The sequence below is a fragment of the Geotrypetes seraphini genome, chromosome 2 (assembly GCF_902459505.1).
Source record: "Geotrypetes seraphini chromosome 2, aGeoSer1.1, whole genome shotgun sequence".
NCBI classification, from domain to species: Eukaryota; Metazoa; Chordata; class Amphibia; order Gymnophiona; family Dermophiidae; genus Geotrypetes; species Geotrypetes seraphini.
Window position 1 is genome coordinate 217,160,143 of NC_047085.1, and position 576,716 is coordinate 217,736,858.

Sequence of the window (576,716 nt, forward strand, 5' to 3'; positions counted from 1 at the left end):
ACTACATTAGTTTTTTACTAAAACACTAAACCAATTAGTTCAGTAAGATGTTACTTACAGCATTCAGTTCCAACGTCAAATTTTTCAAACCAAACTAAAATGGCACCAGAGTCTGGTATTTATACAAATCTATCACATGACAACCCAACGTCACATGCCTCATCACAAGACACCTCCCACTTTAGCATACATAGCAGTCTTAAAGGGAAGTTTTTAGAGAGATTTTTTAAAGAAACAGACTATATTTATCAATAAAAATGCTGCCACCCCATGTTTTTATTGAGACCCCTAGGGCTCAGCGTATCCAACCTGTGGATCCATCGCTGCTCATGTTGAGCCAAAAAACGCCTAAAAAACGTCACCCCTCGTGCCCCCGGGGATAAAACTTCAATGACCACCACCTTTAAAGATACAAATTGATGGCCAAAATCCACACAATGCTTTGCAAGGGGAGCCCCTAGGTTCCGATTTTTAATATTGCTTTTGTGTTCGGTAAGACAAGTGTTTAATTTTCTAGAAGTTTGTCCTACATAGAGTTTACCACACGGGCACTGTATAATGTAGATAACCCCAGATGTTTTACAATCAGAATCATGTTTGAGGATATATTGCTTCCCATCACGAGGGTTACAGAACATCCCAGTACAAATCATCACCTTACACATTTGACAAGACCCACATTTCTGATGACCTAAATATACTACCTCTTCAGTCGAATTGGCAGTGGACAAGATTGAGGGGCACAAAATCTCCCTTAAATTCCGGTTCCTCCGATATGCCACCCTAAGGTGGTGATCCTTAAAAGTCCCCGATATCTTAAGGATATCCCAGTGTTTTCTAAGGGATTTAACCAACTGGTAACTATTACTAGAGTAAGTAACCACACATGTCATGCACTGTTCACCCAACTGTTGAGCTACCGACTGTTTAGGGGCAAACAGGGCATCCCGCTGACAATACAGGGCTCACTTATATGCTGTAGAAACTATTTTGGGGGGTATCCTCTTTGCAGAAACTTACTTTTCAACTCATTAGCCTGCATCTTAAAATCAGTCGTAGAGGAACATATTCTCCTGATTCTCAGGAACTGAGAATAAGGAAGACTTTTTTTAAGGGAAGTAGGATGAGCACTAAAAAAGTGCAAGACTGAATTACAGTCAGTCGGTTTAATGTAAACTTCAGTGCAAAAGGTTCCATTTTTAACCACAATATTAACATCCAAAAATGAAATTTGGACAGGGCTATATACGTGGGTGAACTTAACTTTAGGATGACAGCAATTTAAATAGGAAAAAAACTCCAATAAGGTGTCCAACCCACCATTCCAAAGGAGGAAAATGTCATCTATATATCTCAGCCACATTTTTACATCCTTGAAAAAGGTGGACCCATACACCCAATCTAGTTCGAATTTATTCATAAATAAGTTAGCGACAGAAGGAGCCATGGTAATGCCCATCGCGATTCCTGATCTTTGATGAAAAAGATGATCTTCAAACATAAAAAAACTCTCATGGAGTACAATATCAGCTAACTTGGGTAATACCCTGTTACCATATTTATTAAATTTATATCAGGCTCAACTAACTAAAGGTTACATATTAGGTACTATGGCAGAATTTTTAACTATTGTTTTGCCAAAGCCAAATAAAGAACCTACATTGGTTTCAAACTACAGGCCTATTTCCTTAATAAATGTAGATGGTAAACTTTTGGCTGTTATTAGCTTTATGCTTAGCTAAGGCTCTCCCTTATATCATTGGATTGCACCAAACAGGGTTTGTTGCTCAAAGGCATTCTTCTAATAACACTAGATTTGCATTACATATGTTAAATTTATCAAAAAACATTAATGATCCGACCTTCACTGTATCTTTGGATGCAGAGAAGGCCTTTGATCATGTAGAATGGACCTTCATGTATCAAGCGATGGATTGGTTTGGAATTGGGTCTGGATTTATTCAAATGATTCAAACCTTGTATAGCTACCCTGCTGCCAGATTATATATTGATAATACTTTCTCAGAAAATTTTTGTTTGGAGAGGGGAGTTAGGCAAGGATGTTAATTATCTCCTCTACTGTTTGATATTGTTTTGGAACCCTTGTTATTGGCTATTCAACAGACAGAGGAGATTCAGGGAATTCCTTATGCAGGTCAGGAATATAAAGTCTGTGCTTATACAGATGACATTTGACTTCACTTGAGGAATCCAGAAACAACCATTCCACATTTACTTGAGCTGATTGAAAGATTCGGGAAATTATCAGGGTATAAGATTAACTGGAGTAAATCGAAGGTCCTTCCGTTAAACGTTCACTGTTCTAAGGGATTATTTGAAAAGTTTTTTTTTCTGTGGAAAGAAAGAGGTATTAAATATTTAGGCATTTGGGTACAGAAAATGTTGGAAGAAACGATACAAGTGAATGAAAAATCCATATTGCTAAAGGTCTCAGAGATGTGTGAGCATTGGAACCCACTGCATTTGTCTTGGTGGGGGAGAGTTCAGACTGTAAAAATGATGATTCTGCCTGTAGTTTGTTACCAATTAGGTATGTTACCAGTTTACTTTCAGGGGTGTTTTTATAAAAAAAATAAATAATATTCTTACTAAATTTATTTGGCTGGGTAAAAAAGCTAGAATTGCTATGGTAACTTTACAAAAGCCAATTGCTGAGGGTGGGGTAAATTTTCCCAACTTTTATAGGTATCATCAAGCCTCTATTATGCGCCAAGGAATGTATTGGATCCTCCCCGAACTCATGGAACATATACCAGATTGGTTACACCTAGAATGGAAAATTATGTCCCCAATGTGTCTTTCTCATGTACTAAGTATCAGATTACCTAATTATGCTAGAGATAACATAATTTTATTGGATACATGGAAAACAATTAAAAGTATCGATAAACTAACAAATGATCCTATAATGAAATCTACTTTGTAGTCCTTATGGTTAAACTCCAAGATTCAAGTGGGCGGTGCTGGGATCACCTGGAAGAAATGGATGCAGGCAGGAGTTCGGACATTGGATGATGTAATATCCAATGATAAACTGCTGGAATTTTCACAGCTGCAACAATCATTTGGCATTTTAAATTCTCAACAATATAGGTGGTTGCAGTTGACGCAGGCCATTTGGAGTGGGTTCCCTGAATGGAAAAATTTTAAAAATTATTTTAGTCTGAAAATCGTTTGTTACTAGACAGATCTAGTAGGACATCAGGCTGCCCAGTGGTATAAATTAATTTATGAATTTATGAATAAAAAACCCAAAAATAGTCTTAAAGACATTTGGAGCATCGAGATTAAACAGTATATTTCTGTATCTCGATGGCCATGAATTTGGAATTGGAGATTAAAATGTACAGCATCACCATCTATGAGACAAACATGGTTATTTTTATTGCATAGAATTTATTGGACCCCAGTTCGGTTGCAAAAATTAGATAGTTCCAAATCAAATAGATGCTGGCACTGTCATACTAATATAGGGACGTTAGATCATCTGTTATTTTTTTGTCCGCTGATATTTAGTTTTTTGAAATCAATTTGGGGACAAATAAATTTGGTTTTAGATTTGGATATTCCATTAACATACGAAGCAATAATTTGTGGTACCATATCACATATTAAACCTCCCCTTGATAAATTTAAAAGCCATCTTTTTTTATTTTAACTGGAATTGCGGTTCAAATGATCTCAAAAAATTGGAAATATCATGACAGGTTAAATTATACATTTTGGTGGACAAATGTATGTATTACATATAGATTTGAGAGAGTGAACGCAGAATGCTTAGGGAGTAGTGTTCTATTTAACAAAATTTGGAATCCATTGGCATTATTTGCGGTTTCAAAGTAAAAGATAACATATTGCCTTCTGAGTTTTTTCATTACACATCTGGGTTGGGATGAGAGGGAGGGTTGGGTAGAGATAGATACTGGTAAAATAGATATTAAATCTTCATATTAAGATGTTTAATATTGTCATTATCATTAATTGATGGAAGGGGTGGTTATAGTTATGATTCTATAATATTTGTTTGAAACAATGTTTTCTTTGTAATATTTAAATATTTTCAATTAAATTTATTACACTATTGTAATTTAATAAAATAATAAAAATGTTTTTTTTTTAAATTGTTGTTCATTAATCTCAGTATGACCCTTGTATATACAGTAAAATCCCAATTATCTGGTTCTCGGGCACTCTCACCTAACCAGCAAAAAAAAAAATATTGTCCTCTTTATAGCCCCCGAAGCAGCAGTAGCAGCATCCTGACCTGACAACTTAAATGATGCAGTAGTGGCGATGGTGGCAGTGGAGATCCTGACCCACTAATCTCCCATCCCTCCCTTCCTCACTTAACTGAAGTAGCAGCGGTATTGACCCACCAACCCCTCTTCCTCACTTAAACAGCAGCAGTAGCTGGTTAGCAGAGGCAGTTTTATAAACAGGATATTCGCAGCCAGCCCCATCAGGGGGATGATAGACAGAGGAAGAGGGTGAGGTGGGAAGGGAGGCAAAACTATTTTTAGTGTAACTCTCAAGCAAACAGAAACTACAGTTGTCCAGCATCTACCAATCCACATGAGTGCAGGATAGCTGAGAGTTTACTGTATCCTAGAGGAGAGGAGGGACAGGGGAGATATGATGCAATTGTTTAAATATTTGAAAGGCATTAATATAGAAACAAATCCTTTTCAGAGAAAGGGAAACATTAAAACTAGAGGACATGAATTGAGGTTGTAGGGTGTTGGGAAAAACGTCAGGACATTCTTTTTCATGGAGAATGTAGGTTGATGCCTAGAATGCCTTCCCAAGGGAGGTGGTAGAGACAAAAACAGTGATGGAATTAAAAAGGTGTGGGATGAACATAGAAGGCCTCTAATTAGAAAATGAATGGTATAGAAAACAAAACTTAAATGGTTGCATGTGTGTTTGATGTGGTGAGTAGTGCTTAGATGGCTACTGCAGCTTTGAAGAAATAAGACTAGTACCGGGCAAATTTGTGTGGTTTGTGTCCAGTATAAAGTAATTCAGTTTAATATAGACTGGAGAGGGCCTTGATAGAAACTCCAGTAATTTGAAATATGAAAGCAATGACAGACAGACTTTTAAAGTCTGTGTTATACAAATGACAAGATGGTTCATATCAGCTGGTGTGGGCTTCAATGGAAATTCTAGTAGAATGGTCTTACTGAAGCAAGTTTTTCCAATTTGCAGTGTTCCGCAGGGGTATCCTCTGTCACCACTGATTTTTAACTTGTGGATGACAACATTGAATTATTTAAGACTGGTTCCTGGTGAATTTCTTTTTTACTTATGCAGATGATGTTTTCATTCTGCAAGAAGTCCCTCTAGATATAAATTCTTTTTATGCTAACATCTGTGCATGTATCTCAAGATCCGAGAAGCAAGGCAAAAAGAAACCAACGGAGACAGCAGTAAAGATGCAAAGCAAAAAACCAAAACAAAACTGCTGAAAAATGTACAAGGTGCAGGAATTTATTCAATAAAAATCATAAAAACATATATACACAACATAGATAAAATAAATGTATCCAAAAACTGGTCCTTGAGTTTCTCAGTGTCTTAGACAGGAGAGTTTCACGCCTGTTTCATTTGAGTTTTTGTTTGTTTTATCCAGTTTGGTTTTTGATACTCTATGTCACAGGTGTCAAAGTCGGTCCTCGAGGGCCAGAATCCAGTCGGGTTTTCAGGATTTCCCCAATGAATCTGCATGAGATCTATTTGCATGCACTGCTTTCAATGCATATTCATTGGGGAAATCCAGAAAACCCGACTGGATTCCGGCCCTCGAGGAGGGACTTTGACACCCCTGCTCTATGTACTGAATATCCAGGATCCCTGAGGAAGAAGTGTTTTTTGAACCACGGTCCGTGTCGAGTCCGGTACATACGAGAACAAGGACCAGTTTTTGGATACATTTATTTTATCTATGTTGTGTATATATGTTTTTATGATTTTTATTGAATAAATTCCTGCACCTTGTACATTTTTCAGCAGTTTTGTTTTGGTTCTTTTTTATTCATGTATCTCAAGATTACAGCAATGAGCTACCCATTTTCTGATGAAGCTAAACTTCAGAAACAAAATTACTTTGGTTTGATTTAAAAAAAAAAACCCAGAACCTTCATGATAAGATTATACTGGAGTCTGGAGAGCCTCTTTCTGTTGAACAGTCCTCAAGAATGTTAGGTATTATTTTAGATTAAACTTAGAGAATGACATGGTGGCTGTTACTCGCTGTCAGCCGCGGGTGACCGCGGGTAACCTGCCGAAACATTGGGAGGGAAAAAAGTGTTCACCACGGCTACAGGGACAAGGCCATTCACTGCCCCATGGAGCAGTAAATGGTCTTGTCTCCGCAGTTAAAGGAGGGAATGCGTGCGGTCACCGATCGCGCTCCCTCCCTCCATACTGATAGCTGCCGCCGCTGCGACAACCCAATCGCCAACACCGCCCAGGCATCTCCCTCCCTGCATCCCTCCTGATTGCTGCCACCCATTCACCGCAGCCGCTGCCTGAGCATCTCCCTCCCTGCCCCTTACCTTTGCGGCAGGCAATTTCTCTAAATTTGCTTCCTATGCGCAGCTGGAGTGTTAAAATCGCATGTGGCTGTCATAAAGGTCATCTCTGATGCAACCGGAAGTTGCATCAGAGATGACCTTTCCTGCAGCTACATGCAACTTCAACGCCCCGGCTGCTTGTAGGAAGCAAATTTAGAAATTGCCTGCCACGAAGGTAAGGGGCAGGGAGGGAGAAAGGGAGGAAAGGTGGGGTGGAGGAGAACAGATGCTGAAGGGACCTGGGGAAGGTGGGGTTGGGAGGCACAGATGCTGAAGGAAACTGGGGAAGATGGGGTGGAGAGGAACAGACGCTGAAGGGAAAAGGGGAAGAGAGAGATTCCAGACTATGGGGTAAGCGGAGGGAAGAAGATGGGTGGCAGACCAATTGGGGTGGGGGTGGAGGGAGAGATGGAAGGGAGAGGCACAGTAACAGAGCATATGGAAGAGACAGAGAAGGCAGACAGTGGATGGAAAGAAGTGAATGAGAAGAAGATGAGGAAAGCAGAAACCAGACAACAAAGGTAGAAAAAAAAATTTATATATATATATATATTTTTTTTTTTTTTTGCTTTAGGATAAAGTAGTATATTAATTGTGTTGATAAAAATTTATAAACAAAGCCCTGCCAGCTGAACATCTCTTTCTCTAGTTTCAGCAGCCATAACTTTGATTTACGAGGAAGGAATAAGCTAAATATTGCAGTACTGAGGCTTGTATGGATGCTGCAGGGACAGTGGTTGCGGGGACAGGGTGGGAACAGTGGTCACAGGGACGGGGTGGGGACAGGGTAAGTGGTCATGGGGACTTGGCAGTGATGGAGACAAATTTTTTCCCCGTGTCATTATCAACTCTCTCTTTTCAACCACAGGTAAACAACTTGATAAGAAAATGCTTTTTGAGTGTTTGATGCTTGAAATTGAAATGTTCCTTATTTAATCAACATCATTTTATCACAATTAGATATTACAATTAGATTTTACAGCTGTGTTCTGTACCACTTTTAAAGCATGTATCTTAGATTTAGCTATACCTAGAAATAGTGCATTGCAGAAATTCAATTTTGCAATAACAAGAATTTGAATTACTGAGTTACCAGATTTTGTTAGCTGAAATCCTGGATGCATAGCCTTGCCCCATTCTGCCTTCAACCCTGCCCTATTCTGCCCCCAGCCACATCTCCACAGAAAACTTTGTGGCATCAGGGCAGCATATGGAAGACTTCTGCGCAAGTGCAGACTTTGACACAATCACATCACGTGGATTTGCGCATGAATATGAGGCCATAGTGCCAATGTCTGCACATGCGCTGAGGTCCTCCACATGCTGCCCTGACATCAGGGACTTCCACAATCCGGACAAACTGCTGGGTTTTGGAAATCCCTCTGGGCACCCAGACATATCCTCTAAAAAGAGGACATCTGGGTTTTCCCAGACATCTGGTAACCCTATGAATTACTATCTGAAAGTCTAATGCAGGCAACATTGGTTTAACTCTGGAAAGTATTCTCATCTGCATGAAATCTCCTTTAACAACATGTAAAATATGTTCCCAATTTGGGTGCCATAATTAACTCTCAATGTTAATTCTATAATGGGCACTCATCTTTGAATGCCCATTATAAAATTAGCATTGAGGCCCAGATTTTCAAAATGGCACCATTCAGAAGGTGCCAATTGGTGCCTGAACAGTGCCTAAGTTAAGTGTTTTAATGACCGTGCCATTAAAAACAATTCAAACTAATTAAGAAAGAAAAAGTAAGCACTTTGAGGTGCTTATGAAAAAAGGCATCTGAATTGCTGATGCTTACCAGTGTCGAACGTCAAAAGAGGTGTGGTTATGGGCGGGGTTGATGTTTGGTGCAGCTAACCTTGATTCTAGAATGAAGATAGGCACCAGAAATATAGGCCTGTAAAACCCTTGTCTTCATTTCTGGTGCCTGACTTCAATGCAAACTGCAGTTCTCAAAACAGCACCATAGTTTGAGTGATTAGCGACTCACACCATTTTTTTTCAGGTGCTGGCCAATTCTAGTGCTGTTTTGAGAATCCAGGCCTGAGTGCTGAATTTTGCAGTCCCAATTGTTGAGCACCATTTATTGAATCTACCCCAAAAGTTTAAACCTTATACTATGATAATTAGGAAGCCGATATACCGGTAGTGCTTTCATGGATGAAGTAGCATGACCAAGGTGAGTCTCTATTTTGTAAATCTTGTAATGCTTTACAATGCACCTCATGAATCCAAAGTACAAAACATTATAATAGTCCACTTTTGGCAGGCCCAAATTCCGAAGCACTAACTGAAAGTCATTTTTTAGATAACATCAGTTTTATCTTAGAGCACACAGATGATAAAAGCATGATTGCACCAATCTAGTTGTTTTGGCTGCATGGTTATTTGCAAATCTAAGAGGACACCAAGCTCAGAATATGATTTGTTTTCAGATTGACATGTTGCAATACAATTGGATCACAGTGTATATTATCATCATGTCACCCTATTATCATTACTTCATTTTTTGTTAGATATGAAACAAGTTTATTCTCAATCAACCATGCACGTATCACTTCTAAAGCAGTTTCAATATTTTTTTTTAGTTTGAAGATCTTATTGATTTTAATATACAATAAGTACATTTCAATTTTATATGTCCTATAAGAAAGGCAGTATCAATGGGAGAAAAAAATTGACTGTCATCCACATAAATCTTATATTAAAAACCTAACTTTTACCAGACTTTAAAAAGCAGCATAAAATACAAATTGCAGACAGTGCTAAACTTTATGGAACATCCATATTTATAGCAAAAACATACGATACAACATCATCCCATTTCACTTGCATAACACACCCAATTAAATATGTTATAAACCATGAAATCACGTCATTTCTAAATCCCAGCATTAACAAACATTAAAGCAGGATTGCATAATCTACTGTGTCTAAATTTCATATAATACTAAATAATACAAAAAGAGCACATTCATCTCTTTTTCCACACAGCCTGCAATAGCACTATAATACCTAGCTTTAAATGACACAAAAAACTACCACAAAAGATGGGAATGATCCTCTGTTAGTTACTCAAAAACAAAGCTTAGCACAAATGATGATTTGATAATTGTGTCTCAAGGGCAGCAAGTTTTAGAAGGCATTCTTTCCACTTCTAGTTGTAAATAATAAGACGTGAGACATATTTCTGCTTGGTAGAAGCTTACAACATGGTAGATGACAATCCTGTAAGGATCTGGATGCCTTAATATTTATGTTTATTAGTACTTATAGACCGCCCTTCGCAATAACAACTAAACGATTTACAAATTTAAAAGCAAAAGAAAGGCACTCCATTATCAAAAGGAAAGTTAATATATATAATCTATATATATAAAATCGGATGTATGTATGTATGTGCCGTGATCACGCAAAAACGGCTTGACTGATTTGAACGAAACTTGATATGCAGATCCCTCACTACCCGGGATGATATGTTCTGGGGGTCTCGCGGCCCACCTGCACACGTGGGCGGAGCTACAAACAGATAATCGGATTTCACCCATTCATGTCAATGGAAAAAATGTAAAGAGCTGCCAATGCAAAAACGGCTTGCCCGATTTGAACGAAACTTGGTATGCCGATCCCTCACTACCTGGGGTGATATGTTCTGGGGGTCTCACGGCCCACCTGCACATGTGGGCGGAGCTACAAACATAAAATCAGATTTTACCCATTCATGTCAATGGAAAAAATGTAAAAACTGCCTCCGCAAAACCGGCTTGCCCGATTTGAACGAAACTTGGTATGCGGATCCCTCACTACCTGGGGTGATATGTTCTGGGGGTCTCGCGGCCCACCTGAACACGTGGCCGGAGCTACAAACAGAAAATCAGATTTCACCCATTCATGTCAATGGAAAAAATGTAAAAAGCTGCCATTCTCACAGTAATTCAAAAACGGCTTGACCGATTTGAACGAAACTTGGTATGCAGATCCCTCACTACCTGGGGTGATATGTTCTGGGGGTCTCGCGGCCCACCTGAACACGTGGCCGGAGCTACAAACAGAAAATCAGATTTCACCCATTCATGTCAATGGAAAAAATGTAAAAAGCTGCCATTCTCACAGTAATTCAAAAACGGCTTGACCGATTTGAACGAAACTTGGTATGCAGATCCCTCACTACCTGGGGTGATATGTTCTAGGGGTTTTGCGGCCCACCTGCACATGTTGGCCGAGCTACAAGCAGAAAATCGGATTTCACCCATTCATGTCAATGGAAAAAATGTAAAAAGATGCCATTCTCACAGTAATTCAAAAACGGCTTGACCGATTTGAACGAAACTTGGTATGCAGATCCCTCACTACCTGGGGTGATATGTTCTGGGGGTCTCGCGGCCCACCTGCACACGTGGGCGGAACTACAAACAGAAAATCAGATTTCACCCATTCAAGTCAATGGAAAAAATGTAAAAAGCTGTGGGACCGATTTGAACGAAACATGGTATGCAGATCCATCACTACCTGGGGTGATATGTTCTGGGGGTCTCGTGGCCCACCTGCACACGTGGGCGGAGCTACAAACAGAACATCAGATTTCACCCATTCATGTCAATGGAAAAAATGTAAAAAGCTGCCATTCTCACTGTGACCATTTTGGATGAAACTTGGTATGCAGATCCCTCACTACCTGGGTTGTTATGTTCTGGGGGTCTCGCGGCCCACCTGCACACGTGGGCGGAGCTAAAAACAGAAAATCAGATTTCACCCATTCATGTCAATGGAAAAAATGTAAAAAGCTGCCATTCTCACAGTAATTCAAAAACGGCTTGACCGATTTGAACGAAACTTGGTATGCAGATCCCTCACTACCTGGGGTGATATGTTCTGGGGGTCTCACGGCCCACCTGAACACGTGGCCGGAGCTACAAACAGAAAATCAGATTTCACCCATTCATGTCAATGGAAAAAATGTAAAAAGCTGCCATTCTCACAGTAATTCAAAAACGGCTTGACCGATTTGAACGAAACTTGGTATGCAGATCCCTCACTACCTGGGGTGATATGTTCTGGGGGTCTCGCGGCCCACCTGAACACGTGGCCGGAGCTACAAACAGAAAATCAGATTTCACCCATTCATGTCAATGGAAAAAATGTAAAAAGCTGCCATTCTCACAGTAATTCAAAAACGGCTTGACCGATTTGAACGAAACTTGGTATGCAGATCCCTCACTACCTGGGGTGATATGTTCTGGGGGTCTCGCGGCCCACCTGAACACGTGGCCGGAGCTACAAACAGAAAATCAGATTTCACCCATTCATGTCAATGGAAAAAATGTAAAAAGCTGCCATTCTCACAGTAATTCAAAAACGGCTTGACCGATTTGAACGAAACTTGGTATGCAGATCCCTCACTACCTGGGGTGATATGTTCTAGGGGTTTTGCAGCCCACCTGCACATGTTGGCCGAGCTACAAGCAGAAAATCGGATTTCACCCATTCATGTCAATGGAAAAAAATGTAAAAAGATGCCATTCTCACAGTAATTCAAAAACGGCTTGACCGATTTGAACGAAACTTGGTATGCAGATCCCTCACTACCTGGGGTGATATGTTCTGGGGGTCTCGCGGCCCACCTGCACACGTGGGCGGAACTACAAACAGAAAATCAGATTTCACCCATTCAAGTCAATGGAAAAAATGTAAAAAGCTGTGGGACCGATTTGAATGAAACATGGTATGCAGATCCATCACTACCTGGGGTGATATGTTCTGGGGGTCTCGTGGCCCACCTGCACACGTGGGCGGAGCTACAAACAGAACATCAGATTTCACCCATTCATGTCAATGGAAAAAATGTAAAAAGCTGCCATTCTCACTGTGACCATTTTGGATGAAACTTGGTATGCAGATCCCTCACTACCTGGGTTGTTATGTTCTGGGGGTCTCGCGGCCAGCCTGCACACGTGGGCGGAGCTAAAAACAGAAAATCAGATTTCACCCATTCATGTCAATGGAAATAATGTAAAAAGCTGCCATTCTCACAGTAATTCAAAAACGGCTTGACCGATTTGAACGAAACTTGGTATGCAGATCCCTCACTACCTGGGGTGATATGTTCTGGGGGTCTCGCGGCCCACCTGAACACGTGGCCGGAGCTACAAACAGGAAATCAGATTTCACCCATTCATGTCAATGGAAAAAATGTAAAAAGCTGCCATTCTCACAGTAATTCAAAAACGGCTTGACCGATTTGAACGAAACTTGGTATGCAGATCCCTCACTACCTGGGGTGATATGTTCTGGGGGTCTCGCGGCCCACCTGAACAAGTGGCCGGAGCTACAAATAGAAAATCAGATTTCACCCATTCATGTCAATGGAAAAAATGTAAAAAGCTGCCATTCTCACAGTAATTCAAAAACGGCTTGACCGATTTGAACGAAACTTGGTATGCAGATCCCTCACTACCTGGGGTGATATGTTCTAGGGGTTTTGCGGCCCATCTGCACACGTTGGCCGAGCTACAAGCAGAAAATCGGATTTCACCCATTCATGTCAATGGAAAAAATGTAAAAAGATGCCATTCTCACAGTAATTCAAAAACGGCTTGACCGATTTGAACGAAACTTGGTATGCAGATCCCTCACTACCTGGGGTGATATGTTTTGGGGGTCTCGCGGCCCACCTGCACATGTGGGCGGAACTACAAACAGAAAATCAGATTTCACCCATTCAAGTCAATGGAAAAAATGTAAAAAGCTGTGGGACCGATTTGAACGAAACATGGTATGCAGATCCATCACTACCTGGGGTGATATGTTCTGGGGGTCTCGCGGCCCACCTGCCCACGTGGGCGGAGCTACAAACAGAAAATCACATTTCACCTATTCATGTCAATGGAAAAAATGTAAAAAGATGCCATTCTCATATTAATTCAAAAACGGCTTGACCGATTTGAACGAAACTTGGTATGCAGATCCCTCACTACCTGGGGTGATATGTTCTGGGAGTCTTCTGGCCCACCTGCACACGTTGGCCGAGCTACAAGCAGAAAATCAGATTTCACCCATTCATGTCAATGGAAAAAATATAATAAGCTGTGGGACCGATTTGAACGAAACTTGGTATGCAGATCCCTCACTACCTGGGGTGATATGTTCTTGGGGTCTCGCGGCCCACCTGCACACATGGGCGGAGCTACAAACAGAAAATCAGATTTCACCCATTCATGTCAATGGAAAAAATGTAAAAAGCTGCCATTCTCACAGTAATTCAAAAACGGCTTGACCGATTTGAACGAAACTTGGTATGCAGATCCCTCACTACCTGGGGTGATATGTTCTTGGGGTCTCGCGGCCCACCTGCACACGTGGGCGGAGCTACAAACAGAAAATCAGATTTCACCCATTCAAGTCAATGGAAAAAATGTAAAAAGCTGTGGGACCGATTTGAACGAAAATTGGTATGCAGATCCCTCACTACCGGGGGTGATATGTTCTGGGGGTCTCGCAGCCCACCTGCACACATGGGCGGAGCTACAAACAGAAAATCAGATTTCACCCATTCAAGTCAATGGAAAAAATGTAAAAAGCTGTGGGACCGATTTGAACGAAACTTGGTATGCAGATCCCTCACTACCTGGGGTGATATGTTCTTGGAGTCTCGCGGCCCACCTGCACACGTGGGCGGAGCTACAAACAGAAAATCAGATTTCACCCATTCAAGTCAATGGAAAAAATGTAAAAAGCTGTGGGACCGATTTGAACGAAACATGGTATGCAGATCCCTCACTACCTGGGGTGATATGTTCTGGGGGTCTTGCGGCCCACCTGCACACGTGGGCGGAGCTACAAACAGAAAATCACATTTCACCCATTCATGTCAATGGAAAAAATGTAAAAAGATGCCATTCTCACATTAATTCAAAAACGGCTTGACCGATTTGAACGAAACTTGGTATGCAGATCCCTCACTACCTGGGGTGATATGTTCTTGGAGTCTCGCGGCCCACCTGCACACGTGGGCGGAGCTACAAACAGAAAATCAGATTTCACCCATTCAAGTCAATGGAAAAAATGTAAAAAGCTGTGGGACCGATTTGAACGAAAATTGGTATGCAGATCCCTCACTACCGGGGGTGATATGTTCTTGGGGTCTCGCGGCCCACCTGCACACGTGGGCGGAGCTACAAACAGAAAATCAGATTTCACCCATTCAAGTCAATGGAAAAAATGTAAAAAGCTGTGGGACCGATTTGAACGAAACTTGGTATGTAGATCCCTCACTACCTGGGGTGATATGTTCTGGGGGTCTCGCGGCCCACCTGCACATGTGGGAAGGGTGGGTTCACCCAATAATGTATATGTTCTTGCTCCTGGAGGTGAAACTAAAAATGTTGTTTATAATCAAGTTTTGTGTTAGTTGTATTGTATTCATTTTGTCAAATATTTCACATTATAATTTGAATATTGTACTTTTTATAAAGTAAAAAAATATTTTCATTCACCACTATAAAGTATCTTTATTTGAATCCATTTACAGTGTTATTGCTATAATTAAATACCCGTGCAACGCCGGGCCATCAGCTAGTACATATATAATATAATAGTAATAATAATATATAATAATATAATGGGGCTCATAAATGAAACAAAAATACGTCTAAAAACCCACCTAAATGGCACTTGAACGAAAGACAAGTCGGCCAAGTGTCGATAATAGAAACAGGTTTTAGATGTATCTAAAAACATCTTAGGCTTTTTCACTGACTTTATGCGTTCAGAGTGAAAAGGGGCATTTTATGAAAAGTGGTTAGGGGCAGGAGGTGAGCGAGATGTGGGCCGACATATACTTGGTCGTCCTGCAGCAATAATCGAAAGTTTGACGACACTGCCTAGATGGAACGTATACGTTGTGACTTAGGCAATCTAAAAACAAGTATAAACATCCAGAAGTTATCCAAAGTGACCATATAACCACTATAGGGACAAAGTACACACTCCCCTTGTGATCACACACTTCCCTAGTGATCACTGACCCCCATCCCCCCACCATACAATTAGGAATAAAAACGTACATACCTGCCTCCAAAACATCAGCACCTGGCATAGGAAAGCCTAGTAGAGCTGTACAGAGGTGGCTTAAGTGGTCTGGGGGATGGGCCAATGAACCATAGAGTTGAGGACCCAGGCCTATAAGCCACTCTAACCACTGCATTTATGGTAGAACATGGGCACCCACCAACCCCAAAGCCCCAAAACCCTACTGTACTGCCATATAGGTGGCATCTGCAACTATAAGGGCTCTTGGGGTAGTAGACAGTTGGGTATAGTAGGTTTTGGGAGTGTTTTGGGTGGCTTACCATGACCTGTATGGGAGTTGTGGTGAGATGTTTATGTGGCACCCTTTTTATGAAGTTCACAGCAGTGTTCTATAAGGTGTCCCACTACTCTGTTGCTATGTCTGGGCGGCCAGTCCATCACTTTGCTGACCTCTCTCATGTCCAAAAGGTCTTTTTCTAGGCATTTTGGACTTGGATGATTTTTTGGATCAGTATCTATATATATAAAATCGGAGGTATGTGTGTATGTATGTGTGTGTGTATGTGCCGCGATCACGCAAAAACGGCTTGCCCGATTTGAACGAAACTTGGTATGCAGATCCCTCACTACCTGGGGTGATATGTTCTGGGGGTCTCGCGGCCCACCTGCACACGTGTGCGGAGCTACAAACAGAAAATCAGATTTCACCCATTCATGTCAATGGAAAAAATGTAAAAAGCTGCCAACGCAAAAACGGCTTGCCCGATTTGAACGAAACTTGGTATGCAGATCCCTCACTACCTGGGGTGATATGTTCTGGGGGTCTTGCGGCCCACCTGCACACGTGGGTGGAGCTACAAACAGAAAATCAGATTTCACCCATTCATGTCAATGGAAAAAATGTAAAAAGCTGCCAACGCAAAAACGGCTTGCCCGATTTGAACGAAACTTGGTATGCAGATCCCTCACTACCTGGGGTGATATGTTCTGGGGGTTGTGGCCCACCTGCACACGTGGGCGGAGCTACAAACAGAAAATCAGATTTCACCCATTCATGTCAATGGAAAAAATGTAAAAAGCTGCCAACGCAAAAACGGCTTGCCCGATTTGAACGAAACTTGGTATGCAGATCCCTCACTACCTGGGGTGATATGTTCTGGGGGTCTCGCGGCCCACCTGCACACGTGCGCGGAGCTACAAACAGAAAATCAGATTTCACCCATTCATGTCAATGGAAAAAATGTAAAAAGCTGCCATTCTCACAGTAATTCCAACTATAAAACACTTTTTATGACACTATAACCACTATGGACATCGTTACTATTCTACCACGGACGCCATACATATAGAGTTTGTATGTTCTAACTGTGTTTGTAACTGTTTCCTTCATGCACCCCAGTTCATAATGTTATTACATTACATGAGTACTCACATATGCTGAACTAGGAACACAGGTTCCATTCTGAACCGGGAAAAACCTGCATGGAGTTTCTTTTCAACCTGAGTTTCCACATATTTAGTTGTTTAAATCAATACTGAAACTTTTGTTCGGGACAGGGACAAGGTGAAACCGTATTTATCTCGCGGATACCACTTATTCCAACACATCTTCCTTTTCAGTTTAAGAGATTGCAAATTACAGTGAGACTTGCATTCTCTATCACAATCAACAAATCACAGGGACAGACTATTACATACTGTGGAGTGGATATAAGATCCCCCTGTTTTTCCCATGGACAACTCTATGTTGCTTGCTCAAGGGTGGGTTCACCCAAGAATTTATATGTTCTTGCTCCTGGAGGTGAAACTAAAAATGTTGTTTATAATCAAGTTTTGTGTTAGTTGTATTGTATTCATTTTGTCAAATATTTCACATTATAATTTGAATATTGTACTTTTTATAAAGCTGTAAAAAAATAATTTCATTCACCACTATAAAGTATCTTTATTTGAATCCATTTACAGTGTTATTGCTATAATTAAATACCCGTGCAACGCCGGGCCATCAGCTAGTATGGTATAAAGATAGACAACTTAGCAGTCTGGACGATCAAATGGCTTGACGTAGAAGTAGACGATTCTTGAAAAAAAAAAAAAAAAAATTGGGATGTATTTTTTGAGAATGGATTTTAGATGCTGCTGACTTTGGATGGATAGCAGCTTAGGTCTAAAATGGACTTAGACGTATTTTTTTGATTTTGCCCCTCATAACCTCCTGAATATAAAATAAGGTCTAAAAATAGCTGCAGTCTGGAATTCCTCCCTAAGTTTCAGTCCAAAATGGTCTAATTACAGTAGATAATAAAAATCTACTAAGAGTATGTTAAACTGAAAAGAGAGGTTTTCAAAAGGCTTCTAAATGTAGTATAAAAAGAGAGGTTTTCAAAAGGCTTCTAAATGTAGTATAAGAAAGTTCAGTGCGTAATTTGATTGGAAGATAATTCCATAAATATGGTGTAGAAGCAAAAGGCACAGTATATCACTACTCCTGTCTATTTATTTCCGGTAGAGTTAAAGATCTAGAACATGTGTAGTCTTAGGATAGACTACTAACCACAATAATGGCAACAATGGCCTTTACCATATGCCAGCAAATGAGTTCAAGCAACCAATGAGACAAATTTGTACCCTTTCGTTCCAAATTATTTTCTAGCCCCTGTTGCAGGATTTGACCTACTGTATCTACATTAGAACAACCATTTCATGAGTACTTAGACTAGTGGTTGAAAGGATGAAGAGGGGCATCCAATCTTATGTGGAAAGAGGTCATCTCAAGCGCATCACTCCTAGTTCCCATTCTATATTTTCTGTTAGAGAATGACATGGGGGACAGAATGTATCCCTGTCCTTGTGGTTAACTGTGGGAAACCATCCCCATGTCATTCTTTAAGGAGAGAGGGTAGAATCAAATTATGAATGAGCATAGCCACTGACCCTCTAGCCTTGAATTGAAAAATGCTGGTGTAGAAGAACCGAGAATGAAACAGACACTCAAGAATTACACAGTTATCTGTGGGGACAGGGATGGGGCAGATTCTGTCCCCGTGTCATTCTCTATAAATTTCTGAAAGGGACCTAATATTTATTTATTTATTTAATTTGATTTCTATCCCATCCTCCCGGGAGCTCAGAATGGGTTACAAGCCAACATTCACAGTATGTTACATTGGGCAATACGTTTGGCAATACAATACAATACCATACAATACAGTAGCATAATGACAAGGCTGGACAGTACAATAACTTAAAGAGAGCTTGGGTGGGGCCATTCATAGGAAATTCCTGGGGAGGTAATACAGTAGATTGGACCAGAGGGTCGCCAACTATTGGTTTTTGGTGGGAGAGTTGAGGGAATTATTTGTGGCTGTCCTACAAGCTTTGGCAGGAAACAGAACAGGTAAGTAAATGCACAATATTTTTCAGATGACTCAGTATTGATGGTGCTCTTGCTTCCTGAAAGTCTACTATTCTTTCACTGTGTTATGTCATCCGCTCAGATTTTTGGATTTCCTGGGACCCTCAACCACATATAAGGTTGTGCATCAATCCTTCCCAGCTCTTAATACCATATAATAAAATATCTTATCTCCCCAGCTTCTTATATAACTGAATCAACATTGCACATTGGTCAAGGTAAGCATTATAATTAGATGTCTGAATCAGCAGTATGGAATGAGCATTATGTCAACATTTTAAGATGATTTGATATACCACAAATCATAATTGCAATCTAAATGGTTTTCAGTCATCACATTCAAAAAAGGATTTTGGATTTAGCTCACATGTTTTGGTTGTAACTCAAGGCAACTTATGTTCATGTGCAGTGGGCATTTTCATGTCACCAGAGAGTGTATAATCTAAGGGGAAAATTCTGTAAATGGTGTTTAAAAATATAAGCAGCTATCGTCAGTCACACTTAGGTGCCTATTACGGAATCGTGCCTAGCTTAAAACTTAGGCACCTGTAATATAGGCCAGGGTTTTAAAGAACTACATTACAGGTGCCTCAGTCCTTTTGAAAATATAGCCTAGCAGCACCTAAGTCCTTCTCTGCCCCTAAACACACCTAGTTTGGAGTTAGATACCATTAGGTATCATGCAATAGGCACCTATATTTTGTAGAATCATGCCTAAGAAGCAAGTGTATATCACCCAATTAATTTTTTTTTTTTTTTTCAAACTATGAGTTTGTTAAAGCTCATAATTGTAACGGATTTACTGACAGAATTTCCCTCTAAGGGCTCCTTTTGCTAAGGTGCACTACATTTTTTTAGCGCATGCAGGATATTACTGCGTGCTACACCACGCGCTACGTGGCTAGAACTAATGCCAGCTCAATGCTGGTGTTAGTGTCTAGCACGTGCAGCAATGTAGCGCTCACTATTCTGCATGTTAATGCCCTAACGCAGCTTCGTAAAAGGAGCCCTAGGTTTCTGTCTCAGGTAATGAAGGGTTATGTGATTTACTGAAAATCACAAGAACCACAGTGGGATTTGAAGTGGATTTTTTGTGTGCAACTGCAAGTGCATCCATACTTGGGTGACTGGCTGATCAATCTACTTGTCTGAGCACCTTGAAATAGCAGGCCCCTCTCGCACACGAAACGACCACTTATTCACCTTTCCCTCCCTAAAAGGCTGCCTCTACAAGAGATTCATTGATAGAACCCTAGCATTCCAAGCGGGCAAATGGAACAATCGCCTTACCGCCCTCATCTCCAACTCCCCGCCCTACCACCTGATAGGAAGTCATTAAAAACCTACCTCTTCGACAAATTCCGCTAACGCTGCCTTCCCTCCTTCCCTGCCCCTCCTGACCTCGATATGCCTCCATTCCCACTGACTTCGCCCCCCTCCCAAGCCACTATGGCCTCTCTTACTCAATCTCTGTCTTATCTAATTGCCCTGCCTTTTCATAGCCTCATATTTAACATCTCTGTAAATGTATCACCGCTATAACATGTAACATCGCTGTATACGTACAGTCTCTTCTTTAGTATATGCCTTTTTATTACTGCCATTTATGTAACATCTCTGTAAATGTAACAACACTGTAATATGCATCATCGCTGTAAATGTACAGTCTCTTCTATTGTTAACCGCATTGAACTTGCATGGTATTGCGGTATACAAGAATAAAGTTATTATTATTATTATTATTTGTTTCAATCCTATTGCTTTAACCATTAGGATACAGTATTCCTTCACTCTATAAAATACAGATGTGAAGCTAGTTTATAGATAGATTGATTAATTGATTTTAAAAATTTTGATTCCTAAGCAGATTACAGATAGTATGTGGCAAGGGAAGTTCACATATCTAGGTCAAAACATGGAAAATTCACATACGGCCTCTTTTACAAAACCACGCTAGCGGCTGAGGTGCGCTAATGGCCTCGAAGCCCATAGAGATTGAAAAGGCTTCGGGGCTGTTGCCGCACGGCAGCCACTAGCGCGGCTTTGTAAAAGAGGCCGATAATATTTTTACAAACACTTCTGCCAAACATAGATCTTCTTGCTGTATAAAATAGGTCAGGGCTAAATGTGAAAACCACATATTCCATTCTTTTTCTCCTCATTTACCTTCCTTCTCCCATTACCCATATGTTTCTCTATGCTTAATTGATTCATCTCCATTGGTTATTTTTTGGTTATTTTTACATTATTTAACACTATTGATTCAGTGGTTTCTAATTTTCAGACTTTTTTTTTTCTAAGTTAATACAACACATTCTTTTCCCTACTCATAATGATGGACAAAATGCTGATCTCTTTATTGTTTCTTCTGATTCATCTGTTCATAAATCACTTAGGGGTCCTTTAACTAAGGCATGGTAACCGTTTTAACATGTGCTAAAAATTAGTATGTGTTAAACACTAACGCGTGCAAATGCATTCATTATATCCTATGGACGTGTTGGTGCGCATTAGCGTATAGCATGCATTAGAATGGCTACCGCACCTTAGTGAAAGGACTACTTAATCTTCTGGTTCCTTGGTCTGATCACCATTTCCTCAAATTTAACTCTGTCTTCTGTTTCACCATTCTATCAGTCATGTTGTAAGCACTTTTGGAAATTGAGTCAGTTATCCCTGGAACAGTTTGTCACAAACTGTTCTATTTTTCCTTCTGACTTTTTGACACTTCCCCCAGAAAAAAAACTTAAACAAACAAGTCTCAGCTTGGAACTCTGTTATGTCTGAAACTTTAGATACAGTTGCTGCAAACCTTGTAGTAAAACTACGGTACTAGTAAAGGTTTAAAGAAAAGCAACCAAGATGATAAAAGGGATGGAACTCCTCTCGTATGAGGAAAGACTAAAAAGGTTAGGGCTCTTCAGCTTGGAAAAGGCTGAGGGCAAATATGATTGAAGTCAACAAAATCCAGAGTAGAGTGGAACGGGTACAAGTGGATCAATTTTTCATTCTGTCAAAAATTACAAAGACTAGGGGGGGGGGACACTCGATGAAACTGCAGGGAAATACTTTTAAAACCAATAGGAGGAAATATTTTTTCACTCAGAGAATAGTTAAGCTCTGGAACATGTTGCCAGAGGTTGTGGTAAAAGCGGATAGCGTAGCTGGTTTTAAGAAAGGTTAAGAAAAATTCCTGGAGGAAAAGTTATAGTCTGCTATTAAGACATGGGGGAAGCCTCTGCTTGTCCTGGATCAGTATAATGGAATGTTGCTACTCTTTGGGTTTTAGCCAGGTACTAGTGACCTGCATTGGCCACCGTGAGAACGAGCTACTGGGCTTGATAGACCATTGTTCTGATTCAGTAAAGCTATTCTTATGTTCTTTTGGTATCAACATGGCCTTTAACATTTAAAGCACCAACTCCAACACTTGAATCATCAGTGGTAGAAGTCCTATCTTCAATCATGTCTATTGCTATTTAATGCTGTTATTTCACTATATTACTTTTATAATTGCTATTTGTAAACTAGATATCCTTGTATGCTATCCTCTTTCCTATTTCAATTTTAAATTGATTTTGTACACCACTTAGACAATCACTTTATTTGCAGTATATCAAAGAAATTGAAATGTGAAATGTAAATTCATGAATTTCTACTAAGTGTAACCATATCTCAGAGATCCCTCACCCTATAAGCATTTTAGAGATTACACTTGACTCTAGCTCAAACTGTGACCTCCATACTCCACTTATAAAGAAAAATATCCTTCTTATTGTTTTGGCAAATTCATCTTCAATTACCATTTGCAGAAAAAGAAATGACCTCCAGACAGTGTTGTATGTTGCTGTTGTTAAGTGCCATCAACTCGTGCTCGAGTCCTAGCGACTTGATGAATTGCGGATCTAAAAATAAATTATTTTTGTGCTTGTCTAGAAAAGTCCTCCAGCATTATCCCCATGGTTGTTTTCAACATGTCCAACCATCTGATTGCAGGTCACCCTCTTCACTTAGTTCCTTCTATCTTCCCAAACATGATGTCCTTCTCCAGTGATCTCTTTCTTCTGATGGTGTGACCAAAATAAGACAATCATAACTTCATCATTTTAGCCTCGAGTGGCATAGCCGGTTTGATCTCTTCCAGAATCAATTTGTCAATTCTCCTGCTGGTCCACAGCATGCCTAAAATTCTTTTCCAGCATCAAAGCTCAAACAAAACAATCTTCTTTCTGTCCCATTGCCACAGTGTTCATCTTTCGCATCCATAACTGTCCACTGAGAAAATGAGAGCATGGACAAGTCTGATCTTTGTTTGGAGTGTTACCTCCTTGCCTTTGAATACTTTGTTGAGAGCTTTCATTGAAGAGTGATCAAGTGCATTTTGGGCGGATATCTCCTTATTAAAAATTGTCTCTTTAATAATTTTGCCTAAATGTACATACTGGATTTGCTGGTATAAATCTCCATTATATTTAAAATAATTTGATTGAAGGCCTCAAAGGTTAAATCATATGTAAAGGATTCATCACATTTCTTGCAGATATTGCACAATTTAGAAGAAAATATGGAAGATGTTTGGTTAGTAATGATAGATGTTACAGCACTCTACACTCGAATCCCCCAGTTGCAAGCATTAGAGATAATATCTGAAGTATATTAACCTTACACTGGACACTGGGGCCCTGATTCTGTATAGGACGCCCAGGAGAGGTGTCCTATACAGAATTGGTCCTACACTAAACCCCGATTCTGTAACCGGCGTCCTTGGTACAGACGCCGGTTAGAGAATCGGGTTAAATTAGACGCGGCAGCTATACTTATGGCAGCAAGGGATCTCCCTGCTGCAATATGTATAGCGGCCGTGGTCGCGGCCGCCTGTCCCATCGCCAACAGGAGGATGCCCAATCCTCCTGCCGGAACCCCCCTGGAACCCCCCTCCTCCCCAAACTGGTAATCGCCAGCAGGAGGATGCCCAATCCTCCTGCCGGAAAGCCCGACGACCCCTCCCTCCCCCAACTAACCTTTACATGTTGGTCAGCTGGACAGGTCTTGCTGCCATCCAGCCGATGGGCCCGCCTCGTGGAAATGAGATGGGCCCGCCCCTTCCCGGCCCATCCCCGCTAAATCTGCCTGATTGGCCCAGGCTCTAGAAGTCTGGCCCAATCAGGCCTTAGGCATAGCGGGTCCACCCATCCCCACTAATCCTAAGGCCTGCCAGCGATTACCAGTTTGGGGGGAGGGGGGTTCCAGGGGTGTTCCGGCAGGAGGATTGGGCATCATCCTGTCGGCGATGGGACTGACGGCCGCAACCGCGGCCGCTATACTTATTGTAGCAGGGAGATCCCTTGCTGCCATAAGTATAGCGGCCGCGTCTACTTACAATGTAGACCAGCATTTTGCTGGCCTACATTTTAAGCGTCTCTTCCTCTACTAGGGAGACGCGTAGGGCCGCCTAGGTTCACCTAAGGCCCGCCTAAGGCCCTTAGGCGAGCTTAGGCATCTTGCAGGCCTCCCTAGACTCCCGGAGGCGCCTTCAATATAGGCGGCCTGCCTGGGGAGCATTTTTTAAAAAACGTGCATCCCGATTGGCTGATTAGACAGCTGTAGGACGCCTACAGCTGCCTAAAATCGGGACGCACTTTGGAGAATCAGGGCCTGGAAGTCTCTAGTAAGGGGTTCTTCAAACCCTATAATTCTCAAATCTTTCTGCTTAGATATTTTAGATACTGGATGTAGATGGGAGTAAGAGACTGATATGTAATTTTAATTGCAGGGGAGGATCCTTGAGAAAGTTTAAGGCAAAACATGTTGAATCTAACCTCCCAGGTCAAACCATACGAAACATCTTATAAGATAAGTTCAATTATCTAAATTATCTAAAAGTTTGAAATCATTTGAAAAAAACATATTTAATAATTAGGAAAGCTCAAATATAAAGTGTGGGCCAGTTACGAGTGGATATATAAAGCTTGCCGCTATGAGCTATTGTTGAGCGGATGAGTGTGGATTTACATATGGTTCTATAAAACAAACCACAACTGATGATATAGGTAACGGCTGATGGAACTTCAGTGACAACCTACTCTAAACATAGAAACATAGAAATAGACGGCAGATAAGGGCCACGGCCCATCAAGTCTGCCCACTCCAGTGATCCTCGCTATCTATCTTTGCGGATAGATCCCACATGTCTATCCCATCTGGCCTTAAAATCCGCCACACTGGTGACCTCAATAACCCGAAGTGGAAGACTATTCCAGCGATCAACCACCCTTTCAGTGAAGAAGAACTTCCTAGTGTCACTGTGCAGTTTCCCGCCCCTGATTTTCCACGAATGCCCCCTTGTTGCCGCGGGACCCTTGAAGAAGAAGATGTCTTCTTCCACCTTGATGCGGCCCGTGAGATATTTGAATGTCTCGATCATATCTCCCCTCTCTCGACGCTCCTCGAGTGAGTAGAGCTGCAAATTCCCCAACCGCTCCTTGTACTCTATATACAGTAACTATGATTATGTGTCTGTTCCCTCTCCTGTTGTATGTTCCTCTCTAGTTCTTCATGCATTTTAACTTTTCTTTTGTACTATGGATAGTAGTCTGACTTTTGCTTTTCTGTGACTTATTTCCTCTTCTAGAATTTGAGACCTTTGACTTTTGTAAGCAAACTTGGTGTAGTGTTCAAGCAAAATAAATTAAGCAGAATTCTGCAGGCGTTGGGGAAGTCCAACAAGCCATTGCCTGCACAATAGAACAGTTATTAGAAATCATTATTGATCACATTGATCCAGTTGAGCACCTATGTCCTTCCTTTCTCACTGCTCATTCTTCTGCTCTTTATTCTCTTCTTTCTACCCTTCAGTTTCAAATAATATCAGGTTTATGAATGTGTGCTTACTTTACTGAAGCTTCCATGTATGCTTCAAAGGTGTAAAAGAATGGTGGATTCCATATGAGGCTAGCACATTCCCAGATATAGCTCCAGCACAGGACTTGAGTGAAAAGCCATGTGCTGAAACACTCTTCACTAGCTTTGGAGGCCAGGTTGACCACACCAGCATTATTATGTATATTTATTTAAAACATTTTTAATCCGCCTTTATTCAAGGCGGCTTACAAGTTTCCGTACACAGTAAAATTGCAAAAGAAAAAGTTTCCATACAGAATAAAATCACAAAATAAAAAGACATACAATAAGTAGAGGAAAATACAGAGTTACAAAAGTCTATTTGCATAGTCACAATATGAATACATTCAAACTGTTCTTGAGTACCATCTTTCTTCACTTTAATAAACCATTTACCTGTTCAAACCTAATTCAAACCACTGTTATGTATTCACTTTAAAAAAAAGCTTGAACATACTCATATAGGTAGGTTTTGAGCAACTTCCTGAATTGCAACAGGTTTCTACAAAGACGTAATGTTCCTGACAATGCATTCCACAACTGTGGACCTGCTAACGAGAAGCAAGAACTCTTCATTCAAACATATCGGATATTATTATCTCATTTTGTGTCCAGAAATAGATAATTCTCAGATCTCAGCTTCCTCAGTAGAATATACAGCATTACACATTTTTCCAAATAATATGGTAGAGAATCATAAACACCCTGAGTTTCAATACCTTGAATTTAATGCGAAACGCTATGGGCAACCAATGCAATCTCTTTAATATGGGAGAGAGTTGTGCACTGTAAATATATGTGCACTTTCTTTTAGAACTTACTGTAATTGAGGTTATTTCTTATTACGCTTATCACTCATGTATTTGGGAACAACCTTTAACTTTTCTTCATCAATATTTGGGGTCTCTAGCAGAAGCCCCTAGTAATATACTACCTGTAGGTTAAGCTAGGCAATAGACATACAGAGCCATGGAAAACATCACACTCCTTGTAGGAGTTCTAGAAGACCTCTTGCCCAGATCTGTTCAAATATCGGAAGTTACAGACCAAAGCCTTGTTGATGACTGCTCTTGTTTGTCTATGGGTCATATTGTAGCACTTTTCTGCTTCACTCTTGGTATTGGTGATGAGGGTTATGAGCCACATTTTCAGGTAAAGCCCCTTTGACCTGCGGTGGAGGCAACAGATGAGAAGAAAGTGCTTTTGTTAGTGCTAAGGTAGGAGACTAGGAAACAGCTAGGACTATTGTGGTGCTTTCTTGGCTGAGTAGGCAGTGATCTATGAAGAGAAAAGACGATTCCTAATGTGGGTAATATGTATGAAGTAAGGATGCTTGCCAGAAGTTAGTCCTTCATGATTGTTAAAGTACTTTCATATGTCAGACTGTGACAAAACATGGACATTACAAAAGGAGCATGAGAAGCATGAACACACATCAATTACAAGAGTTGTAGCATTGCAGGCTCTTGAGGGAGTAAAACATTTTGTGGTTTCTAAAGCTGCCCTTATTTTCCACAAGTGGCCTGATTGTGCACACATCACAATCAATTGCTTCCGAAACTAATTGAAATTGAGCCAAATCATTCAATTATGTCAAGTTTGATTAGCTCTCCTGAGTAAAGCAGACTGACTTATGCCTGCTGTCTTCCTCAGAGTTGTCAGTAAGGATTTACAAGTCAATAAGGTGATGGAATTGGTAACTCTAAGATGCACTAGCATGGCATTTCTTCTCCAAAGGACAGGTTCTAGCTGAGCCTTTAACTGATGGAGAAGATGGAAAATGTTTTCATTGTGAAACATAACATGTTTTTAAGGCAACCATGAGAGGTCAAATTATTTCTTTTTCACATATTAAAAAACAAATTAAAAAACAATTTTCCAGTTTGGAACAAGACATAAAGATATTGGAATTAAAATTGATTGATAAATGGGATTACTCTACACTACAGGATCTCATGAAAGCCAAAGGGAAATATAACGAGATTTCTTCTAAAATGATAAGGAAAGATTTATTTTCTCAACAAGCTTTGTATTATGGAAATTCAAATAAGGCGAGAAGATTATTGGCAAATTATTTAAAAGCAAAAAAAACAAAAATAGTGGTGGTAAAAGATGAAAAAGGGAATACTCATTCTCAAATTGGTCCTATTCTAAAACAGTTTTTAAATTTTTATAAAGTTCTATATTCTTCTGAGCCTTATTTAGATAAAGAAAAGGATGGATTCAAATTTTTAAATTTAATTAAGGGACCAAAAATTCCTGAACATATAAAAGGAAGTTTAGAAAAGCCAATATCACTAAAAGAATTGCAAACGGCATTAAAGTCCCTTAGAGTTGGATCCACTCCAGGTGAAGATGGTTTCACGGTAGAGTTTTATAAATCATTTCAAATTACCCTATTACCATATTTGTTAAATTTATATCAGGTTCAGCTAACTAAAGGTTGCATCACAGGTACTATGGCAGAATCATTGACTATAGTTTTGCCAAAGCCAAATAAAGATCTTACATTGGTTTCAAACTACAGGCCTATTTCCTTAATCAATGTAGATGGAAAACTTTTAGCTAAAACATTGGCTATACGCTTGGCTAAGGCTCTCCCCTTCATTATTGGAATGCACCAAACTGGGTTTATTGCTCAGAGACATTCCTCCAATAACACCAGGTTGACTCTACATATGCTAAATTTGTCAAAAGACATAAATGATTGGCATTTTTTATATCCTTAGATGCAGAGAAGGCCTTTGATCGAGTGGAGTGGACCTTCTTGTATCAAGCATTGGAGTGGTTTAGAATAGGATCAGGATTTATACAAATGATCCAAACATTGTATAGCTCCCCTGCTGCTAGATTAAATATTAATAATAATTTTTCAGAACATTTTAGTTTACAGAGGGGGGTTAGACAAGGTTGTCTTTTATCTCCTTTACTGTTTGATATTGTATTATAATCATAATAATAATAATAACTTTATTTTTATATACCACCAAAGCCATAGTAGTTTGAGGCGGTTTACAACAAGAAGAGCTGGACAGTCAGCGAAGGAAAAATAACAAAGGAGATTTTGGATACAGCGAAGAAGAAAAAAAATAACAGTGAGGATTAGGAAGCAAGAAGATGTGGGGAAGCAAGACGATGTGAAAAGGAGTACAGTAGAGGGTTTAAGGGTTCTTGGTTACAAATTGGTTGAACAGGTTTGTTTTTATTAGTTTTCTGAAGTTAAGGTAGGATGAGGAGAGTTTGATGAAGTTGCCTAGCCAGTTGTTTTGTTGACTTGCTTGGAAGGCTAGTGTTCTGTTTAGGAATCTTTTGTATTGGCAGGTTTTTATTGCATTGTTGCCAGTTCGAGGTGGTGTTTCAATATTGTGTTTTCAATCACTAGAGACAGGCAGGTTTCCTGGAGTCCTGCAGAACTTGCCCATCCCTCTCTATAGAAAATGTGGTAGTGAAGTAGCACCTCCTACTGTCAGTACTATAGGTGGAAGATTCCTGTTTAGCTTAGAGGGAACTAAGGGTAAACTGGTAGAAATTGGAGTTGGATTGAAGCTGTGGACATTTCTTGCCTGCTCAGGAACAAGCATAAATGTTTGCATGTGGAAGAAGCAAGTAAACATATGAAAGGAATTTATATAATTCAGGTACTTGCATTCATGTACTTCTTGCAGGAGTAAATGTCTAGAATACTAGCATATATGTGCATTAAGACCCTCTTTTACAAAGGTGTGCTATGCATTTTAGCACGGATTTAGCATAACATGCACGTGTAGCATTTAGCGTGTGTTTAGAGCGCAATATAAAGCTTAGTGCACTTTTGTAAAAGAGGGAGAAAGTATAAACATGAAAATGCCAGCAGGGCAGCAAAGTGGTATTCTGTTATGTTGGGTCTATGCAAAGGGGGTTGCACATGAGTTAGACATGGACAGTGCTCAGAATTACCTCATGTCCCTGCCCAATTTAATTGATGATGGCTACAGTGTGAAATTCTTTGGTGGCCATTAGAATTGGATTTGTTTAGCAGTTTACGTTTTACTTTGAACATTTTTTTAAATGTTCCTGCTAACCTGAGCTGGATTGAGCTGGTGTGATGGAAGCAAAAGACCTTGAAAGGTTATAGGGATTCTCTTGTTTCACCCACCCCATCCTCTTTATTTATTTATTTTTTTCCCATATCTTTATTTATTTTAAAAGCCAACATCAAGTGCAAGATATAATTAAACAATGTACAAACAAACAGCACTTAATTCCACCCATCCTTTCATACAGCATAAAGACAATCAAGAGTAACACCAATGATCAAGACAAACAAAAGTGCGATCAAATAATAAATTAAAGGCATATCCCCCCTCCCCTTCCACCCATCCTGGATGTGTGAATTCATAGGGCTAAAACTAATAATCAATCTTTACAAAATTTTGTCAATGGGTCCCAAACCTCCTTGAATTTCTTATAATATCACAATTGTGTTGCTCTCACAGGTTCAAATTTATAAGTTTGGCACAAGGATTCCCACCAAAAACTATAGTTTAACCTGTCCCAATTTTTCCAATATTTCAGAATAAGTTGTATGTCAACTTCCATTATCATGAAAAGTAATCTATTACATGAAGTTATTGGACTTTTAGCCCTCAATAATGTACCAAACAGCACTGTATCATATGTCAATGCCACTGGAGCGTCCAGTATTCTATTGATTTGACTCCAAATAGATTGCCAAAATCTAAGTATCAAGGGACAAAAGAAAAGCAGATGATCCAGTGTCCCTATATCGAGATGACAATGCCAGCATCTATTTGACTTAGAACTATCTAATTTTTGTAATCTAACAGGGGTCCAAAAACTTCTATGCAACAAAAAAAAAATAAATTTGCCTCATAGATGCTAACGCTGTACATCTCATCCTCCAAGTCCAGATTCGTGGCCATTGAGACACAGAAATCTGCTGCTTAATCTCAATGCTCCAAATGTCTCAAAGACCAGTTTTTGTTTTTTTATTCAAGAATTCAGATATTAATTTGTACCACTAAACTGCCTGATGCCCCAGCAAATCTGTCTGGAAGCACAGACCCGGTAAGTAATACTGAGGGCTCCTTTTATCAAGTGTACTGCAGGGGTTAGCGTGTCAGACATTTCATCACATGTTAACCCCCGCGGCATACCAAAAAACTAATGCCTCGTCAATGGAGGTGTTAGCAACTAGCGCGGCAGGCGGTTGAATGCGCGGTGTTCCGTGTGTTAACCGCCTACCGCAGCTTGATGTAATGTAATGTAATGTAATTTATTTCTTATATACCGCTACATCCGTTAGGTTCTAAGCGGTTTACAGAAAATATACATTAAGATTAGAAATAAGAAAGGTACTTGAAAAATTCCCTTACTGTCCCGAAGGCTCACAATCTAACTAAAGTACCTGGAGGGTAATAGAGAAGTTAAAAGTAGAGTTAGAGGAAAAATAAAAATAAAATAAATATTTTAACAAGACAGCATTGATCTAAATACTTTGGAAGGTAGAAGAGAGGAGAGAAAGGAATAGAAGCAGAAGGGGGAGCCGTTGAACAGTAGAATTCTGGAGAAATTTAAATGATAGAAATAGAACAAAACAAAGACAAAAGGCAAAACAATAGATAAGATTAAAGATAAATCATAAGCTGGAAAGAAAAATAAAATAAAACTTTGTCTTCAATCCACGGTTTCAGCGTCAGTGATGAAGTGGAGCAAGTAAGTTTAGGAGGAGCGATTGACGTTTCCAGAAAGGGCTTCTTCAGGGAAGAGACTTGGCAGACAGTCCCAGGATGCCTATGTCTCCTCCCCTGCGATGTTCTCCCATCCATGCATTCCCTCCCAGACACACTGCCCGTGCCCCAGCCGCTCCAAGGAGGCTGCCCCAGATGATAAAAGGAGCCCTGAGTTTTCAAATTTTGCCAATCAAGCATGACCCACCCACTCCATCGAAAGTACCCCTGCCCAAGGAGACATCAGAGTTTGATCAATTAATGGATAAATTAAATAATCTTACAACTTTGCTTCAAGAGAATACTCCTAAACTGAATGTGATACAAGAAGAAGTGTATACTTTGTCCCAGAAGCTGCAAGTAGGTGAAGGAAAAACAGATCTTTTAGAACAGTAGTTCCCAACCCTGTCCTGGAGGACCACTAGACCAATCGGGTTTTCAAGCTAGCCCTAATAAATATGCATGAGAGAGATTTGCATATAATGGAAGTGATAGGCATGAGGAAAAAGATGTCTTCTTCTACCTCAATACGACCAGTAACATATTTGAACATCTCTATCATGTCACCCCTCTCTCTGCGTTCCTCGAGAGTGTATAGCTGCAACTTACCTAGGCGTTCTTCATATGGGAGATCCTTGAGTCCTGAGACCATTCGCTGAACCGATTCCATTCTCAGCACATCCTTTTGATAGTGTGGCCTCAAAAACTGAACACAATATTCCAGATGGGGTCTCACCATGTACCTGTACAATGGCATTATAACTTCAGGCTTTCGGCTGACAAAACTTCTTTGGATGCAACCCAGCATTTGTCTAGCCTTGGATGAAGCTTTTTCCACTTGATTGGCAGTCTTCATAACTTCACTAATGATTACTCCCAGGTCCCGTTCTGCAACAGTTAAGATCTCACCATTTAGGGTGTAAGTTCTGCATGGGTTTCCACTACTAAGGTGCATAACCTTGCACTTTTTGGCATTAAAACTCAGTTGCCAAATATTAGATAATTTTTCCAGTAAAAGTAGGTCCTGCGTCATAGTGTCGGGCACGGTTACTCTGCCCACTACGTTGCACAGTTTAGCATCATTGGCAAATAACACAATTTTGCCTCGAAGTCCCTGAGGCAGGTCCTGTACAAAGATATTAAATAGGATTTGACCCAAGACCGAGCCCTGTGGCACTCCACTGATCACTTCCGATGTTTCGGAGGGAGTACCATTTACCACCACCATTTGAAGTCTGCCACTGAGCCAGTTTTTAACCCATGCAGTCAATGTTTCTCCTAATCTCAATGAACTCATCTTGTTCAATAACCTACGGTGTGGGACACTATCAAAAGCCTTACTGAAGTCCAAATACACAACATCCAGGGACTCTCCCTTATCTAGCTTTTTCGTTACCCAGTCAAAGAAGCTGATTAGATTGAATTGGCAGGACCTTCCCTTTATAAATCTGTGCTGGTGGGGATCCCTCAGCCTCCTGTCATTTAGAATTGTATCTAATTTGTGTTTAATCAATGTTTCCATAAGTTTACACACTATTGATGTGAGACTTACCGGTCTGTAATTTGCAGTCTCTGACCTGCAACCCTTTTTGTGGAGCGGAATGATGTCAGCTGTTTTCCAGTCCAATGGGACTTTTCCCATGCTTAGGGAAAGATTGAAGAGCGCAGCTAACGGCTCTGCCAGGACATCTCTCAATTCCCTAAGCACTCTGGGGTATAGTTTATCCGGTCCCATGGCTTTGTTCACCTTGAGCCTTGATAGTTCTTGGTAGACGCTGTGGGCGGTAAATTCAAAATTCCGGAACGGGTCTTCTGAGCTTTCCCTTGTATACAGCTGTGAACTGGAACCTAGCGCCTCACAGGTAAAGACCAAGCAGAAGTATTCATTGAGTAGTTCGGCTTTATCGGAGTCCGATTCTACATAGTTACCGTCAGGTTTCCTTAGGCGCACTATTCCGTCTGTGTTCTTTTTTCTGTCGTTAACATACCTGAAGAAGGATTTAACCCCTTTTTTAATATTCTTAGCCAAATTTTCTTCCAACCGGAGTTTGGCATATCTGATTGCTGCTAAATTTCACCAGATAGGTTTCCTTAGCTTCCAGTCGTTGTGATTGTTTGTAGGATAGATTCCAGTTGCCCTGATATCTTTTTTCCATAGTGGAAATGTCCTGTTGAAACTTTTTTTGCCATGTTCATCACTGACAGCACCAAGATTTGCAGGGAAGAAGTCTAAGTGTGAATTTAGAAAGTGCATCTTCAGTGACATTTTGCACTTCATGGTTTTGTATGCTCAAAATAGTTTGTCAACCAGTTGAATATAGTTTGGTGCTCTGTAACTGCCAAGAAAATTCTCAACATCCTTGAATGGTTTTAAGGCAATTTTCTCTGGCCCAACTAACTGATCTTCAAATTTCTCATCATTGATGAAGTGTCTGATCTGTGGACCAACAAAAATGCATTGAAGAAGCAAAAACTTTATTGTCCAGTGAAATCAATAGAATTTAGTATAGGTTTGTCAACATGACAGTGACATACCAAGGGGGGAGGGCGGGGGAGCAGTCTGCTCTGGGTGCATGCCCCAAGGGGGTGCAGAGCCGGCCACCCTCCCCATTCTGCCGCTGCTGCTCCCTATTCTGCCACTGCTGCTTTCCTTAACCAGCAGCAGCGGCAGTAAACTTTAAATAAGGGGTGTCCGGGGCCCAGCTTGTGCTCCCTCTGGTGGGTGTTTAGCTTCTGGCTGGCTCCCCTGCTGCAGTTGTTTTTCCACTCAAAGCCGCGGGTGTTGGCTCCTCACGCAATCCGCGGCTACATCAGAAGCATTCCTTCTGACATCACAATGTGGGGTGGAGTGAAGGGGGGAAGTGAAGTGAAGGGAGAGGGGGAAGAGAAATGCTGCTACTGCACAGAGAGAGAAGTGAAGGGGGGAATAAAAATGCTGCTACTGCTGCTGCACAGGGAAGGGGGAGAGAAATGCTGCTACTGCAGCACCCAATTAGGGAGAGAAAGGGAAGGAGGGAGAAGGAAGACAAGGGAGAGGAATAAGAGATGCCAAGTCCATGGGAGGGAGGGAAAAGAAAGAAGGAAAGGAGATACCAGACCATGGAGGGGGAGGGAGAGATGCCAGGGTATGGGGGGGAGGGGAGACAGATGTGAGACCAGGGGAAAGGAAGGAAGGAGGGAGAGAAAGGAAGAAGAGGAGATGACAGATAATGGAGGGGGAGGGGGAGTTGGAGGGAGAGGAGAGAGATGCCAGGGCATGGGGAGAGAAGGGAAACTAAGGAGACAAATGCCAGACAAGAGGGAATGGAGGGAGAGGAGGTGACAGAGCATGAAGGGAGAGAGATGGCAGGCCATGGGGGGAGGGAAGGGAAGGAGATAGAGATACCAGACCATGGTATGGAGAGGAAAGAAGAAGAGAAGACAGAGATGCCAAGCATAGGGGAGGGGTGGACACAAAAAATGGAGAGGGGATGAAGCTGAAATGAATCATGTACAAAGGAGAGAATGGGCACAGGATATACAGTTTATTGAAGGGACATAGAAAGAGGGAAGATGCCATATAGAACAAGGAGAGGGTGGACAATAGATGGAAGGAGCAGACAGGGTGGACAGTGGATGGAAGGGGCAGAGAGCATGTGGGTAGTAGATAGAAGGGGTAGAGAGAGAGGGCAGAAGCTGGGTGGAAGGGGCAAATAGAGAGCAAATGTTGCATGGAAGGAAAAGAGGACAAATGCTGTATAGAAAGAAGAGAGTGACGAGAAGATAATTAAAGCAGAAACTACAAAAGGTAGAAAGATTTTTTGTTGCTTTACTTAGAATCAGGTAGTATTGTAGCTGTATTGATAAAAGTTTATAAATAGGAAATGGAAATAAGGCAATCTTTTTTTGGACTAAACCCCTTTCCTCAAGTCAGGACAGGATACCATAACAGCAGTATACTGTACTGTTCTGAAGAAAGATTTGGCCTCTGAAAGCTACTTAAAAATAGATTAGTCCAATAAAATGGTATTTTCCTATTTATCATTATTTGTTTTATTTCTATTTGTTAATTTGTAAAGTGGTGATTGTTATGTATCATTTTTTTTCAAATTTACATCTACTGTCTTTATATTTTGCACAGTATTAGGGGATGTGTGTCACTGTTTCTGTGGAGTTGCTGTGCATGCAGTCTGGTTTCTTGGCGGTTCTGTTTAACTTTTGTCTATATATTTCTATTTTAGTTTGTGATTATTTCATTTTGGGCAAGGGTGTATCTGTGTTATGTGTGTATGAAAAGGATATGGTTTTCTGTTGGCATTGACTGTACAGAATCAATTGACTGTGCAGGATCTGGCTTGTTTAGTTTTACAATGTATGTGTTGGTGTTCTAGTGCTCACTGTAGTGTTTAAGATGCTGCCTTTTCCTAGATACACTCTTGTTGTGCGATATATGGATTGTTACTAAAAATCAAATTTTTCATATAGATGAGAGGGTGTCAAAAAATGATGGGCCCCAGGTGTCACATATGCTAGGTACACCACTGTAGCATTGAAGAAGCATTTCTAGACATTTCTTTTTCTTTTTTTTAAATTCTTTATTCATTTTTATAACTTACATAAAGTGCATCAAAAGGTATCAACATTTCTGCATCTGAATTCATTTCTAACATTTTCAAATGGTAAGAACAGTCTTTACTATGTGTGATTTTTTTCAATGCAACAAACTTTGTATTGGAGAAAGAGTAAAGAGTTATAATAATACACTAATTTAGAACATATGAATAAACCACAAACAATTTAGCTCAATTACTCCTAGCTGAATTTTAACTAAAATTTGCCTATGCCAATCACTTCTATATTTGACATACTATTTGCATTTAAATGTCTTTTGGTATTGTTCCTAAATTATTATTCTGCATGCAAAATTGATGGTAGCTACTTTGAAATGTAATGAACAAAGGTAGATCATAGTTTAATGTAACTTTGAAATACTGAGAACTAAAAGTAGACTCAAACTGAAAGAAAAAAGAAAAACAGCTGAAGAAATTGTTTTTTTTTTAAATTAAGATTCTTAACAAGTGAATTTCACTGACTGAGGAATTAAAATATGAGGGGTGCTGAAAAGTTCTCCACTAAACTTCCTAAATTCTGAGCTTTATTTTGCCACTTTAGCTGAAAAGAGTGTTGGTTTATTTTGCAAAGTGCTAATCTGCAGAATCATAATGCTATATCAAGTGGACACTTCCAAGTTGATTTTGCAGCATTTTTGGTGAGCTGATGCCAACTTTTTGGAACGACTAGTTACTGTTGCTGAAACTTGGTCACACCACTATGACCCTGAGACTAAAAAACAGTCCATGCAATGGTGGCTCTAGGATTCTCCAAGGTCAAGGAAATTCAGGACCCAAAATTAAGCAAGAATGGTCAAGGCCACAGTGTTTTGGAATTAGGAAGGTGTTGAAATGACTGACTATCTTCCAAGGGGGTCAAACATTTAACATATAATATTACCAGAACTTGTGTTGCTGATTAAAGGAGACATTGAAAGAAAAAAAGAAGAGGAAAGCTGCAGAAAGTAGTTTTCTTTTTGCAAGACAAAGCACCTACTCACAAGGCTAGCAAAATGATGGATATTTTGAAGTAGTTGGGGTTTCAGTGCATAGACCATCCACCTTACTCACCAGATCTTGTTCCATCTGACTATCTTGTTTCCAAACCTTAAAAAGAGTTTGAAAGAGTGTCAATTTATGAGTGATTTGGAGGTGATTGCAACAAGGGAGCAGTATTTTAGTGACCAGGATTTGGATTTGGTGGAAAGGGAAGGGGATTCAGGGGAGAAAGCAGAAGGGGGAGGAAAGATAGACAATTCAGGGAGAGGAGAGGAAAAAGTGGATAGATGGACAGGGATATGGACTAGGGGGCCGGAAGGGGGTTGGGAGGAGGGATGTTACACTTGAGAGGAGGGAGTAGAAAGGCAAAAATATCTTCCAAAAATAATAAACTCTTACTTATTTTAACAGGAGTCATCTTACAACAAATAACATGTAATTGGAAAAATTGGACTTGTGGGAGGGGGAGAGAAAGAAAGAGAGGAAGAAAATGCTGGGTTACAAGGGTGGAGTAAGCAACAAAGAGGGGAGATGCTAGAAATGGTGGATCCATGTGGGAGAGTTGTCAAGGAGATGAATGAGCAGAATGAGTGTATTTGGATAGAAATGTGGTAATGGGAAGCAGATAAAAGGGAATAGGAGGATGAGAAATGTGAAAGCTAGGGGGTGAGAGAAGGAGAATGAATTTTGATTAGATAAAAAGTGAACAGGAATAAAGCAATGGTCCCTCTAAGCTGCATGGCCACACATCTTTTGGTAGCGGGCTACACAGCCAGCACACCAGGACCTCTGGCCATACTCTGCTGCTGCTGTGGTTTTCTGAAGAAAGAAGTGCGGCTGGAAGGAAGGAGGAAGAGGCCTATTTGGATGTATTAGAGCTGGCCAGAACCCAGGTACACACCCTTGGGAGGGGGCATGAACTTGGGACAAGGGAGGGAGAGAAAGAGGTGTGTTGGGTCACAAAAGGGAGGGATAGAGGGAGAGGGGTGCATTGGGACACAGAAGAGGGGAAGGGCACAATGAGACAAGGAAGGGAATGTGAACTTATGATGAAGGAGGGAGGGGCATGAACTTGGGACACAGAATGGAGAGAAGGGAACATGTTGGGACACAGAAGGGAGAGAGGGGGCACAAACTTGGGACACAAGAGGGAGGGGGCATGACCTTGAGACATAGGATGGAGGGAGGGAAAGAGATGATGAGGTGGGGGAGGGAATAGAAAGTGAGAATTGTTGAACATGGATGTGAGAAAAAAAGAGATGGTATACATGGGAAAAGGAAGAAAGAGGAGAATTGTTGGAAGGGAGAGAATTGTTGGACATGGTGGTGGGAGAGGAGTGAGGTTGAGAGAGAGAAATGTTGGTTGTGGTGGAGAGGGAACAGTGGGACAGATTGAAAGGGATGCAAGAGGGAGGAATGTTGGACATGGATGGTAGTGGAGGTAATGGAAGAAAAGATGTGGCATGGTGCTGGGAGGGGTGATAGAGAAATGTTGGGCATGGGGTTGGTGGGCTGGGGCAATAAAATGTTGCACACAGTTCGGGGGATAAGAGAGGGAGAAATGTTGGATGTGGCAGTAAAGGGAGTTGGAGAAAGGCACCCTGGATCCCTCCCTCTCTCTCCCTACTCCTTTTGCAGCAAGGGAGGAAATGAGAGAGAGAGAGATGGTGGACAGTGAAAGAGAAGGAGACATTGCATATGGGGGTGGAGGAGAGAGGAAGAAATGCTGTGCAGGGGTAGGGAGGGGGAAATGACTGTGCTTTGTGTAGTTTAATTTTCTGGTTACCATTATGTATTGTTAATAAGATTATATTGTGTGTACAGTATATGAAAAATGAATGGAAGAAATGGCATTTACAAGTACAGTGGTACCTTGGTTTATGAGCATAATTTGTTCCAGAAGTATGCTCATAATCTAAAGTGCTCATATATCAAAGCAACTTTCCCCTTAGGAGAAAATGGAAACTCAGATGATTCATTCCACATTGTTCCTCACTCTTGCTTTAATGGCACTTCCTGGGTACGTCCAACTTCGCCCCCCAGCTTAGAATTATACTTAGTTCCAGTAAAACGAAACAGGGAGCATCCATGTCAGGATTTTTAATATGATTGTTACTTTGTTGAACTAGGACAAGACAATAAAGCAGCGTGGGAGTGGCGCAGATTGCCTCGTGCACTTACTTTATTAGCCATTCTTTCATAAACCATTTCAGGCCTGCATTCCCTCTCCTTCAGAGCAGGATCCATCCTCTGCAAGTGGCTAGGGAACAACAAGCCAGCCCGTCAGTCTTCTTCCCAGCTCGAAGATATAGTAGGTAGGTCCAGCGCCCCTCCCCAGATCCTTGAGCTTATTTGAGTGCCACTTTCAACCCACACTGGGTGAGACACTTGGGATTGGCTGTTGCTCGCTGCTGGCTTCTCTTGGGTTGGGCCCACGCAGGGCTTGGTTTAATGATGTGGTGGAGGAGTAGAACAAGTCTCACTTCAGCCCCGAGTATGTCGCCGAGATCGTGGGGTGGCAGGATTGGAAAATCAACTTGTGTGGATAAATTTTGCTCATTTTACAAGACAACTCTCAGTTTGCGAGTTACAAATTGTTGGAGTGTTTTGCTCATCTTGCAAAACACTCACAAACCACATTACTCGCAAACCGAGGTGTGACTATACTCTTATTATGGAGGGCAGAGTCTGAGGTGGAGCTTGGGTGGGTCTGGGGCAGAGATTTTGGGGCCCCCCAAACAAAAAAGCGTTCTGCTGCCTATGGATGAAATAATTGAATCTCATAGACCAACCACTGGGAAGTGTATGATCATTGCTCCATTTTGAGGAATATATCCAAAAATGTTCTAAAAACCTCAAAAATATTTCTGTTGACACTTATTTGCCACTTTCTGGCAATAGCTGTCCAATTATTTTTTATTCCCACTTATCTAATAATATTAGTTTTCTTTAAGACATGTTAAGAGTTGTCATACTGGAACAGACCAAAGGTCCATCAAGCCCAGTATCCTATTTCCAACAGTAGTCAACCCAGGTCCCAAGTACCTAGCTAGATCCCAAGTAGTAAAACAGATTTTATGCTGCATATGCTAGAAAAAAGCAGCGGATTTTCCCAAGCCATCTCAATAATGACTCATAGACTTTTTGTTTTAGAAAATTGTCCAAACCTTTTTTAAACTAAGCTAAGCTATCTGCTTTCACCACATTCTCTAGTAACACATTTCAGAGTTTAATTATATGTTGAGTGAAGAAATATTTTGTCTGGTTTGATTTAAATCAACTACTTAGTAGCTTCATCGCATGACCTCCAATCCTTGTACTTTTGGAAAGATCAAACAAGTGATTCACATCCACTCTTTCCACAATAAGCAGACAAGAGGCAGGAAAGCAGAAAACTGGAAAGAGAAACTCGAATGAACATGATGGAAAAAAATAAAATACAAAGTGCATACAAAAAACTGCTTAACATGTCATTTGTCAAAATGTTGAATTTTGGCCAGTGTAGTGTGGGCATATTAGTAGCATGGAAAGTAACAACCTCCCCCAAAAATAACTATGAATATCACAACTGTATCTAATCCCCATTGTTAAGTAGTAAAGTTTTTTTAAAAAGCCATTTAACAACTGACTTACAAATGGGATCTCCAAGTTAGATTACCACAATTCACTCTATAACAGGTTGCCTTTCGCCATTCTCAAGTACTTCTTCAACTAGGCCAACCAACAGCAGTCATCATCCTCCTAATTGCATATCACCTTCTATGGTTTGGCCCTACTACACATAATTTACCCTCTTCCATACGATTAAATTCTGGTGATACCTTGAAGATTGAATTTTCATCCAGAATCCTTGAGTTTGTTTTGGATTCTACTCTTTCTTTGACTAATCAAATTAATAATGTATCTAAAAAATACTTCTTTGCTTCTTTAGTTTACAGATGTTAAGGAGGGTTTGTCATTTTTTTTCATCAACATAATTTTGCTGTATTGGTTCAGGCTATTATATTAGCTCATTTGGACTATGCAAATTCTCTTTACATCAGTTTAAGTAAGTGTAACTTAAAGAGATTACAGCTTATCCAGAACACAGCTGCCAAATTGATTTTTGATAAGAATAGATACGATCATGTTACTCCATTACTGAGGGCATTGCATTGGCTCCCGGTATATTGGAGGGTTCAGTTCAAGTGTGCTAGTGTTATATTTAAAAGTCTATATGGGATTTTCTCCCCATTACTTACCTTTTCTTTCAACTCTCATCAACCTCTTTCTACTAGAGGTATACATAAATTCAAATTAGTATTTCCTTCTATTAGAGGTATTCAAACTTTAGGTAGGCTTTGTCACTCTATAGCATTTACCTTGGTGAAAATCTAGAATGACCTCCCTTCGGAAATTAGACTCCTTTCCTCTTTGACATGTTTTAGAAAAACTTTGAAGACGTATCTGTTTACAAAATTTTAACTGACAAATAAGGGATTGTAATAGATGAATTTCCTATTCAATTACTGTTCTCCTATGTTCTTTTGAGTTAACTTTTGTTAACTGGTTCGAGTCCCTTTGGGGAATGACCCGGTATATAAGACTAATGATTGGACTGGATTGGATTCATCTTTACTAGTGTCCAAACATTGGCTTCTATTCACTGCATCTCAAATTCAAAGCACCTTAACCTGGTTTTTGAAGGTTTGACTTCACAAGCTCCCTGATACTTGGCTGACCTACTGTCTCCATACATTCCTGCTTGATCTCTTTGTTCATTGCAATCTACTCTCATTACTCTCCCATTGCTTTCAACTTGACATTTCCAAAGATGTGGTATTTTGCTACGTTGGTCCAAACTGATGAAACAAATCAAAACATGGCTCTTTCAATCAGTTGTTGGATAACCTGAGGGCTCTTTAACAGCTATGTCTACAGTACTCTCCCCCCCCCCACCCCACACGCACACATACTTTTCTCCCCCTGCCCTTGGGTCAGTCCTATCTCTGTCCCCCCCTCTTCTTTCTTTTCACTCCTCCATCTACCTTCTCCTTTTGCTTTTTTAAAAATTCTCTTTGCTTCTTATTCTTCTTTTTAGTTTTGTCTTCTTTTTGTTTAGACTCATTATTTGTAAGCTGCTAGCAGCTCCCTTTTGCATTTGGTACCATATATCCATTCATTGGAAAAAAAAAAAAGAAAGAAAAAGATATGCTATTTATTGATAGTTCATAATTTCTTGATTTTCAAATAATAATCCTTGATTTAAATGCATGGGATCACAATTTTATTTTTTGTAAGTCTGCAAACTTTTCTCAGGGCTGTCTCAGTTTGCTAATAAGTCCTCCATCCATTGCACATTAGTTTTATTGTGCAAACGATGTCATTTTTTTGCACATTTAAAATGTATTATTTATGCCCCTAAATTGTGGTAATGAGGTTCATTCTGCAGCAAAGTCTTTCTTTTACATAATAAATTCATCATATGGTTACACAAACAAATATCATTGCAAAGAGATCATTTTAAATGCTGGGAATGCATTTTCATGAACATGTGTGATATGGAAATAACACTCCAAATGAGAATTTATTGTAAATTTCTATATAATATGTTGTCAGCATATTGCATGGAATGTAAATAGCAAGCTGAAGTGTCAAATCTGCAAAATTAAGTATCCAGGTGTTATGATCCAAACCGAAGAAATTCTGAAAGTTTTTAAGGCAACTGCAGAAAGGAACTGAGGCATGCCTATTCTCCAATATACAGTAAATTACTCATACAGCAGGAGTTCCAGCATATAGGGGCTGATATTCAAAGTGATTTCACCAGCCAAAAACAGCTTCTGGTTGGTTAAATCATCTGTTTGAGGCTGTCCACTAATTTTCAGTGGCACTTAACTGGTTAGTGCTGCTAAAAATAAATGGTTATAAATTGTACAACTGACCTAAAAATACTACAAAATTCATGGAGAGTGATCAAAATAAAGTTTATAAAAATTCTCAGAGATGTGGAACTCTATAAGGAAGGCTTGAAAACCTCCCTTGGGTGAAGAGTTCACCTTCCAGTCATTGTAATTTTATAAAAACTTTGATCACTTACTCTACAGAATATTGCTTAAATCTGTTTAAAAAAAACTCTTGCACATGAAATTTCTAGTATGTTTGAGAGTCACTGTAGATGATGACATATACAAAAAAATTTTTAGCACTTAGCTTAAGCAGGACTTGGGGGTCCCAACGTGGCCCCGTTTCGTTCCCTGCCTCACAGGACCCGAATGGTGATGTTCAGACAGGTTCCTGGTTAAATGCAGTTGGTAATTGTGCCCTCGTGACTGGAAGGTGAACTCTTCACCCAAGGGACGTTTTCAAGCCTTCCTTATAGAGTTCCACATCTCTGAGAATTTTTATAAACTTTATTTTGATCACTCTCCATGAATTTTGTAGTATTTTCACGTCAGTTGCACAATTAGTTATTCTCAGACCTTTTCTGACTTGTCTACAGTTGCCATCCCTGAATATATTATAGTAAAAATAAATGGTTAGCATCAAACTTAAAACCAGCTATTTTGGGGGCATTCCAGAGGTGAAGTCAGCACTTACAGCCACCTCAATAGAAGTCATCCACAATAACTGAATAACTGCTACTCAATATCTTGATAATTTATAGCCTTCAATACAAGATAGAAGACAATACAGCAGATTTTAGGGATCTTCTGACTGCCAATCGAATAATATAACATGGGGCTCCTTTTACGAAGCTGCATTAGCGGTTTAACGTGCGTAATAGCGTGCGCTAATTTGCCACTGTGCTAGCTGCTACCGCTTCCTCTTGAGCAGGCGGTAGTTTTTCGGCTAGCGTGGGGGGTTAGCGCGTGCTAAAAAGTGAGAGGGAAGAGACACACTGGTCCTGCAAGGGAGAGTGGATAGAAAGAGGCACTGGATCTGTGATAAAGAGCCTGGTAAGAGGTGAGTGAGGCAATGGACCTGTAAAGGGGGAGGGGGGTGGAGAGAGGGGAGATATGCACTGGACCTGCGAGAGGGAGTGGATGGAGAGAGGCACTGGACCTGCAATGGGGGCTGGAGGGAAGGGAGAAAGTGCTGTACTAGGGAGAAGGTTTAGAGGAAAGATAGACAGATATGGTAAGGAGGCAGAAAAATTGAAGAAAGTTGAATGTGAAAGATCACTTCCTTCCTTGTGTCTGTTTGGCAATGGGGAAAGGAGGTGAGAAAAAAAAAAAAAGTAGATGAAAAAGAGGCCTGGAAACCGACAGAGGAAAACAGAATAATAAAATCACCTGTCAACAAAGGTAGGAAAAAACAAATTTATTTTCAGTTTAGTGATTGAATTATGTTGTGTTGAGAATTGACATCTGTTGGCTTTATTTTGCACTGTACAAGGAGATATTCATTCTTTCTATTTCTCTGGTGTTCCACGACATGCAGAGAGTCTGGTATCTCTGCTTTCAGGTTTTGTCTGCAGGTTTTTGTGGTTCCCTGTTTTGTATCATGTAAGTGCCATATTCTGCATCTGCAGCTGAGGTGAAGGATTCTGCTGGCATGTGGTGTCTGTGTAGGAATCTGTTACAGTCCATGTAGCTGCCCCCATATACTTGGAATAAACTACCTGAATTCATCTGTCACTTGGAATAAACTTCCCTTCCCTTGTTTAAAAGTAGACTGAAAACCCACCTTTTAAAAAATATAGCCTTCAATCCATACCCTATTCCCTACTGCTTACCACCTTAACCAGCAGATTAACCCCCTCCCCCAGCTGTATCCCCCATGCTGGCATCCTGTCTGTCTTGTTTGGTTAGTTTGTAAGCTCTTTCAGTCAGGGCTCATTTGTGACTCTTTACAACGCTGGGTAGCACTGGGTACATCTGGGTAGCACTCTAGAAATAATAATAATAATGATAATAATAAGTAGCAGTTGTAATATTCCATCTTGTCCAGTTTCCCAGTAGCAGATATATTGGTGCTCTAGGGCCTTTCTTCATAGATGGGTTAGGGCTATTAAGATTTGATAAGTTTTCTATATAAGTTTTGAGTGTCTTTTTGCAGGGTTTTATATTGTTTTTCAAAGTGTCTGGCTTGTTTGAAAAATTAAAGTGCTCAGAACTAGTGGGATTTCCACTTCTGGAAGAGCAGTGCTGGGCACATCCTGCCAGTCGAGTTTTTGGGATATCCACAATGAAGATGCATGAGAGAAATTTCCATGCAATGCCTCTAAAAACCATTTCATGCATCTTCATTGTAAATATCCTGAAAACATGACAGGCTGGGTGTGCCCTGAGGACTGGGTTAAAAAGCACTGCAATAACCCTCCGTCTAATTTAAACAAAGTATCTGACAGTTGAAGGATCATATATTGTTCCCGAGTTATTAGTGTCAAACAGCAGCTTGACACTGGCATCATAAAAAAATGTATAGATCTAATACATAAACTGAGCATGCTCATTCAAGCAGGTGCACTAACTGGCATGCCTCAAAAAAAGAGAGGTTGGGACTGCAAAGCCCATCATCTTCCAGTGAGAGATGATGTGATGGAGCCGCCAGGCTTCTCCTGCTGTTTTTTTCTGAGATGAGAGGTGATATGCTTAGGTCAGTAAAACACAGGAGCGGTATATCAAACCTTAAATAACTATGAACATATGCTGGGGCCTCTGAGCCCCTGCTTTTGCTTTGCTGGCCGTGTTATATGCCGAGATTTTAACTGGATTGTTTCATGTGTTAAGAAATTTTCACGGATGCCAAAGCAGCTGTACCATCAGTTCAGCTCAAAGCCACAGGGTTTGCATTCTTGTTAACTGGTTCTCTTTCCATTGTTAAGGATATTGTCAGGCACCATCAGTTTGGCTCATAGTAACAATGACTTTGCGTTTTTTTTGCTGTCACTCTTATTTGATTATGGTCTGAAGAAGGAATGGGTGAAAATCTTATTTTATTGTGCTGCATAGAGAATCACACAGTGGTTGGTACCCACGGCTAACCACGAGTAGCCGCGGGTAACCCATCAAAATGGGGAGAAAAAAATTAGTGGTCACTGCGGGGATGGGGACAAGGCCATTCACCGCCCCATGGAGCGATGAATGGTCTTGTCTCCACAGTGAAGCCAGCACGGATTGCGCAGTGCAGCATCCCCACCCGATCGCCGCATCCCACTTCCTGCCATCTCCCTCCCTCCACCTCATCTTAGGTGCCTGCTGGATCTGACTTTAATTCTTCTCCCAGCCAGCACGCTTTCAATAAGCTGCGCGTGCGCAACTGCTTGAATTGTTGAATCTCTTTCTCTGACGCAACCAGAAACAGGAAGTTGGGTCAGAGGAGAAGATTCAACAGCTCAAGCAGCTGCGTGCATGGCTTATCGAAAGCGTGTGACTGGGAGAAGAATTAAAGTTAGACTCGGCAGGCACCTAAGGTGAGGTGGAGGGAGGGAGATGACAGGACGCGACGATCGGGCGGGAGGGGGCTTCTGGATCATGCAATCTGTAATCGCGCATGTTTTCTCACACTAGGAAGGAGTGAACAGTGGTCGTGGGGACGCGGCGGTGATGGGGACAAATTTTTTCCCTGTGTCATTCTCTAGTGCTGCAAGCACCCTGCAGATCAAGTGTCAGCTGCTCACTACCTTTGCTCTTGTTTGTGGGTTCAGAAATACTTGCTGCTTCAGCCTCAAAATATCATGAGTGCATTGCTCAAAGTTTTTTTTGTTTTGTTTTGTTTTTCATGGAATCTGCAGTTCTACACCACATAATGTCAATCTATGTATAACTCTGAACGATAGATTTCAGAAAGGTGATACTGAGACAGAACTCAAGTTTCTTAACATCAATATAGAAGCCAAAAGGAGAAGTAGCAAATGTTATGTGTGACTCTCAGAAAGAGACCAAGATGTGACATCGTTCGTGAAATATAAAAAAAACCAAGAATAGGAGAGCAGAAAGGACTACAGGGTGAAACTGAAAGAAGCCAAGAGAGAGATACGTCTGGCAAAAGCACAGGCGGAAGAACAAATGGCTAAAAATGTAAAAAAGGGAGACAAAAATTTTTTCAGATATATTAGTGAAAGGAGGAAGATGAAAAATGGAATTGCTAGGCTAAAAGATGCTGGGAATCAATATGTGGAAAGTGATGAGGAGAAAGCGAATGTGCTAATCAAATACTTCTGTTCTGTGTTCACAGAAGAAAATCCTGGAGAAGGTACTGAGATTGTCTAGCAAAGTTACACAAGAAAATGGAGTAGATTCTGCGCCATTCATGGAGGAGGGTGTTTATGAGCAACTTGAAAAACTGAAGGTGGACAAAGCGATGGGACCAGACGGGATCCATCCCAGGATATGAAGGGAGCTCAGAGAGGTTCTGGCAAGTCCTATTAAAGACTTGTTCAACAAATCTCTGGAGACGGGAGTGATTCCTGGGGATTGGAGGAGAGCGGATGTGATCCCTATTCATAAAAGTGGTCACAGGGATGAAGCAGGAAACTATAGGCCGGTGAGCCTCACTTCAGTTGTTGGAAAAATAATGGAAGTTTTGCTGAAAGAAAGGATAGTGTACTTCCTTGAATCTAATGGGTTACAGGATCCGAGGCAACATGGCTTTACAAAAGGTAAATCGTGCCAAACGAACCTGATTGAATTTTTTGATTGGGTGACCAGAGAGCTGGATCGAGGACATATGCTAGATGTAATTTACTTGGATTTCAGCAAAGCCTTTGATACAGTTCCTCATAGGAGGCTGTTGAAGAAACTTGAAGGGCTGAAGTTAGGAACCAAAGTTATGAACTGGGTCAGAAACTGGCTGTCGGACAGACGCCAGAGGGTGGTGGTTAATGGAAGTTGCTCGAAGGAAGGAAAGGTGAGTAGTGCTCAGGGATCAGTGCTGGGGCCAATCCTGTTCAATATGTTTGTAAGTGACATTGCTGAAGGGATAGAAGGAAAAATGTGCCTTTTTGCAGATGATACCAAGATTTGTAACAGAGTAGACACCGAAGAGGGAGTGGAAAATATGAAAAAGGATCTGCAAAAGTTAGAGGAATGGTCTAATGCCTGGCAACTAAAATTCAATGCAAAGAAATGCAGAGTAATGCATTTGGGGATTAATAATAGGAAGGAACCGTATATGCTGGGAGGAGAGAAGCTGATATGCACGGACTGGGAGGAGTATCTGGAAGGCCTGATTGTAAGACAAGGTGGAGTTATTAGGATTCCAGTACCAATCAAGGGCAAACCCATTCCAATTTGCAAATGGACCAAAGAAGGTCGTGATGTTAGCCATAGAGCAATGGTTGCTACATCTGATACACATACTGAACTTGTGATCAAGGAAGCAACTAGAGAAGATTCTGGCACATATGATCTAGTGCTTGAAAACAAGTGTGGCAAGAAAGCTGTGTACATCAAGGTTAAAGTCATTGGAAGCCCAGATACACCTTGGGGTGATAGTGTCCGAAGATCTAAAGGTGAAAAAACAGTGTGACAAGGCAGTGGCTGCTGCCAGAAGGATGCTGGGCTGTATAAAGAGAGGCGTAGTCAGTAGAAGGAAGAAGGTGTTGATGCCCCTGTACAGGTCATTGGTAAGGCCCCACTTGGAGTATTGTGTTCAATTTTGGAGACCGTATCTGGCGAAGGACGTAAGAAGACTTGAGGCGGTCCAGAGGAGGGCGACGAAAATGATAGGAGGCTTGCGCCAGAAGACATATGAGGAGAGACTGGAAGCCCTGAATATGTATACCCTAGAGGAAAGAGAGACAGGGGAGATATGATTCAGACGTTCAAATACTTGAAGGGTATTAACGTAGAACAAAATATTTTTCAGAGAAAGGAAAATGGTAAAACCAGAGGACATAATTTGAGGTTGAGGGGTGGTAGATTCAAAGGCAATGTTAGGAAATTCTACTTTACGGAGAGGGTGGTGGATGCCTGGAATGCGCTCCCGAGAGAGGTGGTGGAGAGTAAAATTGTGACTAAGTTCAAAGAAGCGTGGGATGAACACAAAGGATCTAGAATCAGAAAATAAGATTAAATATTGAACTAAGGCCAGTACTGGGCAGAATTGCACGGTCTGTGTCTGTATATGGCCGTTTGGTGGAGGATGGGCTGGGGAGAGCTTCAATGGCTGGGAGGGTATAGATAAGAACATAAGAAATGCCTTCACCGGATCAGACCGAGGTCCATCAAGTCCGGCGATCCGCTCACGCGGCGGCCCATTTAGTTATTCCTCTATGGAGACCCGAAATTGCCGTATCCCTCAATATGATTTGCAAGAAGGTGTGCATCCAACTTGCGTTTGAAACCTAGAACAGTAGTCTCTGCCACAACATCCTCCGGCAGAGAATTCCAAGCGCCCACAACTCGCTGTGTGAAATAAAACTTTCTGATATTTAACCTGAACCTGGTGCCACTCAGTTTCAGGCTGTGACCTCTTGTCTATGCCACATCTGAAAATGTTAGTAATGCTGCTTCTGGGTCAATTTTATCAAATCCTTTTAATATTTTAAAAGTCTCTATCAAATCCCCTCTCAGTCTTCTCTTCTCGAGTGTAAACAGTCCCAGTTTTCTGAGGCTTTTTAGCTCAAAGTTTCCATTCCTTTGACTAGTTTCGTGGCTCGCCTCTGCACCCGCTCCATCAGAGTTATGTCCTTCTTGAGGTAAGGAGACCAGTGTTGGACACAGTATTCCAAATGCGGTCTAACCATTGCTCTATAAAGTGGCATTATGACATCTTCCGATCTACTCGTGATCCCCCTCTTAATCATGCCCAACATCCTGTTTGCTTGCTTCGCCGCCGCCGCACATTGTGCCGATGGCTTTAGGGTTTTGTCAATCAGTACCCCCAAATCCCTTTCCTGATCGCATTTTGCCAATGTCACCCCCAACATACTATACTCGTGTTCTTTGTTCTTCTTTCCCAGATGCATCACTTTGCATTTGTTTATGTTAAAATTCATCTGCCACTTAGTTGCCCACGCCTCCAGCTGTCTCAAATCCTTCTGGAGATCCTCGCAGTCCCTTTGAGAGCCAACCGCCCGACATAGTTTAGTATCGTCGGCGAACTTTATTATATTGCATGTTATTTCATCTTCCAGGTCGTTTATAAATATATTGAACAAGATAGGCCCAAGAACCAAGCCCTGGGGCACGCCGCTAGTCACTTTCACCCAGTCCGAGAATTTCCCATTTATGCTAACCCTCTGCATTCTGTTCTCCAGCCATTTACCGATCCATCTGTGCACTTCTCTTCCTATTCCATGTCCTAGAAATTTCTTCATAAGCCTTGCATGTGGGACCTTGTCAAACGCTTTCTGGAAGTCCAAGTAAACTATGTCCACTGGATCCCCAGTATCCATATGTTTGTTCACTTTCTCAAAGAATTGTAGTAAATTTGTCAAACAAGACTTCCCTTTCCTGAATCCGTGTTGACTAGCCCTTATTAGATTGTGGTCCTCCAAGTGTTGTACAATGCTGTCTTTAATTAGTGTTTCAATTATCTTCCCAGGAACCGATGTGAGGCTCACAGGTCGATAGTTTCCTGGATCCCCTCTTGATCCTTTTTTGAAAATTGGGATGACATTTGCTGTCTTCCAGTCTTCTGGTATTTGCCCTGTTCGAATTGACATGTTAGCTACGGATTGTAATAGTTCACCAATTTCCACCTTAAGTTCCTTTAATACTCTCGGGTGAATTCCGTCCGGTCCAGGGGATTTGTCACTTTTTAGTTTGTCAATCTGAAAGTATATCATGTCCAATGTTACATTTACTGTTGCAAGGCTTTCCTCTTTGCCCCCGGTTAATATCTTCCCTGTGTCTGGCACTGTTGAAATGTCCTCATTTGTGAAGACAGAGGCAAAGAATGAATTTAACCTATCGGCAACCTGTTTGTCATCTTTAATTGACCCTTTACTTCCTTAGTCGTCGAGAGGGCCCACTCCCTCTCTTGCTGGTTTCTTTCCTTTTATATATCTAAAAAAGGGCTTGTAGTTTTTGGCTTCTTGCGCTATCTTTTCTTCATAGACTTTTTTGGCGTCTCTTACCACTTTATGACACTTTTTCTGGTCGAGTTTGTGACAGTTCCAGGCCTCCGTCGTTTTTTCCCGTTTCCATTTTTTAAACGAGTTCCTCTTCTCCCTCACTGCATCTTTCACCTCTTTGGATAACCAAGCTGGTTCACCTTTGTTCTTTTTTCGCCTTCCTTTGGATATCTTAGGTATGTGAAGATTCTGTGCTTCTGTGATGGTGTTTTTCAGTAGAGACCATGCTTGATCAACTGTTTGGTATTCTGCTTTGTCCTTCTTGAGCCGTTTTCTAACCATGGTTCTCATGCTGTCGTAATTCCCTTTTTTGAAGTTAAAGGTCGTGGCTTTAGTCTTGATTGATTTCCCCTTTCCAATGCCAATGATAAACTTGATCATATTGTGATCACTTGTCCCTAGCGGGGCCGTAACCTCCACATCTGCTGTCCTTCCAGTAATGCCATTTATGACCAAGTCCAGGATTGCATTACCTCTTGTCGGTTCTCCTACCATTTGTTCAAGGAAGCAATCTCCTATTGTTTCCAGGAATTTTATCTCCCTTCCGCAGTTTGACGTTCCCAATTTCCAGTTTATCCCTGGAAAGTTGAAGTCTCCCATGATTGACACATTTCCTGATTTACAATTACAATTAATTTCTTCCATCATTTCTTTGTCTGTTTCCTCAGTCTGACCCGGGGGTTGGTAATAGAGGCCAATTTTTATGTCTGCTTCTTTTTGTCCCGGAATCTTTATCCAGAGTGACTCTAGTTTACCAGTTGCTTCTGTGTCTCCTTCTCTAACAGACTCTATTTCTTCTTGAACATACAAGGCAATACCTCCCCCTTTTTGTCCAATCCTATCTCTTCTGTATAGTTTATATCCTTTCAAAGCTGTGTCCCATTCATTTTCCTCATTCCACCATGTTTCTGTTATTCCTATGATATCCAATTGTTTTCTTCTTGCTAATTCTTCCAGCTCGCCCATTTTGTTTCCTAAGCTTCTGGCATTCGTGTACATACATTTAAGTTCTGATCTTGCTAATTTACTGGGTTTAGCGGACCTCGCTTCCATTTTTGTATCCATTTGATCCTTTTCATTGCTTCTTGTGGTTTCCTCATGTTCTTGCCCTAACTCAGTGTGGTTGCTTGAAGTTACCTCCTCAGGGTATCCTGGTATCCGGGCCATCGACAGGTTGTCGACTGTCGGCTCTCCCCCGCTCTTTAGTTTAAAGCCTTCTCAATGGACTTCTTTATATTCTCCGCCAGGATTCTTGCTCCCACTTTGGCGAGGTGTAGTCCATCCTTTCTATAGAACCTGCTTTTTCCCCAGAAAGTTGTCCAGTTTCGCACGAAGTCAAAACCTTCTTCTTCGCACCAACGCCTCATCCAGGTGTTCACAGCTCTCAGTTTGTCCTGTCTCATTGCGTCCGCTCTCGGTACCGGAAGGATTTCCGAGAAGGCCACCTTCACCTCCCTGACCTTCAGTCGCCTTCCAAGTGAGCGGAGCTGTTCCTTCATTTCTTCCCTGTCATACTTCCGTCCACAAACATCGTTGGTACCCACGTGGATAAGCACTGCAGTATCCTTTCCTCCTCCTCCATCTATGATCCTGTTTATCCTGCTAGCCACATCCTTCACTCTTGCTCCAGGCAGGCAGGTGACCAGTCTATCCTCTCTTCCTCCCGCAATGTGGCTGTCCACATTTCTTATTATGGAATCTCCGACTATAATCCCAATCTGCTTTAGTTGGAAGTTCCTCGGGGGTCTTAAGTCTGTATCCTTGGTGTAAGTGTTGTCTTCTTTCGTCTGTGTCCCATCCTCAGCAGGTCTATCGTCTCTGCTGATTGGATTGGTTCCTCCTTCTGCATCTAGTATTCCCCCCTCCTGGGTTGTTTGGTTGCTGATTTCAAGCCCTGGGGTCTCCACAATCTGTTGGTGGGCATCTTCGATGTACCTCTCCAATTCTTCAATCACTTCACTAGTGCTGGACTCAATCAACCTCTCCTGTGTGCAATTTTCCTCCTTATTGATGAGAAGTTCTTCTAGTTCCTTCACCGTTCCCTCCAGCAACCAGACTTGCTGTTTCAGGCTTTCCAGCTCCCTGCACCGGCTGCAAATGTATGCCATAGTCCCTGAGGGGAGGTACTCATACATACTGCAGCCGATGCAGAAGACTGGAAAGCTCATCTTCTGGCTTCCGTGTGTACTCATAACCTGTTCCTCCTCCGCTCTGCCTGTGCTTTATGTGTGAACCCTCTGTACCAGTAATTTGTGTGAATCCTCCAATTTGTTGTTCTCCTTTTGTCCCAACCAACCGTCTGTGCTTATATGACAGATTACTACTTAAGATATGGGTTTAATAAATTTGTTGTCCTTACTTCCTGGCTCTTTCTTACGGCGTCTTCGCAAAGGCGCTCTCGCTAAGGCGAGCGCCTATGCCACGCGCCGAACGGCTGTGCGCCATTGGCTCTCCCCCTTTTAAGGGGGAGCCGAGTCGCGCTGTTAGTGATGCGCTGGGGGTGGGAGGAGCTACCTCTCACCTACCCCATGCTGCCTGCGACCGCTGCTAGCCTTGCCCTGCTTCAAGGATTACAAAACAGTAACAATAACTCCAAGTTCTCTCTCTGCTCCGGTGGCTACTGCCTATTTCCCGGCTGGTCTTGTTCTCCGCGGCTCTCCCTTTTAAGGGGGAGCCGAGTCGCACTGTTAGTGATGCGCTGGGGGTGGGCAGAGCTACCTCTCGCCTACCCCACGCTGCCTGCGACCGCTGCTATCCTTGCCCTGCTTCAAGGATTATAAAACAGTAACAATAACTCCAAGTTCTCTCTCTGCTCCGGTGGCTACTGCCTACTTCACGGCTAGAGTAAGTCTTAACAAAGATTTCGGCAGTTGGAACCTAAGCACAGTACAGGGTAAAGCTTTGGATTCTTGCCCAGAAATAGCTAAGAAGAAAAAATTTAAATATTTAAATTGAATCAGGTTGGGCAGACTGGATCGACCATTCAGGTCTTTATCTGCCGTCATCTACTATGTTACTATGTTACTATGTAAACAGCGAGCACAATAACCTTAGTTAAGGATACATATTGCACTAATGTTGAGCACAGGAGTGTGCAACCTCAGTCAAGAGCCTCAATCTAGGAGTTCTCATGATTTCTCTAATGAATATGCATGAGATTATTTGCATGCACTGCATTCATTGTATGTAAATAGATCTCACGCATATTCATTGTGGAAATATTGAAAACCTGGCTTGACAAGGACTGAGGTTGGTCACCCCTGGTTTAGCTCATCGATTGAATCCCCTGCTATAAACGTCATTGCACGCTACTGGTAGAATTTCAGAAGTTCCTTGGAAACATTGATACAGTATTTGAAAATATTTCTAAGGGTTAGCATGCAGTGGCGTACCAACGGGGGAAGGCGGGGGGGCCGTCTGCCACGGGTTCACGCTCTAAAGGGGTGCACAGCCGGCCGGATCAGGAACCTCCCGTGCTGCTCGAAACGACACCTCAGTGTGGCTGCTGACTCTGCTCTGTTATAAGTACGGCAGCAGCGCTGAAGTGAACGAAGGCCCCGCGATGACTGCGCCGTCTACCACCTCTGTTCTGGAAGAGTTAAGTGACATTGGGGGGGGGGACACCGGCAGCCGCAGTCATCGTGGGATCTTGCTGCAACTCCCTGTGTCTGCCGGCCCAGCCCCCTCCAACGTCACTTACCTCTTCCATCTGGAGCAGAAGCAGTCATCGCGGGACCTTGCTGATTTGGGATGGCGAAAGAAAGGAGCATAGTAGGGTGGTGAAGGGAGAGAAAGGATGTCAGGGTGTTATGGAAGGGTGTGGAGGGTGAGAAAGGTAGGTCAGGGAGGTATGGAATCATGGAGAAGGGTGAGAAAGGGGTCAGGGTGGTATGGAAGCGTGGTGGAGGGAGAGAAAGTCAGATGCTGATGGAATTGTGGGGAAAAAGACATAAGGGGGAAGGATACTGCATTGAATTGGGTTGGAGGGAGAGAAAGCGGGCAGATGCTGATGGAAGTGGGGGGAAGGGAGAGGAGAGAGTGAAATTCCAGACCATGTGGGTGTGGGAGAGGGAAGGGAAGAAGAGGAGAGGGGAGATGCCAGACCATTGGAGGAGGGAAGGGAAGAAGATGGATGCCAGACTAATGGGGGTGAAGGGAGAAATGGAAGAGGGATGCATAAAGTTTTTAGAACGGGAATAGAAAGAGAGAAGATGTCATATAGAAAGGGCAGAGAGAGGGTAGACAGTGGATGAAAGGAAGAGAGTGACAGAAAGATGAGGAAAGCAGAAACCAGAGAAGACAAGGTAGAAAAAAATTATATTTATTTATTTTTTGCTTTAGGTGAGATGCATCGCTGTTTCTGTGATGTTGCATTGTATGCAGAGTCCAGCTTCTTGGTGCTTCAGTTTAACCTTTGTCTACGTATTTTTATTCTATCTCCCCATTTACAAAACTGTAGAGCGTTTTTTAGTGTTGGCATCTGAGCTGTTACCACCGTGGCTAAAAACCACACTACAGTTTTGTAAAAGGGGGAGGGGTTAGTTTGTGATTACATACTAGGCGAAGGTGTTTTCTGTGTTCTGTGTGTTCAAAAAGACATGATTTTCTGTTAGGATTGACTGTATAGGATTGATTTGTACTTGTCTGACTTGTTTAGTTTTACAATAGGTTTATTGATGTACTGCTCACTGCAGTATGTAAGATGCTGCATTTTCCTAGGTATTCATGTGTGACGTGTGGATTGTTACTAAAAATCATGTTTTTCATACAGATGGGAGGTGTCTCAAAAAATGATGGGCCCCGGGTGTCACATTTGCTAGGTACGCCACTGTTAGCATGTAGTACAGATATAGCATGATATAGCTTTCAATCCTTAACCCTATTCCTCTGCCCTCCAACCCAGCCTGTTGATTAACCGTTCCCCTTTAACTGTATCCATGACATCCTGTTTGTCTGTGTTTCCTGTTTAGATTGTAAGCTCTTTCCAGCAGGGACTGTTTTCTTATTCTTTGTGACTGTGTGCAGTGCTACGTCCATCTGGTAGTGCTATAGAAATAATTAATAGTAGGAGTAGTACTGCTGCTGGAAAAAAGAGTAAGAAAGATACAGAAGCATACTGTTCTCATAATTCAAATAGCATTGCTTAAACTGCTCCTTCCCCAGGAGATGCAGCAGAGATGCCCAAGTTACCCAATTCCAGCATGGAGGTTTTGGGACAGTGCTAGATTTCTGGCCACTCCCATCCTGTTGCATTATGGGACTTTCAACACTGAATTCAAGGGACAGGATCAGACACTATAATCTCTACAGTGCTTTAGGATGTAAGGCCAAAACCAGGACTGGTCAAAAAGTCTCCAACCTGGAAGAGAGACTAAAATGGTTAAGGGGCTGGAGGAGTTGCCGTACAGTGAGAGATTAGAGAAACTGGGCCTCTTCTCCCTTGAAAAGAGGAGACTGAGAGGGGACATGATCGAAACGTTCAAGATAATGAAGGGAATAGACTTAGTAGATAAAAACAGGGTGTTCATCCTCTCCAAGGTAGGGAGAACGAGAGTGCACTCTCTGAAGTTAAAAGGGGATGGATTCCGTACAAACGCAAGGAAGTTCTTCTTCACCCAGAGAGTGGTGGAAAACTGGAACGTTCCTCCGGTTGTTGTTATGGGGAAAATACCCTGCAGGGATTCAAGATAAAGTTAGACAACTTCCTGCTGAATCAGAACATATGTAGGTTAGAGAGCTGCATGGGAACGGGGATGACGGGAATCCCGCGGGACCCACGGGGTTCCCGCGGGTTCCCCCTTTGGGTCGCGGGGATCCCGTGGGGACGCCTCCGAGGGTCGCAGCGTTCCTGCGGGGTTGGATCGCAGTGCACTCGAGCCGCGAGGGTAGTCTCCTTCTCCTTACCTGCCCTGTCGCAGCACACAGCCGACCGGAAATCTTCCCGATGTCAGCGCTGACGTCGGAGGGAGGGCTTAAGCAAAGCCCTCCCTTCCTCCGACGTCAGCGCTGACATCAGGAAGACTTCCGGTCGGATGTGTGCGGCAGGGCAGGTAGGGAGAAGGCAATGGCGTACGAAAGAGGGGGGAAGGGGCGGTCCGCCCCGGAGAATGTGCACAGCCGGTCAGGTCCCCCGATCGACCGACAACAGGCCCGGCCGACAAATCTCCCTGCCCTGTAGCCGCGAATCTAAATTACCTCTTACAGCAGCTTCACTACTCCAGCTGCTGTAAGAAGGTAATTTAGATTCGCGGCTACAGGACAGGGAGATTTGTCCAACCGGGCCTGTTCTGTTGTCGGTCGGGTGCAAAAGCGCCACAAAGGTGGAGGCAGGGAGGGAGGAAAGGTGGAGTGGAGAAGAAAAGACGCTTAAGGGGGGAGAAGGCCGCTGAAAGCACTGGGGAAGACAAAGGGGTGGAAAAGAACGCTGAAAGGACATGGGGTTAACGGGAGGAGGGGGGGAAGGACCCTGAAAGCACTGGGGAAGACAAAGGGGTGGAGAATGCCACTGAAAGGACATGGGGAAAACAGGGGTGGAGAAGGCCGCTGAAAGGACATGGGGAAGACAGAGGGGGGAGAAGGCCGCTGAAAGGACATGGGGAAGACAGAGGGGGGAGAAGGACGCTGAAAGGACATGGGGAAGGCAGAGGGGGGAGAAGGATGCTGCCTGACAGGACATGGGGAAGATGGTGGGGGAGAAGGACACTGAAAGGAAATGGGGAAGAGGGAATGGGAAGAAGACGCTGGCAGGGAAGAAGACAGAGGTGCCAGAATATGGGGGGAGCGGAGGGAAAAATTTGGGTGCCAGACCAATTTGGGAGGGGGGAGAAAGGGAGAGGCACAGTAACAGAGCAAATGGAATACACAGAGAGAAGAGAGGCAGTGGATGGAAGGAATTGAATGAGAACATGAAAGCAGAAACCAGGCAATAAAGGTAGGAAAAAAAATTCTTTTTTCTTTTTTTTTTTTTTTGCTTAAGGATAAAGTAGTATATTAGTTGTGTTGATAAAAATTTATAAACATTAGAGGCTCTGGTAGAAACCCGTTTACAAAGTATGTATTCTTCCCAATTAATATTTCCAAATTAATAAAGTCTTTTTGCTTATTTTTAAATGGGTTTCTACCAGAGCCTTTAATTCAGTAGCATAATTAAATGAAATAACTATTTCTGTAGTTTATAGGGACGGGCGGGGACGTAGGGAATTCCTCAAGGGGACGTAGGGGATTCCTCGCGGGGACGTAGGGGATTCCTCGCGGGGACGGGCGGGGACGGAGGGGATTCTTCGCGGGGATGGGTGGGGACGGAGGGATTCCTCGCGGGGACGGGTGGGGACGGGTGGGGACGGGTGGGACTTTGGCGGGGACGGGTGGGATTTCTGTCCCTGCGCAACTCTCTAATGTAGGTAAGGCTAGATTCAGTTAGAGTACTGTCTTTGACCTAAGGGTCGCCGCGGGAGCAGACTGCTGGGCACGATGAACCACTGGTCTGACCCAGCAGTGGCAAGTCTTATGTTCTTATGGAACAGGGTATCTTGGCATCTCTGATACTGCATTTCACTTCACTATTTGTCTATCCAAAGCAGACAACATGGGCAGTATTCTAAAGTCTTCTATGACAAAGTTTGCTTTCCTTCACTTTTAATTATTATGCAAGTCATTCCATTTTCTCCAGAAAAAGAACATTTATTTTTTTGTTTTGCAAATACTATTTTATTTCATAAAAATACAAAAATATAAATATACATATAGAAAAATATCATGAATGAACAAACACAAAGACATTCTTTAGCTCAATAAATATGGCAGTAGTATTCTTTTTTGTTAAGGTAATTAATGCTTGTCATTTTTCCCTTCCACGATTATAATTCTTAAGATATGTACATTTTTTTCAAGCTCTTGCGGTAGGTGATTCAAACTGGGTAAAAACAGAAAAATAGAAAAACAAAAGGTTTTCATATCTTTATTAATAAAGGCACAAAAAAGCCTTTCCAGCTTATTTTCGCTACTGATATAGTACATCTTCATAAGTTTTATTTTCTCTTATTAGGCAAAGGTGATATGAAATACCAATACCCAAGCCATTCACAATCATTTGTGTGAACTTACAAATCAACTGAACTGCTATGACAACACCCCTACATTTTTCTCTCTCTGAGACAAGATAGAGCACATCATTTAGAAAATAAATAAATAAATAAAACCAAAATATTATTTCCATTAGGGTGGACCATCGTTATCTCCCTTCAGCAGTCCATGTCACTGTCATCACCACCATACATATCTGCAAGCTTTTTGAACCGAGGTCCCCAGTCACTGAGGTAATTATAATCTTGGTTCCCTTCAGTAGCAACGGATTCTAGAGAACTAAGAGATTCTGCTCTAGAATCATTTCCCTCATAGGCATAAGTTGCTAGTGAATCATAAGGAGGTGCCATTGGGTCAGAATCATTTTCCTTTAGCCTCCGATGGATAAAATCCTGCACATCGATATTTTCCCACAAGGGTGTGGTTTTTCTAATCTGAAATATAGTTTCTGGAATAATGTCCCTTCTAAGCTTATTATCTTCTCTTGCTTCTGGATTCCTTAATGTACCAATATCAAATGCCTGGGTATCTTCTTCCCCACCCCCTTCGTCATTGTAGGTAACAATGTTGTCTCGAACATCATCCTTAGATATAATCAAAGGCTCCTTTTTTCTTTGCCTCTTCAATGCAGCAAAGAGCACAATTAAAACTGTAAAAGAAAAAAAAAATCTAGCTATGAAGTTGTAAATAGAACACATTTTCAAAGTTGGAGTACTGCTTTAGTATGTATTTCAGACTGCAATACCTCATCTATTTTCCATAAAGGACAAGCTATTAGTTTACATTGTAATTGCTTATAAAAACATATAGATCCAGAATCTATAAATGGTGCCTGAAATTAGGAACGTAGATTGGCATACCTAGTCGATCCAGGTGCCTAACATAATTTTCTTAATTGAAACGGTAGATCAGGCATGGTCCCTACTGAAAAATACTATCACAGAAGCACAAGATCTCTACATTCCAAGGATTTCCAAAGATCGGAGATCAAAGAGCAAAAGAGAACCGGCATGGCTTACCAAACAGGTGAAGGAAGCCATAAAAGAAAAGAAGGACTCTTTCAAAAAATGGAAATACATAAAGACAACCGAAGCCTGGAACAAACATAAAGATGATCAGAAGAAATGTCACAAGGCGGTGAGGAATGCAAAACAGGAATATGAGGAAAAAATAGCCCAGGAGGCCAAAAACTTCAAGCCCTTCTTTAGATATGTGAAAGGGAAAAAACCTGCAAAAGAGGCAGTCGGACCCTTGGACGACCAGGGAAGAAAAGGGTACATCAAGGAAGATAAACAAATCGCAGACAAACTAAATTCCTTCTTTGCGTCCGTCTTTACGAAGGAGGACACCTCAACAATACCTGAAGCGGAGAAAGTGTTTGCAGGAGAAATAGAAGACAGCCTCACCACAGTTGAAGTGGACTTAGACCAGATATACTATCAGATCGACAAACTTAAAAGTGACAAATCCCCTGGACCGGATGGAATTCACCCGAGAGTCTTAAAGGAATTGAAGGTTGAAATCGGAGAGTTATTGCAAAAACTTGCAAACCTGACAATCAGAACTGGACAGATACCGGACGACTGGAGGATAGCGAACGTCACCCCAATTTTAAAAAAAGGATCGAGAGGGGAACCGGGCAACTATAGACCTGTGAGTCTTACGTCTGTCCCCGGCAAGATGGTTGAAGCACTGATCAAGGATAGCATGGTCCGGCACTTGGACGCACACGACTTGATGAAACCCAGTCAACATGGATTCAGGAAAGGGAAATCATGTTTGACGAATTTACTTCAATTTTTTGAGACCGTGAACGAGCAAATTGATAGTGGGAAGCCGGTGGACATAATATACTTGGACTTCCAGAAAGCGTTCGACAAAGTTCCACACGAAAGACTTCTCAGGAAACTACAAAGCCATGGCATAGAGGGGGATATACAAAGATAGATAGGCAAATGGCTGGAAAACCGAAAGCAGAGAGTGGGCATAAATGGGAAGTTCTCCGACTGGGAGAAAGTGACTAGTGGAGTACCCCAGGGCTCGGTACTTGGGCCGATCCTTTTTAATATTTATATCAATGATCTGGAGGAAGGAACATCCAGTGAGATCATCAAGTTTGCAGACGATACAAAACTATGCCGGGCGATCAGATCGCATGAGGATAGAGAGAAACTCCAGAGCGACTTGTGTCGGTTAGAAACATGGGCGGAGAAATGGCAGATGAAGTTCAATGTGGAGAAATGCAAGGTAATGCATTTAGGCAATAAGAATAAGGAATACGAGTATACAATGTCAGGTGCAACTCTGGGGAAGAGTGAACAAGAAAAGGACCTGGGTGTACTGATAGATAGGACCCTGAAGCCGTCGGCACAATGCGCGGCAGCGGCAAAGAAGGCAAATAGAATGTTGGGCATGATAAAGAAAGGAATCTCGAGTAGATCGGAGAAAGTTATAATGCCGCTTTATAGGGCAATGGTCAGACCACACTTGGAATACTGCGTCCAACATTGGTCTCCCTACCTAAAGAAGGATATAAAACTGCTGGAGAGGGTGCAGAGACGAGCAACAAAACTGGTGAAGGGTATGGAAAAACTGGAATACGAGGACAGACTTATAACACTAGGATTATTCTCCCTTGATAAAAGGAGACTGCGTGGGGATATGATCGAGACCTTCAAAATACTGAAAGGAATCGACAAAATAGAGCAGAGAAGATTATTTACATTGTCCAATTTGACACGGACTAGAGGACATGTAATGAAGCTAAGGGGGGACAGGTTCAGGACTAATGTCAGGAAGTTCTGCTTCACTCAGAGAGTGGTTGACACCTGGAATGCCCTCCCAGATGAGATTATTGCGGAATCGACCGTCCTAGGCTTCAAGAACAAACTAGATGCATATCTCCTTAAGAGAGGCATGTAAGGATATGGTGGACTATAAATTACAACAGGTGTACACCTGGCAGGGCCTCCGCGTGTGCGGATCGCCGGACTTGATGGACCGAAGGTCTGATCCGGAGATGGCATTTCTTATGTTCTTATGTTCTTATGTTCATTAAAGACAATTTAAAAAATTGATTAGCCAGTAACAACCAGATTCTGTAAAGGGGACCTAAAGTTAAGCACCTAACTTACCCCTCCCCTTTACCAAACTGCGATAGAGTTTTTTAGCGCAGGTGACTGAATGCTCTGCGCTACTCCCAACACTCATAGAGTTCCTATGAACATCGGGAGCAGCACAAAGCATTCAGCACGCCGGCCTGCGCTACATACCGCTATTGCGGTTTTGTAAAAGGGGGGATTAATTGGCAAAATCCCCTTAATAGCTTTAATAATTGAAGACAAAAATAATTGGGCTACTGTATAAAAGATAGGTGCTTATCACATAGTGCTTGGTGGCTCCTAATGCCTAAGTGGGCATTTTTATGGGCAAAGAGTGACTTAGGTGCCGCTAAGCAAGTTTCTTCAAAAACTTAGGTGACTGAAATGTAGACCTTTAAAACCCTGATCTATATTTCCATTACCTACATTTATACATAGGTGCTGCTAGTGCGATTCTGTAAATGGTGCCTAAGCACGATTGATATTTTTCTAGGCGCTGTTTACAGAATCCAGTCCTAGGTGCCTAACTGTAGATGTCTACCACTTTGAGGTGGATGTTTACACCGAGGCACCTACCAGCAAATAGTTGTGGTTAGGGATGGATTTGAGGCAGATTTGGGGTGTGGTTTAACTTAGGCACACTCATTTAGGCCAAGAAAACCCTGGCCTAAATGGAAGAGCGTCTAAACTTTCAACACCTACTACTGCCTATGACCACTTAGATGCAGCTAGGCATGATTCCATAGATGGCGTCTAGCAGATGATTGATAATCATGCTCAACAGCGTTGTTTATAGGCGCTGTTTATAGAACCAGAGTCATACTGTATATTTTCTAACACAGGTCTCTATCACTTACAATAGTATTGCCAATGTTTATATTTTTTATATATATACTAACCTGTTATTTATATCTTTAGTTCTTGAGTAATGATTTTTTTAATCAAACTCTAGCTTTTGCTATTTACTTCATAGCCTCCATTTTCAAAAGATTTCTTATTTGACAAATTTCTTGAAAATTGGGCATTATGGGGTAATAAAGTATCCTCTCTACCTCCCAAACCTTTGGGCAATAACTCCCTCCCCATACCAAACTGCTAGCATCTTACCTCCCTTTCCCTATGTCCCCCAGAGCACCTCAGTGGTGACAGACTCACTCCCCTATCTTCCTCTTCTCCACCCTGAATCTGGTGTCTACCCCACCCCACCAACAATCTGACAATACCCCTTCTCTCCCCACTCTACCTGACAACCATTGGCAATAGCAGCAATTCACATCCTCTGCTTGCACTAATCCTGCAGATTTCCCTCCACCGCATCCTGCTAGAATAGAAACAGGAAGTGATATTGCAAGGGTAGGATGCAGCACAGGGAAAATTGTGGGGGCTTGTGCAGGCTGCAGATGGGAATTGCTGCTGCAGTTAGCAGTTCTCAGATAGAGCAGAGAGGATAGGTTGCCAGGCAGTGGAGGGGCAGATGTGGCATAGGAAAGAGAGATACAAGACAAAATGTAGATGAGAGGGGTTTGGAATAACCCAATCATGTTTATTCTGGGTCAATGCAAATTGGCAGGTCTGGCTATGTTACTGTCTTCTCTAGGCTGCCAGTATCTTGCTTCCCTTTCCTATGTTCTACATGTTTTCAGCATTCCTCCTTCCTTTCTCTCTCTACCTCCCAGACTGTTGTTCCCCTAGTGGTTAGAGCAGCAGCCTCAGGACACTGAGGTTGTGAGTTTGATTCCCACTGCAGCTCCTTGTGACTCTGGGCAAGTCACTTAACACTTCATTGCCCCAAATACAAGTAAGTACCTGTTCTAAAATATGTAAACTGCTTTAATTATAAATACACAGAAAAAGTGATATATCAGATCCCATGCCCCATTCCCCCCACCCAGTTGCCCAGTTTCTCATCTCATCTCATCTCATCTCCTCTTCCCTATCCCCACCATAAAAACCTGCTTATGGGCATCTGCTCTTCCCACACCAATCCTGATTAAAACAAAAAAAAGACTACCCCGCCCATACCCTGAATAGGGTTACCAGATATTCAGATTTTCCCGGATATATCCTTTTATTGAGGACTCTGTCAAGAGTCCGGGTGGCTTTTAAATTTTAGAACTTTTGTCTAGAGAAACAGGACATCTAGTAACTCTACACTTGTGCACTTATCCGGAGTACTCCTCTCTCTCCTTCACCCTCCATGGGATCCTGTGCTTGCTTACCTTGTGCTACTGTAACTCTTTGTGGCGTCGGTAGCATGAGTGAGCTAAACAAACTGCCTTCGGTGACCCGGAAGATTTCTCTCTGCAGAAGAAAAGCTTGCGGGTTGCCAAAAGCAGCATGTTTAGTTCACTCACGCTGCCTATGTCATGAAGAGTTTACAGTAGCACCGGATCCTGGGGGGGGAGGAGGAGGGAGAAGGTAAGAAAGAGAGTGGAATGCTGATGAGTGGGAATGTGGGGACGGGGAGGAAAGGGAAGTAAAGATGTCCTAGACTTGCAGGGGAAAAAAAGGGAAGGGTCAGATAGAGATACTAGACCATGGGAGGAGGGGAAAGGAAGAAGAGAGATGTTAGACCACTGGATGGAGAAGGGGAGGGGAGGAAGAGAGAAATATCAGACCAGGGAAAGGAAGGAGGATTCCTGACTCAGGCAAGGGGAAGGGAAAGGAAAGACAGAGATGCCAGACCACAAATGGGGGGAGAAGGGAAAGAAAGTAGGGGTAAGAGATGCCAGACTGTGGGAAGGACGTCTAAGTCCGACTTTGGATGTTTTGAGAAAACATCTGAAAATTGGATAGAGAAAATGTCCATTTTTGAAACGCAAGACATATATATATATTTTTTTTTTTTTTTTTAATGACCCAGCTAGATGTTTTATCCAGCTAGACGTCTAAATTTTTTTCCCATTATTAAAAAAAAGGTAAAAACAATTCATTTACATCTAGAAAAGGCTAGCATTTTTAACTGGCTGGCCATGCAGACATGCCAGCCTAGCAGTGGGGCACCCTAGGGGGACACTGATGTGAACTTCAAATTGTGTGCCAGGTAAACATCTCACCATAACCCCTGTACATTATATGGTGATCCCTCCAAAATTCCCCCAAAAGATACTCTATCCACATGTCTACCACCCCAATTGCCCTCGTATTCCTGCAGGTGTCACCTCTATGGCAGTACAGTGGGTTTTAATGGGCTCACATTTTCTACCACAAGTGTACTAGTTAGGGTGTCATATGGGCCTGGGTCCCCTTCTGTGCTGTCCACTGCACTGCCCACCTGGCTACTCCAGAGATCCGCTTGCAGCTCTACTAGCACTGGCCATAGTATCTGCAGCTGACATAGAGACAGATATGTACTATTTCATGAAGATATTTGGGGAGTGAGAGGGGGGTCAGTGACCACTGGGTGAGTGTGAGGGAGGGCCATATTTTCATCCTTCCGATGATCATCTGGTCAGTTTGGGTACGCAGGTAAGGCTAGTCTCAGGTAGGGCACTGGTCTTTGACCTAAGGGCTGCCGCATGAGCGGATTGCTGGGCACAATGGACCACTGGTCTGACCCAGCAGCGGCAATTCTTATGTTCTTAGAAACAGGTCTAGCCCAAAACATCCAAATTGCCCTAGTCATTATGTAAAATGTTTGATTATTGCTGTAAAACGTCCAAGTGCTAAGACCACCCAAATTCCACCCAAAACACACCTTTAACATGCCCCTTTAAGATTTAGATGCACTGGATACAAAACAATCAAAAAGACATCTAAAAGGTTAGTTTTGAAAATGTCCACTTGGATGTTTTGACTAGTAAGACATCCAAGTGCTGGTTTATGCCATCTTTTGGATGTCTATCTTTTTTGAAAATGAGCTCCATAGAATACAAATTGGGCTTCTGATTCTATGGGCTTTTTTTTTTATTTTAGAAGTTTATTTTTGATACAATTCAGTTTTTCCTATAGTCAGAAAGATATGATTTCAGGTGTATTCACATCATAAAAAAATTGTGGCTCCTTAGGTGGATTCCATTCAGTAATCCAAAATGCAATTTTCCTGCGATTTTATGCTCACAGCCTCCTTCTCCCACCTCCACCCTGGCATTTGCTGGAGTCAGTTCTTTCTCCCTGCTTCAGCACCAGTATTTCCTTCACCTAGCAACAGCACCAGCCTTAGCATCAGCCTCCCTTCTCTTGGCAAAAAAACAAACAAACATCAGCCCCTTTTTTCCAATCCCAGCATCAGTCATCTCTACAACCACTATGTTTTCTTCTACCATTGCTACTACTACATCTACTTTCTCATTATCTGCGAGAAAAATCAACAGCCCTATTTCTCAGCCCCAGCATTGGCCTTCTCTTGGCCCAGCCTCAACAGCAACTCTATCCCCCCTCTCCTATCTAGAACACTAGTAGGAATGTTCTTATGTTCTTATCACTTTGTGCTTCTTCAACTGGCTCTGTAATTTATTTATTTATGTATTTCTAACATGGGTCTAATCACTAGAATGAAAAAAAAAAATCTAGCAAGTAATAGTTTAAATTTTAGCTTTAAAGACTGTTAGAATGATCACTTACTGAGAAGTATAATAAAGCAGAGAAGAATAGCAATTAAAGCCCCAGTGCTGAGTCCGGCAGGAAGAAGCAACGCCTCAGCATTACAGGACTGCATATTCCCATGGCTGTCGCAGGCACACACTCGAATAGTCAATGTGCCAGTGCTGCTTTGGATAGGGTAATCGTTGTCAAATATTATAATTGGTAGGAGATAGGTATTTATTTTATGCCGATTATATCCATTTCTTCTTGTCATGATCCCTGCAGTGTTATCTATAATTCCGGAAAAGATAAGAGTGATAAGCTTCTCTATATAATGGTATCAAATCAAGTGAACCTACACATTATCAAGAAGCTTTGTACCTTTATTATCCAAAATTGTAAAGTTTGGGTTTATAGCGAACTCTGGCACCAGTTCAAAGAAGAAGGTGTGTCCCCGAGGAGGTTCATCTTTGTCTATGGCACTTATAGTTTGAATAAGCTTAAAAAAAAGATAAAAAATAACAATTAATAGTTAATATTCTCATTCAGGACCATTCCATTTTGTAATCTTAGGGCCCCTTTTGCAAATCCATGGTAGTGATCCTGATATGTTAAATGCATGAAAGCCCACAGGAATTGAAAGGGCTTTGGTGCATTTACCGCAGCAGGTTTGCTACAGCAGCTTTGTAAAGACATAGAAACATGATGGCAGATAAAGGCTAAATGGCCCATCCAGGCTGCCCATCTGCAGTATCCACGATCTCCTCCTCTCCCTAAGAGATCCCATGTGCCTGTCCTACTCTTTCTTGAATTCAAACATAAAAGGGACCTTAAATTAAAGATGTACAAGAACAATTTTATAGTATAAACAAAACTGATTGGACGAGTCTTAGCCTGTTGTAGTCTCTTTAAATCCAATATATTTGTCAAGTTGACAAATTATTAAAGTAATTTTAATTGTATTATTTTCCTTCTTTCTTTCTAGTATTCAAGGGTGGATATATTGTTAGACACTGGCACCCTAGGAGACACAAGGAAAGGTGAGGAGAGATATTGGCAAGTTGAGGTGTGGTAGAGAGAGGAAGATAAGTTTCTGGTCACAAAGATTGGAAGTTAGAGAGGAGATGCTAGCAACCTGAGGGGCATAGGGAGGAGAAGTGGAGTTGCCAAAAGAGAGTAAGGGTTGGAAGAGCCTTCAAATGCCACTGGATGAAAGTGTTGAGAGTTCATCTAGTGTCCAGTCTCATATCCAGTCTCAAAAAGATCTATATCTATGTTTCATGTAATAAGGATCCTTCAGAAGTGGCAGCATTCTAAACCAATGTCTGTAGGTAATAATAGTCTGAATGCAGGTAAACAATGAACTCTAAGAGTGAACGATTCAGAAAGTCAGGATTTGGATACCAAGTTGGATATTATAACCCTTAAATTGAAGACTTGGAAATTATACTAAATAGCATCACCCATAAGTAATGACCTTGATTCTCTTCCTCCACAGTATTCCCATACCTAGCTAACTGAAAGAGTGAAGACCGGACTAGGGGATCAAACTGGAAAAATTCTACTAAATAGCAGATAGGCCTGTGAAACCCTGGCCTATTTTTCTGGTGCCTAGGATCCTTGCTAGGTTCTGGTATGCCCGATTCTATACGTGGCACCTGTTGGTGATTGACATGAGGCAGGCACCTGTTTGCTAGGTGCCTGCCACAGCAGTCACCACATATAGAATCAGTCCCATGCTACACACTTTTTAAGAAAAGGGCACACTATTCATGACAGCTGAAAAAAAAAAAAAAATCATGGGTGCTCATTCCAACTCATGCTTGAATTACTGGGCCATTACGAGCTGTCTCTATTTTTTAAGATATCTTTGTCATTTAACTGGTAGACACTAGTGTGTGCTAAATGCCACATGGCCCAAAGTATAAAATAGTATGTGTAGCACTGTAATATTCGTTAGTGTGTGATATGTTTTAGTGCAGTGATTCTCAACCTTTTTTGAGTCATGAACCCCTTTAAGAATCTAATGAAAGCCGAGGATCCCCTTTCCCAGTAATAGCCATATAAACCCAACTTTGCATACAATGAATATAATGTATTTTATTTATTGAGATTTGATTGTTTCATACATATATGACATACACAAAAGTATTATTAAACTTTAAAGTAAACAATCTTTAAAAAAAAAACACTCCTTTTTATGCAAAAAATAATGTCCACTTATTATAATTATGAAATACAATAATTTTGTGCAAATTACCACCCCCCCTACACATACACACACATACTTTTATAAAACCGTAGCGCAGTGTTTTGCACTGGCCACAGCGGTAACAGCTCCGACGCTCATAGGAATTCTATGAGCTTCTGAGCTGTTACCGCTTTGGTCGGCGCTAAAAACTGCGCTATGGTTTTGTAAAAGGGGGAAGGGGAGGTAAAACAGATCTTCTACTACTACATTTTCTGCTACCATTACTACTACTACTAGATCCACTCTCTCATTATCTGTGAGAAAAATCAACAGTACCGGGTTATATAGTGAATATAAATGTTAATTTTTATCTGACCCTCACGGACCCCTAGGACCCCTGCTTTAGTGAAATGATACAACAACAACACACACAGGCCCCGCCCTCCAGCCGTCCTCTCTGCTCGTGTTCTGTTGGAGGCCAGGTTCCTGAAGAAGGGCTCCTCCCGAAACCAGCGCGGTTGAACCTTTCCTCCTGGCGCGGTTTTTCCGTCGGTGTGACAGTTTTGGATAAGTATTGTTTATTTTTGGATATGTTTTTCACCTTTTGGTATGGCTTTTGATTTTGTTGTGATTTTGTGCGTGCTTTTTGAGGGGGTTTGGCTGGCAGGGTTTGTGTGGGGGTCGCTCAGGTCGTTTGTGTTGAGTTTTATTTACTCACTTTGATTGTTGATTGGTTTGATTCTTGCACACACAGGGCGCTCGATGATGGTGTGTGGGTGGAGGCTTATTGCCTTGACCCAGAAGTGAAGTGTCGGAGCTGTGCTCCTATCACTGAGGGTTCACACTGAGAGCGCCCTATAACATTATACAGTGTGACATGCTTTTTTGACATGTTACACTGTATTTGGCTTATAAGTTGTGAGACAAGTTTGGCACTGTGAGCTTCCCCCACACAGACCTTGATGTGACTTGGTTGCCTTCCCTGTTTTTTCTCTTTTTTTAGTGAAATGATAAGCAGCATAAAATCTGTTTTACTACTTGAGATCTAGCTGGGTACTTGGGATCTGGATTGGCTACTGTTGGAATTAGGATGCTGGCCTTGACGGTCTGTCCCAATTCATATGTTCTTATATATATTATATATATGCTTTTCACAACACTCTTGTTACATGTAGGGAAAAGGACAGCCATGGGTTAAATGGTGCCATTTTGAATTCTGATGCTAGCAGGACCAGAGCAATTGGATATTACTCCTATTCCTGAAAACCACTATACTGTACTTCTGTTTAGGTGGAGGGAAGGGTTGAGGCCACCATGAAGAGTGAGGAATAATTTTATTTTATTTTTTTTATATGAGTGGGCAGATGAATTATGACAGAGGCAGGACTTTAATAAACCTGTGCTAGGGACTGACTTATTTTTTTTTCATTTGGTCCTAGGCAGTTACATATCATTTCAAGTTTCTTCAGGGAATATTTTGTTTTCCCAGGTATGGCAGCATAAATAAGATTCTTTCCAGATTTAATAAACTTCATAACATGAGTACCAAGGTTTATAATTCAAAATAAATCAAGCAATTCAACTTCTGAGGAATCCAAAATCCCATATCCAATAGGTCATAGTAACATTCTGGTAGGGCTGTTTAAAATAAGATTGTTGATTTTGCAAACTTAAGAAGGTATTCTGGCACATAACTTGACTTTTTCATGGTACTCATAATATAGGAGAGAGAGGGTTTTGGATCCGAAATATATATCACATAAAGAAATGACATGAGTCTCTTTACACTGCACTATCTCCTGCATGCCTGCTGCCTCAAGCAGCAAAGCTGCAAAAGGTTGTATAGAGACATAAAATAATAACAGCAATCCTGATGGGTATACCTCTCAGCTGAAAGGCAGTAGAAATCTGTCCATTTACCAAAACAATAGCACTTGGGATAGCATAAAAAAGTCTTAAAACAGCTGCAAAAAATGAACCTCTAACAAATTTAGAAAGAAATCAAAAGGGGTAAGGACATTCATTTTTTTCTAAGCCTTCCTCAGCATAGTGAAGTGTCTGGAATCCAGTGGATTATAGGACCCGGGGCAAATGGATTCACAAGAGGCAGGTCTTGTCAGTCAAATCTGATAAATTTCTTTGACTGGGTGACCAGAAAATTGGATAGAAGGAGTGTACTTAGATTTTAGCAAAGTCTTTGACTGTTCCACACAGGCATCTAATAAATAAACTGTGTGCCCTTGGAATGGGCCCCAAAGTGACAGACTGGGTCAGGAATGGGTTGAGTGGAAGATGACAGAGGGTAGTGGTCAATGAAGAGAAGGGATGCTACCTCAAAGTTCAGTTCATTGGCCTGTTCTTTTTAACATTTTTGTAAGTGATATTGCTGAAGGGCTGTCAGGTAAGATTTGCCTCCTTGCGGATGATACCAAAATTTGCACTAATGGTGTGAATAACATGATGAAGGACTTTTTTTCCCCAAAAATGATAGTTACAGGTAAGTTGAGCATGAAAACCAGAAATTTAGATGATTTTCTAGTTCAGTAATGGTCATGAGCTAGATGTTTTTTAGATGTTTTGACTCAGACTTTTTTATTTATTTATTAAAAATCTCCCACTTGTTCTTTTAGGGCTCCTTTTACAAAGGCGTGCTAGCGGTTTTAGCGTGCATTAAAATGCCGTGCGTTCTAGCCGCTACCGCTTCCTTTTAAGCAGGCGGTAATTTTTCGGCTAGCGCACGCTAATCTTGTGCGTGCGCTAAAAACACTAGTGCACCTTAGTAAAAGGAGCCCTTAGTTTTGATTTTCTCTTCTGTAAAAAAAAGGGTTTATCTAAAGGATCTCAAGTAAGAGGTTCAAGACACAGTAGAGTTTAACCTAACCAATTTTCTAGCTCAAATTTGGGAGTGACTACCGTATATACTCAAATATAAACCAATCTGAATATAAACCGAGGTTGACTCAAATATAAACTGAACTCGCATCAGTCTTGCAAGATTACTGCAGGAGTGATTGGTCTAGTGGTAAGAGAGCTGCTGTCTCAGCACCCTGCGCTTGTGAGTTTAATCCCCTGCTGTATAGACTGGACCTTTTGCAAACAATTTCTGAGATGAAAAAAGTAAGTGAAATGAAGAAGACATATCTTCTTTGAGTGTGTACACATGTGCTAACAATTTTATTTATATATTTTAAGAATTTCTAAACCATCTAAGGCTTAAACGGTTTGCATGGTATTACATACATAAATTTGTAAATCAATAAAAACACGTAAACATGAATCAGCAAATCCTCAGTAAATCAATAATAGGAAGATCAATGCCAAAAAAGACCTATAGAAACAATTATGAAAAAGTTCTCAAAGATCAGCGGTCATGAGGAATTAATATCTAAACAAAGGTATTTACAAACAGTGGTGTTTTAAGTAATTTTCTAAATGCGCCTTTTAAACCACATTTCCGTAATTGACTCACAAGTGAGTTCAACAATTTAACCCCTGCACAACAAAAGGTCATTGCACATGTCTCATCATATTTTGGGTTAACATGTGCCTTAATAAGGCTGAATTTTCAGAGTGCAGTGATCTATTTGGTAGATAGTCATCTTTTTTTAAAATAGTTCAGGTATAGTACCGAATAAGAATTGATGACAAATAATCACTGCTTTGTACTGAACTCTGAAAGCAACTGGGAGCCAGTGTAATTGTTGGAGATTAGGGTGAGATGTGAACAAATTTTGATGTTCCCGTTATCAGTCTGACTGCTGCGTTTTGTGCAACTTGCAGTGCCCTGCACCTCGTCTTAGTTATTCCAAGGTACAGGGCATTGCAATAATCAAGCCTCGGAAAGTTTTCATTCATCATTGTTTAGGCTCCACTGCAGTACAAGATTTCACAATCAGGGCAGCCACATTCCTCTTGTTTGTTTTATAGGATAGTGAGATAAACCTGGACACTCAACCTTTTTTTTTTTTTTTGCAGATGTGTCTCCAGCAAAAATATTAAATCGACCTTTAAGATTTATTCTATTGTGGCAGCAGTCTCTTCCTTTCTCGTATGAGGCTATTTAGGCACCTAACTTCCCAGGAATAGTCTGTCAATAGATTGTCTTGTCATAATAGAAATTGCATCCTAACTTCTTATAGCTTTTAAACATGGCATTTCAGTAATTAACAAATATTCATCATCGCAGCAAATGTCGTTGAATATTGCGTATAACAGCAAGTATGGCTGCTCTCCAGATAGAGGAAACATTCAAACTGTTCTGTCCTGCTAGCCCAACAAACTCTCTGCTTGTGCTCTGTGTGCACCATGTACTTTATGGATATCTCTGCATGTACAGCAAACATACAGTGGTGCCTCGCATAACGGACGCCTCGTACAGCGAACGCTGCGCATAACGAACTTTTTGTCTTGCTCCCTATAACGAACTTCGTTTCACACAACGAAGTCGCCCGAGGGGCCCGGGGGGGGGCGGAACTACTCTCGCCGCTTCCTAATGTGAGCCGGGAACAGCAGCACCCTCCTGTCTGAATGCAGTGTTCCATCATCTCCCTCCACCTTACCTTAGATACCGAGTTTTCCGGCTTTCTTTATCGGCCAGCCACACACTTTCAAAGAGCAGCACATGCGCGCATGCTCTGTTGTTCAATCTTCTCCTCTGACGCAACCGGAAACCGGAAGTTGCAGGAGAGGAGAACATTGATCAACTCCAGCAGTTGCGCGTGCACAGCTTTTTGAAAGCGTGCGGCTGGGTGAAAAAGAAAGCTGGCAAACTCTGCATATAAGGTGAGGTGGAGGGAGGGAAATGTAGGGCTGCAGAACGAATTATTTTGTTTTACATGTATTCTTATGGGAAAACAGGGCTGCAGAACGAATTATTTTGTTTTACATGTATTCTTATGGGAAAACGCGTTTCACACAACAAACTTTTCGCATAACAAACTTGCTCCTGGAACAAATTAAGTTCGTTGTGTGAGGCACCACTGTACCTATATTTACAGATGTTTTGAAATCTGCAGTAGCTATTGTAAAAAAGCCTACAAACACTTGGGGGAAATTTCTCCAAACGGGTTAGTTTTCTGCATCAATAAGTCCAATTAGAGCACAAATCTATTTACCATATATCAAACATGAAACTTTATAATGCATGGACCTTTTTAAGAAGGAAAAAGGATATCAGAAACCCGTACCAAAGAATGTATTGATGTCAATTGGCCTCTTGTAAATTCCAATGTCTCCCATTGATCCTTAAAAACTTTCAACTTTCCAAATAATGTGATTTAGTGCAAAAATATTATCAATCAATTTTTGATTTCATGTAGCATACAACTTGCCAAACGTATTCACGTATGGCATTTAACTCTTCTCCAAATCGCCAAACACCAATGGGACCCGTTTCTCTCAAATTGTTGGGTTTCTTCAGGGTTAGCGCCAATTGTTAGCCCATGTTTTTTTTAGGATCGATGAAAGACATTGGAACTCGCAAGAGGACAATTGACAACAATGTAGGTTAATGCATGAGTTTCTGAGATTCTTTTTTCTTCTTAAATTTTTCATGTATTACAAAGTTTCATGTTTAATAAATGGTAAATAGATATGTGCTCTAATTTGGACTTACCAATAAACCATTTTTGTGTGGATCAGATGTTTGATGAGGTTTATTGATATTTATTTATTTATTTTTGTTTTGTGCCTACCACAACAGGAATGAACCTCATTTCTAAACTAGGATAAATGGAGTTTGATCTCAGTCTATCAGATTTACTGTGGGTACCTGCTTATTCTTTTCTCCTATACTGTGCACTATGGGGCTCATTTTCAAAATAAAAGAAACTGTCCAAAAATGGCATAGAGTGGCATTTGGACATTTTTCTTGTTAAATGTTCAAATCGCTATTTTTAAAACCCACATTTTAAATATCTTTCAAGGCTGGTTGTCCTATGTTCATCTAAATTCGAAAAGGGTGTTCTGAAAGCGTGTTTTGTGCAGGCTTTGGACTTGGACGCTTTGTGGTGATAATCGAATATTTGACAAAATGTTCAGGGCACCGTTTAGATGTTTGGGGCTAGACCTGTTTTAACAATGAATAAGGGTCAAAAAGATGCCCAAACTGACCAGATGACCACTGTTGGGATTAAGGCATGAACCCCCATACTCCCCCAGTAGTCACCAACCTCCCCCCACCACCCAAAGATGTGAAAAAATATATTCCAGCTTGCATTCCAGCTTTTTATGACCACACAGACACAGCTCAGCAGAGCAGAGGGACACCCTAGGGTACACCACAGTGAATATCACATTAAAAAAGTCCCAGATACACATCACCTTCTTATATTGTATGGTGAGCCCTCCAAGGCCCATCCATAATCTACTGTACCTACATAAAGATGAAACTTGCAGATATAAGGGCTATTTTTGTGGTGCACAAGTGGGTACAGAAAGTTTTGGGTGGACTTTGGAGAGCTCACCATACAAAAATAAGCAGGTTATGGTGAAATGAGTACCTGGTTTATATAAACGACTAGGGAGAAAACAAATGTTATTCTGTGATGAATTAGCTTTATTCACAATTAAATCACAGATCTATTTCAAGTCAAACGACTATTTAAAAATGAAGTGTTCTAACCAATTGTTCAATAATTCAGTGTTTAAACCCGCCGGGGAGAATGTTGGGACCTTCTATATCTTCCGTGTCCCTATTCTTCTCCTGCCACAGTAGATCAATTGGCAGGAGCAAAAAAAGTTGATAGCCTCAGCGGTATTGAAATGCTGTGCAAACTAGTGCAAATTTGTGCAAATGGTGCAATAAAATGCTGAAATGCGTGCTAGTTCAATGCCTGGCCCCCCTACTCGAGTTTCGTACTCTTCATCAGGAGGGGACTCTGCATAGGCGTTCTAAACCAGGGACAGCACCGGACCAAGAGCTTTGAACACTGAATTATTGAACAATTGGTTAGAACACTTCACTTTTAAATAGGCGTTTGACTTGAAATAGAGCTGAGAAATGTGTACCTGGGACATTTTAATGTGACATTTACTAAAGTACCTCCAAGAGTGCCCCTCCACTCTGCTTAGATGTCTGTAGCCAGTTTGCTAAGAATGCTTTCTGCTTGTATGTTCCAATGACTTGTGTGTGTTTCTTCTTTGGACTTTTTTGTATTTGAGAATGACCCAAAAAGATAGGCGCAGTAAGGGCCATACTGTCTAGATAGGTCATTTTCAGAAAAAAAAATTATATATATATATACATCTTGTGGTTTCAAAAATGGACATTTTCTTTACTGGATTTTTGGATGTCTTTCCCAAAATGTTCAAACTGAGACTTAGGGCTCCTTTAACTAAGGTGCACTATGCTTCTAGAACTAACGCCAGCTCAATGCTGGCGTTAAGGCCTATCGCTTGCGGCAATGTAGCACGCGCTATTGCGCACGTTAAAGCCCTAACGCAGCTTAGTAAAAGGAGCCTTTAGATGTCCTATTGAAAATGCTCCTCCACACATCTTAGAACCCCATTTGCCTATTCTGCAAAGAACCGGGCCAATATGTAAAACCTCCTGCTGGCAAAGTTATTCTTTGTCATTGTGATGAAACATAAATCTATATCCTTCCTGTCCTAGCTAAGGTTGATATTTTTTTGCCATGTTTTCACCACATTTTTCATAACTATGAACAAGTCTTATCATCTTATATTCTCTATGTCACATAAATCACATTCTGCTATTTAAATCTTTCCCTGCACTTCTTGAATGCTTTCTCACAAGTTATACTGCTCTTTTTTTTTTTTTTTACTTCATCTTTCTTTTCAGTTGTTTTGCATTTTCCATGGCAACCAGCATTTCTATTATCTTTTTCTTTGTAATAGTTAGAAAATGTCAATATATTCAGTCCTCCATTTTTTTCTTTCACTCCTGGTGACACATGGCTGCTTATCAGAATTGTAGCACATTTGTATTCTGCTGGTTTTGCTGACCTTTTTGTGACCTCTTTTGTTCCCCTGCTTCTTAAATTGACATTTAACTCTAGCTATGTGCCTTGTGTGTTTCTGCCCAATGAAAAAACTGTGTGCACCCTGCCATCTCCTGGCGTTTGCTTTCCAGCATTTGCATTATTTTGGACAGCACAGGTAATATTTCAGTGTCATTCTTGTATGCCCATGAAAACAAGCATCAGATTTGTGCAGCTTTGGGAAATTCCTCACATTCTTTCACCCTTGTTCACCATTGCCCTGTACCATGATGCCTCCCATACTGTTGTATGTGGCTTGACCTTTCTTGTTACAGTATAGTACAGTACGTATAGTTTCTGGGTTGTCCTTTGGTCTACCTCCTAAGATGGAATAATTTTCTATTCCTCTACTTGTGTTGTCCTTGGCTGCTTTTAGAAATATATTAACATGTAAAATGATGACAGATAAATACTAAGGGGGGAGGTTATCAAAGTGCAATAAAATGTTTGGTTTTACCTAGGGATACCATACGTCTGGAAAAACCCGGACATGTCCTCTTTTTAGAGGACTGTCCAGGTGCCTGGAGGGATTTCCAAAACCTGGTAGTTTGTCTGGGTTTTGGAAATCCTGAGCTCAGAAGCTGCGTCTGGGAGCCTTTGTGCATGCACAGCCATCACTGTGATGATGTCATATGCAAGCACACATGCTTGTGACATCATTGCGTCGACATCTGCGTATGCGCGAAGGCTTCCCAATTGCTGCTTTCGAGCTCGGGGATGTTCATGTGGGGACGGGGCTAAGGAAGACCTGGGTGGAGACAGAGGTAGAATGGGGAAGGACAGGACAGAACAAGGCGGGGCCAGGTGTCTTCTTTTTTTCAAAGAGGAAATCTGGCAACCCTAGTTTTACCACACCTTAATATACCACAGGACTCAGCAGCCTATGATATCGCAATACTGCAGGTTGCTGAATCCTAGTGTTACTTTATGTGCCCAACAGAATCAGGTCTCAAAACTGTGGCCTGATGCTTCCAGGCCTGAGCTTAGAGGGGCTGTGAGGCTGCTCAGAAACTTCCATCACAATTACCTCCCTGGATAAAGATTTCCTCCCCCCAATCCAGCCCCCTTTGAAATAAACACTCCTACCCCACAGATCAAGTCCCTTCCAGATGAAGACCCACACACACACTGAACAAATCCCCCAGATAAAGACCCCATCATTACTCAATGCCTAGAGGTTCATTTGTTAACAGGAAGGAGGAAATATGACCCCTAGCGGTAGTGGCACAATAATTAGAGTTGGTGTTTTGGAGGCAGTGCCGGCAGAGCAGGAGTGAATGGAGATCTCTCCTGCCCATGAATTATAGGACCACCAGGTCCAGGGCCCTTGCTGATGGAGGGAGGCCTTAGGTGGTGGTGGGGTTTTCATCTGGAAGGTTTGTTCAGTGGTTGGGGGTGGGGGTTGGGGTGCTTCAGAGTACCATCATAGCCCCTTTAATATTGGTTTTGGGAATATCCAGCCACAACTTTAAGGCCTAATGCTTCAGTCATGGTAAATTAACCACAGATTTTTTTTTAATGAGATTTTAAGGCCATAATGATTCATATGCTAAACCGTAATGGAAGAAGAGGGGGAGGATTAGCAATTATTCTTAAGGAAGGATTTGAACTTGAACTATTGGATTCTAAAATGACTAATCAGTTAGAAATATTAGCCTGTAAAATTAGCAATAAGGAACTAGAAAATTCCATTTCCTGCATATTGTTTTATGTCCCGCCAAAAAGCTGGCTAAAAGCTAGAGAGGACTTTTGCAAATTTGTTCTACATAATTCAATTACTCCTTCATTTAATATTATTGCAGGAGACATAAACCTACATCTAGATGAAGAGGACAATCCAGATGCGAAAGACATTAAAAACTTTCTATCTTTGCTTAATTATAATCTCCCTTTACCTACACAAACACATGAAAAAGGCCATCATTAACATGTGGTAGCTATGGCCAAAAAGTAGATTTCAGACTCTCCTATCTCTCTATCTGATGGTACCTGGTGTCACGATATCTGGTCCGATCATTTTACTTTCAATTTAACTTGGACCCATTTAAAATCCAGAACACATCCAAAAATAAATAGAGAACATCTCACAAGGGATCATATCAATCCAGAGGAATATTGGTCACAATATGAACTACAAGCAGAGATAGGAGAAGGGGTTGATTTTTGGGACCACTGGATGAAAACTAGCACATCCATTTCAGATAAAATTGTCCTTAAACGAAATAGCAAAAACTGCTCAAATAAATATTACAAATGGTTTGACCCCGCACTTCTAAAAATGAAACAATTAGTAAGACGATTGGAAAGAATTTAGAAAAAATCGGGAAACTTGTCAGACCGGAACAACTGGAGTTCCAACATAAAAATCTACAAACAACTGATAAAAGAAAAACGTAAAGCTTTTTACTCAGCCAAAATCAACACATCTAATACTAGCTCAAATGGAATCAATACAAAAGAGCTGTTCAACTGAGGAGTAGTGGCTCGTGGCCAGCAGGGGGTGCTGTTTAATGGGACGATATTGAGATGGATGTCAGAAGCATGATAGTGCAGTATTTTTGTAGCGCCAGTTTTTCATATGGTTCTGGGTAATTCTAGTTAGAGACAATTCTGTGTCAGTTAAGGACCACGCCCAAATAGAAGCGTACGAAAAACAGGTGAATAAAACATTTAAATATAATGTAGCTAAGGCCAGAGAAAAATATACTAAGGATTAATATAAGGGAAAGCATAATAATATCTGTGTATGTACTTTGCTGTTGAGCCAAATCATGGTGGAAATCAGGATTACATGGAATCCATTTTAGGTTCTTTTGTATGTGCTATAACTGTCCTGTCTTAGGCCAGCATCTTGTGCCAGTGAATAGTTTCTGTTCTTTGTTCAGCTTCCCGCCTTTAGCCTCGTGGTTCTAATTGAAAACAGATGTGCTCAGGCTAGTTAGGAAAACTCCATATTCCAAACTGAGATATAAAATGTATGAAGTATGAATGGCCAAGATATGAATGAAATTATGAATGTTTGGGGCCCCTGAATGTGATATGTGGTGACATGAATGTAAAATATAAATGGTTTATATAAATGGTTTTATAAGCATAAACATTAAGAAAAAATCTTGAACACAACATCTGGAAGTGATTAGAGTCAGTCTCAAGAATAGGGAAAAGGGGGGCATTGGAAGCCCACGCTTCAGGAAGAGGAGAGGGGGATTTAACCCCCCCTTTTTTTCTCCTGAGTAAGCTTTCTGTGTAAGGCTGTGCAATTTGAATCTGTCAGCTTAGGAGTTTTTTTTCCTTTAAGGCTCAGAACTTGTCAGCATGGAAGGACTGAGAATTTACCATGTTAATAATTGTGAATTCTTTTGAATGTTAATGTTAATTCAGAAATCATCTGAAACTTTGACTAACTTTTAAACATGGAGGAATGTTTCTTTGTCTAAACTTTAAGACCACCCATAGAAATGTTATTGGTCGTCAAACTTGATGATGTCACTAAACCAAAAGTTATATAATAGACTGTAATGAGATAGAAAGACGAGACCATTGTGAGAAGGCCAGTCTTTGGCCACGATGATGATCTCCCATGAGCGCAACGTAAGCAATTATGCTATTCTTTTGATCTAATAATGGGAAAATAGAACCAATAATTCAATAAATCCTGGTTATAATTTTAAAACCTTGCGCTGGTGTCATTTTGCATGTAGAATTATTTTCAAACCTGAAGCTTTCACAAATGGCGTCAATGCCCCATGCTCACAACTTGGTTACAAATTTATTTGACGCCACTCGCTACACTCAACTCATGCATAACATTAAACTACCCTCAGCAAACAATTTAGCACAGCATTTCGATTCAAAAATTAAAAACCTAAGAAATTAGGGGTTCATAATCAAAGAAAAAAAACGTCTAAAAAGTGTCCTAAATGGCTACTTGGACGATCAAACACCCTGATCGTCCAAGTACCCATACCAAAGCTGGTTTTTAGACGTATCTAAAAACAGCTTAGGCCTTTCCCCTGCCTCTAAACGCACAGAGAGAAAAGAGGCGTGTTTAGAAGAGGGGAAAGGGCGGGCAGTGGGCGGGAGGTGGGCCGACCTACACCTAGGCGTACATCAGGTATAACCAAAACCGTAGGCAGGTTGCCTAGTCGGCACTTATACCTTTTTGACTTAGACAAAGTCAAACCAGGTCTAAGTGCCGAAAAAGGGGCCGTTGAGCTGATTGTGGCTGCTGCGATCAGCTCAGCAGCCCCAGCAAACTGCCTACCCCTCCACCACAAGCATCACGGCAGGAGAGATGCCTCATCTCCCCTACCGTGATGCCATTACTTCACTATCCAAACTGCTGCGACCCGCAGCAGGAGAGATGCCCTATCTCTCCTGCCGCGGGTCGCAGCAGTTCGGGTAGAGGAGTGATGGCATCGCGGTAGGGGAGATGAGACATCTCACCTGCCGCGATGGTTCACCCCCCCCCCCACACACACACAATATCGGGGCAAGAGGTAGCCCAAGCCCTCTTGCCCCGGTGACCCCCCCGCCAAGTACGAGCTGGCAAGGAGGGAGCCCAAGCCCCTCCCGCGGCAACCCCCCCTCCCGCTGGGTAAGAGATGGCCAGGAGGGAGTCCAAGCCCTCCTGGCCCCGGCGACCCCATCCCCCCATCCCCCACTACAATACGGGCAGGAGGGATCCCAACCCGGCCCATGTGTCTAAGGCCCCGCCCACAGGAGGAGCCTAATGCTCCCTGGCCTATTCTGATTGGCCCAGGCGCCTCAGGCCCCACCTATGGGCAGGGTTTCAGCCATCTGAGCCAATCCGGCCCCATTCTGGAGCTGGCTGGCCTGCCGGACGGGCGGGCTTGGCACCCATCTGTCTGGCCAATGATTTCAGGTATGGGGAAGGGAGGTGGGGGTGGGGGGGTTGTGGGGTCGGCGGGGGGGGGGGGCGATCGGGTGTTCAGGGGGAGTTCATTGGGGGAGGGGGATTGTGCCGAGGGCAGGAGGGCCTGGGATCATTCCTGCCCGTATTGTAGTGGGGGTGGGGAGTAGGGGGTCGCCGGGGCCAGGATGGTTTGAGCTCCCTCCTGGCTCGATCGTACTCAGCGGGGGGGGGGTCGCCGGGGTCAGGAGGGTTTGGGCTTAGGCCAAAAAGGGACTTAGACGTTTTTTTTATTATGCCCTCTAACTGTTTAACAAATGACATATACGAACATCAAACTAACATACAAGGAAATTAAATACCAGTGGATATGACTTGGAGTTCCTTTCAAGATTTAGAATGGAATAATTATATCAAATTATATAACAAGTACTCTAAATCGTACTGTGGTTTGGACCCAAGTCCCCCAGAAATTATGAAAGCAGCTCCATTAGACTTTAAACTATCTTTGCTGAATTATTTAACCAACTAGTCTTATAGCCCATTACATTAACGGGTGCTAGAATATATGTGTGTGTGTCTCTCTTTATTTATTTTTTTCTCTCTCTCTCCTTAGCCGCTTTCTTTCTTTTCCCTTGGCTGTCCATCACCACCCCTTGCCTGCTCCCCCTGTCCATTCTCCCTTCCTTTTACCTCCCCTGTATCCACCACCACCCCTTCACAACTCTCCTTATGCAGCAGCAGCCCTTCTCCCTTTTTAGCTCCCCCCGTTTTAGCTCCCCCCTGTCCAGCAGCACCTTCCTTCTCCCCCTGTCCAACAGTAGGCGTCCCTTCCTTTTTCTCCCCCCTCCTCCTTCTTATCCCTATGATACAATTACCTTGCTCTGCCCCTGATCAGAGGTTCCCGACAGCCGCCCAGTTGCACCCATTGGAAAAGTTCCCTCTGCGGCATCCCGCACCCTTCCTGACGCGACTCCTGCTGTCTTTCTTTCTGTCTGTCTCTGTCCCTGGCCCCCTTTGTCTGTTTGTCTTTCTGTATATCTCCCTGCACCTGTGTCTTTCTTCTTTTCTTTCTGTCTCCCTTCCTTCCTCTGTCTGTCTGTCCAAAGCAGCATTCCCTCCCCCTCCATTTCCCTCCCCCATACCAGTTCCCTGTGCACCTGCCCCTGTGTCTTTCTTCTTGTCTTTCTGTCTCCCTTCCTCCCTCTGTCTGTGTGTCCAAAGCAGCATTCCCTCCCCCTCCATTTCCCTCCCCCCACACCAGTTCCCTGTGCAGCAGCATTATTGTTTCCTCTACCCCCTTTCCCTTCCCACAGTCGCGACTACAAACGTGGGCCCGAGTCCTTTTCCAGCGGCCCCCCCTTCCCTTCACTTCCCGCGGGTCCGAGTACACATGGCGATTCAAGCTGCGTGTCCACCAGTCTTCACACGTTGCTTCGGGTCCTTCTACTGGCCTGATTTACTCTGGCACGTCCGGAGCAAATCAGGGCAGTAGAAGGGCCCGAAGCAGCGTGTGAAGACTGCTGACACACTGCTTAATTCGCCAGTCGGGGCTGCGGTAAGGGAAGGGAGGGCGGCGGAAATCTTATTCTACCTTGCCTCTCCTCCACCGTCGGGAGTCAGCGCCAGGAGCTTTAACGGCTTGTTGGTCCGCGTTGAAACAATCCCGCGCCTCTTTGAAAACTGTGACGCCGCTGGAGCCGGGAGACGACGGAGAGGGCAGGGGGTGAGCCGCGCATGTGCACTTCCTAGCTACAGCTCACAGAAAATGGACCCATGCTTAGGAAGTGCGCATGAGCGGCTTACCGTTTTATTATATTAGATAACTTAAAAAATGGAAAATTCTTCACTAATAACGGTCATATCATAATAACCCCAATTCCAAAGAATTGTAAAGAATCATCAGCATTAGTAACCAACTACAGACCAAGTAGTATCCATCCCTTTTATTGTAAAAATCATGGAAGGATTGGTACATGTCCAATTGATGGAATACCTTGATCAGTTCTCTCTCCTACATGAAACTCAATCTGGTTTCAGACCTTTGTTTAGCACTGAGACAGTAATTGCGGCTAACTTAGCAAATAACTTGTACAATCCTACTCCACAATAACTGATCTCTAGCGCTGTTAATAACTAGCTTCTAACCTTGTTAATTCTAATTAATTTGTAACATCTTTTAACCATTGTAAACCGCATAGAACTTCACGGTCCTGCGGTATATAATCTGTTGTTGTTATTATTATTATTATTATTACAGTGTGCACTCAGGGCCCCATTCTATATATGTTGCCTAACAAATCAGCACTGAATAGTGTGGCTAGGTGCGCTAATGTAGGTGCCTAACTCTAGGTGCTCTTTATAGAATTTGGGGGGTCAGCGCACACCACACATTGTGTTTTAGATTTTATATAGTAATTAGCTATTTTACATACATTTGAATGTTTTACACCTCATTATTATGTAACCTGTGGCAACCTACCTATCACCATAGTAAGATAAGTCAAACTGTGTTAGGGCCCTGTAAATCATGTTAAGGTGCAAACAGCATGATTAGAAGCCCTAATTCAGCTTGATAACATCCTCCTTCTATGGTTAGCCAGTCTACTCATCCTTACCACTTGCTAACCTCTACTAGCCTTTCCTCTCCCTTGTACAGATCCTCTTTGCTTGTTCAAACTTTTCTTGAATTCTCCACCACCTTCACTGGAAAGTTATTCCCTGAATCTGCTACCCTCTCCATAAAGAAGTATAGTCTGAAATTATATTTAAATCTATCCCATTTCACCTTCATCTTATGTCCCAGAGCAATCTAAATACACCATATCTAGAGCTATTCATTAATCTAAATCTCTGGTCACATAGTCAGAGAAATTAATCAGATTTGATTGACAAGATGTACCTCTAGTAAAATACTGCCTCAGATTCTGTACCACTTTGACATCCAACAACCTCCCTATCCTCTGTTGTAGAAGCATTATCCTCATAGAGGCTAGTCTTATGAGGGGTGTTCAATAATTTATCTATCTGACTATGAACAAACGTAGCAAGCATGATCAAAGAAGTCTGTGCATGTTGTGACATGCCTCAAGGTTATTCATGCACAGCTGTGGCTCAGTATGAGTCTAACATTCCAAGAGACAGGATGTCAGGGGAGTCCTCATGCAAATCAATAAGAAACTGCTAGATTTGGAGCCAGATTTCCTCCTTAAAAAAAGGGACACCTGGCCCAGCACTGCCCCGTTCTGCCCCCTAGCCCCACCCCCCAGCTGAACTAGAGAGCTGCACGGGAACAGGGACGATAGGAATCCCGCGGGATCTGTGGGGATCCTGCGGGTTCCCCCTTCGGGTCACGGGGATCCCATGGGGACACCCCCCTCTGGTCTTGGGCATCCCATGGGACGTCCCTTCTTGGTCTCAGAGATCCCAATGTGTTGGGAGGCAGCTCGAGCTGAGTGGCTTGTCTTCTTTTCCTGCCCTCCTGCAGCGTGCAGCGCTCCCAGCACGCCACACGTAGTCGATCCAGAAGTCTTCCCCCGAAGTCAGAGCTGACGTCGAAGGCAAGGCTTCACGTCAGCCATGTGGAGCGTGCAGGGCCCGCTGCCCTGCAAAGAAATGCAGCACTCGGGAGTGGTACAGTCTTGCGAGAGGGGGGCAGAAAAGGAGGGAGGGATTGTTTGTGGAGCTGTAATATATTATGCCATGAGCCTGGTTTGTGTGGTTATAATTATGTGTAGCATTTTTGTTGGGTTTGTTCTTTTTTTATTAAGTTTCATTTTCACCAAAAGGTATCTTTGTCTTGAGGTGCTACTACGTGGAAATGAGGCACTGGGTTCTGATAATTAATTTCAACTGTCTCTGCCTGAGCTATCAGCAAACTAGTTTATCCTTTGGATTATAAGGTGTTCTGTAATAACCAGCCTCTTTAATTAAGACAATGTGAAACCTCATTTACTACCAACTCTTATTTCTTATTTTAAAGTTTCCAGCTACCCACTAAAATGTCAGGAAAAATCTGTGATTGTTTTATCTAGAACTGTATTAGGTTTTAATTAAACTGAGCCGTTATGGGTCAAATAGTAGACTCTGTTAAGCAAAAATAATGAGGACAAGGATATGAGGGTTTATTTTATAGTATATCAGAGTTTGCATCTTTGAAGGGAGATATACACACATTTACTTTTGGAAACTGTCTGACCCAATATATCCTGAGCAGCTTGAATTAGAGCAGCTTGTTAATGTGCAAGATATACTATATACGTATTATTTTATTGTTACATTTAACTAGTTCAGCTTGGGAGGAGGCAGAAAAGGAAGATGTGAGCGAGCGGGCATGCACGCATTGTAATTAGGAGAAAGCGAGTTGGGACATGAGAGGGACCCAAACGCGGGACACAGGAGTGGAAGGAGTGTTTTTTGCTTTTTGGACACAGAAGGCATAAACTTGGGAGAGAGGACAGAGGAAGGGAGGGAAAGAGATGCTGAGGTGGGGGGAGGGAATAGAAAGGGAGAATTGGGCGTGAGTGTGCCAGTGAGAGGAAGAGATGGTGTACAAGGGGAATGGAAGAAAGAGGAGAATTTTGGTCATAGGGAGGGATGAGGTACAGATGATAAGGAACAGAAAGATGAGAGGGAGAAATGTTGTGGTGGAGAGGGAACAGTGGGACAGATTGAAAGAGATTCAAGAGGGAGGAATGCTGGACATAGTGGTGAAAGGAATGGAGGGAGCACTAGCGGCTGCCGCGTGGCAACAGCCCCAAAGCTTTTTAAATCTCTATGGGCTTCGGGGCCATTAGCTCAGCGCAGCCGCTAGCAGGGCTTTGTAAAAGAGGCCGTAAATTTGACAAACAAAATTACAAAACCAATTTTCTATAATTTTTTACTGCCCTATTTGTGGTGCTAGTATTTGATTATGATGGAGTGTAACCTGCAGGTGCGGTTCTGATTGCCTTATTGGACAGACTAGATGAAACATTCGGATAGTGCTGGAAGTCCACTACTTTTAGAGATATATTTGAAGTTTTGTGATTGTTATTTTAGACTTCATAGTTTCTTAGATTGGGGGTGTTTTTCAGCAATTTTTTTTTATGTTTACACAAGACATTTTGGGGAAAATTCTATAAACGATGTCTCAATTTTAGGCAGCTGTAAGCATCTTACCGTTGTCTAACCAGCCATTCGGGATGCATGTTTTTAGAAAAAACCTACCTGAGGTAGATGGCCTATACTTTAGGCATTTTCACGGGTCTAGGGAGATGCATTGGGATACCTAAGCTTGCCAAAGGCTGGGCATGGGCATGGTTTCATGTGTGGTTTCACACGTAAGTGGCTTTGGGTGAGTTTAAGTGGCCCTAGACATGTCACTAAGCTGCGACAGATGTCTGAAATATAGGCTATTAAAATGCTGGCCTAAATTTCAAATAGATGCGGCTGTGAAGCTGATCTCAGCAAGGAAATCTCCCAGCTGTAATCAGCTGAGTGGCTATGGCAGGAACCCCCCCCCCCTGCAAAGTCAGCCGGCAGGAGGGATGCCTACTCCTTTCCGCTGGAACCCCCGAACTCCCACCTGTGAAGTAAGCTGGGCAGGAGGGATGCTCTCTCCTCCTGCTCCAGAGCTGCCATCCCCCCTCCAAGGCAAGCTGGGCAGGAGGAATGCCATTCCCTCCTGCCACCACTATCATAAACGCAAACCCCCGATACCCCACCCATGTACCATTCAGTTGAATACCCACCACTCCAACATTGCAGGATTTCCTGATGCATTCTGGGAGGCACTGGGAAGGGGCCTAAGGCTCTGATCAGCTCAGATGCCTAAGGTCCCTCCCATAGGAGGGGTCTTAGACACCTGTGCCAACCGGAGTCTTAAGCCTCCTTCCTAGTGCATCCTGGGATGCAGTGGAAGTGGCCTAAGATTCCGGTTGGCCCAGGTGCTGTAGGCCCTGCCCTGGTGCATCCCATAATTCACTGAGAAGGGGAAGGCCCACCATTTTGGAATGACACGCCGGCCAGTCGTAGGGTATGAGCATCCCTCTGGCCTGGCATTTAACTGAAAGGTACATGGAGGAGTTGAGGGTAGAGTTAGGGGTACGGGGTGGGGGTTCTGAGCCTTGGGGGAATATCAGGGGGGTTTGAGTTTGGGGGTGGCAGCAGGAGGGAGTGGGCATCCCTCCTGCTGGTTGAGTTTGCATGGTAGTTCAGGGGTTCCCTGCAACATCCGTTCAGCTGATCATGGCACCGGCTCAGCTTTAACATGGGCGTCGGTTAGGCAGAATTGGGCTTCTGTCCCTTAGGATAGGATTCTGTATAGGACGCCACTGTGCGATTATCAGTCGCTTCTTAGGTGGCTGTAGAAAATGGCATCCTATACAAAATTTCCTCCTTTCTTGATAGACTGTGCACAAAATTATTATCAGCACTTTAAGCCCAAGCGTCAACAAAGCAGTGTTTTGTTTATACTTTGCCTAATTAGACAACATTAAAACCAAATTAAATATATATTCCTTGCAAAGGACAGTGCTACTGAGGAACTTCCTCGTATGCCAACATAGTTAATTAAACGAGGCACAATTACCGTTTTTGTTTGCTGAATATTTTAAAGGATAAGAAAGTTATGCAAGGATTTGCAAATAAGTGATTGTCCTGCTGTGGAATTTAAATATGTTCATCTTGGGTTCATTTTGATCAGAGGTATAAAAAAGCAATCCTGGAGGGCCAGAAATGACTCTGGTTTTCAGAATATGCCTATTGAATATTCTTGAGAAATATTCACATACATGCAATGGAAACATTAAATATCTCTCAATGGAGGTAGATGAGACAAAATTACTGTATATTTGAATTACAGAAAGCATGGGAAAGGCATGTGGAATTTCATAGAGAGAGGAAGATATAGCAGAGGATGTGAATGGACAGACTGGATGGGTCATATGGATTTTATCGGCCATCATTTTCTATGTTTCTATCTCATCCATATTAATTAGTGATATACAAAAAAACCTTACTTGTTTACAATCTTTTATACCTTGATTTTCACCTTAAGATCATCACATACAATCACATCCAAGTCCCGCTCTTCTGTCATGCACATAAGCTCTTCAGTCCCTAATCTGTACCGTTCACTAGGGTTTAAACAGCCCATATGCATGACCTTGCATTTCTTAGCATTAAATTTTAGCTGCCAATTTGCAGACCATTCTTCAAGCTTCACACCATACACCATCTACTCTATTGCAGATTTTTGTATTATATAATTATTTGGGAGCTGTTCGGGAAAAAAACAAAACACTGTTGGGGTAACTTGGTAATGTTGCATCTCAAATTAGGCATGTTGACGCCATGCACTGTCAGCTCTATCTATTTATTTATTGTGATTTATTTCCCGCCCTCCCAGAAAGCTCAGGGTAGGTAACAGTAGAACAAACACAGATTCAGAGAGCGGGGTAGCAGAAGAATCAGTGGGGGATACAGAAAACAGAGAGAACCTAGGTAAACAAATTATCATCAAGGAGAAGTGTACAGATTCTGTAGGCAGAGGATCTAAGTACAAGGTGAGGATAGCATGTTATCATGTACAGAGGAGAACCAGGAGGGACAAAGGGCATTTGTGGACCGTCGCCATTTTTAGTCCTGTATATTGCAGGTATTGCTGTTCACACCTGAACATTGAGACCCCTGAAGAAGCCAATACCGGTAATTGGCAAAATGGGTCCCGTCAGGCCAGCTGTTCATGTTACACATGTCGGTACATGATTCACAATCAACGACTAAGTTTAAAGCGAAGTGTTGTGTTTTTTTCTCACTATTTTGTCACTTGGATTGAATATGACATAAGTATAAAAGATATATATCCTATCTAGAGTAGGTGGTATAAGGAGCTTGATGAAAGAATCCTTTTACTTACCAAATGCTGGTTCAATCTATTGTATTGCCAAGCTCAGGAATCTGAGAGCTCCTTACCACGTTATAACGATTGTCTATCTCTCTAATACTGGTGATTAAAAAGTCCAATAGCGATTATATTGGAGACACACCAGGTTCAAAACAAATGCAAGGAAGTTTTTTTTCACCCAAAGGGTCGTGGACACCTGGAATGCGCTACCGGAGGAAGTGATCAGGCAGAGTACGGTACAGGGATTCAAACAGGGATTGGACGGATTCCTGAGGGATAAAGGGATCGTGTGATACTGAGGGAGGTGCTGGGATGTAACACAGGTATAGAAAGCTAACCAGGAAATAAGTATAGAAACCCAACCAGGTCGTGCATGTGCAAGACCGGAGGGTTAGGACTTCGATGGGAAGATAGGACTCAATGGGAAACCAAGGTGGCAAGGGGGCCCCTTCTAGTGATTCAGACAGGTCGTGACCTGTTTGGGCCGCCGCGGGAGTGGACTGCTGGGCAGGATGGACCTATGGTCTGACCCGGCGGAGGCACTGCTTATGTTCTTATCACCCATGTTCCACCCACATGTTTGCACCATTGCTGTTACACACTGTAGCACTCATCACTTAGCATTCAGTGCACACATGTGGATGGGCATTTTTGAAAGAATGTCCAAATCAGGATTGAGATGTCCCACTCCTAATGACCTTAGAAAACCTTTTCCATCTCGCAACTATTTTGAAACAGGAAAATTGTTGCAGATTTTGATTCAAAAAAATGTGTGAGAACTTTAGCAATTAATGAACTGAAGCTAGCTCTGTGTTAACTAAAAGGCATAGTCCCCATTAGAGAATGACACGGTGACAAAATTCATCACCATTCCCGTCCCCGCGGATAACCGCGGAAACAATCTTCATGCCATTCTTTAAGGAGAGGGAAGAATCAGAGTATAATTGGGCACAACCACTGACCTGCAAGCTTTGCTTTGAAGAATGCTGGTGTAGAAGCACTGAGGCTGAAATAGACACTAAAAAATGAAATGAGATTATTTCCCGCGGTTATCCGCGGGGACGGGAACGGTGATGAATTTTGTTACCGTGTCATTCTCTAGTCCCCATCCATTTGTTTATGTTTATTAAAAACTTTATATACCGCATAATAGCCAAAAAAGGATCCAAGCAATTTACAATGTATAATTCAAAACAAATTTTGAAAAGAACTCCTTTCAAAAATAGAAAAGGAAAGATATAAAAATTCTATAACAATCAAATTATCAATAATTTAAATTAACTAATTAATACAAACTGAAAATTTTATTAAATAGCTGAATAAATACAGATTGCAGTCCCAGACTCGTTCCTTCAATTTAAAAAAGACAATTGGAAAAAATATGCTTTTAGATGTCTTTTAAAATTTATAAACAATCCTTCTTTTCTCAATTCTATAGGTAGATTGTTCCATAACTGTGGAACTTAATTAAAAAATGCACAATATCTAGATAAGATGGGCCTTTGAGATATGGGGAATAGCTACCCTATTATCATTCAAAGATCGTAATAAACGCTTCGGTGCATAAAATAACACCAAGTTAAAAAGATATGATGGTTGTAACTGAAATAATGCTCGATGTGCCAACTTCAAGATCTTAAATTTGATCCTAAATCCCATTGGCAACCAATGGAATTTCAAATACAGAGGTGTCACATGATCATGAACTTACGCATGGCTTAATAATTGAATTGTAGCATTCTGTACTGTGTGTAGGCGCTTCAGTTGTCCTGTTCCTATACCTGCATATACTAAATTGCCATAAACTAACTTAGATAATACAAAAGCATGTAATGTAATGATTTATGTAATGATTTCTCATCCAGAAAATATGTAATGATTTCTCATCCAGAAAATCTCGAATGGCTCTAAGCTGTCTTAATGCCCCCAAACTATTCTGCATTTGGAAACTAATGCAAGAGTTGGTGTGTAATGTCAGACTGCCATGCTAACAAGTCACACTAATTCCCTTGTTAACTGCTTAGTACATTTTAATAATTAGTGCCCTATGTGAGCTATTTGGAAAAAAAAAAGATCCCTTTTGAGAGCTTCTGCACAAAGGTAGAATGTATGTATGTTTACAAATAATGGCCTGCCATATTGTGCATTTCACTTTGCAGCAAAATGTACATCTGCTTTCTACTGCCAACAATATGGTAGTACACAGCAGATGCACAGATTAATCAAGGCAAAAGATAGATACAGAGACATATGGCAGTCTATACACGTGACTTGCTTAGATATCTCACACATATTGGAAGATATGTTTCAGTCATTTGAAAACAAGATTGTTTTGCGTGCAGTCGCTTTGGTACTCTTTTTATTATGGTCAATGTAGTATTCCCTGTGAGGGATATGTGTTTCAAATGTGACATGACTAGGAATACCTTTGAGAAAGCTAAAACTTACCAGCAGGTAGTGTATCCTGCTGTGCTCTCAAGTATTCACACATGCTGTCAAAGTACTGCAACCATGGCAACAGCTTGTTGTCCTCCCGGCCAAGAACAGGCCTTCAAAATTCTGTGGGCTCATATTTATATATCATAAGGCACCATAAACTACGAGCTTTGCTGCTAGCAATAGCATGATTTTGGTGCCAACTATCCCTGTACATCATAAAATAAACACTTTATTGACAGCCCAGAAAAAAAAGAGATGGCAAATTGTGCAAATATATGAGCATGCCTGTCAAAATTATCAAACATGTATTAGTAGGCACTCATGGGCTGCTCCAAATAGGCTTATTCTTAAGAGGTGATATGAACTACAATAAAATCTCTGCCGAGACAACACTAACCCTGCCCAGTCAAAGACCAAATCCCAGGATCTGAGCGTCCCACCTACTCAAAGAGACTCTGCAGAGAGTTATTGGTATTTAGGTGCATTTAGGACCAGATTCTAAAGACGATGCCTAAATTGGTTAGTACCTAAAAAATAGGTTCTAACCACGTGTCAATCACACTTAGGTGCTGTTTACAGAACTGCAGCTAGAGGTACATATGTCAAAACCTAGGGGGCACATAATAAAAAAAAAAAAGTCCAAAAAGGGGCCTAAATCGGTACTTGGAAGATCAAAAAGCCAGATCAAAGCTAGTTTTAGACGTATATAAAACCAGCTTAGGCTTTTCCCCTGCCTCTAAATGCCTAGAGCAAAAAGAGGCATTTTTAGAGGAGGGGAAAAGGCGGGAGGTGGGCCAACCTAGACTTAGTCGTACAGCAAGTATAACCAAAAACTTGAGCATGTTGCCCAGTCGGAACTTATACGTTTTGACTTAAATCAAGTCAAAACAGGTATAAATTTCAGAAAGGGGCCACTGAACTGATTGTGGCTGCCACAATCATCTCAGCGGCCCTGTCAACCTGCCCACCCCCCACCGCAACAATTGTGGCAGGAGAAATGGCTCATCTCCCTTGCCGTAATCGTGGTAACCCCACCTCCGAACTGCCGCAAACCACAGCAGGATAAATGCCTAATCTCTCCTGCCGCGATCCATCCCCCCCACCCCAGAACCAATACAGGCAGGAAGGAGCCCAAACCCTCCTGCCGAGGTGCAAGCCCCACGACCTCCCCATCCCCCTTTAAAATACAGGCAGGATTGATTCCAGGCCCTCCTGCCCCCAGTGAGCCCCCACCCCTCTAAAATATAGGAAGGAGGGAGCCCAATACCTCCTGCCCATGCCGACCCCCAACCCCCTTAAAATACGGACAGGAGTGATCCCAGACCCTCCTGCTCATAACACCCCCCCATAACCACCCCTGAACCACCGATCAGCCCCCCTGAACCCTGAATTGACCCCTGAACCCTGCGATCCCCTGACCATCACCCCACCACAACACCACCCCTCACCTCCGACACACCCCCTTCACTTACATTAGTTGGCCAGATGGACGGATTCCAAGCCCGTCCACCCAGCAGTCCCACCATTGTCCAAATGATGGGCCTTAGGGCCTGACTAGGCCAGGCACCTACACCCCACCCACAGGAGGAGCCTTAGGTGCCTGGACCAAATGGAATTGGCCCAATTGCCTTAGGTCCCTCCAGTGGGCTAGGCCTTAGGCACATGGGTTGGGTTGGCCTCATGTGCCTAAGGCCCCACCCACAGGAGAGGCCTAAGGCAACTGGGCCAATTCCAGTTGGCCCAGGCACCTAAGGCCCCTCCTATGGGTGGGGCCTTAGGTGCCTGGCCCAATCAGGCCCTAAGGCCCGCCATTCAGACGATGGCGGGCCTGCTGGGCAGACGGGCTTGAGACCCGTCCATCCAGCCAACTAATGTATATGAAGGGGGGATGTCGAGGGTGGGGGTGGTCGCAGGGTTCTGGGGGGCAATCGGGGGTTCAAGGTGGGTAGTTGTGGGGGGGTGCATCATGGGCAGGAGGGCCTGGGATCCCTCTTGCCCATATTTTAAGGTGGATGGGGGGGGGGGGGGTTGCAGGGCTCGCGCCTTGGCAAGAGGGGTTGGGCTCCTTCTACCGGTATTGGTTCGGAGGTTTGGGACTTAGGCTATTTTTTGGTTGATAATGTGTTGTAAGTTTAAACGTAGTGGTGGTCTGGGCGTTTAAACTGCTGAACGTAGAGGTAGGCCATTCTCAAAAAAAAACCCTCATTTTTGACTTTTTTTTTATTTTTTAGAATGGACATTTTCCCTGCTGCTACTTTCGGCATTTAGGGCCTTAGGCCAAAAGGGGACATAGACGTTTTTTTTTAAATTATGCCCCTCCACTAGTCTGAAATATACAGTAGGTGAGAGTTTTAAAGGCCTACATTTCAGGCGCCAAAGATTTTGGAGAATCACACTTGGTGGTGCCTAAATCATGCTCTGCCCATAAAAATGCCCACTTTGGCATTAGGCACTGCTAAGCGCCATGCAATACATGCCTATCTTTTATAGAATTGGATAGGCACCTATCTTCCTTTTTTTTTTTTTTCCCCCCAATTATTGAGCCTATTAAAGGCATTTTGCACATTAACACCCCTCTCCCCCCTTTTACTAAGCCATGGTAGAGGTTTCTATCATGGCCAAAAGTGCTAAATGCTCTGATGCTTATAGAATTCTTCTACTGTGGCTTAGTAAAAGAGGGCCTAAGTTAGGTGTCTAAAAGGCGCCTAACTTTAGGCGCCCTGTATAGAAATTTCCTGTTATTGTCTTGTTGTTTGTGTTTATGAGTATATTTATTGTGTATGTTTTAATATTGAAAACTACTTAGGTCTTATGTGGATTATAAGTACAATAAATAAATAAATAGGATGGTCTGTCAATTTTGATGAATGCCATCCGCAAATAAGGCACACTCATTAAGAAGAGTGCACAGTATTGGTGACATATATTACCAAACAAACATTAAAATGAAAGAACAGTTTTCTGGCTGCCCATATCTGTTTATACATTTCAAATTACAATTTGAATTACATTTAATTTTTTCTTATACTAGATTGCATAAATTCTCCTTAGAATTATCTTAAAGCAATATTCTTTTTTGAGAATGCTGAAGAACTTTTAACATCAAACTGTTATTAAACGAGTACTATGAAGCAGCTCTCTGATGGGTTGGGGAAAAGACAGATGTATTAATGCTTGAGGATATTTCAGATCTTACAAGCTTGGTGGAGGATTCACCAGAGACATTAAAATGAACACAAAAAGTTCTGTGTGTGAACTTTATATCTGAAAAAGAGAAAATTGTGGTTTTAAAATATTTTTCACAAAACAAGGATGCTGTTTTCTACGGGGCTAAGATTAATATTTTTCTGAATGTCTCAGGGATAGCAGCAAACCAGTTGCACCACCTCAGCCAACTTTAAGTATCACTCAACTACACAGGAAAGTGCTTTTTTTTTTTTTTTTTTTGCTTTTAAAACCCTGAACAGTTTCTCTTGGGGCTACATTTTTCCCAGAATCTCCCTGCAGATGCTCAGATAGATGTGCTGATAGAGAATATGCATTTACTAGAGCTGTACATCAATTAAAATTTTAAATCGAACAATTAATTGCAGAAAGCATCCCCACTTTTCCCTCTGTATAGTACAATATATAGATTGTAGATATATATTCTCAAAACTGACACATTTCAATTTTGATTGTCCAATAGAAAGGCATTATATCAAGTCCCATTACTACCTCCCCTCTCCTCTCCTTTATTAAACTAAAAAAATAAAATCATTTATCTTACCTTTGTTGTCTGGTGATTTTATCTTTCTAATCATCTCATTCTGCTTCTCTGGTTCTGTTTCCCTGTGCTCTGAACTTTATTTCCAGGGCCTCCTGTCTAGTCACTCTTTTTTCTTCTCTTTACTTCCTGCTCTATATCCATCTTTCACAATCAACTTTTCTTCCATTTTTCTTCCTCCCTTCCAAATATGTCTCTTCTCTTTCCTCTCCCACCATTCATGGGCACCATAATCTCCTCACTTCCCTTCCCTTCCATGTGCATCCTCTTATCCCTTCCCTCCCTCTCCCCACCACTCTGTGATCACAATATCTTTCCCTGATACCACCTCTTTTGTTTTTTCCATCTTCTATTTTCAGCATCTGACCTTCTCAAACATTACCCCTCCCCCATACCAATCATCCACACTTTTCCCCATCAAATTTTCCTATGCTCCTGAACCCTCTCCTTCTCCTCCTACCCCCCCTTCCCCCAAGAGGTCCACAGTCTCTTTCCCTCTTCTTCTTTAGCAAATTTTCCTGTGCTCCTGAATTATCTCCCTCTCCTGCAGTTTGGTATCTGTCTTCTCCTTCTCCCACCCATTCCTGCTGCCCAGTATCTCTTTCCTCCTTCCCTCCTCCCCCCACCCCCACCCATAATCTGGTATCTTTCTCCTCCTTCCCACCCATCCACCCACCCTTCGTCTCCGAGGTACTGTATCTCTTTCCTTCTCCTCTTTCTCCCTCCCACCGCAGTTCAATATCTTTCTTCAGTTCCTTCCTTCCCTTCCTCCCTCCAATGAAACCTTTCCTACAAGTTCAGCAATACCAATGATTAAGGCAGAGCACTGCTAGCTGGCTAGCCAGCTCCATAGTCTCTTGCTTTCTCTGGAGTCCCAACTACACAGCAACAGGAAGTGATGCATACTTTGTGTTCTCATGTAACTGGGACTCAAGAAACAATGAGAGATTCTGGAGCCAGTTAGCCAGTGGTGGCAGCAGCAGTGGCAGGGCTGAGTTAAGGGGTTCCAGTGTTAATGTAACATTTAACACGTTAAACCCCCCCTTTTACAAAATTGTAGCGTGTTTTTTAGTGCCGGCTGTGGTGGTAACAGCTCCAACGCTCATAGGAATTCTATGAGTGTTGGAGCTGTTACCACCATGGGCGGCGCTAAAAACTGTAGGGGGAGGGTAAATGTGCAGCCCTAATATTTAGGAATTCTATGCAGCTTGAGTGAGTTTTGATGGATCATGACAGAACTGTTTCTGTTGAGCCTTCTTGCATTAAGGGATAGGATATTGTGTACACCTAATTTGGAGACCTTTCTACTAAACTACTTTACTGAAAATCCCACTTAGCTAGTTAAGGTAGCTTAGCAGAATGACACCAAGATGGGGTATTTTTCTATATTTTTGTCTCCAGTTTTTTTTATTTAATTTACTTTTGTTTAACATCCAAGCCTCTTCTTGATGTGAGCTAATTGGTACTGTGCCATATTTTTATTTCTGTTTTCAGAATGCAATATCTAAAAATTGCTACTGTCAATAACATTGATTGTACAGAGAAACTGCAGTTTAAAAATAGCTGCTGAAGTGAACAACAGAAGCAGAACACATTTGAATAAGGCTTTCATTACAGAAAGACCTACAAATCTGAAAAGGGAATTCCAGTACACAGAACAGCCTATGTGTGGTGACTTTCTTAAAATTGCACCATTTAAGGGAAAAAGTTTATACTTGCATCATACCTTTGAGACTCTATCGTAGAAAATTAGTATAAATCTAAGAAGCTGTGGTTTTTTAATTCCCTTTAAATTCACTTATCACCTGACAGTCCACCTGTTCTGGCCCACAGATCTGGAATAATCTCCCACCCAGATATCCACAGGTAACATTAATTTGCAAAGTTCAAGACAGCTTTAAAACCTATTTTTCCCATAAGGGTTTTGAGGTTGCACCAGAGTGCCCATCTGAATAGTTGGTCTGCCTGTATTTGCACTCAGCTGATTTATTGTTCTTTGTGAAAATGTTTTGTGAATCTTTTCCATAGACTTCTTTTCCAAGCTTTTATCAAGTTGTGTAAGGGTTTGATTTTCTTTTTTGCATAACGCTGTGGTAAAAGCTCATAGGAATTCTATGAGCATCAGAGCTTTTACTGCAGCAGTCTACAATTAAAAAAAAACCTAATATGGCTTGATAAAAAAAGTGGAGGGGATGTTATTGTAAATCACATTAACCCACTCACTGGAATTTACAATATATCAAATCTTGAATAAATTGTAGACTGTTGCTTTGGAAATATTTGAAATAAATGTTGTCACTATCCAATATGAACTTTTTTAGATCTTCAAAATTTGCCTTCAAGTTCTATGAAGGAAGGTTAAAAAGACTTGGACTTTGAGGTGATGGAAAATAAGGCAGATTTTTATATAAGAAGTTTTTAGGAGTTTTTTTTATTAAGCTGAGGTAAAAAGTGGCCTCAGTACACCATTATGCAGGTTCATCCTATGTGCTAAGTTCATTTTTACCACAGCTGGAAATGGCCAATTTTCCTGTTTTTTGAATTAATGGCCATGCACAAATTTTGTCATTAGTGCACAACAATTAAAAATATTAACGTGAACACTTACCAAGACCTATATTTTAGGCAGCATCTCCCAATTTCTGTATATAGTGCCTGATTTTGTGTGCACATTGGTATGCATGTACAACTTAATTGATTAACTAGCCTAATCAGTGCTGATAGTTCTGTATAACATTATTTTTATTCCTGGGCAGTAAATTTAATTTCCTAATTGCTCATGCTTAAAAAGTATAGAAAATGTCTGTAATTTTCATAAAACTTTGCATTTGTGACTAGGATAGTCAAATTCTGCAATTTATGTATTTAAAATGTGGAAACACCAAGGGCCTGATTCTCTAAAGGATGCCAATCTCAGCTACCACCTAAGAAGCGGCCGCCTATCGCATTTCAGTCATGCATCAGCATCCTTTAAAGAATTGCATCTTTTTTTTTTAATATAACAGAGGCCTTAAATGTAGGCCAGAATTTCACAGGCCTACATTTAAGGAATCTGACTCGCACCTACAGGGATCTCAAAGTCCCTCTTTGAGGGCCACAATCCAGTCGGGTTTTCAGGATTTTCCCAATGAATATGCTTGAGATTTATGTGCATGCACTGCTTTCAATGCATATTCATTGGGGAAATCCTGAAAACCCGACTGGATTGCGGCCCTCGAGGAGGGACTTTGAGATCCCTGTGCACCTACAAAGATGCATAAGGCTACTTCCAGAGGAAACCGTGCTCAAACCAACCTTGGGCATTGGTAGGTGTGCCTAAACACCTTCATAGGCACGAGTCAGACACCTATATTGTAGGCATGCTTCACCGTTTGGATTTTTTTTTTTTTTTTACAAGCATTCCGATTGGCTGGTGAGACGGTGGTAAGATGTCTATAGCTGCCTACAATTGGGATGCCATTTGTAGAATCAACCACAAATTTTCATTTTTTCATTCTTATGAAGTTATAAAAAAAATAACATATGAATCACAATTAACATATTTATATTGAAGTTATACAAAGATGACCACAGAAGATTTAGAAGTGAGTAGTTTTTTGAGATTTGCAGTTATATTGTAAGTTACTTTCACAAATCAGCCACCAGATGTCTCCCATTATATTGTTCTTGGTAGTGGCATTCGAAGTCCAGTTCATTCTAGTGAAAACGCTCATCTTGCTCTTCTGAGTATGCTCCCATATTCTCCTTGAATGTCTCAAGATGAGCATCAAGGACATAGACTTTATAACCATCCTAAAGCCCACTTTACTGTAATTCTTCACCAGATTTTCAACCAACTCCATTTTATCAACCTTGTGAATGCCCAAGAAGCCCAGAACCACTGCGACAAAACTGTTTCAAGCCATTTTCTCCTTCCTAGTTAACTTCTTAGGAAATTCCTTGCACTCCAAGATCTTCCTTATCTGTGGTCTTATGAAAACACGAGCTTTGAATTTTGTCTCACACAGATTAGGGAAGATGTCTTGAAGGTCCTTGAAGGCTGCCAACTATCTAGAGCTCTGTCAAATTGTTTCATTAGGCCCAATTTGATGTGCAGTGTTGGCATCAGCACATTTTGGGGGTCCACCAGTGGTTCCCATTTGGCATTGTTTTTCCCCACAGAGAACTTGGTCCGCTGTGGCCAGTCTCACGTTTGGTAGTGCGCCTTTGTGTCCTATAGCTCCAAAGGCAGAGATAGGGTGGAAACTTGGTAAAACTGCCTTAGAGACCCATTAGGAATGGCTACTATTTTAAAGTCTCCGATGACCTCACAGCAATACTCATCATACTTCAAGGCGCCTAGTAATGTCTTGATGCTGTTGTAATCATCTTTGAGGTGCACTGAATGAGCCAGTAGAAGTGACAGATAATTCTCAAAAGACAGCAGTGTTGCTTTTCTCCTAAAAAAACATTACCAGAATGCCCACTATATTTTTCCATGAAAGGAGTCCGCTTAGAATTCTCATCCAAAACCAAAATCTTAGGTGTAACAATAGATAATACCCTAAGTTTTTATTATCATGTTTCTAGATTGGTTTATTCATCTTTCTATGCTCTCCGGCAAATTCAATTTGTTCATTTCTTTAACAAAATTCACTCCGTATTCTTATACATTCCCTTGTTTTGAGCAAATGACTATTGTAACTCCATTCTCATTGGCCTTCTGAAATATCAATTACATTGTTTACAATTAGTTCAGAACATTGCTGTAAGATTACTTCTTCGCTGTTCTAAGTTTGATCACATCACACTACTTTTAAAATCAGAACACATCTTACCGGTGTCATATCACATTCCTTTTAAATATAATATTCTTGCTCATAAGATTCTATTGAGTTCCTTCTTTTCCATATAGTTTTCTGGATCCATACTTGTCACATTGAACTTTACGATCTTCACAACAACAGTTATTAGTAGTTCTGCTCATTCTGCTAACTCTTCCTCAATTTTTATAGGAATTCTTCATTTTCTGTTATGGCTCCCACTCTCTGGAATTCTCTACCTCTTTATCTCTGTACAGAAAAATCATTTGTGAATTTCAAGACACAACTATAGGCATATTACTTCTCCTTGGCATTCTGTTCTTAATCTTCTTGGTAACCTTTCTCTAAAGTTACGTCTTTGGCTTTATCTTAACTAATGTGGGCAGAACAAACTGCTGTAGTTTTTTCCCTTACCGTATTGTTCATTCCTTCACTTTCTCCAACCTTTTTTGTTTGTTGTAACCTACTGACTCCATTCTTTCCTCTTCTCTCCTTGTTGGTTTGATTGTTTAATTGTATTTTATGTTTCCTACCTTTTTTAATTTTTATATTTACTTATTTTAAACTTTTATTGTAAACTGCTTAGATTTACCCTTGGTTTAATATTTGCGGTATATTAAATAAATTGAACTTGAATTTGAAATTGTTTCTATTATGGAGCAGCATGGCTTTGATGCTACTGGATGAACTGTCTGCTACTCTTTCAGGTAGAGGTGATTCCAATTGCCTCAAACAGAATGGTCACAGACTGGCAGAAGCAGTGCCCATCTTGACTGGTAAAGAAGTTGGAAAAAGCTTGGTGACACTTCTTCTGATCTGTCACTTACTCACTTTCATCCAAGTTCCACTGCTTGAAACTAGATGTCAAACGTTTGGCACTGGATTTGGTTAAACCAAGATCTCTCATCAAGTCGTTGAGGTCTTATTTGGTTTAGATAGCTGTTTAGGTCTTTATGGTTTGGATGGTATGGGTTTCTCTCATCAGCTGCACCAATGATATTGTAAACTGAATCTACATCTCCCCCGCTCTTCTGAAGACAGCTGCTCTCTCTCTTTGGAGAGTGGGTAAGGGGATCTCTGGGCAATGTGGCACCAGGGTGATGGATGAAGGAATGTCTGGTTATGTAACTGCAGATGCATGCTTGCCAGTTCAATGTTTAGAAGGGTCCACCATGCAAAAATCGCACTTGCTTGGGTGGTCATTGGGTTCCTACCAAATTCTTGGGATAGAAAACTTTATGGCTCTCTTTTTCCCCTCTGTACCATTCTATACCAAATGCTCTGTATAGAGATATTTATTGGGTGTATGTTAGTGGGGTTGTCAGGAAATCTAGGATGATGATAAGGCCACATTTTGAAGCTGTGGAAGGAGTGGAAAAGACATATGTAATTAACAATAGCAATTACAAATCATTGGCCAAAAGCAGTTCCCTGCTGTTTTTATGCTCAAGCAGGAGAACAATCATTAAATAGCAAGCACACTGTTGATTCTGTTGTCGAGGCAGGAGAGCCGTGAAATGAGCAAGTGATTGCTTATCTTATGCCAAAGTACAAATGTGAGTGTTCTTCATTCTGTCCCTGAGAAAGGACTGAAACAAAGTGTTTTGTCAGATGAAGAGTTTGGCTCACATAATTCAGAGAAAAGTTTTTTGTTCTTGATTTTAACAAAACATCTCTTATTGTTTTGCTCTCGGCATTGATAAATTTGAAGATTCATTCAATTTTTCTTCTGAATATTTATCTTATATTTATGGCTACACTTAGATTAATTAGTTTATAGTGTTTGGAAAATGGCTATACAATAATGCATTGATTAGAGCACAGTTTACTTATCTCCCTTTTACAAAACTAGCGCAGTTTTTAGCACTGGCTATGGCAGCAACAGCTTTGATGTGCATAGGAATTCTATTAGCGTCGGAACTGTTAATACCGAGGCCAGCAATAAAAACCATGCTACGGTTTTGTAAAAGGGGGGGGGGGGGGGTGTTTAATATATTAATTTAAGGGTATTGTGTTAAACGATGTAAAAGGTGGTCCAGTGACATTTGTTGAATCTAATTTGCCACCTGAAATGCCATTGGGAACTCATTTTCTCTGATTGGCGGAGACCTTGTAACTGACTTCACTTCCCATTGTATTTTCACAATTATATTTTTATTTAAGAACATAAGAAGTGCCATCTCTGGATCAGACCTATGGTCCATCAAGTCCGGCGATCCGCACACGCGGAGGCCCAGGTGTACACCAGGCATAATTTGTTGTCACCCATATCCTTCTATGCCCCTCATAAGGAGATTTGCTTCTAGTTTGCTTTTAAATCCTAGGACGGTCGATTCCGCAATAATCTCGTCGGGGAGAGCATTCCAGGTGTCCACCACTCATTGCGTGAAGCAGAACTTCCTGATATTAGTCCTGAACTTGTCCCCCCTTAGCTTCATTCCGTGTCCTCTCATCCGTGTCAAATTGGACAATGTAAATCGCTTTTTCTGCTCTATTTTGTCTATTCCTTTCAGTATTTTGAAGGTCTCGATCATATCCCCCCACAGTCTTCTCTTCTCAAGGGAGAACAATCTCAGTCTCATAAGTCGATCCTCGTATTCCAGTTTCTCCATTTGTCAAATTGTTGTGGGCCACTTCCCAAATCTATTTAGTAAAGATTTATTTTTGGTTTGAAATGGTTTAGAACAGGGGTGTCCAGCCTTTTTGCTTCCCTGGGCCGAATTGGCCCCAAAAAAATGTTTCTGGGGCCGCACAAATGTGCAAACGCTGCAGCAAGACAGAGGAGGGAGCCGGCAAGACAGTAAACACGGGGGAGCAGCAGAGGAAAATACTGCGCCGCCCTCAACCGGGGCCACACAAAATACTTCACGGGGCCGCAGGTTGGACACCCCTGGTTTAGAACATACCTTTTAGGGAGGAAAATGGAAGAGGAATAATTTCACTTGAAGGGCATGTTAAAAGGAGGGTGCTTCAAAGATCTTCATTGTCAGTGATGTTGTTTAACATCTATTTTGCCCCCTTGGGTAAATTTTTAGAAGAGATTGAGGTATTTTTTTCATATGTATGCAGATGATGTTCAGTTTCATTTTCAGATTATAGAATGGGGTGAAAGATTAACTTCTGAATTGAATGGATTTACGAGTAAGATTAGTAAATGGATACACCTGTGTTGGCCTTGTGTTGGTAGCGAAGACAGAATTCATGACTGTGGGTAATGTAAAAGAACATCTTTGGCCATAGAGGGGCTGATTCTCTAAATAGATGTCTTACCACCTTCTCCCCGGCCAATTTGGACATGCATTTCTAAAAAAAAAAAATAAATATGTGTGAGGATGGATGCCTACATTTTAGGCTCGTGTAGCACTTCTACAGAGATGTGTAAGGACACTTAATCAAGCCCAAGGTGGGGTGTGGTCGTGGTTTCACCTGGAAGTTGGCTTGAGTGGGCTTAAGTATCCCTATGCATCTCTGTAGACAGGAAACAGATGCCTGAAATGTAGGCCTGCAAAATGCTGGCCTAATTTCCCAATCCAACAGTATACGCCACTTGCCATCAGCTAATCGCAACACAGGAATCCCCAATCAGCTGAGCCAGCAGGACTCCCAGAGTGTTGTTACTATCTGTCATGTTAACAGCATTGTTAAGGTTGGTACTATAAGGTCTGTGAGTTTATATAATTTAAAGCAAAACGTACAGTGCATCTTTGGATAATGTGAAGTGAAATATATTATTTTTTTATTTTATGAAATATTTAGGAAATAGGGAGAAAATACAAGCAAAAAGGAACCACACTATTCATTTTTTTTTTTTCTTTCTTTGAACTGACATGAACAATGCTAACAGTGTTTTTTGTCATTTCATGCTTTGTTTACTTAATGCTACTAATCATAGGAATCTTCGGAAAAAACATAAACAGTTCAGCCTTTTCTGAAGTGTGCTTAAACATTGCAAATGTCAGTTCGCACATCAGAAGTGTTGTTACTATCGTTTAGCCAGGCAATTTCATGTCAGCAGGCATTGTTAAGGTTAGTGCTGTAACTTCTGTAAGTTTACATAACAGATCCCCACTAATTAGCAATGAGGTCCATAATTAAGTAATCCATCTCATTCCCTCATTCTCAACCATGTTAGCACTCAAGAAAATGAACTGTACATTGGGAAGTATAAAGTATCTGTTCCTGAAATACTTAGGAAACCAACCTACACAATCTTCAGTGAATTCAGGGGGGCGGTTACTTGGAATGGGCAGACTTGGTGGGCTATAGCCCTTTTCTGCCGCCATTTTCTATGTTTCTATGTTTCTAATCTTAGTCCTCAACAAACGATCTCTAGAACTGTTAATCACTAAGTCAGTACTTTGTTTATTCCACTCAATCTGTAACATCTTTAATCATTGTAAACCGCATAGAACTTCACGGTCCTGCGGTATATAAATTGTTATTATTATTATATAAATTACTTTACATACTTTGTTTCATTGCATGTCATTGATATTGCTTGTTGTGATTGTGTGATTGTATGTGATTGTATGATTGTATGTGATTGTATGATTGTATGTGATTGTTGTGATTGTATGTGATTAACGTACTTGAACTATGTTTTTAACATTAGCACATTAGCCTATTGCTCAACAATCAACAAACACAATTAAATGACTATTTGGGACCATACTTTTTATAACTGTAGGCAGAGCATACATTTACCTGTCCTGCTTTTGCATTTTCACACACAAAAGTATCATAGTATTTAGCAAACTCTGGAGCATGGTCATTAATGTCTAAAATCTTGATGAACACAGGAACATAGCTGGTTTGCTTTGGATTGCCTAAAAAGAAAAATGGTTAACTATATTATTCAATAGCAAGGCAAAGTGAAATATTTAAGGGTTCCTTTTATAAAGCCGCAGTAGAGGTTTCTGTTGCAGGCCGGTGAGGTAAATGCTCCGACACTCAGAGAATTCCTGAACATTTACCTCGCTGGCCCGCAGTAGAAACCTCCGCCACAGCTTTGTAAAAGCCAGCACAAACAATCTGTTCTTTCAAAAGATTAATTTCTGTGTAGGTAAGAGCATATACTGTACAAAATAAACCTAGCTTATGTTTTCAATTTGTTAATTTTTGTTTACAGAGGGGGGTTTACGTGAAAAAAAGACCAAATAATTTAATATAATTTGCTCTATGTGGCTATTTTTGGTATATTAAGGCCCTCTTTTACAAAGGCGCGCTAAGCGTGCTGAAACAATGCGTGCGCTAACCGCTAATGTGCCCATGCAAGCGTTAGTCTTAGCACGTGTTTAGCGCGTGCTAAAAATCTTAGCGCACCTTTGTAAAAGAGGGGAGTAAGTATTTTACTTTTTTTAGGCTACCTCTGTTATACCAAGGGTTTCAATTGGGTCTTTTCCAGATAATGAACAATGATTCATGACTGCACATGAGTTTCTTTGGTTAGATTTTATAGAAACATGAATCACAATTAACTAATTGACTGCTTAGTCAGAAATGTATAAAATTAAATGCAATTTAGTAAGCAACATGGCGTCATCAGAAATAGAGCCTCTTGACTTCGACTTCCCATTACTGTTAAACATGAGGAGATTTATGGAAACCTGTTTGAAAGTCATTATGTCAATTTTACCCCTACCTCAGACCTGAATCCCTGAGTGTTACTGCTGTCACTTCTTACCAGTGTGCAGGAATTCCTGATTCTGATAGTAATAGTGCTGCTGTTAAAGTAGGGTTTGAAATATCAAAGCTGATCTCGCAAGAAAATCCTGTTAATTCCACTCTACCACAGGAGAAATAGCAGGAATGCATATGGAAGGAGAAACACAGACAAAGTGTGCTGATAAGAGCTTCAGAAAAAAAATGAAGGGAAAGTAGCATAAAGAAAGTAAAGGAGATGGATGAATGGAGACAAATAAGAAAATGAGTCAAAGACATGGTGATAATTTAAAAGGCAGTTCTACACACAAGTGCATAAAAAGCGTGAGTTACTTACTTGTAAGGGGTGTTATTCAAGGACAGCAGGCAGATATTCTCACATCATCCACTGAACCCTTATGGACAGTACAAAAGTATACTGTCTCTTTAAACTTTTTGCAAGTCTCAAAACTGCCTGTACCGCACATGCATCAGTGACTTCCCACCCAACATTGGCTCATGGGACTATCAGTTCTGCAAAAAAGCCATAAGGGGAGGTGGGAGGGTTGTGAGAATATCCACCTGTTGTCCTCCGATAACACCCATTACAGTTAAGTAATTGTGCTTTATCTTAGGACAAAGAAGCAGTACTGCATATTCTCATATGTGAGACTCCCAAGGTGGAAGCAAAAGAGTTGAAGGGTAGTTGCCTTTTAAGTTGAGAATAAATTTTGTAGAACTGCTTGGCTGAATCAACTATCTCGTCTGGAATAATTCTCCAGACAGTAGTGGGACGTGAAGGTATGAGCTGAGGCCCAAGTGGCTGCTTTACAGACATCTTCAATAGGAGTGTAGCATAGATAAGCTACTAAATTTGCCATAGCCCTAACTTTATGTGGTGTGACATGACCTTCTAGTGTCTTCCCAGCCCAAGCATAGCAAAAGATAATACTGTCTGAAAGCCATGTAGTTCTCTTGGTGACAGGGAGTCCAAATCTGTTTTGATCAAATGAGAGGAACAATTGAGTAGAAGTCCTATAAGGTTTGGTTCTATCCAAGCAGTAATCAAGAGCACACATACAGTCTAATGTGTGGAGTGTAGTTTCACCAGGGTGACCTTAGAAAGAAATTTGGCATGGATGTGTGCAGAGAACTACCCTATCATGGTAGAATGTTGGATATGTTGGATCTGAGACAAGCACTTGTAGTTCACTGACTAGGCATTGAAATTTGAAAAAGTAAACAGCCAAATTTATCCAATGTTCTTCCTTCTTTGCTAGGAGGTATGCTAGAATAGATTCTGGAACTGCTAGTCTTCTTCAGTGTAGATTCTACAAGTAGTGATTAATGTTGGCATTGTGGGTTGTCAAATCCTAGACAAGATTGAACTCTGTACAAATAATCTAGTTTCCTTGGAGCCACAGGAACTAGAAGTGGTGCTTCCCAATTTTTAAATGTGGAGAGGCAATCAAAACATACATCTAAGTCTGATTTGGGCAGATGGTGCTAGATGCTCAAAGTTGGCAATGGGAAATTGCCCATTTTCAAAAAATACATCTAGAATTTTTATTTATTTATTTTTTTAATCATCTATCTGGACGTCCAGGCTATTGTTTGTCCAGACTGCCAGGATGTTTATCTTTATATCACATTTTTGACCAAAATTTTGTCCAAGTTCCAAATGTCCAGAACAAGACCATTTGGATGTGGGAGGAGCCAATCTTGTAATGGACTGGCCACCCAGACATGGCAACAGAGCAATGGGGCACCTTACAGCTGTGAAGTTCACAAAAAGGTACTACATAAACATTTCACCAGGACTACCTTATAGGTTATAACAAACCCCGCAAAACACCTCCACAATCCACCATTCCCACCTGTCTACATCCCCAATAGCCCTTATGGCTGCAGGTGGCACCTATATGGCAGTAGAGCTGGGGTTTGGGGGTTGTTTTTGGGTGCACATGTTCCACCATAAATATAGTTGTTAGAGTGGCTTATAGGCCTGAGTCCTCTTCTCTATGGTTCGCTAGCCCAACCCCAGGCTATTTAAGACATCTGTGTGCAGCTCTACTAGGCTTTCCTATACCAGGTGCTAATGTTCTGGAGACTTTTTTATTTTGATCTTTGGGGGAGGGGGGGAAGGGGGTCAGTGAATACTGGGGAAGTGTGTGTGGGTCTTTACTTTGTCTCTGCAGTGGCTATCTGGTCACTTTTTGGCACTTATACCTGTTTTTACATTAACTCAGCACCATTTAAGTTTCGTCGAGAATGTCTAGTAAAACCTTTGATAATCCCTGCAGGCCTACTAAGTCTAGGTTGGCCCCATTAAGTCTAAGTCCCTGCCCCCATCCCATCCTAACCACTCCTCCAAATATGCCCCTTGAGCTCTAGATGCACAGTGACAATCAGAGGCATTAAAAGTCCCTCGTATCAATATACCAGCATATTATTCCAATAAATAATCAATTCAAACTTATCAGTAAAATTATTAATAAATTATGGTGAAAAGTGCTCAGTGTCCTTTGTCTCCTGCACAATTGGTGCCGCTAAGAGAATAAATAAATGGCCACGAATTTGGTCCTGGAGGATGAGATGTACGGTGTCAGCATCTATGAGACAAACTTGGTTTTTTCTGTTGCATAGAGCGTTGTTGACCCCTGTTAGATTGCAAAAATTGGATAGTTCTTTGTCTAATAGATGTTGGCACTGCCATCTAGAAGTAGGAACTTTAGATCATTTATTGTTTCATTGCCCATATATTATGAATTTTTGGAAATCAATTTGGGACCAAATTAATAATTTATTAGATAACCCAGTGGCATTATCCTATGATACTGTGATTTTTGGTATGGAAATGAGAGCAAAAAGTCAGATTTCTGCGAACAACAATAAATTGTTACTTATAATGACTGGGGTTGCCATTCAGCAAATTACATATAATTGGAAGGATTGGAAGAGACTAAATTACATTTTTAGGTGGAACTCTTTGTGCTATATTTATAAAATGGAAAGATTTATTGCAGTACAAAGAGGGTATTTCAAGAAATTTCAGGATGTTTGGAAACCATTAGCAAAATTTTGTAAGGATTAGTTGAAAATGTTTCCCTTTTATATATCAATTAATTTGGGTAGGGTGAGGGATATTTTATTAATATGTTTTTTTTATAAGATTATGGAATATATGGTAGGGAGGGGTGGGAAGGGGGAGGGATAAAAATTTATGTACTGTACAAATGAAAGATGGTAAAATGATATATTTATTGTTAATGTGTTTGAACATATATATTCATTTAATGTAATTTTGAAAATGAATAAAGAATTTATAAAAAAAAAAAAAAAAGAGAGAATAAATCCTGCCTTGGCATGCTTGGGCGGTTGCACTCCATTTTTCTTTGTGGGTCGACTGCCCGCAGAATTTGATATGGTCTGTCTGCTTTGACTTTAGTGAGTATTCCAACTAAATAATATCTTTTTATGTCCTCAGTGTTGTGGATTTTCTTGCAGGTTCCCTCTTGTTGGGCTTAGTCATTTTTAATAGTTATAAGTGAAGTAAAAGATTTAAAATAGGATACATCTTGTATAAATTTTAAATACAGGTGGGAAGAGGTTAGTCCATGTTTAAGTGTTGATTCATAGATTTGATTAGGGGAAGTGGTTTTTAAAAATAAATTTTCATTCTTATTTTTAATTTTCCTTTTCTTTTGTGTTTATTTTTAGTATAAACTCCTCCTGAAGTAGCCCTTTTTGGGTGAAACTTAGGACTAAGTAGAGGAGCAGCCAAATCTATTGTACTTTATTAGCATAAGTCACTTTGAACACAAGTCACTTTGAAGCAGAGTAGAAAAAAAGAAAAAAAATATCCTGATGGGCCACTTTGTAGTCATAGATGACTACACTTTGTAGATGACCAGTTTCTTCAAATAGTCAGATAAGTGCTTTTATGTTTTATTGCATTGAGAAGGCTAGTAGTGTAACATCTAACAAAAGAAGTAAACAGTTCAATATAACAAACTGATAGGACTGAAAAGTGATATGATGGTCCCAAATTTGTTCTCTTAGCAGCACCGATCATGCAGGAGACAAAGGACACTGAGCACTTTTCACCATAATTTATTAATAATTGTAATAATAATTATGAATTGATTATTTATTGGAATAATATGCTGGCATATTGATACAAATGTTTAGAAGAGTATATTAGATATTATCATATATACTCCTATTAGTATTAAGTATTAAAAGTCCCTCAACATGTCCAGAAAGCTGGCTTGATTATAGGCATTTGGACGACTTGTCTTTTAGGTTGTCCAAGTGCCGACTTGGTCAGGTTTTTAGACATGTTTAAATTTTGATTATGGGCTCCATATTATATTTCATTAAGTTGTGAAAGGGAAGATTTAGACAATCCATTAGTATCTGCTTGTAGTCTAAAGCAGGGGTGTTCAACCTGCGGCCCCGTGAAGTATTTTGTGCAGCCCCAGTCGAGGGCAATTCAGTGTTTTCCTCTGCTGCCCCCGGGTGTTTACCATCTTGCCGGCTCCCTCCTCTGTCTTGCTGCAGCGTTTGCACGTTAGTGTGGCCCCAGAAAATATTTTTTCAGTCAATGCGGCCCAGGGAAGCCAAAAGGTTGGACACCCCCAGTCTAAAGCATCAAAGAGTTCTGACCTTGGTTCAGACTGACTTTCTCTTGATTGGGAGAGTTTAACTCATTTGTCTAATAAATCTTGTAAAGGGCAGGCTCTCTTGTAGTGATCTCCTGTGAGGAGGTGGATGAGATGGATCTGATGAAATTCCATATGATTCGTTGGCTGAGAGCTCTGGATACTCAGAGGAGGAATAGTGTGACAAATCATAGTCATATTCCTCAATGTCATATGTTGATGATGAATAATATCGACATAATCAATGAGGAGAGCATCAAGATTTCTGTTGAGACGGAGAAGAGCACTGATTATGACGCAGAGGAGAGCATCAAGAAGTACTCTGAGATGCTCTATGACATTGATATGATGGAGATCTAGAGAAGAGCTTCAATGTCTCCATGATGTCTCTCTCCTCGACTTCAACTGACATTGGTAGAGAGTGTGAGACCTGGCTCTCAATGTCTTTGTTGAGTGATAAATGGGCTGGGCTGGTACCAGTTGTGTCATTGCAGTGTTTTGAACTGCTTGAGACTGTAACATGTCAGCAAACCCCCTTTATAGTATCTCCCTCATTTGATCTTGGAGGGAAGATATCAGTACTGTGGTACAGATGATGCAGTTGGTACTGGGTGTTGAGGTGTTGGTGACCTCTTGAAGAAGCATACCTTTTAGGAGACACTACCAGAAAAGAGAGCAACCTTGTTCCCATGTGTCAATGTTTTGAATGTGTCGATTGTGTGGATGCCTTTCACTATCTCTCTTCACTTATCTCCCCTATGATCCCCCCTGTGAGCTCCACTTAGCTGGTAAGTCCCTCTTATCAGTGTCCTTCTCAACTGCCAACTCCAGACTCCAATCCCTTTTGCCTTGCTGCACCATATGCTTGGAACAAACTGCCCGAATCCCTAGGGTGGGCTCTATCTCTGACAGTGTTCAAGGCCCGTTTAAAAGCCCACTTGTTTGACAGTGCTTTCAACTCCTAACTCCTCTTGGCTTGGGGCCTGCATCCCCTACCCTCTATGTTATGTCTTGTCTGTCCAAGTTAGATTCTAAGCTCTTCTGAACAGGGACCATCTATAAATGTCAAAATGTACAGCATTGCGTACACCTTTCAGCGCTATATAAGTGATAAGAAATAGTACTAGTAGTAGTAGCTTATGCTTGTTAACCTTTTTACTGGTATCTTCCAATGTTTGTAGTGGCAATGATGTAGAAATCGAGTGAGATGTTGATGTCGGTGTTGGCTTCAATGCTGAAGATGGAACTTACATGTCAGCACTGAAGGTTACAGACATCCTCAATGTTCCTGATGTTGTTGCAAATATTTTTCCAAATCAAAGCTATCTAGCCTTCAGTGACCTCTTTTGAAGTTGAGAGCAGCGCTGACAAGTGTCTACACAGTAGTCAGGGCGAGGATACTGAACACACCAATTATGTGGATCAGTGATTGAAATGATCCTTTTTCACCAAGTGTACCACATGAATCTACTAGAAGGCTTTGACATGGAAGGAAAGACTGCCAATATGTGGGCAGTCTAAAAGCTTGCAAAAGCTTAAAGTGATACTACACTTTTCACTGTCCATACCGGGCTCCATGGATGATGTCACCCACATGTGAGAATATGCTGCCTGCTTGTCTAAGGATAATCAATCATCCTACTTATGTTACTGGCACATTGATCATCCTACTTAAATGCACACATTTATACCAGAAACACCCCCAATTTAACCATACCCCTCCTATCACCATGACCCCCCCTTTTTGGATCTGTGCTTAAATGTATCTCTGTGCCTAAAAATATGTGGATGAATCTTAATTAATGCTAATTAGTGCTGATAACTGAATATTAGTGCCCAGTTATCAGTGATAATGCATGCATTCTTCAATTAAATTGCACACATGCCCAAATTTCTGTGCATTATTTTGAATGCCATATATAGAATTAGACTATAAGTGTACCTTATACACTTGCTGCATATTGCAGGCTGTCAGTTATAAAATTAATGAAAGTTTGAGAAAACTAGATGTCGTGGCATCTATAACAGTATGCCTATGTGGCCTACTTTTCTTTTATATAATACTAGAATAACATGTGAAATGTATGCCTATAATTTAGGTACAAGCGCGCCTATACTAGCCAAAACACTGGAGTAAGTATTCATGTCTAAAAGCCAGAATTACACATGTAAATACAATTTTGGGATCCTCTTTTACAAAGTTGAAATAGTGATGCTGCTGCGATAAATGCACCAAAACCCAATCAATTCCAATGGGTTTTGGTGTATTTATCACAGCAGCATCACTACTGCGGCTTTGTAAAGGGACCATAGTAATACACATCATTGTGAGTCCTTCCCATGCTCCACCCACAGTCAGTCACACACTTTCTCTCTCTGTATATACACACCTACCTATATACACACCTGTATATACACACCTACCTATAGAATCAATACTTAATACAAACTATAGGCCAGATTTAGTAATTGACACTCAAATTTAGGTTTCCAAGAAAAACGAGTTGTGAGGGAAACACCAAATGGATATACACAAATAATCTTATGTGTAAAATGAAATTTAATCATTTGAACAATAAAATGTGCACAATATTACACACAACTACAAATAGTGATGGTGTATGTAAAATAAAGCTTTGATTTGCCAAGTGTTTGTGTATCTATAAGTAGAAAAACGATACGGCTGTGTTTTAGCAAGTCCACTAGGGCCTTTAGAAGTATAGCTGGGGGCCCATTTTCAAAGCACTTAGACACACAAAGTACTTTAGAAACTCCCTCCCCCCTTTTACAAAACCATAGAGTGGGTTTTAGCACAGCCATGGCGGTAAAAGCTCCAATGCTGATATACCGTATTTTCACGTAGATAACGCGCACCCGTGTAAAACACGCACACGGGTATAGCGTGCGGAAAACACAAATTTATGTACAGAAATTTTTATATACCGCGCACACCCGTATACCGCGCACACCCGTATACCGCGCATGCTGCCCGACTCTCCCGTCGCCGCCCGACTCTCCTTTCGCCCACCCCGACTCTCCTCTAGCCACCCCGACTCTCCTTTCGCCCGCCCCGACTCTCCTATCCCCCCTGAAGTCCTGTCCCCACCCTGAAAACCTGATGCCCCCCCCGACGTCCGATTCACCCCAACGCAGGACCGCTCGCACCCCCACCATGAAGGACCGCTCGCACGCACTCCCACCCGCACCCGCACCCCCACCCTGAAGGACCGCTCACACCCCCACAGCCTCCCGACCCCCCCCCATCATGTAGAAGCTCCTACCGGTGTCCTGCTGCTTTCTCTTGGCGGTCCCGGCCCTTCCGTGAGCCCTGCGCTGCTTCCTCTTCCAGCGGTTCGCCCTTTCTCTAACGTCAAGCCGACTCCCCGACACGATCGGGGCAAGAGGGAGCTCAAGACCTCTTGCCCCAGCCAACCGCGGCACCCCCGACACGATCGGGGCAAGAGGGAGCTCAAGCCCTCTTGCCCCCCAGACACGATCGGGGCAAAAGGGAGCACAAGCCCTCTTGCCCTGCCGACTCTCCAACTCCCCGACAATATCGGGCCAGGAGGGAGCCCAAACCCTCCTGGCCACGGTGACCCCCTACCCCCACACCGCACTACATTATGGGCAGGAGGGATCCCAGGCCCTCCTGCCCTCGACGCAAACCCTCCTCCCCCCAAGAACCTCCGACCGCCCCCCAGCCGACCCGCGACCCCCCTGGCTGACCCCCATGACACCCCCACCCCCCTTCCCCGTACCTTTGTGTAGTTGGCCGGACAGACGGGAGCCAAACCCGCCTGTCCGGCAGGCAGCCAACGACAGAATGAGGCCAGATTGGCCCATCTGTCCCAAAGCTCCGCCTACTGGGGGGCCTAAGGTGCCTGGGCCAATCAGAATAGGCCCGGGAGCCTTAGGTCCCTCCTGGGGGCGGGGCCTGAGGCACATGGGCCCAACCCGACCATGTGCCCAAGGCCCCGCCCCCAGGAGGGACCTAAGGCTCCCGGGCCTATTCTGATTGGCCCAGGCGCCTTAGGCCCCACCAGTAGGCGGAGCTTTGGGACGGATGGGCCAATCCGGCCTCATTCCGTCGTTGGCTGCCTGCCGGACAGGCGGGTTTGGCTCCCGTCTGTCCGGCCAACTACACAAAGGTACGGGGAAGGGGGGTGGGGGTGTCGTGGGGGTTGGCCAAGGGGGTCGCGGGTCGGCTGGGGGGGCGGTCGGAGGTTCTTGGGGGGGCGGTCATTGGGGGGAGGGGGTTTACGTCGAGGGCAGGAGGGCCTGGGATCCCTCCTGCCCGTAATGTAGTGCGGGGTGGGGGTAGGGGGTCGCCGTGGCCAGGAGGGTTTGGGCTCCCTCCTGGCCCGATATTGTCGGGGAGTTGGGGAGTCGGCGGGGCAAGAGGGCTTGGGCTCCCTTTTGCCCCGATCGTGTCGGGTGGGGGGGGGCAAGAGGGCTTGAGCTCCCTCTTGCCCTGATCGTGTCGGGGGTGCAAGAGGGCTTGAGCTCCCTCTTGCCACGATCGTGTCGGGGGTGCTGCGGTTGGCTGGGGCAAGAGGGCGGGAGTGCGTGCGAGCGGTCCTTCAGGGTGGGGGTGCGGGTACGGGTGGGAGTGCATGCGAGTGGTCCTTCAGGGTGGGGATGCGGGTGCGGATGGGAGCGCGTGCGTGCGGTCCTTCGGGGTAGGAGTGCGGGTGTGTGTGAGCGGTCCTTCGGGGTGGGGGTGCAAGCGGTCTTGCGGCGGGGGGGGTGAATCGGACGTCGGGGGGGGGAACTATGTAAAACAATTTTTGTACAATGCGCTCACGCGTATACCGCGCAAGGTTATGCACGGTTTGTAAAAACACGTATAACGCACGTGTTATATGTGTGAAAATACGGTAAGTCCTATGAGCGTTGGAGCTGTAACTGCCACGGCCAGCCCTAAAAACCACTCTACGATTTTGTTAAAGGGGGGTGGGGATTATAACGAAATGTGGAGCACATCAGGTATTTAGTTTTAATAAAGCTTCCTGGTTGGAACAGCCGGTTTGAGATCTGCTTTTTTTCTATGTAGAATATTGCTTAATGTAGAATATTGTAGAATGTTTGGCATGCACACAGGCATATATACGTTAGCACCTGTTCTACAGAGTTTACCCCATAATGCATGCATAATTTTTTTCTGAGAAGGTTATATAGATGTTAGAAGAGTTTCATGAATTTACATGTTTATATATCAGATTAACAGAATCAAAGCACAAAGGTCTCAAAAAAAAATATTACCCACAATAACTTAGCAATCAGATTAATGCATGCAAATCATGATACATATGCAGCATTTTTAGAAAAGCTAAATTCTTAGACTATTCAGTAAGGGAACAACACTATGCCACTCAATTCACCTTTCACCTGCAAGATAATATGTTAAATGGCTAGTAGGCATTTTTGAGATAAGTATGTGACATCAGAACTTGTATCCCCAGTTCATTCCCATCCAAACCTGCACATCTCATGCTGCTCCTTGTGACCCTAGGGAAGTCATTCAATCCCCCATTGCCCAGGTACATTAGATAGAGTGTGATCCTACCATGACAGATAGGGAAAAATGCTTGAGCACCTGAATATAAACCACTTAGGCTACAAGTGACATATAACTACTATAAATAAATAAATTATATTACATTACATTACATTACATCAGGGATTTCTATTCCGCCATTACCTTGCGGTTCAAGGCGGATTACAAAAGGTTAGTTTAAGGACAGAATTACAATGAATAAAGAATTACAGCGTTACAGAATGACAGAATTATATGAATTGTAGAGCATAGCTAGAGAGGTAATATGAAGATCTTGAGGGCTTTTAGTGGTTGTGTTGTTATTTCTGTTTTAGGAATTTCTTGAAAAGTGTGGTTTTTATTTCTTTTCTGAACGTCTTATAGTCTGGGGTGGTCATCAGAAGGTTGGAGATTTGGTTATCCAGTCTTGCAGCTTGTGTGGCTAGGAGGCCGTCATGTTGTTTTGTTCTTTTCACTTCTTTGGATGGGGGGGGTATGAATGGGGAGTGCGTTTTTCTGTGTCTGGTGCTGGTTGCTTGGATGAGGCGATTATTCAGGTATGATGGGCTGTCTCCGTGTAGTGTTTTAAATAATATGCAGTAAAATTTAAATTGGATTCTTTCTTGGATTGGGAGCCAGTGTGAGTTGATGTAGGCTTCAGTGATGTGGTCGTGTTTTTTCAATGAATAGACGAGTCTTAAGGCTGTATTTTGGATTGTTTGGAGTTGTCTTATCGTAGTCGCCGGACATGGGAGGAAGAGAATGTTACAGTAGTCCAGTATTCCTAGTACTAGTGATTGTACTATAAGTAGGAATTGTGTGCATTCAAAGAATTTTCGGACTTGTCTCAGGTTTCTCATGATTGCGAATGATTTTTGAGTTGTTTTGTTTATTTGTGGCTGCATTGTGCAGCATCTGTCTATGGTCATGCCTAGTAGTTTTATGGTTGTTTGGATGGGATATTTGGTTGCGTTTATGTCTAGGATGGTTGTGGTTTGGATCCTGTCGTTTTCTAGGAGGATGAATTTGGTTTTGTCTTGGTTGAGTTTAAGTTTGTGATTTTCCATCCAGGTTGTGACTGCTTCCAGTGTGTGGTGAAGTTCCTCTGTCATGGTATGTTTGGAATGATCGTATGGGATGAGGATGGTGATGTCATCTGCATAGCTATAGGATGTTATGCCTAGATTATCCAGATGGGTTCCTAGAGAGGCAGTGTATAGATTGAAGAGGGTGGGGGACAGTGGAGATCCTTGTGGTACACCGCATGGGTTTGACCAGGATTCTGATTTTTCTTTGTTTGATTTTACACTGTAGGTTCTGAGTTTTAGGAATCCTTTGAACCAGGAGTATACTTTGTCTGAGATGCCTATTGCATCTAGTATCTGTAGAAGGATGTTGTGGTCTACTAGGTCGAATGCTGCCGATAGGTCCAGTTGTATGAGTAGCATTTTTTTCCCTATACTAAGTTGTTGTCTGACGGTATCCATGAGGGAGCCTAGTAATGTCTCTGTGCTGAAATTTGTTCTGAATCCTGATTGCATGGGGTGTAGTAGGTTGTGGTCCTCTATGTAATTGGTGAGGAGTTTGGCTACTAGGCCTTCTGTTATTTTGACATATAGCGGAATTGAGGCTATAGGTCTATAGTTGGAAGGGAGGTTTTGTGGTGCCTTTGGGTCTTTTTGGATTGGGGTGATGACAATTTCGCTGAGGTTGTCCGGGAATGTGCCCTCTGTGAGCGTGAATTGGATCCATTGTAGAATTATGGTGCGGAACTTTATACTAGAGGTGGTAAGGAGATATGGGGGGCAATGGTTGAGGTCACAGGAGGCATGGCTGTATTTTTTGTATAATTTGTTAAATTCTGGCCATTTTATGTTTGGGAATTGAGACCAAGTTCTGTCTGCTGCGATTGCTTCTTTTCCTGTGGGGTGGATTGTGATTGGATTTTGGTTGGATGGGTTGAGTATGAGTGTGGCTCTGGTGTTGGTGATTTTATTCTTGAAATGTTCTGCTAAGATGGTGGGTGATGGTGGAGGTGTGTTGGTGGTGGTAGTGTATGGTTTGGTGTCTGTTAATTCTTTTAGTATTTGGAAGATTTTTTTGGAATCTTGTGTTTCTGTGCCTATGAGCTTGGTATAGTAACTTTTCCTCTTGTCTTTTAGTAGATTTTTGTATTGTTTGTTGATTTTTTTCCAGTCGGTTTTTGTTTGTTCTTGATTCTTTTTTCTCCATTTTCTTTCTAATCTTCTACACTGTCTTTTGAGTTGGAGTAATTCATTATCAAACCATTGGTCTGATTTCCTTCTGATTCTGGTTTTGGTATGTAGGGGTGCCAGATTATCAAGTATGTTGGCGGATACATTTTTCCAGTGGGAGATGAAATTTTTTGGGTCGCAGTCTTGGATGGTTTCGTCTACCTTTGACCAGAAGATGGTTGGGTCGATATGTTTGCGTGAGGTATATGTGGTTTTTTTTGTTTGAGGTGTGTGTTTGGTTTTGGTCCATTTGATGTTGAAGTTAAAGATGTAGTGGTCTGACCATAGTGATGGGGACCATGTTCCGTTAGGAGTTTGGATTTCTTGATTGGTTGGTTGGTGAGTCATGAATGCTGCAATGTCCAGTTGATGACCTTTTTCATGAGTGGTTTGTGGGTTTAGGATCTTGAAGGATAATGCATTGAGGAAGGATAGACAGTTGTTTGCTGGTGTGGAGGTTTGATCTTCTAGGTGTAGGTTTAGGTCTCCTAGTATGAGGTTGTAGTCAGCTGTTAGTGAGTTTTGATAGATGAAGTTTTCAAATTCGGGCTTCACTGTGGTCCAGTTTCCTGGTGTTATGTAGCAGAGCAGGCAGTTTAGAGAGTTTTTTAGTGTTGTGTTTGTGAGTTGGCACGCTAGGAAATCCAATTGTGGAGTGGATACTTTCTCGAGTATGTTTAGAGTTATGGTGTTCTTGAATATTATTGCTAGACCTCCTCCTCTTTTTTTCTCTCTGCAGGTTACTGTTATTTTGTATCCCGGCGGGCATACTTCTTTTATTCTAGGGTCTGTGTCTGAGGTTAGCCAGGTTTCAGTGAGGAATAAGCAGTCAAGTTTTTCTGTTGTTATCCAGTTTTTTATGTTTTCTGTTTTGGGTCCTAGAGATCTGATATTGACATAGGCACATGTAAGGGAGGTCGTGTTGGTCTGTGGAATGTAAGTTGTTTCCGGGTATATGAGTGTTGTGGTAGTTGTTTGAGGTTTTGTTTTCGGGGGTGTTGATCTTCTTCTCCGGATAACAGTGATGGGTTGTTGATTGTTGGTGTGTTGGTTTGGGTAACTTGGAGTGGGTGTTCTTCTGTTGGGGATTTGGAAGTTGGTTGTGCTTGCGGTTGATGTTGTGGTGGGTAGGTTGTTAGCTGTTGTATTCCAGCTAGAAATGAGGAGAATTATCAGGATGGCTGCTATTTTGTGTGTATTTCGGGAGGGCTTCATGTTTGATGTCTGGTTTGGAGTGTTCGGGTTGTTAGGTAGAGGGAGTGGTTCGTTCTTAGAGTTCTGGCTGGAGTGGGAGGAGCGGGGGATCTTTCGCTCCTTACCTTATGGTGGAGGTAGGCAAGAGGTCTGGTGGAGTGGTCTCCGAGGTGTAGGTATTCACGTCTCTAAGGTCTGTTGGTGCTTCTCTCCGTTGCTCCTCTCAGGTGCTCCACGAAGGCGCCCACTAAGGCGCATGCGCCTTTGTCGTGCGCCTTCGTCGGCACGCCGAACGGCGGCGCGCCGTTGGCGCTGTTGTTTTTAATTGTGTAGTCCTCCTGCTGGATCGGGGGGGGCGGAGCAGGGCTCCCACGCCGGCCCGATCTGGCTGGCTCGTGTGCGCTGGCTTTTTTAATGTGAAATGTCCTCCTGCTGGATCGGGGGGGGCGGAGCAGGGCTCCCACGCCGGCCCGATCTGGCTGGCTCGTGTGCGCTGGCTTTTTTAATGTGAAATGTCCTCCTGCTGGATCGGGGGGGGCGGAGCAGGGCTCCCACGCCGGCCCGATCTGGCTGGCTCGTGTGCGCTGGCTTTTTTAATGTGAAATGTCCTCCTGCTGGATCGGGGGGGGGCGGAGCAGGGCTCCCACGCCGGCCCGATCTGGCTGGCTCGTGTGCGCTGGCTTTTTTAATGTGAAATGTCCTCCTGCTGGATCGGGGGGGGCGGAGCAGGGCTCCCACGCCGGCCCGATCTGGCTGGCTCGTGTGCGCTGGCTTTTTTAATGTGAAATGTCCTCCTGCTGGATCGGGGGGGGCGGAGCAGGGCTCCCACGCCGGCCCGATCTGGCTGGCTCGTGTGCGCTGGCTTTTTTAATGTGAAATGTCCTCCTGCTGGATCGGGGGGGGCGGAGCAGGGCTCCCACGCCGGCCCGATCTGGCTGGCTCGTGTGCGCTGGCTTTTTTAATGTGAAATGTCCTCCTGCTGGATCGGGGGGGGCGGAGCAGGGCTCCCACGCCGGCCCGATCTGGCTGGCTCGTGTGCGCTGGCTTTTTTAATGTGAAATGTCCTCCTGCTGGATCGGGGGGGGCGGAGCAGGGCTCCCACGCCGGCCCGATCTGGCTGGCTCGTGTGCGCTGGCTTTTTTAATGTGAAATGTCCTCCTGCTGGATCGGGGGGGGCGGAGCAGGGCTCCCACGCCGGCCCGATCTGGCTGGCTCGTGTGCGCTGGCTTTTTTAATGTGAAATGTCCTCCTGCTGGATCGGGGGGGGCGGAGCAGGGCTCCCACGCCGGCCCGATCTGGCTGGCTCGTGTGCGCTGGCTTTTTTAATGTGAAATGTCCTCCTGCTGGATCGGGGGGGGCGGAGCAGGGCTCCCACGCCGGCCCGATCTGGCTGGCTCGTGTGCGCTGGCTTTTTTAATGTGAAATGTCCTCCTGCTGGATCGGGGGGGGCGGAGCAGGGCTCCCACGCCGGCCCGATCTGGCGTAATATAAATAACTTTATATTAAGTTGTGGGCAAATATTCTGGTCGCAGCTTTATTAATTAACACATTAACTAACTATCATTAACAAAGTAATCCCCCAATCTTTCATATTCTTAAGTTTCCTTTCCCACCCACAAAGCAAGTCAGTAATGATCTAGCCTCTTTGTACAATTTAAACTCTAACAATTGTGTACAACATGGCCCTTGGTACTACTGAGCTTCACCCTTCACTTTTAAAGCATTTATCCTCATGACCTGCAGTGCCACCAAGCCATGACAACATTTGCGGTGTTAATGCCCACAAGCGTGGATTTTAAGTCCTTTAGTACCCCATAACAAAATGAATTATTAATCAAATATCTCACCAGCTGTACTTTCTCCTCTCCCCAACAGATCCAACAGATGCGACTGCCCCAACCCAATACCCTTCAAACCCGTCCTCTATTTCCTAGGAAAGCCCGCAAGCCCACCTAAGCTTGCCTAGGCAGCCCTACACATCTTCCTAGTAGAGTGGAAGATGCTTACAATGTAGGCGATTAGTATAGCAGCAGCGGCTAATACCGCCAGTCTCCCCTCTATCCTAGAGAGATGCATGGGAACGGGGACGACGGCAATCCCACGTGACCTATGGGGATCCTGTGACTTCCCCCTTTGGGTCACGGGGATCCCGTGGGGATGCCACCTCGGGTCGCGGGGATCCCGCAGAGTTGGAGGCAGCGAGAGGCAAGAGCCTCCTCTTCTTTTCCTACCTGCAGCACACAGACACACGTCACAGACACACGTAGCCGACCGGAAGTCTAACCTCCGACATTAGAACTGGCGTCAGAGAGAAGGCTCCACTCAATCATGTGCAGGGTAGCAGGTAGATATCTTCCTGGCTGAAGAACACTTAGCTGTCGCCTCTGGTCGGCTCATGGGGGCCGTGCAGTCCTTCTCCTCCAAGCACCTGTGAGCAGTGGAAAGGCTGGTCAGAGGTGGCGTATTTGGGCATTCCGTAGAGCGGGGGAGCGGGGGTGGAGAACAGCGCCTAACCCCCCTCGTCGTCTTCAGAATGGTTCTGCCCACTGGAAGCCGAATGAGTTCATCAGAGCCTTGCAGCCCTGCTGCACCCATTCACAGATGGATCAGAATGGAGGGATAGCCTGCTCCAGCACCGTGCACACTAGGGCATTCATGGAGCAGAGGAAAAACTTGAGCTCCGATGAGCAGTGCACCTTCACCAGTGGGTAGAACTGGTGCACCTCCAGACCAGCGTCTTCCTGGTTCTTGTGCCCAGCAGTTCCAGTTAATTTCCAGGTACCTAAAAGGCACCAGAGAATTTGCTGGCCTGGAACCCAATCACACTTGGTTTGTTTGGGCTTTTACTGCTTTATTTTGGTGATGCCAGTTATGGAAAAATGCTCAATATATAGGGCCATGATGGTCTGGTTGTAGGTGATGTCCATGCACAGGGGGATGGAGATGGGCTGGCAGAAGTCATGGTCCTGGATGAAGATTCCCCTTTCCCCAAGGAACTGGCACGCCACCCAACAGTTCAGGAAGGGCAGCAATGGAGAGGCTGGACGGTGCCAGACGCCGGGGACAAGCATGGCGGGTGAATCAGAGCAAAAACAATCACTGCAAAAAAACAACAACTTGGGGGGGGGAGAAATTCTCAATGCTGTGTCTTGTGGAGACCAAATGGATCCGCCGTGCAAAGAAAGTTTTCAGGACACAAGCTCAAGGGCGCTCAGTATTTCCAAATAGGCCCTGCACGCTGCACATGACTGATGCAAAGCCTTTCCTCTGACGTCAGCTCTGACGTTGGGGGAAGGCTTCCGGTCGGCTACATGTTCGTGCTGTAGGTAGGAAAAGAAGACTAGCCTCTCAGCTCGAGCTGCCTCCAATCCCTGCTGTTATCTGGACGCAAACGCAGGACACAGAAGGGGTCGAATGTGGGAGGCAAACGCGGGACACAGAAGGGGGGAGGGAGTGTGTTTTTGGACACAGAAATTCAAGGCATGAACTTGGTAGAGAGGAAGGAGGAAGGTAGGGGAAAAGATGCTGAGGTGGGGGAGGGAATAGAAAGGGAGAATTGGGTGTAGGTGTGTCAGTGAGAGGGAAAGAGAGATGATTGTATACATGGGGAAAGGAAGAAAGGAGAATTTTTGGTCATAGGGAGGGAGTGAGGTACAGAAAGGGAGGGAGAAATGTGGTGGAAAGGGAACAGTGGGACAGATTGAAAGGGATGCAAGAGGGAGGAATGTTGGACATAGTGGTGAAGGGAATGGAGGGAGAGATCTGGCATGGTGCTGGAGAAATGTTGGGCATTGGGCTGGTGGGCAGGGGCGAAAGATGCTCCACATGGTCTGGGGGATAAGAGAGGGATAAATGCTGGACCATTGTAAGAGGAACCAATGGACAGCAACAGAAGAATTTACAGAAGTTGGAAAAGCAGAAAAAAGAAACTGGGACCAACTTGATGGAAAAATAAGTCTCCAGATAACAAAGGTAAAAAACAGAATTTATTGACTAAAATATGTTAGCTTTGGGAAATGTATATAGCAGATGTCTTTGTATTGTGTTCAAAAGAAAAGGAAATGCATTTCTGGTTTTATTTCTACAGTGTTGAAGTACTTGCTGACCCTTGCTGTGGCTTGGGATCCCCAAGCACCGCCAGCAGAGGACCTCCTCTAGAGACGGCCAGAACTCCCCTCCACCAAGCACTGCAGTCGCTGGCAGCATCCATGAGCCACTGAGATGCTAGCATCTGTGACTCAGAGACACTACTGCTGCCTGCCAAACTTGGCAAAAGGGATCCCCGGCCAAAGGGACCCCCGGCCAACTGCAGAGGAAGTCCTCAGCTGACAGCTTGTGGGTTCTCATCAGCTGAGTATTTATATTTTATATTTACATTAGAGGCTCTGGTAGAAACCCATTTACAAAGTATGTATTCTTCCCAATTAATATTTCCAAATTAATAAAGTGTCTTTGCTTATTTGTAAATGGGTATCTGCCAGAGCCTTTAATTCAGTAGCATAATTAAACAAAATAACTATTTCTGAAGTTTATAGGGATGGGCGGGGATGGAAGGAATTCCCCGCGGGGACAAGTGGGGACAGAGGGGATTCCTCATGGGGATGGGTGGGGACGGAGGAATTCCTCACGGGGACGGGTGGGATTTTGGCGGGGACGGGTGGGATTTTGGCAGGGACGGGTGGGATTTATGTCCCCGCGCAACTCTCTACTCTATCCCCCTGATGATCATACAACCCCTCCTGCCGGACCCCCCCAATGACTCCCCCTCCAAATGCCACAACCCCCCTCCCCGGACCCCCCCCCAATAAACCCCCCCACCCCAGAATCCCCCCTTGGGCTTACCTGCAAGTTGGCTGGACAAGTCCTTGCACCATCTGGCCAGCAGTCCCGCCTCCATCCAAATGAAGCGGGCCCGTCCCTCCCCTGTCCAACCCCCAAGATCCTAGGGTCTGATTGGCCCAGGCATCTAAGGCCCCTCCTGACATAGGATGTTGGTTACAGAATCGGGTTTAGTTTGGGCAAGTGTAGGCCTGATTCTATATAGGACACCCAGGACCAGTGTCCTATACAGATTCCAGGCCAAAACATAGTAACTCAAGAGAGAGACAAGGGTGGGTATATCTTCCATACCTCACACAATACCCCCTCCCTCACCTACTTCCCACCACAAAATAACAAACTTTCCTGACACCACACCACCCAAACTCCTCCCAGACTTCACTTCAACCAATCATCACCCTAATCATCATCAACACTGCTAAGCAATAAACCTCCATTATCAACATACTCACACCACCGCTACCTGCCCCTCATTTCCCTTCCTCCAATCCTCCTACTTCTAACTGTTCACTGGAGACTTGGCCACTATAATCAGCCCTCAGCTGAATTACGAGGGCACATTTATCTGAATTACTATTTTTTAATACGCTTTGAAAATTAGAGAAATTTTATTTAAAAAATGAATAAAGATCTACGAAGATAAATCTTTTTTTTTTCCAAAGTCTTTATTCATTTTTCATCTTACATCAAATACACAATATTACAACATTTAAAATAATACACATCACTTGAATTTCTTTCTATTATTATCTTAAATACATAAATTTATTCCCTCCCAAACCACCCTACCCACAAATATTTTAATCCTAAATTTCATATAAATATTACATTCTTATCTAATGATTAAACCTTAAATAGAACTTTATACCACCCCTCCCCCATATTATAAATGTGCTTTCAATGGAAAATGGCATCTAATCATTGCAATATGTTGTCAATGGCTCCCATATCTTTTAAAAATTATTATAATTTCCTTTTTGTATGGCAATTGTTCTTTCAATTTTGTATATATGGCACAACTAATTCCACCAGAAAGTATAATTAAGTCTACTATAATTCTTCCAATTCTTGGTGATATGTTGTATGGCGACTCCTGTCATAATCAATAAAAGTTTATTATTGCTTGATGAAATTTGACTTTTTATTCTCATTGATGTACCAAATAGAATTGTATCATATGTTAATGCTACATGGTTTTCTAATAAACAATTAATTTGAGACCAAATTGATTTCCAAATGGCCATAATACAGGGACAATAGAATATTAAATGATCCAGAGTCCCTGCTTACAGATTATAGTGCCAGCATCTATTACACTTAGAGCTATCCAACTTTTGTAATCAAACTGGGGTCCAAAATGCTCTATGTAACAAAAAGAACCAAGTTTGTCTCATTCTCCAAGACCAAATCTGTGGCCATTGAGATGCAGAAATTTGATGCTTAATCTCAATGCTCCAAATGTCTCTAAGACCAGTCTTTGGTTTTTTATTCATACATCCAAATATCAATTTATACCACTGTGCGGCCTGGTGTCCCAAGAAATCCGCCTGAAAGCATAAGAACTCCAGACTATACTGATTATTAAGATTTTTCCATTCAGGGAACCCCTCCTGAATAGCCTGCTTCAGTTGCAACCATTTAAAACTTTGTGATTTGTTAAGACCATATTTATGTTGCAACTGTGAAAAATCAAGCAGTTTAACATTTAAAATAATATCACCTAAAGTCCGTATACCTACAATAATCCAATGCTTCCATATGATTTTAAATCCGCCAATTTGAATCTTGGAGTTTAGCCATATAGATTGATTTGTTGATTTATGTATTGGGTTAAATTACTGACATAAGTATTAAATTAATGACATAATGCAATGTTTTCCATGTATCTATCAATATTCTGTTCTCTTTATATATTCTAGGCATCTTTACACTGAGAACATGAGATAAATGTAAAGGAAACATGAGTCGCCATTCCAAATACAACCAATCTGGGGTATTTTCCATGAGCTCTGGGAGGACCCAATACATACCCTGGTGTAAAATATAGGCTTGATAAAAGTTTGGAAAATTTACCCCACCCTCCCTAATTGGTTTTTGTAAAGATACTAAAGCAATTCTAGGCCTTTTACCCAGCCAAACAAATTTTGTAAGAATACCATTTAACTTTTTATAAAAGGACCCTTGAAAAAAAATTGGTATACTCATTTGATAACAAACCACAGGCAATATCATCATTTTAATAGTTTGGACTCTCCCCCACCAAGAAAGATGTAAAGGATTCCATTGCTCACACATTTCTGTTACTTTTTTAATAAAGATTTTTCATTCTCTTTCATTGTGTCTTCCAGTATATTTTTTTATCCTAATACCTAAATACTTTAATCCATCTTCCTTCTAAACAAATGAGAATAAATCAAATAAGCCTTTAATACAATGCACATTAAGTGGAAGAATTTCTGACTTGCTCCAATTTATCTTATACCCTGAAAATTTTCCAAATTTCTCTATCAACTCTAGCAAGCATGGAATGGTAATTTTTGGATTTCTCAAATAAAGCAGTATATCATCTGCATATGCAGAGACTTTATATTCCCAGTCTGTATAAGGAATACCCTGTATCCCCTTTGCTTGTTGAATGGCTAATAACAAGAGTTCTAATACAATATCAAAAAGCAAAGGAGATAATGGACAGCCTTGTCTATCCCCCCTCTGCAAATTAAAACACTCTTATAAATTATTATTAATATACAATCTTGTAGCAGGGGAGCTATACAACGTCTGAATCATTTGTATAAATCCCGAACCTATACCAAACCAGTCTAATGCTTGATACATGAAAGTCTACTCAACCCGATCAAAGGCTTTCTCCGCGTCCAAAGAGACAGAGAAAGCCGGATCATTCATGGCTTTTGTTAAATTTTAACATATGAAAAGCCAATCTGGTATTATTAGAGGAATGTCTCTTAGCAACAAATCCCGTTTGGTGCATATCAATAATAAAAGGGAGAGCCTTAGCCAAGCATAAAGTCAATATCTTAGCTAAAAGTTTTCCATCAACATTGATTAATGAGATAGGCCTGTAGTTTGAAACCAAAGTGGGATCTTTATTTGGCTTTGGCAAAACAATTGTTAATGATTCTGCCATAGTACCTGTAATGCAACCCTTAGTTAGTTGAAACTTATATAAATTTAATAAATGAGGTAATAGGGTAATTTGAAATGATTTATAAAATTCTACTGTGAAACTATCACCACCTGGAGCGGATCCAACTCTAAGAGATTTCAGCGCTGTTTCTAATTCTTTTAGTGATATAGGCTCTTCCAAACTTCTTTTTATATGTTCAGGAACCTTTGGTCCAATAATTAGATTCAAAAATTCTAAACTATCTTTTCTTCTATCTTCATAAGGCTCAGAAGAATATAGGTCTTTATAAAAATTTAAAAATTGACTTAAAATAGTTCCAATTTGAGTATGTGTAATTCCTTTCTCATCCTTTATTGCAATAATTTTTGTCCTTTTCTTTGCTTTAAGATAATTTGCCAATAATCTTCCTGCCTTATTTGAGTTTCCATAATACAGAAATTGTTGGGAAAACAAATCTTTCCTTACCAATTTTGAAGATATCTCATTATATTTACCCTTTGCTTTTAATAAAGCCTGTAAGGTACATTGTTCTCATTCATTAACTAATTTAGCTTCCAGTTGTTTAATTTCCTTTTCCAAATCCAAAAATTGTTTTTTAAGTTGTTTTCAAATATATGCAGAGTATGATATATGAAGATAAATCTAATTTTAAAAGATTTAAACATATCACGTGAAGAACATTGTTTAGAATTACAACATTCTTTTGAAGATCTTAGATGTTTTTGTATTAACAAAGAGCCTCAGTATTCCAGTGGAGGTAATAGATTTAGAAGACTACAACAAGAACATTGGATTTTTCAACTTAACAACATGAAACCATGTGGACTTAACAGCTTGTTAGAATTGACTGTTGGGGTTTTTTTGTTGTTTTTTTCCAGTTAGTCAAGGTGCAGTCCTTTTAAATAATTCTCTTCAATTCTTTTAAATTGTCTGCTGATTTGAATAAATAGTATTGACTTCCTTATGACATCTTTTCAAACAGCAAATGTGTGGCATTTTGAATTAGCCCAGCACCATTTTGGTTCAGCATGTATCACTAAATGCTGTTCTCAGTAAGTACATCATTGATATTACATTTTTTTGAACAACTTGAGCTTTTATCAGTTAAACTATTGATTTTTCTGACCGTTATTTTTGTTTTCCTGCAGCATTGAATCAGACCCCTGCTGAAGCTGGAAATGCCGACAAAATGGGTCCCATTTCGAGAGCTGCACGGGAACGGGGACGACAGAAATCCCGCGGGACCTGCAGGGATCGCACGGGTTCCCTCTTTGGGTCACGGGGATCCCATGGGGACGCCCCCTAGGGTCACAGGGATCCTGTGGGGATGCCTCCAAGGGTCATAGGGTTCCTGCGGGGTTGGATCACACTCGAGCCGCGAGGCTAGTCTCCTTCTCCTTACCTGTCCTGCCGCAGCACACAGCCGAATGGAAGTCTTCCCGATGTCAGCGCTGATGTCGGAGGGAGGGCTTAAGCAAAGCCCTCCCTTCCTCTGACATTAGCGCTGACATCAGGAAGACTTCCATTCGGCTGTGTGCGGCAGGGCAGGTAGGGAGAAGGCAATGGCGTACCAAATAGGGGGGGGGGAGGTCCGCCCCAGGTGCAGCCATGGGGGAGAGTGTGCACAGCCGTTCAGGTCCCCTTACCCTTTTGGCGCTTCCCCCGACCGACCGACAACAGGCACGGCTGACAAACCTCCCTGCCCTGTAGCCGCAAATCTAAATTACCTTCTTACAGCAGCTTCAATACTCCAGTTGCTGTAAGAAGGTAATTTAGATTTGCGGCTACAGGACAGGGTAGTTTGTCCGACCGGGCCTGTTCTGTTGTCGGTCGGGTGGGGAAGCGCCACAAAGGTAAGGGGCAGGGAGGGAGAAAAGGTGGAGTGGAGAAGAAAAGACGCTTAAGGGAAATGGGTAAAACTGAGGGGGGAAAAGGCCGCTGAAAGCACTGGGGAAGACAAAGGGGTGGAGAAGGACGCTGAAAGGACATGGGGAAGACGGGAGGGGGAGAAGGATGCTGAAAGCACATGGGGAAGACAGAGGTGGGAGAAGGACGCTGAAAGCACATGGGGAAGACAAAAGGGTGGAGAAGGATGCTGAAAGCACATGGGGAAGACAAAGGGGTGGAGAAGGATGCTGAAACCACATGGGGAAGACAAAGGGGTAGAGAAGGATGCTGAAAGGACATGGGAAGACGGGGGAGAAGGACGCTGAAAGGACATGGGAAGACGGGGGGAGAAGGACGCTGAAAGGACATGGGGAAGATGGGGGAGAGAGAAGGACACTGAAAGGACATGGGGAAGACAGGGGGGAGAAGGACACTGAAAGCACATGTAGAAGGCAGAGGGGGAGAAGAATGTTGCCTGATAGGACATGGAGAAGATGGGGGAGAAGGACGCTGAAAGGAAATGGGGAAGAGAGATTGGGGAGAAGACGCTGGCAGGGAAGAAGACAGAGATGCCAGACTATGGGGGGAGTGGAGGGAAGAAGATGGGTGCCAGACTAATTTGGGAGGGAGAGAAAGGGAGAGGCACAGTAACAGAGCAAATGGAAGACGCAGAGAGAAGAGAGACAGTGGATGGAAGGAATTGAATGAGAACATGAGGAAAGCAGAAACCAAGGTAGGAAATTTTTTTTTTTTTTTTTGCTTCAGGATAAAGTAGTATATTAGTTGTGTTGATAAAAATTTATAAACATTAGAGGCTCTTGTAGAAACCCGTTTAGAAAGTATGTATTCTTCCCAATTAATATTTCCAAATTAATAAAGTCTTTTTGCTTATTTTTAAATGGGTTTCTACCAGAGCTTTTAATTCAGTAGCATAATTAAATGAAATGACTATTTCTGTAGTTTATAGGGACGGGCAGGGACGGAGGGGATTCCTCGTGGGGACGGGTGGTGATGGAGGGATTCCTCGCTGGGACGGGTGGGGACGGGTGGGAGTCCTCACGGGGACGGGTGGGGACAGGTGGGATTTCTGTCCCCGCGCAACTCTCTAGTCCCATTAAGATACAGTAAGTGCGGGTCATTTGCTTTAACAGCAATTTTTTTGGGTCTCGGAATGTGTATTTTCATGATTTAAGCCACATAGATATACAAATGGTTGATGTTAATGTGCATTTTCAAGTGTTTGAAAGTCATCCGTTTAATGTATGAGAGGATTTTTTGATGATTGAAAGAAATCCTAATCTGCTGTTTGCTGGTTGTATTCAATGTTAGTGAACAGTGCAGGTTTCTGAGATCTTTTTTTTTTTCCTCTCATTTGACTATTTGCCACTTGGGTTGTGATTTTGAAACCTTTCTTGTGGGTTGGATTCTACCAAAAAATTATGAGCAAGCCTTCTGATGGTTCTCAAACATACTTTAAAAGTATTCTACCAAGAAATAGTAAGAGTGCCCACTATCCGTTTGCAATATTATCTTGTAAGGGGAAGTTGAATTTACTATGATTTTAGAAAAGACTTCACTTAGGCACCTCATATATACCGTAGTACACAGAGTGACCAATATTCAGCCACCGGCTGTCAGTGTTTTTATGTCTACCACTGACTGTATTCCCAGACATTCAGTACCAGGCCATGTCCAGTTAAGTGCAATATCTAGCCCTTAAATGTATAAGATGAACTGCATAAGATGAGATTGCTTTGAATGTGGCCTGATTTATGCAGTTATTTTATGTGGTTAAGGGATGATTATTGACACTTAACCGTATTAAGTGTCAGCTCTGCCCCTGGATTGCCCGCATGGTAGTCAATTTTGAGTCAGGCACTAACTGCAAATATTAAGCAGTACTAACCAGTTAGTGCCACTGAAGACTCACAGTTAGCCACAGACAAGTGATTGAAACATCCAGGAACCTCTCTGGGCCATTTAAATTGCTTTAACTATCAGGCGGATAGATTTCAAGATGACATCTAGGGTAGGGTAAACACACGTCCAAATTTACTCAGACACGTCCTCCTTTTAGAGGGCATGTCCAGGCATCCAGACGGCTTTTCAAAACCTGGCACTTTGTCACTGCTTTTCAAAACCTGGCACTATTTTTTTTACTATGTTACTATGTTACATTGGGCCTGATTCCAGAAACAGTGCCTGCTGCAGTAGGCGCCTGCAAAACAGGCACCTACTATGTGTCACTCACCGGTAGGTGCTGCATCCAGAATCACATCTATATTTTGCACAGAATTTTACAGGCCTACATTTAAGGCATCGGACTCATGCCTATGGAAGCGCCTGGACATGCCTAAGGCCACTTCGGGGGTAAGCCACACCTACACCAGCCTTAGGTGTGCCTAGGTGCTTTTATACAAGCAAAACACCTACATTATAGGCATCTTTCGCTGCATCGTTAAAAATAAAAGAAAACATGCATTCCAATTGCTACATTAAACAGCGGTAGGATGCCTACTGCCTCCTACAATCGGGGCGCCATTAGGAGAATCAGGCCCATTGTGTATAGAATGTTTAAAGGGTTCTATCTCAGGTATTAAGGTGCATGCCAAAGACGACCCCAAATTGTATTTAAATGGATTGAATTACATTTTAATTAGGTTATGTGAATATGGATTATTCCCCCTCAATGCTCAAACATTACAAAAAAATAAATGCTGGCCTTAACACTGAAAACTTACTGCCAGCATTGAAGATGTTGAGGAGAGGATTTATTCTGAATTTCTGATATAAAACTGCCAGTTCTGTGTTGTTTTTGAAGTGGAAGGAAGCCTGTGCATCTTCTAAGCACTGATAGTGAGAAACCAGCATTTATGCAAATCCGAGCAAAAGTGAAAGCATATATTGGTGTCCGTTTTTCTGCACTTAGGGCTCCTTTTATCAAGCAGCGGTAGAGCCTTTTGCTGCAGACCAATGAGGCAAATGCTCTGACACTCATTGGAATTGAATAAGCAGTGGAGCATTTACCTGGCTGATCTGCAGTAAAAGGCTTTACTGCTGCTTGATAAAAGGAACCCTTAAATATTTACAAAATTTAGTGCAAACAACATTGGAAACGCTTATATTTAAGGGTGCAGAAGAATGGCACCAATGTGTGCTTGCACTTCCAGTTTTGCATGGGCATGCACACAGGAGTTGCGCTTTCGACAAAACCTTTATACACATGCACTGGGCAAATTCCTCTCCCTTGATTTTGGTTTAGTAGCATGCATAAAATTTGAATGTAATATGCTTTGAGCATAATTAGGCAGCCTTCTGCTCTGTTACTGCTGTACGGGGTTTGTGCTGTTGGCTTAGCGCTGAAGATTTGAGCTTCGTTCCCCGTGTAAGGCTGCAAATCAGGAAAAAAATACAAATAGCATTAAACATGGACGCACCCATAAAAACTTACTAATTTCAGTTGCTGTAACTGTGAGATTGTGCCATGGTGATAGTTCCCGGTCAAGTGGTTTTGACATGAAAATGGATCCATTCCCTGAGTGAATATCAAAATTTCGGTCCATGTCAGTGTTACGATCCACAGAATATCTGTTAAAATATGATTATATGTCATGTTAATTATGCTGTTTCAAAGAATAAAGTGTATTAGCAAATAGAATAATATGGTTAAATTCTACAGAAAATACAAATCCAGCAGTTTTGAGTTGAGCATCGTAGCTGAAGTTGCAAATATTTTGCAGGCTTTCCAGCATATTGTGGAAAATATGTATATGTCTGTTTCTCAGCACCCATTTTACTTAAGTGCAGTAGAATTTGAGCTTAGCATGCTCTAATGTTGGATTTTCTTCAAACTAAGCTCAGATTTAGGTCTCCTTTTACGAAGCCGCGTTAACGGTTTAACGTGCATAATAGCGCGCGCTAAAATGCCGGCCGCACTTGACGCTACTTCCTCCTCTTGAGCAGGTGGTAGTTTTTCGGCTATCGCAGGGGTTAGCGCATGATAAAAAGTCACGTGTGATAAAGTCGCTAACGCAGTTTCGTAAAAGGAGCCCTTTATGTGACACTTTTTAGAGCATTTCTATTTTATTTTTTATTTTTTTTGCAGGCCGTGCTCTAATATTCCCATTAGCATACAGAAATTGAACAAAATTAACATTGGAGAACTTACTACTTCCTATTTAGAAGAGTTAAGTATTCCAATGTTAACTCTACTGTATATATTATCCAGTTAGTTCACATTCATCATAATGTGCTAATTGGATAATGCAGAAATGTCCATTCCCAACTCTTGCCACTCCACCTCAGAGAAAAATTATAAAATAAAACCATTAGTGCAGAGAATATAGGGGAAATACAGCAAAATGCTTTAATGCATTTGTACAGTTCCATGTTAAGCTCATTAAGGGCTTAATATCTGTTAGTAAAATGACACCTAAATTTTGCAGATAAGTTTGAAAGCTAGACATATTTGGTCAGTATTTCAGAAAACCAAGCCTTCAAGCACTCTCCTTTGCCTTTTATTGGCCACAGAACATGTAACAGTGCTTCATTCCAAATGTCCCAGCTGGTTAGCCAAAAGCAAGAGATGAAGACAGATATTAAGAACAGGAGAATAAGTGAAGCAACTTTCCCTATATTTCCAAAGTTGTAACTTCCCCATAATTGCTTTCATCCCCCCTCCCTCAAAAAAAAAAACCAACAAAAAAACACTCCTGAAATCATAAGACTAGACTCTCAAGACTTTGCGGTAAAAACTGATGGGCCATTATTGTAGTGATTTCTAAAAGGAGAGTCATTCTAAAAATAAAAATGCACAGGCAAATGAGGTTGGTGGAAAGTAGTGAAGGCTTGCTAAATTTACATGAGATGAGTCACTAGTGACAGTGATCGACACGTGTAGAATACACCATGAAAGAGGCGTAGATGTGCACATGTACTGGGAAAAGTAATGCCGTAAGCATTATGTCAATCATAGGTGTGCTAGAGTTATTGGATGAAGGGAAGGGAGGGGAGATGCAACATTGGCTCTCAATAAGTGTGCATAAGACATGCCTTTTCTCCCCCCAAAACAACTATAATTCATATAACTATTGTAATTTGTTTTTAATGTCAAATTTTGTCATGATACAGCAAAAAGCAATAAAGTCTAATAGACTCTCAGAGCGAACTGTCTAGTGCACCAAATAAAATTAATTTGATTGATATATGGAAGGGTCCTCAGTGTGAAAGGTAAGCGAAGGAAGAACTTCTCCAGCGCTTTACATCAAATAGTGAAGATACAATGACCTCTCACCCGCACACCATCACTGTACCCCTCCAGTGTGCTCAAATCATAAAGAAGTGATAAATAAGCAATATAATCAAGTGATAAAAGTAAATCACAGGTGTATAAGGTGCCAACATAAAGACAAGGCAGGTCGCTCTGAGAGTCTCCCTAGCCAGCTCCTAAATGAAAAAATTAAATTTAGCTTGAAAGCAGTGTCCGTGAGACTGAAATCAGCGGCGGGGCAAACAGTCCACCACCATGTAGACAGGTTCTACCAAGCCCGGTTTTGGAGACTCTGGGTCCCTTCCTCAGGAACCTGTTGAAACATTAGCACAGGAGTCATGAACGGCACAGCAGCAAGCCAGCAGGCAAGGGGAAGAGGAAGAGCTAATAGAGTGGAGCGCAGAATACGCTTAAAAACAGAGCAGAACAAGACGTCATGAAAAGGAAGCCAATCACAGCTCCAGAAAAAGTGTTCCACTCAGTACATTCATTGAGGCCATGAGGAAAAACAGTATTAAGTTCAAATATCCAAAATTGCTCCCGCAATTGGGCCAGTTTGTCTCCTCTGAAATCCACAGGAATTTGCTCAATAATGAACCAGGTAAGATCAGAGAAGCCATGGCCCTTCTCCAGACAGTGTGGTACCATGGGAGCAGAAGCAGTTGAAGTGTTGAGCCGGCTCTTATGTTCAGCAAGTCTAGTTTTTATTTTTCAACTGGTCCGGCCCACATATAGGAGATTACATGGACAGGTGATGATGTAAACCACCCATTGAGACAGACAGGTGGTATAATATCTTAGCTGGTATTTGCGCTGGGTGACGCCAAGTGGAGATAGACAAGGAATTAAAACACATGTTGCAATGCCCACAAGCTTTATGTCTACCCTGAGCATGAAAATTGTTGGTAAAAGGTTAACTCAACAAATTGCCCAAATTCCTAGGACGAGAAAAAGCGATCCTCGGTGGTTCCTTAAAAATGTAATGAGAGTCCAAAATGTGCCAATGTTTCCTGATAATACCGGCCACAGTTTGGGTTTGATCCGAAAAGGAGATGACACATACTTGTTGGTCGGTGGCAGGAACATTGTGGGGGGCAAGTAATAGCTCAGGGTTAGTATATCGTGCTCTCTGGTAAGCACGTTTGATTACCCAATCTGGATAGCCTCTCTTCTTGAAACGCTGCGATAACAATTTGGCCTGAACCTTGAATTCGGTGGTAGTAGAGCAAATACATCGAACTCTGAGAAATTGACTGATAGGTAAAGATTGCTTGAGCCTACCAGGATGGCAACTAGAATAATGCAGATAGGTGTTGCGATTGGTGGGTTTTCTATAGCCAGAAGTGGTCAGTTTATGAGCTGTCTTACTGACCACAGCATGAAGGTGTGACTTTTTGCTTATCCACCACTGCAGAAAATTTCAAATGTACATCCAAGGAATTAAGTCAAATTAAAAATTATTGGAATTTTTCCATTGTGTGAGACCAAATCAAAAAAACATCATCAATGTAGCGCAGCCACAGGGAGATAGAAGCCATCCAATTCGAAGGATACAAAAACTTTTCCTCAAAAGCAGTAAAAGTACTTCAAAAAAATTTAAATACTTAACTGGAGCTAGTTTTGATACCAAATAGCTGCCTGGGGGTGTGTGAAATATGCATTGGGAGTTTATTGGTTTTGGACACGGTTTATATTGTAAATGGAGATAATATTCAGATAGATAATAAAGCTGTGGCCAAATATTTATTGCAATAAAATTGAGTTGTGTGATTATTGATTGATAGTGATTAGCTTTCAGTTGCAGGTGACAGGAATGCAAATGCTAATGTTATGCAGCCTTGCCTGATTTGAAGGAACTTTCGCTCAGACTATGCAATCTACCTTTTGCTAGTATAGTTTTTGAACACCCTTTTAGTTGGTCTGATTTAATTACTCACAAGCAATAAAATTGTTGGGATGAAACCATTAACAATAGTTGCATTCATTGTAGCTACAATACTTTTACTTTTTACTCAAAAAATATTATATTAGGCAATAACTTTACCTTAAGTAAATTTTTTAATGGTCTTCACTGTACTTTTACTTTTGTATTAAAATATACAGCATATCTATTTTTACTTAAGTACTTTGACTAGCACTGACAAAACGGCATGCTAAGGCCACTTTTTGCTACAGTTTTGAAAAAGGGCCCCTTAGACTATTGTTAAATTATGAATTTTTCTTCATTTGATTCCATGTTTTTCTGATGTAAGGCCTATGATTGTTTGTCAGCTGTATTTCTATACATGGACTCCTTTTACAAAACTGTGGTAGAGGTTTCTACCGTGGGCTGAGGAAAGTGCTCCAACACTCATAAGAATTCTATGTGCATCAGAGAATTTAGCTCGCCGGCCATGGTAGAAACCTCTTACACAGCTTTATAAAACCCAGCGTATATATTTTGAAATAGGAACTGTTGAGAGCTTGGTCTTTTGGGAGAGGTGGATGATAGGGAAGGTTGAGGAATGTGTAGCCATATGCAGAGACTCATTGTGAGGCCACATATGTGCAAATCAGTAGGGGCTGAGAAGTAACAGGAAAGTAGAGCCATGTAAGAATAATACAGAGGCTCAAAGGTAGGGCTGGCCCTAACTCTTAGAGTCAGTCTATAAATTTGTGTTAAAGAAAGAACCAAAAAATAATCCCTATTTTGCATACTTAATTGCGTAGAAATAAAGAGAACATTAGTTTGAAATATATTTTTTTCTGAAACTGATCTCATGAAGCAATAGGTTAATCATTACCTAATTATATCAATTACAGTCAAACCTCGGTTTGCAAGTACACGGTTTGCAAGACGAGCAAAACATTCTTGCAAATTATGACTCGCAATCCGAGTATTGACTTGATTGGTGAGCACCCCCAACGAGAACTGGCATCGCTGCCCCCCCCGCTCGAACCGGCACCCCCCGCCCGCCCAAACAGAAGCCTTACCCCATCTGGCACCGGCATGCAGCCCACAGGACATGCCAGTGAATAAAGATCCTTCCTGTTGCCTGGGCCTTGAGCATCTGCGCATGCTCAAGGCCTTCTGGCTCTCGCTCTCTCCGAGAATCATGGAGAGAGCAAGAGCCAGAAGGCCTTGAGGCAACAGGAAGGATCTTCATTCACCGGCACCGGCACGTCCTGGGGCTGCATGCTGGTGCCAGATGGAGTAAGGCTTTTGTTCGGGTGGGCGGGGGGAGCGATGCCGGTTCTCGTGAGGGAGGGGTAGAGCAGTGCCACTGGCCTCGGGGGGGGGGGGGAGTGGGTGGGAACGAATCAAGTGAGTTTCCCTTACTTCCTATGGGGAAACTTGCTTTGATATATGAGTAATTTGGTTTACGAGCATGCTTCTGGAACGAATTATGCTCGTAAACCAAGGTTACCGTATTTTCACGCAAATAACGCGCACCCGTATAAAACGCGCACATGGGTATAGCGCGCAGAAATCACGATGATATGTACAAAAACTTTGGTATACCGCGCTCACGGGTATACCGCGCATGCTGCCCGACGCTCCTTTCGCCCGCCCTGACTTTCCGTGCGCTGTCCCGACTCTCCGTTCACCCCCCCTGACTTCTGTGCACTGTCCCCCCTTGAAGGTCTGTCCCCATCCTGAAAGCCTGATGCCCCCCCCCGACGTCCGATACATCCCTCCCCCCGAAGGACCGCCGACTCCCCAACAATATCGGGCCAGGAGGGAGCCCAAATCCTCCTGGCCACGGCGACCCCCTAACCCCACCCCGCACTACATTACAGGCAGGAGGGATCCCAGGCCCCCTGCCCTCGACGCAAACCCCCCTCCCCCCAACGGCCGCCCCCCCCAAGAACCTCCGACCGCCCCCCCAGCCGACCCGCGACCCCCACGACCCCCCCACCCCCCTTCCCCGTACCTTTGGTAGTTGGGCCAGAAGGGAGCCCAAACCCTCCTGGCCACGGCGACCCCCTAACCCCACCCCGCACTACATTACGGGCAGGAGGGATCCCAGGCCCTCCTGCCCTCGACACAAACCCCCCTCCCCCCCAACGACCGCCCCCCCCAAGAACCTCCGACCGCCCCCCCCAGCCGACCCGCGACCCCCCTGGCGACCCCCACGACCCCCCCACCCCCCTTCCCCGTACCTTTGGTAGTTGGCCGGACAGACGGGAGCCAAACCCGCCTGTCCGGCAGGCAGCCAACGAAGGAATGAGGCCGGATTGGCCCATCCATCCTAAAGCTCCGCCTACTGGTGGGGCCTAAGGCGCGTGGGCCAATCAGAATAGGCCCTGGAGCCTTAGGTCCCACCTGGGGGCGCGGCCTGAGGCACATGGTCGGGTTGGGCCCATGTGCCTCAGGCCGCGCCCCCAGGTGGGACCTAAGGCTCCAGGGCCTATTCTGATTGGCCCACGCGCCTTAGGCCCCACCAGTAGGCGGAGCTTTAGGATGGATGGGCCAATCCGGCCTCATTCCTTCGTTGGCTGCCTGCCGGACAGGCGGGTTTGGCTCCGTCTGTCCGGCCAACTACCAAAGGTACGGGGAAGGGGGGTGGGGGTCGCCAGGGGGATCGCGGGTCGGCTGGGGGGCGGTCGGAGGTTCTTGGGGGGGACGGTCGTTGGGGGGGAGGGGGGTTTGCGTCGAGGGCAGGAGGGCCTGGGATCCCTCCTGCCCGTAATGTAGTGCGGGGTGGGGTTAGGGGGTCGACGTGGCCAGGAGGGTTTGGGCTCCCTTCTGGCCCGATATTGTCGGGAAGTCGGCGGTCCTTCGGGGTGGGGGTGCGAGTGGTCCTGCCGGGGGGGGGGGGATGTATCGGACGTCGGGGAGTCGGCCGGGTAAGAGGGCTTGGGCTCCCTCTTGCTCCGATCGTGGATGCGGGTGCGGGTGGGAGCGCGTGCGAGCGGTCGTTCGGGGTGGGGGTGCGAGCGGTCCTGCTGGGGGGGTGAATCGGGCGTCGGGCGGGGTGGGAACTATGGTTTAAAACTTTTGTATACCGCGCTCACGCATATAACGCGCGAGGGGTATGCGCGGTAGGTAAAAACGCGTATAACGCGCGCGTTATATGCGTGAAAATACGGTACACTAATTGTCAGATGTAACTGATGCAGAAAGAAGTTATCTTGAGCCTTCTATTCATTTGTCATTCTGCACTGTTGGTATGCATAACAAGTGAACTATAAAAGAGTGTATTCATTAGTTAACTGAAGATAATTCTATATAGCTTTTTCATCTTGTAAAGACAGTTTTTCTCAAAGAAAAGAGTTTTTATAAAATTATGCGGCTGCTCCTGCATAAAGGTCATTGCACTGAGAGTATCTATTCTTACACAATCAGGCCCAAATTCTATATGTCATCTAAAAAATTGGCACCAACTAGTGAGGCATTAAGCGCGATTCTACAAAAGTTATGCATAATATATAGAACCCCACTTAGAACTGCTTTGAGTTTCTAGGCATCTGAATATTTAGGCATACCCCATTTATGTTAGGGTTTTCTTGGTCTAAATGCCTGCACCTAATTTGTGCACACAATAAGTGAAAAACATGCGCCTAACTTGAAAACACATCTACAGTCTGCCCTAAACCATGCCCAATTTTCAGTATGCACTTTAACAGGGTGAATACTTTTTATTGAATTGCACTAAGTTGTGTGCCTATCTTTCAATTAATTCTGACCAACATCAATTACAAGCTCAAAATTGCCAATTTTCAGTGCCAATTAAGCCTATTAACATATTAAGTTACACAAGGGGTGTTCAATTATCTGAGTATGAAAGAAAGTAGCAAGCGTGTTTAATTATCTAGATTCTTTAGAAACATGATTAGCTTTCTTTAAAATCATAAACTATAGCTACGCGGACAATATAACAATTGTAGTTCCAGTCCTATTTTTTTTTTTTTATCAGCAGATACTCTACAATTTAGCTCTTCTATTATCCAGACAGTGGACTACTGGATGATGGACTTTAAATTCTAAATCAACCCAGACAAAACTAAAATCTTCCTGGCCTCACCTTCCAATAAGATCACAGAAAACACTATAAAGTTCAACAGCATTACATACTCTATTATGTGAGTTCTAAAAATTTTAGGGGTTTATTTAGACCAGGGGTGTCCAACCTGCGGCCCGAGGGCCACATGCGGCCCTCTGAAGTATTTTGTGCGGCCCTGGTCAAGGGTGATACAGTGTTTTCCTCTGCTGCCCCCGGGTGTTTGCCATCTTGCTAGCTCCCTCCTCTGTCTTGCTCTAGCGTTTACGCATTTGTGCGGCTCCAGAAAAAATTTTTTCGGCCAATGTGGCCCAGGGAAGCCAAAAGGTTGGACACCCCTGATTTAGACCAAAAATCTATCACTTGATACAAAAATTAATGCATTAGTTAGGAAAACTTATTTTATGCTAAGGAAATTGTGACCGATTAAAGCATATTTTGATTCTTCCTCATTTAGACTACAGGTATAATCATTGATTTTGAGTTCCCTAGATTATTATAACATCATTTATCTAGCCTCCAGTAAAAAGAATATCAAAAGGTTGCAGATCATTCAGAATACGTCTATTTGATTGATTTTCAACTTGAAAAAATTTGATCATGTAACTAAATTCTATCGGAAGCTACATTGGCTCCCAGTTGAGGCAAGAATATTATTCATGTTAGGTTGTACACTTCTCCCCTATCATTCGCAGGGGATACGGGCAGAGCCGGACTGCGAATGGTGAAAAACTGCGATTATCCGGCTCTGACCCACCCCATTCTCCCTGCCGCCTTCCCGGCCTTACCTGGTGGTCTAGAGGGCTTTCGGGGCAGGAGCGATCTTCCTACGCTCTTGCCCCATGCAGATCGCCATGAGGAAATGGCTGTAGGGAGTTCCCGACGTAGGCAGGAGGAATTACCATTTCCTCCTGCTGGCACCCCCCCTGAACACATGACCCCCCAAACCTCCCAAAGCCTACCCGGACTTCCTCCTCCATACCTTTATCAGCAAGGGATTACTACTCCCTTTGGCCAGCAGGCCTGCCTCTTCAGATTGGCAGCCCTTCCCCTTCCTGGTGCATCCTGGGAGGCACCGAGGAGGGGCCTAAGACCTGATTGGCCCAGGCACTTAAGGTCCCTCCCATAGGTCCATTAAACAGTGGTAGGATGTCTATCATTGCTTACAATCAGAACACCATTTTCAGAATCAGGCCTACACTGCCCATGTGCTAAAAAAATACAATTATATTTTTTGGTGCAGGGGGCATGTTTAGAGGAATAGAATGCATATATTCTACATTAATTAGTTAGTGTGTGAACCCTTACCACCTACATAATGGGTGGTGGTAGGGGCTCAGAAACTAACAGAGATGCACTAATGGAAGAATTAGCATCCGCTATAATAAAACCCTAAGCGCACATGTGCACTTCAAACTTTGTGATCCCTGCATCCGTGATCTGTAGCTCCGTGCCAGTAGAACAAGCCTGTGGCATTTTGTGTGCAGTGGTTTTCTGCCTCCTACTGCACATGCGGAGGCACGCAGTTTGAAATGGTGACCACCACAGCAGCGACTCCCCCTCCTGCCCTAACTCCGTCTAAGAGGACCATAGATGTAAGGAGGTGGAGAACATGCCGGCGACTCCCCTCTCCCGCTCTCACTCAGTCTAAGACAGACATGGGCAAACTATGGCCCACAGGCCATATCTGGCCCATTTAGCTATTGAATCCAGCCTGTCAGAAGGTCTGGCCCGCGGCCTTCTGTTGCCTCCAGGTCAGGTGCCGGCGTGTTCTGATACTGGGCATGGCCTCTTCCGGGGAGTGTACGCGGTTTGTGGCGCTCTTGCAAATTAAAAAAGCAAAAACCCATCACAAGTGGCTGCTTCGAGGACTGGGGTGCCGTTGGGTTGCTGATTTGGTTCTCTGGTGGCCCTGGGCTTCCCAGTCCCGGCAGAGATGTACTGTTCGACCAAGTTGACGGGATGCGTGCTTGCCTGTGGCGCATCTCAGGGAAAGACGGCCCGGGCATGCAGTGCACGGAGGTTGGTTCATGCTGCAGGTGGTGGCGGATGTGGGCTAGCACAGTTGCACGGTGCCAGGAGAATGTGTTGCCAAGCAGGGCCAGGCCGTCCCGCTCCCGGCCGCCTTTGCGGTGGATCCTGGAGTGCTGGGGGCAGGAGTTGAACACTTTATTGGTTGCCACTTCGTTTCTGTGTGGCAAATGCGCACAACTCCACTGGAGTTCTGTTTCCTCCTACAGCATCAGCCCCCCCCAAGCATCAGCCCCGAGGTTGGACCTACAATGAAAGCAGCTGCAGTTTGGGAGCAGGTATTGATGGACAGGGGGAGCAGGGAAGAGGTGCTGCTGGACAGGGGGGAGGTAAAAGGAAGGGAGATGGGGTACTGCTGGACAGGGAAAGTATGAAAGGAGTGCTGCTCGACAGTGGGGAAGTAAAAGGAAGGGAGAAGGGCTGCTGCTGGACAGGGGGAGCAGGGAAGGGGTTCTGCTGGACAGGGGGTGGTAAAAGGAAGGGAGAAGGGGTACTGCTGGACACGGGGAGCAGGGAAGAGGTGCTGCTGGACAGGGAGGAGGTAAAAAGAAGGGAGAAGAGCTACTACTGGACAGGGGGAGCAGGCAAGGGGTGGTAGACAGCCAAGGAGAGAGAGAGAGAGAGAGAGAGAGAAAGAAAGAAAGAAAGAAAGACAGACAGACAGCAGCCAAGGAGAGAAAGAGACAGAAAGAAAGAAAGAAAGACAGACAGACAGCAGCCAAGGAGAGAAAGAGAAAGAAAGACAGACACACACATCTATTCTAGCACCCGTTAATGTAATGGGCTTAACGACTAGTCATTAATAAAAAAATAGAAAAGTTGATCATTTTACTCCAGTAATAAAAATGGCCTTAGTTAGTGGGAAAGATCCATATAAGGGCATGATAATACCACTTTTTACTGCTGTTTGGTAAAAGACCCTTTAGCCCAGGGGTAGGGAACTCCGGTCCTCGAGAGCCGTATTCCAGTCTGGTGTTCAGGATTTCCCCAAAGAATATGCATGAGATCTATTTGCATGCACTGCTTTCAATGCATATTCATTGGGGAAATCCTGAAAACCCGACTGGAATATGGCTCTCGAGAACCGGAGTTTCCTACCCCTGCTTTAGCTTATTTGTGTACAATTTAATTTTGTGCATGTTGGTTTTCTTCTTTCTTTCTATCTCTCTGCAGTACAACATAAAAGACAAAGATGAATATAGAACATGGCATTGCTATTTATAGGTCAAACAACATAAATTTCATTGCATAACCCCAATTAAGAAATTCAAAATGGCATAAACTAGTTAGAATTCTTGCTGATAGCTGGTAAATATTTTTTAATTCACTTCAAGAGATGTTTGATCATATTTAATGCAACAACCATTCTACATAAACTATTTTACTGACCTTTTTTGGTCCTGCATGTACTTATTTATTCATTTATGATAATTTATTACCCATTTTTGTGAAAGGAAAGCCACCCTAAGCATTGTACAGCATATTAAATAACAATAAGAGAAAATAGACTTAGGGGTATAATAATCCATAGTACATAGAGTTTGCATTGTAATATATGACAAATATACAGCAAATTCAAAAGCACCTAATTAGAGAATGACACGGGGACAAATTTGTCCCCATCTCCGCAGTAACTCAATTTCCCCATCCCATTCCCACAAGTTTTATTGCTGTCCCTGTCCCTGCTCCATTCCTGTAAGCTCTGCCTTAACCGCACTTATGATTTTAAAGTGTTTAAGGCTTGTACAGATGATGGTAGAGCTTGCAGAAATGAGACAGGGACAGGAAAATAACTTGCGGGGATGGGATGGGAAAATGAGTTCCCACCGGGACGGGGAAAAATTTATCCCTCTGTCGTTCTCTACTTCCAATAAAACACTGTAGTCTGCAATGTCAATCATGCACTAGGCATGTTCCAGAATCTGAAATTTTTGATAATGTAATTTTCTTTCATTATTAAAGGAATAGCTCTGAACCTGGGACTGGGATCTAAGTACCAAGAGATAGCATGCCTGTTCAGAATGAATGAAAAAGAGCATGCTATGCATTAATGGGTCATTTTTCATACTGTCTGCACAAATGCAAAATCAACAGGTTTCAGGACTTTGTAAAAATCTTCAAACTGAAAGTCCAAACCTATTATAACTTTGAAAATTGTCAGAAGATAAATTACTCTCAGACACATGCACCCCCTTTTTTATGATTAAAACAAGTCATTTATTTTTTTAAATACTGACGTATGCATGTTAATTCCATCCCTCAGTCTATCATTGGTTGTCAAGAACTCCTTCAAGAGACGCAGGTACAAGTACTTGTGGAACAGTAAGCACCTTTTTACCCACATGCAGGGTGAACAATTTTCAAAAGACCATATTTGTTCATAAAATACTATTTTACAAATTAGAATGGCTTTGAAAATTGTCCTTTAAGAGAGTAATTTTGTAGGAACTTGCCTAACTTGTACCAATTATACTAACACTGGCATATGCATGCACTTTGATCTGCCCCAAACCCCTCCCCCTATAGCATTACCACTTCACTCCTTGAGCTAGTAGGCAAAACATGTACGCAGCTTTAATTACAGCATCAATTAAACATTCAGTTCAAATACAATTTAGAACAATATCAACATCCAATGGAGCTATTCAGTGTTGAACTAGCCTACAGCCCAACTTCACTGATATTAAATCACCCCCTCCCCAGTAGGACCTATGGTATCATTGGGTCCTACCTCTACCTGTGACAGTGCTGCACACGAGCAGCCATATATCATTTCTCCCCTCACCTCAAATGTCATTCCTCCTGCTTTCAAATTACCCAACATCTGATACTTTTCTGCCACATGTGGTGACAGCCCAGCTAGTCACTGCTCCTCACAACAGACTGTAATCAAGCAAAAAACACCTGCAATAAATCTTGTACTGTGCTAAGAAAAATATCTAGCCCAATATTTGATAAATGAACCCCAGTTGGACAATATACAAGATATGTTCAATAATTTATCTACCTGAATATGAAAGAAAATAGCAAGTCTATGCATTTGTGACATGTCTCAAGGTTACTCATACACAGTTGTGGCTCAGTGCGAGTCTAACATTCTAAGAGACAGGATGTTAGGAGAGTCCTCATGCAAATCAAGTAGAACTGATAGATTTAGAGCACTGTTCAGTGATAAAATATCTCACAAAAGGAGGGAAAAATCCAAAGGAGATTCATGAATGCATAACTGCAGTTTATGGTGAGACTGCCTCATCATCCTACAAAGTAAAATTTTGGAGCAAGCAGTTTAAGTAGGGTATAGAGTCCAGTTTAAACTAGTTCTCAGGACACGTGCACACCCACATGATCCGTCAGTTTTGTTACATCCCATTTCCTTAACATTCTTATCCTGTTATCTTTCAAGCAAACATCCACGTACTTACCACACACAATTTTCTGATGCATCTTGTTAGAAATCCAAGAGGCAGTCTCACACAAGAATGACTCCTATTCGAAACCCTAGAAGAACCCACAATAGGCACAACTGGAAATCCTGTTGCTGGAGGCATGTTAACCTCAAACCCATCCAAACTGTCTGCCACCCCCATCAGAAGAAGAAAAGGAAGAGAATGCATCTGAAGAATCCCAAGAGTCCAAAGATACCCACACAGACTCAAGACACTCCATTACATGCTTCAAATTTTTCAAGAACTTCCTATTATGCAAGCTCCTGCTTACAGATTTTCATGCCCCAGCACCCTTACCCAATCACCCAGAGCACTCCAAACCAGCACACAAGAACTCCTCCCCAACACCCACTCCAAACGTAGAAAGAAACTCACCAGCCACAGATGCAGGAGTAGGCATTTCATTAGATGGGCACAGCTGCACAGAAAACACCCCAGCAGACAGTATGCAGAGCAGCACCCCCTGAGACCATAAAACTGTTGCCTGACTAGCACACACTCTACATGAAGGCTGTACCATGACCCTTTCCTACTTTCAGTCTGCTGCTGCCCAGAATGAGCCCCAGCACCACTGCCCCTGGTCATGATACGATATCCCCCAACAATCACCAAGAAAACACCCTCAAACTCCCAAAATTAACACCCTCTACAAAACCCCACCAAAATTGTTTATTCAGGTTTTGTTTATTCAGGTTTTTGATTGAACGCTTTTTCGAAACTACAAAGCGTTGAACAAAATTTAAAATTAACATTTAAACAAAAATTTAACAAATAAAACATACATTTCTATAATGAAACATCTATTATTAATTAAACAATAAAAAACTACAAGACTGACAACAAATACGTACTAGGTAAAAAGGACCGAAAAGCCCCTGGACACGAATAGGAAGAGGGGGGAGAAATACAATCAATATAGAAAATGTGAGAAACATTTAAGGTAAACACAAAAGGGGATTGGGAAAATAAATGTAAGAAACAAGAATAGGTTAATTACTAAAACACAGTTAATCAATTAAAAGCATCTTTAAAAAGAAAGCACTTTAAATTGCTTTTAAATTTTTTAAAGTTTTTTTTCCCATTTTTAAGTGTAAAGGAAGAGTATTCCAAATCATAGGAGCTGTCACAGAAAAGATTGAGGTACGACGTGTACCAATTATTTTTAAAGATGGAATGTTAAGATTATATTGAGAAATAGATCTTAAAGTTCTCAGAGGGTCATATGGGATCAAAAGTCTGTCTATAAATGCTGGTGTATTGGTCTGTAAAATTTTAAATGTCAGAAGGGCAATTTTATAAGTTATCCTGTGTGGGCTTTTTGAAGCAGTGGGGTAACATGATCAAATTTCTTTGCGCCCAAGATTATCTTAATGACTGTATTTTGGATCAGCTGCAAACGTTTTAAGTCTTTATGATAGATCCCTTTTAATAATGACTTACAATAATCCATTTTTGATATTACAAGTGCATGGATCAGAACATTCAAGGTTTAATATCAAGTAGAGGGGCCAACGATCTAATCATCCTTAATTTATAAAAACAATTTTTAACCAATGCACTAATTTGTGATCGAAATGTTAACTTATTGTCTATAAGGACACCTAAGATTTTAGTAGTTGTGATTGGTAGAAGTGGGGTATTTTCAATGGTGACTGGAGAAATTAATTGTGCTCCCTCTTTCCCAGGGAAGAGGAGAGTATTAGTTTTTGAAATATTTAAAATCAAGCACCCCATAAAAAAACCAAAACCACAACAACATAACCACAATAAACCAACCACAATAAATCCCACTCGACAATCCACTACCACTCCTTAAGCCAAGAAATAACACCCACACTGCACTCCCAATCACCCACATCCGTTCTAAGCCAAAAACACAACAGCGCTCACCAAATCCCAAGCCACAACGTGGGGAGAATTATCCTCCAGACAGGAAATACAGCTGTACCAGAAGTGCCTCACTCAAAGTCCCTTCATAGGCTGGATCATAATTGCAAATACTCCTTCCCCGCACATTAACTGAACCGGCCTAGCAGCAAACACTGCCAACCGATACACAGAAGAACCGACAACGTTATGTCAGCCTAGCTGGGACACCACTGCCCGACGCATGGCAATGAAAACCAACAGAAGAGAAAAAACACCCAGATCCATCATTCCCACAAACAGCCACCATCCCCACAAACAGCCACCACCTTGCCTCTAATACATCAGGGCAAGCACATGAACCCTGGGGAGGACCACAACCCAAACCCAAAGGACCGGAAAGGTAACTAAAGCCCTAGAAGAAAGATCACTACAAACTCCACCCAAGCATCCTTCACCTTTTCTTTCCTTCATGAAAATGTCCAAAACCCATCAACAACCCCTCCCTAAACCCCTTTTTTAGAATCACTAACCCACCAATCACCATTCCCCTAATGTCTCCCACATAACCTACCCACCAATCAGCTCCAGTTGCCACCACACTTTTTCTATACCTCTCATTCTACCTAACCCTATCAACCTAATTTCTATCACCTCTACACTCTCGATTCCCTATCCCCACTCAGCCCTTCCTATCTTAAACAATTTGATATACTGGCCACTCTGTCAGCGCAGCCAATGCTATGTGCTGGGTACACTCCTAACTTTCAAAGGGAAAATATGTGCATACTTTCTCTTTCAAAACTATCCTACTGAAACTATCCAAGATTTTTTTAAAATTATTTTTATTTAGTATAAGAAATAAAGCATTGATTTAAATAATTAACATATCAAAGATATTGTAGATTGAGACACACAGCGATTTCTTTTCTGCTTATATAAACCAACAGTTAATAACATCAGTAACAATAAGCACTGATGATGCAAAGAAAATCGAATATGTGAAATCGAATAATTACCTGCTCCTTTTACTAGGGGCTCCTTTTACAAAGGCACGCTAGGGCTTTAACGTGCGCTAGCCGCTACCGCCTCCTTTTGAGCAAGCGGTAGGTTTTGGCTAGCATGCGCTAATCCGGTGCATGCGGTAAAACCCATAGCGCACCTTCATAAAAGGAGCCCTAAGTTGCGCTAAAGAATTTAGCATGTGCTAATATATACAGTATACCACCTAAAGCAGTGGTTCCCAAACCTGTCCTGGGGGACCCCCAGCCAGTCAGGTTTTCAAGATATCCCTAATGAATATGCATGAGAGATTTGCATACCTGTCACTTCCATTATATGCAAATCTCTCTCATGCATATTCATTAGGGATATCTTGAAAACCTGACTGGCTGGGGGTCCCCCAGGACAGGTTTGGGAACCACTGACCTAAAGTCTAGGCAGTTTACAAAACAAACAACAACAATACAACATCTACTATAATAAAACCCTAAGCACGCATGAGCATTCTTACCTGCGTGTTCCGTGATCCCTGATCTGTAGGTCCGTGGCCGGCAAGAGTGCACATGCGCGCAAGAAGACACCAGAACTCCTTCTCCCAAGCCCCAACCACGCTGACCGGCTTTTCATGGAGCCCACCTTCCCGCCCAGCATGGAAGCCAGCGGTGGTAGTGATGCTGGGAGCGGGCCAGTACCAGGGCGACTTGAGGCAGCTGTCGGACTGAGGCGCGCGCGGCGGCTGTTGGCACATGTAGGCCACGTCGGCTTGAGGCAGCTGTCGGCACGTGCAGGCAGTTGAGCTGTGGCGAAAGGCGTCATGCAGGTGCTGACAGGACAGTAGGGCAGACGCATACGGAACAGAAGTCGGATGCTGGACAGGGGAGAAGGTAAGGGGTACTGCTGGACAGGGAGAGCATGAAAGAGGTGTTGCTGGACAGGGGGGGTGGAAACAGGAAGGGAGGCCTACTGCAGGACAGGGGGAGCAGGGAACAGGTGCTGCTGGATGAAGGGGGGGTAAAAGAAGAAGAACAGCAAATTTGTTGCGAGAATGGAGGTGCAACAACTCCATTCTCGCAACAAATTTGCTGTTCTTCTTCAATTCGACCTCTCTGCAGCCTTCGATGTCGTTCACCACGACATCCTAATCTTCCAACTCTCCGAAATAGGCATAAGCTCCACAGTCCTAGATTGGTTCTCGAAATTCCTACGCTTCCGCTCCTACACCGTTAACACAAACGGTACCTCATCCCCCGCCTGGAAGCCGAAATGTGGAGTCCCGCAAGGCTCACCCCTCTCCCCTATCCTTTTCAACATCTACATGTCCTCTCTGAAACTCCTTCATCTATCCCCCCTAGAAACTCTCTACTCCTATGCTGACAACATCCTCATCCTCCTCGAGACCGACTCGAACCTCTCTAACTTCGCTGAGAACATATCCACATGTATTACGAACCTCCAATCCTGGGCCCAATCTGTACAAATGAAACTGAATGAGTCCAAAACAAAACTACTTTGGCTCGGCCCAATTTCAGATCATTTACCCACCTCCATCCCACTACCTTCCGGCCCCACTCTTCAGCTTGAGTTTTCAAGCAAAGTCCTAGGCATCATCTTAGACTCCTCTCTCTCCTTCAATGATCACCTCAACTCCCTGGTAAAAAAATGCTTCTTTAGCCTCCATATGTTGAGGAAAGTAAGATCCTGCTTTCATCATTCTCATTTCGCCATCCTCGTTCAATCCACCATCCTCTCTAGACTGGACTACTGCAACTCCATCTATATAAGCCTAACTAAGAAAAACCTCCATAGACTTCAGCTAATTCAGAACGCCGCGGCCAAGCTTATTTTTGCAAAAGGCAAGTTCGATCACGTCTCCCCACTCCTCTCCAAGCTTCACTGGCTCCCAGTATACTCCAGAGTCCTCTATAAATGTGCCTGCATAGCCTTCAAGATTCTACATGGCGTCCTTCCTCCCGTTATCCCACTCTTTTGGAATTCCTCAAACCCGCTCTCTACTAGATCCTCCCAAAAACTGAAACTATCTTTCCCATCTATAAAAGGTATATCCCGCGCAGGAAAACTTGGAACATCCCTCCCCTTTAGAACCACAGAACTCTGGAACAACCTCTCATCCCCGCTCAGAAATTCTAGCTCCTTCCAATCCTTCCGCAAACACTTGAAAACTTGGCTCTTTTCAAAAATCTAATCACCTCCCGTTCTCTAGTACCCTGTCCCTCTCTATCTTCTCAGTCCCTCTCCTATATCCCTTCTTTGTAGTTCCTTTCCTCTCAACCTCTGTAAACCGTGCCGAGCTCTGCACTTGCGGAGATGGTGCGGTATACAAACCTAAGGTTTAGTTTAGTTTAGTTTAGTAAAAGAAAGGGAGAAGGCCTACTGCTGAACAGAAGGAGCAGGGACGAGGTGCTGCTGGACAGTGGGGGTAAAACAAAGAGAGAAGGGCTTTTGCTGGACAGGGGGAGCAGTGAAGGGGTGGTGGTTGACAGCTGAGGAAAGAGAGAGATAGACAGAGAGACAGAAATAAAGACAGACAGCGGGAGGGAGAGAGACAGAAAGAAAGAAAGACAGACAGACATATATTCTAGCATCTGTTAATGTACCGGGTTATAAGACTAGTATATTCATAAATTTTCCTATATCCTCTACCATGAAAATACTCATTTTGTTCACATAAATGCATTGTCCTATAACTAAATCCTTGGGGCAAAAAGGGAGCCCAAGCCCTCTTACCCTGTCGAGTCATGACCCCCCCCCCCCGATGACATCAGAGTAAGAGTGAGCCCAAGCCCTCTTGCCCTGGTGAAACGTGACCCCCCCCCCCCCCCGCCGAGATTGGACCAGGAGGAAGCCCAAGCCCTCCTGGCCCCGCCGATTATGATCAGGCCAGGAGGGAGCCAAACCCCTCCTGCCCCCCCACCCCCACTAAGATGCAACCCTGATGCAACCCCTCAAGACTGCCCCCGAACACCCAATTGGCCTGCTGGAAACCTCCCCCTACCTGCCCACCCGCGAGACCCCCTGCCGACCTCATAACCCCCCACCCCGACCCCCCATACCTGAATAACTTTGGCCGGACAGATGGGTGCCAAGCCCGTCTGTCCGGCAGGCCAGCCATCCCTCAAATGACTCAAACTCCGCCCATATGTAGAGCCTGAGGCACCTGGGCCAACAGGAATAGGCTAGCAGTGAAAGCTCTCAATTCTTCCCTCCAACCCTGAACCCTCAGGATAACCCCCCCACACGTACACACACCATGTCCAGCCCCCAAATCCCCCCATTGGGCCTAGCACTCCCCAAACCTCCTGACCTGACAACCCCACCACCATTAAAATTAATCAGCAGGAAGGGTGCCCACTCCCTCCTGCCTTAGGGCCCTCCCATCTAGCTGCACAACCCCCTGAAACCATCCCACTGTACATTTTTTAGAAGACTCAGCAGGAGGGGTGCCTGACATTTCATCCTTACAACTAACCCTAGATAATGCTGTTACTTGGTTACATAACAATTGTTTGATTCTTAATATGAGTAAATCTCTTGGCTTTTAGATTACTTTACATAGTTTCTCAATTTAGATACCTAGGTATCATTATTGACCACAAATTGTCATTTGAACCTCAGGTCAATTCATTAGTTAATTCATGTTTTTTGGGCATTGTGGCAATTCTGCTCTATTCGTTCTTTTCTAGATCAGACCTCATAACATACTCTGGTTTTTAGTCTTATTATCAGTAAGTTGGACTACTGTATCCCGGTTGGTATATGCAGGGCTTGCACAGGCACTATTGAAAAGGCTGCAACCTATTCAAAATGTGTCTATATGGCTTTTGAATAATGTAGAATGCTCAGACCATGTGATACCACTTAGAAACTTCATTGGTTCCTGGTAGCTCAATATATTCAGCATATGATTTTCACCTTTACTCATCATTTGTTAAATTATGGATCTCCATATCTTTCTTCTTGTATCACTCTTTATACCCCATCCCATACTTTACATTCAGTTCATGATGTCTCCACAGGTTCCTCTGTTTTTTATTACTTGGCACCTTCTTTGTGTAATTCTCTTCCTAAAGCTTTGCACCTTGAGTTTCCCTTGCCTAAATTTAAATCTGGATTAAAGATATTTATTTGCGGACATTTTTAATGGATGATTATATATATATATATATATATATTATTTGTGTCAGACCTTTAATCTTTGCACTAGGATACTTGATCAATTTTTTTTTTTTTTAATCTATATTTTAAACTTTATTCTTGCCTCCAATTTATCTTCTGGCTTTCCTATTCATTAATTGTAGTTCTTTTCTGTTTTCTGATTTATTGTTGTAAACCGCTGTACTGCTATTTGTTAAAAGAGGTATATGATGAGTAATAAACCATAAAGCATGTTTCCAAGCACCAAATTTTGGATGTCTTGTGGGAAATGTCCAAAGTTGGACTTAGATACACTATTGAAAATGCCCCTCCACATTGAAGAAGATGAAAAAAAAAAAACCTGTAAAATAATATCAAAGAAAATTTGCTTCCAAAATGCTTAGAGATAACATGCCTAACTATACACATCTCAAAAACCTAGTTGATGTAGCCATGACAGACAGCCACTTAGTCACCAAAAAAATCAGTTAATAAAGAGCTCTGTGGTAAAGTGTGTAAGCAATATGGGAGCAAGGCCTTCATAAAACACAGTCAGACCAGGATAGAAGGTGAAACAAAACCCATTCAATGTTGAACCTTGTTACTTCTCCAGCACAGCAAATAAAAAATAATGTTCTGAGGCATTCTTCAAACCTTCAATACATACATCTATTTGCAGGGTTTTCAAACACAGGTCTAGCTCCCTTCAGACCTCCTAAACAGGATTCTTATATAGCCAGCGTAAAGATTGTCCTACCTTAGATGACTTTTTGTGACTTACACACAACCAGGAGACAACCAAACTCCAGGGCAATTTCTTCCTTCCTAGAGCCTTTACCTCAGGCTCACTCCTGGTGACCTCCTTCTTCAGGGCCTCTATGCTCTATCCTCCTAGAAGGCTTTTACTTCCTGTTCTCTGTTGAGCCCCACCCCTCTGGCCTGACAGCTCGACATTCCTTTGATTGCACTGACCCTGCTTTAGCCTCTGATTCTTCAAGTTACTACCATCCACTGGAGGACAGCTTAATTGCCACATCAGTGAGGGAGTGTTTCTATGGATACCTGATACTATGCCAGTCACTCCCTCACAAGCTCCTAACTGTACAACTCCAGGTCAAATAAAAATAAATTGTTTATGTCTCAAAAGATATATCTGTGAACATCATAATTCTATACCCCAAATAATTTTTATATTTAAATTAAAAAAATAATACTGTGTTTCCCTGAAAATAAAATCTATCCCCAAAATAAGCCCTAGCATGATTTTTAAAGATACTCCTAATATAAGTCCAACCCCAAAAATAAGCCCTAGTTAAGATCGACCCCCAAAGTCCACTCCCTGAATGTCCTTAACACTCCCCGACTCCATCTCTGATACTAGTGCTGCCCGGTTTACTGAAAAAAATCATACTCGTTGATTCAGAGACCTCCACCCCGGTGAGAACTGAAATACCTCCGCTCCGAGGCCTCCTAAAACAGCAGTGGCGGCAGCGCTCTTCCCCACAGCCTTCACAGCCTTTCCCACCAGGGCCTTCCCTCTGCCACATCAGTGATGTGCTAGAGGGAAGGCCCCAGCGGGGAAGGCTGTGAAGCAGCCTGTTCAAAGCACTGCCGCCACTTCTGTTTTTGGAGGTACGGTATATCAGTCTCACATTGGGAGGGTCAGTGGGATTCTGCTGCACAAGGGGGTGGGAGGGAGGGAGGAAAGATGCTGCATGTGGGAGGGAGGAAGAATTGGGTGGAGGAGAGGAAGGGAGAGATGATTGTTGTACATGAACAAAAATAAGACATCCCCTGAAAATAAGCCCTAATGCTTTTTTTTGGAGCAAAAATTAATATAAGACCTGGTCTTATTTTCGGTGAAAAACAGTAATAAAATGTCTCTGTCCATATTATTAGGAAATGAAACTACCAAAGTCCCACAAGCAATTCTTGAGTTTTCTGACATAACTATTTTCTAGTGAATCCACCATGATGTCTTCATATTGCCAGAATGCTTACTCTCTGGTAGAAAATAAACAAACACTATACATGGTGACCAGGTCCGATAGTATCTTTAAAATTTCCTACAATAAGATCTTTAGGCAAAATATTAGATACCAAAGGAAAATTCAAAAATCTCAAATTCACACTGTGAATAGTAGTTTCAATTGACGCCATTTTGAAATTAACTGCAAACTGATCTTTAATATACAATGCCTGAGCTGACTACAATTAAGCCACAGTTTATTGAATTGTTTGAGCCTGATTGGACTTAGCATTCAGTTGAACAGGCACAATTTCCTTTTTAATAATCCTTCCCTCCAAAATTCTTATTTTTGGATCTAAACTATTAATAACTTGGAGAACTGTCTTAGCCAAATCAGAAATAGATAGCCAAATGGAGTTCCATAGCACCTCAGCTGGTTCTTTAAAAGTATCTCAGGAAGTTCATGTAGGGCATTGCTCTTAGTATCTCCTACCCTTCATCTCTTATCAGTATCTGTTGGGCAATTTCACCAATGAACTTTCATTATTCAAAGTGTTTTGAACATCTATGGTCCAGTTTGGTGGATGAAGATGACAAATAAGTGACTGAAGCTGTGCACATTCCAACAAAAATGTTTTCAATATAAATTTGATACTTTTCCCATTTAAACTGTAGGTGAATATTGCTGGTTATGTCACTGTCAAGCCTTTATTTGTACGTAGTAAGTTTGGGCTTTTGATATTTTACTCTGTTCACCTTTCCATCTGTACGTATAAGGCTGTTCATATAAAATATATTTTCATAGACAACTGTCTTTTTAGGCTGCAATATTGGATGAGGAATTTATCACCCCTCCCCCCCCACACACACCTTTTACATAACCGCACAAGAAGTTTTTAGAACCAGCTGTCGCACTGAATGCCCTGCGCTGCTCTGATGGTCATAGAGTTCCTATGAGCATCAGAACAGTACAGAGCATTGATCACATTGGCTAGCACTAAAAAACCTCTTGTGCGGTTTTGTAAAAAGGGAGAGACGAGTAGTAACCTGAAAGCCAATTCTATTTCATACCAACATTTCAGGAAACTGCTTAAGATTTCTTTGTTTATTTATTTAAAAATTTATATACCGCATACAACTTGGCGGTTTCCATATCACATACATAAAATCTTGTTTCCCTACGATTATCACATATAACAGATATTAGACATGTCTAAACAACATTTTTGTTATCTTAATTTTGTATATCACTGTGTTTACAGTTTCTCTTTTATTAACCGTATCGAACTGTAAGGTTTTGCAGTTTATAAACTTTTATGTTATGTGTTTTAACTTACCCCCAGATTTGCTAGGACATCAGACTGCCCAGTAGTATAAATTAATATCTGAATTCTTGAATACAAAACCAAAATCTAGTCTAAGAGAAATTTGGAGCATTGAGATAAAATAGTATATTTCTGTTTCTCAATGGCCACGAATTTGGTCTTGGAGGATGAGATGTACAGCGTCAGCATCTATGAGACAAACCTGGTTTTTCTTGTTACATAGATCTATTTGTATCCCTGTTAGGTTACAAAAGTTAGTTCTAAATCTAATAGATGCTGGCACTGTCATCTGGACATTGGGACATTGGATCATCTGTTGTTCTATTGTCCTATGATACTCAACTTTTGGAAGTCAAAATGGTGCAGATTAATATCATACTGGAATCATCAATTCCATTGACATATGAGGTAATCATATTTGGAACATTATTACATATTAAGCCCCCCATGGACCTCTATAAATGCCAGCTCTTTCTAATTATGACTGGGACAGTTTTCTTTTTTGGTGGGTGAATTTATATTCAAGCTATAGATATGAGAAAATGAATGCTGACATGTTGGGGCATAGCAATTTATTTAAATTGGTTTGGGGATCATTGACATCTTTTATTTCTTCATTATAGTTGTCTTTTGTCTTTAATTTTTGTTTATTTCCATACACATCCAGGGAAGGGGGAGGTTGGGGGAGGGATACTTTTATCTTAATTTTAGCCCTTTGAATATATACATCCAGGGGGGTAGGAAGAGAGTGGGATTATGTTACTACTTTAAATAGAGAAAGGTTATTGAAAGAATCTATGTATTTATGTTTGTGTTGACTAGTTATTGGGTGGGTGGGTGGGTGGGTTTAAATGGTCATATATGTCTGTAAGATGAATGTGTTTTCTTGATTTATTATATGTTTATATACTTCTGTATTGCACTGTTGATATATGAAAATCAATAAAGATATATTTTTTTTAAACTTACCCCTACTTTTACAAAACTGCTGTAGCATTTTTAACGCTGGCTGCGGCAGTCACAGCTCTGACGCTCATAGAAATCCTATGAGCATCAGAGCTGTTACCACCACAACCAGCGCAAAAAACGCTAGCACAGTTTTGTAAAAGTGGGGGTAAGTTAAGACACATAACATACAAAAACGCTAGCACGGTTATGTAAAAAGGTGGTGGTGGGGGGAGTTATGTGGTGAATTAACTGGGAACCAGTATGAATATCAGCCAGTGCCCAGATATTCAGTGCCAGGAGCCATGGATGCCCCAGCATTGAATATCCAAGGTTAGTTCAGCCCACGGCTACGGGCTGAATGACAGGTCCATTCAGCTTTTCCATTATCATATACTTACTTGATAAAATTTTTCATGGCATCTGGATCACGAGCTGTCACTTGTCCAATTAAGCTACCCTCTTTGGCATCTTCATCAACTTCCATTAAATAAAAAGGTCTGCTGAACAGAGGAGGTTCATCAACATCTTCCACAGAAATTTTGACCATAGCTGAATCTTTGAACGACCGAAGGTGGAAAAATCGTGGGTCTGGATGAGTGTTGACTGCTTCCACTTCCAAAGTATACAGCATGCGCTTTTCAAAGTCCAGCATCTAGGGATGAAATTAAAGAATATTACATTAAATGGGAATGGTTAAACTAAAAAAGGCACTGATGACTGGATAGGACTATTACCATGTTAAATTCTAAGCCTGCTACACCTTCTTTAGCAAAAGTATTATTGTTTATTTTTGTTTCTTTGTTTATTTTTGTTTCTTTGTTTGTTTTTCAGACTCAACACATTTTCAAGTCTGATCAACCAACAGAGGACTTCACAAAATCACTTGATTTCTCACAATCTCACATCTTTCAACATAAATTAAAGTGGCTAAGAAAGGGGCATGATTATTTTGAGTGCATCACTGGCTTCTATTTAACTTAAAGCATTCTATTTAATATAGTGGACTATACCTGTTATGTATATTAGAATAGTGAGTTCTACATTTTAGTAATAATAATAAGGCATCATAACATCAGCGCTCACATTTCCACTGTGCTCCAACAACATGCACACCTATATTGTAAATAACTCAGCAACAAGTTGTCTCTTGTGGCAAATTAACAGAGTTGCAGCTTTTATAATCTATATATACAGTATTTACTTTAAAATATAAATTAATAAACATTTATAAATCTCATAAATATAACATGAACCCATAGCCCATTAAAAGATTGACCTTTCAAACACTTGAAGCTAGTCTATGCTGAACTAGACTCATTACATACTTCAAAGTATAAACATAACCCCACCCCCCCAAAAAAATAAGTGTCTGTGGTTACTAAAGACCTCTAAATACTCATGATAGTGTTTCATATGAGCACAAATGCTTCTTTCATACCTGTACAATATCCTTTTCCAAGGCCACTTCCAATGTTTTCACATCTACACAGCTCAAACTCCCACATAACTCCATTTGGCCTTTATCTGCCGTTATTTTCTATAAGACCAGCCACCCAACAACCTGGTGGCTAGTAAGGAGGGGGAGTGGTGGACTTCCCCAGCACCATCTTTGTCGGGGGCAATGGCACCTCTTCGCCCCCATACCATGCTCGTGCCCTCCCTTTCCCCCATACCTCTTTAAATCGTTGCCAGCCTGCAGCTCATGCCGGCCAGGCTCCCCTCTGAAATCACTTCCTGGTCATGGGGCCAGGAAGTGATATCAGAGAGATAGCCAATTCTGGAGCATAGGGGTTGGGGAAGGAGCAGGGGAGGGATGAAAGGAGTGGGAAGGGCAGAGATGAGGGCACAGAGGGGCGCAACCACCCCAGGTGCCTCCTTTCCTTGCTACACCACTACAACAACCAAAACCAATTCACCTAAATCCCAACTACAAAAGGAGAAATGGGTGCCAATATCCCTTTACCCACTCCTCCCCACAACCACCCTACCAGAAAAACCCTGCTGCCTGTCAAAACAATGCAACAAAATCCAAATAGCACCAAAAGGTTCTACAAAGGAAATGAAGCAGCAAAACAACAAAAAGACTGTGGAACAGAAGATTGGATGTACCAGTTTTGTAGTTTAATAAGCATCCAAATAACTTAAAAACAATAATCATAAAAACAATCCACAAAGAGTGACCCACAGGATAGAAACCAAATAATTTATGCAATAAAAATGACCCAACACGACTGTTCCAGCAAAATAAAAATGCCTTCCTGAGGGGGTTGTGGGTCTTATAGGGTCCTTGGCTGTCTTAAATATAAAAACATAAAAGTCATAAAAATTCAAGTAGTAAAGGGGCTACAAATAAGCAGCACTGCTCACAGGATTACAATCCTCTCAAAGGATGGGCCTTAGGCACCTGGGCCAATCAGGGCCTTAGGCCTCCTTTTTGGTGCATCCTGGGATGTATTGGGAGTAGCCTACGAGTCCAATTGATCAAATACCAAAGGCCACTCCCATGGAATTGCCACTAATACTACTGTCTAGAATCCTATTCCAGACGAGATGATCGTTTCAGCCAATCAGTTTTACACAATTAATTTTCTTCCTAATGGCCAACTCTCCCACCATCCCATTCAGTAATCTAGGGAGTCCCACATGTGAGAATATGCTGCCTGCTTGTCCAAGGATAAAGCATACTTACCGTAACAGATGGTATCCAGGGACAGCAGGCAGATATTCTCATATCCCTCCCACCTCCCCTGGTTGACTTCTTAGCTTGTTTAAGAAACTGAGGAACCACAAACTAACATTGGGTAGGAAGGCACATGCGCATGTGAGGTGTGGGCAGTCTCAAAGCTTCTTAAGTTTAAATTGACAGTCACTTTTAGCACTTTCAGTACGGGCTCCATGGATGACGTCACCCCACACGTGAAAACATGCTGCCTGCTTGTCCAAAGATAAATATATGTTACTTTTCCTGCTAAAGATCACAGTATTTGCCATAGACAGATCATTCTGCCAAATCCAAAAAAGTGGAATCTCATATAAACATTTATAACATTTCTCCCTTTACGGTCTGAAGTTATCTTCGCATTCTCATTTGTATTTCCACCTCCCTCACAAATCATTCATTTATTCCTATTGCACAAATATATAACACACATCTATGGGACAAAGTAGACTAGAAAATGGTTAAACAGATACCAGTTATAATTAATCTGTCCAATGTGACATTGACACTGATGCAGTATGATGTTCTAAATAAAAGACTGTCATTTGTTCTTTCAGAGAACATGGATATATTTGAAGTATATAACTCTAGACATGCTGTGATTAAAATGGGTTGTTTTCAACACAACCAATTTATTCTCTGATTCAATAGTCACTCACATATCATCTACTTGATTACCTCCAAGTCCAATCAATGCCACTTCATAGAAACTGGTATACAGGACATCTCTTGTTTTGTCGCTTACTAAACATTTTTCCATTCTTACACCACCAGATTGGTAGGATTCATAGGCACAGGAATGAGGGGGGGGGGGTGAGGTACAGGGGCCATGGCCTGAAGTCAGCAGAATCAGTTATGACAGGGGTAGGGAACTCCGGTCCTCAAGAGCCGTATTCCAGTTGGGTTTTCAGGATTTCCCCAATGAATATGCATGAGATCTATGTGTATGCACTGCTTTCAATGCATATTCATTGGAGAAATTCTGAAAACCCGACTGGAATATGGCTCTTGAGGACCGGAGTTCCCTACCCCTGAGTTATGACTGTCCAGACTCCCCCACCTACCTGCTTCTCTAAATCTTCAGGCAGCTGGCAGCAGCAATGAGGTGAGTCTGCTGCTGTCAGCCTGCCCTGAAAGTCTTCATTCTGCAACAACTTCCTGTTTCTTGAAGGTATAAAACTGCAGAATAAAAAGTTCTGGGGCAGGCCGATGGCAGCAGGCTCACCTCGTTACCACTGCCAGCTGTCCAAAGATTTACAATTACAGCAGTCAGGGAGGAGGTAGGTGGGATTGGGAGCTGCAGAGAGACCAGGGAAGAAACAACACGTTAAGCTATCTGCTATGATTATACTTTGAGCAGCGAGTTGTGTTTCTGAGGTCTGAGTTAAAATGAAAATATATATAAGATAATAAGAGCTACAAGAAATTTGAAGCTTTGAATATTGACTTGGGAATGGTGATTGTTTTGAGTGATTTCTGAAGACCCAAGTCTACTACTCAAATTAAGACTGTAATACATCTGATTGGGACATTAGCACATAGCTATTAATGCAAAAATATAGAAAAAAGGGCATTTTTATGACTGCAATTAAAATGTCCTTAGTGTGTGTAAAGATCTGCGTAAGGACATTCTAAGGCCACTTTTTATTGCAGCTTAGTAAAAGGACTCCATAGTAACTTGTGTTACATCTCAGCACTGTGAATCATAACTTTAAAGCGCTTTGGAGGGAATTCTATAAATGACACTGAAAACTTGGTCACCCCAAAAAAACTGGCACAAAAACACTATTCTATAAAGTTCATGCACTTTGGAGCTAATTTTCAAAACAGAAAGACATAAAACAAAAAACAACAACAAAAAAAAAACAAAGCAGCATAAAGTGGCACTTGGACAATTTTTTCACCAAAATGTCCAAGTTACCATTTTCAAAACCAACTTTCTAGGGGGCATGTTGGAGGCATGTTATGGCAAACAACCTTTGTTGTTTTGTTTGCTGTTCACTGGTGTGAAGGAAGTTTCTCCTGTTTGTTTCCAGGAGGCATGTTATGGGCAGTATTAGGCTGGTTTTAGGACTTGGACATTTTGCAGGGATAATCAAACATTTAACAAAATATCTAGAGTACCATTTAGATGTTTGGGGCTAGACTTGTTTTATAAATGAAAAAGGGTCATAAAGGTGCCCAAACTGACCAGATGACCCCCATACTCCCCCAGTGGTCACCAACCCCCTCCCACCACCCAAGGATGCTAAAGAAACAGTACATTCCAACCTGGATGACAGCTTCAGAAGGGATTCATCTGAGCAGAGCAGAGCAAAGGGGCACTCAAGGGGGTACTGCAGTGAAAGTCACTTTAAAAAGTCCTAGGTACAGATCTCACCATAACTTGCTTATATTGTATGGTGAGCCCGTCAAAACCCACCAAAAATCTATTGTACCTACATAAAAAGGCATAAGAGCTAATGTTTTGGTATACAAGTGGGTAAAGTAAGTTTTGAGTGGATTTTGGAAAGCTCACCATCAATAATAATAAAACCCTTAGCCGCGCATGTGCAGTTGAAACTCCGTGCCTGCGCACCTGTGTGCTTCCATGCCTCTGCATGCGCAGTAGAATAGTCTCGCCTTCTGCCGCCAATCACCTGTACTGGCATCAGCTGATTTCCTGCCTTCTGCCGGCTATACGCTGCTGGGACTCCTCTTCTTCTCACCCCCGGACCAGCAGCGGCAGCTCAGTGTGATTTTAACTTAGTCACACAGCTGCCGCTAGCTTTAGTTTAGCTTTAGCCGCGGTTTCATCAAGCAGCTCCGGGGCCTTTGCTAGGCCAGCCCACTTCGATGATGCGAGGCCTAGCAAAAGCCCCGAGGCTGCCTGATGAAAGCACGGATAAAGCTAAACTAAAGCTAGCGGATGTTGGACAGGGGGAACAGGGAAGGGAAAAGGGGTACTGCTGGACAGGGGGGAGGTAAAAGGAAGGGAGAAGGGGTATGAGATTGTCCTGTGCCTTAAGTAGGTCTGGGGAGGGCCAGTTTGGTTTACCTGGACAGGTAGATGTGGTGAAATAAGCAAACATGAAATAAAAAATTCAGCTATTACACTTTCTCACATTGCACCAGGATTCACTAGTTAGAAAAACCTGTTGAAAGATAGGGCCTAATCCAAGAGCAGGTGAGAATGTAGTATTAGTGGCTATACATAAATATATGAAACTAGAAAATATTGGATAAGCTAGAAAATCATAATCAGAGAGGCAAAGAAAAAGATGGGAATAACAGATTGAGTTCACACATGTGCTATGTGCTTGAAGGAACAGGAAGGCAGGCTAGGACATTCGTGTGATTGATAAGCACCATAGCAAATTTAACCCAGATGGCAACGCTTAAGTTTTATAAGGTTTCTTTGTTCTGAAGAGTGTCCAGCCTGGACTAGGCTGGTCCTCAGGGAAGTTATAGGCAGACAGGAGTTGGCCTCTGACCTGGTTGCCTTACATTCCAAGGGGCCCTGATTTTGCAGTGAGAAAGACAAATCGAATCCACATGTGTATCATTGTATGTATAAATCCAGAATTAAGTTTTAGTAAGTCAGTAAAACTACACAATAGGAATTTACTTATGTAGCTATACGTAACAAGTGTAGATTAGAATATATTTTACTTTGATTTCATATATTTGAAATCTAAAGAAATTCTGAGAGGGTTACATCTTGAATTTAACCTCTGACCTTAAACAACTTTTTCTACTCTGTGAAATTCTGATGGGAGGGGGTTAATTCATCCTTCTCTCTTGATGAAACCCAGTCAACATGGATTCAGGAAAGGGAAATCGTGTCTGACGAATTTACTCCAATTCTTTGAGACCGTGAACGAGCAAATTGATAGTGGAAAGCCGGTGGACATAATATACTTGGACTTCCAGAAAGCATTTGACAAAGTTCCACACGAAAGACTTCTCAGGAAGCTACAAAGCCATGGCATAGAGGGAGATATACAAAGATGGATAGGCAAATGGCTGGAAAACCGAAAGCAGAGAGTGGGCATAAATGGGAAGTTCTCCGACTGGGAGAGAGTGACTAGTGGTGTGCCCCAGGGCTCGGTACTTGGGCCGATCCTTTTTAATATTTATATCAATGACCTGGAAAACGGAACATCCAGTGAGATCATCAAGTTTGCAGACGACACAAAACTCTGCCGGGCAATCAGATCGCAGGAGGACAGTGAGGAACTCCAGAGCGATTTGTGTCGGTTACAAAAATGGGCGGAGAAATGGCAGATGAAGTTCAACGTGGAGAAATGCAAGGTAATGCATTTAGGCAGTAAAAATAAGGAATACGAGTACAGAATGTCAGGTGCAACTCTGGGGAAAAGTGAACAAGAAAGAGATCTGGGTGTACTGATAGATAGGACCCTGAAGCCGTCGGCACAATGCGTGGCAGCGGCAAATAAGGCAAATAGAATGTTGGGCATGATAAAGAAAGGAATCTCGAGTAGATCGGAGAAAGTTATAATGCCGCTTTATAGGGCAATGGTCAGACCCCACTTGGAATACTGCGTCCAACATTGGTCTCCCTACCTAAAGAAGGATATAAAACTGCTGGAGAGGGTGCAGAGACGAGCAACTAAACTAGTGAAGGGTATGGAGAAACTGGAATATGAGGATCGACTTAAAACACTGGGATTGTTCTCCCTTGAGAAAAGGAGACTGCGTGGGGATATGATCGAGACCTTCAAAATACTGAAAGGAATTGACAAAATAGAGCAGAGAAGATTATTTACAATGTCCAATTTGACACGGACAAGAGGACATGAAATGAAGCTAAGGGGGGGCAAGTTCAGGACTAATGTCAGGAAGTTCTGCTTCACACAGAGAGTGGTTGACATCTGGAATACTCTCCCAGGGGAGATTATTGCGGAATCGACAGTCCTAGGTTTCAAAAGCAAACTAGATGCATATCTCCTTGAGATAGGCATATAAAGATATGGTTGGCTATAAAATAAGCCAGGTGAATACCTAGCAGGGCCTCCGCGTGTGCGGATCGCCGGACTTGATGGACCGAAGGTCTGATCCGGAGATGGCGCTTCTTATGTTATGTTCTTTCTCTCTCTAGTTAAGTTAGACAAAGGGACATGAATTTCTCAACACAGAGGTTGGTCATAATAGGAAGGGATTTAAAAGCGGTGTGCATTAGTTTTTGTGAGTATATTACAATATCTGTCTATGTATTTCTTCTTTTTATAAAATATATAAGCTTAATATGAGAATGTAACTTTTTAGGTATAAGAATGTAATTTTTAGGAATGCTTTTGTGACATGCCCATATGAAGGTATAAATGCAAGCCTTATATGGAGCAAATAATGTGGACCAGTTAGATTGTAGCGAAGGAATGTCGTCATTTAGGATATATATGGATGTGTAACTGGTAAAACATTAGAATTTGTTACTAGCAAGGCCAGCTTTTGGCTTCTGTAATAATTCTCATGATGCAATTAACCTTATGATTAACCATACCTGATAATGGATAAATAATTTTGCTTTTGGATAAACATTTGTATCATTTCATTATTTATTTTTACAAACCAAGAGCAGCTACGAGTACGCTTGTGTGCAATTATCCTGCTCAGGTACTGCTGGACATGGGAGGTAAAAGGGAGAAGAGGTGCTGCTAGACAGTGGAGAAGGGGTACTACTAAACAGGGGGAGCAGGGAAAGGGTACTGCTAGACATGGGAGGTAAAAGGAAGGGAGAAAAGGTGCTGCTGGACCTGGCAGAAAGAGAGGGAAAGAAAAGGTGCTACACACTAGAGGTGAGGGTGAGATGGTGCATGGGGAGAAAGCATGTTGGGTTGGGGTAGGTGGGAAAGAGGGATGCCACTGAAGGAAGAGGCAATGACAGAGAAAAAGTGTGCAGGAGGCAGAAAATGTTGGATGTGGAGAGGGTGAGATGGATGAGGAGGGCAGAAAGGAGGGAAGGAGAAATGTTACTCTAGGAAAGGGGGAGAGGGCAGAGAGTGAAAAGTTGGACTCATGGAGGGAGGGAGAGAGAGAGATAGTGGTTGGGGAGGGAAGGAGGACCAGAGGAGAAGCATGCAGGAGGCACTGGAAACATAGTTAAAAGCACAGAAAAATAAAGTCGCCAGACAACAAAGGTAAGGAAAATGATTTTATTTTCAATATAATGATTGAAATGTGTCAATTTTGAGAAAAGAAAGATGTTAAACTTTAACTGTGAGAGCCGCAGAAAAAATAGGGTACTCGGAGTGCTGCAGAAATAATAGTTAATGTCTTATTAAAGAAATAACAATTTTGCATGAGGTAAAAACTCTAAAAGTTTATAAATCTTTCATTTAACAGTTAAAGGAACGATTTATAAACTATAAAGAGTTTTACTTCATGCAAAATTGTCATCAATAATAATAAAACCTAAGTGAAGGTTGATGGGGAAAGGGGTAATGGAGAGGGAGTTCTATGGAGGTGAAGGACAGAGAAAAGGGGCAGATTTTTAAGTTGGTGAAAAAAAGGTGGAAATAGGGAAGGTAAGAGGGGAAATTGGAGACTGAATATGGGGGTAAGACTTAAGAAGAATAGTCATACTGGATCAGACTAATTTATTCTAGCACCCGTTAATGTAACGGGCTTAAACACTAGTACAATATAAGAAGGTTATGGTGGCATGTGTACCTGGGACTTTTTAATGCGATGTTCACTGCTGTACCCTATAGCATACCCCCTCTGCTCTGCTCATCTGTGAATTGCCAGTTTGCTAAGAATGCTAGTTACTTTAATGTCCCAATGGCTTGTTTTTCTGAGTTTTTCATTTAGACGTCTTCGTATTCGAAAATAGCCAATAAAAGATAGATGCACTAAGGGCTAAAACATCTAAATAGATCATTTAATAAATAAATAAAGATGTCTTGTGGTTTTAAAAATGGATATTTTCTATACTGGATTTTTAGACATACAGTATTTCCCAAAATGTACAAACTCAGAGATTTAGACATTCAATCAAAAATGCCCCTCCACATATAGAATAGTGCTTAAGCATTGATCCTGTGTCTAACTTTTGGGTGCTGAACTTATGCTTGCTGAAACCAGGTTTATATGCTGATTTCAAAGTTAGGCACACTTAGGCCAAATTCTGTAATTTCACAGGGAACTTTTTGGAATGCCTCTAACATACCTCTGGTCACCCCCCATTTTCACATAGTTTATAGTTTATTATACTGTAATTTATAGTTTTTTATACTTTCTATACCACTTGGCTTACAACAGGAAGATCACAATGGTGTACATCTTAAAAATAAACAGACTGAAAAAGAACACAATTTAAAAATAGGAAAGACCCATTCATACATCCATTCAAAACCATACATCTGACCAATAAATCTGTATGAGCCTTAAATGACCAATTCAAATCAATGTAGTGCCAGATTCCACCCTAACAAATTCCCCTCTGACCCTCAAGCAGTGAGACATCAAATGCCAACATAAAAATAATGAGCCTTCAACAAATGCTTAAAATGTAATAGAGACTGAACTTCCTGTAAAGTTTGTAAGAGAGCATTCCACAAGAATGGTACTAGGGGCATTCAATAATTTATCTATCTCAGTAGAAAAGAAATAGTTTTCAAAACATTTTTGTTTTATTTTTCAATATAGTCCTCTGGCAGCTCCATAAATTTTTCAATATAGTCTCACTTTCAATATAGTCTCCTAGTAGCTCCATCCATTTTTCCTGCAATGGCTGTAATCCCCTTTGAAAATAATTCTTCTGTTTAACTTTTAAACCAGGGCATCACAACTTCCTTGACATCTTCTTCATTTGAATACTGCTGTCCACAGAGAGATTTCTTCAAAACTCGGAACACAAAATAATCCAAGGCAGCCAGATCAGGACTGTAGGTGGATGGTTCAGATGTTGAAACCCACATTCTCAGATGGTAGCCTGTGATTGTCATGACATGTGCACTGGCATATTGTCATGAAGAACCAGCATGCCTGCTTTGAGTTTCCTCATTTTTTTCCCTTGATTGACTCCCACAAAGCGATCATTGGGTTGGCGTAACTCTCCCTGTGTATGGTTGACAGGTATGACATGAACTCCATAAACAAAATGCCTTCATCATCCCAGAAGCCAGTTGCTATGATTTTGCCTGCAGATTTTTCTGTCTTGAACTATTTTGGAGTGGGGAATGACTTGTCCATTTTGGACTAAGGATCTCTGTGATAGACCCAAGTCTCATCTCCAGTCACCAAATGATGAAAAAAAATTAACTTGGTCTTTATGGAGCACCTCCAAGTTCTCCTGACAGCACAGGAGCCTCGTGGCCTTTTGACATGGCATCAGCATTCCTAGAACCCATCTTGCACTAACCTTGGATATGCCCAAATTTTCACAAATTATTTTCCAAACTGTACCTGCCGAGATGCCCATTTCTTCAGGTATTTGGGAAACCTTAATTTGTCTATCTGACAAAATTAAATTCTTGACTTTCTTGCACATTTCTGTGCAAGTTGCTTCCATAGACTGCCCAGTGTGACGGTCATCTTCAATAGACTCTCTACCCCACTTAAACTACTTGCTCTACAATTTTACTTTGTAGGATGATGGGACAGACTCACCATAAGCTGTAGCCATGTCTTCATGGATCTCCTTTGGCTTTTTCTTTCTTTTGTGAGAAATTTTATCATTGAACAGTGCTCCAAATATAGCAGTTTCACACTTGATTTGCACAAGGACTTTCCTGACATCCTGTCTCTTGGAATATTAGACAGGCACTGAGTCACAACTGTGGCTATGTAACCTTGAGACATGCCACAACATGCACAGACCTGTTTTCAACATGCTTGCTACTTTCTTTCATACCTCATACTGCTACTATTAATTTTTCTATGGCATTAACAGATGTACGCAGCACCGTATAGAGTCACAAAGAAGACAGTCCCTTCTCGAAAGAGCTTACAATCTAAACAAACAAGACAGACAAATAGGATGTCATGAATACAGTTAAGGGGAACGGTTAATCAGCTGGCTGGGTTGATGGGCAGTGGAGAGTAGGGTTATGAGTTGAAGGCCATATCAAAAAGATGGCATAGCGAGGGCTCTCCCTCTGACATCACTTCCTAGGTACGGGACATCAGGGAGAGCCTATGCTGGCGTGAGCAGCCGATTAGAGTTGCTGCTTGTGCCAGCGAAAAGTTAGAGGTATGCTGTGGGGGGGGGGAGTGAACTTAAGAACTGCCGTCACAGGATTAGACTTATGGTCCATCAAGTCTGGTGATCCGCACACGCGAAGGCCCTGCCAGGTGTACACTTGGCGTAAAATAAGTCACCCATATCCCTCTATGCCTCTCATAAGGAGATGTGCATCTAGTTTGCTTTTAAATCCTAGAATGGTGGATTCCGCAATAACCTCCTCTGGGAGAGCATTCCAGGTGTCCACCACTCGTTACGTGAAGCAGAACTTCCTGATATTTGTCCTGGACTTGTCCCCCCTTAGCTTCAGTCCATATCCTCTTGTCCTTGTCACATTGGACATTGTAAATAATTTGTTTTCCTGCATGAGGATGAGTGGGAAGGAGTTGAGGGTGGTGAGAAGTATATGTGCTGGTACCCCCACCAAGACAGCATCCAGGGCGGACCACACCCCTCCCCCCATTACTATGCCATTGAATACTAGTAAATGTTTAGCTAATCTACAACAGTGGTTACACAATGGGTAATATAACTATGCATTCCTCATCCTACTTCAATTTTAGAAAATTAGTAAAAACAAAATTATTTAATCGATTTGTAAGTTAAGGTTTTACTGTTTTTACTTTCACAATGTTTGTACATACTGATGATTTTATATTGTGTTTTATTCCCTGATTGTCCAGCACTTCTTGTTGTAAACCGCCTCGAACTATTATGGCTTTGGCGGTATATAAGAATAAAATTATTATTATTATTAGGTGAATCAAACTCAGATATGTGCTAGAAGGGATGAAGTATATGCAGGATGAGCAGTTATTATAGTCTAATATTTTTATTTTGTTGTGTTTTTATTAATTTTGTATGTAATTTTGGAACCTGCTTAGATTTAGGCAGGCTATTAGCTTTTTAAATAAATAAAAGTTGAACATCAATCCATATAAAATAGCACACAACCAGATGCATGTGCAACTACTAATCAAAGTTAATTAAATGAAATCATTGATTGGTAGTGCTCAACTATTACTAGTTAAAGGATTATTGATCAATTAAGCTGCATTTGAATCTTGAGTGCATGCATAAATTTCAGTGTGCAATTTTGGTAATGATATATAGAATCCAGGGGTTTGTACATGCTACTCTTGATGCATTAAACTGTAATATGTGAAGTTAAAAACAAATAGTTCCAATTTAAAAGAGATGTTAAGGTGTAACGAGACAGTTTTGACATGTGTAAGGAAGGAAGTTATCAAGATGCAGTTAAAGGGGATTTTTGACTGCACCTTGATTTACCAAGGGATTCAACAACAATGGGATTGCTGAATCCCATTATAAAAGAATAAAGCTATTTGTGAGCAATCTTGCAAGCAGAATTATTCTAGCAGCCCAGGAATATTGGGCGAAAAAGCCAAAATGTTTCCAGGCTGGCAGAGCAGGCTCCTCGGCTTACTGTCTACCCTCCCCACCCCCCAAAAATAAGCCTTAGTTGACTCCTCAGCTCAAGTCCTCCCCATCAGGGCCAGTTCAAGGGGTAGTGGTACCCTGTACCAACTTTTGCTTTGGTGTCTCTCCAATCTTGTGGCCAATCTTCCTGCATGAAACATGCAGACATCAAGACTTTGTGGTGACTCTTTCGGAGCCTGTCATAGGGGAAAACACCCTCCAGGGATTCAAGACAAAGTTAGACAAGTTCCTGCTGAACCAGAATGTACGCAGGTTGGGCTAGTCTCAGTTAGGGCGCTGGTCTTTGACCAAGGCCGCCACATGATCGGACTGCTGGGCATGATGGACCACTGGTCTGACCCAGCAGCGGCAATTCTTATGTTCTTATGTTATCTTCTGTCTAAGGTTACAGAAGAGCTGATACATCTCTTCCCCACTCCAACCAAAGCATCCTGGCGGATCATTAGAGCTCCAGTTAGGGAGCAGAGGGTCCCCTCATTAAGAACATTGGTTTGGTGGTTCTCCCTCCTAAAAAAAAATGAAAGCAACATATTCCCATGTTATACAGAGGTTATGTTTCAAAAGGCACTTGGACATTTGCCCCCAGATTCTTTTAACGGTGCCCAAAGTTGTGCATGAAAATTTAGGCACATGTCTAATTTGTATGCACAATTTAATTGAGTAAAGAACCAATGAGCACCACTATCTGGGCATCAATTGGTAATGGCAACTATTTAGATTTGCACATGCATCTTGCTAAATGCTATTTTAAAAAGATGCATGTGCAAATCTTTTAATGCTTAACTGGAAAGAAGGCATGACCAGGGGATGGTTGGGGGTGTTCACTAAAGATGTGTGCAGTATTATAGAATTTTGGAAACCCGTGCCTGATTTAATAGGTCAGGATTTACACTAGGGGCTCCTTTTACGAAGGGCCTTAATGCACGAAATAGTGTGCTTTAAATTGCTGCGTGTGCTAGCCGCTATTGCCTCCTTTAGAGCAGGTAGTAGATTTTCAGCTAGTGTGCTAATCCGGTGTGTGCGATAAAACCGCTAGTTCACCTTCGTAAAAGGAGCCCTAGGTTTTGGTAGGTGTAAATCCTCATACTCCAAAATCTGGTGCAGATCCCCATACTACATGCTTTTCTATAAACAGTGCCTAACTCAGAATGCCATTTATAGAATAGCACTCAGTATATACCATATTTTTTGCTCCATAAGACGCACCTGACCATAAGACTCACCCTAGATTTAGAGTAAGAAAACAAGGAAAAAAACATTCTGAACCAAATTGTGTACTAACATACCAGGCTCTGCACCCAGCCCCCCTCACTCCCTGCCAGGCTCTGTATCTAACCCCACACTCCTTGTCAGACTCTGCACCCTGTCCCCCCCCTCCCCTACTAATTGTAATGCAATTTTTTCCTTTCATTTTTCATATGTACACAGCAGATATAAATTCTCAATACTGACACATTTCGATCACTAAATTGAAAATAAAATCATTTTTCCTACCTGGTTGATTTAATTAGTTTCTGGTTGGACTTCCTTGTGACTGTGTATCCAACATTTCTTTCACAACCCAGCTCCATCCCCTTTGAGTCCAGGTCTCTATCTATTTTCCCTATGCTTACCCTCCCCAGATCCAGTATCAGTTTTTCTTTGTTCCTACCACCACCTTTGTTCCAGGTCTCCCTCTCTCTCCCTCCTCTGTTATGATCTTGCATCTCTCTGTTCTTCCTCAGGGTCTCTCCCCCTCTGTCTCTTCTGTCTGCACCTCCCATAGTCCAGCTTCTGCCTCCTGTCTTTCCTCTTTGGTCCAGGCCTCTCTCTCTCTCTCTCTGCTGTAATTATCTCAGTGGCGGTCACAGCGTGGAAGACGATCTCTCACTGAGTACAGCAAGCGGCTTGGAGGAGAGGCCCCGCCCATCACGAGGGCCCCGGTGGGATGCTGGATCTGGATACCAGGGAGAGAGAGAGAGGAGCCTTCCAAAGGACCTTGAGACAGCCAGGTGCTCACTGACGCTAGGGAAAGCCATATTGGGCATGGGCATTTAAAAAGATACGACGGGTGGGGGTGTGGTGTTTAAAAAAGGTATCTTAATTGCATAAGATGCACCGACATTTCCACCCACTTTTGGGTGAAAAAAAGTGCATCTTATGGAGTGAAAAATATTTTTGGATGCATAAATGTGGGAGCCATTTACTGAATCTAGTTCTTGGTGCTATGCCACATGTCCAAGTACCTTTCTGTAAATATTTTCAGTGAAAGTACATGTGTACCGTGTTTCCCTGAAAATAAGACCTACCATGATTTTTAAAGATGGTCCTAATATAAGCCCTACCCCAAAAATAAGCCCTAAAGATTGACCCCCAAAGCCACCCTAACACTCTCTGACTCCATCCCTGACACTAGTGCTGCCCGATTTGACAATTATCTCTCCCTTCCTCTCTTCCACCCCAATTCTTCCTCTTGCCTTTCTCTCTTGCAGTATCTTTCCTTGCCTCTCACCCATCCCCTTGTGAAGCAGTCCGAGGCTTCTAAAAAGAGTGGCAGCGAACTGAACAGGCCTTCCCTCTGCAGCGTCTTTCTATCTCTCCATCCCATCCCTCTATACAGCGGAACCCCACCGACCTTCCCAATGTGAGCCTGACATACCTCCAACTCCAAAGCCTTCAAAACAGCAGTGGTAGTGGCAGCTCTGAATAGGCTGATTTGTGGCCTTCTCAGCTGGGCCTTCTCTCTGCCACGTCACTATCAGTGACGCGACAGCCGCTACTGCTGTTTTAGAGGCTTTGGAGTTGGAGGCATGTCAGGCTCATGGTAGGAGGGTCGGTGGGGTTCCGCTGCACAGACTGCCTAAAAACATAGAAAATGACCAAATAAGGTCTGGATGTCATGTGTCCCAAGCTAGAATACATATTTATTACAATGACATATATTTGGCTTCAGCAGCAATTATAGGGACCCTTATCAGCAATGATTATAATGATGTAAGAGACCAAACATGAGGACAAGATGTCAAGAGATTAGCAAAGGGTTGTTTGGTTCAAAAAACTTTATTGATGGATATACCACAAGGCATATCCATCAATAAAGTTTTTTGAATCATATAGCCCTTAGCTGATCTCTTGACATCCTGTCCTCACAACTTATTCGTTGTATGTTTTCATTCCATTGTTGAGGCCTGTCCCTGGCTTCCTATTCAGAGACAGAAAACAACCATGAACGATGCATAAATTATTCAAATAAAAAATATAATACTCTCAAAAGTATAGTAAAAAGTGATAAAAGAATCTAAAAGCATGACCTTGATGAATTCATAACAATATAACATTAGAAGTATGACAAACATAAATCATATCACAACGTAAAAAGGCCCTCTTTTACTAAGCCACGGTAGAGGTTTCTACCATGACTCAGAGCGCTAAATGTTCTATTGCTGCTCCAAGGCTCATAAAGTACAAAACTAGAGAAATAGGAAATGCAGCTCTCTCATACTTTGCAAGACATAAAGATAGTGGATGTAAATTCCAAAAATGGACATTTTCAGATCACTAGATTGAAAATGAATGTGTTCATGTATGTATGCATTTATCTATTTACAGCTTCTTGATATATTGCTGAAGACCATGAAATGACTTTAAAGTAGTTAACAAATTCCCAAAAAAATTTAAAGAAAAGAAACAAAGGAACAAAAACCCAACAATGACCAAAAAAAGAGTTAAGGACTAGAGACAGAAGGAAGAAAACTAAAAGAGGAATGTCAAAGGAAAGAGGAAGAGGAGAGACCAAAATAAAGAGAGAAAACTGTAGTGGATAGGATCATTAACCCAGTGGCGTAGTAAGGAGGTGTGTGGGGGGGGGGTGCAGCACCCCTCCTCCTCTCTGCCCCCACTCCATTCCTTTTTATGTGCGCGCATACCCTTATCTTCCCCCATACCTTTTTTACTTCCCCGGCGTGAGGTTGCTGCCCATGTTGGCATCGGCGTTCTCTCTGATGTCATTTCTGGGATCTGCACCTAGGAAGTAACATCAAAGGGCAATCCGATGCAAATGTAGGCATTCTGCTCATGCCGGAGAAGTTTTTAAAAGTACGGGGAAAGGGAAGGGGGTACGCACATGGCAAGGGGGTGGAAAAGAGGGCAGGGTAGGGGCACCACCGTCCCGGGTGCCGCTCACCCTTACGATGCCACTTCATTAACCTACATCTACTTTCCTCCATCTTCTCTTAACTCTCTTTCTAGGATCTTCAATTATTATTATACTTCTCTCCACTCCTGTCTTCCTCTGTTGTCTATTTCTGACATTGATATCTACCTCTCAGATTGCTTCTATTTAATTTTTATTCTATATTTCCACTAAGATTTCACTCCTCCTTGCTATCCACTTCTCAAGTTCCATCTTATTACTGCATCTATCTACAGCTTTTCATCTTTCCCTCATCCCAGCACCCATTCCCCATCTTTCACTCCTTCCCCAGCCTTCCAGTAAGTCCACCCATATCTGATATTTCCCCCTCAGTCTCCTCCATTCAACATCTTCCCTATCTTGCTCTCTTCCTCTCTCTCACTGTCCAGTGTTCCCTGTTCTTCCTATTCCCCTTGCTCCCATATATCTTTATTATTTTCCTGTGCTCAGCATCTCTCCTCTCTCTCCATATCCTCTCCATGTCCAGCATCTCTCTCTCTCTCTCTTGCATTGTGTCCTACATTTCTCCTCTATGTTCTTCTCCATGTCCAGCATCTCTCCTCAGTCTTTCTATAACCCATATTTCCATGTGCTCTCTGGTATCCATCTCATCCTTCTATGTACCCCTGTCTCTTTGCCCCTTGTGTTCAAAAGCTACCTATACCCAGCCCAGCATCTCCCCTCCTCCATCTTTATATACCACCATGTCCAGCATCTTCCTTCAAAGATAGAAAGTCATTTTAAAACTCCTCAAAAATACTTTGAAGTGCAGGGAGAGGGAGAGCAACGGAATCACGCGTCCATTTTACAATGAGCTAAGCTCCACCCCCTGTTTTTATGGTATATTATTTGTATTACCCTAATTTTTATTGTACAACCACCTTGAAATATATGATAAGGTGCTTCAGTGACGATGCCTATATCCAAATTGTAGCCTCCTACCAAGTTAGGTGCCTACCAGCAAATTAATTTTTGTTAATTGTTTTTTTAATTTATTTTTAATGATGCTTTCAAATATCAATGCCAATTTACCAATTTAAGAAAAATTAAGTTAGACACCTACATTGGTAGTCACCCTAATCGAGGCACCTACCAATAGGCACCAGTTATAGGATCAGGGCCAGATTCTATAATGATAGCTGTGGCAGTTGTGTATATTAGTAAAAGTCCACATTTATGCACATAACTTTAGGTGCAAATACCAAATGGCTGGTATAAATATTCACATTGACAATGTTGGCAATTGGGCATGTAAATACTAGTATTCTCTACCCTGAATGCAGAACTGACTGACACACCCTGACACTTCCTTGCCCAAATCCTTCCTAGATCCAGAATAGCGATTAAGGGCATTTATATGACTAACTGACAATTAGTATCAATTAACACTAACTGTAGCCTTGGATCTGCTAGCAGGTAATTAATTTATTAAGCTACATTTGTAACTAATTTTATTCCCTGAATTGCACACACAATTTTGCACATTAGTCACAAATCCGGGCATGAATTTTTGAGAATTAGAGGATTTGTGCATATTAGAAAATAGTTGCTAGTTCTAAAACTTAGGATTTTTGTGTGTGGTAGTGGTGGGGTTTGCAAGACACAAAGATCTTAGAAGTCACCTTTAAGAATAATAATTTATGTAATTTGATGAACTAGACTTTAGAAATATCTTTAGAATTCAGTTTTTCATTTTAGGTAAAAGGAAACATTAAGGGGTGCGCTAAATATTAGCACATACTAAACGCTAACGCGTCCATAGACTAAAATGGACACGTTAGCATATAGCATGGATTAAAACGGCTAGCGTGCCTTAGTAAGAGGACCCCTAAGTTAATTTTCATTAAATCTAGGGGGTCCTTTTATCAAGCTGCGGTAGGCGTTTAACGCGCGTTAAACCGCCTGCTGCGCTAGTCGCTAGCGCCTGCATTGAGCAGGCAATAGTTTTTTAGCCGGCCGCGGGGGTTAGCGTGTGATGAAATGTCCAACGGGCTAACCCCGCTAGCGCAGCTTGATAAAAGAACCCCTAGGTGTTTATGGCAAAAGACTTCTATAAGGCAATTACAGAGTAAAATAAAATGAAAATGTTGCATTGATACGTTATAATAAATTTCCATTCATCTATGAAATAGAAAGATATCATATTCATAACTGCACATGATTTTCACAGGCAGCGGACATGTGCAAAACAAATTTGCATGTGAACAGTAGATAACAGACTCATATTTGCCTTGAACAAACATGATCAGGATTACCGGTAATAACTTCAATAACAAATAACCTTGAACTATATCAACACCTTCAATAATACAGAAGTATAGCTTAAAAATCTGCTGTTAGTGTGCACATATTATAAATGTGTATAAGAAGCTAAAATTAAAAAAAGAAACCTTTTTGACAGTTATGACTCCTTCTTGTGTTTTCTCATCTGTGATGATTTCAAACATATCCGTTTCATCTCCACTGGTTATGCTATACTCAATGTCGGCATTTTCACCCACATCAGCATCACTGGCTTTTATTCTGCCAATAGGTGTCCCAACCGGGGTCGACTCAAGACAGCTGAATTGGTATGTATCTAAAAAAAAAAAAAAAATCAAAGTGCTTAACTTATACATTCTGAAACAAATAAACTATTGAAAACGGGATAAAAAACAGGATAAAAAACGGGATAAAAAACAAATTAAAATAAATAAATAAATGTTACCACACAGACTTTTTATTCTCCTAACAGTGTTCTTGCTTACCAATACAAGTAACACATTTACAAGGTACATGCAATGACCAACAACTTAGGAAACAAGGCAATCCATAGCCCACCAAGTTGAACAAGATACTCGAAATATCAGTAAGGTAAGATGAAAATGAACAATGTACCATGCTTGTAAAAACTTTTAGCATTTCCAACTGCCCCCCCTCCCCCATATCCATTACGGCATGTCAATTTAAGGGCAAATTTTAATTTTTTCAAACTTTACAAACTACTAGTGACCAAATTATATAGTTTATCATGATGAATCTAAAGCTATCTTTAGAAACTGCTTAAAATAAATCTTACATCAAGAGCTCCTTTTACTAAGCTGCATTAGCGGTTTTAGCGCGTGCTCTAGATGTTAACACCAGCATTGCGCTGGCTTAGTTCTAGCCACGTAGTGCAGGTTTAGCGCGTGCTAAAAACACTATCGCAGCTTAGTAAAAGGAGCCCCAAATGACAGTTAAAATATGTAGAATTTAATGAATATTTATTTGAATGTACAAATAGTCTGAATTACATCTGTAGCCACAAAAATGTCTTTAAAATGTCATTTATGCAGTTAATTTAATGTTATTTAACAAAATTCAACAAAGAGGCCATATCTTGTTTACTTCTGTTTCAGCTCATACGCTCCCTACTGTCAATCTGACCCCTAATATAATGTTCCTTTCTCTTCTGATTGTACATGTAGCCCTGTTCTCACACGCATACAATTTGCAGGCTCTGGCCAACTCATTGGGGTCAGAGCACCGCAACCAGGGCTCACAAAAAGATAATATTTTTCTGTAGTGAGGCAGTTTTTTCAGCTTGGTACTTCACGAGTTTAGGCACAGGCTGGAACCAGATAAATCATGTAGACCAAAGGACTACAATCACAGGACTCAATCACACTCACACAGTCCTTCACTTAACAGCTTATTAAAGAATCAAGTTAAGACTCAGGTGCAATTGATATATTGGAACTTTTAATTTAATTCTGTATAGGACGCCGGTGTGTGATTCTCAGCCACTTCTTAGGTGGCTGCAGAAACAGGCATCCTATACAGAATTCCCCCAAAGATTTTACACTTGTGGGTTCCACTTGTGTAACATCATCATCATCATCATCATAATTTTCCTCTTACAAGTTTCCTCTCTTCTTCTGGTAATTATTCAATAGTTACAACATTCTCATCAAGTAACTTTTAACCCCTACTCCTACTATTTTTTATCTAAGTGGAATATAAGGATCCTAATTTTCCATTACTCCAATTCACTTCTTAATTAACCATCACAAATTATTCTTATCACCACATAACTCTAAAGTAATATCTTCATTCCTCTGAGACACCTTTTCTTTCTTACACATTATTTCTCCAAACAATGATATATTTCTCAAACTTCTATGAGTACCTTAACAATCAGATAACATGTTTTAACATTAATAGCAGCATACTTAAATCTTCACTATTTTTTCTATTTCTTAATGTGATAATAGGGTATTATTCCTATTAACACATTCATTTTCTTACTGATTTTTTTTCCTTATTTCTTAATATTATAATAGGATATTGTTCCTATTAGCAGCATATTAAATTTCTTACTGATTTTAACAACACATATGAATCTTATCTTCTTTTTTTTCTAATTATGAGGTATCACATTGTTACTCATTTTCTTTTTTTTTGTTTTCTCCCCTTGCATTCCATTGACATCATGACATCTCGCCAACATACATCAGAATGGGGGAAGGGACAACTCCACCTTCTCCTCTCCCTCCACTTCCCACCAGCAGGAATGGGTGCCATATTTGCATCAGTCTTTTCCCGCCCATTCTCCATCCTGCTGGTACTCACAGTTTTATTTCCACTCAATTTACTTCTTGGATTCATTTCTCCAGGACTTGCAATCCTTTTGCCTCATGCTGGGCACCCTTTTTTTTAGCCCTGGTCCCACTAACATGCAGTTCATGGGCTCTGAACAGCTTGTTGGAGTCAGAGCACCCATAATCAGGGTTTACAAAAATATAAGAGTTTAACAGGCCTACATTCCAGTGCCTAGCATCCTGTCAGAATCACAGCCAGCAGCCCATGGTGATACCAAAGTCTGGCACCACCCATAAACATGCCCACTTCCGGACTTTCGTTTTACTATGTACTGTTGGCCACCAGGGATCTAGGTGCTGGTCTTGGAGGCCACATAGCGGTGGCTATTTTTTTTTTAATGAGGGTTTAATTGGGTTTTAATGGTGCGTCCAATTATCATATCACTTAAACTCAATTGAACTACTTACATTAGGCACTGGTAGACATGGTGCCTAACATAAGGCGACTTGTTTGTGAATTGGGCCTCTATGTATATTCAGTCTCTTAACAGCTATTATGGATTCAGAAAAATTTTAAAAACTTTCTCTTTGAAATCTGCTGATAAAATCTGTCTGAGGTTATTTGTTATGACTATATTCTTTTTGTACTTCGCCTCAAACCTATATTTGGATTCATAAAAAATGTTTAAAACGTATATCTTTGAAACTTGCTGATAATATTTATATTTCAGTAGTATCTTGTGGTTTGCATTTCTATTTCCCCGTTTTTAACTTAAATTTAAAATTTTGTAGAAAAGACTCATTGTAACCATACCAAGCTGACCTTTTCACTGTTGACATGACTGTCTTCCCTACCTCTTCACACTGTTCTTTCAACAGCTGGCAGAGGAGACGCCTGAGACCATTAGGTATGCAGGTAGGCCCAGGGGGACAGGCAAGAGGTCTTTGAAGCAGGCAGGGAGGAGGAGGCGAGAGGAGGCATTCATGGAGGGGTGGAAAGGGTGGAACTTTTTTTTAAAAGAAAAATGAGGAAAAAAAGAAGCTTATTTTGGCTCCAGCCCAATATTCATCCGGGGCCCGCATAAACTTTGGGCAGCCAGGCCACCTGGAAGTATGCCCCAATGTTTGGTGCTGGTGCCTGGACATGGCCTGGCATTGAATATTGGGGTATAATGTAGCTGGCGATGGTAAGCATTTATAAAAACACTGACCGGTGCTGACTAAATATTGAGGGGACTGAGCCCATATTTTTGAAAAAGGGCAAAGACAGTCCAGAAATGATGTTACCGAGGTTGGAGTGAGGAGCAGGTTGGAGCTTCTGCTCGTGCTGGCGAAGAGGTAGAGATACAATGGGGGTGAATTGAAAGCACACATGCAGCAGGAGTGGAGTGGGAAGGAGCTGGAGCAGAAAGGTGCCGGCGCCCCCAACAAACAGTGCATGGGGTAGTCCGCCTCCCGCCCCCTCCTTAATATGCCACTGTATCCATCTATCTAGAGAGAGAGAGAACCACTTACATCTATATCTCAGTGGTTATCAGCCCAATCCTCAGGACACATCAAAGCAATCAGTTTTTCAGGATAGCCACAATAAATATGCATGAGATAGTTCATTGTGGAGCTCTTGAAAACCTGACTGTATGTTATGACAAACGGGTTGAGAACCCCTGATCTATAGATATAGATAGATTGAATAGATATAGACAGTTGTATATCTATATAGATAGATTAAGTTAAGCACCTAAATCACTGGTGCCTCTTATAGAATCTGGCCCTGATTTTCTGCATTCTTTTCCATCAATATAATACAAACAACACTGTCTCTTCCATTACTTAATTTATTTTTATAGTATAAACAGACACAAGAACACAAGAATAGCTTTACTGGGTCAGACCAACGGTCCATCCAGCCCAGTTTCTCGTCTTTGCAGATGCCAATCCAAGTCACAAGTACCTGGCAAAAAACCAAATAGTAGCAGCATTCCATGCTACCATCCCATGTCTGTCTCAACAGCAGACTATGGAATTTTCCTCCAGGAATTTGTCCAAACCTTTTTTTAAACCAGCTACATAAACTACTCTTACCACATCCTCTGACAACGCGTTCCAAAGCTTAACTATTCTCTGAGTGAAAAAATATTTCCTCCTATTGGTTTTAAAAGTATTATTCTGTAACTTCATTGAGTGTTCCCTAGTCTTTGTAAATCTTGATGCAGTAAAAAATTGATCCACTTGTACTTATTCTACACCACTCAGGATTTTGTAGACTTCAATCATATCTCCCCTTAGCTGTCTCTTTTCCAAGCTGAAGAGTCCTAACTGCTTTAGTCTTGCACTATTCCCTCTAAGCTGGGGGGATGCCAGTGCTTACCCTAGATTGGTGGCATGGAATGCTGTTATTATTTGGGTTTTTGACAGGTACTTGTGACTTGGATTGGCCTCCGTGAAGATAGGATACTGGGCTAGATGGTCTGACACAGTAAGGCTATTCTTATGTTCTTATGTCATCCTAGTATGGGACATCAAGCCATTGTGACATCACTGAAGAGGTTAGCTCTTAGATATCGGTGGAATGAAGCATTATGACATCACGGACTCAGGTCTGCAATGTTGCTACTTTTTGGGTTTCTACCAGGTACATGTGACCTAGATTGGCCAGTGTGGAAACAGGATACAGAGCTAGATAGACCATTAGTCTGACCCAGTAAGGCTATCCTTATGTTTAACATTGTGTTTTCAATCAATAGAGACAGGCAGATTCTCTAGAGTCCTGTGGATCTTGCCTGTTCCTCACTATTGAGCCCTCCCTCACTAGCAGGACTACAGATGGAGGACTCCTGCTCAGCTTAGAAGGAATAGTGGGTGAATGTATAAATAATGAAAATATGTCCCAGATGGTGCCAATTAAGCTATTCAATTTAAAGATAACTATTAAATGCATCTTACTCTGAGGAAATCGAGGAGGATTGTTGTTGACATCTGTCAGTGTGATGCTCACTGTAGTGGTCCCAGATAATCCTCCCATCTGGCCTCCCATATCTTTGGCCTGAATGACCACCTGGTAATGTTCCCTGTTTTCCCTGCTCATATCTGGCAGAGCAGTCCTGATAATGCCTGTAGGGAAAATGTCATCAGATATCAGCCATTACAAATTGTATTTATACAAGACATTTTAAAATATTAGCTCTCTTCAAAAATAAATAAAAAATGAAAGGAAAAGGGATACATAGGAGTTTTGTACTAGAGATTTTCTGATATTTTGTTTTTGTATGAAAATGATTAGTATACTGTATACAAACACAGAAACATGACAGCAGATAAAGGCCAAATGGCCCATCTAGTCTGCCCATCTGCAGTAACCATTATCTCTTTCTCTCTCTGAGAGATCCTATCTCAGGCCCTCTTGAATTCCGACACAGTCTCTGTTTCCATCACCTCTTCCAGGAGATGGTTCAATGCATCTACCACCCTTTCTGTAAAAAAGTATTTCCTCAGATTACTCTGGAGCCTATCACCCCCTTAACTTCATCCTATGCCCTCTCATTACAGAGTTTCCTTTCAAATGAAAGAGACTTGGCTCATGAACATTTATATTATGTAGGTATTTAAACGTCTCTATCATATCTCCCCTCTCCTGCTCTTTTCCTCCAAAGTTTACAGATTGAGATCTTTAAGTCTGCCCCCATATGTCTTATCACGAAGACCACACACCATTTTAGTAGCCTTCCTCTAGACCAGTGGTCTCAAACTCTCGGCCCGGGGGCCACATGCGGCCCACCAGGTACTATTTTGAGGCCCTCGGTATGTTTATCACAATCATAAAAGTAAAATAAAAACTGTTTCTTGATCATATGTCTCTTTAGCTATAAATTAAAATATTATTAAGACTTAGCCAAAAGGAAAGATTTATAAACTATAAAGAGTTTTACCTCATGCAAAACTGTCATTTCTTTAATAAGACATTAACTATTTTTTTCTGAGGCCCTCTAAGTACCAACAAATCCTGCAAAGGGTTTGAGTTTGAGACCACTGCTCTAGACCAACCTTTTTACATCTTAACATTGTATGTGTTGAATAGGATCAAGAGATTATAATTTTAAGCACCTAGGATTTTTTTTCATAAGAGTTAACCAACACAACTTTAAATCACAAGGATCTTAAATTTAGGAACCTCAAAAGTAGATGTGGCAAGGGTTGGAAACATGTTTAGAGGAAGAAGTTAGGTGAATATTGAGAACTGTGATGAACATTTAACAGGAAAGTCATAAATCTGTGCTTTACTGGCTATTCATAGGATCTGTGGTGAGGGGTACATTTCTGGGGAAGAAGAGCAAAATCACGATGGCTTCTACTCATTATTTGAAATTTGGATGCATAGGAAGGGTAGAGGATCAGCGCTATGAGAATTTAGCTTCAGTAGAGTGAGAGTAGCTGTAGGAAGCTGTTGGAGGCACCAGAGTTTAAAAATGGTAGCGGCAAAGGAGGATGCTGATGACCCTTTATTGTGTCACCATTACTGAAGCTCATATATGGAAAACCATCACAGAAACACCCTAACTCTGTATTGTAACACATTACTGAAGCTCAAATATTGTAACACCATTACAGAAGTGCATATAAACCACTCTAAATTGACTCCCCAATCATTAGAAGTGGTATAGAAGTTTTCAATAAACATGTTAGGAAGGATGGGGAATGCTATGTATAATCAGTTAGTTATTTTGTGGAAGAGATGGAAGGATTCTGGATTATTGATCACATTGGACAACCATAGTCATCAAAGGCAAAAAGGCTTAAATTTAGAAGTCTTACCCCTTCTTTACAAAGGTGCACTAAACATGCATTAAATGCTAACACATGCATGTTATCCTATGGACGCGTTAACGGTTAGCACATGCTTTGATTTAGCGCATGCTAAATCTGCGCTAAAACGCTTAGCGCACCTTTGTAAATGAGGGCCTTAGTTTTAGATTCATAATAAAAAATATGCACCTATTGTATATTGAATTTTTAACTTGACTTCCACACTATGGTGTTTATTTTACAAGAGATATTTTTGTTTTAGGCATCCAGAAACCAGCTCTTAAATGTTCATATTGCAATAATGTCTAAATCTCAATTTTACAAAAATGGGATATGAAAATCTAAAACTGAATACAGAACTCCCCCAAAATTTGTGGGGGTTTCATTCCAGGAACCTCTGCAAATTTTAAAAAAACACAAATGTGGTTTTTTTACCTGTCAAAAGGCAGGTAAGGCAGGAGAGGGCAGCTGGAGCGCCGGCAGGTGAGGAAAATCACTTGCGGTCTGCTCCGACCACCTCTTCCTGTAGTGAAATCGGGCTACATCAATCAGGAGCTGCTGTAACATGCAGCTCCTGACTGGTGTAGCCCGACTTTACTACAGGAAGAGGCGGTCAGAGCAGACTGTGAATGAGCGAGTCCGCGATTCGTGAACAGCGAATTTGTGGGGGAACACTGTAATGTCCATATGATAAGGACATGTAGTCTTTGTGTGATTTAGGAAGGGCTTGGACTGTCTTTAAAAAATACACAGGAATGAACATCCATGTCCTAACAGATGAACATGGTTATTTTGACTTGCTACCTAGAACGTCTGGTGGGCTATTTTGTTGTTCTTACTTTCTGGAAGATATTTATTGCACATGCAAATGAGGATAACAAGTATTAGTAAAACAATTCTGATAGCAATGAAACATCTCGTATGCAGGTACAAACTTTACAACACACCAACACAAATTAATCCCAGTTGAAATTTGGGCCTACTAACTAGTTAGCACATACAAATGTCAACATGCTAGCTGAACAGTGCATTCACACCCATTCCCCATCCCTGACATGCCCGCCTCCAAAAATAAATACAAAAATATAAGAAATGCATGCTTAGGATTCATTCTATACATGGTGCCCAGATTTGGGTGCCATAACATGAAACCTTTTGAGCTGAGGAAATCACTACAAGAAATACCATCTTGATTGTAAGATCCTTGAGTGTAGCCTTCTTCAGCGGTTCAAACAGAGCCCACTGCAAAACTCACAAGACCAGATTTAGTTTCAAGTCAGGAGAAGACTTCCTTAGAGGAAGCTAAAGCTTATTAACCCCCCCTTAAAAATCATACACATCCGGTTCTATAACATGCTATAGTTGCCACTTGTACCCGAAGGGAACTGTATGCTTGACTTTTAGATGAACTTTCCTGCTGGAATAACAGAATTTGAGGAAGTGATGACTGAAATGGCGAGATGGCACGCTGCGTGTACCAAGAGTCAAACATTCTCTATACTCTAGTGAAAGATGCAGAAATAGAACATTTCTTTGCAAAAGGGTGGTTATAACCTCATCTGAGTAGCCCTTTCTTGTGAGCTTTGACATCTCAATAGCCAGGCTGTAAGACTAAAGTGGGAGGGATCACCATCCTAACTGGTCCTTGGGAGAGAAGATCTCGTGAAACCTGGTATAAATCCTTATATATAAGTTAGGCACAGATTCCTTGACTTCTGCATGTCTATCCCCTCTCATGGCCATTTTCAGTTGCATGTTAAAAGATGTGTGTACACATCTTTACAGAATAGGGGAGGAAGGCAGAAAGGGAATGGGATTTATATACTGCCTTTTTGTGGCTACACATTCAAAGTGGTTTACACTGGTACTTATTTTGTAACCGGGGTCACAAAGAGCAGCACTGGGATTCGACCCCATAATCTCAGGGTGCCAAGGCAACAGCTCTACCAATAGATCACTTGCTAGCTATCAGCTCATTATTCAATCACAATGCACATGCAAATTGGGCATGTGTCCAAATTTGTACACACAACTTTGGGTGCCATATAGACAGTAGAATCTGGGGGATAGCATACAGAATATCTCTGCTGTCCAGGTAATAACACTCTTCAGATATTCAGTTCCTGTCACTATCTGGACAGCAGCACTAAATATCTAGATTCTTTCACCTGTGGTGGCTGAATATTATTTTTACTTTTATTATTATTGTTCTTGTTAGTCCATGCATAGAATTTAACAATCCACAGTCATAAAGTTCAAGCTTAAAATGAGTATAACTGTATTATAGCACTACACAAACTCCCTCTTTTACAAAGGTGCACTAAGCATTTTTAGCACGCGCTAAATCTACGTGCATGCTAAACGCTAACACGTCCATAGGCTAACATGCACGCATTAGCGTTTAGCACGTGGTTAGCGCGCGCTAAAACACTTAGCGCACCTTTGAAAAAGGAGCCCAAAGTCTTGAAAAGGACACTTAGATGAGTGTAGTCAGAAGTAACTAATGTAAATTAATATTCTTACTACACATTGGACCTGTAATTATATCTATAAAAATGTAAGCAGATTAGCATAATGTTGAATGCTTTCAATATTTTTGGCCAAATAAAAAGAGGCCTGTATACTGACCTAGATCAGGATCCACTGAGAAGTATGGCTGTCCCTGGAGAATGCTGTACACAACACGTGCACTGTTCCCATAGGAAGGATCGTCAGCATCTAAAGCTGTAACCTGAATAACTGAAGTACCTGAAAAAAGAAACATAAAAATAATTAGAAACACTAAATAGTGCATACATAGCAACATAAGAATAGAAACAAATGACAGATAAAGGTCACTATGGTCCATCTCCTCTGTCTAGTGAGATGGCTAGAACTGAGCTTGCCATTTTATGTAGAACATTCAGGCTATGCCCTTTTGTTAGTAATTTTGTAAGGAGCCACCCAATTTTAAATGGGGGGGGGGGGAACCTGTGCAAATGGTGGTATTCTAGTCATTTATACACATAAGTGGGAACTGATGTTTTATATACTGACTAGAGCAAAATAATATGCTATCTTTTTATAGTGTATCGTTTGCTGGCGGGTGTGCTCACAGTCAGAACTTAGATGGCTCCTGGGTAAAACATGCTAATGTATGTGTAAATTATAGCATTCCTTAATATATGTGTGCTGTGGCTAACACATAGGAGAGGGCATTTACAGTAGCTTTATGACTGGTGTAAGTGATTCTATATGTATATATTTATATATGTAGGTATAATATGAATAAATGTATTATATATTTTATATAGGTATGTACAGGTAGGTATGTATAAGCAAGTAGATTGATTATACATATATTATAGGTGGAATAAGAAAGAGAATGATTTAAAAGGTCTGTAGTGAGAACCAATTCAGAAAACACTAACTCTGTATTGTAACACTTTTACAGAAGCTCATGTATTGTAACACCATTACAAAGCTCATATAAACCGCTCTTAATTGACTCACCCAGTCATTATCAACAGTATAGAAGCTTTCAATAAACAATAACAATAATCACATTTTCTGCTAGTTTGCAAGTATTCTCTTGAAATAGATGGCTTTTTATCCAGTTATCCTAAGCTAGCTATTATAGAATTACACTCTGCATTTCTATATTTAGGACTTTACCTGCCACTTTGCTCAAGTTACTTCCCCCATATGCCTTTTTTTAGAGGTATGCTAGGATTTTACCTCATGTTTTTTGCAGAGCACACAAATTAGCATTCTGTCTTTGTTTCGGGTTGTACTTGCAACCATGCACAGTTTATACTGTGCCTCTTGTGAAGTGTGGAAGTCATGTAAGTTTTGCTTTTATTCCATCCTCTTACTATATAGGGACAATCTGGGCTTGATTCTATACTACTTATCATTTCTATAGAGGGGTTTCAGTACATAGACCATCTACCTACTCACCAGATCTTGTTCCATCTGACTATTTTTTTGTTTCCAAACCTTAAAAAAAATTTGAAAAGGTAACAATTTTCAAGTGATTTGGAGGTGATTGCAGCAGTGGAGCAGTATTTCAGTGACCAAACATCAGAGTATTTTTTTGGAAGGATTACAGAAACTTCAGACATGATGTGCCAAGTGTGTTGAACTTAGGGGTGACTATGTAGAATAACTTGTAAGTTTCATGGCTCCACATCATTCTCTTCTTGGTTCAAGTTCAATAAAAGTTTAATAAAATTTGATAAAATGGCTTATCTGGAATTACCAAGCGAATAACAATCCAATAATTATACAAATTAAGACATGTATTAAACACTTACAACTAACAGGGTTGACATGGCAAACCAGTCCATTAGACCAAAAAGGAATGAACAATTATGGTTGGGCTGAGAACTTTTCAGCACCCTCTCGTAACTTCTCAGTTAACCAACAATCAGCACTATTCGTGTCAAAGAGAAATGTCTTTATCTTTTCCCAAAAATCTGAACAATTTTTTTCTCAGGTTCCTGTTGTTGTTTTTTCCTATTACTCTTAGTTTAAGCAACTCAGGAACCTTTTCTACTATTCTTAAGCAACTCTGAATTACCCTTGGACTACACTTGCAGTCGTTCTCAAACAGCCAATATTCACAACCAACAAATACAACACTGCTTTAAGGACAAATCCTAATTTTTAGTGAGAGCACCTTTCAGCACATCTACACCACCCAAACCACAGCAGCTCGGGTTTACTGAAACAGAGCCGTTCCTTTGACAATGAAGCTTCAGCTGCCACCAGCTGACCTACAGCCAATCAGATGTGTCTACACAAAACTTCTCACTGTTTTTCAAAACACGAGCCACATTCCAATCTTCATTTTGAAAACTACAAATCCCATAGGGAATAATGAAAAGTTCACAAAATGGACGAAGTAACCACATTAACCACACTGAAATTTAATAAAACTTATACACAGCACACAGTTCAATCCAGGACATCCTCTCCATATTTTCAAAATTAAAAAAAAAAAACGAAAGAATGCAGCACATTGTTCTCAAAAACAAGAACTAAAATTTATCAAAAAATCTCTGATGTCACCATAGAAAAATTAAATATAGAGGAGAAGGTTCTTTCAGTATATTTATATTAATATACTACCCCCAGACCCTCCATAAAATCTATGAATGTGAATACAGTGTTAAAGAAGTACCGTATTTTCACGCATATAACGTGCGCGTTATACGCGTTTTTACCTACCGCGCATACCCCTCGCGCGTTATATGCGTGAGCGCGGTATACAAAAGTTTTAAAACATAGTTCCCACCCCGCCCGACGCCCGATTCACCCCCCCAGCAGGACCGCTCGCACCCCCACCCCGAACGACCGCTCGCACGCGCTCCCACCCGCACCCGCATCCACGATCGGAGCAAGAGGGAGCCCAAGCCCTCTTGCCCGGCCGACTCCCCGACGTCCGATACATCCCCCCCCCGGCAGGACCACTCGCACCCCCACCCCGAAGGACCGCTGACTTCCCGACAATATCGGGCCAGAAGGGAGCCCAAACCCTCCTGGCCACGGCGACCCCCTAACCCCACCCCGCACTACATTACGGGCAGGAGGGATCCCAGGCCCTCCTGCCCTCGACGCAAACCCCCCTCCCCCCCAACGACCGCCCCCCCCAAGAACCTCCGACCGCCCCCCCAGCCGACCCGCGATCCCCCTGGCGACCCCCACGACCCCCCCACCCCCCTTCCCCGTACCTTTGGTAGTTGGCCGGACAGACGGGAGCCAAACCCGCCTGTCCGGCAGGCAGCCAACGAAGGAATGAGGCCGGATTGGCCCATCCATCCTAAAGCTCCGCCTACTGGTGGGGCCTAAGGCGCGTGGGCCAATCAGAATAGGCCCTGGAGCCTTAGGTCCCACCTGGGGGCGTGGCCTGAGGCACATGGGCCCAACCCGACCATGTGCCTCAGGCCGCGCCCCCAGGTGGGACCTAAGGCTCCAGGGCCTATTCTGATTGGCCCACGCGCCTTAGGCCCCACCAGTAGGCGGAGCTTTAGGATGGATGGGCCAATCCGGCCTCATTCCTTCGTTGGCTGCCTGCCGGACAGGCGGGTTTGGCTCCCGTCTGTCCGGCCAACTACCAAAGGTACGGGGAAGGGGGGTGGGGGGGTCGTGGGGGTCGCCAGGGGGATCGCGGGTCGGCTGGGGGGGCGGTCGGAGGTTCTTGGGGGGGGCGGTCGTTGGGGGGGAGGGGGGTTTGCGTCGAGGGCAGGAGGGCCTGGGATCCCTCCTGCCCGTAATGTAGTGCGGGGTGGGGTTAGGGGGTCGCCGTGGCCAGGAGGGTTTGGGCTCCCTTCTGGCCCAACTACCAAAGGTACGGGGAAGGGGGGTGGGGGGGTCGTGGGGGTCGCCAGGGGGGTCGCGGGTCGGCTGGGGGGGCGGTCGGAGGTTCTTGGGGGGGGCGGTCGTTGGGGGGAGGGGGGTTTGCGTCGAGGGCAGGAGGGCCTGGGATCCCTCCTGCCCGTAATGTAGTGCGGGGTGGGGTTAGGGGGTCGCCGTGGCCAGGAGGATTTGGGCTCCCTCCTGGCCCGATATTGTTGGGGAGTCGGCAGTCCTTCGGGGGGAGGGATGTATCGGACGTCGGGGGGGGGCATCAGGCTTTCAGGATGGGGACAGACCTTCAAGGGGGGACAGTGCACGGAAGTCAGGGGGGGTGAACGGAGAGTCGGGACAGCGCACGGAAAGTCAGGGCGGGCGAAAGGAGCGTCGGGCAGCATGCGCGGTATACCCGTGAGCGCGGTATACCAAAGTTTTTGTACATATCATCGTGATTTCTGCGCGCTATACCCGTGTGCGCGTTTTATACGGGTGCACGTTATTTGCGTGAAAATACGGTAATTCATATTCATATTACTAAACATTAAAAATAAAATATAACATCACCAATAGGCGCACTATAGTGAATCATACTTAACGATGCCTGTATGGAACCATTTTAAAAAATAGACCAGTTTTCAGTATGCTTAAGAAATAGGCATCTATATAGATTCCTAGCCATGCCTAAAGGGAGCAATTCTGTAACAGGCCACCTAACTATAAAACCACACCCAGACATAAGAACATAAAACATAAGAGTTACCATACTGGGGCAGACTGAAGGTCCATCAAGCCCAGTATCCTCAGCAATACAAGGGCAATTCTTTAACCAGGTGCTCATAGACACATACCCCTTTGTGTGTGTATATGCAGAGAAAGTAGTACACTTCTCCCTCCGAATTCGCAGGGGTTACAGGCGGACCATAGGCGTGAATATGAAAAAACCGCAAATAACTTTTTAAATGTTATTTGCGGTTTTTAGAAAGAGCCTTTCGTTTTTATTATTGGAACTGCGAATAACTTTTCTACAGCGATTTCTGGGCAGGCAAGCAGCAATTTCTGGGCAGGCAAGCAGCGATTTCAGGGCAGGCAACCAGTGATTTGTGGGCAGGCAAGCAGCAATTTCAGGGCAGGCATGCTGGGAACAAGCCTTTCTCTCTATGGATGCTGGGAAGCAGCGTTTTTCTCAGTGCATACTGGGAAGCATGGAAGCAGCAAATTTGTGGGAGAAAGCATTGTAGCAGCGATTTTCAGAGTGAATGGTAAGCAATACACTTTTTTATCAGTACAGTAAAAGGAAAAGAACTTTAATGATCATGTAATTTGCGGGGGGCAGAGTTAGCTTCCAAAAAATCGCAAATAAGTAAATCTGCAAATACGGAAACCGTGGATAAGGAGGGAGAATTGTACTTCCAAGTACAAGTGCCCTGAACTGAGGCCCCACCTACTACCTCCTGGGCCTGATTGAGCAGCCCTTTAAAGGGCTGTGTGTCAGGCAGGCCTACACTGTCGGCAGGCCCTGCTGAAGGCAAACGTCAAAGGGCCCTTTGTGCGGCGTAGAACGAAGCTAAAACCTCTGCCCAACTTCACCCATAAGTAACAACAGTCCACAAAGCAATACATCGGAGGAAATCACTATTCAAATCTGAGTTTCAAGGCCCCAAAATTTGGAACTGCCTCCCGACTGGCTTACGTCATACCTCCTCCTATCTTCAATTTAGAAAGGTGCTAAAAATGTATCTTTTTTCATTATAGTCTTGCTATGATTCAAAATGTCTATGTTGCTAACCTTATATAAGCCGCAACAATTCCCAGTTGGCACGTGCGGGATAAAAGAAACAATATAGTATGGTTTGGTATGGTAAATGGCATTCTGTTATGGTGTCCATAAGTGCAATGGAATTCAAATGCAGCAGGAGCATACATGTTGCCAGGAGATGGAAGGAGCTCTCAGTTACATGCACTCATGCTGCATGTCTATGGCTGGAGTAACTGCATTTGCCTAAATGTCAAGTGTGTTAATACTGGGTTTATGCTAGTATTCTATGGTTGTTTGTTTGTTTGTTTATATCTCGCCCTTACCCAGGGCAGGTTACAAATGTACATACAAAACTACAAATTATAGCAGAAATACATACACAATCAACAATAAATACTCCCACAAGACAGAACAAGAAATGCAAACAATAAAATACATAGGCGACCCACACCTTGTTATCATCTTCTCTTCATTAATAAAATAATCTCATACCCTATATTTCATCTGACAAAAAAAGATGCCATTTAAGCAGGTTTTTTTTAAGTTCTGCATATTCTGCTGACGTCGAATATACTCAGGGAGATTGTTCCATTCCCTAGGCCCTATACAATGGAATATACTATCCCTAGACATTGTCAGCTTCAGCTCTTTCACAGATGGAATAGGGGTTTGGTGGTTCGGCTGCTCGTACGGGCAGTGGCGGGGAGGGGGCAGGAGAGGCGGGGCAAGTGCTGCTACCGGAAAATCGAGGGACTAAGGCTTGTTTTCGGGCATAGGGCTTATATTAAGACCTACCCCGAAAATCATGCTAGGGCTTATTTTCAGGGTAGGTCTTATTTTCAGGGAAACACGGTACATAAAAGATAAACTCTCAAAAATTTATCAAAACATCAGCAAAAAAATCATATCATAAAATTCATCATCTAATATTCAATTTGCATGGGAATTTTCTGTCATCTGTTAGTTTAAAGTAATTAGGTAAATGAAATTCTTACAAATAGGCTTGTCTTTAATAATTTTTTGAAGGATTTAAAATATGCACATAGTCTTAATGAGGAAGATTCCTGGAAGAATGGTATAAGAAGTGAATATTTTAAGAGATATGCATGAAGGAGAATCCTTCTAAGGTAATTAAAATGTCATAGAAAGTAGAATTTTGCGTCATGGGAAGGAGTTCAAATGACAGTGAGAGAGCCAGTGTTATTTGGAGCAGCATTAACCTAAGACTTCTTTTTATTGCTGTGGTTTGAAGGAGAATAAATTCTTTATGATAATTGGCCCAAAATGAGTTAGTTACCATAGAGAATTTTAGATTTCAATTAGCTTGTGAAAGTTTAATAGCAATGTTTCTTTGGATGTAGAGAAGGCCTTTGATTGTGTAGAATGGACTTTCATGTATCAAGCAATGGATTGGTTTGGTATATGATATGGATTTATTCAAATGATTCAAACCTTGTATAGTTCCCCTTCTGCCAGATTATATATTAATAATACATTCTCAGAGTGTTTTTGTCTGAGGAGGGGAGTTAGACAAGGATGTCCCTTATCTCCTTTGCTTTTTTTATTGTTTTGGAACCCTTGTTGTTGGCTATTCGGCAGGCAAAAGAGATACAGGGAATTCCAAATGCAGGTCGAGATTATAAGGTTTCAGCTTATGCAGATGATATTTTGCTTCATTTGAAGAATCCTGAATCTACCATCCCACATTTACTGGAATTGATTGATCGATTTGGCAAATTTTCTGGTTACAAAATAAATTGGAACAAATCAGAGGTTCTTACATTAATTGTGTATTGTGTAAAAGGTTTATTTGACCCATTCCCATTTCTTTGAAAGGAAGAGGGTACAAAATATTTGGGTATCATGATTCATAGAACATTAGAGGACACAATGACAGTAAATGAAAAGTCTTTATTGCTGAAAGTCAAAGAATATGTGAGCATATCTTTCTTGGAGGGGGAGAGTCCAAACCATCAAAATGATGATTTTGCTTGTAGTTTGTTACCAAATGAGTATGTTACCTGTTTATTTTCAAAGTTCATTTTATAAGAAATTAAATGGGATTCTTACAAAATTTATTTGGCTAGGTAAAACTGCTAGAATAGCCTTAGTATTTTTGCAAAAACCACAATTGGTAGGGGAGGGGGGGTAAATTCTCCAAATTTTTATAGGTATTATCAAGCCTTCATTGTGCATCAGGGTATGTATTGTATCCTCACTGAACTCATGGAAAATCTACCAGATTGGCTGATATTAGAGAGTCACCTCATGTCCCCATTACGTTTGAGCCACATTTTGAATATCAAGCTGCCCTATCTATACAAGGACAATAGTATTCTTTTCTCCACCTGGAACACATTAAAATTCATTAATAAGTTGACACCTACTCCAATACAAAATCCTATGTCAATCTCTATGGTTAAACTCCAAGATACAAATCGGCAAGTCAAAAATCCTCTGGAAACATTGGCAAGCAGGCATACGTATATACTTTAGATGATGTGATCTCAAATGGGAAAATGCTAAATTTATTACAATGCAACAATCATTTGGCATATCAAAGACTCAAGCTTATAAATGGTTGCAGTTGAAACAGGCCATTCAGATAGAATTCCCTGATTGGCGCAACTTAATAAATGCCGGGCCTATGTTTCCAGAGAGATTTCCTAGTTCATCAGGCCACCAAGTGGTATAAATTAATATCCGAATATTTGAATAAAAAACCTACAACGAGCCTAAAAAACATTTGTAGCATTGAGATAAAGCAGCAGATTTCTGCAACTCGGCCCCGGATTTGGACTTGGAGGATGAGATATACAGCGTCAGCATCTATGAGGCAAACCTGGTTTTTATTGTTACATAGAATTTTTTGGACCCCAGTTCATTTGCAAAAGTTGGATGGTTCAAAGTCTAATAGATGCTGGCATTGTCATCCTGAAGTAGGGACACTGGATCATTTATTGTTCTATTGTCCCTTGATACTCAATTTTTGGAAATTAATATGGGGACAAGTTAATATGATACTGGAAACATCGATCCTATGATGTAGTCATTTTTGGGACATTGTTGAAAGCTAAAAATCCATTAGATAGGTATAAAAGCAGACTTTTCATAATTATGACAGGGATAGCCAAGCAAATAATCACCAGGAATTGGAAGGTATGGGACAGGCTAAATTTTTCCTTTTGGTGGGAATCTTTTAGATATGAAAAAATGAACTTGGAAATAGTGGGATATAATAAAATATTTAAAACATGTGTTCCATTAGAGAAATTTATCAAATCAGATTACTTGTATAAGGTTTTAATTCCTATTTGTTTTTGCACACATCCAAGGAGGGTGGGAGGGGGAAATAAGTTTTGTATTATATCATTTGATTGGATGTAAGTGCTGTTCATTGTATTACTTGTTTGTATAATTTTTTGCACTTTTATTCAAATTGAATATCAATAAAGAATTTTTAAAAAAATTGCAATGGTAGGCAGGTGTTAAAAATATACTAGGCCAATGGAGTATGCCAAATATGTAAAGAATACTAGATAGTTTTCCATGTAATTGAGGCATAGCCTATGGTTAGAGTAATGGGCTGAAATCTGGGGAAGCAAGGATTCAAACCCAACTGAAATTCCTTATGGAAGTGGGAAAGTTGCTTAATCCTCTTGTGTGAAGTACACATTTACGCCTAGATTCTACACTATATACTGCAGCCAAAGTTACCCACAAAAATCTGTGTGCATTGCTGATTTGAGTGTACAACTTAATTGTTTAACAAGCCAATCAGCGTTGATAATTCTCAATTAACAAACAATTATTGGCACTAATTGACATTAATTAGAAATTACATGCACAGCTTTTGAAGTATTTTCTCTAAATTGGTGCATTTAAATTCTGTATGTTGATCTCAAAAGGGGGTATGGGCAGGGGGGCAAGGACAGATCATGAACATTTCTAAATGTTATGTGCACAATGTAATCATAGACATTTAGGCCTGGTTTTCATTGGCATAAATGTCTGCACCTAAATGTTAATCCTGTGGACAGACACTACATGTGATTCTATATACTGTACCTAACTCCAGAGGCGGTTTAAAGAATCTTGCTAAGTGCCAACCTTTTTGGTGTCAATTTTTTAAGTGACATAAATTTACCCCATAGCTAATAAATTATCTAAGGCCAGGAAAATACTTACTGTATCTGAATGTAACATACCTTGAACTATTACTGAAAAGATGTAAGTCAAATCTAAAAAACTTATATAGGGTTGCTCTTAATTTTCATGATATCTATTAGAATCTGAATGTGTATATTAAGGCTATATTGATATATGCACTATTATCTTATCACACACTCTAAATTTTACTGAGTGGTCCAAGATGTAGAAGTCCTGCTAAATTTTATATCATTTTCACAAATATTTGAAATTAATACAGTATAATGTGAATTAATTCTGATGATATTTAATACAGCTTGATATAACTATTGTGAAATTCACAACTCGAGACGTGTGAACATTTATTTATATTTTTAACTATTCTGAAAATCATGCTTGATATCAGTGAGTTCATCAAATTAGTAAACCATATCCCTTTTGAAAATACATATCTATTTGTTTTCTGCCCACCCTATTTATGCTAGGGTTTTGTTGGCTTAAAGTGTGTGCCTAATTTAGGCACCTACTGGCGCCTAAGTCCAAAACAGGAGCCTACATGTAAACCATGCCCATGATCCGCTTCCTAACCACACCTACTTTATGATAGGTGCCTTGGACTAGGAGCCAGCCTCAAAGTGGTAGGCATCTATCAGGTTAGGCACCTAACATCCAATTAAGTGCAATGTATGTAAATTATGAGGTGCTAATTGTTACTTAGAGCTAATTAAGTCTATTAAGTTAGGCCTAACTCGAGGCGGCTATTTAGGAATTTGCCTGTTAGTGCTTAACCAGCCAAGGATTACTGTATAAAGATAGAACTGTGTCTTATGAGGTCCCATATATGTGGGTACCTGATAAGATAAGTACTGAATATCAGCACTTAACTGGCCAAGTGCTGACTACTACGTGATGGTGCCATTTAGAGAAGCGTACCTTCAGCAAAGGTAGATGCCAGAAATGTAAGCCAGAGTTTTCAAGACCTACATTTCCAGCGCCTAACTTTGAGGCAAATTGTGCTTACATAGACACTTATGGTGCCTAATGCCACTCCGGGCATTAGCCATGCCTACAGTGGTGTTAGGTGCTGTAAAGCGCCGCTGAGTGCATGATTCTGGTACCGGTAAGCACATTGAATTTTCTTTTAAATCTGCATTTAAATGGTGCTTTGGGCTTAACTTAGGTGCTTGTAGGGCACCTACTAACATCTAAGTTAAGGTGCTGTCACGGGTCTACCTTCTAATTTTCAGTGGCAATAACTGATCAGCAGCCATTCCGACCAGTAAAATGGTTATGAATATCGACCAGTAAATATACTGTATAATAAAGTTATATTGCAGCTGCATATTGCCATTATAGGGATAATTTCAGGTTGCCAGATTCCACCCAATACTACCTCAGTACTATACAACAGTTATACAAAATTTTAGCCCATCACTTTTCATAGAAGGGATGAAAATCAAAGCACAGTGGCATTATATGTTTACCAGGCCCTGGTGAAATACTAATTTTGGCTTGAATATTTCACAGGAGACTTCCAGCATCCATACCAGTCTTGAATAAGATCAACAGAAAAAAAACTGCAGTGCATGAGCTTTCAAGACTATATAGGCCCATTTGTCAGCTTACTCCACATTAAAGAGAAACAAGATATGAACATCAAATAGAGAAACTTACCTTTCAGTGTACATTAAAAAAAACAACACAACAACAAATGAAAGAAAACATTCTAACACCAAAGATTATTTTTTTAAAACCATATTGTCTACTTCTCAAAGGTTAACCCCCTCTTTTATAAAACTGTGAAAGCAGTTTCTAGTGCGGGGAGCCACGCTGAATGGCCCGCACTGCTCCTGATGCTCATAGGAAGTCAACGAGTGTTGGGAGCAGTGCGGGCCATTCAGCGCAGCTCCCCGCACTAGAAACTGCTATCGCAGTTTTGTAAAAGGAGGCCTAAAATTACAATAAATTAATGGGTCAATATTTAAATTCTAAGCTAGGTGTTCTTTTAAACACCAAGCCTGCAGTGCTTTAAATCATTCAAACATTTTCAGAGCTACTGTATACATGCTGAATATATTTAAGACAGTTGGGCTATACATATATATGGCAAAGCAATTTATAACTTAGGCGCTCACATTTATGCATGTTACATGCATACATGTTTAGAATTAAAGCATTCACACGCATGTGTGCTGCACATATACACCAAAATATATGAAGGATGCCTAAACTTACTTATCACCGCCTATGCATCTGCAAGGGGAGCATGCACAGAAGCAGAACATGGGTGAAAAATAGGCACGGCTGTCTTCTACACACATGCTGTAAGTTGTTCATGTCCCTGCCATGCTTTGGTGTACAAACCAGTTCTCTGGCTGGTATAAGTATGAACACACAGTTGTTAGGTGTGGTAATATCTAGTTAAGCTAGAAGAGTCATATTCTATATAACACCTTCAAAACTGGCATTGAAAAGGAAGTGCTTAGTGCAATTGTGCTAACTACAGCCAGTAGCGTACCTAGCATATATGACACCCAGGGCCCATCATTTTTTGACACCCCCCCACATCTGTACAAAAAACATGATTTTTAGTAACAAGCCACATGTCACACATGAGTACCTAGGAAAAGGCAGCATCTTACATATTGCAGTGAGCAGTACAAGATCAATACACCCATTGTAAAACTAAACAAGCCAGACTAGTACAGATCAATCCTGTAGTCAATCCTAACAAAAAACCATGTCTTTCGAACACACAGAACACAGAAAATACCTTCGCCTAGTATGGAATATGTCATCACAAGCTAACTCCTCCCCCTTTTACAAAACTGTAGTGTGAATTTTAGCTATGGTGGTAACAGCTCTGACGCTCATAGAATTCTGAGCATCAGAGCTGTTACCACCACGGCTGGCGCTAAAAAACACTCCACAGTTTTGTAAAAGGGGGGATAAAATAGAAATACATAGACAAAGGTTAAATTGAACCAGTAAGAAGCTGGACTCTAAATTCAGTGCACCACAGAAACAGTGACGCATGTCTCCTAAAGCAATAAATAAATAGAAATTTTTTTTCTACCTTTGTCTTCTGTGGTTTCTGCTTTCCTCATCTTCTTGTTACTCTCTTCCTTCCATCCATGGTCTGCCATCTCTCTTCTCCTATATGGCATCTTCTCTCCTTCTATGCCCCTTCCAGAAACTGTATGCCTCCCCCTTCCATCTCTCCTTTCACCCCATTGGTCTGGCATCTCTCTCCTCTCCTTCCCTCTCCCACACCTCTCCTCTGCAATCCCTTTCCCTTTTTTTCCTCATTTTCCTTTTCAATGTATTTTCTGCATCTGTCTAGATTACGTTCTTACTACCCTCTCATCAATGTCCTTTTATAATATCTACCTAAAGCTTGCCACCTCTTTCCCTCACACCTCCAGTGTTTCCCTAACTCAATCTTCTCCCCATTATGTGCCCTCCTTTTATTTATCCCCTCCTTCCATCATGTACCCTCTTTCTCCAACCCTTCCATCTAGTACCTTCTCCTCTCTCTGTCCACTTCCATCCAGTGTCTGCTCCCCTCTTTCTCTCCTACCATTTCTTTCCTGCATTTGCTTCCTTATCTCTCCCATCTGCACTTCCATCCAGCATAGGCTCCCCACTATCATCCAATGTCTGCCCTTTCTCTCACCATCCACCCCTCTTTAATCAGCATCTGCCCCTTTTTCTCCCTCCAATATCCTTCCCCCTTATGTCTCTCCCCTTTCTCTGTACATCAATTTATCAGCACCACCCTTCCATACCACCCTGTCCCCTTTCTTTCCCTCCACCACTCTTCCATTCCAGCAATCCTGCTCCTTTCTCTCCCTTCATGCAGCAAGGTCCCACGATGATTGTAGCTGCTGGCTGCCAGTCCACCCCACTCCAACATACTTGCTCTGGAGCGGACTCAGCAGCTGCATGATGGAAGGTCCTGCGATGACTCTGCTCCAGAAGAAGTAAGTTACGTCAGAGGGGGTGGACCCGGCAGATGTAGGGAGTTGTGGCAAAGTCCCTCAATGACTGCATCTGCTGGGTCCACCCCCTCCGATGTAACTTACTTCTTCCAGAGCAGAGCTGGCAGATGAGTCAGCGCGGAACCTTCCTGCACCTCAGCACGGCTGCCGAGAAAGTAAGTCAGAGGTAACGTGACCATTTATTTTTTCATCAAAAGGGGACATCTATTAATTGACTGTGTATCTTTTCTTTCATTTCTTTCTTTCTGCACTCAGACCCAACAATTGTCCCTTTCTATTCCCTCCCTCCTTCCTTTCCATGTCCTTAGTGCCCCCAGTGCCCCGTCCTATGTCCTTAGTGCCCCCGTCCTGTGTCCTTAGTGCCCTCAGTGCCTCCATCCTGTGTCCTTAGTGCCCCCAGTGCCTCCGTCCCATGTCTATAGTGCCTCCAGTGCCTCCTTCCCGTGTCCATAGTGCCCTCAGTGCCTCCGTCCCGTGTCCATAGTGCCTCCAGTGCCTCCTTCCCATGTCCGTAGTGTACCCAGTGCCTCCGTCCCGTGTCCATAGTGCTCCCAGTGCCTCCTTCCTGTGTCCATAGTGCCCCCAGTGCCTCCTTCCTGTGTCCATAATGCCCCCAGTGCCCCTTCCTGTGTCCTTAGTGCCCCCAATGCCTCCTTCTCATATTCTTAGTGCCTCCTTCCCATGTCCATAGTGCCCCCAGTGCCTCCATCCCATGTCCATGGTGCCCCCAGTGCTTCCTTTCGGTGTCCATAGTGCCTCCAGTCCGTTGCCTCCTTTCGGTGTCCATAGTGCCCCCAGTCTGTCCGTCCATAGTGCCCCCAGTCCGTCTTGTGTCCATAGTGCCCCCAGTGCCTCTGTCTTGTGTCAATAGTGCCCCCAGTGCCCCCATCCTGTGTTCTTATTGCCCACAGTACCTCCATCCTGTGTCCATAGTGCCCTCAGTGCTTCCTTCCTGTGTCCTTAGTGCCCCCAGTGCCTCCTTCTTATGTCCCCCCACTATCTTCCAGATTTTGGTCACCCCCAAAGCCAGCCTGCCTGTCTACCTATCTCCCTCCCTCCCTGCCGCGCTAAAGCCAGCCAGCTTGCCTGTCTACATCCTGCCCTCCCTGCCGCGGAAAAAAATGCGCATCTCCCCTTCCTTTCCACCGGTCTGCGCCTGCAATCTTACCTCCCCCTGCCGACAAGAAGTCTTTCCGAAGTCAATTCTGATGTCGGAGAGGACATTCCGGGCCAGCCAATCACTGCCTGGCTGGCCCAAAATGTCCTATCTGACGTCAGAATTGACGTCGGAAAGACTTCTTGTCAGTGGGGGGGGGGGGAGGTAGGATTGTAGCGGTGCGGCCGGGGGAAAGGAAGGGCAGGAGGACCCGGACCTGACCAGCTGTGCAGCCCCCCAAGCCATGCACCCGGGGCGGACCGCCCTCCCTTGGTACACACTGACTATAGCTTTACTGGTGAGCTTACAGCTTCACTGAGCAGTTTTTTATTTCTTGACTGAAATTTCCTCAGGCTGTGTACTGAAAAACAAGGACTCCGCTGAGTGGCCAAACACTATTGAACTCACTTTGAGTTATATTGGCAGTTTTGTTCAGTTAACCCTTACTTCTGTAATCTTACCCCCTCTTTTTCAAAACTACGATAGCAGTTTCTAGCTTGGGGAGCTGTGCTGAATGGCCCATGCTGCTCCCAATGCTCAGTTTCGTAAAAGAAGTTCTTAGTGTTATTAGAGATTGATATGGGGGGAAAAATCTGTCCCCGTCACTGCCCCGTCACTGGACCATCATCCCCTTCACCGCCCCGTCCATCCCCTTCACTGCCTCGTCCCCGAACCCGCCATTCCCTTCACCGCCCCATCTCTGCCGTCCTCTTCACCGCACCATCCCTGCAGCATCCACCCTTCCTTTGCCACCTCACCGCACTTCAGCGACCTGAGAATCTCCCTCCCTCCCCTTACCTTTGCGGTGCAAAGAAATTAAGGGAGGGAAGGCGCCATCACCAATCGCACACGTGACCCCTTCCATACTTCCAGCCAAATCTATCTCCCTCCCTCCCCTTTACCTTCATGGCGCTTTAGAAAATAAATTGATGCCGGGGAAGCCTGCCTGTACCGCTCTGCAGTTGTGTGTATGTGGGCGGAATCTTCTCCTCTGACAATTGTCATTTTATAAACACAAATTAAACAGATCAAGGTTCAACAAAACCCATCTCCCCTCCCTTTCACAAATATCCCCTTCACTATTGTGAAAACTGAACAAACCAAATTACTACAGAATGCTACATAGAAAAATCAAGCTAACAGAATACTTTAGTCACACATGACAAGAATAATGTTAGGGGAGTGCAACTAGAGCAACTGCCCCCTGGTCAGAGAGAGAGCCCTAAGTCAGCTGGAAGCTAAAGAAGCACAGCCTGGACTTTGCGGTCCCCAGTTATGTCTAATACCAGCTCTAGCAGGATACATATTTCAAATCTGAAATTTTCTAATCACAAAATATAAAATAAATTTATTTTTTTTCTTTTTGTTGTCTGGTAATTTTATTCTTGAAATCACATTGGTCTCAGGCTTTCGTTTTAGGTTCCTTCTGTCTTCATTGTGGCATGGCTGGCTCCCGAGGGTAAAATAGGCACAATAGAAGCTGGGGAGAAGATGCTGAGACTGACACGGGCACACTTTTTTTTACTACAGGAATAAGACTTTTTACCACTCCCACGGGGCGGTAAAAGGTCTTGTCCCCATTCCCGTGGGGCGGTGAAAGGTCTTGTCCCCATTCCTGTGGTAAACCAGTTACAAATGTCTCCATTCCTGCGGATTTACTGCGGTGACCCGCAGTTTATCGTGATAAACGGTCCCCGTGTTATTCTCTAAGTCTTATCAGCCAGATTCTGTAGCTCTTAAACAACTTTCTTTAATAGCATGATGTAAAGAATAAACACTTACAATTGATGACTTCAAGGCAGTTCAACTTTCACAGAATCTTCTCACTCTACCAGCCCCTCCTATTCAAAAAGGGAGCTGGGAGTGTGTCCACACCTTGTGGAAATAACACTGTTCTCCAGACTTAGATATAAAACTAAGCTGTGTTAGATTGTTAGAAATAAAGATGAAAACCTGGTGGGAGAACAATGCTAAACTCAGGTTCTCATACAGCCATGCAGTCTACAAATATGACAACTGTTCTCTCTCAGACAGAAGAAGGGTGGGCTTAAGCTTTGCGGATGCAGCCTAGCTTTCTGGTAGAAGCACTCTCCACCTATATATCTAAGCATAAACACTTAAACTTGTTCTTTTGCAAGAAATTGAGAAAATACCTACATAAGGTGGGGGCAGAACAGCAATTCTATAAAACTCCAAAGTTAGAATCTCAGCACCCATACTGACTAACATTTAGGTTTTCCCATTTTGCCCAGAATGAGTGTATACTATAATAATGTGCCTAAATTTTAGGAACACCTGTGATCTGTCCATATTCTTCCCAAGGCCATGTTGCTTTTGAGATCCACGGTTCATAGACAGTAACGTGGAAGACAAAGGTGCACGCCGACAACTGAGCGCAAGACGGAGGTACGCGCCGAAGAAAAAGACTGTTTGTAGGGGCTGCGACGGGGGGGGTTTGTTGGGGAGCCCCACCACTTTACTTAATACAGATCGCGGCGGCGTTGTGGGGGGTTTGGGGGGTTGTAACCCCCCACATTTTAGTGAAAACGTAACTTTTTCCCTAAAAACAGGGAAAAAGTTAAGTTTTCAGTAAAATGTGGGGGGTTACAACCCCCCAATCCCCCCACAACGCCCCTACAATGCGGCACAATCTGTATAAAGTAAAGTGGGGGGTTCACCCCCACCCCCCCATCGTAGCCCCTAAAAACAGTCTTTTTCTTCGGCGCGCACCTCCGCACTGCGCTCAGTTGTCTGCTCGCGCCTTTGTCCCGGCGCGCTTTTGACCTGACACCGAGATCCACACACTATAGTTTATTTGCACTACTTTATAAAATACATTTAGAAAATTGTGCATATAACTTCTAAATAGTGCCAATTATTTATTGTAAATTGCCAAATAACAGTATTGATTACCATGTTAAAAAATTAATTTAAGTGCACAAATCAGCTATGCACACAGATTTGCACATGCAACTTTGGCCACAGTATAAAGAATCCAGGTGGAATGCTGTAATGAAAAATAGGTGGCTACTTTTTATTACAGTATAGGCTTCCTTAGATGAGCCCATTTGTAGAATTGACCCCATAGTGACAATCTTAGATCATTGTATAGCTAAGTGGTTTAATTAAGACAATCTTATGTCCATTCTAAATTAAAACAGTTATCCATACCGATACAACTGAATATTGCCAGCTCTCTGTATAGTTGAACAGAATGCTCACAAAGTGCTTTTGCTTTACTACAGCATTATTTGGGCAGTCAGTGAGAATTTTCAATGGCACTATGAAAATAGTTGTATAAAGTCATTATCACACATATGTAACCAAATAATGCATAGTCTCTTAGAAAAAAATTAGCCAAACTATAAAAGTGCATGCTTTGGCACAATGTCATATGCTTTACTGGGTAGAGCATGAGTGGGGTTCACAAGAATGCAAATGCATGTAGGTTGTCCTGTTGTGAAAGGAAACTGTATAGTGGCTTAACAATCTTAATTTGGCAGTAAAGAGAAGGGAGTAGTAATTCCAATAAGCATATCAATGACTTTTGTGGTGTTTAAAATGGGAAGGAATGACATGGATTGAGTGGCATGGGGAGTAGGAAAAATAGATGCTGAAGAAATTACTATTTTGAATAAGTATGCACCAACAAAAATTATATGATTTGGGAAAGGGATTAAATTGTGCTCTGGAAAGGAAAGATAGCTCTAAAGGGAGCGATAGGAAACAGATGAGAGAAAACAATGTCATAGTAAAGGAGAGTGGGGTGGGGCGGAGCACCCCAGGCACTGTTGGCATCTGTCATATTCTCCACCCCTGCTCCTTCCCCGCCCCTTCACAGCTGCACATGTACGCTGCTTCCCTTCCTCTGTATCTCTGTAATGTTCCTGACGTGAGCAGCAACCCCCAACCTGCTGCCGCACCTGTGTCAGCTCTTCTTCTGACATCACTTCCTGGACCCACGCCTAGGAAGTGACATCAGAGGGAGATCCCACACAGGCACGACAGCAGGTTGTGGTTGCTACTTGTGCTAGGAATGTTACAGAGATACGGGGGAAGGGAAGCAGTGGGGACAGGGAAGGAGTGTGTAGGGATGGGAGGCAGAGAAGAGGGCAGAGGAAGGGCTCCACCAACCCAGGCGCTTCTCACTCTTGCTACGCCACTGAAAGAAAATATAGATTTCAGAAAAAGTCACAAAATATACAGTTTGATAGACCTATGGCAAGTCTGCAGCCCCCTTAATAAGAATATATACATTACTCTGTCAATAAATTCTTACTCTAGACGGAATTATCTGTTTGTTCTTCAGGAACATATGGGCAGATGGGTTGATATTAAGATATATCCTATACTAATATCAGAGCATGCTACGATATTGAAAAAGTCTGACCTGGGATTTGGTGGGAGTCAGAAAAGCAGCTGAAAACCTAATGTGTTCATATTTCAAAGCCCTGAGATCATATGCTCCTGACAGACAAAGAGGTGAGAATATTTATAGCAAAATCTGAATGGGAACTTAACCATCCAGATAGTGCAGAGTGCTGGGAAATCCTTTATGAGGGAGTAAAATTAAAAGAAACAAAGGGAAAACAAATCATATAGAAGAATTGCAAAGAAAACATGAACCCACTATTTGGATATTTAAGAAATTGCAAAATGCTAGTAGAATTATTTAACAATTGCAAAGAGTTAAGAAGGACTATATGGAAAAAGGTAATAAAGTTAGAAAACTTTTGATGTGGAAGTTAAAACATCAGCATGATACAAAATGGGTAGAATTAATTTAGGACTTGAGAGGAGAGAATGTTTCTTCTAATTGTAAAAAAGCAAGGAAATTTAAAAGTATGTATATATATATACAGTGTATATATATATATATATATATATATATACAGTGTATATATATATATATATATATATACTTTTATATATATATATATAAATTTCATGGATCTCTTGAAGAGATTCATGACTATTTCAATGAGATAGAGGTGCTCAGGGTAACAACTTAATTGAAATTTACTAGAGAAGACATTTCTGTATTTATTAGTGTCAATTTTTGATTTTTTAAATGAACATCATTGGAAGAAAAAAAAAAAATAATGCATGTAGGTTATAAAATGTTCACCCCTGCAAAGTAGGCATAATTTCTACTTCTTATGAAGGTACATTATAAAGATATATAGGTGTCTATCAGTCTTTAAAAAATATATACTGGAGGAAATTGCCCTCCATATAATGCCAATGAAAATTCATGCATAGGACACCTACATTTAGGACTGGATTTTATAAATTGAACGGTATTTTATAATAGGCATAGCCACTCCCTTATCTTCTACTCCCTTCACTCCTCCTAACAACCATCTTTCACTCTGAAAATGTACCGTATTTTCACTCATATACCGCGTACCCGTGTAAAACGCGCACACGGGTATAGCGCGTGGGAAACTGTAATTTATGTAAAGAAATTTTTATATACCGCACACACCCGTATACCGCGCATGCCGCCCCGACTCTCCCGTCGCCGCCCGACTCTCCTTTCACCCGCCCCGACTCTCCTCTGGCCACCCCGACTCTCCTTTCGCCCGCCCCGACTCTCCTTTCGCCCGCTCCGACTCTCCTCTGGCCACTCCGACTCTCCTTTCACCCGCCCTGACTCTCCTCTCCCCCTTGAAGTCCTGTCCCCACCCTGAAAGCCTGATGCCCCCCCGACGTCCGATTCACCTCCCCGCAGGACCGCTCGCACCCCCACCCCGAAGGACCGCTTGCATGCACTCGCACCCCCAACCCGAAGGACCACTCGCACCCCCACAGCCTCCCGACCCCCCCCCCCCATCATGGAGGAGCTCCTACCGTTGTCCTGCTGCTTCCTCTTGGCGATCCCGGACCTTCTGTGAGCCCTGCGTCTGCGCTGCTTCCTCTTCTGGCGGTCCCGCCCTTTCTCTGACATCAGAGAAAGGGCGGGACCGCCGGAAGAGGAAGCAGCGCAGACGCAGGGCTCACAGAAAGGCCTGGATCGCCAAGAGGAAGCAGCAGGACAACTGTAGTAGCTCCTCCATGATGGGGGGGGCCGGGAGGCTGTGGGGGTGCGAGCGGTCCTTTGGGGTGGGGGTGCGGGTGCGAGTGCGTGCGAGCGGTCCTTCGGGGTGGGGGTGCGAGCGGTCCTGCGGGGTGGGGGTGCGAGTGGTCCTGCGGGGTGAATCGGACATCGGGGGGGAACTATGTAAAAAAAAAGTTATAAAACGCGCTCACGCATATAACGCGCATGGTTATGCACGGTTTGTAAAATCGTGTATAACGCGCGCGTTATATGCGTGAAAATACGGTAACTTCCAAAACTTAACCTAAATCTTATTGTAAACCACATAGACTCCTCGCAGAGAATTTTCCTCATACACCCCCACAACAAATACATATTTATCACTCTCATAAAAGCCAGACTAGTAAATAACAAAGACATCATGCTAAAAGACTTTGCAGATAAAAACTGGGACAATTCTTCTATTCTTTTCATGTATACTCTCAGCTGAAATTATATGTACTGGCCCTGCTGGATTTGGTTGACATAAGACACTGGTTGTATTGACTTATAAATAATACTATCTTCCTGCTTATTAACTGTGATACATACAACTAGTCTGTTTCATGTTAAAGTTATCTTTTGTATATTTGCATATATGTATATTTGCATATTTATAATAATTATTTGTATACTTTGTATATTAATTGTGAAAAATAGAATTTAAATAAAAAATAATAATAATAAAAACTGGGACATATTCCTGACTACTAAAACCTGGCTTAAAGACAATGATACTTACACCAGATATATGTCCCTTACATTTTCACATTTTTAGTAGTCTCCAGTACACAGAAAAGAAGTAACCGCCATTACCTGCCCATAACAAATGGATTGCAGAGAAATGTATATTGCTAGATCTCAATGTATGTTGCATTAGATTAAAAACTTGTATTGAAAAAACATGCACTGCCAAGGGATAACTATGCAAATTGTAACCTGTCAACTATATAATATGTATGTTTAACCTGTAAGCCGTTCCGAGCTTTTTGGGGACAACGAGTTAGAAAGCAAACAAACAAATAAATAAATAAATGTAAGACACTGTACTGTATTGTATTGAACTGCACTATTTTATAACACTGTGTACATTTTAAAGGAACACCCCTGACCTGCCCATGACTCTCCAATGGCCATGCCCCCTTTGCAGGACCACATGGAAACATTTAGATGCTGTTCTATAAATGGTGTGCAAGTGTGCTTTTACTTGGATCTGCCATTTCAGCCCATGTCAATGTCTTGCATCCTTTAGAACACTTTCCTATTCCGAAAACACCGTATTTCAGGAACATGCAACAAGATGGGCCATTAATGGCCATCACTAGATGTAGCAAGTGCTGTTGTCTGCAAATAGTTATGACATTACTTAATTATCATACATTTAGGGCTCCTTTTACGAAGGTGCGTTAGGGCCTTAACACGAAGAAAAAAGCGCACTTAAATGCCATGCACACTAGCCGCTACCGCCTCCTCTTGAGCAGGTGGTAGTTTTTCGGCTAGCACGCACTAATCCGGTGCATGCACCTAAAAATGCTAGCGCACCTTTGTAAAAGGAGCCCTCAATAAGCCCTAATATCTTTTACAGATAGATAAGTTATACCTACCAACTTCGGACATTTCAGGAACACTTGCTGTATATGTATCCTTTGTAAATTTTGGTTCGTTGTCATTGATGTCGTGGATTTTAATAATGAATTCAGATTCAGGCTCCACTGCTCTACCGGTCCTTTTGTCTATTGCCTTGGCTCGTAGTACATACAGGGATTTTTCTTCTCTGTCCAATTTTTTGGCCGCATGGATATCTCCAGTATTTTCATCTATAACGAAAAGACTGCCAGCTCCGTCTCCTGATAGTATGTATTTTAAATTCCCATCTCCTTTATCTTGGTCAGTGTGCAGCTTCAAGGAAGCAAGAGAAAATAATTCCATAAATAAATGCAATGCTATTGTGAGCCAAATCATTTTTCAAAACAAGTTAGTAGGAACTGCAAATGTAATTGGGGTTAGCAGTGATTTTCTTCCTTCTTGCAGTGGAAAAATAATGACAGATTTGACAGCCACCTATAAAAATGCTCTAAATAAATTCATAAGGATATAAGGGGAGAGCTTAAAGAAAAGATGGCAGCATTTAAAGCCAACTAATTGATGATATAAATAGTACAGTAATTCTTGCACCATTAAATTTTAAAAAAAAACCTCAAGGATGCATTTCTCTCCCCCCCCTCTTTTTACAAAACCGCATAAGAGGTTTTTAGTGCTGGCCAGTATGCTGAATGCTCTGTGCTGCCCCGATGCTCATAGAAACTCTTTGACCGTCAGAGCAGCGCAGAACATTCAATGCGCCAGCCAGTGCTAAAAATTTGTTGCGTGGTTTTGTAAAAAAAAAAAAAAAAGGGGGGAGGGGTGTGTGTTAATGATGAGAAAGGTCATAATTTTCAATGTTTATTCCATATGAGATATAAGAAGTAAGAATTTGCACATAAAATTGGTCTATTTTTAAATTAATGAACTGAAATTCTAAACAGTAGCATAATTTCATCAATTACTAATTGGATTATTTTCCTAGAAACACCATTTTATAAAACTTTTTGAAAAAAGGCAGAGCCAGATTTGGTAAATGGAATCCATAACTAGGTGCTATTAAGATCTGAAGAAGTGACAATTCTATAAAGGTGTGGAGGGGCATAATAAAAAAAAACAACAACATCTAAGTCCCCTTTTGGCCTAGGCCCTAAACGCTGAAAGTAGAAGCAGGAAAAATGTCCATTCTCAAAAAAAACTTCCAAAAGGAGGTTTTTTAAAAATAATGGCCTGCCTCTACGTTCATCTGTTTAAATGCCCAGACCACTACAATATCTATACTTATCACATATAATCAATGAAAAAAAGCAAAAGTCCCAAACACCCAACACAGTAAAGGAAGTAAAGGAAGAGCCAGTCCTTCACCTAAAAGCTGGATTCTGTAACCGGTATCTGCCAAAAAGAACACCGGTTATAGAATCCACATCTCTCCCCCCCCTCCCTCGCAATGATCGCGGCAGGAGAGATGGCAGGAGAGATTTCCTTGCTGTGATTAACTCTGTGGCAACACGATTCTCTAACTGGCACCTGTGACATGGACGCCGGTTAGAGAATCAGGGATATGGGGTTAGGCATCGTCTGTCTGTCATATGCGCCCATATGCGATTCTCAAAAGCTGCTTAGGCCACTGCTGAGACAAGGCGTCCTATACAGAATCAGGCCCAAAATGTTTATTTGCAATATCTTAGTCCCATAAAATTGTATAAAAGCATCTTCCTGTTTTTAGTGGGGAGATGCAGGGAAGAAAATTAAGACTGCGGGGACAGTGAGGTAACAGGGATGAAAAATGTAGGGACTGGGATGAAAAATGCCCTTTACGGTCTGAACAGTGAGGGGATATGGATGAAAATTGGGGTAGGAGATTAATTTTTGTCCCTGCATCACTCTCTAGTTCAGACCCTTCCACAAACATCTTGCATTTCCAAAAGCTTTTATCAGCAGTTAGTTATTTGCTGTGAATTTATCAACTCTGTTTTTAAACATTAAACACATTTCTTCCTAAGTGCAATGGTTGTGCGATTGATTTTAAGGCAACTACTTTTTCAGTAGATGTCTCATGTAATTAAGCCACTACAAGAAAAATATAATTAATCACAAAGTCAAATTATTTTTTTTTAGTACAGTAACTTAGTTAAACTATTTTTTTAATTAGTAGGCGCCAAGTACTGATACTTGGCAAATAAAATTCACTAACCATTAGCGAGCACATAATTGTCTTTGAATATTGACCTGCTGAATTATTTATTTATTTATTTATTTTAAAAAGGTATATACCGTCTAGAATCTAAGTGGTTTCCAATAACAAACGTTCATAAAATAAAACCATGACATCACATAAACGTTACATAATCATTCTCCACCTTATCATTCAAAACATTCTATCTGAATACCCAATGCAGCATCAGAGTTTACCCCTGTCACATACTACATATAGGCATCAACAAACAGTTGTGTCTTTGATAATTTCTTGAAGGTGACACAGCCAAAACATGGAGGAGCATAATCAAAAGATACGTCTCAGTCTGATTTGGATGTATGGCGCTATATGTACAAGGTCGGCAGTGGGAAAATGTCCACTTTCGAAAAATGCATCTAGAATATATACTGTATATATATATATATATATATTTTATTTTATTTTTTCAAAAATCATCTATCTGGACATCCAAGCCATTGATTGTCCAGACCGCTAGTACATCTATCTTTATACCACATTTTCAATCAAAAATTTGTCTAAGTCTCAAACACCCAGAAACAAGACCATTTGATGTATGTGTGGCAACAGAGCAGTGGGGCACTTTACAGAGCACTGCTGTGAACTTCACAAAAATGGTGCCACATAAACATCTCACAAGAACTCCCTTATGGTGAGCCCTCCCTAAACATTCCCCCAAAACCCACTATACCCACCTTTTTACTACACCAATAGCCCTTATGGCTGCAGGTGGCACCTATGTGGCATTAAAGTAGAGTTTTGGAGGGTTTTGGTGGCCTCACATTTTCCATCATGAATGTAGTGGTTAGAGTGGCTTATAGGCCTAGGTACTGCACTCTATGGTTCACTAGCCCAGCCCCATGATACTTAAGACACCTGTATGCAGGTCTAATAGGCTTTTCTATAGTAGGTGCTAATATTTCGGAGACAGGTATGTACTTTTTTTATTCTGATCTTTGTGGTAGTGTGAGGGGATCAGTGATCACTGGGGGAGTGTGTCTCTGCCGTTATCTGGTCACTTTGGATACCTTTATGACATTTATACCTGCTTTTACATTGTCTAAGTCACAACATATATGTTTCATCCAGGAAGTCTTGTGAAACATTTGATTATCCCTGCAGGATGACTAAGTCTAAATCAGCCCACATCCTGCCCTAACCACTCCTCCAAATACACCCCTTTCAGCTCTGGGCGCACAGTGGCATTCAGAGTAGAGAATGACACGTGACAAAATTCATCACCGTTCCCGCCCCGCGGATAACCGCGGGAAGCCATCCATGTCATTCTTTAAGGAGAGAGGGAAGAATCAGAGTATGAATGGCCACAACCACTGACCCTCAAGCTTTGCGTTGAAGAATGCTGGGGTAGAAGGACTGAGGTTGAAATAGACGCTACGAAATTACATGGGATTATTTCCCGCGGTTATCCACGGGGACGGGAACGGTGATGAATTTTGTCACCGTGTCATTCTCTAATTCAGAGGCCTAAAAAAACATGGATATGTCCAGAAATTTGGTTTGATTTTTGACACTTGTACAACCTATCTTTTAGGTCATACAAGTGCCGACTTGGGTGGGATTTTAGATGTGTTTAAGTTTTGATTATGAGCTCCCTAGTCTTAAGTGTCCAGGAAGGGTATTCCACAAGGACACACCAGCAAACAAAAATGTTTTTGTTTTCGTAGACGCATAGTGCACCCCCATTTCCTTGGCTGCTGTTAATTTCATACCTCTCTCTGACCTCAATGCCCTTTTAGGTCTATAGATCTCCTATAACATGTGAACTGTACAATACTTGATGCACTACGGACAATATTGCCTAATGCCTAACTGCTCCAGACTGATTAATCCTCAAAATCTTTACGAAAAAAAGTTCTGGCTTTCATATTTATGCATGTCCTTTGAAGGTCATATGAGCATTAGAGTTTTTACCGCTGTGGTCTGCGATAAAAAAAAACCTAACACGTTTTGATAAATGGGTGGTGGGAGGAGTTAAATTCTATCACAACTGAAATGTGATATTACAAATATTTTTCCAATTATAAATAATTATTTATTTATTGGGATTTATTAATCACCTTTATGAAGAGATTCATCTGAGGTAGTCTACAGCAAGTACAATTTAACATAAAACTTATAATTTTGTTAACAGCATAACTGTAGTAAAAATACCAAATACAATTAATACAGTTTTAAAAATATGCTTATTAACAGCACTGAAATTCAAGAAGAAGAAAATTAATACAATGTCAACATAATAAGAACATAAGCATTGCCTCTGCCGGGTCAGACCAGGGGTCCATCGTGCCCAGCAGTCCGCTCCCGTGGCGACCCCCCCAGGTCCATGACTTGTAAGTGATCCTTTACCTAAATCATGTATTCCCTATTCATTTAGTGTCCTGTATAGTTACCCTTCAATCCCCTTCACCTTCAGGAAGTAATCCAATCCCTTTTTGAAACCCAATATTGTACTCTGTCCTATCGCCTCTTCTGGGAGCGCATTCCAGGTGTCCACCACCCTCTGAGAAGAACTTCCTAGCATTCGTCTTGAATCTGTCTCCTTTCAGTTTTTCTGAATGCCCTCTTGTTTTTGTTGTCCCCGCTAGTCTGAAGAATCTGCCCTTCATGATTATGAATATGCCTTTCATGATTTTATAAGTCTCTATCATGTTCCCTCTAAGTCTCCGCTCACATTAAAACATTCAAATTGGGGAGAAGTTGGTAATATTCAGTGCTGGCGCCTGCATAGCTAAGAAGGCATACAGAAATGCACGAAAAGAGGCCCTAACTATGCCTGCTTAGCTAAGCAGATGGCACTGAATATTGGCTGGCATCCACAGGTATTGCCTGAAACTTCAACAGGCCCTCATTCTGATCTCCCTCCATCTCTATTAGCCTTCCAGAACATGAACAATCCCCCTTCTGATTCCCCCTCCTTTCCTCTCCACTATCCTGAAACATCAACAGATCTGGCCCAAGTATTCCCCTTCCTTCCTTCCTTTCATCCTATTGAACATCAAAAAGCCCTCCCCCTAGGTCAGTGGTCGGTAAACCACGACTCGTGAGCTGCATACAGCTCTTTAGCCACTTGAGTGCAGCTCGCGGCTCAGCTAGCTAGAGCAGGGGTGCCCAACCTGCTTCCTTTCCCCGTAAAGAGGACGCTGAAGCACCAGGCTGACCAACTTTCGCCACCTGACGTCAATTCTGATGTTGGACGGGAAGTTTCGGGCTAGCCAATCACTACCTGGCTGGCCAGGAACTTCCTCTCCAATGTAAGAATTAACGTCGGGTGGCGAAAGTTGGTCAGCCTGGTGCTTCAGCATCCTCTTTACGGGGAAGGGAAGCAGGGAGAGCTCAGAACTCAGTGGCGACCTTTTCACCAATGGTGGTGGCTTGGGGGAGGGCAGGGAGAAAGAAAGGAGGGAGGGAAGGGAGACAGAAAGAAAGAAGGGAGATGGGAGACAGGGAGACAGACAGAAAGGGGGCATGGAGAAAGAAAGAAAGGGAACACAGAGAGAAAGACATACAGAAAGAAAGGGGGCATGGAGAGAGAAAGAAAGAAGGGGCAGGGTGGAAGAAAGAAAAAGTTGGGGGAGGGAATGAAGTCTGGAGGAGAGGAAGCATACAGGAGGCTGAAAGAAGGGAAGAAATATTGGATGCACAGTCAGAAGGGAAGCTTTGGAAAAGCAGCACCGCTTGGAAAATTACAGTTGCTGTTGCCTTTCTTACCCATGCTCCTTGCTTATATTACTTTCCATCGATGGGGGAGGGGGATCCGTTGCCTATCGGTCCATCTATGGGAGGGCTACATTGCCGATCGATGCTGGGGGGCATCACCGATTGAAAAAAAATCAGACTGAAAGGTGAGTGGGATGGGCCTAGGGTGGAGGGAGAGAGAGAAGGGGGCAGAGCAGGGGAGATGATGGATGTGGGAAGAAAGGGACAGGACAGATGATGGAAGTGGGGAGAAAGGAGACAGAAGGGAGCAGGCAGGGCAGATGATGGAAGTGGGGAGAACTTGTGCCCAGCCCTCACCTCCTCACTACTGCTGCTGCTTTCCGACATGCTGGATGGGGGGAATAATATAGTTAGTGAGATAGTGGAGGGGTGAAGGAAAGGGGTTGCAAGCTGTGAGTAGACACATTGAAAAGAGGGAAATTGAGTTCTGAATAGTAAGAAAGAATTTAATTTAGACAGAGGCAGAAAATAGAGAAGGAAGACCAGAGAAGAAAAGGAAATGGAAGAGAAGAGAGAGGAGAAAGATGCCAAAGAATGGGGAAGCAGATAGAGATATCAGATCTGAGTGGAGGAAATAAGGAGAGAGAGATTCTAAAAACCACACGGGGGAGGGAAGGAGAGATGGAAGGAGAAAAATGCCAGACCATGAGGGGAACAGAGGGAAGATGATGGATGCCAGACCAAGGGGGGAGTGGGGAAGGAGGAGAGATGGCAGAAGGAGGCAGACATTTTCTGGAAGGGGCAGACAGTATATGGAAGGAAGAGAATGACAAGAAGATGAGGAAATCAGAAACCACATGACAAAGGTAAAAAAAATATATATATATATTTTTTTTTTTTTTGCTTTAGGATAAAGTAGTATTATAGCTGTGTTGATAAATGTTTAGAAATAGAAATAGTGATCCTTTTATTGGACTAATTTTTATACATTTTTGATTAACTTTCAGAGGCCAAATTCTTCCTCAGGTCAGGACAGGATACTGTAACAGCAGTATACTTTACTGACCTAAGGAAAGAGGTTTTGACCTTTGAAAGTTAATTAAAAAATGTATTAGTCCAATAAAATGGTATTATCTTATTTTTCATTTTTCGTTTTTTGCTTTATTTTTATTTGTTAATTTGTACAGTGATTTATTACTTTTTTTTTTTCAAATTTACATCTGCTATCTTTATATTTTGTTCGGTATTGGGGATATGCACCACTTTTTCTTCACCCCCTAAACTGTACCGTTCATTCAGTTTGTAGCACAAGCCAGCAAGCTGAATGGTCTGCACTGCTCTGATGGTCATAGAATTCTTATGATCGTCAGAACAGCGCAGCCCACCAGCCAGCGCTAAAAATCTCTTTTGTGCTTTTGTAAAAAAAAAAAAGGGGAGGTTTAGTTTGTGATTACTTATTCCATGCTGGGTGAGGGTGGTTCTGTGTCCTGTGTGTATGAAAGATAACAAATCCCTAAAAAAAACAACCAACCCCTCCCCCCCCCACTTCATAACTACCAAGTCACCAAAATATCTGGGTAACACTGTAACCATTGGCATAAGACCTCCAAATTAACGAGGGAAGGTGCCTTGCTCAAGCCCAATGATCTCAGCAATTCTGCCCTTCTGCCATGGCCTCAACCCCACTGCTAAAACTATCACACCAAAGAACAATATGTGACCCATTACACTGGCTGCACCTATGAGGAAATTAGTACAAAGCTCTGTCACATCTACACACACTAGGGTTACCAGACGTCTAGATTTCCCTGGCATGTCCTCTTCTAGAGGACATGTCCAGGCGTCCGGATGAATTTTAGAAACCCAGCACTTTGTCTGGGTTTTGAAAAGCTGGTGAGAACAGGGCCGGGACTGGATTGTATCTGTGCATGCGTGGATGTGACATGATGATGTTGCACGCATGCGCACATGTACAGATGCACTCCAGCCCCAGCCCGAAGAGATGAGGTTTGTGTGTGGCTGGTTTGGGGTTGGGGGGGGCAGAATGGGGCGGGGCTTGGGGGTAGAACAGGGAAGATCCAGGGGCAGAACGGGGTGGACCTGGGGGTGGAACAAGGCAGAGTCATGCATCCTCTTTTACCAGATGGAAAATCTAGTAATCCAGCAGCGGCAATTCTTAGGTTCTAACACGCAAATGCTAGGTCCAGTTCAGGACCCCCAATCTGTCCTAAATTTCGAGACTGGACTAAGGGGCTAGGCTTTCTCAACTTGAGTATAACAGCATTACCTCCTAATACATCACCCAAGAAGTAGGCCCTGAGGGTGTCCCACTGCATTGGCATCATCTCTGTCAGCCAGATATCAATGTCATAAAAACCTCAAGCATCTAACTTGTCCCTGGCCAAACCTTTGCAAAACTGTTCATCATAATTGAACCACACCAAGGCCCTATAAGATTTATATGCCTGTAAAATTGCATCCAAATTCCTAAGCAGACCAGGATAAAGCTCTGGCTTCATCTACCTGAGAACACTTTAATACATGTGAAAACTGAATAACCAGTTAAAAATAGCCTTTGACATGTTCACCTTTTATTATTATTATTATTCTTTATTCTTATATACCGCCATACCCAGTGAGTTCTAGGCGGTTTACATCAATTAGCAAATGATCTGCATTGACAAGCAGATTTACAACAAAATTTGAAGCAGATTTACAACAAATTACAAGCAGATTTACGATAAATTACAACGATTTACAATAGTCAGCAGTGAAATTACAGCGATTTACAACTGTCTGCAATGAGGGGAAGATTTACATCAGTATAACAGAAATTGCAGGTTTGGTCGAACTAGATAAGGGAAGTAGAGAGTGTGGAAGGGAGGGTCTGGTGAAGGAGGGAGGGGGCAGGGGTGGGGTAAGTGTTATGTGGGGTGGACGGAATATTAAGGGTTGTGTTTGCTGAATAGGTAAGTTTTTAGTAGTTTTCTGAAGGCAAGGTAAGTGGGGGCCTCGAGTATCATCTGGGCTAGCCATGGGTTCGACTTGGCTGCTTGGAAGGCGAAAGTTCTATCGAGGAATCTTTTGAGAGGACAGTGTTTTGGCGAAGGGAAGGTGAACAGTTGAATTCTGCGTGATGTCCTGTTATTGCAGTAAAGGTTAAAGTGGGTATTTATGTAACTTGGAGAAGAGCCGTTAATCGATTTGTAGCAGAAGCATGCGAATTTAAAAAGAACTCTAGATTCAAATGGTAGCCAGTGTAGTTGGTGATAGAAAGGGGTGACATGTTCCCATTTCTTTAGGCCAAAGATGAGGCGCACTGCGGTATTTTGGATTATTTTTAGTCTGCTGGTAGTTTTCTTTGTGGCGTTGAGGAAGATGATATTGCAGTAGTCGAGAATGCTGAGGATGGAGGATTGTACAAGTACTCTCCTCCTTATCTTTATCCTTCTTTTTATCAGAACTCTCCTGGTCCTGAACCAATAAAGCACAAAAATCAAAGTACTTGCCACATAGCATTCATTGACATGATTTTTTAGAAATTGAACAATCCAACAGTACAATTTCACAGGGTATGACTTTGACGAGAAATGCATGAGGAACCCGCCGCAGTGCCAGATATCACAATTACAGGGACCCCGTCACCATGATAACCCCCTTGAGATTCCTCAGAAGAGGAAGAATAAGCCAGGGATTCCAAGGAGTACCAGGAGTCTGAGGATTTCCATACCTGCAGAGACAAGGGTGAACTATATCAAAGAGTGATACTGAAGGCCAAATAATGAGATTTTTCAGATGGTATATTCACAGTATAAATCTAGAATGATTTAAGTATTGTATTGCTTTGCAAATGAATCAAGGCCGCATTAAGGGCTCCTTTTACTAAGCTGCGCTAGTGCTTTTAGCGCGTGCTGCAGAATAGCGTGCGGTAACCCCGTGCTACGTGCCAAAAACTAATGCTAGCTTAATGGTGGCGTTAGCGTCTAGCGCATGCGACAGCTAAAACCGCTAGCATAGCTTAGTAAAAGGAGCCCTAAATATTACTAGATTTTCTTTGGTGCCTTTGAATTAATATTGACAAAATAGGAAGCAATCTGACTACTTTTTTTGAACTAAAAATTGTCTTCTTCCCAGTAGTTAAAAGTATGCACATAGATTTTAGATCATGTGTACTTGCAATAAAGGGGGGGGGGGGAAACAGGGCAAGGGAAATAGTAGGAAGGAAGATGTGGTCAGATTTCTTCCTACTGTTTGGACCACTTTGTTTACTTCTCTCTCATGAAATCAGTGATCAAGATCGATCCACTGAAGACTCCCAGCCCACAGTGCAGATGCTGCTAACAGAGCATCACAATCAGTGTCATGCGGTGAGGGCTTTCAGGGGATTCAGTGAATTCCCAGCTTTATAGTCCTGCTTTTTAATTGTTTTTGTTTACTTTTTGCTTGATGAAGTTTGATTTGTAGGCAGTCAAGCTGCATCAAACAAAAAGACCCTCCCCTCCAAAAAAAAAACATGCAAGGTTTTTGGGATGAGGATTCTCCAAATCCCCTGAAGGCCCTGACAGCACTGATCTCAATTTGATTGGCTGATAAGCATCTGTCTGTTGCCTGCTCAACCAATCAAATTCAGAGCAATGCCCTCAGGGTCTTTAGGGGGTGGAGCAAACCCATTGAAGGCCCTGACCAAATGCCACTGATCACAATCCTTAAAGCTTTTCACAGGCTCAAGCATTGGATTGCCAGCACACCAGCTGTTGTATCACACCTGCTTTCGGCACATTAAAAAACAACCATTGCCAAGCTAGGCTGTTAAGACACCATCTAAGCAAGGGCTGCAGGACCAGCTCACCAATGTGAGCATAATGCACCAATGACTAATCCAAAGAGACAATGGCAAACAGTCACACCATTGCTAATAAACCATCAAAACAAAATCTTCCAGGATGAGTCAGATCAACACAGATCCCACTGAGCTGAACAACTGGACAAACAATATTCCCCAAATGCTGGTATGAAAACTTTAGAAAAAAGTAAAATCTGCTAGACTGTTACCAATTAGTAAAAATGCCCGGTCTAACAAACCACCACGTAAAATGCCCACAAAGCTCTCTAAAAAATTACTACACAATCACCTCACCTCTGCCTTCATCCTCCCAAAAGAAACTCCCTTCCCACCAAGCTAAAATTATTATTCTGCCCACGAACAAACCATCCACCTTCCAACCCTTCCCAACCAATCACAAACCTATTTTTTTTCCCAACTCCCTTCATCTCATCAATCCATCACTACTAAACTTCCCCCTTTTCCTTAACCTTCCCTCACGTATTTCCTAATCTAACAACTCTGTTCCTCTCCCAGCCCTTATCACCTCCTCACACATAGAAGATTTATTTTCCCCTTCTGTTAATACAGGGGGAGGGGGGAGAATCTCTGTCAATGTATTCTGCCCTCTGTATTACTGGTGGGCCTCTTTATTTTCATACTGTCTTTCTATATCAGCAATCCAACTTGGTATGGCACTTGTTTGGTATTTTTCTTGAAAGTTCATTAAAAGTGTTACCTTTTTGCTCTACTTGGAGCCAAAGCAAGTATTTCAGTGAATATAGAAATGAGGCACTGTGAATGATATGTGGCTATAAATTTTTGATCTCTTGTGTGATATTCATGCTGACTTCATGACCAGCTCAAGTTTGGCACAATTCCCCCACCTTTTTGTCCAGTGCCTTTGTATAAACAGGTATAATCAGTCTTAGGCTGAGAGAAATGAAGCAGCTAATGGAATGGATTACACAGCTTGGAGCAGGGTAGGCCTGAAATGGCTCATTATAGATTTATTATCACCCTATTTGCTGCTATCAGCTTCTGCACAGTTTCTCATCCAGCTTTGAGAAGTGATTGTTTTTCTAAGTCGGTGTTCTTTCCAAATAACCATTCACCATTGTCTCCTTTACAATCTCATACTGGGTGAATCAAAACCTAAATCGTTACCTTTCTTTTTACGGTAATAACACTAAATGAAGAAACAGACTTTTTTTAAAAATAGCATCCATGTTTCATCCTAATAGAACAGTGTCTTGCAAACTTTTCCAAGTCTCGGCACACTAAATTTGGGGCCACGGCTGGAGAGTCTCTAATGTCATGTGCATGTAAGATATCATCATGTCAATGTATTTCACAACAAAAAAGAAAGCACAACCCCATGTAAAGCAATACAAAACAACAAAAGTGAGGAAGGGATACTGCACATCAACCTCAAGGACAATCAATTTATAAATCATAAAAGCATAAATAACTAAAACATAAGGCAAGCTTTATGGACAGTCTTTAATCCTTTGTGTAATGGACCCCAACACGGTCCATGCTTTGGCTTAAGAAGCCTTCCTCGGGGGTGTATCGATACAATCCAGTAGATGGCACCAATATGCTAGTAAAAACCAAAAGAAATACAGGCCAAAAGAAAGCTGCAAACTTTAAATTCACGTTGCTTCTAGGAATGCACGGAGGCCCTTCAGATGGGCTTTTTAACAGTTCCATCTCTCCATATTATTAGCACTACACAAAGAACAAACTTCTCCAAAGAGATGAGGCTGGGTTTGATCCTAGAACAACGTTTTTGCAATGATCTTATAGACAACACTGAGCACGGAGATCGGTAAACAATTACTCTGGTATATGAAAAAGAGTCTCTTCCAGACATCTACCAACCTCTCTGTAAAAAACAGCCCATCTCTTTGGAAATCATTACCCCTGGAACTAATGGGATGAACCCATGCTAGATCATTTCAAAGGAAATAGAAAAACGTTTTGTTTTTAAAGATGCGTTCAACCTCTAATGCACTTACCTTATGAAACATCTTCATTTCTGCTCTGGTTATCAGATGGGATCCCCCTTCCTATTGTATTTCCACTATATTGCTCTCTTTCCTATTTTATAATGTACTTCTTTACCTTAATCCTATCGTTCAAGTAGGTCCTGTATGTTTTAATGTATGTTTCCCTATTTTACTATTTTTATTATGTACAAACCGCTTAGAAGAATGATAGGCAGTATATCAAAATTTTATTAAACTTGGAAACATATAAACAAATAAACATGATGGCACATAAAGGCCAAATGGCCCATCTAGTCTGCCCATCTGCAGTAATCATTAGCTCTTTCTCTCTCTGAGAGATCCCACGTGCCTATCCCAGGCCCTCTTGAATTCAGGCCCTTTTGAAGCTCCTTGTGACCCCGGGCAAGTCACATAACATTTCATCGTCCCACGTATATTAGTCAGATTGTGAGCCCACTAGAACAAATAGAAATACTTGAGTACCTGAATGTAAACCACTTAGGCCAGTGATGGCTAACCTTTTTGAGCCCGAGTGCCCAAACTGCCGCACAAAACCAAAGAATTTCCTCAAAGTGCCAGCACGTCAATTAAACCTTAATAACAAGATTTTAGTATCTAAAAACTCTTTATAAAGTTGCCTGAACTATGTAACATCATTTTTAAAGGTTGGAATCTTTGTATTTTTGTCAGAGAATCAATTTGATTCACAATCCTTTGGTTTTCATTTCAATTTATTGGCAATTTATAATGTTTTAATGATTTCATTCAATTTAATGAATTTAGGAAGAATTTGATTCAGTTACACAATATATTTTAAATGTATTATTCACATAACATGTCAAATGTATCCTGAGTAAAAAAAGATAAACTTCTTAAAAATGTTAACTGTGTCAAGACTCGGTGTGTATTCCCAAAGAGTCTATACATGTTTTTTTGTAAAATTTACAATCAAATTAGAAAATAGTTAAATCATTACATTTCTAATAATATGATGTAAAGAAAACAAAAGAGCTTTCAATTAAACCAACCATTTTTATTGGAAATTCCAGATTGGAATACAACAGGGCCATGTAAAGTCCCTTTTTTAAATAACATCTTTAAATAATATTTAAATAACTTAGAAATTGTCTTAACTGCAAACTGAAAACACTGCTTCATGTAAACATATGCATTGAGCATGCTCTGAAAAAAATTAATGTGATTTTTATTGTTGCATGCATGCTGATAACTTGTCAATCCTTGGCTCATAGTGCGTTAATTTCAGAGCAACACATGCAGCACTCATGTCATCCGTTAATCTGTTTCTAGCATCAGATTTTATATGATTCAAAGCTGAAAATAGCTGCTCACAAGCATAGGATGACCCAAACAAAGTAAGAAGAGCAATCCCAAGTACTTTCATGGACTTAAAATTGTCTGGCAGAGAATTCCACGCTTTTAGGATTTCATTTTCAGAACTGCTAGCAGTGATTTCATTTGTCACCCTTTCACACTCAATACGTTCAAGAGCCGCACGCAGGTCATTGAATTTACTTTTCCAGATAGAGCTTTCTTGAAATTCCAGTAGCTCCATTTCCAAATTTTGAATATCCAACCACTGTAAGCAGGAAAGATCAAGATCTTCAAATGTGGACTTTTCTGGGGAAGTTATAAATGAAAGGGTTGTCTCCATCTTACGGAACTGAGAAAATCTTTTACTAAAATTCTCCTTTGCTTCGGCTACAATGGTGGAATATGCTTTGTGGATTTCTTGGTGTTTTTTATGACTGTCCACAAATGTTGTAGAATTATCCAAATGTATTTTTAGGTTGGGAAAATATTTTAGCTGTCCACTCTCAAGGTCTTTTTCAAAAACATGCAATTTTCTCTCAAAAGCTTTGATGTCACTAAACATGCTTTCTGCTGTTTTTCCCATGCCTTGTAATTTTTTGTTTAGTACATTAAAGTGGTTAGTAAAATCTGTAAAGAACATGAGGTTGGTAAGCCAGGCCATGTTGGTGAGTTGAGGATAGTCTTCCCCCTTTTCGTTCATAAATAGCCTAACTTCTTCCAAGCAGGCCACAAATCTCTCTAACACTCGTCCTCTGCTCAGCCACCGGACATTATTGTACATCAGTAAAGTGTTATATTGTGCCTGAACCTCATCAAGAAGGGCTTGAAATTGTCGAAAATTAAGAGCACGCGCCATGATGAAGTTCACCATTTTTATTACATCTTTGAGGAATCGTCAAGTTTTTTGCTGCTTTCTTTGGCGCAGAGAGCCTCTTGATGTATTATGCAGTGAAATTGAATCAGTGGATGTTTTGCTTCCTTAGCAAAAAAATGAATGAATCCTGATGTTGTCCCCACCATGCTAGGTGCTCCATCGCTAGTAACTGAAACCACTTTTTCTGGACTTATGTCTAGTGATGAAAAAGCCTCCATCACAGCATTGTGGATATCTATCCCTTGTGTTTTACCAGCTCTTCTCTCATGATGTTACCAGTAGCATAACGCAAAATGAGCGCTAGTCTTGCATGGTTAGTAATATCTGTACTTTCATCCAAGCACATGGAGTAGAAGGGTGCTTTTTGTAAGTCGCAAGTAAGCTGTTGACTAACATCAGCAGCCATTCGCAGAACCCTATCTTTTGCAGTATTTCTGTTTAGCAGCATCTCAGAGATGCGCTGCACAATTTTATCCTTGTTTTGGAAATCATGGAAGAGTGAATTACTCCCAGCCAAAATTGCCTTTTTGATAAAATCTCCATCAGAGAGGGGCTTACCATGTTTTGCCATGCACAGTGAAATTTGAAAGCTGGCAACTGTAAGATGATTAGTTTTTGAAAGATAGTTGCTAAAACTAAGAGACTGGGAGTGATATTTCTTTAATTTTCCTACAAGGAACTCTTTTCTTTGAGCTAAACCAAGTTCAGCAATACTGTTATGGTTTGTCTCAAAGTGACGTTTGACACTTGATGTGCGAGACACAACACTTTCATTACACATAATACACAATGCTTTCCCACTGCGTTCAATCACTCCATATGTCTCGGTCCAGGCCTCTTGGAATGGTCTTCCACTATCTGTTTTTGCTTTTTTTGCTGTACTCATTTTCTTTGTTCAAGACTTCAAGTCTACAAAATGATAACATTTGTATAATAAAAAAAATCTAATGAAGTGCTGTATACAAATCCGTCCCCATAAAAAAATATGTGATTGGGGAATTTTACTAATTGTAGACATCCGTTTTGGTCAAAAAATATACTGTCTCACAGCCCCGCGGTGGTTCAGGCAGCCGCGAGGAACACATTGCCAGGCAGGGCCGGACTGGGACAAAAAATAGGCCCGGGCATTTTAGGTTGAGCAGCCCAATCACATGACCTCATGCAGGCCCCGCCCATTGAAGTCCAGGGGCAGGGCTAAAATGCAGAAGCACACTTGAGAGGCACGGCCAGCCACTAATAAGAAGTGACTGCGATTCCGCAAATAAAATGACCTGCAAACTGGATTAATCGCATTAATGACTATACAACATTGGATTCATCACAATAACAACTAATTAAGAGGTGACCTGAGTGTATGGGAAAAGGACTTTTATTTTTCATTATTGGAGCCTTTGTTATTTTATTATGATGTTTACAAAAGCACTGTGAATGGCCACATATACACTTTATTGTTTTTTGCTATATTGAGTTTTCCATAAGGTACAGCGCAGAGGATTAGTGTGTTGGTTGTTCACAGAGAGCCCAGCCCTCCTCTCAGCTTACTGAACTTCTCTATGCAATCATCATAAGCAGCTTTTTTATTTCCTCGAATTTAGCATGTCCCCCATGGAAGATACAGAGGTTTTTACAGAGGAGCACATTATTAGACACATTAACATCCCCCCATATCCTCACCTCTCTAGAATGGGAGCACTAGGAACTGTTCCTGATTACAGATGTCACATGTGGAGTCACACTACAGCCTCACTGAGTTCCTGTGACAGACTCAGTGTGAAGCTTCTCTTCCTCCCCCCACTTCCCCTTCACACACTGCCTGGCTCATAGGATACTAAGGGGAAGACAGGCAGGCTAAACATCCACTCACAGGACTGCAGCCAGCACAGGAGGATGGGCCGCGGCCCACCGGGACAATGCCCGGTCCTCCCAATGGCCAGTCCGGCCCTGTTGCCAGGTGAGCTGCAAAGCAGACACTGGCACACTCGCCTCCCACTGCGCCGCATATCTTAATTGCAGACCTTCCCGCGTGCCAGCTGCAAGGCCTTCGCGTGCCACAGCTGGCACGTGTGCCATAGGTTCGCCATCGCTAACTTAGGCTATACGTGGTCTATAAATACTAAAAGTAAATAAATAATACCATGGAGAAAGATAAATAATATTAATAATAATTAAAAAACAGAATGGTTACTAGTATTCAGTATGCTCTGAGCAAGCAATGCCTCACATAATTTGCATCAGTTGCCATTCTTCCAACTAATTACTAAGGATTTGCAATTCTGGTAGTAGAGATTTCAGGATAGTTAGCAAGCACAAATTACAGCCTACAAAGCTATATTCTGACATTTAGCTGTGTGGCACGTACTAAATGTTCCACCCAATTTTGAACAACTAAATTTTCCACCTGTCATTTTTAATCACCTTTAATTGCCAAACTAGTTTGGCAAGAATGGTGCGCAGATTTATTTTCTTTCACATGCATTATTACTAAGACTTGTCTTTTCTTAGAAGTGCATCCCCTGTAGTAATCTATAAAAAAATCCTAGTAGTGGAAAAGGTAGGAGAAATTAATGTTGATTCAAGAGCAAAATACAGCTACAAAAGTGGGATAGATGGGAAGTGGGTGACAGATAATAGAGAGGATTAATAATAGGAGCAGTTTAGATAAGGTAAAATGGATGGTAGCATATAATCATCCTGCAACTGGCCAAGGGAACAAAGACGACACATTTAAGAATAGCAGCTTGCAATTAAACTCAGTAGCAGATCAAATTACCTATTTAAAAGATATCTTTTGGGAGTTTCACATTTCTTTTTGTGTGGGATAAGGAAGCTAAGTAAAATGAATACATAGGAATTTAAGCTCCAGTCTTTAACAGAAGGATAAATGATTAAACTCATTCGATGCCATACAAGTTTGAAGATTCAATGTATTTGAACTCTAGATTTGGAAATAAAGCAATTGTAACATAAAGGTGTTTGCTGAATTCATGGAATGAAATTTTACATCTTATGGTAAGAAAAAAAACACATGGTGTGTGGTTTTTTTTTTAAATTGGAAATATCACACACTGTCCATTTCAACTATTTTAGGCTGACTATACTCTGAACAGCAGAATGCATTATTAGATGTGTGTGTATAGGCTCATGGGTAAGGTTACCATACGGTTCCAGAGAAAGGAAGACAGATTGAGACATCCAGGTTTTTCTTCCATTGCTTTCAATGGAAATAAAACCAGGACGTCTCGTTCCTGCTTGTTTCCATTGCTTTCAACGAAAGTAAAACCAGGAAGTCGCAATCCGCTCTCCTCTTTCTGGAGCCATATGGTAACCAATGCAATCCAATCCTTAGGTTTTTTTATACCGGGTCTTCTCCTAAGTTAGGGGCTCGACTCAGTTAACATAAAGAAGTGAGGAGATGGGAACCGAAGCTAATTTAAAGGATCTGTTAAAGAGAGGGGGGGAGGAGGGGGAAAGGATTTTAGATTTAGGTCATGCTTTTTTTTATAATAGTTCAAGGCAAATTATATTCAGGTACAGTGCATACCAGAGGGCTTAAAATCTAAAGAGCTTTTCTCTATCTGGATGACCCCTGTTAAGCACCCCTAACCTACATAAGGAGCGCCAGTTCTCTAGCATACAGTATGTGCGCACAGATCATGTTATACTGCTTTAAGCCCTTATCAGCATGCCTAAAGTCAGATGTGATCACTTATACCATGTTAATTGCAGGTGTAGCTTATTTTAAAGGTGTAAATACATATATATAAGTACAGAGGCTTGTGAACGAAGCCAGGAGAGGAGGCAGAGGAGAGAAACAGCAGGGGAGAAAAGGCAGGAGAGAAACAACAGGGGAGAGAAGGCAGGAGAGAGCAAGGGGTAGCGGTGAGAGTTAGCTCTGCCCACCCCCCAGTGACATCCACCAGAGCTCCCCCTTAAAAGGGGAGGGGCCAATGGTGCTCAGCTGTTCGATGAAGTCAAAGGTGAGCGTTAAAGGCGTCGCCTTAGTGAGAGCGCCTTTGTGAAGTGCCTTAAGAAGGGACGAGTCACTACAAAGGAGAGCAGAGGGCAACCATAGCAGACACAGAGGACATACAACAAACAAGGAGAGCAGAGGGCAACCACAGCAGACCCAGAGGACACACAAACAAGCAAGGAGAGCAGAGGGTGACCGCAGAAGACACATTGGACACACAATAAGCAATGAGAGCAGAGGGCAACTGCAGCAGACACAGAGGACACACAAACAAGCAAGGAGAGCAGAGGGCGACCGCAGCAGACACAGAGGACAGCCACAGCGGTCGTAGAGGACAGCCACAGCAGACACAGAGAACAACCACAGCATCCACAGAGGACAGCCACAGCAGACGCAGAGGACAACCACAGGAGTTGCAGAGGACAGCCACAGCAGACACAGAGAACAACCGAAGCAGCCACAGAGGACAGCCACAGCAGATGCAGAGGACTACCACAGGAGTCGCAGAGTACAGCCACAGCAGACACAGAGGACAGCCACAGCAGATGCAGAGAACAGCCACAGAGGACTGGCAAGCAGGCAGCAATTGAAGCAGCAGACAGAAGCAGGAAGTTAAGCTACCCAGTTTTCTGCACCGTATGCCATATGTATGACTACCTCCCCTCTGGGAGGCGGTCTTATGTATGCACTTGATGCGGGGAACTGGAGAGCCTGAAGAAACAAGTCAGACTACTGGAGGGCAAAATACTGGAACTGGAAGCACTTCAAGCAGTGGAGGAGGAGGATAGGGATGGAGAGAACGTCAAGACAGGAAACCATTGAGGAAGAAGTCTGGGAGTTAGAGAAGTTCATTGAGAAGGCATAGAGGGAGGCCATGGAAAACCACCAGCAACAGTGGAACTGCCAAAATACACCTACAGAGAGTGAGGACTATTTGAAGGACAACCACAAGGAAGAAATGGGTGACACAGCAGCGAGATCTGGAAACAGTGGAGGGAACCCACAAGAAGATGAGTCCGGTGCAAGCCAACACCAGAATGAGGGAAGATGGAAGTGCATAGAGGACATGGACCTATGGCTGGAGAGATGGACATACACCAGGGACATGGACCTGCGGCTAGAGAAGCAAGAGAAGATAGAGAGGACAGCAATTGTCTTGGGGGACTTCATCATCAGACAAGTCGACAGCCACATAGTGGGAGGAAGACAGGATCAGCTGGTGACCTGCCTACCGGGAGCCAAGGTAGTGAGCTGCATCAACAGGATCATCGACAGCATGGAAGAGGAATATACGGTGGCGGTGATCCATGTGGGGACAAACAACATGAGCAACAGAACTACAACAGGGAAGTACTGAAGGACCAGTTCTGGATACTAGGAAGGAAGCTGAAGACCAGAATACAGAGAGTAGCATTCTTGGAGATCCTGCCGGTACCCAGGGCTGACAAGAAGAGGCAAATGGAACTGCAAGCAGTCAACGTGTAGATGCAGCGCTGGTGTGAGGAAGAAGGATTCCACTTCCTGCACAACTGGATGAAGTTCTGGGGGAAGAGCAAGCTATTCAGGAAGGATGGACTCCACCTCAGCAGAGACGGAACAAGGCTACTTGCAGGCAACATCAAGAGAGAAATTGAGAAGTTTTTAAACTAAAAAGAAGGGGAGAGCTGACAGTTGACCAAGAGTCGATGGTTAGGGAATCAATATCCCCAGAGGATACCATGCAGAATGACAGCGGGGATCATAGGCAAGACAGAAATCCTGACGGATTGAAAGGGACACGACGGCGAAAGATCAAGATGGCGTCGGGAGCGGACGCCTGAGCGAGCTCTCTGCTCGTTAGTGCCTGAATCTGCGTTGGTGTCTCTTCTCCGGTGGCGACATGGGGAAGAGGAAGGGAGTCTCCCGCGTTGTTCCTCCGGCGGCTGAACCCCTTCAACGGCTGATTCAGTCTACCATAATGAGTGCCTTTGCTCGAATGGGTGAGGCGACCCCAGTTACTTCGGGAGGGAACCCGGATGTTTCGGCGAACCTCAGCGCAGAGAGTCGGACTACTTTGAGTCCGGACCAGAGGCTGGTTCCTCCCCAGCCCGGAAGTGCACAAGTGCAGGGACTGCTTGGAATCCGACAGTCCCGAGAGGGAGAGAGCGATTCCAGCATTGGAGGAACATCCCTATCAAGCCTTTCAATGGAAGGAGGAGATGGGAGCCATCAAGAAATCCCCTGCACTTTAGAAGAAGAGGTGAGAGGTGCTTCAGGAGGGAATACTATCAGTTTTGGGGAGATGAAGAAACCAGATAAGATAGACATGGAGGCGCTATGGCAGGCCATATCAGTCATGGATTCCAATCTCAAATTGACATTATCTACAATTAAAACAGATTATGGAACTGTTTTCTCCAAGGTGGAGCAACAAGGGGTGCTTCTTACTAATGTTAATGAAAGGTTGGAGAAACAGGAAAATAATTTGAATGAAGTAAAGAAGGTTCAAGTGGAATTGGTTAAGGAGAGATCTTATGTTTCCCATAAGATGGAAAATTTTGAAAACCAATTGAGGAAAAATAATTTAAGATTTTTGAATTTTCCTAAGTGTCCTATTATTTCACCAGTTGAGATGGCTAGGAAATATTTCCGAGAGACTTTAGCCATCCCACCAGAAAATCTACCTCCAATTGTTAGAGCTTACTATTTGAATTTAAAGACAACACAAGGGGAATCCACACCTATAGAAACCCCAGTGGATAAAGTAGTGGATTTGAATTTGTCTTCATTTCTGGAAAACTCCCTTGAGGTTGTCACTCAAAGAACTACCATGTTGTTGACTTTAGCCTTGGAGAGTGACAGGGAATTTATTCTTCGTATGTATTTTTGACATATAAATGATAAGTTTTTGGGTTCTAATGTTCGAGTTTTTCCAGATTTAGCTCAGAGACGCAGGAAGGAGTTCTTGTCCTTGAGGTCAAGGACCCTGGCTCTGGGGGCTACTTTTCTTGTTAAATTTCCTGCAAAGTGTTATGTATCTTTTCAAAATAAGAATTTTCTTTTTTTTTAGCCCAAACAACTTTTGGAATTTATTGGATCAAAAGAGAAAATGGTAACCATGCCTAGTAATGTATGACTTGCCAGCTGATTGTAATTTGGGAATCTAATGCCGTGACCTTGATTAGTTGATTTGCTACTACTGTTTTTGGAAGTTTATTTCCTTTCTTGATCTTCAAATTGTGGTTTAAATTGTAGACTAAATAAGACATAACGTTTTTCTTTACAAGTTTCGTTGAATATTGTTTCTGGATCTTTGCATTGTATATTGTAATGCTTGTATTAAAATGGAAAATCTTATAAATAAAATAAATAAAAAAAAAAAAAAGAAAGGGACACAAGAGGGAAGGAAATGCAAGAAATTAACAGGCTGCAAACTCAAGTGTATGTACACAAATACAAGGAACCTAAAGAATAAGATGGTTGAATTAGAAGCTATGGCACAAAAAGATAACCTTGACATCATCGTCATCACAGAAACATGGTAGAATGAGGAAAACGTCTGGGACACTGTGCTACTGGGATACAAGCTATACTGCAGAGATAAAGTGGTTCAAAAAGGTGGGGGCATTGCCCTATATGTCAAAGAGAGAATTGAGTCTACCAGAGAGAACACAAAGAATAAGTTAGAGTCTCTATGGGTGTTATATTTTTAAAAAAAATTAATATTGAACTTAAAAAATTATGGGAACAAATGGAACGGAAATGAAGATTGGCATCTACTACTAACCCCAGGGCAGTCCGAAGAAATTGATGGAGAAATGACGTAAGAGATTAAACGCAACTGCAAGGGAGGCAACACAGTTTCATGGGTGACTTCAATTATCCGTGGATAGACTGGAACTTAGGCACCTCCGGCTGTGATATGGAAACCAAGTTCCTGGATGCTGTAGGCAATTGATTCCTGAAACAACTTGTCAAGGAAAATACGAGAGGAAACAAAATTCTGGACTTAATTCTAAATGGACTACGAAGACCAGCGCAAAGTGTAGAAGTAGAAGGAAGCAGTTTTCACAATATTATACGCTTCGACCGGGACACAGGGGCAAAACATTAATCCAGAACATCGGCCACGGAACTGAACTTCCAAAAAGGGTAGTACGAAGGGATGACACTCATGGTGGGGAAGAAGATTAAGAAAAGGATAAGCACTTTAAAGACGCTAGAACAAGCATGGTCCCTTTTTAAGGACAATCACTGAGGCGCAAAATCTATATATACCGCATATCGATAAGGAATCCAAGAGGAAAAAGAACAAGGAACTGGCGTGGCTCACTGTAGCGGTAAAGGAAGCGATCAGAGACAAGAAGACTTTGTTTAAGGAATGGAAAAGATCAAAAACGGACAAAAACTGGAAAAAGCACAAATAGCATCAAAGCAGGTGCCACAAGTTGGGTGAGAGGGCTAAAAGAGACTATGAGGAAAAAATAGCCAAGGAGGCAATAAACTTCAAGCTGTTCTTTTGATATATTAAGGGGAAACGACCCTTGAAGGGAGTAGTGTGGCCGTTGGATGGCCATGGAATAAAGGGAATGCTAAAAGAGGACAAAGCAATAGCCGACAAACTGAACATATTTTTTTGCGTCTGTGTTTACTGAAGAGAATATACACAACATACTTGAAACCGACAGGCTATACGCGGGAAATGAAGACGGGGAACTGACAGGGTTGACGGTCGGTCTAGAAGAGGTATGCAGGCAGATTGATAGGCTTAAAAATGATAAATCCCCGGGACTGGATGGCATCCATCTGAGGGTAATCAAGGAACTGAAAGGTGCTATAGCTGAACTGCTTCAACTAATAGCCAATCTGTCAATCAAATCAGGAAGGATTCTAGAAGACTGGAAAGTGGCGAATTTTACACCGATCTTCAAGAAAGGTTTGAGGGGTGTTCCGGGAAACTACAGACTGGTGAGTCTGACCTTGGTACTGGGAAAGATGGTAGAGGTGCTGATAAAGGACTGCATCATTGAGCACCTTTACGGACACAATCTGATGAGGACCAGCCAGCACGGCTTCAGCAAAGGAAGATCTTGCTTGACGAACTTGCTGCACTTTTTCGAGGGAGTAAACAGGCAGATAGACAAAGGCAACCTGGTCAACATTGTATATCTGGATTTTCAGAAAGAGTTCGACAAGGTTCCACATGAAAAGTACTTCAAAAAATCGAGAGCCATGGAATTGAGGGTGAAATATTCATGTGGATTAAAAACTGGCTGGTGGATAGGAAACAGAGAGTGGGAGTAAATGGATAATACTTGGACTGGAAAAGCGTCACCAGTGGAGTGCCGCAGAGTTTGGCTTGGGCCAGTGCTCTTCAACATATTTATAAATGATCTGGAAATTGGCATGACAAGTGAAATGATTAAATTTGCAGTTATTCAGAGTAGTGAAGACGCAGGAGGATTGTGAAGATCTGCAACGTGACATAAACACGCTTGAGAAATGGGCCATGACATGGCAAATGAGGTTCAATGTGGATAAGTGTAAGATGATGCATGTCGGTAACAAATATCTTATACACGAATAAAGGATGTCTGGGGCGGTACTTGGAGAGACCCCCCAGGAAAGAGATTTGGGGGTACTGGTCGACAAGTTGATGAAGCTATCCGTGCAATGTGCGCAGTAGCGAAAAGGGTGAACAGAATGCTAGGAGTGATTAAGAAGGGGATCATGAACAGATCAGAGAAGATTATCATACCGCTGTACTGGGCCATGTTACGCCCTCACCTGGAATACTGCGTCCAGCACTGGTCGCCGCACATGGTACTACTTGAAAGGGTCCAGAGAAGAGTGACTAAAATGGTTAAGGGGCTGGAGGAGTTGCCATACAGCGAGAGATTAGAGAAACTGGGCCTCTTCTCCCTTGAAAAGAGGAGACTGAGAGGGGACATGATCAAAACATTCAAGATACTGAAGGGAATAGACTTAGTAAATAAAGACAGGTTGTTAACCCTCTCCAAGGTAGGGAGAACGAGAAGGCAATTTTGATTGACTGACGATGCATTCTGACAACAGTAATAATAAGAAGAATAAAACTTTGATGAACTTTGACCTGTCTCTACTCAAGATTTTGGAAAATACTGTGAACTGCTAGTAAGAGTTCATGAGGGTACACTGGCAGTAGCCACAACATATATTCCCCTTTACGAGGGGGTGCTGAAATGTTCTCAGCCCAACCAACTTCCTAAATTCTGAGTTATTTTATTTTGCAAATTGCCAATTTGAAGCATCGTAATGCTATATTTTGACATTTGTTTCAGTTCATTGATTGAACCTCAGATCATTGAATGAACCATGTCAACGAAAAGTATGAAATTTTCAAGTGTGGAACTCTGAGCTGTTATGAAGTTCCTATTATTGCAAAAGAAAACTCCAATGGAAATTAATAAATGTATAATGCAAACATTGAGTGACAAATGCCCATCATACTCCACAGTGAAGAAGCAGTGTGCAAACTTTCAAGACCAAAGATGCAGCAAGGTCTGGGAGGCCTCAAACGGTGTCAACTCCTGAATTGTTGCCCATGTCCATGACCTGATTTTGGCAGATTGGTGAATATTGGTTAAAACAATTGTTGATACACTACATATATCCAGGGAATGTGTTGGGTGTATAATCCATTAGCAACTGGGTTTGCAGAAGCTGTCAGCCAAGCAGGTGTCCAAATTTTTGAATGATGATGAGAAATAATGTCAAGTAGACACTTTCAAGCTGATTTTGAAGCATTTTCAGTGAGCTGGTGCCAACATTTTGGAATGACTTGTTACTGTTGATGAAACATGGTTACATCTAGGGCAGGATTAATTTGTTGAGGGCCCCTAGGCACACAAGTACACTGGGCCCCCCTGTCCCGCCCCACTCCACCATGCGCCCAGGCGGAAACAGGAAGCTGTGTCAGAGGGAAGCTTTGGGCAAGCAGCACCGCTTGCACAATTACAGTTCCCATTGCCTTTTTTACCCACGTTGCTTGCTTGTCTTACTTTCTGTCAATGGGGGGAGGTTGCTGATCGGGGGGCCCGCGTTGCCGATCGATGCTGGAGGGGTCCATTGCCGTTTGGAAAAAACAATGTTGATGCCTTCCTTCATCGGGCCCCCCTGACCATTTCGGGCCCTAGGCACGTCCCTACTTGGCCTATTGATTAATCCTGCCCTGGTTACATCACCATGATCCTGAGATAAAACAAATGTCAATGCAATTGTGGCGCTCAGGTTCTCCAAGGCCAAGGAAATTAAAGAGCCAAAAGTCATCAGGAAAGTTCATGGCCACAGTGTTTTGGGATCAAGAAGGTGTTGTAATGACTGACTGACTAAGTTCCAAGGGGCCAAACAGTTAATACAGAATACTACTGTAACTTTGCTGTGCTGATTAAAGGAGCCATTAAAAGAAAAAAGGAGCAGGAAGCTGCGGAAAGGAGTTCTCTTTTTGAAAGACAATACACCTGCTCACAAGGCTGGCAAAATGATAGATGTTTTGAAGCAGCTGAGGTTTCTGGGCATAGATCATCCACCTACTCACTAGATCTTGTTCAATGTATTTTCTGTTTCCAAACCTTAAAAAGAGTTTAAAAGGGTGTCAATTTTTGAGTGATTTGGAAGTGATTGCAGCAGCCGAGAAGTATTTCAGTGACCAGACATCAGAGTATTTGTTGGAAGAGTTACAGAAACTTCCAACATGATGCGCCAACTGTGTTGAACTTAGGGGTAAATATGTAGAATAATTTGAAAATTTCATGGGTCCACATCATTCCCATCTTGGTTGGGCTAAGAATTTTTCAGCACCCCCTCGTAAATATGTATATCAATTTTTTTACTCATGTAAATGTGGTTAATCCCCTCTACTATGTGCTATACTGAGTCATATCCAAGATCCATTAAGTTCAGTATCCTTTCTTGATGTGGTAGAATCCTAAAGAGTATATCCATTTCTTATTGCTCATAACCAGAGATGAACAGCAGCTTTTCCAAGTCTGTACTGGTGATGATGGTTTAATAAGTTTTCTTCCAAAAGCTTGTCTAAATATATATTAAAGCCAACTGTGCTAATTGCCTTGACAGGATTTCTGTGGAATCAAATGCCACTACTTAATTTTGTGCTAGGTGTAAAAAAAAAAAAAAAACACAAAAAAATGTTCTCACATTTCTTGTAAATTGTGCTATTAGTTTCAAGAAGTGTCCCTTAATTTTAATACTAGTGTACTCTTTGCACCCCGTCATGATATTTTAAGATCTTTATTAGGAATGTGTATTCATTTAGCATAGAGTCAGTTAGTTAGTTTCAAGTTTCAAGTTTATTAGCATTTTATGAATCGCCTATCGAAATATCTAGGCGATGTACACTCTAAAAGCCACAGATAGTGGTTTCACATATAATTTTGACAGATTAGACATAATACAGACAATTTAAAACAGTATAAAAATTATAAGGAACAGCCAATACAATACATTTGAGGTCGAGGAATAACATGAATAGGCAGGAAAGAAGGGGAAAGTTACATCATTTTTATCTATTGAAATTTACATGAAAGGGAAAACACAGTATGGAGCAAGGGGATTTGGAAAGTCCAATATTTGTAATAAAATGTATAAAAATTATGTGTGTTATATCATGTGTTCAAATGCATCTTGAAATAAAAAAGTTTTTAAGAATCTTTTAAACGTTTGTAAATCTTTTTCTATTCTTATGTAATTTGGTAATGAGTTCCATAACGTAGGTGCCATAATGGAAAATATGTTGTTTCTTCTTATGCCAATAATTTTTAAGGAGGGGATAGATAATAAGTTCGAAGTAGATGATCGTAAAGAACGTACAGAGTTATATGGAATGATCATTTTAGAAATAAATTGTGGTTCGTTGAAAGTCAGTGTTTTATGTACTAAGAGTATAATTTTAAAAGTAATACGGTGGGAAATGGGTAGCCAATGTGATTTAATCAGAAGTGGAGTGACGTGATCATATTTTTTAACTTTATGTATTAATTTTATTGCGGTATTTTGAATTATCTGAAGTCGTCTTTTTTCTTTCTGGGTTATATTAATGAAGAGGGAGTTACAATAATCTAATTTAGATATGAAGAGAGTAAGAATATTGATAGATTTGGAATCAAGAAAGGTGGAAATTGATCGAATAAGACGTAATCTATAGAAGCATGATCTAACTAATTCGCTAATATGACTGTGAAATGATAGGTCTACATCAATTATTACTCCGAGAATTTTCAGTTTAGAAACAGATTCTATAGGGATGTTGTTTAGAATAAATGGTGATATTGGTATTAGGTTTGCTTTCCAGGTGAAAAGCATGGTCTTAGATTTCTGTATATTTAGTGCCAGTTTGTTACAATTTAACCAGATTTTTATTATTTCTAGTTTTTTGTTAATGGCTTGTATTTCTTCATCTTTTTCTGGGTCAATGGGATGTATGAGTTGTATATCATCTGCATAGGAGAAAGTTGTAAAGCCAAGTGATTGAGAAATAGTAAGAAGAGGTGATAAGAAAATGTTAAATAAGAGAGGAGATAGTATTGATCCTTGCGGCACCCCATAGGTTGAGCATAGGTTGCGGCACTCCTTTAAAATTCAGTGTTCAGAATATGAATTTAGGCCTGGAATTAATACAGAATCTTTACTGAATTTTTTTTTTTTTTTTTTTAATGATAATAAGTATTGAAGTCTAATCAATGCCATTGTAGTTTATTTTGACTAACTGGAAGCCTTCAACACTATAGGCCATGTGGTATTGCTTGTGGGAGTCAAAAGTCTTGCTCTTGCTTTGTATCAGGTTTTCTTGAGTGAGAGGGCAAACCATGTTCTCTTTAGGTCAGTTTCCTAATGTCCTTGGGACCTCAACAGGTTATTCATATACTTTGTTAATGTAACTTGTAACCTGTATGTAAGTCGATTTAAATGATTTTTTTTTTGTCTCTTGGGGCTCCTTTAACTAAACCATGGAAGAGCTGCTTATTGCAGGCCATCTTGTCTCTTGTTAGATTTCAACAATTTTAATGAGGCAGTCTCCTCTAAAATATTGTCCAGTGCCTCATCCCAGAGTTTTGCCCATTCTGTGAGGTCTGTGATTACTGGTGTTACTTCTCTGAGGTGTGTTTCCACAACAATTCTCAAATCCATTTGGCATAGCCCCCTATCCCCAGAGTTGCTAGTTGGTATTGAACTAGCTTCCAATAGAGTTGTGTACAATCTTTAAACTGGGCTGCATATATTACAAAGTCACTACTGGTCAGGACCCCTTTTACCTAATCAATTCACTTTTTGCTACTATTCAGAAGAACCCTAGAATCTCCCATCCTCTTTTTGTATTCCCACCTGTCAAGGAATGCAAATACAAAAAATCTCTCTCTTTCGAGGCATCTACTTATGATAAGGATTTTCGGCCACTGTTACTAACCTCTTACTCTACTTTTCTTTTTATAAAATTTTTAGATAGTTAGATCCTTTCCGCTGTACTTGTCTCATGATATTTATTCATTGTTTTTAATCTGTTGTAAACCCTATAAAATCCCATGATTATGTGATTTATTTAGAAATTGATTTTATGTTTAATATATCATAACAATTACAACAGGAAGAATATTGTGGTCCATGGTGCCAATGAGCCTCAAACTTGAATTTAATCATACACATAACAATATAGGAAAAGAGTGTTGTCTGTGGTATCACTGAGCCACATTGAAAGGTCACTTGGACACACAAAGTCAGAGGCATGAAGAAAGTACAAGAGGTTTATTACAGCATGCCGAACCCCTGAGCTCCAAGCTGGCTCAGAAGTGCTGAAACCAGGAAGTTACAGAGATATTTATTCATTTTTCTGGCTATACAACTGAATTCTAGAAAAAGTTTTTCACGTGTTACTTTTCTTAACACTCATTGGTTCTAAGCTCACACTAACAGGTCACTAGCAGGTCACTTATCTAACTCTTACAGTTCTAAATGTTAAATGTACAGGAGGGTAGGGTACATCATGGTTACTCAAAGGGTGTAAGAAGATGACAGTGAGGTAAATCAACCTTGACAAGTCCAAAACTCCACCTCACACCGTTAGAGAAAGTAATGTATGGCTGAATTTATCAATTTAGAACAGCCACCTCCAATACATTATACATTCAAGATTTAGGTAAACAGTCCTCTTCAAATCATATCAGAAGTAAGACAAACCAAATATATTGGATAATTCATTCATTTATTTTTCTTCCATACATCATGGCTCAAACTCTTATCTATTTAGCTTACAATGTGGTAAGGTAGGGACATACATTTTAGGCAGATGAGATCAGTAGATTGTACACTGTTTTCAGCTATGTAGGCCAGAGCAATATTTTAAACAACAGTTAACCATTTCATGACCCTACATTCCCCCCTTTCAGGCTGGCGTACCTAAGGAGCCAAGCCTGACAAAATAAAGTTAGGGGTCAGGAAAGTCGGGGTCCCCAGTTGGTAAGGGACGATACTGGGAGAGGGCATGGGCCAATGAAGCAGTGGAACAGTTGACAGCAGAGTCCATAGTTCAGTGGAGCAGCTTTATGGCTATGGGAACCACACAGGGCAGGCAGCAAAGGAGCAGAGAAGACAGGGTGGTAACTAGCAAGAGGGTCTTCAGTGCTGAACCAGTGGGCAACCAGGAGCCGAAGGTACCAGAGATCCAGTCTGCAGTAAGGTCACGCCAGGTCTGGACAGGAACATGAGCCAGTTTGGTGATACGATCCACATCGTCCTCAATCACTTTACTCAAGTTCAAGGCAGCAGCTGGAGAGGTTGAATTTACCACAGACACCACCTTCTGTCTAGAGCTAGGCAGTTCTGATAGATAGCAGTGTGCATTGCATTCGCTCTGCCAATGGTACTCAAAGCTCGGGTGGTCTCAATAGTTATCAGTTAGAGTACAGCTTGTAGACGAATAATGCAGTTCAGCATATAGATTGGGGTCCGATAGCCCCAGGTGTCATCCTCGGTCCATGTGGCAGGACCATAAGCAGTAATGATCCGTTCTACAGGCCAGTCATCATCCCATTCACCTATTTTAAGGGAATTGGTGGAAGTAGACCGCTTTTGGCGACCCCTGGTGTTGTGTACAGGGGCTCCCAGGTGTTCACCATCGGCCAGCGGTAATAGGAAGAAGCTAGGACAGATAATGCCAAGTACATGTACCAGTCCAGTTAGCAGGCAACCAAGAGTAGGCAAACAGATCACAGAGCCAATATCAACTATCAGGAGCTGACTATCATTCATAGGAAGTTTCATTAAGCAGTGTCTGAAGGGCGCTGAAGACAGTGGAAAGCAACAATGGAGGTTTGCAAGGCCCATCGTGAAGGTCTTGGACCTGACGTAAAAGTGAGGGTCTGTGAAGTCAGGTTTAACATGTCCAGCTGCTTTGCCTCCCATGGCCACTGTTCTCCCATACCTGTCCCTCCTCATACAAAACAATTGCTAACATTAAGAGTCTGGCCTATAGTTTCAGCAAACGGTATAAACAGATTTCTAGTGATTACAGATATCAGTATCTGCTTTCATAATTTCATAAAACTGGGGAAACACCACAGAGTGATAAACAGGAGCACATGAGCGGGATACAATTTGGACCCAGGTACATCAGTACCTGGGTCTAGTCCTTTACCATCAATATACAATACCATGCGGTCTCTGGCCTTCTGGACTTGGACATTGGCATTCCAGTTATTTGGGTCAGTGATAGTGAAAACCATGAGATTACAGTGGCCTGTAGTACACAAGGGGCCAGAGCTAGGACCTATAGTAAGGGAGGCAGAGGGAGTATTAGGGGGATATTTGTGTGGGTTCTTGTAGGTGGCCCACGAGATACTTTCTCATAAAGGACAGGCTCCACCATTAGTGAAAGTTTCCTCATAGGGGCAGTTCTTAAAGGCATCAGGTTATACAGACATATATACTTAGAACATTTGGTATAATAACGCTGTCAATCTAGGGAGCCACACAAAACTGTATTAGGGGCAAAACCATGACCCTGGACAACATCAAATAGCACACATGTATCAAAATACAAAGACACCAGGCGAATGGGGTCTACAATAAGAGTCTAGTTGATAAGTGGACCCTCAACATTATCAATGTAGATTTCCACCCACTTTTAAACTTCATCACCAGTAGGTTGGAAACAGAAAATACCCTCAGATGTTTGACACTTTCTGTACTTAACTCCTTCATGCAAACAAACATTAGGCAAAGGCCCTTATTAAGTACAATAGGAAAGAAATACAGAAAAAGAAACATAAGGCAGTGAGGGCAACACAAATATCAGATATATATAAGATAAAAGATGCTACAATGTTAACATAGGAAGCTCATTTTTCTTTCAGGCTCAACTTAGAAAACTTCAAACAGTTATACTCAAGACACTTGCTAAAGGCAGTGGTGAACCACAGGCAGTCAATTAAACTCAAACACTTGTAAAGAATTGTATTCAGAACACCTGCTATGTACAATGGTAAATATTCAGAACTTTTTGAGGTCTTAGAAAGCTTCAGCTGAAGATCCGTGTTGTAGTGGAACCAAATTTCATGTCCGGACACCTTGACAACTGTAAGAGAAGAAATTAGGACAGTAAAAGGGCCTATCCATCTAGGTTTCAGGGGGTCTAATTTCCAAGTTTTAGCCATACTGTATTTCCAGGGATATACCCATGGACTTGTGTAGCTATCGGTAGTGGGGCCCTTTCCAGGACCCATTTGTGGAGCTCTTGAAGGGCCTTAGCTAAAGATTGGACCTGACTCTGGGTTCACAATGGGTGGTGGCCGGCCGAACATGAGCTCAAATGGGGACAATTTAGTGGGTTTAGATGGGGTGCATCTAATCTGAAATAGGACAGAGGGCAGCAGGACAGGCCAGGACAGATTGGTTTCTTCAATTCGTTTGGTGAGAAGGGTCTTAAGAGTTCTGTTCATTCTTTCGACCTGACCAGAGCTCTCAGGATGGTAAGCAGCATGTACTTTCCATTCAATTTGGAGGGCCTGAGCAGTTTGTTGGACAACATTGGCAATGAAAGCAGGGCCGTTGTCACTGCCTATAGAAATAGGGAGATCAAAGTGCGGAATTATGTCATTTAGGAAGTGTTGGGTTACTTCCCTGGCGTGCTCAGTGCGAGTAGGGAAGGCTTCAACCCATCTAGTCATGGTGTCTGTAAAGACTAGGAGGTGACTGAAGGTACGGGAAATGGGCATGTGGGTGAAGTCTACAGACAGAACCTGCATCGGATATGTTCTAATGGGTTGGTGTCCAAGAGGTGGCAGTCATCTGATTGGGGATTTTATTCTAGAACCGACAACACACTGTTGGACCATAATCTTTTGACAATCGTGAGGGCCAGGTGTTATGGAATAACTATGAAGGTACCCGCTGTGCTTGCGTTTGAAGTATCAGTGTATCCACCCCCCTTTCAGGACAAACTGGCCCCAAATAGTGCATGCCCAAGTCTGTTCCTGAGAAGTGTATTGGGGTGTAAGGGTATCCAGAAAAGGAATGATGGTGTACAGAGTAGCCGAAGGAGGAGGGCAGAGGCTAGCAGCTCAGGCTGTGTGGTCAGCAAGGGCATTGCCACGAGAGACGAGATCAGTGACACGACGGTGGGCTCGACAGTGCATAACCGCGACACGTGAGGGCAATTTAACGGCCTTGAGGAGGTCAAGAATGAGGGGAGCATGATGGATCAGGCGGCCGGAGGCTGTAATGAAACCTCGATATTTCCAGATGGCCCCATGGGCATGCAAGGCAAGGAAAGCATATTTGGAGTCAGTGTAGATGTTGCAAGACTAAAGAAGCAGAATATCGCAGGGCAGAAGTGAGGGCAAACAGCTCGGCTTCTTGGGCGGAAGTGCCAAAGGGCAGGGGCCTGAGTCAGAAGTTTTGGAGGCATCATACAGAGGGCGGGCAATAGTAGAGAAATCAGGGATCCAGATACGACAGTATCCGACAATACCAAGGAAGGTGCAGAGCCTTGCGATTGTCAGAAACAGGGAGACTACAGACAGCCTGAACACGGGTGTAGGAAGGGACCAGGTACCCTGAGAGATTTGAAAGCCAAGGTAGGTGACACGAGGAAGGCATACTTGGAATCAATGGAAATATGGCCAAAGGAAAATTTAAAAGGCAGACCCACTATCTGTATCAGGTTCCTACCCCAAAGAGCTGACTTGTAAAATTAAGCTAAAATTCAGCTCTAGATGCACCCACTAAGCAGGGTAGTCTGACACAAGCGCTCTCTAAAGCAGCAGTCCCTTCACTATCATCTGACTGGCAAAATATTTACTTCCATACAAAAGCATTCCTAAAAATTACATTCTTATTCCTAAACTTACATGATTTATAAACAGAAATACAAAACAAAGATTGGAATATACAGTAAAACTTTGGATTGCAAATAACTTGGTTTGCAAGTGTTCTATAAGACAAGCAATGATTAAATTTTAACTTGCTATACCAGCAACGTCTTGCAATACACGTACATACAGTATACAAGCATCACATTATCACAGCTGAGCCAATGGTTCCTCTCTATATGACGCTGCAGAAGTACAGTGACTGTTCCAAATGAGCAAGGGCTTGCAATACAAGTATGTATATTTTTGTATACGAGTGCCCTGGACTACAAGCATGCTTCTGGAACAAATTATGCTCCCAAACCAAGGTTTTACTGTACTCACAATTTTAAACATTTTTTTTTTTTTTTTTACAATCAACTTGGGTCTCAGTAGAGACTTACTCCCCCTCCGTACAGAATTTCACAGAGGAGAGAGAGTTGCACTACTTATCTGTTTCAGGAAAACTGCATTTGAAGTGCTAAAAACTTCATAGCCCTTACCAGCACAAAAGGAGGAGGAGGAGGAGTACTCCCCTTTCCTGCTTTGAACAACTGACAGTTTGAAAGTACACTGATACATTTGGATAGACAGAACTCATAAGGAACCCGGAATACTGCAGGACTTGGGAATCAGATGAAATTGGCAAGGTCTGAAGAAGGGCGGTGCTGAATAGAGTGGGGCTATTTTTTAAAGCCCTGGGGTAGACGGGTCCAGGTTACTTGGGAAGTTTGTCCAGTGGAAGGAGTTTTCCCATTGGAATGCAAAATGGGCTGACTGGAAGAGGAACCGACAGCAAACGAATGCATAAAAACCTGAAGGGTTATGTCCTCTTCCAGGGAGCCAGAGGGGGCCAGCCCACACCAAACATCGGCCATTCTAACTGGCACAGATGAATAAGGGTTGATTTGTTAAGTGTAGTCTCATAATCAGAGCCAAATCCCTTTTAAAATTAGCTAACATTGTATCAAGGGGTCCCTACAGGTAGACGGACATCCCCCCTTTATGCAATGGAGGACAAAAACACTTCCCTGTATTCCTGGACCTGCCCGTCTTCGGACTAGGGAAACGCAGTACTAATAGGTCCGCACTCGCTTCATCCTCAAAGACGTCTCAGACACTCTCAAACACACAAAACACAACAGACTTCAGTTTAGTTACTCAATCAGAAAATAACAGTTTCTAGAATCCCTCTCCACGACTTCAGTGACGGATCAAGTGGCTTACTAGGCAGGAGACAAGAGACAGGATAGGGATGATCAATTCCCACTTACCAGATGGTGGCCACTCAAGGACAGAATTAAACTGATACAGATTCTTGTACTTTAAACTGAGACTGGATAAGTCAGTTGAAGTGGTTGAACGTCCTGAGGTCTGCCAATCCCCCAAAAGGAAGGCAGCTGGCTAAGCAGACACGTCAGCCGTAGGATCAGAGACAAGTGACCAATCAAGTAACCAGTGGTCAAGAGACCTTCAAGTCCCTGTTCGGAAGCCAAATGAAAGGTCATTTGGACACACAAAGTCAGAGGCGTGAAGAAAGTACAAGAGGTTTATTACAGCATGCCAGACCCCTGAGCTCCAAGCTGGCTCAGAAGTGCCGAAACCAGGAAGTTACAGAGATATTTATTCATTTTTCTGGCTATACAACTGAATTCTAGAAAAAGCTTTTCATGTGTTACTTTTCTTAACACTCATTAGTTCTAAGCTTACACTAGCAGGTCACTAGCAGGTCACTTATCTAACTCTTACAGTTCTAAATGTTAAATGCATAGGAGGGTAGGGTACATCATGGCTCAAACTCTTATCTATTTAGCTTACAATGTGGTAAGGTAGGGACATACATTTTAGGCAGATGAGGTCAGTAGATTGTACACTGTTTTCAGTTTAAACAACAGTTAACCATTTCATGACCCTACAACATCACAACCCAAGGTGGTGATGCATTTGAGTTCAAACATCTGAATCTATTTCTTACCCTATATCCTATTATATAAAGTGAACAAGCTGTGTGATCTTGAAAATGGCTCTAAGGATTTTAATGAAATTGAGTCAACAGTTTTGGTGCGAGAAAGCAATCTAGCTAGGTCTGGAGTTTGGCAAAACTCATTTGGGGAGGACTTAAAACAGGGAATTTGTCAGAGGTTTGCACCTCCCCCTGAAGCACATTGGTCAGACAAGAAAGCTTATCCAGTCAGTAGGCTACAGGGAAAAACAAGACAAGGTTGCTAAGCAGGTTGCTAAGGCATTGCCTTTGTAGCTACTGATACTTCCTCCCTCTGCAGCCCTTTGGTCAGACATTGCTAAGGAAGCTAGGCTGCAGGGAAAAACAATACTGAAGGTTGCTAAGACACTGTCTCTGTAGGTACTCCCACCTCCCCTGTAGCCCATTAGCCTGTTTTTCCTAAGGAAGCTTAGTCATTCAAAAGGCTACAGGGAAAACCTAGACTGAAGATTGATTGGTCCTGTCTCCTCACAGCTTATTGGCTGATTAAAGGGGAAAACCTGCAGTGTAGTTAAGGGGTTCTGAGGGAAACATAGGGTGAGAGAACAGATATGGAATGTAAAAGGGAGAACACAGCTGAAGATATACAAGTTGAGGGACATATGGAAACTGATACAAAGATAACTGCAGGACTTTAGTCAGACATTCCTAAGGAAGCTTAGTCAGCCAATAGGCTATAATGAAAACTGGACTAAAGATTGATGTTTCATAACTCAAACAACAACTCCATCATAATCACACAAGACTCTCCTGAGCATAGCTCAGTCTTCCATATACTTGCCTGTCTGCACCCATTCAAAATATCAGTTGTCCCTACTATGGTGGTGACAAGCTAGCAGCTTATCAGTGGCACCCCCCCTCCACACACACACACACATTCACACTGAATCCCTATAACCAAAGCAGTTCTGCAAAAGGTTCTGAACAGTACTAAAAAAAGATATCCAACACAATGTAAAACAGATGAACACATGGGGGTGATAAAGTTCAGGACAATCCTGAGTAATCAGCTTATGTCCCACCACCAATCTCTCCAATGCCATCACAAATCACAAAACCTCAGCATTCACACATTTATGCATCTAAACATTCCTAGCCCCATGCCATACCAACCTAGGGATGATAGCAGACCAAACTAGGCAAGTATAGGGGAAATTACATGTAGTCACAAAGTATACCTAAAGAGGATCAATTCAACCCCTTTTATATAAAATCAAGTCAGGAGCAGAAGAACACTTCACCCAAAGCAAAGTTGATAGAGCTGGTCCCAGTGTATGCCTTGAAGTCCCAACCAGTAGATCCAGATACCAAGGGCAGCCATACCAAAATTCAGTCCCCTTGAGATTTGGCCACTCTCTTCCAAGTCCAGATGATAATGGAACGGCTGCACATCTAAACAAAGATCTTGACAGGCAGTGATTTTGCAGAAGAAACTGACAGCCCAAATCACCGATGCATAAAACAACGATAAACATCACAGTTCCAGTGCCTTGATTTCTGAATAAAATCAACCTTACCCCTTGACGTGTTGCAAAGGATACAGCCCTAATTCTAAAAGAATGAATCCCAAAATAAGAAAAGTCCAAACAAGCAGCCCATAATGCTATCTTTAAAACTGAAATAAATTGATAACAGGTCAAAGGCAGCCTATCAGTATGTGCCAACCAATAAAGGCCTCCAGGAAGCTGACAGCAAACATTTTTCTAGCACAGTGCACAGGGCAAGGCACTAAATACAGTTATACCATAATATGCACCCAGGCACCATGAGTCATCTGATTCCCCTTATAATGATAGATAAGTAGAAAATGCAAACCCTTCTGACAAACCACATTACTCATCAAGTCTGACCAACCTGCCACAAGCTTAGAAGGTGCCACCAATTCTTCCAAGAAAAAAAAAGGAATCAGAAAATGCTACCTGAAAAAGCAAAATCTCAAAATCAGATGCACAAACTCACTGCAAAGTTAGCAGCAAGGCCAAAAAGGTGTCATGCAGAATGTGTTAGCACTCTGAAAAGCTGGTCCTTAGTGATGTTCCACATGCATACTCACATAACAATCACCAAAAATGAAGCCGTAGGGTCAGCACAATTGTGCTGCCAAGATACAAATCCCAGGCTAGCCACAGACTGCACCATCATCCCATAGAGCCAACACTTTGACTTCACAAAAACAATGAAATTGTTCGTTGAACATGCAGGAATAAGGAAGTATAGTCATGTCCCAATCCCCCAAATTGAAGAAAACAGTTCCATCTGGAGAAATATGTTTCCTAGGTGTTCTCATCCAAGAACATACTCGGCAATACTTCAGGGATTCATGGATACTGTGCCATAACTCCACTGGCATCTTCATCAAGCCACTATTCACTGAGAGAGCCAATGTTTGAAAATGGGCCCACTGGAAATGAGAAAGAGTGTTAGCTACCCCACTGTGAACCCCAGGAATATGCCACACAGAGTGAAATTGAAATGCATGCAATGCAACACTATTAAACTAAGCAGCTTCATCTACAGAAGGCACCACACCATTTACTGATTCACTGCCTCCACCAATGCTACATTGTCAGAACATAGAACAGCATGCTTTATCTTGTGTGCATGCTTAAGGCCCTGTACCAGATCAACATACAGCACAACAGCAGCACTAATGGGTAAGCACAATGCCATGGGGAGGTATATGGAAGGTAGTGGCTCCAGGGGGCATGCATGGAGGTCAGCAGCTAAAGGGTTCAGCTCGGGGAGGAGCTGTATGCAGGATAGTATACTGGAGTTCAGCAGCGAGCAACAGGAGGACAGGATAGAGATGCCGGAGTTCAGCAAGGAGCAGGTGGAAGACGACTGTACTGGTGGTCAGGTGGTGGCTCAAATGTAAACTGAGACCCCTTTATGAGCCATTATTTTAAAACCCAAAACCTTGATTTATATTTGAGTATATATGGTAAACCCTGAGTGCCACTGTCAGCCAGTGCAACTGCCTTAAATGCAACGCTGCGTGTTCCCAGTTATGACCCTTCATGAGCAGCTTAGCAGCAGTATGCCAAACTAATTGAAGCTTACAAATGCTAAGCTGAAAACAACCCAGCAGAATTAAGCTACAGTCAAATTGAATCAGTATAACATGAGTAAATTTTCCCACACCAAAAATGTCTTCAGCCTCTGAGTTAACTGGAGTCAATAAAAACAAGACCAGAATACTGAATATATGTCTGGTCCATGCTCAGTTGAGAATCAAACTGAGCATCCAAGCTGCAAAGGGAATCTTGCAGCTGAAGTGAACAATCATTGCAACTTAACACTTTCAGCAAAGGATTTCTACTCCTTGAGATGTACATTACTGCTGCTTTCTAGACATTCAATAAAACACAACATAGGCAGCGGAACATTGTTTTGTTTGAGGGGTCCAAAAGCTCCGCCCTAGCTAGAAGAATCCTGCTGCACAGCCTCTCACCAGCTCCCGACTCCCCTACCCACCTCCTCCTGGCAGTGTACTTCAAAATCTTCAGGTAGTCGCCTTGTTACATTGATGATCATGCTTGCCCCTAGAAGTACATGGAAGGGTTCTAGCGCAGGCCTGCTCATTGGTGCTGAGCGGCGACTGCCCGAAGATTTTAAAGTACAGTGCCAGGAGGGGGATGAGTGGGTGGAAACCGACCGGCGACCGCCAATCTTTGGGAAGGCCATAGCCCCTGTGGCCTCCCCTGTTCCAATGCCCATGAAATACAATACAACTTCATGTATCCCACCACAATTTTCTACATAGAATCAATGTGGCTCACTGCAAGAGAATATTACATAATGACTCATGGTCTAGAGCAGGGGTCTCAAAGTCCCTCCTTGAGGGCCGCAATCCAGTCGGGTTTTTAGGATTTCCCCAATGAATATGCATGAGATCTATGTGCATGCACTGCTTTCAATGCATATTCATTGGGGAAATCCTGAAAACCCGACTGGATTGCGGCCCTCAAGGAGGGACTTTGAGATCCCTGGTCTAGAGATAAGCAAAGGGTAAGGACAGAAATAAGAACATAAGAACATAAGCAGTGCCTCCGCCGGGTCAGACCATAGGTCCATCCTGCCCGGCAGTCCGCTCCCGCGGCGGCCCAAACAGGTCACGACCTGTCTGAATCACCAGAAGGGGCTCCCTTGCCACCTTGGTTTCTCATTGAAGTCCTATCTTCCCATCGTAGTCCTAACCCTCCGGTCTTGCACATGCACGACCTGTTGGGTTTCTATACTTACCTGGTTAGCTTTCTATACTTGTGTTACATCCCAGCTCCTCCCTCAGTATCCCACGATCCCTTTATCCCTCAGGAATCCATCCAATCCTTGTTTGAATCCCTGTACCATACTCTGCCTGATCACTTCCTCCGGTAGCGCATTCCAAGTGACCACGACCCTTTGGGTGAAAAAAAACTTCCTTGCATTTGTTTTGAACCTATCTCCCTTCAGTTTCTCCGAATGCCCCCTCATACTTGTTGTCCCCTTCAGTCTGAAGAATCTGTCCCTATCCACCCTCTCTATGCCCCTCATGATCTTGAAGGCCTCTATCATATCTCCCCTGAGCCTCCTTTTTTCCAGAGAGAAGAGCCCCAGCCTATCTAACCTCTTGGCGTATGGGCAGTGTTCCAGCCCTTTTACCAGTTTCGTTGCTCTCCTTTGGACTCTCTCAAGTACCGCCATGTCCTTCTTGAGGTGTGGCGACCAATACTGAACGCAGTATTCCAGATGTGGACGCACCATCGCTCGATACAATGGCATGATGACTTCCCGCGTCCTGGTTGTTATGCCCCTCTTTATGATGCCCAGCATCCTGTTGGCTTTTTTCGAGGCTGCTGCGCACTGTGCAGATGGTTTCAGTGATGCATCCACCAGCACACCCAAGTCTCTCTCAAGTCTGCTGTCTCCCAATAATGCCCCCCCCAATTTGTAGTTGAACAACGGGTTCTTTTTCCCTATATGCATGACCTTGCATTTTTCCACGTTAAAGCGCATTTGCCATTTGTTTGCCCAGTCTTCCAGCTTGTCCAGGTCCCTTTGCAGGTCCTCACACTCCTCCCTGGACCTAACTCTACCGCACAGTTTGGTATCGTCTGCAAATTTTATAACCTCGCACTTTGCCTCCTTTTCCAGGTCATTGATAAATATGTTGAAGAGTAACGGCCCCAGCACCGATCCCTGTGGCACACCGCTCGTGACTCCCCGCCAGTCAGAATATTGGCCCTTCACTCCGACCCTCTGCAGTCTACCCGACAACCAGTGCTTGATCCATCTGTGCACATCCCCTCCCACCCCGTGGTTCCACAGCTTCCTAAGCAGCCTTTCATGTGGCACCTTGTCGAAAGCCTTTTGAAAATCGAGGTAAATGATGTCTATGGGTTCCCCATTGTCCACCCGACTGCTTATTCCCTCAAAGAAGTACAGAAGGTTCATTAGGCATGACCTTCCCTTACAGAATCCGTGCTGGCTTGTTCTCAGTAGGCCATTCCTCTCGATGTGCTCGCAAATGCCGTCCTTGATCATAGCTTCCACCATCTTCCCTATAATTGAAGTCAGGCTCACCGACCTGTAGTTCCCGGGGTCACCCCTCGATCCCTTCTTGAAGATAGGTGTGACATTCGCCAATTTCCAGTCCTCTAGTACCTCACCAGTTTTCAAGGATAGGTTGCAAACATGCTGGATTGTGCCCGCTATTTCTTGTCTTAGTTCCTTCAGAACCCTTGGGTGGATCCCGTCCGGGCCCGGTGATTTACCGCATTTTAACCTGTCTATCTGTTTGAGGACATCCTCCTTACTTACCTCTATGTGCTCCAATTTTTCGGCCTGTTCCCCACTCATGAGCTCCTCTGAGTCCGGTATATTAGATGTGTCTTCGCTCGTGAAAACCGACGAGAAGAACGTGTTCAACCTCTCAGCTACCTCTTTATCCTCCTTAATCACTCCCTTCCTATCCCCATCGTCCAACGGCCCCACCTCCTCTCTCGCTGGTCGCTTCCCCTTTACGTAACTGAAGAATGCCTTGAAGTTTTTCGCCTCCCTGGCCAGCCCCTCTTCGTATTCCCCTTTCGCTTTTCTAACCTCTTGGTGGCATTCCTTTTGGCATTTCCTGTGCGCCTGGTGATTTTCCTCCATTGAGTCCTTTTTCCATCTCCGGAAGTCCATGGACAGCAAACAGGAGTTACAAGGGGAATAGGTATGTCATTAATTTTTTCCTGAAATGACAGTAAGAGGTGGGTTTTCACAGCTATGTTGGGATCACTGTGCTGCAAACATTCAGCCACAATGTGCAAACACTTGTTCAGATACCACCTTCTCAGTTCCTAGTTCTCATTATAATTACCATCAATTGAATACTGTCTGCAACGATATGTACCTCGAATGTAGGTGTAGATTTATTTACATTTGTAAATCAGTATACAGAACATGTTTAATAGAAAGTTTAGAACAAATGCTACTTATATCTGTATGACATGGCTTTTATCAAATCACTTGCAAAAAATGTTTTAAGGTATTTTTGTCACACTTTTACTTCCTCAGTATATAATTCTCTGACAAAAAAGTCACTACCATGTGAACTTTCACTGCCTTCAAAAATAGTTAATCAAAAGAGCCTCAGACACACTGGCTGGAAAGACAATACCAAGTCAGATAATTTTAACCAACAAGGCAATGAGTCATTAATCATAGGCTCCTCTTACAAGTCGGGGAGGGGGGAGAAAGTTCAGTAAAAAAAAATCTCAGGCACTAATATTGATGGGGCAGTTTAACTAATGAAATTGAAAATTACTGAGTAAAATATACACATCAATAAAATATATTAAATATTTTAATATCAAACAAGAGATACTTATTAACAATAAAAAATGAAAATATTTTAAAGTGCTAAGGGAAGGGATGGAGGAAATGGTATAGATGATTATCTACTTTGGGCAGAATGTGGACTTGTGATAACATATGTTATGTGAGGTCCTATGCACTGAGAGCTGCCGATATTGTATGATTTACCATCCTCCTAGTTTACCACCTCAGGGATGATTAAATGGGTTTTTGATAAAAAGGAGATAAAAAGATTAGAAATATGAGTAATTAAATAAGGAAAATAGTTTGTAGATATATGAGAGCCAAATATTATTACATTAAATGATTATTAAATTTCCAGTAACCCTGTTAGCTTGAATATATTCATTTGTGGGTTGGATTTTGATTATAAAGATCCACTCTCTCTATGTTTGAACTCCTTGGGTTTTGGCCAGGTATTAGTGACCTGGATTGGCCACCATGAGAACGGACTACTGGGATTGATGGACCATTGGTCTGACCCAGTAAGGCTGTTCTTATGTTCTTAGTTATCTTTAACAGTACAGGTACATGCTTTTTCAATACAAGATTTTATTCTAATGTGACACATTGGGATCTAGTATATGCTATAATAGCTTGAGCATGGGAGGTAAGCTTGTGGAGGGAATTGTACTTATCCTTCAAATGCCAAATGTTTGAGTTTGAGAAAAATGACAAATGGACAAAGTGAGCTAAGGAGAAGCCAAGGAAAGCAGAAAACAGAGACGATTATAAAAAGTAAATGGCCAGACATCAAAGGTAAAAACAATGGATTTTATTTATTTATTTATTTTTGGAAATATGTTTATTGCCAATTACTTTAAACAACAGAACCCACAAAAGAAGAATAGTGTAGATAAATGCAATATAGCAAAAACTTCCTGTATATTTTATTGCCACTGGGAAGTCAGAACATACCAAAAGGCATATATTCAAAATACTGGATTAATGATGAAGAGTTATTAGAGGTCCTCAGAATTCACTCCTCTTTGGTCAGGACAAGCCTGTAATAAGAGTCGTGAGCCAATGTTATCCAATGGAGTACTCAAGCGTGAAACAACCTCGGACCTCGTGAAACCAATATAAAATCCAGTGAAAAGTAGTACTAAGTGCTCTAATCATCAGGAGGAAACACTGGATGCAGGCAGAGCAGGCATAGGGGGAAACCAAGCATGAATTGTCTCAAGGCAAAATGGTGCTTCCCCCTATGACTGCTCTGCCTGCATCCAGTGTTTGCTCCTGAAGAAGGGGATCAATTCCTTGAAACAGAGCTGTTGAGCAATGAACTTTCTATATTAAGAGCTTACAACTGCCTTCACATACAGCTAAGTACTAATTATGCTGGCCTACATTGTAGTAGATGTGGCCGGTGAGCATATCGTGGCAATGGATCTCCCGTCCAAACAACCGCCAGCAGGAGGGATGCCCAATCCCTCCTGCTGGAATTCCCCTCACCCCCCATAGATCACAGCAGGAGGGATGCCCAATCACTCTTGCTGGAACCCCCCTCTCCCCCATAGATGGTGCTGTCCCCCCACTCCCACTCTCTACCTGGGCATCCCTACTGCTGGCAATCGTTCGGGGGGAGGGGGTGTTTTCCGGTGTGTGAGATTGGGCATCCATCCTGCCACGATCATTTGGGGCGGGAGGGGGGGAACATGGGCAACCGCAGCTGCGGCCACTAAACGTATTGCAGCAGGGAGTTCCTTTGCCAAGATAAGCTCAGCGGCCACATCTACTTACAATCCAATTCTCTAACTAGTGTCTGTAACATGGACGTTGGTTAAAGAATCGGGTTCGCTTTAGGAGGGCTTAGGCGCAATTCTGTATAGGGCACCTGTCGGCTTCTGAGACCTCCTATGGTTTCCAATAGGGCATAATTTATTAGTTTTAGGAGTTTTGTATGTCCTTCCTGAGATTTTTTGGGGTCCTATACAGAAGCCCAGTTTAATTTACAGTATCTGAATTTTACTCAGAATAGCTACAAAACTATAGGCAAATAAGTTGGGAAAAGCTTGCAATGTCTCATGGAATTCTTTCCAACTTCCCTGTGAATGTTTAAGTGTGTGTGCGCATGTCTATGATGTATCTGAAGAAATGCTCACAAAGTAAGGTAACATAGTAACATAGTAACATAGTAGATGACGGCAGATAAAGACCCGAATGGTCCATCCAGTCTGCCCAACTTGATTCAATTTAATTTTTTTTTCTTCTTCTTAGCTATTTCTGGGCGAGAATCCAAAGCTTTACCCGGTGCTGTGCTTGGGTTCCAACTGCCGAAATCTCTGTTAAGACTTACTCCAGCCCATCTACATCCTCCCAGCCATTGAAGCCCTCCCCTGCCCATCCTCCTCCAAACGGCCATGCACAGACACAGACCGTACAAGTCTGCCCAGTAACTGGCCTAGTTCAATCTTTAATATTATTTTCTGATTCTAAATCTTCTGTGTTCATCCCACGCTTCTTTGAACTCAGTCACAGTTTTACTCTCCACCACCTCTAACATTTTTGCTCATGTGAACTTGGTCTTGATGTTCACACATACACACACACACACACACACACACTCTGCAGGCTTAAAATGTTTATTTGCTATGCTTTAGGACCATAAAATTGTATATTAGGAAAAGTGAGGGGACGGGGATGGAAAATGTGCTTCACTGCGGGGACTGTGAGGAGACAGAGATGAAAATGAGGGGATGGTGAAGGGACAAGGATAAATCTTTGACCACTGCATCACTCTCTAAGACTGACATCACCACAAGCTGTTAAAAAAAGGGGAGATAATGTTATAGTTATATGGTTTGCCTAAGACAATACCATCTAGTGAGAATATAATTATTAATATTTGTTTAGTGATTTGATTGCAAAGGATGGTATATTCTAATAATACTGAAATTAATAAAATTGTAGCCAAGATTTGTCACCTACTGGATTGGAGTCAATTGTTTTTCACTGTTAAAAAAGAGATAGTGTATGATGTTGGAATGCACTATTGATTCTAGGATTCATACTTTGGTGAAGAAAATCACATGCTTCAACAACAATTTATTATTTCTATAGCGCTACCAGGCTCTACATTTGACATGCAAGAGACAGTCCTTGCTCAAAAGAGCTTACAATCTAATTATGACAGGCACATAGGACTAAAGGGGGAGTCAGAACATAGTGCTCATGTAGGGAATTAGAGGGGGCTGGAGATGTGGGAGGGGACTACTGAGGAGATGATAGACAGATATATTGGTAGGGTTAGGACTTAAACACAGCTTCAAATAAGTGGGCTATGCAATTCTACCTCTACTCTTCTTAAAGGAATCAGGAAATAACGATCTGGCCTGACCTATTTCCTGCGCATCAGTTCTCAGAAAGTGTGGGGACCATGAGTCAGCAGATATTCAGTTTCCAAGGCATTCTGACTCATCCCTTCTCTGAAGCAAATTTCTTTTATAATCAGGAAGCCTGCAAGTAAAAGGAGATGAGATACCTTGGGAACAGAATGCAAGTGACAGTTCATAGTTCCTATGGATCGTGATCAAATGTTGCTGCTGTGCTGGGAAAAAAAAATTTTGAAAACAAGAGAAAATGCATATGGATAAGTTCAGGAGGTAGGTGGTTGGCAGATTATCTGTAATTATGATACTGGTTTAAAATTCCAGATGTCCCTAATCAAAACTAGCTAAACCAATAAAATAACAACGGATTGGAAACTCTGTGCTATTCACAGAGCAAACTTCCAGACAGATGCCTCTTTCAAATCATTGCAGAATCATAATTTTCCAAAAGCCCCTTCTGCAAAAATGTATGTTTCATGCATTGTAAAATATCCTGCTCCTTTAAATTATGTCATGGTGCATGCCACATATGTGGGAAGAGAGACATCTAGTGAGAAGAAGAGAGAGGTTTTGCAGTTTAGAGAGCTGGTAGGAAACTGCTATCCTGCTGAGCTCTGGGTTTTTATCAAGTGCATCTGATTTAGAATGAGGTGCTGGAAAATGTCAGAGGATTCAGGAATTCTCTAGAAAGAATGTATTGCATGGCTTCTGTGTTGTTCTTAGCCATTATTTACTAGAGCTTAAGGGATATCAGTTTAAAGGAGAGTGACCAAAACTATTGTGAGTACCTGTGACTGTAAATTACTTCCTTATCTGTGACTCTCAGTGTTGAGTTTAATTTCATCCCTGATTGATTCTAATGAAGCAAAAATCATTTGGAACAGCAATTACAATGGCTGTGCTGTAAATGAGAAGGTGCTGCTGAGCTGAGAGACTGTGACCCCACGGTTCAATAAAATAAGAAATATGACATCCAATTTGTGTACATAACAATAAACCCTGAAAACAGCATTCACAACTGAAATGTGACATGACCCATATGCTACAGAAGCCCTGTTTGGGAATTTTACTTTCCCTTACACATGTGGTCAAATTGTTCAATTAGTTTCTGGAAAAAAAAATATTGGGCTTCTCTGGTACCCAAACCTTTCAGTAGCCTTCAAGTTAGTAGATCATCATTTGCTTATCGATATACTATGTCATATTGGGATTTCAGGCAGTGTGTTAGACTGGTTTACATGATATAGGTCTTATCGAATACTCCATATTCCATTCTTTTGAATATTCCAGTATTCTTATCGAGTATTCAAGTATTCCATTCTTTTGAGTTTCCTCTTTCCAGTGGAGTACATCAGGATTCTTTTTTGGCACCCATGTTATTTTCTATCTATCTAACTATCTATCTATCTATCTCTCTCTATATATATTTAGCACCATTGGCAGAACTGATACAGCCACTAGGTCTGATTCCATGTATTTGCATTTAAGACATTCAGATTCTAACCACCTTTGATGGTAGTGTCACTGAGGCATTACCACATTTGAATTCTCATCTTTCTAAGACTGTCCATTGGTTGCAAACTAATGGAGTGCAACTGAATATCTCTAAAATAAAGACATTGTTCTTTAACGGGAATCAATATCTTACCATCCCGTCATCTTTAAACTTAAGTGGCACTCAGCTTCAAGTCATTAGTGAACTTACAGTTTTAGGGGTCCTATTAGATTCTACACTGACCTTTTGGACCCATATTATAACAGATCTGCTCAACTCAGCATTTACTAGAAAGAGGAGCTCTCTGAATCATCTTACATTCATTAGTGCTTTCTCCTGTGGATTACTGTAATTCATTTTTTAAGAGTATTTGTGAGAGAGAACTCAAACATTTGAAATTAGTACAGAATGTCTAGGTGAAAAGAATATGATCATGCCACTCCACTTTTGCAAGCTGAGCATTGGTTGCCAGTTCGCTTTCAGGTTTTATTTAAGGTGTCACTTACAGTGTTTAAGATTTACCCAATCTGTTCCACCTCAATCCCTTTGCTCTGCCCAGCAACATTTCTTGCTGGTGCCATCTAGTGGAGGAGAGTGGAAGAAATGTTGTACAGTGGTGGGGAGGGGAAAACGAGTGCACTTTGTAGTTTAATTTTGTGGTTACAATTGTATATTATTAATAAGAATATAAATGAATGGAATGGAATGAATAGAAGAAATGGCATTTCCAATTAGTACTATTATTATGGGGGTAAGGTCTGGGGAGGAGCTTAGGCAGGTCTGCGGTGGGGTCTAGTTTGAAGATTTTGGGCCCCCCAAACCAAAAAGCGTTCCACCGTCTATGGAATACACTTAGAAAGTTGTGCACATAAATTCTAATTAGTGTCAATTAGTAGTGATAATTGCTTGTTAGTGACTAATTATTGTTACTGACTGGCTTATTAAACAATTAAGTTGTGCATATAATTTACTCTTATGGCTAAATTTTTGTACACAACTTTAGTCACCGTATATAGAATCCAGGGGATACTTTATTATATAATACTGTGCATATGTACCAGCAGCATGTGGTCACGGTCTTTAGGGGATTCAACCCACTCCATAAAGGTCCCAAGGGCACAGCTCTGAATTTGGTTGGTTAAGCAGGCAACAGGCAGATGATGCTCAGCCAATCAAATACAGATTAGTACTATCAGGGCCTTCAGGAATTTCAGAGAATCCCCAGTCCAAAAGCCCTGGTTTTTTTTGGAGGGGTTTACTTTTTATTTGGTGCAATATGACTGGTTGAGCAGGCTGCCTACTCAACCAATCAAACTGCATCAAGCAAAAAGTAAGCACAAACATTAAAAAGTAGGGCTGTAGAGCTGAGGAATTAACTGAATCAACACCCTGCCCCGGATCTAAAAGTTAAGTCCTTGTTTAAAAACCATAAGTTTAAGAACTAAAAGTGTTTTTGATTAACAACAGGGCAGGAGGGGAGCATGAGCCAGTGAGGTTAATTCCCTTTCTAGTGTGCTTGTGAAACATATACAACACACGGGGATCTGAGGCTCAGCCCCTTAGACAGTAACAAAAAGGAATTAAGTTTATGAGCTATTCATAGTAGATTTACACCTCTGGATAACTTGGACTAAGAAAATTGAAATGACATTTGAGAAGGGTATTTTTTGAAATTAATATATGTTCTTTCTCATCCTGTATATAATTTTGGTGAATTAACTGAATCCCCCTGAAACCCCTCACCGCACACCACTGTTACATACATATAAATCTAATACTACAATTTCTGCAGGATTTGTCTTAGTATTTATAAAATCAGATAGGTGACTACAGGACGCTTTTAATAAAGAGTTTTAAGCATTTACCCCCAGATTCTATTACATTACATTAGGGACTTGTTACCTGCATATAACAAAAAAATTGTTCAATAAAAGATAGAACATTTTATGGGAAGTACATTACCTAAAACAATAATAAAATCAGTTGAAACTTAAGAAATTACAAACGTATGAAACAGTAAGGTTTTTAATGTTCTCCTAAATAAGAAATAATTTATTTTAACCTAATTGAAGCAGGAATAGAGTTGCATACTGATTCAGCCTGATATACCAATGAGGATTAAATCAATTTAAGGGAGGTAGTCCCATACACTTTTTGGAAAATTAAGCAACTTTTTATTTCCTTTTTATTAATCTGAAATTAAATCATAAGATAAAATTAATTTCAAGAAATACAGAGAGAAAAGTAAACAGGAAAATAGAGGTAAGAATATCACCCTTGAAAAAGGTAGTGAAATTCAATCCTCCTTAGACCTCAATATTGAGTGGGTGTCCACAGAAAATCAACGAGAATACTGTATATAGGCAAACCAAAAGACAATATATATAAGATTGGCTTAACATATTTATTCATTTTTTAAAATACTGTTCTCCCAGGGGAGCTCCAGAATGGTTTACCTGAATTTATTCAGGTGCTCAAGCATTTTTACCTGTCTGTCCTGGTGAGCTCACAATCTATCTAATGTGCCTGGGGGAATAGGGGGATGAGATTACTTGCCCAAGGTCACAAGGAGTAGTGTGGGTTTGAACCTATAACCTCAGGGTGCTGAAACTGTAGCTTTAACTACTACTTCACACTCTCCGCTCTACCCAATAACATTAAAAAAAGTCCAACTGTAATTTATTTAGCTTGAGAAAGGCTTTCAAATGTTCAGGGGCATATAAAATATATTTAGACCCTCCATACTAAACCAAGTATTTACAAAGGTACACCTGCAAAAATGAAGCACCAATCGGTATAGTCTCTTGTCTCATTGAAAGAAAATGTTTTCTTCATTCTTGAGGAGACTTAGTAATGTCTGGATAAATCCAGATCGTCTGACCCCCCAAAGAGGGTCTGTGCACTTCTGAAGTGAAAACATAGAGGGGGCATAATAATAATAATAATAATAATAAAAATGTCTATGTCTCCTTTTGGCCTAAGGCCCTAAACGTTGAAAGTAGAAGCAGAGAAAATGTCCATTCTAAAAAAAAAAAAAGTCCAAAAGGTTTTTTTTGATAATGACCTGCCTCTATGTTCAGCTATTTAAATGCCCAGACCACCACTACGTCTACACTAACAACATATAATCAACCAAAAAAACCCCTAAGTCCCAAATGCCCAAAATGCAGCAAGGTCCCGCGATGACTACTTCTGCTGCCTCTGCTCCGGAAGAGGTAAGTAACTTCGGGGGTGGGGGAAAAGGGGTGAACTGGCAGCCGCAGTCATTGCAGGACCTTGCCGCAAATCCATGCATCTGCCGGCCCAGCCCCCCTCCGACGTCATTTACCTCTTCTGGAGCAGATGCAGCAGAAGTAGCCATCGCGGGACCTTGCTGATTTAGATGGAGAGAGAAAGGAGCATAGCATGGTGGTAGAAAGAGAAAAAGGGGGTCAGGGTGGTATGGAAGGGTGGTGAAGGGAGAGAAATGGGGTCAGGATGGTAAGGAAGGGTATGGAGGGTGAGAAAGGGGGTCAGGGTGGTATGGAAGCGTGGTGAAGAGTGAGAAAGGGGTCAGGGTGGTAAGGAAGAGTGTGGAGGGAGAGAAAGGGGGTCAGGGTAGTATGAAAGGGTGTGGAGGGTGAGAAAGAGGGTCAGGGTGGTATGGAAGGGTGGTGAATGGAGTGAAATGGGATAAGGAAGGGTGTGGATGGTGAGAAAGGGGGTCAGGGTGGTATGGAAGGGTGGTGAATGGAGTGAAATGGGATAAGGAAGGGTGTGAATGGTGAGAAAGGGGGTCAGGGTGGTATGGAAGCATGGTAAAGGTTGAGAAAGAGAGTCAGGATGGTATGGAAGTGTGGTGAAGGGAGAGGAGAGAGTGAAATACCAGACCATGAGAATGTGGGAGAGGGAAGGAGCGGAGAGAGATGCCAGACCATTGGAGAAGGGAAGGGAAGAAGATGGATGCCAGACCAATGGGGATGAAGGGAGAGATGGAAGGGGGAGGCATAAAGTTTCTGGAAGGGAAATAGAAGGAGAGATGCCATATAGAAGGGGCAGAGAGAGGGTAGACAGTGGATGAAAGGAAGAGAGTGACAAGAAGATGAGGAAAGCAGAAACCAGAAAAGACAAGGTAGAAAAATATTCTATTTATTTATTTATTTATTTTGCTTTAGGGGAGATGCATCGCTGTTTCTGTGGTGTTGCATTGTATGCAGAGTCCAGCTTCTTGGTGCTTCAGTTTAATCTTTGTCTACGTATTTTTATTCTATCTCCCCATTTACAAAACTGTAGAGCGCTTTTTAGCGTTGGCTGTTACCACCATGGCTAAAAACCACACTACAGTTTTGTAAAAGGGGGAGGGGTTAGTTTGTGATTACATACTAAGCGAAGGTGTTTTCTGTGTTCTGTGTGTTCGAAAAGACATGTTTTTCTGTTAGGATTGACTGTGTAGGATTGATCTGTACTAGTCTGGCTTGCTTAGTTTTACAATGGGTTTATTGATGTACTGCTCACTGCAGTATGTAAGATGCTGCCTTTTCCTAGGTACACTCTTGTGTGACATGTGGATTGTTACTAAAAATCATGTTTTTCATACAGATGGGGGGGGGGTGTCAAAAAATGATGGGCCCCAGGTGTCACCTATGCTAGGTACGCCACTGCCCCAATGCCTATGTTTTAGGCATCATTTATAGAATCAGGCCCACAGGTACTAAATTTATTGAATACCAGCTAAGTGCAGTTATGCATATAACTACCTATTAATGTTAATAATCAACAATTAATGCCACTTAAAGATTATTATTGATACTGCTATTAAAGCCATTAGGTGCATCATTTATTCATTCACTTAGGTGTACAATTGGCTCTATTCTGTAACTCTTGCACCCAAATTTGCATGGTAGTTGGAAATTTGGATGAGCAACTTTATAGAATCTGACCCTCAGTGTCCAAAAATGAGGCTAAGGAATGGGGGATTTTAAAGTAACCTGAACCATAAATATTTTTGTTACACTTTTCTAACATATAACAAAAAGTCTCTAATCTACTTCCTGCTCCTTGAAATGTAGAATCTAGTTTACAATCAACTCAAAATAAATCACGTAAGAGGTTCTGAGTTCAGACTGAGCAGAATTATATTGTGAGGAAATTGTAAGCTGAACTGAGTAAAGCTTTGTGGAATGAAGCCTTTTTAAGAATTTTTATAAGAGGCATTGGGTAAATTGAGAAGGTTAGCAGGTAGAGGATAATTGAAGACAGGGACCAATTTGCTTAATTGGTGAATCACTAAGAAATTAAACCTTTGCCCCAAAACCAAGAAAAGCAAAGCAAGGTGTGGGTGGCAGCAGGTGATGTGGAACAAATTTCTCATTAATGTTATTAAATACTTATACTTCAAAAGCTGCATATGAAACAAAGCAAAATAAATGAATGCAACACCTGAAGAAAGACAACCAAACACCTCTGAGCAATTTTAACTCACAATTGCTGGGTTTTACTAGGGTTTGCCATCCTATAACACCCTAATCCCACCCCCAGTTTTGCCTTAGCCCCATCCCCATTGCCTGCTCTTATCGGACAGGGTGTAATCTGCGCTTGGGTTGAGTTATCAGATGCCTAGGAAAATCCGGACATGTCCTCTTTTTAGAGGACTGCCTAAGTGCCTAGTCGGACTTTCCAAAACCCGGTAGTTTGTCTGTGTTTTGGAAAACCCCGACCTCCAGCCGCATCTGGAGTGCCCCTGAGAATGTGCATATGATGTCACATGCATCCGCACATGCTCGGAGATTGGAGAAGAAATATTGACTGATGAGTATTCTGACCTTTATCACCCAGACAGAATATACAGTATCTAGGACCTTTTGGAGGATTGTTATGGTGACAGAGTGGTTGTGGTTTTGTCAGTGGGATGACTAGCTCGAGGTTGTCACCTCTTCTGGTGGGAAAATTGAGGTATTGGGATCCTGTTTGCAGCTAGTTAAGTGGAATAAGAGAAAGTTGAGAATAATAATGTGGTGTTTACTCATGGGCATCAACACTACGGGGTCCTTTTACAAAGGCGCGGTAGCAGTTTAACGTGCAGAATATCGCGCGTTAAACCACCTGCCGTGCTAGTACCTAATGCCTCCATTAACGAGGCGTTAGGATTATAGGCTGCCGTGGGGGTTAGCGCGTGATGAAATGACCGATGCGCTAACCCCCATAGCGCACCTTGATAAAAGGAGCCCTATGAGTGGGTGCTGAATCCTGTGACATCACAAGTTGCTCAAACTGTGATGTTGTAAAGAAGTGATATGTTTGCTAAATTAAGTTTATTACTGGTATATTACATATTTATAAATGAGGTTTATTACTAACTGGAGGACATCTTATGAAAGGATTGGTTAATCTAGAACTGGTTAATTATCTAGATAAATTTAATATTCTTAATGAACACCAGTCAGGATTTATAAAAGGTTTTAGTACCGAGACAGTTTTAGCTTCAATTTTAAGTCACCTTTATATTTTTGGGTTTTTTTTATCACAGGTACTAGTGCTTTAATTTTACAATTGTAACTTAGCAGTGCGTTCGACTTGGTTGATCATGAAATAATGCTACACTGCTTAGATGAAATGGGAGTCTTGGGAAGAGCCTGGAATTGGTTTCAGGGTTTCTTGAAGAAAAAGATCCTATCGAGGGGTATGTGATAGAAAATACTCCCATTCTTGGAGTAATCCTTCAGGGGTACCTCAAGGCTCCCTGTTATCACCTATGTTATTTAATATATACATTTCATCTTTAGGACACCTACTGCAAAAGTTAAATTTAATCTTTTACATATATGCAGATGACATTTCCATTTTAATTCTTTTGAATAACATAACAAAATAAATTTTAGAACAAATTTCTTATATTATGTCTGAATTGGAACAATGGACAACCAATTTTAAACTAAAATTGAATATAGAAAAGACAAAAATTTTTTTAGCAAGTCCAAATGACAAAATAACTAAGACATCGCTTCACCTGAATGGTCATGATTACCCAATTTTAAAATCTATAAAGATACTGGGAGTCACTTTAGACTCCCATTTAACTTTGGTAGAACACACAAATTTGGTGGTGAAAAGTGCTTTTTTACATTATGGAAATTAAAGACCATCAAAAATTATTTTGATTTTTTATCCTTTAGACTGTTGGTGCAGGCATTGGTATTATCCATATTGGACTACTGTAATATTGTCTACTTGGGCGCACCAAAGAAAGTTGTGAGAAAATTAAGAATAGTGCAGAATACAGCTGTTCGCCTGATATTTGGACTGAAGAAAAGTGATCATATCAGTCCTTCCTACCGATCATTGCACTGGTTACCAGTGGAGGCACGAGTAATGTTTAAATTTTCATGCCTCTGTTTTAAGTCAGTTTGGGGATTGGCACCTACAAACCTGCTATTTCATTTTGTGCTATAAAACCCCGTGAGGATAACCAGGAATTGTAATCTATTTGCTTACCCGAAGATTTTAGGCTGCAAACTTAGGTCTTATTTAGACAGAATGCTTGCTTTTCAAGCAAGCAAACAACAATCCTGTTTGGGTAATTATATCAGTGGAGCCATGCTGTCCTATGGCGCTTTTAGAAAAGAAATTAAGACAGTATTATTTGACAAATTTATTTCTTAATCTGTGCTTTTATCTTTAACATAATTAATTTTACTCCATTAATTTTAATTTTTTAATGTCTTTTTAATATAACAGGCTGTATTCCTTTTCTTATTATTTTATTTTTCACTGATTGTCCAGTTTTTCTCTTTTGTGGAAACTGCCTAGAATTCTTTTGATTAAGGCGGTATAGAAAAATAAAGTTATGTTATCTTCTAGATATTGTTTGGACACTACAAATATATATGTCTCACTTCTCTACTCCAGCTATTCTTCCAGTTCCATGGTCTGACCATGCTCTCTTATAGTTTACTTACCATTGCTACTAATCTTACAGCCCCCACCCCACCCCCGTCTCTACCTCTCTGGTGAAACACGTTTGGAAATTAAAATCTCTTACTCCAGCAAGCTTCTTCAAGGACTGTGATGAATTTTCTGCTAATTTTGCTACGTGCTCCTTACCTGACAAAATTCATATTTGGGATAAGACCCTTAGGTCAGCCCTTGATCGTTCTGCACCTTTAATTACTGTCCCCTCTAAGAGTAGTTCTTCACAACCTTCACACTCTGGTCTAACTCTACTACGCCATCAACTGCATAGCACCAAGCACTCTTGGTGCAAAAATCCCTCAGATACTACTCATAGAGTATTTAAAAATGTATCATTACAGTACTCTCACATGTTGCACAGTTCAAAACACACATACGTCTCCAATATTCTCAAGCATAACTTGAATACATCCTATCTTTATTGCCTAATAAATTCATTCTCCAATTCTCCATCTGTTCTACAACCATCCCTTACTGCACTAGGATTTCAAGAAAAAATAATAAACTGCAGCAATCTACCTTACCTGTTACATTACGTGCTACTTGTTCTACAATTGACAACTCTGTTGCAACCAACAATTCTCAACCACTACCATCTTTAGTGCCAGTAGCAGGACTCACCTCTTTCAATCCTCAAACCTGTGCTTCCTTAAAGAAAATAGTTATATATTTAAAACTCTCATCTCCTCCAACTGACCCTATTCCTGCTTCTCTTCTATCATGTTTCCTTGATCCGCTCCTTGAACCATTATTATCAATGGCTAACAATAGTCTTTCCATTGGAGATTTCCCTCATGGAAAAAAAAAAGCTATAATCACCCCATCTTATAAAGAACCAAAAACTTGATCTTAATACTGTAGCCAATTATAGGCCAATCTCAAATTTGTCATTTGTTCCTAAAGTAGTTGAAAAAGTAGTCTCAATTCAACTATCAGATTTCCTACCTAGCACTAATGTCCTGCATCCCTGCCAAACTGGTTTTCATCAACACCATTCCACAGAGCACACACTTCTGGTCTTTTAGATCACATAAGACAGATCTTGGATAGCAACCATCATGCTGTTCTATCTTCTCTCGACATATATGGCACTTTTGGCTTGGTCAATCATGATATTCTCCTTAATCAGCTTAATCACTGATCGTACATTCTCGATTTACTATTCCAAAACATTTTCTAATACCCATTCACTTCAATTTGGTGTATCTCAGGGTTCAATGTTGAGCCCTATTCTATTCAATATCTATCTCGATCCCCTCACTCTATTGCTTTAGTCTTTAGGGTTCAGGGGCTGGAGGAGTTGCCATACAGCGAAAGATTAGAGAAACTCGGCCTCTTCTCCCTCGAACAGAGGAGATTGAGAGGGGACATGATTGAAACATTCAAGGTACTGAAGGGAATAGACTTGGTGGAAAAGGTCAGGTTGGTAGGGAGAATGAGAGGGCACTCTCTAAAACTGAAAAGGGATAGATTCCATACGAACGTAAGGAAGTTCTTCTTCAACCAGAGAGTGGTAGAAAACTGGAATGCTCTTCCGGAGTCTGTCATAGGGGAAAATACCCTCCAGGGACTCAAGACAAAATTAGACAAGTTCCTGCTGAACCAGTATGTATGCAGGTAGGGCTAGTCTCAGGCCGCTGGTCTTTGACCAGAGGGCCGCCACGTGAGCAGACTGCTGGGCATGATGGACCACCGGTCTGACCTAGCAGCGGCAATTCTTATGTTCTTATGTTCTTACCTTCTTTATCTACGCTGATAATATCCAATTAATTTTACCATTGGACTCTCATTCATCATCTGCTTATGTGCAGGTATGACACAATGACATCACATGATTGTGTATGCATGTGATGTCACCGTATTGCATTTGCACATGTGCAGATGCCATTCCAACATGGTCCCGAGCTGGGAGCTTTTCAAAACCTGGACAAAAGCCGTCTGGTCACACAGACATGTGCTCTAAAAGGATTATATGTCCGGGTAAATCAGGATGACTGGTAACCCTAACAATAAAAATAAACAGTGTGAAGTTAACACTTAAATTACCACATCAAACTGTCATGTCACTGTTGTAGCAGTTAATGCATTCTAATTTGCACATTAACAGTTTAACACACTAGTAAAAAGCCCCTGCAAGAGTGCAAGTTTGGAGAGCTTCTCCAGCATTGTCACATCATTAACTAATCAAGGCCCCCTTTTATCAAGCTGCATTAAGGTTTTTTTTAGTACTTCTATGAGATTGAGAAGCCAAATTTCAGCAAATAATAATAAACTGCTATTAATAATGACAGGAGTTGCCATTCAGCATATTACTAGAAACTGGAAAGATTATACCAGACACCTTTTGGTGGAACTCACTATGCCATATATATAAAATAGAAAGAATAATTGCTTTACAAAAGGGGAATTATTATAATTTTAAGAAGATTTGGGGGCCATTGATAGCATTTTGTAATGATTAGACACCTTCTTACATAACAGAACATAGTTAGAAGGAGGGGAGGGTATTTAGAGTTAGAATTTTTTCTATTTTTATTTATAATATATGTAATATTGAATGAATTTAATATTATTGTTGGAAGGGATGGGAGGGGGAGGGGGTTTTATTTAAATATTTATGCTAATGTTTGATTAGATTTTCAAGTGATTTGTATGATCTAATTGATATTTTATTGTACACTTGTTGTAAGAAATAAAAATGAATAAAGATTTTGAATAAAAAAAAAAAATCTCCAGCTGCTGCGATAAAAGCTCCGACGCTCATAAGAATTCTATGAGTAATGGAGCTTTTACCACAGCGGCCAGTGATAAAAAAAAATCCTAATGCAGCTTGATAAAAGGGGGCCCGAACTAGAGACACTCCCATGAGTTGTTTTTTTTTTTTTCAGAACACGTGACATCACATTAAGTTACGCATTAACAAAAATCAAAAACAAAAAACTTTCAATAAAAGAGAAGTAACAAATCTAAGCTATAACCATAATTTTTGTCCCTGGGCAAGTCTTTTAACAATCCATTTTTCCAAGTACAAATGGCATATTGTGGAGCAGGCATCCTGTGGTATTTTGCTGTATACTCTCTACCCACGTGCTAAAAAATAAAATGTAAATGAGTCCGGATTTTGAGGTCTCTTGAAGGGAGATGTGCATATTGGTACTCATATCATTTGAGGGAGGGTCCACACCTAGAGGTTTGCCCAGTACGATTGACTCATAATTATCGGCATTTGAGGCCTGCCAAGGGTTTTTACTAGTTGATGTATCTGAATGGGATGCCGTTTACACATTACGAGTTTGCAGCATTATGATTCAGGGTTATGTTGTAATAAAGCTGTGGCCAAATGTTTTACCGCTTATTAAACGTAAGTGAAGTCATTTGATATGTGTAGTATGTATAATCTGACTGGATGAGAAATGTCAGTGCAAGTGCAAATATTAAGAGAACAGATGCAAAAACAAACCATTTGTGCAAGAACAGTGAGGCAGTTTTTAAATTTTTCAAATTGTGAAAATTCCATAGATTCTTCTTATGTCTGGGTTTGTAACAATTCTGAAAGCAAAAATACTTAGTGCCAAGAATTCCCGGTCACATGTACATGCACTTTCTGGAGGTAGAAAAATGTGTGCCACGATTTGAAAAAGCTATTTACATGCATACTTTTTCTATCTTGATCTAATAATGACCCCCGCCCCTTTTTTAAAAAACAATCAAGCTGCACTAGATGTTTTTAATGCAGGCTGGTGAGATAAGTGCTCCGATGCTCATAGGAATTCTACGAGCATCAGAGCATTTGCTGTGCCGGCTCGTAATGCAGCTTGATAAAGGGCCCACGGTGACTTGAGCATACTGAAAACTATCTGAAATTGTTCTGGTGATCTACTAGTGATCTGTGAAACATTTAGGGATCCTTTTACAAAGGCGCGTTAGCGGTTTAACGAGCGTAATAGCGCACACTAAACAGTCGGCTGTGCTAGCCGCTACCACCTCCTCTTGAGCAGGCGGTAGTTTTCCGGATAGTGCGGGGGTTAGCGCGTGATGAAAAGTCATGCACGTTAAAGCCGCTACCGCAGCTTCATAAAAGGTGCCCTAAGAATCCTTGTAATTTGCCCAACAAAGAAGGTGTTTCAAGACACAAACTTTCAACCCCATATAAACTTCTTCTTCAGATGTATTTGAAAGTGTTTTACACTATCAGCTATATTTTGTACACTTTATTGTAGATTTGTATTATATTTTATTGAAGGCTTTCAGAAAGTAAAAAGTATATTTTATTTTATTAGTTAATAATTTGCTATATTAGCTTTAGAGAATTGTGGGTCTTTTTCCAATTTTTTGTGCAGCAGCAGTTCCAAACTCCAGTCCTGATAACTCTTCAACAATCTAAGCAAACAAATTAAAGAACAGCAGATGCATGTTTGCATTTATTTCCATTTTACATATCCTGAAATCAAAGCATTATTGATTTATTTGAAAATCAGATTTCAGTTAAATTGGTATACAGGGGCAAAATACATTTTGTTAATGACCCTTGACTTCTAGTCTCTCTCATCAGTTAGGAGTTCATTGGTCAGTAGAGAGTAGTACTCTTAATTATAAACTTTTTTAGCTTTGCATCTTACCTTTCCCACGTATTGGGTATCTGAACCTAAGTATTCCTCTAGAAGAAAAAACTGATTCCACATCCAGCCACGCTTGGTGCGTTGTAGCACCTTTCCCTTTTCTTCTGAAAGTCCCTTTATACTTTCCATGTGTGCATATTTGTTATTCCTTTTCTGGAACAAGGTTGCATAATCCAAATGGATCATACAGGTGCAAATAATGAATGCCAGAGAGCAACAAGTCCTCATTCTTTGAAAAGCACTATAACGAGTAAAACCGTCCTCCCTTTTCACAGTCAATATTTTGCAGTTTGTACTCCACATTCAATTGACCTGCAAAATAAAAGAATGGAAAGCTGGTTTTAGTTAAATGTCATAAAGAAAAAAAATATAATTGAATTAATGACCAAGATGAAGTTCATAATTCACATTTTTAGATAGAGATATGTTTACTAAAGTCTTAGGGCTAGATGTAATGTAATGTAATTTATTTCTTATATACCGCTACATCCGTTAGGTTCTAAGCGGTTTACAGAAAATATACATTAAGATTAGAAATAATAAAGGTACTTGGAAAATTCCCTTACTGTCCCGAAGGCTCACAATCTAACTAAAGTACCTGGAGGGTAATAGAGAAGTGAAAAGTAGAGTTAGAGGAAAAATAAAAATAAAATAAACATTTTAACAAGAAAGCATTGATCTAAATACTTTGGAAGGTAGAAGAGAGGAGAGAAAGGAATAGAAGCAGAATGGGTCTAAGATGCTCTAAGAGAATCGGTAAGACCGTGTGGGTCTGCACCATTCCGATTTTTTGGCCGATTCAGAAAGAGCTATTGATGTACTAAAATGCTTGCATGCAAATTATTCACGCAGATCTTAATCGTAATCCCCGACTCTGCCGTCCAGTGATCGCTGTGAGATTGACTCTCAGATATGCAGAGCCAGCAGTGGAAGCCAGAACAGCAAAGAGGCAGGGGAAGCCCCAAAAGCAGCCTCCTGCCACTCAACTGTTTGGGGCAGGAAACCTTTTTTTAATGGGCACTGAGGAGTAGTGGCTCGTGGCCAGTAGGGGGTGATGTTTATGGGACGGTAATGGAATGGATATCAGAACATGATAGTGCAGTATTTTTGTGGAGTTTTTCTACAAAAGTGCCTGTTTTTCGTAAGATTCTAGGTAATTCTAGTTAGATACAAGCATATGTGTTAGTTAAGGCCACGCCTAATAGAAGCGTATGAAAAACGGGTGAATAAAAATCTGAATATAAATGAAGCTAAAGCCAGAAAAACACACTACAGATTAATATAAGGGAAAGAATAATATTCTTTTTATGTACTTTGCTGTTGGGCCAGATCATGAAGGAAACCAGGGTATACATGGAATCCATTTTGGTTCTCTGTTTTGCTATATCTGCTATGTCTTTGGAATCCATTTTGTTTTCCAAGTCTTTGTTCAGGCTCTCAGCATCTTGGTGTTAATTGATACCAGATGTGTTTTAGACTGGCTAGGAAGATAACGTGTCCTAAACTAAGATATAAAATGCATTAAGTATGAATGGCCGAGATATGAATGAAAATTATGAATGAATGGGGGCCCCTGGAGTGATTGTATGACTATATTGAATAAAAGAATGGGTTTTGAAAAGGCATTTTATATATATTTGCAACCTAAAGAAATCCTGAAATAACATCTGGAAATAATTAAGTCAGAGACTCCTGCTCTAACATAGGAAGGCTTCTGTGGGCTAGATCGATGAAATTTGAGACTGTCAGCTTAGGGGGAGACAGCCCCTCCTTCTCTTTGATTGCCTTCTCCTGCACTTTCTCCTTTCCTCTAAGGCTGACAACTTTTCAGCATTGTAGGGCTGAGAACATTTCAGCATCTTTTTAACAAATAATTTCTCTTAATATACCTATGTGAAAAGGATACTGTATATTCAGAAATGAATATGGACAGAACAAATATGATTTCTGAAACTTTTAAACGTAGAGGAATTTTCTTTGTCTAACTTTTAAGACCACTAATGTTATTTTATTGGTTGAGAAACTGATGATGTCACACTGAGCCAAAAGTATATAATAGAGTGTCGTAAGATATTAAGCTGAGCTCGTTATCAGAAAGCCAGTATTTTGGCAACTATAACGATCTCCCGCTAATGTAACAGCTAATTAATGCAATTATGCTTTATCTTTTGGTGTCATGATTGAAGATAAAAATAAAATTACTGGTAACTTTACATTAGTGAAACTTTGCATGTTTTATTATTTTTCACACCTTTGAGCTTATGCGTCAAATTCCTATGCTCAGCACAGATGCTGTGTGTGTTAGATGCACATAATATCTGCCCCATTAAAAAAGAAAAAAAAGCCTTCCCCTCCCCAATGAACCAATGAATACAGCATTGGGAAGATCCCCCCCCCAGGTGCTTGCAAAAAATGGCAGGATGGATGGCCATTCCCTTCTGCCATTGCCCCCCCTCCCATGCCAACAAAAATGGCAGGAGGAATGCCCAGTTCCTCCTGCCATGCCGAATCTCCCCACAGTGAAAGACAATTGGCAGGAGGGATATCCATTCCCTTCTGCCACCAAAGGCCCAATCCCTTGCCATGAGCCTCCCATGTTTCCCTCAAACATGTATTCTCCTCCTGAAAAAAAATGCAGGAGGGATGCACACTCTCTCATGCCACTGGAAATGTCTCACCATCCCCCGGTACCCCCCCAACCTTCTTAGAAACTTTGGAGCAGGATGGAAGCTCAGTCCATCTTGCTCATAAGACTGCCGCTCCAAAAAAGTGGGCTTTTCCCTCCCCGGTGCATCATGTGATGCACGGGGTGGGGCCTAAGGCCCTGATTGGCTCAGATGCCTAATTCCCCGCCCCTTAGAAGGGGCCTTAGGCATCTAGCCCAATCAGGGTCTTAGGCTCCTCCCTCTGTATCCCATGATGCAAGGAGGAGGAGTCTAAGGTCCTGATTGGCTCAGACATGATGTCGGTGAATATGCTAAAAATGTTTCCTATCATTGAGTGTGCACTACATATTTCATAAAAACACATGCATCCTTTCTGAAAAGTATACTCTTTTTCAAAATAGTATGCATCCTGCTGTAAGAGTGTAGAAGTTTCAAATGAGGTGCACTATTTGTACTCTTGTATAAACTTAACCTATGGCTCAGATATGTTTTATATTAAAAGTGGACTGTTAAATAAAACTTTTCTGCATGAACAACTGAAGACCAAGAAAAGAACTTGATGGGATATATGAGAATTTCCAATTCATGTCTGCATTCAGAAATCAAGTTTCAAGTGTAGAAAAAAGAGGGGGGAGGAGGTAAATTATTTACAGTTTTGCAAATTAGTGAAGGCCTATTTGTTCCAGCAAGCTTTCCACTGAGACTGTACAAATATTTCACAGGATGAGACAGGTAGAGAATTTAAGGTCTTGAAATTAATGTTTCGTTTTATGCTGTTTTTATATGAATTTTAATGATTAATTTGATGATATATGGTTTTCATTTATTATTAATGTTATTTTGTAAACCACGTAGTACTAGAGATAGTGAAGTGTATAATATGTGGAAATTTTAAAAAAGATAAATAAAATATCCTTTACCTTTGTGAGAAACTCTGGGGCTCATTTTCAAAACAGAAAAATGTCCAAAATGTGACATATTGTGGCAGAGGGGTTTTTTTTCTCCAAAACGTCCAAATTGCTATTTTTGAAATGCAGTTTCTAGATGGCTTTCTATGCTGTTCATCTACAGTGCATCTAACCCCCTCTTTTACTAAGGTGCATTAACCGATTAGCACACCTTAGTAAAAGAGGGCATAAGGGGTCCTTTTATCAAGCCGCAGTAGGGGTTTAATGCGCGTAATACCGCACGTTAAACCGCCTGATGCGCTAGCCGCTAACACCTGCATTGAGCAGGCATTACTTTTTAGCTGGCCGCAGGAGTTAGCGCGTGATGAAATGTCCAACGCGCTAACCCCGCTAGCGCGGCATGATAAAAGGACCCCTAAATCTCAAAGGGGCATGATTAAGACATATTTTGGATGGGACTAAGGTGGACTTATGATATGGGCATTTTTCTGCAATAATGGAACGTTGTAGAAAACATCCAGGGCAAAAAATTGGGCGTTTGAAGCTAGACCTGTTTTAATAACAAATAAGTGACAAAAAGGTGTCCTCACTGACCATATATGACTACTGGAGGGATGAAGGCATAACCCCCTCATATTCCCCCAGCAGTCACTGACCCCCCTCCCACCCCTCAAAGATGTGAAAGAAACAGTACATACCATCCTATATGACAGCTTTAGTTGTTATGGTCAGTTCTAGTAGGGCATCAAGCAGGTTCCTGGTCTACGTATAGAGGTGGTGACCCAGGCCCATACACTTGTGTTGGAACATGTGAGCCCTTCAAAACCCACCCCAAACCTACTGTACATACTTATAAGTGGCACCTGCAAGCATATGGGCTATTGATATGGTATTCAGTTGGGTATTGTAGGTTTTAGGCGGGTTTTGGAAGACTCACCATAGAATATAAGAGATTAATGATGAGATGTGTACCTAGGATTTTATGAAGTTCACTGCAGTGCCCCCTAGGGTGCCCTACAACTCTGTTGGGATGTCTTTATGGCCAATCTACTAAGAATTAGGGCCCCTCCTATATCCCAATGACTTGTTTGTGTGCATTTTCTTTGGGCCTTTTTTTTTTTTTTTTTTCAAAAAAGTAGTTCAAAAAGATAGATGCAGTGATCACAAAATCTTCCCAGAAATGGCAATTTTCAAAACAAAAAAAAGATAAAACATTTTCCTGTTTTGAAAAAAGCCACGTTCACTACTGTGTTTTTGGATACTTTCCGCAAAAAGTCCAAACTTGGATTTAGGATCCACCTTGGGGGTCAGTGCTCAAGAAAAAGATCTGGATGTCATCATGGAAAATGCACTGAAACCTTTCACCTAATATGCGTTGGACAGAAAGCAAGCAAGATGCTAGGAATTATTAGAAAAGGGATGGTAAATAAGACTAAGAATTTTATAATGCTTCTGTATTGCTCAATGGTGCAACCTCACCTTGAGTATTGCGTTCAGTTCTGGTCTCCCTATCACAAAAAAGATATAGCGGCACTAGAAAATGTTCAAAGAAGAGCGAACAAGATGATAAGAACATAAGAATTGTCGCTGTTGGGTCAGACCAGTGGTCCATGCCCAGCAGTCCGCTCATGCGGTGACTCTTGGTCAAAGACCAGTGCCCTAACTTAAACTAGCCCTACCTGCGTACGTTCTTGTTCAACAGGAACTTGTCTAACTTTGTCTTGAATCCCTGGAGGGTATTTTTCCCCATGACAGACTCCGGAAGAGCGTTCCAGTTTTCTACCACTCTCTGAGTGAAGAAGAACTTCCTTACATTCATACGGAATCTATCCTATTTCAAGTTTAGAGAGTGCCCTCTCATTCTCCCTACCTTGGAGAGGGTGAACAACCTGTCCTTATCTACTAAGTCTATTCCTTTCAGTACCTTGAATGTTTCGATCATGTCCCCTCTCAATCTCCTCTGTTCGAGGGAGAAAAGGCCCAGTTTCTCTAATCTTTCATTGTACGGCAACTCCTCCAACCCCTTAACCATCTTAGTCGTTCTTCTCTGGACCCTTTCGAGTAGTACCGTGTCCTTCTTCATGTACGGTGATCAGTGCTGGACACAATACTCGAGGTGAGGGCACACCATGGCCCGGTACAGCAGCATGATACCTTCTCCGATCTCTTCGTGATCTCCTTCTTTATCATTCCTAGCATTCTGTTCGCCCTTTTTGCAGCTGCTGCACATTGCGTGGACTGCTTCATCGATTTGTCGATCATAACTCCCAAGTCTCTTTCCTGGGCAAGTACCGCCCCGGACATCCTGTATTTGTGCATGAGATTTTTGTTACCTACATGCATTACTTTACACTTATCCACGTTGAACCTCACCTAACATGTTGATGCCCATTCCTCCAGCCTGATTATGTCACACTGCATAAGAACATAAGAACATAAGAAGTTGCCTCCGCTGGGTCAGACCAGAGGTCCATCGCGCCCAGCAGTCCACTCCCACGGCGGCCCATCAGGTCAATGACCTGTAAGGTGATCCTTTGTCTAAAACCCTTCAATCCCCTTTATCCTTCTATCTATACCCTTTCATAATCCTATCTCTACCTCTATCTGTATCCTTCAGGAATTTATCCAATCCTTCTTTGAAACTCCGTAATGTACTCTGTCCTATCACAACCTCTGGAAGAGCATTCCAGGTGCTCACCACCCTCTGAGTGAAAAAGAATTTCCTAGCATTGGTTCTAAACCTGTCCCCTTTTAATTTCTCCGAGTGCCCCCTTGTTCTTGTGGTTCCCAATAGGCTGAAGAATCTATCCCTCTCCACCTTCTCTATGCCCTTCATGATCTTGTAAGTCTCTATCATGTCTCCTCTGAGTCTCCGCTTCTCCAGGGAGAAGAGCCCCAGCCTTTCTAACCTGTCTACATATGAAAGGTTTTCCATACCTTTTATCATTCTTGCCACTCTTCTCTGAACCCTCTCAAGTATTGCCATGTCTTCACTACTCTGAATAGCTTTGTATCGTCCGCAAATTTAATCACCTCACTCGTCGTACCAATGTCTAGATCATTTATAAAGATGTTGAAGAGCACGGATCCAAGCACCGAGCCCTGTGGCACCCCACTGGTGACACTCTTCTAGTCCGAGTATTGCCCATTTACCCCCACTCTCTGTTTCCTATGCTCCAGCCAGTTTTTAATCCACGTGAGTATTTCACCCTCGATTCCATGGCTCGCAATTTTCTGAAGTAGTCGTTCATGCGGAATCTTGTCAAACGCCTTCTGAAAATCCAGATATACAATGCTGACCTTGTCAAATGTCTTCTGAAAATACAGATATACAATGTCGACTGGGTCGCCCTTGTCTATCTATCTGTTTACTCCTTCAAGGAAGTGCAGTAAATTTGTCAAACACGATCTGCATTTGCTAAAACCATGCTGACTGATCCTCATCAGCCCATGTCCATCAAGGTGATCAATGATGTGGTCCTTTATCAGAGACTCTACCATCTTTCCCGGTACCGAGTCAGACTTACCAGTCTGTAGTTTCATGGATCTCCCCTCGAACCTTTCTTGAAGATCAGCATTACATTTGCTACCTTCCAGTCTTCCAGAATCTTTCCCGATTTGATCAACAGATTGGATATTAGTTGAAGCAGTTCAGCTATGGTCTCTTTCAGTTCCTTGATGACCCTTGGATGGATGCCATCCAGTCCCGGGGATTTATCGCTCTTAAGCCTTTCAATCTGCCTACACACCTCCTCTAGACTGACTGTCAATCCTGTCAGCTTTTCGTGCTCATTTCCAGCATATAGCCTGATGGGTTCCAGTACAGTGTGTACATCTTCTTCGGTAAATACAGACGCAAGAAATGTGTTAAATTTGTTGGCGATTGCTTTAGCACTCCCTTTATTCCATGGTCATCCAACGGTCCCACCGCTTCCTTCGTGGATCGTTTCCACTTAATATATCGAAAGAATGACTTGAAGTTCTTCACCTCCTTGGCTATTTTTTCCTCGTAGTCTCTTTTGGCCTCTCTTACCGCCTTGTGGCACCTGCATTGATATTGTTTTAGGAAAGACTAAAGAGGTTAGGGCTCTTCAGCTTGGAAAAGAGATGACTTAGGAGAGATATGATCAAAGCCTAAAAAATCCTGACTAGTGTAGAATGGGTACCAATGGATAGATTTTTTTTTTTACTGAATCAAGATTTACAAAGACTAGGGGGACACTCGATGAAGTTACAGAGTAAAACTTTTAAAATTCAGAGAATAGTTAAGCTCTGGAATGCATTGCTAGAGAATGTGGTAAGAATGTGGTTAATACAGTTGGTTTTAAAAAAGGTTTGGACGAGTTCCTGGAAGAAAGTCCATAAACTGCTATAGAGACAGTCATGGGAGAAGCCACTGCTTGCCCTGGATCATTTGCATGGAACGCTGCTACTACTTAGGTTTGTGCCAGGTACATGTGACTTGGATTGTTCTTCGTGAAGACGGGATACTGAGCTAGATGGACCATTAATCTGATCCAGTAAGCTATTCTTATGTTCTCATGTCATCAAAAATGCCCCTCTACATTATTTAAGTGAGATAAAAGTAAATAGGGCCTGAACTGGAGCACCATAACCTCCAGAGAAACTGATGTTGCAAATAGGGAGTGTTTAAAATATAAAACACATACACATACACACTGCAAAAACACAGTTTTGGGAACTCCAGGAGTGGCTAGACCGGGGCCCCAATTAAATTATCTACAGCAGAAAATAGCTGCATTGTGGGAAAACAGGAAAGAGGCAAAACAGAACAAAGAATTTCCTTCTGAATGAGGAGCAATGAGGCAGACAGACAGAGTGAGGATCCCGGCAGCTGGAGTACTGCAGAATCAAAAACTGTGAAGACTCATCATCAGGGTGAAGAAGCAGATGCAGGACTGTGTAATATTTTGCCCAGAGTTTGCGGAGGAATTAATACTAGCGTTGTTGAAAGGACAGGTTAAGACTCTGTGCGTGTGAATGCTGGGCAAAGGGCACACTGAACATGTATTCAAAGGGGAGGTGAACTCCACAGGTATGATCGTTGTTAGCCTATACAGCAGTGGAGTCTCACAGAAATGACTGCAATGATTACAGGGTGCACTAATATTTGCTGAAGAGGATGCAATTATGATAGGCTTTCATATGCACTGGCAAAAAGTAAAAGTTTCAAGTCTTTGATATAAACCACTGTTTGGAAAATGAAAGGCATTCATTTAGAATTTACTCCTTATACATCTCTTACGCTTGTGATCTAATGTACCCTGGACTAATCACAGTAAGAAGTCTACCTTTCACTTGCTAATAACAGCTAAATCAGTCTTTATCAAGTCAAAAAAAAAAAAGGAACAAAACTGGCAAAAGTACAAGGGACTGTCACTGTGACAAACCTTCATGCAAAAATAGTAAGCATTTAAATATTCGGTCACCCTTCATGGAGCTTTTGGCTAGATTTGCTAGGTTTGGTACATTTTCCCATTAGTGAACTTTTGTTTATTAACCAACAAATGTGATAAAAGACCCAGTGACCTACTGTATTATGAAGCTATCTTGTATACACATATGATGGCACTTGATAAGAACTTGGCATGCCTTTCGTGCATCTGTTTTTTTTATCTACATTCAACTCCCTCAGGCCATTGAATAAACAGTAAAAGTGAATGAAAGTGGCTATGTTTTTAAATGTTGTTTCCATTTTATATTAATCAGTAAAACTGCTCAATGGAGGTATATATGCTGAAAAATGTTTCATTTTATTTCCAATCATTGGGCTCCTTTTACAAAGCCGCGCTAGCGGTTTTATCGCACGCACTGGATTAGTGTGCGCACACTAGCTGGAAATCTACCGCCTGCTCTAAAGGAGGCGGTAGCGGCAAGCGCGTGCGGCAAGTTGGCACGCGCTATTCCGCGCGTTAAGGCCCTAGCACGGCTTTGTAAAAGGAGCCAATTGAGCGCGTGCTGTTTCATAAAATAGCACGCACACTTTCTGAAAAGTGTAAACTTTTTCAAAATAACGTGCATCCTACTGAAAGAGTGCACAAGTTTCATATGGGGTGCACTATTTGTACTCTTGGTACTCTTTCCCGATAGTGTGTGCATTCCTTGACATTAATAGATTTTATGACAGCCCCACACAATCATTTCTGGCCATAATTTGTGTTTTGGAATACAGGGGGGTCTTCTACTAAACTATGTTAAGAAGTTAACAAGGGAATTTGCAAACATGACTATGCTAGTAGTTAAGATCACCCCTTAGTTTTGATGTGAGGGTGCTTAACAGTGGCAGAGTGACAACAAGGCTGAAGAAAAGTCATGGATATAGTATAGTGTGGGAGATGGATATCATGGATATGGGAAGGTGTTCTGATAAATAATAATAATATTCCAATAAATAATAATATGGCATGAGCAGCAGAAGGAGGAGGATAAAGATTGACTGGAATAGGTAGATTGGGATTAGAGGGGAGTTGAGAATACAGGGCTTGGCAGGCTTTTGGTCATTTTAATGGGTGGGAGGCTTTGAGGAAGTAGGGAGGTAGTGGCTGGTGAGTTACCCCCCACAGCCCCTGGGATTGATAGGATATTTGGTTGCTTGCGATGGTACAATGCCTTGTATATGGTTGAGTTCCTAAGGTTTGAGAGTTGTTAGGGATTTTAAATTATTCTTATTCAACACTGACTAGCTGTTTTGGGGGTACAAGCCGCTCAGGTTTATATAATCAAGGGAAACATTAACTGGAGGTGCTCCATGTTAGTTGTTGCTACTGTTTTGGAGCTTAATAAATGATGTAGCCAATTTATTGTCAAGAAAATAATCTGTTTGTCTTTGATTCTTTTTAATTGTTTAATTGTACCAATGAGCATGGGGGAAAAAACTTTAACCCCTTGCCCATCAGGATACCCGAACTCAAGAATTTGTACAAATGTATACATTTTCAATTGAAAATATTTATTCAATATTTTTCAAAAGTCAATTACAAATGTAGCCTTTTCTTAAGGTCCCAATATAGTTTGTGCAAAGGAAACGTCTCACAGAGTTTCAAACTATGTGACTCTGTCCAGAGATATCTACTTTACCCTGGCTTCTCATCTTCTTTTATACTGAGTGGCTGTATGATGTCATCTCTCAGGCGCCACATGATTGATCAGAAACTTTCCCATTCCATATGAGGCATCCTATACCATATGTAATATGATACATGGCAAAAAGGCAAGAGGGGTCTCAGGACCATTACTAAAACATGTGCACAAAAGAAATACTTATTCTCATATACAATATACAGTAAAATCTTGAATGCAAGTAACTTGGTTTGCAAGTGTTTTGCAAGACAAGCAAAACATTTCATTATATTTTAACTTGATATACAAGCAATGTCTTGCATTCAATTACATACAGTATAAACACATCACAACTGAGCCGATGGTTCTTCTCTTTCTGACGCTGCAAGAGTGTAGTGACTGTTCTAAATGAGCGAGGTCTTGCAATACAAGTACGTATAGTATTTTGTATTAACATTTTTGGGTCATGGAGCGAATCGTCTGAGTTTCCATTATTTCTTATGGAGAAATGTGCTTTGATATTCAAGTGCTTTGGATTACAAGCATGCTTCTGGAACAAATGATGCTTGCAAACCAAGGTTTTACTGTATATACAGTATACATGGGAGAGCCCAATAATATATATATTGCAATTTATAACAACCTATTACAGAAAAAAATCAGGCATAGTTAATGGTGGAGATGACCTTAGGCACCGTTAGATGCAAATCTCAAAATAACTTAGGCGTCTGAAATGGGCAGTAAAACCCTGGCCTATATTACAGATGCCTATGTTTTGCCATAAGCCAAGATTCTTTAAACAGTGCCTAAGCGTGATTGACATGCAGCTGGCTCCGTTTTTGTAGGCGTTTTTGTAAGTGGTTGCTGATTTAGGTGCCACTTACAGAATTTGGCCCTTAGTGTTCATTGATGTTTGCAAATAGGGAGTTCACTATAGTGTTCACTGATGTTGCAAATAGGGAGTGTTTAAAATATAAAACACATACACATACACACTGCAAAAACACAGTTTTGGGAACTCCAGGATTGGCTAGACCGGGGCCCCAATTAAATTAACTACAGCAAAAAATAGCTGCATTGTGGGAAAACAGGAAAGAGGCAAAACAGAACAAAGAATTTCCTTCTGAATGAGGAGCAATGAGGCAGACAGACAGAGTGAGGATCCCGGCAGCTGGAGTACTGCAGAATCAAAAACTGTGAAGACTCATCATCAGGGTGAAGAAGCAGATGCAGGACTGTGTAATATTTTGCCCAGAGTTTGCGGAGGAATGAATACTAGCGTTGTTGAAAGGACAGGTTAAGATTCTGTGCGTGTGAATGCTGGGCAAAGGGCACAATGAACATGTATTCAAAGGGGAGGTGAACTCCACAGGTATGATGCAGCCAATTCCATTTAATATAAACAAAAACACAAGCATATACCACAGTATTTTCAAAATATGATCTTAAAGTCTATGGGCTCCTTTTACTAAGCTGCAATAGTGTTTTTAGCGCACGCAAGATATTAGCGCGTGCTAAACCCACGCTACACGGTTAGACCTAGCGCCAGCTCAATGGTGACGTTAAGATCTAGCGCGCACTAAAACCGCTATCACAGCTTAGTAAAAGGAGACCTATGGGGCTTAATCGTCACATTGTTTTTTTTTTTACTTTGTGAGGAGAAATGGTTGGGGGGGGAGTCATTACTGAATAAAGTGTCCCTGTGTTTAATCTAATGAGAGAAGTGAGTCACTTTGTAACTGCAGTATTTTAGGAGATATGCATTTATTTATTTTCCAGCAGGAGACACCATTATTGATTCATAGTACTTTTCTCAGAGAAATGTAATGGGCTAGCACTAACAGAATGTTCATTCCTTTTATTTATTAGCTAAATGTATACAGAAACAGTTGGAGATTAATCTGCGTCTATCGTCCCCAGTGCACTAGGGCAGAGAAACTCTGCTGGGTAAAAATACCCAGCTGTGAGTTACTTTCAGAATTCAGCAGTTTTTACACCTCTATGAAGAATTTTTCATCTTATTGTATGCCAACAAATTTTTTTATTTTTTATTTTGCCTGTTGTATTGTGTGCTCAGGTTCACCCAAGCTTCAAACTGAATTTCTTTCTCCAGAAGTGTTACTGGAGTACATTTTTAAGGCAATAAACATTCTTATAATGTTGGCTTTTAAATCACCAATGCTATAAAACCCTAATTACAAGAAGACTGTGTGTATCAATGCAGTGAATAAACAGTAGAAGCCTGTCACTAGATAATCAAATAATTATAAATCATTTTTATTTTTAACCATTACAAATGAGATGCAAATCAGATATAATAATTAATCTTGATTTAGATCACACCTTTCAATGGGTTAAACCAAATATACTCCCCTTTTTTTTTTTTTTTTTACTAAGCATGTAGAGCCTAGCAGTGGCGTACCTAGCATATGTGAACCAACACTTTCAATTGTCGACTGCTGTAATGTTAGGACATTAAAAGATAACGTTTTGCTGGAACACAGTGGAGCAGGTGTCACCTCGCTTTTCAATCAAAGAGAAGGAAAAAGCCTCAGAAAAGGCCCTCCCACCGCCACAAAACGTGGATATCAAGGTGGTTAGACGGTAACCTCACAGGCAAAACCTTCAAAAATGAGTTGATGCGAGCAAAGAAACTTATGCTTCACATATGTATTAATGTAGATAGAGGAATAAAGCCACTTATCTTTAACTGATCGGCACACCGACGGAGGCCAGCGTTTCACCGACTAGCTGCATCAGGGTGTGACACGACCGATCAGTCTGCAAAACAAAAAGAAAAAACAAAAGGAACTTAAACAGTTTCTCATTATGTTTTAGCTTCTTAGTGTTCAAATACTAACTTGTACCTTAGAAGAGCGGAAACAACCGCTTCTGCTGAGTCCAAAAAGACTCTGCTGAGTCCAGAAAGGTTTTTGCTGGCTAGCTGTCACCTTTCAGTTGCCAACTCTTTCTCTGATGCACTTCCGGTAGTGACGTTCCTACCGGGGGTATTTAAATTTCAGAAGTTCAGAGCCGCCCCATGTAAGCCATCTTTTTGGACTCAGCAGAAGCGGTTGTTTCCGCTCTTCTAAGGTACAAGTTAGTATTTGAACACTAAGAAGCTAAAACATAATGAGAAACTGTTTAAGTTCCTTTTGTTTTTTCTTTTTGTTTTGCAGACTGATCGGTCGTGTCACACCCTGATGCAGCTAGTCGGTGAAACGCTGGCCTCCGTCGGTGTGCCGATCAGTTAAAGATAAGTGGCTTTATTCCTCTATCTACATTAATACATATGTGAAGCATAAGTTTCTTTGCTCGCATCAACTCATTTTTGAAGGTTTTGCCTGTGAGGTTACCGTCTAACCACCTTGATATCCACGTTTTGTGGCGGTGGGAGGGCCTTTTCTGAGGCTTTTTCCTTCTCTTTGATTGAAAAGCGAGGTGACACCTGCTCCACTGTGTTCCAGCAAAACGTTATCTTTTAATGTCCTAACATTACAGCAGTCGACAATTGAAAGTGTTGGTTCACATACATTGGTTTTTCAATATATCTGTGTTTTCATAGCTAGTACCTAGCATATGTGACACCCGGGGCCCATCATTTTTTGACATCCCCCATCTATATAAAAAATATGACTTTTAGTAACAATTCACATATCACACAAGAGTGTACCTAGGAAAAGGCAGCATCTTAAACACTGCAGTGAGCACTAGAACACCAACACATACATTGTAAAACTAAACAAGCCAGATCCCACACAGTCAATTGATCCTGCCGTCAATGCCAACTGAAAACTATTTCCTTTTCATACACACAGAACAGAGATACACCCTCGTCCAATATGGAATAATCACAAACTAAAAATAGAAATATGTAGACAAAAGTTAAACTGAACCGCCAAGAAACCAGACTCTGCATACAATGCAACACCACAACACCACAAAAATAGTGACACATGTCTCCTAATACTGTGCAAAATATAAAGACAGTAGATGTAAATTTGAAAAAAACTGATACATAACAATCACCACTTTACAAATTAACAAATAAAAATAAAACAAATAATGAGAAATAAGAAAATACAATTTTATTGGACTAATCCAAATCTTTCTTCAGAACAGTACAGTATATTGCTGTTATGCTATCCTGTCCTGAGGAAAGGGGTTTATTCCAAAAAATTGCCTTATTTCCATTTCCTATTTATAAACTTTTATCAATACAGTTACAATACTACTTGATTCTAAGTAAAGCAAGAAAAAAATCTTTCTACCTTTTGTCGTTTCTGCTTTAATCCTCTTCTCTTTGCTCTCTTCTTTCTATACAGCGCTTGTCCTTTCTCCCTTCCATATAACATCTGCCCTCTCTATGCCCCTTCCACCCAGCTTCTGACCTCTCTCTCTACCCCTTCCATCTACTGCTCACACTCTGTCTGCCCCTTCCATCTACTGTCCACCCTCTCTCTCTTCCATATGGCATCTTCCCTCTTTCTATGTCCCTTCAATAAACTGTATATCCGGGGTCCCTTCTCTCCTTTGCACATGATTCATTTCAGCTTAACCACCTCTCCATTTTTCTGTCTCCACCCCCTCCCCTATGTTTTGGCATCTCTCTCTTTCTCTTCTCCTTTCCTTCCTTCCTTCCTTCCCACTCCACACCACGGTGTGGTATTTCTATCTCTTTCCCTTCCCTCCCCCATGCCATGGCATCTCGTCCTCCAACTCCATGGTCTGGTATCTCCTTTCCTTTTTTTCCTTTCTCTCCCTCCCATGGACTTGGCATCTCTGGTTCCTCTCCCTTGTCTTCCTTCTCCCTTCTTCCCTCTCTCTCCCCAATTGGGTGCAGCAGCAGCAGCATTTCTCTCACCCCATTCCCTGTGCAGCAGTAGCATTTCTCCCCCTTCCCTGTGCAGCAGCAGCATTTCTCCCCCTTCTCCTGTGCTGCAGCAGCATTTCTCCCCCTTGCCTGTGCAGTATTTCTCCCCCCCCTTCATTGTGCAGCAGCAACATCTCTTCCCTGCCCAGCATGTCTGGCCAGTTACCCTGCTCAAAGCAGCGGGCGTCTACACCTCACACGATCTGCGGCTGCATTGGATGCCTTCTCTCTGACATTGTGACATCAGAGGGAACGCTTACGATACAGCCGCGGATTGCGTGAGGAGTTGACGCCCGCGGCTTTGAGCAGGGGAGCTTGCCAGAAGTGAAACAACCGCCGGAGGGAGCACAAGCTGGGACAGACACCACTGTTTACAGCAGGGATGCCCACACTTTTTGGGCTTGCGAGCTACTTTTAAAATGACCAAATCAAAATGATCTACCAACAATAAAATTTTAAAAAAAACACAAAGCACCCTGTACGCAGAGAAAATGTTAATTATCATTTATATTTGGGTTTTTTTTCAAAGAGGTCAAGGCAGATGACTCTTTGCAATGTCACCTCAGTAACAACTATACAAAAATAGACAAATACCCCCACCCTCCATACCTGCTCTATCTCGTCTCAGTTTCAAATTGGCAATAATTGACCCCTAGCAGTAGTTGCAGAGGTGGTGTGGGTGATTGGGACTAGTTATCAGGCAGATGAAGGAATCAGAATTAGTCATCAGGCATTTGGGTGAAGTAGAGCTGGTTATCAGCTAGATGAAGGGGTCAGAACTGGTCATAAGAGAGTGGGGAAGTACCATATTTTTTGTTCTATAAGATGTACCCGCCCATAAGATTCCCCCCTCCCTCCCCCGTAGAGGAGGAAAAACCAAGGAAAAAAAAAGTGGTTCCAAATTTTTTTTTCTTGGTTTTTCCTCCTCTGTAGGGGGGTGAGTCTGGTGGTCTGGTGCTGGAAAGCCCGAAGCCTGCAGCCTGAAGCCCGCTGCCCAAAGCCTGAAGCCTGAAGCCCCCTGGTACCTTTTTTCTCACGCTGGTCGGTGATGGACAGCTGCCTTTTTCCCAGCAGAGCAGTGCATAAGGCAGGAGCGCAACCTTCGCACTTCCTGCCTGGTCCCACTTTGTTCCTTGATTGGCTTTCTGTCAGTTCTTGCGATTTGCGATTTTGGCCCAAGGGGCATGTTTGGGGCAGAGAGCACTAACTCCCAAATCCTATATATGATACCTAAAGCTGAGCACATACATCGATGCATATAGTCAGTGGAGCCTATAGAGATTTGAAGGGCTTTGGGGCTTATGCCGATCCAGCAGCCACTAGCATAGCTATTTAAAAGAAGGGAAAAGCTTTTTTTTAAAAAAAAATAAATTTACAAGCATGAAATAGTGCATATATATATATCAGAAATAAAGAAAAAAAACACTGTGAGGTCCTTTTACTAAGGCACGCTAGATGATTTAGCACACATTTAAAGTTAATGTGTCCAAAGAATATAATGGACATGTTAGCATTTAGCGTGCACTAGATCTGCTAGTGTGCCTTAGTAAAAGAGGGGGTGTATGCATACAATATAACTAGCAATAACCCACTTCAAAGTAGCCCACATTGGGTTCCAAGAAAAAATAAGATATGGATAAAGAATTCTACATCAAAGAGAAAAAAAAAAATAAAGAATGGAGCTAGCAATGGCAGATCACCATCATAATAGTCATATTCACTTTACAGCAAGATACTCTGGCACTCTTGGTTCTATTGATATGAGTGTCTCTAGCATGCAAGACAATCCAGGGGTTTGGGATCAAAGAAGAGAAAAGTTCTACTATCTAACATTAGAAAATTTCAATGTTTATATTAAATTCTGGAAAAAATGGCAAGATGGTTGTTGCATTTCTTTGCTCAGGAGGATGCTGTTCTGGGAGCCTGTCATTCTTCTGTTTCATGTCCAAGCATTGATAAATGTAATGCTAACAGTATGAGCAAAAAACAAAAGAGAAACTGCAGACTGTGTACAAGATTCAGGCAATGTTTATTATATCAAAAGAGGATTGCAGTGATTATACAACTGTTATGTACTTTCACTCTGAGACTTTGGTTCAGGAAGGCAATCGTTTGATAATTTTTATTGCAGTTTGTTCTATTCCTTATTTACCATGGACCCCTGAAGAAGGCGTGTTGTCCAAAACACGGACCGTGTTGGGTCCCTAGGCTGGTAATAAGGTTGTATAATCACTGCAATCCTCTTTTGGTATAATAAACATTGCCTGCATCTTGTACACAGTCTGAGTTTCTCTTTTGTTTTTTGCTTGCTGCTTGATATACTGCAGACCTCGTTGGATTTCCTGTTGTGTTGGTGAACAGTAAGAGCAAACACTCAGAGGTACAGCCTGCAGTCTGGGGTCTAATGGAAAATCTTTTGGACCATATAAATCAGCAACATGATCCTTTGTGGAGGAGTTAAGAACTTGATCTGCATTTGATCTTTTTAGCATTAAATCTTAGTTGCAAATTGCTTGACCATTCTTCAAGCTTCACCAGATCCCTCCTCATGTTATCCACACCCTCCAGAGTGTCTACCCTATTACAGAGCTTGGCATCATGTGCAAAAAGACAAACGTTGCCAAATAGTCTTCCCTCAACATTACTCACATATCCAACTGTCACCCAGATAAAAAAAATCAGATTTGTCTGACAAGACATGCCTCTGGTAAAATCATGCTTCCTCGAGTCGTGCAGTTCATTCAATTCTAGAAATCTCAATATCCTTTGCTTAAAAAGTGTTTCCATTAGTTTACTCACTACCGAGGTCAGACTAACTGGCCTGTAATGTTCAGCCTCCTCCTTACTTCCACTCTTGTGCATCGGGACCACACCAGACTCTAAGTAAGTATTGCAAAGATGAGACAATGGAGCCGTCAAAACTTCTTTGAGTTCCTTGAGTACCCTGGGATGTATCTTGTCAGGCCCCATCACTTTGTTTATTTTTAATTTAGCTAGCTCTTTAAAAGCACAGTCTTCTGAGAATCTTTTCATATCTACTGCACATCTATTCCAATTTGTATTCATTTTCTATGGTCCTACCCCCGGTATTTTATCCGTGAACACAGAAAAGAAATAATTCTTAAGCAGTTCAGCCTTATCCTTATTGGTTTCTGCATATTTGTCCCCTTCACCCTTGAGCCTCACTTTACCATTTTGACATATCTTCCTATCACTTACAAATCTAAAAAATGTTTTGTCTCCCAATTTTACCATATCAACTATCTTTTCTTCCAATTGCATCTTTGTTTTTCTGACAGCTTTCCTTGATCCTTGTAGCTTTTATATATATTTTTGTCTATCTTTCTGCGATGTCTTGTAATTTATGAAGGCTAACTTTTTTTCTCTCACCTTTTCAGCTATTGCGTTTGAGAACCAAATTGGTCTTCTTTTACCTTTATGTACATTCTTAACCTAAAGGTATGTTTCCTTCAGAATTGCTCCTTTCAGTTGTGCCAACTGCTTTTCTACTTTGTTCAATTGTTCTGATCTAACTCCTCCTTGATGTATTCCCCCATCTTGACAAAGTTAGTTATTTTGAAGTTTAGAACCTTCAAATTTAAGTAAGACCTCTCATCCCTCATTTTAATATTAAACCTCACCATACTATGATCACTAGATGCCAAATGATCACCCACCATAAGCTCAGAAACACTTTCTCCATTTGTAAGCACCAAGTTTAGAACAGATCTATCCCATATGGGTTCCATTACTAATTGCCAACTCTTTGCATCTCTGATTCCCTTAACATACAAACCCCTCATACCCTCTGCTGTATGCAAATGGGCTTATTTGCTTACTTCCCCAACCCCCACCACTGTATCTCCCTTACTTCATATAAAAATAATTTGGACTACTTTTTCCTACAGGTTCCTAGTCTTACAAGGTCCTCTGGTTACTTCTCAGAATCATCTTATAAAATGACAGCTTTGTAAATATTTGTTGCATCTGCATATTTGATCACCTCACTTGCTATACCCATGTTCAGGCTATAAGAACATAAGAGTAGTCCTTCCGGGTCAGATCAAAGATCCATATAGCCCAGTATCCTGTTTCCAGCAGTGGTCGATCAAAGTCACAAGTTGGTATCACAAAAAGTAGCAAGATCCTATGCTACTTACTTACAGGGATAACGGGTTATATAAATTAAAATTGACATGGAGACAAAATTTGTCCCATTCCCCTTCCCCACAGATAACTGCAGGAAACCATTTGATGTCATTCTTTAGAGTCTATCTCAACTTCAATCTTTCTACACTTGTGCCCTTCATACTCTGATACTTCTCTCTCTCCTTAAAGAATGAAACAGGGATGTTTCTCATGGTTAACCGCAGAAACAGAGACAAATTCTGGCCCCATGTCATTCTCTATTATATATATATATATATATATATATATATATATATATATATAATATATGTTGTTTTTTTTAAATCAGGGGGCCCTGTAAAATCCGGAGCCATGGCCATGTCCCCAGGCCTGCCCAGTTCTACCGGCCCTACCCCATTATACCCGTCATGCCCCATTCTGCCCCAGCCCTGCACCCTCAACCTGTTCTCATGCTCAGAGCCGTGTCGGCAGGGCATCTGTGCAGGTGTAACATGATGACATCACACGCATGCACGTGACATGGTGCATAGTTTTGAAAACCCATATGGGTCAATCCAGACATCTGGTAATCCTACTCAGGAGTCTCTCATGAGGAACTTTGTTAATACTTTATGAAAAGCCGGATATGCTACTTATTTGACATTATCTCCCTCCCCTTTTACAAAACCATGCAAGAGGTTTATAGCGCTGGCCAGCACGCTGAATGCTCCGCGTTGCTCCGAAGCTCATAGGAACTCTATGACTGTGAAGCAGCTTAAAGCATTCAGCGTGCCAGCAAGTGCTAAAAACCTCTTATACAGTTTTATAAAAGGGGGAGGGGGGAATTAATAGTGATCTTCCTGTTGCTTTATATTTTGTTTCTGGTTGCAAATCCTGAAATTATTTAGAAATATTAATACAAAGAAAGAAAGTGATGAGGGCATTTGATTGATTGATGCAATTGTCATGAATCTGTTACACAAAAGAAATCACCAAAACAATGTTTTCTGCATGTATAGAATTCTAGGAACTCAAATTTCTTTTAAATAAACTCATTTATTTAAAATGTCTGAAGCAATCATTCAGAAAACAATTTTCAGTAAGGATAAAAATTTCTAAAGCCCTTTCCCCAGGTAAAGAGCAGCACATATTTTTAGCCATGATGAAAAGTGGCATTGCTGCAGGCAAGATCAAGATTGGAGAGCAACGTAACATACTTGAATTGCATTTTCACATTTCTGCACATTATTTTTCATTAACAATATACCAGCTGGAAAAGCGGGTGCAAAGGTGCACAAGTACTGATAATCCACAACATGTTTCAAAATAGATGCAAAGTCCACGGGTTAAAAGTACCAGCAGACTTTGTCCAAATGCAGAGAGTATCTATGTTTTTATTATGAGAAAATGTTATGGTGGCAAGTCATTATCAGTCAAAAATAAATCAAATATGCTTGTGGTTTTTCACTCAGCCTGGGGCTGAAGGAAAATGTTTTAAGTACGTATTATATTCTGTTCTTGTCCTCGAGACACTCTAAGCACCATAGGATATAGAAAATTAACATAATTTATTATTGACTTATTGGTTTCTTCCCATTCCAAATGATTTTACTGTTAGTATTTATGCTTTAAGGTCCTGGATTCAGACATTTTTCTGGCTGTAATGTTGCAAGACAGGAACAATTTATATACCAATGTTTTATGAACACTGTCCCCTTAGCATTCAGAGCTATAGAAATGTTAAATTAATACAATTAATAACACTCAGAATAAAAGGTTATCTTTCTTACACTACTCATGCTGTGTGGCATGTTTTCCAGATAATCCGGGATGTGTAACATTAGCTTCTTGCCAACAAACTAACAAAAAATAATAACAATGAAAACCACAGGAAAAAAGAACAATCATGTGGACACAATTTGGAATTATAATGCTCAATGTCTTTGCATTGTACATTATTAGAGTACAGATATCTAAACATTTAAACTGCTAAGACACCTACCATCCTAAAGAGGGAGCTAAAGCACCACCAAACTGTATATTTTCACAGCTGTTTATTTTCCATTGAATTTTAGAGGCAGGATGACTTGTCTAACTGTATGTACAGAAAATACCATGATATTCTTCCATTCAGTACTTAAATATAACCTTACAGTATCAGTCATCTGATTAATTAATGAACCTATCACACTAGTCAGCTGCCACCACTTAGTTTCTGACAGAGCAGCGCAGTAGCATTTATTCTGCATAACAATGTCTTGGGGATTGCTAAAACAGACAGAAAGAAATGAACAGTGGGAAACTGAAATGTTCCATTTGGCACGAATGTGTATTAAGGAACCTAAAAATGATAAGCAATAAAAATGGAAAATAAACCTTTTGGGTTGCTTCTAATTGCCCACTTTTATATCATAGGACCTACAGACACATAATAGCTTTTTTAAGCCTTTTAAAATTGTATCTGCTCAGTTTGCTGGCTATAAGTCATTCTTGTACCTGCATTAATTTATTATAATAGATTGTAGACCTATTATGACACTTTCTTGAACTGACAAAATCAAATAACTAGCCTGACATTAACATTTATTCCATTTGCTTTTCATCTTCAGAATGACATGTGAAAGACCCTGTTGAAAGACATATTTGCTGACTGTGGCCTAATAACTTCTGTTTGTTTCTTCTTCTTTTAGAAATCTACTTTTACAACCTCACTAGTATCTAATGTTATAGATCAAAGGTCTCGGGTTCCTAATTTAAGGGACCCTTTACTAAACCATTCTTACCCCCTCCCTTACTAATGCATAGCGCGGGTTTTAGTGCTGGCAGCAACTGCTCCAACGCTCCTGCCGCTGCCGGTACTAAAACCCGCGCTATGTGTTATTAAAGGAAGGGGTTAATTATTAGTATCTATTTGTTTTATTTATGTATTTATTCATTTGATTGATTGAAGACATTCACTCAAGGCAGTGAATAGCAAGTGTAACCCTGGGGTCAAGGCAGCTACCTATACCCTTCCTGAATGCTGGCTGATGGGGCACACAAAATTATTTATTTGTTTGGAATCAGAGCTGAGGTCAACTTCTAAGCTGGGTGCCCACAACAAGCATGCACCAGATCAGTCCACTTACTCTTCCAAAAACAGAGACCACACCTGATATTGACTCCAGAACTTAACTACACTCTTCAAATTGATGAAAGAGCACTTGCTTGAACAGTGATAACCTTGCAGAACAATTCAACTTTAACAATATCTCCTCTTTATTAAATTTTAGATTTAACATTTGAAGCAATACAAACTCCTCTTTGAATATCCAAATGGTAGGAGAAGACCCAAAAGATAAATTTTGGTGTCAACACAGATTCTAAATCTCCTCTGGGGGTGTAGTTATTTTACAACCCCCCCCCCCCCCCCCGGGAAGCTCAACAACTGTCTTGGCTTCTGCTCTGATGTGCTTCAAGAAACTACCAGAGGCCATGAGCTGGGTCCCTGATAGTTTTCCTGGAGCCAGCAGGTCTGCATACTGCCTGACCTCTCTCTGAACTCCCCACATACAGCATGTACAGGTTTTTTTAAAGCCAACTGACAAATATACAGCCCTAATGTTTAAGGATGCTAACAGCTAAACTGCATAAACCCACAGCACTGATTATATCAAACCATTTACAGGCAGTCATATAAAATATATGTATCCTATACACCATACACCTAGTGCATGATATTTCACTACTGCTATACAAGAATAAGTCAAACATAGGCAACTACAGCAGAAAAAATATTCAAATAATAATAATACAAAGTATGGCATAGCATGAGGGACATTTAAAAACAAAATCAAAGTCAAAACACCCCAGAACATCCTGCTCATAATGTGACTAGGTTACCCATTCCAGAAGGGTGTCTTTTTGGCCAGTCCTGCTTTTAAAATTACATCCCAAAACAGTGTAGTATATTCTATCCATTGAAATCAGTGCTGCAGGTCCCATAATGCACCTGGATGAGGTTGTCAGAAATTCAGAACTAGCCAAAAAGTCTCCCTTCTGGAATGGGTAACCTGGTAACCCTACCTACTCATAGGGCCTGATTCTGGAAATGATGCCTGCCATGGTGAGCGCCTATCCTGTGTCAATCACTGGTAGACGCCATGTCCAGAATTGCATGTTTTTTTATACAGACGCTTTACATGTAAGACCGGCATTTTACAGGCCTACATTTAAGGTGTCTGACTCATGCCTATGGATGCTTAAGACCACTTCTGGCATATGCCATGCCTACGCTGACCTTAGCCTCTGTAGGTGTTCATAGGCACTTCAGTAGGTATGAGTCAGATGCCTACAATGTTTTAAAAAACAATGTTTAAAATACATGTGTGTCCTGATTGGTCCATTAGACAGCAGTAGGATGCCTACTGCCTACAATCGGGATGCCGTTTTGAGAATCAGGTCCATAATGTGCAAAAAAAAATTCATCTCACAGCTATAATCAAGCAGGAATATCATCTAGATTTCCTAATTAGTTATGGCTGTGAGATGCATGTTTTTTTTACACTGAAAACATCCAAAATAAATTGCCATTTTCCAAAGTGAAACATCTAGCTTTTGAACTGCAAAAAGAATCAGGGACACAAACATATGTCTAGCATCAAGTTCAAAAATATGACCACACAAACATCCCTGCAGATTAAAGTAGCCTAGTTGTTAGTGTAGTGGACTGTAAACCAAAGGATGCAGGTTCAAACCTAACTATAACTTTTTTTTTTAAATGTGATCCCTCCAGGAACTGAAAAATGCCTACTGTATCTGAATGTTGACCACTTCAGTAGACTTCAGGTTTTCAGGTATCATATATATTTAGCTACAGTAGGTATTTTTCTGTTTATGGAAGCTCTGAATTATTAAAAAAAATTTGTTGAGGTGAAACTTAAGCCTAGGAGCTAACCCCCGCACTACACAAAAATACTAACGCCAGCTCTATAGAGGCGTTAGCATGTAGCGCGCGCTAAAAACGCTAGCACAGCTTAGTAATAGGAGCCCTAGGTGTCTTGGTTTACACTAGAGAATGACACGGGGAAAGAATCTGTCCCCATCACCGGACCACCGTCCCCTTCATCGCCTCGTCCCCTTCGTCCCCTTCACCGCCCCATCCCTATCGCATCCACCCTTCCCTCTCGCCATCTCACTGCCCTTCAGCGGCCCAAGAATCTTCCTCCCTCCCCTTTACCTTTGCTGCGTAAAGAAACTTAAGGGAGGGAAGGCGCGTGGTCACCGATCGTGCGCATGGACCCTTCCCTCCCGCCCTACCTCCAGACAAATCTATCTCCCTCCTTTCCTCCCCCTTACCTTCGTGGCACTCTAGAAAAGAAACTGATGCCGGTGAAGTCTGCAGTCGCGTGTGTGTGTGGGCGGAAGCTTCTCCTCTGACAATTGTCATTTTATAAACACAAATAAAATAGAGCAAGGTTCAACAAAACCCATCTCCCCTCCCTTTCACAAATATCCCCTTCACTATTGTGAAAACTGAACAAACCAAATTACTACAGAATGCTACATAGAAAAATCAAGCTAACAGAATACTTTAGTCACATATGGCAAGAATAATGTTAGGGGAGTGCAACTAGAGCAACTGCCCCCTGGTCAGAGAGAGAGCCCTAAGCCAGCTGGAAGCTAAAGAAGCACAGCCTGTACTTTGTGGTCCCCAGTTATGTCTTATACCAGCTCTAGCAGGATACATATTTCAAATCTGAAATATTCTAATCACAAAATATAAAATAAATTTATTTTTTTTTCTTTTTGTTGTCTGGTAATTTTATTCTTGAAATCACATTGGTCTCAGGCTTTGGTTTTAGGTTCCTTCTGTCTTCATCATGGCGTTGCTGGCTCCTGAAGGTAAAATAGGCGCTAGAGGAGCTGGGGAGAAGATGCTGAGTCTGACACGGGCGCAATTTTTTTTACCACAGGAGTAAGACTTTTCACTGCTCCCATGGGGTGGTAAAAGGTCTTGTCCCCATTCCTGCAGTAAACCAGTTGCAAATGTCTCCATTCCTGTGGATTTACTGCGGTGACCTGCGGTTTACCGTGGTAAACGGTCCTCGTGTCATTTTCAAGTTTACACTCCACCACACCAACCATTAAGCTACTTCTCTGAGCTGCTTGTGTTTTTTCAGAATGACCATAATACCTGCAGCTGATAGAGGGCTCCTTTTATCAAGCAGCAGTCGAGAATTTTATTGCAAGCAAGTGAGGTAAATGCTCCGACGCTCATAGGAACTGAATGAGCGTCAGAGCATTTACCTTGCCAGAAAATGGTAAAACTCTCCACCACTGCTTGATAAAAGCCTGCGAGAGCCTGGATTTTGATTTACAATTTTACTCTCAGAGGTGAGGAGAGGGACAACAGCTACTAATGATTAAGGAGGGGTCGTGCCTTAATCCCTCCAGCAGTCAGCCGCTCACTTAAAGCAATGTTTTTTGACTGGACATGACTGAAACAGATCTAGATAAAAATGTCCTTCTTTTTAGACATGACCATTTCTTCCTATTCAAAAATCCCTGTTGGACATAACTACTTTTTGGCCCTCCCTAATTCTGACCAAAACACGACCACAAAACACCCTCTTGCTATTTGGACAAACTGCAGTGTGAAACATCCAAATTCTATCTTTCCAAAATCAGGATTTGGACACTTTTAGTAGATGGACCTTTTTTTAGACATTTTGAGACATCTGCTTTGAAAATGAGCACCTGTGATTTATTACAATGTCATTATAATATGTAATAAAACATTTTAATAGACAGCATAGATAGATGGAACATATAGACAAATAAGATAAAAAATAAGGGGACTCATTTAAAGAAAGTTTCACATGAAGTCAGAAAGGTGTTTCAATATTATTTCACCTAAGGTAGGTTTGGATAAGCAAGTCCTGCTAATATATGCTTAATGTAGGGGAAAAAATAGGCTTACGGTAAAATGTATTAAAGGTTTTTGTGCTATCTCGTCCTATTTATTTTATTTTTTTGAAAGGAACATGTCATGGATGGGGAATGGGCATGGAAGCATTATCCAGGTAGTGCATTAGAATTACCACATACTAACTGGTTAATGCTTTAAAACAGAAACCCTTAGCACCTCCCAAATAGGAAGCAGTAAGGGGCTGATTCTATAAATGGTCATCCTGATTGTAGGTGATGGAAGGCATCCTACCGCTGTCTGGCAGCCAATTCAGATGCACGTTTAACAAAAAAAATTAAAAACCCAGAGGCAGGATACCTACACTAAAGGCATTTGTTGCATGTCTAGGGAGATGCTTAGGGACACTTCAGCTTGGCGTTGGTTTTGTCCAAAAGTGGCCTTAGGGGAGCTTAAGCAGCTCTAGATATCTTCCTAGGGCTGCAACAGATACCTGAAATGTTGGCCAGGTTTTGGGGAGACCTGCTGGCTCAGCTGATTGGGGAAAAATATCCCTGCCGTGATCAGCTGAGCCGGCTGTTGCAGGGGATCACCCAACAAGTATACCCAAAACAGAAGGAATGCCCACTTCTTACTGCCATTGACCCTCCTGAACTGCTGACACCCCTCCGAAGTAGCCCAGCAGAAGGGATGCCTACTCCTTACTGCCATCACTCCCCCAAAACCCACAACACCCCCTAAACCTCTAGACCCCCACCCCTGTATCTTTGTAAAAGAAAGACTGACCAGAAGCATGATTACTCCCTCCAGCTGGCAGGCCCACCTCATCAAAATGGCGGCTCTTCCCATTCCCAGTGCATCTTGGGATATACTGGGGATGGACCTAAGGCCCTGATTGGCTCAGATGCCATAGGGGACTTAGGCATCTGGGCCAATCAAGGCCTTAGACTTCCTTCCCAGTGCATCCTAGGGTAGAATGGGTGTGGCCTAAGACTCAGATTGGGCCAATCAGATTGGGCTGCAGCTTGTAATGTCCACATCCCACATCCTCCAAAATTCAACCCTTCCCCTCTCTTTCCAGTGCGCCATCCCTTATTGGAATGGCACTCTACCACAGCTTTCATTCTCTAGTGCCCGACCTCTCTCAGAAGTACTCACTTCAGCCCAGAAGCATTGTTTGGTGATCTGATGATCTTTGGTGGTAAAACTGAGTTCAGTTATTCAATTTGCATAATAATTAGCTGTTTTGTATGCATCAGAGCTCATTAATATGTAATGTATACTGTGGTAAAAATAATAATTAAAAAAAAACCCTAATTGTTAAGGAAGGGGAAGTCATGTTTGACGAATTTAGAAGTTCTCGGACTGGAAGAAAGTAACGAGCGGAGTGTCTCAGGGTTCGGTTCTTGGGTTCATCTTATTCAATATTTTCATAAATGACCTGGAAGAAGTAACGACCAGTGAAATCATCAAGTTTGCTGATGACACAAAGCTGTGTCGGGCAATCAGGTCACAGACAGATAGTGAGGAACTTCAGAGAGATTTGAGACAACTAGAGAAATGGGCAGAGAAGTGGCAAATGAAGTTTAATGTAGAAAAATGCAAAGTGATGCACCTGGGCAGGAAAAACAAGGAGTTCTAAGAAAAGGACCTGAGGGTAATGATAGGACCCTGATGCCGTCGGCTCAATGCGCAGCGGCGACAAAAAAAGCAAAAAGGATATTGGGCATGATAAAAAAGGGTATCACAAGTAGATCTGAGGATGTCATAATGCTGCTTTACAGAGCGATGATAAGACCACACTTGGAATACTGTGTCCAACATTGGTCTCTCTACCTAAAGAAGGATATAATACTACTGGAGAGGGTGCAGAGGCGAGCGACGAAGCTTGCAAAAGGTATGGAGAACTTGAGCTACAAAGATCGCCTCAGAAAACTAGGATTATTCACCCTCGAGAAGAGAAGACTGCGAGGGGATCTGATAGAGACTTTTAAAATACTGAAAGGATTCAACAAAATAGAGCAGGAAACAACTTTATTCACATTGTCAAAGATGACTCGGACAAGAGGTCATGGACTGAAGCTGTGGGGGGACATGGCCAGGACAAATGTCAGAAAGTTCTGCTTCACACAGCGAGTAGTGAACGCTTGGAACGCTCTCCCGGAAGAGGTTGTGGAGGAAACCACCATTCAAGGATTTAAGGGCAAGTTGGATGCACATCTTCTTGAAAGACACATTGAGGGATACGAGTAACTAAGGTATTCGCCAGGGTAGGCCTATCTGGGCCTCCGCGTGTGCGGATCGCTGGACTAGATGCACCCAAGGCCTGATACGGTGCAGGCATTTCTTATGTTCTTATCAATTTGCAGATTAACTCTCAATAGGCAAATAATAATGCTTATCACAGCTATTCAAATAGGGCCTTTTATTTGTTATTAAACTTAGACCTCAGAATTAACTTCAATAGAGCATGTAAGTCCCACTGCCTTTTTCCAAGTCCATAGAGATATTCAGTGTCAGAACTAGCTCACAATTATTACTACAATATTTGCAGAATATACATTAGTGTGACACGCAGTGATGTCGAGCCACACCTTAACTCATGGCAGTGCCACCCACGAGTGTCCTCTTTCTATTATTATATATCAACTAAAGCACTGATATCATAATTGTGTCTTGGGACCAATCCTCCTACTGCTCAGACTAGAAATCTCCATGCTGTGACTGCTCCCCCTCCCGACTCAAACCCTTCCCTAAAAACAAACCAACAGAATATTGTTAGACACCAGGAAGGGAGGATGTGGAAATTTCCTCACAGCCTACCCACACTTCACAACCACCCAGCTTCTTTCCAACACTCAAATACTTCAAAGCCCATTAAAACCACGACAACATTCTCTCACTTGCACACCACTCCCTTTTGTTTCATCCAATCATAAACTTCTTTATAAACTCTCACCAACCAATCCCAACTTAAACCCTACCAACCAATCCCACTAATTCACCTCCACTATCTTTTCTCTTTATCCCTCAAAGACCTCCCTCTACATCCCCTTAATTAACCCTTAGCTATCCATGGTCCACAGTGGCAAGGCTCAGACAATGTTATCACCACACCGATCCCAGCCAAAACTGGGTGGTCTCCTATACCTCCATACACTTTATACCTTGCATGTGATCTTTTCAGATTTATAATATGAATTTTAAGCATGGTTACTAGCTAGAATCTATGATAAATGAGGCAACAGCATTTTGTTGTGAAATGATTAAGTGCTGTTACAGCTGCCTGGTTATAGTTTAATACATATCTGAGCAGCAGTACAAATAAAGAATTCAAGAAACCTGTGAAGTCATTAAAATGCAACACCATGGGTTTGAAATCAGAGCAAAAACAATATATTTTTAGGTTCATAAATCTTTGATGTACAAACATAGCCACTCTGCTATCCCCAGTGATAGCTTTAAATATCCTCCATTTAAGTGTCATACTTATCATTTGAGTTGTCCCTTAACGCAATATGAATGCAACATATTTCCTGCAGTGCATTTTATATTTTGCAGCCTATGGAATACTGGAAAATATCCCATAAAAATATTACAGGCTAGATATATGTGTATTTATCCATCTGGTTATGCCTAAATTTTAGTCACGTGGATGGACACTACACATATTCTGTAAACATTTTTTTTTCAGTGCAGATTTTTTTTAAACAGCATAAATAAAATTCACACCCTTTTGCATGAGCCCCAAAATATCTTCTTCTCCTATCAAAATCTATGAGAAGCCAACTGGCTACAAAAAAGATCTATATGGAATACAAGCATACATAGGGCTCATTTTACTAAGGTGCGCTAGCGTTTTTAGTGCACGCACAAGATTAGCACGCACTAGCCAAAAAATTACCACCTGCTTAAAAGGAGGCGGTAGCTGAACGGACACGTATCAGAACTTTAGTAAGTGTCCTTAGGCATATGTTGTTTAAAGATGCAAAGGTAGGCCCTGTTTATCTTTCCCTTCTTTGAAGATGGTACAAGGACAGGTAATGTTTAAACAGAGATGTAGTGAAGTGAATTCAATTGTTTTGTTAAGCCGTATTTACAGACAGCTTTAGTTAAGAAGCTCTGCTGGTCAAGGCTTTTTCTGACCCTCTGTGGACTTCAATCTCTAGATAGGAAAAATGCTGATGTGTTTAAAGTTTCATGTGACCTTCCATATATGGTTTGTATTTACGTCACATGCTGACACATGCTGGCAAACCTGATTCGTATAAAAGATGTGAAACTCATAATAAACTTTGGACATGTTTTGGAAGACGATTTCTGGTCTTTAAGATGTGTCCCCAGGTACCTGACTTACAAATGACAGAGACAGAGAAAGTATGGGGCAGGAATTGGGACCTGAATCCTTTTCAGTAGCGGCTAGCGCGTGCGGCATTTTAGTGCACGCTAAAATCACTACGTGCCATTGTAAAAGAAGCCCATAATGAGGAAGATGAACCTGAACCAGAATTTGCCTTTACTTCCGGGGTATTTCCGCTTAGACACAGTGAAGAAAGGCTTACCTCTGCAGAGGTATTGCATTCACACAAAACAGGATATCATCAGAAAAGCCATTAGCCATTTGTCAGAGTTGCAATTCTGTGTTGTGCCTTATCCCACTACACTTCTCCCTCTGTATTGCAATTTCCTTATCTGTGGATTCGCTTATTAGCGATTTTTTGGCTGCTGACTCCGCCCCCTAATTTTTGTCACTGAACTCGGCGTTTCACATTGGAAATCGCTGCTCCTGGTGGTTCCTGAAGGAAATCGCTGCTCCCGGCTTTGTACAGAGCTAATCGCAGGTCGGGTTATTCACGGTTTATTATCTTTTTCAGGTCTATTTTACCGGACAACCGCAAATAACTTGCAAAAAGTTATTCACAGTTTTTCGGTATTCATGGCTATGTTCTGCCCGCATCCCCCGTGAATAAGGAGGAAGAAGTGTATATGAATTCATATATACACTTTGCATTAGATACAGTAATGCCAGTCAAGTCTGTTTTCAAAGTTTCATTACTAAATATCTCTCTGGGACTGTGAAGCTGCTTTATGGAATTTGATGCTTTATTTGGATTGAATTGTGAGTTAAAGATCATGTGAATAGTTAATAAAGCAGTGGCCAAATACTTGTTCCACAAATCAGTGTGAGTGTGTTTATTGGTTATTTGTTGATTATGTTATATATAAGCAGGTGACGGATGTGAATGCTAATATTATTATTGCAGATATTCAAATAATTACAAACTCTCTAGATGAAATGATGTTCTAATATAAATGATGAAGTCTAATTGGCATCTCCTGATCATTTTGCAATATCATATAAACAGCAGATAATAATAATCAAAATATTTAAACTGCCTCCTGGAAACTCCATCTGCCAGACAAAAAGACATGCAATGGATACATCTAATAAATTAAACAATGTTAAAAATATTAATATTCAGTTCAAACACTGTTTTTATAATAGTTTAGGGCAACCAATCAATCTAAGAAGCTGTTAGATTTTGAAAGATGTGAGTGGGGTTTGGGTAAAATGTAATTTCCATAAAATAATGACAAATATTTTATAGGCAATGCCAAATAAGCTTTTTTGGTCAGCTTTTAATTTTTTATTAGAAAGCATTTCCAAGGATTGGTCAGGAAAAAAAATCAAAATGGTAATGGTGTATTGCTATTTTTATATATTTTTATGCCGGCCCTGGAATATCCCTGGCTCTTCCAGATATCAAATTATTTAGATAAAATGTATATTAACTGGCACAGAACAATTAAAAAAAAAAAACACGTGGAGGGGCATAATCGAAAGGGACGTCTAAGTCCATTTACGTTCATCTCACAAGTCATCCAAAGTTAAAAATAGCCTAAGACACATTTTTGAAAGAGACATCCAACTTTTTTTTACTTTCGAAAATCGTCCAATTATACGTCCTGCCGATCTGATCGTCCAAGCCACTAAATCATCCATCTTTATACCACATTTCCGTCCAACTTTCCGTCCAAATAAAAAACGCCTAGAACAAGCCCTGTTGGGGTCTGCAAAGTGATGGACTGCACAAACAGACATTCCACCTAAATAGTGGGGTACCTTACAGGGCACTGTTGTGAACTTCTTAAAAAGGGTGCCATGGCTTCTCCTCACTACAGCTCCCTTATAGGTGACAGTGAGCCCCCCAAACCACCTCCAGAATCCCCTAGAACCACTTATCTACCACCCCAATGCCCTTATGGCTGCAGGAGCCACTAATATGCCAGTCAAAAAGGGTTTTCGGAGTGTATAGGGCAGTGCACATGTTTAAGTATCAATGCAGTGATTACAGGGGCTTATGGGCATGTGTTCCCCTCTCTATGGGTCCCTAACCCACCTCCAAGATGACTTAAGCTGCCTCTGGGCTGGACGACTAGACTTTCCTATGCCAGGCAGCCAGGTGATGATGGTCTGGAGGCTGAAATTTAAATACAATGTGAATAAAATTATGGGGGTGGGGGGGGGGTGGTGATCACTGGGATAATGTGTGGGGGTCTATGTTATGTGTTTGCAGTGCTTATCTGGTGAGTTTAGGTGGGTTTTTGTGACTTAGACCATGTTTTACATGGTCTAAGTCACAACGTCCAAGTTCCGTCGATCCTGGGCTGTATAACTTTCGGTTATACATGCTGTACGACTAAGTCTAAGCCAGCCCACATCTCGCCCAACTCCCGCCCTCGACATGTCTCCAGAACCGCCCCATTTAGCTTTGGACATTGAGCGGCACTATGAAGGCCTAGGTCATTTAGAAATACGTCCAAAACCCGTTTTTATTTTCGGTGTGTGGACGTTTTTGAGAAATGTTTGTCCAAGTGCCGACTTAGGCCGGTTTTTGGACATTTTTCTCTTTCGATTATGAGCCCCTTATGCAATTAGCACCCAATGTTGACCAACTAACCGCCTTTTTTTTCTAGTAGATTACTCCCAGCCTGTCTGGAAGAGCTTTACCTTGGAAATATTGTAATTGTTTAAATCTTCTTTAGCTAAATAGAACTTTCCTTTGTGTTATAGGTCCACACTATTTTCAGTTCTACTTCTGATCTGTAGAATCTCTCAAGAGCCATTTTTTGATCCAAGTTTGATTTTCTCCATTTTCTTTCTAGTTGTCTACATTATCTTTTGAGTTGTATCAGTTCAGAGTCGAACCATTGATCTGATCTTCTGCTGGTTCTGGTTTTGGTTTGCAATGGGGCTAGTTCATCAAGGGTTTCAATGCATAATCTTTCCCATTGTGAGATGAAGTCCTCGGGGTTGTTTTCTTGAAATGTTTCATCTATTTTAGTCCAGAATTTGGAGGGTTCGATATGTTTGCGTGAGATGTATGTTACTTTATTGAGTTTTATTATGGTGTTTTTGTTTTTGGTCCAGTTGATGTTGAAGGTGTCTGACCAGATGGATCTGGACCATGTTCCTTTAAATGTATGAATTTCTGTTAGGAATGGTTGGTGGGCCATAAAGGCTGTGATATCAAGTTGGTGGCCTTTTTCATGAGTTGTTTGTGGATTTAGCATTTGGAAGGATAAGGCTTTGAGAAATGAGAGAAAATTGTCTACTTGTTTAGATGATTGGTCTTCTAGGTGTAGGTTTAGGTCTCATAGGAGTAGGTTGTAGGTTATTATTACTGAGTTTTGATATATGAAGTCTTCCACTTCAGTTCTTGCTATAGACCAGTTTCCCGGCGCTATGTAACAGAGCATGCAGTTTAGTGCGTCTTTTAGTGTGGTACTTGAGAGTTGGCAAGCTAATAGGTCCATGTATGGGCTAGATGTTTTTTCAATTATATTAAGGGTTAGGTCTTGTTTGATTAAGATTGCTAGTTCTCCGCCTCTTTTTTTCTCTCTGCAGACCACCGTTATTTTGTATCCTTGTGGGCAGACTTCGGTTATTCTGGGATCTGTGTCAGAAGTTAGCCAGATTTCTGTGAGGAAAAGAGTCCAGGTTTTCATGTGTTATCCAGGTTTTTATAAGTTCTGTTTTTGGGCCTAGCACTCTGATGTTTAAGTAGGCGCATTTGTGTGTGGTTATCTCTGTGTGATAGTTATGAATTGTATTTGGGTATATAAGTGATTTAGGGTGCTGGCGTGGTTTAGTCTTAGTGTGTGTTGGTCTTCTTCCCCCATGCTGTGGTACTGGAATGTTGAGTGTTAGATTGTAGGTTTGAATTTCTGTCAATTGAAGTTCTCCTATTTGGGAGGAAAGTTTTGTTTATATATGTAGAGGGTATTGGGAGGAGGTTATTTGCTGTTGTCTTCCAGTGGTATCTTTGATTTGCAACTATGTTGCTGTTGTAACAATGTGTTGTGTGATGGTTTGTTATAAAGTGATTTTCTGCCAGGGCAAGTTGTGTGTGTAGATCTAGGTTGGGTCTGTTCACTTAATTAAGTGTTCATTCACCCAGGAATCAATACATTGATGTGGTTTTTAAAGAGGGCCTCTTTCAGGTGTTGTCAGCTTCCCCTAAGATTTTTGGATTTATGATCTAGCTAGGGTTTTATGTGTGTATGGTTAAGAATGTATGATTGTTTTGATGTTGGTTGATTGTGTATTTGTTACAGGATGAAGCTTGATGTGGTTGATGAAGAAGGAGGACCTAGTGTATTACCAGTCTCCAGGCATAATACATTTCTACTGTTCCCCTGAAGAAGTTTAGGGTGAAATGTGTTCCATTGGGATCAGAACCTTTTCTCCAACCAAGCTATCATTTTCTTGTGATTTTTGATTTGCAATTTGTGTTATTTATCATAACATAAAAGCAAAAGAAAATCAGAAAAGATATAAAAGAGAAAAGATAAGAAAAAATGATTTTTTATTTATTTTTTTTTAAATAAAAGACCAATGATTAAAGAGATATCCCATTCAATTGGTCAACATTGTGCTATTTGACATGATTTGAAGGGTATCTAAAGTCTTTCTTCCTCTTTTCATATATAAATCTATAGCCAGGATGTACAATGAACAGTAAATAGTTGATGGACATTTATGTATTCAGATGTAATCATTTTAAATTGGGAGAATTCTTGTAGCTCTACTTTGGATGTTATATTTTTTATCTAGGTTGATTGAGTTTTTGTGTTTTTTTTATTCCCTTTGCTGGACATTCACTAAATCTTGTTGGCTATGCTGTAATAAATTGCTGTTTAGATGCAGTAAATATTTTTGTAGTTGTGAAAGAAATATACACTTTGGGGCTGTTCTACAAATAGCATCCCAACTGTAGGTGGTGGTATGCATCCTAACGTCATCTCGCCAGCCAATCAGGATACAAGTTGTTGTTTGTTTGTTTTTAAATGGATGTGGTGAAAGATACTTACATTGTAGACATCTGTCTCATGCCTATGAAGATGCTTAGGGATGCTTATAGATGTCCAAGGCTGGCATGGGCATGGTTTCCACTGGGATTGGCCCTGGGCATCTGTAAGCATTCCTATGCATTTCCATAGGTGCAAGACAGACACCTTAAATGCAGGGCTATAAAATGCTGGCCTATATTTAAGGCGTCAAGGAAAAAAAAGATACAATTTTCTAAAGGACACCGATGCATGATTGACATGTGAATGCAGACTCTAGACTCAGAATATCAAAGTATCTGTCTGATACTAGGTGGGAAGCACATGCCAAAGCTGTGTCTGTCATACATGAGAATTACAGGTCAATAATAAATGATGCAAGTCATTGCCCCACTAATAAAAATGAAAGGGTGATCCTAGATTACAAGCTGGTACTCCTATGGAAAAAAATGGAGGAGCTGGAGTTCATTTTTATGCTACATTTATGGATTCATTTGATGAAGGAGTTTTGCAAAACCAACAAGGCTCTCCAGGATCCACAGATTGCACTTACTACTTGTACGAATCTGTTTGTACCACTTTCCCACTTTGTGAAATATATTTGAAAAATGTATGATGATATTAAACAAGAAGCTAAATTCAACCTGCTTAATGTAGAATACAAAAGTGTGCAGAGAAAAAGAAGGAAGGTAAGAAAAATACAAACCAATGATGGAGCTGTACCAAATGCTAATAAAGAACTTTCTCCAAGAGACAAATTTCGAGAGAAATCCTTCATTCTGATAATAAATGCCCTAGAAGCACACTTAAGCCGAAGAGCAACAGTCTGCAATTATGCTGCAAATATATTTTCATTTTTAGCAGATATAGAAGCTTCAGAAGCAGATATTCATGCAGCAGTAGAAACTTTAATAAAGAGTATTCATATGATATTGACATCAAGCTTATGAATGAACTGAGGCACTTTCATGCTTATATCAAGCAGAAGTATCCAGGAAAAGAACAAATTTGTCACAAAGGTCTGTATCAAATCATCTTTCAAGACAAGATTCACTCGTAGGTTTCCCTAATGTAAAAAAAAACAATACTATGACTATTTTTATGTCTGATGTTAACAAATTGTTCAGGAGAAAGGTCATTTTCACAACTAAAGAGCATAAAAAATGAATTGAGAGCAACCATGTCTCATGAAAAACCGTCTGCAGTACATAGAAGGCAATAAGGATACAATTAACAATCTGTCATGCAAAATCAAGGAGGAAAATGTTTGTTTGGGTTTTTTTTAAAAGTTAAATCCAATATCAGCTTTCTAATTTTGCAAACAAGTTCAGTATTATATTAATAAAAGTGATCCAAATTTTGCCATTTATATATAGTATATACTATATATAAATGGTAAAATATATATGTGTGTGTGTATATATATTGTAGCTGGCGCCAGGGCCTTCGAACAGGACTTCAGTGCCCCTAGTAGCTACAGCTAAAATTGCACCGGCATGTGACCCAGTAAGGATTCACCCTGCAGGGACTGCAAATTATATTCAAAGAAAAGAAAAAACCCATCCATAAAGTTCCAGGATTTAGTTTTCATAGGTAAGTTTAATGTCAGAATGTTCAAACAAAAAAGAAAACAAAATGGCCAAATCCAAATTTAATGCAGTTTGTAAAACAAAACTTCCAAGGAAAACTCTGGGTAAATTCAGGATTTCCTCTCTCAATGCAGCTCTCCACAGAGCTTCTTTTAAATAAAGCTTCTCAAAGCCTGCTCCTAGCAGGTTTCAGGTAAGTTCAGTTAACTGCTATCACACTGCAATATTCAAACAGTCTCACATAGCAAAGCCTCCAGCTTATTATATAGCACAGCTGAGTAAAGGGGAGTGCCTAAAATTTGCATTTAAAAAGCACAAAAACAGCTTTCCAAAATCCCTCCCAGTTGGTTGAAAACTTCTCCCCACAAAAAGGCACTCTCAGCTTCTTAACAAAACATATGCAAAGGACAAAACAGCAGAGTAACAAAAACCCCACAGTTCAAGCAGTCAATGTCTCAGGCTGACAAAAAAGAACAACCTCAGCCAAAATAGCAAACAAAAAAAACCTTACAGTTCTCTAGCTCAGCCTGTGCAAAATAGATGGCAAGCCTCTTGCTTTTCCTTGAATCTCCACAACACACGCTGGCCTGTGCTGCAAATGGTGGTGTGGATCCAACTTCTTCCACACCCAGGTCTACGGCATTAGCCTAGCTTGAGCTAGCCATGCTCTACTTGGGAAGAGACCCGTGTTTTCCCTCTCACCTCCTTTGCCAAGTGCAAACTGCTGGCTTTTCATGGGGGGAGCCATACCCTGCTCTAACTGAGCCTGCTCTCACCTGGGCTTCTCTCTGGCTCCCCCTGGTGGATACTAGGGAAACCACAGGGACCAAGGCAGGCACGGAGCCTGACTGGTCACAATATATATATATGTATTGATGTATTGTTTCTAAGGTATATAATATGGTGTAACTTATTAACAAGGGACTTTCAAGCTTTATAAAGCTTAGGGCCTTCCTAAGTTTAAATCCAGCACAGCAGAAACCTCTTTGGAGAGCAATATCTGGGATTTTTCCTCTTTCTTTACTTACATTCCTTATATTAAGATCTATTGCCATATGTATAGCTACTTTTTGTTTTGCTCACTGTTCTTTAACTTCCTTTATTTCCTCACAGTTTGCCATCTCTTCCTTCAAGTGCATCTCTATTTTGCTGGTCTGTTTGTATGAAATCCAGAACATTGAGTTTGGCAAGACTGTACTCCACTTTCTTATATTAAACCACAATCATGTAGTAATCAATGCTGCCCAGATGGCAAAGAAGCCCTTAACAAAAGATGATTCCTAATGGTAGTAATGCAAGACTATTGATGGTGCTGGAAAGGGCAGGAGGAACTGGGGATAGCTCCTGCTTAGACCTTAGTAACTAGAGATATTGCTATCAGAAAGGCCAGGGGTGGCGGAATTTGCCATACAGAGATATTACAAGTCATGGGCAGCAAAACGCTGTCCTGTTTGGGAGGTCCAGGAGCTCTGCCCTTGCCCCAGCAAAATCCTGCAGCGTCTCTCCTGATTCAACCATCCACTTCCTCCCAACGCTGTTTTAAATCTTCGGACATTCACTGCGCAACGTCAAGGAGCAGGCCTGCCCTTGGAAGTAGAATGAAGGGTTCCGGTGCAGGCCTGCTCACTGATGCTGTGTGGCGGCTGTCTTAAGATTTAACCTAGAATGCAGGGACATGGGAGGGGGCAGGCACCAAATTTTGGGGAAGGCCGTGGCTCCTTTGGCCTCCCCTGTTTCGATGTCTATGCTATAAGTTGATGACCCCTATGGTAAATCAAGGTTTGGTAAATGCTTGCCTTTCATCACACCTTCATGACCCCCCCCCCCTCCAATTATTTTCAGTGCTTTTACATTAACTAGTTCATTCTGTCAAATAATCCTTCACAGGAACTCCTAAGGCTTGAATTCTAGACTAGAACAAGAACTAGGGCTGATCTAAATAAGTCATTCGTTAAAGAGAGAGGGAAGAATCAGAGTATGAATGGGCACAGCCACTGAACCTCAAATCTTGCATTGAAGAATGCTGGTGTAGAAGGACTGATCTTGAGATAGAAACTAAAGAAGGGCATGGGATTGTTTCCCATGGTTATCCCTGGGAACGGTGATGGATTTTGTCACCATGTCATTCTCTTGCGTGTTCAAACCCATGCTGCTCCTTGTGACCCTGGGCTTGTCACTTAATGCCCTCCCATTGCCCCAGCTACATTTCCACTGGGAAAGAAAGGGAAAAAATGCTTGAGTACCTGAATAAATTCATGCAAACCGTTCTGAGCTTCCATGAAAGAGAGGTATAGAAAATTGAATGAATAAATAAATAAATATCTTATGGTGATTTTTTTGTTTGTCTGCTTGTTTCTTGATATGTTATTAGTTTTGGCTCATTCCACAAAATGCAGATTTACCCAGGGTAACCTTTCACATATTGTTCTGAATGGAAAACTTAAGGCACTCCTGTTCTCCCACTGCATTCAGTATGAAACAAATGTATGATCAGCAATAACTTATAGGAAGAAGAACGAGGTACCATTATATATATTTCATAATGTTCTAGAAACATTTTAATATGCTTCCATAAAGACTGTTAACATATCTTTATTTTCCCATAATGATTATAAATGTACTGTCCTGGTTTTGCAGGAGAGTGCAATTTTTAATTGCTGCTGAGATAAACATTTATTATAAGATTGCTAGAGAAAATCTGATGACATCTCTTTTTGATTACTTGCTACTAAAGCATCAATGGTATTTACAGTCAAGTGGTATTTACAGTACTGACAATGATAAATCATTAAGAATTTACTAAGACATATGCAATTATACATTTCTGTTTTGAATAATTTCACTTCAACCTAGAGTTTAAAGATGCTTTGGACAAGAGACTGAACCTCTTTTTCTGCCTATCTGTCGATCTCTGTCCAGTGGATTACAGGACTTGAGGCAACATGGTTTCTTTTAAAGGAAGATATTGTCAGACAAATCTTATTAATTTATTTGATTTGATAACCAGAATTGGATCAAAAGAGCGACATGTGGTGCAGGTAGATTTTACCACATTGCTGCCATAAAATAGAAGTAACTTGAAAAAATGGCAAGTACATGTGTCAGTTTGTATGAATATTGGAACACTAGTATTTGCAGCATTTGGTGAGAGCTAAAACTGGGGGTGGGAAAGGAGGGGAAGATGATTGAGAACACATTATCAGTCTGGACATATTGAAAGTATTTATCCGTTGACCATTTTTGAATGTTATTAATCTTTGATACCCCTGTTAAATAATTAAAGATAAAAGGATAGGATAACTTGAGAAATTGAAAATGAAACATTTAAAAACTTTATGGGCCTCCTTTCACCAAGGTGCGCTAGCGTTTTTAGTGCAGGCACAAGATTAGCACGTGCTATAGCGCACGCTAGTCGGAAAATTACTGCCTGCTTAAAAGGAGGCAGTAGCGGCTATAGCGCGCACTAAAACCGCTAGCGCGCCTTTGTAAAAGGAGCCCTATAAGAACGAAACAATTTAAATTGAGACACTGGTGGATTTAGAAATTTAACCCTGAATAAAAAGAATGATTTCCTTTTGGATTTTTTTCCCCTCCTTTTTCTATTCCTGTTATTTCATGAGAATTGTCAGTGACATTTCTCATGTCATATTTTAGTCCAAAATATGGAAAATAACCTGAAATTTTAGGGGTTGCCCTGTTTTTAAATAGTGTGCATTTTTCCAAAAGAGTGCAAAATAATAATGACATTGTTCCTGAAACGAGAAAAAGTTTTAAAAGAATGAACCAAACAAAACTTCATGGAAATGATCCAGGGAGTTAAAACAAATCTGAACACCTATGTTAATAAACTTCTATAACATTGCAGTCATATAACTTCATGTTGCCCAACACACAATACAGTGCAGAAAATTGCACATTCACCCCATTTTATCAAGCTGCGATAGAGATTCCTATGAGCGTCAGATCACTTTCTTCACCAGGTTATGCTAAAAACCTCTAGCGCAGCTTGATTATAGAGGGGGGGGAGGGGAGGGAGCTAACACAAATTTCATGGCAAAACATGGGCTGAAGCTTTAATCAAATCTTCACTCAATAATATGTTTTTCATTTTTTAAAATCAACAGCTCAGTTTAGCTTAAATACATCCCTCTCCTATGGAACTATTATGTTTTAAACTAGCTTCACCTCAAAATACACCAACTGGGGAATTGTATAAATGGTGCCTACATTAGGCAATCAAAAAACATCTCTCAAGTTTGCTTCTATACCTTCAATTAAATAAATAAATAAACCTACAAAAAATCCTAATAAAGTGCACGGAGTGCTTTCAAGGTGCTATAATAATATTATAAAGTGCTCAGTCACCAACCTTTGGCTGCAGAAGTAAGTTTATATATAGGTTTATGTAATATATTTAGTTTTTGATTTAGATATACTAAGATTGTTCATGATAATGAATTAGTAAAATTTAAAAATTAAATTTGATAATATATGTGGTTTTAGCCAAAAAGTTAGAGGTTACAGTTACTGTTTTTTTGTTTTTTCACTTCTTTTAGTGCCCCCTTCCTGCCGATGCTGTTGCGAAACTCGAGTCGAAGGGAGGCCAGCTTTTTATTGAACACAGGGGTTGTTTAGAGCATTTACATCACTTTGAATTAAATGAAATGATTTCAACGTTTGCACCACCGCTGTTGATCTGCCTCCAATCCTGAGTTTTTTTTCTGCTTTAATCAGATAAGTAAAGAGAGCAAAAGTTTTCAATGATACATTTGCATATTTACTGTTTTTTTGGATGGCAGCAAAGAGGGACTCTGTAGTCAGGGCAGGATTAATTCGTCGAGGGCCCCTAGGCACACGAGTACACTGGGCCCCTGCCCCGCCCTGCCCCACCCTGTCCCACCCCACCATGCTCCAGGCAGAAACAGGAAGCTGCTTCAGAGGGAAGCTTTGGGCAAGCTGCACAATTACAGTTTCCGTTGCCTTTCTTACCCGTGTTGCTTGCCTGTCTTACTTTCTTTCGATGGGGGGGGCTGCATTGCCAATTGGGGGTGGGGGGCTGCGTTGCCAATCGATGCTGCAGGAGCCCATTGCCGTTTGGAAAAAAAACAATGTTGATGCCCTTCTTCTTCGGGCCTCACTGACAATTTCAGGCCCTAGGCACGTGCCTACTTGACCTATTGGTTAATCCTGCCCTGTCTGTAGTGCTATGATGGTCCCTCATTACAACCAGCGCTGGTACATTTGATGGTACTATTGCACTTTTTGGTTGGTGACTGAGCACTTTATAATATTGTTATAGCACCTTGAAAGCACCCAGTGCACTTTATTAGGATTTTTTGTAGGTTTATTTATTTATTTAATTGAAGGCATAGAAGCAAACTTGTGGAGATGTTTTTTGATTATTTATGATCTAACACAAGTTATTATAGTATTTGTTCTTTGAGTCTTTTTAGTGTAGCCTACATTAGGCACCACTAGGTGGCCTAATTGGAGCTGCCTAGCGATGCCTAACCCCCTCTTTTACTAAGGTGCGCTAACCGATTAACATGTGAATTAGCATACACTAAACACTAACACATCCATAGACTAACATGCACGCGTTAGCATTTAGCGTGCACTAAATTGATTAGCACATGGGTTAGCACACCTTAGTAAAAGAGGGCCTTAAGGGCTAGATTCACGAACCTGCCTGATCGGGCCCGATCCGGGCAGGTCCGATGAATTCTTAAAACTAAAATATGCAGATCGGAGAAACGCCCCCATCTGCCTGCCCAGATCGCTAGTATGCGATCCCCACGCATGTGTAGACCATCTGCTTTCCCTGCAGATGGTCTGCGCATGTGTTTTGTGTCTGTTTGGGTTTGTTTTTTTTACTGGGTTTTTTTTTTTTGCGGACCCTGATTCTCCTCCTGTTATCCCCGGCAGCGGAAGCCTCTTCTCTCATGCTCCCTTTTCTCTGTGCCTTCTCTGCAGTGTGAGCCCGCGGGTTTAAAGCAGGGCTGTACTGTGGCATGCAGCCCCACTTTAATTCCGCGGGCTCGCACTGCAGGGAAAGCAGCAAAGATCAGTCTGGGCAGCGAGAATGCCAGCTTTCTGTCTTTAAAAACTGACCAATGTGACAGGGGAATTGTCCACTTAGCAACACTAGGAGGACCTTGGCAATATTCCAGTGTGTTTAGTTTGAGCAGGATGTCGCCTGTGCCTGGTGAATCACCGCCTGGAGCATCTCCTCTTGGAGATCTGGGCTTAGAAAGTTTTTTATTCTTGGTAAAACTGGACAGGGAGCCAACAGGCACTGCTCTCCCCCTGGCCCCAGGGCTTCTGCAGCCCATGAAACAGTAAAGGCAGCGAAATCAGGGCAGCAGAGAGCAGGGCAGAGAGTAGGGCGGCCTGGAGCTAGACAGTGAGAAAAGAAGGTTTGCGACTGGTCCCCAGCAGTCGCTTCTTGAGTTGATCAGCTAGCCCAGTCAGATTGCGAATTTTGTGTTGTGAATTGCGTCCCTGCTTACTTTGCATGCGTTTCTCCTCATTTGCATGCACGGATTCGAAGCGGATCACAGAAAAGGTTAGTGAATAGGGCCCGAGGGAAATCTGGTTGCAAAGGGGTCGCAAACCGATCAGTACACGATCGGTTTGTTTTGTAAATCTAGCCCTAAGTTTGGGATCCATGCTTAATTTTTATTTTTTAATTAGCTTAGTCAATGTCGTAATTGACCAAGCTGGTTTTCAACCAATCAAAAAAGAAAGAAAGAAAGAAAGAGAGAGAGAAAGAGAATTTAAGAGTTTGGCACTGAACTCTTAGAATGCCTAGCAATGCCTAAGGGTGCCTAATGATGCTCACGCTGTGAGGAGGCAGTCTTATTAAGAGCTGTTACTTCTGAAAGTTGCTCGTTTGACAGAAATGTGTTAGATATGTGAGTCACATCTCGCCCACACGGTTTAAGTAGCCCTGTAAATTCTCTTTTGGTTCCCTGAGGCAGGAGCGAAACGTATCTGTGTCACATCGGAACCCGCAAGCTCAAGATAAGTTTGCCGTTTTAGACTGTACATTATATATTTGTTATTTTATATAAAACTAGTAGCCCAGTGCACCCAAAGCAATTGTGCATATCAAATTATCCTTTACAGCTGGTGCTTTGAATTCAAGCGATGATTGGGCGGTGAGGTGGTAGTGTTGGGTTCTCCCATATCTCTGAGCACTTTGATTCACTATCAGTTATATAGTTTTGTTCAGACTGGAGTATTCGTCACAGAGTGTTCTTGTCTAATGTATGTTAAAAAGTAGGCATGGGTGAAGAATAGGCATGATTGACAGGCATCATTAGGCATCCGACGGGCACCACCAAATTAGGTGAGTGAAAATCTGGACTAATGGAATGGTGCCTATGTCTAGAACATCTATGGATTCCAATATTTGCATAGGTACCACTAGGCATGTTTCAATAAACAGAGTTGCTTTTTGATTGACAACCATGCCAAGCAGCACCTACAATATATGTACCGCTCAACACCATTTATAGAATTTGGCCCCAAATGCATAATTACTTCCCCTACCTCCAACAGGGCCCATGGTGTCACAGAGGCATCACCTCTACCATGGTGGTGCCACATATTAACAGCCACATAGCACTTTACTTCACATCCATGCCAATTTCAGCCACACTAAGTCTCCTGACCATTTTTCTGCTCCTTAATCTCTCAACCATGTACCACTACAACAAAAGCTGTGACCAACTCCCCCTTCTTAAATCCCCCAAAGCATATCAAGGCATCCCAGTACTCCCAACTGCACCAAGGATTGGGAAGGGCGGAAAAATTCTCACCCTTTTCCTTTATCAACGAACCTCTTTTCCAATCACCCCCCTACAACACAAAACAATGACAGCTCACCAAATTATATTCCAACATCCCCTGCCTCCCGTCCCTATATTCACCAATCACAAGCCAAGCCCTCTCCAAATACCCTCCCATCCAAACTTGTTATGTAAATCATCCCCACAGCACAAAACCAATGCATCTTATCCCCAACTCCACTAATCCTTTTTCAGCCCCAACCTAATAACATTCCAATCTCCTATCCCCCACCCACCATACTTACACTCATCCTGTACCCTAGGAGTATTCTTTTTATCAATGCTTGTAAAATATTTAGGGATGGGCTGCCATTCGCAATGATGTAGCAAATGTCACGTTTTTGTAATCTATTAACATAAGAAAATGAACAGGAACAAAAACACAGTTTGAGTCTGATTCTGTATAGGATGGCGAAATCGGCGGCCACCTAAGAAGCGGATGCCAGTCGCATGTCAATCACCTTAAAGATTTTTAATTTACCTACCAGATTTAATTTTATCTTTATTGGTTTCCACACACATCCAGGATGGGAGGGAGGTGGTGGTGAGGAGGGTTGGGTAAATTGATTCAGTGGTAAGCAAGTATGCTAGTGCTGTTTATTGAATTTGTAATGTTTAAATGTTGCAATTTTTATATGCTTAATAAAATCAATAACTAATAATAATAATAAAAATAATCACGCATCAGTATCCTATTCAGAATCATGTCTTTACTCACAGACAGATGTCTTAAAGGTAGGCCAGCATTTTGCAGGCCTACAATTAAGGTGTATGTCTCGCGTCTATGGAGACGTGTACCAGTGCTTAAGCCCACCCAAGGCCACTTCTGAGTGAAACCACATCCAGGTGTGCTTAAGCATGGGTACACATCTCCGTAGATGTACAAAAGAGGCCTACAATGTAGATGTCCTACCTCAGAAACTTTTTAAAAAAAATATGTGTCCTGATTGGCTGACAGACAATGGTAGGACACCTACTGCCGCCTGCCGGGACAAGCATTTTGAGAATCCAGCCCTTTGTGTTTATTAGTTTGCCAATAATAATATGCACTGGTTGCAAACAGTGCACTATTTTCAAAGAGAACATAATCTGTTGAAAGTGTGCACTCTTTTCTGATAGTGTGCATATGCATGATAGATGGAACATACAGAGATTAGTGCACACATGCGTGCACTATCAGGAAAGAGTATGCACTATTCACATGGAAGAAATTCTAATTTAATCTAATCATCCCTAAAACTATACAGCTCAACATGGTTTATGATAAGATTACCAAATAACAAATACAGTGAAACCTTGGTTTGCGAGCATGATTCGTTCCAGAAGCATGCTTGTAATCCAAAGCACTCATATCAAATTAAATTTTCCCATATGAAATAATGGAAACTCAGACGATTTATTCCACAACCCAAAAATCTTAATACAAAATACTATATGTACTTATATTGCAAGACCTCACTCATTTAGAACAGTCACTACACTCCCGCAGCGCCAGAGAGAGAAGAACCATTGCTCAGTTGTGATATGTGTATACTGTATGTACTTGTATTGCAAAACATTGCTTGTATATCAAGTTAAAATTTAATAAAATGTTTTGCTTGTCTTGCAAAACACTTGTAAACCAAGTTACTTGCAATCCAAGGTTTTACTGTACTTATATGGTTTACAATAAGATAGAAACTATCAATTACTTATAAGGGAAAATGGAATAATTATTCTAATGAAGCAGTTTACAATAAGATTAGAAACTATCAATTACTTTTAAGGAATGATGGAATAATTATTCTAATGAAGCATCAAACAGTAAAGTCTTCAAATGTTTTCAAAAGACTAGAAAAGACAAACACATTCTTAAATCTAATAGTAATTCATTCCAAAATAATGTAAAAAAAATGAGTAAGAATGAGAAACCCAAGTTTTAGACTGAATTCCCTTAAAAGAAGGAAAAGATAAAGTGTAAGCACAAATATATCTATGACTAATTTGTCTAAGGAATGTGAGTATAAAGGCACTAGCGAGTCTAAGTGACCATAAAATATGTTAAATACCAAACACATTTAAACTTGACTCTAGATTGTATCAGCAACCAATGGAGAGTTCTCAAAAGAGGTGTAACATGATCAAAGTTTGTTTTATTAAAAATCAAACATGCTGCTGTGTTTTGTATCAGATATAACCTAGTCAAATTTCCTTTACTTATAACAACAATAATTTGAATTACAGTAGTCCAGTTGTGCCAAAATTGTATAAATGCTGTTGAAAACTAGGCACTGATTAAAGTTGACGCCCAATGCTATTCTATAAATGGTGCTCCAGGATGAGTGATTTTTATAGAATAGTGTTGAGTGCCAAATTCTGTGTTCAACTTTGGACACAAGGACTTACTTTATGTAAAACCTGGGAGAGAGTGTGGCACAGTGGTCAAAACTACAGCCTCCACACCTTGAGGTTTTGGGTTCAAACCCACACTGCTCCTTGTGATCCTGGGCAAGTCAATTAATCTCCATATTGCCCCAGGTACATTATGTAGATTGGGAGCTTCCTTAGGAGAACAGAATAGAAAAATGAATGAATAAAATCCTAGCACACAAGGTGGAGTAGATCCCTACTATTTTGTTAAACAACAAACATCTTTTGTGAATGCTACTGACCCGCCATGCTCCTCCCATTGTCACACCCCCATTTGAGTTACACATGATCCAATTTAGGAACCCCGTGTGTGGAGCCAGATCAATGCGTAAAAGTGGCAGATGAAGTTCAATATAGGAAAATGCAAAGTAATGCACCTGGGCAGGAAAAACAAGGAACATGAATATAAAATGTTAGGTGTAACTTTGGGCAAGAGCGAACAAGAAAGGGACCTGGGGGTACTGATAGACAGGACCCTGAAGCCGTCAGCGAAGGGGATATTGGGCATGATAAAAAAGGGAATCACGAGTAGAACGGCAGACGTCATAATGCCGCTTTACAGAGCAATGGTCAGACCACACTTGAAGTACTGTATCCAACACTGGTCTCCCTATCTAAAGAAGGATATAACCCTGCTGGAGAGGGTGCAGAGGAGAGCCACAAAGCTAGTAAAAGGTATGGAGAATCTGAGCTACAAGGAACGGCTCGGAAAACTGGGATTGTTCACCCTCGAAAAGAGAAGACTGCGAGGGGATATGATAGAAACTTTTAAAATACTAAAAGGATTCGACAAAATAGAGCAAGAAACATCGTTATTCACATTGTCAAATGTGACACGGACAAGAGGTCATGGACTGAAACTGAGGGGCGACAGGCCCAGGACAAATGTCAGGAAGTTCTGTTTCACACAGCGAGTGGTGGACGCTTGGAATGCTCTCCCGGAGGAGGTTGTAACGGAGACCACCATTCTGGGATTGAAAGGCAAGTTGGATACACACTTTCTTGCAAATCACATTGAGGGATATGGGTAAACAAGGTATTCATCAGGGAACACCTAACTTAGCCTCCGCGTGTGCGGGTCGCCAGTTTAGATGGACCTAAGGTCTGATCCGGTGATGGCATTTCTTATGTTCTTATAACCCATTAACTAATTATTGTGGGCTCTGACCTGGGATCCATGTCCAGTTTTAGGTACTCAGCTATGGGTGGCCTTTATAGAATCTGGGGGAAAGTGTTTGCCTTTTTTGCAAATAATATGCATATATGTAAATGCTAGTATGGCATTTTAACAACACCTGATTAACATACTGTACATTGCTAGTATTTGCAAGGGGTCATATACAGGGATGGAGAATGGATAAGACATAACTTACATAAAACATACATGTGTCTCTTTTGTACTAAATGCACATACTTACACCAGCCCTATTGCTGGTGTAAGTGCAACTATATTTTATTATCTTGATAGCTGATTATGCTAGTATTCTATCACCTGCAGGCATAATGGTTATTGTTGTACTGTACAGGCAAGTACAGTATATTTTGGGTGGGTTTTGGAGAGCTCACCATATAATATAAGCAGGTTATATTGATGTGGACCAAGGACTTTCTCTGCAGTACCCTCACATTGTCTGTGGCCAATTTGCTAAAAATGCTGGATGCTTTGATGTCTCATTGTGCATTTTTCATTCAGATGTTTTTGTATTAAAAAATGTCCAACAAAGACACACCAAAGGTCAAATGGATGGTTTCCTGTAGGTATGTAATTTTTCTGATTATTTGGTGATGGTGGGGGGGGGGGGTAGTTATGCATTAATGTCTATAAGTTTAATGTAAATTTCGTGTAAACTTATGTATATTGAAATTGTTTGTTTGCACTATGGTAGTTTACAAATTTAATAAAGATTTACAAAAAAAATAAAATAAAATAGATGCTTTTTTACTCAACAGGATTTCTGGATGTCTTTCCCAAAAGGTCCAAACTCAGACTTAGACGTCGTATTGAAAATGTCCCTTCACATGCCTAGGTTCCTATATAGAACAGGCACCTTCCATGCACCCTCTTAGGACCTGATTCTGTAGAGGATGTCCGATCTCAGCAGCCACCTAAGCGGCTTTTAAGAATCACACAAATGGGCATCCTATACAAAATTGTGTCTGTCCTAACAGACAGATGCCTAACCCTGTCTAATCTGGCCTAAACACCCTGATTCTCTAACCAACATCTATGTCACAGGTGCCAGAGAATCACGTTGCTGCTCAGCTGATCGCAGCAAGGGAATCTCCCCACCCAGCAACCAACCCTCCATTCACCTGGCGAACAACCCTCCACTCACCCGGCAATCCCCCTAAAGGGAAGACCAACCATCCCCAACTACCCTGTACCTTGTAAACAGAAGGTCTGGCCAGAGGGATACTGGAAAATGCTGGGCTTTCCCCTTCCCAGTGCATTCTGAGTGCCTAAGGACCTGATTGCTCAGACCCCTCCCATAGGAATCTTAGGCCTCCTTCCCAGTGCATTATAAGATGCATGGGGAGAGCCTTAGGGATCTGAGTGAAACAGGACCTTAGGCTCCTCCCTGGTGCATCCCATAATGCACCAGGAAGAGGAAAGCCAATAATTTTCCAGTGATGTGCCTGTCGGCCAGAGGGTGTATGCCTCCCTCAGGCCGGACCTTCTGTTTACAAGGTACAGGGGAAGTTGGGGGGTGATCTCCCCTTTAGGGAATTACCTGGTGAGTGGGGGGTTGGCAGGTGGAGGGTTGGTTATCAGGTGGGGGGGTGGTGATTGATCACTGGGTGGGTTCTGGCAGGAGGAATTGACATTCCTCCTGCCAGAGGTTGTTCAGGGAGTTCCAGCAGGAGGAATTGGGCACTCCTTCTGTTGGGGGTTGCTCAAGGGGTTCCGGCAGGAGGAATTTGGCACTCCTCCTGCCGGGGGATGCTTTGGGGGGAATGCTTCAGGGGGTGGTGGCAAGAGGGAATGGGTATCTCACCTGCCACCCATTCCCTGTTGCATCCGCTCAGCTGATCGTGGCAGGGAGATTTTCTTTCTGCAATCAGTTTAGCAGCTGCATCTATTCGAAATGTAGGCCAGAACTTTGCTGGCCTACATTTCAGGTATCTGTCATGGCCCTAGGGAGATGCCTAGGGCTACTTAAGCTCGCCTAAGGCCACTTCCAGAAGAAACCATGGCCACACCCAGCTTTAGGCAGCCTGCCTTGGTTTTTTTTTTTTGGTTTTTTTTAATAAAACGTGTGTCCCATTTTGCTGGTTAGACAACAGTAGGGCACCTACCGTTGCCTACAATTGGGACACTGTTTATACAATATGCCCCTTACTGTATACATATAAAGTACATTATACTGTAAATAGAAGAACTAATTATGAGAAAAAATAAATGGGTATTAGGGAACTTTAACCATATAGACATGACTTTGACGTGATCATGATGGTCAGATCTTCTTCAGAAATTGATCTTAGAACCTTCTATTATGTATTGCATAGTCATATATTACTACACCCAAGAATGAAAATGTCCTTCATAATTCTGATATCACATTCTACTCTGCAACTTTTCTAAAAGAAAATCCATTTACATTTATACTCCCCGCAATATGAAATAAATTATTGAATGGAGAAAGAAGTTTATAGAATATGGAATGGCTGCACATCTGGATAGGGATATCATGATTGTTAGCATGCTTACACCTTACTGAGAAAGCTGTCTATAAAATGTAGTTAATTTTTTATGACCTCTCCTGGAGGAAATTTTGCATGAAACATTGCTATAATTCATTTGCATACCATAGCAAAATCTTGTTTGAAATTGCACTTACAGTGAGCAAACACGTACCTTTGTATATCAGTGTATTTCTTTATATCTGGAAAATGCATAAATATGTTAGATAGGACTGCATGGAAAAGATAAAGTTATAATTGGAAGGAAATAAAGCATAACAGAGTTATTTTGTTTATTGTATAAGCTAAACACAAGTATTAAAGTGTTCCAGTTTTGTAAAGGAAAGCATTATGATCATCAGTGGGGGAAAACCCCCAATGCTGCTCCTTGAAAAGTGTCTCCTTCATGATAAAAATAAGGAAATAATTTAAAATAGGACAAATTATCATGTGAAGTGGCATTCCTTAAATGACATTTTCCATTCCTTAAATGACATTTTATTTTCTCTGATCGCTTCTGTCACTGCTACAGTGAGCCATGCTGGTTCCTTGTTATTTTTCCTCTTGGATCCCTTGTTGATACATAGTATATATAGATTTTGTGTCTCGGTGACTGTGTCCTTAAATAGGGACCATGCTTGCTGTAGTGTTTTTACAGCGCTTATCCTCTTCTTAATCTTCTTCTCCACCATGAGTCTCATCCCTTCATAATTCCCTTTTTGGAAGTTCAGTGCCATGGCCGTCGTTCTGGATCGATGTTTCGCCCCTGTGTAAAGGCATATTGTGATCACTGCCTCCCAGCATCCCTTCTACTTCTACACCTCATGCCGGTCCTCATAGTTCATTTAGAATTAAGTCCAGAATTGCATTTCCTCTCGTATTTTCCTTGACAAGTTGTTCCAGGAAGCAATTGCCTACAGCATCCAGGAACTTGGTCTCCCTACCGCAACCGGAGGTGCCTAGGTTCCAGTCTATCCACGGATAATTGAAGTCACCCATGATAACTGTGTTGGCTCCCTTGCAGTAGCATTTAATCTCGTCCGTCATTTCGCCATCCGTTATTTCGGACTGCCCTGGGGGTTGGTAGTAGATGCCAATCTTCATTTCCATTCCATTTGTTCCCAGTATTTTGACCCACAGAGTCTCTACCTTATTTTTCATTTCCGGTGTGTTCTCTCCGGTAGACTCAATTTCCTCTTTGATGTATAGGGCAATACCTCCACCTTTTTGACCCACTCTGTCTCTACGGTATAGCTTGTATCCCAGCAGCACAGTGTCCCAGACGTTTTCCTCGTTCCATCATGTTTCCATGATGCCGATGATGTCAAGGTAATCTTTTTGCACCATAGCTTCCAATTTCCCCATCTTATTCCTTAGGATCCTTGTGTTTATGTACATACACTTGAGTTTGCGGTCTGTTACTTTCTTGCTTTTCCTCCCCTCTTGTGTCCCTTTCGATCCGTTGGGATTTCTGCCTTGCCTATGATCCGGTGAGTCTTCCCCGCACGGTATTCTCTAGGTATACCATTTCTTGAACCACTGACTCCTGGTCGACTGTTGGCTTTCTCCTTCTTCCTAGTTTAAAAACTTCTCAATTTCTCGCTTGATGTTGCTTGCAAGTAGCCTCGTTCTGTCTCCGCTGAGGTGGAGTCCATCCTTCCTGTATAGCTTGCTCTTCCCCCAGAATGTCGTCCAGTTGCGCACAAAGTGGAATCCTTATTCCTCACACCAGCGCCTCATCCACGCGTTGACTGCTTGAAGCTCCATCTGCCTCTTCTCATTGGCCCTGTGTACCGGCAGGATCTCTGAGAATGCTACCCTTGGTGTTTTGGTCTTCAGCTTCCTTCATAGCATCCGGAGCTGGTCCTTCAGTACTTCCCTGATGTAAATCTGTTGATGGGTTATAGGTGATTAGAGCATGTCCCATATTGGCTTATCCTCATATATGCCCTGAATATCTTTTTTAAAGCAATAGAATATATACTTTTCCTTTCCCATTATTGAACTTTTTACCATATATTAGAACGTCTGGTTGGACATTCCTGGAGGATAAATCTGTATAGTTCTTTGTAAGACAGTGCCTTAATTGGATCCACTGATAAAATAAGTGACCAGGAACATTATACATTGTCATTATTTTGTTGAATGTCATTCCATGTATCATTTTAAATTAGATGATGTAAGTTCTATATGCCTTTCATTTGCCAAATTTTCCAGTTAATAGTATTACCTTGGATTTTAATATTTTCATTTTGCCATATAGAAATAGTGTTAGTTGCATTACATTTCACTGGTACTAATGTATCAAGAGTTAGTATAGCTTTACTAGTGGATACAATAATCAAATTTAAACTCCCTTTCTGAATAGAGTAAGTTTGTGTATTATATTTTAACATGTTTGCTCTGTAAATATGTTATTCCAGTAATAGCCACGCCGGTGACTCCTCAGCAGGAGGAGAAGGAAGAAACCATAGAGTAGGTTGTCTCATCAGAAAGGCTACATGGTAGCAGTGGAAATCAGGAAAATTCACTCCTTTTTCCTTAGCCGCTTTAAGTTTCTTCAATGCAATACGCGGTTGCTTACTACGCCAAAGAAATCCTGTTTCCAAAATTGCTTCCAAATGGAATAGGATAATACAATTACATTCTTTTGACAATCCTGATTTGACTGAATCGGCTTGGAATGCAGATTTCAACATAATTGTCGATTCTGACAGTTGGAAAATGATTTGGATACAAGCATTTAAAACCTTAAAATCTGCCTTGCTCCTACAATCCATTTACTCTGTTTTGCACTGCGCTCGCTGGACCACACTTAAGTTAGCCAAACTAAATGTGGATCAATCCGATAAATGCTGGTCCTGCAATAAAGTTCTCTCATGACATTAATACGGTACTAAGCTGATCATTACTTTAAGATTACCCTATCTTTGATGGCAATTGATATATTACTGTTTATGTAGGCATTTAATTCTGTTTCTCTTGAATCATAAATATGGTAATGCTATAGCACAGTGGTTCCCAACCCTGTCCTGGAGGACCACTAAGCAAGTCAGGATTTCAGGATAGCCCTAATGAATATGCATGGAGCAGAATTGCATGTCTGGCAACTCCATTATATGTTAATATCTCTCATGCATATTCATTAGGGCTATCTTGAAAACCCGACTGGCCTGGTGGTCCTCTAGGACAGGGTTGGGAACCACTGCTATAGCACACCTTACCCCTACTTGAAGCTATGTTTATTGTATAGCTATGTTGAGCTTAGAAAATTGCCTTTCCCTTGTTGATGCTCCATATTAGCTATGCTGTATTTGTTCATTGCTGATGCAGAGTTAAACATGTATGTATAAGTATTGTTTTCTTTTTCTGTATTGTTGCTCAGTGACCCATAATTCCATAAACAGATTTGAACTAAAAAAAAAGAATATATACTTTTGTTATACAACTTAGCTCTGTGGGTGTGCATATCATTGTCTGAGCTGAGAAGTTGAAAGTGTCTGAATATGAATCGAAGTTGAAGGTTACATTAGAGTAGAGAACAGTTGGCCTTGAGGAGGGAAGCATTACATGGTGTTACAATGAGGTCAATAGTGGAACAGCATGTTCCAACAGGAAATGGAAGCATACTAGCAAAAATTATTAATATTGCAATAGATGTTTATATTATTCAGGAATTGGATTTAACAAAATCTTACTGAATGATAGAAAGGGATTGGAAATAAGTGCAAGGAGTATGCATCTCATCATAATACACAAAAATTATATTTAATATTTATTACAAATCATAATGAAAGCAGACTGATATTACTGCAAACAGAATGTTAAGCATTATTAGAAAAAGGAATATAGCATAAAGCAAATAATATCATAATAACTCTGTATTTCTCTTTGATATGACCACACCATGAGTGCTATATCTCTAAAAGATACAGCAGAATTTGAAAAGGTAAAGACAGGAGTAACCAAAATAATTAAAGGGATATAATGACTCTCATATGAGGAAAGGCTAAATAGGTAAGAGCTCTTCACCTTGGAGAAGAGATGGCTGAAATAGTAGTACTTGTGACCTGGAGTTGTGATTATTAGAGATTCGATACTAGGCTAGATGCAGCTCATGTTCTTATGCGCAATTAAACATTGTAAATGTATGCAGCACTGTACAGGCACAGTCAAGAGATGATTCCTACTCCTCACTGTTTATAGATAGACACCAGGGTCAGGGATCTTTGCAAACTAGGGTGTGGGTACAGGTCCCAGTAGTTGTGGGGCAGGAGGAGGGGAGAGGGGCAAAGATGATGAATTTTGAGAGGATAATTTGCATCTATTATTTGAGGTTAGTAAAGTGGAACCAAAGATCCTGTAGAAAAAGTTTAGCCTGTGAACCCTGTAATGATTAAGGCCCAAATTTTACTTACAGTATGTCATCCAAAAAAATTGGTGCCTACTAGTGTGATACTAAATGTGATTCTATAAAATTTAGATATACTGTATAGAATCACACTTAGTGCCACCTATGTGGCCTCAGGCATCACTAGGCATTCTTTGTTTTAAGCGCTCTGTATTTATGCCAGGGTTTTCTTGGCTTAAATGTCTGCTCCTAAATTAGACGCACAACACTGCCTAAGTCAAAAACAGACATCTAACTCAAAAACACGCCCATGATCTACCGCTTAACCACAAACACTTTAATTATATGCTTTGAATTATATGCTAGAATTATATGCTAGAAGGTGGGGGTGGTGTATGTACGAAGGACAATTATAGAGACCACCCCCGGCAAAAGAAAAGATGTGATAGTAGTAAAGGCTGCAACATAAGCAATATCAGCAACTCATTTCTTAGTATTGCAACGGAAAGTGAAACGACACAAAAATCCATACGAAAAAGGAGATTATCGCTGAAAAATAGCTGGAAAGCGATGACCACAAATGCTCGCAGTCTAAGCAACAAAGTTCATGATCTGCAAGCCCTGATATTAGAGGCAGATCTAGATATTGTTGCTATCACAGAGACATGGTTCAGTGAATCACATGGATGGGATGCAAACATACCGGGATATAATCTTTTTAGGAAGGACAGAGATGGTCATAAAGGTGGAGGAGTAGCTCTCTATGTAAAGATCAATATCCAAGTGACCGAAATGCAAGGGACCTGGGGAGAGGAAGAAGCGATATGGATTGCTCTGAAAAGAGAAGATGGAACTTCTATCTACGTGGGTGTAGTCTATAGACCTCCGACTCAATCGCAGCAAATTGATAAGGATCTGATTGTGGATATCCAAAAGTTTGGAAGGAAAGAGGAGGTTCTGCTGTTGGGAGATTTCAACCTGCCGGATGCAGACTGGAATGTTCCTTCTGCGGAATCGGAAAGAAGTAGGGAGATTGTGGATGCCTTTCAAGAGGCTCTGCTCAGACAAATGGTGACGGAACCCACAAGGGAAAAAGCGATATTGGATCTGGTCCTCACAAATGGAGAGAGTATCTCTAATGTTCGAGTGGGTGCTCACCTGGGTAGTAGCGATCATCAAACGATTTGGTTTGATATAACGGCTAAAGTGGAGAGCGACCGCACGATACTTAAAGTCCTAGATTTCAAACGTACGGACTTTAATGCAATGGGAAAGTACCTGAAGAAAGAGCTGTTAGGATGGGAGGACATAAGAGAAGTGGAAAGACAGTGGTCTAAGCTGAAAGGAGCGATAAAAATGGCTACGGACCTTTATGTGAAGAAAATCAATAAAAACAAGAGAAAAAGGAAGCCGATATGGTTCTCCAACCTAGTGGCTGAGAAAATAAAGGCGAAAGAGTTGGCGTTCATAAAATATAAAAAAAACCCAAGAAGAGGAGAGCAGAAAGGACTACAGGGTGAAACTGAAAGAAGCCAAGAGAGAGATACGTTTGGCGAAGACACAGGCGGAAGAACAAATGGCTAAAAAAGTAAAAAAGGGAGATAAAAATTTTTTCAGATATATTAGTGAAAGGAGGAAGATAAAAAATGGAATTGCTAGGCTAAAAGATGCTGGGAACAAATATGTGGAGAGTGATGAGGAGAAAGCAAATGTGCTAAACAAATACTTCTGTTCTGCGTTCACAGAAGAAAATCCTGGAGAAGGACCGAGATTGTCTGGCAAAGTTACATGAGAAAATGGAGTAGATTCTGCGCCGTTCACGGAGGAGGGTGTTTATGAGCAACTTTAAAAACTGAAGGTGGACAAAGCGATGGGACCAGACGGGATCCATCCCAGGATACTAAGGGAGCTCAGAGAGGTTCTGGCGAGTCCTATTAAAGACTTGTTCAACAAATCTCTGGAGACGGGAGTGATTCCTCGGGATTGGAGGAGAGCGGATGTGGTCCCTATTCATAAAAGTGGTCACAGGGATGAAGCAGGAAACTACAGGCCGGTGAGCCTCACTTCAGTTGTTGGAAAAATAATGGAAGTGTTGCTGAAAGAAAGGATAGTGTATTTCCTTGAATCTAATGGGTTACAGGATCCGAAGCAACATGGCTTTACAAAATGTAAATCGTGCCAAACGAACCTGATTGAATTTTTTGATTGGGTGACCAGAGAGCTGGATCGAGGACATATGCTAGATGTAATTTACTTGGATTTCAGCAAAGCCTTTGATACAGTTCCTCATAGGAGGCTGTTGAACAAACTTGAAGGGCTGAAGTTAGGACCCAAAGTGGTGAACTGGGTCAGAAACTTGCTGTCGGACAGACGCCAGAGGGTGGTGGTTAATGGAAGTCGCTCGAAGGAAGGAAAGGTGACTAGTGGAGTTTCTCAGGGTTCGGTGCTGGGGCCAATCCTGTTCAATATGTATGTAAGTGACATTGCTGAAGGGTTAGAAGGAAAAGTGTGCCTTTTTGCAGATGATACCAAGATTTGTAACAGAGTAGACACCGAAGAGGGAGTGGAAAATATGAAAAAGGATCTGCAAAAGTTAGAGGAATGGTCTAATGCCTGGCAACTAAAATTCAATGCAAAGAAATGCAGAGTAATGCATTTGGGGATTAATAATAGGAAGGAACCGTATATGCTGGGAGGAGAGAAGCTGATATGCACGGACAGGGAGAGGGACCTTGGGGTGATAGTGTCCGAAGATCTAAAGGCAAAAAACAGTATGACAAGGCAGTGGCTGCTGCCAGAAGGATTCTGGGCTGTATAAAGAGAGGCGTAGTCAGTAGAAGGAAGAGGGTGTTGATGCCCCTGTACAAGTCATTGGTGAGGCCCCACTTGGAGTATTGTGTTCAGTTTTGGAGACCGTATCTGGCGAAAGACGTAAGAAGACTTGAGGCGGTCCAGAGGAGGGCGACAAAAATGATAGGAGGCTTGCGCCAGAAGACGTATGAGGAGAGACTGGAAGCCCTGAATATGTATACCCTAGAGGAAAGGAGAGACAGGGGAGATATGATTCAGACGTTCAAATACTTAAAGGGTATTAATGTAGAACAAAATATTTTCCAGATAAAGGAAAATGGTAAAACCAGAGGACATAATTTGAGGTTGAGGGGTGGTAGATTCAGGGGCAATGTTAGGAAATTCTACTTTACGGAGAGGGTGGTGGATGCCTGGAATGCGCTCCCGAGAGAGGTGGTGGAGAGTAAAACTGTGACTGAGTTCAAAGAAGCGTGGGATGAACACAGAAGATTTAGAATCAGAAAATAATATTAAATATTGAACTAGGCCAGTTACTGGGCAGACTTGTACGGTCTGTGTCTGTGTATGGCTGTTTGGTGGAGGATGGGCAGGGGAGGGCTTCAATGGCTGGGAGGGTGTAGATGGGCTGGAGTAAGTCTTAACAGAGATTTCGGCAGTTGGAACCCAAGCATAGTACCGGGTAAAGCTTTGGATTCTCGCCCAGAGATAGCTAAGAAGAAAAAAAAAAAAAAAAAAAAATTTAAATTGAATCAGGTTGGGCAGACTGGATGGACCATTCGGGTCTTTATCTGCCGTCATCTACTATGTTACTATGTTACTATGTTACTATGTTACTATGAACTAGGTGCCTACTTTTTATAGAATCATGTCTTTTCAAGTTAGGAGCCTTACTTTCAATTAAGTCACATTAACAGTAATTAAGAGATGCTAAGTGCCAATTATTAGCACTAATTAAGCCTATTCATTAATCAAATCTAACATACATTTTATTAATCACACAATACCAAAAAGGTTCAAGGTGATTTCCAAATAGGAGATATAATATACATATATAATAAAACAGATAGACTAATCAATTAAGTTCACTAATCTAACAAAACTTAAATATAACCAAATAAGGCTTCAGTTTTTTATGAAAACCTAAACACCGTATATTCTTGAATATGAGACAACCTAAATATAATCTGAGGTAGCACTTCCCTGCCCTCCTCCCCCAAAAAAGAGGAAACATGATTGACTCGAATATAAGCTGGGCGGGGTCATATTCAAGTGCCCTGCCAAGTTCTGCACCCAACCCCCCTCCCTTCCTTCCCTCCCTGCCAAGCTCTGTACCCTGCCCTGTACCCTCTCCCTTCCAAATGCCAACTCTAAAACCTTTTACTTCCCTTCTACCTTTTGAATTCCTTGGTGGTCTTATGGTAGGTTGGGACAAGAGAGATCCCTCCCACCTCCTGTCCTGGCTGACTGACAACTTTTACCACCCTTGTGTACTTTTCAATTTTCTGGTGGTCCAGTGGTGAACTGAGCAAGAGGGATCTTCCTGTGCTCCTGCTTGCTGAATGACTGCCATGAGTTCCTGTGGGACTCCTCAGGAGTGGTTTGCCTTCTCCTGGGTAGTGTGTGGCTCCACTGTGTCACTGCTGCCCAACATAAGGGCCCCTCAACCTACAGCATCTGGTGCTTCTAGGTGGTCTCCCATTTGGTACTAGCCAGGCCTGACCCTGCTTAGCTCCTGATAGTAAGAGCAGGCCTACTTAGGGAAGCCAGGCTATAGGTGTTCCCTATCTTTTTGTAAATACTGTACAGTATCTTATGGGAAGACTATTAAGTCCAGTTCTCAAATAGTCTAGGCATCTATTTTTAATAAGTTTGTTAGTAGTAATTCCATTCCCTGTTGGAACATTCCTCATGTTAAAATGACATACCTTCCAATTCTATAAATTGCACTCAAAATTGCACATGCAAATTTTGGGTTTGTGCTAATTTGCATGCAGAATTAAATTGAATGAACCAGTTAGTGCCAATAACTGGGTGCTAATATTTATTGGTGCTAATTAGCAACAATTTGAATTTATGCACGCATCCTCTTAGTCGTGTACATTTTTAAGTGTATCTGAAAAGGGGACACACCCATGGGAACAGCCTAGATATGTCAGGGTGTTCACTTCAGATGCACGCTGAATTATAGAATATGAGAGATCTGTGTATAATTTAGGCATAAGAATTTACACTAGGTTTCGCTGGGTATAAATCCTCATACCCCAAATTAAGCACAGATCTCGACACTAAGCGTTATTCTATAAATGGCATCATTTATAGAATATCACTCAGGGGCTGATTTTAGAAATGGTGCCTAAATCAGCAAGTTCCTAAAAAGAAATGGTGCCGATCACGTCTTAATCACACTTAGGTGCCGTTTACAGAATTGTGGCTAGTGGCACCTATGTAAAAACTTATGCACCTGAAATGTAGGCCAGGGTTTTAAGGGCCTACATTTCAGATGCCCTCATTTTTGTAGAATCACGCTTAGCGGCACCTAAATCATGCTCTGTCCATACAACCACCCACCTAGGCATTAGGCGCCACTAAGCACCCTGCGATAGGCATCTGTCTTTTAAAGAATTGGATAGGTAGTTTCAAGTTTAATAAAATTTGATAAAATCGCTTATCTGAGTTTACCAAGCGAATAACAATCCAATAATGTTACAGTTAAACATAACACAGACATTTACTAATAACAAAGGGACATGACAAACTGGTACAATAGGTCAATAAAGGAAGAAATACAATCTTTATAAGGAAAGAAACAAATAAGGTAAATACAACAGGAATGAGGGGAGAAAAAGAGAGAAGAAAAAAAAAGTCAGTTAAAAAGGAGCTAAGGAAATTTTAGCAGTTGTAAGCATCCTTAAAAAGAAAGCATTTGAGCCCATGATGACTAAGGAAAGTAATGTTCCAGATAAATGCCAACCTGAATCCATAGAGACAGCATAAGCTTGTGCCTATTCTGGTTGGCCCAGGCGCCTCAAGCCCCACCTGTGGGCGGGGTTTAAGCTGCCTGGGCCAATCCGGCCCCATTCCGGAGCCGGCTGGCCCGCTGGAAGGGCGGGCTTGGCACCCGTCCGTCTGGCCAACGTTAACAAGATATAGAGGGTGGGATTGGGGGTGGGAGGGGGTCGAGGGGTCAGCAGGGGGGTCGTGGGTCGGCGGGGGAGGGGCGATCGGGGGTTCAGGGGGCGGTCGTGGGGGGGTGATTCGAGGGCAGGAGGGCCTGGAATCCCTCCTGCCCATATTTTAGTGGGGGTAGGGGGTCCACCTGGGCAGGAAGGGTTGGGCTCCCTCCTCCCCAATCTTTTAGGGGTGGGGGGTCGCATGGCCAGGAGGGCTTGGGCTCCCTCCTGGCCCCAATGGACTTGGGGGAGGATTGGAGATCACGGGGCAGGAGGGCTTGGGCTCCCTCCTGCCCCAAACATAATCAGAGGTTTGGGGAGGCCGCAGGGCAGGAGGGCTTGAGCTCCCTCCTGCCCTGAACATAATCAGGGGGGGGGGCCGCGGGGCAGGAGGGCTTGAACTCCCTCCTGCCCCGATAGTGTATGTGTGGGAAGGGTGATGTATCGTGGCAGGAGAGATTGGCCATCTCCCCTGTCGCAATGCGATCACTCCTCTACCCAAACTGCCACAACCCGTGGCAGGAGAGATTGGGCATCTCTCCTGCCACGGGTTGCGGCAGTTCGGATTGAGGGATGATCGCATCGTGGTAGGGGAGATGAGGCATCTCTCCTGCCACGATGGTTTTAGTGGGATGGGGGGTGGGTAGGTTGCCAGGCCGCTGAACTGATCACGCCATCCACGATCAGCTCAGTGGCCCCTTTTCGGCACTTATACCTGTTTTGACTTGGTCTAAGTCAAAACATGTAAATGCCGACTAGGCAATCTGCCTAAAGTTTTGGTTATACCTGCTGCATGCCTAGGTATAGGTCGGCCCACCTCCTGCCCACCGCCTACCCTTTTCCCTCCTCTAAAAACGTCTCTTTTCTCTCTGTGCGTTTAGAGGCAGGGGAAAGGCCTAGATACGTCTAAAACCAGCTTTGATTATGGGTACTTGGACAATCAGGCTTTTTGATCATCCAAGTAGCCATTTAGGCCACTTTTTAGACGTTTTTTTCTTTTGATTATGAGCCCCATAATCTTCTTGGCCCAAAACATTTTAGCATTCTTTTTTCATTTACCCTCCCCCTTTTCCCTAATCCACCAATCCTTGATCGCATTTCCAGTCTCCACACCGACCACCCAATCCCCTCTCTTCGCTTTTACCTTCCAGCTTCTTACTTAATATTTTATTATCTCCTATTCTTGCCTTTCCACAAAACACCTCTTTCCCTCTGAATACCCTGCCCTCCTGTTCAATTTATTACTAGCCCAAACTCTTCCCCTAACCTAATTATCTCTCCTTCCACCCCCCCTTCTACCAATCCCAGAAATACTCTCTCAGTGTTATAAGCCCGCTGTCAACACTAAGGGCTTCCTTACGGTTGTAATGGGGGCTATTATGCCACAGGCTATGAACCATCCACAGCTTTTATATATTGGTTTTTATAAATGTAATCATAAGTACTCCATGAATGCAAAATGCACGAAAAAGTCAATTAAATATTTAACTTTACTCTTATCTTCAATTTTATTCCACTGGAAATAGTTGTGAAATATCTAATCACCAATGTGATCATGTTTTGAACTGTAGCTCTGCTTCAGGGCTACAGGGCTCATGAACTTTTTCAAATATTTGTGCTTCTATCTCAGGCACCTCTTGGTTACCCCAATAATTCAAAGCACTTTTGTGTTTTAACAAAATAGGCTTCTGCAATAGTTCCCAATGGTGCACAAATGCTCCTCCGAAGCAGCTATACATTCGTGTATATAATTTATAGGGGGATTTCCATTAATGGTGCTCAACATTTGGCGCTAGAAAAAATCAGTATAGCACAGATTTTTTTTTTTTTAACTGGTGACAGACTTGCATCTACTAAAACCTGGTTTAAAGTTTGCATTTAAGTTTGGCGTGCTGAGGCAGTGTTCTGTAACAATGCACCTAACATTTTGGAATGTTCCTAATACTCTCATGCCCCCTCCCTTGGTCACACTCCTTTTTCAGTGATGCACTATTAAAAGTAGGCACTATGCCTTATAGAATACTGCCACAGCCAGATAAGAACATAATAATTGCTATACTGGAACAGACTGAAGGTTACAAACATAAGAACATAGGAATAGCCTTACTAGGTCAGACCAATGATCCATCAAGCCCAGTAGCCCGTTCTAATGGTAGCCAATCAAGGTCACTAGTACCTGGCCAAAACCCAAGGAGTAGCAAAATTCCATCCTACCGATCCAGGGCAAGAGAGGCTTCCCCCATGTCTTAATAACAAACTATGGACCTTTCCTCCAGGAACTTGTCCAAACCTTTCTTAAAACCAGCTATGCTATCCGCTCTTACCACATGCTCTGGCAATGAGTTCCAGAGCTTAACTATTCTCTGAGTGAAAAAAAAAATTTCTTCCTATTGGTTTTAAAAGTATTTCCCAGTATCCTGTTTCGAACAATAGCAACCCAGGTCCCAAGTACCTAGCTAGATCCCAAGTAGTAAAACAAATTTTATGCTGCTTATCCTAGGATTAAGCATTGGATTTCCCTAAGCCAACTCAATAATGGCCTATGGACTTCTCTTTTAGGAAATTATCCAAATCTTTTTTAAAAACCCTGCTAAGCTAACTGATTTCACCATATTCTCCAGCAACAAATTCCAAAATTTAATTACACATTGTATGAAGGAGAAACAGCTAACACACAGAACCAGAAAAAAACAAATAAACAAACTATGTAGACAGACGTTCAAAAAGAAAGAATGTAAGGTAAGATCATGGAAAATCCACAACGAGTAAAAAGGAGGTCTGAAACAAGTTTATTAGTAAAGCACCACAATTCAACAGACACAACAAGAGCCATGTTTCAGTGAAAGTCATCTCATTCAAGTGTCACAAAATCTACATATGAATAAATAAATTCATAAATTATAAAAAAATCATAATTCTGTAATGACAACCAAAGAAAGAATAAATGAAGAATTAGAAAATAATGATTCAAAATTGCTCTTTTAGGAAATTATCCTAACCTTTTTAAAACCTTGCTAAGCTAACTGCTTTCACCACATTCTACTTAGTAGCTTCATCGCATGCCCCCTAGTCCTAGTATTTTTTTGAAAGCGTAAACAAGCGATTCACATCTACCCTTTCCACTCCACTTTCCCCCTCTTTTACAAAGGTATGCTATGCTTTTAAGTACGCACTGAATACACGCTAAACGCTAATGCGTGCATGTTATCCTATAGATGCATTAGCATTTAGCATGCATGTTGATTTAGCATGTGCTAATCACGTGCTAAAACGCTTAGCACATCTTTGTAAAAGAGGGCCTTAGTATTTTATAGACCTCTGTCATATCACCCCCGAGCCATCTCTTCTGTAAGCTGAAGAGCTCTAACTACTTCAGCCTTTCTTAATAGGGAAGTCATCCCATTCCTTTTATCATTTTTGTTGCCCTTCTCTGTACCTTTTCTAATTCTGCTATATCTTTTTTGAAATATGGTGACAAGAATTGCATATAGTATTTGAGGTGTGGTTGTACCACAGATCAATAATAACAAGGGCATTATAACATTTTCATCTTTGTTTTCCATTCCTTTCCTGATAATTCCTAACATTCTATTTGCTTTCTTAGCCACCACCACACATTGGGCTGAGGGAACCAGCTATAGTTTGGGTTCCTCTTTCCCACATGCATCACTTTGCACTTGCTCATATTAAACAACATCTGCCATTTTGATACCTAGTTTTCCAGCAGTAAAGTGTGTGTGGGGGGGAGAGGGCGGTCCGCCCTGGGTGCCATCTTGGAGAGGGTAAAAGTACCTCTCCTCTTCCACGACGCCCCCCATACACACGCATACTGCCGTGCATGTACGCAGCTTCCCTTCCCCCATACCTCTATAATATTCCTGGCACGAGCAGCAACCTCTAACCTACTCAAGCGTTGGCTCTTCCTCTGATGTCACTTTCTGGACCCACACCCAAGAAGTGACATCGGAGGAAGAGCCAAAGCTCGTGAAACAGCAGCTAGGCAGTTGCTGCTTACACCAGGAGCGTTACAGAGGTATGAGGGAAAGGAAGTTGTAGACGTGTGGCAGGAGGTGGTGGGTAAGGAGCGTGTGGAAGTGAGGGAGTGGAGAAGAGGGCAGGAAATGGATGCCACTGCCAAGGGCACCTCTCACCCTCGCTATACCACTGCTTCCAATCTCACACAGTCCTCTTGCAATTTTTCACAATCTTTTTTTTGTCATCAACAAATTTAATTATCTCACTAGTTATTTCCATCTCTAGATCACTGATATATATGTTAAAAAAAAAATCAGCGGTCCCAGCAGAGATCCCCAGGGAACCTTACTGTTTACCCTTCTACATTGAGAATATTGACCATTTAAATGTACTCTCTGTTTTCTGTCTTTCAACCAGTTCTTAATCCATAATAGGACATTACCTCCTATTTAATGATTTTCTAATTTCCTAAGAAGTCTTTCATGAGGTACTTTGTCAAATGTCTTTTGAAAATCCAAATAAATAATATCAACTGCCTCACCTCTATCCACATGCTCATTTACCCCCTTCAAAGAAATGTAATATATTAATGAGGCAAGATTTCCCTTGACTAAATCCATGTTGGCTTTCTCTCATTAATCCATGCTTATTTATAAATTCTATCATTTTTTTTCTTATAATAGTCTTTACCATTTTGCCTGGCACTGACGTCAGACTCACTGGTCTATAATCATCTCTGGAATCCTTTTTAATAATCGGTGTCATGTTGGCCACCCTCCAGTCTTCTGGTACTATGCTAGATTTTAAAGAAAAATTATTAATTACTAATAATAACTGAAGGTCATTTTTCAGTTCTATCAGCATTCCGGGATGTATACTAGAGAATGACATGGTGGCAGTTACCCACGGGTAACCGCAGGTAACCCGCCGAAATGGTGGGGGGGGGAAAAGTGCTCACTGAGGGCACGGGCACAAGGCCATCCACCGCCTCATGGACCAGTGAATGGCCTTGTCCCCGCAGTTAAGGGAGGGAAGGCGCATGGTCACTGATCGCACGCAGCCCCTTCTCTCCCTACCTACCTATGACCAAATCTATCTCCCTCCCTCCCCCTTACCTTTGTGGCGTGTTAGTAAAGAAACATACTGAAGCCGGCAAAGCCTGCCTGCCTGCAGTCGCGTGTGTGTGGGCGGAAGCTTCTCCTCTGATGCAGCTTTCAGTTGCATCAGAGGAGAAGCTTCTGCCCACATACACACGACTGCAGGCACAGTCAGGCAGTCTCCGCTGGCTTCAGTAAGTTTCTTTACTAACGCGCTGCAAAGGTAAGGAGGAGGGCAGCTGAAGGGCGGTGAAGTGGTGAGAGGGAAGGGTGGTTGCTGTGGGGACGGGGCAGTGAAGGGGACGATGGGGACGGGGACGGCGTGGTGAAGGTGATGGTGGGATGGGGCGGTGAAGGGGACGGTGGTCCGGTGACAGGGCAGTGACGGATTTTTTCCCCATGTCATTCTCTAGTGTATACCATCTAATCCTGATGATTTGCTACTATTCAGCCTTCCTTATTAGCACCTTGCATTTGACTTGCCGTTCCCTGTGCTGTTTACAATTATTTTCAGTCAGATTCTTCTTCCATTTTCTGAAAGGTTCTCTTTTAGCTCTTATAGTTTTCTTCACCTCACTCATAACTATTTTGGCTGCTTTTTGGTCTTCCCTCTTCCTTTTTTTAATACTTGGAATATATTTAGTCTGGGCTTCCAATATGGTATTTTTGAATAGCATCCATGCCTGATGTAAATGTTTGACCTTTGCAGCTGCTTCTCTCTTTTTCACCATTCTCCTCATAATCATAGATTTTTGTTTTTTTTTTAAGTTAAATTCTATAGTTTTAGATTTCCTGTGTGAAGTTTCAAGTTTCAAGTTTATTAATTTTAATATACCGACCATCAAACAAATATCTGGCCGGTTAACAATAGTATCAAAAGATAGGAAAGCTAAAAAATTAAAGATAAAATAATTGGTATATTATATATATAGTGTGAACATGACTAATATTAACAAGACAAACCAGAGCGTGAGGATAGTTGGGAGAGGAGGGGAAAAGTTACATAATTAAGAAGAAAAAGGAGATAGCGGGATTGGGATAAAACATATAGGGTGGGGTCGCTTTATTAAAGCGGTTGGTTGCTGGAAAGGATAGAAAAGAAGATAGGTCTAGGCACTGGCAAAAGCGTCACAGAATAAGAAGGTTTTTAGGCCTATCTTAAATTTATCTAGACGTTGTTCATCGCGGAGTTGCTGTGGAAGAGAGTTCCATAAGGTTGGAGCAGTTACTGCAAAATTTACTTTTCGTGTATAGTAAAAATCTTTTATGGAGGGAATAAAAAGAAGTTTTTGGTCAGTTGACCTTAGAGTACGTGGGGAACATTGGGGTATGAGAAGTTTATCTAGGAATGAGGGCTGGTGAGAGAGTTTTATTTTAAAGGAAAGTAAAATGATTTTATAGATAATACGGTGAGTGATAGGGAGCCAATGTGCTTTTTTTAGAAGAGGAGTAACATGGTCGTATTTGCCTATTTTATAAATAAGTTTTATTGCGGTATTTTGTATTAGTTGTAGGCGTCGAATTTCTTTTTGAGGGAGACCACTGAGAAGCGAGTTACAATAATCTAAATGGGAGATAACTAAGGAGTGTATCAGAATAATAATTGAATCGGTCTCTAGGACAGAAAGTAAGGACCGAATGATACGTAATTTGAAAAAACAGATTTTTGCGACTGAACTTATATGATCGTGAAAGGTAAGATCCCTATCAATGATGACGCCTAATAATTTTATTTTTGTGTCCATTTGAATTGGAATAGATTTGATTGAAATATTTTCCAGTAAGGATTCTGAAGTTTTGATTGGAAGTAGAAGGCCTCGGGATTTATCTAAGTTGAGGGAGAGTTTGTTTGTAAACAGCCAATCATTTATAATGTCCAATTTGTTATTAATGTCTTTTATGTCAGAAATGTTTGATGTGTTGACTGGGTGAAGAAGTTGTATGTCATCTGCGTATGCAAAGATTGAAAATCCGATAGATTGTGCTAATGTAAGAAGAGGTGAAAGAAAGATATTAAATAGTAATGGGGATAGGATCGAACCTTGAGGGACACCATAAGATTGAGTTGTAGCTGAAGAGGTTGTATTATTTGCATGAACTAATTCTATGGATTATATCAAATCTGATTATATTGTAATCACTGTTATGAAGTGGCCCCAGCACCATTACCTCCCGCACCGATTCATGCGCTTAACTAAGAACTAGGTCTAGAATTACTTTTGCCTCTATATTAATTTTAAAGGCCATCCTGAGGTCTCTCAAAGCCACTGATTACATAAAGCTCTGTTTTTCTTAAAATATGCTATTATTTTTGCTTAATGGAACAAATTTATTGCCATTAACTTTTATGTTTTCACACTCAGCAATGACACATAGATAAAAAGACATTTTGGTCAGATTCTGCAGCCAGCACTGGTATTGGTCCCTATCTGTAAACCCAATGCCAGTTGCATGTTAATTAAGCACTGGTGCCAGTTGCAGAATCACGGCCAGGTCAAACATAGACAACGGAAATGTAGGCCAAGATTTTGAAGGCCTACATTTCTAGCACCTGTGTTTGATGTGAATCACATCTATGGAGGTGCCTACTGGTGTCTCAAGTCATTTTTGCCATTAACCACACCTTTGTTGACCTTATGCATTGGTAGGCGCCTCCATAGATGAGATTCTGGAACTGGAAATGTAAGCAATGGCCAGGCACCTATATTTTTTTAATGTGATTTTAATTGTTTTTAAATGACATGGTCAATTACTGTGTCACTTAAAGACAATTAAACAAGTTAGTCAGCAGTAAGGTGCCCACTGCCACCTATCTTCTGGTGCCACTTCCAGAATCAGGGCCTTTATGTCAAGTCTGTTTGTATTGAAAACAAACAATAAATCAGTACAGAAATAAAACACTGAAAAATTAAATTAAAAAACAACAAAAAAAATATTAGAGTCTCCAATATGCTTATTATGACAAGTGGGGTTCAGATTACTTAAAACCCCATTAATTTACCCTCCTTTTTTTTACAAAAGTGCACTAAGATTTTTAGCACATGCTAAACACTAACGTGTGCATGTTATCCTATGGATGCATGAGCGGTTAGTGCAGGCGTTGATTTAGCGTGCGCTAAATCCACGCTAAAACACATAGGGCTCCTTTTACTAAGGTGCGCTAGCGGATGTAGCGCACGCAGGGTATTACCACGTGCTACACCGCTCAATGCTGGCATTAATATCTAGCACGTGCGGCAATGTAGCGCGCGCTATTCCGCGCGTTAATGCCCTAACACAGCTTGAAAGAGCCCATAGTGTTACAACCACAAAAAAAGTAGGAAAACATTCTCCTGTGATCCAATAATGATAAAATCGTTTGCAAAACATCTAGCAGTATTTTATTAAATGAACCTTCAATATCTGTACTTCGAGATGACCAATTATTTACCAAATTGATCTCTGCGTTCTGAAAACTTAGCTCTATTAAAAACAAAATGTTAATCCAAAATATTTTGAAACCAATTAAATGACCTTCTGTTGTGCAGGGGTTAAACTGTGAAACTCACATGTCAGCCAATTACGAAAATGTTGTGAAAAGGGCAGTTTTAGAAAATTACTTAAAAAGCAGTTATTTGTAAATGCCTTTTCTAGATACTTTTATGCTGCTTGTTGAATAATTTTCCTATGATTCTTTGTATAAGCTTTTTTGGCTCTCATTTTTATAGCTGATTTTCTGGGGATTATTTATTTATGTTCGTCTGATCTTATTTATTTTACAGAATTATGTATATAAAATTATGTAAACCGTTTAGGTTTAAACGGTATATACATTTTTTTAATAAATTGTGGAAAATAACAGAAATTTAACATATTTTACAATGATATGAAATTAAATGAAAGTGTCAAGAAAAGTGTGGAATAATTTGTAAGTTTAATGGCTCCACATCATTCTCTTCTTGGTTGGGCTGGGAACTTTTCAGCTACCCCTTGTACCTCTCCCTATGCACCCTAGCATCGTTCTAGCTTTAGCCGTCGCCTTTTCACCCTGTTTGGCCACCTTTAGATCTTCATATACAGTACTTTAACACCCCTCTCTTTTTTCATGCATATAAGTTCTTCACCCCTAAACTGTACCATTCCCTCGGGATTTTGCAGCCCAAATGCATGACCTTGCAATTCTTAGCATTAAATATTAGCTGCCAAATTTCAGACCATTCTTCAGACTTCACTAAGTCCTTCCTCATGTTATTCACACCATAACGGGTGTCAACTCTATTGAAGGTTTTGGTATCATTCATAAAGAGGCAAATCTTACCTGACAGCCTCTCAGCAATATCACTTACAAAAATGTTAAAAAGAACAGGCCCAAGAAATAAACAGTGAGGCATACCCTTTCCTCAGAGCGATCTCCATTGACCACTGCCCTCTGTCACCTTCCACTCAACCAGTTCCTGACATAGTACATCACTTTGGGGCCCATCCTGAAGGGGAACTCAGTTTAGTTATTAGATTCCTGTGTGGAATACTGCCAAAGGCTTTGATAAAATCTAAATACAGTGGTGCCTCACACAACGAACTTAATCCGTTCCAGGAGCAAGTTTGTTATGTGAAACGTTCGTTGTGTGAAACGCGTTTTCCCATAACAATACATGTTAAAAAAAATAATTCGTTCTGTAGCATAAAATATGCTAAGATGACATAAAAAAAGATAAATTTTTGGTTATTATTTTTATTTAGATACATCTAAAAACATAATTGTTTTTTAAAACAACACACATTTTTTAAATTTAAAGACAGACTAAGTAGAGTCTAATTTTACAGTGAGAGGGCAGAGTCTCAGCGGCAAAAACTGGGACTTAACTGTTCATTTTTTTTTTTTTTCTACCGTGTTTCCCCGATGATAAGGCAGGGCCATCAAATAAGACAGCCCCCCCTTTTTAGAAAAAAATGTAAAATAAGGCACCCCCCCGCAAATAAGCCACCCACCGATACCTGCGCTTACCCGAATCGGGTGGTACGGTGGGTGACTCCGTGTGGTCCCTGGCACCCCCGACACGATCGGGGCAAGAGGGAGCTCAAGCCCTCTTGCCCCCCCGCCTCCCCGACACGATCGGGGCAAGAGGGAGCTCAAGCCCTCTTGCCCCCCCCCCCCGACTCCCCGACACGATCGGGGCAAGAGGGAGCTCAAGCCCTCTTGCCCCCCCCCCGCCCCCCCGACACGATCGGGGCAAGAGGGAGCTCAAGCCCTCTTGCCCCCCCGACTCCCCGACACGATCGGGGCAAAAGGGAGCTCAAGCCCTCTTGCCCCCCCGACTCCCCGACACGATCGGGGCAAAAGGGAGCCCAAGCCCTCTTGCCCCGCCGATTCCCCAACTCCCCGACAATATCGGGCCAGGAGGGAGCCCAAGTCCTCCTGGCCACGGCGACCCCCCAACCCCACCCTGCACTACATTACGGGCAGGAGGGATCCCAGGCCCTCCTGCCCTCGACGCAAACCCCCCCTCCCCCCAACGACCGCCTCCCCCAAGAACCTCCGATCGCCCCCCCAGCCGACCATGGGTTGGGCCCATGTGCCTCAGGCCCTGCCCCCAGGAGGGACCTAAGGCTCCCGGGCCTATTCTGATTGGCCCAGGCGCCTTAGGCCCCACCAGTAGGCGGAGCTTTGGGACGGATGGGCCAATCCGGCCTCATTCCGTCGTTGGCTGCCTGCCGGACAGGCGGGTTTGGCTCCCGTCTGTCCGGCCAACTACAGAAAGGTACGGGGAAGGGGGTTGGGGGTGTCGTGGGGGTCGGCCAGGGGGGTCGCGGGTCGGCTGGGGGGGCGGTCGGAGGTTCTTGGGGGGGGGCGGTCGTTGGGGGGAGGGGGGGTTTGCGTCGAGGGCAGGAGGGCCTGGGATCCCTCCTGCCCGTAATGTAGTGCAGGGTGGGGTTAGGGGGTCGCCGTGGCCAGGAGGACTTGGGCTCCCTCCTGGCCCGATATTGTGTGGGGAGTTGGGGAATCGGCGGGGCAAGAGGGCTTGGGCTCCTTTTTGCCCCGATCGTGTCGGGGAGTCGGGGGGGGGGCAAGAGGGAACCAGGTGGAGAGAGGGCAGTTAAGCGCAGTGCCTGCGCGGAAGGATGCAGCTCGGGCGACTTCGTTGTGTGAAACGAAGTTCGTTGTACGGATCAAGACATAAAGTTCGTTGTGCGCAGCGTTCGCTGTGCGAGGCGTCCGTTATGCGAGGCACCACTGTATACCACATCTAGCACACTCCCTCTATCCAATTCTCTGGTTACCCAGTCAATGAAATTGATTAGATTTGTCTGACAAGACCTGCCTCTAGTGTATCTGGGGTATGTGGATATACATATACTGTATTTTATAAAGGAAATAGAAACATCACAACTTCATCCCTTCTCTATGCCTCCAGCAAAGCCTACTTACAGATAACTGGGGAAGGCGTAATTCTGTAACAAGATACAGTACTTATATTTATAAAGGAAAGTTGGCATCTGGTTTCCTTTTTATAATATTGCCTAAGTACATTTATGCCTATATTTTTCCACACAAATGCTTAGACTAGCCATAGAAATGGTGAAAATGCTTGTGTGCCAATGTGAAGATATGCACATAACTTAGGGCCCCTTTTATCAAGCTGTCCTAGAGGTTTTAAGCACGAGTTGGCCCGGTAAATGATCCGATGTTCATAGAATTCCTAAGAGCGTTGGAGCACTTACCTCGCCGGCCTGCGCTAAAAACCTCTAGCGCAGCTTGATAAAAGGAGGGTTTAGTATTCTATAGGTCAGGGGTAGGGAACTCCGGACTTCAAGAGCCATATTCCAGTTGGGTTTTCATGATTTCCCCAATGAATATGCATTGAAAGCAAAGCATGCAAATAGATCTCATGCATGCAAATAGATCTCATGCATATTCATTGGGGAAATCCTGAAAACCCGACTGGAATACGGCTCTCAAGGACCGGAGTTCCCTACCCCTGCTATAGGTTATGCGCATAAGTGTGAATCCTGCCCACCTTCTGCCTAGACTTCACCTATTTGTGAATACATGTTATGGAAGATATGTATATATTTATAGACTAGCTCTTATGTGGGTTACTGAAATTTATTCATGTATAAAGGACGCAGCTATTCTAAACATTGATGAACATAACTGGCATCCTCTTAGTAAAGCTATTGGACTGCAAATTATAGCTTAAATAGTTTTATAAAACAGGGTCATAGATTTTCTTGATTGTTGTTAAACAATGGTTTCCAAAATTTTCTCAATCTGAAGCAACAGATTGGTCTTTAAAAATGTGAAATAAAGGTTCATGTTACTCTTACCCCCTCTTTTATTAAGGTGCGCTAATCGAATTAGCATGAGCTAAACGCTAACGCGTCCATACACTAACATGCATACATTAGTATTTAGCGTGCACTAAGGGCTCCTTTTACAAAGGTGCATTAGGGCCTTAACGCGTGGAATAGCGTGCGCTAAAATGCCGCACGCGCTAGCCGCTACCGCCTGCTCTTGAGCAGGTGGTAGTTTTTCAGCTAGCATGCGCTAATCCGGTGTGTGCACTAAAAACGTTAGCGCACCTTCGTAAAAGGAGCCCTAAATCGATTAGCGTGCGCTAACCGGTGAGTGCACCTTAGTAAAAGAGGGCCTTCGAGTTAAAATGAAATCAAACTTTATTTCCTTTGTTAAATCTCCTAATTGTTTCTGGCTGCATGAATGCACTCTCTTTTGCCCTTTCCTATGCCCCTCCCTCCTCCCAGGTGCTTGTGTCAGTCGAGTTGCTTACCAGCATATATAGTAGTGATAAAACAAGAGGATATGTAATGGCACTTCAGTCAGGTGTAGTGGACCACGTGCTGACTGAAGAGAGAAAACACTTATTCTTTTAAGAATATGTGACAAGAATATATGACTGGGTTTCAATCAGTCATACCATGCTGGGTTCTGTAAGCTTTATCATCATGCAAAATGTGCCATAAAAAAAAAAAGTAACGGAAGAGGTGACCGTTTTTCAGTTAAAATACTATACATGGCTCGTGTTAGTCTCCAGCATGAATTTGGATATTTGGCTCATCTCCCCATTTTATTTTGTATAAAGCTAGGACTTAATTGCTTTTCACAGTGCTGACAGATTCAGTTTCATACCTGGTCAGGCTGCAGATTGGCAAACAGATGCACCGCTTAGGCAAAAACATGCTTATTTACAACTAATACAGCACCTACTTTCCAATGGCACACAATGAAGAGAATAATATGGTTGTGTGCACTGTTGTATATGTCCTTATAAGAACAAGGATATACAGTAAGACCCAAAAGATGTGCTGTGCTATGTGAGAAAAGACTTATCAAAACTAACAACCTGTCTCCAACAGTGCTCAATCAGAATCAAAAGCACACACCTGGATCTCAACAAAGTAGGATAAGCAGAGGCTCTCCCAAGTCTACCTCTGGAATAATCTAAGGACATTCTTTTTTTTTATTTTTTTTTTCCAGAAAGGGAGGGAGATGTGTGGAATAGACTCCCCCTAGAGGTGGTGGAGACAGAGACTGCATCTGAATTCAAGAAAGTGTGGGACAGGAGGAGATAGTGGATGCTGTGGATGGTCCATTTGACCTTTCTCTGCCCTCATGTTTCTATGTTTCTACCTAACTTCTTCTGGCATGTTCCTCTAAAAATTTGTCAAAATGATGTGTTTCTACTTTTATTGGTAAAAGGGAGGGGGGGAGGAAATGATTGTTTTCAAAATGTTTGTATATTTAAGTGCTTTTCCTGATTCGTTTATGTTAAATTCTTTGTAATGCACTGTTAATATTTGAAAAATAATAAAGATTTAAAAATGAAAAGAAAATCCTCAAAATGGTTGCCTTGTAAACTCGTGGCGTTTAAAGACCACAGTCAATGCTGAATTCAAATGTTGACTGTGGTGTTTACATCTATCTGGATATTCAAAGCTTGTGAGGAGCTGGATGCTGACATTGAGTAGCTGAGTATACATCGACTGATGCAAGCTATCCAAATACTGCCAATATGCAGTGCTGCTACCAGATAACTAATGGATAAGTTAAGGCAGCTTTTGGAGGGGGGTGGGGGGTGCTGAAAAGTTCTTAGCACAAACAATCAGCTTCCTAAATTCTGAGCCTTGTTTTGCCACTGTAGCTGAAAAGAGGGTTATTGTATTTTGTTAAGTGCCAATTTGCAGAAATTAAATTTTATGGATTTTTTTTTTTTCATTGTTTTAGATCATTCATTGAACCATGACCACATCATTCTCTTATTGGTTGGGCTGAGAACTTTTCGCTCCTCCCCACTTGTATTTTGCTGCCCAACTCACATTGAGACACTTTCAGATATTTTGCTGTTCTATCATACCAAGATAGCTATTCACGTACATTACTTTAGTGATTTCTATTCCGCCATTACCTTGCGGTTCAAGGCGGATTACGTAAGAGTTGTCATGAAATTACAAGATATATAGGCGGATTACATAAGAATTGTCGTGAAATGAGGCAATTTTTTTAATTATGAGAGTTAGGAGATATAAAATATCCTTTCAAAATAGTAGATGATTATATTACATAATTGTTTGCTATGCTTTATTGATAGTGCCGATAATTTGCACTGTTCCCGATGAAGCTCTATCACTTTCAGTGAGAGCGCAACGGAGATCTTCCGTCATTTTGTCCTGTTTCCAGCTGGCCTGGTTAAGAAACTACACCCGAGCTAAGTATTTGAACAACTATAAATATAGCAGTATAAGAAATTACATAACAAATTGCACAATAAGATTAAAATAAATGGAATAAAATAACACAACAATAGTTTAAAGGACCAATGATAGCTCACACGATAGTTATTTGCCTAGACTTGTTCAACCGGCATATAACTGTGATTCAACCTTCGGGTTGATACATAGGTCGTGTTTGGACTCATATTATAGCCTATTTTTTTGAGGATTTCAGTGTGTTTCACGAGTTTTTGAAGTGATTTTTAGTGAAATTAGGTAATACATGTTGGGTAATTTGAACATTTTAGATTTGATAAGTAGTAGACAGTATAGTAGGTGGAGTGTGGGATGGATCTGGTCGTGTTAAAAAGGTTTTATGTATTAGGTACTAGTAGATATTACATTTATTGAAATTTTTATTAACTGCCTTTTCATGAAGAGATTCACCCAAAGCAGTTTACAATACATTGGATAGTAATCAGGTACGCTTAAGTATTTTCCCTTATCTGTCCTGGCAGTTTCACAATCTAACTGTGGCACCTGGAGCAGTGGAGGGTTAAGTAACATTCCTCAGGGCGCTCAGGCAGTAGCTCTGTATCACTAGGCCACTCCTCCCCTCCTGGATAATTCTGGCTCTGCCTTAGTGCTGTATCCAGACTGCCCCAGTATCATCCAGCTTTTTCAGTGGCATTAACTGCATGACACAACTGAAAATCACTGACTGCTTCCAACGAGCTCTAATTCTCTACTTGGTTGTACCTGCTAGCTTTGATTATCAGGCCCCAAGTTAATTTTCTTCTTTGGGGTCTTTATGTCGTTACTTATGTTCAAATGAATGGACTTTAGGTACGTCAAAATGGAAAAGTCTTTACACAGCAGGATCTACAGGGATCTCAAAGTCCCTCCTTGAGGGCCGCAATCCAGTCGGGTTTTCAGGATTTCCCCAATGAATATGCATGAGATCTATTAGCATACAATGAGAGCAGTGCATGCACATAGATCTCATGCATATTCATTGGGGAAATCCTGAAAACCCGACTGGATTGCGGCCCTAAAGGAGGGACTTTGAGACCCCTGAACTATTTCACCTTAAGTTTTTCAACAGAGAGGAGACATCATTTTAGCAGAAGTTTAACACAAAAGCAAACGACATCAGTGTTGAAAAGAGATCTAAAGTTCGCCATCGCTGTGACGAAATGGAAGAGACCGGCACGACTTTGCACCTTTCATAAAATGAAACAAAATATCAAGCCTGAGATATGCTTCTTCTTTGAAGACCTCAGTCCTCAACACTGATATGTGGTTAAGTTCTGGGGGCTTTAATTTCTATTCAGTTCTTGGAGATCAGAATGAATGGTACTAAAAGCAGGAAAGGCTGGCTTTCATCATAGTGATCTATCAGAGTAAACTCCATCACCCCAGCCACATTTTACAAGCTCTGCAAGTTATAGTCATGTGACCCACATTACTGCAACTGTGTCTTTTCAAAAGCCATTTTATTTTTTTTATATGATTGGAACTTACTGCATGGTGGAGCAGTAATTACACTGTTATGTCCGACTTAGACAAAGCTCTCTATAGTACAGCAAAAAAAAAAAAGTATTTTTTTTTTCCTCATCTAGAAATCAAAACTTGTGCACTGACTGGGGGAAAAAAAAGGAACAAATAAAAAGAATTCTTTCTCAGTGAACATATGAAAAGATATCTGGAAGAGCTCTCCGTCGGAGCTGTTACCGCCGCAGCTGGCACTAGAAATCACGCTACGGTTTTGTAAAAGGGGGGTGGGGTTAGGGCTCCTTTTTCTAAGCAGCGTAAGAGCATTTTACCACGTGTCGGTGAGGTAAATGCTTCAACACTCACTGAATTCCAATGAGTGTTGGAGCATTTACCTCGCCAACCCGCGGTCAAATGCTCCTATGCTGCTTAGTAAAACACAGTGTTAGGTCTAGTAATCTCTTAGGGCCTCTTCTATCAAAATGCACTAGCTAGCGCAGTTTGATAGAAGAGGCCCTTAGCATCCCTAAAATTCTAAAGCTTTGCAGTATTCCAACATCCAGGATTTTATTTTATTTTTTTTAATTTAAAAAAATATATATTTTAAAGTTAAAGTTTTATGGTCCATCTTCAAAAGAGGGAGATTCTTATTTTAAATTCATATTAGACTGCAGGCATTATAGATATTTGTACTTACTGGAGGATTGCATGTGAGGGGGTGCTGAAATGTTCTCAGCCCAACCCAACAAGTCCCTAAATTATGAGCCTTATTTTGCCACTGCAGCTGAAAAGGGTGCAATCTTATTTCATTTTAGTGCCAATTTTTCAGAATCTAAATTCTGTTTTTGACATTGTTTCAGATCATTGATTAAACCATATCCACGCCATTCTCGTCTTTGTTGGGCTGAGAACTTTTCAGCATTCCCTCGTACTTTTTATTCCTTGTGGTCCTCCCCATGGAATATGCAGTACTTAGCATTTTATACAGTTTTCAGATACCAATGTCCATGCATAGCTGTGCTAAATCATAGTAATTAGCGTAATGGAATCTGCAACACTGACTACATATGAACAATTGTAAAACTGAATCCCAACCTTAGCCATCACTAGAAAGATCTGCCATCTCATTAAACATTCATATTTATTTAGTTGTTATATAAATTATCTTTTTTTTATAAGGGGTTTTTTATTTTTTTTTTTGGGGGGGGGGACAGGGATTATGGGCATCCTTTCACAGTACCAGTAATACTTTATCCCAGCAAATGTTATCAAAACCGATATTAGTCAAGGTGCACATGAAACTTAGCAGTTTAGACAACCACAAGATCAGGCAGCTATGATCGTTCTGAATATGTTGACTATTTGTGTAGGCTTCACATGCATTTACTGCACTGTGTACTATATGTAAAACATTCTTAATAATGCTGTGCGTGCATTTGGCACCCTTGCAGTACCTAAGCAACCTTTATTGGTGCCAAGCACGGAAAGTATGTTTGGAATTGTCAGATAATCAAAGGCAGTCCCATTAAGAATATGGTTGACACTTTGCAGAGTCTCTCTGTAATGCATAAGATCCGATGTGAATATTCCCCTACGTATAGCAGAATCTCTCTGTGGAACTCTCTTTTTCTTTGAACCTGCATGACCTGATATATATATATATATATTTTTTATATATATCTGAATTAAGTCAGGAATATTTACTTCCTACAGCCAGACGCGCACTGTCAGTATTAGATACAAATAAACTAACACGGATAACAGTATTGCCAAGAGTATGTAGCAGATCGCCATCCATCAGTCACAAGTCTAATAAGTCTCCTGTGAAACAATGTCGCTGATGATGACGTGCGTGTATAGAAAGGTTGCTGCGCTTATCGCCTCTGAAGAACTGTTGAATTGATGAGCTTGACTACAATTCTGATCAGTCTGAAACCTTTCCATCCGCTTTGCAGCAATTTACATTAGATAGAATCCCCCACCCCACCCCCCTATCTGCACTGAGGTCTTAAATCAAGTCTCAGCAAACAGCCATAATAGTGAATCAATGTCACATACTATTAAAATGTATAAACTATATATTACTGTTAAGGCCGTGTTCCTTTTCTAACATGTGTACCTTAAGTACTACAGATCCAAGAAAATTGGGTAGGTGTTGAAGGAGGAGTATAGCACGGCACAGGTGGAAATTATCCAATGCTCAGTCTTTCATTATCAAGACGTATTCTTTGAAGCGTTTGGTCACAGGATAGATTGCTGTGCAGTGATGAATATTGATTTCGTTACAGCACTTATTCATCATTCTTTCTTTGGAACCTCTGTGGTACAAGAAATGTGCAATTACATTTATTCACTTTTTTTAGAATGACTAAAAGGCTGTTTATCAAGTACTAAAGTTCTATTTGATTTCAAAATGACAGCTTCATGCTGGGTTTGCAGTGTTTCCTTGCAGTATTCCCGGTTCTCATCGTCAGGGTCTTCTACTTTAAAAGAGTAGGTCGGAGTCTAGAGCAATCTCTGGTTTATAATCCACGTAACAGTTTAAACTTAAAAAAAAAAAAGTCAGAGGTTGATTTAGGTGTTACTGTGTTGCTCTGAATACCAGTGTCACCCCCTTTTATTCTTTCACACCTCTGACACACAAGTTAACATATAATGGTAACCGAAGAAAAAAAAAAAATAGATAATAACAATGAAAGAGTTTTCCTCTAGTTGGCAGTTAAGCCTATCTTTTTATCTTTAATCTAGTCTCAGGGAGTTGTAGGTAAGTCTACAGACCTACACATGGGAAATGGGAAATGAAAGTGGATGAAACGTAAGATGATGAATTATTGATAGCTGACCAGCTTATAGAGACCAAAGCTGTGAAGGAAATGTTATCACTTCTCTGGTGTCAGGCTCCCCAGTACAAATAATAAAGCAATTCAAGATTAACCATTGCATAAAGCATATAAACTATCCAGTCAGGAGCTGGATAAATATACAGTTCAGGATTTATGCTTCAAGTTGTAGCAGTTTTAAAATATAACGTGGGTAACAGTAATACAAAAAACTGAAGCAAATATATTAGAGTTTGGGGAAGTTTTGACATAAAAAGGTTTTTTTCTGGTAATTAATAATATAATGTAACCTACTTACCTTTCATCAAATACACTCAGTAAACCTGGCTTTGCGCAGTGATAGACTGTTCCGTGTGGCTTTTCTCTGCCTGCTGCCTCCGCTCTCTCTTACTTCCACTGCAGAATCTATTTGTGTCTAACTGAAAGCTCTCTTTTCCCAGCATCAGTTTTAACTCTGGCAAGCAGGGAACTGAAGCCAAAGGGACTCTGTCTGATTGGTTTCCATTCAGTGCTCCTGATTAATAGGAAATGTCCCTCACACAGGGAGATTTTGCTGCTGATGGAGCTGCAAGACTCAGCAGAGGAAGGTTAGGCACTAGGGGAGTGGAGACTGTCAGACACACAGAGCGATTTGCAAGTGAATATGGTGGGAGGGTACAAAGAGGAGGGTTTACTTAAGGATCTCCTTTGATAGAGTAAGTCTTTCTATGAAGCACTAATCAGCCTAGTTTAATCGTTCTTCAGAGACAATAAAAAAGAGAGAGAGAAAGAGAGAAGACATTCGGAAAACATACTTTATCTATACGCATTATCTGTCCTTTTTGCTGATAATTCAGCATTGTGAAATGATGGTTCTGCTCGAGAGGTTTATATTGGAAAAAATCATTTACTTTTTCTGTTTAATGTAGCTGTAACTATAACCAGAGTTTTATCTGCAAATGCTGAACAATAAAGCAGTTTATATCAAAATGTCCCAATTTAGAAAATTTCTAAAATATTATTTACTGTATACCTAATATAACTGAGTTTTACCAAGGATTGGATGCACGGATGGAATATGTTTATTTGAAGATCTCATGAGTTTCATAATGTTGATGCTATCTTGATAGATCCATATATTGAAAAGTAACCCATAATGGAGAAGAGAGGTAAAGGGGCTAAATTTAGAGTGCTATGGGCACCCACTTGTATACAAGAATTTGCAGATAATGGTTGAATTAGAGTAAGAGAATGGAGATGTGTGTATGTAGATATGAATGGATGTTGGGTTTTCTCTCTCTGCGAATGGGATAGGTGAGGAATGGGGGGGGGGGGGAAGGAGGGAGTTTATCTCAAGGAATATTGTTTCTCAATATCCTAAGCTTTGTGTTAACAATGTTATGAGCAATTTGTTTATGTTTCTCCTGATTTATTAGATGTTATTATATAAAAACTTCAATAAAAACTTTTGGGGGAAAATAACCATGAATTTTACAAAAAATAAAAATATAGATAGATAGATATAATACAATAGGGTCCTTGTTTTAAAAGGGCTATTCATGTGTTGGATGTCTGAAAACCAACATTTAGACATCTGTAGTGGATGGGACTAGGAAGGGGCCATCCAACGCTGATATCAGAGGGGAAAGGGACATCTAGGTATCTCCAAAAGTTAGATGTTGGTATTTGGACTTGGTACTTGGCATGTCCAGGTTACAGAAGAGTGCTTCTCTTCTCTGGAAAGATTAAGGCAATTCATTTCCTTAATTCTCCAGTGGTTGCTATCCCCCTCTGTACTGACTCTCCCAGAGGATATCAGTAGCTTAGACCTTGAACACTGTATTCTTAGAATATTATCAAACTGGGCTCAATTCTTTAAGCAATCTTTAATACAGAATTCAAAACAAATAAATAAATGAACTTACAGTTTGATGCTTATACAAAATTATAGCTCCTGTCTACCTTCCATCAGTGTAATTCCCTGCCTCAGGGACTAGGAGGGATATTACAGATGCTTACTGGGGATAATGCTGTATTTTTAGAGATAATATATAGCCACTAAAAGATATTCATATAATAAATCCCCCTACCAGAGACCATCGAAATGCAAGTTTGCAATTTAAAGATCCATTTCTGTTCTCGCTGCCGTAGCAGTAATTTAAAGTCCCCTCCTTTCTTAGATGGAAAATTGCAAACTTGCATTCCGACGGGTTTAAATGCCCGAGTAGAGTGGCGGGCATTTTTTTAGTTCTCCACTCAGGAATGATATCTGATTGGTTGATTTCCCCTTCCTTTATTATGATTGGTTCAATAGGACGTCAACGCGTTTTTTAAAGCAGAGCCAGACGCCGGGTCGCCATTTTCTCAGAGAAGATCTTTAAAGCAGCAGCTCATTTTTCAAACGTAAATTATATCGGAGTGCTGTCTTTTTTTTTGTAAGTACTGGGTGTACTGGTATGCAACTAACTGGGATTGTTTTTTTCCTTAGAAATTCCCCTGATGTAGCCATGATTACGAAACAGGGCCTGTTGGGAATTTCATGATTATCTCCAGTGCAATGCTAGATTGATTGAAACAGAACCGGGTGATTTTTTTCACTGCGCTGCAGTGATCTTACCCACACCAGAGGACAGAAAGACACCATTAAAAATAAGTGCAGGTTTTTTTATCTAAAATAATTTTGGAAATATGTTTTTGTGATACTAGGTTTATTGAATGGAGTTTTTCTTAGACCAAGGATGTGTTTCCTATGAGAATTTTGTAGTTGTCATAGTGGTTCCCAGAGTTTTTTCTCTTGGAACACTGAGGTCTTTTCTCCGTATTTTTCTGATACCTGCTAAATTAAAGTCTCTGGTAGGGGGATTTATTATATGAATATCTTTAAGTGGCTATATATTATTTTTTATATTCTGCTTGTTAATATTTAGTACTAGCTGATGCCCCGGCGTTGCACGGGTATTTAATTATGGCAATAACACTGTAAATGGATTCAAATAAAGATACTTTATAGTGGTGAATGAAAGTATTTTTTTACAGCTTAATAAAAAGTACAATATTCAAATAATAATGTGAAATATTTGACAAAATGAATACAATACAACTAACGCAAAACGTGATTATAAACAACAATTTTAGTTTCACCTCCTGGAGCAAGAACATATAAATTCTTGGGTGAACCCACCCTTGAGCAAGCAACATAGAGTTGTGGGCAAGACCCCCAGAACATATCACCCCAGGTAGTGAGGGATCTGCATACCAAGTTTCGTCCAAATCGGTCAAGTCGTTTTTGAATTACAGTGAGAATGGCAGCTTTTTACATTTTTTCCATTGACATGAATGGGTGAAATCTGATTTTCTGTTTGTAGCTCTGCCCACGTGTGCAGGAGGGCCGCGAGACCCCCAGAACATATCACCCCAGGTAGTGAGGGATCTGCATACCAAGTTTCGTTCAAATCGGTCAAGCCGTTTTTGCGTGATCGCGGCACATACACACACACACACACACATACATACATACATACCTCCGATTTTATATATATAGATTTTTAGAGATAACATTACTAATTGTATGAAAAGCTTTTAATAGAACAATGCTTCCTCAAGCCATGCGGTTCACTAAACACAGAGCTTGCTACTACTCAGAGCAAAAAAAAGAGTAGAGAATGACAAAGAGGCAACCAGTCCAGTGTGCTAGAAAGTCAGTAGTCACTAACAAGTATTCCATAAAAAGAGGGGAAAGCTGAAGGACTCATTCTTAAAGGCATTGCTGAGGTAACCTGCTATAGGCAGTGTATATATATTAAAGGCAATATTCAACACACACTTCACCACAAACAGCCAGCTTCTCATGAATAGGTTTTTTTTTGGGGGGGAGGGGCGGTCCGAACACTCCCTGCCTAATAGCTGTAGATACCACTATGATTTTTCAAACATATGAGTGCTGAAAAGTTCTCAGCCCAACCAAGAAGGGATGCCATGAAACTTACAAATTATTCCACATATTCACCCCTAAGTTCAACATACTCAGCATATCATATATGAAGTTTCTGTAACCCTTTCAAAAAAACATACTCTGATGTCCGATCACTGAAATATTGTCCTGCTGCTACAATTGCCTCTGAATCACTAAAACATTGTTGCCCTTTCAAACTCTTTGAAAGCCCAGCTGCATCAAAATATCCATCATTTTGCCAGCCTTGTGAGCAGGTGCATTATCTTGCAAAAAGAGAACTCCTTTCTGCAGCTTCCCTTCACCATTTTTCTTTCAATGTCTTCCTTTAATCAGCACAGCAATTACAGTAGTGTTCTGCATTAACTGTTTGGCCCCTGTGGAAGATAGTCAGTCATTACAACACCTTCCTGATCCCAAAACACTGTGGCCATGACTTTTCCTGCTGACTTTTGGGTCTTGAATTCCTTGGCCTTGGAGAACCTGAGTGCCATCATTGCATGGACTGTTGTTTTCTTCCAGGATCATAGTGGTATAACCGTGTTTCACCAACAATAACTAGTTCCAAAAGGTTGGCACCAGCTTGCTGAATGCCACAAAATTAACTTGGAAGTGTCCACTCGACGTTGTTTCTCACCAACATTCAAACATTTGGGCATCCACTTGGCTGACAGCTTCTGCATACCTATCTTCTCATGGATATCTGTAGTGTCTCATCAGATGTTTTGGCTGATATTTGCTGATCTGCTTAAATCAGTTCATAGACATCGTCAACAATTCAAGAGTTGACACTGTTTGAGGCCTCCCAGACCTGTCTGCATTTTTTAAAGTTTGCACACCACTTCACTGTGGAGTATGATGGGTATTTGTCACTTAATGTTTGCATCATACATTTATGGATGTCTTTTGGAGTTTTCTTCTTTAAGAATAGGAACTTCATGATGGCTTGCAGCTCCACAATTGAAAATTCCATACTTTTCATTGACATAGTTCAATCAGTGATATGAAACAATGTCAAAAACATAATATTATGATTCTGCAAATTGGCACTTTGCAAAATAAAATAACACTCTTTTCAGCTACAGTGACAAAATCATGTTCAGACTTTAGAAAGCTGGTTGGGCTGAGAACTTGTCAGCATACCCTCGTATTAATGCCACAAAGTTCTTTTAATGCCCATAAATCATCTAGAATTTGAAGGCTTGAATGACTTCTGGTTTCTCTCAATGTCTCTGTTGTAAAGATGACCTCTTTTGCAGTCTTGCAGGAGCTGAAATGAGAGACTGACTAAACAGACAGAGAAACACCATAAAAGAGAGCGAGGAACAATTATCTGAGTCTTTGGGGTGGACAACGGTCTGTGACATCCACATTCATGTTTCTTCACCATGTATATCCTGGTTTGTTTGCAGATGTAGCCAGGGACAACTTCACTATCTGTAGACATTGATTACATCTACTTGCATGTCAAGATCTTTGAGTATCATCTCTGCTGTTTCTACTGCTAGCACTGCTCCATACAATTCCATGCATGAAATGATAAGATTGGGTTGGGGTAATAACTTGGGTTTTTCAAAAACACATCCCATTTGAGATAATTCATCTGCATCTATAGCTTTTGAATAGGCCTCCGCTGATATCTCTCTGTGACAGGCAGGGATGTAAATGTGTGGGATGTGAAGTTGCTCAAGATTTTCCCATTGTTGTTGCATTTCTGATAGCAATAGAACATCCCACTCAACAGTACTTTGAAAAAGCTTTCTTAATAGGGATATCTCTTGAATGGTTACTGGAGCCATAAACCCCAGTGGGTCATTCATACTATTGACTGTAGACAAGGCACCTCTGTGTGTGCATAGTTTTTTTTCTTGGGTAGAGACTTTAAAGGTGAAAATGTCTCTTTATAGGTCCCAATGCAATCCAAGGCTTTGCTGAAGTGGTGGGGTGGCTAATTTTAGATTTAAATCTTTGGCATGATCTTCTTCAGGAAGTGCTGTCATTACTTCAGGACTGTTGAAGGCAATTTTGTGAAGTCTAAGATTGGCTTCTGCCAACATGGCTTGTACTCTTTTTAGCATATCAATAGCCTCTCCGGTTATAGGCAAAGACTTCAAACCATCATCTGCAGGTGATGGACTATTGCCAAAGATGTGAACCTTCATTCTGTATTCTATAATCTCCTGACTGAGATCATGGTCATGGTACCACAGGAATTTCAAGGAATTTCTGTAGTCTGGATGTACAACAAAGCAGTAGAACATTTGCTGGATGTTTGCTGTTATGGTGATAGTTTCTTTCCAGAAACAAAGCAGGAATCCCATTAAGCTGTTAATCATGCCAGGTCCTTGGAATTGGGCACTGGAAGCAAACCAAATCCTGTTCTGACCTGGTTTATGTGGGTGCTACAACTCAAAGATAGGTGCTATAAGTGGAAGCATTCTTCATTATCTTTCAGCAGTGTAGCTGGTTCTGCATGGTCATTATCTAGCATGTTCTGTATAATATAAACTAAAACTAAACTAAACTAAACCTTAAGTTTGTATACCGCATCATCTCCATAAAGATAGAGCTCTGCACGGTTTACAGGTAAGTCAATAAATGAGGGATGGACATAATAAGAAATTAGAGGTTATGAAGAGGATAGCTAGCTTTACATTTTAAATAGATAGCTTTATGTTTTGGAGAAAAGCCAGGTTTTCAGATGCTTTTGGAATAATTGGAATGAGCCTAGGTTCCGCAGTGGGGCAGGGAGGTTATTCGAAAGCTCAGTGAATTTGAAGAAAAGGGATTTTCCTAATTTACCTATAATATAATGTTATGAAGTGCTGTTCTGCTTCTGGTTTCTTTTGCAGGGTCTTCTGTAGTGAAGAAAGGCGAGAGAATTTGTTCTCTGTTATTAGGAAGTCATGTTCATGGTGTCCAAAATGATAAGAGGAGCTACCCAACTGTTAGACTCACTTTTGGATAATTCCTTATCCATGATTCTCGTGAACTCTCAGTCCTCTACTGAAAGAGTCAGTGTGTCATCATCCTTGGTGACTTGGAACATTATAGTGCCTAGATGATCTTCTAAATCTGGAGGAGAAGTATTCTGACAGATGATTGAGCCAGGGTCTGATTGTTCCCAGCTGAAAACCTCTTTTACTTGCAGATGATTTTGGAAAGGCTTGAACAATGTGCTGTGTCTATTGGCCAAGACATGTCTTGCATATGCTTACATTTGGTTTCTTTAGCCTCTTAAGCTAGATGCCACCTACAATTACCCTTCCCAGGGTGTGTTGGTAGTCATATAGAGCATAATTTGGACCTGTTTGTGATCCATTAACTCTGATCAGTGCTGGTATATCTCTACCCAGGCCTTGGGAGGGGTTGTACAAAAATGCATCCTTCATTCCATTCACCTTGTGGGATGACTCAGGTCCCAGCCATTTAATTATCAGGTTCATCTTCTGCATTAGGGTGAGCTTAATAATGGCCATGGCATCTTTAATGTTGGATTTTCATTCTTGGTATTTTTCTGGGTGCTCGTTAAACTGGGTGAGAACCATGTTCATCTTTTTGTGTGCCATGTACATTATTACATTTTCTCTTTCCAAGGTCTCTATCATGTGGATAGTAGGCATCTGTGGCTGGCTACTCACTGCCATTTTGAGTCAGGTATGGAGGGTGGCATGTTGGATATCTCTTAATCACAGGGTGTTTAGTTGGGCACAGCTGCTCAATCTTTACTTAAGCCCATTTCTTGTATAGAGCCAGAGTCTGTGTTTGAAATAAAATGTTTCTCTTGGTGGACTTTGCTGGAGCGAGAACCTTTCTTGAAAGGAACATGAAAAGGAGCAGAGAAGACCAGACTGTCAAGCTTGAAAAGTCACTTTAATGGCAGCCATGCAAAAAAACATGGTCTGGTCTTCTCTGTTCCTTTTGGTGTTCCTTCATGATTTACCCCTTCTTTTATTAAGGTGCACTAACCGATTAATGCACGCTAATTGAATTAGCACATGCTAAACGTGTCCATAGACTAACATGCACATGTTAGTGTTTAGTGCACGCTAAATCAATTAGCGCGTGCTAATCAGTTAACGCACCTTACTAAAAGAGGGCCTTAGTGTAGAGTTTACTGCTTCCCTTTCCTTGGTTTGTTTCTCTGACTTATAGCATAAGAAAAATAGGCATTTGTCCACTTCTGTTTCATAATTTTCCTGAGGTTTTTTTTCTGTTAAATTGTGGATTCTGGGCTGGTTAGATTCTCTGTCACTGCTAGGATCAGTGTGTCTTATACCTCGGTCAGTGTTTGCTTTTTCAAAACCAACAGATTCTGCTAATTGTGCACTGATAAAAATAAATCATATTTTTCCTCTTGCTGAAGCTTATGGGTTGCTCTTGGCTTTGTGCCAAAATACTTCATTTTGATGGAGGATGAGGAGCACAGCTCTTTGGTTCTCTGAACTTATTAATTACAATATGCAATAAAATTTATTTTATTTTTTTATTCCTGGGTAATAAATATTATTCCTTAATTGTCCAAATTACAAAACTATAGAAAATGGTTATTATTCCTCTCAAATTATGCTTTTGTGACCAGGACATTAATATTTTGAAATTGATCTTTTTTTTGCAGAACATTCCAGCTTGTTCCAGTTTGATTCTAAGCTCAGTAAACTTAGGAGCCCTTTTAGTAAGGTGTGGTAGGGTGTTGTTGCATGGAAAACAATACTACAGACATGTCATACTTGCTGCTGTAGTAAAAAAAAAAATAAATAAATAAAAGATTTACCATGCAGCAATTTAGGAGGTAAGGCTTACTGTGGCTGTGGGTGGAAGAGGCACCACCCATAAAGATGGGTTCTTCTTCTCCACAATGTGAGTAATCTGTTTGAGGCAACTGGAATCATCAATAACCCAAAAGAGTGGTGTCTTTTCACTGACAACTCATCTAGGAGCATCATAAGAATATAAGAATAGCCTTACTAGGTCAGACCTTTGGTCCTTCAAGCCCAGCAGCCCATTCTCACGGTGGCCAATCCAAGTCCCTAATACCTGGGCAAAACCCAAGGAGTAGCAATATTCTATGCTACCAATCTAGGGCAAGCAGTGACTTTCCCCATGTCTTTCTCAATAACAGACTATGGACTTTTCCTCCAAGAAATTGTCCAAACCTCTCTTAAAACCAGTTACGCTATCCGTTCTTACCACAACCTCTGGCAACGCGTTCCAGAGCTTAACTATTCTCTGAGTGAAAAAATAAAATCCTCCTACTGGTTTTAAAAGTATTTCCCTATAACTTCATCAAGTGTCCCCTAGTATTTGTAATTTTTGAAGGAGTAAAAAAATCGATCCACTTATACCCATTCTACTCTACTCAGGAATTTTTAGCCTTCAATCATATCTCCCCTTAGCAGTCTCTTTTCCAAGCTGAAGCGACCTAACTTTTTTGGTCTTTCCTCATATGAGAGGAGTTCCATCCTCTTTATCATCTTGGTCACCCTTCTTTGAACCTTTTCTAGCGCCACTATATCTTTCTTTTACAAAACCCAAATATATAAGAAGCCTAAATAGGTGCATCCTCATCTAGAGTATTGTGTTCAATTCTGGTCTCCTTATCTCAATAAATATTTATAAATAATACAAAACAGGGCTATAAACCAATTAAAATGGCTTCTAATTACAATTACATAAGAAGCCTATATAAGAAGCCTATTGTTCAATTTCTAATATTTTATTAACACACATTTTATTTTATAAATACACATTTATAAATATTGTGAAAATAAACCACACTAAGCACCTAAACATACACTTTCACATACTCTGCATAAAAAGCTTGATTTTTGGTCCCTTAGTGGGAAGGTGAAGTGGAAACTTTGAAGCTCATACTGATGTTGCTGTATGATAAAACGCGGGATGATATGATGGAATAGTCAATAGTGCAATGAAAAACCTGAAGCAGTCACAGCTCCTGAAGACACTCGTTCAGTGAAACGCAGTGTTGTGTCGGTCTGGCTGGGTGATACTGATGTAGAAGATCTTAGTTAGCAGTGGAAGAGCCAGATGTCATCACTTGCAGCTAAGACTGTTGAAAATTCTGTTTTGATGTTGAATATAGCAAGCAATATTGAAGACTTTGAAAGAACTGGAAATGATACTCTAAAAGGAGCAGTGGTTGAAAGAGTTTAAGTCCGTTCCAGGATTTCAGTCTCATCAGGGATTTTTCCCTCTGAATTTTTTATGCAGAGTATTTAAAAGTGTATGTTTAGGTGCTAAGTATGGTTTATTTTCACAATATTTATAAATATGTGTTATTTATAAAAATTGATTGGTTGTTAATCAAATATTAGAAATTGAACAATAGGCTTCTTATATATTTGGGTTTTGTAATTGTAAGCAGAAGCCATTTTGATTGGTTTATAGCCCTGTTTTGTATTATTTACTCACATCTTTCTTGAGATAAGGAAACAAGAATTGAACACAATACTCTAGATGAGGTCGCACCATGAAGCGACATGGGGCATTATAACAGTATTAACCCCTCTTTTACTAAGGTGCGCTATGCTTTTTAGTGCATGCTAAATATTAGCAGAGGCTGAACATGTGCTAAACGCTAACACGTGCATGTTATCCTATGGACATGTTAGCATTTAGCTCATGTGTTGATTTAGCTTGCGGTAAACGCGTGCTAAAACGCCTAGCGCCCCTTAGTAAAAGAGGGCCTCAATCTTGTTAACCATCCCTTTTTTAATAATTCCTAGCATCCTGTTTCCTGTTTTGGCCGCCACTGCACAATGAGCGGAAGGTTTCATTGTATCGTCTACGATGACACCCAGATCCTTTACGTAGGCACTAACCCCCAAGGTGGGCCCAAGCATCCAGTAATTGTGATTCAGGTTATTCTTCCCAATGTGCATCACTTTGCATTTGTCCACATTAAATTTCATCTGCCCCTTGGATGTCCATTCTTCCAATTTCCAAAGGTCTATCTGCAATTTTTCACAATCCGCATGCGTTTTAACAACTTTGAATAGTTTAGTGTCATCTGCAAATTTAATCACCTCACTTGTAGTTTCCAGATCATTTATAAATAAGTTAAATAGCACTGGTCCCAGTACAGACCCCTGTGGCACAAAGCTGTGCTACTCTATAAAGGGAACAAGAATCTGTTTCTCCCACTGGCTCACTCTGTGTACCTCAAAGAGGATTACAACAGCATCAAGACCTTACTAGATGCCTTGAAGTATGATGAGTATGGCTGGGAGGTCATCAGAGATTCAAAATGGTGGTATTCCTAATGGGTCTTCAAGGTGGTTTTACCAAGTTTTCCTGCAATCTGGCTCAGATTCTCTAAACGGTGCCATTTTTTTTTATCTACCATGAGGTGCTCAGGCTCAATTTAAAAAAACACCATTTAAATAACATTTTAAACTGAGTTTCAAAGCACCTATCAGTGCCTTAAAAAATTGCCACTGGAATCACACTTCTGGAGGTGTGATTCTGTAACCAGTGCCTCGAGGATTAGTGCTGGAGCCAATTCTGTTCAATATGATTGTGAGCGATATTGCTGAAGGGTTAGAAGGTAAGAACATAAGAATTGCTATACTGGGACAGACTGAAGGTCCATCAAACCCGGCATCCTGTTTCCAACAGTGGCCAATTCAGGTCCCAAGTACCTAGTACTATGCCACTTCTCACCAATGTCCAGATTAGGTCCTGCACTGAACATCTAGGCCTTATGTTCTGCCAATGTCTCTATGTTCACATTACCCCCTCCTCAAATCACTTCATTGGCTCCCTATCCATTTCCATATACAGTTCAAGCTCCTCCTATTGACTTACCAGTTCATTCACTCTGCAGCTCCTCAGTATCATTCCTCTCATATCTCTCCTTGTACTCCTCCCTGTGAATTCCATTTAACCATTAAGTCTCTCTTATCTGAACCCTTCTCCTCTACTGCCAGCTCCAGACTCCATCCCTTCTATCCTGTTGTGCTGTATTCCTGGAACAGACTGCCTGAGTCAGTTCATCAATTTCCATCATTGGCAGTATTCAAATCTAGGCTAAAAGCCCACTTTTCAAGGCTGCTTTTAACTCCTAACTCCTACTCAGTTGTAAAGTACCATCAGTGAAAATTTTTTAATTAGATTGTCTGTTTTAGATTGTAAGCTCTATTGAGCAAGGCTTGTTTCTTACATGTTAATATACAGTGCTGCATACAGTATATCTAGAAGCACTATCAAAAAGTCCATAGTCTGTTATTGAGAGACATGGGGAAAGCCACTGCTTGCCCTGGATCGGTAGCATGGAATATTGCTATTCCTTGGGTTTTGGCCAGGTACTAGTGACCTGGATTGGCCACCATGAGAACGGGCTACTGGGCTTGATGGACCATTGGTCTGACCCAACAATGTTATTCTTATGTTCTTAGTAGCAGTACTCATTCTGCTGGAAGTGGCCAGCAGTGTCACAAATTTTGGCTACCACTACCTGAATAGTGACCCAAACATTACTGTTTGTGAAAACAAACTGTCATTTCCAGACTTAGCATTGCCGTTAAACAGACTTTCTACACACACATCCTAATTTATATAAAGAAAATCTTTCCATACAATATCTCATATAAAGTCAGCATGGTTCAAATACAAATGGAACACTTAAAATAGAAAAAAAATATATGCATACATCTGTGAACATGTAGGTGTTTGCATATATGTGTGAGCAATTGTGCCTGTGCATCAGAAGAAGAAAGCTTATTTTAAATGTAAATGTAAATGTGGAATTAAATCACACCATTTCCAAAAACAGTAACAGTTTACAGAGGTTAGTATTTTCAGCTTTTTGTTGTTTTTTTTTCTTTTTACTGAACTCTCATTTCGATCAAGTACAGCAAAGCTATATGTTTTGAAATATAGAATAAAACTTTTTACTTTGAATAAAATGATATTAAAGTGTTGAGATAAGCAGATAGTGATGGGGAAGACTGACTGTAGTAACTGCATCTATTTCACACTGACATTTCTGTGACCCATGTCAAGTAGGGTAATTCTATAAAGAAGATACTTACATTTAAGCACCAGATATGTACATACCATCAGAATACTGGCATATAGGTATACTTTATATGTCAAACATGTGCTTATCTGTTATTATGTCCAAACAGCCAGCAAAGATATTCTTCGGCCAACGGGAAATGGCCATTTCCTGCTTTGTCAATCCTTGCTGTGCCGGATGATTTGGATGGTCACAGTGCAGTCCAGCTCTTCCTGAAGAATGGGGTGTGCACCCCCGAAACGGAGTCCCGTTGGACGAAGAATATCTTTGCTGGCTGTTTGTCTTCACAGAGAAGCTAAGTACTTCCTGTTGTTTTTTGCTTGGCTGGACTTGGATGTTTTCTGGCCCCCTGGACAAGGGGCAGAGACAATCGTAGTGGATGGTAAAGTGTGTTTTTTTGATTTATGTATATCTTTTTTCACACTTAGCACTGTTGGGTACACTTTATTGTAAAAAATACAGAGTAGAGCCCGGGGATGTTTCACAGTTAACACTCGTTTGGGTGTAAGCCATGTGACAGCCTTTTCCACTGGTTCTCTAGTGGGTGGCTGTGTTACTGAGGGCTCTCCCGTTTAATCTACTTACATCTTAAACATCATTGATAGGTTGGTGAATGTAGTTGAGCCGTCTCTGCTTTTGTCTCTCTCCCTTGTCTAGTTTCTATTCTTGGGGTTTGGGAGGTTTTTTGTTGTTGCAGTATGTTAGCGGGCATTGTATAGCTTCAGTAGAGATTTGAGAAGAATACATCAATTTTATATATAGAGATTTAGGGCTCCTTTTACTAAGGTGTGCTAAGCATTTGATCGCACGCTAACCATGCGCTATATACTAACGTGTGCATATTAGTCAATGGATACATTAGCGTTTATCGTGCGCATAGATTTAGTGCATGCTAAACACATGTTAAAACGCATAGTGCACTTTAGTAAAACAGGGGGTTAGTGATTGAAATATGTCAACTTTGAAAATTTGCATCTGTTGTTTTTATATTTTGGACTGTTCAGGAAGAAATGCATCTCTTTCTATTGTACTGATTGCAGAGTCTGGCATATTAGGGTTTTGTTTGTATACAATAGTACTTTTAGTTTCTGGGTTTATATTTGAAAAGGTTGTTTTTTTTCTGTTTTCTTCATGTGTGATTGAGTCCAGGGGTTCTGGTGAGGATGACAAATGACACTCATATACCCAAATTTCTAACCTCGGTTTATATTCGAGTCAACTTTTTTTTTTTTTTTTTTTTTTTCCTCCTTTTGAGGGGAAAAGGTTGCCTCGGTTTATATTTGGATCGGTTTATATTCGAGTATATACAGTGACATCACCATTTGTGTTCCCACCATTCCCCACATTTTACCAACAAAGAACATATTAAGGTAGATCATGTAGTAATATATTACCATACTGTTTGTCCCTTAACCAGTTCTGAGCAGAATCAAATGAGAATCAAAATGACTATCTCCAAGGGATCATGATGGTACTGTACATGAACTTATCTATTTCCCCATGCTTCCTGCTGAATTAATCTGTAAAGTCTAGCAAAATAAATAAGCCCTCTCTTTTACAAAGGTGCGCTAAGCATTTTATCGCCCGCTAAACATGCACTAAATGCTAACGCGTGCATGTTATCCTATGGACGCATTAGCGGTTAGCGCACGCCTTGATTTAGCGTGCACTAAATCTGCGCTAAAATGCTTAGCATGCCTTTGTAAAAGAGAGCCAAAATAGAGAATAAGATCGGAAACACTTCCACTAGCAATGACAGCCTAGCTAGTCACCTCTTCCCCCACTATGAATTTCAGACTATTTACACACATGCTTCAAAAACATCTTATATAGAAGACAAAAAAATATCAAAACTAGTGTATGAATGATGACAATCCATGCTTCTTTCTTACAAATTTTCCATTGCAATATTGTCTTTAGTTTAGTAAAAGGGATCTTTTCTCTCAACTGGAAGACAGTCATTGTTTTTCCCCACCTTAAAGGCACCCATAGAAACTTATCAGACTCCCATATTGACCTGTCTCTCAATTGCTGTTTTTATCAAAAGGAACAGAAAAACTTGTAGCCCAGCAGATCCAGTCACACCTTGACCAAGTGAATGTTTTTCATCCATGGCAGACTGGACTCAAACATGACTACTCTATAGAATTTTCTATCTTAGGCCTGGTAAGCTATGGGCTCCTTTTATTAAGGTGCACTATACTTTTTAGCATACACTAAATATTAGTGCGTGCTAACCACATGCTAAACGCTAAACGTGTGCATGTTAGTCTATGGACACATTAGCAGTTAGCGCATGCATATATTTAGTTGGGCTAAATGATCACTAAAACGCATTGTGCACTTTAGTAAAACAGGGGAAGGTATCACCAGAATCATATTATCTTCTTTTCACTCTTATTATTATTATTATTATTATTAGGTTCTTATATCCCGCCATACCCAAAGAGTTCTAGGCGGTTTACATCCGTTACATTAGGATCCGGTCTGAACCCGGATTTACAAAAATTTTTTCGGAATTGCAGGTAGCGCGGAAGGAGGCAAAGTAATTTTAGCACAGGTTTATCATAGTTGGGTTAGAAGATAAAATGGAGGGAGTGGGAAACCAGAAGAGGGGGGGGGGGAGAGGGAGGTGGGGGTGGGGGGGTTGGAGTGTATGCGGGGAGTAAGGACTAAGGGTCTTGTTCGTGGAAGAGGTGTGTTTTGAGAAGTTTTTTGAAGTCTAGGTAGGTCGGGGCCTCTAGCATCATTTGGGCTAGCCAAGGGTTCAGCTTGGCCGCCTGGAAGGCGAAGGTTTTGTCGATGAATCTTTTGAGCTGGCATGATTTTATGGAGGGGAAGGTAAACAACTGGATTCTGCGGGATTTCTTGTTGGTGCAATACATATTGAAATGTGGGGAGAGGTATTTTGGTGAGAGACCAAATACTGTCTTGTAACAGATGCAGGCGAACTTGAAGAGGACTCGGGATTCGAAGGGTAGCCAGTGCAGTTAGAAGGGGGTGATGTGTTCCCATTTGTTCAGGCCGAAAATGAGGCGGACAGCTGTGTTTTGAATCAGTTTTAGTCTTCTGGTGATTTTCTTTGTGGAGCTTAGGTAAATGATATTGCAATAATCCAGTATGCTGAGGATAGAGGATTGAACTAATAGTCGAAATGCAGTGTCATCGAAGTATTTCTTTATGGTACGGAGTTTCCAGAGTGCTGAAAGGCCTTTCTTGACAATGAGGTCGGTGTGATTTTCTAGGGATAGATGTTTGTCAAGCGTGACTCCTAGTATTTTTAATGTTTGTTCGAGTGGGAAAACCAATCCTTTCACCTGGATTGTGGTGTCTTTGATTTTGTCTTTGGGGGTGGCTAGAAAGAATTTTGTTTTGTCTGGGTTGAGCTTTAGTTTGAAGGAGAGCATCCAGAGTTCTATCTGGCTGAGTATGCTAGTTATGTAGTTGAGAAGATCCTGGGATAGACTGGTTAGAGGGATGACAATTGTGATGTCATCTGCATAGATGAAGAATTTGAGCTTAAGTTTGTGAAGGAGGTTACTGAGGGAGGCGAGGTAGATATTGAACAGGGTGGGGGATAAGGGGGAGCCTTGTGGTACACCGCAGGAGTTCACCCAGCTGTAGGAGAAGTTGTCATTTTTGTGTACCCTGTAGGATCTGTTTCGTAGGAACCCTTGGAACCAGCTGAGTACCCGGTCGGAGATTCCAATGTGGGCCAGGCATTCCAGGAGAATAGTGTGGTCAACTAGGTCAAACGCACTGCTTAGATCAAATTGTAAGATCAGGGCGCTGGAGCCCCGACTGAAGAGTATGTGCAGGTGGTCTAGTAAGGAGGCGATGATGGTCTCTGTGCTGTGGTCCGTGCGGAAGCCCGATTGATTGTCGCTTAGGATATTGAATTTTTCTAGGTATGCGGAGAGTTCTGCTTTTACTGCCCCTTCCGCGATTTTGGTGAATAGTGGTATGTTAGCTATTGGTCTGTAATTGGAAGGTGCGTTGGAAGAGTCCTTTATGCTTTTTATGATTGGGGTTATTAAGATATGTCCTTGTTCTGGAGGGAAGTTTCCTGCGGATAGTAGGGAGTTGACCCATAGTAGCATGTTTGCTTTGAAGTAGATCGGAGCCGTTTTCATCACATTTGGGGGGCAAGTATCTAGTTTGCAGAAGGATTTGGTGTATTTGTTATAATATTTGTTGAAGGTTTTCCAGTCGATTGTGGTAAATTGGTTCCAGTTTAGGTCGGATCTAGACCCTTGGTCTGGTTTAGCTATGTCGATGTCAGGGAGGATGGGAAAGAGCTCCAGGGGATTGGTCTTGGTGGGTAGTGCTGATCTTAGTTTTAGGATCTTGGAGTTGAAGAAATCCGCTAGGGTGTTGGCGGTTAGTGTTGAGTCTTCCTGGTTGTTAGTGAGTGTTTCAATGTTGTAAAGGTTATTGACGAGTTTGAAGAGGTTGCTGCTGTTGGATGTGATGTTTCCAATTAAGTGTGAGTAGAATTTTTTCCGTTTTTCCTTGGTAAGGTTTTTGTAGGTTTTTAGTTTGAGTCTCCAGGCAGTTCTGAGTTCCTGGGTTCCTGACTTTATCCATAGTCTTTCTGACTTTCTGAGGTCCCTCTTTAACAGTAACAGCTCTGTGTCGAACCATCCCTCCTGATTTGTGGTTCTGATGTGGCGGGTTTTTGAAGGGGCTATTTCATTTAAAATGTTAGTGCTGTCAATGATCCAGGCGGACATGAGTTGATCTATTTCTTCGTCTTGTTTTATGTGGGTGTCATAGCGAGACCAGAATTCCTCTGGGTCTATCTTTCCTCTAGTAGTGTGGGTTGTGATGTTTCTTGTTTTGTTGTTTCTTGAATGTTTTTGTTGGCAGCCCAAGGAAAAGTCGCATAGTCTGTGGTCAGACCATAGGGAGTCTGTCCAGTTGGCTTGTTTCCAGTATATTTTTGGGTCGGTCGGCTCGTTGGAGGAGAATGTGACCAGGTCTAGCTGATGGCCCTTTTGGTGAGTTTTGGTTGGGGGGGGTTTGAAGAAGCCTAGTTGGGAGGTGAGTGACCAGAAGTCGGCAACTTCTGGTTGGTCCGCTTGCTCAAGGTGGATGTTGATGTCTCCGCATAGAAGGTTGTAAGGACTTGTTAGATAATTAGTTAATAAGGAGTCAGCGAGGTCCTCTTTGGCTAGGGACCATTTTTGGGGTGGGATGTAGAATAGAGTAATAGTTAGCGAGGAGGCAAGGGATTTAGAGGTGAGTGAGATGGCTAATATTTCTGCGTTGGGAGAGGATTTGGTGTTGAGTGCCGTACAATTATGCTGATCTCTGAAGATTATTGCTAGGCCTCCTCCTCTTCCCCGAGTTCTGGCTAGGGAGAGGATCTTGTATCCTGCGGGTAGGCAATCTTTGATTATAATATCCTTGTCTGATAGTAGCCAGGTTTCGGTGAGTAGGATGAAGTCGGGGTTGGTATCCGTCAGCCAGTCTCTGATTAGAATGGCTTTGTTCCTCATGGATCGAATGTTTAGGTAAAAGCCTAGTAGGTTCTGGTGGTTTGGGTGGTTGGCTGGGGCATAGTGGGAGTAGGCCAGTTTTTTTAGTGTTCTAGGTTTTTTTGAGCCGGGTTTGGTGGGTTTGCGGGGGGGTGGAGGATTTGGGAGCCGTATTAGGTGAGAATGTGGGGTGTGGGGTGTGAGCGAGGGTACTTTGGGTTTTGAAGGGCGATATAGGGAGAAGTGGACAGGGATGGTGGTTGTGTGTGATGGGTCAGCAGAGCAGATCCTGAGGGTGATGAGATATAGTAGGAGTAGTGCTACGCATTGAGGGGTGTTTGGCCTTGCCATGGTGACACGCTCGTGGGGGGGGAAGAGCGTGGGGTATGGTAGTAGTCGGAGGGGGCAGAGGGGAGGGGTGTGATGCAAAGTTTGGCAGGTTTCAGCGGCGCAGTGGACAATATAAAGCTGAGCCGGTTACAGCGGTGCAAAAGGCAGTACAGAGTTGTGCAGGTTACAGCAGTGCGTTAGGCAGTACAAAGTTAAGCAGGTTGCAGCAATGCAATAGATCGATGTAAAGTTAAACAGGCTGAACAATTTAAGCGTGTGCGCGCGGTGCAGTAGGCAGTACAGTACAATGTAAACAATGTAAACAGTAGGTAATACAGTAAACAATAAGGCAGTGCAGTACAGTGTTAACTTTTCTGAGTTCTAGCGGATGAGGCGGTGCTATGTAAATAACACTATGTATTGCTGTGATCCAGTTGGGGGGGTCGGACTGACTGGCGTCGCTCGCAGTCGCTTGCAAAGGCGCGTGCTAAGGCGCACGCACCTTAGACGTGCGCCTTCGACGGCACGCCGAACGGCTGCACGCCGTTGGTGCGGCGGCTTTCTTCTTCGGGTTCGGGGGAGGGGCGGAGCTGGGCTCGCACGCTCCTCTCCTGCAGGCTCTCGCTGCCTCGGCTCCCCGCTGGCAACAGTGCGGGGGCCAAGTGAAGAAGGCCGCTCTCCGGGGGGTGCGGCGGCTTTCTTCTTCGGGTTCGGGAGAGGGGCGGAGCTGGGCTCGCACGCTCCTCTCCTGCAGGCTCTCGCTGCCTCGGCTCCCCGCTGCAGCATAGATTATTTCAGGTTCATTGGTCTAATACTTTGTCTAAGCATTCTGGCTTTTGGTATCTGTCAGGGCTCAATATTGGGTCCCATTCTCTTCAATATCTTTTTGGCTCACTTAGCTGCCCTTATTCAGTCCTTGGTAATCTCTTTTTACGTATATGCTAATGAATTTCAGCCTCTTTATCCATTTTACTCTAGATTTCACTCATATCCTTGCTGACATTTCTCACAAATTAAATCTTATTGTTAATTAGCTGTAGGATAATTGTCTTAAGTTAAACCTTATTACGACCATTGCTATTCTATTTCCACTTTGTGGGTCCTCAGAACTTCTGTGTTTATTATATGAAGTCCAAATTCTTGTAGTGATTCAGTTAAAATTCAAGGGGTCACTATAGATAACCACCTTAAATTTTCAAATCATATTTCTACAGTCATTCAAAATCATTCTATGTGCTTCATTCAATATGGGCTATGCATTCTCTACTTGATCATCATTCAATTTGTTTGCTTATTTATATTTTAGTCATTTTAAGGCTTGGTTATTGAAACTCCCTACTGTAATATCAGCCGTGAAGATTACAAGTTATTGAAAACACAGCAGTTAAATTGCTATATGGTGTTAAGAAATATGACAGTGCATCAGATCTACTGATTAAGGAACACTGGCTTCTACTTTTCTATCAAATTATGTTCAAAATATTAACTCTTACCCACTAGACACATCTTTTTTGGTATTCCATTTTTCCTGTTTAGTTTTCTTATACCATATGCACCATCAAGGAACCTATGATCCATTTACCAGAGCTGAGTCATGATCCTGATTCACCTTGAAATCCACTCTCATATAGCTTGAACTACTCGAGTGTAATACATCCTATGTTATGGGATTCTTTAACACTGGATCTTTGGAATAAGATCTTCCTAAATAATTTTAAAACATTGCTAACACATATTTCAAATAAGCATTTCCTGCTATTACATTTTGGAGAAATGATTACATGTGGAGGGACATTTCTAAAAAAATGTCTAAGTGTGATTTGGATATTTCTAGTTGGATGTCCAAAGTCAGAGAAACAGAAATGACCATTTTTGAATGGCAAGTGCTGGATATCAAAAGGTAATTTTTTTAAAATTAAATCATATACTTAGACCCCTTGGCCACCGGGACTTCTAATTTTATACCACATTTTTGATCAGAAAAACATCCATATTGAAACCTCCAAATGCAGATCATGTGGACATGGGAGGGGTCAGCATAGTAATGGAGTAGCCACATAGATTTCCAAACACAGCAGTGGGACATCTTAGAGGGCACTGCTGTGAACTAAAATGACATAATTTGTCCCAGTCCCCATGGATAACCATGATAAACCATTCCGTTTCATTCTTTAGTATATCTCAACTTCAGTCCTTCTACATCAGCATTCTTCAATGCAAGGCTTGAGGGTCAATGATGTGCCCAATCATACTTCATAGGGATTTAAAGGGTTTTGAGACTTTTGCAAAAGAGGGGGACAGTTTGTTAAACAATATGTAATGCCCAACAATTGACTAATAGTTTTCTATATATTATCCCAATAACATTTTAATTTGTTACAATAATATAAATGCTCCAACACTCATAGGAATGGAATGAGTGTCAGAGCAATTAACATGCATGCATTAGCGTTTAGCACGCACTAAAATGCTTAGCGCACCTTAGTAATAGGAGTCCATTGAAACTGGAGGAGAGTATCTATTTTATCATTATCTATGATCCACAGTGTTCATTGTCTCATAAGAAAAGCAACATGGTAATCATTAAAACTTCAAAAATTGTCCCCCACCCCCATTAGTTTTAGCATTTTTCAATCTTTTAAGACCAACACATGAGGGTTGTTATTCCTTAGGAATGTTGTCAAAATTTCTCCATGCTTGTATATGTTAAGATGCAAGAGCTTGTGTAACTTGCGGAGTAATCATGATTTTATACTATTTAAATGACTCTGCCCTGTCAGTCATAATGGCAACAATCTGGATATCAACTCTTGAATAGTTTTCATTAAAAACTCATTATTGAATTGTTTCCTCAATTGTGTGTCCAAAATATACTCCAAAGCATTTGGTTAGAGACCAATCTCTGAATCTCTGGGCAGTTAATTGGCATTGAACCAGATTTTTGGGAGTTCAACTTATATCTGGAGACCAGAGTACTGGTTAATAACACTGGCATTCGCATCATTCCTCATATATGCATTACTAAATAAAGACACAATAACTCTTAATAATGGCAAAGCATGGGTCACAGCTTTATTAAACTTATCCAACAATGAATTCATATAAATATAACATTTTCATACATAAATAATTCAGTGTATCTTAACAACCATAAACCTTTGAGCTATTCGGTGTCAAACTATCTCAACTCAAAAAACTCAAACCCCTTGATGCTAATCAGTGTTGAATTAGCCCATCTCACCAAATTCATCAAATTCCTGCAAACCCCACTTCCTCCAGCAAGACTCATGGTGTCGCAGAGTCATGCCAGCCCCCCATGGCGATTACGCACATGAGCAGAATAACTTCATAAGCCACACTGCCCACAATTCACCCCGTATATACATTTCGGCAAAAGCTGCAACAACCCATCCTCCAACCCACCAAAACCAAATACCCCAAAAACTGGGAGGGTGGGAAGGGAACAAAGTTAACCCTACCCTACCCACTTCTTCCCACACTCCCACCCTTCCCAAAAAATGAATTTAACCCACCAAAATCACCCTTCAATCCCACCACAGCTCTTTTACCAAACAAAATCCTCCCTTTCCTAGCACCCAATCCTTTTTCCTTAGCAATCAAACAACCAATCCCTGCCATCCTCTAGCTCCTAATACGAACTCTCACATTCCAAACTCCGCCCCCCTCCCACTGTAACTATATTGGTTCGCTCAGCCGCTGTTATCAGTTTACAGTTAAACTGTAAGCTCCCTAAGATGGAACATGGTGATGTATATGGTAGCAACTACTAAATTACAGAAGGTCTGAAAATACTGAAGTCTTAAATGCTCTTCCTTGTTGTGAAACCATAACATCTAAAAAATTAATCATTTCTGTTGAAAACTGCATTGTAAATTCAATATTTGTGTCCCTGAAATTAAGCTATTCACTAAGGGCTCCTTTTACTAAGCTGTGGTAGCGTTTTTAGCATGTGCTGCAGATTAACGCGCACTAACCCCTGCGCTACGTGAAAAAACTAACACCAGTTTAATGGAGGCGTTAGCGTCTAGCGCGCATGGCATTGTAGCGTGTGCTAAAACCACTAGCGCAGCTTAGTAAAAGGAGCCCTAAATCACAGAATTTGATTTGCAGTTTCTAACCATAAAATAAATATATCATCTATATATGTTGTTGACATTCATATTCTTTAAGACTTTCTTTTCAAAATCAAGCAAATTACTGAGGGAGCAAAAGTTATAATTTGGTTCTTGCTTTCCAGCTGCTTTGAAAAAAATGTCTGCCTTTTTCACAATTTCTGAGGTATAGCCACATCTGCACAGCTATAGAGGATTTTTAAATGATATTCTCAAGACTTGATAAGAAGGTTGTCAAAAACAAGATATCCAGGAAAGGTGCAGCTAAAGCAGCACAAATAGGGAGAAAACATTGGCAAATATTGCAAATGCATCCAGGGCAGGATTAATTCGTTAAGGGCTCCTAGGCACAGAAGTACACTGGGCCCCCCCTGCCCCGCCCCACCCCACCATGCGCCCAGGCGGAAACAGGAAGCTGCGTCAGAGGGAAGCTTTGGGCAAGCAGCACCACTTGCACAATTACAGTTCCCGTTGCCTTTCTTACCCGCCTTGCTTGCTTGTCTTACTTTCCGTCGATGGGGGGGGGCCCGCGTTGCCGATCGATGCTGGAGGGGCCCATCACCATTTGGAAAAAACAATGTTGATACCCTCCTTCATCGGGCCCCCCTGACCATTTTGGGCCCTAGGCACGTGCCTACTTGGCTTATTGGTTAATCCTGCCCTGAATGCATCCATGCTTCAATAAACAGGAGCTTCGGATTGGGTAGCATTTTCTAGAAGTAGGAATCTGAAAGAAACACTAAATAAAACATTAATCCCATGAGCTTCTGTACAGTGTAATGAAGATCAACTAGTTCTTTAATTAAGGTGCGGTAGCCATTTTAGCGTGTGATAAAAATTAATATGTGCTAAATGTTAAGGCATGCTAAGGTGTGCTAACGCACCCATAGGATATATTGAACGTGTTCACACACCTTAGCACGCCTTAACATTTAACATACGCTAAAACGGCTACCACACCTTAGTTAAAAAATCCACAAGTTGGATACTTTAAATATGGAAATTGTAAAACTTGTTTAATAATGGTGCAATTGCAGGAATTCATAAATTCAGTGGATCAGTGTGTGATATAAGCCTTGGAAATGCTATTAACTGATTTGACCAAGCTGCATTATTGTACAGGTAGAGTGAATCTACCTGGTATTTAATAACCAAGATATGAATACTAATAGAATAACTAAAGAAGTTAAACATTTCTGTCATTATTCTTTTATGGATAAAGAAGAACACCAGATTCATGTGGTGTGATATAACATTAGCTGAGCTGAGGTCACCTGCTGGTAATATTTATTGAATGATGGGGGGGTAAAATGGTGGAAGGGGGAAGAGGGTGAGGAGAATATATGAGATGTTGTCAAGGGTCTATAGAATAAGGATTGACAAGTTTATAAGAGGAGGTAAGAAAGGGTTAATAGACAGAGCTTGTAAGAAAGAGAAATGATTAAGGAGGTTTCTAAGGTGATGGGGTGGAGCAGTCACGTGATTGGTTGGATGTGGCAGGCTGGAGTGAATTCTGTGAGGAAAGGGGAACAGTAGAGTAGTCTTTTCAGAAAAAGATTATCCCTCCCTCCCATTTGTGCTGAGGTTATGTTTTGTGTCAGTGTTGTGGTGTGTGTGTGTCGGGGTGGGGGGGGGGGGCGCGTACAGGTTATATGTCAACTTGGATGGGTTTGGTGGAGCTTATGGGGTTGGGGGGAGGTGGTTGCAGCTTTGGGTGGGGCGGAAAATGGGGTTTTGCCCAGTTGGATCTGGGAGATGAGCAGTTAATAAATAAATAAATAAATAAATGTAACACTCGTATGCGATACTGCTGTGAGGGAAGCATGGCCTTGCGTCACCGTGGGTCATGTTTGGGGGGAGGGGAAGCATGGCCTTGCGTCACCCTGGGTCATGTTTGAGGGAATGTTATAAATTTAAAGACTTAACAGGAGCTAGACCGATAGTATGGCACACGACCTCCTCCTACTGGAGAATTGGTCCAGGACCTGGCAACTAAACTTCAATGCCAAAAAATGCAAGGTCATGCACCTTGGCAACAAAAATCCATGTAAGACTTACACTCTTAATGGTGAGATCCTGGAGAGAACTGTAGCGGAACGAGACTTAGGGGTGATCATCAGTGAGGACATGAAGACTGCAACTCAGGTGGAGAAAGCTTCATCTAAAGCCAGACAAATCATGGGTTGCATACGAAGGAGTTTCGTTAGCCGTAAGCCCGAAGTCATAATGCCATTATATAGGTCCATGGTGAGACCCCATCTGGAATACTGTGTACAATTCTGGAGACCACATTACCGCAAAGATGTGCTGAGACTTGAATCGGTCCAGCGAATGGCCATACGGATGGTCACGGGGCTCAGGGATCTCCCGTATGAGGAACGGCTGAATAAATTGCAGCTCTACTCCCTAGAGGAACGCAGGGAGAGGGGGGACATGATAGAGACATTCAAGTACCTCACGCGCCATATCGAGGTGGGGGAGGATATCTTCTTCTTCAAGGAACCCACGTCAACACGAGGGCATCCATGGAAAATCAGGGGAGGGACATTGCATGGCGACACCAGGAAATACTTCTTCACCGAGAGGGTGGTGGATCGATGGAATGGTCTTCCGATGCAGGTGATTGAGGCCAGCAGTGTGCCTGATTTTAAAGCTAAATGGGATTGAAAGGTGGGATCTCTTCGCAAAGGGAGGTAGGGGAGGGTCATTGGTGTGGGCAGACTTGATGGGCCTTGGCCCTTATCTGCCGTCACTTTCACTTTCACTTAGTTTCAATACCGAATAGCTCCCTGGGGGTGTGTGAAATATGCTTTGGGGGTTTGTTGGTTTTTGGACACAGATTGTATTGTAAGTGGAGATAATATTCAGATAGATAATAAAGCTGTGGCCAAATATTTATTCCAATAAAATTGAGTTGTGTGATTATTGATTGATGGTGATTAGCTTTCAGTTGCAGGTGACGGGAAGGCGAATGCTAATCTATATATATAAAATCGGATGTATGTATGTATGTGCCGCGATCACGCAAAAACGGCTTGACCGATTTGAACGAAACTTGGTATGCAGATCCCTCACTACCCGGGATGATATGTTCTGGGGGTCTCGCGGCCCACCTGCACACGTGGGCGGAGCTACAAACAGATAATCGGATTTCACCCATTCATGTCAATGGAAAAAATGTAAAGAGCTGCCAACGCAAAAACGGTTTGCCCGATTTGAACGAAACTTGGTATGCGGATCCCTCACTACCTGGGGTGATATGTTCTGGGGGTATCGCGGCCAACCTGCACACCTGGGCGGAGCTACAAACAGAAAATCAGATTTCACCCATTCATGTCAATGGAAAAAATGTAAAAACTGCCTCCGCAAAACCGGCTTGCCCGATTTGAACGAAACTTGGTATGCAGATCCCTCACTACCCGGGATGATATGTTCTGGGGGTCTCGCGGCCCAACTGCACACGTGGGCGGAGCTACAAACATAACTTCAGATTTCACCCATTCAAGTCAATGGGAAAAATGTAAAAGCTGTGGGACCGATTTGAACTAAACTTGGTATGCTGATCCCTCACTACCTGGGGTGATATGTTCTGGGGGTCTCGCGGCCCACCTGCACACATGGGCGGAGCTACAAACAGAAAATCAGATTTCACCCATTCATGTCAATGGAAAAAATGTAAAAAACTGCCATTCTCACAGTAATTCCAACTACCTGGGGTGATATGTTCTGGGGGTCTCGCGGCCCACCTGCACATGTGGGCGGAGCTACAAACAGAACATCAGATTTCACCCATTCATGTCAATGGAAAAAATGTAAAAAGCTGCCATTCTCACTGTGACCAATTTGGACGAAAGTTGGTATGCAGATCCCTCACTACCTGGGGTGATATGTTCTGGGGGTCTCGCAGCCCACCTGCACATGTGGGCGGAGCTACAAACAGAAAATCAGATTTCACCCATTCATGTCAATGGAAAAAATGTAAAAAGCTGCCATTCTCACAGTAATTCAAAAACGTCTTGACCAATTTGAACGAAACTTGGTATGCAGATCCCTCACTACCTGGGGTGATATGTTCTGGGGGTCTCGCGGCCCTCCTGCACACGTGGGGGGAGCTACAAACAGAAAATCGGATTTCACCCATTCATGTCAATGGAAAAAATGTAAAACGCTGTGGGACCGATTTGAACGAAAATTGGTATGCAGATCCCTCACTACCGGGGGTGATATGTTCTGGGGGTCTTGCCGCCCACATGCACACGTGGGCGGAGCTACAAACAGAAAATCAGATTTCACCCATTCAAGTCAATGGAAAAAATGTAAGAAGCTGTGGGACCGATTTGAACGAAATTTGGTATGCAGATCCCTCACTACCTGGGGTGATATGTTCTGGGGGTCTCGCAGCCCACCTGCACACGTGGGCGGAGCTACAAACAGAAAATCAGATTTCACCCATTCAAGTCATTGGAAAAAATGTACATAGCTGTGTGACCGATTTGAACGAAACTTGGTATGCAGATCCTTCACTACCTGGGGTGATATGTTCTGGGGGTCTCGCGGCCCACCTGCACAAGTGGGCGGAGCTACAAACAGAAAATCAGATTTCACCCATTCAAGTCAATGGAAAAAATGTAAGAAGCTGTGGGACCGATTTGAACAAAACTTGGTATGCAGATCTCTCACTACCTGGGGTGATATGTTCTGGGGGTATTCATTTTGTCAAATATTTCACATTATACTTTGAATATTTTACTTTTTATAAAGCTGTAACAAAATTATTTCATTCACCACTATAAAGTATCTTTATTTAAATCCATTTACAGTGTTATTGCTATAATTAAATACCCATGCAACGCCGGGGCATCAGCTAGTGTTACAATAATATAACCACAAAAAACAGGGAGGAATGTAGGGAAGTATAATACAAAAATTCAAAAATATCACTCAAAAACAAAAGCACCACACAAGCCAAGAAAGCTAGCTTATTACTTAAGCCAGTGATTCCCAACCCTGTCCTGGAGGACCACCAGGCCAATCGGGTTTTCAGGCTAGCCCTAATGAATATGCATGAGAGAGATTTGCATATAATGGAAGTGAGAGGCATGCAAATCTGCTCCATGCATATTCATAAGGGCTATCCTGAAAACCCGATTGGCCTAGTGGTCCTCCAGGACAGGGTTGGGAACCACTGACTTAAGCGAAAGAAAAGCCTCAAGACAAACAGAGAGGTGTACCCACACTCTTCCACCCAACCATCATAGGCAAAAAACTTTCACTATAGGAGGGGCCTTAGGCGCTTGGGCCAATCAGGCCCTAGGATCCTATGGGTTTGGCAGTAGAGGGGCGGGCCCACCTCATTTGGATAGAGGCGGGCCTGTTGGCTGGACGGTGCGAGGACCCGTCCGGCCAACTTGCAGGTAAGCCCGAGGGGGGGTTCTGGGGTAGGGGTTTCATTGGGAGGGGTCAGCAGAAGGGGTTGGACACCCTCCTGCCAGTGATCTTCGTGGGGGCCACTGGGGGGTCCGGAAGGATGGGTTGGGCACCCTCCTGCCGATTATCTTCGTGGGTGCCATTGGGGGGGTCCGGGGAGTGGGTTGGGACATTTTGTTTGAGGGGTCATTGGAGGGGGTATGGCAGGAGGGGTTGGGTACCCCCCTGCCGGTGATCTTCAGTGGGGTGGGTTCTGTCAGCAGGAGGGGTTGGGCACCCTCCTGCCACGATCGTTGGGGGTGGTGGTGGGGAGGGGAGACTGGCGGCCGTTGCCGTGGCCGCTATACTAATCGCGGCAAGGAGATCCCTTGCTGTGATTAAGTATAGTGGCCGCGTCTAAACAAACCCGATTCTGTAACCGGCATCTGCAACATGGACGTCGATTGCAGAATCGGGTTTACTTTGGGCGGGGTTTTGTTCCAATTATGTGTAGAACGCCCGGGACGGGCATCCTATACAGAATCTGTGCCCCAGTTTCTTATGCTTGCTAAAACAAGGTGTAATTTCTGGCACCATATTTTTGCACACATCCATGGCATTCTATAATATTGTGTGCACATTATAGGAACATAAGAATAGCCTTCCTGGTCAGACCAATGGTCCATCAAGCTCAGTAGTCCATTCTCACGGTGGCCAATCCAGGTCACTAGTACATTGACAAACCTAAGAAGTAGCAATATTCCATGCTACTGATATAGGGCAAGCAGTGGCTTCCTCCATGTCTTTCTCAATAACAGACCTTTCTGAAAACCAGCTACACTATCCGCTCTTATCACATCCTCTAGCAACACGTTCCAGAGCTTAACTATTCTGTGAGTGAAAAAAACAATTGCCTCCTATTGGTTTTAAATGTATTTCCTTGTAACTTCATCGAGTGTCTTTATAATTTTTGATGGAACAATGCGGTTTACAAAATGATACAATATAGTAATAAAAGAATTCCATAAAAATAGAAAAGATCATTCAAACATACTAGATAAGTTCACATGCAGAAAATACATAGGGATTCAGACCACCAAGTCCAAAGGGAAGGTTAATCTAAAGTTATGCAATTTTAAACTCTTTTTAAAACCTTACTAAGGATTCTTCTTTCCTTAATTCTAACATCAGGCTATTCCATAGAACCGGTACTAGGTAGAAAAAAGGCACAATTTCTGGTAGGTGCCAGATGCGGTTTAGCTATATGAGATAAAACTACTCTATTATCATCTACAGAAGTGTTTCTCAACTCAGTCCTGGAGTATCCCCTTGCCAGTCAGGTTTTCAGGATATCCACAATGAATGTGCATGAAAGAAATTTGCATATAATGGAGGCAGTATATGTAAAACAAGTTTATGCATATTCATTGTGGATATCCTGAAAACCTGACTGGCAAGGGGCTACTCCAGGACCGAGTTGAGAAACACTGATCTAGAGATCTTAATAACCGCCGTGGAGCCTAAAATATTACCAACGATGAAATATATGGAGGTTGTAACTCAAACAAAACGTTCTGAGCTAGCATCAGAATCTTAAACTTAATTCTAAATTCCATTGGTAAGCAATGAAATCTTAGATATAATAGTGTTACATGATCCCTCATCTTAGCTTTACCTAATAAACAAATAGCCGTGTTCTGCAACTTCTGTAACCTTTTTAATCGCACTGACACTAACCCTGCTTAAACTAAATTACCATATTCCAGTTTTGATAGCACAAAAGCATGTATGTAAGGAATCTTCATCTAAAAAATAAGGTGAGCAGATGCCAGCTTATACCCTGATGTCATTATAGAATAGGCTCTTACCTGTGACATCGGTGTCTAAAAAGAAATGTCCACTTATAGAATTTCCACGTTTTGGTCATGTGCTTCTCATGCACATCTCTGCTTTTCAACTAACCTTAAACACAGAAAGAAAGAAAGAAAAAATACTGTATAAAATTGTCCCATGATTGCCCAGCAGCACATTATTATTCAGAGAGAACCCTCTCCAGCATTTCTGGTTGCAAATATCCAGCCTCATTTTTCAGACACCTGATATTCAAAAATGTGCAACCCCCTATTGCTCCTAGCTGCTGGCAAAGGGCACATAGAGTTATTTTATTTGTTGAGGACCAGAGCAGGAGCCAATTTCCACGGCTGGACTCCAGACTTCCACTGACTCCTCTAAATGAAATCAGACCACACCAGTAGCTGAAATAATAACTTAGATCTTTACTTCTTCTTAAAATGCAGAAGAGGCAATCAGTGGTGTAGTAAGGGGGAGTGAGGGGGCAGTCCGCCCTGGACAACATGTTGGTGGGGGTACCGACACCCCTCCTTCTCTCTGCCCCCTTCCTCTTCCCATTCCTCCCCTTTACACAGGCACCCTGTTCCCTTCCCCCAAACCTCTATTTGAAGTTGTTGTTTGCGGTCAACAACATGCTCTTCGCGACCCCGCCGGCTCTCCTGCTGATGCCACTTCTGGGTTCCGCGCATAGGAAGTGACATCAGAGGGAGAATTAATAGGGTCGCGAGGAGCACATTGTTGACCGATGCAAGCAACAACTTAAGAACATAAGAACATAAGAACTGCCTTCTCCGGATCAGACCTTCGGTCCATCAAGTCCGGCGATCCGCACACGCGGAGGCCCTGCCAGGTGTACACCTGGCGTAATTTATAGTCCATCAAATCCTTATATGCCTCTCTTAAGGAGATATGCATCTAGTTTGCTCTTGAAGCCTAGGATGGTCGATTCTGTCATAATCTCCTCTGGGAGAGCATTCCAGGTGTCAACCACTCTCTGAGTAAAGCAGAACTTCCTGACATTAGTCCTGAACCTGTCCCCCCTCAGCTTCATTACATGTCCTCTAGTCCGTGTCAAATTGGACAATGTAAATAATCTTCTCTGCTCTATTTTGTCGATTCCTTTCAGTATTTTGAAGGTCTCGATCATATCCCCACGCAGTCTCCTTTTCTCAAGGGAGAACAATCCTAGTGTTATAAGTCTGTCCTCGTATTCCAGTTTCTCCATACCCTTCACCAGTTTTGTTGCTCGTCTCTGCACCCTCTCCAGCAGCTTTATATCCTTCTTTAGGTAGGGGGACCAATGTTGGACACAGTATTCCAAGTGTGGTCTGACCATTGCCCTATAAAGCGGCATTATAACTTTCTCTGATCTACTCGAGATTCCTTTCTTTATCATGCCCAACATTCTATTTGCCTTCTTTGCCGCTGCCGCGCATTGTGCCGACGGCTTCAGGGTCCTATCTATCAGTACACCCAGGTCCTTTTCTTGTTCACTCTTCCCCAGAGTTGCACCTGACATTGTATACTCGTATTCCTTATTTTTATTGCCTAAATGCATTACCTTGCATTTCTCCACATTGAACTTCATCTGCCATTTCTCCGCCCATGTTTCTAACCGACACAAGTCGCTCTGGAGTTTCTCTCGATCCTCCTGCGATCTGATTGCCCGGCATAGTTTTGTATCGTCTGCAAACTTGATGATCTCACTGGATGTTCCTTCCTCCAGGTCATTGATATAAATATTAAAAAGGATCGGCCCAAGTACCGAGCCCTGGGGTACACCACTAGTCACTTTCTCCCAGTCGGAGAACTTCCCATTTATGCCCACTCTCTGCTTTCGGTTTTCCAGCCATTTGCCTATCCATCTTTGTATATCCCCCTCTATGCCATGACTTTGTAGTTTCCTGAGAAGTCTTTCGTGTGGAACTTTGTCGAACGCTTTCTGGAAGTCCAAGTATATTATGTCCACCGGCTTCCCACTATCAATTTGCTCGTTCACGGTCTCGAAAAATTGGAGTAAATTAGTCAAACATGATTTCCCTTTCCTGAATCCATGTTGACTGGGTTTCATCAAGTCGTATGCGTCCAAGTGCCGGACTATGCTATCCTTGATCAGTGCTTCAACCATCTTGCCAGGGACAGACGTAAGACCAACAGGTCTATAGTTGCCCGGTTCCCCTCTCGATCCTTTTTTGAAAATTGGGGTGACGTTCGCTATCCTCCAGTCGTCCGGTATCTGTCCAGTTCTGATTGTCAGGTTTGCAAGTTTTTGCAATAACTCTCCGATTTCAAACTTCAATTCCTTTAAGACTCTCGGATGAATCCCATCCGGTCCAGGGGATTTGTCACTTTTAAGTTTGTCGATCTGATAGTATATCTGGTCTAAGTCCACTTCAACTGTGGTGAGGCTGTCTTCTATTTCTCCTGCAAACACTTTCTCCGCTTCAGGTATTGTTGAGGTGTCCTCCTTCGTAAAGACGGACGCAAAGAAGGAATTTAGTTTGTCTGCGATTTGTTTATCTTCCTTGATGTACCCTTTTCTTCCCTGGTCGTCCAGGGGTCCCACTGCCTCTTTTGCAGGTTTTTTCCCTTTCACGTATCTAAAGAAGGGCTTGAAGTTTTTGGCCTCCTGGGCTATTTTTTCCTCATATTCCTGTTTTGCATCCCTCACCGCCTTGTGACATTTCTTCTGATCATCTTTATGTTTGTTCTAGGCTTCGGTTGTCTTTATGCATTTCCATTTTTTGAAAGAGTCCTTCTTTTCTTTTATGGCTTCCTTCACCTGTATGGTAAGCCATGCCGGTTCTCTTTTGCTCTTTGTTCTCCGATCTTTGGAAATCCTCGGAATGTAGAGATCTTGTGCTTCTGTGATAGTATTTTTCAGTAGGGTCCATGCCTGATCAACCGTTTCAAGTTTGTCCACCATCTTCTCGAGTCGTTTTTCTACCATGGCTCTCATGCTATCGTATTTACCCTTTTTAAAGTTCAAGGTGGTGGTTAAGGTTTTGGCATGTTTCCCTTTCCCGATGTCAAGTTTAACGTTGATTACATTGTGATCACTCGTTCCCAGTGGAACTATGACTTCCACTTCTGTTATCGGTCCCGTGAGGCCATTTAGGACCAAGTCCAAGGTGGCGTTGCCTCTTGTCGGCTCTTTTACCATTTGTTCCAGGAAGCAATCCCCTAGCACCTCCAGGAACTTGGCTTCCTTGCCGCAGTTGGAGGTTGCTAGTTTCCAGTCTATCCCTGGGAAATTGAAGTCTCCCAATATAATTACATTGCCTGTCTTGCATTCTTGTTTGATTTCCTCCATCATTTCTGAGTCAGTTTCCTCCGCCTGTCCTGGTGGACGATAGTAAAGGCCAATTTTCGTATCTGCGCCATATTGACCAGGAATTTTGATCCAGAGTGATTCAAGCTTCTCTTTCATTTCTGTTGTAACCATTTCAACAGAATCTATTCCCTCCTTAACATATAGAGCAATACCTCCACCTTTCTGCCCTACTCGATCTCTTCTATACAGTTTGTATCCCTGTAGTACTGTGTCCCATTTGTTTTCTTCATTCCACCATGTTTCTGTTATGCCAATGATATCCAATATGTCATGTCTTGCTATTGTCTCTAGTTCCCCCATTTTGTTACCCAGACTTCTAGCATTCGTATACATACATCTAAGTTCCCTTCGTGTTACCTTTTTGGACCTTCTACTCTTGGCCTTCCCTGTAGTTTCAATTACGGTATCCTTTACTGCTCCTGTGTTATCACCTTTGTTTGCTGTGTGGTCGTCCCCTCCTGTGTCTGAGTTGTCCCTTCCTGCTTTTTCTCCCTTATTGGCTGTGAGGTCGTCTTCTCTTGTGTAGGTGTAGTTGTCCTTGGCTTCTTCGTTGGGGCATCCTGCTATCCGTACCATCGACCGGTGGTCGACTGTCGGCTTTCCCCTGTCTTTCAGTTTAAAGCCTTCTCGATTGCCTTCTTCATGTTGCCTGCCAAAACTCTTGCTCCTTCCTTGTTGAGGTGTAGTCCGTCCCTTCTGTAGTACTTGCTTTTTCCCCAGAACGCCGTCCAGTTGCGCACGAAGTCGAAGCCTTCTTCTTCGCACCATCGTCTCATCCAGGCGTTGATTACTTGCAATTCCCCTTGTCTCTTTCCATCCGCTCTTGGTACTGGGAAGGGAAGCGAGGGAGGCATGTGCAACAGGCAGGCTTGGGGAAGGAGTGAGGGGGATTGGGGAGGGAGTGGGTAGAGCAGAGATGAGGGCAGGGGAGGGGACGCCCCCTCCCTGGGCACCTCTCACCTTCACTGAGTCACTGGATGCAATACGCTAGAACTATATCAGTTTCTTTCAACAATTTCCAACTTATGTACACAGTCCCGATTGTTCTGCCCAAAAGACAAAGGGCTAGATTCACAAAGCAAACCGATTATGTACCGATCGGTTTGCGACCCCTTAGTGACCAAATTTCCCTCTGGCCTGATTCACTTACCTCTCTACCGACCATCCTCTGATCCGCGCATGCAAATGAGGGGAGGGACATTCAAAAGTAGGGAAGGCAGCGATTCTGCCTGCTCTCTGCTACCTCGATCTCGCTGCCTGGTTCAGGGGCTGCAGAAGCCCTGGGGTGGGGGAAGAGTAGTGCCTATTGGCTCCCTGACAATTTGAAATAGCTCCTCTCACCACCCAGACTAATCTCTGCTGCCTTCCCTGCAGTGTGAGATGCAGGTTTAAAGCGGAGCTGCATGCCGCAGTGCAGGCCCGCTTTAAGTCCTTGGGCTCGTACTGCAGAAAAGCGGCTGCCGCCGGAGATAACAGGAGCAGGAGAGTCGGGGCTCAGAAAATAAAAAAAAGGACACAAAACGCATGCACAGACCATCTGCAGGGAAATCAGATGGTCTGCGCATGTACGGGGATCGCACACCAGCGATCTGGGCCGGCAGATTGGGGCGTTCCTCCGATCGCCTCCATCTGCATATTTAAGTTTGCAGAATTCGTCAGACCTGCCCGCATCGAGCCCGCATCGGGCAGGTTGGTGAATCTAGCCCAAACTTGCCATCCAGAGTCAGGGCTTAAGACTCCTCTGGAAAGTCACATTTCTGAGACCACCCTCCAGGACGTCCCAAAGTGGCCTGGCTTTTGGAAAGTGCTAGAAACCAAAGGCAGTTTCAAAGATGCATAACTGCATCCACTCCCCCAGTTCCCTTGGAAACCCAGGTGCAGGCAGCCTAGCACACACACACACAAGTCACAAGATCAAATCCTCCTATTGACTACCATTATCACCTATTGTCTTTGCTCCACTTGCCGCAAAATCCCTATGCAACTGTAAAGTTAGAGCTGCCCTTCCTCCACTCTGCTGCAGCAAATGACTATACTAATCATTTTACAAGTCTAACCCTGCAAATCCTAGGAAATAGATGTACCCAAAACTCTTTACCACAGTGCATACCATTTACCCCAGGGCTGCAAATGTATGAATGACTTTTATATGCTTTGTTTGTATACATGTAGTCAAGTGTAACATCTTTATTGTTTATTGTGGAAAGGTCCATTCTTTCAGTGGTAATAGAACTTTCAGCTTGACACAATGATGACAGTTCCCTATTCCTATAATTGTGATTGTGCTGATGGTGATGATAGCATTGTTAATGTAATTACACGGATGAGAGAAAATAACATCTTCCTTCTCTTGATACTGCTTCTGCTTCTCCTCCTTTAATAATCTGTATATGTTTATTTTTATGTTCATTAAACATTTTGATATACCACCAGCCACAATACATCACAGCAGCTAGCATAAATATTAATAATAGAGGAGATGGAAAAAAACAGGTAAGGTAAGGTAGGGAAGATGAGTTCCAGATGAAAAATACTGCTCCAAGTCACCAAAGGTTGGAGAAATGAAAGTAGCTTTGAGACTCAAATTAAATCTTTCAACATAGCACTGCGAAGGAGCTACCGAATTCGATTTTCTGCCCACCAAATTGCATTTTTTTTTTCCAGTTGTATACCAAATGGTTCGCTAGATTATGATTTTAATACCTTTAGGACCTCTGAGGAAGAAGTGCTTTTCGAAACACAGATTATGTCGGGTCCCGGTTTATAACCCAAAGTAGACTATTTGGGGGGGGATATAAACTGTTTATTGATCCAGATTAAAGACTTGGTATTTTGTACATCATCTCTGCAGTTTTCTATTTTGTTTGTTGATTTAAATCTGGCTGGGGAGCCTTTATTGCACATGTGCTTTAAAATACAGTAGCATTCTAAAGTAGATGATCCAAGATGTAGAGACAAAGTCACAAGTTGACCGTAAGTGAGCATCCCATGGAGGAGGGATGGATAAAGTTTTTAAGTCTTGATCTTCAGAGAATATGATGTGATATGAGGCATCAATAGGTTACTAGACGTCCGGATTTCCTTGGATATGTCCTCCTTTTGAGGACATGTCTGGGGGTCTGGACGGCTTTTCAAAACCTGGCACTTTGTACGGGTTTTGAAAAGCCTCCTCAAATCGCGTCAGGCAGGGAGGAAGTCCACTCACGTGCAGATGTTACACAATGATGTCACATGCATGTGCGACATCATCGTGCGATATCCACATACGCACGAACTTCCTCCCTGCACGATGCGATTTGTGGACAACAGCGAGCAGCAGGGTGCAGCGGACAAGAGCAGGGAGCGGGGGCGGGGCTAGGGCAGGACTGGGGGCAGGATTAGGGCAGGGATGGGCTGGCCTGGGTGGGTCTAGGGGGTCCAGATTTTCCGATTGGAAAATCTGGCAACCCTAGGTATCAAGGCATTAAAAAGGGGTACCACTTCCCAATGTACATGAACTTAAATGCCCAAACTGGAATTTTAAATTTAACTCAGTACCTTATTAGCTGTTACCCGCTGTTTTACTAAGGTGCGCTAAGCGTTTTAGCGCACGTTTAGTTTGTACTAAATCTATGCACATGCTAACCGCTAATGCATCCATAGGCTAACATGCATGCATTAGCATTTAGCGCGTGGTCAGCGCGTGCTAAAAAGTATAGTGCACCTTAGCAAAAGGAGCCCTTATTGTTTTTGTAAGACTAATAGGATCATGTGGTCAGCTAAAGCAGAGGAGTACAAAAGCCAAAGGGCAATACCCTTAATGTGCTCAGTTCTGTATAAGGCAAGTTGAAGAATACCATTATAGCAAAGTATTATAATAGTCTAGCTGATGACAAATGCATGAATAAAATTAAGGAGAGTGTCTTTTTATAGGAAAAAGGTAGCGGAAGGAGGGGGACAGGATTTAATTACCAATGCAGTTTGGAGCTCTGAATTAGAAACCACTCCAAAGACTTGTACCGAAGAAGTAAGAGTAATTGCACGCCCATCCAGGGGCATTAAAAGTCTAGGAACAAAAATCACAACTTGTAATCCATGGGAATCACTAATTCACAGCAGCTAAGTAGTATAGCCCTTATTTGACAGCTTGGCCCCTAATGGATGTAATGTAATTCTACTGCTATGGTCAACTAGTGCCATTTTTAAATTAGTACCCTACAGCCCCACAAAGTAGGAATGACTGGGAGTCACCCACTGGACACCAGAAAAATTCTCAGTTGATCCCAGGGAAATGGGGGGTGGGGGGTGAGGATCTCTATCAGGGATGAGGGATGTATTTTGGGATAGTAGGGTCTGTGTTTTTTATTTCACGGTTGACCTAGAAGGTCTCATGTGGATCACGTAAAAATTCTACTAGACATTTCTAGAAGCTAAAATAAAATATAAACATTAGCAATTAATCACCACCTCCAAAATACCATATAATCATTTGTGATCTAATCTCAGGTGGCAGAGCATTCCAATTTAATGTTGCCTGATATAGTTAACCACTTTAACATTTGGAAAATATAATAATCAATTTATACCCAATTGTAATTGTTTGATGTCATTCAAAAAAAGAAAAAGAAATATGTGACTAACTGTCCCTTTTATCAAGCTTTGCTAGAGGTTTTTAGCACAGGCCAGCACAGTAAATTCTCTGACATTCATAGAATTCCTATGAACATTTTTTAAAAAAATTTATTTATATACTGCCTATTAATTGTCTAAGCAATTTACATTCAGGAACTCAGTCATTTGTCCCTATCTGTCCCAGTGGACTCACTATCTATCAACAACTACAGTATTTTTGTGCATGGTTCGAGCTACAGCCTCAGTACCCTGAGGTTTTGGGTTCAAACCCCACACTGCTCCTTGTAATACTCCATTGCTCCAGGTACATCGGATAGATTGTAAACCCGCTGGGACAGATAGGGACAAATGACTAAGTACCTGAATGTCAGCCACAGCTCTCTTCATTATCAACCCATGCATTCTCAATTGGATTGAGATCAGGAGAGTTTTCAGGCCATGGAGCCAGTAAATGATATCCAGATAACGCTATCCATGCTTTAACTGCTTTAGTTGAATAGCATGGTGCTCGATCATGCTGAAAATGATTGTTACCATTGGCATACATACTGGTAACTTGTCTTTCAGAACCTACAGGTAAACTGGTCCCATTGTGGTCGTGTTTCTAGGCATCATCCAGATTCTAGCTCATCCACATACCAAAATTACACCCCAAACCATCACTTTTTCATACTGCTTTACTGTAGGCACCACATATTTTGCATTGTACCTTGTTTTGCAGGTCTCCAAATCCTCCCAGTGTAATTCTTGAACTGAGTGAAGGTGGCTTCATCACTAAACATCACTTTCTCCCAATCTGCAGACGTCCAACTTCTGTATTTGTTGCAAAACTGAAGATTGGCAATGTTCTTGGCAGACAAAGAAGGTTTTTTTGCTGGATGACATGACTTCAGACCACCTTCAAACAGTCTGTGTCCATCTGCTCAGATTCTGAAGGTGAGATGGTAAGCAAGAATGGAGTTGGGTGGCATTGATACGAGGAGATAACTTTGCAGTCATTACAATTTTCTGATCATCTCAGCTAGTTGATGAATGAGGACAACCACTCTGTTGCCTGGAACCAAACGATCCAGTATCTTTCACACGTTCAAGTGCAGCACGCACCACTCCAAGTGAAATTTTCAGTGATGATGCAATTGTGCGATATGAGAGACCTTCATTTTGTAAATCAGTAATCTGTGCCCGGGTTTCAGGACTGAGTTCTGCTCCTTTTTGGCATATTTCTGAAAATAAAGCAAACTATAATAAATTTTAAAAGAAAACACATTTGTATCCATAAACATCAGATATCTCAATTAAGATTGACTGGAAATACAATTTCTGTGTGTTCAGTTACAGTTCACAGTTATTTAATAATTACATGTAATTATTAGAAATAAAAATAATTAGAGAAATTATAGTAAATACCACAAAATATTATTAGTTACATATATAAGCAACACAGACAAACATCTATAAATGTGAATAGTAATTATTGCAGTTTGAATTTTTCAGAAATGCTAACATCAACACATATATTGCAAGATTTAACACATATTGCAACACACATATGCAAGATTTAAATTCACTCACTGGTATTCTGATGGGTTTAGTCTGAATTTCTTCGAAAAACCCTGAACAATCACAATGTTTATACAGAAACATGCTTTCAAGTAAACTGAATAACAGTGGGAAGTAAAATAGACCATTATAGACTTATCCCCTTTTATACAAAGGTGCGCTATGCTTTTTAGCGTGTGCTAAATATTAGTGTGTGCTAAACACGCGCTTAACACTAACATGTACATGTTATCCTATGGACACATTAGTGGTTAGTGTACGCTAAATCCACGCTAAAACGCTTAGCGCGCCTTTGTAAAAGAGGGCCTTAGACCCCCTTTTACAAAGCATGTTAGCCATTTTAGTGTGCATGTGGATTTAGGGCATGCTAAACGTTAACGTATCCACAGACTTATAATGGGCACGTTAGCATTTAGCATGCATGTAGATTTAGTTTGCGCTAAAAGGGCTAACGCACCTTTGTAAAAGGGGGCCTTAGTTTCCTTAGCACACTTGCTAGATCTATAACTTCTGACTGGGTGTTCTCAAACTTTTGCTACCCACTGTATATTCTTGAACAGCAGATTCTGTTGAAAACATTTGATCCCACCTTACTCATCATAGACCTCTGTTAAATTCTTCCAAGAATCTTTATTTTTATTAAAATATTCACTGGAAGTGCCATGGAAAGTAAAGGGTCAATATAAACCCCAAGTACTTTTAAAGAGTTTTCAAGAGTAAAATGAAAAGCACCAGTATCTATATTTCTTCCTGTCCAATCTAAATGCTGATTTTCTAATCAAAGTAATTTATTTTTTTTCTTTCTTCAACTTTACAAAATGTGAAGAAATCCAATTCTCTACACTGTCAAAACACCTACAAATAATAATAATATTTCATATGATTAATTAAGGGGATGAGTAAAGAAGTATCATTCACACAAATGTAATAATGAACATTCAGATCTTTCAGAACTTTACCTCAGATATTATGCATAACTGGGGATAATGAGGAAACCTGTGAGATACCACAATCCATATATCAAGGATGCAACATTTCATCTTTGATATTGACCATGAACCTTTGCCTTAACTGTTGGACAGCAAACACATAAACTAGTTTAGCATTAGTAGTAACCAATTTATCCCAATCTCACTTAATTCATTCAATATCAGCAAATGATGTATAAGATCAAAATGCTGATATAAGATCAAATTGTAAATATCCTGATTTAGGCATCCTTCTAGACAATATTTAGCTAATGCACTGTGCCCTGGCCACTGAAGCTTATTCAGCTTCCAGCAGATATTCAGTAGGGACCCAAATAAGACACTTTTGCAGGTTCTGGTCCAGTATCATCTAGGACCTATATAGGAAATTCTTGTCCAAATCCCAATAGCCCCCTCCTCCCATCCGAATCCATCCTCTTATCCCTCCAAAATAAAAATAATCCCCCTGGCCTGATCCCTTCTCTCACCCACCCCTCAAATATACAGCAAGGTAGGCCTAGTCCCTCACCCTTATGAAGGGGCGCTGAAAAGTTCTCAGCCTAACCAAGAATATAATGATGTGAATATGGTTTAATCAATGATCTGAAACAATGTTAAAACAGAGAATTTTGTTTCTGCAAATTGGCAGTTAACAAGTAAGATAACACTCTTTTCAGCTACACTGTCAAAATAATGCTCAAAATTTTGGAAGTTGAATGGTTGAAGCTGATAACTTTTAAGCACCTTCACACTGGCCTTTCATTTGGTTGTACCTTGAAGACTCTTCAGTGGTAAATAGACTGACCGATTCTCATTCGCTCCTGCTCATATCCAAGGCCACCACAAAATGGCTGTCTTGATCTCTAGGAGTAGCATCATAGTACTATAAGAACCATGAACACTTCAGGTACTGCAATAGTTAGGCTACAAGGTCATGGAAGTCATTATGTGGTGGCCTTGGACATGGGCAGGAGTGACTAGGCATCACTACTGAGCCTTTACCACTGAACCACCAGGGATTATTTAAAGTTAGGCCCGGGAGGAGGTGTCCAGGGAGTACGGACCCAAGTCTCTTTTGTTATATCTTTGGGAAGAGGGTAGAATATATTTTTATTCATTTCAGTATATGGAAGGGAAGACAAGATAGGGGACAGCTGGAACTGCTAACCAGCTAGATCCATGCTAATATTGCTGCTTATTCCCGGACAAGTGATTTGAATGGTCAGGAGCCTCTTCTGACCATTTAAATTGTTTTGAATATTGGGTCCCCATTTCCTTCCTATACCGTATTATGACTGTTATTGAAGCATTTTTTCAAACTGTCTGCCTTTCTGCAAAATGCAAAACTTTTTTTTTCCATTTCTTTTGCAACAACTTGTTGCTCATGCATATTTTAAATTTTGAATAATTCCTTAAGCATAGGGGTGCTTGAAATTGGCAATCGTGAAACTTCTATTGAAGAGGGTGGGCTTAGATCAAGGGGTGATGATGAATTTTAGGCCAGTTTTGATGTTACCGCTCAGCTAGAGACTTGAGTAGGTGAGCAGGAGGCAGGAGAGGAGAGAAAAGGAGAAGAAGGCAAACAGGAGAGGAAAGGGAGAAAAGGAGTAGGAGAAGGCAGGAGAGAGCAAGGGGCAGTGGCAAAAGGTAGCTCCGCCGACTCCCCAATGTCATCTACCAGAGCTCCCCCTTAAAAGGGGAGGGGCCAATGGTGCACAGCCGTTCGACACGCGTTGAAGGTGAGCATTAAACGTGCTCGCCTTAGCGAGAGCACCTTTGTAAAGGGCCTTAAGAAGGGACAAGTCACTGCACTGAAGAAACACCATGGAAGGACACCTACACAGGCAAGTACTACAAAGGGCAACAGGACAGACACAAACAACAGATAAATAAATAAACACAGCAGACACAGAGGACATACACAATAGAAGCAGGGGTAGCAGGTATATAATTAGGAGAGGGACTACACAGTAACAGCACCAAGGATGCTACACACAGCGAGAGAAAGCATATAGGGAAGAACAAGAAATAAGGAGAAGCCACTTCAGACAACAGACCAGCAGCAATGGAAGCAGCAGATAGAAGCAGAATGATGAGCTACCCAGTCTTCTGCACCGTTTGTCATATGTATGACTACCTCCCCTCTGGGAGGCAGTCTTATGTATGCACTCGATGCAAGGAACTGGAGGGCCTGAAGAAACAAATCAAGCTATTGGAGGACAGAGTACTAGAACTAGAAGCACTTCGAGCAGTTGAGAAGGAGATCAAAGAGGCTGAAAACTTCATGAAAGAGAGGAACATTGAAGAAGAAGTCATGGAGGCGGAGAATATCATGGAAGAGAGAAACATTGATGAAGAAGTCAGAGAGTTAGAGAAATTCATTGAGGAGGCATACAGAGAGGCCATGAAACAACAGAGGAACTGCCAAGATACATCCACAGATAGTGAGGACCACCTGGAAGACAATCACATGAAAGGACTAGATAACACAGCATCAGGATCTGGAAACATTGGGAGGTACCCACAGAAAGAAGAATCCAGTGCAGGCCAATGCTGGGAGGAGGAACGATGGAAGTGCACTGAGGACACGAACCTACGGCTAGAGAGATAGACATACACCAAGGACACGGACCTGCGGCTAGAGAGACAAGAGAAGATAGAGAAAATAGCAATTGTCATGGGAGACTCCATCATCCGACAAGTTGATAGCCACATAGCAGGAGGAAGACAGGATCGACTGGTAACCTGCCTACCAGGAGCCAAGGTGGAGAATATAGTGAGCTGAATCGACAGGATTATCGACAGTGCGGAAGGAGGAAATACGGCGGTGGTGATCCACATTGGGAAAAACGATGTGAGCAACAGAAACTACAGCAGGGAAACACTGAAAGAGCAGTTATGGATGCTAGGAAGGAAGCTGAAGATCAGAACGCCGATGGGAAGAGGCAGACGAAACTGCAAGTAGTCAAAGCATGGATGAGACGCTGGTGTGAGGAAGAAGGATTCCACTTTGTGCGCAACTGGATGGCGTTCTGAGGGAAGAGCTCACTTCAATACAGACCTGCCTTGAAAGGACACTATCCTGTTCCCTGCTCTGGTATCCTTCTGCTTTGTTGTTGAGCGATGTACAGGACTTTGCTCAACAGGGTTTGGATGAGGCTTCTAAGAAATCTGAGCTCCATGCTGTTCTCCTGTGCAAGAAACTTATCCTACACCATTGGGCCTCGGAGGAGGCCCCAAACTACCAGATGTGGCTTCCCTTGATGAGAACTCAGGCCCGATTTGAATTGGACACCTATTCTGCTCGTGCTCAATATTTATGGAAGTCCTATTGTACCTTGTGGGATAACTTTTTGTCTGCTAATCTTTGAGGGCTGGAGAACGTTTGGGGGTGGATTGTTCTTTTCTTTGATTCTCTGTATTTTTTTTTCTATGCGGTTGGTCTACTCTGCCCCTTCCTCGTGGATGCTGTGGGCCCACGGGTGGGTGCCTGCCCTGGACCCCTGGTACCCATCTTCTCCCCTCCCCTCTCTTCTCTTTTCTTCTTTCTTTTCTTCCCTTTTGGGGGAATGTGATTTTGTTTGCTTCTGCTTCTGACCTGTTTTCTACTTCCTAAGCATCCAATGTATAGACACACTTCTGGAGCATATGTTTGCGTTTGTATGAGACTGAATGTGTGGTGGTATGTGTGAGTTTGTCTGGTGCGTGATTTTGATATGTGTATGTGTTTAGAATCGTTTGGGGATTCTGCTTGGTTTTTCTATTTAAAACTGGCAGCGCCAATCGGTTGTACATTCCTTGCTTCATGCTGAAGCTTACCTCGCTGATGTCATCTTGGTCGCATTATTGTCCAATTTTTTTGCTTTGTGGGGCACTATGCTTGAAATTGATATGTACATTTCTTTTGTTACCTTGCCCATTTATCCTTGCAATTATGACCTTGTTACGTTTCATCTTGTTTCGTATGCCTTTGCCCTTGTATTGCCGCTGTTCTCTGCCTCAAGAAATATGATATTACAAAAATTTTAAAAAAAGAGAGAAATGAATGGGAACAGAAGCAAAGTATGCTTTGATTTGAGCATTACCAATCACTCAGAACCAATCAGAAGGAGGCAGTGTTGTTGTGAGAAGAATTTAGGAAGTGGGCTTATGAAGCAATTTTTTTTTTTTTTTTTTTAGGTAATCTGAATGGGTGGACTTTTTTGCTGACCTTCCCCCAATCAGTGGTCCTGCACATACAATACAATATTTGTTTATATTAATAGAAGGGTTGATGGAGGCTATAGTGAGCTGTTGGATTTGAGAGAATACTTTCAAGGGTCTTAGGGGACACTAGGGGCAGAGTTTCAGTGACCATTCCTCATTGGAGGATTACTTTGGGTGTGATAAAGTATAGAAGTCAACTGGTGATCAAAGCAGGAGGAGTGATTATTCGTGTGTGATGCCATTATGAGACACCAAAACAGAATTGCTTAACGGTACTACGGACCATGTCTTTAGGATATGTTCAAAATGTTTGGATAAGTGGTTCACAGTTCAATACTGTGTAACTGATGTTGTTTGCTTAGATGAAAATTAATTCTGGTTGCTTATGTTTCTAAGGAATGGGACTACTTGGGGTTTTAATTGTAAAATATAGATCAGTGGTTCCCAAACCTGTCCTGGGGGACCCCCAGCCAGTCAGGTTTTCAAGATATCCCTAATGAATATGCATGAGAGAGATTTGCATATAATGGAAGTGACAGGTATGCAAATCTCTCTCATGCAAATTCATTAGGGATATCTTGAAAACCTGACTGCTGGGGGTCCCCCAGGACAGGTTTGGGAACCACTGATATAGATCATTAAAGCTATGGCAAATTATTGCCACATGCCTGTCTTTTTGAATTTTGGTAATGCCAGGAATTAATATGCATGGCTGAAGGAAAGTAGAGTAGATGCTTTTATTAATGAAATTAACAGGCTGTGCACCTTATATTTCTCCCATGACCTAAAGACATCACTGGGAAGCCTCCCATTAATCCAGTTAAAAAGAACATACATTGAGGAAAACCTCATACACTTCCAGACAGATTAAGATGGGGGAATTTTTATACATGGCTAAATTGGGGCTTACCTAAAGAGTCCTTTTACTAATTTGCAGTTCAAATAGGTCTTAGCATGCCCTTATGTGGGTCTTTTCTGCATGCAATGGACATTTTTGCTGCAGCAATAAGACTCCTTTTTTTTTTTTTAATTAATGGCCATCCACTCATACTTTGTGTTTTTGAGTTTTTTTCCTCCTGATGCAGCAGACGGCGAAACAAGATTCCTTATCGAGAAAAGAATTGAAAATATCTATACGCGTTACTCTTGTGTGGATTACAATCATCATTTGAGGTGTTTGGAGTTTGAATTTGTCCTTAAAAAGAAGCAGCGGGCTATAGCTAAGCTTTCTTTTGGATATAAATTTATTAACCTCTGACTATTTTTTGATCTTTTGTGTACACTGAGTATACTCAGTGATGTAGTGAGGGTGAGAGGTGCCCAGAATGGTAGCACCCCTTTCCTGCCCTCTTCTCTACCCCACCCCATCTGCTCCTTCCTTGCTCCCTCCTGCCACATGCAAGCCATGCCCCTTCCCTTCTTCCTTACCTCTTTAATGCTCCTGTTGTGAGCAACATCCCCAACCTGCGAATCATGCCAGCTGTCGTAAGCCTGCTGTCATGGGCCTACAGCCAATGAGAGACCTCACACTCAATATACTGTTATCAATCAATAAGTATATTTATTAACAAATCAGTAACAGCTTACGAGAATAAATCTTTCAGCATATAGAGTAACAGAATGTGATCATCAGGTCTGAGGATCCACTGGTGTCTGTTCTAGTTACTTCCTCTAAAAGGCCTGTTTTTATACATTTCTAGGTGGCCAGCACCATGTTGGTCTCAATCACATGACTAATTTTTATTGGTTATTTCTTATACATCATTACATTTGTTAATTCACTGATTGGTTTATAATATTTGTGTCAAGTTATTCGTGTGTCCTGTTTACCAAAAATCTATCTTTTCCCGCATATGCCGTTTTAATTATCACTATCAGCAATTCCGAGCCTTTGGCAGTAAATCCTGTTTGTCACATGACATTCTTGCAAAATAATGTACTTTTATATTCTATTTTTGATCAGGATGCTGATCAGGATGTGTCTTAATCCTTTTATGATATCATAGCAGATGTGGTGCCTGTTGGCATGCAAACTGAGTGAGTTTCGCTTGTTTTGCTTATCATAAGTTTCGCTTATCTCAGCAGGTTATTTCCCAAATACTGTATGACAGCTGACCAGTATAGTCAGAATGTTTCACGACTCATTTTTAGACCTTTAATACAATGGTCTATTATAGCAGGAGTTGGAGGCAGGGTAATTCTTCCATTTTTCTTCACCTTTAGTTCTACCTAAAGGGCTTATTTCGTTTCACCTGTATAATACAAGGACTTACTGCTCTCACCCCTCCTCTCACAGCGTAGGTTCTTCCTCTGATATCAGAGAAAGAGCTGACGCTGGTGCAAGCAGCAAGATAGAGTTGCTGCTCGTGCAAGGAATGTTAAAGAGACACGGGGGTAGGCAAGGGGCTTGTGTGTTTAGTAGTGAGGGGGCATGGAAGAATGGTGACATCACTTTAGAAAAGTAAGTTTCAATGTGTATATCCGTTCTCCTGAGATAAAAAGAGCAGAGGAGCGAGTAGGTCAGGGTGGACCTGGAAGTCATCCTAGAATATGGATGAGCCACCTCAGTCCCCAAAGACTGTAACCCAGTCAGTTTTTCAGGAATTCCCCAATGAATATGCACAAGATATTTTTGCATACAATGGAGGTGGTCCATGTAAATATGCTTCATGCATATTCATTGAGGAAATCCTGAAAATTAGACTGGGTTGCGGCCCTAGAGAATGCTTGAAAAATGTACAAATGGGATGCAACTCCCCAGTACCTGGCAGGTGGCCAGAAGTAGTGTGGAGTAGCATGACCAGTGTGGTTCAAGTATAACATGGGAGTCATCCTGGAGCATGCTTTTTGTAAGATTAAACAAATGATTCATATTTAACTATTCTGCTCTTTTCAGGATTTCCTCTCAGCTATCTCCTCTCCAAGCTGAAGAGCTTTAACCTCTTTGGCCTTTCCTCATATGAGACTTATTCCATTTCTGTAATCATTTTGGCTGCCTTCTTTGTATCTTTCACAGCACTACTTCTTTTTTTTTTTAATGCAATGACCAGAATTGCACATAATGCTCAAGGTGTGGTCTCATCATGGAGAGAGAGAGGGGCATTCTGATATTTTTAATTTTATTATCTATTTCTTTCTGAATAATCCTTGACATTCTGTTCGCTTTTTTTGGCTGCTGCCGTACACTCCAGAAATTTGAATCTTAAAAAGCAATTATTGGTACTAATTGGAATTAATTAAAAGTTGCTTATGTAAATTTAGGTATGAGATCCATGAGTCCAAAATGGTGGCAAGGAAATGGAAATGTCATGGGTAGATCGGAGGCATTCTTGTTACTTATACGTTTGGAGGGGCATAATCAAAAGATACATCTGATACATCTAAGTCCGATTTAGACGTATGGCACTAGACACCCAAAAATGGCAGCGGAAAAATGCCTATTTTCAAAAATACACCTAAATATATATATATATTTTTTTTGAGAATCATCTATTTGGATGTCCAGGCTATTGTTCATCCAGGCCACCAGGTCATATATCTTTATATCACTTTCTCGATCAAAATTTTGTCCAAGTCCCAAATGCCCAGAACAGCATTGTGATGGACTGGCCACCCAGACATGGCAACAGAGAAGTGGGGTACTTTACAGGGCACTGCTGTGAATTTCACAAAAAGGGAGTCACATAAACATCTCACCAGAACTCTCTTATAGGTTATGGTGAGCCCCCCCAAACCCACTATACTCACTTGTCTTCAACCCCATTAGCACCTATATGGCAGTACAGTAAGGTTTGGGAGGATTATGGTGGGTGCACATGTTCCACCCACATGTAGTGGTTAGAGTGGCTTATGGACCTGGGTCCTCCTCTCTATGATTCACTAGCCCACCCCCCAGACTATTTAAGAAATCTATGTGCAGCTCTATTAGGTTTTCCAATACTAGGTGCTGATGTTCTGGAGACAGATATGTACATTTTTATTCTGATATTTATGGGGGTGTGAGGGGGTCAGTGAACATTGGGGGAGTATATGGAGGGTCTTTACTTTGTCTCTGTAGTGGCTATCTCATCATTTTGGATACTTTCTGGACATTTATACCTGTTTTTCACATTGTCTAACTCAGAATGTATAAGTTCTGTCTAGGAAGTCTAATAAAACATTTTGAATATCCATGCAGGATGATTAAGTCTTTGTTGGCCCACATCCCACCCCAACCACTCCTTCAAATACGCCTCTTTCAGCTCTGGGTGCACAGCAGCATTCAGAGGCATAAAAAGTCCATGGAAACTTAAAAAAAATAAGCTTGATTATCAGCATTTGGATAACCTGTCTTTTAGGTCATCCAAGTACTGACTTGGGCGGGTTTTTAGACGTGTTTAAGCCCCATAGGGCTCCTTTTACAAAGCCACACTAGGGCTTTAACGAGCGGAATAATGCGCGCTAAATTGCCACGTGCTGCTACTGACTCCTTTTGAGCTGGCGGTAGATTTTCGGCTAGCGCGCGCTATAGCGCGCACTAATCCGGTGCATGCATTAAAAAACACTAGCGCACCTTTGTAAAAGGAGCCCATAGTTAGAATAGTGCTGCTATTTTTTGCCACTGATTTTTTAAAGTGCCATTTATATAATCTAGTCCCAAATCCATGCAGCCCCAAAAGACTAGTGAGGTCAGTGTTTCTATATAATTTATAGCAGTTGTAAATGTTGACTCCATGCCTGTGTGCTTTGCAAAATACATGGCAGACCTTAGCAATCCCCATACCATGCTCCTGACTTAGCTCTTTTAAAAACATGGAAATAGGATTGTGGTTGACACATCCATGTGCAAATTACAACCTTCCCAACATTGTGATTTCCTCAAAGATGCTATTAATGGGAGTAAATGCTGAGATTTTTACATGGAAATCCTGAATAAGGCTTCTAAAATAACCCCTATAGCATTCATTTACACAGAGAAAATATGCATGTACAAAGGTTTGCTGACATTAAGATACTCTACCGTTCTATTTCAATAACCCTAGATTATGGTTTCAGGCATTCTGGTTCAAAAGAGAGAATCTCAATGTATACTTTGGGGATATAACTTCTAACAAATAAAAATAAAATGGAATAATTAAAATTATACTTTCTACACTAGGGAAATGAATTTGACACAAGTCTAAAGAGAACCTGCATTATTACATTTCTTGAAGAAAATAAGGTTGCGGAAGCCATCATGCCTTTAGCTTTCATTGCCTCATAGAAAGTAAATTTATTTTTTGGCATCTAGAGATGTCTAGTCAAACATCTGCCTTATTGAGGGATTTTTTTTTTTTATTTTTTAAATCTACAATAGTTTTGCCAAGCTGTAGGACATTGGAAAGGCAAACATTGAACACCTTGTACTAAAAGAAAGGATTTAAAATGCCAGATTGTTCACCGGCATGAAAGTGATTTTATTCTATGTGGCTTTTAGATAGCTTTAAACATATTAGTGCTCTCTGGTCAGTGGGGTTAGGAATACAATCCTACTTTATCCAAGAGATAAGTGATCTCATCTGGGAGAAGAACTGGATACTATAATCCTATAAAAATAGATAAAGCAATCACTTTCTTTTCAAAGCACGTTGTAAATACTGAACAATATTCCCTTGGATAATTGTTTAAAAAATCCCTTATATACAGTATAGGAGGAAAACAGTAAGGGGCTCATAATAATAATGAAAAAAACCACGTCTAAAAAGTGGCCTAAATGGCTGCTTGGACGATCAAAAAACTGGGTTGAGTCCATGTGCTTAAGGCCCTGCCCATAGGAGGAGCCTGCCCACAAGAGGGGCCTAAGGATCCCGGGCCTATTCTGGTTGGCCCAGGCGCCTCAGGACCCAGCTGTGGGCGGAGTTTGAGCCGCCTGGGCTAAACCGGCCCCATTCCTGCGCTGGCTGGCCTGCCGGGTGGGCAGGCTTGGCACCCGTCCATCCGGCCAACATATTTTGAGGAATGGGGGGGGTCGTGGGGTCGGCGGGGGGTCGCAGGTTGGCGGGGGGCCGATTGAAGGTTCAGGAACAGTCATTGGGGGGATTGCATTGAGGGCAGGAGGGCCTGGGATCCCTCCTGCCCGTATTTTAGTGGAGGGTGGGGGTTACAGGGAATCGCGGACCAGGAGGGCTTGGGTTCCTTCCTTCCCCGAACGTAGTCGGGGGTGCCGCGGTACAAGAGGGCTTGAGCTCCCGCTTGCCCCTATGGTTGTAGGGGGGATTCTGTAACCGGTGTTGTTTTTGACAGAATCCAGCTTTTAGGCGAATGACTAGCTCCTCCTTCACCTAAAAGTCCTTGTTTTGGACAATTGGGACTTAGGCTTTTTTTGGGTTCATTATATGTAATAAGTGTAGACGTAGTGGTGATCTAGATGGTTAAACAGCTGAACGTAGAGGCAGGCCATTATCAAGAAAAAACCTCCTTTTGGACGTTTTTTTTGATAATGGACATTTTCCCTGCTTCTACTATCAACGTTTAAGGCCTTAGGCCAAAAGGGGACTTAGACGTTTTTTTTTATTATGCCCCTCCACATGTATTTTTTACAAGTTTTTATAGCTTGCATATACATTTTAAAATAGAATTGATGGGAGTTTGGAAGTTCTATAAACCATAAAGCACAAGTCTTTTGACATGGTACAGATCTGAAGTTTAATTTCCAGCATAGCTTGTCATTAATTAGTAAAATGTATTTCTGCATAAAGGTCTCCTTTTACAAAGGTGCGTTAGGGCTTTAACGCGCAAAATAGCAAACACTAAAATGCCATACATGCTAGCCGCTACCGCCTCCTCTTGAGCAGGCGGTAGTTTTTTTGTGTAGCACGTACTAAAGCGCACGCTAATCCAGTACGTGCGCTAAAAACGCTAGCGCACCTTTGTAAAAGGAGCCCAAAACCACCTTTTTTCTTTTTTTTAAAAATATAAACAAATGTTAAATTTAAGATTGTGTTTGAAACTAACCTCCCCCATTTCCAAAGCTGTGCTAGCAGCTGCCAATGCCCATTAAATCCCAATGGATGGCGGAGCAATTACGCAGCAACAGCCGCTATCATGAAGGAGGGGGCAAGAGAAATGCTGAACACCATATTGGGGGTTTAGAGGTAAGGAATGGTGCTGTATGCAATGGTTAGGAGAGCAACTATGGGGTGGTAGGTAAGAGAAGGAGAGATACTGGAGCTGGGGGGCAGAGCCTGGGCAGGCCTGAGGCGGAGCTTGGGCCTCCAAACAAAAAAGCATTCTTCTGCTCCTAGGTGTCAGGAAGAGCTCCCACAGTAACTCTGTTTAATGGCTGAACAACAATGGTGAGCTTAGTGTGTGAGCAGATCAGCGTTTGTGTACTTTTGAAAGTAAGAATGATTTATGTTTCTATTCAGTTTCTGTTTCTGTTAAATCTAGTGTGACCATATGGCTCCAGAAAAAAGGGGACGGATTGATACATCCGGGTTTTACTTCCATTGAAAGCAACCAAGATGTCTCAACCTGTTCTCCTTACTTCCATTGCTTTCAATGGAAGTAAAACCCGGATGTCTCAATCCGTCCCCTTTTTTCTGGAGCCATATGGTCACACTAGTTAAATCATATATATCACGGGTCTCAAAGTCTCTCCTTGAGGGCCGCAATCCAGTCAGGTTTTCAGGATTTCCCCAATGAATATGCATGAGATCTATGTGCATGCACTGCTTTCAATGCATATTCATTGGGGAAATCCTGAAAACCCAACTGGATTGCGGCCCTCAAGGAGGGACTTTGAGATCCCTGATATATATGGACTTAAGGAGTTGATAGAAGAAAAACATCCTGGTGCAGCGCCTGAATAGCTGCAAAACACTGGCAGCGTCAGTTTCTAAAAATAAGTAGCACTAAGAAGTATTAAAATTGAGAGGACACGTGAAACATCAACAGTATCTCCATGGAAAGATAATTTCATTCAGTTTGTTAAGTTATAATAATGATGTAAGAAGAAATAAAATTATTGATAAACTTTTGCTAACTGATTATAGAAGATTTGAATGAATTTTATGTGAATTTGCTGACTAGAATGCTAGGTATCTAGAGTGAAACTTGAACATATTATATGAGACTAGAACTGAAAGAGAAAAGAAAATTGTTTGATGAGTTGACATGGGGCTCATTTTACGAAGCCGCGTTAACAGTTTAACGCACATAATAGGAGGGGCCTAAGGCTACTGGGCCTATTCCAGTTGGCCCAGGTGCCTCAGGCCCAACCTGTGGGTGGAGTTTGAGCCACCTGGGCCAATCAGGCCTTAAAGCCAGCCATTCCGGGGATCCTTCCTGCCTGTATTTTAGTGGGGGGGATAGGAGGGCTTGGGCTCCCTCCTGCCCTGATCGTGTCGGCGGTTTGGGGGTGTCAGCGGTTTGGGGCAAGAGGGCTTGAGCTCCCTCTTGCCCCGATGTCAGAGGGGTTGGGGTCACGGCTTGCCAGGGCAGGAGGGCTTGGGCTCCCTCCTGCCCTGATCGTATCGGGCGGGTGGGTTTTCTGCGGGGCAGGAGGGCTTGGGCTCCCTCTTGCCTCGATCGAGTCGGGGTTTCGGGGGTGCCGCGGGGCAGGAGGGCTTGGGCTCCATCCTGCCCGGATCATTGTAGGGGGGGATTCTGTAACCGGTGTTGTTTTTGACAGACACCGGTTACAGAATCCATCTTTTAGGCGAAGGACTGGCTCCTCCTTCGCCTAAAAGCTCTTGTTTTGGGCGTTTGGGAGTTAGGCTTTTTTTAGGTTGATTATATGGTGATAGTGTAGACGTAGTGGTGGTCTGGGCGTTTAAACAGCTGATCATAGAGGCAGGCCATTATCAAAACAAACTCCTTTTGGATGTTTTTTTTGATAATGGACATTTTCCCTGCATCTACTTTCAATGTTTAAGGCCTTAGGCCAAAAGGGGACTTAGACTTTTTTTTTATTATGCCCCTCTTTATGTTTGGGGCCTCCTAAATATCTTTCTGAAGAGCTACATCACAAGCACCTCAGTAATTATTGTACTCTTCTCAGTACAATTTGTTTCAGCTTCCTTCTTTGAGTTTAGTCAAACTGAACTGACTATTACCAGATACAGAGACTTTTGCTACATTTTGGACCTTTTCTGTGGCACTCTCAACCTGTTGAAATCAGCAATACTGCTGCCTATGTTAGTTTCTGAAAAACCTTAAAAACCTGGCTTTTTAGAGTACTTTTGATCTTACTAGTTGAAATCAACAGTATTATTGAGCACATTTGACCGTGTTTAATTTGTTCTCATTGTTTTATGTTGTAATGTTTTAATGTAGTATAATGCATTGTTTTCAGTCTATTTAAGGTTTTTATTATTGTAAACCTCTTTATACCTAGGTATATTAAGTAGTATATCAAATGAATAAACCCAAATCAAATCAGGATTGAGAATGAACATCAATTCTCTTCAAGATAAGATCAATCAGTGCTCTCTCTTTCTGTGTTGGAAGTCAAGATTGTATACGGTACAGTAATTTTATGCATAAATCTCTCCACTGAGTTGACATTTCTGAAAAAAAACTTCACAAATTAATGAATGTTTACTAAAGAAATGAAAAATATTTTAAAAATTGCCCTCTACTTTCTGTGGGAAAAATAAGCATTGCAGGGACCAATCCACAGGTTCACATGGTTAGGTTACATGATATAATTCTGGTTTACTTATCATCCAAACCAGACCAGTCCAGAAAAGTAAGTGTTATTCCTTGACCAGTGGATGGAGACAGAGAAAGTGGTTCCATGTGCTTCATACCTCAATGTTATTGTGCAGTCATAGAATGTTCAGTATTTTTTGTCTTCAAGTGGAAAGTAGAAGAACCATGTTGTCCTTAGATAACACCTATGTTTTTTCTGATTAATAAGGTTGAATATATTGCTCTGCACAGATTAACTCAGTACTTGCTATTTTAAGTTATAACTGTCAGTCTGTGTGTGTCACCATTTGTGTCTTTACTATCATCATCTTTGAAGAGATATTTTGTTTAGCCCCACTCTTCTTAGAATTTCATTACCAATTTTGTCTATCACCTCCATAAATGCATTACAGGTATCCACAAACTTATTCATTAAAAATACATTAATGTTACTCTTAAGTCTTACAAATCCAAAATGGCCTTTATTTTACATCTGAAAATCAGCATTTGGTCATTCAAATTGCATGGATGTTCAAATAATGATTTTAAAAAGCTGGGGTATAAAAATCTAAAACTATAGTACAGTTCTGTATAGTATAGTTCTGTCAAGAGGATGTGGTCTGGGCATGCATTGGATGCTACTAGGGAAGGGTCAAAATATAGACATCCACCTTTGATTTCAGAAGGGGAAAGAATTTCTATCTCTAAACAGATAGATGTTGATATTTAAACCTGGTACCCAGTAAACCCAGGCTTCAGAAAGATGCTTCAATGGACCAGCTCTGCACCCAGTGGTTGTATCCCTACTTCCTGAATGTGAAAATGGCAAGGTACACTGAACTTTGTAATGACTTCAGTAAATATGGATGCTCATGGTACTATTTTTGTTTTAAATATATATTCCTTATACTGTATATCATCTTCAAGTCAAAAGGCTATTAAAATAGTGTATATCTAGGTGCAGCGGATAATCTTCTGTTCCTGAAGGGCTCAGAATTATGAATAAAAAAAAAAAAATTGAATCACACGTTTTCAGCCTTCTGCTCAAACCAACAGGGTATTCAGTATGGATATCCATGTGGCCATAGTGAGGGAGTCTATAGGATGCTGCGACTCCCCCTTAAGGATCCTACCTTACAGTGTCAGAGCCACCTTAAAACCCACAAAAGAATGAAGTGACATGGGAGGGATGGGGCCAGGAGGATATGGTCCAGGAAGTATAAAAGCCTGGGACATATCTAAATTAAGGAGGCCCAGAAGGAAGCAACTATGCCCAAATGCTTTTTCTTCCAACACCTACAGTATATTGTACTGTGTCTGCTATTAAGTCTGACTATATACTTTAATACCTCTAGTTACTCTAATAAAATGTTCTTCTTCCCAATACCAGACTTTGCATTAAATAATTGTTGTATAAATCTTTTCTCCATGCATATAATTTGAAATGCAAAATTGAGGCTACCAGACAAGAACTGCATCTGCTATTAAGATCTCCCTTGTTGCTTTTTTTATTAGAAAGTTTCAATGATATAGAAATAGACTATCTCTCTTTCTAAGAAAATTACCTACTTATATGACCTTTCTCTTTTTCTTTGAGTGATGGGAGTTCTGAACCATTTTGTTATCTGCAAGAATCCCTGTAACAGTGTCTCACATGAGGTAGCCTGCTCCAAACCATCAAAGAAAATTTGTCTAGATAATGAACTAAGCTGTCAATTTTGACTTCAGAGCAGTGACTCAGTGCACAAAGGTAATGACCTCCTGAAGATGTGTAAGAAATTGAACACCCTATAGGCATATGCTTGTCAAAGTAATAATCACTCAAGAAAGAAAAGCCCGGCAGCAGGGCGCAATCCAAGTTCACAGGAAGAAAGAGCAATACAGACTTTGTGCTCATCTTGGCCATGAATACTCTCTGTCCTGCTCTCATCACTAAAGTCACTGCCATATCAATAAAAGTCACTGCCATATCAATAAAACAAAATTCACAATGCACATTATAATAATGAATGCAATATCCTAGCAGCCTTCTCCATACCTGATTAGGATTGGGGAGCCTCCTGATAGGGTAAGAGCCAACATATAATTAAGGAATAAAGAGATTAGAGTCCCAATAGACCCCCTCCCATATCTTCCCCCACCCCTCCTACCTGCTTCTTGTCTCTCACCTATGGTTCCATTCCTTCTCCACTGTATGATATATAAGAACATAACAATTACCATACTGGTTCAACATCTTTCGTTGTACACTGTTTTCAGGCTTGCAGGTGGTATTTAAGATAATAAACAAACAAAGCCCAATATCCTGCTTCAACAGTAGTCAGTCCAGGTCGCATAATCGTAAGAAGTAGCAAGATTCCATGCTATTGACTCCTGGGATAAGCAGTGGATCTATGTTAAAAACAGTGGACTTTTGTATTGAATCCCGGAGCTTAACTATTTGTTGAGCAAAATTTATTTGTTTTAAAGTATTACTATGTAATTTTGTGACATGTCCCCTAGTTTTTGTACTTTTTGAAAGAGTAAACAATTTACTTTTACCTTTTCTGCTCCACTCAGGACTTTCTAAACCTGTCATCTCTTCCTTCCCCCCTCTCCCCCCCCCCAGCCATCCTTTCTCCAAGCTGAAGATTCCTAACCTCATAAGCCATTCCTCATATGAAAGGAGTTTCATCCCTTCATTCACTCAGTTTGCCTTTATTTTTACCTTTTATAGCTTTTTTTTATTTTAGATGTGGTAAGCAGAATTGCACACTGTACTTGAGCTGACACACAATGGAACAATACATAAGCAATTTACAGTAATATTCTTTGCTTTATTTTCTATTTCTTTCTTAATAATTCCTAACATAATTTTCTTTTCTTTTTTGGGCACCACTGCATACTGAACAGAAGATTTCTATGTATTGTTCACAATGACACCAAGATCATTTTCTTGGCTGGTGACTCAATATGGAACCTAGCATTATGAAGCTATAATTTGGGTTATTCTTCCCAATGTGCATCACTTTGCATGTCCAGATTAAAACACATCTGCCATTTGGATGCTTGGTTTTCTACTCATAAGTTCCTACTACAATTTCTCACAGTCTACATGTGATTTAAAACATTGACAACGTCACTTTATGCTCCCATTTCCAGATCATTTATAAAAATGTAAAAAAAAAAAACCAACAACCACCACCAGTCCCACTATAAATCCTAGCAACACTTCACTATTTATCTTCCTCCATTGAGAGAACTGACCATTTAACCCTCTTTTCTGTTTTCCGTTTTTAAATTGGTTCTCAATCCACAACAGAATATTGCCTCCTATTCCATGGCTTTTTAATTTTCTCGGGAGTCTATCACAAGAGGCAGTCAAAAAATTTCTGAAAATGTAAACATACTGTGTCAGCTTTATCTACATGTTTGACTTGAGAGTTTTAAAAATGTAGCAGATTTTTTAGGCAAGATCTATTTTAACTGAATCCATGTTGACTCTTCCCATTAATAACTAAACACACTTCTTGTCATCAAAAACAAAACAAAAGAGATAGCTGAGGGGAGATATGATTGAAGTCTATAAAATCCTGAGTGGAGTAGAATGGGTACAAGTGGATCGATTTTTCATTTCGTAAAAAATTACAAAGACTTGGGGACACTCAATGAAATTACAGGGAAATACTTTTAAAACTAATGGGAGGAAATATTTTTTTCACTCAGAGAATAGTTAAGCATTGCCAGAGGTTGTGGTAAGTAAGGTTTGGATAATTTGCTGGAGGAAAAGTCCATAGTCTGTAATTGAGAAAGACATGGGGGAAGCTACTAATTGCCCTGGGTCAGTAGCAAGGAATGTTGCTACTCTTTGGGTTTTGGCCAGATACTAGGGACCTGGATTGGGCACCATAAGAATGGGCTACTGGGCTTGATAGACCATTGGTCTGACCAATTAATGTTCCTTTAGGTACATATGTGTATTTCTTTTTTTTTTTTTTTATTTGATTTTTCGTTACAATACCTTAATAACAAATATTCATGAATGACCACAGAGATACATATTCCATATAAAGAACTATAAAACATATGAGGCAATTAATCTACCATGTCCTAGTCCACATTATCATTGGTCGCCAGTATTTAAAAATAAAAAAAACTTAAAATCTATGTCTACTATCTAGGGACAGGCAAATGGCATTTATATATATTTATACATCATCCTCCAAAACTAAGAATCAGTATTAGAAATTAAACTTTCAGCAAAGGTTTCTCTTTAATAAAATCTTCCAACTGGACTGGATCAAAAAACACATATTTGTCACTTCCATACGGAATAAGGCATTTGCATGGAAATTTCAAAAAGAAAGTAGCTCCAACTGCCAAAACCTTGGGCTTTAGCTGAAGGAACTGTTTCCTTTTAAACTGAGTTTGTCTAGAGACAACCGGGAAAATTATCACCCGTTGACCACAAAACATCTCTTGTTTAATCAAAAAATATAATTTTAAAATATCTTGTTTTTCAAACTCTGTCTTGAAGGTCACGAGAAGAGTTGCACGCTTATATATTATGTCTTTAGATGATTCTAAAAACTGTGATACATTCAAACTATCAGGTGACACCATTTTATCCATTTCACCTTCATCTGCCCTTTCCTTAGAGTCTCTTGAGATGTAATAAAGGTTATCAACCTCAAAGGTCTCCACCTTAGTATAATGTAATATCTCCTTCAAATACATTCTCAAGAGCACCATCGGGGACAGATAATGTGTTATTGGAAAATTTAACAAACGAAGATTTTTAACCCTGATAGAATTTTCCATTTTTTCTAATTTAGCATGTATCATAATACTATCCTTTATATTAGAAACAGCACTAGCTTGTAAGGTACCTACTGCCTGATCTAATTTTTCAAACTTCACAGCTGTTTCTCCAATTTTAATATCTTGCTCTTTAATTTTCATTATTGCATCAGATTAAAATTGACATAAGTTCAAAACGGTTTTTTGTAATGTTGACTCTATTCAATTAATGCTAAGCTAAACATCATTTAGAGTGATCACTTTATCCCTGGGGAGAACGTCCAAACCTTGCCCAGTAATCATCTGTACTGGGATTAATTCTTTAGCTTGCCCCAAGGATTGTCCTGAAACCTCCAGTCCAGATACTAAAGACAATTGAAGGGAAGAAGTTATTCCCTCCTTAAAAAGGGAGGGGGATTCTTCTAACCGTGAGGAATATGATGATTGAGGAGGTGGTGTTGGTTCCCCAGAGGATAAAGAGACAGCTTGAATATTAAGAGTTACCTGTTCTTCAACATGTGGCAAAATGGGAACCATAAGATGGCGATCCATCGGGCCCGTTGTTCCGGCAGATGGTATTGCTTTGGCCTTCCTCTTGCCCATATTGAGGAATCGATAACCCTACTCCTTACTCCTCTTGGGCTCCAAAGGGGAAAGCCCCTTTAGCCATGCCCCTTCAGCTCACGACCCGGGGCTCATGACCGCGGGCCGCGTACTGCGGCTGGACCGGTGATTTAAGGATCCTCCCAAGGACCCTCTCAGCTGGCTGGGTCGGGCAGCAGCGGGACTTCCTGTCCCGATGTAGAGAGTGCTAAACAGCACTGGAGACAGGCTCCCTCGTGGCTGGACCGGTGATTTAAGGATCCTCCCAAGGACCCTCTCAGCTGGCTGGTCGGGCAGCAGCGGCACTGCCTGTCCCGATGTAGAGTGTGCTAAACAGCACTGGCGACAGCACATATGTGTATTTCAAACACTAATACAGAGGGACTACAAGTGCCCAGAGAAACATAAAAACCAATAAAATAAAAAATAGGTGGAAAAAGCCTCAGATCCCAACTTCCACCCTACAGAAACAGGTGATGTATAATAGGGTAAAAAAACCTCATAGGAATTAAAAAAAAACCCCTCCAGATATACAAATTAAATCGGTGCTCTGAAATTTCAAAAATTAAAAGTCTTATCTGCATTAGAAAAGATCTGTCACAAACAGCAAGATACCACCGAGACGGTTTCTGACAACATAAGTCTGTGCAGTGTATGTTCATACCCTGAAGCAACCATGAATGTGAAACACTGGCCCTTGTGACAGATCTTTTCTTTTTAATTTTGAGAAAGACATCCAGAAATCCAGCAGAGAAAATGTTCATTTTTTTAACTGCATGACATTTATCTTTTTTTTTTTTATGGCTTATATAGATGTTTTGATCTTTAGAACATCTATCTTTTTGACCATTCTGAAATACTGTGTAAAGATGTCCATGTGAAAAACGCACAAAAGCAAGCTTTTCAGACATTCAAGCAGCCAGCATTCTTAGCAAACTGTTCACAGACAGCTGAGCACAGCAGAGGGGCACTCTAAGAGGTACTCTAATGAATATCACATAAAAAGTCCAAAGTACACATCACTATAACCTGCTTATATTGTATAGTAAGCCCTGAAAAACTACTACTACTATTACTATTAATCATTTCTATAGTGCTGAAAGTCGTATGCAGTGCTATACACTTAGAGGAGCATAATCAAAAGGGACGTCTAAGTCCGTTTACGTCTATCTCGCAAGTCGTCCAAAGTTAAAGAGAGCCTAAGACACATTTTCGAATGATACGTCCAACATTTTTTTACTTTCGAGAATCGTCTAATTATACGTCCTGCCGATCTGATCGTCCAAGCCACTGAATCGTCTATCTTTATACCACATTTCCGTCCAACTTTCCGTCCAAGTCCAAAACGCCTAGAACAAGCCCTGCTAGACGTGGGAGGGGTCTGCAAAGTGATGGACTGCACACTCAGACATGCCACCTAACGGGCCCCAAACCAAATTAAATAATTTGCTATGCCCCAACATATCTGCATTCATCTTTTCATATTTGTACCCTAAACATAAAATGGCCCACCAAAACAGAAAGTTCAGGTGATCGCAATTCTTCCATTTGCGTGTTATCATCTGCATACCTATCCCTGTCATAATCAAGAAGAGCCTGCCTTTGTAGCAATCCATGGGAGGCTTGATATGAAGCAATGTTCCACATATAATTGCCTCATACGTCAAAGGGATTGTTGATTCCAGTATGAGGTTAATCTGTCCCCATATTGACTTCCAGAAGTTGAGTATCAAAGACAATAGAACAACAGATGATCCAGTGTCCTTATATCTAGATGACAGTGCCAGCATCTATTAGATTTAGAACTGCCTAAAAGATCTATGTAACAGATTTAGAGCTGTCCAAAAAGATCTTTGTAACAGAAAAAAACATGTTTGTCTCATAGATGCTGACACTGTACATTTCATCCTCCAAGTCCAAATTCATGGCCATCGAGATGCAGAAATATACTGCTTTATCTCTATGCTCCAAATGTCTGTAAGACTATTTTTTGGTTTCTTATTCAAAAATTCAGAAATTAATTTATACCACTGGGTGGCCTGATGCCCCAGCAAATCTGTCTGGAAGCATAGGACCTGCAAACTAATAATTTTTTAGATTTTGCCAATCAGGGAACCCACTCTGAATGGCCTGCCTCAACTGCAACCACCTATAATTTTGAGATTTTGAAATTCAGACTGATTGTTGCAGTTGTGAAAAATCCAGCAGTTTTCCATTAGATATAACATCATCTACTGTTTGAATGCCTGCCTGCATCCAATGCTTTCAGAAGATCCCAGACCCACCTATTTGAACCTTGGAATTTAGCCATAAGGACTGATAAGTGGATTTCTCTACTGGAACTTCTGTTAATTTATTAATAAATTTCAATGTTTTTCAAGTATGAAATAAAATACTATTGTCCTTAACATACACATGAAACAATCGTAATGGGGACATAATTTGCCACTCTAAGTACAGCCAAGCCGGAAGATTTTCTATAAGCCCAGGGAGGATCCAATACATACCCTGGTGCAATATATAGGCTTGATGATACCTATAAAAGTTTGGGAAATTTTCCCATACCCTCCGCAATTGGTTTCTGTAAAGATACTAAAGCAATTTGAGCTGCTTTACCCAGCCAAATAAATTTGGTAAGTATACTATTTCTTTTTTTGTAAAAAGACTCCTGAAAAAACACTGGCAACTTACCCATTTGGTAGCATACCACAGGCAAAATCATCAACTTAACCGTTTGAACTCTCCCCCACCAAGACAGATATAATGGGTTCCATTGCTCACACATTTCTGCAACCTTCAGCAATAAAGATCTTTCATTTACTTTCATAGTTTCCTCCAATGTTTTATGAATCCAGATACCTAAATATTTCATCCCTTCTTCTTTCCAAAGAAAGGGAAATGGATCAAACAATCCTTTTGGACAATGTACATTCAGCGGAAGAACCTCTGATTTACTCCAATTTATCTTATATCCTGAAAATTTCCCAAATCTATCAATCAGATCTAGTAAATCTAACTAAAGGCCAATTGCAAATATCCCCTTCCTGGCAAAGTTGACTGAGAAGGTGGTATTTAATCAAGTATCTGAGTTCATAGAAAAAATGAACATCTTACATCCAAACCAAACAGGTTTTAGACAATATCATTCTACTGAACATTCGTTGATCGGCATGTCCACATCTATACTTTACTTCTTGGACCATCATACATCTGTCCTTTTGATTTCCATTGATCTCTCATCAGCATTTGATACAATTGACTACAATCTTCAAATAAATAGATTACAATCGATAGGTATTATGGATCAGGTGCTTCTTTGGTTTAAATCCTACTTTGATAACCGTTCTTCAGTTGTGTCTTTCAATAATACAACTTCTGAAAGTTTTACAGTAACATACGGTATTCCACAAGGGTCTATTCTTTCACCACTTCTGTTCAATATTTTTCTCACACCGCTTATAACTCTCTGCCAAGACATTGGCTTTACTGTATTCGCCTACGCCGATGATATTCAGCTCTTACATCCACTTGATCCTACTAACTCTCTTGAAACAATAGCAATCAACAAGAAACTTGAGAAGATTCACCAGTGGCTCGATACTAACAGATTAGCCCTTAATGTCAACAAAACAAATGTTATGTTCTTTCCCTGGAAAGATAGTTCTAAACTTATCTTCCCAATTTCTATTAAGGGTACCACTTTACAGACGATAAGTAACATCAGAATTTTGAGGGTTATCTTCGATGATAAACTAACTTATCATAATCACATCAGCAATATTGTTAAATCCACTTTTTTTAGACTTCGTCAAATCCGATCAGCATCTAAATTTCTATGTCTGAAATCTCTTAACATACTTATTCATTCATTGGTTATCTCAAAAATCATTATTGTAATGCCCTATTCAAGGGAATAGCCCAAAATGAAATTAGACGTCTACAGATTATTCAAAATGCTTCGATAAAACTGATAATGAAAGCTAAGAAATTTGATCGTGTCACTCTCCTCCTTAAGAAAGCACACTGGCTCCCAGTCGTACATCGTATACAGTATAAACTAAGCCTGCTTACTTTTAAGTCCCTGTTATATAAAACCCCGGCTTTCATTTACAAATCTTTGATCCCCTATACTCCAACAAGATTATTCAGATCTATTGATCAAGATTTATTAGTTATTCCTTCACTCAAAATTATTAATACACGGTGGCATTTTATTTTCTCTGTTATGGCTCCGCAAACATGGAACTCCCTCCCCATTTACTTAAGAGAAGAAAACAATCTAGACAAATTAAAGAGCAAATTAAAAAGTTTTCTTTTAGGGATGCCTTTGTTACCTAAAACAGTCTAATTGGGAGTTCCATTCCATCTCTATAACCTCTTTAAGGTTCATTGTTTATTCCCTCCCTATTGTTTTTTACCATAATTGTTCTCTTTTCTATCAGCAATATGTAGTTCTTACCCATCCTTTTCTTTCATTTCAACATATTTGTACTGTTAGTGCTTATCATGTTATGCATATACAGTCTGTTTAATCTGTCTGTGTTGATGCCCTTTTAATTGTATATACTTTTAAAGATATGTGCATCACTTAGAAATTTGAGTAAGCGATTAAACAAATATATAATAAACTTGAAACTTGTAAATGTGGAATGGTAGTTTCAGGATTCCTCAAATGAAGCAAAAATGTCATCTGCATACCCAGAGACTTTGTATTCCCGACCTGCATAAGGAATACCCTGAATCTCCTTTGCCTGCTGAATAGCCAATAATAAGGGTTCTAATACAATATCAAAAAGCAAAGGAAATAATGAACACCCTTGTCTAACTCCCCTCTCCAGACAAAAACATTCTGAAAAAGTATTATTTATATATAATCTGGCAGAGGGGAAGCTGTACAAGGTTTGAATCATTTGTATGAATCTGGATCCAATACCAAACCAATCCATGAAGGTCCATTCCACACGATCAAAGGCCTTCTCTGCATCCAAGGACACAGAGAAGGCTGGATCATCCATGGCTTTTGTTAAATTTAATATGTGGAAAGCCAGTCTAGTGTTGTTTGAAGAATGTCTATGAGCAACAAACCCCGATTGGTGCATACCAATAATATAAGGGAGAGCCTTGACTAAGCATAAAGCCAATAACTTAGCTAGAAGTTTTCCCATCTACATTAATCAAAGAAATAGGCCTGTAATTTGAAACCAATATAGGATCTTTATTTGGCTTCAGCAAGACAATTGTTAAAGATTCTGCCATAGTACCTGTAATGCAACCTTTAGTCAGCTGAGTCTGATATAAATTTAATAGATGAGGTAATAGGATAATTTGAAATGATTTGTAGAACTTTACAGTGAACCCATCACTACCTGGAGCGGATCCAACTCTAAGTGACTTAAACGCTGCTTTTAGTTCTTTCAATGAAATAGGCACCTCCAAGTTACCTTTTATATGATCGGGAATTTTTGGTCCCTTAATTGAGCTTAAAAACTCTGAATCCTCTAGTTCTTTATTTGAATAAGGCTTGGAAGAATACAAAGCTTTATAAAAGTCCAAAAATTGTTTTAAAATATCTCCAATTTGAGAATTAGTTTCAGCCTTCTCATCTTTAATAGCCCCAGTCTTTACTTTTCTTTTTTTTTGCTTTAAGATAATTAGCTAATACTCTTCCTGCCTTATTTGAGTTTCCATAATACAGAGCGTTGAGAAAACAATTTTTTCCTAGCCAGTTGAGAGGAAATCTCATTATGGGGTCCTTTTATGAAGCCGCGCTAGCGGGGTTAGCGCGTCGGACATTTCATCACGTGCTAACCCCCGCAGCAAGCAAAAAAACTAACGCCTGGTCAATGGAGGCATTAGCGACTAGCACGGCAGGCAGTTTAATACGCGTTAAACCCCTACCGTGCCTTGATAAAAGGACCCCTATATTTATATTTAGCTTTTAAGAGGACCTGTAAAGTAGATTGCTCCCATTTTGAGGCCAATTATGTCTCCAAGTCTTTAATATTTTGTTCCAGATCAGTAAATTCCTTTTAAAGTTGTTTCCTAATATGTACCGAATAAGAGATTATTTGCCCCTTTATAGTAGCTTTGAAAGCATCCCATAAGATTCCTAATGAGATTTCCTCTGAGGCATTGATTTGAAAATATCCATTAATTTTTAATTGAAATTCTTCATGAAAGTTTGAATCTGCAAGCAATGTATTATTAAATCGCCAAACAGGTCTATTATAATCTTGATCAGCAACCTTCAATTCAATCCAAACTCCACTATGATCTGACAAAATAATTGGATCTATGGCAGCTTTTGTTACCTGCTATACTAATTTATCTGATACAAAAACATAATTTATTCATGAAAATGATTTATGAACCTGGGAGCAGAAAGAAAATTCCCGATCATTAAAATGGAGAATACGCCATATATCCTTTAGTGCACAAGATTGTATCAAGTTATCTAACCCTAATGATTTTATTATTCTACTTGGTTTCTTGTCCAATAATGGATCCATCACAGCGTTAAAAGTCCCCCACCACAACTGCATTAGAAGCAGCCAGTGGTAATATCAACTGTTGAAGTTTTAAAAAAATTCAGCTTGATGTGAATTAGGGGCATATATATTAAAGAGTGCCAATGTATGTTTCCCCCAAGCTCATGTCCACATGGATTCATCTACCTGAGGGATCAGTGGAATTCAGTTTAAATATAGCTAAACATTTATTATTAACTAAAATAGCCACACCAACCTTCTTACCTACAGCAGGGGCAAACCTGAACTTTTCCCTAATAATACCTCCAACCCCAATTACATTGAACTCATTTTATATTTAGATTAATAAATTTACTGAACCTTAAAAATTCATTCATAACTAATTAATAACATACAGCAATATTGATAATTAATTATTAGTAACACCCCATCTCTACAAGCATGTATACAAAACATAGCTAATATAATTTTCAGTAAAGTTCATTAATAGAAATTAAATTTTCCTGCTCACAGATATAATACAATAAAACCCACTCCTCCAATATTAATAAATTCACAAAACACTGCCAAAGAAAACTATTCATCTAGAAATTAAAACTAAATAACCCATATTTAGCCCTATTTAAGTTCATACTGGAAAAAATGGCTTCACCAATAAATATACTTCCAGTCATATTCACCAAAATCAATCCCAATGAGAGTAAAAGATTATCTCCCAAGATTGCTCCTGCAAACTTAAAGTACATTCCTGGGGAGATCCCACAGCATTTACATCTTTCCATTATCTGAATGGGCTTCAGCCTCTGCAGCTGCTGCCTCTTAGCCAAGTAGTCTTCCATCGGGCATAAAGGAGAGGAATTGCTTTAATGCGCCAGCCATAATAACAATATTGGCCACTGCTCCCACCTTTAAAGCATTCCAGCACATTCGTGGAGACCTCCAAATTTCTGACAGAAGTCAATGCCACACAACTTATGCAGCGATTGCCGGCACATGAACCAGTGGTCCCCGAGGGAGGCCGCAGCTGCAATCAACACATCGCATCATCCCAGATGCATCTACCAAGGAAGGAGTTCCATGAATCTGAAAAGAGTCCACCAGAGGCCATTCAGATCAACCACCAGAATCACGATGCCCGGGCCCGACCGGGCAGCCACATCATCTGCTGGCTTGTAAGAACTTGCCATCCTTTCATGGCTGGGTGTACGAATCAGGCTGGAAGAGTTGACAGAGGCAGAAAACTCACTTATAGAGCCAATATCCTGATTAACAAGAATGCAGAAGCAGAGGCCTTGTTGTACTTCTGCGGAATTGCCCCTTCTTGCAGCAAACCTTTTTTCCTTTCCCTCTACTGACTCGCCCGGAGCATGCGATCTACTTGCTATTCCTTCAGTCCACTCCGGCCAATTGCAGCTTCCATTACAGAAACTGCATGGCAGGCAGCGAGCAAGCAATGATATATGCTTTGCTAGTTCCTCAGCCTCCCTTAAAAGTTCATCTTGTTTGTTCTTTTGTCTCTTACCATGACCTGTCAGAAAGACTTCATGGAACTCTTCTACCAGATTAGAATAATAGCAGGAACCCATAGAGACCAGGTACTATATTAGCGAGCCTCACAAATGAAAACAAGACTCAACTTTTCATCTTTTCTCTGCACATGATGCTGCTCCTCTTCTAAAAGCCAATCCTCTGCCTTTTTCATATATTCTGTGACTGGGTTCTGTTGCACGAATTCAGTGCTTCCTCTTATGTAGAACCCCTCCATTTCAGCCCCATTTCTTTCTTGTTTCAACCAGTTTCAAGTCAGCCTTCCCTACCTGCTTGCTTTGTGGCACGAATAAACAGTCCCTCCAATTCACCAGGGCCAGCATGTAGATTTCATTAATTCCATTGCACCCCTTAGCTCCTTCTCTGCGAACCCGGTGTCAATTAAGACAAGCACAAATTCCATTCACTCAGCGATAACATCACTTATTCTCTAGCGGAAATATTTGTGTCCACTTGTGATTGCCTCTCTCCCATGCATAGGTCCCAGTCAAAGGCCCCATCAAGAAAACAGCTGCCCAGGTACTGTTTGCCTGCTACAGAGATGCAACAACTGCAGGTTGTATGAGCCTGAGTTATGCCCGATATTGAATAAACCTCTGTTTAACTTCATCTCTGATCAATACTGCATCAGCAGGCAATACTGCTGGCAATCCAAGTCCATGACATAGTGGATGACAAGATCTTCCATTCAGATGCTCAGCCGTATGTATCAGGTTAGTCTCAAGATACTCAAAGAACTGATCTCCTTACTTAGAAACATAGAAACACAGAAAGATGACGGCAGAAAAGGGCTATAGCCCATCAAGTCTGCCCACTCTACTGACCCACCCAATTTAGTCTGTGTGCTAATGACCCAACTCCTTAACTCGACCTTCGTAGTGATCCTACGTATGTGTCCTATTTATTATTAAAGTCAGGCATGCTGGTGGCCTCGACCCAGTTTAGTCTGTGTGCTAATGACCCAACTCTTTAACTCGACCTTCGTAGTGATCCTACATAGATGTCCCATTTATTCTTAAAGTCAGGCACACTGGTGGCCTCGACCACCTGCACTGGAAGCTTGTTCCAGTGATCTATCACTCTTTCCGTGAAGAAGTACTTCCTGGTGTCGCCATTAAATTTCCCTCCGCTGAGTTTGAGCGGATGTCCTCTTGTGGCCAAGGGTCCTTTGGGAAGGAAAATGTCATCTTCCACCTCGACACGTCCTGTGATGTATTTAAATGTCTCAATCATGTCCCCCCTCTCCCTACGTTCCTCGAGAGTGTAGAGCTGCAGTTTGTGCAGTCTCTGTTCGTATGAGAGACCCTTGAGCCCGAGATCATCCTAGTGGCCATCCGCTGAACCGACTCGACTCTGAGCACATCTTTATGGTAATGTGGCCTCCAGAATTGCATACAGTATTCCAGATGAGGTCTCACCATGGCTCTGTATAGTGGCATTATGACTTCAGGTTTCCGGCTGACGAAACTTCTATTGATACAACCCATCACCTGCCTTGCCTTGGATGAGGCCTTCTCCACTTGTTTGGCAGCCTTCATATCTGCACTGATGATTACTCCCAAATCTCGTTCTATTGAAATCCTAGCTAATGTTTCTCCATTCAAGGTGTAAGTTCTGCATGGATTTCCGCTACCGAGGTGCATGACCTTACATTTCTTAGCATTGAAGCCCAACTGCCAGGTCGAGGACCAGCTTTCCAATGTAAGCAGGTCCTGCGCCATACTGTCCTGCAAATTGCTTTCACTTACTATATTACATAGTTTGGCGTCGTCGGCGAATAATGTTACTTTACCTTGAAGCCCTCAAGTCAAGTCCCCTATGAATATGTTAAAAAGGAGTGGACCCAGGACCGAGCCCTGCGGCACTCCGCTGGTCACCTCCGAAGTCTCAGAGAGGGTGCCGTTGACCACCACCCTCTGAAGTCTGCCACTCAGCCAATCGTTGACCCATGTAGTCAATGTCTCGTCTAACCCCATCGATTTCATCTTGCTTAACAGCCTGCGATGTGGGACGCTATCAAAAGCCTTACTGAAGTCCAAGTACACGACGTCCAGAGACTCTCCCGAGTCTAGCCTTCCTGTTACCCAGTCAAAGAAGCTTATGAGATTGGATTGGCAGGACCTACCCTTGGTAAAACCATGTTGACTGGGATCCCTTAGATCTATTTATTCCAGTCAATCTGCATTGAAGCAAGAGAAAGCATCAGCCCCTCAAATCCAAATAATCCCAAATGTCAGGTGCACGTCCGTTTTCAATCCACCCCTTGCTGTATAGTCTTGTCCATAAGCAAAGTCTCAACCTGGATATAAACATTCTACCAATGAGAGTACCAGAATACTAAAGAGGGAGGTTCTCCTACAAGATAGCTGCATTCCCATTGGTGGGATTTCGCCAGGTTCCTCGATTCTCCCCAAATTGCTCCCCATCAAGTAAATTCAGTAATTAATTTGGCATAAAAATAAAAACAGATCAAAGAATAAAAACATGAAAAACCAATTAAAATCCCACCCAAACAAAACTTAGGATATATTATGGAATCACTTGGATTTGAAGGTAACTGTTTCACTGTCACCAACTGTCAGATCACACAGTTAGGTATCCATACAATGTTTTTCCTTTTCAATAAAATCCTCAAGATTCTTTGGATCTCGAAAGTTAAATGTATTATTATTAAATGTAACTCATAACCGCGGGGTAAAATAATCCATATTTTGATCCCAAATCCTTAAGCCCTCCACGAAGATTTAAAAATTGCTTCCTGACAGCAGCAGTCTGTCTGGCAAAGTCAAGAAGGAAGAGAAGTTTTTTACCATTCTACATCACTGACCTTTTCTTCTTAGCAGCCTCAAAAATCTGCATTGCCTGTTTAAATAAAAATACTTTGATTAATATTGGTCTTGGCCCCTTTTGATTTCTCTGGATCTTAAAAGGCACCCATCTGTTCTCTCAATCTCAAACTGTTCTTCAAAATGAATGGATAAGACTTCAGGGATAAGAGAGGTAAGGTATGATAAAGGATTTTCTCCCTCCAATCCCTCCGTTATTCCCAAAATTCATACATTGGCCCTTCTATTTCTGTTTTCTATATCTTCCAGCTGGGCAGACATCTGAGCAATAATTTTATGATCCATATTGCTCTGAGCAGCCACCTTTTCCACTGCTATAATCTTCTGCTCCAACTGATCTACCCGGGTGTTACTCACTGCCATTTGCAAGGAGAGATTAGCCACTTCACCTTGAAGCCCTTTTAATTGTGAAGTTGTCTCTTTGAGCATTTCCATGATGATCTGGAGATCAGCTACTACTTGCTCTATTAGTTCATGAGAATCCTTTGGCAAAGGAACCCTAGATGGTGTAGGAGGATCAGCTTTAAGCCTTTTGGCACTTCCACCTGAAGTACCAGAAGTATCTCCCTTACTTTGTTTCCCTGAAGCCATACTCAGCTTTATAAAGCAATATTTCAATAAAAAAAAAAAAGAAAATAATTCAATCCTGCAGAATGTTCATATAAGTTAGGCAGGGAGGAGAAGTGTGATCATGCTGCCATCTCCCTCGTGGACAAGCTCCAGAATCAAAGAGCTTACAATCTAATTTGGACAGATAGACTGGACATCTTGAGGTTGGGGAGTTTCTGGCAGATGTAGTGATACAATGGGTCTAGGTATCTGACAATGAATTAAGAGTTGAAAGCAACTTCAAAAAAGTGGGCTGTTCGATACAGAGCATGACATATTGATTCTGGCAGCCCGTTCCAGGAATATGGTACAGCAAGAAAGAAAGGACAGAGTCTGGAGTTGGCGGTGGAAGAGAAGGAGGGACTCACCTGATGAATGGAGTTCATGGAGGGAGCATAGTGGGAGATAAGTGAGGAGAGATATTGAGGAGTTTGAACTGTATTGGGGAATGGATGGGGAGCCAATGAAGTGACTTGAGGAGAGGGGTAATGTGAGAGTGGTGACTCTCATGGAATATAAGTTGTGCAGCAGCATTTTGGACAGATTGAAATGGAGAGAGATGGTTGTGCGAAAGACCTGTGGACAAGTACATTGCAGTAGTCTAAGCAAGAGGTGATGAGCTTATAGATTAGGGTTTTAGTTGTGTGCTCAGAAAGGAGAGGTCAGATTTTGATAATATTATAGAGAAGAAGTGACAGGTTTTAGTGGTTTGTTGAATCTGAGCAGAGTAGGAGCAATAGGAGTCAAATATTACCCCAATGTTGCAAGCTGACAAGACAGAGAAGAGGAGAGTGTTATCCACAGAAATAGAGACCGGCAAGAGGGGGAGATAGGTTTAGGCAGAAAGATAAGGAGTTTGGTTTTAGCCATATTCAGTTTTATATGGTGGTGAGACATCCAAGTGGTGATGTGTGACAGGCAGGCTGAGATTCGGATCTGAATTCCTGTAGAAATAACTGATGTGGAGAGGTTGATCTGGGAGTCGTCAGCATAGAGGTGATATTGAAAACCATGAGAGGAGATCAGTGTACCAAGAGAATGGGAATATATGGAGAAGAGGAAAGAGTCCAAGACAGAGCCTTGAGGTACACCAATAGACAGTGGGATGGCAGCAGAGGAAGATCTACCATAAAATACATTGAAAGTATGATGGAAGAGATAGGAAGAAAACCAGGAGAGAACAGAACCCTAAAATCCCAGCAAGGACAGCGTATCAAGTAGATGTTGATCAACAGTACCAAATGCAGCAAACAGATTGAGATTGAAGTGGGTCAAGAACATCATGAGAAGAAAGGAAGTCCAGATAATGGCAGTGAATAGCATGTTTGAGTAGCTTAGACAGTTACTGTACCTACCTGTACAACACAACAGAAGCCCTTAAGTAGTTTTGGAGGGCTCACCATACAATATAAGAAAGTTATACTGACATCTGACCTGGAACTTTTAATATGACATTCACTGTAGTAACAATATAAGCACTTTAATATGACATTCACTGCAGTAACCCGTAGAGTGTCCCTTTGCTCTGCTGTGAAGATGTACAGTATATGAGCCAAGTGAATCTGTAAAACAGGTTGGAAAGTATTTTTTTCTTTACATTTTTGGGTGATGGGAGGGATTCATGCCTTAATCCTTCCAGTGGTCATCTGGTCAGTTTGGGCACAATTTTGATCCTTATTTGTTTTAAAACAGGTCTAGCCCCAAATGCCTAAATGGTGCCCAGGATATTTTGTTAAAAGTTTGATTATCCCTGTAGAACGTTGAGAACCCTAAGACAGACCAAAACATGCCTCTAACACACACCTTTAAGATTTAGATGCACTGGACAGAAAGTGATCAGAAAGTTTGTTTTGAGAATGCCCATGTGGATATTTTGACTAATAAAACCGTCCAAGTGCTGGTTTATGCTGTCTTTTGGATGTCTATATTTTTTTCGAAAATGAGCCCCATAGTAATCAAATGGGAATCAATCAAAATCATATTAACTTTCCTAAAATGTTCTGGGAAACTAAGGCAATATTAAGAGGGAAGAATTATAATTTCCTATACATTAAGAACCTATACCCTTAACATATTATGAACTAGAATGGGTAAAAAATTAACTTCTCTTTTATGAAATTGCACTAGAGGTTTTAGCACAGGCTGGCAAAGTAAGTGCTCCGATGCTCATAGGAATTCTATGAGCGTCTAAGTATTTACCGCACCGGCTTGCTCTAAAAAGCTCTAAAACAACTTGATAAAAGAGGCCCTGAAATAAGCAAGAATCCTGTTGGCATAGCTATTGATTGATGCTAATAGAGACTTTTTAAAAAAATTAAAGTGTGGCTTCAGTGAGTTTAAGTAGATATTGCATTGTTTCAAAAACTTAGGGCTCTTTTTACTAAGCTGCGATAGCATTGAGCTGGTTCTAGCCACGTAGCGTGGGTTTAGTGTGGCAATTCTGCGTGCGCTAAAAATGCTATCGCAGCTTAGTAAAAGGAGCTCTTAGGCTATTTTTATATTGAGAACAATGTAAAAAGCTGCTTGACACACTTGATTAAAACTGCAGAGTGGTTTAAATTTATCCACATTATTCAAGACAAAAATAAAAAGACAGTACCTATAACTGTACTACAGAGATCAATGAGATCTTTAGCCATTTCTTTCAAATGTTATATACCAGTGAGGTTAGATGAATAGATGAATCATTTTTTGGAAAAAGTGGAACTGCCAAGGATCTTTCTCAAGACTGACTGAATTCACTTGTGACAAAGGGAGAATTAATGAATATTATAAAAATCCCATGTCAGGATTTGCTTCTCTTAGGGCTCCTTTTACTCAGCTGTGAGAGTGGTTTTAGCGCATGCAGAATTGCCGTGCACGCTAGACGCTAATGTCAGCATTGACCTGGCGTTAGTTCTAGCTTCATAGCGTGGGTTTAGCGCGTGCTAATATTCTGTGTGCACTAAAAACGCTATCGCAGCTTAGTAAAAGGAGCCCTAAGCGTTTCTAGATATCAATATGTCTTCCTCTTTATGCAATCTTTAGCAGTTTATGACCACTGCTCTTTCCTTTCCTTTCCAGCTACTTCTTTCAAAACCATATTTGCCTCTTTTCCTCTTTCTTTAATTTACCACACCCCTTTTACTAAGCTGTGGTAGAATTCCTTTGAGCATCGGATCATTTAGCACCCTGGTCTACAGTAGAAACCTCTACCATGGCTTAGTAAAAGAGGACCATAGTTTTCTTGCAACATTTTGTTGCTTTTAAAATGTTCCTTTTCAGTTTTGTTCACTGCTTTTCTACATCCCATGCAGCTAATGATTCATTGACAAATTTACCCCTCTTCTATTAAACTGCGCTAGCAGTATGTAGCACAGAGAGCCGCACTGAATGGCCCGTGCTGTTCCCAACGCTCATAGGAAATCTATGAGCGTCAGAAGCAGCGTGGGACATTCAGCGCTGCTCACCATGCTAAAAACTGCTAGCGTAGTTTCATAGAATAGGGGGTTAGTATTCCTGTGGTTTAGGACCTTTGCTTTTACATAAACCATCTTCACATGTGTCTTAATATAAACTACTATTGTCAGTAATTACTGGATGCCAAATGGTCATATATTATAACATTAAAAAGACTGTCCAGCATGGGTTCAGTTACTAGTTTATGGAAATGCTCTCTCTATACTGTAGTGTCTCCGGCAGCCTCAGGGCAATGGGTCCTAGGGCACTGCTGCGGACAGCACAAGGAAGAAAGAAAAAGGTTAGAAGTGAACACCACCACACCAGGTAGGTATTGTATCAAGCAATAACTGGGTTTATTCTTCAAAACAAAATATTCAAACCAGCTTGCTTGTTTCAAGTTCAATCAGTTTCATGTTGAAAAAAAACCCACAATCTTGTCAGGATGTTCCAGATATAAAATATAGTCCCAAAACAAACAAAATACACTGCTAAACAGTCTCTGGGTTAATGTCAGTCAAATAAAGTTCAAAAACACATAATTCAAGCTTTTCCAAAGCTGCTGCTGGCTCTCCAGCCGATTAATAGTCCAAACTTTCAAACATTAAAAAAAAAACAGTTTTTTGGGCTGATAGCCTCAGCCTTTGCTAGTGCTACGGCACTAGGCCCCAGCAGTTGACTTGCTGGCTAGGGAGTGTGCTCTGTGTGGTCGCAATTTGCCAATCATAGGCCCTCAATCCTACCACAGAAAATGCGGAGCATTCCCCACTGCCTGGGACTGGTAACAGCCCTTCCCTACCCAGGAGAAAAAAAGGGGAAAAAAACCCCCAAAATTCAAAACAGCTCTTTTTCAGTTCTTAGAGGTGCCTCCAAGCACCACAACTTCTTCAGCGTTACCACAAAAAAAAACCAACCTTCAGTCAACTTAGTTAAGCAGTGTTTCAGTTAAACATTTAGGCAGTTTAAACTACTTGCCTCCAGTCCAGCAAATCTCCATTGGCAGGATTCTATTCCGTGGCTCAGCATATGGCTCCAGCTCCATGTCCTGGAAATCTTCAGGCATGAAGTTAGGTGGCTCCAAATCAGCCTCAGTCAGCTCCATACTTTTCAGCTGTTAACTGCCATTCAGAGCTCTCAACCCTGAGTCTCTCTGCCTTTCCTCTTGCTGCTGCTTCTCCTGTCTCTCTAGCTGTTCAGCTCTCTGGTGTAATAGCCTGCAGCCATGCCCCAAACCCTCAGGTGAAAAGATTTTCCGTCTGTTTCTGCTTCCAGCCTGCAGGTGACTGCTGGGAACTAACCTAGAGATGTGTGGGGTTTGGGAAACCTGCAACTCTGCTCTCTCGCTTCCTCTAGGGGTCAAAGAAGGAAAGTCATCAAAATGCTCAGTTTGGGGTTTAAATTGAGCTGTTTGTGGAATGTCTGCTCTTGAGCTGTGCACTGCTCTGGGGACACTCCCAACAGGCATAGGCTGAATACCACAGTAGACAATCCATAATCTCACAGTCTACTGTTAGCCAGGATTTCCAAATCAACATATGAAAAATGAGAATTACCTATCAACAGCACTTTCTCCTCCACATGAATGATGTCAATTATATCTCTTTTTTTGCCTGTGTTGGAGGTCTGTATATCACAGAACAGCGTTGCATGGCTGGTTTGAAGACCAATCTTGTGGTGCATTTCATACCATTTGTTTCTTTCCACAATTTTTAGACAGTTTGTGGACTCCTAATGCAGGTGAATGCACTGAAACATGGCCCAGTGAGCACAATTGAAAGACATTAATAAATATGTATTGCAATTTTTCATTGGCATCTTTCTGCATTTGTCTTGATTGATTTGGCTATCTCTGCTTTATTTTTAATTGGTTTATTTTTTGTTTTGTTTGTTTATGGGTCTGTATTTCACACCAATACAAATAAAGATTCCATTTCTTTTTTCCATATTAACCCTCTACCTCCATGGTACTTCATAAGCTCTGCTGTTCTGTTTTTTAATATTATTTTTTATACGAGGCACCAATTCTTCTCCCTTTTTTTCCTGAGTAGATTCAAGACTAATACAATGACAGCTCAGACAAAATTTCTTTATGCACATATTATTATTATTTTTAAAATGTATTAACCACCTTAAACCAAGGTGGTTGCCAATAAAACATGCATAATAAATATTACATACAAAACACAAAAGATAAAGATAAAATTACCTGAATGGTTTCCAAGTCCTTCCCATATTAAACTATGAGCACCTCACTTAAATGTGATTACAAAAAGTTGAGTTTTCAACATCTTAAATTTCATCCGTACAGCACATAAACAGAACTGACCTGGAAGAGCATTCCACATCCTCACCCCTGTTACTGAAAACATTGATGTTCCTACATTAACATAGGCCCTCTTTTACAAAGGCGTGCTAAGCACTTTATCACAGATTTAGCGCAGGCAAAATCAACACATGCACTAACCTCTAACGCGTCCACAGGATAACATGCACGCATTAGCATTTAGTGCATGTGTAGCGTGCTCTAACATTTAGTGCAAGCTAAAAAGCTTAGCATATCTTTGTAAAAGAGGGGGATAATGTGTCTTCATCCATCTGCTCACTGACAACATTATACCATTCTTGGACCTTAGACCCTCTTTTACATAGGTATGCTAAGCGTTTTAGCATGTGTTTAGCGCATGCTAAATCAACATGTACCCTAATCGCTAATGAATCCATAGGATATCATGCACGCATTAGCATTTAGCACATGATTAGAGTGTGCTATTATTTAACGCATGCTAAAAAGCATAGCACAACTTAATAAAAGAGGGGATTAACCTCCTCCCTGGTTGATATATTTTCAATTGCTGAAAATATAGTAGAGCATGAAGATAGAATAAAATCTTATCTTAAACTGTACTCGTTTCAATACTGATAACCAATGCAAATTCTTCAAAATCAAGGTTATATGATCTGATCTTACAGTACCTGTGATTATCCTACAGCATTTAAAACTAACTGCAAAGCTCTACACTTTGATTCAGATATCCTTAAATGCAAGGCATTACAATAATGTAATTACAACAATATAATTCAATGCACAAGAGTTCTGAAATCAAAATGAGATAACATTGGCTTCAAATAATATAGGAGACTAAGTTGGGCAAAACCTGATTGAATGGTTTTTAGCACTAAGAAGTTCATACTTAATTTTGAATCTAAGCTTACCCCTGACAAGAGCATTTCATTCTTAACCCTCAGCTTTTCAATCATTACTTCCAAATATTCTGGCCATTAATCTCAAGAGATACAAACATCACCTCAGTTTTGCCCTCATTAAGATGTAATCTATGCACTGCCCTCCACTCCACAATATGCTCCATATAATCATTCAATTGGTTTTCTATCCCTTGGAAACCATCATTCAAAGGAAAGTAAATCAAAATATAATCAGCATATAACCTAAAACAGACTCCTAATGAATCAAATAACATACCAATTTTTAAACATTTTCCCCTTCATCCCTTGAACACCTGTCCACGATCACAATTTCAACTAGATCCATATTTGAATGTTTCAGTCTATTTTCCAAAATTTCTGCATATTCATCATCATTTATTTGTAGCATATTTTCCTGATGTTTATACCCAACTACGGTAGATATTGCATGATTTGATAAAGCTGCTTAGGTTTATTTAATGCATTCTTTACTTGCTCTAGAAAATACTTATTCTTCTCAACTTAATATAAACTCATATTTTCCCAAAAATGAATCTTAATATCATCATAATCTTCACTAATATTAGTGGGTTTTTTCCACTTTCTCTATGATCTTCTTACTTCATGTCTCACGTGTTTAAAAAAAAAAATTTGCATCAATAAACAATTTGCATCAATAACCAATCACCAAACAATCGCTCAAATGATCACCCAAAGGAGCGCACTAAGGACCACAACCAGGTCCTTTGTCAACGTGACAAAGGTGGCACACTACTCCTTTAGCATCGACCTGATCCTTTTGAATCTCATACTCCAGCAAAAGGGACAGGACTAGTAGTTGTCCCGCCCAGGCAGCAGTTTCAATCATGGAGCAAATATAGGCAATCTTCACTGGATACCTCACACTGAACACAGTAGCAAGATGGAAAATACAGTAGGTAGGCTGATGAAAACCAGGTCAGACAGCTTTTATCTGTGACTGTGGAACCCTGCAGTTTAACAAAAATGTTGATCCCAACTAAGGGCTCCTTTTACAAAGGTGCGCTAAGCGTTTTAGCACATGTTTAGCGCGCACTGAATCAATGCGTGCGCTAACCGCTAATGCGTCCATAGGATAACATGCACGTGTTAGCGTTTAGCGTATGTTTAGCATGCAATAATATTTATCACACGCTAAAAATCATAGCACACTTTTGTAAAAGAGGGGGTAAATGTGGGAATATACTGCTTGTTTCTGGCTATTCTTCATTGGGAGCACCAAGGCCCTGATTCTAATAACAGTGTCATAAGTTAAGCAGCAGTAAGCACCGTACCACTGCCTAACTTGTTTTAATTGGCTTTATTGGCACATCAATTGAGTATACTGACTACAATTAAATTTAAAAAATGGAGGCGCCCATAGGTACCTCCAAAAATAGCATCAATGGTCTGACTAAGGCGCCTTTGTGGCACCTAAGTCCACTGTAGGTGTAGTTAACGCTGGAAGTGACCTTAGGCATCATTAGGTACCTCTGTAGACATAATTCTTGTCAAAGTAAGGTGCCGTAAATGTAGGCCTTTAAAATCCTGTCCTACATTTCCAACAGCTATCTTTCACGTAGCCACAATTCTCCAAACAACGCTGTTATATGATGTGGGTGTTTGAGGTTCGATTTAGAGAATGACACGGTGGTTGTTACCCGCGGCTAGCCACGAGTAGCTGTGGGTAACCTGCCAAAATGGGGAAAGAAAAAATAGTGGTCACTGCGGGGACGGGGACAAGGCCATTCACCGCCCCGTGGAGCAGTGAATGGTCTTGTCTCTGCAGTGAGGCAATCAAGGATCGTGCGGTCCGGCATCCCCACCCGCCCGATTGCAACGTTCCGCCATCTCCCTCACTCCACCTCACCTTATATGCAGAGTTTGACGGCTTTCTTTTCCCACAAGCCATACACTTTCAAAAAGCCATGCACACGCAGCTGCTCGAGTGGTTCAATCTTCTCCTCTGCTGCAATTTCCTGTTTCCTGTTGCGTCAAAGGAGAAGATTGAACAACTAAGCAGCCACACGTGCGTGGCTTTTTGAACGCATGCGGCTGGGTGAAAAAGAAAGCCGGCAAACTCGGCATCCAAGGTGAGGTGGAGGGAGGGAGCTGACGGAACGCAGCAATCGGGTGGGAGGGGGCTGCTGAACCGTGCAATTGTGCGTGTTTCCGGCTCACACTAAGAAGAAGGGAGTGAAAGGGAAAGAGATTCTGGACCAAGGGGATGAAGAGGGAGAGAAAGAAACCCACAGCAGGAAAGAAAGGGGAGGATAGGCAAGTGAGCCAGATGCTGTAAGCAGGGGGGGAGGGAGATAGAGAGAAAGAAGCTAGATGGGGTTGAAGAAAAGAGACACATTGGTGTAGAAGAGGAAGAGAGGGGAAATCCATAGTGTGCAAACTCATGGAATCACTGATCAAACAGAAACTCGACAAAATTCTAGACGAAGAAAACTTACGTGATCCACACCAACACGGATTTACCAGGGGAAGGTCCTGCCAATCTAATCTGATTGATTTCTTTGACTGGGTGACCAGTCATCTGGATGCCGGGGAGTCCCTGGATATGATATATTTGGACTTCAGCAAAGCTTTTGATAGCGTTCCACACCGCAGGCTGTTGAACAAACTAAAATCGATGGGATTAGGGGATACATTCACTACATGGGTAAAGGATTGGCTAGATGGTAGGCTTCAAAGGGTGATGGTAAACGGTACCCCCTCCAAAACGTCAGCTGTGACGAGTGGAGTACCTCAGGGCTCCGTATTAGGGCCGATTCTATTCAATTTATTCATAGGAGATTTGACCCAAGGGCTTAGAGGAAAAGTATCACTGTTTGCCGACGACGCCAAACTATGCAACATAGTAGGCAAAAGCAGTGTGCCTGACTTTATGACGCAGGACCTACGGCAGTTGGAACAGTGGTCATCAACTTGGCAGCTAAGCTTCAATGCTAAAAAATGTAAAGTAATGCACCTAGGCAAAAAAAATCCACATAGAACTTACACACTAAATGGTGAAACCTTGTCCAGGACCACGATAGAACGTGATTTAGGAGTGATCATTAGCGATGATATGAAGGTTGCCAATCAGGTGGAGAAGGCTTCGTCCAGGGCAAGACAAATGATGGGCTGCATCCGTAGGGGTTTTGTCAGCAGAAAACCTGAAGTCATAATGCCACTGTACAGATCCATGGTGAGACCTCATCTCGAGTATTGTGTTCAATTCTGGAGACCACACTACCGGAAAGATGTGTTGAGAATTGAATCGGTTCAGCGAATGGCTACCAGGATGGTCTTGGGGCTCAGGGATCTCACGTATGAAGAAAGGCTAAAAAAACTGCGGATGTACTCACTGGAGGAGCGAAGAGAGAGGGGGGACATGATTGAAACCTTTAAGTATATCACGAGGCGTATAGAGGTGAAAGATGATATCTTCAGTCTTACAGGGCCCTCGGTAACCAGAGGACACTCGCTGAAAATCAGGGGAGGGAAATTTCAAGGTGATGCTAGGAAGTACTTCTTCACCGAAAGGGTGGTCGATCATTGGAACGAGCTGCCTCAGCAGGTGATTGAGGCCAACAGCGTGTCAGATTTTAAGAGAAAATGGGATATTCACGTGGGATCTATAGGGGACTAAAAGTCAGGGAGTGGATCATTGGTATGGGCAGACTCGATGGGCTATAGCCCTTTTCTGCCGTCAATTTCTATGTTTCTATTAATCTGGACACATGAAGGTAACAGAAACAGAGGGGAAATTATGTGCATGGGGGCATAGGGTCAGAGAAATAAAGGGGACATAAATGGGGATGATATATGGACATGGGGGGGGAGGCAATGCCAGATACTTAGGGGAGATATTAGAAATGGGGAAAATAGGAACACAGAAACGAGATTGTTTGGGGACCAAGCTTGCAGGCTCCAGCGGCTTGCACAAATTACATTGTAACGTGCCATGAAAGTAAGAGGGGGGAGGTAGATAGGCCACGCGAGAGGAGCTGAAGGGTGGTAGAAAGGAACAGATGGTGAAGGAGAGAGGGAAGGGTGGTAGTGGAAAGGAATAGAACAGACATTGAAGGAGGGTGGAGAGGAACAGACCCTGAAGGGAAATGTGGAAGACAGAGTGGGGAGAAGAGGCTGGAAGGGAAGAAGACAGATGCCAGACTATGGGGGAGCGGAGGGAAGAAGATGGGTGCCAGACCAATTGGGGGGGGGGGGTTTGAAGGGAGAGGCACAGTAACAGAGCAAATGGAAGACGCAGAGAGAAGACACACAGTGGATGGAAGGAATTGAATGAGAAAATGAGGAAAGCAGAAACCAGACAACAAAGGTAGAAAAAAAATTCTATTTATTTTATTTTTTGCTTTAGGATAAAGTAGTATATTAATTGTGTTGATAAAAATTTACAAATAAAGCCCTGCCAGCTGAATATCTCTTTCTTTAGTTCAGCAGCCAGAACTTTGATTTATAAGGAAGGAATAATCTAAATATTGCAGTACTGAGGCTTATATGGATGCTACGGGGAAGGTGACGGGGCGGTGAATGGGATGGCAGTGATGGTGACGAGGCGGTGAAGGGGATGGCAGTGACGGTGATGGGGCGGTGAAGGGAATGGCAGTGATGGGGCGGTGAAGGGGACGGTGGGCCAGGGATGGGGCAGTGACAGGGTCAGATTTTTTCCCCGTGTCATTCTCTAGTTCGATTCTCTTGAAAATAATGTGATGTGGATAAGTCTACTTCATTTCTTGACTCAGAGCTGGGTTTGTTGTATTTTTTGTTGAGCAAGATTTTTGTTTCTGTGATTTTTGCAAATGCTGTTATGTGATTAACATGCGATCAATGGTGCTTTTGTTAAGTGGCTTCCAATTATGACACCATTTATAGAATCTGGCCCTGTCTTCTCATTTTCTACTGCCAGAGAAAGTAGCCTTAGCATACCCTTACATGGGGTTTTCCTGCACGCTAAGGCCATTTTTACTGCAGCCAGAATATGGCCAATTTTCCATTTTCCAAATTACTAACCATGAGCTAATATTGCCATTAATTCTCTGCCATTACCCAAAACTAGCTCATGAGGCCTTACTGTACATATTTTGTAGGTAGTAAAGGCTCACATGCTGATCCTACAGTAATCAGTTAGTATATTGTACCTGTGCTGATTCACACTGCTATGCCCACTCTCCATCCCCATTCATATCCGTTCTGAGGAAAATTATGAAAAATTATTTAGCATATGGTTTGTGATCATACATTTCGAACCTACCATGGTGTCCCATGGTAAGCCCTTTTAAGCTGCAGTAAGCAGGCATAAACACTTACTGCAGCACAGTAAAATGAGCCATTCATTAGGGCTTGTTCATTCCAGTCTAACTTTTGTATAGAAACTATATCTGAAGATACAGATGTCAACATTTAGAAAAGTCAATATACAAAAATAGATCACTAACCAGATAGAGTATTATACAAAAACAGAGTACTAACCAGATGGCGAAACAAGGATTCTCTTGTTGAAGAATTAAAAGAATACCTGGGTTTTTTAGGGCAGTTTGCTGCGTTACTTGGATCTTTTCTCATTGGACTCTGGCTAAGAGGCTGTATTGCACTACACAGGACAGCGATAAGACATGCAGCAAAAGCTAAGTTGAAAATCTTTAGCGTTTTTTGGCAGTTAAATTTTAGGACATTTTGAACATTGCTATCCCGGTTTTTTTTTTTTGATAACTTACATCCTGCTGATTACTTGCCATAATGTTGTGGTGTCCTTAATGTTTTAAGCCTTAATGTGTAGCCCGGGTTTTTTGAGTTTGAGAGTTTTTTTCCTGTTGTGGGTTTTCTCTCTGTCTGTTATTTTCGGAGTGGACCAGTGATAATTTGAAGTTCTCCCTTTTCCAAGTTCCATTCTTTAGATTCTGAGGTCCTTTTGTTTAAAATTTAGAAGACTGGCTTGTTTTGGAGTATCCTACATTAAGCTTTGACACTCTAATATTTAGACTGAACATTTAGAAAAGTCCATAAGTCATTATTAATATGGACTTGGGAAAATTCTCTGCTTATTTCTAGGATAAGTAGCATCAAATCTGTTTTACTCTTTTGGGATCTTCCCAGGTACTTGTGACCTGATTGGCCTCTATTGTAAATAGGATACTGGGCTTGACGGACCTTCAGCCTGTTCCGGTATGGCAAATCTTAAGTTCTTATGTTCTAGATTTTCTGCCCTTGATGTCCAAGGCTTTGTGAAGTACATCATAGTACTGTATACCTCAGTGTTACCCATGCCATGCACCTAATCTGCCTCTTCTAAATATGTGGACATTTCTGCATTGCTAGTGCATCAATGTATAGATTATGGGGCTCATAATCAAAACGGATGTACATCTAAAAACTGGCCTAAATCACCACTTGGATGATCTGTAAGACAAGTCGTCTAATTACCGATAATAGAACTGGGGTTTTGACGTATCTCAAAACAACTAAGGCCCTTTAAGTTATTTTGTATGCCCAGAGCTAAAAGGGGTATTTTAGGATGAATGGTGAGGGTGGGATGTTGGTGGGATGTAGGCAGGCCTAGACTTAGTCGTACTGCAAGTATAACCAAAAGTGTAACAAGACTGTCTAGACGGAAATTGTGCGTTGTGACTTAGGCCATGTAAAACCAAGTCTAAGTTCCCAGAAGGTCTCCAAAGTGAGCAGATAACTATTGGACACACAAATTGCAGACCCCCACACACTCCTCCAGTGATCACTGACTCCCCGCCAACCTCCATAAAAAAATGTAATAAAAAATTTACATATCTGCCTCCAGAACATCAGCAACTATCATAGGAAAGCCTAATAGAGTAGCACAGAGGTGGCTTAAGTAGTCTGGTGGGTAGGCTAGTAACCCATAGAGAGGAAGTTCCGTCTAGGCTCTATTGTAAAACTTTCAGTTATACATGCTGTACAACTAAGTTTAAGCCTGTCCACAACCCGCCCAAATACCGCCCTCGAAACTCCTCCTGAAATGCCCCGTTTAGCTGTGGTCATTCAGCGGCACTATAAAGGCCTAGGTCGTTTAGAAATACGTCCAAAACCCGGTTTGATTATCGGCACTTGGATGTCTTTCGTTTATGATCATCCAAGTGCCGACTTAGGCAGGTTTTTGGACATTTTTCTCTTTCGATTATGAGCCCCATAGTAAATGATGGCAGATAAAGACCTGAATGGTCCATCCAGTCTCTCCAACCATGCATGCTCTACAAATTAATCATTTAATTTAAATGGTCCATTTCCTTAGATTTTTCTGGGCCAGAAACTCAGAGCCCTGCCCAGTAGTGTGCTTATATTCTATCTACTGGAGTCTCCATCAAAGCTCACTCTAGCCCATCTTAACTATCCTAGTCAGCGAATCCCTCTCCAGCCTATCCTCAAATGAATGTCCATATATGAGACATAGACTGTGCAAGTCGGTCCAGAACTGGCCTTAGTTCCTTCAATATATACTCAGTATTTTCTGATTAGAGATCCTCTGTGTTCATCCCATGCTTGTTTGAACTCTGTTACTGTTTTCCGCTGCACCACCTCCCTTGGGAGCACATTCCATGCATCAACCACCGTCTCCATTAAGAAGAATTTCCTAACATAACTCTTTAGTCTACCACCCCTAAACCTCAAATTATACCCTCTGATTTTACCATTTTCCTTTCTTTGGAAAATATTTTGTTCTATGTTAATACCTTTCAAGTATATGAACGTCTGAATCACATCTCCCTTGTCCCTCCTTTCCTCTATATTCAAGGCTTCCAATCTCTACTCATACATCTTTTGCTGCAAACTTCCTACCATTTTTGTTGATTTTCTTTGGACAGCCTCAAGTTTTATTATGCCCTTTTCCAGATATGATCTCCAAAACTGAACACTCCAAGTGGGGCCTCACCAATGACCTGTACAGGGGCATCAACACCTTCTTTCTTCTACTGGTTGTGCCTCTCTCTATACAGCCTAGCATCCTTCTGGCAACAGCCACTACGTTCGGACACTATCACCCTAAGGTCGCTCTCCTCATCTGTGCATATCAGCCTCTCACCTCCCAATACATACAGCTCCTTCTGATTTCTTATCCCCAAAAGCAATACTCTACACTTCTTTGCATTGAATTTTAGTTCCCAGATATTAGACAATTCATCTAACTTTTGCAGATCCTTTTACATGTTTTCCACTCCCTCCCTACCTGACATCTTTTTTTTTTTTTAGTCTCTGTAATTTCCGTGTCATCCTCAATTGCATCTTCCACTTCATCAGCTGCTTCATGCACTTTTACGCTGGTCTATACTTTGGTCAATATCACTTGGAAAATTGCTTTTGTGTCAGGTTCATTACAGGTTGCCATCTCATCATCCATTGCAACTAAACCTTCAAAATCTACTCCTTTGAATTCTGCCATGGGAAATGGACTGTCTGATGGGACCAAAATATCATGCTCTTGGTTATGACAAATCCAAATTAAGGAGGTGGTCGATGTAGGGAGATGGTCAACTTTGGAGGATGGTGTGAATAACAGGAAGAAAGACCAGGCAAAGCTTGAAGAATGGAATGGTCTGAAATTTGGCAGCTAACATCTATTAGACTTGGAACTATCTAATTTCTGTAACCGAACTGGAGTCCAAACTGGTCTATGTAACAAAAAAAAAAATCAAGTCTCATAGATGCAGACACCGTACATCTCATCTTCTAAGTCCAAATTCGTGGCCATTGAGACACAGTAATCTGATGCTTTATCTCAATGCTTCAAATGTCTCTAAGACTAATTTTTAGTTTCTTATTCATATAACCAGATATTAATTTATACCTCGGATCTCGGAGAGAGCGAGAACTAGAAGGCCTTGAGCATGCGCAGATGCTCAAGGCCCAGCCTAAGGAAGAGGGAGGATTTTCGGGCACCGGCATGTCCTGTGCATTGGTGCTGGTGCCAGTGCCACATTGGGGTAAGAGATTGTGGTTGGATGGGTGAGTGGGGGATGCCAGATCACGGCGGCGGGGTGGGGGAGGGGGCCAAGCAAACGGGTGGGATGCCAGATTGGGGGGGATGCTGGATAGTGGGGGAGGGGTGTGGAGCAGCGCCGGTGGTCTCGGGGGTGGGGGGTAAGATGGAGCAGTACCGGTGGACTCTGGGGGGAGGGGAACATATCAAGCGAGTTTCCCTTACTTCCTTTTTTTTTTTTTAGTTCATTAATTTTATTGAATATTATAAGTAATATACAGAAAGCAGTTCAAATACATAAAAATTGAATAAGAAATAGTGATTTAGAAACAAAAGAAACCATAATTGCTGTTATTTGCATATAGTAGATTAGTAAGAAGAATTCAGAGTATTTGAAACTGCTAAGAAAAGAAATAGAAAGGATAGAAAAGCAGAGAAGATGAATTGAAATAAAAAAGAAAAAAGAGAGATAAAGAAAGAGAGAGAGAAAGAGAGAGAGGCAGAAGTGTCTACAAGGCAGAATGAACATATGAATCTAAGAATGACCAAGGTGATTTATTTCGCACCAAATTTGTAGATAAACGAGATATCGTGTTCTTTTCATATGCATATGATTCGAATTTGTGGTACATGCTTAAGGAGTTCCACCAAAAGGTGTAGTCTAGTAGTGTGGGTGACTTCCAATTTTTCAAAATGTGCATAAGAGCTGTCACAATCATGGTGTCAATAAGTTTAGGAGGACAGTTTGATAGTGCGAAACAAGGGTGTTGAGAGCGAAGGATTATAATGTCTATGGAAATAGCTTCTGAACATTTGGTAATAGATTTTATGGTGTCCCAGATACGAGTCCAAAAGGAATGAACCATAGTGCAGTGAAGAAGCATGTGATCAAGAGTTCCAGGCTCTTTCAAACAGTTCCAACAGGTAGGGTCTTGTTTCAGTTTTGCTTTCCACATTCGAAATGGAGTCCATACTGCATTCCACATAACAAAGAACATTGATTGCGAAACTCTTGAGGATAATAGAGGGCGATTTGTAGATGACCAGAAGAGTTCCCAATCTATTTCAGAAAGCGTGGTCTTTAGGATAGAGCCCCAATGGTTCATGGATTGAGGTGTAAAGGTGAAGGTGTGATCTCTTAAGATGCTATAAAAAAGAGATATCGCCCTACCTTTCAGTAAAGCCAAAGTAGACCAGTGACGAATAGTTTGTTGAGAGGTCATAAAGTCAGGGCGCATTTGTACATTAGCTAGTATTTCAGTAAGCGTAAGCCATTGGGGATATATAGAGGATGGGAGTGAGTTTACAGAACAAAAAGTATCAAATGGGATAAATGAAGTGGAGGAGATCAATTGATGAACAAACCACACCCCTGCCCGTTGCCACCTCTTCCATGAAAGGGATCTACCCTTATTTTGAATTTTAGAATTATTCCAAAGGGACATAAGTGGGCCTTCAGCAACAGAGATCTCAGCCGCTGCATCTAATAGTTGAAAAGCATGTTGCGTTGCACTCAACAAAGAATATTTTCTCAAGTGTCTAGGTATCGACACTGTAAGGAAGCAAGAGATGTGTAGTGGTGCACATAAAAAGCATTCCATTTCAAACCATGCTGGTTTATCCTGTGGATATGAGTCAACAATCCAGTGAGCTCCGTATTTGGCTAAGGAGGCGATGTAGTAATAATAAAAATCAGGTAAATTTAAGCCACCATTAATCTTAGAGGCCTTCAGCTTGGCGAGAGCAATACGAGGTTTTTTCTTGTTCCAAATAAATTCAGTAATTTTCATATTAAGCCAATGAAAGAATGATTTATGGCAGAGAAGGGGAAGCATAGATAGAGTATAATTAATTTGTGGGGCTAAGGTCATTTTAATAGAGGCTATTCTACCCCACCAGGACAAATAAAGCGGGGACCAACGAGATGTAGTACTTGAAACTAAGTTTTTGATTTTAGATATATTGAGATCCTGAGCAAGTAATGGGTCTTTATGTATTAAAATCCCTAAATATTTTACAGCTCCCTGTGACCATGGAAAAGGAAAATGAGCTAGATCTGAGGAGGAAATGTGATCATTTAGCGGAAAAATCTCTGATTTCTCCCAATTAACAGAATATCCGAGGAGAAAGGTGACTTCAAACCCGGGGGGGGGGCGTGACCTGATTGCCACGAAGAACGTATAGATGGTTTAACGGCTCCTCTTACACACCTGTTTTAATATAATTTGTGTGGAATTCGACGGATCAGACAGAAAAGCCATCTTGCAGCCGTTACTGCTTGAGGACAAAATGAAAACATGAAATAACCGCTCCTTTTCACCCGCACTCGAAGCTGATCAAAAAGTGCTTATTTTTGGAAAAAAAAAAACAAACTTTGCGATTTCGCCAGGATATAACTGCCTGAGTTCCTATGCCTTCAAAATCGGCGAAAAACGAAACTGCTCCACCCGCGTCAATCGGAGGGAAGAAACTGAAACCTGATCTGAACACGCCAGAGAAAATGGCGCCGAAGAACGATGAGGCTTCACTAGACCTGCTCCTGAAAGAAATAAGATCAAATCGGGGTATAATTCAAGAACAGGTTGAAGAAATCAAACTTTTAAGGGGTGAGATTGAGGCAATTAATTCCCAATTTGTGGATGTCCGACATCGTTTGGACGCCCTGGAGGAAAAAACATCTGTCATATCTTCAATAAAAGAAACGGTAACTAATCAGGACAAACTCATCACTACTTTACAAAGAAACTTTGAAGACCTTTCTAACCGCAGCAGAAGATCCAATTTAAGGATCATTGGGCTCCCTGAATCATCGGAGGGATCTGATATGGTTTCCTTTCTTTCTACTTTCTTGCCTGCCACCCTGGGACTTGTCTTTTCACCTCCTCTGGAAATAGAGCGTGCTCACCGCGTGCCGTCTCATCTTTCTTCACATGCCTCCTCTCCCAGGCCCATAGTGGCTAAACTACTCAGATTTCAGCAAGCGCTCCAAATTCTAACAGCAGCTAAATCTAAATCTCAAATGCTACACCAAGGCAGAAAGTTCTTCATTGTTCCTGATCTAGCTAAAACTACAGCCTTAAAGAGAAAAGCATTTCTCTCCCACCGGCAGGAACTTAAAGACATCGGAGCCAAATATGGTCTTATGTACCCAGCCAGGATGAAAGTAACCTACAATAATCACACTACATCATACACTGATCCTGAGGAGCTGGCTGCATTCCTAGACTCTTTGAAAATGCACTGATACGCTGAACTCTTGATATCACGATTTGCCTTTGTGTTCTCTCTTGTTATAACCTGTATGAATATATAATTCATTGTTTTTGTGAATAAGCACACCACTTTTAAATTTCCTTAAATTGAACGGGTGTGGAGTTAAGTAAGTTGTTCTATATGAGTTGTTTCTCCATGCTCACAGGAGCACCCTTAAACTGTACTATCTTATACATAATAGTAAGGTCTCTCTATTTTCTGACCTTACAATATGCTGTCACTAATAGTATACTTGCTCTTATTCTTATGCTTTCTTTCTTTCTTTTTATTCCTTCTGGCAGTAGTGTCTACCTGGTATCCTGGTTTTACCATTTGTTGTTTCATTATAAAGGTGATAATTACTATGTCTTACCATCGTATACAATAGACTATGGCTGATTTACATATCATCTCTTTTAATGTGAATGGTTTGAATCATCCTATTGAATCATCCTATTAAAAGGAAGAAGATAACTAATTATATGTTAAATAAACATCCCGATGTGATCTATTTACAGGAAACCCATCTCCCACCTTCTGCCGCTTCTAAATTTGATTTGAAGGGATATTCCACTCATTTGTATTCCCCTGCGACTCAGAGAAAGAAAAATGGAATATCAATACTTTTCAGTGATAAACTATCCCCTATTATTCACTCTGTTAAAACAGACTCTGATGGAAGGTGGTGTCTGGTACATGCTGCGTTGCACTCCGTGGATTTTGTGTTCCTTAATATTTACGCTCCTGTTTTGGATCATCCGGATTTTTTCAAAGACCTTCAGCTGGCGTTAGTTGAATATGACTCTTGTTCTCAAATATTGGGCGGAGATTTTAATCAAATTCAAGATATCTATATAGATCGATCATCCTCTTGCAAACCCTCAAAATCTAAATCTTTTGCAGCTCTACATGCTTTAAAAGAAGCCTTTTCTCTTGTAGATCCATGGCGTTTACTGTATCCCAAAGGTAGAGAATATTCACACTTTTCACCACCACATAATACCTACTCGAGAATTGATTTCTTCCTTCTCTCCTCCTCTCTCATTCAAGACGTGACAAATACTTTCATACACCCAATAACTCTTACAGATCATGCAGCTATTTCATTACATTTATCTATTTCTGCCCCACATAAAGAATCTCCCTCTTGGCGACTTAACAATACTCTGCTTTTAGATGAGGTAATAGTAGAAAAAATCAAATCTTTTACTACGGAATTTTTTGAAATCAACACCAAAGATCCAGAAATTTGTCCTTCTATTATTTGGGAAGCTTACAAAGCTTCTCTCAGAGGTGAATTGATCAAACTTGCTTCCTGGAAAAAAAAACAATCCATCCAAAAAGAAAAAGAACTGGAAACCTCTATTAAAAATTTAGAACTACAACATATGTCCAACCATCTACAAGATCAATCCATGCTCCAACGTATTCAAAACTTAAAATATGAATACAATACTCTAATCTCATGTACGGCCCGTCGTGACATTTTTATTTCCAACTCTGGTCACTATATGGGAGATAATCTTATGGGTCGCCCTTTGGCTAGATATCTCAAAACTAAATCAAAACGCTTGCACATCTCAGCTGTTCAAGATTCATCAGGACAATTAGCCAGAACCAGATCTCTGATTTCTTCCCAATTTGAAAAATTTTATACTACCTTATATCAATCTGATTTTTCAGCCTCTGAAATGGATTTAGACTCATTTCTATCCTCACTAGCTCATCCAACTATATCGGAATCTATTAAAGCAAAACTGGATGCTCCTATAACTATATCTGAGATTGAAAATGCTATAACCTCTCTACCCACCGGGAAAGCTCCGGGCCCGGATGGCTTTACAAATGAGTTTTTCAAATGCTTTCGAACCCTATTGACTCCTCAACTCCTTGCATATTATGATTTCCTTCACTCCACTCCGGACAAACAATTTAATTTCGCTGAGGCCACGATTGTAGTTATTCCCAAGCCAGACAAAGATGCTACTCTGGTTAAAAATTTTCGTCCTCTCTCTCTTCTTAATTTGGATTACAAAATTATGGCTAAATTACTTGCACTAAGACTCACCACAGTGATCCCATCTCTCGTACATGGAGATCAAACTGGATTCATCAAATATAGATACATTGGGGATAATCTTCGTTTATTTCATCATATCAATGCTCACGCCAAATCAATGTCGGATCCAGTGATTGGTCTAGCCATTGATGCCGAGAAGGCCTTTGACCGAGTGGAGTGGCCTTTCTTATTCCGAGTTCTGAAATGGTACAACTTTGGTTCTTTCTTTACAGACTGGATAGAAACATTATACAGACAACCCACGGCTCGTATCTTGATTAACAACTCTCTCTCTAATAGATTTTCCCTCCATAGAGGTACCCGTCAAGGCTGTCCTCTTTCACCATTATTATTTGATTTAGCATTGGAACCTCTATTGACAGCTATCAGACAATGTTCCTTAATTAAAGGTATTCCGTCGTCCAATCGAGAGATTAAACTAGCAGCTTACGCTGACGATATTCTTCTCTTTCTAAAAAATCCTCTTTCCCTTACTTCCTATGGGGAAACTCGCTTTGATATATGAGTAAATTGGTTTATGAACATGCTTCTGGAATGAATTAGGTTCCACTGTATAAGAAAACTATCAAAGAAAGACTAGATTTAAAGCTGCCAGACTACAAAGGAAATTAGTCCTCCTATATATATATATATATTTTTTTTTTTTTTACTGTAGTATAAATTTATATTGCATACACTAAACACTATCTAAGGTGTTACCACACAGATAAATAAGTTTGACAAATGAAATGAATTTAGCCCAGACAATGAATGAATATGGCCACAATCCAGATACATTTTGGCCCTGCTCCTCCTAGAAAACCCCTGGCCCTTCTTAAATCTAAATGGATAAATTTTGGCCAGACATTATGTTGTCTACATAAAATTAATCCATTAGCCTGCACTGAGTTTAATTTTAAGAAGCACTTATGCAGTTAAAATTAGTCTCTAACTGCAAACATACTCTTGAATATCAACCTGATAGAGTCAATGTTCATAATTTACAAAGAAAATAAAGAAAAAAAAATAACCCCCAAATAGATCTGCCAACATTTATTTTTTAGATATTTTAAATGGAGAAGGAACAAGGCTTATGAGAGTAATTTTATAACAGGGCTCCCAAGTTAATAGTGGAAGAATGTGCCTATTAGTTCATATACTGTATAAAGCCACATAGGGGGTCCTTTATGAGAGTTCATTAGATTTTGCACATGACATGCTGTAATACAGAAAATAAACGTAGAAATTTCAATATTAATGCAATACCTAATGGGGTATGCCAACATGTAACCTGTAGATACCTCATTTAAATACCATTAACGCACAATACTCAGGGCTAGATACACTAAAGAGAACTTAAGAATTGCCTCTGCCGGGTCAGACCAGTGTTCCATCGTGTCCAGCAGTCCGCTCACGTGGCAACCCGTAGGTCAAAGACATGCCCTAACTGACACTAGCCCTACCAGCGTAAGTCCTTGTTCAGCAGGAACTTGTCTAACTTTGTCTTGAATCCCTGGAGGGTGTGTTCCCCTATGACAGACTCCGGAAGAACGTTCCAGTTTTCTACCACTCTCTGGGTGAAGAAGAACTTCCTTACGTTTGTACGGAATCCATCCCCTTTCAACTTTAGAGAATGCCCTCTCGTTCTCCCTACCTTGGAGAGGGTGAACAACCTGTCATTATCTACTAAGTCTATCCCCTTCAGTACCTTGAATGTTTCGATCATGTCCCCTCTCAATCTCCTCTGTTCAAGGGAGAAGAGGCCTAGTTTCTCTAATCTCTCACTGTAAGACAACTTCTCTAGCCCCTTTACGATTTTAGTTGCTCTTCTCTGGACCCTTTCAAGTAGTACTGTGTCCTTCTTCATGTACGGCGACCAGTGCTGGATGCAGTACTCCAGGTGATCCCCTTCTTAATCATTCCTAGCACTCTGTTTGCCCTTTTTGCTGCCGCCACACATTGCACGGAGGGCTTCGTTGACTTGTAGACTAGTATTCCCAAGTCTCTTTCCTGGGGGGTCTCTCCTCGTACTGCACCGGACATCCTGTATTCATGTATAAGATTTTTGTTATCAACACACATCACCTTACACTTATCCATGTTAAACCTCATTTGCCATGTCGCAGCCCATTTCTCGAGCATGTTTATGTCACGTTGCAGGTCTTCACAATCCTCCTGCATCTTCATTACTCTGAATAACTTCGTATCATTTGCAAATTTAATCACTTCACTCGTCGTACCAATTTCTAGATCATTTATAAATATGTTGAAGAGCATGGGTACAAGCACCAAACCCTGCGGCATTCCACTTGTGACGCTTTTCCAGTCTGAGTATTGTCCATTTACCCCCACTCTCCATTTCCTATCTGCCAGCCAATTTTTAATCCACGTAAGTATTTCACCCTCGATTCTATGGCTCACAATTTTTCAAAGTAGTTGTTCATGCGGAACTTTGTCAAATGCCTTCTGAAAATCCAGATATACAATGTCGACCGGGTCATCCTTGTCTATCTGCTCCTCTCTCTGATGATGGCCCTCCCTGATGGCCCATGATTAAGACGGCACCGGGAATCCCTCCCTATGCTAGCAAAAATCAGCAGAAGGGATGCTCACTCCCTCCTGCCATGCCAACCACCTCCCCTGCAGCAGCAAAATGGCAGGAGGGATGCCACTTCCTCCTGCCACTCACAGCCCACCCCCATGCCAGGTGCCCCCCAAACATCTCCGACCCTCCCCCTTCCCCTACAAAAAAAAAGACAGGGAGGTGTGCTTTTTTTAATGGGACAAATATTATTGTGTATAACATGCAAAATATATGTGCAATTAAAAAAAAATGGAAAAAACAACAAAACAGACAGACCTGTCAGTTTTTTTGGATCGCTACAACTCAGGTTTTTTTGTGCATTGCCAATTCATTCTAGTGCATGAATCGCTTGGCTAGTTTGCTTTGAGTTTTAGCTAATTTGCATGGCCAGATCGGAAAATGGGTGATCAAGGGGAAAAACACGTGGTGAGCCATTTAGTGCATCAGGTTGGCAAATGTGATCATCGCTAAAGCTGTCAAAACAAGTTTAGCAATGACCGCTGGCTTTAGTGCATCTGGGCCTCAGTTTTCAGAACAGAAGCATTTACCCCCATGTTCTATATAGGAAGCTCAATTTTGGGCACCCAAATTCAGGTGCGCAGGACAGAAACGTGCAAAAATGAATGAGTTAATGAGATGTCAACAATCATTTATTGGCATTTAATTGGCACTAGTCTGGTTTTGCATGTTTGTCTGCCTGTGTGCTATTCCATAACATTACATGCCTAAATTGTCTCATGTACAATCCAAAAGGGGGAGTGGCTAGGAGCGGGGCCTGGGCAGTAGCATTTGCCGTTTTATTGAATTCTTGCATACAAAGTTGGGCAAGGGAATCTCGCTAAGTACTATTCTATAAAGGGTGCTCAGTCTAGAGAGCCTTTTATGGAATAGTGTAGATTTTAACTGATGCCTAAATTTGAGTGTCATTTACTGTCCCTTAGGACAAGATTCTATAAACGGTGCTTAACATGCCTACATTGTAGGTGCCACTCAGCGTGATTATCAATCAATTGTTAGGTGCCACTCATACAATCCACCTAACAGCGCCAACGCATGCTTAGATATAACTAAGCATCCTAGAGGTAGGTACCAGTATTTACCAGGTTTTACTTGACCTAATTTATCAGCTCCTATCTTAGTCACCAACCAAGCCTATTCACTGCTCCTAACCATGCCTACTTTTCAGATAGGCATCATTAGGCATCAGAGAGTGCTTCTACTTAGGCATCGTTAAGTGTCCTAAGAGTTTAGTGACAAACTCAATTGCTTATTTTTTTTATATATTTTTTTTTGATTTGGTGAAAGCTGGCATGGTCAATTACCACGCCAATTAAGCCAATTAAAAAAAAAATAAGTTATGCATGGATTCCAAAGATAGGTATCCTCAATTAGGACACCTAATGGTACCTAATTTAGGCATTCTATATAGAATCTAGCATTTAATGCCTCCTATATAGGAAGTGATACTTGGCCCTACCCTAAATAAGAACATAAGAATAGCTTTACTGGGTCAGACCAATGGTCCATCAAGCCCGGTAGCCTGTCCTCATAGTGGCCGATCCAGGTCACCAGTACCTGGAAAAAACCCCAAAGAGTAGCAACATTCCATGCTACTGATCCAAGGCAAGCAATGGCTTCCCTCATGGCTCTCTTGATAACAGACTATGGACTTTTCCTTCAGGAAATTGTCCAAACCTTTTAAAAAACTAGCTATGCTTTCTGCTCTTACCACAACTTCTGGCAATGTGTTCCAGAGCTTAACAATTCTCTGAGTGAAAAAAAAAATATTTCCCCCTATTGGTTTTAAAAGTATTTCCCTGTAACTTAATTGAATGTCTCATAGTCCTTGTAATTTTTGACAGTGAAATATCGATCCACTTGTACCCGTTCTACTCTACTCAGGATTTTGTAGACTTCAATCATATCTCCCTTCAGCTATCTCTTTTCCAAACTGAAGAGCCCTAACCTTTTTAGTCTTTCCTCATATGAGAGGAGTTCCATCCCCTTTATCATCTTGGTCGCTCTTCTTTGAACCTTTTCTATTGCCGCTATATCTTTTCTGAGATAAGGAGACCAGAACTGAATGCAATACTCCAGGTGAGGCCGCACCATGGAGCAATACAGAGGCATAATAACATTCTCAGTCTTGTTAACCATCCATTTTAAATATAATTCCTAGCATCTTGTTTGCTAACCCCCAAAGTGGACCAAGCATCTAGTAACTGTGATTTGGGTTATTCTTACCAATGTGCATCACTTTGCATTTGTCCACATTAAATTTCATCTGCCACTTGAATGCCCAGTCTTCCAATTTCCTAAGATCTGTCTGCAATTTTTCGCAATCTGCATATGTTTTAACAACTTTGGGCTAGATGTACTACATTCAGCGATTGCCGCTAAACCTGTTTTCACAGTTTAGCAACAATTGCTGTTATGACCCAATGCACAAAACAACCTACCACATGTTTTTCCCCTCACTCGCCCATTTTCCAATCCAGCCATGCAAAATAGCCAAGTCATTGATGCACTAATATTGCTTAGCTATTCCAAATGGGGTTTTAGTGATCATAAAAAAAAAAAAAACAATTTGTCTAGACCTATCGGTATTGTAAATAGTTAGGAGATTAAAAAATATACAAAAATTCTCCACCTACCCCCAAAGAGTACAGACCATCAAAAGAACAGGGTAGAGTCAACCACTATACAGTCAAACCTAAGTTTGTGAGTAACGTGTTTTGCGAGTGTTTTGCAAGATGAGCAAAACATTCAAGCAAACTTTAACTCACAAACTGAGTGTTGACTCGATATGTGAGCGTGTCACCCCACCCCACCCCGGGAACCGGATTCTCTCCCCACGCGGCCCACCCCTACACCCTTACCATCAGTGGACACTGGCGCTGCTCGCTTCCACATCACCCCGCGTGACAGTGCTGAGAGAGCCTGCAATCATGTTCTATGATGGGCTGCTGCGGGGCATGTTCAAGGCCCCACAACAGCCCAGCATAGAGCATCAACGCTTTGGTTTACGAGCATGCTTCTGGAACAAATTATGTTTGCAAACCAAGGTACCACTGTACTTTGCTATTTGGACACTCAATCCACTCTAATTCCAAAGCATAGATGTTGTTCTCCTTTCACATTAATATAACTGTAAAAATCTTTACATAAAAATCATCTCATATAGCAAGAGAATTTGTTCCAGATGTTTACACACTGAAGAGTAACAGAGAGATAACATGAGAAATCCAATTGGAAGGGGATCGATCATGGGACCTCTTATAGCACACAGCTATTCCAGTACCCACTTCACCAATCCTAATCTTCTTTAATCAATTGTTTCTCCCCCAACCTTCCTAGACTTCTGAGTTTTATTATAAGAACAATGGATTTTTTTCACATTAATTATGAAATCTCATCCCAACAGCAAAGTCATATCAACCTATAGAAATAACAATAAAAAGTCACAAAATGTGAGACTTCACTTAACTGTCCGTTAGGACTTCTGTTACTGACAGGTCTCCCTGCTTTGGGTTTTTTGTTGGTTTTTTTTTTTTTAACTATGGCACAGATATTTTGCATGTGTTAGACACACAAAATGTCTGTTCCATAAAAAGAAATGAAAAAATTCCCCCATCGCTGATGACGGCCCTCCCCAATGACCCCTGACAAACGTGCTCCCCCTGAGTTAGGCACCCCAAGCCATTGTCCCCCTGAATCCAAACAAATGGCAGGAGGGATGCCCTTTTTTTAAAAAAAAATAAAATAAAATTATTTATTCATTTTTTTATATATAATTCTTTATTCATTTTTATGACTTACATCAAGTGCAATGCAAAGTAACATCATTTTGACTTAAAACCTCACTTGAAATTCTATAATTATTAATAATCAATATAATTTATCCCATTCCCTCCCTACCCTTCAATATATCATAATATATAGAACATATAATAAAGATTATCCTTTCCTTTCTTAACAAACAATGAAACTTCTAGAATTAACCCTCCCCCCATTACTTCATTTATACAGATCAGGGAAATGATAATTATTCATTACAATAATTTGTTAATGGCCCCCACACATCCTGAAAGTTATTAAAATTCCCTTTCTGAATAACTAATGTTCTTTCCATTTTATAAATGTGACACATTGAATTCTACCCAAAACTATAGTTTAGTCTACTCCAGTTTTTCCAATTGCATGTTATTTGTTTTATGGCTAACCCAGTTAAAATAAGTAAAAGTTTATTATTTTTAGAAGATATTTGACTCAGCCCTCATAAACATACCAAATAAAACTGTATCATATTATTTGACATCAAATACATAGTGCAAACATAAGAACACTCAAGTGATATAACATACTGCACTCTATTCCAACAAATAATATAAAGCTGTTTAACCCCCCTCCCATTTGAACCCTCCCTCCTGCCCATCCTGGATGTGTATAACAGTCTTTCATGAATCAAAGGGAAATGATGAAAATAAATGTAATGTAATGTAATTTACAATATTTTGTTAACGGGCCCCAAATTTCCTTAAATTTGCTATGGTGTCCTCTCTGTAAAGAATTAATGTTCTCAAACTTATAAATCTGACATAATGAATCCCACAAGAAACTATAATTTAAGTTATCCCAACTTTTCCAATTTTTCATTATCAGCTGCATGGCTACTCCTGTCATGATAAGGAAAGGAGTAATTTATTCTTGTTTGCATTAATTGGTTTCTTGGGTAACAAAATTGTTCCAAACAATATTATATCATATGATAATGATAGTGGAGTTTCCAATATCGTGACTATTTGATCCCAAATGGATTTCCAGAATTTGTGTATCAGGGGACAATAATACAGCAAATGATCCAAAGTCCCTATATCGAGATGACAGTGCCAGCATCTATTAGACTTAGAACTGTCTAATCTTTGTAACCTAACAGGGGTCCAAAAAGATCTATGTAATAAGAAAAACCAAGTCTGTCTCATAAATGCTGATGCTGTACATCTCATCCTCCAATTCCAAATTTGTGGCCATTGAGATGCAGAAATCTGCTGCTTTGTCTCAATACTCCAAATGTCTTTAAGATTAGTTTTTGGCTTTTTATTCATAAATTCAGATATTAATTTATACCAATTCCTCCTGCCATGCAGAATACCCCCATGCTATGTCCCCCCTGTGCCAGGCACCTCAGAGCCACTGCCCCCAAACCCCCCATCCCCCCAAAAAAACTAATGGCAGTAGGGATACCCACTCCCTCCTGCCACTGTATGTCCCCCACCCCTCCCCTGTACCTCCCCCATACCTTTTTAAAATGTTGGAAGCAGGAATTCCACTCTCAGGCTCCTGCTTCGGACCTACCTGTCTAAATGCTTTCCAAGTACATCATGTGATGCACGTGGAAGGCCAAAGGCCCTGATTGGTTCAGACACCTAAGGCCCCTCCCAAGGAGAGATTACAGTATGGGTGTCGGAGTATTTACCACACCAGCCAGTGCTGTTGGGCTTTGTAAAAGGGGGCCAAGGTGTTTTATTATAAAAGTTTTTATCTAGGAAATTCCTGGATCTTCAGGGTATTTTTTATTTTATTTTTACTTTTTGTTGTCCCCAACTGGTTTTCTGCCATTTTTAGTGTTTTCTGGGAATTGTGCAGTTTTCTTTCTTTTTTTGTGGACACTGATGACTGTGCCATGTACTGAAGTGGGATTGGGGCTGCCTACCTGGCATCCTTATGTAGCCTACCTGGCATCCTTACTGACAGATTCTGAATGGTTGTTAAAGCCATGTAAACAACGCCTTGCAGACTTTAGCCTTTGGTCAAATTGCTTGCCTGAACTGTTTGCCTGCCCTAATGTTTTCAAGATCCTGAGAGAGCACAACACTCTACTTGGTATGAGGAGAGAATCTCTTGCAGGATAGCAGAAGAATCCTACTATTTCTATACTTTGCTTATACCGCTATAGATTCTGCTAGATGGATATAGAACAGGTTCTGGAGAAGATGGATAGTATCATGATTTATGCCTACTTTTCTAGGACCATTCAGATGAATTCCTATGTCCATCATCCTATAGCACAGTCCCATCAAGGACCACAAAGGAGGAAGCTGGGGCCTTTTTAGAGAGCACAAGATGTACCAAGAGGTCACTCAGTATTTGAAATGTTTCTCTCCCTCCTGGTCACCATTTTGATACTAACAAAGGCCCACTAGTGGCTTCTGGAATACTTGGGATCAAAGACATGACAAGGTTCTGCAGGGTAGGCTGTGCCGTTTATCTTGGGAGAGCAGAAAGTCATATGTAAGAAGGCTCAGTAGTGGAAACTACATATGCAGCTGCCAAAATAACAATACTTTCATATGCAAATGTTCACAATGCACCACAAGTTTACATGTGCAGCTGCAGAGTAGATCAAAGATGCAAATGTATCTGTATTTTCAATGCTTTTTGCACATCTTCAGGGAATTATACAAATTGAAGTGATCCTAATCCAAATCACTTCAATGTGTATCTACAGTGGGTTTTAATTTGTTTAATTTTTGTATTCCAGGGGGCAGAGATATGTAGATTTCATATCACATCGATATGCAGCCCTGCTTTTCTAAAATAATGCTAGTGAATTCTATGTGGACACATCCACATGGATCTCAACACATAAGCAAAGTTTCTAAAATGTACCTTTCAGCGTTCCAGTGGTTGAAATACCGTAAATGCATTCCGATTGTTTATACATTTGCTGCCTGTTTTTTTTGACTAGATGCTTTTGAATACATGCTGTCAAAAACAGTACTGTTTATGAAAATTAGAATCAATGACCTTTTGATACATCAAAATATTTAAAAGTTAACATCTGGCAACTTGCATTGCCTGCCAATTTTCAAGTACATCAATAGTAATCCATTCACTTTCTTCCTCCCAGTTGAATTTATTTTGGATTCAGGTCAAAGACAGAAGTACCTGCAACAGCTGTAATACAGAATGTAATTAGTTTCCCATCCTCTCTTTCTTAATGTGTTTTAATTTTTTTTCAGTTCTTTACATTTTTCCCTCATGTTTCTTTCTTCTCCCTTATTTATTCCATCGTACTCTGTAGTATTATTTGGCTATTTCAGAAATGTCTTCATTATTCATTATGTATTGTAGTTTTTTCCTCTTTTCTCATTTGGTTTAATCATTCTCTCTGTTAGTTTTACAATCAGTACTTAGAGGAAATATATGACTTTTCACCACTGCATCCTTCCATGTTCTTTTTACGATTTCTCACCATTTCTCATTCCTTTCCTTTGGCAAATATGCATTAAGTTAAATAGACATTTGCAGAATAGCACTTAGGCAGATAATTTGAAAATACAATTTAAGCTTCTAACCTTGGTATTCAAATCTGTCCGGAATCTATTGCCCAAGGTGATTGCTTCTCTGCTGCACACATATGTGCCTTCCAATTCTTTGAGATCACAAGATAGAACTTTTTTAAGTGTCCCCACTCTTCGTTCTGTCACCAAATTTGCAAATCAATCATGTATGTTCCAAGCAGCTGGAACTTTACTATGGAACTCGGTTCCAGATTCTATCTGTCTGACCTCTAATTTTTTGGCATTTCAGAAAAGTTTGAAAGCCTATTTTTTTCAACTTGCCTTTTCAAATTTGGTTATTTTGTAATCTTGTAATTGCTTGGCTTTTCATTTTAAGGCACGTGTGTAAGTTGTTTATTGTATGCTGTTACAGATTAGAGAAAGATTAGAAGATTAGAGAAACTGGGCCTCTTCTCCCTCAAACAGAGGAGATTGAGAGGGGACATGATCGAAACATTCAAGGTACTGAAGGGGATAGACTTAGTAGATAATGACAGGTTGTTCACCCTCTCCAAGGTAGGGAGAACGAGAGAGCACTCTCTAAAGTTGAAAGGGGATGGATTCTATACAAACGTAAGGAAGTTCCTCTTCACCCAGAGAGTGGTAGAAAACTAGAATGCTCATCCGGAGTAGTGTCAGTTGGGGCGCTTGTCTTTGACCAGAGGGCCACCTTGTGAATGGACTGCTGGGCATGATGGACCACTAGTCTAACCCAGCAGCGGCAATTCTTATGTTATATTCTTATGTTATTTTAATAATCGGCTTTGTTCTGTTTTATTACGTATGTAGAGGAGCAAAATCGAAAGGAACGTCTAAGTCCATTTTCATCCAAGTTGCAAGTCGTCCAAAGTAAAAAAACAGCTTAGGACACATTTTCGAAAAATATCTCCAAATTATTTTTTGTTTTGAAAATTGTCTAAGTATACGTCCTGCCGATCTGATCGTCCAAGCTGCTAAATCATCCTATCTTTTCATCCAACTTTTTGTCCAAGTCAAAGACGCCTAGAACAAGCCCTGTTGGACGTTGACGGGGTCTGCAAAGTGATGGACTGAACACCCAGACATGGTTCCTAAATAGTGGGGTATCTTACAGGGCACTGCTGTGAACTTCACAAAAAGGATGCCATGTCATCATCTCACTACAGCTCCCTTATAGGTCATGCTGAGCCCCCCCAACCACCTCCAGAATCCCCTAGACCCACTTATCTACCACCCCAATAGCCCTTATGACTGCAGAAGCCACTTATATGCCAGTACAAAAGGGTTTTGGGGGTATATAGGGGAGTGCACATGTTTCAATATCAATGCAGTGATTACAGGGGCTTTAGGGTATGGGTCTTCTTCTCCATGGGTCCCTAACCCACCCCCAAGATGACTTAAGACGCCTCTGTGCAGCATGACTAGGCTTTCCTTTGCCAGGCTGCCAGGTGATGATGTTCTGGAGGCACAATTTACAAGTTGTGATTAATATTTTTATGGGGTGGGGAGGTTGGTGATCACTGGGGTAGTGTGTTAGGGTCTGTAGTTTGTGTTTGCAGTGCTTATCTGGTGACTTTAGGTGGGTTTTTGAGACTTAGACCATGTTTTAAATGGTCTAAGTCACAACGTCCAAGTTCCTTCTATGCTGTGCTGTATAACTTTCAATTATACATGCAGTACGACTAAGTCTAAGCCTGCCCATGTCCAGCCCAAATCCAACCCTCGACACTCCTCCTGAAATGCCCCATTTAGCTATGGTTGTTCAGCGGCACTGTGAAGGCCTAGGTCATTTTTAAATATGTCCAAAACCCAGTTTTATTATTGGCATTTGAACGTTTTTGACTGATGATCGTCCAAGTGCTGACTTAGGCCGGTTTTTGAACATGTTTCTCTTTTGATTATTATCCCTGTAATGTTTTGTTTTAATTATGTATGTATTGTTGTTATCCGCATAGATGGTTGTTATGCAGGCTAAAGTGTTTTAAATAAATAAAAAAACATCTCACACTAATCCCCTTACAGCAGGGGTATCAAAGTCCCTCCTCGAGGGCTGCAATCCAGTTGGGTTTTCAGGATTTCCCCAATGAATATTGTCACAGGGTAGGCCCTGCGACTGAGCATGGTAGTGAAAGGACGCCTATGCCTAGGGCTAGGCAAGGGGAAATACTTTCCCAAAGAGATAAAACACTATCCACACCAACACCTCAGCCCAGAACTACAGCCAGGCTGGGAAGGTTCAGTGAAGAGCAAAGAAGTACCTATTTGTTTTTGCTGGAATTAGAGAAGGGAGAACAATGGGTACGCGGAACTAATTGTTCCTAGGTGTATTGTTCTTAGGGGGGAGGATCCACCACACATCTCCTAACATTCATGGGGGACACAATTCCAGGCAACACCAGGAACATTCTATTCCTCAATTTAGCTAGGAACAAGTCACACCTGTTGCTCATTATCCTGAGGCTTATAGGGACTAGCAGCAGTGCTCAGAGGGGAGGCAGCCACTGAACCAACCCACACTGGAGAGGAGACAGAATGGAGACAGCAGTCCAGTTCCAAGAGCACGCAGCAGTATACCTCAGCCTAACACCCAGGTCAGAGCTAACTTTATAGAAGCTGAAATGTTAGATGAATTCATGAGGGAAGCTTCAGATAGTGAAGACATTTCAGACCAGGAAGAAGCCATGGACTTTAAAGAGGGAAATGCTGATTCTGATCCGTGGGCTATGGAAACCGATGGGGTTTAAAGGAAGTTAGGCTGGGACTGGTTGTGCTAGTTAATGGGCTGGCTGTCTCTGTAACCTTAAGGCAAAAGAAAGTTTACTGAAAGCCTTGGCAAGAGTTCCTTGCATTCCTTTTGGGCACGAACCACAGAGTCTCTAGGCTGTGGCAAAATAGCACTGCACAGCCTTGGCAGTAGTTTGGAGACCTTTTTCCTTTTGGGGGTTTTCCTTAGACTGGATTGTAGGTCCTAGTTGGGAGGGACCACAGCCAACGGTGATTGTGGGAGGAGGTCCCTTCTGCCTGAGCTCTGCATTCAAAGAGTTCAGAGGCGGATCCAGTCTAAAGCTGCCAGAAGTGATTGCCAGCAAGAGACTGTATCCAACTGCATGAAAGCAATTTGAAAGTAGTTTTGAATCTACAGACTATTGCTTTGAGATAGAGAAGAGTCATTTTGGACTATACCTGGGAAATACAAGTTTTTTCATTTTGGAACTGTGAATGCAATTGTGGGTTTTGAAAGCTGAGGTTCCTATTGGAATAAAGAATTTTGTTTTGGAAGCAGAACTGGGTGTTTTTTACTTGATCCACCAACTCCAATTAGTACTGATAATCCGCTCGGTCAGCGCAGTGTGCTCTGGGCTCTTTCGGCCACTCCCGCTTGGGTGCGGCCCAGCCTGGTGATACACGGTGGCAATATGCATGAGATCTATTTGCATGCACTGCTTTCATTGTATACTAATAGATCTCATGCATATTATTTGAGGAAATCCTGAAAACCCAACTAGATTGCAGCCCTCGAGGAGGGACTTTGACATCCCTGCCTTACAGTATATGGGTATTTTTCCAAAACCCACCAATAAAAAAACACACATAAAAACCTGTACCCAATTGTATACCACATTAATAGCCAGCCAGCCAGCAGGTATCACATATATGTAAGAACATTAGGAGAGCTCACATGCTTCATCATAAGTATACTAGCTAGAGTGGGATATGGACCTGTGTACACTTTTCCACAGTTTACTGCACTGGCCATTCCAGGAACCCACTTGCTGCTCTAATAGACAGACCATAACATCTGAAATTTTCAATACAGGCTAGAATAAACTGGGTTTTTTAGGGGAGTAAAAGGGGGAGGGTCTCAGTGACAAGTGGGGGCATAAGGGGGCATACCATACTCCCTCCATTGGTCATCTGGTCAGTTTGGGCAACTTTAAGAACTTAAGAAATGGCTTTGCCGGATCAGACTCTAAGTCCATCCAGTCTGGCGACTCGCACCCGCGGAGGCTAAGCCAGGTGTTCCCTGCTGAGAAACCTTGTTTATTCGTATCCCCCAATGTGATTTGCAAGAAGGTGTGCATCCAACTTGCTCTTGAATCCCAGAATGTTGGTCTCCATCACGACCTCCTCAGGGAGAGCTTTCCAAGGTCCACCACTCGTTGTGCGAAACAGAATTTCCTAATATTTGTCCTGGGCCTGCTGCCCCTCAGTTTCAGTCCATGACCTCTTGTCCGAGTCACATTTGACAATGTGAATAACGATGTTTCTTGCTCTATTTTGTCAAATCCTTTTAGTATTTTAAAAGTCTCTATCATGTCTCCTCGCAGTCTTCTCTTCTCGAGGGTGAACAATCCCAGTTTTCTGAGGCGTTCTTTGTAGCTCAAATTCTCGATACCTTTAACTAGCTTCGTGGCTCGCCTTTGCATCCTCTCCAGTAGGGTTATATCCTTCTTTAGGTAGGGAGACCAGTGTTGGACACAGTACTCCAAGTGTGCTCTGTAAAGCGGCATTATGATGTCCGCCGATCTACTCGTGATTCCCTTCTTTATCATGCCCAACATCCTGTTTGCTTTCTTTGCTGCCGCTGCGTATTGAGCCGACGGCTTCAGGGTCCTGTCTATCAGTACCCCCAGGTCCCTTTCTTGTTCGCTCTTGCCCAATGTTACACCTAACATTTTATATTCATGTTCCTTGTTTTTCTTACCCAGGTGCATCACTTTGCATTTTTCTATGTTAAACTTCGTCTGCCACTTTTCTGCCCATTTCTCTGGCTGGTTCAAATCTCTCTGAAGTTCTTCTCTGTCCTTTTGTGACCCAACTACCCGACATAGTTTTGTGTCGTCTGCAAACTTGATTAAATTACTTGTTGTTTCATCTTCTAGGTCGTTTATGAAGATATTGAACAAGATGGGCCCAAGAACCGATCCCTGGGGTACACCGCTCGTCATCTCTTCCCAGTCCGAGAACTTCCCATTTATGCCCACCCTCTGCAATCTGTTTTCCAACCATTTGCCTATCCATCTAAGTACATCTCCTTCTATTCCATGGCTTTGTAGTTTCTTCAGAAGCCTTGCGTGGGGAACCTTGTCGAACGCTTTCTGAAAGTCCAAGTATATTATATCCACCGGTTCACCGCTATCAATTTGTTTGTTCACCTCCTCAAAAAATTGAAGTAAATTAGTCAAACATGACTTCCCTTTCCTAAAGCCGTGTTGTCTAGCTCTCATCAGGTCGTGATTTTCCAGGTGTTGCTCTATGCTATCCTTTATTAGTATTTCAACCATCTTCCCAGGAACTGACGTAAGACTCGCAGGTCTATAGTTGCCCAGTTCTCCTCTCGATCCTTTTTTGAAGATTGGGATGACATTCGCTATCTTCTAGTCATCTGGTATTTGCCCGGTTTTAATTGACAAGTTAGCTAGAGATTGTAATAGTTCTCCGATTTCTTTCTTAAGCTCCTTTAGCACTCTCGGGTGAATTCCATCTGGTCCAGGAGATTTATCACTTCTCAATTTGTCGATCTGATAATATATCATGTTCAAATCCACATTTACTGTGGTGAGGCTATCCTCAATTTCTCCCTTGAATGCTCTCCCTGTTTCTGGTATTGATGCAGTGTCCTCCTTGGAAAAGACAGACGCAAAGAATGAGTTTAGCCTATCTGCAATCTGTTTGTCTTCCTTGATGCACCCTTTTCTTCCTTGGTCGTCGAGAGGGCCCACTGCCTCCTTAGCTGGTTTTTTCCCTTTTATGTATCTAAAAAAGGGCTTGAAGTTTTTGGCTTCTTGCGCTATCTTTTCCTCATAGGCTTTTTAGGCGTCTCTTTCCGCCTTGTGACACTTCTTCTGGTCGACCTTGTGACTGTTCCAGGCCTCCGTTGTGTGTTCATGTTTCCATTGTTTAAAAGAGTTCCTCTTATCCCTTACTGCATCCTTCACCTCTTTAGTTAGCCAAGCTGGTTCTCCTTTGTTTTTATTTCTCCTTCCTTTGGATATCTGTGGAATGTAGAGATTCTATGCTTCAGTGATGGTATTTTTTAGTAGAGACCATGCTTGATCGACCGTTCTGATTTTGGCTGCCTTTTTCTTGAGCCGTTTTTTAACCATGACTCTCATGCTGTCATATTTCCCTTTTCTGAAGTTAAAGGTTGTGGTTTGAGTATTGGTACGTTTCCCCTTCCCGATGCCAATTTTAAAATTGATCATGCTGTGATCGCTTGTCCCCAACGGAACAGTGACCTCTACATCTGTTGTCCTTCCAGTTATGCCATTTAGGACCAAGTCCAAGGTAGCAATTCCTCTTGTCGGTTCTCCCACCATTTGTTCTAGGAAGCAGTCCCCTATCATTTCCAGGAATTTGGATTCCCTGCCGCAGTTTGAGGTGCCTAGGTTCCAGTTTATCCCGGGAAAGTTGAAGTTTCCTATGATCGTTACATTTCCTGCTCTACATCCATTGGTGATTTCTTCTAGCATTTCTATGTCTGTTTCTTCCTTTTGTCCGGGGGTCAATAATAGAGGCCAATTTTCATTTCAGCCTCATTTTGTCTAGGAATCTTTATCCAGAGGGATTCCAGTTTTTCTTTCCCTTCTGTCTTCCCTTCTCTGATAGACTCTACTCCTTCATGGACATACAGGGCAATACCTCCCCCTTTTTGCCCTATTCTATCTCTTCTGTATAGTTTGTATCCCCTTAGTACAGTGTCCCATTCGTTTTCTTTGTTCCACCATGTTTCTGTTATACCAATGATATCCAGTCCTTCTCGTCTTGCTATTGCTTCCAGTTCCCCCATTTTGTTTCCCAAGCTTCTGGCATTCGTAAACATACATTTGAGCTCCCTTTGCACATTTGTGTACACACAATTGAGTTCTCTTGGGGGAACCTTCTTGGATTTTTTAGTCTTCTCATCCCTTTTTGTATCCATTTGTGCTCTATCTCTGTTACTTTTGATTTCAGCATGCTCTTTCCCTTTGTCTGAGCAGGCACTTGTAGTTTCTTCTTTGGGGTCTCCTGATGCCCGGGCCATCGACTGGTTGTCGACTGTCGGCTCTCCCCTGACCTTTAGTTTAAAGCCTTCTCAATGGTCTTCTTCATGTTTTCGGCAAAGACTCTTGCTCCTTGCTTGGTGAGATGTAGGCCATCCCTTCTGTAGTATCTGCCACTTCCCCAGAATGCCGTCCAGTTGCACACGAAGTCAAATCCCTCCTCATCGCACCATCGTCTCATCCAGGCATTGATTGTTCACAGTTCATCCTGTCTCTTTCCATCCGCTCTCGGAACTGGGAGGATCTCGGAGAAGGCCACTTTTACCTCCCTGACCTTCAGTTTTCTTCCGAGTGAGCGAAGTTGACCCTTCAGTTCTTCCCTGTCGTACTTCCGTCCGCTCACATCGTTGGTTCCCAAATGGATGAGCACAGCAGTGTCCTCTCCTCCTGCGTTGTGTATGATCCTGCTGGCCACATCCTTCACAGGCAGGAAGGTGACCAATCTATCTTCTCTCCCTCCTGCGATGTGACTGTCCACATTGCGTATGATGGAATCTCCAACGATGATCCCTATCTTCTTAATTCGGGGGTTCTTGGGGGGTCGTAAGTCCGTATCCATGGAGTAGGCCCTGTCTTCATCCTCTACCTCCACTTCGGCCTCCTTGTCCATTGTAGTGGTGCCTCCTTCCTCATCGCCTGGACACTCTTCCATGGTTGTTGTTCTTGCACTGATCTCCAACCCTGGGACCTCCACATGCTGCTGGTGAGCTTCCTCGATGAATCTCTCCAATTCCTCGATCACTTCGCTGGTACTGGACTTCCTAACAACTTCTGCTTGCAGTTTTCTTCTTTCCTGATGAGGAGTTCTTCTAGTTCTATCACAGTTCCTTCCAGCAGCCGGACTTGCTGTTTCAGGCTTTCCAGTTCCTTGCATCGACTGCAAACATATGCCCTAGTCCCCGAGGGGAGGTAGTCATACATATTGCAGCCGGTGCAGAAGACTTGAAAGCTCATCTGGCTTCCGTGGACGTTCATATCTTGTTCCCCTTCTGAGTTGTCTGTGCTTTTGTCCAGCCGGCTGTGCGTGTCCTGCCCTCCTGTTAGCTGTCCTCCTGTTTCTTACGCGTTGTGCTGGTGCTGCTGAGTTCTCTGTGAATGCCTGGTCTCTGCGAGCTGCTGAGTTCTCTGTGGGTGCCTGTTCTAGGTGTGTGCTGTGTGGCTAGGTAAAAGAAACAAAATTCAGCAAGATTGTAACTTACGTTTTGGGGCTCTCAGTTTGTCAGCCTAGCTTCCTGGCTCCTTCCTAAGGCTCCTTCGCAAAGGCGCTCTCGCTAAGGCGAGCGCCTTTGCAGCTCACCTTTGCTGCACGCCGAATGGCTGTGTGCCATTGGCTCCCCTCCTTTAAAGGGGGAGTCTGGGCGCGCTGGTGATGACGCGTTGGGGGGTGGGCGGAGCTCCCTCTCGCCGCTACCCCACGCTGCTGTCTTCTTCCCTGCTTCTCTCTCTCAGTCCGCCTCCTCCTTCGCTCTCTTTGCTGGTGCCTGCTACCTCCTGTGGCCCTTATTTGTTATTGAAACAAGTCTAGCCTCAAATATCCAATTTATGTCTGGGACATTTTCTACAATGTTCCAATGTTGCAGAAAAATGTCCACCCAAAGCACCCCTCCAACAAGCCCCTATGAGACTTAGACACATCACATATGAACTGCATAGAAAACTGTTAAAAAAATGGGTTTTGAAAATAGTGATTTGGGCATTTTGGAGGAGGAAAAAAAAGTCTGTCTGTCACTTTTTTGATAGTTTTTTTTCTGTTATGAAAATGAGCCTCATACTGCCATTAAACTATATGTGTTTTTTTGGTTTGGTTTCCTTCATGGTTCTGCAATTGAGCTCTGGTTTCCCTTCTCACTCTCAGCACAGCTCTGCTGCTCAAGTCCTGACTCAGCTCTTTGTGGGTGTGGGACCTATATGGTTGCGCAGGGAGACAAGGATAAGGGGGTACTGCTATAGTAATGCACCATCCCCATATCCTCCATCATTTAGGCTGGGTTAAAAGAGGAGTGGATGATAATGATGCTGAGTAGAAAAGAGAGAAGGAAGAAGGGGATGTTTGTTAAAAGGAGAGAAAGAAAGTGAGATGTTGTCAGTGGTATAGTGAAGGTGGGAGGTGCCTGAGGCAGTGGCGCCTCCCCATACCCTCCTCACAACCTCTGCTTGTTACTCTCTATACCTCCACTCCTTCCGTGCTCCCCACTCCTTTCCCTCCCCTTCTGTGCCCCCTGCTCCTTTCCCAACCCCCACTTCACACTCACACCCTCTCTTCCCCCATACCTTGTTAAATCTTCACCAGCACGAGTAACTTCTCTTGCCTGCTGCTTGCACCAACATTGACTTTCCCTCTGATGTCACTTCCTGGCCCTGCACCTGGAAGTGATATCAGAGGGGAGCCAGGCCAGCGCGAGCAGCAGGCCTGAGAAGTTGCTTGGGCTGTCGACAATTTAAAGAGGTATAGAAGTGGGAGGAAGGGAGGGCACAAACATGGTGAGGGACTGGTGGAGGGGTGCCAGCGTCCCCAACAAGTCGGCACCTGGTGTGGTTTGCCTCACTACGCCACTGGTTGTTGTGCTGGAGTCTACTACAAAGGAAGAGACATTTTAATAAAGCTGCTACCACCAAATTAGGTACCAATTTCAAAGTTTTTGAATTCACTGGCAATCCTAGAGTCAGCTATAACTCATTCCTCAGACTATCCACTTAATCCGTGACCATAAGAACATAAGCAATGCCTCCACTGGGTCAGACCCGAGGTCCATCGTGCCCAGCAGTCCGCTCATGCGGCGGCCCAACAGGTCCAGGACCTGTGCAGTAGCCCTCTATCTATACCCCTCTATCCTTTTTTCCAGTAGGAAATTGTCCAATCCTTTTTTCGAAAAAAAAATTAAAGACATTAGAACTCATCTCGGACCCACCCCTTCTTTTCCTTATATCTATATACAAAATGATCCCTCATCTCTCCCATTCAGCTCTTGTTCAACCTTTAAAATGCCATCGCTAGCAAACCTACTTCCCATCCTGCAATCTTTAAATACCTCTAACACTCCTTTAGAGAGTATTCCTCCTTCTCTCCTTAAAAAATTTTTCTCTCACTTTGGCCCTTATATCTGGGAAATGATATCTAAATCTCTTTCTGACTGTACCGTTCCTTCGGGTTGGAAAACTGCTCTTGTCTTTCCAAAAATTAAACAACATAATTCTGATCCCTCTCTTCCAGCAAGTTACCGTCCAATTGCTAATCTTCCGTTATTATCGAAACTAACGGAAAAAATCGTCCACACTCAACTGTCTGAATTTATCGAAAAAACTCACGCCTTACATCCCTGTCAAACTGGTTTTCGCTCATCACATTCAACGGAACTGTCACTGCTAGGCCTCATCTCAACTATACACTATTATCATGAACACCAAAAATCCGTCCTTCTTATTTCTCTCGACCTCTCAGCAGCCTTTGATACCATCGACCATTCTCTCCTTTTAAATAGACTTAAAGACTGTGGTATCACCGGATCTGCACTTTCATGGTTCACGTCCTACTTCACAGAACGCAGTTTTAAAGTTCATGCAATGAATGAAACTTCGATTTCTTTAGCTCAAATCTATGGTGCTCCACAAGGTTCCATTCTATCACCATTACTATTTAATATCTTTCTATCTCCTCTTCTAACTCTAGCTCAATCTATCGGATTTACGATCTTCGCCTATGCAGATGACATTCAGCTCCTTCATCCAATCAACACTTCCAACATTTCTGACATAAAAGATATCAACAATAAACTGGATTCCATAAACGACTAGCTTTACTCTAACAAACTTTCCCTCAATGTCAACAAATAACGTGGCCTCTTATTCTCAACCAAGAATACTGAATTTTTACCGGAAAAAATAACTATTAAATCAGTTCCAATTCAAATGGAAACAAAAATAAAACTTTTAGGGGTCATTATTGATAAAGATTTATCATTTCATGATCACATCAGTTCTATAATAAAAACTTGTTTCTATAAACTCCGTATCATTCGTTCATTAACTTCAATCTTGCAGATCGAATCAATTACAATTCTGGTTCATTCTCTGATCATTTCTCACCTAGACTATTGTAATTCCCTTCTTAACGGTCTTCCCCAAAAAGAAATCCGACGTCTCCAATTGATTCAAAATACAGCTATAAAACTCATTTATAAACTGGGTAAATATGATCACGTCACTCCAATTCTGAAAGATGCCCACTGGCTTCCTGTGGCCCACCGAATCACATATAAAATTATTCTTTTGACCTTTAAAATAAAATCCTCTCATCTGCCTTCATTTCTACATAAACTCCTCATTCCCCAATGTTCATCTCGTACTCTGAGATCCACAAATCAAAATCTCCTTCTGATCCCCTCTATTAAACATTTTTACTATACACGGAAAATTAATTTCTCTGTCTCTGCTCCAACGCTATGGAACTCTTTACCACAACCTCTTCGCGACGAACAACAACTGGAAAAATTTAAGATAGGCCTAAAGACTTTTCTATTCCGCGATGCATTTATTTCAGTTTAGTATCTACTTTCTCTGTTATTTTCAATTATTTAACTTTCAAAAATTATTTTTAAAAGACTTTTTCCCCACCCAAATGTTTTTTCCCATTCCCTCTTTCTCCCTTTTCTCTTAACAATGTAACTTTACCCTTCCACAAACCTCTTCCCTCACAATCAAGTTTGTCTTGTTTATGTTTTAATATACACTGTTTGTACTTCTAAATATTGAATATATTAACTCCTCTTTCTTATCTATATTTTTTATTATAATGTAAACCGGCCAGATATTTATTTGATGGTCGGTATATTAAAACCTAATAAACTTGAAACTTTCTTGAACTCCAGTACCATACTCTGTCCTATTACGTCCTCTGGAAGCGCATTCCAGGTGTCCACCACACGCTGGGTAAAGAAAAACTTCCTAGCATTCGTTCTGAATCTGTCTCCTTCCAACTTTTCTGAATGCCCTCTTGTTCTTTTATGTTTTGAAAGTTTGAAGAATTTGTCCCTCTCTACTCTCTCTAAGCCCTTCATGATCTTGTAGGTCTCTATCATGTCTCCTCTGAGTCTCCGCTTTTCCAGGGAGAAGAGCCCCAGTCTCTCCAATCTTTCAGTGTATGAAAGGTTTTCCATGCCCTTTATCATTCGTGTTGCTCTCCTCTGGACCCTCTCAAATATTGCCACATCCTTCTTAAGGTACGGTGACCAATACTGAACACAGTACTACAGATGCGGGCGCACCATTGCCCGATACAACGGCAGGATGACTTCTCTCGTTCTGGTTGTAATACCCTTCTTAATAATACCCAACATTTTGTTTGCCTTCTTCGCGGCTGCTGCACATTATGCTGTTGACTTCGTTGTTGTGTCCACCAGTACACCCAAATCTCTTTCAAGGCTACTTCTCTCTAACACTAATCCCCCCATCTGATAGAGCTTTATCAGGTGGACTGGATACAGTGTGCTGATACAAATGCATCCTATTGTGTCAAGAGATCTCACGTTCAGCATGTGTGCAGTTGTGGTCCATAAAGTGCTCAATTTAAAAATTGATTATTGATAGAATGCACTGAAGTAGTAGAAAAATGCTTAGGATTATTGCAAATGCCCAAATGTGTTAAAATGGAGAATCAATCCAACCAAACAGCTTTATTGTTCAAGTCACAGGTAGCCAATATACCTCTGGATTCACATAGAAAAAAAGTTTCAATTTTACTCAATATAGTATTAGTTTTAACTATACCAATAGAGCTTATAATTAAATGTTGTTAAATCAAGTGATGTTGAAGCAAGTAGAACATTTTGATGCAAATTTTAATTGAACTAAAATGTCATTCTACACTGTTTTTAGATAGCAATGCTTAGTGAATAATGCTCAAATGTTTTATTAACTTGGACATTCACACTTTGATAACCAATATGACAACAATTATAGTTATTATTCCAAAAATATTTGTATAAACATTAATACTCAAAAAAAACAAAGACAAAAGAAAATCCCACTGATGCACAGTAGAACGGTGCAAACAAAAAGAACCCCCCCCCCCACCCTCCCGCAGAATTGATGTTCTGGATGTAATGATTTATTGTACTACACAAAGTTGCAGGTATTTATGCATTAAATAGTTTCCACATTAGCTTTGAAAAATATGGACTCGACATAGGCCCTGTTTCAACTTCAGGGGTCCTAAGGTTGATGGTGAAATGGAGGAAATGTGGATGCTAATAAGATCTGAAATAGAACTTAAAATATTACGTCTTGAACACAGCAAAATGTCCCCAGCACTGCATCCACATTTGCCCCATTTCAAGTTTCAAGTTTTATTTAAAATTTGATAAACCACCCATCAAGTTTCTAAGCAGTGTACAGTACATATTAAAATAATGAGTTTGGGTGACAGACAAACCACTGTACGGAAACAAAAGGGAGGAAGGAGAGAGAAATGCAAATCAGACAGGAAAGAAGCCATTTAAGGAATGAACGATAGGGAGGGGGTCCTGTCTGAGAACAGAAATTTATAGGTTGAAGGCATCTTTAAATAAAAATATTTTTAATTTGCTTTGAAACCTTCTAAATTTGTCTCTTCATGTAGATTCAGGGACATTGTGTTTCAAAATATGGGTGCTGTAACAGATACAATAGTAGTTCATGTTATCTAAGTGGTCATATTGAAGGAATGGTTAAAAGGTGTTGAGTATAATATGATAGTTCTAGACAGAGTATAAGGAATGAGGACATTGTTCAGGAATTTTGGGAAGTTTGTGTTATGAATTTTGAATGTCAAGAGTAGGATTTTGTATGTTATTCTGTGGGTTATAGGCAGTGGCGTACCTAGGGTATGTGGCACCCGGGGCCCATCATTTTTTGACACCCCCCCCCCCCTCATGGAAATTTTTTTTTTTTTTTTTTGCAATAACCATGAAATGGAATAAATGGTCAGAATAGAAACAGGCAGTGAAAATTTTCTTTTATTGAACCTCATTTATGTAACCATTATTCCAAACATAACATAACATAAATTATGTCGGAATTGTCATGACATCAGAAGTACATATGGAGTAGTTGCAGGTGATGCTTGGGACAGTTCTGATTATGTTAGTTTGGTTTTATGTGTTTTTTGAATAGAAGGGTTTTTATTTCTTTTTTTAAGGTTTTGTGGTTTGTGGTCGAGGTCAATAGGTTGTAGAGTTGGGGGTCAAGTGTTGCAGCTCGAATGGCTAGGAGGTTGTCGAACAGTTTTTTTCTTTTGACGTTTTTGGTTGGAGGGTGTGTGAATGGTGCGTGAGTTCTCCTATGTCTGTTTGAAGTGGATTGAATTATTTAGCTGAAGAAATTAGTTACCCCCCCATTCCACACACATTAATTCTCTTCCATTTTTGTTCCCATTATAAAAAAACACTGATAAGTTCCCAGGAAAAAAATACATTAAAATAAGAAGTGAAAACAAAGGCCCCTACAGATGAGAACATAACATAAGAATAGCCTAACTGGGTCACACCAATGGTCCATCATGCCCAGTAGCCCATTCTCATGGAAGCCAATCCAGGTCGTGAGGGGGGTTGAGTCGAAGGCAGGAGGGTCTGGGTTCCCTCCTGCCCCTATTTTAGTGGGGTGGGGGGTAGGGGTTCCGCCTTGGCAGTAGGGGTTGGGCTTCCTCCTGCATGATCTTGTAGGGGGTGGGGGTCGAGTGGCCAGGAGGGCTTGGGCTCCCTCCTGGCTGGATCGGACTCAGCAGGGGGGGGGGGTTTGGGGATCGCGGGGCAGGAGGACTTGGACTCCCTCCTGCCCCGATAGTGTCGGGGAGGTCGGGGGTGCCGCAGGGCAAGAGGGCTTGGGCTCCCTCTTGCCCTAATGTCATCAGGGGGGGGGGATTGGGGATCGCAGGGCAAGAGGGCTTGGACTCCCTTTTGCCCCGATGTCATGGGGCGGTGGATTCTGTAACCGGTGTTGTTTTTGACAGACACCGCTTACAGAATCCAGCTTTTAGGTGAAGGACTGGCTCCTCCTTCGCCTAAAAGCCCTTATTTTGGACGTTTGGGGCTTAGGCTTTTTTTAGGTTGATTATATGGTATAAGTTTAGATGTAGTGGTGGTCTGGGCGTTTAAACAGCTGAACATGGAGGCAGGCCATTATCAAAAAAACCTCCTTTTGGACGTTTTTTTTGATAATGGACATTTTCCCTGCTTTTACTTTCAACGTTTAAGGCCTTAGGCCAAAAGGGGACTTAGACTTTTTTTTGATTATGCCCCTCTGTGTGATTAGTGACTAACAGTTCTAGAGAACAATTGTTGTGGAAAATTGTACAGTTCAGCTACCTAAGTAAAAGGGTCCCTAAATTTTTTAAGGGGCACGAACAAACCAAATTTTTGCTGTCAATTGCATGTTCCTTGTTTTTACACATTTTCATGATTATTTTCAGTTATTAAAAAGGCTATTTAAAATATAAAAAAAGTTAAACCTATATACTCCAATATAGAGAGTGGTGCAGGGACAAAGATTCATCATCATCCCCTTACCGTCCCCACATTTTTCACCCCGTCCCCTCACCATCTGCGTCTTTTACTAAGGTGCGGTAGCCGATTTAGTGCATGCTAAATGCTAATGCGCCCATTATATTCTATGGATACGTCTATGGAGTGCGCCTTAGAAAAAGGACCCTCATCTCTGCAGTCTATTTTTTTCTGCCCCACATCTCCCCTTTCAAAGCAGAAAGATGATTTTATTAATAAATATTTTAAGCCTATAGTGTTTTATTTTACTTTGAGTGGCATAAGAGCACAGCTTGCTCAGCAGTCATCCTGGTCTGTTTGTTTTCTTTGGGGAGATGGGGGTGGGGTACGGGGGGTGGTATTCCAGTATGGGTGGAGTATATGCAATCGGGAGTGGGCAGAGTAGGGGACGGGGGTCTATTTCCAAAACTTGTCTTGTTGTACTTTTGGTTTTCTCGACCTTGTTATGCTTTTGCTTTGTTCTGTGTGTTTGCTGATTGTACAACAATAAAACACGATTTACACTAAAACTACATGCTGGGTTCTGCATTGCACAAAGAAAGCCAAACATCAGCTCAATACTAGTGATATTTTAGCTCTAATTATTCATGTATAAAACTTAAGAACAGCCCGCAGAATATCTCACACACAAACCCCTCTTTTAATAAGGTGCGCTATGCTTTTTAACGTGCGATAAATATTAGTGTACGCTAATCACACCCTAAACACTAATGCGAGTATGTTATCCTATGGACGCGTTAGCGGTTAGCGCATGCGTTGATCTAGCATCACAGGGGAGCGCTGAGGCCAGCGTGAGAAGCAGGTTGGAGCTACTGCTCGCCGGCAAAGGTCTAGAGGTATGGTGGAGGAGAATTGAAGGTATGCGTACAGTGGGAGAGGAGTGGGAAGGAGCAGGAGGTGGAGAGGTGCTGGCTCCTCCACCAAGGTAGCGCCTGGGGTGGTCTGCCTCTCTGCCCCCCCCCCCCAATTACCTGCTTTTCTCAGTGTGGACTGTGAAGTCAAATCAAACAGCATAAACAGACAGTGTCCATTTCCAAGAAACAAAAAAAAATGGAAAATAAGAAAATACCATTTTATTGGACTAATACATATTTCGATTAGCTTTCAGAGGCCAAAACTTCCTATTTCCTGTTTCTGTGAAGGCAAGACCCAACAGAGGAGAAGCCCGGCACTGGCAGAAGCAGTGAATGGTGGAGACTGCCACTGCTGCAAGGGACTAGAGCAGGGGTCCCCAAAGTCAGTGGCGTACCTAGGGGGGGGCGGGGGGGGCGGGCCGCCCCGGGTACCAGCCCTGAGGGGGTGTTCCCGGCCTTGCCGCTCAGTCCCCCCCCACGCCCGAAGGACCGCTCGCCCCACTGACCTTCCAGCACACCTATGAAGCAGCCCGCAGCAGGATCGCGACGTCAGCAATCCCTCAGCTGCTTGGGCGCTGCTTCCTGCGCCGCGGTCCCGTCCCTCCTCTGACGTCAGAGGAGGGGGCGGGACCGCGGCGCAGGAAGCAGCGCCCAAGCAGCTGAGGGATTGCTGACGTCGCGATCCTGCTGCGGGCTGCTTCATAGGTGTGCTGGAAGGTCAGTGGGGCGAGCGGTCCTTCGGGCGTGGGGGGGGGACTGAGCGGCAAGGCCGGGAACACCCCCTCAGGGCTGGTACCCGGGGCGGCCCGCCCCCCCCGCCCCCCCCTAGGTACGCCACTGGTTATAGGGAGTGTGAAAGAGTATATGAAACCCTTCCACTTCCCCTGTTTGACACTGCTCCTCAGATTCAGAATAAACCTTAGGAAACCCAGCGCTTCCCCTCCTGGCTAAATTGTCTCACACCCCCAGCAGCATGGAGAAAGAGTTTCCCTCAGGGAGGGGAGAAAAGTAGGAAACCAGGAAGTGACTCAGGAGAACTTAAAAGGCTGAGCCAGACCCAGGAGGAGGGGTCTGCTAGAGGGAACCTAGGATCTGGAGAAGCTGGTTGATGAGCCTGGCACCAACAGAGTTTGTAGGAGGTAAGACTCTACTGCTTTTAAAAACCTGCCTTTGTTCTAGTGCCTGCTAAGACCCAGGACCAAATGTTGACTAACTGTTTCCTGCATTTAGAAGAAAGACTGTTTGGAACATGTCACGCCCTATGGAGAATGGGACTTGTGTTTGAGAAAAGACTGGAGAAAAGCCTAACTGTTTTCTTTGAAGAACACAAACTTATAGGAGCCTGTGAAGAAACAGGCTCTGCACTACTGTCTAATTAAAGAGTTGGGGTTTTTTCTTGAATGCCCCGAGTGTGGTCTGTCTGTGCAACCCTTCTCCGGAGCAAGCTGCCCCACTCTATCACAGGGAGCCAGTGTATTTTTATTAGGAGTAGTGTAACATGATTGTATTTTTTTGCATTTTCAATTAGTTTTCTTGCCGAGTTTTGTATTATTTGTAGGCTCAATACTAGACACCATTTGTACACACCATTTAATGCATAAACACCTGCAACTTTTGTGTCATGCAATAAATCATTGCATCGAGAATATCAATTCCACATTTTCTCTTTTCTAAACATTAACTAAGCCATAGCATTTCCAATCCAGCAAAATGTGCGAGGGGCTGCTGAAAAGCTCTCAACCCAACCAAACAAAGTTGGGGCAGTCTCCATCGAAGGCTATACACTTACCCCCAGATTCTGTAATCAGCACCCATGTTGGCAGCAGCCTGAAAAGCAGATGCCGATCGCATGCCAGTTACAGAATTGTGCCTAAATAGCTAAGATAGGCGGCTAAAATGTAGGCCCGTAAAATCCTGGCCTACATTTCAGCCACCTATCTATGTTACGGGATCCTAAAGCCATCCCACAACTGCCATAAGCTGATCACAGCAGGGCAATTTATCCCCACTCAGATGAGCCGGTAGGACTCCCCAAAACCACGGCTTAGGGGAGTTCTACCGACTCAAACTGATCAGGGAGAAATTCCCCTGCCATGATCAGCTGAGCCAATTGCGGTGACAGAGGACCCCCCAATCAGCAGGAGGGATGCCCTCTCCCTCCTGCCTGACACCCTCAAACACCTGGATCCTACCTGAGAATACCCTCCAATGCCTAGACACCCCACCCGAATACCCACTGAACCCCCTGATACCCCACCCTAATACTTCCAAACTCACAACATCCTACCCTGATACCCACAAACCACCTAGAAATCCCAATACCCTTAATCCCGTACATTAAATGAAAATATGGCAGTAGGTATGTCCATTCCTTCCTTCTGGCAGGCCTACCTCTCAAAATATTGGACCTTCCCCTTCTCAGTGCCTAAGGCTCTGATTTACCCAGGTGGACAGATGGGAGGGGCCTTATGTATCTGGACCAATCAGGGATTTAGGCCCCTTCTCAGTGGATTCTGTGACTGCAGATAAGCATGTATTTACAGAATAGTGCATATGTAATTCTAGCATATATACATATATGTGCGCACATGCATGCGCACACGTGCATTCATGCTAGTATTCTAAATATGTATTCACATGACTTTAGCTTAAATATTAGTAACTGCTTTATAATTAACTAAAAATTGTTTCACTTTTTCTCTTCACCTTCATTAAAGGATGGTCTATTTACTTCGCCTTTATCTTTATTTTATTGTTACACTGTTCCTTCATCAAGAGTTGCTTGAAAAACAGAGCTGGTCTGTCTTGAAGCTGTTTCTCAAAGAATTAATTAGCCTAATACAATTATTATAGATAACCAGTTAATGTGTTGCTTTCATCACGACAGAATGTTGTAAGTCAAATGAAACCTGCCCTCTTTCCTTCCCTGAAGTAAGCACCCCTGCATATCATATCTTCCATCTGTACAAAAGAAACTTGAATGAATCGGGTTCCAAGAGGAAGGAATGACAAACTGCTTCTGTTCATGTTTTTGTTGTTGTTGTTGTTGTTCAGGTAGAATATATCCTGGATGGTTGCAAACAAAATGCCCACAGACAGAAGTAATGAAAATCTTTTAAAATCAATTATTTCAGTTACAGTTGGCTATTCCCTGAAGCATTATAATGATCATTGCCTAACTGCTGACCAAGGATTATTTATGTTCTCTTGCTAATTCTTCTTTAACTGTAGTAGATGATGGAAAAGCTCACGTATGATTATCTTAGAGCATCTGGAGTGCCAACTGCCACAGATTTGTTTGTTAAGATAACTGTCTGTGATAATTGCTGGTATCCCACTGTGTAGAATTATATTTTAAACCCTTATATTTATTTAAACATCTATTGATTTATTGATTTTTTTTTTTTTCAAATTTAAAAGTAATATAAAATTGCAGCAACTGGATATGAGAAGATTCTTAATTTCTTATCCTGCTTACTTGACCCTGTAGGTTGAAAAGCAGGCAAATGAACTTCCTGGTTGATGTGGAAATTGGAAACAACTTTTGGAAGGAAGGAAAGAAGGAACAACACGGAGAGTTACACCTGATTCTGTGATCCTGAGAAAGGGCTCTCTACAAAAGATAGCTTGCAATTCTGAAATTCATCGTACTGAGACAATGGCCACTAGGAATACTGCGTTGACCAAAAGGGATGTATGTATGAGCAGCTTAAGAGCATTAGTAAGGCCTTTCGAAACAATGTTAAGGTCCCTGAAGAAAGCCACAGCATGATGGCTGAAACGTCGGTTCTTTCTACACAGACACGATGAGGCCCAGAAACCTGCTACAGTCTGAAATAGTAATATTTGCAGAATTGTGACTTGCAAGAAAGGTAGGTGCCAGAAATATAGGCCAGAGCTTTGAAGGCCTACATCTCCAGAAGCTACCCTTCACATGAATCACATCTACAAAGACACCTACTTCGGCTGTAGGTTCCCTAGCCACAATTATGGTGCCACTATGGGAGGCGCAGGTAGGTGGCTATATTTTTTTTAATTTAAGTTGGATGTTAAGTCACTTATGGATGCAGGTCACTTAAGTTAGGTGATGGTACAATATCTGCCACCACCTAATATTCTCCCCCTTTTACAAACTGTTTTTGGGGAGTGTGTGGCACAGTGGTTAAAGCAACAGCATCAGCTCCCTGAGGTTGTGGGTTCAAACGCCACACTGCTCCTTGTGACCTTGGGCAAGTCACTTAATCCCCCCATTGCCCTAGGTACATTAGATAGACTGTGAGCCCACTGAGAGAGACAGAAGAATGTTTGAGTACCTAAATAAATTCATGTATACCATTCTGAGCTCCCTAGGGAGAACAGTATAGAAAATAGAATAAATAAATAAATATAATTTTTAGCGCTGGCTGTGGCAGTAACAGCTCCAACACTCATAGGAATTTTATGAGCATCAGAGCCATTACCTCTGTGGCCAGCGCTAAAAACCAATGCTACGGTTTTGTAAAAGGGGGATTATGTTTATTAAAATCTTTATGTTCCACATATACAGCCAAAACGGATCAAAGCAGTTTACAATATAACTCAATCAAATTTATGAAAAGAACTCCATTTAAATAGGAAAGAAAAAGAAAAGGAAAGAAATTAACATTTCTAATACACATTACCCTATTACAACCAAACTAATAAATAAAAATACAAAATATAAAATTATATAGATGCAAATTGCAGTCCCGAATTCAGCTCATCAAATTTAAAAAGGCCATTTGAAAAAAATTTGCCTTTAGATATCTTTTTAAACTTTTTGGAATGATTCTTCCTTTCTCAATTCCACTGGCAAGCTGTTCCATAATATTGGAACTAAATTAAAAAATGCACCATTTCTAGTCGAGGCAAGATAAGCCTTTGAAATATGGTGAACAACTACTCCATTATCATTCAAAGATCTTAATAAACACTAGCCCCCTCTTTTACTAAGGTGTGCTATGCTTTTTAGTGTGTGGTAAATATTAGCGCGCGCTAATCGCTAACGCATGCATGTTATCCTATGGACACATTAGCAGTTAGTGCACGCATTGATTTAGCGCATGCTAAAACGCTTAACGCGCCTTTGTAAAAGAGGGCCCAGGTTAGAAAGATATGATGGATGAAGCTGTTGTTTGTAGACTCATCTCCTAATTCTTTAAGACCTAAGTATGTCATTTAGCTTTTCTGTTTAGTAGTTTAATATAACTTCCTCAAGGACATTCAGCAAGGTATAAGTACCGTTGCCTGGAAGGTTCTTCAGTTTGAGATTCAGAGCAGCGGATTGTCTGTGTCTTACTGCTGAAAATTAAAAACTCATTTGTTCTGCTTGACTTATGTTTATTGACAGCTCTTTCTACTCTTCACTCTAATATGACTTCATGAAGGGCATTGCGCAGGGATGTATTGAGTTATGTTGCATCAGTATGGCAAACTTGATTGAAGTAATTAGCAGTGACCAGGCATTTATCCTTTTTTTCATTAGAGTTGTTATTATGTCAGTGAAGGAAATAAATACTACACAATTTTTATTAGTGCCTCCTTTTGCTTAATGCAAGTGTCATGAAAGCTAATAAGGCAAGCAGTAAAAGCAAGCATAAATAAAACATTAACAGTTTTTATAAAGCAGGTGTAAATGCCAGGAAGGAAAGTAAGAATATGGAATGTTACCCATCTCAACTAATTATCAGAATTTGCTCATGCACAAAGCTGAAAATAAGAGCAAGAAAAAGAGCTGGAAAACAAATTGCTGAAACCGAAAAGATAAGAAGCTACAAAATTATTTGAATTATTTTTGTAGTCAAATAATTTTTTTTTTAAAATGAGTCAATTCTCAATTGTACTGTGTATCCATGCATTCATTAGCACTATCTGTTACATGCTTTCCAGACCACAGTCAGGTGTATCACAGGAACAGAACCTAGATGGGAGAAAGTGTGAATCCACAAATATTCTTGATGAGTCATTCTTTTATTCTATGACTTGGATCTTCCTCATAGCTACAGAATGGTTTGTAGCTCAGAAAAAATGAGAGCAAATGTTTCAATGCTGTTTAGGATAAAAAATGAAATGCAGGTGCCCTCTCTGCATTTTCAAAAACATTTGCACCAGGAACATATTGGAAAATAATGATTTAATAAGTATACTTAAAGAGTCAGAAACTTCTGAGTTGACTTATCAGATTTGCTAACTCAAGAACAATATATGAGGGTTCTTCAAAACGTTTCAGCACTTTCATATTTTCACAGGAAATGGTTGAGGCGGGAGAAATGGTAAGAGGGCGTGTCATGTGACTAGTCAGGCAAGCCGGTTCACCCTATGTGGAAAAGTGATGCAATTTGCTTTTGAGGTATTTAATAAAGTGTTAAAAAAAAAAAAGTGCAGACACTTTTTGAAGATCCCAAGTATCATATTGGTCTGATTATAAAGTTTTGTCAACACCTTGAGTATAAACAATTAGCAACATCTCAGCTTACATTAATGTCCAAGCTTAGCACTGTCTCCAAAGAGGTTACACAGAGTCCATTCCATGGATCTGAAGATAGCTATAGGAAACTTCTGGGGAGCTTATGCTGATGATGTACAACTCTTACTTCCCCTAGACCCTAACAATCCGTCAGAAATTGCCACTATTAATGAAAAACTTAAAAAGATTCATCTATGGTTGGACCAAAACAGATTATCCTTAAACATTAATGAAACCAACACTTTACTCTTTCCTTGGAAAGAAAATCACAAAATAGCGGTTTCTATTCATATACAAGGAGTTACGCTCAAACAAGTAAATAAAATCCGGATACTAGGTATCATTTTAGATGAGAATCTTACTTATCACGACCACGTTAGCTATGTGGTCAAGAATACTTTCTATAGGTTACGTCAAATCCGCTCTATTTCAAAATTCCTTTGTCCCAAATCTTTAAATACACTAATTCATTCATTGATTATTTAAAAAATTGACTACTGTAATGCTTTATTTAAAGGAATGGCCCAAAAAGAAATTAGAAGATTACAAATTATCCAAAACACTTCCATCAAATTAATTATGGGGGCAAAAAAGTTTGATCATGTCACCCCGTTACTTCAAAAGGCACATTGGCTCCCTGTGGCACATCGCATTCTTTATAAATTATCTTTACTCACCTTTAAATCATTACTATACAAAACCCCATCATTTATTTACAAAGTTTTAATTCCATATTCCTCTCGAAAAACTTTAAGATCGAATGAACAATTTTTATTGGTTATTCCCACCCTTAAAATGATTAATACACAAAGGCAATACATTTTTACTGTTACAGCACCACAAACTTGGAACTCTCTCCCACTTTACTTAAGACAGGAGAAAAATTTTGATAAATTTAAAAGCCAACTCAAGAGCTTTCTTTTTAAAGACGCTTTCAATATTTAATTGAAATGCCAATTGCTCTTTATAGTTGTTGTCCATTTTGTTCAACTGTGTATTATACTCCCAATAAACTATTTTGTTTTCCTTTTCCCTTTGTATATTACCCTTAAATGTACTTCCTTTCCTATCATAAAATGTATTTCATTCCCTTCTATCCTAGTGTTTCCTGTTGTAATTTGTCTATTTTTATAAGATTTTATATTTTTTATATATCTTTGTTATCGTTTGCCTTATATTTATATTTTATGTACATCGCTTAGTAACTGTGATAAGCGATTAATCAAATAACAAATAAACTTGAAACTTAAAACTTGAAGATAGACCTCCAAAGACTGCCATAAAGACAGAACCCATTATGTCAAGGGCAAAGACTGATGGAGTCCTTCCCACAGGGACATTGAAGACTGCCATTGAGGCAACCTCTTTTTGAAAGCAGTAGTTGGTCAATTATAAGGTAAATCTTGTTTATCTTATATGTGGGCCACTATGATATTTTATAATTGGTTTAAATGCTTACCTTATTTTCTGTGGGCCTGATATTCAAAATAAACTAGGCTCCTAAATTTATGCTCTTCAATTGGTGCTCTCTTAATCTCCTATATTTGACTGAAAATAGAAGTATTTATTAAGCAGAAGTAAAAATCCAGATTTAACGTATCTTAATTTCCCAGGGGAGTGACCAATTTTCAGTTGTTCAGTACCACAGGTACAGTGTAGAGAAAAAACAGAAAGCAGTTGGTGTGAGAAGGGGAAGGGAGTAGTTGGGTGTAGGGAGAAACAGTTTGTGTCTCTCTGGTTAATAGTTTTATGGGTAGGCTTACCAGATTTCACATAGTAAAAACCCTGACACATGGCCTCCCCCAGCCCCGCCCCCACACAAACCTCCTCTTAAGCTCACAGCTGTATCAAGAAGGGCCTCTGAGAATGCATGGATGCAACACAATGATGTCACATGGATGTGCGTGACATCATCGCGTTACAGTCCACAAAAAGGGCTGCAGGACAGAGACAGCAAACTACAGACCAGTGAGTCTCACGTCTATAGTGTGTAAACTCATGGAAACACTGATCAAACAGAATCTTGACACAATCCTAGACGAAGAAAAACTGTGTGATCCACACCAACACGGGTTCACCCAGGGCAGATCCTGCCAATCTAATCTGATTAGCTTTTTTGACTGGGTTACTAGACAACTGGACGCCGGAGAGTCACTGGACGTGGTATATTTGGGCTTCAGTAAAGCATTTGATAGCGTCCCTCATCGAAGATTACTGAACAAGCTGAAATCGATAGGATTAGGAGACACTCTAACTACATGGGTTGGGGATTGGCTGAGCGGTAGACTTCAGAAGGTGGTGGTGAACGGTACCCCATCCGAAGCATCGGACGTGATCAGTGGAGTGCCGCAGGGCTCGGTCCTGGGCCCGATTCTATTTAACTTATTCATAAGAGATATGACGCAAGGACTTAGAGGAAGGGTATCACTGTTCGCCGACGACGCCAAACTTTGCAACATAGTAGGCAAAAGCTTATTACCTGATAATATGACACACGACCTACTGTTGCTGGAACAATGGTCAACTACTTGGCAGCTAGGCTTCAATGCTAAAAAATGCAAGATAATGCATCTGGGTAAGAGAAACCCGCGTAGAACTTATGTACTAAATGGTGAGACCTTGGTTAGGACCACGGCGGAAAGCGACCTAGGGGTGATCATTAGTGAGGACATGAAGGTTGCCAATCAAGTGGAGAAGGCTACCTCCAGGGCAAGACAAATGATGGGGTGTATCCGCAGAGGTTTCGTCAGCAGGAGACCTGAAGTTATGATGCCGTTGTACAGAGCCATGGTGAGGCCTCACTTGGAGTACTGTGTTCAGTTTTGGAGACCACACTACCGAAAGGACGTGCTGAGGATTGAGTCGGTTCAGCGAACGGCCACCAGGATGGTCTTGGGGCTCAAGGATCTCACGTATGAAGAAAGATTTAAAAAATTGCGGCTGTACTCACTTGAGGAAAGAAGAGAACGGGGAGATATGATTGAAACATATAAGTACATCACGGGACACATCGAGTCAGAAGATGATATCTTCTGGCTCATGGGACCCTCGACCACCAGAGGGCATCCGCTGAAAATCAGGGGAGGGAAGTTTCATGGCGACTCCAGGAAGTACTTCTTCACCGAAAGAGTAGTGGATCATTGGAACAGACTCCCACTCCAGGTGATAAAGGCCAGCAGCGTGACGGATTTTAAGAGAAAATGGGATACTCACGTGGGATCTTTAAGGGAGTAAATTCAGGGGAGGGGATACTTGGAATGGGCAGACTTGGTGGGCTATAGCCCTTTTCTGCTGCTTGTTTCTATGTTTCTATGTTTCTACATCCGTGCATGCTCGGGAGGGCCCCAGACACAGCCCCGAGCTGAAAACCTGGACAAACTCCTTACAGATTAGAAATATGTCCAGGAGAACATGTCCAAGTAAATCTGGATGTCTGGTAACCCTATGTATGGGAGCTGGTAGAAAATTTCTCTAAGCAGCTAGTATTCTCTATACATATAGCTCTGGGTATCAGTATCTCAGAACCCTGAATATACTATTAAAGGGGGAATTTCTATTTGTATGTGTAGCCCCTAGTTTTCTATGGCTGGTTATGTACACAGTAAGCAGAGCAGAATGCTATCAGGTAAAAGAGGCTAAATAGGACAAAGAGAAATTTCCCCTTTACCAGTATATTCAGGGTTCTGGGACAATGGAGGTAACCAGTTGCTTAGAGAAATTTTCTACTAGCTCCCACAAAATTATTAACCAGAGAGACACAAACTGTTTCTGCCTACTCCAAACTGCTCCCTTCCCCTTCTCACACCAACTGCTTTCTGCCTTTACACTGTTTCTCAGGTTGAACCCCCTCCTCCCCCTCTGAATCCTTCAAAACAGCCAATGGTATTTCATTTTGCTCTTGGTAGTGGGAGGAGCCTATATAATGTACAGACAATTTCCCTGTTGTTATGACATCAGAGGCATGATTGCTGAATGTCTGCACTTTTGAAAGATTCAATGAACATAGAAATGTGTTAGTAGCAGTGACTTCTACAGAATATGAATAGCTCAGCTTGTGATGAGCCTTGCAAACTGTGCTTTGCATAGTGCCTAGGAGCATCAGATGCTATGCCATGGCTTGATGGTCTCATGCACTTCTTAAAGGGTCTGGTACTTGAAATCAGGAGCTATTCCCCTTTCTCTTCCAATGCCCCACAAAACACATCCCCCTCAATTTTCATTACAAGGGGTGTTCAATAATTTATCTACTCGAGTATGACCGAAAGTATTAAGCATGTTGAAATAAGTCTGTGCATGTTGTGACATGTCTCAAGACTACTCATGAACAGTTGTGACTCAGTGCAAGTCTACATTGTAAGAGATAGGATGTCAGGAGAGTTCTCGGGCAAATCAACTAAGAAACTGCTAGATTTGAAGCACTGTTCGGTGATAAAAGTTCTAGCAAAAAAAGGGGAAACAGCCAAAGGAGATCCATTAATGTATGATTGCAGTTTATGGTGAGTCATTTTACAAAGTAAAATTTTGTCACAAGTAGTTTAAATGGGGTAGAGAGTCCATTGAAGATGATGATCACACTGGATGGCCTGTGGGAGCAACTTCTACAGAAATGTGCAAGAAAGTTGAAGATTTAATTTTGTCAGACAGATGAATTAAGGCTTCCTGAACAGCTAAAGAAATGAACATCTCAGCAGGTACACTTTGGATAATAATTCATGAAACGTTGGGCATGTCCAAGGGTAGTGCAAGATAAGTTCTAAGAATGCAGAGTGTCAGAAGGCCATGAGGCTCCAATGCTGTCAGGAGAACTTGGAGCTGCTCTGTGAAGACCAAGTGAATTTTTTTTCATCATTTGGTGACTGGAGATGAGACTTGGGTCTATCACAGAGATCCTGTTGCTTTATGATGTTTATTCCTAAGTTTTTACGTATGTGTGTACTCTGTAAACCGCCTAGTTGTAGATGGCATATCAATTTTTAAAAAATGAATTCTATTCCTTGTTCCCACGTCTACCCTATCTCACTATCTTTTCACCCTCTTATTATTCCCATATTTTCCTTTATGATGACCTCTGAGTTTGAATGCTTTTAGAATGAGGGCTGTGCTCTTTCCTGGGTTTATTATTATTATTATTGTAGTTCCTTTCCCAATTTTAAAATCTGATTTTGGTCTGTAAACCACCTGGATCTGCAAGTTAGTTCGGGGGTAAAGCAAGTTTTAATAAGCATTATCACTTAATGATAATTAGGACACTTGCCTAAGAGAAGCAAACATTGCTTCTCCATACTGTATATCACCAGTTGTTGTCAACCAATGGAGTGAAAGTAGAACTTGGGAAGTGACCCAAATCCTTCCACATACCACTCCAGTGCATTTGTCACGAGCCATCAGGCTAACCCACTCTTAAGTTTTAAAAGTAGAATGTATTCCCATTGAGGTTAGATTTCCTTATTGATCGAGGAGAGAACATTGGGACCCACTAACAGTAAGCTAACAATTTCTCTTATATGTTTATCCACTGGAAAAAAAATCTTTTGTGATTAGGATCAACCAAAAGAATACATTACACTAGAAACACAATAAGATGAAAGCAGGGAATTCAAATCTTTATAAATGGGAGAAGTGGAATCCAGCTGCTCATAATTGTTTGTGAATGCTGCTGATGAAAAGCAAAAAAAAATAGCACTTCAGATTTATTGTCATGAACCATTGGCCAGCTGGTAGGAAAAGCATCATTAACGAAGCATAAAATGTCATGCAGCTTGTCCCCACAGCAAGAGAAATACTTTACCTTCTGGTGATTCTTTTTTTTTTTTTACTAGTTCCTAAAACAGAACAGTATAATACATGTGGTGTAAGCTATTGGCACACAGACATGCATACAGAAAAATAGCCACACACAAAAACATAAATGTATAAATACATCTTCTCCCTGTCTCCGTATGTACATAGAGAAAGGTCTTTTCACTGTGTGTGTGTGTAAGGCTAATTTTCTGTATGTATGGATAGAGAGAGAAAGAAGAGAAATAGCGTGCTAAATCTAAAATATAGAGCTGTATTTTATTTATAGAAGGTATTTCTCTAAACCATTCCATACTTATATCGTATTTTTCACTCTATAAGACGCACCTGACCATAGCTACATTTAGAGGAAGAAAACCCAAGAAAAAAAAAATTTAAACCAACTGTGTGCCCTGCCCTGTACCCTATCCCCCCCTGGTAGTCTAGTGGTAGGCCAGGACAGGACACAGGGCAGGCAGGCCTAGTGGCCTAATGTCAGCCAGGCAGGGCCCCCTACCCTGATGCAGGCAGACAGGCAGTCCCCCATAACCCTGTACCTTTTTTAAAACCCTGCCATCCAGCACTGTATGGCAGGAGTTTTCAGCGATCCTGCCCTTTCCTCTGCTGACTCCCAAGCTCTCGCAAGAACTCGGGAATCAGCGGAGGGAAGGGCAGGAGCATTGAAAGCTCCTGCCATACAGCCCTGGATGGCAGGATTTTAAAAAAGGTACAGGAGATTCGCTCCATAAGAGGCACCATTATCTCCACCCACTTTTGGGGAGAAAAAGTGTGTCTTATGGAGCAAAAAATACAGTAATACTGATTTAGTTGGGTGTCTCTTACATCATTGGATCACTCCTTAAATTAAGAATGGTATAAGTAGGCAAATACTTGTGGATAGGACCTGCCTAAGATAGCTACACAGGGTTCCATTCTTCTATAGGCCCTGACCAGCATGTCCCTTTGTCTCTGAAACCCTCCACTTGAAAATGTGCATTTCTTCATAGGAGAGCTCAGAGCAGCGGCAACAGTCTGCATAAGCCATCTGCCACGGACCCTGGAGCCTGCGCTTCACTGCATCTCACCCTTGTGGAAACAGGAAGTTATAGCAGAAGGGGCGGGATACAGCAGAGAGCAAGCTCCAGCGTCAGCAGCAAAAGGCTGATGTAAATGGTTGCTGTTGCCCTGAGCCCTCTTGGGAGAAATGTTGTTTTAAGGTGGGGATAGTTCAGAGACAGGGCGACCGATGGGGCTCTCCCAAAGTTATCCACACAAGGCACCACAATTGGTAAGGCTGACCCTGCTTGCAGATTAGGTATGCTTAGGGGAGCTATTTGGGCACAGCAGTTTACAGTTGTATTCTATAAAATATGCATGCACATTTGTACTGTATGTGCTAATACTTTATTTATGCTGTTGATAAGCAGGAGTAAGTTGTAAGCACTCACATTCTTGGTACAGTTTCTGTAGAATTTGAGCTAATAGTTTATAAAGATATATAGACAACTATATAGTATATCTATATAAAATAAGATACAAAATAATGGGGTCTTTTACTAAGGGGCGCTAGCCGATTTAGCGTGAGCTAAACGCTAACGCGTCCATTTTATTCTATGAACACGTTAGCGCACGCTAAATCGGTCAGTGCACCTTAGTAAAAAAAATCCTAGGGGGGCTCATAATTTTTTTAAAAAAATGTTTAAAATGTGGCCTAAATGGGTACTTGGACGATCAAAAAGCCTGATCGTCGAAAACAGCGACTTGGCTCATCGATCCAATATGGCGACAGCATAGGTCAGCTGTGCATTTGCTCCACTGAGTTTCCTTCTAGTATAGAACTTTTAGTGGTGCAACTATAATTTCCTACCTGAGAAATGCCGAAGAGGAGATGGAGAAACGTCGCTGGTGCCTCACGATGCTCCGGGACTCCCACGGTCGGCAACATCGAGGAATTCATCAGGCGCATGCAGGGCATGCCGACAGCATCAGAGACCTCCCCGCTGGAGACGCTGCAAAGAACCGTATGCAGCAGTCCTCCTTGGGGTTTGAGACAACCATCCGTCCTGAAATGCGAGTACCGTTCCCGCAACCCCAGACTACCAGTTCCCCGAGGGAGGGGGAGCTTCTGGGAGTTGGAGTGCTTCCTCCTCCGGAGGCAGTGGAGATCACTATGGGGAAAGGAGAATCAGGTTCCCAGCTTTTTCAAGGGAACCTGAATATGGATCTGGAGGAAGGAACAGCTGCTGGGTCTGGTTTAGCCCAGTCAGAACAGCAACAGGAAGACTTGCCAGTGGGTGAGCCAATGCCTTTATATTTACAAATTCCTCAATTTCATAAGACACAGGAAGTAACTTTGGACGCCCTGTGGGACTTGGTGGCTAACATGCCTAAAACTATATCCCCTCAATTTCAACAGATGGAAACTCGACTAAAAGAACATGATAGAGATATTTCTGATATGAAAAAAATAACTTGTGATTTTAAATCACAAGTAGAAAATCAGCAACAGGACATTAAATCCTCAAAATTAATACAGGAGACACTAATTAAGGATAATACCAATCTAAGAAGAAAACTTGAATCACTAGAAAATTTTTCAAGAAATAACAATCTTAGATTAATTAATTTCCCTAGGATTGCTACAACTCCTAGGGAAATGTTGAATCGTTACTTAACTGAAATATTGGAAATACCTGAGTCCTCAATACCTCCATTACTACAGGTTTATTATCTTCCTGTTAAGGAACAAAAGAAACAGCAAGAAATGATTCAGGATCCATTGGATGTATCTGCCTTATTAGAGACTTCTGATAGAGAAGTAACAATTCTGGCTGCTATGCTTCTTTCAGTCGCTCTTGCTTTAGATAAAACATGGCTTTTGAAATTATACTTTAAAAATAAGCACAAAGAGTTCTTAGGTTTCAAAGTTCAAATGTTTCCTGATTTAGCTAGGGACACACAGAGGCGTAGGAAAGAATTTCTTTTGTTAAGACCTGGTATTACAGCCTTGGGCGCTACCTTTTTTCTTCAATACCCCTGTAAATGTATAATTCATTATAAATCACATAAATTTGTTTTCTTTGAGCACTCACAACTGACAACATTTCTGTCTCTGTCGAGGCTGGAGAATGCTCATGAAAGATAGATGACTGCCCTTAGCACAGATCAACCTATAACTGGTTTTTTTTTTCCCCTATAAATTAATTGCTTTAAATCCGTTTAAATTTAATTTTGGAACCTATTATAAGGACTTGAGCTGGCTTTAAGTTAGGAAATTTTTATTTTCTATGAATTTGTATAATCTTTCATTGAATTTGTATAATTTGTTTTTGAATGGTTTTTCTTTATCTCTTGAATCTTGCTTTCAGTACAAGTTAATCTTAATTATGTATATTTGAAAATTTAATAAATTTTAAAAAAAACCTGATCGTCCAAGTACCCATATCCAAAGTTGGTTTTAGACGTATCTAAAAACAGCTTAGGCCTTTCCCCTGCCTCTAAACACATAGAGCAAAAAGAGGCATTTTTAGAAGAGGGGAAAGGGTGGGAGGAGGGCGGTAGGTGGGCCAACCTAGATATAGGCATAGAGCAGGTATAACCAAAAGTTTAGGCAGGTTGCCTAGTAGGCAACTTAGAACAAGTCAAAACAGGTATAAATGCCGAAAAAGGGGCCACTGAGCTGATCGCAGCAACTCAGCATCCCCAGCAACCTGCCTACTGCAACTATCACAGCAGGCAACTATCGCAGCAGGAGAGATGGCTCATCTCTCCTGCCGCGATGGTGATCACCCACCCACCCTGAACCATGGCACTTTGGGGTGAGCATCATGGCAGGGCATCTCCTCTGCCAGCGATCTTCACTCCAAAGAGCCATGGTTCGGGGGGTTAGAGGGGGCGATCACTATCACAGCTGAAGAGATGAGCCATCTCTCCTACAGAAATCCACCCCTCCCCTAGATCGGATCAGGCAGGAAGGAGCCCAAGCCCTCCTGCCCCAGCGACCACCCCCAACAACGATCTGGGCAAGAGGGAGCCCATTCCTCCCCACCCAACTACGAACCAGGCAGGAGGGACCCAGACCCTCCTGCCCTCGGCGCACCCCCCCCAATAACAATCCGGGCAGGAGGGAGCACAAGCCCTCCTGCCCTAGCAGCCCCCCCCCCCACTCAATACTGGCAGGAAGGATGCCAGGTCCTTCTGCCCTCGGCGCACCCCCTCCCACAATTGCCCTCCTGAACCACTGATTGACCCCCCACCCTTCATCCCCAAGAGCCCCCCCACTGACCCCTCGACACCCACACCCTCGACACCCCCATACCTGAAAAAAAATTGGACAGACGAATGGGTCCCAAGCCTGTCTGTCTGGCAAGCCCGCCATCCATCGAATGGCAGGCCTTAGGGCCTGATTGGCTCAGGCACCTCAAACCCCGCCCACAGCTGGGGCCTGAGATGCCTGGGCCAATCGTAATTGGCCAAATATCCTTAGGCCCCTCCTGTGAGCAGGACCTTAGGCGCATGGACTAACCCAGCCCATGTGCCTAAGGCCATGCCCACAGAAGGGGCTTAAGGCTATTGGGCCAATTCAGGTTGGCCCAGGCACCTCAGGCCCCACCTGTGGGCAGGTTTGAACCGCCTGGGCCAATCAGGCCCTAAGGCCCACCAATCTATGTATGGTGGCCTGCCGGATGGACGGGCTTGGGACTCATCTGTCTGTCCAACTTATTTTCAGGTGGGGGGTATCGAGGGTCAGGGGTCATGGGGTCGGTGGGGGAGCGATTGGGGGTTCATGGGGTGATCATGGGAGGGGGTGCACAGGGCAGAAGGGCCTGGGATCCCGCCTACCCGGATCGAGTCGGAGGGGATCGCTGGGGTAGGAGTGTTTGGGCTGCCTCCTGCCCGGATCATTGTTGGGTGGGGAGGGGTCACTGGGGCAAGAGGGCTTGGGCTCCCTCCTGCCCGATCCGATCGGGGGGTGGGGTAGATCACTGAAGGAAAGATGGCTCATCTCTCCTGCTGCAATAGCTATCGCCCACCCCCTCGAACCGCGGAACTTTGGGGTGAGGTTCGCCTTGCCACGATGCTCACCCCGAAGTGCCGCGGTTCAGGGGGGTGGGCGATCATCATCGTGGCAGGAGAGGTGGCTCATCTCTCCAGCCACTATAGTGATCCCAAGTGCCGCGTTTGGTGGCACTTGGTGGTATCGCTATCGCAGAAGGGGAGATGAGCCGTCTCTCCTGCCGCGTTAGTTGCTGGCGGGGTGGGGGGGAGTGGATTCTGTAAGTGGTGTGGTTTTTGACAGACACCGGTTACAGAATCCAGCTTTTAGGCGAAGGACTGGCTCCTCCTTCGCCTAAAAGGCCTGCCTTTGGGCATTTGGAACTTAGGCTTTTTTTGGGTTCTTTATATGTAGTAAGTGTAGACATAGTGGTGGTCTGGATGTTTAAAGAGCTGAACATAGAGGCAGACCATAATTAAAAAAAACAAACAAACCTTCCTTTTAGAGTTTTTTTTGATAATGGACATTTTCCCTGCTTCTACTTTCAACGTTTAGGGCCTTAGGCCAAAAGGGGTCTTAGACGTTTTTTTTTTATTATGCCCCTCCACATGTTTTCTAGGGTTCCTGTTATAAAACTACCTTCATAATATATTTGAATCAACAGTGTTTGACACAATAGCAAGCTAAAATTGCTTTCATGAGTGATTTTCATTTAAAGAAGCACTGCCTAACAAATCAACAGACTTTAGCACTTGGGTTTCAAATATAATGAAACATTTTTTTTTCTTACTATTACTCTCAATAATAATAGCTTAGGAACAGTTGCCAGCAACTCAACCATTCCTGTCCCTATTTCATGATTCGCTGGAATATAACTGAGAGCAAAGTATGTCCATAATGAAAGGTGCCATCTTAGGCGCTGCTCATAAAAGCAGTAGATTGACTTTTTATTGATACCAGCTCGCTAAAGTAAGAAATTGGTAAACATGTTAATATCAAACTCTTTGCTTCAAATTTGACAGTCATGATCTTTGTTGTAATCTAGCTCAAAATTTACCCAATAAATAAGGTCCTTTATCTCACATTACACATTTTATTTAGAATTGCATTTTAATCCAAATTGAGGCTAAATATCAATAAACTCTTGATTTATTTTTATTTTTTAACCCTTATTGTTTGTCTCTAGTATCTAATCCTTGAGCTTTTTCATAGGTCCGACATGGTATGTACTCTTCTTTTCTTTGTACAGTCTCATTTTGGATTTGGTTGCATTTTTATATGCAACTCATTTTCACTCCATTGCTAAGATGATTTTGTAGCTTCACGTTCTACGTCTTTAGGGTCTCTTTTTGCCTTTTTTTTAGAGCCTTGCTGGTCACACACGTAGTATATACACGCGTTTTGTTTTAAGATCTCCTTTCACTTTGATTTCTTGCACTTCAAAAATAGATGTATTTCATGCTTCCACCAGCATCATGCTCCTTCTTATATACATCACCAGTCATTTAAGCACAATTATATATGACGGCACCAGTCAATCTAACACACAGATGTCAAAGTCGGCCTTCGAGGGTCGCAATCCAGTCAGGTTTTCAGGATTTCCCCAATGAATATGCATGAGATCTATTAGCATGCAATGAAAGCAGTGAATGCAAATAGATCTCATGCATATTAAGAACATAAGAAGTTGCCCCCGCTGAGTCAGACCAGAGGTCCATCATGCTCAGCGGTCCGCTCCCGCGGCGGCCCATCAGGCCTAGTGCCTGAACAGTGGTACCTGATTAATTTTGTAACTTACCTCTAATCCCATCCCTATAATCTACCTCTACTCTTATCTGTACCCCTCAATCCCTTTGTCTTCAAAGTACCTATCCAAAGCTTCTTCGAACCCCTGTAGCGTGCTCATGTTTATCACATCCTCTGGTAGCGCGTTCCATGTATCTACCACCCTCTGTGTGAAAAAAACTTCCTGGCGTTCGTTCTAAACCTCTCCCCTTTCAATTTCTCTGAGTGCCCCCTTGTACTTGTTGATCCCCTTAATTTGAAAAATCTGTCCCTGTCTATTTTTTTCTATGCCCTTCATTGGGGAAATCCTGTAAACCCGACAGGATTGCGGCCCTCGAGGACCGACTTTGACATCGACATTTCTGTCACTTGGACCTAATTTTATCTCACTCTTATACATTTATTAGACTTCCACACATATCACATCATATATATTCATCAGATATGTTTATTTACAGGACCCCTGAGAAAGACAGTAGTGTCGAAACATGGACCGTGTAGGGTCCAATGTTCCCAGTGTGTTAGGTCCTAGACATTTTCATATGGATTACCAAGTTGTTTTAATAAAGCCTTCATCTTGAACATCAACTCTCCACTAAGTCTTTTGTTTTGGTTGAATCCCCTTTTGTGGAGTTACTAGGGTCAACTCTCTCGCTTGGCAAGGGGGTACTCCAGGTCCGAGTTGAGAAATGCTGATTTAGGTCCTCAAGTTGTCTCTCAAGTAATAACAGTAATAGTAGAAACATAGAAACATAGAAACATAGAAACATAGAAATTGACGGCAGAAAAGGGCCACAGCCCATCGAGTCTGCCCATACCAATGACCCACTCCTTGACTTTTACTCCCCTATAGATCCCACGTGAATATCCCATTTCCTCTTGAAATCCAACACGCTGCTGGCCTCAATCACCTGCTGAGGCAGCTCGTTCCAATGATCAACCACCCTTTCGGTGAAGAAATACTTCCTAGCATCACCTTGAAACTTCCCTCCCCTGATTTTCAGCGAGTGCCCTCTGGTTACCGAGGGCCCTGTAAGACTGAAGATATCATCTTTCACCTCTATATGCCCTGTGATATACTTAAAGGTCTCAATCATGTCCCCCCTCTCTCTTCGCTCCTCCAGTGAGTACATCCGCAATTTTTTTAACCTTTCCTCATACGTGAGATCCCTGAGCCCCAAGACCATCCTGGTAGCCATACGCTGAACCGACTCAACTCTCAACACATCTTTCCGGTAGTGTGGTCTCCAGAATTGAACACAATACTCGAGATGGGGTCTCACCATGGATCTGTACAGTGGCATTATGACTTCAGGTTTTCTGCTGACAAAACCCCTCCGGATGCAGCCCATCATTTGTCTTGCCCTGGATGAAGCCTTCTCCACCTGATTGGCAGCCTTCATATCATCGCTAATGATCACTCCTAAATCACGTTCCACCGTGGTCCTGGACAAGGTTTCACCATTTAGTGAGTAAGTTCTGTGTGGATTTTTTTTGCCTAGGTGCATTACTTTACATTTTTTAGCATTGAAGCCTAGCTGCCAAGTTGATGACCACTGTTCCAATTTCTGTAGGTCTTGCATCATAAGGTCAGGAACACTGCCTTTGCCTACTATGTTGCATAGTTTGGCGTCGTCGGCAAACAGTGATATTTTTCCTCTAAGCCCTTGGGTCAAATCTCCTATGAATAAATTGAATAGAATCGGCCCTAAGACGGAGCCCTGAGGTACTCCACTCGTTACTGCTGATGTTTTGGAGGGGGTACCGTTTACCATTACCCTTTGAAGCCTACCATCTAACCAATCCTTTACCCATGCAGTGAATGTGTCCCCTAATCCCATCGATTTTAGTTTGTTCAACAGCCTGCGGTGTGGGACGCTGGGCTAGTAGTAGTAGTTTAACATGTGATTGGTTCATGTGATCTCCCAAATTTAAGGTATGTTACAGAAGTTCTGTCAAGCTGTTTTGAAATGTTCCAATTTGCTCTCTAATTTCTCCTTGCACTGATGTATCTGTTTCTTGGTTTACCACAGTTACCTCTTTCAATGTGCAGAGATTTTGCAAAAGGGTGGCATTGCCAATATCCTCAACTATGGGAGTTTCCTTGACTAGTGATAGGGGCTCTTGCTTTGATCTTTTAACTCTGATGTTGATGTGAAAGGCTTGATTATTCTTCTCTACATTGGGGCTTTACATCATGCAAAATCAGGACCACTTGATTCCATGAGAATGTCAGCACAATGAAGTAGAATTAAGATTTGAGATTCTTCTTCTCTGAGTTCCTCTTTTAAGCAGCCATCTCCCAGCATGCTCACTGGTGTCTGCAACTCAAGAATTTTAAAAGTACATTAGCAAGTGATAGCAGTGGTATGCCATTGTTCCTTATTTTCTCATTGCTCTTCTTTTAAGAACATAAGAATAGCCTTACTAGGTTCATCAAGCCCAGTAGCCCATTCTCAAGGTGGCCAATCCAGATCCCTAGTATCTGGCCAAAACCCAAGGAGTAGCAATATTCCATGCTACCAATATAGGGCAAAAGTAGCTTCCCCGTGTCTTTCTCAATAACAGACTATGGATTTTTCCTCCAGGAACTTGTTCAAACCTTTCTTAAAGCCAGCTATGCTATCCGCTCACCTTTACCTCACCTCTATATACAGATCTAATCCCTAGACCAGAACAAGGGTATCAATTTTTTTTCATTCCCCTCTCAAATATTATGTATACTGTAAGATGTCCATCATCTCCAATTAAGTTTTGATACACTGGTATCATCAGTACTCTTCTTGTTGGCTCCGTGTTGAACAAGATTGATTCTGTCTAGCAGCATTAAGTCATCTGCTATTCCTAATTTACACCATCAAGCAAAAAACCCTGACCTTATCAGTAGATTAATTATAGCCCTTTTGTAGGTCAATGATAAACTAACATAAATTACACTCATAAATTTAATGAACTTTAAATTGGATTAAGCATCTCTACTCCTTAAATAACCTTAAATAAATAACAATTTAGCAGCATTAAGATGCAGACAACAGTCCAGAAGCGAGATGGGGGTCTATCAGTTTTTCATACTATATGCCACTTATATGATTATCTACCACTTGATTAAAGGTTAAATGTATACACGTAGTGTGAAAAACCCCTGTCTCTGAAAGAATGAATCCAGTTTCTGTAGGCTAAAATGGAAGGCTTGGATGAGCAGAAGACCATCATGGACACAATAGCATGATCCAACTTCCGATCTGGCATTGACATTCCAAGTGCTATGAGGGGCTGCTGAAAAGTTCTCATCCCAACCAAGAAGAGAATGATGTGGAACCGTAAAACTTACAAGCTATTCCATACTTTTCTTGACACTTTTCATTTTAGTGAGGCAAATGCATCTAGTAAATGGGCACAAGTATAGGGAAACCAAGCCATTGTGACATCACTGATGAAGACTGGATCTTAGACATTGGTGGAATGAGGCATTATGACATCACGATACAAGGGGCCACTGAAAAGTTCTCAGCCCAACCAAGAAGAGAATGATGTGGAGCCGTGAAACTTACAAGTTATTCCATACTTTTCTTAACGCTATGAGCGACCATGTTAAGGTACGGGAGTAGATTGTTTTTGGGGGAGGGCTCTGGGTAGTGACGACTGAGGCAGGAGGGAGTTGGCATCCCTCCTGCTGATCTTGTAAAAGGTGGGGGTGGGGGGGGTGAAGATGGGGGCAACAGCAGGTGAAGGGGAGTGTTGGCGGGAGAGGGACTTTCCCTTCTGCTGCTCTCCCTGCCAGTCAATGAGCTGAGCCAGCAGGATGTGGGAAGACCTGTGGCTAAGTTGATTAGGGCAGGGAGAGTAGCCTTGACAGGAGGGAGGAGCTATACCTAGCGATTACTGTTCTGAGCAAGCGCCATGCACAGTTCCTCCCTGCTTTTACTGGTGATTCTCTCCGAAGTTGTGAAAGAAACAGCACATACCAGCGTTTATGACAGCTGTGTCTGAATTAGCCTGGTGGGTGGTATAGCAACATAGTAACATAGTAGATGACGGCAGATAAAGACCTGGTGGTTCATCCAATCTGCCCAACAATCACACTCAATTTTGAGGCAATGTTAAACCAGCAATCCAGTAAGCGTTCATTTTACTTGTTCCATTTTACTTGCTAAGTTCCATTATAAGATGTTTTTCTCCTCTCCCTTGAGATACGCAGAACTTGTAAGAACATAAGAATAGCCTTACTGGGTCAGACCAATGGCCCATCAAGCCCAGTATCCCGTCTTCACAAATGCCAATCCCAGTCACAAGTTCCTGGCAAAAACACAAATAGCAGCAGCATTCTATGCCACCGATGCAGGGCAAGCAGTGGCTTCTCCTGGATCGGTGGCATGAACTGCTGCTACAAGAATGTGGTAAAAAAACAAAACAAAAAAAACTCCACAAAAAAACAACTAAGTGCTTTCTTGCTCCTTCTCACAAGCTGTAGAAGTCCCACCACTGGAGTCACTGTCTAAGCTAACTCCAGCCTAACTCGATCCATCTTGCCTCATATTGGACCCAGATTGTAGAAATCCATCCGGCATCAGTTTCACTGCTGAGGCTGCCATTTAGGCACCACTTCCTGTTTATCATAATGAAGTGAAAGCTCCATTTCTGTAGAGTTTTGTGCCATTACTATCCTCTTTTTATTCAGTTATTCAGTTTTTATCCTCTTTTTGAAACAGTTAAGCAATACAACTGCAGGTGTTACTATCAAATTAGTGAAAACCAAATATTTATTTATTTATTTTAAAAATTTCTATACCGTTTTTATCCAACACGGTTTACAAGGGGTTACATACATCAATGTTAAAAGTCTATACAAAATAAGATAAAATAAAAATATACAGTACAGCATGAATTCAGTATAGTATAAATCAATTGCTCAGAAAAATGCATTCACAAATACAGTACACCCGTATAAGCGAACAAAGCATAAAGATAGGGTTTTAGTGTGGCGTTTACTACAAAGATAAGTGCTGTTCTTTATGACATTGGCACTATCTTTATGGTTTAAAGTTATTTTCATGTTTAAAATAGCCAGCTTGTTTTGGACATTTTGATTTCTGAAAATGGTCAATAAAAGATAGATGTCCTAAGGGCCAGAACATCTAGACAAGCAATTTTCAAAAAAAAGATAGATGTCTTATGATTTCAAAAATGGAATACATTACATTTGTGATTTCTATTCCGCCTGTGCCTTGCGGTTCTAAGCGGATTACAGTTAAAAGAGATCAGGACATTACCGAGAGAATTACATTACAACGATTTAAGTAAATTATATGTTGTGGTATAGAAATACAAGTATAAGATATCTGGATTTATCGATAGAATAACTTGACAGGGTTCAAGTAGTTACAAGGTTCAGTGGGGAAAACAATATAGGCAACTGAAGAAAGATACCTAACTTTGAAGGAATCAGTTAAGTGGATACCTAAGGGAGATGCTTATTTAGGAGAAGGTTAAATGGATACCTAAGGGAGATGCTTATTTAGGAGTTTGGATATTTTTGGTAAATGAGGTTCAAGGCGATGACTAGTGTGTTATTTGCTGGGGAGAGTGCAAGTGCGATTGGGGAGGGGAATATTAAGTAAGGATGTGTTTTTTGAAAAGAAATATTTTGATTTCTTTCCAAAACACTTTGATGTCTGTTGTTTTGATCATCAGTTTGGTGATGGTGGGGTCAATTTTCGCTGCCTGAGTTGCTAGAAGGCTGTCGTAAAGTTTCTTACGTCGGGTACCATTATGAGGTGGGAAGGTGAAAAGATTCTGAGTTCTTCTTGATCTGGGTAGTCGGTAGCGGCAAATAATTGGGGCAGGTAATTGGGGACCATACCATGGGTTACTTTGAAAAGTAAGCAGTAGAGTTTGAATTGAGTTCTTGCTTTTATCGGAAGCCAGTGAGAGTCTACATAGGCGGGTGTGACGTGGTCGAATTTGCTGAGCGAGTAGATGAGTCTGATAGCTGTGTTCTGAACGGTCTGTAGTTGTTTTATCATAGTATTTGGGCAAGGTAGGTAGAGGCTGTTGCAGTAATCTAAGGAGCTGAGTATGAGGGATTGTACAATGATCTTGAAGTGTTCTTTGGAAAAGAATTTTCTTATTTTTCTTAGGTTTTGCATGGTGAAGAATGCTTTTTTTATGGTTTTGTGTATTTGTGTTTGCATTGTGCAGCCTCTGTCTAGGTGTGTTCCCAGAATTTTGAGAGTATTCTGTATTGGATATTTGATTGTGTTGATTGTGTTTGATTAGTTCTGTTAGGGATGGTTTTTGTTCCTTCTCTAGTAGTAGGAATTTGGTTTTCTCCGCATTCAGTTTTAACTTGTGGTTCGTCATCCATTTTTCTACAGTTTCCAATGTTGTATTCAGGCGTCCGTTGGAGGTGGGGTCTTGGATGTCGAAGGGGAATACTGTTTGTATAACTGCTAAATTTGAACGTGTTGCTGCAGAAAAATTAAGAGGTCCTTGTACAAAGCCGCGCAAGCGGTTTTATCGCACACACCGGATTAGCGTGCGCTATAGCGTGCACTAGCCGGAAATCTACCGCCTGCTCAAAAGGAGGCTGTAGCGGCTAGCACGTGCAGCAATTTAGCGCATGCTATTCCGTGCATTAAGGCTCTAGCGCGGCTTTGTAAAAAGAGCCCTAAATGCGTTAAATAAATTTAATAAAATATGGGAGCCATTAGAACATTACAGTCATGCGCCTGTTAAACCATGATGATCTGTTTGAACGAGATGTACATCCATACGGTCTTCTTGTATTTATGACAGTATTAATGAATAAATGTTAATTGTTTTTTGTATTGTTTCTTTTTTTTCTCTTTTATATATACATATGATTCATGTCATAATGTATCGTTCTGTATTTTATGCAAATACTAATAATAAATTTTGAGAAAAAAAAAAAAAATTCCCGCCCAACTTGCAGACATACCCCCTCTTTTACTAAGGTGCGTGATGCTTTTTAGCGCACGGCAAATATTAGTGCATGCTAAATGCTAATGGGTGCGTGTTATGCTGTGACATGTTTGTGGTTAGCATATGCGTTGATTTAGCACATGCTAAACGCACGCTAAAACGCTTAGCGCACCTTAGTAAAAGAGGGCCTTAGACATCCTTTCAAAAATGTCCTTCTATGCCACTTACACACACTCTCATGAAATAACAGTCAATTGGCTGTCACTTATGTTTGTAAGTGCTGCATTTATATTTATTTACACACACAAGTAGCACATAACTGTAAATTCCCCTTTATAGAAATTATCTTATTTTCCACAGAGCAATGTGTACTGATAGACAATCAGCCTGTATGAAATTGGGTTTTCTTCTCCAAACATCATCACAGCTATATTCTCTAGGAAAGGCTAGAGTACCCTGCAGCAATGCTGTGCTCTCCAAAGACCCTCAGATTGCCTTAAAAAAATCACTAGAACCTTCTCTCCAGTAGTTATATTTAGATTGCACAAATTTTGAAGCAACCATTCTACTCAGCTGACTCGACTGCTGAGCTGCAGTCCAGGTTCAAGGTGAGGATATTGAAAGTAGCATCCTTCACCATTTCAGCAAAAATTTTAAAAAATGCATTGTTAGTCCAATAAAAAAAGGTATCAACAGATTTTCATTTATGTTTTGTTTTATTTCTATATGTAACCTTTAAAAGTGGACTAACATGTTCCTTAATCAAACATGACGTTATCCAAGACCAAGGTTGAAAGCAATGGAAGTACAACCCGGCTGTCTAAATCCGTCCTCCTTTTTCTGGATCCATATGGTAACGCTACCAAGACCACACAATCCACAACCCAAACACAAATTGCTCAATCATAGTCTACTAAGCAAGAGAGAGTTTAGAGAAAAATACTTACATTTTGCTTTTCCTCTCAATCATTGCAGACAGATTGGGAAAAAAACAAAAAAAAAACAACACACTTAACTATGTTGACTTGAAGCTATATCATTTAAAAGGGGGCCTTTAAAAGGGAGACTTTTTTTGTGTAGGTTGTATATTACAGACCACATGAATCATATATTGTCCCAGATGCACAAACTCAGAATAGTCACGAACAAATGTCCTAATCTGAACAGAGTTGAATCATATCAACTAAATCTAAAATGCCCCTTTACAACATGTCTAATACAAATACTCTATGTCCCTCTTTTACAAAGGTATGCTAAGCATTTTAGCGCACACTTAGCGTGCACTAAATCAACATGTGCGCTAACCGCTAATGTATCCATAGGATAACATGCACGCGTTAGCGTTTAGTGCATGTTTAGCATGTGCTAAAAAGCATAGAACACCTTTGTAAAAGAGGGGGGTTTATACTGGTAATCAGGGTATTTATTAATTTTTAATATTTCAAAGAGCTTAAAATCTGACATTTACTCCCCCCCCCCCTCTTTCACAAAGCCGCGGTAGGCTTTTATAAATCACTGGTCGTGGTGGCATTAGCACTGATGCTCATAGGAATTCTTTGAGCATCGGAGCTAATACCGCCACAGCCAGTGATAAAAAATCCTAACGCAACTTTATAAAAGGGTTGCGAGGGGGTGGTCAGTATTTTATCTGATGCACTGAACTAAAACAGGCATTCTAGTTTTATCTCCTCTAAGCTCAGACAACCAATTATTTCTAGCAAGCAAAGTCAAATATCAATAAATTTTTGGTGTTTGACTTCTAGATGTAAAAGAACCATGTAAGATGGTATCAAAATTGTGAAGAAATAACACATATATAGGGGGGAAAAAAACCACTCTCCGTGTTTATTGATAGCTAAAGTTAAACTAACTTGTCAAATAAGAAGGACATGGTAAAACCAATGTAATTAACATCTGCTTTTAATTAGTACCACTGCTGTTGTTGTGAAAAATATTGAAGGCCTGGAGAGAGAACAAGAAGAGACAAGCCATCCCAAAATAATTATCAGTACTCTCACCAGGGTGTTCTCTCATCTGATTAACACCGCAGCAGGACACTTGTCTTAGCATGTAACTAACTGCCACAGTAACAGGGATAAATAATAAAGGTGCTGAGATTTCCAACAAGGTCAATTATGTCAATATAAACTTATTCTTGCACAGGAAGAACTTTACAAAATACTTAAACTGGAACTTGAGACACAACTCTTCAATGACAGAGCCAAACCTACTTGAGGCAACTTTATGATTTATTGAAAAACCGAGAGGACTGGAGGGAAACTTATTCAAAACCAAAAAACAAACACCCCAGTATCACAAACACCACACCAAAAACCAGAAAGAGTAATTCTTACAGCAAAAGAAAAGCCTTAGATATGCTTGAATGTGTACCCACACCCTACTTCCCAAACATCACAGGCACAAAAACGTTCGCAAGAATTAATTAAAAGCTGGCAGGTGACAGCAAAACATGCATAGCCAAAACAACTGAATGCTGTGGAAGAACCACTAGCAGGAAAAAGGCTGGCAATCGTTTCGCGGTCAAAAACCACTGCTTCAGGGCCTTAGGTACCAACAAGTCAGGCTAACCTAAAACGGAGGGGGGAGGGGGAAATGGCAGTTGATTTCTACAACTCGTGACTAAAGGAAAGTTATTATTTGTTCCTTTATAGTCTACTAGCTGATGACCCGGCATTGCACGGGTATTTAATTATAGCAATAACACTGTAAATGGATTCAAATAAAGATACTTTATAGTGGTGAATGAAATTATTGTTTTACAGCTTAATAAAAAGTACAATATTCAAATAATAATGTGAAATATTTGACAAAATTAATACAATACAACTAACGCAAAACGTGATTATAAACAACATTTTTAGTTTCACCTCCAGGAGCAAGAACATATAAATTGTTAGGTGAACCCACCCTTGAGCAAGCAGCATAGAGTTGTGGGCCGAGAGACCCCCCAGAACATATCACCCCAGGTAGTGAAGGATCTGCATACCAAGTTTCGTTCAAATTGGTCAAGCCGTTTTTGAATTACTGTGAGAATGGCAGCTGTTTACATTTTTTTCCATTGACATGAATGGGTGATATCTGATTTTCTGTTTGTAGCTCCACCCATGTGTGCAGGTGGGCCGCAAGACCCCCAGAACATATCAGCCCAGGTAGTGAGGGACCTGCATACAAAGTTTCGTTCAAATCGGTCAAGCCGTTTTTGAATGACAGTGAGAATGGCAGCTTTTTACATTTTTTCCATTGACATGAATGGGTGAAAGCTGATTTTCTGTTTGTAGCTCCGCCCACGTGTGCAGGTGGGCCGCGAGACCCTCAGAACATATCACCCCAGGTAGTGAGGGATCTGCATACCAAGTTTCGGTCAAATCGGTCAAGCCGTTTTTGAGTTACTGTGAGAATGGCAGCTCTTTACATTTTTTCCATTGACATGAATGGGTGAAATCAGATTTTCTGTTTGTAGCTCCACCCACATGTGCAGGTGGGCAGCGAGACCCCCAGAACATATCACCCCAGGTAGTGATGGATCTGCATATCAAGTTTCGTTCAAATCGGTCCCACAGCTTTTTACATTTTTCCCATTGACTTGAATGGGTGAAATCAGATTTTCTGTTTGTAGCTCCACCCACGTGTGCAGGTGGGCCGCGAGACCCCCAGAACATATCACCCCAGGTAGTGAGGGATCTGCATACCAAGTTTCGTTCAAATCGGTCAAGCCGTTTGTGAATTACTGTGAGAATGGCAGCTTTTTACATTTTTTCCATTGACATGAATGGGTGAAATCTGATTTTCTGTTTGTAGCTCCGCCCACGTGTGCAGGTGGGCCGCGAGACCCCCAGAACATATCACCCCAGGTAGTTGGAATTACTGTGAGAATGGCAGTTTTTTACATTTTTTCCATTGACATGAATGGGTGAAATCTGATTTTCTGTTTGTAGCTCCGCCTATGTGTGCAGGTGGGCCGCGAGACCCCCAGAACATATCACCCCAGGTAGTGAGGGATCAGCATACCAAGTTTAGTTCAAATCGGTCCCACAGCTTTTTACATTTTTCCCATTGACTTGAATGGGTGAAATCTGAAGTTCTGTTTGTAGCTCCGCCCACGTGTGCAGTTGGGCCGCGAGACCCCCAGAACATATCATCCCGGGTAGTGAGGGATCCGCATACCAAGTTTCGTTCAAATCGGGCAAGCCGGTTTTGCGGAGGCAGTTTTTACATTTTTTCCATTGACATGAATGGGTGAAATCTGATTTTCTGTTTGTAGCTCCGCCCAGGTGTGCAGGTTGGCTGCGATACCCCCAGAACATATCACCCCAGGTAGTGAGGGATCTGCATACCAAGTTTCGTTCAAATCGGGCAAGCCGTTTTTTGCGTTGGCAGCTGTTTTACATTTTTTCCATTGACATGAATGGGTGAAATCTGATTTTATGTTTGTAGCTCCGCCCACATGTGCAGGTGGGCCGTGAGACCCCCAGAACATATCACCCCAGGTAGTGAGGGATCGGCATACCAAGTTTCGTTCAAATCGGGCAAGCCGTTTTTTGCGTTGGCAGCTCTTTACATTTTTTCCATTGACATGAATGGGTGAAATCCGATTATCTGTTTGTAGCTCCGCCCACGTGTGCAGGTGGGCCGCGAGACCCCCAGAACATATCTTCCCGGGTAGTGAGGGATCTGCATACCAAGTTTCGTTCAAATCGGTCAAGCCGTTTTTGCGTGATCGCAGCACATACATACATACATCCGATTTTATATATATAAATTGAGCAGGTTTTGATGGGATTTTTTTTTTTTTTCCATTTTTGGTTAGCTTGATTTAGTCCAAATCAGAAGTAAATCATTCAGCTACACTAAAATCCTCCTTGTTGGATGGATTCTACTGCAAGTCTAAAGTCTAGGTCTAACCAGACCTAAGATTTACGTCAATTCTTATTGCAATCAATTGGGGTTTTTTTTTCTCCCATTAAGTTAGCTTTTTCTTTTATGTTATTATTTCTAGATATTATCATGAAGAGTGGACTAACACAGCCACCACACCACTTTTCCCAGAAGACAAACTTCCCGCCCAAAGCCAGGGCTGAAGACTCCTCTGGAGTGAGGTCACAAAGTAAAGACCACCCTCCAGAAGGTCCCAGACTGACTTGGCTTCTCACATTACTCTTGGCTTCTGAAAACTGCTGGGACTCAAGACCCGAACCCTCTAACTTTCAAAAGTACCTTTAAGTCTGTACACCCCCTACTTCAAACCTTGGTTCCCATGAATATCCCAGGTGCAGAAAGCTTTATCTCAAATGTATAGGTCACAAGCTATGTTCCCTCTAAGCTGAGCACATGAGCAGTTGCTCATATATTCTAGGAATGTCACTCACAGATTTTACATGGTTGCTCACCAAAAATCTTGCAAATTTGGAAAATTGTTGGTTTTTAAAAATTTGATGCTTACACAAAAACTCCTGGCTCACATGAAAAATAAATTGCATGTATCCGACCAATCCTTAGAGGGAGCATTGCTCACAAGTTCACTCTTTTAGCTGATTCCAATCATCACTTATTGTCTTACTTCAAACTGTCAAATCTGTGCAGCCTCAAAGATGGGGCTGCCCCTCCTCCTTCCAGGCTATAGAATACAGCACCGATGATTTTACACTGCAACCTTTACACCTTTTACTTGCTGTCATTGGAAAACATATGCACTACTTCTTACTTTTAGTGCATAATATTTACCCAGGGCTACACAAGTCATTGCCTAAGTCTGTCTTTAATTCTACTGCTCTGCCAAATAACATCTATTTATAGGGGTTGGAATACTGTACAAATGGAACAATATATGTGTGTGTTTCTGTGTACATTTGTTGAGTGGTTAATATATGACTGAATGTTAAGAAGAACACCAGATTTATCTGGTCTGATATAACATTAACTGAGCTGATGTCACCTGCTGGTAATATTTATTGGATGGAAGTGCGGATAAAGACTGACAAGTTTATAAGAGGAGGTAAGAAAGGGTTAATAGAGCCTGTAAGAAAGAAAAAGGATTGGGGAGGTTTCTGAGGTGATAGGGGTGGAACAGTCATGGGATTGGTTCGATGTTGTGGCAGGTTGGACTGAGTTCTGTGAAGAAAGGGGAAGAGCAGAGTAGTCTCTTCAGGAAAAAAAATTATCCCTCCCATGTGTGCAGGTGGTGGGGTGGGGTGTTACATGTTTTATGTGGACTTGGGTGAGTTTGGTTGAGCTTTTGGGATTGGGGAAGGTGGTCGCAGCTTTTACTTTGAAATTGGTGAGAAATTGGAATGGACTTCCAGATTCTCTAAGAATATACGACCAGATTCTCTAAAACTATATGATGGCCTCCTGGCCACTCAAGCAGTCAAACTAGACAACTAAATTGCCAATTTACTGATGGCATCTCTAGACTACAAGACTTTTAGAAAAGAAATAAAGACCATACTCTTCAAGAAAGCCCTGAAAAAACAAATAACACCGCAAGTTTCAAACACCACCTCTCTCTAAAGCCAACTATCCCAAACATTTCTTACTTTCTTTGAAAACGACCAAACTCCTTTTTTTTTTTTCTTTTTTAGTAAGTTCTTGTTGTAATACTTCCTTGATAATTCTTTTGTAATCCGCCTAGAACTGCAAGGTAATGGTGGAATAGAAATCCTTAATGTAATGAAATGTAATGTAATAGTTAATTTGATTGTAGCTATCGTATAATAATTTTAAGCAATTCAACATACTTTTTTCTAACTTTTTCCATCCATCTAATCTAACCAATTTCTGTTTTTATCCCACAGTTTTTACTTATGTTTCTTTTTTTTTAACAAACTGTAAACCGAGTTGAGTTCCTTAGGGAGTAGATTAGGTATATAAAATGAAGATTAGATTGGCTTTGGGGCTTGGTCCAGTTGGATCTAGGAGATGAGCAGGCATAGGCGACACCACTGCGAGGGGAAGCATGGCCTGGCATCACCATGGGTCTTGTTTGGGGAGAGGGGAAGCATGGTCTGGCGTCATTGTGGGTCATATTTGGGGGAATGTTATAAGTTTAAAGACTTAACGGGAGCTAATTTCAACAATGAATAGCTCCCTGGGGAGGGAGGGGGGAATATGCATTGGGGGTTTGTTGGTATTGGACATGGATTTTATTGTAAGTGGAGACAATATTAAGATAGATAATAAAGCTGTGGACAATAAAATTTAATTGTGTGATTGATTGATTGATGGTGTTTAGTTTTCAGTTGCAGGTGATGGAGTATGAATGCTAATGTTAAGAGGAACAATCTCTTGGAAGACTGTGCCATAACTAGACTGAGCCGAGCAAACATAAACAAAGGAGGGTGAAGGAAGGAGAGTTATTTTGTTAAAGGTTAGTGATTGGAGGAAGTGATGTACACATTCGGTGTTTTGATTGGTAGAAAGTAAGATTATTCTCTACCAATCAAAACTCTGGATTTACAAGTGGTGAATTGGCAGGGTTCTTTGTTGTGAGGAATTTTTTGTATTTGGCAGGGTTGATGGAGGGAGAATTTTTGGCCCTTCTTCCCTGGGTTTTTTTTTTCATGTGATTATGGTTGAGTTGGGTTGTATAAGGTTGATTTATTTGGGATTTGTTGCAGCGGTGGAATAAAGGGCCATTCCTCCTTATATAATGTTAATTGCTTTATTAAATGAGTTGAGGAAAGTGGGTGGGAGACTTATGTGCATTACCGTCATAAATCCGGGGGGGGATTTGGAAGGTTTTGCAGTACCGTGAACCTTGCCTGGGTAATTTGGGAGTTATTAATTGAAGAAGAGTTAGTTTGTGACTGACTAGCCTTTAGAACAGTTGTGCAATTTTGGATAGAGAGTTTAATGATTGTTAATAGTGGGGGAATGGTTAATATAAATTAATGGAATAGTAAGAAAGCTGCAGCTGTAGGTTTTTGCCACATGCCTGAATCTATGTGTGTTATTTATTCATATGGATATTGTCAGCCCAGCCTTAACTTGATGGCTTTACCAATGTCAGCAAAGGACTATGGGAGATCATATCATTCATATCTGATCTTAGGGCATGTCAGTGCAAACAGCATCAGATTGTTCCAGAATACCTAAATTACACCAGTGCTTAAAAGTAACAAAAGACTTTGGTACAGCCCTGAGCTGTGAAGATGTTAAGGTCTGTGTTTAAGATATACACAGTAGCCCCAGCTGCATGGTTAATCAGAAACCATTGTCAGAATGATACTGGAAATTAACAGTTTCTCCCTCTTTTCTTCATCAGTCTCTCACACCCCACTCATTTTATTTACCATTGTTTCAAACAGTTTATAAAAGATAGGGGTACTTAATTTCAATAGATTCTATTTTTAGAACAGGTCTCAAACTTATAAATATGAGATTAATTTCTCTCTCTCTCTCTCTCTCTCTGGAACCTGAAGCCTGGACCATCACCCTCTCTTTTATTTTTCTCTCTGAAACTTGGACCCTGGCTTACTTTCCGTGTCTTCTTAGACACCTCTCACCTATCCAAACACACATTAATGCAGGTAAACTGTCCTCTCTCACACACACTCACACAAACACAAGCAGTCTCTGAATCCATTCTGCTTTTGTAAAGCTTATGTCTATTTCTTTCTGTACATTTGTAACCCAGTATATGCTGGATGTATAACTCTGTAAGATTGCCTTTCTGTAATATTAAGCCGATTTCTGCACATTATATTCTTTATGCAATCACTCTTTGCTGTCAGTAATTTCACTTTCTACTGAGAATCTTCTATGAGGGTATCGAATCCAGGACCTGCAGAAAATAAGGCCGGTACATTATATCATTGGGGTTTGCTTGCTCCAACATTACTAAGCAGGGTAATTGGACACAAGCGCACTCTTAAGCAGCAGTACCTGTGTGGGTGCCAATTAAGCTGCTAGCTTTGCTCTAGGTGTGTAAAAAGTACATGAAAAATGACACATGACGCAAGTTTTATTAAATAGTTATTTTGTTTATTAATTGCCTTAATGATCCTCAAAAGATTAGTTGCGTCATCTGGGAAATCTTTACAGCTGCCAAACGCTGGCCTTCCTGACAAAGATCTCAACCCGATAATTCGTCGCTCCCCAATATGTACCTTTTGTCCTGCTTGACATCATTACTTGTCAGCCAATCCACTAACAGAAGGTGTCCTTAAATTTGGACAAAGAATTTCCTTTTAACATGAAATAAAAGTTTCAGAAATCATATTTTTGTTTACATTCATTTCTGAATATGCAAAAACATTTTATAACATAGCCAAAGAAAATGTTAAATCTAAACCTGCTTATCTGTTTCAATAGAGCCTGCATTTGCCTTCAATTGTGCAGATGCTGAAAAGTTTATATCCCTGTTAGCACAGAAAAAAAGGAGGGGTTATCCACCCCTGCTCTGAAAAACTGGCAGTTTCAAGTTTCACTGACACACAGACTCAGAAAACCCCAGACCCTTTCCTATGCTGAAGACTGGTACAGCGTTTCTGATTCTAACTATTTTCAGATGTTGCCTCAAGATTTCTCTTTAGAGTTTCTTCAGGTTTAAAATATATAAAATATTAGAAATTAAGTACACACCATTCTTTCACATATCTTTTATACATCATTCATTCGGAACCCCTTTCATCCATAGATCCACATCATATATTTCATTCATATTTAATGCAAGAAAGCTTTTCTTCTATACCCAGTATTGGAATGTGAAATCAAGCTACCTAGCTCAAGCCCATCTGGTATCAATTAGACCATGAAGTTCAAGGCAGGAAAAACCTGAACAAAAGACAGACAGAGAGAGAAAGAAAACTTGGAGGCAGTTTCATACCTCTAGAAATGTGCTGATTTCCCTTATGGTCTTGCTTCACCGAACAATTCACATAAATATGAAATTCCCATTTTCCTATACTACACATCGATTTCCTGGTCTTTTGTTAATTAACCTGCCTTCTCAAAGCTTTAAATGTGTTTGCATGTATATAAGACCCTCTGGTCAAAACTAGGGAGGTCTCTATCATGCCCTGCTAACGCTTCTACGTACTGTGCACCAAACCAGGCCTCTTCAGCCCCCTCTTGGACGTCGAGCCATTTATGGAGAAGGCGGACACACCTAGGCCTGGTTGGATGTCACTTGTCATTCTTTCTTCTGCAAGGATGCTTTGGACAGGACCAATCCCCTATGGATCAGAGTAAAGTTGAGGTCTACTGCTGCAAACATATGTCTGAGGCCAATTAAACAGGACAGATTCAACAAAGAACCAGGAAACCCAATTCTCAGGCTTAACGATAGCCCAGAGAGTGTCTTACCCATGGAATGCTTGATTTCTTGGGTGAGAAAGCAAGCAATCCTATCCACTGTCCTAGATAAAACCCATCTTCACGTAATTTATGTAAGTTGCTGGCCAAGCTAAACCAAACAGGAAACTTACCATTCCAGTGGCAGGTATATAGGTAGTGTCTGTTCTAGTACAGGTACAATAGCCCTAGAGCAGAGCAGAGACTAAACTTGCGTCTGTTCTTTTATTCATAGAGGTATCAATGAAACTCTAGTACTTTTGATAAAGATCCGAAAATGTAAAGAAAGTATAGCTAAGAGAAAGACAGAACTTTAGATATATATTAGACATATCTAAATCTCTAGATTTCCCTAAAATAAGAGAACCTCAGTATTAACAACCCTAGAACTGGTCCCTATACTCAGAAGTGTTTGGCTTAGTAATCTAGAATTAAATCAATAAGGTGTAAAATAATGCAGAGTGCTAAGAAACCCAAATATGTGCCTAATATGTAAATTTAACTCATGTGCAGATGATGCACTCAGTGAGTACATACAAGATATAATTTTTTTTTCTGTGTGTGGTGCAAGAACTTATTTCTCAAATTTAAATTAAAATCATTAAAATAACTGATGATGTCAGCAGTTGAACCCAATAAGAGACACTGTTGCAATGTGTGACAAGCTTAGAACCTATCACAGTACATAGAATACAGTAATATAAAGTAAAATTTAAAATACAGGATAAACAAAAAGTCTTTTCCTGAGAACAATGTATGATGACAATGATAAAGTCAAATACAATTGCTAACACGAGGTCATAATGAGCCTATTGGATTGTATAAAAGCATAATTAAAGTTCAGAAGCCTAATTCAAATGAAGTGATTTAAAGTAAAGTGGTTTAAGATAAAGTCTGTTTTTTCAAAATCTTATGAATCCAAAATGTCTTTGCTAATATTTTCACACAAAAGATGGCACTATTAAACTCTGTTTCATTAATGGTTGGGAGTTATACAACACAAGTCTCCAATACTTCATCCAACCTCCACAGTATCCAACATCCCTCTCCACAAAATTACAAGTTGTTCCACATGCTCTCATATATTTCAAATCTGGCAAAATGTGGCCTCAGGTACACCTCCTCCACCCTTAGTAATGTTCAATAGCGGTAGGGATACCGGTGTTTTTATTCCTCATTGGCCCACATTCTTTTATTGCAGTTATTTAGGTAAACTTTTTTTTAAAACTTTTTAACTTTTTTATCCACCATAATCTTTTTAGGGGGGATGGGGGATGGTATAAAGTTCTTTTAAAGGTTTAATCAATAGATAAGAATACAATATTTATATGATATTTTTGATTGAAATTTTTGTAGGAAGGGTGGGTGGGGAGGGAATAAATTTATGTATTTACGATGGCAATAGAAAGAAATTCAAGTGAGGTGTAAAAGTTTTAAAATGATGTAATATTGTGTATTTGTTGTAAGATGAAAAATGTATAAATAATTTTTTTTTTAAAAGAAGTTTTAGAAGTTTCCTTGAGATTATTCTATTTAAACATATTCAAATAAATTGTATACTTAGCTTAGTATGCTACTGGGTTACATGATCCGACATGTTTCGCAACAATTTGCTTTATCAAGGATCACCCAAAGCCTTTATGTCCACCATCTTACCCCTCCAAAACCTTACATTTTGGGTGGGGCCTCATCCTTAGATATATTGTGAGGAAATGTGTTGCGAGTGCAAATGCCAAAGTTATGTATTTCATTACTGTTACTAATCACACATAATTTAGTTATAATATATCCAAAATTTATAGTGAAAATATTAAGAAGTTAAATAGATTATCAGTCAATTGATTACCACCTCAGTTTTATTTCTCCTTGGTAATAACTTTGGCGCTCTTTTAGCGCAGATTTAGTGCACGCTAAATCAATGCATGCGCTAACCGCTAATACGTCCATAGGATAGCATGCACATGTTAGCATTTAACATGTGTTTAGCGTGCACTAAAAAGCTTAGCGCACCTTTGTAAATGAGGGGGTTAGTCTCTCCAAATATGAGCAACCAGCATAAAATTTCTTCCCCTGCTATATGACCTGAGATCCTCAACCTGGATAATAGAGAGAGAGAGAAAGAACAGAGAGGGAGGGATATGATGAGTGCCATCTAGCACTGTGGCATAACATGTTTACTTAAGTATTGACCTCTATAAGCACATAAAATGGAGTATGCTGCCCTCCAAGAGCCCCTATCCGCTTTGCTGCCTGCCTCCACCCCCTTCTGCCACATGTTTTACATGAATGTATTCACGTACTCCAGCATTTTCCCCTTTCTGTGCTGGAGGCATCGCTATCTCTCTACTGTACCTGGGACAGTGGGGGGGGGGGGGAGTTGAGGTGACATGGCCAGCATCATAAGGAGGAGTGTGGGATTGAACTCACAACCCCAGGGTGCTGAGGCTGTACCCTATCAGCACTGCCCCACATTACAGCATGTCCTGGTGAGCTTACAATCATGCAGCAGGGGCAATAAAATAGTTTGGTCAGAAGGAGCAGCGTGGCTTGAAACCCCTGACGTCAGGGTACTGACGCTGTCACTTTAAACGTCATGCCACTATCTCCCTAGACCAGCAGATTGATACAGGAAAGTTGAAGGTATTTGAAATGACATAGCAGCACTTTAATATATTTGTTTTCCTTTGGCAAAGTTGATTTCAAGATGTTTCTATTACAAATACGATGTTCATGACCCAAAAATTAGTTGTGTGCATGTTGTGAATGGAATAGATGCCTTCTAGGAGCTGAATTTGTCATTTAAAATCCTACTACTGCTCCTTTGGGATGTGCTTTAATTTCAGTATTCAATGTAAAAGATTTTATTATGCACAATTGCAGTTTTTAAAAGGAATCAAGATTTACCCACAATAACATGACCAATTTGATTGAGACAGGTTTCCATCATCATTACATGATTATTTGTGAGGGCCTGACTTGGAATACTTACTTCCCTGGGACATGAGGCTCTTCTGTTATACCGCCGGGTCAGGCGGGTCCAGGAGTTCCTGAACTTCAGGTATGACCTGCGATGGCCTGCCACTCTAAAATAGTGGTGCTCATGGACCAAAAAGAGCCTGGCCAGCAGCCTGGAGTCCTCAGTACTGAAGTTTGGCTTTCTCCTGGCAGCCATTTTAGGAGAAATAACTGCGTATGAAGAACGGGTGATTCTATGACGTCACAACGCAAAAAAACGCGATGACGTTTTTGTGCCGCTTGGGCGTGCTTGCAGCGGCTGCTCTGCACTACATCAACACTGTTGATTACATCCTAAACCACGCCAATATCGCTGTTATACAAAAAAGTATAGCAGAACGCTTAGAAGCTTACCATGTAAACCTAATGAAACTTCACCTCCCCCAAACACAATGACAAGTTATAAATTAAATAAATGAAGATTGGGAAGTGAGGTTCACATATTTTAGCTTAGCTATGCATGTTAGGGTGGGTGAAAAAAAAAATAATATTATGTCTTTGGTAACCTTAGTCAGGACTTGAACCCCTGCCCTTTGGAAGATACATGCAGTGCTTTTAAGCACTTGAGCTATGTTGGGGATTTGGGAATGGGAGTCTCCAGAAATGACTTTAGGTACAAGCTTAGAAGCTTACCATGTAAACCTAATGAAACTTCACCTCCCCCAAACACAATGACAAGTTATAAATTAAATAAATGAAGACTGGGAAGTGAGGTTCACATATTTAAGCTTAGCTATGCATGTTTGGGTGGGTGGAAAATAAAAAGAATATTATGTCTTTGGTAACCTTAATCAGGATTTGAACCCCTGACCTTTGGAAGATACATGCAGTGCTTTTAAGCACTGAGCTATGTTGGGGACTTGGGAATGGGAGTCTCCAGAAATGGCTTCAGGTACAAGCTTTGACAAGGGGTAATCATTGCAAGTATCTACAGGTGTATTTGATCTGAGAACACCCAATGAACGTCCAAAACGTTTTCAAAATTCTAACGGCTTCTATGACGTCAGATGCTACTTTATGGTTAGGGTTAGGGCTACAGTTAGGTAGCTCAGTGAATAAATGCACTGTACCAATCATCCATAGGTTGTGAGTTCAACTCCCGGCTTGTCTTTTACTTGATTATAACTTTTACTTGATTATGCTGCAGGAGTGTGTTGTTGGGGTGTTGCAGGGGTGTCTAGGATGACAGAGAATAGTCACTTGCATTTTCAACAATGCATTTGAATTTCTTAAGATGAAACCTTAGTAAGCCGGGGGAAGAAGGTCACCGCAGCCTCGCGCCTCAGATGAAAAGGTTAATTTTTTAGGGACTGTGTAAGCTGATCTGGGACAGTCTTCAGTGACTCGGAACCCTCCTCCTGGCTGGGCAGAACGAGGAGGCTTTGGCAGTGGTGGTTTTGGTGGTGAGTGAGGGCGGGAGGGGTAGTCGCCTGGCTGCTGCATCTGCACTCCTGCTGGCCACAGACCTACTGATCACAGAGCAGAGATCACAGAAGCACGCAGGTATGTGCGCATGCGCGGCTAGGGTTTTATTATATAGGATATACACCTATCGCATCTCATTTTCATCACAAACACATTAGCGAGACTATACACAATACATTACAAAGTTGAGCTTGGGTTTGATAAAATAAACAGCATAATTTTGACTCTGTATTACATTTATTGAACCATACTTAAGAATATGGGTGTTGCATCCGTGACAACGGTGCTTTACACCATTGAACTACCAGTCTTTTGCCTCAACTGACTGTGATATGATAGCTAAGTAGAGTATACTTTAGCACATCACTAAGGTATGCTATGACAGGGGAACCAGAGGCACAGGTGTAGGTCAGTGAGTAAAAGCACTATATCGATCATCTGTAGGTTGTGAGTTCAACTCCCGGCTTGTCTTTTACTTGTGGCATATCTACCTTCCAGGTGCACCTTGAAGATGTCACGAGATCAGCATTGTGCTGCTTGCTACTTCCTTTTCCTGTGAACTAGAAGCCACATTCAGGTCTAATCTGTGTTTTGATTCTGTTTCTAAGTTGGGCCAGTGTAAGTTATGGGATTTACCTTTGTTCTGAAGAATGAGCTGATTGTTGCAATGTTTTAAGACCAGGAGAGTGTTCTTTCGAGCAAGATATCACTTCTAAACTATCCTCTCTGAAATAATGTCTCTGGGAAATTGAGAGAAAGCTTATTGGATGACTTAGGGTGCCTTTCCTGCCAGTCTTTGTGGAACTTAAACGAAGTTTATATGGTGTTCAAAGTCCTATCCTTTCCACTTCTAATAGGAGGTGAGTATGACATTTCTGTACAGCTTTCTGTGTAGCATACATCTACCGGTTCCCACCTTCCATACTGATAATGTAAGTTCAACACCCACTCGGTATGTTTCATCTTCTAGCTCTCCTTTGAAACATAACATATTTTTTTCCCTTGTATTAATGGTAAACTGTACAATTCTGATATCCTAGAGGAAAAAGATACAACACAGCAGTGTTCTCTGTCTGCCATTCCCTACCTCACTGATATTGCTAGATCAACTAATATATAGTTTACAAAATGGTATACTGTGTTTTAGTTATCTTTTTCATCATCCTATACTTACAATGCTGAATGAGTGATAATAAAGAGTATAATTAAAAAAAAAAAAAAAACGTACCCACGTCTATCACGGGTCCATTGGAGACGTCTTAATGACGTTTCAGAAACCTGCGTCTATTTTGCGCGAAGAGGTTGTAGGGATGTCTACCGCACGCCTAAGTACCGTTTGATTGACACTTGCGTTTCCCGGACGTCTAAAGCACGCCTATGTTAGACGTACTAATAGAGAATTTACCCCAAAGTGCATTACAATATACAAATATTTGGTACAATGAAACAGCACTTATATCTAACAAGTAATCATATAAGTACATTTCACCCTCCTTCCCTCCCTCCCACCCTCCCCAGATGTGTGTGAAATTCCCTAGTGGGCCCCAAATCTCTTTAAATTTTTTATAATGCCCCAATTATTCTGAATTCATTTGCTCATATCGATAAACTAGGCACAAGGTTTCCCACCAAAAAATATAATTCAGTCTGTCCTAGTTTTTCCAATTTTTCATAATCAACTATTTAGCAATCCCCATCATAACATTCTTTTTGTGATCTTAAATGATTGATTATAGAAAAATATCTCTGAAGATTTCCCATTGGTTTATCATATGAAGTGTTAATAAAGAATGGAGAGTGGCCATTTGCAGGCCAGAACATCAACTCTGAAATATTAATTGCTATGTTGCAAGTTCAGTTTCCTGTCAAGCCTTTAATAATTGTATCAAGTACTCTGTGTCTGCATGTCTGGGAAAATGTGTTGCTGACTTCACACCACTGAGGTGATTGCAAGTTGAATCTGAAAAGGGAAATCAGGCTACTGGCTCTTTTCAGTGTAATGCCTGTAAACCATCTGGTATTTCTCTGTTGTCCTTTATGAATTGAAGCAAGCTTTTTTTTTTTTTTTTTTAATGGAGTCAATCTATAGTATTTGAACTATCCATAGTACTATGGAATGAAAGAGTTCAAAAGCTAGAGTTGCAGGCTGTGAATCCAGTTCAAATCTCTCCATTGCCTCAGATATAAATTTAAGCAGATGACACTGCCTTAGATTGTGAGCCCTCAAGAGAGAGGGAAATGCCTACTTACCTGAATTAAACTTGTCTCAAACTACACACGAAAAGCATTATTATTATGTTACTGCTAATGGTGTCTTATATACCACTATGGGCTCCTTTTACGAAGGTGCATTAGGGCCTTAACGCGCAGAATACCACATGCTAAAATGCCACGCGTGCTAGCCACTACCACCTGCTCTTGAGCAGGCAGTAGTTGTTTGGCTAGTGTGCATGCTAAAAACGCAAGAGCACCTTCGTAAAAGGAGCCCTATGTCTCCAATTAGATTCAAAGCGGTTTACAAAAAACTATGAAAAGCTTACAAAGAGTAAATAAGGACAAAAAAACTAGCAATTAAAGACAGCATTATATTCACAGCTCAGGTATGCTGGGGGGATTTCTTAATAATAATAATAATAATAATAAGAGCTTATATACCGCAATACTTTCTTCATGAGAAAACAAGTTTTGAGAAGTTACTGGGACCACGACTGCAGAAAAGGGTGATTTCAGTGATTTATAAGTGTTTGAATGCAAAGAGGAGTCCTTGAAATATATGGTGACATGGGAGACAGAGTTGGGGCAACGCTTGTCTTTGCTGGAGTGCCGGAGTATGTGACATCATACTAATTCTTTGGAAATGGCCACTATTCTGGTGGAAAATGGCTATAAGGCTCTCATGAGATGGTATTACACTCCAGTGTTCCCAGCTAAATACCATACCATACTGTACCATACCATATTGATTCCTATATCCCGCAAATGTCAACTAGGCATCATTGCAGCCTACATAATATTAGAAATGATACAGAGGCAAAGGTATTGCACAAATGACTGCATACGAAAAGATCAATGCAGCGAGTAATATCCATTGTTCTTGCTAAGATGGGGGTAGAGGAACTTGAATATGCTGGAAGGGTTAGGGGGGAAGGGACTTAGGCTGTAGGGTGGTCCAAGATTTTGGGTTCGGCATCGTTAGGATGCTTTTATAAATTTTGGGAAGACAGATGGATGCAAAGTTGGAGCTTGCATTTTTACTCCATTATGAGCCCAACATGGGATAATAGGGAGGTAGCTTTTTGTAAATTGGGCTCAAAATAACAACAAGCCCATCCCAAAGAAATCACTCATCAAGATCAGACCGAAAATCGAACCTCACACATTCTGGAACACAGTCGACCCCGAAATCGACCCCAATAACCCCAAAGAATTCATAAACAGTTGGCGGACCCTCAGTGAATCTACACTAAACGAACTAGCTCCAATAAAAAACAAAAACAAAATAGACAGACCATCTAATAAATGGTTCGACGACGAACTTCTACAACTAAAAAGAAAATGCAGACAATTAGAAAGGACATGGAAAAAACAAAAACACAATCACATCAAAGATGAATGGAAAATCCTAATCAAACAATACAATACCAAACTGAAGGAAAAACGAAAAAACTACTACTCCAAACTCATCAGCACCGAAAAACCAGACACAAGAATACTTTTTAACATCGTAAGAAATCTCACTGATACCAAACCATTTCTCGCCACCCAAGGAAACCAAACTCCCACAGCCACCCAATTAGCAGATCATTTCAAACACAAAATCATCACAACCAGATCCACATTCAACAACTCAAGAACCAACATAGAAGAAATACGAATCAATCCCAAAACAGATGAAGCAATCCCAGCAGACAGGATATGGACAAACTTCCCAAAGATACAATGGTCAGACTTGGACAGGCTTTACAAAAAATACATCAAATCCTCATGTGACTTAAACAACTGTCCCTCATACTTACTAGCAACAGCTTCCACCAAATTTAAAGCTAGCCTCACACTATGGCTTCAAACAACATTAAGTGAAGGTCATTTCCCACCGGAATTAGGAGAAATCATAATTACACCTATCCTAAAAGATCCCAAAGGTCCTATAGATAATCCTGCAAACTATAGACCAATCGCTTCAATCCCACTATACATTAAAATAACAGAAGGCCTTGTCGCACAACACCTCTCCAACTACCTTGAAGACCATCACATACTACATCCATCACAATCCGGATTCAGATCCAACCATAGCACAGAAACTCTACTGGTATCACTATTAGACATTGTCCGACAACACCTCAGCAAAGGAAACAAGCTGCTTCTCATTCAACTCGATCTTTCTGCGGCATTCGACCTAGTTGAACATCACACGCTACTCCAGACATTAGACGCAATAGGAATCTCAGGTAATGTTCACAAATGGTTCCGAAGCTTCCTCAAAACACGAACATACAAAGTCAAATCAAAAGAGCACATATCCGACCCATGGTCAAACCCATGTGGAGTACCACAAGGATCACCATTATCACCCATATTATTTAACCTCTTCATAGCATCCCTAGGCATAACCCTAGACGCCCTAAACACAGTATCATTCAGCTACACGGATGACATAACTATCCTCCTCCCCTTTAACATTCAAGACCCATTATCCACAAACCACCTGAAAATAATAATGGAAACGGTAGAAAAATGGATGTCAAGTCATAAACTAAAACTGAACTCGGAAAAAACTAAATTCCTACTACTAGAGAAGGAAAAAAAACCATCTCTCACAGAACTAGTACTAAATACAATCAAGTACCCAATGCAAAGTACACTCAAGATCCTGGGAATACAACTAGACAGAAACTGCACAATGCAGTCTCAAATCCACAAAATCATCCAAAGAGCTTTCTTCACAATACGTAACCTAAGAAAAATAAGAAAATTCTTCAATAAAGATCAATACAAGATAGTAGTACAATCCCTAGTACTAAGTATTGTAGATTACTGTAACAGCCTATACCTATCATGCCCAAACTACATGATAAAACAATTACAGACAGTTCAGAACACAGCCCTCAGAATCATCTACTCAATCGGCAAATATGACCACATCACCAAAGCATACCTAGACTCACACTGGCTACCAATAAAAGCAAGATCCCAGTTCAAATTCTATTGTCTACTATACAAAGTAATACATGGAACAGCCCCCAGCTACCTAAATAACAGACTACACCGTAACCTCTCACACAGACTAAGGAGAACTCAGAGCCTATTCACTCACCCCCCTCTCAAAGGAACACGACGAAAGAAACTATACGACAGCCTTTTAGCGACACAGGCAGCAAAGATCGATACTACCATCACCAATCTACTGACCAAATCTACAGACATTAAAGTATTCCGAAAAGAAATCAAAACTCATCTCTTCAAAAAACACTTCCCATCATCATAACCTCACAAAAGTATTAGAAAATGTTCTCACGACCACCTCCATCACCACCACCAGCAACACCCTGAATCCGAACAGTATTATCTCTATTCGTCTAAACAACCTATCACTATCTACTACCTGCTATCAATTTCTCCTGGAAAAGTCCAGACTAACAATTGTAACTGGACACACTCTTGATTACATGTACTGCAATGCTACTGGAAATGTCCAGTCCTCTAACTTGTAATCCGCTTAGAACCGCAAGGCACAAGCGGAATAGAAATCACTAATGTAATGTAATGTAATGTAAATTGCTGCTCACTGTGGCTAGGTTGGTGTTAGTGGCTGCTTGGAAGCTACCTGTGGTGCCTGGCTGGAGGTTGGCACTCAAACTGGATTACTGGTATGCTTTATATAAAAACTTACTGCTTTGAAATATCATAAATTAGGGAATTTTGCTCAGAAGTAGCAGAGGTTTGAAAGTTGGAAAAGTCTTTATATTTCTTGAAAGGGATGGGGTGGGAGGGGATGGAGGGAGAATGGATTGTTGAAGAAGTAGTTTGGGTTTTGGTTGTGTAATAGAAGGGGTGCATTGAGGGAATCCTGTGCCCCTCTCTATATACTTACAGTTCTATATGAACTGTTCCTTGTTTTCTGATGCTATTGCTTCCCTCTTAGTCTTATCACTAGGTAAACTTTCTTTAAACATACCACCTTATACTAGGAAACTGGTAGTCTCAGTATATTCAAAGTAAAACACATACAGTAGTTAAATGCAGAAGTGCATAACAAACCGAACTTGCTAAAGGATAAAAAAAAAAAAAGCCATGAGTCAGTGGTTATGGATTATGTGAAACTGTTATTTTAATGTAGTATTTGTGAAGCTGCAAATGTCATGTAGCCTTTGTGAATTGACAGTAATGCACTGGTGTGAAAATATAAAGGGGAATAGTAATGGCAGGCTTCAGGAGCATGTTACTGTCTCATTGGGCAGAATGCTCAGATGGTATAATAGTAACCAGAGTCTTAAATTTTTTTGGTTTTTTTATATTTGTTTCATGAGTTACAGCTGCTCCTAAAAGTATCCATTGGTGAAGACCTTTCAAGTGATGCAAGAAAAACACCACCTGTACACATGATCACCATAGCTTTATGGTACTCACATCCATGGACATTCCATGCCCCTAGTTGCAGTAGGAAAGGGTCTATAGGAGATTAGGTAAATAAGAGTCTTTCCCAAGCTGTGCAGTCTGAGTAAGACTTTCTCTGTTCATGTCTTTAAGAGATATTACAGAGATGCAGTGGCATAGTAAGGTGGGGGGGCGGGGGATTTACATCCCAGGGGAGATGGCACCAATCCTCCTCTCTGCCTCCCCCACTCCTTCCCACCCCCCACTACTGTGCACGCATCCCTTTTCCCTTCTCCAGTACCTCTTTAACGTTCAGGGCGCAAGCAACAACTCCAACCTGCTGCTTGCTCCAGTGTTAGCTCTTCCTCTGACATCACTTCCTGGACCCGCGCCTAGGAAGTGATGTCAGAGGAAGCGCCAACACTGGTGTGAGCAGCAGGTTTGGATTTGCTGCTCATGCCCCGAACGTTAAAGAGGTACAGGAGAAGGGAATGGGTACCACTGCCCCGGGCGCCTCTCACCCTCAGTATGCCCCTGCAGAGATATACCAAAGGGGGGAGGGAGGTGCTAGGAGTGCTTTTACATACAGAATTCTACTTCTTCCTTTCTATCAGTGTAAGATATGACCTGCTCTAGCAGTCTTGGGTGAAGGTTGATGGTCATTTATTAAAAAAACAAACAGATGTATGACAGCACTGTTAAACAAACTATAGCAATTTGATTCTTTAAAAGAAGGCGGGGAAACAAAGATCTAAAGATGGCAAAAATATATACTCATAAAAGACCTTTAGAAGATGAGGAAGAGAAATGCAGGGAAAAGAGGGTAGTACAAAAAAACTCCATGACAGTGAGATCATGTGCACAACACTGTCACTCTGTGAAGATTCAAGCAAGGTCATATTAGCTCTGAAGAAACAGCTTAGGGCAGTGAAACGTTGGCATTTTAACAGACTGCTTTAAACACTCACAGTGGTTTCAGTTGCAAAATATCTCAGTCCTCAATTATTTTAAACCTTAACAGCGAGTTGTCACTCTATGGAAGTTTTTTAGCCAATGATGTGGAGGTGGTGGTTTGATCTTGAGCTCTGCCAATAAAACCTGAGACTTTTTCTTCCATTTGAGCAGAATCTCAGCTACCTTTAAGTGGAGGTTTTTTTGCACTACTTTATTTATATTTCCCCACTTCACCTTTTCCAATATTGGGAAAAGAGGGTAACCATGAATGAAGAAGCATAGGTAACAAGTAAAATTCCAATTTAGAAAGAGGCACACTTATTTTTTTGTTTAGTATAAACTGAACCCAATGCTATTATCACAATGAACTGGAATCATGCCAGACCAATAAAGCATTTCTTGAAATTTGCAAACAGTTTAATATTTGGACTGACTGAGCAATATTATTGAGGGATATTTTTGAAGGAGTAATATTAATAAAATGTATGTATATAGGAGACCCTGCTAGAAAAAACAACTGAATAATATTATAGTACTAGCTGATGCCCCGGCGTTGCACGGGTATTTAATTATAGCAATAACACTGTAAATGGATTCAAATAAAGATACTTTATAGTGGTGAATGAAATTATTTTTTTACAGCTTAATAAAAAGTACAATATTCAAATTATAATGTGAAATATTTGACAAAATGAATACAATACAACTAACGCAAAACGTGATAATAAACAAAATTTTTAGTTTCACCTCCTGGAGCAAGAACATATAAATTCTTGGGTGAACCCACCCTTGAGCAAGCAACATAGAGTTGTGGGCCGCGAGACCCCCAGAACATGTCACCCCAGGTAGTGAGGGATCAGCATACCAAGTTTCGTTCAAATCGGTCAAGCCATTTTTGAATTAATGTGAGAATGGCAGCTTTTTACATTTTTTCCATTGACATGAATGGGTGAAATCTGATTTTCTGTTTGTAGCTCCGCCCACGTGTGCAGTTGGGCCGCGAGACCCCCAGAACATATCACCCCAGGTAGTGAGGGATCTGCATACCAAGTTTCGTTCAAATCGGTCAAGCCGTTTTTGAATTATAGGGAGAAAGGCAGCTTTTTACATTTTTTCCATTGACATGAATGGGTGAAATCTGATTTTCTGTTTGTAGCTCCGCCCACGTGTGCAGGTGGGCCGCGAGACCCCCAGAACATATCACCCCAGGTAGTGAGGGATCTGCATACCAAGTTTCGTTCAAATCGGTCAAGCCGTTTTTGAATTATAGGGAGAAAGGTAGCTTTTTACATTTTTTCCATTGACATGAATGGGTGAAATCTGATTTTCTGTTTGTAGCTCCGCCCACATGTGCAGGTGGGCCACGAGACCCCCAGAACATATCACCCCAGGTAGTGAGGGATCTGCATACCAAGTTTTGTTCAAATCGGTCAAGCCGGTTTTGAATTACAGGGAGAAAGGCAGCTTTTTACATTTTTTCCATTGACATGAATGGGTGAAATCTGATTTTATGTTTGTAGCTCCGCCCACGTGTGCAGGTGGGCTGCGAGACTCCCAGAACATATCATCCCAGGTAGTGAGGGATCTGCATACCAAGTTTCGTTCAAATCGGTCAAGCCGTTTTTGCGTGATCGCGGCACATACACAAACACACATACATACATACAAACATACATACCGTATTTGCCAGCGTATAAGACGACTTTTCAGTACCTTAAAATCCTCCCCAAAGTCGGGGGTCGTCTTATACGCCGGGTACTGTTTACATGCCCTTACTTTACATTAGAGAGCTGCACGGGGACGCCCCTAGGGTCGCGGGGATCCCGTGGGGACGCCCCCTAGGGTCGCGGGGATCCCATGGGGACGCCTCCGAGGGTCGCGGGGCTCCTGCGGGGCTGGATGTACTCAATCTTCTGGATGTACGCGGCTCTTCTTCTCCCTACCTTCTCTGCTTGCAGCACAGAGCCGAACGGAAGTCTTCCCGACGTCAGCGCTGACGTCGGAGGGGAGGGAGGGCTTAAACAAAGCTTAAACAAAGCCCTCCCTCCCTCCGACGTCAGCGCTGACGTCGGGAAGACTTCCGTTCGGCTCTGTGCTGCAGGCAGGGCAGATAAGGAGAAGGAGAGTAGCCTTGCGGTTCGAGTGGCTACCAAGGGAGAGGGGCGGCCCGCCCCGCCCCGCCCCGGTTGCAGCACAGCCGTCCAGGTTCCCTTACTTTTGTGGCACTTCCCCGACCGACCGATAACAGCCTGGGTCCGACAATCCTCCCTGCCCTGTAGCCGCGAATCTAAATTACCTTCTTACAGCAGCTGTAAGAAGGTAATTTAGATTCGCGGTTAAGGGCAGGGATGTTTGTCGGACCGGGGCTGTTGTTGGTCGGTCGGGGAAGTGCCACAAAAGTAAGGGGACCTGGCCGGCTGTGCTGCACCCGGGACGGTAGAGAAGGAGGGGGGGAGAAGGATGCTGAAAGGCCATGGTGAAGACAGGAGGGGGGAAGGACTCTGAAAGCACTTGAAGACAGAGGAGGGAGAAGGACGCTGAAAGCACATGGGGGAATACAAAGGGGTGGAGAAGGACGCTGAAAGGCCATGGGAAGGGCGGGGGGGGGAAGGACTCTGAAAGCACTTGTGGAAGACAGAGGGGGGAGAAGGATGCTGAAAGGACATGGGGAAGATGGGGGGAGAAGGACACAAAGGAAATGAGGAAGAGAGAGTAGGGAGAAGACGCTGGCAGGGAAGAAGACAGATGCCAGACTATGGGGGGAGCGGAGAGAAGAAGATGGGTGCCAGACCAATTTGGAAGGGGGAAGAAAGGGAGAGGCACAGTAACAGAGCAAATGGAAGATGCAGAAGGAAGAGAGATAGTGGATGGAAGGAATTGAATGAGAACATGAGGAAAGCAGAAACCAGGCAACAAAGGTAGGAAAAGAATTCTATTTCTTTTTCTTTTTTTTTGCTTCAGGATAAAGTAGTATATTAGTTGTGTTGATAAAAATTTATAAACATTAGAGGCTCTGGTAGAAACCCGTTTACAAAGTATGTATTCTTCCCAATTAATATTTTCAAATTAATAAAGTCTTTTTGCTTATTTGTAAATGGGTTTCTACCAGAGCCTTTAATTCAGTAGCATAATTAAATGAAATAACTATTTCTGAAGTTTATAGGGACGGACGGGGACGGAGGGGATTCCTCGTGGGGACGGGTGGGGACGGAGGGGATTCCTCATGGGGACGGGTGGGGACTGAGGGATTCCTCACGGGGACGGGTGGGGACGGGTGGGACTTTGGCAGGGACGGGTGAGGACGGGTGGGATTTCTGTCCCCGCGCAACTCTCTACTTTACATGCCCTAACATCTCCTTCCTTACCTCCTTACGGTGCTTACGGTACTAGTAAACCTGCCGGGACATCAGCGGGGCCATGGCGGGACATCAGTGTGACAAGGGTGCCAGCTCCTTCATCCTGCGCAACAGGAAGCAGCGGCGCTCTGGCCCCACCCCTTTTCTCTTTACTACGTCTCTCGCACATGCGGCCGTGTGTGGAGTCTAGCCCTTAAGGAAGTTGCGGGGGCGAACAGGAGGCTTTTGAAGGCTTTTAAAGGGAAACTGTCATGCCAGCAAACTTGCTAGGGACTTGCCCGGCACTTGCTCTCTCCCTCTATGTGTTATCTTCCTTCTATCATTGACAGTTTCAGTTTGGTTAACAGTTTAGAAAACAAATAGCATGGCAGCTCCCATGGGTTTATTGTTCTATTCAGCTTTAGTGAATTAATTAAAATTGTTGAAATAAATTCTGATGTTCTTTTAAGTTTTATTTGTTGTGCAGAAGGTGTGCGGAAGAAGGGGTAGTCTTATACGGTGAGTATATAACAAACTATATTTTAACTGTAAAAGTTGGGGGGTCGTCTTATACGCCCAGTCGTCTTATACGCCGGCAAATACGGTACCTCCGATTTTATATATATAGATTGCATATTGAATCTAGTCAGCAATTTTAAATGTATGAGCAAAGCAGGACGACTTTGAGGCAACATATTATGCACTATACAAAGATTTCTTCTAGGCATGAGCTCCATCTTAAAAGCTTAAACAGAGCTATACTGTAGAAATAAATGGATCATTAACCCATAATTCACTTAGGGCCCCTTTTACAAACCTGCAGTAGCAATTGCCTGTGTGGCAAACGAGACAAAGCCCTTAGAAACTGAATGGGCTTTGTTTGCATTTGCCATGCCATGAATCTCTACTGTGGCTATGTAAAAGGAACCCTTAATATTATATACTTTATTCAGTAAAAAAAACATGCCTACAGGAAATCATTGTGCAGGAAACTTACAGAATGCCACAGATACAGTTCATTATATAAGCTCAGAAACCAGAATTTCTTGTCCAATTGGTCTGCTTTGCATTTGAAAGGTCTGAAAAGTACACTGGACAGTAAAATATAGGAATGGTCATAAAGGGCCCAACTACCAGCATGACAGCACATCCAGTGAGGTGAGGGGGAAGGGAGAACTGGGCACCCCCCACACACACAACACAACACACCTCCGGGAACTTCGCCCTCCATCTGAAGCCATATCATGCCATACATTTTTCTTCTATACCACAATTTTTCAGCTAGGATTCCCTGGTATGCCAATGTTGATTCATGCAGCTTCATCCTACGTACACCTGAAAAGGGGGGGAGGAGGGGAGAAGGCTAGTTTCTACCATTGGTGTGTCCTTGCATTGAGGAAGGAGTGTTTAATTGTGCTAAGTCCTGTGGAGTTCTCCCCATAGATGGCTTTTTGTACCATGCAGGCTGTCTTGCACTATATTCTTCTCTTCACGGGGAACTAGTGTAATTCCTTCAGGAGTGGATAGACGCTTTCATATTTGCCCTTTTGGAAAGTCAATCTAGCTGCTGTGTTTTGGAGCAGTTGCAATCTTTTGTAATTGTTTTCTGCAATACCTATGTATATGGCGTTGCAATAATCCAAGTATGGGAGGATGACTGCTTGTGCAATTGTTCTGAAGTTGGATTGACTCAGCAATGATTTGATCACTCTCAGTTGGCTGAGTTTGAATAAAATTTCCTGACCAATGTGTTTATTTGGTCCGTGCAGCTGAGATCTGAATTGAGGGTCACCCCTAGGACCTTTGAGGACCGTTCCCATTTGAGTGTTTCGCCAGGCGACAGCATCAGGTTTACAACCTTCCTTTGGCCCTTTAAATCTGTAAGAGCATCTTTTAGTATAATGTCTTTGTTATTCACTGATCTGGCATTGATCATGACAGCTGATGTAGTGTATGACTGGTGTTTTGGGGGAATGGTAAGGATTTTTTGTAGGTAGTTGATTTTATTATAATAATAATAATAATAATTTTATTCTTATATACCGCCATACCCAGCGAGTTCTAGGCGGTTTACATCAATTAGATTAGGATCTGCCTAGATGGCAAATTTACAATTATTTATCAGAAATTACAGCTTTAAACAAACTAGAAAGAGGATGTGGAAAGCAGGGAAAAGGGAAGGCCTCATGGGGGAGGCGAAGTGGGGAGGCGGGGAGTTATTGTCGGGGGGGGGGGGAGGGGATGATTCGGGTCTTGTTTGCTGAATAGGTAGGTTTTAAGTAGTTTTCTAAAGCCGAGGTAAGTGGGGGCCTCGAGTATCATTTGGGCTAGCCATGGGTTCAGCTTAGCTGCTTGGAAGGCAAAAGTTTTGTCCTTTGTTTTAGCCTTTGTTATGTTCCTGCAGTTGATATTCTTTAGGTCCCTGTATCTTCCTTGACCTGTAATTACTGGGATAGTATGTTGCAGTCACATAATAATAATATTTAGATCAACAACTTGAGAAATTGCCTTTGGATCTGCTTGGTTTAGACTGTGAGAGAGTATTTGCATAGAAGGGCATAATCAAAACAAACGTCTAAGTCAAATTTGGTTGTATGGCGCTAAATGCCCAAAGTTGGCAGTGGGAAAATGCCCATTCTAAAAAAAAAAAAATCTAGAATATATATATATTTTTCAAAATCATCTCTCTGGACAAATTAGTATAGTCTAAATTGTGCTAGCCTGCTGCACTGATTCCTGTTATTTTGATTCTGATTTTTCTCTGTCTTGACTCTGTATGTTCTAGATTGCAGGAATCCTTGGAACCATGTGTATACCCTGCTTATAGCTTCCAGCATTTGTAGTAGGATGGTATGATCTACCAGGTCAAATGCTGCAGAGAGATCAAGTTGAATGACCAGAATCCTTTTCCTTTTGCTTAGGTGCTGTTGGACTGTGTCCAGGAGAGAGCCCAAGTAGTGTCTCTGTGCTGTGGTTGAACCCAGATTGTGAGGGATGAAGTAGGCTGTGGTCTTCTAGGTAGTTTGTGAGGTATTGTGTCACTAGACCTTCCATTAGTTTAATGTATATTGGTATTGAGGCTATGGATCTGTAGTTGGAGAGGAAGTTTTTTGTACCTTTTGGGTCTTTCACGATTGGGGCGATTATAAACTCACCAAGTTCCTGTGGGAGTTCATGTATGAGAGCAGAGATTGTACCCATTGCATGAGGTGAGTTCTGAATTTTGGAGTGAAGGTTTTTATCAGGTACGGGGGCAGTTGTTCAGGTCACATGCTGCTTGGCTATATTTTTTATAGAATCGGTTTAGGTCAGGCCATTGTATTGTTGGAAAGATGGTCCATTTCCTGTCTGATTCAACAGACTCTCTTACTAAGTGGTGTAATATTATCTCATCCAGGAGGCTTGGGGTACCATTGAAGGTGTCCCTGATATTTGTGATCTTGTTTTTGAAGAATTCCACTAGTTGAGTGGCTGAGGTGGTGGTGGTGGTGGTGGGGTGTTCCATTGGTGGCCCGGTAGGTTTGTGTTCGTGAGTTCTCATGCTAGTTTGAATAGCTTTTTTTTTGTATCTTGGACTTCCAAACCTACCTGTTTGGAGTAGAACACTTTTTATAATAATATATGTTTACAACTGATAAGTCAAATGTTTAGTATTAGTAATCCCTGTTTTATCAGTTATCCTTAACCCACATCTTTTCATTATTCTTCTGATTCTATTTTCAGATGTTACTGTCATACTTCTATGACCACCTTTAAATATCACTAATGATGTCTATGTGTTTTACATTCTCATGTCATGTTATATGCATTGATCAAAATACTCTTTCAAAACCACTTCAGTGTGTGACAGGGTTTACAAATGGACAAATTTTATGCAAACACACCAGTATATGTTCAGGTTTATTTTCATATGCACCTCTAAACTTTAGAGTGCCTTTTTACCAGAGAACAGTAAACATGGGTCATTTTTAGTGCAGCAGTAAAGGACACTTGGGAAAGGTTTGATTATTAACGCAAGACTTCCAAGTCTAAGCTGGTCCAAAACCCATTCAGAACACACCTCTAACATAGCAGCTAGGATGCCTTGCAAGATGTTCAGAAAGATGGTTTCAAAAATTGACATGTGGACATTTTGATGAGAAAAACATCCTAGTGCCAATTAATGCAGTTTGTGAGATGTCTTGTAGACTAGCAGGGTCCAGGGTACAAAGGACTCTGCTATTCTTCCAGAAAATCTGCTGTTGGGAATGTTGGTGGGGTAGACAATTTGGCAGTTTTTGTGAGGGGAAATGTTTTGTGTGTGGGTAGAAGTGATTTTACCCTCCCTCTCTACCTGTGGGGGTGATGGTTTCATGGGTTTGAAGGTAGTGGGTGGTTATGGCTTGTCACAGCGGTTTGATGGGAACATTCCCTGCCCTTTTTCCATTAATTTGCAAAGTGTATAGAACAGGGGTAGGCCATTCCAGTTCTTGAGAGCCACAGGCAGGTCAGGTTTTCAGGATATCCACAATAAATATGCATGAGATAGATTTGCATCTCAAAGAGTGCATGCAAATACATCTCAAACATATTCATTGTGGACATCCTGAAAAATCTGACCTGCCTGTGGCTCTTGAGGACCGGAATTGCCTTCCCCTGGAATAGAAGAACTCTAGATGCAATAGTGGGGTGGTGGATTTATGTGCTTTACCATCATAAATCCTAGGGGAACTAGCAGGTTTGGTGGTACCATGAACCTTGCCTTTGGCGATTGTGTTGCGTGCTTGAAATTAAAATTGAAGGTTAGTTCATGACCGTTTAATTTTACGCATGTTTTGTTGTATCGGTTTGTGACATGAAATTAAATTGTCAATTGTTGGGGAATGATTTATGTAAAGTTAAAATCAGATAATAAAGCTAACATGCCACATGCCTTGTAGTTCTAAGAGTTATTTATGCATTCATCTTTTATTGTTGGAGTGGAAGGTGTTGATGAGTACGAATGCCAGTGTTTGAATTCTTCAGCAGATGATTCTATAAGATGCACTTTCTCTCTCTCACACACACATCAGCTATATCTGGCTGTGTGTGTGTGTTTTTTTTTTTTTTAAACAAGGTAATTCAGCCACAATCACTGATTTTCAATAAATATCACTCCCTTACATAAAGTTTGTTTTATTGGAGTAGTAGCCTGGTTCAACTTTTAATTAAAGTTATACAGATGCAGCTGTTTCCTTTTGTGCAGTCAATTGTAAAGCAGTATATAAATATACAGTAATGCCTACTGCTTATTATATGGTAGCTCCAGTCTTTAAGAAACTCATGCGACTCTCCTATATTCTGGAGATCTCATCAATTAAATTCATAGTAATCTTCAGGGAGTGAGCTGCTGTATTCACACATCCACACTCTTCTTTCAGTTCTGATACTTAAATATAATACTATAATATCTTTGTGCTTTAAAATTACAGACCTAGTAATAAATATGAGATATTAAAATTTTCTCAGAAAAATTTCTCTGTGCAATAACTGAACTGTAATTAAACTGTTCCTCTAGTTATATCTTACCCCAAGCACTTTAGCTGTTAAAACTGCTTGAGCGTTCCCCTTAAAACAAATGTTCTTGCCTACAATCATTGCTCTTTGGTAAATATTTTTCTTTGAGATATTTCTTTTAATCTTCAATTATGCTTTTAAGAATTTTTTTTATTAACTTAAAATACTAGCCTCCCTCTTCAATTAAATTGCGCTAGCAGTTTTTAGCGCAGAGAGCTGCGCTGAATAGCCCGCACTGCTCCCGACGCTCATAGAGTTCATATGAGCGTCTGGAGTAGCGCGGGCCATTCAGCGCAACTCTCTGCGCTAAAAACTGCTAGCGCAGTTTAATAGAAGAGGGGGCTTGTGTGTCTATGAGTGCTTTGAAAATGAGCCCCTTAGTCACTGAAGGGTGTATTTTTTCTTTAATTTTAACCTTCAGCTCCAATTTTTTTAGTATTTTAATAAGAAAATCATCAGATCTGGTTTTCTTTCTGATACCAGTTATTAAGGAGTAGCCCAAGAACTTATTAAACTGTTCCTCTTTTTTAACTACTAGTTTCTTGTAATATTATCAGAAGCTATTTTAAAGAAACTATAATCCATTTTTTTTATATTTAATTCAAGCTTTAAATTAATTAATATTCCACAGTTTAAACTTTTAACATTCCAGTAAGAAGCTCACTTTTATGCCAACAGCCTCTATGTTTATAACTGAAGATATTCTCCTTTAAATAAAATCTAATATATATATTAGTAATTCCCTTCTGCAAATGACTAATTTCCCATCAATAAGCTTTCACTCTCAACATTTTTTTCACACACACTTAGGGCCTGATTCTCTAAAGGATGCTAATCTCAACATATGCCCAAGAGGCGGCTACCAATCATGTGTCAATCATGTATCAGCGTCCTAAAGAAAATAGACGCCTTAAATGTATGCCGGAATTTTGCAAACCTACATTTAAGGCATCTGTTTTATGCTTACAGAGACACATAAAGACGTATAAACATGCCCAATGCCACTTCTGGGTGAAATCACGGCCTTACCCCACCTTGGGTGTGCTTAAGCATTCCTCCGCATCTCCGTAGATGTGCTATAGATCCCTACAATGTAGGCATCCATACTCACTCATTTTTTTCTAAAAATGTGTATCCCAATTGGCTGCCAGATGGCGGTAAAACGTATACACTGTGGTATGCGAGGTAGGCCTGCTAGGATTGGCCCTAGTATAAGGCCTATGCCTGGAGCAGTTAGTGCCCATTCTGACCAAGCTAGAGAACAATTTCCCTTTTCGCCTGCTATTTTCCCTAAGGCCAGCAGAGGGAGCTTGGGGGTTGAGCTTCAGACTTCCCCTCCCCCTCACCTTCCCAAGTCTTGTGACCGGAAATGCTTTGCACCTGGGAAGGTTGGACGGGGTTGCAAGTTCCTTAATCTCAGGTCTGAGCAGTTGGAAAGGCAGAGGGAGAATGGGAGAGGTGGAGAACAGTCTCAGGAGAAGTACTGGCAGCCTAGCTCAGGACTAAGAGCTCTGCAGGACCAACAAACCCCAGAATGCATGGAGATTGTTGAAGCTGGGACTGAGATGACTCCTGACCTCTCTGAAGTTCCACAAGCCATGGAATTAGAATCAGAACCAGGCCCAGAGGTTCAAACAGTTCAACCCATGGAAGTGTGTCTCTCCAAGGCAAGTACAAAATCTGCCTAAAGAGTATATAATTTACTTATGCTTTGGACAGTGAACTGTTTTTGGTTTTTTTTTTTCTTCCTTTGAGAATGTGTTTTGCCCTGCTGAAACTGAAGCAGAACAGCACAGAAGTGTGGGACTGTAAAACTGATATTTGATAATCTTTTGGGTTTCACTTTATCCAGCCAGTGTGGTGGGGGATTTAGCCCCACGTTTTGAGGTGGGATAGAGGGCTCTATTTTGTGTAGCATTTTACAACATGTGGAGCACACCACCTGGTCAGCATAATTTATATTGCTGAGGAAGAGCAGTGCTGTGTCACTGATGGTGATCTAAAGATACTATCAAAGGAAAGAGACTTTTTCTTTTTGAAAGAACTTTGAAGCTGAGGCTCATTGATAAATACAGAGCCCTTTTGCTATTTGAATTTGAAACTTTATTGTGTATGATATTGAAATTGAGTTTTGTTTTTTGAGAAGACTGGATTGCTTGGTAAAAATCCTGACAAAAGTTTGTTTTTCATTTTGGTTTTACTGTTATGCAACAAAATAAATCCAGTCCTGGTTTTCATGAAAACTTACCTAACTTGTGGGCAAAATCCTTATTCTAAAGTGGTTTGCTTTTTCCTTCCTTGTGGAGCCTTCCGCGGCTCACAAGGGCATAATCCTTGTTCCCGCAGTCCTGGACACATTGCCCTGAGAGTGCGGGTTACAACACCCACCTGCAATCAGGACACATGTTTCAAGAATCAGACTCGGGGCTCTTTTTAAAAAGCTGCAGTAGCAATTCCCTGTGGCAAATGTGCTAAAGCCCATTCAGTTCCTGTTTAGCAGTGGTCTCAAACTCAAACCCTTTGCAGGGCCACAGTTTGGATGTGTAGGTACTTGGAGGGCCTCAGAAAAAATAGTTTATGTCTTGTCAAAGAAATGACAATTTTGCATGAGGTAAAACTCTTTATAGTTTATAAATCTTTCCTTTTGACCAGGGGTCTGCAACCTTTAAGACATAAAGAGCCACTTGGACCCGTTTTCGAAAAGAAAAAAAAACTTGGAGCCGCAAAACCATTATAAAACAAATCTAACACTGCATATATTGTTTCTTATCTTAATGCTATATACAGGATCACTAAATTGAAAATAAAATCATTTTTCCTACCTTTGCTATTTGGTGATTTCATGAGTCTCTGGTTGCACTTTCTTCTTCTGACTGTGCATCCAATCTTTCTTCCTTTCTTTCAGCCTCCTGTATGTTTCCTCTCCTCCAGACCTCATTCTCTCCCCCAACTTTTTCTTTCTGTCTCCCTGTTCCCCCTTCTTTCTGTCTCTGTCTGCCCCCTTTCTTTCTTTCTCCGTGCCCTCCCCCAAGCCACTCGGTTTGCTGCCACCGCCATCGGGGAATAGCCCCCAAGCCACCGCCGTCCCAAGTTTTCCCTGCAGAAGCGTTGCGCTGACCAGCATTCCGCTCCCTGACGTCAATTCTGACGTAGGAGAGGAAGTTCCGGGCCAACAAGGCATTTCTCCTCATTCCATCCAGCCTGAGCCCCATCTCTCCTTGATCCAGCATTTCCCTTCTGTGTTTGTCAGAATTACCATTCCACCTATTTTCCAGCATCACCCTTCTTTGTGTCCATCTCACTATATCCCTATCTCACCACTTTTTCAGAATCTTCATTTGTCTCTGTCCTTGTCTTTACCCCATGTTCACCATTTGCCCTTTCAATGTCTTTATCCCCCCCCCACACACTTTTTCAGCATTACTTCTATGTCTCTATTTCACCTCCTCTTCATGTCCCCTCTGTATCTCTATCCTTATTCAGTAGGTCCTGCTTACCCTTTCTCTTCTTTGTGTCACTATCTCCATTTTCAGCTTCCCCCCCCCTTTTCCTTTGTTACTGCACCCTGTAGCTAGAATCTTTCCACCCTCCCTCCACTCCGGCCCAGCCCAGTATGAAAGATTTCCTTTTGTTTCCCTCCCCTCTCTCTTTCTCTCTCTCTTCTCCTCCCTCACCCACGAGTCCTGCATCTGGCCCTCTCCCTTCTACCTGCACCTGGTAACACCCCCCTGCTCCGCGGCTCTCTTCAGCAACTCGTCAGCAGCAGTGATCAAGACAAGCTGCCGACATCGAGGCCTTCCCTCTACGAGTCCCGCCTTTGTGGAAAAAGGAAGTTGAAACAAGCGGGACTCGCAGAGGGTAGGCCCCGACGTCAGAAGCTTGTGTCGATCGCTGCTGCTGAGTTGCCGAAGAGAGCCGCGGAGCAGGGGATGTGGCCGGAAGCAGGTAGAAGGGAGAGGGAGATAGGAAGGCTGTAGATCTCCGGAGCATGACACCGACCCCGGCCAGGATGATTTCTTTTTCAGGCGTGACCTTACAAGTCCAGCGTCGCGGCGGGAAATAGCCATGCTGAGCAGTGAGCTCAGCACTACACAGATGAAAGCCTTGCTTGCTGATTGGTCCGGCGGCACGGCGGGGCGGGGCCGCCGGACCAATCAGCAAGCAAGGCTTTCATCTGTGTATGTGCTGAGCTCACTGCTCAGCATGGCTATTTCCCGCCGCGACGCTGGACTTGTAAGGTGCATGCCTGCGTGACACACTACCGGAGCCGCAGCAAAGGTGGAAAAGAGCCGCATGCGGCTCTGGAGCCGCAGGTTGCCGACCCCCGCTTTTGACTAAGTCTTAATAATAATATTGTAATTTATAGCTAAAGAGACATATGATCAAGAAACTGTTTTATTTTACTTTCGTGATTATGATAAACATACCGAGGGCCTCAAAATAGTACTTGGCGTGCCGCATGTGGCCCCTGGGCTGCGAGTTTGAGACCACTGCTGTATAGTGTTGCATACATCTAGTAGCACTATAGAAATTATAAGTAGTAGTAGTATGGGCTTTGGTACATTTGCTGTGGAAGAATCACTACCATGCCTTTGTTAAAGGGGCGCTTAAAATTTGGACAATTGCTTTAAAAATATATTGTTTCTTATACAACACTATTTCTATTTTAAGCACATACTTCTAATTTATATTAGTGTCAAATTTACCAAAGGAATCTATTTTGTTTTTCTTATTCATCAAACAAACTCACACTAAACACACTTCCTTTCACTTCTCAGTTCTTGTCCCAACTGACTACAATGCTCCTCAGTCCCAGCATTTTAACAATAAGCGCCAGCTCTGTGGGTGCTTAGGTATCCCCATTATTGAACAAATTCCTTGACAGTGCGAAGGGAAGGATAATTTTTGTTGGGTTTAATACCCCTAATAATTTTGAAACGTTGGCTTCTATGATTCTGTCAGCATTCAGACTCCTCTACTGACTAGGGCAGCCAATCAGAAATCCTCTTACAAACAGCCCAAAGCAATGTTTCACATCACACTTCTAAAATACAATTCAAATTACATTTGAAGACTTCAATTTTGTTCTAAGCACCATAAAATCAGGTTGGCTGCAGGGGAACATTGTTTTTAATCCATTGGTTTTCATGTTTTCACTTTGATTTTTTTTTATATTTGACTCTGCTGTATTTTTAATTGCAAACTTCTTAAGCATTTTTGTCACCCAGCAATCACATAGCAACATATTAGAGACCTTCTTCTACATCTACTGTGGCTTTCAATTAATTTTTGGACATCAAACATTTATATTTCTACACTTAATCAAGGAGCCATCCATCCTGGTCTCCTTTATTGCAAGGTGTCTGCATGAACATTTATGCCATTTTCAACCCCTTCAGAGTTCCAAATGTGGGCTTTCCTTAACTGCAACTGCATTTTCTGGAAACCCCCCTCCCCCCAGACATTTGCCAGTAGAATCAGCCATGAGATCGCAGACAATCTTCATGGTGAAAATGCCACTATTGTAGGATTAACTTTAGAAAGGTTCCTGGGGGTCTGTCCTAAACCCCAGGAGCGCCCAGGCAAATTAAAACAAACAAAAAAACATTTACTCTTTTGGTTACATTTCTGCCCTTACTGCAGCAGCATATGAAAGCCAGAGCACAAGGTTAACAAGGACCCTACTCTAATACTACAGTGCAGCATAACGGTCTGTGATCCTGAAGGACACTGGTCGAAATCCTGCTCCTTGTGTCCTTTGATGTAGACTTTTCTCCAACCCCTGAAAGGCTAAAATGCAGATAGTTCTTTTTGTGAATTGGAAGAACTGGGATAGGTTAAATTACCATATTTTCACGCATATAATGCGCGCGTTATACACGATTTTACAAACCGTGCATAACCATGCGCGTTATACGTGTGAGCGCGTTTTACAATTTTTTTTTTTACATTCTGATCCGGCATTCCCCCTGCGAACCGGCATCCTCCCCCCCCCCCCGCTCGCGTCACCCCCCCTCCCCTGCGATCCTACATCCCCCCCAGCACCACAAAGACAACTCTTACCCGATTGGGCACCGATACCAGCACCAATGCACAGCATATGCCAGTGCCAGTGCCCGGAGATCCTCCCTCGTTGGTTTGGGCTGGGCTGGGCCGGGCAGTGCGAGAGAGATCCTCCTTCTGCCTCTGTCGGGCTGGACTAGGCTTTGAGCATTTCTGCATGTTCAAAGCCTTCTGGTCTCGCTCTACCAGAAGTCTTAGAGCATGTGCAAATTCTCAAAGCCTAGTCCAGCCCGGCAGAGGAAGAAGGAGGATCTTTCTCGTACCGCCCGGCCCAGCCCAGCCCAAAACAACGAGGGAGGATCTTCGGGCACTGGCACATGCTGAGCATTGGTGCTTGTGCCGGTGCCCAATCGGGTAAGAGTTGTCTTTGCGGTGCTGGGGGGGATGTAGGATCGCGGGGGGGGGGGGAGGATGCCGGTTCGCAGGGGGAATGCCGGATCAGATTATCTCGGATCAGAGGGGGAGGGTGGGTGACACGAGCGGGGGGGAGGATGCCGGTTCGGAGTAAGCGGGAGGAGGTTTTAGCATGCGCGGTATACGCATGTGCGCGCTATATTAACATTTTATTACATAAATTTGTGTTCCCCATGCGGTATACCCATGTGCGCGTTTTACACGGGTGCGCGGTATATGAGTGAAAATACGGTACATGTTCTGGTGGGAATCTTTTTGTTATATTTTTAAAATGGAACATTTCATGGCCATACTGCAGGGACGTTACAGGAATTTTATGGATGTTTGGGAGCCAATGGCTAAATTTTGTAAGGAATGATAACTGATTTTACTTTATTGACCTGTAAACATACACATCCGGGGAGGGGGGGAGGGAGTTGCACTGGAATTTGATTCAGGGAATTTATGGATACTTTCTTTTTTTTTTTTTTATTATTTATTTATCAAATTTTTACATCATTATCATTTATACAGATAACAACTTAGGAAGGAAATCACAATAAAAATAAAAACCTAACTAATATTTAAACATTCCACTAGCTCCTCAAGTCCACATAATTGGGAGAAAATATCCAATATTTAAACAGAAACAATTCTTGATATAATCCCTGATCAAAGATCAACATTAATGGTGCATCAATACTTTAAACTCCAAATATTAAATCAGTGATGTCTAACTAACTTCATTAAGTTGTAAAAATTGTTCTAACTGATTCGAATCCCAATATACATATTCAGTATCCTTAAATTTTATTAAGCACTTACAAGGAAATTTTAAATAAAAAGTGGCTCCCAAAGCCAGTACTCTTGATTTCAAAGCTAAAAAAGCTTTTCTCCTCAATTGCGTGGCTTGGGCCACATCTGGAAAAATCATTACATTATCTCCGCAGAATTTTTCTTGCTTATTCCGAAAATAAGCCTTCATTATTAAAGATTTATCTATTTCTCTTACACATGTTATCAATAGGGTAGATCTAGTTTGAATTCTATCTTGAGAGTCCTCCAAAAAACCAGTTAAATCAAAATCAATCTGTTCCAACTGATCTACACCCATTCCTATAGGAACTTTCTTTCTCTGGGGAATATAATATAAATTTGTTATGGGCAAATTCTCTACGTCAGTCAATCCCAATATTTCCTTAAAATATTTCCTAATCAATATTTCTGGAGATAATAATTCAGTTCTTGGGAAATTAACTAACCTTAGATTTTTTGCCCTTTGAAAATTTTCCATTTTCTCAAATTTCATATGAGTAATATGAGAATCTTTAACTGTTGTAGAGGTCACTGCTTGCAATGTGACCACATGAGACTCAGTTGTTCTAATACATTTTTCCATAATTTTCAAGTTAGCATCCACATTTTCCAACTTTTCTATCACCTCCTGAGAAAATTTTACATCCTGAGTCACCACTGACTTTAATAACCCCTCCATTCTAGTGTTTATTTGCCATAAATCTTTAAGCGTTACCTCCTGTGGCTCTACCTGGGAGTCTCTTGCAAACAAAGCCTCATCTTGGAATGATAAGGCTTTAGGTATGTCCCCAAAAACTAATGGGGGCATCACCTGTTGCACAGATACTCCACCAGGTTGAGAACTGGAACCTGAATTAGGATCCAGAACTACTGGAGCATTTGGTGGAGGCGGTGGAGTTCTTCCTGGGGGACTAAGAGACGCCCCTGATAGCGAGTCAACTCCCTGACCTTGGCCCAAGGCACTGGTTGAAACAAGGTGTCTTTCTATGGGACCCGGTAAATTAGGTGTTGATGCTTTTGGTTTCCCCTTTCTTTTCCCCATAGTAAATTCAAAAATACAAAAATACATACAATTAGTTCTGCTCCCCTTGTCTCCCAGAGTCTCCAAGGGGCTCCCAAGGGGCTGGCCCCTTAGGGCACGCCCCTTTGGCCACGCCCTGCGGCCGCGCGCCGCAGTTGCGGCGTCCCTTTCACGGACTGTGAAAGGACCCGCGATAACGTCAGGTCAGTCTCCCTCGCAAGTGCCTGAAGGGGTCCGCTCCCGACGCTCTGGCTCAAGCTGTCAGGTGAGCACTGCAGTCCTGGGCAAACACGTCCACCACTATCTGGCACCCAAATTAAGATATTTCTTCCAGGGAGATGCAGTTGCGGCGTCCCTTTCACAGACTGTGAAAGGACCCGCGATGACGTCAGGTCAGTCTCCCTCGCAAGTGCCTGAAGGGGTCCGCTCCCGACGCTCTGGCTCAAGCTGTCAGGTGAGCACTGCAGTCCTGGGCAAACACGTCCACCACTATCTGGCACCCAAATTAAGATATTTCTTCCAGGGAAATGCAGTTGCGGCGTCCCTTTCACGGACTGTGAAAGGACCCGCGATGACGTCAGGTCAGTCTCCCTCGCAAGTGCCTGAAGGGGTCCGCTCCCGACGCTCTGGCTCAAGCTGTCAGGTGAGCACTGCAGTCCTGGGCAAACACGTCCACCACTATCTGGCACCCAAATTAAGATATTTCTTCCAGGGAGATGCAGTTGCGGCGTCCCTTTCACGGACTGTGAAAGGACCCGCGATGACGTCAGGTCAGTCTCCCTCGCAAGTGCCTGAAGGGGTCCGCTCCCGACGCTCTGGCTCAAGCTGTCAGGTGAGCACTGCAGTCCTGGGCAAACACGTCCACCACTATCTGGCACCCAAATTAAGATATTTCTTCCCGATACTTTCTTGAAGGTTTTTATTTTATTTGAATATTAGGTGGGAGGGTGTGGAAAAATATAATTGTACATTAATGTCTGAAAAATTTATTGTGCTTTTCTTGTAATATTATATGTATATGAATTACTTGTTGCACAATTGTAGTTTGAAAATTCAATAAAGATATACAAAAAAAAAAGAAATGGACCTTTTTCCATCTGCCATTTCAGGTCTGCACAGACCCCTGATGTTACAGAGCATTCTCACTGTCCTGTATCATTTTACCACCTGGGAGTGTGGCTGTAATGTTTCTGGGTTTCTGTGGTAGACAGTGCACAAGATCCATCTTCTCCTCCACTGTGGGATATCAAGGATCAGATAGGTTTCTGGCAGACCTGGCAGAGTGCACAAGAAGGGTGTGATCAAAGAGGGCATGACAGCCTAACATCTTGGTTCTAGCAATTGAGTTATGTACTTCTACTGACCTTGCAAGCCCTGAATCAGACTCTGAAGCAGAAGCAGGACCCAGCAACCTGGACCAGGGAAAGTCTGATCTGCAGGTGGAGGAGCAGTATGTGGCAGGAAAAGATACCACAGCACCTATAGAGGCACAGAAGGAACTAGACCAGCAGACATCTGCAAGGGAGAAAGATCAGCCACAGCCCTGGAACCTGTTCCTCCTCCTCATCCAAGAGTTGGCAGATGGTGCTGGCAAGGTTGAGGAGCCTGATGAGCCACAGGGGTCACAGAAGGGAGTGAGCCACCACAGATAGAAGATGTTCAATATGGCCTCCAAAATTCCTTTAAAGAGCCAGCTTCTGGTGGACAATTTCTGTGAGAAGGTAGAGTTGCTTTATCAGGCAGCGCAGCTCCAAGGTCACAGCATGGAGGCATAAGAGAGCAGCCTGCAAGTGCTTTGGGAGATACAGTGGAAGTCTCAGGAGGCTTGGAGTAACCTATTGCTGCAGTTTGTGGGTCTTTTCAGGCTAACCCCAAAATCAGACTGCCAGCTGTCCTATCCATTAGGTCCCCTCCACACATCTAGCTCTAGGGGGGCTAGCAGCCAGATAACATTCTCAGCAAAGGCAATAGCTGCCCATAGAGCAGTTAACATCCAGCAGATCCTGGCAGTGCCCACTTCTTCAAGCAAATGGGACCATCTGCCAAACATGCCTGCATTGGCCAAACAGATAGCAGGCTATGTAGGTTCCAGAGCAAGAATGGGCCCATAGGTGGCCAAATATTGCCATAACAGCAATGACTCAGATGCCAGTCAGAGCTCCATAGAGCAGAGGTTGGACTCTTTATTACTATCTGAGACAGCTGGACCTTCAACTGTAGTCAGAGGGGGGTTCACTAGCAGGGACATGGGAAGGTTGAGGGGTGGTCAAGGAGTTTAAGGGCAGAGATTGTTCTGTGAAGTATACCACTGTGATGGCGTAATGATGGTGGTGGATGGGATGGGAAGTAGGGTAGGTTTGGTATGAGGGGTTTAGGGTGGGTAGATATGTCAGGAGGTTGAGAGAGGTGGTGGTAGTAGAAGAGGGAGGAGAACTTGTTGGAAGAGAAGGTGGGGGAGGGAATGAGGGCATGTTGGTGGGTTTGTCACATTCTTTTAGGAAATATATATAACACTCCATATCATTGAAAGTGCTTTGTATTAGCATTTGCCATGCTTACACCTCCAGCTGGAATTGTCTCTGGTATTGGTGGGGGAGGGGGATACCCTCCTCTTCTTGGTATGGTTCTGGCTACTGCTGATGTTCTGCTGTTGTCTAAGCTCTGGCAGGGGCTGTCTTCTTTGTTGGGCAAAGTTGTACATCATGCAGTATGGCATGAAGATTTTGGCAACTTTCTCTGTGTATATGTGCCATGGTCTGACTGCAGGTACCAAGTGCACACATCCACTATTTCCTCCTGGGTATTACACACCACTTGCATATTCAGGGAGTGATAGGATTTCCTATTCTTATAGATGTCCTACAGTGCTCAGGGGGGGGGGGGGGGAGGGTCTGAGAGCTACATATTTGTTGTCAATGATCCCTATACTATAATAGTGTAGGATATAAGTCTGTAGAAAGTAATTGGAAACACAGCAATTCAACATCATGACGTTACATGTCAGAAATTGCTTATTACAAAATATATAGGGTAATATTTTAAACAACATTGGCTAGTTTAAGAATATTGGTAGTTGAAATAGTCAATTTGATAGCAGTGACAACCACATGCAAGATGATACCCATCTATCTATGGAAGAAATATACTAATCACTCTGCCTTGGGAAAGCCTTCTTCCTGTCAGTTACTCTACAGATGTTTCCAGTAATGGACAGTTTGTCTTATTGTTGACTTCATCCTTCGTTTTCCATTTTTTTCTCCTCTTGCTTACACTAGTTCCTATCATTATTCTTTATTACTGCAAATGGTGCCAGTTCAATCTTTTCTTTTTTTTTTTTACTGTACAATTGTGCCTATGACCTAACTTGCTGCTTGTAAATGATTCAATTTTCCCTACCCATCTCACAGATCAATGAGCTGATGCTGTTTATTTAAAGTGCACAGAATTCTTAATAATGGTACCCATGAGAATGTTCAGCCTGTTTCTCTTTCTGAATGTAACAGCTTTATTAAAACAATGGCTGTGCAGTTTTTGTTCTACTGTATTCCCTTTCTCTTGGATATGTTTTGTTATACTGGTTTCAGAAATAGGTATGATCATTTCATCAGTTTTGTGAGGAAATAATTGTTCTCTGCCTTTAGCAAAAGAAAACAAAATCCCCAAATACTAGGTCAAAATGTGACTACCAAAATATCCAAGACCCAACTAACCAAAATAAACTAACAAGCATGTGATGCTGGTGGTCAGAGCTGACTTAAGACAGGAAGAGTGACAACAGTGAAAAGATAAGCTCCTCCAATTCTGCAGATGATTTTAGAAATGCAGGGCAGGTAGGAGAATGGGTTTGATACTAAAAGTAGAGCTAAATGACAAGTTTGATGTTGGGGATTGGAAAAAGAGGTCTAGGTGCTGATAAGGGGCAGAAATGAGATGGCAGGTAAGGTTTGGGGATGGGGCTGATGTTGGTATGGGGGCTGAGAAGGAGACAGATTTGGAGATGTGTCTAATTTATGAGCTGGGAGAAAGTGGCTAGAATTGGCAAAGGGGGCCTATTGCTACCAAATGATGACAGACAGGGTATGTGCTAGAAACATTTAATTCAATTTCTATACTGTTCTCCCAAGGGAACTCAGAATGCTTTACATGAATTTATTCAGGTATGCAAGCATTTTTCCCTTTCTGTTCTGGTGGGCTTACACTCTATCTAATGTACCTGGGGCATAAGGAGCAGTGTAGATTTGAACCCACAACCTCAGAGTTCTGAGACTGTAGCTTTAACCGTTATACCATACTCTCTCTCTCAGTGGCATACCAAGGGTGGAAGGGGGTGGTCTGCCTGGGTACAACCCATAAGGGGGTGTTCCAGGGCTGTCATTTTCCCTTTGTGGCATAGCAGCATTAGAATTCACAACTTGCTGCTCTGCCGGCAGTGGGCCTTCCTCTCTGTTAAGTCCTGCCTTCGTGGAAACAGGAAGTAAGCAGGACCCGGAAGGTAGGAAGGCCTAAAGCTAGCAAGAGCAGCGAGTTGTGAATGCTGTGCTGCCAATGTCAGGAGGAGGGGGGGAGTAGAGAGGAGGGGGAGAAATGCTGCATCTGACTAGGGAGAGGGAGGGATAAGGAAGACCAGGGAATGGAGAGGGGAGGAGAGGAAAGAGATATGTCAGACTCCTCTCTCACCATCAACTGCTAACGTTCACTATTCATCACCTGAAGGGACACGTATCAGAACTTTAGTAAGTGTCCTTAGGCATATGTTGTTTAAAGATGCAAAGGTAGGCCCTGTTTATCTTTCCCTTCTTTGAAGACAGGTAATGTTTAAACAGAGATAATGTGAAGTGAATTCAATTGTTTTGTTAAGCCGTATTTACAGACAGCTTTAGTTAAGAAGCTCTGCTGGTCAAGGCTTTTTCTTACCTTTTGGACTTCAATCTCTAGATAGGAAAAATGCTGATGTGTTTAAAGTTTCATGTGACCTTACGTCACATGCCATCACATGCTGGCAAACCTGATTCGTATAAATATGTGAAACTCATAATAAAAGACGGACATATTTGAAAGATGGTTTCTGGTCTTTAAGATGTGTCCCCAGGTACCTGACTTACAAATGACAGAGACAGAGAAAGTATGGGGCAGGAATTGGGACCTGATTCCTTTTCAGTTGGGGGCACGTCCGCGATGGGCAGATGATATCACCGGTATTTTGTGAGTATTTCTGAATTTTTTCTGTTCTTTAATACTCACTGGGTAGTGGTGACCTGTACCCAACCCTTTATTTTAAGTTCAAGCTTTGGGTTCTATTATGGAGTTTTTTTTGGGGAAAAATCTCGGGGTACTTTTGGTAAGCACCCCTCATATATATAAGCAGCTGCCATTCTTTCGGAAAGAATGAAATTATTTATAGAACCCCCCTGCCCACTCTGTCATTTGTAAGGTTTTTTATAGAGTATAAGATTTTATTGTCTCTTATTACTGTACCTCGCTTATAAGGTAAGATAAGCGAATATTTTTGTATTGTTATATTGGGTTTTGTAATGAGTCATAAAGGCACTTACTCCTAGACAAATGAGACTTGTACGGTTGTGTGTGTGTATGACATTTTTCCTTCAGCTCCCATCTTTCTGTGTCACCAATGTTTACTACTGAGGTAGGACATGCTGTTATGTGGAATGAATTGAAAGCGCTGTTTGAATCAGTCTAAGATCTTTCCCTTGTAGTTTGTACACAAGCCCTAATTTTGTGCGTTTTTTTCTACCGGCTGCTTTCTTTGTGTTCTGTGCTGGATCATAAAAAAAAAAAGAGAAACAAGAAAAAGAAAAAATTCCGTTTTAAAGGTTTTCTTTCTTGTGCAGAGCAAAGCTAATCTGTTCTTTGCTTTCATTATCAGGGTCTGTGCATGAATGTTTTTGTCCCTTCCCCCAGACTTCTCTGTTTGGGCTTCCACTGACCCCCTATAGTGCTTCTTTGAAGTTACTCATTCTTGGTTTTATAAAGCAGTAAGGTGAGATTCCACTGCTCGTCTCTTGACTTTTCTCCGGCATTATCAAAACCACCATCTCTTCTTATAATACGCCCATCGCTCTTGTTGCCAAAGCTGATGGCATTCCTCGTTTCGTCCTAGATTTTCGGGCTGTTAATGTTTTGGTAATTCTCATTGCACTTATGTTTCTTCCACCATTCCACCGGCAGCCAATGATTTTTTTTTCTGTCATTTTCCTAAAGAATGTTTTATTTTTAGTCCCTTTGGTGAGGCTTTTCAGCTTTTTTTTTTTGCCTTCACCTTTAAGCAACAGAATACCTAGTGTGGAATGTCCTTCGGGCTATTCTACAAGTCATGCACTGCCCCTCATGGTCCTATTCTCATTTTGTACAACTTTTGTGTTCCATAATTCTAGAGACCTGTCAGGCTGATAGTTTGTACCTTTTATAATGATTGTCTGTGTGTGGTCACAAGGTGTCATGAAATAAACTGCACTGGTGTACATCTGAAGTGAAATACCTGGGTTTTGTCCTGTCTCATGGTCAGAGGAAAATCTGCACTTTCTGCACTGCTGCTATTCTGTGTCTGCCCCGCCCAGCTACCAAGAAAGACATGCTTACTTTTCTTGCTATGATTGGTCACTGCCGCCAATGGATCTCTGCTTGTTCCTTCTATGACCAGATTTTGAGACAGACCCTGGTTTCTGAAATGACTGCTCTTATCAGATGGACTTATGAAATGTTGGACATTTAAGATGTGCTTTGGTTTCTAGCTCAAGTTTGGGTTTCCCTGCTTATGCCCACATGTTTTATCTCTTTGTTTGGGACTATTGTAACACCATGAAGGGAGAACATGGCGGTAAATTACGCTCTGTTGCCTTTTTTTATAGTCACTCCTGTTCAAGAAAGCCCTGGCTGCTTGTGCTATGGTGGTAGAGATGGTTACTTCTTTGATCCTAGGTCACCCCATTACCCTTCATACTTTTCACGATGTCCAAGCCCTTCTTTTAAATAGGCTTCTGGGTCTCAAGGGTGAACAGGATTCTCTTCCTCTCTTTTTTCACAGCTTCAGTCCTTTGTTACCACCCCCTCCTCTGAATTTGATGCCTGGTATTTGGCAGGTGCCCAAAGCCGCCCTTCTGGACGGACTTTGGTGCAAAGAGGGGAAACCCTGGATACCAGCTGCTAGCTCTCCCTTATTCATTGCCCAATATCATGGTATTGGTTATCGTAGTGCTCGCTCGACATTTTAACTTCTTGCTAGTGATATTTTCATTCTTGACCTTTTGCTCCTTGATACAGAGATATATAGCTCAATAATTACAGCTGGCACGGTTGTGAATTGAAAATAAATTGGAAAATACAATTCCTTTCTATTGTTTTAGCTGAAATTAGGATGTTGCTAATTTAAAATGGTTTTTTCCGGATTTATACATAGCCATCCCAGATCCATTTTGGCACAGATATTTCTAGTGTTTTCCATGGGTCCTCTTTATCACTGCAGAGATAGAGACGCTCCAAAGAGACATTAGCTTTATGCCTTTTTTCAAATATGAGATGGTTATGATATACATTATTTGTTGTTTTGGTTTTTTTTATATCAATGTGTTTATTTGCAGAGTTAAATTCAGCCCTGCACACTTGACAGATGGAGTAATAGCTCCACGCTTAAAAAACTTTATGTTTTGTCTGTGTCATGTCTACTTGTTTTAGTTTAGTGGGTACCCTAGGATACATAATATTGGCCATTTTTAGAGCTCTTTTTCCACTTCTTACTAGCCTAACTGCGCAATGTTCTTTTACTTTTAGCTTTTATATTCTGAATATAGTTTAGTTAAGGGTTATATGTTTAAGAAAAAAGTTTTACTTTATACAGCATTTATTTCGTGGTGTTCCCTACATATGATCCATTCAATATACATTTCTGAATACATTCAGTACATCAGTATGGTTTCTCTGAGGTGCATAATAGTTATATGCAGCACGATAAAAACATATCCTTTTGGATTGTTCAATTAAGAACCTTAAGTAACTGAGTATTGTCTCTCTTTTGCCATAGCTATGTCAAGTACATGAATTGGTATTGTTGCATGTTGCCACGTTCAGTACAGGCAACATGGTTTCTCTTGTTTTCTATCTCTTATTTGGATTACATTGGAGTACAGCTGCTGAATGATATTTGGAATGCTTTCCAAGCATTTCTTTTCAAGTATCTCTTTCTGTATGCACAGACATCTGGCTGTTCTCCCTTTGAGATTCTCACGGGATGACCTTTCCCCGCCCCATGGGTAGATTTTCCCTTGATACAGGAGGAATACGTCCAAAAGCTAATTGAAATATTAGGGCTTGTTCAAAGAAACGTGTCTTGCACTTCTCCTTTCTCTCCACAGATTCCTACCCATTTTTTCCAGCCTGGTGATTATCCAGCAGCTTTCCAAGGATCGGAAGCAGACAGATTTCCCCTTTGGCCTTCCCACTACTGTGATCGCTGTGCCCAGGCCCGCTGCACTCACTGAGGAGTTTCCTGTTTGGATCCACGCAAGTCGCTTGAAGAGGGTTAACCTAAAACCCCAGAAGCAAGTCTTCCCTGCGCAGATTTCACCTCCTCCAGTGGAACAACATAATGATCTCATTGCAGCATTCTACCAACTTTATCATTCTCTTACTGGCACCGCTGCTGCTAGTTTTTCTCCCTGTATGGATCATTTCTAACTGGGTCTACAGGGATGATGTGTTCTGGGTTCACGACACTTTCTGCCCATACCCATCTGTAAATGACACTCCTGCTGTAAACAGCACCCCCGACACCTCTTTGCGAACACGATGTCAAGCTGGACTACTCCCTCGCAAAGGCTGTCCTTTAATTGGAATCCAGAAAAGACCGATAGTATGCTTCCCTTTGGTATAATTCCAGCAGTGTACAAGTTGCCACCTTCTCCTTTGAGTATTGTGACATTGTGGACTGTTCATCAATTGATATCCCAAGGCTGTGCCATTGGTCCTCAGAGATTCCTAAAACTAAGGACATATATGTATATGTTACTGACTCACGTTGGGGGTTAAGTGTGCATTCTGGGGAGTGGTAGGGTGGAATATTAATACTGACTGGGTTTATAAACTAGAAAATACTCTGAAAAACAGTGGACCAAAATGGTAAATCACTGCTTACTTGTATGACCCTTCATAAGGTTGGACACTGTTATAGGAAAAGTGTTCCTGCACAAATTATTAAGCTTTCTCTTACTATTGACAACCCTAGACCTACTGATGAAGGTATGTACATTATGGACATGTGGTTTAAGGGTGGGTCTAGCTATCATCAGTTTTCTTACGGGATCTATCTACCTCCACTCATCCTCTCCCGCCATTTTGTGGGGGCCCCAAAAAATGCTAACCCACTGGCCCCTACATTCAATAAACTTACTGACATGATGGCTATTGCCAATCCCACTTTTGAAGATATTGTGGCTGTTGAGGTAGGGTTTTCAGAACGTAACCTTTGGTTAGAATGGATGAAATTCACTGCTGATCAACATAATAAGAGTAATTGTTACATATGTGCTCAAGCTAGACCCCATCTAGGAACCGTACCTCTGGACCTCCCTCCTGGTATCCAACCATGCTTTTTTGGGTTATTTACCTATCCTCTTTGTGCACTGTAGTGTTCTAAATACCCTTTGTTGCCAGGACAACAAAAGCTTGATATTGCCGTTACCATCTATAAGGGCAATTACACATGTCATGTTTCTAATCTGACACAGAGTAGTTTTGTAGGTAATTTACCCCCAGGTTATTGTTCTGTCTTGGCTCATAGGTATGCCCTATTGTTGCTGCATTAGATTTGATATTTACTGGCTTTATGGAGACTTTTGGCTCCCTGTTAAGCTACCCAGCCAGTGGATAGGCCAGTGCACTTTAGTTAAGGTTACTATGCTTCTGCATATTCTTTCTGAAAGGCATCCTTCCTATTCACATGGTTTTTCCTTTTATTTGTCTTGATATAAATCTGATCACATGTATACATAGATGCTATAGGGGTCCCAAGAGGGGTCCCAGATGAATTTAAGGCCCGAGCTCAGGTTAAGGCTGGGTTTGAGTTCCTTATTCCCTTTATTACTATTATCGGATTAGTTAAAATTATTATAATCAGCAACGCTTTGTGAACTATTCTAGGGACGCCTTGCAAGGTATTACTGATCAATTGGGCTCCACTTCTCAGATGGTTCTCAAAATCATATGGCCCTAGATATGATTTTAGCTGAGAATTCTGTTAAATTCTCCTCAGTATTTTATGCTGTTTTCTGACAATATAGGTCCTACTATGGACATTCAGAAATTAGCAGACCTCTTTGCTGAGTTCAAATGTAACTCTGATTTATCTAATTTTTGGGATCAGCACTTTAGTTGAATGCATAATCTCTTATTATTTGCACTCTTATCTTGACTGCTCATGTACTGTGTTATTCGTATTACAGCTCCTAAAAGACCCCTCCTTGAGAGACATACCTAAGGTATCACTCCCTTCCAGCTCATGCTGTGTATTTGTGACGTCATTTACATGTCGTAAGAGGGGATTTGAAGGGACACGTATCAGAACTTTAGTAAGTGTCCTTAGGCATATGTTGTTTAAAGATGCAAAGGTAGGCCCTGTTTATCTTTCCCTTCTTTGAAGACAGGTAATGTTTAAACAGAGATAATGTGAAGTGAATTCAATTGTTTTGTTAAGCCGTATTTACAGACAGCTTTAGTTAAGAAGCTCTGCTGGTCAAGGCTTTTTCTTACCTTTTGGACTTCAATCTCTAGATAGGAAAAATGCTGATGTGTTTAAAGTTTCATGTGACCTTACGTCACATGCCATCACATGCTGGCAAACCTGATTCGTATAAATATGTGAAACTCATAATAAAAGACGGACATATTTGAAAGATGGTTTCTGGTCTTTAAGATGTGTCCCCAGGTACCTGACTTACAAATGACAGAGACAGAGAAAGTATGGGGCAGGAATTGGGACCTGAATCCTTTTCATCACCCTGTCAACCAGATCAGGCCAATCACCACCATGTTCAGGAACTTTCTGGTTATTGACTCTGGAGCCCTCTCTGTTGCTGTCTCATACCTCTCCTCAACTACCATATCACGCAAGACTGTCAATGAAGCTGTCCTCGCCTATAATACATTCTCTTCTCTGCTCTAAATACCCTTGCTCCTCCAATTTCATGTCCTGATAGGTGTCCCAAACTCCGAACCTGTCTGACCCCCCCCTGCATCCGCTCCCTGTGCTCATGTGCCTGTTCCGCTAAATGTATCTGGCTTAAATACCATGTGCACATAAACGCCATTTCAAATTCATGCTGATATCACTCCAGTCTCGCTGGCCAAACAAGAATACTATACCAATGTAACTACCTCTATTAGCTCCAACCCTCGCCGTCTCTTTACCATACTAAACTCCCTACTCAAAACACCCTCACTGCCTATCTCCCCTTCAATTTATCTCCAGGCTATGGCACAGTTCTTCTACAATAAGTTCCAGAAGATTCACTTTGAACACTCAACCAAGCAGCCTCCTCCTCCTTCCTTCCCTCCATCTGTTCCTTCTGCTAACCTCTCATCAACACCTGCCATCCTCTCCTCTTCTGTAATCCATTGAGGATGATACCACACATCTTCTCTCATCCTCCAAACCCACCACCTGCTCCTCCAATCAGATTCCCACTCACCTACTCAGCACTATCTTCCCTGCTGTCATCCTCCTATATGTTACATCCTCATCCTATTGCTCTCCACTGCAACTGACCCTGATGCCTTCAAATATGTCATTGTTACACCCCTCCTCAAAATCCCCTCACTGGACCCCATGTGCCCATACAACTATCACCCCATCTAACACCTTCCCTTTTTATCTAAGTTATTTGAATGTACTGTTCACTGCCATTGACTGGACTTCCTCTCCTCCCAAGTTATTCTGGATCCACTACAGTCAGGCTTTCGCTTACTGCACTCCATGGAAACTACCCTTACTAAAGTTTTCAAAGGCCTCTATCCAAAGGCCAGATCCAAAGGCCAGATCCAAAGGCCTCTATCCTAGATTCTAGATACAGATGCAATTAAGATTTTAATTCATTCTTTAGTTATCTCCCACCTCGCCTATTGTAACTCTCTTTTCAACGGACTCCCCCAAAAAGAACTCCGACGCTTACAAATAATTCAAAATACAGCAATAAAACTCATCTATAAAACTGGCAAATTTGACCATGTTACTCCTCTTTTGAAGGAAGCACACTGGCTCCCTATTACACACCGTATCACCTATAAAACCATTCTGCTCACCTTTAAAATAATACTTTCCCACCAGCCTTTATATCTTGATAAGCTTCTTATCCCACAATGCCCAACACGCCTACTGAGGTCAGCAGATCAGAAACTCTTGCTAATTCCTTCCATAAAAGACTTCTTCTACACTAGGAAAATAAACTTCGCAGTAGTAGCTCCAACTCTGTGGAATGCTCTGCCACAGCAACTCCGATTCGAATATCAACTTGATAAATTCAAGATAAGCCTGAAGACTTTTGTATTTAGCGACACCTTTTTTATGTGTTTTATATATTTTATTTAAATTATTATTATTTTTTTTTTTTTCTCTTTCTTCTCATTCTTTTCTATTTTTTTTTCTTTTCTTATTCAGCAAACCGCTTTTATAAAGCGATCCCGTCCCACATGTTTTACCCTCTCCCCTCTCTCTCCCTTCTTCTTTTAACATGTAACTCTCCCCCCTTCTCCCTTTTTCCCTCACTTTCATGTCTGTCCAGTTTATGTCCTTGGTGTGCACTTTCATTATTTTTTCATTATTTATCTTTTTAAAGTTTTATTGTAAACCGGCCAGATACTTGCTGATGGTCGGTATATTAAAACTCAATAAACTTGAAACTTGATCCTTCTCAATTTATTTTCCACCTTTGATACTGTTGATCACTGCCTACTCCTCGATATGCTGTCCTCACTGGGATTCAAGGGTTCTGCTCACTTTTGGTTTTATTCCTCTCTCTCCCATCATACCTTCAGTATATGCAGTAGTGGTTCCTCCTACACAGCCATCCCACTATCGATTGGTGTACCTCAAGGCTCTATCCTGGGACCACTCCTTTTTCTCAATATACACTTGCTCAGTTGGAGCACTGATCTCCTCCCACAGCTTCCAGTATCACCTCTATGCTGATGACTCATAAGCATCTAATCTAATCTTCTATTTGTGTGTCGCACATACCTATTCAGGCTCTAGGCAACATTCAGAGAGGGGTTGAAAGGAGATCAGGAGGAGGGTCTTTGAAAGGGAGGGAGGGTAAGAGGGGGGCAAGAAATCATAGTTGTCTAGGAGCTTATCCAGCAAAAGAGGTGGAAAGATTCATTTCTGAGAAGTCAAGTAGGTTCAGCTGTCAAAGAGGAAGGTTTTCAGTAAGTGATAGCAGATAAAGACTCGAGTGGTCCATCCAGTCTGCCGAACTATACATGCTCTATAAATTAATTATTTAGTTTAAATGGTCCTTTTTTTAACCTTAACATCCCTTCTTTAAAAATCATTGGCTCACGTCGCACCTCTACATTTTCTGTTACAGCCCCTACAATCTGGAACGCCCTTCCTTTATATCTAAAAATGGAAAAAAACCTAAAAAATTTTAAAAGCAATCTAAAGTGCTTTCTTTTTAAAGATGCTTTTAAATGAACTATTAATTTTTAGCCATTAATTTTATACTGTTCCCCTGTCCCTAAGTGTTTTTCCCTTAAATGTTTCTTATCTTTTCTATTACAATTGTAGTTCTCCCCCCTTCCCATATGTATCTAAGACCTACGGGTCAATATTTTCCCAGTTTGTACGGTTGATAGTCCTGTAATTTTTACAGGAAAGTACATTTAATTGTTATTTTTGTTTCAATGTTAATGTTTTTACTTTGTACAACGCTTTGAAGATTTGAAAAAGCGTTTAATCAAATACTGAATAAACTATGAAACTATATTTTTGGCAGGAAAATCGAATCGAAAAATCGATTCAATAGCCTGAATCGAATCGAATTTTTTTCCTGAATCGGGCAGCACTACTAAATGCTAACGCATCCACAGACTAACATGCACGTGTTAGCGTTTAGCATGCGCTAATTCAATTAGCGTGCGCTAATCGGTTAGCGAACCTTAGTAAAACAGAGCCATAAAGTTTCAGAAATATCATTCCATAGAACAGCACCTGCTCCTGAAAAGGATGTCTTTGCTGTAGGTACACATTGGATTTCTCCTCTCATTCTCACATCCAGTAGCATACATTTTTCAGATCTCAATGCATATCCTGGCCTATATATTTGCAAATTCTCATAAAATATTTAGGCAACTTTCCATAAATTCCTTCATGGACCAACTTAAGAATCTTGTAATGTATATGAAATCGTACTCAAAGCCAATGCAGTTAGAGTGGGATATGGACCTGGATCTCTTTCTCTACAGTCCACTGTATTGACCACTAGCCTATTCCTGGGACCAGCTTGCTGCTCTAATAGGAATGACCATAATATCTGAAGCTGCCACACAGCTTGCTGTGTATTGTCACTGTCCATCTTTGGGGGTGGGATGGGGGTCAATGACCACTTGAGGATTAAGGTGGGGATCAAACTTTAATCCATCCAGTGGTCAGCTGGTCCATTAGGGCACCATTTTGTGACTTGAGGTTTAAAGAGGTCCAGATGAAAACATCCCAATTTTGTTCTAGATATTTTTATGTTGTTCCATTTATCTTGCTACTGGGGAAATGTCCAAATTCTGCACCCACCCCAACACACCTCTCTTACAATTTAGGTGAACTGCAGAGAAATCTGAGTTTTGAAAATCGCAACTTGGACATTTTCCCATGAAAAACATTCAGCTGGTACTTTTGTGCCACTTTTGAAATGCTTTTTTTTTCTTCTCTCTTTTGAAAATGTGCACCATACCCTTCCTTTGACAAACCTGCCATAGCGGCTGCCACCTGGCAAACGCTCTGACGCCCATTGAAACTCTAAGGACGTCGGAACGATTACTGCGGCTTTGTCAAAAGAGCCCATAGTCTGGCAATTCTAGTCTTGTCAATAGCTTGTACCCAGCACTGATGTCAAATTTAATTGTAATTTCCTGGAGTTCTTTTTTTATTTTTTAACTGGAGTTACTCTCAAGTCTCACATCCTTCAGTACAGTGACAGAGCTGAATGATTTGTTAGAGATTAGAGTAGCAAATCTGCTAATCTTATTTGAGTTCTTTTAGAATTCTGAGGTGCATGCTGTCAAGTCTTGCTCATTCTTTGCTATTTAGTTTGCCAACTTGTCCTACCTTACTTTTATTTTTACTTAAGATTAATCACTGTTACAAAAATATGCACCTGTCAGTATACAGCAGATGTAGCTTTTCATAAATAACTTATTTTGCAGCATTATTATAATAATACCAGCATAATACACAGAATAGCGTGATAAACTTGGAAATAGGCAAAAGCAATAATATGATACAGTACATTGTCAGTAATAGACACATTCAAACAACATATTAGTGCATTCATAAATATGACATAACAGTACAGTGAAAATAAATTGCCCTTATAGAGAGGTTCAAGCTCTGCACTGCTGCTTGTGACCTTGGGCAAGTCACTTAACACTCCATTACCCAAGGTACATTGGTCAGATTGTGAGCCCACCGGTACAGATAGGGAGAAATATTTGAGTAGCAGAATGTAAACTGCTTAGGCCATAAGGTTATCAAGGAACTGAAAGGGACTATAGCTAAACTGCTTCAACTAATAGCCAACCTGTCAATCAAATCGGGAAAGATTCCGGAAGACTGGAAGGTGGCGAATGTTACACTGATCTTCAAAAAAGGTTTGAGGGGAGATCCAGGAAACTACAGACCGGTGAGTCTGACCTCGTTACCGGGAAAGATGGTAGAGGCGCTGATAAAGGACCGCATCATTGATCACCTTTATGGACATAATCTGATGAAGACTACCCGGCTTCAGCAAAGGAAGATCTTCCTTGACGAACTTACTGTACTTCTTCGAGGGAGTAAACAGGCAGATAGACAAGGATGACCCAATCAACATTGTATATCTGGATTTTCAGAAGGCAGTCTACAAGGTTCCATATGAACAACTACTTCGGAAAATTGCAAGTCATGGAATTTAAGGTAAAATACTCACGTGGATTAAAAACTGGCTGGAGCATAGGAAACAGAGAGTAGGGGGAAATGGACAATACTCAGACTGGAAGAGTGTCACCAACGGGGTACCGCAGGGCTCGGTGCTTGGACCCGTGCTCTTTAACATCTTTCTAAATGATCTGGACATTGGTACGACGAGTGAGGTGATTAAATTTGCAGATGATACAAAGTTATTCAGAGTAGTGAAGACACAGGAGGATTGTGAAGATCTACAAAGTGACATAATCAAGCTCGAGAAATGGGCATCGACATGGCAAATGAGGTTCAATGTGGATAAGAGTCGATAACAAATACAGGGTGTCCGGGGCGGTACTTGGATAGACTTCCCAGGAAAGGGACTTGGGAGTACTGATCGACAAGTTGATGAAGCCGTCTGCACAATGCGCTGCGGTGGCAAAAAGGGTGAACAGAATGCTAGGAATGATTAAGTAGGGGATCACGAACAGATCAGAGAAGGTTATCATGCCGCTGTACCAGGCCATGGTGTGCCCTCACCTGGAGCGGTTAGCGTGTGCTAAATATCAGTGAGTGCTAACTGTTAATGTGTTGATAGACTAACATGCATGCATTAGCATTTAGCGCATGGTTAGCGCATGCTAAAATGTTTAGCACATTTTTTAAAAGGAGTCCTAAGTAAAACAGGGGGCATATCTTTTTTGCTCCTGTTTTGGCTCATGAGCTCCCTGCTGACCATCTAACCCCTAATATTCCCACTTCTGATTGTACAGACCTCAGTTGTCAGTTGTCATTTTTATATACTTTTCAATGGACTTGGTATGTAATGGCCAGTCAGGAACCACCAGGAGCTTACTCAGAAATGCTTGATCTATATGGTTAGAACACAAGGAGAAATTAGGTTCTTACCTGCTAATTTTCTTTCTGTTAGCTTGTAGATCGGTATAGTTCCTTACGGATGGGTATTATACCTCACTGCTACCAGCAGGTAGAGACTGAGTTCAAACTTGTATATCAGCATAGCATCTCCTCTACTAATCCAGTATGCTGAACAGCTAAGCAGAACCTAAGAAAATTCTTAACTAAAACAGTATAACACACTCCGAACAGGAGTAGAGAAAAACAACAAATACTTATAAACCACAGTTAGAACATGTGTAGAACATAAACCTGGTACATAGCCGCTGTTATTACTTCTCCCTGGCCCTAGAAAAATACTAGAACCCACAGAAAAATTCAAAATCTGCATGTGAGCAAAAACCCCACATTCACCACACAGAGATAGGGTGTGGAACTATACCAGTCTACAAGCTAACAGAAAGAAAATTAGCAGGTAAGAACCTAATTTCTCCTTCTATATCACTTGATTTTCCTTATAATACACCACGTTCCATTCGATCTACTGTCCAAATGTTCTTAGCAGTTCCTTCTCTGAAAGTAATCGGAACTAGAAGATATGATATGTTTTCGGTGATGGCCCCCCAACTTTGGAATACTTTGCCCCAATACATTAGAGAGGAAAAGGATCTCATCCATTTTAAAAATAATTTAAAAAGCTTCCTTTTTAAAGATGCTTGAATCTTTAAATTATCCTTAAATGCTAAAGTAGTTATCTTCCAGGTTTATACTGTAACCTCCCTAATGTTTTTTCCATGGCTCTGTTTTCATTTTAAAGCATTGAATTGTAACTTTACCCCTCCACTCCTTGTGTATCAATCAGTTTGTAAACTTGTTGGTCCAACCTATTATTGTTAACTTTAAATAGTATGTCTAAATGTATATTTATTTTATTCTTCTGTAACTCGCTTAGTAATTTGAATAAGCGATTTATCAAATCAAAATAAAACTTGAAACTTATAGTTCCTTACGAATGGGATGTACCAAAGAAGAACCCATCAAGGGTGGGCCCCGAGAAGGTTGACACCAGAACATGTTCACCGAATACCGCATCCCGATGCGCTTGAACATCCACATGGTAGTGTCTTACAATGGAATGCAGAGAAGACCAAACTGCAGCCTTGCAAATATCCATTGGAGGCACTAGAGAAGACTCAGCCCAAGAATCTGCCTGACCCCTAGTGGAAAGAGCTTTGAGAAATTCTGGAACAGGCTTCTTCTTCAGAAGATAAGCGCAAGCAATAGTCTCCTTGATCCAGTGCGCAATAGTAGCCTTAGAAGTGCCATCCCCCTTATGAGGATCCACTAGAAGGACAAAGAGATGATCTGATTTCCTGATCTCCTGGGTCCTTTGCACATAAGAGTGAAGGACACAACGGACATCCAACTTGCGCAGCTGACTTTGCTCAGAAGAGCCCTCCCGACTATCCAACACCGGAAGAACTACAGATTCACTGACATGAAAAGGAGAAACTACTTTTGGCAGAAAAGAAGGAACAGGCCTCAAGACAACCAGCTCCCTAGAAAACTCCAAGAAGGGAGCCCTATAAGAGAAAGCCTGCAGCTCAGAGACACATCTAGCTGAAGTAATGGCCACCAAGAAGACTACTTTAAGAGTAAGGTCCTTCAAAGAGCATTCGCCCACCGATTCAAAAGGAGGGTGCACTAGAACCAGATTGAGATCCCAAGATGGTACAGAGGGACGCACGGGAGGCCTGAGCAACTTGGCTGCCTGCAAGAAGCAAATCACATCAGGAATGGCAGTCAAACACTGACATTTCAAAGGCTGACAAGGTTGCAAGCTGAACCCAGAGAGAAGACAAAGCCAGTCCCCTATCCAGGCCATCCTGCAAGAACTCTAGGCAGGGAAGCACGAAAAGAGACCACTCTATGTGTAGCACACCACTCCTCAAATAGATGCCAAACCTTCACATAAGTCCGAGAGGTGGAAAGCCTCTGGGACCCCAAGAGATTTGAGATCATTTTATCTGAATACCCCATCTTATCTAGGTGACCCCTTTCAAGAGCCAAGCCATAATACAGAAGGGACCCGGATCGAACATTGGAATGGGACCCTGAGTTAGAAGGTCATCCAAAAGAGGCAGAAGAAGAGGATCTGCCACCAGATGCCTCATCAGAGGTAACCGAGGCCAATCTGAAGCCACCAGAACCATGAGGCCCAGATGGCAAATTATGTGGAGAAGAACTCTGCCCACTAATGGCCATGGAGGGAACGCATATAACATCCCCTCTGTTGTCTATGATTGAACCAGTGCATCCAGCCCCTCAGCCTGACCGTCCCTGCAACGACTGAAGAAGCAAGGTGTTTTTGGCGTTGACACTTGTGGCCATCAGGTCCATGAGGGGCTGACCCCAAGACTGCACTATCAACTGAAAAGCCACTGGGCTTAGACACCACTATCTGGGATCTAGCATGTGACGACTTAAGAAGTCTGCCTGAACATTCTCCACTCTGGCAATATGAGTTGCAGATATTTCTTGAAGGTGCAACTCCACCCAGACCATGAGCAGAGTCACCTCCTGTGCCACCAAAGTGGTGCCCCCCTGATGATTGAATAGGCCACCGCCATGGCTTTGTCCGAAAGAATTCTGACTGACTTGCCCATTAGAAAGGACTGGAAGGCTAAGAACAAAATACGATGGCCCTGGTCTCCAAGACATTGATCGACCAAGAAGCCTCCTCCATGGACCAGGTGCCCTGAGCTCCCCAACCGAGAAGACTGGCATCCTTGATTAACACTGTCTACTGCGGCTGGTCCAGATTCGCCCCTTGTACAAGATGGGGGGGGGGGGGTTCTGGAGCCACCAACAAAGACTGCCCTGAGCTAAGCCCAGGAGCGGAACAGGGTGATCCAGACTGTGCCTCTGAAGTGACCACTGTCAAAGAAGAGCATACTGAAGAGGACGTATGTGGGCATGTGACCACCTAACCACATCGAGGGAGGCCACCATCAACCCTAAGACTTGGAGGAAATCCTGCACACGAGGACACCGGGATGCCATAAGCAGGCGAACTGAGATTGGAATTTGCTTACCCGGGCCTACAGAAGGAAGGCCTTCCCCAAAGAGGTGTCAAACGGGACCCCTAGATATTCCAGGCACTGAGATGGAGACAACTGCATCTTGGCAAGGTTGCCTACCCAGCCCAGTGACTGTAAAAACTCTACCACTCGAGCCATGATCCGAGTGCTCTCCTGGAACGACTTGGCTCAAATCAACCAGTCATCCAGATAGGGATGAACAAGAATGCCCTCTTTTCCCAACGCCACCGCAACGACCACCATCACCTTGGTGACCTTCTGTGGAGCCATGGCCAGACCAAAGGGAAGAGCACAGAATTGATAATGTTGCCCAAGATCACAAAGCACAAGAAGTGATGATGGGAGGCCCGAATAGGAATGTGCAAGTAGGCCTCGGTCATATCTAGAGAGGTCAGAAACTCCCCCGGCTGAACCGCCAGAATCATGGACCGCAGAGTTTCCATGAGGAAGGAAGGCACTTGAAGAGCCCTGTTGACCCCCTTCAAATCCAGGATGGGCCAGAAGGTTCCTTCTTTCTTTGGAACCACAAAGTAAATCGAGTACCAACCTGTGCCCCACTCCCGTGAGGGAACTGGAACCACCGCGTGGAGATCTAACAATCTTTGAAGGGTCTGGCTAAAGGCCTGCTGCTTCCATGCCACCTGCGAGGGAGAAGCGAGAAAACGGTCTGGCAAGGACCGGGCAAACCCCAGAGCATAGCTGTCCCAGTTCACTTCCAGAATCTACTGATTGGTTATGATGTCTGCCTATTTTGGATAAAATTCACACAGCCTGGTGCCCACCAGAACCAAGACGGGTGCTGGCAAAGAGTCATTGGGCAGGATAGGCGGCAGGGGACCCATCGGGGTGCTACCTGCACCCCGGCGGGCCCCACAAAAGGACTGCATGCACTGGAAAATCCTGCCTCTAGAGAGCCCAGAAGATGGAATGGAGGCAGCCTTTCTACCAGAGCAGAAACAATGGAAATCACACCCATACCCGTGAGCAGCACCACCGCGAGCCAACGGCCGAGACCTATCCTCAGGCAAACGAGGCACTTTAGAATCAGTGAGAGTCTGAACCAACCTGTCTAGGTCCTCACCAAACAGGAAAGACCCCTTAAAAGGGAACTTTGCCAACTTAGCTTTGGACGCCGAATCCGTCGACCAAGCGTGAAGCCACAAGGTATGGCGTGCTGCCAATCCAAGAGCCAAAGACTTGGCAGAAGCTCGCAAGAGATCATACATGGCATCCGAGAGATAAAAAGCACCCAATTCAATTTTGGCCACTTCTTGCTTTAGCAAGTTCCAATTCACTTCTTTACTTTCAAGAACATGCTGGGCCCAGCGAAAACATGCCCAACTCAGCTACTCCAAATTCACGGCCAGCTTCTCTATTACTGTTCTCTTCAGCGTAACAAATAATTCTCAGTTTTTCTGCTGCCGTATATGAGCAACGTGGTTTACCAGTACTCATTCTAAAGACTTAATCCTAAAGTGTACCGTAATTAAAATTTTGTGGTAAACACTGGTATAGAACACTTTGAAACTTTTAGGAAATTTAGTGGTATCAATGCACTACTCAAGAAAAGCACATCCAGCTTTCCCCAACTCAAGTGGTCCCACTTCTGGCAAATTGTTGTTGTATTTCCTTTTTTACTGTTACCGTACTTCTTTTATTATATACAGCATATGACTTGACCAGAAAATATCTACAGTAATATTACAGGTAGTTCAATGTGTTCCAATTTAAATTCCCTATCCACTTTCCAAAGATTTAACATACCAGTATATAGCTTATGCTGTGCTGCATTTACATTAGAGAGACATCGACAATTATGCCAGCGCATTTTACATAAATATACAGTTTTTTGTATTATGTGATTTTTATAAAGTCAGGGTGCACATTATACATGGCCATGCATTATACACGAGATAATACGGTATATATAATTTTTATCGATTCACTTATCTTAAATATTTATTTTGTTTGTTTCCTTCATTCTCTTAATTAGTTTGACCTGGGATGGATGGATCCCACGTTTTGTAAAAGCTTTATCAAGGATCCCCCCTGTAATCAAAAAACTTATATCAATACTTTAAAAAAACTCACCCGCCGCCATTTCTAAAAATCAGAATCAAACTAGCCAACCTTCAGTCTCCTGGTACTATGCTGGATTTTAAAGAAAAATTACAAATTATTAACAATTGCTCTGCAAGTTATTTTTCAATTCTGTCATCACTCTAGGATATATGCCATCTGGCCAGACGAGTTGCTACTGTTCAATTTGTCAAATTGACCTATTACATCTTCCAGAGATTTGTTTGAGTTTCTCTAGTTTATCAGAATTGAATACCATTTCTGACACCAGTAACTCCACCATGAATACCGAAGCAAAAAATTAATTTAATCCCTCTCCTATGGCCTTGTCTTCACTGTGAGCTCCTTTTATCCCTTGGTCATCTAGCTGTCCAACTGATTCTCTTCCCAGCTTTTTGTTTTTAATATACCTAAAAAGGTTTTACTGTGTGTTTTTGCTTCCAGTGCAATATTCTTTTCAAGGTCTCTTTTTGCATTCCTTATTAGCACCTTTACATGTGATTTGTCATTCCTTGTGTTATTTACAATTATTTTCAATTTGATCCTTCGTCCACTTTCTGAAGGATTCTCTTTTATCTCTAATAGCTTCCTTCCCCTCATTCATTATCCAGGCTGGCTACCATTTAGTCTTCTTTCCTCTTTTTTTTGTACATGGAATATATCTAGTCTTGGTTTCCAGGGTGGTATTTTTGAATAACATCCATGCCTGATATAAATTTTTGACCTTTGTAGCTGTTCCTCTAAGTTTAATTTTTACCATTCTTCTCATGTTATCATAGTCTAGTTTAAAAAAAAAAATCAAATGCTATTGTATTAGATTTACTATGTGAACTTATTCCTGGGATTATATCAAATCTGACCATGTTATAATGACTGTTATCAAGTGGCCTCAGCACCATTACCTCTACACCAATTCATGCGCCCCCATTAATAACTAGGTCTAGAATTGCTTCACTTCTTGATGGTTTCTGAACCAGCTGCTCCATAATGCAGTCCTTGATTTCATCAAGGAATTTTATCTCCTTGGCAAGCCCTAATGTTACATTCATCCAGTCAATATTGGAGTAGTTGAAATCAGCAAAAACAATAGCACTCTACTTGCTTCCAACGCTGTGAAAACCACTGATAGACAGCACTCGAAAAGTGAAATAAAAGGACCTCAGTAAGAACAGTTCTGTGTTCAATTTAAGCTTATGCTATATGATCAAGCAGACATACACTAATCATAGGCCAAAAAAACTCCATTCCAAATATCACGTGTGCATACAGTGATTTCAATTAACTTTAGGAAAAACAGCATCAAACCCATGCAATAGAAAAGGAAGATTAGAAAGCACAATACATAAACAATTCCTTCTAACTTCCTCCCATCCTCCTGACCTCCCCACAGTATCAGAGCCTGCCAATTTCCCCCAATCATAGCACCTAAATTCTTTGAATCACTTTCTCCCTCCTACTCATCCTATCACCAACTTCCTTAACCTTATGTTACCATCCTCCAATCCAGCCATCAAATCTGCCTTTCTTTTCAAATTCAGGTACTCATTAACCCTAGATATCTCTTCCGATCCTCACTCCTCTTTTCACTAACACTGCAAGGCAGCTCAGCTGATGTTAAATACCCTCATTTTGATCCTGAGAGCCCTTATAGAATTATCCATTTCACAAATTGGGTTTTTAATTGTCCATGCATTAAAAAAAAAAAATCTGAAATGTTGATATGAAACAAAATATCAAAGTTAATTTTCTTCTCCTTTTTGGTTCTGTGTTTTATGATCAGATTTCAGTCATCAGTCAGTGATCAGAAAAAATGTCCAGATAGTTTGCATGTACTTTCAAAAGTGAATATATTTTTATAAAATCTTAATGCACTTGCTTTTTAAATAAGTACTTTGGAACTAGTTTTTGTTTTTTTTTTCTAATCTTTGAACTTAGCCCTTTAAAGAAAAAGATCTTGCAGCACTATTTAGAACAGATTTTGCTTGCATAGATTTTTCTTTTAGAATTCATAGGTGTTTCAGATAATAAAAGCTTTAGGCAAAATATTCATTATGTCAAAACTGTAGAATCAAACTGACTGACATGTTTGGTTTTGGAGTTTTTTCTAAAATTTCCCCAATCCCTAAACTTGTTCCTTAGAATATTGATCAGAAGGTGCTGATAAATGTAACTTTGAGAAACAAGTATGGTAGCAGACAATGGGGTCCTTTTACTAAGGTGTGCTAACCGATTTAGCGCACGCTAACCGATTTAGCACGCACTAAATACTAAGGCATCCATTATATTCTATAGGTGTCTTAGCATGTAGCGTGTGCTAATCTTTAGCATGTGCTAAATCAGTTAGCATGCTCTAAATTGGTTAGCGTGCCTTAGTAAAAGGACCCCGATATTTGCAACCCAGAGATACCATATATAATCATTCAATTGTAGCAAATGCAGAGTTAGGGTAATTCCAAACCTGCCTCATTATCCTGTCTTCTGAACAGTGATTAGGTGCTGCAATCAGTTATATGAAGGATGTGAGACTTCATTAAGGTTTGGAGCATTAGTAACTAGGTGATCAACAAAACCTGATAAAGGTTAGCTAATCTGAAACAATAATTATAAAATGAATATCTTTAACCATAACTGAAACAGTTACGGTATATGCATAAGTGGTGAGAACCAAAATATGCAGGAGTTTCAGCTGATGCACCGATATCCTTGGTCATTATTTTGTGATTTTTGAGCTCTTTGAAACAGCATTATTTTTAAATGGTGCAAACTCGATGGCAGACCTCAAAGTAAAAGTGACATGCTAGCTTCCTTATTATCTTCAAGCAAACTTTTCAGTGAAACATAAGGTCTTTTCTCTAGAATTGTGGGCCAACTTGGTGATGGATTTGCTTCTTTATAAATTTGTGGAGTCTTTCCTGGAAAATGTTCAAATAGCTCTCATATTGTATGTTCTGTGGCTTTTTCTCATGCAAAGACTGTAAATAGTGTGAATATTGGTGAGAGATATTTTGTGTGACATAAGATATAGAATTATATAACAATAGCCATATTGGGTCAAACAAATGGTCCATCTAGCCCAATATCTTGTTTTCACAGTGGTCAATCCAAGTTACAAGTGCCTGGCAGAAATCCAAATAGCACAACATTCTATGCTACTGATCCTTGGACAAGCAGTAGCTTCCTCCTTGTCTGTCTCAATGGAAGACTAATGACTTTTCCTCCAAGAACTTGTCCAAACCTTTATTAAACCCAGCTACATTAACCACTGTTACCCCATCCTCTGGCAATGAGTTCCAGAGCTTAACTATTTGTTGAGTAAAAAAAAATATTTCCTCCTATTTTTAAAAAAATATTTTCATGTAACTTCATTGAGTGTCCCCTAGTCTTTATAATTTTTGAAGAGTAAAAAATGATTCAATTGTACCCATTCTAACATTCAGGATTTTGTAGACCTCAGTCATATCCCTGAAGAGCCCTAACCTCTATATCCTTTCCTCACATGAGAGGAATTTTATCCCCTGAATCATTTTGGTCACTCTTCTTTGAACCTTTTTCTAAGGCTGCTATATATTTTTTGAGATACAGCAACCAGAATTGAATTCAATATTCAAGGTGAGGTCACACCATAAAGCGATATAGAGGAATTCTAATATTCTTTTACCATCCCTTACCTCAATGAATTAAATCCGTCTCTGTATCAATTAGGATAAAACTTGTACTGGAAAACGTGCACGATAAACTACTCATATAACCACTAAACTGTATATTAGTATTAGACCCTTAATATGTGTCTAGCTAGGAAAAAACTCATATCAGAAACTTGTACTGAAATCATGACAAATCCTGTGTAGATTGTAACCTGTAACCTGTTAACTGTATACTAAGTATGTTTAACCTGTAACCCATTCTGAGCTCTTTGGGGACCAAGGGATATAAAAACGAACTAAATAAAATGAACAATTTTGAAAATATCTGAATAATGCAGATTGCAACTTTGAAAGTTACTAAGGGGTATAATTATTAGTTTGGGCTACCATTCAGATGTCTTATTTTACCCCAACTCATTCTGTTGATCACAGATCCTATTCAATGGAATGAAACCTGGGGGGATTCATCAAGCGATGTTAGTACTTTAATGTAAATTATTAGGCCCTTAACATGATCTAAACAACCCTAACTCCACTTGACTTAAAATACTACAGTGTTATTTAAGTCACCATGGGTTAGTTAGTAATGAGATGCAAAATATGTAAATGCATGCTTTGCATCTCATTCCTGTGCAAATATCCTGTTACTTATGTTTATATGCTGCAAATCCTGTTAGAGTCCCCCCCCAAAAAAAAAAAAATGGTACAAATAACCCTAGCTTTTTGCTAGTTATTTTACCATCTAGGAGTTTCAGGCCACAAATCTGCAGCCTGATGTTCCTGGGCTACTAGCTCAGGGTCTCCACAGACCTCTGTACCCCATTCAAGCACCTCTTCAAGTATCCCCCAGTGCTGAAGTCCCTCATTGCCTCTTTCTCTTCCCTCCCCCATCGTGGGTTGGCAGGTGGGGGAGGTATTCAGTGGGCCAATCAAGAGTTCGGGGGGCGGTCGTGGGGGACTGCATCAAGGCAGGAGGGCTTGGGCTCCCTCCTGCCTCGATGTTGTCGGGGGGGGGGTCACGGCTTGCCGGGGCAGGTGGGCTTGGGCTCCCTCCTGGCCCGATGTTGTTGGGGGGGGGGGGGGTCGTGGCTCACCAGGCCAGGAGGGCTTGGACTCCCTCCTGCATGGATCATTATCGGGGGAGGGTGGATTCTTTAACCGGTGTTGTTTTTGACAGACACCGGTTACAGAATCCAGCTTTTAGGCGAAGGACTGGCTCCTCCTTCGCCTAAAAGCTCTTGTGTTGGGCGTTTGGGACTTAGGCTTTTTTTGGTTGATTATATGTTGTTAGTGTAGACAGGGCCGCCATCAGGGCAGTACTACCAGTCCTGCATTCAGGGGCCTGGAGCTGACAGAGGTCCGGGCTCCCCCAGGGTACTAGGCAGTGTTCTAAGGCAGGGGCGCCAGTAGCTCGCCAAGGCAAAGTGAGTCGATCACCCAGAACTCACTTTGTGTTGGCGATCTAATCTATCGGGTCGATCAGTCTTCCTCTCCCCGACGTCAATTCTGCAGTCGGAGTGGAAGTTCGGGCCAGCCAATCGCTGCCTGGCTGGGCGGAGCATCCTCTCCGATGGCAGAATTGACGTCGGGGAGAGGAATGCTGATCAGCCCGAAGCAGGGAGAGCATGTGTCGGCGTCGGCTTTGGGGCCTGTTAGCCATTGGTGGGTCCTGTTCCCCGATGGCAGTGGCAGTGGCAGTGGCTTGGGGAATGGCAGGGAGAAAGAAAGAAAGGGGGCAGGCAGGGAAACAGAAGGAAAGAAGAGAAACAGAAAAAAAGAAAGAAAGGTCAGAGAGAGAGGAAGAAAAAGTTGGGGGAGGGGATGAGGTGTGGAGGAGAGGAAGCATACAGGCTGAAAGAAGGGAAGAAAGATTGGATGCACAGTCAGAAGAAGAAAGTGCAACTAGAGACTCATGAAATCACCAAAGTTAGGAAAAATGATTTTTATTTTAAATTTAGCAAAGTGGAGGCAGTATTACCACAGTTTTCAAAGGAATTTGCCCAAATAACTTAATAGTTAACTGGGTAAATTCCCAGAGATGAAAACTTCCCTTCACTTACTATGCACAGTTCTGAATTTATATCTGCTGTCTATATTTTACAATATGGTCCCCTTTTACTAAACCGCAATAGTGGTTCTTAGCGCAGGGAGCCTATGAGCGTCAAGAGCAGCGCTGGGCATTCAGCGCAGCTCCCTGCGCTAAACACTGCTATTGTGGTTTAATAAAAAGGATGGAGGGTATATTTGTCTATTTTTGTATGGTTGTTACTGAGGTGACAATGCATAGAGTCATCTGCCTTGACCTCTTTGAAAAAAACCCAGAATAGGAATGATAATTAACATTTTCTCAGCGTATAGTGTGCTTTGTGTTTTTTAATTTTATTGTTGGTAGATCATTTTGACTTGGTCATTTTAAAGTAGCTCACAAGCTCAAAAAGTTTGGGCACCTCTGAGCTAGAGCGTTGAAACTGTGTATTTCTATTTTATCCCCCCTTTTATAAAACTGTGGAGCGTTTTTTAGCGCCAGCCGTGGTGGTAGCAGCTCTGATGCTCAGAATTCTATGAGCGTCAGGGCTGTTACCACTGTGGCTAAAATCCACACTACAGTTTTGTAAAAGAGTGAGGGGTTAGTTTGTGATGACATATTCCATACTAGGCGAAGGTGTTTTCTGTGTTCTGTGTGTTCAAAAGACATGGTTTTCTGTTAGGATTGATGGTGTAGAATTGATCTGTGCTGGTCTGGCTTGTTTAGTTTTACAATGGGTGTATTGATGTACTGCTCACTGCAATATGTAAGATGCTGCCTTTTCCTAGGTACTCATGTGTGACGTGTGGTTTGTTACTAAAAATCATGTTTTTCTTACAGATGGGGGGTGCCAAAAAATGATGGGACCCGGGTGTTACATATGCTACGTACTAGCAGTAACCAACACAGATATATTGAAAACCAATGTATGTAGAAAAGACTCTTTCAATTGGAGACTGTTATAGTAGAAAGATGTTACAGTTGTATAGTTATGCATAACTATAGAACTGTAACATCTTTCTACTATAACAGTCTCCAATTGAAAGAGTCTTTTCTACATATGCTACGTACGCCACTGTATGTAAAGATACCAGAAAGCTGGCGTAGCAAAAACTTTAAGTAAATTGTTATTCTTCTAAGTTTTGAGTATTTAACCCTCCCACAATCTCACGGGCACTCATTTCAAGTTTCAAGATTATTGAGATTTTGATTTAAACGCAATATCAAATATTTTCAATGCGTATAACAAAAATAAATTTGGGGAAATAAATAAAACCATTTGAACAATAAACATACAAACATATCCAGAGATGATTAAAATTACATAAGGAGTACAAGGATAAACTACATTTGTTTAAAAATGTGTTCTCCGCGCCTGCTCATAAATTTGTTGACTGGAAGGATCCAGCAATGAGGCCAGATGTCATTCAGGACAAAGACAGAGAAAGAATTGTGCAATTTGGATTAATGATGGAAGATGATTTAAAGCAAATGGCACAGTCTATGAGTAAAGATCTTGACGGACGTTCTTTTTATGAATATCTCCTCTATGCCAAATCACCCAATGGACGTGAGAAGATTTTAAGGGACTGGCTTAGGTGGAGCATTAGCAGAAAAGTATGTGTGTATTCGGCCCATGGAAGAAGGTGGGGTCGGGGGGGGGGGAGGGTTGCGATGCCGGTTAGAGCGGGGAGGAGGTGCTTGTACACCAGAACATGCTCGGTTTGCGAGGCAAAGGTTTGCTGAGTGTTTTGCTCATCTTGCAAAACACTCGCAAACCGAGGTTCCACTGTATTATGCTTCTGCTGTGCACAACAATAAACAATAAACACTGCTGTCATACTTTTTTTTGTCCCCTGCTCTAATTTGTAATACCCCTGGGCGTGTTCTGTGATCTTGTTGTATAGTTTTTCTTTTAAGGTGCACATTTCCCTTTCCAGGCAAATCTATTTTCAACTTACCATGGCTCGGACATCCTAAGCAGTGATGAGAGCACATTAACCAGGCGATCCACAAATGTCATCTTGCTGTCAGAGGAAAGGTTTCCTCTCATCACTGCTTAGGATGTCCGAGCCATGGTAAGTTGAAAATAGATTTGCCTGGAAAGGGAAATGTGCACCTTACAAATGGCAAAGTCCACCATGTAGACCCTGTTATAAGAGCTAATAGGAAAAAACTAGGACCTTATTAAAATGAGCAAAGGTGGGAGTCAAACCGGGGAGTTTCAGAGGTCAGAGCTCGGAACAGGAGCATTACCGTGTTGACCTAGTAATGCTTTCTTGTGCTTGTAGCAGTTTGGTGAGACAAAACACTGCAGTTGTATATTATTGTTTCTTCACCATTTCAGAAATGTATACTTTACCATGATAAAAACTAACAAAGTATGCCATGTTTAAAAGGAGAAATATAAGATGAGTTGAACTCAAATTCTTAGCATGGAAGGGGGAAAAGTTTATTTTTCTGCTACACAGCAAAGTTGCACAGTAATGTTATATTCAACTCCTATAAGAAGTGGAAAGCATCATCAAAGTGCACCTGGAAGGTAGATATGCCACAAGTAAAATACAGGCTGGGATTTGAACCCTCAAAGCCCGGAAGATTGGTAGAGAGTACCTTTCCTCACTGAGCTACAGCTCCAATGCCTCTGGCTCCCTTGTCATATCACATCTTAGTGAAGTGCTAAGGGAAAAGCAGTTTAGCTATAATGTCATAGTAGGCTGAGATAAAAGAGTGGTAGCTCAATGGTTAAAAGCGCTGCTTTCACTGAGCCCCAAACCCATATTCCCAAGTGTGCTTGAATGCATGTGAGGTGGAGCTCCATTTTTCTCACACGCTAATCTTCATTCTAAGCACTGTACTAATGCATATATGATTGTAAGTAATCTGTTCCGTTTAGGCGTCATACCCGAAAAAGTGGTGTTTTTTTGCCCTTGCCGATCAGCGTCATTTGTGCTGCAATTCATTAATACATAGTTGATATTTGTTTTCTACTTGAAAACCTTACAAATATTTAGGCATTCCTTTGCTTAAACTTATTTGAGTTCATCCTGATATGATCGCTAATGAGCATAGACAGCTCAGTCAAGTATGATATGGAAGGGTGGTGAGATGGACCTAAGTAGAAGCAGCTGTAGCTCTATGTGTTAGGAGCCTATGTGTTAGGAGCCTGTGCTCCTAACATCCAGAGGTTGTGAGTTCTACACCCAGCACATCTTTTAATTGTGGCATACTACTTTGAAGGTGCAGATTGATGAGGTCACAATGAGGTCAGTTTTGTGCAACTGAAGACCTCCATTTTGCAATGAGGGAAGCTGAATGTTAAAGTGTGTATCTGTTTATTCTCTTTAAGTGCTGATAATGTGTACTGATTTTTCTTTGCTTTCAAAAGAGAGCCGATTGCAGTGCTGTTAGAGGGCTTGGACAGGTGTTGACGAATGATCCAGTTAGGGGGGGATGTTTTTGGTGGGGGAGGGTGTTAAGCATGAGAGAGAACAGGTTGCATTAAATATTAGACAATGGGCTGCACATAATAAAGCTGAAGCAAAATATTGATATGTAAAGGCAAGGCTAAAGAGTTACCAGGTGTCCTGGCTGAGAAATGAATATAACCTATTTGCTAACCTTACTCAAGACTTGAACCCCCTGATGTATGGAAGATGAAAAGCAATGCCTTAAGGCATAGAGCTATAGAGGTAACTTTGTTTAGAACATAGAGCTTCGTATCAAAGCTTAGAGATGTGAAGGAAATGACTACAACGTCACTACAGCTGTATATTGCAAAACGACATCCAATGCACATCCAATTAGATTTGAATCCTAATGGTTCCTATGACGTCAGATGCTAATTAGGCGTGCTTTATTATATAGAAAGCTTTGGCACAGCCATTTTTCCTATGTAAGACCCCCTCATGTGAGTTGGTGTTTGTGGTGTTCCGTTTCCTCAATGATGAAACTTTGTGCTATGACTTGCCTATTCTCCTTTATACTCCCTTCTGCCTTTGATACTCCTCCCCACCCCCATTATCTGTATTTCTTTAGTTTATGGATTTTTCTGGGTGTTGGTGTGAGGGATTGTTGAGGTTTTGTGTTAAGTGTGGAGGGGAATCAATTGTTAGGGAAAAGAAGGGGCCAGGTCAGGTTACACACAGATGCCCACACCCACCACTCTCCCTGCTTTCATAATGTCATGGTCTGCCCCACCTCCATTTTCCATATCTGCAACTCTCCATGCAAGAAATTCGATTTCCGTTTTGGAGCCATGTTGCAAGGTGTAGCCATCTTTTCAGGCTACTTGTAGAACACGTTCAAACACCCCCCTCATAGAACAGCCAATGAGGTGTGATGGGCGTGGTTAGGAAGCGGGCCAAGGAACCACACCCGAACGGCGCCCAATAGGCATAGAGAAAGTTTTCCCGCCATGCTGACGTCAGACGCTACATAGGCGTGCATGGGTATAAGAAGGTCCAGTTGAGCAGCGTTTCCTTTCTATTCTGTCCTATTGCTTATGCAGATGTTTGAGACTTTACTCTGTCTTAGTCTTTTACATTTTTTTTCCTATCTCTGCCTCCCATTTCTCTCTATTCCACAGAGCCATTAACAATATTCTAATATGTTGTTTTATCTTTTCTAGAAGCAGCTCAGATTGTAAGTCCAGGTGAGAATGATATTTTGTAAGCTACTTAGGTGTCCTTATGAAAGAACTAAAGAAACCAACCAGCAAAAACTGACTTCTCTTTATTGGCTTTCATTGTGTGCTATTGTTTATAATTCTTATTTTATTTCTGATATCTCCTACTCTCCATTCCACAGGGCTGACAAAAATGACTGAGAAGACTGATAAAGACAATGCTGGTAGAAATTTTGCTGGTAGAAATATGGATATGTAAGTAAAATGGATGTGTTCATACATCTGAGAGGTTTTACTCATAGAGCTAAAGTTAATTCTTTGTAGAATCAAATTACAGGCAAGTTAAAATCAGGTGAGGAATGGTTCTGTGTACTAACTCATTGATAAGAATAGGTTGGGTGTGTTGGGGGGGGGAACACTGCCATTCAGTGGACATCCAATCAGTGTACATGGTTCAGGTGGAAAACTCCTAATGAGTGCCTAATGGCTGCCATTTTTAATAAGGAGTCTAAAGGTATGTTAGCACCTCTGTTACTTCTAGGTGTGTTCTGCCACAACTTCAGTGTTTAATTTTGGAGACATAGGTCTTTGTTAACAGTTTCTCTCTATTCTTCATTTCAGGTTAACTATGCTCATCACCTATGTGTTTGCCAGAGAGAGACCAGACGAGCAGCTCAGCACACCAGCTTGCACCTAGCCAAACAGTTGTAGGTGAGAATGATATATGGTAACCTTTATTTGCTTACTCTACTATTCTTCACTTGAGTCACTCTTCTGATGAGTGAAATAAATGTTCACAAAGCTAACATGTTTCACACTTCTATTGTTCTCTTCACACAGGTATCCTTGATGACTTTCAGGAACAATAGTAAATTGATAATGTTGGCCTCATAGAACACCATGGCACGCATTCCTGCTGTTATATGCACACAAACTTTTTGTTTTCAGTTAGTCTATTCCCTCACATGAGTTCTAAACAGTAGCAGTGGAGGATTACAGGTGATATTAACCCACACCATCAGTGAGTTAAGGCTATTGCTTTAACAACTATACCACGGTGACATCTAAGCAGCTCAACATAAATGAGGTTAACACATTGCTTCAGGGAAGGGAGGACAGATATGGACCTTGGGGGTTGAACCCCCTGTTTGTGAACCTTGTGTAAACCAGCTTCTCCTCTTTTCTGTTTTCAGGTGTCTTTGACAGGCAACTGCAGTATTGTCAGATGGAGTTTTGTATTACTGAGAGCAGTGCAGCTGTGAGCATCTTTGTGGTTTCCACACCTGCTTAACCAAAATAGTGCAGCTCAAGAACCAGGAGGATAGATTGAGGTATCTGGCCTTTACTTCCATCACCTTCCGTGAAAGGAAGAAAAACCCACATGTCTCATTTGGATTCTCCTGGTGTGGAGCCAACTCTTAGTAGCAGTAACCCTATTCCTTAACAACAAATCTACCAGAGTGACTTATATTCTCTTCCTTATGTAGCCATTTACTTTGGAACAGGGACTGGCTTACTTTGCACATCATAGCTGAGATGTCGTCATCTACCTACAGTTGCATATACCCTTGCATTCACTTGCTTTTTTCCTAGATTCTGCAATGATTTGACATCAGAGTGGCTAGCAGGTAATAGAATGAATGACAGACCCCAATAAAGATTGTCAAACTTTCTATATTTCACCTTGTTGTTATATTGAAAAGGGCCCATTCAGCAGTCCCTCCTGAACCCCTATCTACCTTGGACTCTGTCCACTAAACTGCTGATGCTACAAGGTTAAAACCACACAGGAAAGTTTAAACTATAAACAATTTTTTTATTAAAATATAAAACTTTTTAAAACGTAAAACTTTTTTTAAAATAACTATTTACATACATATAACACAGGGAAAGAGGGTGGGTGCCCCCCAAGAGCAGCTTGAGCTACCACAGGCGAGGGGGGCGGAAGAGGTGCAATCATTGAGAGGGTGTATGGCTGCTGGCACCATGCCCTCTTTCGGCTACCAGCCGCAAGAGGGCATGTTCCATCCTCTCCACACACCCTCTCAATACCTGCACCTCCTCCAAGAGGGCAGAGTAGGGCTCCATCTCCCTGCCCGCCCCCTCCTGAGGCTGGTTGGGCTGCTCCTGGGGGGGAACAGCAAGGAAAGGGGGTGGGATGGGATCTGGAACAGGAAGGGCAGGAGAGTGAGGGGAAGGGCTATGGGTGGGGGAAGGGGAAGGTCCAACAGGGGATGGTGGTGGGGGTCCTGGAGGTAGTGGTGGGGCAGGCAGTGGGGGTCCAGGGGGCAGTGGTGAGGCAGGCAGTCCAGGGGGCATTGGTGGGGCAGGCGGTGGTGGTCCAGGGGGCAGTGGTGGGGCAGGCGGTGTGGGTGGCTCAGCAAACTGCCACGGGGAATCTTCCTCTTCTTCCCCCTCCTCCTCCTCCGCCGATGACCAGGGCGGAGCCCCCTCCCTCACCTCCGGGGCCCAGGGTGGGGTCATGGGTGCCACCTCCTGAGGGGGTGCCTGTGCTGCTGCTTGACAAAAGAGAAATAGGATACAGTCAGATATGTCCACAACACTTTTGAACATGACATTCTTTAATACGTTATTTTCTTCAAATGCTAATAACAGGATGCAAAGCACCTACTCCACTGTTAACATCAAAATGTAGCGTAAGTAAGTGAGGCAAGTAGAACACCATAACGCCATTGTGACATGATATCACAATAGCAGCTTTACTGCAGATTTTATGATTAAGAATGGTTTACAGCTACTCAAGCATTTTCATCTATTTATTCTGGTAGGCTGATCACAAAGAAACACACGCTGGACTCATTACTCACCGGCTTCAGCGCGCAATTCCTCCCTCACCCCCTCAAGGAAGGCCCGCTCCTGGCGCCTCAGCAGCCGCCCCCTTTTCCTGAGATCCTCAACCTGGATAATAGAGAGAGAGAGAAAGAACAGAGAGGGAGGGATATGATGAGTGCCATCTAGCACTGTGGCATAACATGTTTACTTAAGTATTGACCTCTATAAGCACATAAAAATGGAGTACGCTGCCCTCCAAGAGCCCCTATCCGCTTTGCTGCCTGCCTCCACCCCCTTCTGCCACATGTTTTACATGAATTTATTCACATACTCCAGCATTTTCCCCTTTCTGTGCTGGAGGCATCGCTATCTCTCTACTGTACCTGGGACAGTGGGGGGGGGGGGGGGTGAGGTGACATGGCCAGCATCACAAGGAGGAGTGTGGGATTGAACTCACAACCCCAGGGTGCTGAGGCTGTAGCCTATCAGCACTGCCCCACATTATAGCATGTCCTGGTGAGCTTACAATAATGCAGCAGGGGCAATAAAATAGTTTGGTCAGAAGGAGCAGCATGGCTTGAAACCCCTGACGTCAGGGAACAGACGCTGTCACTTTAAACGTCATGCCACTATCTCCCTAGACCAGCAGATTGATAAAGGAAAGGTGAAGGTATTTAAAATGACATAGCAGCACTTTAATATATTTGTTTTCCTTTGGCAAAGTTGATTTCAAGATGTTTCTATTACAAATGTGAAGCTTGTGACCCAAAAATTAGTTGTGTGCACGTTGTGAATGGAATAGATGCCTTCTAGGAGCTGAATTTGTCATTTGAAATCCTACTACTGCTCCTTTGGGATGTGCTTTAATTTCAGTATTCAATGTAAAAGATTTTATTATGCACAATTGTAGTTTTAAAAAGGAATCACAAAAAACATGACCAATTTGATCGAGACAGGTTTCCATCATAATTACTTTTTACATGATTAATTGTGAGGGCCTGACTTGGAATACTTACTTCCCTGGGACAGGAGGCTCTACGATTGTACCGCCGGGTCAGGCGGGTCCATGAGTCCCTGAATTGCAGGTATGACCTGCGATGGCCAGGCACTACAAAATAGTGGTGCTCCCAGGAGAGAAACAGCCTGGCCAGCAGCGTGGAGTGCTGGGTGGAAAAGTTTGGCTGTCTTCTGGCAGCCATTTTATGAGAAATAACTGCGTATGAAGAACGGGCGATTCTATGACGTCACAACGCAAAAAAATGCGATGACGTTTTTGTGCCGCTTGGGCGTGCATGCAGCGGCCGCTCCGCGCTACATCAACACTGTTGATTACACCCTAAAGCACGCCGATATTGCTGTTCTACAAAAAAGTATAGCACAACGCTTAGAAGCTTACCATGTAAACCTAATGAAACTTCACCTCCCCCAAAACACAATGACAAGTTATAAATTGAATACATGAAGATTGGGAAGTGAGGTTCACATATTTTAGCTTAGCTAAAATATTTGGGTGGGTGGAAAAAAAAAGTATTATGTCTTTGGTAATCTTAGTCAGGACTTGAACCCCTGACCTTTGGAAGATACATGCAGTGCTTTTAAGCACTGAGCTATGTTGGGGACTTGGGAATGGGAGTCTCCAGAAATGGCTTTAGGTACAAGCTTTAACAAGGGGTAATCATTGCAAGTATCTACAGGTGTATTTGATCTGAGAACACCCAATGAACGTCCAAAACGATTTCAAAATTCTAACGGCTTCTATGACGTCAGATGCTACTTTATGGTTAGGGTTAGGGCTACAGTTAAGTAGCTCGGTAGCTCAGTGAGTAAACATGCTGTACCAATCATCCATAGGTTGTGAGTTCAACTCCCGACTTGTCTTTTACTTGATTATAACATGAGGGGTTTATGCTGCAGGAGTGTGTTGTTGGGGTGTTGCAGGGGTGACAGAGAATAGTCACTTGCATTTTCAACAATGCATTTGAATTTCTTAAGATGAAACCTTAGTGAGCCGGGGGAGGAAGGTCACCGCAGCCTCATGCCTCAGATGAAAAGGTTAATTTTTGAGGGACTGTGTAAGCTGATCTGGGACAGTCTTCAGCGACTCGGAGCCCTCCTCCCGGCTGGGCAGAAGGAGGAGGCTTTGGCGGTGGTGGTTTTGGTGGTGAGTGAGGGCGGGAGGGGGGAGTCGCCTGGCTGCTGCATCTGCACTCCTGCTGGCCACAGACCTACTGATCACAGAGCAGAGATCACAGAAGCACGCAGGTATGTGCGCATGCGCGGCTAGGGTTTTATTATATAGGATATACACCTATCGCATCTCATTTTCATCACAAACACATTAGCGAGACTATACACAATACATTACAAAGTTGAGCTTGGGTTTGATAAAATAAACAACATAATTTTGACTCTGTATTACATTTATTGAACCATACTTAAGAATATGGGTGTTGCATCCGTGACAACGGTGCTTTACACCATTGAGCTACCAGTCTTTTGCCTCAACTGACTGTGACATGATAGCTAAGTAGAGTATACTTTAGCACATCACTAAGGTATGCTATGACAGGGGAACCAGAGACACAGGTGTAGGTCAGTGAGTAAAAGCACTATATCGATCATCTGTAGGTTGTGAGTTCAACTCCCGGCTTGTCTTTTACTTGTGGCATATCTACCTTCCAGGTGCACCTTGATGATGTCACAATGAGATCAGCATTGTGCTGCTTGCTACTTCCTCTTCCTGTGAACTAGAAGCCACATTCAAGTCTAATCTGTGTTTTGATTCTGTTTCTAAGTTGGGCCAGTGTAAGTTATGGGATTTACCTTTGTTGTGAAGAATGAGCTGATTGTTGCAATGTTTTAAGACCAGGAGAGTGTTCTTTCAAGCAAGATATCACTTCTAAACTATCCTCTCTGAAATAATGTCTCTGGGAAATCGAGAGAAAGCTTATTGGATGACTTAGGGTGCCTTTCATGCCAGTCTTTGTGGAACTTAAATGAAGTTTATATGGTGTTCAAAGTCCTATCTTTTCCACTTCTAATAGGAGGTGAGTATGACATTTCTGTACAGCTTTCTGTGTAGCATACATCTACCGGTTCCCACTTTCATACTGATAATGTAAGTTCAACACCCACTCGGTACATTTCATCTTCTAGTTCTCCTTTGAAACATAACATATTTTTTTTCCTTGTATTAATGGTAAACTGTACAATTCTGATATCCTAGAGGAAAAAGATACAACACAGCAGTGTTCTCTGTCTGCCATTCCCTACCTCACTGATATTGCTAGATCAACTAATATATAGTTTACAAAATGGTATACTGTATTTTGGTTATCTTTTTCATCATCCTATACTTACAATGCTGAATGAGTGATAATAAAGAGTATAAAAAAAGTATAATCTTAAGAAAAAAAAAAAAATCGTACCCACGTCTATCACGGGTCCATTGGAGATGTCTTAATGACGTTTCAGAAACCTGCGTCTATAGTGCGCGAATAGGTTGTAGGGACGTCTACCGCATGCCTAAGTACCGTTTGATTGGCACTTGCGTTTACCGGACGTCTAAAGCACGCCTAAGTTAGACGTATTAATAGAGAATTTACCCCTAATTGTTTTACTCTTCTGACCGAAAGATTTAACCAAATGACTCTTAATTATTGAAGAGAGCTGTTATATGGTAGGATTAGAGAGAGAGAAGTAGGCTACGCTGCTACTCAATAGAATAGCAAAATCCCTTTTTTTCAGATGTGTAGTTTTTTCTGATATATTTATTAAGCTTACAGTATTTATAAAAACACATTTAATACTTGTTACAAAAAATATTGTGCAATTGTGATCTACTTCTGGCCTACAAAGGTCAAAAGAAATTCTTAACTGAGATTTTATATTCAAAAGTGAATTATAGCTACTAGCACTATTATTTATTAGTTATTTATTATGCAGATGTTTGTTAGTTTGTTATTAGTTCAGTATTAGACATATGTTAGTTTAGAATAGATAGGTATAGATTAGTTTAGTTTAGGTTAGGTTAGGGCCCTGCTGAAAGAGTCTACCTTGACGTGGTTGCAGGCTTCCAAATCTTTTGGTCAAAGAGTGCGGTGACAGAGAAAAGTATGTGTGTATTCGGCCCATGGAAGAAGGGGGGTGTCGGTGGGGGGCCCAATAGGATTGCTCAGTAAGGGGCCCAGAAATTTCTGATGGCGGCCCTGAGTGTAGATGTAGTGGTGGTCTGGACTTTTAAACAGCTGAACGTAGAGGCAGGCCATTATTTTTAAAAAAACCTCCTTTGGACGTTTTTTTTTTTTATAATGGACATTTTCCCTGCTTCTACTGTCAAAGTTTAGGGCCTTAGGCCAAAAGGAGACTTGGACATATTTTTTTTTTATTATGCCCCTCCACACCTATATTCTCCCTTTGAAAATTAGCTACAAGATGCCTAGGTGTCAAATAATGATAAACTTTACATCTATGATGGTTGCCTGATAACAGCCTCCAGTAACAAATCTCAAGGCTGTCAGTGTGCCTCAACTCAAAATGACTGATAGAAGTTGCTTTCATAAACTTTCAAACAGAAAGTGAAAGATATAGAAAGACCCATACCCCTCTTTTACAAAGGTGCGCTAAGTTTTTAATGCGCACGCTAAATGCTAACACGTGCATGTTATCATATGGACGTGTTAGCGGTTAGTGTATGCGTTGATTTAGTGCATGTTAAATCTGCGCTAAAGTGCTTAGCGCGCCTTTTTAAAAGACGTCCATAATGTAGAATACAAGAGTAGCCTGGCAATTAGAACAGCAGGCTAAAAAGTGAGAGAATCCTGACACTCTGGGGAAAAAATATATATATATTTTTTCTCACCCTAGAAATAAATTTACAGCTAATATGCATTATTTTTCTGCATATACCATTTTATGCAATGGGACATAGTCACTATTAATGAAGGCTAATGGGATTAGTGCAGGGTAGTAATACACCTTAATTATTCTAGTTATTAGATTATAAACTCTCTGGAGAAGGGATATACCCAGTGCACTCAAATGCAAACTACCTCAAAATACTACTGGAAAAAAAAAGATGAGCTAAATTTAAATGACATGTTAAAGATTCCCATAGGTGAGTATAATGGTTCTAACATTATCAAATTGCAATGGTTTATGAAACTCCTCATATTTGGAAGAAATCCATTTTTTTTTTAATTATAAAAGATTTTGTGTGACCTTGAACTGGAACCTTTCATTGGAAGTCATATTGACTTTATAGAAAAAGTCCTAATAAGTAACAGCATAAACCTTGTTTACTTGGATGATATTGTTTGTTTGAAATTCCCAAAGGTTCTATTGTATCTGAGAAATAAAAATATATATACTTAAAAAAAAAAAAATTGAATATACATAATTGCTGTTTTGCAAACTTTTTTAAATGTCATGTCTCATGATGCCAACAATAGTAAATCAGGGCTCCTTTTACTAAGCTGCGTTGGGCTTTAATGTACAGAATAGCGCGCGCTACAATGCCCCACGCGTTAAACGCTAACACCAGCATTGAGCTTGCATTAGTTCTAGCTGCGTAGTGTGGGGTTAGCGTGCACTAATCTGCTGCATGCGCTAAAAACACTAGCGCACTTTAGTAAAAGGAGCCCAAAATGTAAAGAAATGTAAAGAATTTAAAAGAGAAAAAAAGGAGCCCCAAATGTTATATACAGATCCCAATATAGATCCATTAAAGTTGAGAGTTATTATCCTCTGGGAGTAAAATGCATTTTAACACAGCAAAATTATTTTGCTTATTGTGTGAAGCTTCAGACTTGAGAATTAATATCTTCCACCTTTGATTACTAGGAGTCCTACAAAACATACCTATAGTGGTGTGCAAAAGTCTAGAACCACTTGGATTCTTTCAACTTT

General features: G+C 41.5%; 1 protein-coding gene across 1 annotated transcript; it reads right to left on the reverse strand.

Moving 5' to 3' along the window:
* Positions 1 to 59,188: 59,188 nt before the first annotated feature.
* Positions 59,189 to 308,746, reverse strand: CDH9 (cadherin 9). The gene is given in 13 exon segments (XM_033933251.1): positions 59,189 to 59,972; positions 64,435 to 64,460; positions 67,017 to 67,268; positions 67,359 to 67,476; positions 105,641 to 105,762; positions 133,548 to 133,684; positions 158,487 to 158,740; positions 178,017 to 178,204; positions 183,129 to 183,296; positions 187,614 to 187,733; positions 210,067 to 210,361; positions 270,556 to 270,867; positions 308,569 to 308,746. Coding segments are annotated over 12 exon segments (2,445 nt in total). The 5' UTR covers positions 270,859 to 270,867; positions 308,569 to 308,746; the 3' UTR covers positions 59,189 to 59,510.
* Between the last annotated feature and the right edge of the window lie 267,970 nt (positions 308,747 to 576,716).